General features: G+C 43.9%; 18 protein-coding genes across 39 annotated transcripts; 12 read left to right on the top strand and 6 right to left on the bottom strand.

Annotated features, from left to right (window-relative positions):
• Nucleotides 1-19196: 19196 nt before the first annotated feature.
• LOC125322155 (homeobox protein NANOG-like) lies at nucleotides 19197-21871 on the top strand. Of its 2 annotated transcripts, none has more exons than XM_048295751.1 (4): nucleotides 19197-19395; nucleotides 19814-20088; nucleotides 20820-20909; nucleotides 21278-21871. In XM_048295751.1, exons 1-4 carry the CDS (start codon nucleotides 19197-19199, stop codon nucleotides 21698-21700), a joined length of 987 nt encoding a protein of 328 aa, XP_048151708.1. In that variant the 3' UTR covers nucleotides 21701-21871. The 2 variants fall into 2 exon arrangements, with proteins under 2 accessions (XP_048151708.1, XP_048151709.1); XM_048295752.1 differs by having other exon boundaries at nucleotides 19227-19386; nucleotides 19778-20088.
• Nucleotides 21872-27633: 5762 nt separating this feature from the next.
• On the bottom strand, nucleotides 27634-33972 carry LOC125321976 (homeobox protein NANOG-like). Its single transcript, XM_048295468.1, has 4 exons — nucleotides 33792-33972; nucleotides 30407-30681; nucleotides 28987-29076; nucleotides 27634-28620 (listed from the first exon to the last, which is right to left on the bottom strand). The coding sequence occupies exons 1-4, from the start codon at nucleotides 33970-33972 to the stop codon at nucleotides 28258-28260; spliced, it is 909 nt and encodes a 302-aa protein (XP_048151425.1). The 3' UTR covers nucleotides 27634-28257.
• A 20551-nt stretch (nucleotides 33973-54523) lies between these two features.
• Nucleotides 54524-65439, bottom strand: LOC125321504 (solute carrier family 2, facilitated glucose transporter member 3). Its single transcript, XM_048294478.1, has 10 exons — nucleotides 65296-65439; nucleotides 62290-62385; nucleotides 60854-61014; nucleotides 60340-60580; nucleotides 60004-60166; nucleotides 59185-59372; nucleotides 58737-58841; nucleotides 58214-58315; nucleotides 57779-57982; nucleotides 54524-57276 (listed from the first exon to the last, which is right to left on the bottom strand). The coding sequence occupies exons 1-10, from the start codon at nucleotides 65308-65310 to the stop codon at nucleotides 57064-57066; spliced, it is 1488 nt and encodes a 495-aa protein (XP_048150435.1). The 5' UTR covers nucleotides 65311-65439; the 3' UTR covers nucleotides 54524-57063.
• Nucleotides 65440-100318: 34879 nt separating this feature from the next.
• FOXJ2 (forkhead box J2) lies at nucleotides 100319-127703 on the top strand. Of its 3 annotated transcripts, XM_048294260.1 has the most exons (12): nucleotides 100319-100483; nucleotides 101641-101765; nucleotides 116285-116637; nucleotides 117153-117227; nucleotides 119126-119194; nucleotides 119543-119683; nucleotides 120132-120330; nucleotides 122188-122514; nucleotides 122915-123016; nucleotides 123483-123683; nucleotides 124425-124523; nucleotides 125104-127703. In XM_048294260.1, exons 3-12 carry the CDS (start codon nucleotides 116305-116307, stop codon nucleotides 125190-125192), a joined length of 1635 nt encoding a protein of 544 aa, XP_048150217.1. In that variant the 5' UTR covers nucleotides 100319-100483; nucleotides 101641-101765; nucleotides 116285-116304; the 3' UTR covers nucleotides 125193-127703. The 3 variants fall into 3 exon arrangements, with proteins under 3 accessions (XP_048150217.1, XP_048150218.1, XP_048150216.1); XM_048294261.1 differs by lacking the exon at nucleotides 100319-100483 and having other exon boundaries at nucleotides 100518-101765; nucleotides 120135-120330; XM_048294259.1 differs by lacking the exon at nucleotides 100319-100483 and having other exon boundaries at nucleotides 100518-101765.
• A 304-nt stretch (nucleotides 127704-128007) lies between these two features.
• Nucleotides 128008-133690, bottom strand: C3AR1 (complement C3a receptor 1). 2 transcript variants are annotated; one of them, XM_048295761.1, is made up of 2 exons: nucleotides 132041-133690; nucleotides 128008-130117 (listed from the first exon to the last, which is right to left on the bottom strand). In XM_048295761.1, exon 2 carries the CDS (start codon nucleotides 130071-130073, stop codon nucleotides 129117-129119), a length of 957 nt encoding a protein of 318 aa, XP_048151718.1. In that variant the 5' UTR covers nucleotides 130074-130117; nucleotides 132041-133690; the 3' UTR covers nucleotides 128008-129116. The 2 variants fall into 2 exon arrangements, with proteins under 2 accessions (XP_048151718.1, XP_048151717.1); XM_048295760.1 differs by having other exon boundaries at nucleotides 128009-130230; nucleotides 132041-133689.
• Nucleotides 133691-136561: 2871 nt separating this feature from the next.
• Nucleotides 136562-143419, top strand: NECAP1 (NECAP endocytosis associated 1). Its single transcript, XM_048294255.1, has 8 exons — nucleotides 136562-136767; nucleotides 138142-138242; nucleotides 138393-138497; nucleotides 138879-138960; nucleotides 139361-139469; nucleotides 139555-139741; nucleotides 140940-141033; nucleotides 141149-143419. The coding sequence occupies exons 1-8, from the start codon at nucleotides 136670-136672 to the stop codon at nucleotides 141195-141197; spliced, it is 825 nt and encodes a 274-aa protein (XP_048150212.1). The 5' UTR covers nucleotides 136562-136669; the 3' UTR covers nucleotides 141198-143419.
• Nucleotides 143420-143603: 184 nt separating this feature from the next.
• Nucleotides 143604-161887, top strand: LOC125321428 (C-type lectin domain family 4 member E-like). Of its 3 annotated transcripts, none has more exons than XM_048294257.1 (6): nucleotides 143604-153875; nucleotides 156669-156785; nucleotides 159663-159755; nucleotides 160082-160233; nucleotides 160471-160574; nucleotides 161276-161887. In XM_048294257.1, the coding sequence occupies exons 1-6, from the start codon at nucleotides 153809-153811 to the stop codon at nucleotides 161421-161423; spliced, it is 681 nt and encodes a 226-aa protein (XP_048150214.1). In that variant the 5' UTR covers nucleotides 143604-153808; the 3' UTR covers nucleotides 161424-161887. The 3 variants fall into 3 exon arrangements, with proteins under 3 accessions (XP_048150214.1, XP_048150213.1, XP_048150215.1); XM_048294256.1 differs by having other exon boundaries at nucleotides 160453-160574; XM_048294258.1 differs by lacking the exon at nucleotides 143604-153875 and adding an exon at nucleotides 158569-158688 and having other exon boundaries at nucleotides 153883-156785; nucleotides 160453-160574.
• Nucleotides 161888-165947: 4060 nt separating this feature from the next.
• Nucleotides 165948-170691, top strand: LOC125322150 (C-type lectin domain family 4 member E-like). 2 transcript variants are annotated; one of them, XM_048295749.1, is made up of 6 exons: nucleotides 165948-166127; nucleotides 167036-167131; nucleotides 168467-168559; nucleotides 168886-169037; nucleotides 169275-169378; nucleotides 170080-170691. In XM_048295749.1, exons 1-6 carry the CDS (start codon nucleotides 166091-166093, stop codon nucleotides 170225-170227), a joined length of 630 nt encoding a protein of 209 aa, XP_048151706.1. In that variant the 5' UTR covers nucleotides 165948-166090; the 3' UTR covers nucleotides 170228-170691. The 2 variants fall into 2 exon arrangements, with proteins under 2 accessions (XP_048151706.1, XP_048151704.1); XM_048295747.1 differs by having other exon boundaries at nucleotides 169257-169378.
• A 441-nt stretch (nucleotides 170692-171132) lies between these two features.
• LOC125321426 (C-type lectin domain family 4 member E-like) lies at nucleotides 171133-186911 on the top strand. Of its 5 annotated transcripts, XM_048294252.1 has the most exons (8): nucleotides 171133-174931; nucleotides 175840-175935; nucleotides 176388-176480; nucleotides 177534-177685; nucleotides 177899-178029; nucleotides 180247-180404; nucleotides 181419-181621; nucleotides 183909-186909. In XM_048294252.1, exons 1-6 carry the CDS (start codon nucleotides 174895-174897, stop codon nucleotides 180317-180319), a joined length of 582 nt encoding a protein of 193 aa, XP_048150209.1. In that variant the 5' UTR covers nucleotides 171133-174894; the 3' UTR covers nucleotides 180320-180404; nucleotides 181419-181621; nucleotides 183909-186909. The 5 variants fall into 5 exon arrangements, with proteins under 5 accessions (XP_048150209.1, XP_048150207.1, XP_048150211.1 ...); XM_048294250.1 differs by having other exon boundaries at nucleotides 180247-181621; nucleotides 183909-186911; XM_048294254.1 differs by lacking the exon at nucleotides 180247-180404 and having other exon boundaries at nucleotides 183909-186908.
• Nucleotides 186912-187378: 467 nt separating this feature from the next.
• Nucleotides 187379-210672, bottom strand: TCAF2 (TRPM8 channel associated factor 2). Of its 5 annotated transcripts, XM_048294244.1 has the most exons (10): nucleotides 210372-210672; nucleotides 209667-209896; nucleotides 202357-202480; nucleotides 200923-201610; nucleotides 197488-198458; nucleotides 195513-195607; nucleotides 194285-194498; nucleotides 192478-192717; nucleotides 190284-190621; nucleotides 187379-188627 (listed from the first exon to the last, which is right to left on the bottom strand). In XM_048294244.1, the coding sequence occupies exons 4-10, from the start codon at nucleotides 201576-201578 to the stop codon at nucleotides 188382-188384; spliced, it is 2760 nt and encodes a 919-aa protein (XP_048150201.1). In that variant the 5' UTR covers nucleotides 201579-201610; nucleotides 202357-202480; nucleotides 209667-209896; nucleotides 210372-210672; the 3' UTR covers nucleotides 187379-188381. The 5 variants fall into 5 exon arrangements, with proteins under 5 accessions (XP_048150201.1, XP_048150203.1, XP_048150202.1 ...); XM_048294246.1 differs by lacking the exon at nucleotides 202357-202480 and having other exon boundaries at nucleotides 200923-201552; nucleotides 209663-209896; XM_048294245.1 differs by lacking the exon at nucleotides 209667-209896.
• A 70-nt stretch (nucleotides 210673-210742) lies between these two features.
• On the top strand, nucleotides 210743-227424 carry FKBP4 (FKBP prolyl isomerase 4). Its single transcript, XM_048294248.1, has 10 exons — nucleotides 210743-211019; nucleotides 214515-214659; nucleotides 215864-216006; nucleotides 219860-219980; nucleotides 220553-220709; nucleotides 221764-221854; nucleotides 222201-222284; nucleotides 222966-223151; nucleotides 223695-223934; nucleotides 227025-227424. Exons 1-10 carry the CDS (start codon nucleotides 210936-210938, stop codon nucleotides 227121-227123), a joined length of 1350 nt encoding a protein of 449 aa, XP_048150205.1. The 5' UTR covers nucleotides 210743-210935; the 3' UTR covers nucleotides 227124-227424.
• A 3751-nt stretch (nucleotides 227425-231175) lies between these two features.
• On the top strand, nucleotides 231176-243490 carry ITFG2 (integrin alpha FG-GAP repeat containing 2). The gene is made up of 12 exons (XM_048294241.1): nucleotides 231176-231304; nucleotides 232600-232695; nucleotides 233133-233174; nucleotides 234021-234198; nucleotides 234487-234626; nucleotides 235044-235192; nucleotides 236285-236379; nucleotides 238176-238226; nucleotides 238681-238772; nucleotides 239282-239399; nucleotides 239971-240144; nucleotides 240306-243490. Exons 1-12 carry the CDS (start codon nucleotides 231209-231211, stop codon nucleotides 240446-240448), a joined length of 1374 nt encoding a protein of 457 aa, XP_048150198.1. The 5' UTR covers nucleotides 231176-231208; the 3' UTR covers nucleotides 240449-243490.
• Nucleotides 242347-262707, bottom strand: NRIP2 (nuclear receptor interacting protein 2). Its single transcript, XM_048294242.1, has 7 exons — nucleotides 262462-262707; nucleotides 261791-262334; nucleotides 256991-257167; nucleotides 252075-252157; nucleotides 251514-251641; nucleotides 249121-249173; nucleotides 242347-248325 (listed from the first exon to the last, which is right to left on the bottom strand). Exons 2-7 carry the CDS (start codon nucleotides 262019-262021, stop codon nucleotides 248233-248235), a joined length of 765 nt encoding a protein of 254 aa, XP_048150199.1. The 5' UTR covers nucleotides 262022-262334; nucleotides 262462-262707; the 3' UTR covers nucleotides 242347-248232.
• Nucleotides 262708-272538: 9831 nt separating this feature from the next.
• FOXM1 (forkhead box M1) lies at nucleotides 272539-283103 on the bottom strand. 2 transcript variants are annotated; one of them, XM_048295702.1, is made up of 9 exons: nucleotides 283018-283103; nucleotides 281006-281602; nucleotides 279169-279317; nucleotides 278742-278954; nucleotides 278207-278335; nucleotides 277558-277602; nucleotides 276556-276622; nucleotides 275944-276125; nucleotides 272539-274755 (listed from the first exon to the last, which is right to left on the bottom strand). In XM_048295702.1, exons 2-9 carry the CDS (start codon nucleotides 281553-281555, stop codon nucleotides 273703-273705), a joined length of 2388 nt encoding a protein of 795 aa, XP_048151659.1. In that variant the 5' UTR covers nucleotides 281556-281602; nucleotides 283018-283103; the 3' UTR covers nucleotides 272539-273702. The 2 variants fall into 2 exon arrangements, with proteins under 2 accessions (XP_048151659.1, XP_048151660.1); XM_048295703.1 differs by lacking the exon at nucleotides 283018-283103 and adding an exon at nucleotides 282855-282917.
• A 135-nt stretch (nucleotides 283104-283238) lies between these two features.
• Nucleotides 283239-287980, top strand: RHNO1 (RAD9-HUS1-RAD1 interacting nuclear orphan 1). Its single transcript, XM_048294761.1, has 3 exons — nucleotides 283239-283502; nucleotides 284722-284990; nucleotides 287175-287980. Exons 2-3 carry the CDS (start codon nucleotides 284823-284825, stop codon nucleotides 287823-287825), a joined length of 819 nt encoding a protein of 272 aa, XP_048150718.1. The 5' UTR covers nucleotides 283239-283502; nucleotides 284722-284822; the 3' UTR covers nucleotides 287826-287980.
• Nucleotides 287981-288198: 218 nt separating this feature from the next.
• TULP3 (TUB like protein 3) lies at nucleotides 288199-320617 on the top strand. The gene is made up of 11 exons (XM_048294760.1): nucleotides 288199-288305; nucleotides 301514-301565; nucleotides 306375-306537; nucleotides 308415-308591; nucleotides 310628-310758; nucleotides 312543-312740; nucleotides 313253-313365; nucleotides 313756-313870; nucleotides 315767-315865; nucleotides 317699-317870; nucleotides 318415-320617. The coding sequence occupies exons 1-11, from the start codon at nucleotides 288265-288267 to the stop codon at nucleotides 318546-318548; spliced, it is 1395 nt and encodes a 464-aa protein (XP_048150717.1). The 5' UTR covers nucleotides 288199-288264; the 3' UTR covers nucleotides 318549-320617.
• A 4051-nt stretch (nucleotides 320618-324668) lies between these two features.
• TEAD4 (TEA domain transcription factor 4) lies at nucleotides 324669-375764 on the top strand. The gene is made up of 11 exons (XM_048295161.1): nucleotides 324669-324824; nucleotides 355310-355374; nucleotides 356034-356096; nucleotides 359955-360089; nucleotides 360866-360909; nucleotides 361481-361536; nucleotides 362277-362407; nucleotides 363362-363535; nucleotides 371148-371288; nucleotides 372709-372861; nucleotides 375526-375764. The coding sequence occupies exons 4-11, from the start codon at nucleotides 359979-359981 to the stop codon at nucleotides 375637-375639; spliced, it is 924 nt and encodes a 307-aa protein (XP_048151118.1). The 5' UTR covers nucleotides 324669-324824; nucleotides 355310-355374; nucleotides 356034-356096; nucleotides 359955-359978; the 3' UTR covers nucleotides 375640-375764.
• Nucleotides 375765-382751: 6987 nt separating this feature from the next.
• Nucleotides 382752-554815, top strand: TSPAN9 (tetraspanin 9). 6 transcript variants are annotated; one of them, XM_048294235.1, is made up of 10 exons: nucleotides 382830-382857; nucleotides 393338-393381; nucleotides 424310-424458; nucleotides 460454-460533; nucleotides 544766-544957; nucleotides 546556-546630; nucleotides 548763-548864; nucleotides 549464-549595; nucleotides 549716-549799; nucleotides 550770-554815. In XM_048294235.1, the coding sequence occupies exons 3-10, from the start codon at nucleotides 424374-424376 to the stop codon at nucleotides 550839-550841; spliced, it is 822 nt and encodes a 273-aa protein (XP_048150192.1). In that variant the 5' UTR covers nucleotides 382830-382857; nucleotides 393338-393381; nucleotides 424310-424373; the 3' UTR covers nucleotides 550842-554815. The 6 variants fall into 6 exon arrangements, with proteins under 6 accessions (XP_048150196.1, XP_048150197.1, XP_048150194.1 ...); XM_048294239.1 differs by lacking the exon at nucleotides 424310-424458 and having other exon boundaries at nucleotides 382752-382857; XM_048294237.1 differs by lacking the exon at nucleotides 393338-393381 and having other exon boundaries at nucleotides 382757-382857.
• The last annotated feature ends 9166 nt before the right edge of the window (nucleotides 554816-563981 follow it).

Genomic DNA, 563981 nt, shown 5'->3' with positions numbered 1-563981 from the left:
CAGGAAACATATTAGGAAAAAAAGAATAGTAAGTAACTAGTTTATAAAGGAATAGAGTAAGCACAAATACATACAATTAATATATCAGTTGTTGAAAAATATGTGTTGAAAAATATGTGATTTGTTTTGTAAAATAATCCCAAGGAAGGAAGAAGACTACCTCCAGGGCTAGCAAAACATGGGAATTTACCAGGGGATTATTGGCAAATTTTTTTTGCAGAATTGCCCGGGCAGAATGGGGAGTGGTACATTTTGGTATTGGTAGATACATTTTTTTGGATGGCCAGAAACCTTCTCCATGTCTCACCAACAAGGCAAGAGAAGTCTCAAAGGTTTTGTGAAATTAGTATTTAATAGCACTGAAAGGAACTCTTTTAAGTTTTAAAAGGTACATCATTATCAACAGCTCATTAGGACTAGACTTGCCTGTACATCCTTTCTGACCAGGAGATCCGGTGTGCATCAGAACCTGGAATTTTGCACCAATCCAGGAGAAGTGGAAGGGACCAGATCAAGTTCTCCTGGTAACCTACACTGCACTCAAGCTGGAAGGAATCGAACACTGGGTTCATCACACACAGGTAAAACCAGCAACCACACATGAAACGCAGCAGAGACAAGACTGACTAACACCATGGAGTTTATATATGTATGTATATATAAATCCTATTGTTTTAGGTATGGAATATGATTTTCTAGGGGGATACTATTTATTGGATTTATGTTAAGATGATAAATAATTGTGTATTACTACTACTACTACTTCTACTACTAATAATAATAATGATGGAGACTATATTTTTAACTTTTGGGAAGGGCAATGTGGTTTTCAAGTTAGTGCAAAATTTTGGCAGATTATAGAATGTAACTTCTATAATATTTTGCCAACACAAATGTCTGCAGAAAATCCAGTTCTTTGGGGAGCTTTAGTCATCAATTTGACAAAAATTTGGAAACTAATATTAGTGGGAGTGTGGGGCAAAGTAAAAAGGGAACAACAAGAAGTATCAATAAGATATGGAGAGCCATTGAAATTGAAGTGCGATTTTACTCGGATTCCAAACTTCAGTCCTGGTAAATTGTAAGTGAGCTGGGACAAAGAGATAGAAAAGAATTGGTTTTAAAATTAGGTGCATAGGTAAATGGCACAGTGGCACACCTTATCATCCTGAAGGATGGCTGTCAATCATTTGTTGAGTGAAGGTGCTTTTTGTTGCCAACCCATTGAAAATAAGGAACAAATGGGCCCAAGATATGACATAGTGTTACAAAGTCCCAAACAATAATTGGTTTGTAGGGAATACCAAACTTCAAAGCAGGGATGTTGTTTAGAATTGGAAAGAGATCAAGGAAATTTGATTTGCCAACTCAGTCATTCGGAAAGAAGTGCACTCACCCAGATCAAGAAGGAAGAGAAAATGAGAATTAAAAGTCAAACAGAAACAGAGCAATTAATCTTCTTCCTGAGAAAATCTCCAGAGGATAATTTGATGTTAGGATTAATCAAGGAGTTTGCCAATTTGCAGAATGTATCACAGCTTACCGCTTGTTCACCAACACCAAGAGCAGTAGGTGAGGCCATTCCATGGGGAATTTTAGCCATGGATTTGACTACTGAAGAACATAAAAATGAAACCACACGTTGTGAACAAAAATCTGTAATTGGATGGAAGGAACAGGTGGAGAAAATTAGGAAACAGTGGAAGTCTCCAGGGAATAGAGCTGATTGTGAGAAATTACCAAATTATATTTTCACCAAAATAGGTAGATTTCAGACAGTAGGATGGTGTTCTTATGATGAACAAATAAAGAAAAATGTGAGCCAAATGTTTGCGGAATGGCCATGTGGCAAAATTATTCAAACAAAAGAAAAGGAGGCAGACTGGGACTCCACCTGGTCCATGACAATATTTTCTCAATTTCAGTATGTGACTAAGGCAGGCCCCTTGGTGTTTTACTTGGGACAGCTTGGTTTTTGCAAATTGACCATTTGTGCAAGAAAGGGGAACCTCATATCCAGTAAAGCAAAACCCAGTGTCATGGTGGAAATGTGAGAGGATATATAATTGCAGTCCTGTTGATTGGGTAATGTAGACTATTCCTCCTTTAACTGCGGCTTTAAAGTATGGATGTTTTTGTAGAGGCCTCAGAAATAACCTCCAATTGACTGATAGGAGGGGAACCTTTTTGTTTCAGTTGCAGTACAGCTACAGTCAGGAGCCTCAGACATTTACTATGGGCAATGAGTGATGGGACTTGGACAACTCCTTTACCTGTAGATGGTAAAGCAAATTACATTAGGTATGCCAAAGTTATGTCCAATTGGGAAGAAATCTCCTTTAAGGGGAACAGTAGAAAACCTGCAGTTAGAATGGGTGAAAAGGTCAGAAATGGATGAAGGATGGAATGAACCTTCACCTGGAGTGAAAGTTACTAGGGCCTTAGAGTGTTTATTGACTCCTTTACTAATATACACAAATTAAAAATGGATATCAACTCACAGGACACAGAGGAAGGCTTGCAAATGTGACCAGGAAAGGATTTACAGATTTTAACATGCAGTTACAAGCAACCTCCAGGACGACTTTATAAAACAGAGTGGCTTTAAATATGCTCCTGTTCAAAGAACATGGGGTTTGTGGACGCCTAAAAGATTGAATTGATCATTGCTGCATACACATTCCCAATGTGACACAAGATGCAGAGCATGACCTGGACTTATTAGAAAATGTAGAAGAAAATATTCATAAGCTTCAACAAAATATGTAAGAAAATCAGATAGTTAAACTTTTAGTGGATTGGGATGGAATCTGAGTTAATGGGTAAAATCACTGATTAACGCAATTTTGTTAATAGTCTTCCTAGCAATTATGTTGATCTACTATTGGTTAAGAAGCAAATTGACAACAAGGCTGCAGGGAATTGGAAGATTATCCAAGGAGCAGCTAGACAGCAAGATGCAAAGGAATCACTTCCAAGTCTCCCACCAGCATGTAGTGAATAAGACTAGGATGAAAATACTGAAATAAATTTCAAAATTTTCAAAGGGGGGAAATGTCATTAATATTTTGAGCAAATGATTGATTAAATCATATTAAAGGGTTAGCTATGATTATAAGTAGAGAATTGCCAAGTATAAGGCATAGAAATATCACAAGTCTCTGTTTGGAATGTGTAGTCATACAAACCTCCCCAAGAATGGACCTTTATATTTCAGTCAAGAAGCTATGGAGTCAGTCAAGCTCACCGGTTACGCTGCTTGGAAACCCACTTCCCTTCCCACTCTGATTTTAATATTAAGGATTCCAATCAGTACACCTCAGGAGAGATCACTAATGATTGTTTTGGGCTAAGAACATTGATGAAGTTATTAACAATTGGAACCAACCAATTCAAACGTTAAATTTAAGAGCGGGCATAGTATGCATAGTATGTAAAAGAACTTATGTACCAATGATTCAACAGAAGAAGTATATAAAATGGATGGGTTTGGTTGGTTAAGTGGAGCACATTTTCAGAGGAGCTCTCCCCCATGTTCCCAGTGCCTGAATAAATAAGTGTCTGCTTATTCATATCAAACTGGTGCTGGATAAGTTTCTTTCATCCATTTGGTGACAATATAGTATGCAACAGCTATAATTTCTTAGATTAGTAAATTTGCCTGATTGATTCTCACTCACATGCTCTCCATCATGCAAACAGCATGAGTGAATGACACAAGGGTGTAAAATTAACACAGCCTGAGACACAAGAACATAGCATTTCCTAGGTCAGGTTCTCTTTCAGTCTTTCAGACTTCATCATCTCCTGTGTACTGCGACAGCAGCATGACATGCTGACCTGGATTTCCCACATCATAGGGAAAGGGATGCTTTTGCTGTGCTGTGACAGCTTCATATCATATTGTCAAGCCACAGGCTAACATTCTCTGAGTGAGCTGGCAACAAAAGGCTGGATGTTGAGGGTTTTCAGTTTCCAAACACCTGGGGCTGGAACTGCCTCCTTCTGCCACTGCAGTGTCCTGGGACTGGATGAAAATTACATGCTGGGCTGCTGAGATAACACTTTAGCCCTTCCACCACAGAGTGGGATGTCTTTACTTAAGGTCATGTCATGGGATGGTGGCTGCCCTCAGAAAGAGCCCGTCCCTTCCTGGGAAACTGCCCAGATATCTGCTCTGTGCAACGGGAGTGGATCATTGCAATGCACAGCACGAGCCATGCTCAGTACCACCTGCAGCACCAGCTCCCCACATGCAGGGCATGGCACAAAAATGGGCTGGCACAAAATCACAGCTGGGAGGTGTCAGCAGAGCCCTGTCAGAATGTGGCTGTGGGCTACACCTGAACTAGAACAAATCCACGGCATCTACCAGGAACCAACAGCACTGCAAGGGCCTGGCATTAAGGAGAGACTGGCTCAGGTCTGGCTCAGGAGTCTGCTGGGCAAATAATAAGCATTATTAATTACAGGGGTCTGATGGGGCTATAAATAAAGCAGGTTAGGTAACTAGATTTGTGGACAACAAAGAAAAGACAAAAACTGTTGAGTGGTCAACAGTCATTTTGCATCTTAAGTGCTCTGGTCATACTTGTTATTTCAGTGAAAACTTGAATATGGCAACGAAAAACATGATGTGAGATCATCAGCATGTAGGCAACTCAACCAGAAATACAAAATATCTTGTTCTGACAGTTCAGTCATGGGACAGATGAGTCATAATGTTTCAGTTCAATTTATCTCATTCAATATGCTGTTCTTCATTGCTTGATGAAACAGAAACCAAAACACAACTGCATTTTCGTACTTTATTTTCTTCTTTTAAAACTTGCAGAATACCAGGGAATATTTCCTATGCACATATTACATGTTGGTCCCTCAACAGCTGGGCCTTTCTGACCCCATATCTGCTACAAGTCCTGTTAAGGAGGCTTTATCAACTCACAGAGTTGAATAGGACAGGAGAATCTTTACAAGCCAGGAGCTTTGTAGAAGACAATTGTCACCAAAATCAGTGTATTAAAAAACTACAGCACTCCCCAGCACATCTCTCTGTAGCCTCTTGGATGTTGTTGACCTTTGCTGTCAGATTCTGAAGGTTTTTCCTACATCTCAGCCTCTCTAGCCTCAGACCTGCGTCACAGCCACTCATCTGACATTACATATTTGTGCAGACCCGTGGGACAAAGAACAGGAAGGACAGTTCAGAGCTCAAAAAACAAAAGGCAAATAAATACCCGAGAAAAAATTACTGATCCCTGGTTTTAATCTTGTTTCATCATTTTATGAAGCATATGCTTCCCTGAAGATTTTCAAAGAGTTTTGATGATGGGGGAAGACAGTGAAATAGCTTCTGTTTTGAAAGCTGGTGTTTGAAAAAAGGAAGATGGGGAAAGTCTGCCTGAGCAGAACAATAGCGTAAAGTATTTCCCCTCACTCTTTAAAGGAGGTCTCTCTTATCTGCATCATTCTTGTGCTAACCAGACACTTCTCACTGCCAAGAGACTGCCCTAAACAGTGATACTTCCCCTTGGTTACTCCAGCTCATCAAAGAAACTCTTCCCATAAAGAGGGAACGTGAGCCACACAGGCAAAGAAAGCCAGGCTGGGATACAACACACCTCCATGGAATTCTACTTGCCCATTTGCAGGGCCCTTCCATTACTAGAGGAATTTCTTGGAGCGGTAACAGAAGCCAGTCCACCTCTCAGCACTACACAGCTTCCATGCTGCCCCAGAGGCAGCAGGCAGCTGCCTACACATCTTCGGCACAGCAGTAGGAGGAATGAGCCGGCAGAGCTGGGGAGACTTGGGCAGGATTGGCTGCTGCTGTTGCCTTTGGCACAGCCCACAGCAGGCACAGGCAGTGGGGCACCTGTCTCAGCGTGCTGAGGCCACCACTGCTCCTATCCCCAGCCTGAAAATGCCCCACCCCGCTCCAGCCCACAGACAGCCCCTTGCTGCAGCAGCTCCAACAGCTCTGGGGAAACCCCTGGCTGCCCTGTGGTTAGACCCTAATGAGTGCAGGCTTCTTTTCAAATACGAATGCATGAGCATGAGCATCACAGAGGCAATGTATCTAGGCAGTGGAATTTGCCTCCGATCTCTGTCCCCAAGTCACCCTGTGTCATCTCCCCTCTTGAATCTGTGCATCTCCATAAGGAAAATCCAAGCTGCAGCAGTGGGTAGTGGTGAGTGAAAGGAGAGCCAGGGATAAAGAGTTTCTCTTAGGGCATGGTGTTTGTGCAGGGGATGGTAGGGCAAAGGGTTTGGGCAAAAGCATGAGGCAAGGGGAAAAAATACCAATTCAAGAAAAGTCTACTGTGAGACAAGGAAGGAGGAAACCTCATTTTCTTCTCTCTGGCCCCAGTTTGTCCTGATCTCTAACCTTAGAAAGATAAAACATGAGCCACGACAGCTTTATATTTACTTCAGGCAACAGTCTGTCTGTACTGGGATTCTGTAGCAATACCTAAAGAAGAAGGAACAGGGTGAGCTGTGAAATGGGCTCAAGTTCAAACCCCAAAACAACAGTCCAAGTTATTGGGCTTGCATCATAGCTTTGCAGATGTTTTGAAGCAGGATAGCTCCACTTACTACCGCACAAATTATTCGTAGGACTGCGGCAGGGCTACCCTCGGCGATTTGTCATTGCTGTTCTGCTGCCAGTTGCCACCCTCGAAGTTCTGTTACCAGGAAGGACAGGATAAATGGTCACCTTCATAAGTTTTTATAATGTTTAATTCTAATCCAGTCAGTTCTGCAGAAGGTAGCAAAATAGTTTGGAGAGCAGCTCTGCAAAGTAACAGATGGATTTTGGCAAAAAATAACCCGGCACACAAGCAAACCAAAATGTGCTATGAAACAAAGTATCACAAACCTGGGAAGTTCCGTTTTCCCAGAAATACCTTCCGTGACTGACTTCAGCCAAGCTCAAAGACAGCTGGCCATAAATCAGCAGTTCTGTTTCCTGAAAAGCCTCACTCTAATGAGATGCTTTTATTCTGACTCACAGCACAAACAGGGTCCCTCCTTCTGATGCCATGATGATTTTTGCCTTTTCTTTTATACCCCTTTTATACCTCTTTATAACTTCTGTATTCTTAGTGCTTTTTGCCTGCATTCTTGGACTTGTTTGTCAAACTAGGAGACTAAACATTTTAGAAGCTTCATAGTTAGGGATCAGTGTGCCCCAGACCCCAAGGTCCTCTCCAGAACACATTCTGTAAACTAAGATAGAACCATCCAAGGGAAGGTTCCTTGGGGAGGGGGGCTCAATTTGAGCCTCTCATTGGGGAATTTTTGATAGATTAGTAATTAGTAAGACCTAAAATGTTATACCAGATCTATTGTGGGTGGGTGTGCATTGCTGTGTGCATTGAGGTGCATTCGACCTGGACGTGTGCACCCAAGGATCCCTAAAATAAATACCAAGGTAAAATCCCTTTTTCCCTTCTAACCGTGTCTGACTCTTGATTTTAAGACCAGGAAAAGGCATCACTTCCCTCCCACTCTCACTGGCTTCTACCCCACATCCTGTGTTGTCCTATAAAACAGCTGATAGTCTGTGGCATGTAGCAGGGATGCCACAGAGCCAGTTTTAAAAGGAGGTATCAACCCAAGTCTCACCCAGGAGAGGCTACCCAGCTAATCTCCTCCTTTCCACAGAAACCTTTATCTGAGGAGAACAAAAGCTAGGACTAAGCACACATGGGTGGAATTTACCTTTTGACAGCTGCATCGCAAGGCTGAGGCTTATCATAAACTTACAGACACTGATACTGTAGCAAGTACAGCTCACATCTTTTCTTCTCATGCTGTCCCCCACACCTACTGTCTGTTACTGCCACCGGGGCAGGACAGTTCCCCGAGGGGAATCTCTGAGTTTAAAATAAGAGGTGAGCACTGTCATAGCTGAAGGGACTGCTGAGCCAGTTAGTGTCCACAACACGCTGAAAACAGTATGGATATTCAACATTATAGTGTGGGAAAGTCCTCCAGCCCCCTGGCTATGAGCTCCTAAATCTCACTGTGCTACAGCCACAGAACATTCCTGGGATCCTGTCATCCTTACTGTTAGGCAGGAAAGGACTACCTGTGAGGCTTTCTTGTAAGACACAACATATTTTGACACAAAAAACCAAAAAAGAGCATCAGCACACAGGAGAGCATAGAAACAGCTGACAGTTGGAGATTAAAAAAACTATTGTTAATTTGGCTCCTCTGAGCACGCAGAGAAGCCTGATGCAATCTGACTGTGATCTAGGAGGCAGAGCTGGAAAGCAGATGAAGCTGCCAGGTTGATACCATTTCCTGGTTTGATTGCTCAGATTGTCACCATGTCAGAGAGGCTGGCACAGCAGCATGGCTGGTGGAAAATTCTCAGCACTGATGTCCTTAGTGGTGCCAGTACCATGCATGCTGAGAGCACCTATCTCCACAATATAAATGGACAACAGTGAAGGAGGACCATAAAATCATGACAGTTGTCCTTCTCCATGAAAAAAAATGGTGCCTGCATCCTTATAGATGATGGCAACTACAGTTGCAGCTGCAAGCAACTGGTGCTCCAAAATCAGCTCTCTCAGCGGTTATGTTTGTCTGCAAATGAAGCTTGCTTTGGTTACTGGTCGAAGACTGCTGCACATCACACAGAATCAAGGAAATATAACAAGGAGATACAGTCATGAAGGAAAAAAATACAGGGAGATGTGAATTTAAAATGACAGGCCATCTGGAGAAGAAAATGAACAGGAAAAAAATGCAGGAGAGAAGTGAAAGCGAATAAGAGTGAGAATAAAAACAAGTGAAAAATCCTGAGGGGGGATCAGTGATGGGCCAGAGACAGCCACACTTCCATCCTAACTGTGCAAGGGGAAGAAAATGCTGGATAGTCCACACTACAAAGTTTACTCAGTCCATGCACAGGGGAGACAGACCAGAAGATCGTGACAGCTGGTGGAAGGAAAAGAAATCCTTCTCCTAGTGCGACTGAAGCCTTTAATCTTTGCCAGAGTGGATTGTGGCATATGCTCCAGCCCTGCTGGGAACTGTTAGCAACATCATCCTAAAGCAGGGGAAGTTCAGCCTCCTTTCATTTAGCCTGCTTGATTCTCAAGCTAATGAGCCCTCCAGGACCTCAGGCCACAGCCCCCCAGGGTTTACACCCTTCAGATTGACACCTTCAGAAACTATTTTAGCTGAAGTGCTTATTTGCACAGGAAATTTCTCCCAGTTGGAGCCTTTATTGTATGGGTATCTGTCTAGTGGAAACTCTAGCGCATGAGTCACTTGCCTGCAGCACAGGTAGCAAAAAAAAAAAAGCACCCACGGAGAATCTGAGCGGCCTGCGGCAAAGCCAGGAGCTGGTGACGGTGTCATACTGAAAGAAACACAAGAGTAGTGAGTATCAGCTGCCAAGGAGAACAGAAGAGCCAAGACAACACCTCTACAAGATTCCTGGTGTCACATCCAGTCTTCCCTTTGCAAAAAGACAGTTACAGTCTGGCATGTCACGCTAGAAAGGATGCTGGTCCCTCCCTCTGTGCAAGCAGGCGAAGATGTGCATTTCTCAGCAATTAAGCTGGGCCAGCTTGCAGCCAGTTACATTGATGCCAGTTTAAACGCCGATTTACAGAGGTCCTGTCTGGGGTTTGCTGCCAGCAACAGGAAATCCTGTCGACAGCACAGGGGCGAGCTGTGAGCCTAAAGAAGGGAAATCAAGCAGGGCAAGGACAGAAAGGCACAAAAACGTTGTGCTGGGGGAGAAGCCGTGTTTCCAAGCTTTTATTTCGGGTGCAAAACTGTGTAAATACAAATTCCTAGATTTGGGTGCTGTCGTGGCTGATATCACTGCACATCTTGGTGGGGTTCACCACGCTCCCTGGATGTCGTGTGACACGTCCTCAGCGACGATGATGATGGCGCCGAAGCCGCTCGGGGCCCGCGGAGGCGGCGCGGCGGGCGGGCACCACTCGTGGTCCGCTGCCCGGCGGCGCCGGAGGGGCGGGAGACGGGAGGCGGGAGGCGGGAGGAGGGAGGCGGGAGGAGGGAGGCGGGATGCGCGATGCGGGAGCCTCCCGCCGCTCCCGGCGCGGCTGTCTGCTGCCGCTCGGTGGCCGCCGCACGGTAAAGCACAGCAGAGCCGCGGTGGGGGCATGATCCCCGGCCCCTCGAGTTCAGCCTTCCCACCAGAAAGCGGCCGTGCTGTGCCGTGCCGGAGGAGGCTCGGGTTTCCCAGAAGTGACCCGTCTGTGAAAGGCTGACCTCCTTCAGGGGTCCTTCTCCACCTGTTGCTGTGTCCCAGGACCGGCTCTCCCTCATGCCAGGGTCACAGTCACCGAACCTGGACGGGCTCCCCGCCATAGGTTTGGGACGCAGACAGGGTTACCCCTTTTTCTTCTTTTCGGGTGTGGGATGGAGCTGATTGCATAACGCAGAACCCCCTGAGAAGCTGCGTACTCGGGTCACTGAGTTTGCTTGGGCTGATGTGAAGTGACTCATTCTCTGCCTGAAATGGCATTCCCTCTGAGGTTTGGAGGGATTTGAGGGTAATGCCAGGATGCCCCTCTCCCTTGGCAGCAGCACAAGGCAGGAGCACACCATGGAAGCTCCACAGCTCCGTGCAGCTGTGTTTTGGGATACGGACTAGCCAGCTTCCACATTGCCCTCCTGGCAGGGCATATCTGTCCCAGCAAGTGTCTGTGGGACACGCTGTCATAGCATGTCTGTGACAAACCCAGACAGCTTCCTGCCAGGCTCTGTGCAGTGCCCAGGGCTGGGGCACAGAAAGCAGCAGTGTCACAAGCCTGTACACTACTTCCCTAAATACAAACGGCAGTCTGGGCAGGAAGTGAAAGAGTGATTGGGCACTGGAATCTGCCCAGGGAGGTGGTGGAGTCACCGTCCCTGGACGTGTTTAAAAAAAGACTGGACATGGCAGTCAGTGCCATGGTTTAGTTGATGTGGAGGTGTTCGGTCAAAGGTTGGACTTGATGATCTCACAGGTCTTTTCCAACCTAACTGGTTCTGTGATTCTGTGATGCCAGCGCAAAACCTGACTTTAAATAGAACACGGATCTTCACTTCTGCTCAGCCTAAGAATGCAAGCTGTCAAAGACTTGTGAATCACCTGATGCTTGCTCCAGGCCTGGCAGGACTGCCGAGCCACCACACAGCCTTGTGCCTCCGTTTCCTGGCTTGTGGGGGAAACAAACAGAAGTATTTGCAATCACCCACTGCTATGTGTACTGCTGAGGGTGGGGAGGTAGGCAGTGACCTGTTTCTGGGAAGTAATTAATTAAGGCTGTATTATTCTTTTGTCAGTTCTACTGAAGAGCTGATGTGTTATTTTTAGTCCTTCCCCATACCTGATAATTTGATAACTTAGTTCACACCAGACCGGGTCATGGGTAGATCATTTTGCCACAGAACTACCCAATGTCATCACACGGCATTTTCTTGTAGTTTTGACACCACTCTTCCAGATCACTGCCAGAGTATTTAACCAGCATCTCAGCTGGTATTTTTTAGCTTCAAACTGTCCAAACTCCATCATTATCCATAACCAAACCATAGAGTTAAGTGCTGGCTCGGAGGTGGACCCTAGAACAGTGGTCCCTTTGGTATGGTAAGGTCTTTCTCTGACATGGAAAGTTGCCTGGAGCTCTCTGCTGGTGAACATGGGTTTGTGATGGATGCAGCACAGTGCAACAGCGGACATCCCTCACTTAGCTTGGACATTTACTGTATTCTAAGCGCTCTACATCCCAAAATACTGGATCAGACCAGCTGGCCAGTTACACTTCTGCTGACAACTCATGTAAAGCGAAACTCTCCTCCACTCCCAACATCAACTAGCAAACAGTGTGGGCAACCTCCTAAGTTAGTAGACTTCGGACAGCACAAGGACAGGACTGGGGAGTGTTTCACCCATCCCTGCTGGCCTGCTTTTTCCTGTATCTGAGCTGTGTTTTCTGAGTGAGGCTGGTCCCTACTTACCAAGTTCAACATCTTAATGAACCCAGTGGCCTCAGGCCAGTATGTAGAAGTTCCTTTATGGCTCTGAAGTTGACAGCTGACATCTACTGGTCTCAGCAGTTCCACTGTACTGATAGCAGGGAGCTCTCTAACCCTGTGAAAACCTAGTCTAAGCAGGAAGCAGAGGTGTCTTAGGGGTCACAATAAGCCTGTGCTACAACATGGCCTGGTTTTTGCTTTCGAGTAAAAGGTGCACATCTCCAACACACAGCTCAAATACAGACAGCTGCAAGCACATTATGAACAAGCCCCAAACCCAAGCCTGCTAAGCCAAAGTTAAATCTTCCACAAAGTGTGCAGCTGTCTCCCTGAGGAGAGGATGAGAAAGAGACAAAGAACCACATGTGGCAGATCTGAGTCAGGCCATTGAATACTCCACCGGAAAATGCTCAGACACCATAACGATGAAGGCAATCTAGGAACCTGGACCTAATAAAATTGTTTTCTGTTCTCTTTTTCTCTTACCTCCCCTCTACTTATTGTGGCTCAGCTTTTCCTCATTGTGTCTAGCTTTATTTCTTTGTCCTGGAATGCATGTATTGCCACATATAAACAAAGGGTCAGAGTGTGCACTCAGGTGCACTTTTACAAGCACAGAAAAAATCTCAAACTTCACTGCTACCCAAGTCGATGTGTGTCTTTGACTGCCATGGGACAGGAATCCCTCCCTGCTCATGGTTACACAGAGGGAACAGAAATCAGCACCTGTCCCACTGGACTAACTCACTCTCTTTTGGCCTTGATTTCATGAGACTGAAACTAGATGTTCATGTGTTTCCCCACAAGGGAATTTTGAAAGCTAGGAAGAGGATGTTACATAGAACAGCCTGATTCTGAGAATTTGCTTTTCCTCCTGTTCCCTGGTGCCATAGCAGATTGCTGTTAAGCAGGCTGTCAGCAGCCCTTGGCACTTCCATAACTGCGTCATTCAGTGCCTCAAGGACAGGTTCAGGTGCTCCAAGCAGCTCTCTCAAGCCACAAGAAGGTCAGTACACAAAGGGGACAAGTATTGAATCCCATGACCAGGGGCGTGCATCTATTCTCTGGGGATCAAATCACAGAGAAAGAGTGCCAGCACGTTGGTTCACAGAGCAGGTGGATACTGATAGAAACTGAAATCTTCAGTGGTTTGCATCAGTGTGCTGTCTGTGCATTGCAGTGGCTGAGGAGAGATGAATTACACCTGACTTGACCATTTCTGCTGGAGAGTTGGTGAAGTTTGATGGGTGCACTGAGTGAAGAGAGACACCTGAGGTGCTACCATGTCAGAGGGCCTTGCTGGATCACAACTCAACACCTGTATCTCTGCACCAAAGCCATTAAATTCTCTGCAAGGGTACTTTGCATCTGCAAGCACTCTGATACTATTATTAGGCTGTTTACAACTACAGTAAAGCAATATAGTCATGAGTGGGGTTAAGAGAAGGTGTTCTCAGGCCTGTCTTAGCCCCAGAGTTTGCATGAAAGACACAACTGGGGCTAGACAAGGAATTTTTAGCAAAATGTTTTTCCCAACACACACAGTCATGGCTTCATCATGACTAAGCTGTGCTGGAGAAGCATTTTTATTTTGTCACAGTAGTCTGGGGGTCTGGAGTTCTTTCACTGTATGATTCTCTGGCTTCTGACCTTGCACCTGGGGAGAGATGCAGTCCACACTACGGTTGGTCTCTTTGGTATTTGTTGCTGCCCCCAGGCAATGTGCTTTCACAGCCTCATTTGAGCTCCATGGAATTTAGAGGTGAAGTACAGGTAATTTTAATCTTTACACCAATAACTGATGGCAGTGCTATATTCCCCTACCCACTTTCCACCCTTCACTGGATTTAATTCCTAGACAAATGACACCCAGTTTAAAAAGCTCCAGCCTCTCACTGTTCCGCTCTTCATTCTCTTTCCATCTCAGCCAAGTCGGCCATCTAAATATTGTCAGACAAAAGCAGGTAAATCTTTTTCTTCCGTCAGGCCCAGACAACATCCACTTGCAGATCCCATTCCACAGCCCTGGGCTTACCCGGCTCTGCCATTCAGATGTAGAGCAGGTGCCAGCTAGGGAGCCTCAGGCTCTAACACTTGCTAATCGTTCATGAATGCATCTGCAAGAGCCAGTCTTGGAGAAAAGGAGAGGGCGTATAGGTGGGGGCAAGGGCCAGGCAATGGGGGGGATCCCTGTCTCAACCCCTGACAGATTTGAAAACTGAGCACTATTTTTCCTAATCCTAGCCTTCCCTGCAACTGGACACTTGCATCGCAGGTGATCTGCTCCTTTGGGGACTTTCGGGGACTTACAAAAATCCTGATAGCACAGATTTGGCACAGTGAGCTGCATGAAAAGTACGTGCAAACTTGGAAGAATTTGGTTGTGGGATGTGTTAGAAGCACTTCCAGACTGTGTGCCCACTTATGGCCTGCACGAGTGTGGTTACAGTCACCCACTTGGCACATAATCCCCATTAGTTCTGTTCTGATATTCATTTACAATGGGGACATACACGGGATCATCCTCAGATGAGATATGTGGAAGAAAGCAGGTGCCACAATACACAGTGAACTCGGGAGAGGATGAGAGTTAGCTACCCCTTCAGGGTCCCACTTGAACTGAAGGCTCTGGCAGCACTGGATTCTGTAGGAAGCTATCCCTATGAGACTGAGGAAGACAAACAAAGAAGTCTCAGGGGAGGGGGGAAAAAAAGCTTCTGTGTAATTTCAAAGTTCATAAGTGGTGTGTGTTTAGAGAACAAAAGGCAAAGTGCTTGATGAAGAGCAGCCTTTGGAGGAGAGTGGGGGAAGTGGCTCATGCCATGCATAGGGCCTTGGTACAGTGAGAAACACAGGATTTGTCATTCCCCCTTAATGTGGAAACGGCAGAAAGCATTTGAGCACAGGTCTGTCTGTGCTGTTTGCTTTTAGTAAGAACAGTCCTAACTGAGCCTGTGGGAACAACCACGGCAGGGATAGTGGGGAGAGGGGAGGATTCGAGCAGAGAGGATGCTTGGAAAGTTTTTGCCTCATATGCACATCTCTCCATGTGCCCCAGGACTTCACATAACCCTGGCTCCAAGCCGCTTGCGAGACTGCTCCATATTCCAGCTGATGGGCACCGGTAGGAAATGCTTCCTGAGGTGAGTGCTTACAGCTACAGCACTCTGGCATCACGTGCATGGCAGGCATGGATGAAGCATTGGTAAAGAAAGAACAGACCCATCAAACCCTAGAAATTCGTGTTCTCACTAGCCTGCTTCCCACCTGGTTTTTGAAACCCAGCTTTCTTGCCTTTTCAGGGAGCCACTTGGCTTTTTGCCACGGTTGCCTTGTGCCAGTCTGCCCCTGCACGGCTAACAAAGGGCCATATCACCCAGTAATCGTCGGGGCATTGAGAGACTGGGCTGTCAGGGGCAGGGAGAAGCTTTGTCCTCTGCTCTACCTGCTCCCCTAAAGAGTCAAGAGAAAGAAAAACTGTATTTTAATATGAATGAGGGCCTAATTTTTGTTATTCTTTCTTGATTCCCTTCCTTCTACAGGCTGTCATCTTGAGTGCAGAGTGCAGGCTATGACCATGCTACAGGGGACAGGCTGTCCAGAGCCAAGGGCTGGGCAAGCACAGAGAGCTGCAGGGCAGGAGTGTTTTCATACAGCTAACTTGGGGAGTGTTCAATTACAACAAAAATAAAACAACAAAATTAAAGGTGCCTGCTTTGGACAAAAGCTCAGACAAGCTCAACAGAACACAAGGCAAGGATTTCTAGTTGCCTTCCCCAAGCACACACACCCCTGTCAGAGGATGGTGGTTCCCAGGAAAACCTCCGAGGGGCAGTGGGGCTCTGGCCATGGTTCCCTGCTCACTAATACCGAGCCAGCACCCTGGTGCCTCGCTGAGCACCACCAACACGAGCAGAATGACACAGCGACACGCAGTGACTCTTCACAGTATTTACCAAAGCACAGGTGACCCACATTACAGCCAGCTACAGGAGGCAGGAGAGCACCTAATCTATGTAAAATTTGAGACAATCTCTACCACTATAACATTATCCTCTTGATCAAAATGGGTTTAGCGATGCTCTGAGGTAGGAAATCCCCAGCATTTCTGACTCGGTGGTGTGAGCTCCAGAGCTGGATTTACAGCATTAGACAGCTGGTGCTCCCCCAGCCTCCATCTGGGTAAACTGGTGGTTTTGCATCACTTTAGAGCAAGCTTGGGCTCCAGCCCTCTGAAGGTAGTGACCCTAGTGAGAATGATGGGAGATCCTTGTAGGGGGAACTTCCTGGATGAAACATGTTCCAGCAACAGTCCTGTCTCACTGTGCTTAGACTAAGAGGCCAAGGCTGCTTTTGGACCTGAGCTTCTGTCTCTGCTGCCAAAGCACTACAGAAAGGGTTTTTTAGAGCATGCTGCAGCCCAGTGAGTGGCTGCATTCAGTCCCGTATGCTTGATAGGAAAGATGTGTGCTAATGTCTTTGCAAACAATTTCATGGGTGAGGGTATGGGTGTCAAGAACAAACCAACTTACTTGCCTGACTAATGCTCCACAGTATTAGGCAAATAATGAGCTAAGAACTGAAAAAGAAGGGGGTAGCTACAGAATGAAGGGAGAGGAGGACACAACCCAGGGTCAAAAACCAAACTATTCCTGCTATTTGGCCCTGTCAAGAAAAACAGGATTAGACTAGATCTGACCTGTGTTGCTGTTTCAGCTCAAAACAGTTCCAAAAGAAACATGAGTGGATACTTTCATCTGCTCTGTGAGTCATTCCCAACAGGTATTTTTTAAAAGCACATCAGCTCTAGAGATTCATGGGCAGCATATCCAGTCTGAAGGCTGATGGTGCCACAGTCAGATGTTCCAAACCTGATCACCCTGTGAGCTTCCCAAATGTCCACATCATGTTTCCCATAGCATTCCCTGTGTCTGTATGACTTCTGGATTTACCTTCCCAGTATGTTTCTATATGTGTCATTTATTTGGGGGAAAATAACTGGATTTCTTTTCCTTAATAAATTCTGACTTTAGATGGTATGGTTTTATACACTTACATAAGTCTTATTTCTCTCACAATGACATTAAAAAAGATATGTTTGGTGACCTGATTAGAGGTATGGTTGGGGAGAGGGAGCAAATTATCCTCACTGGAAGGGAATGTGTGGAAAAGAGTTTTTGTGGTTAAAGCATAAAACAAAAGGAATGGAGGACAAATGGGATGAGAAAACAAAAATATGAACAAAGACTTAAAGAAAAAAAAAAAAAAGGACATTAAATCAGCTCCATGCTCACTACAAAGCAGGTCTGACTCTGAGACGGAAGCTGATACATAGGCAAAAACTGATCTATGTATGAAAATTGCAAACTATGAGCAGTCCTGCTGCCTTTCCAAACACACACAGAGCTCTCCGAGGGAGGATTTGCTGGCAGAGGTGGTATTACTCCGTCTGTACAACTCTAATCCCTCTGCCGCGGCTGATCCTCACCAGCCGTGTGTCCTCGGACGACTCGGGGGTTCCCGCAGCCTCTGGGACGGCCAAACACCAGGGCTGCGGCTTGTCGAGACCCCGCGTTTTTCTCCGTCTTCCCAAAGGGCTGGTTTTGGGGAACTCGGAGAGCCCCCGCGAGGATCACGCGTGTCCCGGGGTAGCCCTGCCAGCAGGGGACATGGGGACCGGCGGCTCTCTGCCCCACAAAGGGCAGCAGGATGGCTTTGCCTCCCAGGGACAATCCCTTTCCGTTCGTGCATCTGCGCTGCGAGCACCGAGCAAGCGACCTGCCCAAAACCCACAGCCCGGCTGGCTCTGCTTGCTTTGGGGCCAGAAGCAGGCACTGGCTCTAGCTCGGCATTTCATCCCTTTCGCCCGATTATAATCACTTCCTCCCACATTCCTAGTAGTCTCCCCACTGGATCTTGTCCGGATTCTGAGAAACTAAATCTTCATTAATTAGAAGGTGATCAAAAGTAGGCCCGGCAAGGACCCTTCCTTGCTGGCTCAAGGCACCAGCTGGGGCTCATTTCTTATTATGACTCAAGATGGGAGGCGGAGATAAATTGAAATCAAGGGCGGCCTTTCCCTGTCAGGTCCTAAAGGCGTTTAGCAGTGTAACAGGTTAGTAGCGACTCCCCTGCCTGTTTCCCCGCGCTGGTGGAAGTGGGGAATTTGCTTGATGCGTCACATACCCTCATTTGTACTTCTTCCAAGTGGTTTTCCAGGTTTTGTAACTCCCGGGCTGTGTGATCCTCCCGATAAGTTTTTAATTTCCTTAAAGTAAGCAGTAATAGCTGCAGGGGGGGGAAGGGTGGCAAGGCAAACTGTTCATTCTCCCCAAGAAGGCTGTAGGCCCTAACTTCAAATCCTTAAGGATCTGTAAAGCTCTTTTACAGCTGCAGTGCTCTTGTCTCCTTTTGGATCTGACCCAGTGACTTCCATCTCTCCCTGCTGTGTAGCAAAAAGGTTTTTTTTAAATTTTTGTTTTAAGATATCACTTTTTAAAAAGTCTTAACTGGCGGGGCAAAGAAGCTTGGAAAATATGTAGAACAGGACTACCTGACTCAGCCTTGGGCGAGCCGCTGGGAGAAGCAGCCTAGCTTTCTTTAAGCCGTCCTCCCCGCCGTACAGACACCGCTCCGTAGGGCCATCCCCCCCTGCCCCCGTCCGGATTCACGTGCGGGGACGTGGAGGGCTTATCTGTTTGCAATGATGGTTGCGATCTGCAATGCAGACGCACAAAGTCTCCGCATGCCCCGCGGCGGGCTCCGGGTCCATTCTTTCTGTTTGGGTGGGGACCTGTGAGAAGGAAGAGTGTGAAATGTGGGGGTGGGGGATGTCTGCCAAGGTCTGTCCAACTCACCAGGCGACTCTGCTCATGCCTGCTGCCCCGAGGGGCCAGCAAGCATCTCCCTCCCACGCCCCAGCAGGGAGGGATGTACTGATCCCCACCGTGGCACCTGGGAGCCAAGTTGGTAAGAGTGGCCCGGTGTCCCAGCCCTCCCCCAGTCCCTGAACACCCTCGAAGTCCCTCCCCCCAATCAACCAACTTTTAACATGATAATGGCCATGACAATACCTTCCAGCCAAGGCCAGGAGGGCCTTGGGGAGGACTTAAAGCATCCTCCCCTCAATGGGGTGCCTGCTCGTGGGTTGCCTGCAGCCTCGACCGCCACATCGCCTCATGCTGGGGGCTGGAGGGCCCGGCCCGGCCATGAGCGCCCACCTGGCCACGCCGCCGTCCTACGTGCCCTACCCCGGCGCGGCCAGGTATGGAGATTACTACTGGTTCTCCGCAGGCAGCATGGACAGCGTGCCCGCCGAGGAGGCTCCGGCGCCGGACGCCCCCCCCTTGCCCGCGGCCAAGACGCCCAGTCCCTCAGGTACGCGGCCAGCCCGGCCGAGCAATCGGGCTACCCTGGGCTGGGAGCGCCCGTGTGGCCCGTGTGCCTCCTGCCCCGGGGCCGGGAGGCGATGCCGGTGCTGCGGGCGGCCCCGGCCCCGGTCTCGGCGAGGCTGCGGTGGTCGCGGCCCCGCGGGGGAAGGGCGGCGGGAGCCGGGCGCGGCTGCGGCGACGCCAGCGGGGCCACTCTGCCCAGACGGGACGCGCCAAAGGGGCGACCAGCGAGGCGCCTCGGTCCCGCAGCCGTGAGGCGGCCTGTGCCCATCTCGCTGCGCTGCCCACGGCTACGGAGCCCCTGCGAGTCCCCAGGGCACCAGCAATCTTAAATTCTCCGGAGAAGCTGGAGTTTAGAAGTTTTTGAGTCTTCCCTGCCTTATTTTGCTCACCTCGGTTCTCTCTTCTCTCTCCAGCTTCCTCCAGCTCTGGGACACTCACCCAGTACTACACCCCTGACTCTGCCACTAGCCCCACCGCAGCAGGCAGCCCGTCTCCCCACTCCTCTTTGCAGAAGGTCAAGGCGCAAGGCAAGGGTGTGGTGAAGGCTGGCAAGAGCCGCACAGCCTTCTCGCAGGACCAGCTGAAAGCCCTACACCAGCGCTTCCAGAGCCAGAAGTACCTTAGCCCCCAGCAGATCCGGGAGCTGGCTGCTGCCCTTGAGCTCACCTACAAACAGGTGAATATCTTGCTCTGAGCGGCAGCTAAGTTGGGGTCTCTTTTTGTGATTTTCTGTTTTCTTAGACCCCAGAGATAAGTTTCTTTTCATTATCTTGTCCGTGCTGCTGCTTGTGTGAGACAGCAGAGGGTGTGAAAATGTGACTCAGTCTTCTTATGTTTGGTTCCAGCACTCTCCACCCACTCCGTGCAGGTGTTTCAAAGGGCCTGCAGAGAGCAGCAAAGCAGGGCTATGCAGAGTCCAGTAACTATTCTGTATGGACATGTGTTGTCTCTGAGTGTAGAAAGATACTTGCACTGCAATGCAAGTGGCCTTTCCTAGTCGGAATGGTACCTTGGTCTCTCCCTAGAGCGAGTGTCCTTGCTGCACCAGCTGCTTGTGTCTGACTAAAAGAACGACTCACTCCTGGGGTCCTGAGCCCTGATCTTGGCACAGCAGTGAGATGGTGCTGTTCAAGCTGACTGCTGCAGTTGCCTTGGCCGGTTGTCTAGGTAGGGTTTTTGAAGTCGGGAAAGAAGATCCCGTGGTGATCGGAAGAGTAGGAATATTAGTTTTCATGTCTCAGCTCTGTGATTTCACAGCTACCTGCATCTGCTGCATGTTGTTAGCTGCTGAAATTATTTACTGTACTAGTAGTCAAGCAGAAACTGGATTGTAGCAGAAAGGAGGATGTGTAGTAAGCTCTGAAAGTCAATTTCTAATTTCTTATGTCCTTTCCGCATCACTTTTAGGTGAAAACATGGTTTCAGAATCAACGGATGAAATTTAAGCGTTGCCAAAAGGAGAGCCAGTGGGTGGAAAAAGGGATGTATCTACCACAGGTGAGTAAACTTCCCCACCACCACCAGTCACTGCTCCTCCAGTCTGCATGTCCAACCTGCTAATTCAAACAGTGCACAGGACTCAATATTACCAAGCCACTTGTATTTCTCCTAACAGAGCTTACAGTGGCATGTCTTTTAAACTGGTTTCCCCCCCAGCGTGGCGTTCCTAGACACGTTGAGCTGGAGATTACTAAGAGAAGAGCCGGTCATCTCTGCTCTTACTGGTCTATTGGGAGGACAATGGGCATGAAAAAGGCGCTATTGTTCAGCCTGGAGGAGGAGCTGGGGGAGAAAGGAGGACCTATCCCAAAAAATGGGCCGTTGTTGTGGTTTTGCACTACTGACCGACTTTCTCTGTCTCCTAGAATGGGGTTCATCAGGCTGCTTACCTGGATATAGCCCCCACGTTCCACCAGGTCTTCCCTGTCGGCACCAGCAGAAACCTTCAGGCTGTGCCCAACGTGCACCAGGCTTACAGCAGCGGACAGACTTATGGGAATGGGCAGAACCTGTACTCACTCGTGTCTGTGGAGGATGAGGGGCCCTTTGGAAAAGGTGGGACAGGCTGCAATACCCAGCAAACCATGGGTTTATTAAGCCAGCAAATGAACTTCTATCACAGCTGCTTTGACAATATAGATTATGTCAGCGTGGAGGTAGAAGATGCCTTCAACTTCCAGAACACCTCTGACACTGTCACACCATTTTCGAGCTCTCCTATACAGAATCAATGCCAGGTACCTTGGCATCCCATGGGGACCCAGAGTTGGTATGAGTCTCAGGTCTGAGTGGTTTTTTTTCTCCCATCTTTTGTGTTCACCCATGGGATTTCCAGGCTCTTGACTCGGGATACAGATTCTATTCGTTTTTCTTGTCCCTCCTCCACTACTCCTGTTTTAACTATAGGAGGGGCTCAGCACCCTGTTGCCTGGGGCTAGTTTTCTGTTTAAGTGTGCCTGTCTGTTCGTAGCTAACCCTTGGCAGAGATGCTTTGGGTATTGATGAGATTGAACCTCATTTATTGAGGCCAGTGTGCAATGTCACAGCTGTGAGCAGCAGAGGTTGTTACAGTCTGTTTGTTGTTAAGGTCTCACCTTCTTTGCTGCCTCTCTAGAAGGTGATCTCTGATCCTTGCCCTGTGTGTCTTGCAGCAGAGCTTCCACTGCAAAGGAGGTGAATATTTGTTGTTGCAGAATTTTTCATAAAGTGTGGTTTTTTTGCAGTGTTACCAGGCATGTTTTATGTTATGTGCATCCTGTCTGTTATTACTATTTCTGCTTAATGTTCAGTGTTCTTAATGATAAATGTTCTTACAAAGTTGTTTGAATTGAAATAAATTACTTTATTTTAATGTTGTAATGATGTCACCAGCTTGCATTGAAACAGCCTGCTGTGAGAGTGGTTATTCTACACAGACCTAGACCTGCAGTACTGAGGAAAGGGAGGAAATAACTAACCCTACTGTGTTTTCTCCCACGGGTGGGATCAGGCAATTGTTCAAAAGGAGCAAGTCACAGAAGTCTATCAGCCTGTTTTTAGTATGCAGGTGTGTTGCCAAATGCAAGGAGGGCAGGGGGAGGCTCCAGGGCTAGGCAACTGAACAAGCTGCCTGCTTGAAGGGATGTGCAGCCCTGTAACATGCTTATATTAGCCCTTGAACAGCAATGCTTAAAAAAAATTATTGAAGAAGGGGGATGGAGCAAAAGAAAGTGTCCTAGAGATGGTGTGGCCTCCTGCTGCTGCTCCAGAAGGTCACAACTGGAGGCCTGGAATCCTTCTTAATTAAATCTGCGGTTTTCTTGAGGTTCTTGTGCTGATCTCAAATGGCAACAGAAGTCTGCGAGTAAGTAACAGAATCTCCTGCCTCCAGCATGGAAACAAAACCAGAACCAAGCTGCTATTGACTCATCCTCTAAACTAGCAGAAGTTGTGTTTGTGTTTAATCCCAGGTTCTTTGAACTTACACTACACCACTGAAGCCCTTCATCTGTCTGAAAGGGGCAATTCAGCGCATACTCCCACCGAGCACAATTAGCTAAACTGGCAGCTGACTGCTCGGGCTCAAACTGCTACAGGTCCTTTGCTGAACAGAACCTGCCTGTGTGGATGCAAAAGCATATCCCCTCTTTCCTTTTGCAATGCTGCAATCCTCTGCTCCTGAGGCAAGGTACAATAGGTACAGGAAGGAGAGAAGAGCGGAGGCATGAGCCTGTGTAGAGGAGGACAAAAGAATTAGTCACTCATACGCGTGGGCTGCCAACCTCAAAAGAGCACAAAAAGGTAAATCTGGTCCGGAAGAGGGGGAATGTCAGGTTCATGTGGTTTTCTGCATTATAGAACAGAGATCCTTTCTCATCTGGGTGGGAGATTCATATCCCAATATCAGTGTGTATGAATTCTGGGTAATTCTGTGGCCAATAGTATTAATTTCAACACTTGCCTTGAAAAAATAAAGCTGAACCATACACCTATAAAAGTCATACATCCTATTGGAAGGAATAAGAGGGAGGTGTCTTTACAAACAATCTGTGGCCCTACTGGTAGATAAACCCAGATACTGAGAGGTGAAAGAAGCAATGGGAGGAACCATAAATTCCATAGGAATTCCACTAAATTAACACAAACTGTTACTCACTCTGTGCTAATCCATGGATTTAGAGAAAAAGAGCAGACACAGAAAAGAATAGAGGGGGGTTGTACATTAGAAAGGGGGTTTGTATTAAGCGATTCAGGAAGTCTGTACCTCTCAGGTCCCTCAGCCAATGGTGAAAGAGAGAGGAAAATGCAGTCGGGAAATTAAGGTGAAAATGAGGCTGTTTCCTCCTAACCATTTGAGAGACCCATGGGAAATGCCCATGACCTCTCCCTTTATTTGAATAAAGTTATAGGACTCCTCTATCTCCTTTTTGGACATAAACCTCTGGTGTTTGTGGATTTTCCTGGCACTATGCCTTGTCTTTCAGCTTTAAAATTAGCAGCTTATGTTTTTACGGTTCTTTTAAGATGCAATCTTTAGTTCTAAAGAAATAAGGTATAGAGATATTTGTAGAATAATTGCAGAGGATGCCTGCTGCAGTTTACCTGTGTTGCTTGGTATGTTTTTTTTCATGTGTCTGCTGCAAGGCTAAGGAGCTAGCCAGATGTCCTGCAGGAACAGATATTGTTGCTAAAACAGCCCTGGGGCTGAGAATGATTGCTCTGCATGTTGTGGTTTGTGTTACTCCATGTACTATGGGAGCGCTCTGTGGAAATTGAATGTTCCCTCGTGGCTGTGTTATTCCCCTGGTTGCTCAGCCTGGGTTGGTGCAGGTTTGGCAAGTACATGTAGCTGGAGGGAACATGTGGAGCAGCTGTTGTTGGAGTTTTGGAAGGTAGGCTGGAAAGGCCTCCTAGTAGTTCATAAAGTGTTTCTAGAGATTGTGGACTTAAGCAGGAGTCTGCCTTTCCACAGAGCTGGTGCTCTCTTCTGTTATCTTCACATGCCTGAATCACATCACCATGTGAAACAACTGCACAGGTAATTGGGCACTACTACCAAAAATGGTGGAGGTGCAGGTGCCTCCAGCCTATACTTGCAGAAGAGTTTGTGTCAGTTCCTCAGAGGAAGTAGGTGCATGCCAGCAAAAGCTCTTTCTGCTAGGATACATTACACCTCTGTTAGGACTGCTGCTTCTCGAGGTTGTGCTGTGTAACAGTGATTTCTGCACACTGCAAACATGATTTGCCTTGCCAGCAAATCTTTTTAGGATCAAGCTGTAAGATGATTTGGAGCTCTTCATATGCATTACAGCTTGTGGGACTGCACATTCACAGTATTTCTGCAGTGACAAAACTCTAGCTGTCAATGACAACTCCATTACCAAAGCTGCAGATGTAGTTCCAGTGATGCAGAGAATCCCACCTAAGCAGAAGAAATTTGATCTAGTACAGATTACGTAGACCAGGGTTTTATTCTGTAGTTCACTGGGTTCCAGCTGTCCCACAGGCAAAATACCAAGCAGGTAGAGTGGTGCAAGCCACCTTGCTCTCAGTGTCAATGTGGCCTGAAGCAATGTTTTACAAGCTATGTGTTTCTTCTGAGTGACCCATGAGCAAGGGCTCACAGCCCCAGTTGTCTCTCCAGTGCAGATAAAAGTCGTGATCTTTGCTTTAATAGGCTCTTCCCTACAGGCATGTGTAAACATATTTAGTTATCTAACTACAGCGCATGCCCGAAGGCTGAGCTAACAGGGTTTCGGAAATTTTCAGTCAAGCGTTGACACACGTCTCTTGCCAGGCCTGTCATCAGAGGGCAGCAGCATATTGGCTGATACTGAATAGTCATGAGGTATGAAGGACTCTAAATCATGACACTTAGACATTAAAAAAAAAAAACAAAAAAACCCCGAAGAAGCAAAACCCAAAAAACCCCCCGAGAAACCTCAACGCCAAGTTTTTTCCTACTTGTGAGGGCCACTTTATCTTCATGCTATCCAAAATTTTGAGGAGCACCCTCAGGTCATATCTGTGAATCTCTTTCAGAACCAGGCTAGAATTAAATTCTCTTATTTGACCAAGGTCCCTCTGCTCTCTAGCAGCTGGGCAGTGTCCAAACTATTGAATCTTTTTCAAATTACAACATTGGGACTTCTGCTTTGAGTGAGCCCCACGACCAGAACATAATCCAAACCCCCAGCGTCCCTCTGGCTGGCTGGGGCTGAGGGACTCCCTCTAACAGAAGCTGCATTCCTGCTGTTTTTACACAGGACATTGGGAATGCAGCTCCTGATACAGCAGACATCAATGACCTCCCTTCCTGGAAGCTGCTTATTTGCCTGTTGGAATTGCCGTGGGCTTTTGGATCTCCATAACCACCTGTGGCAATAAGGTCTGTCTTTGAATGATGACCTCTGAAAAATTTTGTGTCTCTGAGGAAACTGCAAGATTTGGTAGTGTTTGTTAGCACTACTTTGCTGAAGGTCAATAGCAGGGAGGTCACAACTGATGCTCTTACAGACAGCAGCTTTCTGCAAGCCAGTCCCCGAGCCTCTGCAGCAAAATCCTGCCTTGTCCTAAAGCATCTCTGAAGGAGCAGGGCATGACACGTGATGCCTTTTCCAGAGAATTATTAGTGAGAACCAGTCGCAAGCTCAACTTTTTTCCACCTACAGCAGCCTTTTGATGGGTTGGCATGGAAAAGCTTCAGATGATATTCAGGTAAGTAAACACCATTATTGGCTCGAGAAGAACTGAAAAATATCCTCATAATGGTGTGAGAGTCCTGATAAGTGCTGCTTTTGTAGTCCACCCTCCGATGTTAACCAGCCCCTTTTCAATTGGCTTAATTGTTCCCACGCCTCTAATTGTTCCAATAACAGTCTTTCCCAATGTAAGCCACTTGCTGGTTGTAGGGGGAAGGGGTGGGGGCTGTGCCAAGATTATATGACTCACCATCCAAAAGGCCTTATCTTGCCCCAAATCATACTGGCCATGTCTTGAGGTTCAATGCCAGGCAGCAAATAAGCACCATGCAGTCACTCACTTGATCACTCCCCACCACTGGGATGGGCAAGAGAATCATTAGAGTAAAAGTGAGAAAACTCGTGGGTTGAAATAAAAACTATTTAATAGGTAAAGCAAAAGCCTCACACACAAAACAAGCAAAACAAGGAATTAATTCACCCCTTCCCATGGGCAGGCCACCTCCAGGACAACAGGGCCCCATCTCATGTAATGGTTACCTGGAAAGAAAAACGCCATCACTCTGGATGTCCCCCTCTTCCTTTCCCCAGCTTTCTACACTGAGCCCAATGTTATATGGGATGAAATATCCATTTGGTCAGTCAGGGTCAGCTGTCCCAGCTGTGTCTCCTCCTAACTCCTTGTGTACCCCCACCCTTCTCGCTGTCAGGGAGATAATAAGAAGCGGAAAAGGCCTTGACACTGTGCAAGCCCTGCTCAGCAATAATGAAAACATCTCTGTATTATCAATCCCCTTCTCAGCACAAAACCAAAACACAGCCCCATCCTAGATAGTGTGAAGAAGATTAACTAAAACAACCAAAGTCAGCACACCATGCAGTTTACAGTAGGGTCAGAGTGTCTGCATGAGGGAGTGGGAACAAACAGCTGTGAGGCACAGAGACAGAAATCGGCTTTGCCAATAGAAGACCATGCCTCTTATTACTCCAGCCACAGAAATCACTGCCTTCATTTTATGCTCATTTTTTTTAACCATGGAAGCTAATTCATTGCATTAAGAGAAATTCATTGTCATCATCCAAGAGTGACAGAAAAAGAGTGATAGAAAACCTGTGACTCTGGGAACTGGAGGCCTATTATTACTTTGTTACACATACCTGGTTTTAGATGCTTAGATAGTTACATAGTTTTAAGTTTAGAAATTATAGTACCTCCGTGAAAGTCCCCATATTCAATATTGCTGGATCAGGAAAATTCTTAAGGTGGGTGATAGTTACTCACCTGTTTCTTTGACTTGAGATACCTGGCATTGCCAAGAGTTATGAAGCTGATCCAGTTATAAGAGAAAAATCTCTGTTTATGGTTTCAGCATCAAATAACAATGGCATGTGGTTGCTGTAGCTATTTATGTTCCATCTGGTTTTTACATTGCAATGCTCTATTGCAGTGGGAAAAAAGAGATACAGAAAAATACATACTGCATCTTAAAAAATACTTTTTTTTTTATTTGCCAAATTGAATGCACTGTTAGGTTTTCTCAAGGAGAGGCACAGGAAGATACAGACTAGAAGGAAGGGCTTAAAAGATCATCTTACCAGCCTTTCTGCAAGCTGCTTGTCACATCTCCATTAAACACTTCATCACTTCACCTCATGGCTGACATACAGAACTGATGGCCTGCACTTCAGATGGATAACTGGCACACGGCAATAACTTCTCCAACTTCAGTTAAAGGTACATGACCAGCACCTCTCCGTACAGCCCCTGGCTTCATGTGTTATGCACGCATAAACTGTACAGTGATACATAGAAATGAGATCCCCAAAGGAATCTGTGCTTCCTCTAAGACAAGTTACAAGATCCATCATTAAGAAGATTGAGGGCACAAGCTGGGTAGCCAGATCTTGGGTTTTGCTATAAGGGAGCTTGTTTGCCTGTGCCAGTCAAGGAAGGAGTGTGTGTGTGCACATGTACGGGCACAGAAAGGAAGGGCTGTGTGTGCGTACCAGGGCAAACGGGTATCTGCACGGCTGTGTGTCTGCAGGCACAGATTTGGATGCTAAAACAGGTTCTAGCTACAAGGTGTCCCTGAGGTGGACTGCACACAAATAACAAAGGGAGAAATGAGAACAAGATTTGCCCAAGTACCCCACATCCACAGTGCTTAGGAGTGATAAAGATGATGGCTGGCAGTGGTTGGGAAAGGAGCCCCCATTGTGGCTGAGTGGTGAAAATTACAGCCATCACCTGTCTTTGAGGCTGGATATTCCACACTGCCAGGACAGCTGTGGTAAAAGTCTACTTTGTGCTGGGCAATGAAGCCCACTGTCTGCTGGACACTGCAGGTCCCCCCGCCTTTGCCAAAGACTCCTCCATCCTCGCCGGTCACAATTGTGTAAGCATTCTGCCCTGTTCCATAGTGCTGACGGGGGGCAGGCATGGTTTGGATGTTGCCAGCTGCAGTGATGGGGTAGCCCTGGTGGAATTTGGGGTGCACATCCAGGTAGGTACTGGTCTGGAAGCCACTCTGAAAGGAAAAGGCAGTGGGTCAGAACACATAGCTTCTCCACCGGTGTCCACAGACCTGACATGTACCAGGGCTCTGGCCCTTCACATTTCATATTGTCTCCTCACCAGCAGCAGTGGCATGAAGGGCAAGAACTATGTCCATTCCCATAGCTCAGGGGTGGATGCACAATCATATATATTTATATATACATAGGAGGGAAAGAGCTTTTCCCTGGAAACATTTCTGTGGCATACCCAGCCCACTGAGCAAACCAGGAGGCCGGGTACACTGACACTTTTATGCTTAAATTGCCCTCAAGGAGGAAATACAGGACTGAACTGCCTAGACAGAAGAGCCATGATGAGCCATGTGCTATGTTCTTACTTGCGTGAGGCACTGAGCCCGTTCACTCCACAGGCTGTGCTTCTGGCACCTCTTCAGCTTCATCCTCCGGTTCTGGAACCAAGTCTTCACCTGGGTGGGGAAGGGAGAGCAGAGAAAATGTCAGCAAAGGCGAAGGAAGAACAAATGTTACCAAATTCACAAGCCGGAAGAACCAGAGGGAGAGTGACCAGATGGCAGAGATACATGGGTAGCAGCAGATAAAAGCCTTTAAGAACTCCTGGGGGTTGTTGCCACGGGGAGAGGTCTGTCTAGCAGCCTCAGCAGGTGGCTAGTGCAACTGTGTGATGGGGGAGGGGGTGGATCTGTGTCAAGAGACGGTGATAGTTGTGAAAAATCGACTCGTTCCAATCATGGAGGTGAATGACTGGTCTAAATCAGATCCACTGACACCTCTACAAGCCCCCTGCACTACAGGCAAACTTCTAAGACACTGTTTCTGCATACTTGTGAAGAGAGAAGGGACAGACTTGCTCCTTGTACCCAGCAGTTCCCAAATTCAAAGCTCCTTTGCTGGGGCGAATTCCAGGGCCATTTCCCCCCGGGCTGTGTCTGGGCTGTGAAAGCAGCCTTTGCAGGGATGTGGATTGAGGGAAAGAGCAGACTGTCCCACCTGTCTTGTTCCTGACAGAACCAGTTCAGTGTGCGCTGTACGTGTGCACTTACAATGCACGTATAACATTTTTAGTCCCAGGGCATTCAGGCCATCATGCCCAGCTCTGAGATCCATATTCCAGGCAGATTTTGGACTTGTAACTGTGAGACCTTGTGCCCCACTGCCCAGCCTCCCCTGCTTTATGAAGGCATAATTTGAGGCAGCATCATTTCACTACATGCAACCTACCTGGAGATCAGCAGAGACCCCAAAGGGCAGTGATGTGTGAACCTAGCAGCACCCACATGGAGTGGGGAGCAGGTGTCAAGCAGCCAGGCAGTGCTGAGTGTGGAACATTATTAGATATTGGACAAGATAAGTCCTGGGAGACACTAGCAAGAGCTTTCAGCATGTCACAGCCCCACGATTCAGAGAACTGATGCATGCCAGGGTTTCTGTGAAGTTCACAGTGCATGGAAAAATCTGTGAAGTGCTGTAAAGCCCAGGGTAGAGACTGTTTGTGGCGAACAACATATTCATCACTGGGTTTGCAATTCTACTACAGGTGTTGGCAACAGAACCCTTAACTGACCCCTGACTTGGGAGGCCCAAATGAGGTGCCACTGACCCCTCTATCCGCAAAAGTACTTCTGATCTCTGGGCATGAATAAGCAGGAGAGCGACTGTTAGCTGGCACCTTTGCCTCAGTCCCTGCTGGGGGCTCATCTTTCCATCCTGTCACTTCCTTATGTGACCACTCAGCCACTGTGAGATCAATATACTGTGGGTCAAAGTCTCTGTGTTCACCTGCTTGTAGGTGAGCCCCAGGGCAACAGCCAGCTCCCGGATCTGCTGGGGACTGAGGTACTTCTGGCTCTGGAAGCGCTGGTGCAGGGTTTGCAGCTGCTCCTTGGAGAAAGCTGTACGGCTCTTGGTCTTCCTCAGCCCCTCCATGCCATTTTCTCTGCCCTTCTGAGACTTAGCTGTAGGCTGTGGGGACGAGGATGATGAATGTGGACTGGTGGCTGAATCTGGTGTGAATTGGCTGAAATTCCCAGAACTGGATGAAGGTGGGGATACTTCTATAAATAAAAAGACAATGAGAAAAGGTATGAGAGACAAAATGTTTAGCTGTAAGGGTATGAGCATGCACCCTGCCTGCTGTAGAGCTCTTTGCCTACAAGACAGGAGCTTTCCTGAAGCAAAGGTTTGTGTGACCCTCCTCTCTTCATGGATCTGTGAGCACAGACAAGCGCACTGACAGTGAGCAGCTTCCCAGGTCAGTCCCGTCTGGGATGCTCATGGCTCCCCTTTGCCAGGAAGAAAAGTCAGGGCAGGGAGTGGTGCAAGAGTGGTGCACATTGGTTCACAGTGAACTATCCTCCTCCAGAAGGCCTCATGAATATTTCAGTCTGAGTGTGGTGTAAAAAGGCCTCGTCATGACTGCAAGCACAGCTCTGGGTTGGTGGCTGGGCTCCCCAAAACTGCCTGCCCAGCAATACCAAGGCACTCGATAGAGACAAAACAAACTCTAACCAGGGTGCATGGTGGGGCAGAGCAGCCAGTGCTCACAGTGAGGGCAGCTGGTGGAGAGCATCAGGCATTGGATATTGGCTCAGTCCTGTTTGCCTTTGTCTCCCACCACAGACTGTGCCACTACTGGAAACACATGTAGGTGGAGGGACCTATTTGTCTAAGAGGGGCTTTTGGTGAGAGAAGAATGAAGGAGAGAAATTTCACATGGAGAAGGAGAGGGAGAGGAAATGTGGATGTGTGAAACAGGTGAAAGGAGCCAGTAGTTCTGTACCAGGGACATAGGGGACAGAATTCAAGAGTGCAGAGGAAGGCATTCAAGCCCCTTCTCATTTGTCTTGGTACATGTCTTAAGGGGTCTCTGTTGATGGCAAAGTTGAGATCAAGACCTAAAGGAAAAGCTTCCTGAACAATCTGGGCTACTAGTGAAGCCAAAAGCTGCCAAGATGCAAAGTCATTCAGCCTGAAGGAATAAGAAAATGTGTCAGATGCCAGATTACCAGGGTTTGAGAGAGCCTGAGACCTTCTCAGGCCAACCCTGACTGAAGGGCTGTGATACCAGTCACTCCTCTTTCCCCTAACTACAGTGATGAATCTGCCCATCCCTCCCTCCTCCAGCTACTCCTTGGCAAACTGTGCTGCATAATCCATCCCCTCTCCTCCTACTGGAAGTGTAGTGAATGGGGCAGTGCCATTTCAGTACCTACCTTCTGACTACTGAGCCCAAATGTCTCCCAACCTCCTTACCAGCCACCCTGAGAGCTGTGGCACTGAGACACCCTCCTCAACCTCCAGAACATATATCCAGTGCAAAGTTACTGATGTCCTCTGGAGGAATGGGCTTCCCACCCACCCTACAAAACCTTTCCCTCTTCTATCCTAAGCTGAGAGCCTACTAAGCAATCACTCAAAAGCCTTGGGGTGCTGTTGGACCTCAGAAAGGTGTCCACATCTGTGGTAGTGTTCCCCTTGTTACTCTCCTTACAGAGCCATGCCTGTCTCTGTGGTGCCTGCCACTCGAGGCTTGCCTGCTTGGGGCCATTTGCTGTCCCTAGGAGAGGACACAACCCAGAGCAGGGGCTGGGTGAGCAGCTAGGGGTGTAGTGGGGCAGGTTTCTAGTGCTGGGGAGCAGGGCCATGAGGACTGCAAAGGGATTCTGTCTACAAGCAGGAAGAGGCTGTCAGCAGAAGAGGTGCAAGGGCCTGTGGTGTTATGTGCATGGGGCTAGATTGCACAGCCTTGAGGAAGCTGAACATCCGTGACCTGGCAGCATGGGAAGCTAAAACTTTGTGTGGGATCACAGGATGCTTGGCTCCTGCAGTCTGTGCAGTAAAAACCTTGTAGGCAGAAAATGAGTATGCTGGGAACATGGGCTTGGAAAACAGGAAAGTCTCCTGTTAGGTGGGAACCCACAGCAAGACCCTGTAAAACTAAAGCTCCCCCAGGTTCCTGCTCGACTTATCATCCCAAACCCCCATGAAACCCCCATGCGCAGCTCGAGCTCAGGACAAAAATGCTCCCTCGCCCATGAGAAGAGAGTAAAGGAGAGAGGAAGCAAGAAACACAAACAGTGCAACAGGCAGAACATGCAAGCCTGTGACAGACCCACTCCCACAAGCCCTCTGACTTCCACAACTGGGCTCTCTCTGAGAGAAGTACAGAGGAGAGTGTTTGAAGACGGGGTTTAAGTCTGTGTACCAGGCCCACCAGGGGCACAAAGGAGTCCATCTGCCTGCTGCCTTTGTCGGGCAGGCAGCACGCAGAGAACCCAAGCCTTTCTCCAAGCTACATGGCAGGTAGCCACGTGCCAAGCAGCCATAGTCACTCTGCCTGAGCCTGTAGCTTTCTACAGCAATTGACAGCTTGAAAGTGGCACCCCAAACCTGGTTCTCCTCCCACCAATTTACCTTGCTGGAGTGTTGCCCTGCTGACCACAATGTGGGGCTGGGTGAAAACCTGCTTTTATCAGCTCTTCTATTGCCACTCACTGGAGTGGGAGAGGAATGGCAGGAACAGAAAATGTCACTGCCGTGAGGCCTGGGACTTTTTGGTAAAAAAGGACAAGGCAAAGCAACAAGAGCACAGAGAGGAGAGGGAAATAGAGGAAAATGGCAAAATGAAAGAACCAGTGAGTAACAATGCTAGATTTAACAGAGCAGATCTCCCAGCACCCAGTAATTCAGAGCAGGCCTTGGCTCATATTTAATAAGCCCATAAAAGGTGCAAGGAGTTTGTAAGGGGATAAGGGATGCCACAAGAAGTATCTCCAGGATCTGTTTCTCTCGACAGCATGCACGACAGCACTTAACTAAAAGGATGCTCAGACATTCCTGCCCCAAGAACCATGAACTTCCATAAGACCAAGTAGTCACACTGCCCTTCGGCCTGGAGCACAGATCTGACAGTGCCTCGACTCTTGCAGGCTCTGGTGAGGTTTAGGAAACCGGTCCACAGTCACCCAAGAAAAGCAGCACGGAAAAGTGGCGTGACTGGCCAAGGTCACCCCTCCTCCTTGCCTACCACACCGCAGTTTGCCTAGGTCATACACTAGGAAACCAAGGCAGGGAGAGAGAAAAATTCACTCCAAGTCATTTGAGCCTGACCTGGGACCAGAGGTATCCTGGGGATCAGCTCCAGGATTTAGCTGAAAGGCCTTACCTGCTGCGTGCCTCCTCCCTCCTGCCTCCGGAGACTGCCTAGCCCCGGCGGCTCCCGCAGGCCCGGCCGCCGTGGGGGCTTGTCCGGCCTCCCCCGCCGAGTTCCAGTAAAACTCCAGGTACCCCATGCCAGCCCCGCCGGGGTGCGCCTGGTACGGGGGCAGCGCCAGGTGCGCGCACATGGGGAGCAGCTGAAGGGGCGGGTCCCCCACCTCAGAGCAGATGTCACCCTCACCTGGGGGCAGGTCTCACCACCGAGCTGAGGTAGCCCCGAAGCGCAGACAGGCCTTTATAGCCGGCCATTCCCTGCCTGGGACCGCAATATTCACCGTGGCCCGCTCCTCCGGGCTCTTTGTCATGTTAAAGAAGCTGATCGGTGGGGTGGGGACAGAGCAGGGGGGAGGGAAAGACGCGCACAGCATCAGGGCTGAAATATGTCCCCTCTGAATTCTTCCCATTCTGCAGGTTCCTCAGTCACACCTGAGCAGGGTCTGATCCAGAGCCCCAGGACGACTCCTCCTGCTTGCTTCTTTGGGCTCTGCTGAGCTTGTCCTGCCTCAAAATCCCTGTACAAGGGATTTTGTACAAGACAGCTTTGGGAGAACACATCCCAGCCAGTCTCCACCAAGGGGGAGAGGACAGGAGGGAAATCTGGCGCTGAGCTGCTCCATACCGTGCCAGCCAAACCCACACCCTGGCCTGAGTTACCCACAAACACCCCCTACTGACCTGGCAGCACTTCCCACGCTCTAGCTGCAGATGTCAGAGATGGAACAGGGGGGAAATGAGTAAGAATTAGATCTGAGGGCTAGAACATACCTTTTTTTTTTTTAACTGTAAAGGAATTTCCTTCATACAGGCCTTCGAGGGAGCCAGCTGAAAATGTGTTTGGCCCATCTTCAACAAACCTGTGCCAGAGCAAAGTCAGAAACACTGGGCAAATCACATCCAACACGAGATCTCACTTTTCAGAGCAGGCTCAGAAATCTGAACTGGCTTGTCTCCAGGGAGACAAACAGCAGAGACATTTTCACTGGAGAGGTAGGAAAAAATCGAGTGTACGTAAGGTCCACAGCTAACAGATTTGCTTGCCCATGGCCTTTCAAAAGCACATCCTTTCATTTGTGTAGCCTTGGCTGTGGCCTTTGCCAGGTTGCTGCAGGTTGGTTGGAATAAAGGAGATTAAGAGTTTCCTTTAAGACAGGGTTAGCTGATGTTTCCTGACATATGGCCTACCCAAGGGGAACAGGCACATGCAGAGCTGTTCATTAAATAACTAAAGGTAAGTGAGTGAGCTACAGAATTCAGCTACAGGCCTGCAGATTGGGCTTGTTTTGGTCCCCTCTCATCAGCAGGATTTGCTCTGCCTGTATTTAGGAAAATTTTATTAGTTTAGTCTCAAAAGACATTATGAGTCTCTCACTAATGTCTGTTTCTCAATAGAAAGACAGAAGTCCCAGAGTTAATTAAAATACTTGTTGCTACAACCAGACCTGTTTTGGCACCAGGACATGTGCATGCTTCCTGTCAGAAGCTCAGCACTGAAGGTGTTGATCCATAGAAGTGTAAAATGATTTCAAATGGACAGTCCACTCACCCCCCTGTACCTCATTACTTCACAAATGCTTGTTGCTGCTTTCATCCCAAGCCTGGGCTAGCATCCCAGTACCTGTCCAGCAGGCCAGAGAGGGACACCTGCTTGCTGTGAGTGTTCAAATATCAGCAGGGAGAAGATACACACAGGTGGGTGAAAGCAACAGAAATAGGAAGTAGAATTTAGATCAGTGAAAAAGGATGTAGAACAGCACTTCTGCCAGGACTTGTGCTGCTCTGTGCCCCATGGCAGGTCACTAGTCCTGGCTTCCCTGTCTGTAGAGACACTTTCCCATGAGGTGCAGACTGGAGGGAGCCAAGGACCTGGCTAGACACTCTTTAAATTGACACGGAGTTTTGTGTTTTCCGTTTGCATTAAACACTTTTTTACTTTACAAACTGCAGGGACTGACATATCTCTGCACAAGAATGGCAGGTTTTAATGTTCAATTTATGTGAAAAACTTAAAACGAAAAAGGGCTTTTGAGCACATCTGCCTCAACAGAAACCCAAAAACATCCTGAATATGTCAATTATGCTGCAACAGCCTCTACAATTTGGCTTTGGCTCATGCCTCCCTTCTGAATCATTCTACATTTCAGAGCTGCAGTGCCACAAGAGCTGAGATCACTGTCCCTCACATCTGCCCTCAGGCCCTAGCTGATTAAGCACAAGTTACATGAGCTGTACAGAGCTTGGGACCCCACTGGGCAGCTCCAGTGCCACCAGTCAAGGAGAATGTTATGCTCTCCTTCTTACTCAAGCCTGGCCTGTTACCATATGTTGGCATTCAAGTTTTCATGGCCTTAGGTGCAGTAAGAATATGAAACCAAGGTAGAAGACCTGCGAGGTATCAACATCTGTTTTAGGATTGTTGAACCTGAAGACCTGGCAGAAAACATAGTGTGGGTGCTGGTGTGGGTGGCAGTGGGTCTGTGTAGCTGTTGGGAGTTTCCCTGCCTGAGCACTTCACACTTGATCTCAATGATTTCAGCTTCTTCTGAAGGTGTCTGGGATCTTTCCTACAAAGTGCCCAGAGGCCATAATAAACCAAAGTAGTCACTTGCACTACAAAGTCCCTCCGGGCAGCAGCCTGGGAGCAGGGTGGTGTCACTCCTGGGAGCAGAGCCACCTGCCCAGCTGGACCAGTGAGTGGGGCAGCACAGAGGGAGTCACCTCCCTGGGGGCAGGAGGGGGACCAAGGGGCAGAGGAGCTGAGGGAACCTCAGGGCCTCACTGCCTGTGGTTTCAGAGCAGCAGCACCTCTGAGGGAGCAGCTTTGTCCCCCACAAAACATGTGACACAGATGTGGCTTGGCATCAAACCAAGCCTGGTTGGTTTGGTACTGTTCTATTCCAGGCTGAGCCCAAATACTCACTGTTATCTGACAATGATCTCCATGAAGGCATTCCCAGGCTCAGGCTCGTGCCTCAGAGGGCTTTTTGATATCTTAAACAACCTTTGTCTACTCTTCTGTACCATGAAGCTGTAAGCACACTTCTTTACCAAAAAGAGGGTAAATTCTTCACAGCGTGGCAGTACCAGGATCTTTCATTAACAGCTAAGCCCTTTGCTTCCTCAGAGATGGCACTGAGCTCTCTAGCAGTCACAGCAATGAAACAGTAGCCTGTCAATTGCCAGGTGAGCCTGCAGGGCAGGTCAGAGTAGCTCAGGGATATTAGTTTCTCCTGAAGAAGGACTCAGAGGGAGTCAAATGAAAGAGCTCAGGTCTGAATAAAGACACTGATTCTGAGATGTCTGTGTTCTGGCAGTGTCCCATGGCAGCTAACATGCAAACAAGGCTTGGCATCTATGGCATGGACATAGTAGAACAAGAACTGAAAGTTAAATCTGACAGCAACCTGAAAAGACTTGGCTATTTAGTCACAGTTTGAGCCCTTGTGATTCACCACTTCTTGGTGCAGCTCTGCCCCACAGCCTCCTCAGTGACAATGCAGCCGATGCCACCAGGAGCAGTCTCACTGCTTGTGCATTTCTGTTTGCCTGGCAGAGCTGTGGCAGTTTAGGCTCCTGCGGTTTAGGTGCCCTTCTTGCTACCACTGTACCAGGAAAACACCAAGTTCCTTGGAAGCTTGGCCTCCCCAGAGCCCACTCGGGGAGTGCAAGAGGAGCACCTCTCCCCAGAGATGCCTGCACTGCAGGTGAGAACCTGGCAAACCTCCAGAGTCCTTTTGGGCCATACAGTCTCTTTCCACAACTACCAATATTGGCAAACAAGTATTTTATTCTGTCCAAGTTGGCTTTTTTAAAAAGTGTGCTTTTCACTCATTGAACTTGCTGAATGTGGTTTTGGTTAATTATTCAAAGAGTGTTACTACAGTTGTTTTAAGAAAAAGGCTTTGATAGTATTGTTTTCTAATATTTCTCCTTTTTTTTTTTTTTTTGAAGCCCCAAACAAATGTCCTGCTTTGTTTAAACGTTTGTAGGGTTGTTGTGATCACTATTGATAGTAATGGCTTAATCAAAAGACATTTTAAGAGCAAAAAATTGGAAAAGTAATGCAGTTTGAAGGAGAAGAAGCAAAGTAGTTGAAACATTTCTACATTGCAGCATTACCACTCTGTTGCCCTTTTAACCACTTTGTTACACATGTTAATTCTTTAATTGTAACTTGAAGTTGAATTTGCTTCTCTTAAAGCGCAATATTTCTCTCAGAAGACTTTTCTTTTGGTGACTGATGATTTTCTACATTTTTTCTTTGCTTTCTGTGAGACTGTGCTGTAATCTAGTCAGATCCATGTGCTTGCCTGGTGTCACAATGATCTTGTGCTCTTTATAAATATTGTTAATGAGTCTGCACCAGAAAAGGGTTTTTTTTCCCCCACTAACACACGTGGCCTTCCTGAACTGAGACTAGACAGGGGAAAGGAGATTTTATTCCAAAAGATCATAAATGTGCTGCTACTTTTTGGGGTTTTTAGGTTTGTCATACTGGGCTGGAAAATTCTGAAAGGGGTAGAATAACTTCCCACTGAGGGAATATAGCCAAATTTCATTTGGGTGATCATAAAAAGAAAGAAAAGGAAAACTATTCCTTTTCTCTTTTTCCACTGTTCTCAGCCTAAGGCTGGTCAGAACTGCTACTTTGCTGTTCGTAGCAGCCATCCAGAGCCACAAAAAAAGTAAGTTAAGGCCCCTCAGGGCAGAAAGATGTAAGGGGATCTACGGTAACACCTACCTAAAAAGACTGGGGGAGGGTCTAGGAAGTCTGCAAACCTTAAATAACATTCATAAGTATTTCCTAGCTGCCTTCATTTTTTCCTTCTGTAAATGTAATTTAGGACACAACTTCACACGTTAAGCGGTTTTAGCTCATGAAGGAAGGGAACAGTCTGCAGAGGGCCCCTTCTCTTAAATTACTCAGAGTAATAAAAGCCCAACTTATTTTGCTGTGCAAAACTTTTCAGTAAAATCAGTGAAAGGTAAAAATTAAAATCTGTGCCAGACCCATACATATATGTATACATACACATTTAAATCCTCTCCTCTCCTCTCCTCTCCTCTCCTCTCCTCTCCTCTCCTCTCCTCTCCTCTCCTCTCCTCTCCTCTCCTCTCCTCTCCTCTCCTCTCCTCTCCTCTCCTCTCCTCTCCTCTCCTCTCCTCTCCTCTCCTCTCCTCTCCTCTCCTCTCCTCTCCTCTCCTCTCCTCTCCTCTCCTCTCCTCTCCTCTCCTCTCCTCTCCTCTCCTCTCCTCTCCTCTTTTTTGTAAAATCTGTGTAGTGAGAAAAAATATACAGGCCAAGGAATGAATGGGCTTTGTTTCCAACAAAGCAGTTTAGGACTGTTGATCATTACCATAAGATGGATTTTTCTGCTCATACATCCTTCCTGGAGTCCTTCACACAGTCAGGCCTTCAAAGAGAACTGTAGTTTGACGCTGATGCCAAGAGGAAGATGAAACTGGAAAAAATGATCTGTCAGTGTTGCCAGCACTCCCATGGTCTCCTGGGTCTAACTTGTAGGATTTTACTTCCCATTTTGCCAAAAAAAGATGTGATCCCTGTAGGCAGAGGAGAAGGCCTGGACAATATTACCACATCAACCACTTTTAATCTTGTTCCAACATCTCTTGGAATGTAGTAGACTCCTCTGCTCTCACACATCCTTCACGAAGCCCAGTCTACCTTCTCTCTTCAAGTTTAAAAGGCATCTGTGGTTACTCTCCAAAGCAATTTCTCTGGATGTATGGCTACAAGTTATGGCAAATACAGCAAATTCTCATCCACTCTGATGCTGCTGTGTGTTTCCCACTTCCCAAAGTGTCTGTCTGTGCCAGGTGTGTGCCACCAACTGAAAGATTTGTGAGAGTCCAGCATCAGAAATGGAAGGTGGAGTTTCCTCCCTATTCAATATGAATTTTCACTTGGAAGAAATAAGTTTGCATATTAAGTTACAGCAAGGCTCCACTCCAGATCCACCATGTCTAACTTCCCTGGAATAATGGATCTTAACTGCTGTTAATGTCATCCGTGGTATATTTTCTCCCCAAAAGGAAAGGAGGGGAGGGTTTTTCTAATGCTTACATTTTTTGTAGTACTTGAACTGTTTCCCCTTCTCTTTAATAAAAGCTATGAGGATTTTTATTGGTGGTTATTGCCACGGCACCAAGCTGTCTGAAGCCTTGGAATCTCAGATCATGTTTAACCATTTTGTGCCATGCACAGCTTTTTAATCTAAGTGTGCATATAGAGAAAACACTCTCCCACCACTGGAAAACTCACCTGGTCCTTCAGAGATGTGGTCCCTGTGTGACATCCCCCAGACTTGCTCCTAGGCAAATTTTCCAAGGAATTCCCACTTAAACCTAATTTAGAAAACTGCAGGTCCCCATGGCTCCTCTGCCAGTTCAGTTGTCAGTACCTGTGAGTACATCCCACTCAGCCAGCACTTTGATTATTAGGTTTTCACCACAACATTTGAATTGGACTAGGATCAAGATACACTTTCCATGTTCCTTCCACAGTTTTCACTCATCTTGCTCCATGACCAGTGGATCAGTGCACAGTCTCATAAGGCAATGGTGAAGGGGTCTTCAATATTTTGTGAGGATGTGGCAGACAAGTTGAGGGTGAGCTGGTAGGGAAAGCTGCCCACAGAACAAAGCATAAATAAGCTGTTGGGACACCTGTGCAAGGGTGTAAGTTACAGAGAGAGCAGGTGATGGATTTGGGCAGGGGGGAAGAAAGTTAGAGGTTTCTCAGTTGCATTAAATGCAGACAAAGGCTGCCTTAAGGGGGTTATAGGCCCTGGAATATCAAACCTTGAAGACTCTTTGACATATCTAAGACTGGAAGAAGAATGTAGTGTGCTCCTTTTCCAGTCACCGGCTCTGGTATCTGGGATTCCACTAGCCCAAATGTGCCAGGAATTAAGTCTCCCCAGACAGAGATAACATAGCAGAGCTCTGATCAAGGGACTGATACCAAAGGAGCAAATCTTTCAGCCCCAGGGATGAATCATCAGGGCAGTTTATTCCAACCTTTTCTCCTCCTTTCAAGTATCAGGTTCAATTGCAGCAACAGCAGCACAAAAGGCTTCGTCATTCTAGGTGCTGAAAAGACAGGGAAAACACAACCAGGAGGAATGGAATTCACAGGTGATACAAGCCTGGGAGGGTGTTGCAAATACCACAGAGAACAAAGAAGTGATGCAAAAGGAACCTATCTTGCTCGGGCAGGGAGAAAGAAGAAAAGATGGGGGCTAGTCATGCACCTGAGGAGAAAGGATCCCAAAGGTTAAGTATTCAAAGGGAGATGTCTAGAAAGCACAGCATGGGAGGGGAAAAAAAAAAAAAAGGTAGGCAGAAGAAATGCACGTTTGCCAGCAAGCACTTGGCAAAAATCCTTATAATCTTATTTTCCTGAATGGGCAGACTGAGGCTGCATGTGGGCTCAGGAAAGGGCCTGTAATTGTACAGCACTGGCCACTCCTTGGTTAAGCAGAACCAGCTTGTCATTACAGAAAACCTTTGTCATAACGCTAAAGGGCAGCACTAATACTGCCCACAGTTATGGTGAGATTACACAAAGAAGGCCACATTCTGTTTTGTATGCCCTGCAAAATGTGGGGATGAGGAGGAAAGAGAACCCCCAGGGAAGAGCAGCAGGCACAGGAGTGTTATAAACCAGCTTCTCTCTGCCTAGCAAGTATCAAACCAGAATTGCAGCGTCTCAGCCTCTCTGCTTCTCAGCAATCTGTGGATCTAATCTCTGTTTACACACAGGGGGAGATCTGTCTTGTCTGAAGGCATTCCCAGTGCCAGTTCCACTCAAGCTGCCCTACCTCCTACAAAGCAGGTGAGGACAGGTGGAAAGGGCTGAACTGGAAGGCACAATTCTGGGAACTCCGATGAAAGTAAATAAGGATGTGTGTCACTTCAGCACCACCAGTTATTCACAATCATCTCACCGGTACAGAGATGAGCTGGAGGGCCAAGCCAGGTCTGGTCCTCTGCCTCATCAGTGCTGGCTATGTCAGCTGATCTTTCAGCAGGCTTTCCTGGGACATCAGTCACATCATTGCTGGATCCTAATAAACTATGTTGTCAATGGGTCTGCTTCCCCCATGAAACTGAATTAGCTCTGCAGGGAAAAGAGAAGCGAGACCATTGACTCCACAGGAAGATAATTTATCTCTGAAGCCTGTAACTCAGGTGCACATCTGGAGCCACAGAATTGCTGCTGAGCTGTAGTCTGGCTTGGGCTCTGGTTCAGTGTTTGGGGGTTTGGGTGGGAGGGAAGGGATTTCATGTTTTGTGGGGTGGTGGCATGGCATTCATATTTCAGAGTGCCCTGTGGTTTGGCGTGTCGAGATTTACCCCTATGAGTTGTCAGCTGCCCTAAAAGATGTTTACTGATAATTACATTGCAGATGAATCTAAGCTTTGCAAGAATTGTGGGTATGGGAGTGAACGTCAGCCATCTACATCTACACATATATATATATATATATATATATATATATATATATACACACATACATGGTCTCTTTGCAACTATGAGGCACCTGGGAAAGACATGCTGCCGGTGTGTTGCCACATAATCAGGCACATTTCCATGGCTGGAAACAGGGTAACACAGAGCCAGCACACTCCAGTGAGTCTGCACTCAGTAGTTTGTGTTTCCCCCAGGGCACTGTGCTGTAGCAGGAATGAGGCACCTCAGGAGCAGGGAAGAAATTCATGGCCCAAAGGTAATCAGCTTGTGGGGATGTAATGTTAAACTCATTGGGAAGACAACACGGGGTGGGGGGGCATGGGGTGGTGGCCTGTGAAAATCTCAGCATGAAATAAGCAGGGAAGATTTTTTGTAAGATTGTGTATTCTTTTGGGAAAGTAACGTAGTAGAAGGAAGGACCAGGTGTGTTCAGGGGCACAAGAAAATTGTTGAGGTACGAGAGAGGATCCAGAGATGGCTGGGTAGTGTGAGCTCGTCTTCATCCACACTTTCAGTTTACCCATCTCTGTGCTGTTTTGGCCCCTTTTTTGTGGTAGCTGGGCCTCTGATGTAGACAAATCATCCAAAGACAGTGTTAGCAAGGAGCATTCAGTCTTTTCAGCTCTAGTAATAGAGGCTTCCTTGTGCAAGCACAGAGTCTCAGGTCTCTGGCTGCTGCAGGAAGAGACCTTGGCGCTGCATTGCACTCTTCCTGCAAGGCACCAAGTACATCAGAAGCAAACCACAGGCTCAGCAGGAATTTTGCGTCCCCTTTACCACAGAGACCACTGAGAGTTTTGTGTGGGGACTGGGTCATTCAGGGGATCTGGGTGAAAACCTTGACTCTGTTGCAGAGCTGGGCTTGTGTGCATGGCTATATGACCAGAGTAATTCAGCTTTTGCCTTTATTTTCCCTGCAGAAGAAAGGAATTTGCAGGTCTGCAAGCTGTGATCAAGGCTGTCAGAAGGCCTCCCTGGACGAGGCTGGGTGTGTGGACACTGTACCTTTTCATTACACTACTGGCAAGAGCCAAGCAGTGTGTGTGCAACCAGAGTGCTCACACCCACAGCTCACACAACACATGTGTGCTCAGCATGGCTGTGCTCCAAAACCTTCCTGGAAGCACCCAGTTCAGAGGGATGGGGAGCAGGGGCAGTACAATTGCTTTGGCTCCCAGATCTTCCAGTCAGCTGGCACTGCAGCTGCCCAGCACTTCCAGTCCTGCAGTCCTTTGCACTGGTACTAGGGAGATGGCAACCCCTTTCCCTTGTGTCCCTCTTTCACCTTCTTTCCCTTTCATGTCAGGCATGATAAGGAGATGAGGAGCCACAGTCTGTGTTATGCCTCTGCAGTGTCCTTCATGTCAGGGCACTGCACAGGCAAAGGCACCCGGTATCTGCGCATCCTGCGTGCATCACAGCTTCCCAGCAGCTTTACATTTCCACGGTCTCTATTTTTAAAGTGTCACTAATGTGTCCTGACCCTGCCTTCAGCAGGACAAAGAATGCTCTCTCAGCTCAGTTTAGTTAATAAAAAAGTTAAGTCCCAGTCAAGGAAAAAAACTGAAACTATCTTTTCAAGAGGCCAACACTGTGCACTAAATCTTTGCAGAAGCCTGATTTCTAGTCAGCCCTGGTGTTTGTGCTTTGGCTGCCCTGTCCTCAAACACACAGTTAGTCAGGAAGTAGACTTTCCATTCACAAGGAAAAATGCTTCTTTCTCTTTACTTCTACTTTTTTTCCCATTTTCTCTTATTTTTCCCAATTACATTTGGAAAAAGAAATCAGACTTTCTCATAGAAAAAAAATTGCTCTAAACAATGTGTTTGGAAACCAAAACATTACACTACTATGACACTTCTAACTTTTTTTGTGTGTGTGACCAGAGCATTACAACACACACCATTATCTATGAACTACAAATGACCAGTGTGAATGTCACTCCTGCATCAGAATGAGAAAAAGAAGGAGCACAAAGGTGGTGCGACGCTGCTCCATGGAAGTTTTGTCTCTGGCACAAAATAAGGAAATACACTGGTGAGTATTCCTCTCAGCATTTCTGCCTGGATATTTTTTCTGAGCTGGACCAGCCCCTGCAGGTTTCAGCAGTGGTGGTGTCTGTCCACACCAGGCTTTGCTGACATTGGCCTTGGCTGGTTCTGTTTGGATCTTGTCTGGCACTACCTAGCACAGGTAGGAAGATGCCTCTGCTTTGTGCTTATGGCCAGGCTGCTTCTGATTTGCCACTGTGATCCCTTCAGTCCAGCTGAGCCAGCTGTATCTTGCATGCTCATCAGTTTTACCTGCCTGTGGCTCTTAAAAGGTGCATTTTATCAGTTTACACTGAGCCCTTTATGCAGGTTGCTCTGAATGGCAGCTGACAATAAATTCCAGCAGCTGATACTCTGTGTAAAATGTGTGTTTTTGTCATGTTTCTCTTTGGGTTCATGTGAAAAAATCTTATTCTGCACACAATTGTGCATCCTATTTTCTGTTTTGCAGGATGTGAGTAACTTTCTGGAGACACTGATTGCTCACATCCTGTGGGGCAGTTGCAATCTAGTCTACATGGATCTAAGATACAGACTTAAAGATGTTGCTCTCATAACCCAGAGGAAATATATCTATGGTGTGCTTAACTGAAATTTTTAAAAGGCCACCCATCATCTCCCACCACACCCAGCTCCCTTATTGTGGTGGCTGTTACAACTTGACAGTGCTGGATTTACCAAATCAAGTGCAATCTCTGTGCCAGTATGATGCAACTACATGGCTGAAAAACTGCTGTGATGCAGCTGGAGATAGCACCAGGACAGGTGCCCACTAAAAAAAACCCCACAGCTAATAAGTATGTCACACGTGGGTGTAGAAACTCAGTAAGAAATACTGAGGCAACATTTGTCCTTCCTGCTCTCCTCCAGCAGTGACTGTCAACCCGAGTGTAGCTCTGCACTTTTATTTGACACTGTGAAGATCTCGCTTACATGGGCATGAACTTTGCTCACCGACTTCCCTAGGGCCATCCGTTTGCTAATGAAAATATCCAGGTGCAAGGAAGGGCAGTGTTTTGCTCAAGATCAGCCAGGAGAGTGAGATGCGAGCTGCTCCAAGCCCCTGCTCTGCCCAGGAGGTGGCACTGCCAGCTTTGCTGCCCGGAGCTTGTGCTTCTTGCGCTAACACAGCCCGGCCAGCAGCTCCCGTTTGAACCCCGCCTGCCAAGCACCACCCCATGATAAAACCTTAATCACCTACCCTGTTCTGTTTGCTAAGCTTTCACCCTGATTATCCCTTCTTCCAACAAGACTGCTCAGGTCAAAAGACCAGAGAAGACATTGCACACTGGCACCACTTCTTGCTGCACCCAAAATGCCCTGCCACCATTTCTTTCCTTATCTTGCCATTCCCCTCCCTTTCCTGTCTTTCCCTACCTCTCAGCTCTGATCTGTCAGAATTGCATAAATGCTCCAAACAAGTGGTGTGTGTTCTAGTATCGCTGTCTGCTATTAACTTGCATATCCAAAATTTTTGCAAGCTCACTGGTGTTTTCGCAGCCTTCTCATCAGTGGCTATCAAGCTCTGCTTTATCCACAGGACAGAGAGGCCCAGAGCACACCAAGTCCCATTTCTAGCTGCTGAAACAAGATTAGCCTTCAGCATGCCACTTATTCCAAAGCTGTCAGCATTTTTTGTTCATTCCCACCACCTCGGCAGCCATCTCTGTACTCACAGAACACTCTTGGATGGACATGAAAGAACTGTTTTGGAGAGAGCATGGTGACAAAAAGACAAAGGCTGCTGGGTGACAGCAAGTGCTGAGCTGCACATTCTTGGTGGATATAGGCTAGAGTTTATTTACCTCCTCTGCCTCGTGGCTGCCTGCTCCCAGCCCACCTTGTAGTCATGATCCCACGACTGAAAAGCGGGGTCTCACACCAAGACACTGAAATAGTTAGCTAAAACTACCTGATGGCCACTCCACCTTGCTTCAAACGGCTCCACTCATAGCTACACCACTTTCAAGAATTCTATAAAATCTTTTCAACCACCTTTGCCTTCAGAGATCTGACCCCTCTTCACTGCACACTTCTCTCTCCTTATCACACACAGCTCCCTCCTGTCTCCTGCTTTACGTGCTAGACACGCTGCCAGCAAGTGTCCCAATGCTCTGGGTATATGATAATCCTTCTGGCTTGCTCACTACAGGACCACTTCCTCACAGCTCTAGGACTCCATTCCAGAGCCACTCAATGTCTCTGCCAGGTCTTCTGCTGCAATCATCTCTCAGTGCTTCACTCCATTCCAACCTTCCTTGTCTTCCTCTTACTCAGTTCCCTAAACACCATCTTCAATTTCAAATCAACCTTGCCCCGATCCACCAGTGCCATGATGACTGCTATGAGATGGTGGAAAGTGCTCACTGGGCTTTGGGAGTGCAATGTCCTTCCATATGGACAGCCTCCATTGTGTCCACACTCATGTAACACCAGGGAAGGAAGGTAGAAAACGGCTTGAGTGCCAGAAATCTGCAGTTCCAGTTGTGCCACCAGTCACTCTTCCAGTGATTTGCAGCATGAGAGAGTTGTAAAAAGACAGTGACCCAGCACAACTGTTTGCCCTGGCCAACACTGTGAAAGCATCTTCAAACCTCATTTTTTTGTTGTTCAGGAAGTGATTTTGTGCATCTTAAAATCATTCTTTTGTGCAGGGAGTCTGGTAATATTGGATGAAACCTATCCTGGCTAAGGAAGGAGCTTCACAACTATTTCAAATGCAGAAAGCATGTGCATAAGATCTGGCAAAAAAGGCTATGGAGAAGGAGATGGAAGCATTGCTTGGGAACAGAAGGACAAAGTCAGAAAGGCCTTAGAGCCCAGCTAGAGGAGAAACCTGCATGGATTAGGATGGGTGACAAAGGGATTGTGCAACTATCCTAGTAACCAGTCCAGGCAAAATACAGGTCTGTGGAAGAATGGGGGGGACAAAGTAGTTATGAATGCCTCAGCCTTAGATGAGGCTGAAGTACTCAAAGCCTTCTTTGCTATAGTCTGTAGAAGCAAAACCTGCTCCCAGATTTCCAGAGATATCGTAACGCTTTGTAAAACTGAGGGACAGCCAGGAGTGGGGCAGCAGCAGGCTTGATACTGCTTGGGGAGGTTGAATATATTACAGTGCATGAGACTGAATAGAATACACTTCAAGAGTGCTAGGACATTTCTGAAGCTGCTGAAAGAATTACCTGATGTGATTATGAGACAAGAGTCTTCCATCTCTCATCCCTGGCAGCTGGAAAAATGCTAATGTTACACTCAACTGTGCAGAGAGCAGCCAGGACGACTCGGTGAACCCCAGACCAACCATCCTTACCTCAGTGCGGTGTCCTCCTGGCACCCAGCATCCCATGCACCAAGGACAAGAATGCAGTCAGGAAAGGGTGATGCTGGTTTACCAAGGACAAACTGACTGCTTTTTAAAATGGAAGGACTGGCTGTATGGATTAGGAGAGAGTGACTGATGTGATAAACTTTGACAGGAGTTAACACCACAGGCACAGCACACTGCTTTGGAAGGAGGGGGAGGTATGGCAGCAAACCACTACTCAGCATACTGGGAAGATGTAAAATATCCCAGTGATTGTGAATGACAGCATCAGTAGCTCCTCTAAACCCCAGGTTGGTACTCTGACATTGCCCAAAGACTGTCCTGAGCAACCCATCACGCTCTTCACACCCTGACACATGGTAGAACACATCAGAAAGAGTAGGTGTTGCACCTATACCGACTGATTGCCCAACAAAATATTCTGCAGCACTGAACATTGCTCTGGAGACAAAGCTCAACAAACTATACAAAGTCATAATCAACTGACGAAATTTTAGCAGATTTCCCCCAACCTTCCCCTAAGCAATATCTGGAAACAGAAGAAGTATTCTCCCATCTATTACTTCCACATACTTCTGATGTTCTGCTGATGTTCATCCACTAAATGTTGCTTTATCTGAGCATGTAATTTTTAGAGATGCACTTGCCCATGAAATATTTGGCACCTCCATGAGGCCGGAGGAGATGTCAATGGAAAATTCATAACCAGGGAGACAGAGTGAGGAAGAAAGTCTTCACACTGGTTTCAGCTTATGTGCAATGGTTATGAGCTATTCCTTACAAAATATCCAACAGCGCATCTATCTAGGCAGAAGCTGCTGGGCCCACATGGCCACTGTTCTGGCCATGCTGGCACAGCCAACAGGATGCTTCAGTGCTGAGGGCAAGAGCTGAGAGAGCAGCCCATACAGGTTGACTAGCATTTTTCTATGCACTGGGGTGTGGGACAGGCTAGAGAGATACTGGGAGAGCTGGGTCAGACACTGTGAAGTAGAACGGCGAAGTGCAGCATGCCAATATCTGCAGATTAATACAGATCTGGAATGACTGGAGATGAGACTCCACAGTAGCTACTGGTCCATTTTCTGCCCCATGTGACAGGGTGCTTCAGAGAACAAGGTATTGTTGTTTCCTTACTGCAGAGAAGCACCACATTCAGATTTCTGTCCCAGTCCACTGGGAACCAGGAGCTGGCATTAAGGGCACAGAGAGGAAAGATGGAAAGGAGGAAGCTTATGGCTCCCAGTTCTAGGGTGATCCAGCTAGAATGGGAAACCCCAGGTAGCAGGACTATTTTGGAGGAACAGTTGATTTTAATAGGCAAATAGAGAGAAGGTGACAGGGTAGGGTCATGAGAAACTGGAGATAGTGTTGACATCTCCTCACAGTTCACTCATAAAAACCCACCACCTGCCCCTCCTAAGCTTCCCTTACAGAGACACCGCTTCTCTCCACAATAAGCACAGACCTAGCTGCTGAGTACTCATGTTCAGTGCCTCATCACCTCTCAGACTCTGGAGTTCTGTAAGAAAGGAGATAAAAATTGGGGGTTTCATGTCTGTCTGTCAAGGTTTCAATGTGAACCAAGGGGGCAGACATGGGGGAGATAATTTCAGATGATGTTATTTTAAAAAACGGGAGTGATAGGAAGTCTGGCTTAATCACAGAAATATCTTGTATCCAACTGCACTTTTAACACCGTACTACCTTGAGCAAGCAAAGGTATCTGTGCAACCAAAGTGTTCGCACCCACAAACCACACATTAGATATGTTTTTATCTCAGAAGAAAGACCTGGACTCTAATATGAATCTCAGCTGGGGTTTGCAGTGTTGGTGGGAAGCCGCTTCAAATATGGTTTTCATGGCTGTGCTCCAAAAACCTTCCCGGGAGCACCCAGTTCAGAGAGTCCAGGAGCAGGGGCAGTATAACCCCTTTGGACCCATCCGGATCTTTCAGTCACCTGGCACCAGATCTTCCAGTCCTGCAGTCCTTAGTATTACTGTCAGGGAGAGATCAACCCATTCCTTTGTGCTCCTCTTTCATCACCTTGCCCTTCCAGGTCAGGTAAGACAAGGACATGATGAGCCATGCTATGCCTCTGCAGTTTCCCTCACGTCAGGGCCCTGCACAAGAAAATGCACCCAGTGACTGCATATCCAGTGCCAAGTGAGTGCATTTCGGACCATTCCTGTGTCCCTTTTGGCCTCCAGGCCAGAGAAGGCTGCCAGGGAACTGAGGTGTGTCCAGCCTGCCCAGTTCAAGTTGCAGTGGCTGGTTCTGGCTCCTAAAAGCTGTCAGCATTTCCAGGCATGAGTCCCATCCTTCCCTCCCTCTCAACCCTCGTTGCAGAATTCACTCCTTTAAGACTTCCTATGAGCTTTAGATTTCCTCAGTCTCTGTTTTTAAAGTGCCACTAATTTGTTTTGACCCTGCATTCAGCAGAACAAAACCTGTGACTAAAAATTAAGTCCCAGTCAAGGAAAAAAACCTGAAACTACCTTTTCAAAAGCCAACACTGTGCACTAAATCTTTGCTACACCTTAATTTCTAGTCAGCCCTGGTGTTTGTTGCTTTGGCTGCTCTGTTCTCACACACACAGCCAGTCAGGAAGTGGACTTTCCAGTCACAAGGAAAAATATTTCTCTCCCTTCACTTCTACTTTTTTTTCCCCTTTTTTCAGTTTTGTTAGGTTTTCGGTTTTGTGTTTCGAAACACCAAAACCTTACACTAATACAACACTTTTAACTTTTTGTGTCTCTGTGTGTATGTGACCAGAGCATTACAATATGCACCATTACCTATGAACTACAAATGACCATTGTGAATGTCACTCTTGTGTCAGAGTGAGAAAAAGAAGGGGCATAGAGGTGGGGTGATGCTGCTCCATCGCTCCACAAAATTTTGTCTCTTGCATTGTCCTGGGGTGACTGTATTGTACTGCATTCCCTATCATCTGCCCTATGCCAGGCATGAAATAAAGAAAAGTATTCCTCTCAGCATTTCTGCCTGGATATTTTTTCTGAGCTGGACCAGCCCCTGCAGGTTTCAGCAGTGGTGGTGTCTGTCCACACCAGGCTTTGCTGACACTGGCCTTGGCCGGTTCTGTTTGGATCTTGTCTGGCACTACCTAGCACAGGTAGGAAGATGCCTCTGCTTTGTGCTTATGGCCAGGCTGCTTCTGATTTGCCACTGTGATCCCTTCAGTCCAGCTGAGCCAGCTGTATCTTGCATGCTCATCAGTTTTACCTGCCTGTGGCTCTTAAGAGGCATTTTTACTGCCATCTTTCAAGCAAGTAGAACCCAATTGTTGTGGATCAAGAGTGAAGTTGTACTGCAAGGAACACTGTGACTCTGACATAGCTATTTGCTTCAGCAGCAGAGATAATTGTAGACACATGGTGGTGACACCTCTGTTTCTCTTACCCTGAAGAACCGCTGAGCTCTTCCCTGTGATTCATAAGCTACTGGAGTGCTATTGGGCTTCATTTTATTTTGTGTGCAGGTCAAGGGCCCGTACTTTGGTTGTCTTCAATCTTTCACTTCCTCAGTCTCTTACCTGCTTCTTTTAAAGTTCATATTCCTCTCTTTTAGATCCTGTTCCACCTTTTCATACTTATAAACGTCTTATCTTCCTTCCAGGTCTTGGGTATGGTTGCTTTTTTCTCTTTCCTCATTCTCCTGCTACACTGCTGCATCCCTCCACATGTTCACCACTGCTCCTAGCTTTCATCCTCTCCTGGTTCTGCATCCTTATGCCTTCCTCAGTGGAAAATTATTCTGGTGACTTTGCCCTAAACCTTGAGGACTCTTTCGATCATATACTAGACTCAAAGCAGAGTTATTAGGTTAAGACTGTCACTGTGAGATTTGATCCATACCAGAGAGAGCACTTTGCAAGAAATAAGCAGAGCAAAGGAGAGATAAATCTAGTCCAGACCCCAAAGAATTCAATGTAACTAGATACTATGCAGTCTGAGTGACAATAGCACTTGGTGACAGGAATATAAAGGAAGCAATAAACATAGGAGTATGTTTGTGATGGAGAACCAAATTTGTTAATGGAAAGCAAATTTGTTCATGATGGAAAAGACTAAAAAACAGGATGAAACAGAGACCAGGGACGGAAAAACAGGGTGGTGTCTGACCAGGCTGATCACTACATGGATCACCAGTTGCTGGTTCAGAACAGGATCTGCAGTGGACCCTCAATGCATGTCACAGTGACTGGTGCACCAGTATGACTGCCTTACACAAACCCATGTGACCACTTGCTAAACAGAGAATGGTTGTGCAACACAGGCAGAAAACAGACTTAGCAGGTCAGTCATGTGGCTATCAGGCCTGCTGAAACTTATGGAAGAGGAAGAGACAGTTCGTGTAAATACTGTGTAATTTAGTGAGGTATAGCATAGAAACAAGGTTTATCACAGCAAGTGAATTTTTTTAAAAGTTACAACCTGCCTCCACTAGAAATTGAACACTTTCAAGTAACACCAATTAAATTGTTGTAGCAATATATATTTTAGGAAAGAAAACAATTTTCTTTCCTTGTCTAAGACAGCCTGAGTGCTGCCTTTTCCCCGCAGCGTTTTATGAAGACAACCGTCTCTCATCTGGTAACTCACACTGTAAAGAGAGAGCCAGGCTAAAGCACAAGTGACAGACCAGAGCCATGGACCCCAGGTTTTCCAGCAAGCATCTCACATGTCTTCAAAGATTCCTTCTAAAAGTGAAGAAAATGTTAGAATTGTGTCCTCGGTCTGGTCCACAGAAAGTCTGAAAAAAAAGCCAGACATAAATTTTCTGTGCAACAAAATGTGCATTTGATTTACCTGCTGGCAGGGCCTTTCTCACGATGTGTACAGTGGGAGAAAAGGTAGTGATGAGTCACCTCCTGATGCTGCTCCATCGGGGCCCATCACAATGACATTGGCAGTGTGTCCACACCTTCCTTCCTCTCAAATGAAAGCAGTGATGGCACAATCCCCCACCAAACTAGCAAATGTTCCTTCTTGGAGCAACCCTCAAAGAAGGGGTTAGCAGCTTTGCTTGGAGGTAAGACTGCAGTCCTGCCTGTGCTCTCACCTTCCCAAGGGAGAAGCTGCCCCATATCTCCCAGCTACTGAGGTGTCTAGAATTTGTGTCCTCGTTTCAGAACACAAAACCAAATAAAAAGATTTGTACGCTGGACATGCACCAGTGAAATCTACCTCCAATAAAATGTGGTTGGCTGGAGGTTTTTTTCCCATGTTTCTTCTCACAGAAATAAACTGATTTTCTGGCCCAGTACGCAAAGACATTGATCAGAAATAACACAAGCAGAAAGTGCCAAATGTTGGCAGTGATGCTGTGATGCTCTATTGTGCTCCTGCCTGTAAAACAGCACTGAAACCTTTGATGTGGCTGATATCACTTGGGACCCTTGGAGTTCATCTCCTGTCCACTCAGCAGTAGTTTCACTCCAAGAATTCTCCAGGGATTCATTTCTGTGGGGTATTGTGGTGGCTACAAGAACTGCCTGCATGCTCACTTGAATGTGAACAGTTTCAGCTGAAAACAACCCATTCTCAAACCATTTAATTGCATTCAAACCAGTTAATTGCTAACAGGTTTTCCTTTTCAAGCTTCCTTACAATTTTGAGGACTAACCAGATCTAAACCAAAGCCTTGTTCCCTACCCAAAGTTTATCACAAGAAACTACACAACAGATTAATTTCGGGTTCAGCAAATCACATGCTTTGGTCCCAAATGATTTTGTTCTCTGATTCCACTTTTGACAAAGAAAACTGAAGTGTTAAGTTTGAGCTGGATATGCTTATGAGTTTGGATGGCTGGGCTTTATTTTTATAGTTGAGCTAGAATTGAAAAACAATCCTAGACAGATTAGCCCAGGGCACTCCTCTGCTCCAAGGCTGGTTGCATACCAAGCTTAGCAAAACACTGGCGTGAGCTAGGAACACGCAGCAGCCAGCAACAGCAGCTTTCAGAAAGTCTTCATGGGAGCTCTGCTGAGCTTTTTCAGGCTTTATATTGTTCCCTACTCTTTCCTTGTTTTAGGCTTGGAGCAGCCCACTGACTCTGGAGTTATATTAGCCATATTCCTGCTCTAAGGTACTCTGGGGTCTGCCATCTTTTCCTTCCTTTCACTTCATTCCATCCGCTTCTGCGGAAGGAGATTTTGTTCACATAGTTTGAGAGCAGCCCAGAGCCCTGAGAGTGCTCCCTGAGCTATGGGATCAGCTCCTGGGGCAATGGGATTCTCTCTCCACCACCCTGCTCCTTTCCAGTATCCACTACTGAGCATACATAGGCACGATCTCAGAGCAGGACACGAAGGTCACATCCCAGACAGAGGGAGGTAAAGCACCAGCTACACTGCAAAGGGCTCCTTCCTCCTCCTGGCAGAGGAGCTGAGGACTGCAGTGGGAACAGAGCAGGGGCTGTCTCAGGTTCTTTAGCTCTGTGCAGGACTCTCAACCTCCAGCCACTTTTCCTCTCCCTTCCTGTTACACTGGGAAAGTATTTGCACACAAACCAAAAGGATTTGGGCAAACAAGAACCAGAGAAGCATATCTTTTTAGTTTAAAAATTGCTAACAAATAATGGTGAGGGAATTAAAGGTGATTTGCATAGAGGCTGAGAAAAATTACCACTTCCAGTAGGATAAAACAGCAAATCCAGAGTGCTGAGCTACCCAAAAAGGTTGCAGGGTAGATGCTGGTAACATTTCAGGGTGCAGTCTCAGGCTGTGATAAAAGAGTAAGAGAAGACCTACAGGATAAAGGTAAAATCCAAATCAGGTGTTTATTTCATATTTTTTATTTCAAAACCAGGAAACAACCACATTAATAAGCATATAAAATCCATCCAAAATATTCACAATGCTGTTACAGAAAAAGAAAATAACAAAAATACCATGTGAGAAAGGCCAACACATTTCAGTCCAAGCCAACACACATCTGATGCAAAGTATGGAATGCTCTTATGCACAGCTGTGGGGAGAACTTCCTAACATACATACCCATAAATATCATGTCTGGATGTGCTGGAGGGTCAAAGGAAGGGCACAGAAATCTACATAACTGAGCCAAAATATCAAAATTGGGAGAGAAGTCTTATACAATACTTCTGAGAATAATTATCTGGCATGTAAGCCTGATAAAAAGCTTGGGAAAACTGGATGTAATATGATTGTATTGTGCAAAGCTGGGGCATTTTAAATTAATTCACAGGAAGCATTTAACAGCAGCAAATTTAACTGATCTTTGCAACTGTTTCTCATTAGGGAAGGTAGAAATGTCATCACTAGTTACTGAAAATGTCGGACAAGCCCTATCAGAATATACATCAATGGGAATTTCTCTAACTTGCTGTGAAGCATTGTGTTGGCAAGAAAGCTTGGGCTACCCACACTACAAAAGTCTTGCTGTCATTCCATCCTTTCTAAGCCTTTCTTCCTTTTACCACCTCAGAATCTGTGGGCCTGCCTCTCTTCTGGGATATCCAGTAATGAATTCCAGCAGGTCACCCTGAGTTTGACCAAGTCCAAAAACTGCAGCTTGATCTCAGAAGAGCAAGAGTTTAAATCAGACCCACCTCTGTGCTACCTGTTCTGTGCAGGTCTAGACAGGCACAGGCCTGGACCCTGTCACAGAACGCTGCAGTGAAGTAAAGCTGCCCCTCCTTGACTGCAAGTGTACCCTATGTGCTACTTTTTGCCTGCCTGACCTGAGCTGTGCTAGCTCAGCAGCAAGGGTGGGGGATACACAAACTCAACTGCCTGGCGGAATGACAAGCAAGGAGACGGACACTTACTGATGAACAATTACCGCCTGCCACATCCCTCTGAACAGAGGCACTATTACAGAGCTGTACACGTCTACAAAGCACACTGGTGAGCACCACAACATCATGCAGACCTTTCAGAGAGGATATATGGGGCAAAAAACATCTGGCCTTCAACCAAGCAGGGGACTGAGCACTATAGACCTTTCACACTGCTGAACTAGCAAATTCCAGTAGCTCTGGTGTCTAGTCCTGCATCTCTACCCTTATGAACTTACATGTACCACAACTGACCATGCCTGTGTCCAGAAGGGTCATGCTACATGCCTCTGTAATATTTATAGGAACAATTGCTAAGAAAATACAGCTTGGAAAAATAATTTTTATCCTCACACTCCTTTAAATGACAATCTGCAAATTTCAGACTTTATGACGTACTAGACTACAAATAGAGAAGCCAAAAAGAAATAAAATTAAGAGAAGGCAGGAATAATTACCTTCTGGTTTGCAATCACCACCCTCAATCATCCATAGAATGCTTAAAACCATGTCTGAAAATATAATCCAACAACATCCATTTTAAGATGCAATATCACACTCTCATCAACACTTGAGAACAATTATTTAAAATAGCCACCAAAAATCCCTAATAACAGAGATTTTAGTGCAGAAACATACCTTTTCCCACAAGTACACAATTCTTTGAATTTCTTTCCAGAGGGCACCAATAACTTCGAGGTGATGTGCATAATTGGCTCTGCTGTACATACCACATTAAATGCTCAACCTCCTTTTTAGTACCACATTTCTCCTTTACAGTCTTATTGCACCTCAAGTCTACAGCATCTTTTGTTAGAATAGCTATTTCTCTTAAACTTCTCCAATTTCATTATCTGTACATTTTTGTACACCATTAAAAAAATAAATATTTACAAAGTGACATACAAATAAATAAACTGAAGTAAAAGTATGCTTTCAGTCTGTCTATACAAAAAAAACATTAAAGGGCAGGAAAAAAATATGCATGTGACTTGGTCCCCTTTTTCCTGAGGCTAAAAAAAGTGCACACTGGATAGGAAAAAGCAAGATGGTTTTTTGGTAAGCTTGCTAACTTCCAGTGTAACACCATACACACACACAGAGTAGACTCAAAGGGCTGGGGACTCGTTTAGCGGGTCACTTCAACTCACTACAAAAATAGTGATTAGATTCAAATACATAATGGTCACTGTGTGCATAAGTATGTTAACCCCAAATGGCCATTTTACGTGAGAAAAGTAAAAATATTGCCAGCTCTTCTCTGTTCTCCTGATGTTTGTGGCAGGAAAGATGAGATTATTTTTGCAAGTGCCAGGTGCTTCCCAGTATGGCAGACCACCCATATCAGATTTGCTTAACGCTGGCAAGCCTGGCAGAATGGGCGAGCATGTGGGTGAAAAGAAGAAAATAGCAGCAATTGAGGAGGGGAAAAATGTCCCAGTTCTCATGGTTTTCTTTACTCATTCCTTTAATGACTCTTTAAGCATGTAAGAGTTGAAGAATGGGTGTGTCATGGATCTTAGGCAGCTGCTTTGTCAGCTTGTATGCTGTTCAGCTCCACCATGGGGCTCTTCTGGGGTGACGTGGGGGCATTTGCTCCTCGTCCTTCAAAGCCCCTCGAGATGTCTTCAAAAGTCCTGCCCTTGGTCTCTGGCACTTTGAAGAATGTGAAGACAAAGAAGATGACCAGGAAAACAAGGAAGATGAGGAAGACATAGGAGCCACATAGTTTCTGCAGGGAGGACAAATGAAAAAGGTTTCATTTTGAAATTACATGTAAGGTCATTTGCTGTCGACAGGTTAAAATTCCAACACCTTTCTCCAACAGTGCCCTTACTGACTTTTTTGTCATCACAGCATTTTTAAAATTGAAATCAGGTTCCCATGGGCTTCTAAAGGTCTTTAATCTTCCTGAGGGTGACCAAAATTGAGGCTTTTAAAGCAAAAGCCTTGATGTCCTAACTAAGATGGTTCTTCCAAATATTTGTAAGCTACAACTAGTTAAGACAGCAGAATATAAGGTGAGCAACAGCCTTCAGTAACAATCTTAACACTGACTCAGGGACCTCTGGAAGACTCACCAGCCCACTTCTCAAAGCAGGGACAACTTCCAGGAGAGGCCAGGTTATTAAAGGTCATATAGTCATGTCTCAGAGATGCAGGTTCTGCTACCCTTGTGGACACCTATTCCAATACTGCAGTGCTCTTACAGTGCTTTATTAGCTGAGACTTACCTCTGCATAGGGGAAGAGCATTCCCACCAAGAAATTGGAGGTCCAGTTGGAACAACCGGCCACTGCCATGGCTGCAGGTCGTGGGCCCTGGCTGAAGAGTTCTGCCACAATGAACCAGGGGATAGGGCCAGGGCCAATCTCAAAAAGAGCCACAAAGCCAAAAGTGGCAACAATGCTGATGTACCTGATCCAGTCCACAATGTCCTGCAAGGGAACAAGATATGATCAGCACAACGCCATCTCCAGTGTCACAACTTTCTCAGCTGCACTGCGAACACTGTAGCAGTTCCCAGTTATAAAATTGCTCTTTCCACTGCACACTTGGCTCTAGCCCCAGCTCTACCTGCCTACAGGGCAGCATTGCAGAGCAAAGCAGATGTATAGTCTTATAGGTTCCTGCTGGGGTCAGCCTGGACAGTAACATTGATCACTCACCTTCAGAGCTAAAGCTACAGTCATAACAGCAGCACACACAGCCATGCCAGCCAAACCAATTAAGTGGAGGGTCCGGCGCCCCGCACGCTCCACCAGGAACAGCTGGAAAGGAGAAGGCAGAAAGAAAAAAAGAAATCCATTACTTTGGCAGCAAAAGCAGGACAGGTTCCCTTGCTCAGTATCCTGCACCTCTTGCTTATCTGCCTGTAAACCTCAGTGACCATGGTGATCTCAGTGCAGGTCACCAGGCTGCTCCATCCTCAGCACAAGTTCTTCCACTCTGGTTCTTGCTACTGCTTTCTCTCATCACTCTTTTCCCCACATGCACTCCTTTTCCACCTTCTCTTTCATCTAAGGCAACAACACCTCTTTCTGCCTATCTCTCCTCCCACTATGCCTTGGATGCACTCTTGTCTTTGCTCCTACAGGTCAGTGCGTAGCCCAGTGCTTTGCCTGGTTACTTGTCTGTAGTTCCATCTGCCAGGAACAGACCCAGGCAGACACACAGCCCTATTCCACTCACCGACACCACAGTGAAGACTGTGTTTACCACACCAGCTCCAATGGTGGCATAGACAGGCTGTGTGATACCAGCTCTTTCAAAAATCCCCGTGGAATAATAGAATACCTGGAAGAGAAGAGAAGGTTGAACACAGTCATGATTCCATGTTTGAGAGCATGTCCCTCATCCTCTGCCTAATGGCTTGCATACCCAGCAGGGAGTTTCTAAGCAACACTCCACACCATGCTTCCAGTCAAGGTTCATTCACTTGGTGCAAGGCTGCAGTGTCTTGTGGGAAAAGCAAAAGCCATAATATCCACTTTCCATCTTAGCCAGATGACAAAACAGTGACCCTCCAGTCAAGGCACAAAGAGGTTTTGGGACTCATAGATCTCTCCACACCAGTGGCAAGTGCAAGTTTAGCCAGAGATAAGGGAGGCCCAGAAGATGGGACAGGAAGGTAACTCACAGCATTGATGCCTGAGAGCTGCTGGGAGAGCTGCAGCATGATGGCGATGATAATGGCTTGACGGTAGTTTGGAGAACGGAAGAGCTCTGGCACAGTTGCTTTCTTTTCCTGGGACATTTTAGCACTCTCTTCTTTCATCTCCTGGATGTCTTGAGACACATCTCGATCACCACGGAGCTTCTGGAGAACTGGAGGGAGGAAGCCAAAGGTGTCAGGTATGAGACACACACCTGCTGGCTGTGGGGGGTGTGCATCCCATCCTGCTATTGCAGGGAGGGCACGGCAGGAAGACTGAACACCTCCAGTTGGTGTTAAGGCCTGCTGCCTGGGAAAGACCAAGCCTCTGCAGGCAGCCTTGCTCTTCTTTTCAACCCAGAGGTCAGGGTGCTGTGATCAGCACAGAAAACAGATCCTGCTCATGTTGATTGATCTACAAGCTTATGTTTGATCCTGAAATTCTGTTCACACTCTTGCCAGAGCCGACCCCCGCCCTCCAAGCTCCCTGTTAAATGCCACCTATTTCCTGCCTTTCAGGAGGAGCTGGTGGAGTAGCAGCAGCTGGTGCTGCTACATCCCACCAGGCCAGGTGCCACTCCTCACATCTTAATCCCACCTGGAGTCTCTGTTGGGTTGCCAGGTTTCTCATGCTTCCTGGCACTGGTGCAACCTAAAGGATGGGAAGGTAGGCCAGGCCTGGTGCCCTCCGGGAGTCACACCCTAATCCACCACAGGCTCCAGAATCAGTCCTGGCCTCCCACTCAAGTGCAGTGCAGGCTGAGAGCCAGAACACTGCCCTGCCCCTTTGAGATGAGTCCTTACCTGCTTGGGCTTTCTCCTCCTCCATCTTGTTGATCAATAGGAAACGGGGGCTTTCAGGGCAGAACAGAAGACCTACACACTGCAGGATTGCCGGGAGGACCGTGAACCCCAAAAGCATTGGCCAAAGCCCTTCAGTGCCCATGATTGCCTCTAGTCCAAAGATCTACACCAGGAATAGGAGAGAAACAAGAGTGATTTTAAACACTTCAGTTCCTCACCCCCACTCCAGTATGACAGGATCCACATACTGCACCTGGTGGCAATTAAAGCCCTCCTCGCCCTCTCCCAGCCCTCCTTCCCCCACCTGAGGGTAGGATCAGGTTGTACCACGCCTACCTGAGCCACCAGGATGCCCACAACAATGCCCAGCTGGTTGAGGGTGCCAAAGGCGCCACGGACACTGGTGGGTGAGACCTCACTGATGTACATGGGCACAAAGCCGGTGCAGAGGCCACAGAAGACACCAATAATGAAGCGGCCAAGAATCAACATCTCCACTGCTTTTGCTGCCTTAGAGAAGGCCATGAGAAGGCCACCAGCAAAGGCCAAGATGTTCACCAGAAGCATGGAGTTCCTCCTGCCAGGGTAAAGATGTCAAGAATGAGCTTAAACTGGCAATACAGCGGGAATATTGGTAAAGGTAAACCTGCCCATGATCTCCCATATCAGGGGTGGGAAGAGAATGGAGTAATTCCCATTCAGCTCCTGCCTTGGTCTGCAATCCTTTTTGCAGCCCACACATTCTTGCTTCCTCCTGAGACATCTCTTCCTACCTCTGCCCTCTTCTCCCAATGCTCCTTTGCAGAAGGGAAAAGTTCTCCAACAGATTGCATCCCTCTTCCCTACTTACCTGCCAAATCTGTTTACAAACAGACTGACTGAGAAGGAGCCAATCATGCCTCCTACAGAGAAGATGGCCACAGAAAGTGACCACAGAGAGGTGAGGAGTTCTTGGGAGACAGCCTTCCCACTCCTTTCTGACAGAGTTTTGTTGAAAAACGTCCGGATGATCTGCAAGAGGAATCAGGTAGAGAGTCACAATCCAGAGGGGAGACTGCTGTCTTCCTTCTGCTTCCTGCTGCCATGAAAACAGAGATAGACCCAAAAACGCAGCAATAAGTTATACAAGGGAAAATGAGGGTGCAGAAGGAGGAGCTTGCACTGAAGTAGCAGTATGATGAGGGAGAGTGCTTCACTCAATGGGGGGGGGGGCAGGCGGGGTACCCACAGGACAGCAGTGTCTATTAAGGAAAACAGGCTTATCTTCTGAATATTTCAGATGATGTGAGTCACTGGTGGCTCTTGGGAAGAGGCGTGAGACAGCTGGGAGTGAAAGGGAACAAGAAAACATGACCAGTGAGAGGATGGGAACATTTCTGGCAATGTCAAAACACTGGCAGCAGGGTTAGGATTTCTGGGACAGAAATAGTTGGAGACACAAGGCTTCACTGAAGTAAACCTGAAAAAATGTTTATTTTTAACATAATGCTGCCCCATGGGGATGTGACAGGGCCACGCTGCTGATTTCCCAGGCATCTCTCTAAGCTAGTGAGGTAAATTCTGGCATGGGCTGGGGGCGGGGGGGACAGAGTGTCTCCCCCAGCAGATGGCAGCAGGACATTAGCTAGGGAGGGACCAACCCCATCCCCCATCCTGTCATGAACATCGCTTCCCGGAGACAGGGTGGATGTGGTATTCATGACTCAGTTCTTGACAGAGGAACCATCTTAAAGTTACATGAAAACCACATCTCATTTTCTTCACGTCTTGGTTCTTAGGCTACAGTCATGGGATGATTCGGTCAGAATGGCCAAGTCACAACCCTTTTGCAAGTACTGAATCTATACTTAACACAAGGAATGAATAAACAAGTAAAATAAAGAAACTTGAAATAAACTAAATTAGGGCAGCTGTAATTCCTACCAGCCCTTAACTGTTTTCTGCCTGCTGCTCTCTGCATTCCTTCTGCCATGGTTGGTTTATTCTGACTCAAAACCAAAGTGGCTCACATTCCTCCACACACCACATATGGCAGATGGAGCCCCCCTGCCCTTCCTGCGCTCCTAATTAGGAGAATTAATCTCTCTGTTTGCTCTCTCTCCTCCCCTAAAGTTTGCCCTTCCTGTTCAATGTTATATTTGAAAGGGGGCTTTAAATGCCTTATTGACTACATAAACCAGAACCAAATTATTGGCTGCTGGGGAGACAGTCCCTCTCCTTTCTACACCACTGTCTTCCCATCAGCCCCTCACTCATCCCACCTCCCCAGCTCATTCCTCGTCTCACCTTCTCAGGTGCATTAATTACACCAGTGTTGTACCCAAACTGGAGAGATCCAATGGCAGCAATGCAAACAGCATAGACAAGAGGCGCTGTGATTTTCTGTGGAAAGAGAGGGAACAATTATTTAGTTAATTTGGCTTTCTACACAACTTGAGTTTCTCTTCAGCATAAACAGCAGCTGCCGCTCATAGGTACCATGTGCAAGGGCTCTGAGGGCAGGGAATGGGCTTTTATCCAGCAAGGGTGGGTGGGTACCAGTAGCATCCCTTGGATCCCCCTCCCAGGAAAGGGGGATGCAACTGTACAGCAGGGGAAGTTCTGTGACTACAAGTAGGAGGGCTTGTCAGGGCCACCCCTTTATTATCTCCTGACCTTCAGCAACTTTTCGCAGCTCATTAGTAATGAATACACTGGCTGCATTAGTGGCTGTTATTTTGGGTTGATCTGCTTTACAGAAGCTTTTGCTGATCTCTGGCATGTCATGAAAGAAGGGTCTAACTCTTTCCTGCGCCAGCTGACAAGTTCCCATAAATTGAGTCACAGATCTGCCCATGAGCTACACTGGCAGTCACTCATAACAGTTACAACACGCACTCTTCAGCGGCAACAGTGTTTTTCCCAGGCGAGAGCTTCCCAACCCTGCCCCAGGGCACCTGGCAGAGCAGCGTGCCTCAAGAGGTGGCAGCAGCTGCTACCAAGCTCCCCATCTATTTTTCTTTAAGCTGTGGCAATAGCTGGTATTTTAAATGATGTACACTGCCTGGAATTTCAGTGTACCTGAATCTCTATTTAAATAAAAAACTGCTGAGCCCTCAGAGCCATAGGGAAAGCCTGAAGGTCCAACCTCAGAAGCCCCACAGACCGAGAAATTTAAGTGTCAGCGAAAAGCATCTGACATTTTGTTCATTTTTAAAGCTCGTGGCATTTAAGCCAGCTCTGAGTGAGGGAGGTGTGGGGGAGCAGGTGACTCAGGAGTTGGCACTTAGGCAGCCAGTGCTTGAGTTGGCACAATTTGGAAAAATTGTGTTCCTTCCCATCTCAGGAGGTTTGAAAGCTTTTCCAAAAATATCAACAGTTCCTTTTCCAAGACTTTCCTATTATTGTACTTAAGCCTGGCAGAGTAAACTACTTGTTGAGGCCTACTGTCACAGCTCTTCCAGTCTCTCACTTTCTAGCTCAGCTCCAGGAGTAGTGGTTCTCAAACTGCCCAAAGTTTTTGACAATAACCTTCTGTCAGTGCTCATGACACCTTCACCAATCTTTTCAAGGCAAGCACGTCTGTGCTTCTGGCCTGCACAACCCTCAGACACAACCAGTTCAGCCTGAATAAACAGAAATTGAGGAAATTACTCTCAGCCATGGTTTCCTGCATCTACATCATGTAAATGTCCTCCTGCCCCGGTCAGTGGTGGAGACAAAGTGGACAAGGAGCAGATGAGCACAGAGGTAGCGTTCACACCTGAACACACCATAGGCAGTCCAGGCATTCTCACAGGCACCCTGTGACCGCCCCCCTCTTTATCTCAAGGAAATTTGGCAGAGAACCACAAGGACACAGAACTTTCAAAGCATCTGGATGCCTGTAGAAATGCATTATAATATCTAAGCAGTTTTAGGACTCCAGGCCAGGCCATCTCTAGCCAGCAAGTATGGCAAAGCTGCAGGCAAACCCCAGCTCTCCACATGGTTTACACAAAAGCACCTTTCCCCCAGGACTCTGCTTTGTCATGGCTTGCAGTGATCTCAGCTGGCCTTTTTCTTCTGGGTGCTGCAGGGACCACAAGGTCCCTGCTTTGTGGGTACCCCTCACTGAGGTGGTACATAAATAAACTGTAAGGAGGTTAGTTATTCTACCCTCTTTCCTACTTCTTCTCTTGGCTGTTGCTATTCATCTCCTACCCAGCCTCCCACCACCTAGACATCACACGGCATGACCCATCCCCTCCAGTGAGCCAGACTGTGATCTAATGTATGGATCATTTGTTAGTGCTGCAAGTGCTTCGCTTCCCGAAAGGCAAGCGGGCAGCTCGGAAATAGCACAGCTACACCCACTCTATCTAAAGGCTCAAGACTGAGGTCTGTACACCAGCACGGAATTCGAACCACCATCCCTCCCTCCGACCACAGGCATCGGCTGCATTCATTTCCCAGGAGATGCTCCTCACCAGCTCCCCTCCTTCACTGACTGCAACCCCAGAGTTGTACAACTTGTTGAGCCCGGCAGGAGCGGCCTCTCCGCGCTTCTCCGAGCGACCTTGACCAGACGCTCTCCCTTCCTCTGCCTCATCCTCTCACGCTGTCCTCATCACCCTCCCAACAACATGGCGATGAGAGCCCGGGCCTTCTCCAATTCTGGCTGCTCCCGTGTAATTCCCCGGCATCCCGCACCAGGTCCAGCTGGGTATTTGCTGTCTCCCTTAGCACGTTCAAACACACGCAGCCATGAGCTCACTCCACTGCTGCACACCTCACTCGCAGCTGCAGATGAGCAGATGTCCCCTGCTCTCCATATGAGAAAGAGGGGAAGCCCATGCTCTGCCACCTTCTTCAAATTTAAAAATGCCTTTATAACTCATACCACCACCACCCAAAAAGTGCCTTTAAGAGCAATCCCCCTTTTAGCATCCTAAACCCTGGGACAAACCGAGTGCGGCGCCGCCAGCGAAACAAACCTCGTGATCAATACCCTACAGCACGGACAGCATCATGCGCATCATCAGGCCACGCGCACGAAACCAAATCGATCCAGCGACCTCCGACAACCTCTCCCGAACTGTGCGGTCCTCCCCCACTCCCGCAGGCAGCCGCCGAAGGGCCGAGCAGCGGCCCTGCCGGGACCACTACCGCATCCATCCCCACTGCGGCCCGCAGACACCGGGAGACGGCGACGATCCCCGGCCGCACGCCGGTCGCGACTGCATCTCACCACCCTCAGCCCTCCGCCGAAGCGCCCGGCGACCCGAGCGACGGAAAAGAGGGCGAAAAGGAGCCCGCGTTCGCCCCCCGTACCTTTTTGGCATCCATGGTCGGAGGCCCCCGGAGCACGACCGCCGGCGAACGGCCGCCCGCCCGCACCTAACGGAACGCGCGAGAGGCTGCACGCCCGCCCACGCCCGAGACTGCCGCGAACCCGCCCCGCGCACACCTCCCGCCTGCACACCGCGGATTTATGGGCACAGCCATGGGAGGGGAGGCGCAGGGCAGAGGGCGGGGAGGGGGCGGGGCTGAGCTGCCGCCGGGCAACCCATCGCCGCGAGAAGAAAAAAAAAAAAAAAAACACCAAAAAACGCAGCAATCACGAAACACCCCCCCCCCCCCCGCCTCCCGGAGCTCACGCCCCTCTGTGACGGGAATCTGCGTGCGGGGCGGCCGGGCCGTGATGGAGCGGGCCGGGCGGGGGCAGCGGGCCGGGCGGCCGTGGAGCGGCGGCCCCGCTCCCCGCGCCGCAGGGACCGCACAAGGAGCCAGCACACCTCGGATGCCACGCGCGAAACGCTGGCTCATGGCACAACCAGTGCTTTGCACCGACAGCAGCTGCGTGACGTGAAGCGACGTCTTTATTTATTTTTCGTTGTATTTAGAAATAAGTATCTTTTATTCGGTCTGTGAGCCAAAGCAGCAAGGCCGGCAGTGACGGTGCAGAGGCAGCCACACAAACAGCAGGGGCAAGAGCCTGAAGTCAAATGCTGTGCTCTGCGGGTGGTCCTCCCACCTCGCAAAGCTGCGGATGAAATACAGCTCTGGATGGCTGAGTTTCGGGGATTGTTTGTCTGGTTGCCAAAAATACATTTTTCATACGATGATAGAATCTACGGGGGCAAAGCTGAAGCTGGATCTAGTCCCAGACTTATACCCTTCCTTACAAGGGCAGGTAGTGACAGGACACGGGGGAATGGCTTCAAAATGACAGAGGGCAGGTTTAGATCAGATAAGAGGAAGAAATTATTTTCTGCGAGGGTGGTAAGGCACTGGCAGAGACTGCCCAGAGAAACTGTGGATGCCACATCCCTGGAAGTGCATGAGGCCAGGTTGGATGGGGTTTTGAGCAAAAAAAGTAAAAAGTGTCACCGCCCATGGCAGGGAGATTGAAACAAGATGATTTTTAAGGTCCTCCCCAACTCAAACCGTTTGATGAGTCTATAGTTCAATCAAACACTACTGTGCTCCACATTTACCGTCCATCCTTCAGGTCAAACATTGCCAAACTCTTCCAGGCGAATAATGAAGAGCTGTGCTTTGAATCAAGCAAAAGTGCTGTCAAACAATAAAAGTCTTCCCTGAATTAAGAATCTGTCAAGGACTTTGACTTCAGAAAACAGCTATGGTTGAGAGCTAGGGCTGGGGACAAGAACAGTGAGGAAAAAACTGACTTACCCTGGTTTTTATTGTTAGGAAAAATACCTTGAGACCGGACACCACTTTTGCCATCAAATTCTGGGGAACTGGAACAATCCCATTTTAAATTCGATTCTGCTGTTTATTTGGTGTTGTCACCTGCCCACACATAACTGGAAATTAACAGGTCCCTCACTCACTCTCAGAAACACCCATTTATTTTATGGCATTTATGAGGGTGAGTGATAAACAACCTCATGGGGTATTTATGTGTTATATTTATTTGATAAATATCTCATGGGTATTCCGTGTGCTGTTAAAATATTATTGCCAGAAAAAAAACCAATGTGGAAGGGCAAGGGATGCATGCACAGTCCTCTTTCTTCAGCTGTGTGACAAAAGCTCCTCCTCATACCCAAAAAGGAGCACGGAGAGACAATGGCAGAAGGAGGCCCCCAGCTAACACTCTGCCCCAGCTACTTCCAGGCCCCTCACAAGAGCCATTAGCACATCAAAGGTGGCATTTTCATACACCCGGAGGAAAACAGGGACACAATGCCAGGTGACAACCCGGATTAAGGACACCCTGCCTGGGCCAGCAGCTCAGGAGAGCCATCAGCCCAGGTGCGAAATTCATCACAAAGCCAAAGCTGGAGCATCTTTCAAACTGTGAAAGAGGCAGTGCTGTGCACGGGGGCACGGACACCTTGCAGGATGCAGGGGAAGAGCATTTTGGGATTGCACAGGACTTACTATGGGATGCTTAGAGGAGGTAACAAAGAGGGGAAAGGGAGAGATATGGGGAAAAAAGGGACAGTTGCATGAAAACTCTTGGCTGACCAGCACAAGTGTCCAGCCTTGTCCTGCACTTGGTTAGCACAGTTTGCCCTATCTCGTTATTAAATTCTGCTTTTGGCTCTGAGGTGCTCTCTGTAGGGGTGAGTACCAGTGATAGCTGCTTGTCTCTAAGGGTGAGGGCATGCCAGGTTGGCTCCCGTGGGGAATCAGGAGTATCCTGGCCATCCATGCAGACACCTCTGCGTGTGTGTACCAGCAGCAGGAGTGGGGCTGCAGCCTTGTGCCAGCATCAGAGACTGGTGTCTGTGGTCAGACTGTGTGAGCCCAGCTCCTTGGAAGGATCCACCTCATCCTATTTACATGTGTACATAAACATGTATACTCCCCACTGCTGGAGCTCCATCCTGCTCCTTCTGTGAGGTGACTGGTGCTGAATGTGTGTCTGTGTAGCTCTGTGAGGCAGCTGTGTATAACACAGCGTGTATGTGTGGGTTCATGCACGTGCCTACGGGGAATACAGGGTCATTCTTGCTACTGGGAGCAAGGAGCTGTGTCAGCCTCACCTCTGCCAGGCTGATGGGTCCAGCCTAATTCCCTAACACTTTGTTTGAGTAATTCTGGCTCGCATTTTTCTTTTTCCTAGCTTATTTTCCATTTGTTTGCAAGCATGGCAAACTCCACATTGAATCTGATCACCCATCTGTCCCAAACTCTGGCATTAGCTCTGGAAATATTCATTTACTGGTTAGTGTGAGAATTTGCCATATTTGTGGAGGCTTTAAGCATATTCACATTTCAGAGACAATCTTTGGACTGCATTCTTCTGAAATGTCCTCATTCGTTGTTTATTCTTAACCCACATAAGTCTGTTGCAAGTGCTGAGCAATCCAAACTTTAAGATTAGATTAAATACATACATAGCTACCGGTCCAATTTAGAAGCAATAAAAGTTTAGCTAAAAATTAAATTTCTAACAAATAATGCAGAACATCGTGGGTAGTACGTCTTTATTTTACAGAGCTGGAGAAGTAAACAGTAATATAAAAGACTGTTTCTTTCTCAAGCTCAAAATGCGTCAACTGAACCCCCAGTTTCCCTAAGGAATGTGGGGGGAAATACCCATTTCAGTGAGTTTTGCCCCTATGTGATCAAATATTTAGATTTGAAGTTTGCATCACAGCCCGTTCCTCCTAAATACCAGTTTTGTTTCTGTCCTGGGACACACACCTACCTCCCACATCATGGCTAATTCTTCTGAAGATCGGCTGTTGGGGGAAGTACCTTAACACCTCCTTAGCAGAGCTATCTGATACTGCACCAAGTGAAACTATTCACCCAATCTTTTTGTGAATAATACCTGTGTATTATGCAAAGTGCAGTTACTGCACTAGGATGGAGGCCCACTGCATGTGGGCAGCCAGACCTAAGGTTGCTGGGGGAAGGGCCAGGCAGAACCGGTCCCAGGTAGAACTTGATGCTGGCTGCCCCACATGAAACAGCGGTGTCCTAACCACAGAGCTATGGGGATTGGGAAAGGCTTGTCTTTTGCTTGACAAGCTTTTTTCTTTTTGGCTTTGAGAACACTTGCATGTCTAAACTAGTGCATGCCAACTAGCATTTCATTTCCAGGGAGCTTCCATTTTCTGAGAAAAGCTGGTTTTATCAGAGAATCCCTAACATTAAGCAAGAGCCCCAGTAATGGGCAAGCCTGCTCTTATTTTAATTTGTCTCAGGGACTGGAGCTGGCATGTGACCCCACAGAAGCACCTTGCTATGACTTTTTGAGAATGTCAGTGGAGGTCCAGGTACAGTTCTCTGGCAAACACATTTCATATACAAAAGGTCTTGGCTCAAGGCACGAATGAGGAGAAGGCACCGTGCTACAAAAATAAAAAACCTAACTTTTTTGATCCTGTCCATGCCTCTACAACCTAATGGGAACACAGACTGATCAACAGAGATTGATCAACCACAGGATCATAACACTGCTGTCCAAGCTCCTGGCAAGCTGTATTTCACCTGCTTTACTGAATCTGCCCAAGCTGCAGTTCAGTGGTGCTGCCCCATATGATGAAGCTCTATCCATCTCTTTCGCCTCCACATTTAGGGAATCCTATCTCGTGTTTCTTCTTATTTTGCCTGGAGAACAAATTCTTCAGAGATAAGAGGAGCAGGGACAAGGAGGATTATTATGCAGTGTTTGCCTTGAGAGCTGATTTTGTGCTTTTCTGTTTGTTGTGTTTATAACAAAAGAGCATTCAGAACAAAAGAGAGAGAATGAGAGCCAGCATGGGCCAGAAGCTTCCCCCTCAAGCCATGAGTAACTTTTATTGTTGAGAGGAGGTTAGTAGGAGGGGGGGAAGAAAAGGAGGAAAGATAAAAGAGAGAAACAAGATGATGGGTGGGATGTAGGTTGGCCTGTAAACAACAGGAGGTTAAGCTAGTGAGAAAAGAACCAATGGAAAGACAGAAGGCAAAAACAAAAGGACATAATGAGGTGAAGAAAGAAAATACTAAAGCAGATTAGAAGTGCAAGGCAGAGGAATAGAAGAGAAAAGGAAGGAAAAGGCAGCAGCAAAATACCAGAGGAAAAAGGATAACTTGTGAATAGTCAGAAAAGATGAACAGACAGAAAGGTAGAGGAGGAAGCTGCAAAATTACCCAACTAAAAGAGCACGGACATAGCACTGGAGAGATCACGGCAGTAAACCTAAGACACCTTTAAATTCTGCAATTGTACCCTCAACCTCGGTGCAGTGTAGGCTGAAGCTACTATCTGAAAACTTTGGTGATTAAGCTGGCTGGTTAATCTGAAGTAAACTGAAGTTAAAAGTTTTATTACTTTCACCGTTGCTTTCAAAAGGGGAAGTATGTGTTGTAAAAAAAAAAAATCAGCGGAAACCAATATTTAATGCTTTAACAATGATTCACAAAGAGGAACTAACCTTATTAAAAGAATGAATAGTTCTGCAGAAACCCACGTGCTGGAGAGGAAGCCAGCATCCCCTTGAAAATTCTGTCGTGGTGCTATGTGAGAAACGTGACAGCCCCCTGAAAGTCATGTAAGGTTTCCTAGTCCCATCTCCTATAACGCTTCAAGCCTTGTCCTCTTCTTTTGCTCCGACCTGAAAAAGACTCCTGACCAGCATCTAGGCCACAAGCCTGTTTTTTCTCCTGATTGATGTTGCCTTGTGAAACCAGGCTTTCTAGCAAAGAGAGGAGCAATATACCTGTACATTTCCCTTTTCTTGCACTATTTATTTATCTTATTTTATTCTAACACTGGTACATATCTCAGAACAGCAATAATTAAGTATGTGCATGTGACTCATAGAGAATGTTATAAATGCATGTATTTTTTTACCACAAGCAACTGCCCTTCTTATGATCTCTTTCAGTGTTTCCCTCCTTTTCTCTGGAATGTGGAAGTAAACTACAACTGAAACTGCCCCAAAGCCCATGTCCCAGTCGTGAACTGGGATGCTGCAGCATCTGGGGTGGTGGAGGCAGCAGCAGAGCTGTGATGGGAGCTCAGGGCTGAGCTAGCAGGAGGCTGCAGGGCTGCAGGAGCAAGACACTTTGGCCAAAACATATGTGGTGTGGGCTTTTTCTATATCAGGTCAAAAAAGGGGCCATGGAAGAGTGCTCCAAAACCCTGCACACTGCTCCTGTACTGAGATCCAGGCATTAAACCAATCTTCAGGAAGACCTGCCTTATGCAGCCTGTCCTGCTCTCTAGTGCCAGCAGGGTCAACCACCAGAACGGGGGCAGGAGGAATGTCACTGTGTTTTTCTCCACCCTGAGCAAGAAACTAAATTAAAGGCAATGTAAGAAAACAGCCTGGCTCATGAAGTTCAATTAAAGCCAGTCAGCATAAGCAGAGAAAAAAATTGTACCAGCCTGCAAAATTACAAAGAGAATTCCCTAGCAAAGTCCTGGGCAGCAGCATAGCTATAGGAAGATACACCCAGTTCAGGAGAGTGGTTGGACTAGGGGTTGGCTCATGAGAAGGTCTGGAGAAGAATAGAAGGTATGGGATAGAGGGAATTAGGGTTGCCAGTCATCTGAGCCCCCCTTCCTTCTTATTCCTTTTCCCGAGGGCTGAACAGTACATGCATAAGGACTGGGTTGTTTTTGACAAATCTTCACAAAACTAATCTTTACTTCATATTGCCCAAGAGATTACTATATTCCGATGGTAAAACGTTATTTCTTAAGGAGAGTGGGAAACAATTTTTCTCTGGAAGACATAAGAAGAAACTCTCTTTGGTACGTGCAGGGCAGTGTGCCAGCCTGCGGAAAGGATGATGGGAAATTTGACAAATGCAGCTCGACAATGTGCTCTGGCTGCTTAACCAGCTGCAGTGTTTCAGTCACACAGATACCGATCAGAAAGCATAAGCTTCCTCACATTTTATGCCCAGCCTGGTCAATCCAGCACCAGTGGAATAGGTGCTGGGGAATGCTGCCTGCTGGCACGCAGAGCCAGTCCGGGCCTGCATCCATGGCACGGAGTGGAGGTGTTTCATCAGTGTGAGCTGCCTTATCTCACGTCCCCATTTAGGCATACTCCTCACGCCCCAGCATTAGTAAGAGAAAACTACAGCAGGGCCAGCATACACACACACAGAGTGTGCAGAGCTGAACCCACCCACTAGACCTACACACGCCCCAGCAAACACACACATTAACACAAATACATTGACACAAACACACAGACACACCGGGCACGAGCAGAGCTGCGGATTCGCAAACACCACTTCTCAAGGCATTTCTCTCCAAGCCATGTTCTGCTCCCAGGTGCCTGACCCGAATCACACTACATTTTCCAGCAACAGAGTGAAGGATTGTAGCCTGGGGCGGAGGGGAACAGAGACTGTGAAAATGGCTGAGATCACAAGTAATTATAGCAGCAGGATTCCTAGGAAAGGAACAAAGCCCCTGGCCAACCCTTCTCCACTCCCCTCACCCCTGTAATCTAAAGTTAGCTGTAAACACTCAGCGGGACCTGAGCCTCCCCCTGTCCCTATGCGGGCTAACAATGGCTAAACCGATCTAGGGCACCGGGGTTTATCATTCCTCTCCCAGCACGGGATGCTCTGAGCTGCCCCGGGGCAGTGCTCCCCTCTCCTCCCAAGCACAGCAGCCCGTGCTTGCTGCTCAGTCAGCAGGAGCACAAGGAGCAGCCCATGCAGGTCAAAAAAGGGGCGATGGGAAGGGTGCTCCAAACCCCTGCACACTGCTCCTGTACTGAGATCCAGGCATTAAACCCATCTTCAGGAAGAGCTGCCTTTTGCAGCCAGGCCTGCTCTCTAGTGCTGGCAGGGTCAACCACCAGAAAAGGGCAGGAGGAATTCCAGCCTGCAACCTCATCATTCCATCCCATCCCATCCCATCCCGGCAGTTCTGCCCCATTCCCCCTCAGAAACAGGTGCCAGCAAAGGGCGGTATCTCCCCTATATTGTCCCCTCATACTTCTTCCTTTTCAGGGGAATACCACGTTTCCTGATTCGTGCTCTCTTGCCTCTTCCCCAGCCTCCTTTCTCACCCTCCAGTGATGCTGCCCCGCTCATGTAAACCCATCTGGCTTTTGTATTGCTCCTTCTGGGTGCTCCACACACCCTTTGTGCTCCCCCAGGATCATTCCTGCACCCTTTCATGGCTCACTTGCACTCCTACACATGCATGTACCTGCTTGCCCATGGCCCTCCTCACCCCTTTGAAAACCAGAGCGGCTGCATTCAGCCAGCCTAGCTGTGCAAGGATGCTGTGCACAGCTGCCCAGGTGTGTTTTGGTGGGCACGTGGAGGATTCTTTGGGGCCTGTTGCATTACAGTTGTATTTCTATATAAAATGTTCACATCTGAGTAACTTTATGTTCTGATACATAAACAGACACATAATGTGTGATGTTGTGCACCTGTACAAACATTGGCGTCCCTGAGATTACCAGTGCATGAATTCATAATATTAATGGTATCATAATATTAAAATGTGTACATATTACTTATGTCCACATATATATTTATGCACGCACTTTTATTTCTGAGTTTTAAATACCTGAAGATATTTGCACACATGCTAATTTGTACATACAAAGGCATGTAGATACACATGTGATCACATGAATGTACACATAATATATAGCTCTATCTTTGTTTCTGCTCGCATATCTCTGCTTGCTCACATTCATAGAGCTACTATATTTGTTTATATATATGCATTTCTGTGTACCAGTAGGCACGTGTTCCCTCTTTGAAAGCCTTTATTTTTATTGTTCATTGCTACTGGGCAAAGTTTACCCAAACTTCAATTTTCACATTCATAAAAATAAAAACAAAATCCTACAGGGGAACTTCTGTAGGTAAGGAAGAAGGGGTTTTTTTCCTTTGTATTTTGTTGTGCAAAAAATATCACTCCTTATAGTGATAAGGTCTCAAACCCAGAAAAAAGGAGAGCTTGAACAGTAAAGATTTTGCTGAAAGCATTAAGAAAGTTAATGCTATTGACTAAATCCTCAAAAGAAATCTGTACCTTTCCAACCAGATGTGAAGGGCAATACTTTTAATATTTTACATGACCATTTGCAACAGGGTAGGCCACAAGTGCTGCTCTGCACAGCTTTACAGTGAAGTGTAAGGAGAGCTTCTCTGTACTCTCCATTGGCAACACCCTGGAGAGGTTCCTGGGAGACTCACACAGGAGCTGTGGCTGCTCTGGCCCAGGCCTCTCCAGAGAAAGCTCTGGAAGCTGGAGAGGTCACAGGCCTGGCTGCATGGCCTCCTCCTTCCAATCCACGTCACTCCAGCAAGTCCTCTTCCCGTAATACTTTTGTTTGCTCTGAAACAGCTCTCACTGTGGCCCTGTTTCTCAGCAAGGTACAGGCCACCTGCTCAGAGGTCAGGGACCAAGAATAAGCTTTGACAAACATCTCTAGTACTGAGAAGCTTTGGATTCAAGTTCCCCAGAGACAAGACAGCTTGTAGGAAACAGGCTCAGCACCACTCCATGGCTTTTGCTCTATGAGAGAAAGCATTGATACCACTTGTTCCAGTAGGGGCTTCACTCTTGGAGTCACTCCTTCAAGGGGTTGGGGCAGACTACAGGTGTGTGCTGCATGGAAAACACCATCACAGTTGGTTCTGACCCTGCTGCAATTTGCCTGAGCAGACCAGCAGTGGACAGGACAGCAGGGATGAGCTGCCCATCCCACAGCTCCAGGTAGGGCTGAGGCAGTGTTCACAGGGGAAGTCACCACACATCTTTCCAGGAGGCAAAGTGCTTGGCCTCAGGTCAGTGCTTCTGCACAGATTTGTTCCAGTTTAATTGACCAGGTGGGAACAGGGTGCAATTTGTTTGAAAGACATTATACTGCTGAATTAGCTCTCCTGCCAAGTGCATTATCGCTCTACAAACAATGTGAGTATGGGGAAATGCACCTGGGAAAGCAGAGACTAGATGCATGAGGAAGAGTGTAGATTCCTCTGTTGATGACACAGATAAGTAGAACTGGCCATTCCCCAAGTCAGCAATTGAAATAAAGAAATTAAATGGCAGGTCTAGAACAGCAAGGAGCCATAAGGCAGGGACTACACACTGGCCAGTCCCATATTCCTGGCTACTGACAGAGCTACAAGAATGGTAATCAGGGGACATATGGGGGAAACCACCCATGTGGAAAGACTGGGGAATCCACCCAGCCTTTAAACTTTGTGGTTTTAGCCAGTGGTCTTCTCCCCACTAAGCACCCCTTTTAAACATCCATAGTTCCCCTTCTACAAAACTCTGCCCCAGGCAGGCCCAGATGTCACGTTTGTACCCACTGGCCAAGTGCCTTAGTTTCAGTATGTCACATGACCCTCCTTTAGCCAGCTCTTGGCACCTCCTGCATTTATGCCTTCACCCTCGCAGGCTGACTGTCTTCTTTTTCCCTTCTTTCTCTTCCTTCAAGTCTGCTTCCATCTCTGTGGTTTCTCCATCTTTTCCCTACTGCTGTGTCTGTTTCCAAGCAGGGTACATCTTTCTATACACTCTCCCCTCAGCACGTATCTCTTCTTTGCCCTTTATATCAGTGGCTCCTCCTTTCGCAGCCACACTCCCCCTCATCATTCCCCCCATCATTTTTCATTGTGTGTGCATCCCTATTCCTCCTCCAGCCTCTGCTGCTGTGATCCTTCACTTGCATCCCAAGGTCCCTTGTGAAAGGACGTCATGGTTCCCACAGGGTTAAAAGCACGAGTGGGGGTGGGGAGCTGCCCTCCTCTGTCCTTGATTAATGCCATCAGCCTTTCGGGAGGCAGCAGGTGTCCCGAGGGAGCTGGGCTGCATCTTCATGCAGTCTCTCACGTCCTCAGCACTCAGGGGAGTGCAGCAGCCCTGCTATCAGCTGTGCCAGTGCCAGGCTGGAGGGAAGGAGGGAGGCCATGTAAAGCAGACTTTTTGGCAGACACAGCCAGTGCCACATGCAGAAACCTCAAACACACGAGGATTGAAGAGGCTTGATATGATGAGTGACTGTACTTTATGCAGCTGGAGGATATTAAGTGTCATTTTCTGCGGAGGCCCCTTGGTCCCCCGTGCTGTTTGTGTGTTCCTCTGGGCTGCAGTGAGGCTCCTCGAGGCCTTCCCACATTATATCACTCACCTATTCACACAGTTGTATGTGCATAACTCAGATCCCCAAGCAGCTGAATTTCTAAAGAAATGAATACCTCACAGCAGCCAGTCTGACACACATCCGCCCTGGAAAACCGAATCTCCCTGGCAATGGGAGTGTGAAGAGACAGGCAAAACAGAATTAGATTTTTCGGGAGTAAGAGCATGGAGCAGGCATCTCCTGTCGAGACATCCACATACCCTCCACTCAGAAACACAGCAGGAGAATTTAGGGGGTAGGAATAAAACATGCTAAAAACAAAGCCCACCTGGCTGAGTGAGACTAAGCATTGGAATTTAGGTGTGGTATCAGAGACTATGCCTTTGAGCTAAAGTCCCCCAACTGAAGGACTGCTGTGTTACTCCTGGTACAGCCAGTTGGGACCTGATACGGGATAGGGCAGCATCTTGCCAGATTCTCAGTCTTCGGGGGATCACAGAACAATATGTCAAGTGCTTCAAAATGTGTCACTAATTGCACAGCCTCTCCCATCCACAAGGCACATACACATTACACCACTCCTGGAGCACTGTAGGATCTGGACATCTGACAGTCTTGATTTTTCACAGCACCCCACTGCAAGGAGAAAAGAGCCTTTATCAGATGTAGAACTAATAAAGAACCAAGACAAAGAGAAAGAAAAAGCAGATCCCAGTCTGAGTTGCCACAATGCTGAGCACTGCAGCATTGGGACTTTCTCAGTCCCTTAAATGGAAACCAAGAGCCCAGAAGGAGAAAAAAAATACCCTGGGGAGCCATAATACAAAATGATACAGAAGAAAATAGTAAATCCCAGCACTCTCCAGGTTATACTGCAGCAATCAGAACTTCTGAGAGGTGCCTTCCTTCAGAGGGGGAGCCTGCAACCTCTGCTTTCATGAACCTTCTCACCCCTCTCTTTACTTCTGAAAAAAAGAGCAGTTCTTTAGTAGTTGCTTTCTTTCCACTAACAAGGTAGCTCTATGGTTAGAGCAGAACAAGAGACCAGTGTTCAGCTTCTCCATTAAGGGACCCATTTTCTACATTCCTAGACGTGGTGTTCATGGATCCACAAGTTGCTATGGAAGGACAAACCCACTCACCATGCTGCTCTGAATGCCTGATTAAGTCTCAAAACCACCTGTTGTAGTCCTTGGAATATACATATGCTCTGCCTAATAAATCTGAACATGCTCTCAGTGAAAAAAGACTAGGAGCCAAGATCACCTGCTTTCTGTACCTATGCCAGGTAAGGCAGGAATCAGGCTGCCTCATAGCCAATGCATCCTTAATTATCCTTTGTATGGGGATGTGTCCCACTGCGTGACCCAGTTCTCAGGGTCTCCACCATTCCAGCCACCTCCAGTGGTGAGACAGGCTTCCTATGGAGGCTTTTTTGAAATGAAAACACACTAATCACCTTTGCATTTCATGTCATGTCTGATCTCTGGTAGGGAAGCAAACAGTATTTTCAGAAATAAAGCAATGACAAAAATTTGCCTCCAGCACATGATAGTTACTGAGTGTAGTTTTTTTTGGAACATGTTGTTTTAGGTGTGCATGCCTAAACGCTGCCTTTATCCCCCTTCAGATCCATAAGCCACTGTACTGAAGCCTGCCTTAACTAACAAGCACTGCAGTACCTGTCCAAACAACAAGCAGCAGTGGAGTCCAGCCTGTTTAAACCTAATTTTCAGCTCCAGCCAGTGTCCTGGCACTACAGCCACTGTAACACTTCTTTTCTGCAACTTTAACTCTCATCTGTTTTTCTAGATCTTGTGGCAGCACAGTGACTGAGATAATAAAACAGAAAAAGGGATTAAGAAGAATTGAAGCAAAAAAAAAGAGGGGGAAGGAAATATGTCTTACAGAAAATGGACAGAAAAAGAAAGAGAAAACCAAGGTGCAAGGTTAAGACAATGTAAGAAAGGAACAGCTGGGTAAAATAAATATATTTGTGGAAGAAAGTACAAGGATGTAATAAAAATTAAGAATAGGAGAAATAGAAAAAAAATGGCTGATATAGAAACACATCTCTTTCTAGTAGGTGATAGATATTCTTCTAATTCTCAGAAGGTTGCGTGACAGTGTAAGGGAAGTATGTTCTTGCAGCACTGTTGTGTCCAGCGAAGCAATTAGTGCAGCACTGAGTGACAGGAACAGAACATGTCCAGGATTCCTCCACTGCCTGCAGAAGGATTTTCTTGGTGGGTGAAAGACCACTACTTCAGCAAGTCGGTAATTTTCAGATCTTCGAAGAGTCTCTTGGTTGAGAAATATCTCCTGCACTATCCCTGATGTTAAGTGCAGACTGTGCAGCTCTTCCTGTCACAAAGGCACAGGGCACCACAACCATTCAGCTACCCTATGCCAAGAGTTCAGGTTTCCCTGGGAATTTGGGACCCTGAGCCAAACCACCTTTACCAGGTCCAAAGACTTATCAGATAACACATTCTTTAGCCTTTCAGAAGAATCACTGGATCAGACAGAGAAGACAATGTGCTAGTCACATGGGACCCTAAATCCTGAACTGACCTAAAAATGCAGTGAAGCTCAAAACTCTCTGAATAACATATTTATCTGCAACTGATTCTTGATCAAGCATTGATGCAAGATTTCTGGGAACACCTTAAACTGTGAAGTGAAATAAATGTCTGACCACTGTTGCCATTATCTGACGTTCATACAGCAGACCCAAGCCTCCCTGAATTCCACCCCATTCTGTGCCAGGCTCAGTGAAAGAATCTGGAATTATTTTCCCATGGCAGCCACTCCTCTGATTCTTCCAGAGTTCACCCCACAGAGCTTAGAATATTGCAGAAACCAACAAATGAAACTACTGATGACATGATTTTCAGAGCTTGGAGCCAGCTAGAGTTGCATTATTAATAGGATTAATTAGTCCTCCTAAAGGGTCCAACTTAAATCAGGCTGACACTGTAGAAAGCACTGTATGTATAAAAAGAGAGTAAGAGAGAGCTATATCCTGAAGACTTATCTCAAGGCCTACATACATAAGGGAAAAGAAGTAGTATTAGTTCTGTTTTGCTGATATGGAAACCTGATATGTAGTGATTACATTGTTTGGCCCAAGAGAAGATCTGTGATGGAGCCATAAATCAAACCCCAATATCCAGAGACCCAGACCAGTGCTTCACCAGGTAGGCAATCCACAGTTTCTCTCTGGACTAAAAGCAGAAACCATGACACAGGCAGCTGCTAGGTCTGCTGAACAGAGCCACTACAAGTGCTGCATGTTCAGTGTTGTTTGTCTTCATTCTTGATTTCATGCTCCTTTACTTACTTGAAGCCTCTGGCACCAACAAAAAATTTTCTGGGATGTAAGAAAGTGTAGTTATGGATCATAAACCCTCACTTGCCTGCTGGGAATGTGCACAGCTGATGCTATCGGGGGAACATACACATGTCAGATTCTGTCCATCTAGCCCAGACCAGAAACAAGAAAATGACCTTCAGAGTCATTCTCTAAATTTTTGTGGTTAGATGACTGAGAAACTTATGTTGCAGTAGGACACTTCCTAAACTAGGAAGAAAAACAAAGCCACTCACTGGCTGGTGTTGTACACCAAAAGAAGTTAGGATGCAGCCCTTGGGAAATTGCTGCACAGAGCATGGAAGTATGGTTGAGACAGCCTATGTGAGCCTAAGAATATTCTTACTTTTTACTGAGAAGAACAAGAGCTGCTGAGTACTCTGACATTGTTCCTAAACAGACAGATTGCCTCCTCCCAACAACTAAGAGAGGACCACACTACCACTGAAGAAAACACCAAAAAGGCAACCTACTCTTGCAGCCCTATGGCCTGTTCTCCCTCCTGGGACATTCAAAAGGCTAAACCAAACCTCAGTGGCTTGAAGGGCAAGTAAAAGGCCTGCCAGTCACAGGGACACAACATGACATGCTTGAATACTGTACAACCTTTTCAGTCTCTAATTTTGGCTCCCTAATCACTTAATATCTGGACCTGATGTAAACTGCCATGGCGAAGCAGGTTTATATGAGTTCAGTGTGCTCTGTGGAGATCAACTGTCTCCTCCTGCCAGGCAGCAGGTGTGAACATTAAACCTGCCCAGCCCCTTCCATCCATTAGTTTTCAAGGTGCCCAGAAGACAGCAGAGAGGTCATTTTGGGTCCTCTGTTTTCTTACAGAGAGGCTACAAAGTTCCAGAGAGATGCAGATGACAAACACACGTGGGTCTCATGCAATAAGCAGTGGCCACTATCCCCAGCAGGTACCAACTTCTCCAGTTCCACTCTGTTTTCCCTCCCATCACAGGCTCAGCTGCTGGGCAGTTATATTTCAACTTCCCCCAAACCAATGAAGGTGTCCGAGATACCTCTGTGGGGAACTGTCCAGGCAGAATCTCTGATAGGAACATTTTCTCTTTCAAATTTCCATTTGAGGCTGATTTCCACTATGTAAGGCAGGTAACTTATTCCCTATGCTTTGCATAATGAAATAGCCTATCCTCCTCTTCTGTTGTCTCTGCACTCCTTTCTGTCACCCTTCAAGCAGGAAGGCACAATCAGAACAGGAGTAAGTGCATATGTGCACCAGACTTGGGGGCACGTTAAACAGTGGGAGTAGGACACTGTGGGGAAGCACAAAAAGTGGAAAGGATTTTAGGTGTGAGAAGACGCTGACAGGACACGTGGAGCAGATATGGATTCTATCCACATAGGGAGGATCTTACAATAGCCCTGACTTCACTCTGGCTCTTTCCCAGATGGAAAGGTGCTGCCACATCTGGCAGCAATGAAAGGCATTCAAGTACTGTGTTCCACTCACTCCGTGCTCCCTGTATCCCCACCTTGCCTATAGGAGTCCTACCAGAGCTGCCCCACTTCGTGACTGGGAATCTGCCAGCTTCCACCGATGTGAAATTAAGACAGACCCACAGCAGTTTAGGTGAACAATAAATTAAACTCCCTTTCAATGAGAACAGGAGATGTCACCTATCCCACTCAATGCATAAATCCTGCAAACAAAAGTTATCACAACCTGAAAAATTGGCTGGAGATTAAACACAGCAATCCAACACAGACAAGGTTGCATCTGCTCACCCCAGATACCACTTCTGTCATTCCTACCTTACAACAGCTCTCCCACAAGCCTCTCTCCCTTGGGGCCCCCTCTGCCTGCAGCATCTCTCTGTTATGCACTCAGGTAATCCTCATGGAGGAGCTCTGTTACCATTTGAAATCTTTGCCCTCACCACTTGCCCTATGACATTTTCTTCCGCTACCTTCCTAACTCCCTCTCATGCAATTACCCTCCCATTTTCTAAGCACTTTCCTCAGGGCAACACCTCCCGCTCTGCTCTGAAGACTGTGACACCCCCCAGGCTTCCAGTCTCAGCTGACCTGGCTTGATCTCCAACCTCCACGTAACCTGCCAGCCTCACCTCACTGAGGAAAAGGTGAGAGGTAGCACAACAAAAGGAAGAGCTACATCTGGATCAGCACATCAGCTATGCCATCTCACCCTGTTTCCAGATCTTCTCCCATTGGGAGGAACAGAGGGGCTGATCTCTTTATATCTGTCCCTTGAGAAAGCTTCTGTTTGCTGCTCTTCCACAAGCACTGACCAAACATCCTGAGAAAAGAAGGCCAAGGAAACTGGAATGTGGCTACACTGAAGACAGCAACCCAGACTCTAGTACTGCTGGGTCTCAGATCCAATCCAAGATCAGACCATCAGGACCTCTTCTCCTTTTCCCTCACCTATGCTCTCCCTCTCCCCCACTCACTCCCAAGAGGCTGGGGCAGAGGTGCTGCTGAGGGGATCTCACTGTCACAGGGACAGAGCCAACATGCCAGCACTAACCTGAGACTAGAAATCCTGGACAGATGCAGCGTCTGCAAGGTTCCTTGGTTTGCTGTCCTTTCCCTGCTCCCCAGAGGGGCTGGAGGGACAGAAACACTGACCCCGCAGGGTTAGGCTGACTCTTTAAACACAAGTAGGCTGCAGAGGTTCCCCAGTGCCTCTGGGATTTCCAAAGGGCATGGTGAAATGCATGTAGGAAAACCTGGAAGCACCATAGGGCACTTCCTCCTCTTTAAAGCTATCCAGTTGTCTTTGTTCACAGCCCAAGCAATCCAGGTGTCCTGACCTGCTCCACCTGGGACAAGGACTCTGCCTCTATGTGTATACAACAAATGTAACTACTTTGGCATTACTCTGGCTCATGAACTTTGTAAAAGGCTGACAGTTTTCCTTCTCTCAGACAAGGAGTGTTGGTGTCTGTGAACATGCTAAAGCATGATGAGTTCTCCTGGCAACACTTCCTTTCACCCCACCATGGGACAAACAAGCACAGAAAATATGACTCTTCTGTTGTGCACTGGATAATTTTAGGGTTTTTATGTGAATTTGTTGAAGTATGGGTCACAAATGGGCAGCTTTTGACAAGGGTAAACAAATTCCTCTTGTAGTTTTTCATGGGAGTCATGTTGTCTCAGATCTGTTATAAAAATCTTTTATCAGACTGTTCCACAGTGATGATTATTTTGATAGCTATATGATCTGGTTTTGGTGTGCATGTTGTTTCGAAATTCTAAAATTTTTTTTCCAGACTAAAAATGGCTTTGAAAGTGTGTACTTACTACAGATTGACGTAGGTTTTATTTTGTATAGAAAGAGATGTAAGGATAATCATTAGAGAATAATTATCCCACTGAGATGTACACCAGTTTACTTCCCCTCGTAAGTTAGGTACGGCTAGGTTCAATGACAACATGAGCCATTGTAGCCAGAAAGGCCTTAGAACAAGGGGACCTTCTTGGACATATTAATATCACTCCAGATAAAGTCAGCCTTGATTTATCATAAAGTCCTTTTCTAAGAACAGCGTGTTAAGGATTACACAGAGAAACGTCCACAGCAGCAGCAACAAATATTCCCAACAAAGGTCAGAGTTATTTAATGCCCTTGCCATATGACATGGATCAGTCATGCCAGACCTGGAAATAGACTTCAAGCCTTCTAATTTTATAATCCCATTATCCCCTGCTCCCCACCTCCTGGCACTTCTTCTGTTCTCTTTCAACTTAGCACCTCTGCAGCGAAAGCTCCAAGACAGGTAACATGACGGAAGTGTTCAGCTGGATTCCCCAGCCTCCCTTCCTTACCTCATGCTCTTACATCTGCAGTGTATTTGCTCTCCTGTCCCCTTTCACCCCAAACTTTTGTGCCCTGCTCTGTAGCCAGCACTGCCCATCACCTGTACATTACCCGTCTCCCTCGCTTTTGCAACATAAAAGTTAATTTTATGCATCATCTCTTCTCCATCATCCTTCTTCTCTCCAGCCTCATTTTTTCCAATGCCTACCTCCTCCTGTCTCTCTCTCTCGTTCTCTGAGTTAATCTAGACTGAGTTTAAGGTGTGACGTTAGCCACAAAGGATAATGTGGTCATTTAACCAGCCTGATATGGACTCAGTAGACTGGCTTTAAGTGATGTTAACAATCCTAATTGAGGCAAGAAATCAGTGAAACACTGATTTACCACTTTGCATATTTATTAGGTTTTATCAGTTTCTGATATCCTTTCCAAGAGTCTCTCCTCGGTTTTGTTCTGGTCATTATCTTTTGGAACGTATCTCTTTTTCCTCCCTTTCTCACCAAAAAAAAGGCTGTGTTTTACAACTTGATCATCACCCTAAACAGGATACAAGCTGCTTCCCTTTCACACATGTTTATGATAACGTGCTTCCTTCTTATTCCAAGTTTATCGCTCCTGCCTCAAAGTCAAAGACAATTTTTTTTTTTTTTTAAGAAGAACAAAGAACTTCTTTTCCGTCTTAGATATGGGTAAGGTGAGGCCATGATCCAGGAAGGCTGTGGCTAATCATACAGGGAGGCAAAGAGGGAACAAAAGTGAGACTAGAAAATAAGGCTGCAGTGAAAGCATGAAGGCAAAAGGTTACAGATAGGGCTGAGTAAAAGCTAATATCAAGAACAAGGAGGAGGCCCGAGTCCACCTTCCCACTGGTGCCTTTGGTACCCAGGAACGGGAAGGTGCTGGCAAAAACCGGACTGCACAACAGGATCCAGCTCACTCCAGCACTTCCCTCTGCTGGCCGGTGTGCAGAGCCCCAGGCAGGGCACCGAGTGCAGGGGAAAGGGGGCTCAGGATTGCCCCGCTTTGTCCTGGGACACAAACCATGTGAGGGACCTGGGTGAGCACCTGAACCACCTGTTTGCTGAACTGCAGCGTTCTTCAGAGACTAAGGATGGCTGAATTATTGGGGAATTTTAGCTCAATTCTAGGTATCTATTTTGTGTTCTCATTCAACTTTAAGGTCAATTAGTAGGCCTTTTGTGTCTTGAAATACACACAAATCTACTGCAACACTCCTGTCTCCTTATGGCACCTAACCATTTCCTCCAGTGGCTTAGATTTTCTTGCCTCATTGCTGTTGAAAGAGGGCAGAAGCAACAAGAAAACAATAAACAGGAAGCCCCAAAAGGCCAGATCATTTACAGAACAACACGTAGGCACATGTATCCATAATGTATTGTGGATAACACTAAATAGCATGGAAAAGAGTTATTTGTTTTGCTGTATCCTTTTGTACTTAAATAGTGATGTATGATCTCAGCTTAGCAGGCAGCAGGAGCTTCTTGGCCTGCTCCCCAGATGTGCACAGATCTGTAAAATTTCCTAGAGCCTTTCTATTGACATTGCAATATAGAAGGCACTATTTGGCAACAGCAGAGCTCTTGCTGTTTTGTTGCAGCGGTTCTGCAATGTACGTCATGTCAGTTCTATGCGTATTGAAGAGAGTTTCTGGGTTTCCTTCCTGTGCTGTAAGACCACAGGCTTACAGCCAAGTCCCATTTTTTTTCTAAGGTTCCCATCTCTAGATCCTTTTGTAACTTCAAATTTCCTTTATCTTTTTTTTAGCTACAAGTTTCAGATGGTTTTTATGGGGTACTTAAATCTTGGTAAGCATTCATTTCAACATGTTCATCCCCGAAACCTCCCACCTCTGGCTGTGCTCCACCCTCCTCTCTGGTGCCCATCACAAAGCCTTCCAGCTGCCCTCCCAGTCAATCCACCCAGCTGCCTCTCCTGGCCACAGTTCTTCCACCCACTCCCTTTTTCTTCTTCCCTGTTTCCCTCACCAGTCTCCCCTCCTTCCCCCTCCTTCTTCCTTCTTCCCATTCTCTTCCTTTTTGCTTTCTCTGAATGGCTGTAACGCTGCCAGGACTTGGCAGATGAGCCAGCCCCTGTCTCAGAATTAGCTAAATTAGCTCTATTAGCTCCATTAGCTGTGTGCGTGACGGGGAAACCCCTCTTTCGCAAGCTCAGCCCTGCCGATCCTGGACACCAGAGGGCCATTTTTAGGGATTCCATTTATCTTAGCTGTCTGACGCTGTTTGCTTCCGAGCCGAGGCTGTGAGGTGTGCAGTGATGCACCCTGACAGTTATTTATAGGATAAAATAAATGTGCCTGCTGCCCCTGGAAACCGGCTCAGCCGTCACCCAGGCAGCGTTTGGTGAGCGGTGTGAGCTCATGCCTGGGGGCAGGGGCAAGCAGAGCTAAGATCTGGAAGCGCTTCCCTCACCTGCTGCAGAACAGGAGGGCAGAGACAGGCAGGACCACCCGCTGCTCAGCGGCAGAGGGCATGCGGGGATGGCTGATTTATTGTAGTGTTTGACGAACATTTAGCTGCTTCTCAGAGACGGTAAGTGGAGGGGATGGAGGGAAGAGCAATCCCGTTCCCACGGCAACCACGCTCAAGTCATCTGAGGTCAAAATGATGACCGAGGCTGCCAGAGAAAACGAATTTTGATGTGAGGATAAATCCCACATCAGTGGCCGCATGACTCAGTCTGCCAGCTCTGGGTGCCTGAGCAGCCCGGCACCCCCCCTTCATCTGCCACCCCCCTTCCCCCCCCAAACTGGACCGCACTGCTCCCCGCTATGGTGCTTCTCGGGGCCCTCTCAAAGCCTGATCATCTCTCTCAGTGCCTGCCCTGAATTCACCCCCAGCTATTTCTGTTTCTGGGTCACCGAGATCACATCTGCACAGCCACCAGAGGCTGATGGCAGTGTGGGCTGGCACATCCTCGCTCCTCTTGAACCGTGAGCAGGGGCTGCCCACAGCTGTGAGGCTCAGGCCACCAGCCCACCACCGGCCAGCAGAGCCTCAGCTCGCCAGTCACCACTGCTTCGCTGTCCTCAGGAGTCCGACTTCATCGAAAGTCATCGCGTACGCGCCTAGTGACGACAAGATCACGTCAGCTTCTATCTTTTTTGGAAAGCAGCTGGAACTGAGCAGTCTCTGCAGGATCCTGCCGCGCTGAAACGGATTTCTGTTGCCATCTGGTGGCAAGTGAAGAGCACTTGGAAGTATAGACAAATTACAGAGATCCACGCCCCGCTATTCTCTGAGAGGGGCTTGTTCTCCTCCATTGGAATGGGCTGCCCAGGCAGGTGGTGGAGTCACCATCCCTGGAGGTGTTAAAGAAACGGCTGGACTTGGCACTTAGTGCCACGGTCTAGTTGACAAGCTGGTGATCGGTCAAAGGCTGGACCAGATGGTTTTGGAGATCCTTTCCAACCTAAATGAGTGTGTGACTCTGTTTATTCCACAGGTCTTTACTCGGGCCACATCAAAATTTCCTCACTTTAAAAGGGAACAGGGGAGAATGTTAATGTGATTAGATTATATTAGATTAGATTTGATATCTAGATTTCAGACTATACCTGCCATTGCAAGTGTTCTCCACAGTTTTTAATTAAACACTAGCAATTTTCTTGACTACTCCACGTGCTGTAGTGAGGACTCTCCTAACCCCCAAAACCTGCAGTTCAGCTCACCCTAAATTAGAAATCTTCCCTCTGCCTCTGAGAGTTGTTGAATGAATCATCCACAGTTGGTCAGTTAATGAATGTACAATTACCAACCCCACCTGGCTGTTGCAGAAATCTCCTTAAAGGATTGCATCCCTGCTTATCGAGGAACATATGAACCAGAAGCCAGCCTCAGACTCCCTCTGTGTCTAGCCCAGGGCCCCATCCCATCTCTGGCTTAGGGGCAGAGGCTCATGAAAGGCAGAGTTCTCTCATCAGATGGTTTGCCCTGACACGTTCCTTTTGTAGGCACTATGGCAGCTTCTGCCAGAGCCTGGCTTACACTGCAGCACCAGCATTTCTGAAGATAGCCATAAATTCACCCTCTTGTCAATTCACTGCTCTCTGGTACAGAATAATTCCCTTCCCCTTCAAGGAGGGCACCAAACCATTGGATTGCATAGACAGTGCAGAAGCAGGACATCCTAATGGCACTTGATTGTAATCCTGCTTTGGTTGTTGCTCTCACTCATGCTTAGCTGTCTTTGTACCTTCCCTCATGCCAGTCTTGCTCTTGCCCCTGTTCTCTGCTCCAGCCCAGCGACATCTGCCTGCTGGAACCACCCAATCTCCTTCATGACCGTGTTGCCTAAACTCCAACAAACTGCCTTTACCAGTCAGGCAGAGAGCCCACAGAGAGTTTTCCACTCTGTTGTTCCCACAGGCAAGGATGACTCATGACATCTTGTCACAAGTAACTTAGCTGATGAAATCCCAGGAGCAGCCAGCCACACTCCAGATCCATGTTGGTGCTCCAGTATCAGCTTCTGCTCCATGTGAAATAATCCGAGGAAGTGCAGCAGCTCCTTCACTAGCCCCAGCTCAGAGCTGAACCCTCCCTTGCCACACAAAAGTAATGATGGCCACTGATGTTGTTTCGGTGCTATTCATCTTTCTTGTAGGTTGGTTCTGACCCAGTCTTCTGTATGTGCTCTTGCTCACCAGACACAGGGTGTGGGTGAGGGCCCAAATAAGCCCTCCCCTGCAGAAGGTGAGGCATTGCTTTTAATCCTTTATTTAGATCCCAGGAGACAGCAGTGAGCAGAAGCTGCACTCACAACATTAAACCAAAAGCAGAAGGATTCTGTAGTATCCGGCAGTACTGTGACCCTCAGCGTGGTCCCAGAAAGGAATTCTGCAATGCAGCAGCCCCAGTTCCAACAGGGCCTGATTGGAAAAGCCCTGGTGCAGCTGTAAACATCCTTCACTTTAGTTAATTCATTATTTTATTCTCTACATCAGTTCTGACACCCACTTTCAAGACAGGAAAGCTGAGCGTCTGAAGGGCTCGTAACTGGCAGTGATCTTCTCATCCAGTTCTCTACAGCTTCATGCTTCATCTTCATGTTCAGTGCATTCACAACTGTTACCTCAGGCCACAGAGCAGAGGCAGGCACTAGAGAGTCACACCACAAACACAGGCAGCCCAACCGACCTGTCAGTCCACCACTCTGCTCCAAAATGAGGAAACCTCATCCCACCACTGCAGGGTGGCAGTGAATCACATAGGTCTAAAAGACACAGGAGCCTCCACAAACTTCATAAAGACAGGATTTTATTGAGAATGTTAACGGTTTTTTATAATTTAGGCCAGGAACAGATCCTCAGTCACTGTGCACTATTTTGTGAAAGAGATTAGTTGGTTACACAACAGCACTAGTTGAAATGGTGGCTGTGAGTGTTCCCCACTAAAATTTGATGTTTAAAGTTTAGTTAGCAGCCCACTAGAAATTGTCCTTACAGTTCTGTACACAGTTTAGAAGTCAGCACATGGGAAGGAATGTTCCAGAAGGAAGTCTGCCTGCAGTCAGACTGTTACAGAAGGTAAGAGTTTAACAGTATGGCCACTACATGCTCAATAGCCTCAAAACCAAAGTTTAATCTACTGCCAGAGTGAGCCTTACTCTCTGAGTGGGCATTGAGCCAATTTATCGACACTTTATTCACTTTTCATGTGGCCCAATTACTTCAGGCTCGCTGCATGGTACCAAAATAATTTGGGTCAAGAGACTAATGCAGTTTGGGTTCAAAGTAATCTCTCACTAACGTGTCTCTACACGTAATGTTTGATTCACTATGATGACAGAGCCAGGTTTATTTATTCTTTTTTTATTTGCCTTTAGAAAATTAGAGCTTGTTGCTGGTTTTGAGGATCTGGGTCACTGGAAACACTGGTTAATAGGTCAAGTGCATTGCTCTACCACATTTGTGCTCTTCTCCTCAGCTCCCATTGATTTGATCCCAGACATGAAGTCTCCCTAAAAGAACCAAAGCCAATGCTGATTTGAAACAAAGCCAGGTTACTCTGAGTGCTTAATATAGGGTTCCTTATTCCCAGAGCTTCACCTACAGATCTCCATGTTCTTTCACAGCTGGAAAGGAGAGCTTCCTTAAATCTTGTGCTGCCTACCAAGAATTGCAGAGGAAATACTGGGAAATACCTCTTGCATTGCATCCTTGACCTACCGGCTTGCATATGGCAAAAATCACTACAAAGATGGAGTTGGGAAAGAATAGTTGTTCTAAATCCAATAGGATACAAATGGTAAACTCGTCTTCCAGGCCAGAACTGGTCATTTTGGGTATATGGCTACTCATCTTGCTGACAGTAAGTTTTCCAATGGCTGCAGACTAACTTACCTCTGAATATTTTACATCATCCCCGACTGTATGCCACAACCCCAGCAAAGCCATTTTAAGCAACCTAGAACAGAACTACTGGCTCATACTAATTTTTAAGAAGGACTAAGAATGAATCACATTAAGATTTCAAAGCTCACAGACTGAACCAAGACTACTGGTGTTTCAGGACTCTGCAAATGTTTCTTACCAATCTGTTACCAGGTATCAAGTAATCTCTCTTCCTGACACAGACTCACTCCTTAAGAAGGGCACAGTATTATTGGGACAGCAACCATTCAGAAATGCACTGAAAACCTCAAAAAGCCTTTAAAAATACTTCCCCCCTTCTATTCATCCTGTGTTTCCTCAAACATTTGAGACAAAAATCTTCTGATTATGCACAAGAACACAGTTGTCCCCGTTCCTCTGTCCTTAGACAGAAGGGCATCTGATCCTGGCTATTACTATAAACCAACAACTTTAGAACATAATTAGCAATACTGTCAAAAACCCCTGCAACTAATTAGGATCATGTCCGGCCAATGGTAAACACCACTTGAAGGAATATGTTATGCTTTCAAATGTGGACTGATCAGAAAGCTTGACTAGTTCAGACAAGAAAGTTAATTAAGTTAGAGTTAAATGGCTGTTTCCTTTTCCTATTTCCACCTCGGGCTGAGTGAAAGAGTAGGACAGCAGATGACTGTCCATGAAAGGACACATTAGTAAGTCCCCTTCTCAAGCTCTGTATCTTCATTTTAAATTCAGTTATATTTCAGTGTGACTCACACATCCTTGGGACAGTCTTTGCAATTGTCTCTCCTGGGCATCAGTCGCCCAACAGGTAACTCGGCATCTGTAGCCAGGATGTTCCCCCTCAGAACCTTTCAACAGCTTGTGGGGACATAACCCTAACAAATACTCCTGCCCCAATTGTATTGCCACTGATGACAGCACTACACACCCGTGAGAGCTATACAAATTTCCAGGCCCTTCTGCAAGCTAGTGAAGCATTTGGCTCAACCACTTCCTTCAGCGATGAATTCTCCAGTGTAACCTCATGATATGGAATTTCAATGAAAAATGATATGGAATTCCCAATTTTTACTTCCTAGCTTCATTGAATGGTCCTTTTGTTCTCATATATATGATACAGGCAGAACAGAAGCTAAGCCTACTTTTCCCACCACAACAATTATTTTTTAAACTATCTATCCACTTTTATATCTCTCCTTTTCAAAATAGCAATCTCAGTTTTTCCAGTGTCTCACAGTTTTTACATGCCTTAGTCGCTCATGTCACCATTTCCTGCAGTCTCCTATTTGAGGACAGACTTCTGTGTCGTCTGCAGAGCATTCGTACAACATTGTCCTCAATGGTGAAGAAATCTCATGCCTATGATTATTATAGAGTTAATTTAAACCCCACGAGGGTAACATCAACCCTTGCAGTTGCACTGTTGAGACTGAATTTGAAATACTGCTGTGCTGCCCAGCCACCTTCCCTCTATGGGTGATTTTAGGGAAGGACATTTTAGAAAGTCCTTAATTAACTCTGGAATTTTTTCCCTACTGTTCATCCTCACTTGGGCAATGCATTTGTTCTTAAATTTGTAGCATCCTCCCAATTAAAAGTTTCTTGCCCTATCTGTTAATTACCATCAAGTGTGTCTCTGGACAGCCATCAGATCCTTTTCCAGCCTTCATTTTACTAGGCAAAGTTTTTAAATCAAATTTCTGGTGGTAGGATCTTCATTCTCCAGAAGCTCCTAAAAGCCATTCTTACACCTGTTTCCATTTGAATGAATCTTTATTGAGAAGGAATGATCAGAATTATTCACAATATTCTCTTTTTACATTACTTTTTACATAGAATATTCTCTTGATACTTTTCTGTATACTGTTTACCTTTTAGCAGTTCATGGTGTGTGACCAGCTAATACTCAAAGATCCTTTTTTCTCCTTCTCTCTCATTTCCAGTTGGTGAGTTCCCAGGAACAAAAGTTATTAGTCCCTATATCCATGGTAGTAAATTTTGCATACTCGAATCTCATCCAAGATTTCATTTCATCCATCTTTCAGTATTCATTTATAACATCCTGATCATTCTGTCCTTGTGCCATCAGCAAATTTCATCCAAATGCTCTTTTTATTTATGCCAAGGCCATGAATTCAAATATGAAACAAGATAAGGCCCCAAAGTGACCTCCATTAGTAATCCCTTTTCCCTATCAAGATTCTGCCTTTATGGAGCAGTCTCAAAGGCCTTTAAAAAATCTAAACATATCAGATTAAATGTTTCTCTTTTATTAACTTCTTTGTTGACACATCCCGAAAACCGAGAAGAGGATTTATGAGATACTCTTTGCTTAAAGAATTAATCTCAGTTATCAAGATCTTCCAGGTGTTTTGACATATTTTTAATTACCATTCTGACCAGCTTTCAAGAAACAGATAAAAGCTTCACTATTCTACTTCCCTGATTCATCCCTACCACCTTTTTTAAAATTGTGGGTACAGTCTGTGTTCTGTTCCCTGAAGCCCTGGTACCATGGCAGCTTTCTATGAGAGACCACATATTTTTCTAACCCAAGAAGTCAAAATGCCCCACTACTTTTCACTTGAAGTCCTCTACAATTCTTGGAGGTATACCATGTTAAGTTTTAAAATTATTAGGTTGGTCCAACATTTCTCATTATGAACTCTCAATCCTTGAAAGCTGCCTCATTGTAAAAAAACAGAATGCACACAGGACAGGGATACAAAAGCCTCAAAACTGAAAGTTTGTGAAAAACAAGGTTTTTCTCAATTGTTCTCTTTAACCTCCCTTGATCCAACACATCCACGAATTGTTTCACAGCCTTCCCAGTTCTCAGACCCAGGAAGATTCTCAGTTATCCTTTTCATTCATTCCATTGTTTGCTCTGCAAATCTCTCTTCTATCTTCCCTCCTAATTATTAAATGCTGCAAATTCAAGCTTCTCCCTACTGTAAATTTTGAAGAACCTCTCGCATGACTCTGAAATTATAAGTTAAGTCACACAGGTATCCTATTTTCCTTTTGATCCATGGGAATGCTTGTCATCCAAGACTATTATTATTGCTGATATCATAGGTATCTGCCAGCACTTCTGAGGATTTTAATCTTTTACTATTAACTCTGATGTCTGCTTCTCAGTCAGAATGCAACGGCATGAACTGCTCATTAGTTTGAGTTATTGCGATCAAACTTTATATCCTGTCTGCATTTTCACACCATCTGCTTTTGAAGTGGCAGACAGGCTGTTAATCAGACTCACTGTGCTTCAGTGCCTGTGAAGTGTACTGGCTCTTTGAAAAGTGACTTCAGGTGGTTCTTAATTTCTTCATTTACTGTTTCAAGCAACTTCTGTCCACACTTACATGCAGCCAGAGCTTTCCTAGCTGCCAGTCCTGGGAATGTGTCCACAGCTTTCCTTCCCTGGCACCATTGCCCAGTATGAAGACCCAAACTTTGATGCACAAAACAGGGTTTTCCTTTAAGGACAGCTACCAATTGATCTTTTGGTTTGTTTGCTATGAGCATCCAAAATTAGAACACAATTTTGTCAATTCAAAAGGAAGGAGCAGTATCCAGCTTCCTCTCTCAGAGCTATTTTTATTCTGCTGGGCTAACAAGCAAGAAAACCAGTAAAAACTACTTCAGCCTATCAAGTCAAATTAGCCAAAATGCATGTAAGCATCTTAACCGCTGTGTAAGAAGGTACCTTTTCATGTAGGCATTTTAGAGAATCCCTTTATAACTTTGCTGTACTTTGTATTCATTGAGCCTGTGGTAATACAACGTCTAACAGTATCTCTGTGAGCTTTGGAGCCCTAGAATCCGATCTTTGATACCAATTTGTCTGTCTGTCCAATGACTGAAATGTTTCCCTCTTGAGTACTTCACAATCCTTAACGCAGTAACACTGTGCAAACCTTTTGCGTCAGGAAAGTGCAATTATCGTGGAAATAATTTTTTCATGGAAAACTCTTTAGATGTTTTACACTGAAGGAAAAATGACTTGAAAATGTATGCAGAACAAATTCATCCACTGACTCTCCTTTCTCTTCTTAAAAAAGCACCTTTGTCTCACCCAAGTCTGCTAGAATAGGGTACAGCAGACCCTAAGCCACTGGAAACTCTTGTGAAGACCTCAACACCCTGGTCTGCCAGATCATGATGGCCAGGAGTCCCCTCCCCAGGGGTCCCCTGCTCTCTATCCTTACAAGCACCAAGATCACACAGGAGTTTGCATTTAAGTACTACTTAGAATCATGCAGGCACTTGCAGACTCTGGCAGCTCCAACTTCACCCTCCAGGTTTTTCCGTCTGAGTGGAAGCTCCAGAACAGGACTCCTCCATATGATCTTTCCCCACCAACCTTTCCAGAAGACATTGTTCCCAGACGCCCATTCACAGCACAACTCGGCCACAGGCAACCCATAGGAAGGGCTGGGGCAGACCAAGAACATTGTGGTTAAAATATTTTCCCCATTTTGTGGCAGATCTGTATCTAGACTCCGGCCTCACTGCACTACTTTCTGTCAGAGATACCACAATCTGAACACGCAGTTAAGCATCATGCAGCAAGTATTTGTCATTTTGTATCTCCCATATACTGCCTGAATGTCCTAAAGACTGGAGTTTATAATCTACCTATTTTTGTCTCCGTGAATATTTAATAAATCATTCACACAAAGAGGATAAGCTTCAAGGGGGAAAAACAAGCATTAAAAAGCAATTACCTCCAATTATCCAAAGCTGGATAACAAGAGCATTTGCCTAGGATATGCTGGCACATCTCTTTTTCAAACAGGGGGTTTGACCTTAGGACACAGAAAGAGCAGCCTCTCTCTGCTCATGATCCTTGGGAACGAGCCCTACTCTGTTCCTGTGCCTACCTACAGCCACTATGACTGTCTGAAAGATCAAGGGGAAAGCGGGTGAGCCAGGTTTAAACCTCTGCTAAAAAGCCACGAGAAGAATGAAGGTCCCTCGCAGAGATCTAAAAAATCAAGAATTCATGTTGGGTTCGTGAAAATAAGAGACCAAATACAGGAGACAGACTTTATTTTTGTCCTTACAGAGGGAAAGGTCACAGTACAAACTAGAGATTTAAAAGGCTTAAGAGAACCAGAATGAAAAGAGACATTACAAATGCACCAATTAGGGGAAAAGCTTCAGCTAGAACTTGTGCCTTGTCACTCATCAAAGAATCCAATTACGAGACCAAAACCAGGCTTTGTTAGTTCTGCAATTCACAGAACTACCTGCTTCAAAGCACATTAAAGTGCAGCTGCAGCCTGAAAAGTGACTATCACAGCTCCGTGGGATGGCATGGAGCCTGCACTGAGTCTTGGAGGAAACAAAGACCCAACCTGCAGTCCCTCAGGAATGAACGCAGGGACTTTCAACAAAGCCTCTCTGTATTGGAAGTACAGCCATTGCCCCTGTCTTGGACTTCTGAGGATTTCAGGGAGAGTCTGTACTGTTGCAGGTCCTATTTGAAAGCAGAGGTGGGCCCATGGAAGAGACAGGACAGTCCATGTGGAAACCACTTTTGTGGGTAGTGAGAGACAGAGGGGCTTCTGTCCACCCAAAATATTTTACTGTCTTTCCCAGTGCCTAAAACCACTGGAGCACGGCTAGCTTGGTTTGGGCTGGCACTCCTCGGGCAGGGAACGGTTGTAAGAGACAAAACACACCCCACTGCTGGACGCCCGAGTGCAGTGTGGGGGAAAGGAACACACGTCAGACCTGAGAATTCTGTCATACCCACTGTTCAAGTGACTAAATTAAATTTAAACGCTTCCAGGGTAAGAGGACATAGGCTTGAGCTGAGCCAGGGGAAGCTTAGGTTGGGCATTAGGAGGAATTTCTTCACAGAAAGGGTGATTAGACATTGAGATGGGCTGCCCTTAAAGGTGGTGAAGTCACCATCCCTGGGGGTGTTTAAAGAACGCTGAACGCGGCACTCAGTGCCACGGTCTATTGCCATGGTGGTGTTCGGTCACAGCTTGGACTCGGTGATCTCTAAGGTCTTTTCCAACCCAGCTGATGCCGTGACATCGGCGGCGCGAGGCCGCTGCCCTCACACACAACATGGACCCCCCGCTGCCATTTTGCGAGCGCCGCTCCCCACGTGCCCCAGACACGGGAGGCGGCCCCGCCCACGCCGTGACGTCACGCACGGCACGCATGCGCCGAACGGAGGCGGGAGGGGGCGCCACCGCCCGAAGCGGCGGGGCGGGTCAGCCGGAAGCCGCCGAGCCCCGCGCAGGAAGTGGCCCCCGCGCGCACGCCGCGACCAGCGGCCCCGGCTGCGGCCGCCCGCGCGGCCCTTTGTGACTCATGTGACTGACACGCGCGGCGGTGACCAATGGCACCGGCTCCGCCCGCGCCCGCCTGGCCCCGCCTCCCTTCGGGCCTCACGGCCAATCGGGAGGGCAAATTCGCCTCCGTCGCCATCTCCTCCTTGATGGATGGGTGCGAAAGCCAATGAGACCGCTAGCCCCGCCCCCGCCTCCCGCCAATGGCCGCCGCGCAATGCGGCGCCCGCGGGCCGGGGGCAGGCAGGGAGGGCCTGGCGGGACGCCCCCGCCCCGGTGGAGTCGCCGCTGCCGCCGCCGCCGGCCGCTCTCCTGCTCCGGGGGCAGCCGCCGCCCCCTCGCCGCCCTCCCCGCCACCACCGTGAGGGGCTCCGGCCGCTCCCGGCCCCGGGCAGCCCCGCCGCCCGCCACACGTTCCCTGGCTGGATGCGACACGGGGCGGGGAGGAGCCGCCCGGCCGCTGCGTGCGGGGGCTCTGCGCGCTCTTAAGGTGGCCCGAGAGCCCGACGGGAGAGGGACCGGGACAGCCCGGGGTGTCCCCGGTGGGGCGGAGGAGGGGCGTGGCAGCGGCGGCGGGAGCTGCCTGGTGCGAGGGCGGTGTGTGGGGCCGGCTGCTGGAGAATTCCCGCTTCGCCGTCAGGGTGAGGGAGCCGGGTGGAGGTTTGTAGCGGGAGATAAGAGCCTGTCAGATGAGGATTCGTGCTGCAGAGACGGGGAGCGGCGGCTGGAGACAGTGTGTGCCTTCCTGTGTGTCCGAGGCTGGGCCAGCAAACACGTCCCTCGACGATTGTCCAGCCTTTGAAACTTGGAACTCCCGGCAGGTGCGGTTGGCACTGGTGGAGATATCAGGTACACTGTGGCTTTCTTGTAGTTAGGATCCTAAACGCTAGTAATGGCGTGAAAAATCCAAATGTAATTGAAGCACAGAGTTTTAAACCACCAGTTTTGGCCTTTTGATTGTGTAAGATGCATCATTACACGCACAGATAATGTCATTTCCGTAGAGTACACTAAGAAATTATTCAAGATACACAACTTGAGCAACCAGTACATTTTTACATACATATCTACAGAATCACAATCTATGAGATTGGAAAAGACATCTGAGAACATCGAGTCCAACCTTTGACTGACCACCATAGCAATTAAACTATGGCACTGAGTGCCACATCCAGGCTTTCCTTAAACACTTCCAGTGACATTGGCTCCACCACCTCCCTGGGCAGCCCATTTCAACGTCTAATCACTGTTACTGTGAAGAAGTTCCTCCTGAAGTCCACCCTAAACTTCCCTTAGCACAGCCTGAGGCTATGTCCTCTTGTCCTCTCACTTGTTACCTGGGAGAAAAGACAGCCCCACACCCTCCTTTCAGGTGGCTGTAAAGATGAGAGGGTTACCTCTGAGCCTCTTCTACAGGCTAAACAACCCCCACTCCCTCAGTCGTTCTTGTACTTGTGTGCAAGTACATAAACAAAGATTTTCCTGGCTAAGAAGAGATTTTAAAAAGAAACCCAAGCCAAACACCCAACCCTGCCCAGGGAGACAAACATTAGGATACCTGCATATTACACAGGATTGCTGAGATGCCTGTTTATTACTAGTTGCAAATGGAAGGAACAGTCCTTCAGCCAGGATGTGGAAGAGAATTCCTTCCCAAATACTGAGACTTTCAGTGTCCCAACTGCCAAAAACCAAAGCCACCTCCTACACCTTCCTGGATGCCAGAAGCCCCAACTGCCCGCTACCCATCTGTCAAAATTTATAGATCTCCTTAGACAAATATTAACAATTCAGTCATGCGCAAAGCCTGTGGCATATTGAAAAAATTGGGAGAAGGATAAAATACGTTAAATGTAATGTAAAAATAAGCTATGTGGTGACTAGTTTACTCTTTTTCCCCATGTCTCCATCTGCTCTCCTCTGTCTTCTGCTTAGCTGTGAAAAGCTTTGGGATGTGTCTTTGTTCTCTGAATGCTGAATATGATGATGGATCACGATACATTTATCTCTGCATTTCTGCCACACTGATCCTTTGCCCTGCCTCCCTAGGGCACATTTTGTGTCGGATGGCAGTTTTTGAATTTACATTCTTTGAAGAAGTGGAACAAGTTACTTACAGCATACCTTTTAATTGTCTATAAAAAGCAGGCAGTACTTCAGATATTCATTTGAGGGAGAGGATCCTGAAAACCAAAAGGAAAAATAAGTAGAGAACACACATCGGATGCCTGGCACATGTCGAGTCCAACCACAGCTTTTTAACACCTCTGCAGTTGGCTACAGATCAAACAACTTGCAGATACCACCCGTCTGCCTCCCAGCACAACGATGCTCCTGCCTTGTCTCTTAGTAAAGAGAAGTCTGAGCTCTGTATGGACACAAATCCTAGCTAGAGGGGGACTGGGGAACTTGGACTAGGAGTAGCAGACACACCCAAAGACCACCTAGCCCAAACAGAAGTCAAAAGAGAGGTGGAAGAAAAAAAGAACTGAAACTAAGCTGTCCACACAGGCCTGGGAGTGAGCTGGGAGAAAGGACAGAATAGGACAGAGCTCTCCTGTGGAGGTGGGAGGGAAAGAGATGTTGTTGGCCCTTGGTAATGATCAGGAACACCATAATGGGGATCTGTAGTGAGAGAATGCAAATAGTATGGGGAGAATGGCAGGAAACCCTTCTTGAGTGAACAGCTAGTAGCATAGGGAAGAAAAGTGTGACTAGAGCTGCTGGCATAGGTGCAGAAGAAAGGGATAGTGTGGGAGAAGGAGGACACAGAGGATCCTAAGAGGATGGAGGATGATGACTGACTTCCTGAAACGAAGGCGTGGAACTTTGGCACAGGTTTTGACCTGTTGAAGGAATGCAAGGAGTCACTGCAGGTGCAATGGTAAACTCAGCCCTGCAAAAGCAGCAAGTTTTACAACACCCCCTCTACTATCTCAATTTCCATATTACAGTTTCCAGAAGGAAAAAAAAAGATTTACTCAGAAAATGCCATTTCCTCCCAGTATGTGTGCTGTCCTCTACTTCAAGCCTTACAGCAGTGCTACCATTTGGAAGGATGCAGATGTGAAACTACACGCAAAAAGATGAGATTATGAAATACAGGACGACTTTCAGATATCTGGGGTAGGGGCCCCAGGAGAGGCTGTTTCAGTCGTGTTTTTCAGATTGACACATCAAAATGATCTGCCTACGACACTGGCCGCAGGTGTATGGGGTGGCAGGCAGCACCTGCTCCTTGTTACACGCTCATTTTGGGGTATTTGCTCTTATTTAGCAAGCGTGCTTCACTGCACAGTCCCCTTTAATGTCATAAGATAATGAACTGTTTCCTTGGTCTGCATCCCTGAGACACATCAGCAGGAGACTCCTAGTTTTTGGCCAGCTGGGTGAAAGTGGGACAGCACTGAGTGTAATTCAGAGAGTCACAGAATGAGTTAGGTTGGAAGGGACCACAGTGGGTCATCTGGTCCAACCTCCATGTTTTAGCAGGGTCATCCCAGAGCACATTGTGCAGGATTGCAATCGGATGGTTCTTGAGTATCTCCAGTGAGGGAGACTCCACAACCTCTCTGCGCAGCCTGTTCCAGTTGACAACCTGTACAGTGCAGTTTACCTGCACAGTAAAGAAGTTCTTCCCCGTGTTCAGGTGGAACTTCCTGTACCTCAGCTTCTGTCTCTTCATCCTAGTGGTTGGCACCACCGAGAAAAGCCTTGTTGCATCCTCTTGGCACCCCCACTTTAGATATTTATACATATTAATGAGGTGAATTAATGGGGTTTCCTATATGGTTCTAGCTGACTGTAACACACAGGAGAGATAGCAAGGAGACTTTTAAAAGGGTTGTGGTGGAAACACCTTTTAAGATCGGGTGATGTCCCTGCAGTAGGTTATTGACGCACACAAGGCTTGAGGGAAGATTACTAGGGACGGAGAGCTGCATTGATTTGGGGTGGGAGTTGCCTCAGAGCACCCAGGGCTGAAGCAGAGCACCACCACTGCGTGGCCGGTGTGAGCAGCGCGGGTCACCCAGGGCGGAGACCCCGGCCCAGGGTGGCCATTTGCGAGCCCCCGTGCCGGGGCGATGACCGGCTGTCGCAGGAGTGATCCCGCAGCCGCTGCCCCCGCTGAAAGCGGCGAGAGGCGGCTGCCGGCAGCGGACGGGGGGCGGGGGCCCCACGGCCACCGCCGCGGTGACTCGAGCCCCGGTGCCGGGGATGGCCTTGGCCGGTCCCGGCGGGCAGGCAGCTCCTCCCCTCCACCTGGCAGAGCGAGCGGGCACCTACAGCTCCCCGCACCGGCGCCTCCTTAACCCGGGGAGGCGGGGGCGGCCGCGGCCGGGGGGAGCCGGGGGAGGCGGAGCGGCGGCCGGGGAGGAGCTGGGGCCTGCAGTGGAGCCGCAGCCCGGAGCAGCAGCCGCGGGAGCGGCGGGGCCTGGAGAGACTCAGCGCCGCCCGGGCCGGGCCCCCCGCACCGGAGTCCGGGGAGCCCCCCGGGGACGAAGCCGCGGCCCGGCGGAAGGCGGCGGAGGCGCCGCGCAGGCCCGTGAGCCGCCGCGGCCTCCCGGGGTAGCCGAGCCCGGGCAGGAGGAGCTGGGGCCTGGGGGGAAGCCAGGGACAGCGGCCGGGGTGGGGGGACACCCCCGTAGCCTGCCGGGGTGGGGGAGAGACCGTGTCCGCCGCCCCCCGCCCCGTCCGCAGCCCCGTTAGGCAGCCCCGCGCCCGGTGTGCGGACACCCCGGCGGCCCCCCCCGCCAGGCCCCTTCCCCGCAGCTGGTGAGGGAGCTTAACACTTGCCCCCTTCCCCACTAACGAGCCAAGGGTGTGCAGAGGCCTCCGGCACCCAGCCCTAGTAACTACCTAGAAGCAGGGCTGCTCTTCCTCGCTGTGGATTAGAGCCTTCTGAAGCTCCCTCAATACTTGTTAAGGGGAGAGGTGTCCTCCGACCCCAGTTTCTGAGGATTGTGAGAATAACCCTTACTGCCTACTCTCTCCTGCTACTGAGGGAAGTCCTCTCTCAAGCAGAGCAGACAGCTCTTCCCCAGACCAGGTAGTAACGGGAGTCTTTACAGAAGAAATCCTGTATGCCCAGGAGAGGCAGTTCCCAAGACAGAAATAAGCAGGAGCTGCAGATACTTACCTAGTAATTTTAATTATTTACATCTGCTCAGCTGGTGATAGAGCAAAACAAGGGAGAGAAAGCAGAGAGAGATTTAGCTATTCTTTCCTTTTTCAGTTGCTGGTTACTGGAGATAAAGGTAATTTCCAATACTGATCTCATCCTCCTTCATCCCAAGGAAGATCCCTCATCCCCTAATCCCGAGAGGGTTTTCTTCAAATACCCCGTGCAAGGAGAGAAGACACACCTCCTAGTTACAGGGAGAGGAAAAGGCAGATTTCGCTGATAATATCCACAGACATAGCAAGAATTTTTTTAGAGTAAGAGATTTTCTCCCCCCCCTTAAGGACAAGGTGTATCTAGAGAAAAGAGATTTCTTGGTAGGCAGGTTGGGGAAATTGATTTCTGAAATAATCCGACCATTAGCGAAAAGGCTGTTTCCCAGGGGAACACCCATTTAGTAGTTAGCTGCCAAAAGAGAGAGAGGATCTCCATCCCGGGATAAAACCAGCAGTTTTAGGGGACTGACAGTCCCAAACAGATTGTTTTAATACTCAAGATCCTGATTTCATCCACAATCCTTTCGCCCTCGAAATATTTTTCGAAGAAGCCCTTGGAATAGCTGACAGCAACGGTCTGAGTATGGGTCTCAGAGAAGGAGTGTGAAGGGCAGCACCCCAGCAACCAGCACTGAAGATAATCCACCTCCCTCCAGAAAATCTTCCAGACAGAGTGAGTGACCACATTATATCACCTCTCTATTCCTAGCTGTCCTCTCTCGCCTTCTGTCCTTGTTTTATATGTCTCTTCTCTCACTGTATCTGCTTGCTTTTAATCTTTTAGGTGTTTCTGTTTCTGAACCTCTCCCCACCTTCTTTTCTGTGTCTCTTTCTCAGTCGTTTAGCTCCGTTATATGCTATATGGAATTGACCTGATTCTTTCCCTCACTGTTTAGCTTATGGGAGACCTTAGCTCTGTTTAATTGTAAGAAACCTCTCTGCCCTTTCCCTTCTACTTTCTTTCCCTGGTTTATTCGTCCTAGGCTCAGCCTTAATCATCACTGGTGTGACTTGATTTCTGTCATTTAGGGGTCATTGAGAACGATAATACTGGCCAAAAAAAGCTTTGAGGAGACAGGAGCAGTGATTTGTAGTGCCAGTGTCCAAGGATGCACCTGTGGGGTGGAGTGTCAGATCTCCATGTGGGTCCTACTATGGTTGTAACTGTGGGAATAAAACCATTGTGCGGTGCAGACCTCGCTGTGCTTGGGGTCCGAATGTACAGATCCCCATGCAGGTACTCTGAGATGCGTGTCCTAATGGACCTAAGGGACTGTGGGATGAATTCTGGAATGAGTGCCCTTGAGAGTGGGTCCTGTAGTGCTCAGGGGCCTGGGAATGAAAGCTATGCTGGTGGAACCTGCCCTGAAAGCCAAAAGAAGCCGTTCAGTTGCCACTAGTCTTCATCTGTGTCTTACGCTGCGTTCAGGGGCTAGGAATGTGAATCCTGATGCTGGTGCTGTGTGAGTGAGGCACGCTGGTGCTTTTTGTAAATGAGGCAGTTAATTCCCAGCCACAAATCAGTATTCTGACACCAACGTAGTGGTTTCCTGAGAAATCAAGTCTGAGGGAGACTTCATCTCAAATAAAGCCAAAGCAGATTCCAGTAGCAGAAGAATCATGCTTAAGGATATCTCACCTGAGGTATTACTGTTTCTAGTGAGATAGCAGTGAGGAAATCCAAGATCAAAGGGTCAGGACAGGGAGCCCTTTTGGAAGCCATTTGGGAGAGCAGTGGTTAAACAGGGAGTCCCTGAAGAAGGAACTCTTTGGTATAATGTGCTAGCAAGATCAGACAAAAGATGCCAAAGTGATTCCCCATTTTGGCAGAGAATTTTGTCAGTTAGCCATAGCTTCAGAAGGTGGCTCTTTCTCAGGGAAGGCTGAACCACCAAGCATACCTGTGTTCTGGGGGTACTGTTAGATGCCCTCCTACCTGTTGCCCTATAGTTATGCAATCAGCCTGTTTTGAGTAGAGCTGTGTTATCTAGCACAAGGGAAGAGATAACTGAGGCATTTTGGCCTTTGTACATTCAAGGGGATAAACTGACTTTTCATGCTCTTGAGGTTAATTTACCTCACGCTGCCCCCTTCCTCACAGTAATGACTTGACATTTTTCAAGTGCTTTTGCTTCTGATGGATGCCTGGGCACTTTACAGAATATGTATGCCAGCCTTAAAAAAATTCTGCTCTTCCACAACAAATTACCTTTGTGCACATGAAACATTTTTTTTTCTTCCATTAATGATAAAGATTCTGTATTTGCTGCCTGAGCTTTTAGATGTTCATTACAGACATAAAAAGCTGGAAGTGGTGTGCCATAGACTAATTGTTATTTATTTGTTAATTGCTGACAAGGCATTCAGTACTGACTTGGACACAAAATTAAGACAATCTCTGCTCTGAAGATCTCATAATCTAAAACCCAGCTCTACAAAAGCTGGGACATACTCATAAATTTTAGGGAATAATTTTTCGAGAGCACAGCTCTTCAGTGTGATCATGGTATTCACATCAAATGTTTATCACAGGTGAAAATGCAGCTTCCTCTGAGGTAGAATACTGCAGCTGTTCTGCACCATTTATTTTATACAAAAGTATCTATGCAAGAAAAAAGGAGAGTATTATTTATTTTCATGAAAGTGCAGAATACTTTATAGGCACAATAAAATGCAAGTGTTATAAGAGTTTACATTAAGAATGTTAAACCTGACCACCTAAAATTAGACTTTAAAAACCACATTAATGAATCCAAGTAAATAGCCCATTTCTTGTAAATGCCCAGGAACACAGACCTGGCTTCAACAGAAGCAACGAAGCCTCCTACATTTGAGGAAAGAGACACTTAGTTGTGTGTATATGGCTCTGTAAATTTAAATTTGGACATTCATGCTTCCAAAAGTTGACTTTTTAAGTTGAAGCAGTCTGATCCTGTCCTGTGGGCAGTCAGCTCCCATCTGAGAACTGATGGTGTGGCATTTCTCAGGTCAAGCCCTTAAGCAAAATGAAATGAGATGGTCTAAAGAGTTATGGGAAAAGGATTCCTGAGAGATCATGAAGTTATAATACTGTTTAAGTATGTGTTCTATAAGTTCTTGGGTTTCATCTTGAAATGTGGTTTTGTAGGCAAGTTTCTAGGATAGAATAAGGAGTCCAAGAAGTTGGAATGAAAGAATGAAACAGTTTGAGGAGTTGGGATCTAGTTTTTCAGTCCAAGGGAAGTGTAATACTTCTGGTTTGGTTTTGTTGTTGGGTTTTTTTTCTCTCCCCCCTCTAAAAATACAGCTGAGTGCTGGTGTCTCTGAAGAAGTTTATTCTTATCACATAGGTACAGGTTACTACCTCTTCCCTTAAACTTCAGCTGACCTTCATATAGTGGGAGATTGTCTGAATCCCAGTTTGGATCTTTGGCCCTTTACTTCAAATGTGAGAAAGGAGGTGTGGTTAATGGCAACTGTGATATGGACAGCTGTCCCTCAAGAGCAGGACTGAGCTGATTATCTCATTTTACACAGCTGTTAGGCAGGAATTGGATCTCAGTCATTAGCAACCAAAAGATGAAAAATGGTTCTGGACACATTTTTCCATTTGCTTCTCCCAACCTTGGGTAGAATAGTAATCAGTGACTTTCACACAGAACCTTCTATGTTTTGTAGTACTCCATTTGCCAAACCTGTTTCTGAGTGATGCTTCAGAACTGAAACTTTGAAGGATACTGTTTTTGATCTGGAAGGCATCTTAGAGAAGGTGAATAGTCCCTAGATTAATGGGCAGCCTAATGTGATAGCTAACATGTTTGAGCTCTCCAGTTGTGTTAACTCTGAAGCCTAAAGAAAAGCCTTTAATTTGCTGTATTGTTGGCAGTTGCACATGTTATTTTAACAAGAGTATCCAGTTGATGTGTTCAACCTCCAAATGCTTATTGTCTTTGTAGGAGGCAGTATTGCTACTTGCTATCTGTTCTGCTGGTTTTGTTTCCTTCTTCCTTCTAAGGGATATGTGACGAATGTAAAAACTCTGTAACATATTTCTGCCCTGTACTGATGTTTTTCACTTTTAAAGGCCATCTGTGTATGTGTGTTACTGAGAGAGAGCAAGCATGCTGCAGTATGTTTTCACAATTAATTAATTGCAAATTTTCATCTTAAGTTTGAAGTGAAATGCAAAATACTGTGAATGTTTCAAAATTTGGAGATCTCACAACCAGCTTTAAGACCAATCTAATGCTGTATCCTGTGATGCTTTGCCAAGATTCGGACTAGATTGTCGTTTTATCCATCTGTCTTTGACCTGCCCAGTCTTCCACCCTATCCTGTTATGAACCTGATACTTACTTAGGTAGGCAGCACAGATTTAAAGGTAGGCAGCAGAGATTTTGGTAGTACCCGACCTTTCCTGAATCCCTGGGCTCCATAGCATCATGTGGCACTCATGTTCCTCTCCTGCACCTTTAAGGCCCGGCATGTTTCCAGCCTGCCTACTTCTTGACTCGCATTTCCTCCTGCACCTACTCCTCCTCTCAGTTGTTCCTGCTCTTTGCATCTCTTTTCTCTTGTGGCATTCTGTCCTGTGGTCCTAGAAGCCTAAAATGCTGCTTTTCTCTTCATCAAGCAAGCATCCCTCATCTCCTCTCTAGGATTCTTCACTGGCAGGAGTCTTTTACTGCATCTCACAGGCTCTGGTCTTACTTCCACATCTGCATTTTGACCTGTTCCTGGCTTGCCTTTTGTTAGATTATATGCCTGTGGGCACATAGGATTTTTTGTCTGAGGTTATCTCAAGAAACTTCTTTCTTTATCACTGATAATACCCAGTTCTGCTTGGCTGGGAAATGGCACTTGGTCTCCATAGTCCAACTCATTTAAGTCTCCCACCCTCCCTTCTCTTCTGGCCCCTTTCCTTCCTCAGGAATAGCTAGATTTTAGTTGGTTAGAATGAAAAACCCTTCCGTTACATTCTCTGGTTCCCTCTAGCACTTGAGGATCTTGGTTTTCAGAACTGGGCTGAACATTTTGTGCAAGGCCCTGTACCTTATTCCTCATCTTTCTGAGCTGGTCAGTTTATTTGATGTGAAATCAAGAACTAAGGGAATGTGTGTTCTTTTTTGGCCTTTTCTATGTATAAGAGAGAGTGAGTAATGAGGGACAGGGTGAGATGATGAGTGAGAGCTTTTATACCTTGAGGAAAAAAAATATTTGCTTTTTTGTTTTTTACCATTAGCAATTCAAATTTTGTTTATGCTCTCTGCTCTATAAAGACTGTGGCTGATTATAGCAGAAATATGTAATTACTGTTAAAAGTTCAAATCTGAATAATTGGGAAAGAATCTGAACACTTTGTGGTCACAAATTAAAGGAGCAAAGTTTCTGAATTCTCCGTTTCCCCTAAAAAAACTATTGTTAAGTAAAACCAAGGCAAATTCTCCCTCCCCATCAGGAACTTGCAGAGAAAAATAAACAAGCTGCTAAAATAGTTATATCTGAAATTCTTTTTATCTCCACCTGAACAGAGCAGACAAGGTTTGAATGTAGAGAACTGGTCTGGATTTTGGGAGAGCAATGTTGTCTGCATGGTTCTGCTACTCCTTTCCTGGCTGACCTTGGGCTGCATGCTTCTCCATGCATGGCTTCCCATTTATCCTGGAATAGGTTATTGATCCTTTATAAGGGTTCCAAAGTATAAGGATGAAAACCACTTTATAATGGCTGCCTGTTCTTGCTGCTGATTGCCCTAATTACAATGTGATATTGAACTCAGAACTTACATATGCTGGGTTTTGTGCTGTTAGGAAACAGTGAAAGCATGATGCCCCAATACATTTCTGTTTCATTGAGGGACCAGTCACTCCAGAATTGAAAGATCCTATATGATTGTGTGCAGTCTAGAACTGTTTTGTAAGTTGACTTCAGTATAGATATTCTCATTCCCTTGAAGCTTCTCCTGAGATCTCTAATGACCTTTTCTTGGCCAAGTCTCAGGGTCTCTATTCCATCTTCATCCTTCTTGGCTTCCCTGCTGTTTTTGACACTTGATCATGCCCAGTCTTGAAATCTTGTCCTCCCTTGACTTTTGTGACAGTATTTTCCTGGTTTCCCTCCTAACTACTCTAGTCATTCATTCAGTAGCTTCTGCACTAAGTTATTTACCTCCCTCCGTTTATTTTTTTTCTTAAGTTAGACACAATGACCCACTTCTAGTATCCTCTCTTTGCTTTTCTTTACCTCCTTCATGCCAGGGATATTAAATTATGCAACTTTGCATGCTACCTTAACATATTTTTTAAATTAATTGCTGCAAGTTTAAGACCCCTGAGGCCACTATGGAACTCAAGAAAGCTCCTTTGAGATTTGCCTTTGTTTCCTGTTTTCCTCTGCTGCAAGGTTCCACAGTTGGGCCTCTATAATATGTTCTTGCTCTGAACATACAGTGTAGGGACTCATCTTCCTGTTCATGGCCTGAATCTTTTGCTGCTTCTTTTTCACTCTCTTTGCTTCCTCCTTCATTTACCATCTCTGTTACTGTGAGCTGTTCTTGCTGGCCTCTGACAACCGTGTTACCTTCTCGTCTTCTTAAAAAACGTGATTGCTGAAGCTGTCCTCCTGGCATGCTTTCTCAACACGTTGCCATCTCCTCCTTGACAAGCCTGTGCTTTGGCTATCGTCCACCACATAAGGTTCCAGCTTGTTGTGCTCACTCTAAGGGGCCTTCACATTTCTGTTTCTCCCCTATCTGTCACTGTCTCTTACTGCATTGTCCTTTGCTCTGCCAGCAACACTAGCATGACATTGTGCTTTTCCATTTTTTGCATGAACATCTCTTTGCATTCTTCCTCAGCTGACTCATACCTTGATACACACAGGAATATTGCCAGCCAATAGAGGCCAGACATACTGGAAAGTACTTATTTCATAGAATCCTAGGATTATTAAGGTTGGAAAAGACCTTTAAGATCATTGAGCCGCACTGTTAATTGCATATTTGCAATTAGCTGTTTTCAAATATACAAATAGCCATTATTTGCATTTTTGAAAATTATCCAAAGGTCTAACTGATACTCAAAGGTAGTCATCTTACTATATGTACCCCACTCTCCCTGGCTCCTTTTGTGAAGAAGGATGATTGCAAAAGGAATACAGATTGTCATAAGCAAAGACACAGCATCTTGAAGACTGGAATGTTCGAGGTTAGAGCAGAATGATATTTACCTGAAGCTGCAAGGTGACAACTGTGGCAAGCATGTGTGTGGAAGAAAGGGACTTCTTCCAGTGTTTGTAAGGATATGAACAGAAGATTTAGTTTCAGGATGATACACAAAATGGAGCATTTTGTGAGTAGGTTGCAGAAAGCCAAGCAGCAATACTAGTGTTTTAAGCAAGGAGAAACCATTAATGGGTGTGTGTTCTGTGGCAGTGTGGTTCTGAATCCTCTTGACCTTCAAGCGTGGTACAAATCTTTGTGAGTTGTGAGCCAGGCCAGGGATTGTCAGATGTTTTGTCTACTGGAAGAGAGTTTTGTCAGTTTGAGAATAACAGCTAAAAGAATAATAAAAAGGAATTATGTTAAAACAGTGGTTGAAACTTAATTTATGAGCCTCACACAGTATTATTTGATTCTTCTGATCATTCTCCAACTTCAGTTTCAGCTGTGCTTTGCTCTCAGACTCCTCTTTAACAGGCTTCTCTGCAGTGCTTTGGTAAACTCAACTCTGGGAGCATGTGCTCTATGTACATTTTGGGCACGTGGTATACAACTAATCTGCACTTGATACCAATTTCCTTTTTTCCTATGAATTCAGTACAGAGTTCTTGCTAGTGCTTGATACCCGTTTCCACAAGTGGGTTGTGGTTTGTTCAGCAACTATTACAGAGTTCATATTGACTAATCTGTTTTCAGTGGTTCAGCCTTTGGTGAACAAGTTCTGACCACTTGCAGTCAAATTTTCATTTTCCCTATACGTGGCTGACGTTCCTTTCTCTACCATAGAAGCTTTTCACTATTGCTGTCATTGAAATGCAAGGCTAATAGTAATTTTTCACTGAGAGACCCATTTTTTTAATGTGAATAATAATACAGTTTTCATTTATAAGCATGTTGCATTCTTTCAGCCTGGGTTTCTGTATATGCCTTTGCAATGCTGTGCAGATCATCTGAGCAAGATAGTCTGCATGCTGATCTACTTCTGATGTTGTCTCTTAATTTCAGAGACAATCTGGGTATTATATCAGTGTTTGCATATCTTGTGCTGAAGGTTTATTACTGGATGTGATTCTGACAGGCAGGTAAAATGGAAATCCTTCAACCTCTCATGGGGCTGTGGGAAATACCTGCTCTTACATACTGTTTCTCTACTACTGACTTCCCAGTTTCCAAGGGAAAATTTCATTCCAGATATGTGCTCATAAATTTGACTTATTCCAAAACCAAGTACCCTATACCTTTCTCAGTGTAAGAGTAATTGTTCTGTTAATATTCTTAAAGCAAATGTCAAAGATTTCTCTCCTGCCATGGCATATGATTGGAATTACAGCTCCTAGTTCCAACGGTGAAATATTGCATAGTGGTACTGAGGGTGGAGGGGTGCTGCAGAGACGCTTCTGCTGTGGTGATGTATTTTCATTGCACTTCTTCAAAGTGCTTGGTTTACTTTTTACTTCAAATCTGTTATTGGGAGGGTTGTCATGGGACATTTGGCTTATTATTAGAATAAATCTTTTCTAGTAGTCTTATTACAAAGGAAATAATTTCCAGCTCAAAAGTATTTTATGTATACCAGTATTCTCAGTATCATTTACTGTTTCTTTTGACAGGTGTTACATATTCCCCACTTTACCTTACACAGCATCATAAATAAACAAACTGGTCCTAACTTCGAACACATTTTCAGACTGTCTAAGGGGTGTCTGCAGTGTTTGCATAGTATTTCTCAATGCTTTTTTTTTTTCCTATATGTTTATATAGCAGACAACAAAAACATTTGATTCGTTGGTCTTATTAAAATCTGGCAAAGCACTAGCTATGCTCAATCCTAGCCTGTTATGCCCACAAAGATACTGCCTCCCTTGACATGAGCATATTTCAGACTTTGGCTATAATGCCATCTGTTGATAAGTTTAAATAAGCAGGTCAGGTTTTGTAAACTATACCATTTGTCAGTTTCATACAAAGCTAGGACGTAATTGCCTTTGGAATTGAATCCTGATGCACTTCCAACATGAGGGTTTGGGTGACTTTATAGTTCTCACAAGACTTCATGCTTCATTAGTACCAAAAATGCCTGCACAGTCAGTGTCGTTCATTTACTAAATTCAAAATACAAAATTATAGCCTGCTAGTGCACATTTCACAAAATGGAGGGAATCGAAAGGTCCTATGTTAAAATGTGCTATCACGATATTTATTTAATCTGTAATAACAGTGAAAACAAATTTCTTTTCTTTTTGTGTTTCTTTGAGACTTAATATGAACGTCATTTTGTTGAGATTTCTGTTTATTAAAGGACAATCGTATCTGTATGTCAGTTTAATTATCGCAAAACAATCAGTCCAGTGATTTATATTAAGCTATACGTGGCCTAAAAGTTTTTATCTTCATCTAACTGGTAATTTTCAGTACCATCTCAGTGTTTCGTGCAACTTTGAGCAAATTTTCCATTCAGGATACAGTAATCACAGTACCACCTGTGTTCTTTTACACAAAACAGCACTGAGCATTCAAAGCCATTCTGTCCCGCACACGAAGTCGTTCTGAGCAGGGCTGTAGAGTCAGACCCTGACACGTGGACAGGTGCACGCTGTGACGGTTCATGCTCGTGTAGGCAGCACCACGCCGTGTGCTCTTAGGTGACAGTAGCTTCCTTTGGTTGGATCCCTTTTCCCTCTGTGGCTCATGACTAGTGAGAACCACGTGCCCCCTGTTACCACATCTGCAAGCCTACAGTTAATCAGGAAAACATTTTTTGGCTTATTCTGCTGCTCCCCAAAAAGGGAAGCATGGTTCTAGGGTATGAGAATATTTCTTACCTTCTTGCCCCAGGGATGGGTTTTCCTCCTTTCATATGGCACTGCAGACAGAAGAGTGCTGTCAGACTGTAATGTCTTTATTTTGTCACTAACATGACACCTATCATTCCTTCCAGGTTAAGTTTCATGTTATGAACAATACCCAGCAGCCTCTTTTACTTCTGCATTTGATTCCAGAAATATAAACATTTCCTGAAGGCTTCTCACAAGCAGTTACCAAAATGATGGATAGCAATTTCAGACTGGGCAGATAATCAGTATCCACTTTTCTTATTTCTTACATGAAACAAGTATTTCTGTGAGAATGTTTGCTTAGAGAAGATCAGATTTTTCAGTGTTTTATTCCTGCCATCTTAGTTCACACCACGTTCTTTTTGAGGGAAAGCACATATCTTAAAATGGCAAATTTCTCTTCCTTCTAGACTCAGCAGAATGGATTATTTTCCCCTTTTTGTATTGGATGAGGACAGAGGATTTTTTGTGTAATTTATACAAGTACATCAGAACTGCCTTTTTTTCACCAAAGTAGAGGCTCTCCATTTCTTCATGCATGTGGTATTCTTGTTTTACTTTTCCTCCTTACTTTGTGGCACTGTTTCAGAAAGGTTACAGTCAAATAGTCCGTTTTTGCCAGTTTTTTTATTTGCTAAATACCTTAGAGTCTAGAGGTATCTCTGAGTATATTAGATGGATATTGTTAGATCACTGGATCTGTGTTTCATGCACCTAAATAGAAGTGGTTGTATATTCATAGGTGTTCTACAGCAGTGTCTGTCATTTCTTGGTAGTCTGTTGCGCATTTCTTCTCTCAAAGTTCATGTTGAGAAACTTGAGTCTCCTTTAAATCTTTTGCCATAGTGTTTCATTGGATCAGAATAGCAGCAAATAAGGCAACAGTGAAAGTAAACACAGGGGAATGTAAATGCAGAGATTTATTCTAGAACAGGCATCTTCTGTAGGCAGTGCACAGCATGGTGCCATTCATTGTATGGCTCCCTACTTCAGTCCTAACTGATTCTGCCTGACCGGCCTTTGAGTCCAGCTTTAGAGAATGTTTCAGGCTGTTAATGCTTATTAACTGCATTCAATGTGACCCTTAGAGTGTTGTTCCTCACATTTCATATGTTTTTCTGTCCTGATATGCAAGTACCAGTGATCCTGGATAAGATCTGGCTGGCTTAGGGTGAGCATTTGCAAAGTAGCAAAGTACAGGTTTCTCAGTGCTGCTAAGGGATGGTGCTTATTGTCGCACAGACAGAAGCCTGGCTTACCTTTGCAGCAGGAGCTTCCATTTGCTAGTTGCAAAGATTCAAAGTAAGGCACTAGTTTTCCTGGAAAGCTGTAGGGAAGTATTACTAGTCCCAAGCGAATTAGTGGTTATTAAAAGGTATTCAGTGCAAGGATTTTCTTTAATACATTGTTCTTACAAATTGGACAGATTCTTGTCTGTTTTACTGTAGTTTGGGATCAGTGCTTGGCTGGACTTTTTGCATCTCTCTGACCTGTCTGACTTGGGATTGTACTGTAACTATTTAGTGCTTGTGAAATGAAGACTCTGCAGTCACCTTCCAGCTGTTGATGGTGGTTATGACCTTGGCTACCCTACCCTTGCTTTTCAAATTCAGCCAAGTACATAAACAGATAGCATTTACCTTGTGGGAGATTATGAAGTCTGGTCTTTGACTTTCTTTTTACTTCTTTGAAATTAATTCTGACTTGCTAATGTGGTAGGATTTTTTGAAGCACCCTTGATTTCAGTTCAGTGTGTTTATTAGTTATTACTAATTTTTTCTCTGTTTGAGTGGGATCGTAAGAGAAGAGTTCAAAAGACTTGCCAGGCAATAAGCTGGGAAAGGAAAGTTGGAAGAATTATCAGCTGCTCTGGTTTGGCTGCAGCCTTGTTTTATCATACTATTAAGTAGTGTCAAGCTGATGCACCGAACACTTGGGTCAGGTGAATGAGATATGCAACATAAATTAACAGTAATATTTACTGCAGAGCAAGTATTGTTTTAAATAATTTAGTAGCCAATTACACTGAATTATTGTTGCCCTGAAAGTGTTCTGGAATTGCCACCTTACCTAATGTTTGACTATGCCTGATTATTACAGATCCTATATTGCCAGCAAATCCAGTAACATGATCAAGTGCAAACTTGGAAAAAAAGGTCTTATTCCACTGCTTTGAAATTTCCCACGTGATTGCTATTTGGTCTGAGTCTTCACTTTCTGTCCTAAATTACTGTCTAGCGTATCTGTTCTTAAAAGGCTGCTGCGTTTCACTGAAAAGTGGTTGTTTCAGTACTGGGTGACAAGTGCATATATATATATACACGGGGGGGTTTTTTAAGATTTTGGGATTTTGTTTTCTTGTCGAAGATTTTTATAAGCCAAGGAATGAAAATATTAAAATTCTTAGTGTGGGTGTAATCTGACCCAATTCTAATTTTGCTTGTCTCCCTGACAAGTGTATTTTATACAAATGCACAAAATCTTGTGTACTGGATGACGGGGATGTTGCATATCAGCCTTACATTTTACTGCATAGCCAATCATCCCAGATGCTCTGCTGACATAACCTGGGCAATTCTGAAGCTCTGTGAAAACAACAGTGCTTTCTTCTGTTTCTTGAATTTCTGGTGTTTCAGATTGGTATCTTAACCTGCCATAGGCTTTTATAACCTAATTTTCTTGATTTCTATGCTTGTCTTAAAAAAACAAAAGGGAGGAGGTGGAACAGAGAAATTTGTATTTATTTTACTTGGGAGTTGTATTGTTAATGCAACTGATATTTCATAATGGTTTAACAAGAAGCAGCAATTTGTTTTCTGATTGCACCACAGAAATTAAAATTTATATGAGACACATTTACAAAATGAAGCATTCAACTTATATTTAGTTCATGTTTGTTTTCTTCCAAGTGGGATGCTACTTCTAGTGAGGGCTTTGCCTGTGAAGTTACCGTGTAAATGTAGCTGTGTTTTGATTACATGGTGGTCTGTCCATCCCCACTGGATAAAAATAGATTGTTGCTTTTTCCTTGTATTATTAATGAAGGAATAGTCCTACTATTTTTTTTTAATTTGTGTAAATTTCAAATGTTTGATATTAGATTAAATCAGTCAAAGAGTTATTAAATAAAGCACAACTTGAGGGGGCTGGATAATGGAAAGTGTTTAGCAGCTTAGATCATCTAGTTAGCTATGTAGCAAGTAGTCATCCCTATGCTAAGTGATAGTGTGGCAGATGAGTAGATAAGTAAGTTAGTAGCAGTTGGGCTTTTGCTTTCCTCCCCAAGACATAAAAGTGTTTCCACTCGCCATAGACACTGTGGTGCTGCAATTCGGAGGTGTCTCCTGAGGCCCTGGCTGTGGAGCTGCTGCCTTTGGGGGCTGAGGGATGGATTTTGTTGGGGTATTGTGTAGGTGTTTGAGCCCTAAGAGGTGTGGTGAGCACATGCATGGAAATGAAAGGTTTAGTGCATGTGAACGCGTTGGAGTATGGACTTCAGTGCTTTAGTGCTGTGAGAGCACTGGAGTGCAGAAGTGAAAGGTATAATGCATATGGTTGTGGGGGAAGAACGGGTAGCTTCAGTGTCAAAATGCTGGGTGCATCTGTCTCTGGATCTGTGCATCCACACTGTGTTATTGTCAAATGCCTATTTTTAGAACAAGTATCTAATTGGTATTCATGCAGATGGGTGTCTCCCTGTCTCATCTGATCCACTCATCTGAGTGATGCACTCAGTGGGAGGTGTCTGCTGATGAATCTTTTCTAAGCAGAGTGTGTTCGTGTCAGTCTCTTCTCTCTTACACGTATGCAAGTGTTTAATTTGCTATACATACCTAAGTGTGTTTGTGTGTTTGTCTTGTGTATGCTCCAGCATGCTCAAAGACAGTGCCATCTAATCTTCTGGAAAAACTAATTTCAGAAATGAAAGGTGTAGAACTTGCATCCCTTCAAGACATGATTCTTCTCTATGCAAAGAGCAGTGCAAGTCATGGCCTTGGAAACCTAGCTACCTTAGGGAAGGACTTCAAGGGATTGCTCCTAGTTAGAGTAATGCAGCCACTTGTGAGTAGGAATGATGAACTTTCTGCTGCCTTACCTACTGCAACAGACTGCATAAAAGTTAGTGTGCTAAGTGTACAAGTTCATACAAGTTCTTGCTGCTAAATGTTTTCTTCTTATAAAATAATTGTTAAGTAGAAATTCCTGTATACAACTGCTAGCCGGGTGTGTTTTATTTTTATGAGGGGAAGTATATAACATTTATGAGATAAAAGATCCTGAGTCTCTTCCTGTAGCAAACTTACGTGACTTCAGACAAGTGAGTTTTTTCTGTGCCTCAGAATTGGAGAAAATTCTTGCCTGTGATACTGTGAATTCAGCAGGATTTAATTCAATGAAATTATATATATATATTTAGGGAAAACTGGTTATGGTAGGCAAAGCTTTAACTATTATGAGCTTAATATAGTCTGTTCCAACTCGACATGGTAGATGTAATTATCTATATATAGTATTATGCATGATCTTGGTGTTTTAAAATGAGATATGTAATCCTAGCTCTAAGGAATAGGATTCATTATAATGTCACCTAATGCAAAAAGAGAGGCTAGACCTCAGAGAGAAATTAATTTCCCCTCAAATTGAGATAGTCCTGACTTTGCAGATGATCTAATTAAATTCTAGTTTGTATATGGCATGAATGAGTATTTCCTTTTAGCTATGATTTTCCTCTTACCTGACACCACAAACCTGCTGGCTTACAGATGATCTTGGCGAAGGGTACCAAGGTTACATGGATTATGTAGTAAAGGAGTGAATGTGATATACCTACTGAAAGGGCTCCACTTCCCCTAAGCAGATCTTGGTTTTTTACCTGGGATCAGTGCTCTGGGTAAGACTGCCCTAGCAATGTTACCATCAGTGTTACAAAGCACTGTCCCAGCTGCTCTCAGTACGGATGATCCTCCCTGAGGCACAGTCCTAGGCCTTTTAGGATGGTTCTGGCTGGCTGTGAATAAGATGCATGAAGTAGGATGATCTTCATACAGGTATTTGTGATAGGGGGAGAAGCCGAAGAAGAATGCAAATGGATGTTTCTGTTCTTATGCTTCACCTTGTTTGTGTCTCAAGTGTTTCTTTTCCTCTCCTTTCTCCTCACAGATATTCCTGCTTCCAGCACCATGGCCTCTGACCTGGAAAGTAGCCTCACTTCCATAGACTGGCTCCCACAGCTTACTTTAAGGGCTACTATTGAAAAATTAGGGGGGTCCTCACAAGCAGGACCTCCAGGGTCTGCCCGAAAGTGTCCCCCAGGCTCACCAACAGATCCCAATGCCACACTGAGTAAGGATGAGGCTGCAGTGCACCAAGATGGGAAGCCACGTTACAGCTATGCCACTTTGATCACATATGCCATCAACTCATCACCTGCCAAGAAGATGACGCTTAGCGAGATCTACCGTTGGATCTGTGACAACTTTCCCTACTACAAAAATGCTGGTATCGGTTGGAAGGTGAGGGCTTGCATCACTGAAGTACCCTTTTTTGCCCAATTATAAGACTTACTTTTTAAATTCTATGCAAAATAGCCGCACTGATTAAAATAAGGCTGATGTAAAACTGAGTTGACCAACTGGAGAAAATGCAGAGCCAGAAGTCCCATTTTCTCTGAGTATTTTGTTGAATGTATGTGGTGGTCCATTAAGAAGGAGTTTGCCCCAAACCCACCAACACCAACCAAGAAAAACAAAAAAAAAGCCCCCACAAAACCCACATCACTACCATCCTCTGCATCACACTGATGCTATTTTCATTGCACCATCTGTAGGTGTAGAGCTGGTTCAGCCCCATATTGTCATCTTAATCCATCCCTTTCCACAGCTTCTGTTCTGCCCCATTCCAGGAATATGTAGTGACCTTTGGCTTTTGAGTATGTACCATCCTATTTTCTCTACCTGCTCCTGGGCATACTCAGAAGACTGTATGTTTTTGTTGCAGCACTTACCTGTATCTCTTACTCTCTCATCAGAACTCTATTCGTCATAACCTCTCTCTGAATAAATGTTTTCGAAAGGTGCCTCGACCAAGAGATGATCCTGGGAAGGTAAGAAATCTGCTCCTGGGCAAGCAATTTAAAACTGCAGGGAATAAGCTGGGGTCGCCCTTTCTAACTCATGGTTGGAATTTGAAACCTAAAGTGTAGGCAAAAATGGAAGCAGTAGTAAGATTTACTGCAGTCCTTTGGCTACAGAAGCATTTACTTAAAGGGAACCTGTAAAGGAGCTTTAAAGGTTTTAGTAATTATTTTTCTTATCTGTGATCTTCAGTTGACTTTAAAGATACTGGCAGAAGTCAAAAGTGTGATTGAATGTACTTTATTAGTTTTGTTTCTTTTTCTTGATCTTTGTCTGTAAAATGTGAGTGTAGCCCAACCAGTTCTGTTATGAGAGAGCATAGTGGCTGCTGGTGAACAGCAGGACTGTGATGTGACATCATGGATTTCATGGAGGCAAGATCCATGGAAATGAGAGCAGAATTACTACCTGTATAGACTGCAAAATACTTGGTGTTGAAAAAAAAATGTCATCACCACATAGTTTAAATATGTAGAAATAATTTACGAGTAAAACTCAAGAATTTAGGAATTTGTTGGCTTACTGAGGACTGATAAGGCTCTGATAGTATATACAGATTGTAAAGGGGAATTGCTAGCAAAACCAAGACTTGACATCTTGGCATGCAGATATTATTGTTTAAAAAAATCCACAACCAAACAAGCAAGAGGAGATGGTAGGGGCAAGAAGCTATGTTTTTAGACAGAAAGATTGTCTCCTCCCCCTCATCCTAAAGTTAAAAGACCATTTGCTCAAGCCTTTTATTTCAGGTTATATTTAAGGGACTGTGTGGTGCTCAGTTGGGATCTATAAATGGAAGTAGTAGATCTCTGAAGATCACTGCTCAAAATTACCATTAATTATGTGGCTTATTCCAGGAAGTCCTAACAGAGTTAAGGGTATATGTTTGCAGGTGTTCATTGGCATGTTGGGCTGGGTTTATAATGAAAACCTGTTCTGTGCTTGTTACTTATCCAGATGTTGATTGGAGGGTAAAACAAGCTAAATCACACTCTAGAGTTCTTTTTGTATTTATTCAGAAGACAACACACATAATTACAGACTATTTTATGTTGAAAGAGACCTCTGGAGGTCGACATGTACCTCTATCCTCTCCCAGACAGGAACAATCACATTAGGTTGATGAGATCTGTCAGATTTTGAGTATCTCCAGAGATGGAGATAGCAAAACTGGGCACTTGTTCCAGTGCTGCACCACCATCATTGTGAAGAAAATTTTGTTTATATCTGACTGTACTTTCCCTTGCTGTAACTTGTGTTTTGTTGCCTTTTCTTGTGTGATGCTGTTGTCTTTTATAATACTCTTACGCAGTTGAAGACAGTGGTTTGATCTCCTTAGCTTTTTCTTGTCCAAGCTAAACAGACCTCTCTGTACATCATGTGTTTTAGTTCTTAACCGTGGTTTATTTCTTAGCCATCATGGCCCCTCTGTGGATGCTCTAAGGGGAGTCCCACAACCATGGAAAAAGAGCAATCCTTCTAGCTGTCTCTGCCAAATCCCAGCATTGAGTTGGTTCTCATCAGTTAATAATAAATGCAAGTTGTGAGGAAGCTACTGAACAGAGTGTGCAGGCCCAAAAGAGTTCACTTAGCTTGGATCAAACCATCCTTTTGGTGTCCTGTCTCAGAGTGATGGAAAGTAGAGGATTCTGCCTTCCATCAGTAGCATTGTACCTCATTGTTCAATGCAACCCAGTGCAAGAGAGGAATCTCTTGCCAATACCCAAGTCTCGGTTGTCTGAGGTTCTAGAGGGTGGTCCTTGTGGTCCTAATGTTTAGTTGGTGCTGCATTCCTTGAGTCAGCAGCCCCCTACTTCAGGAAGCTCTGTGATTTCATCATGCATTCACCAATGGATCTTCTTTCCAGGGCTCTTATTGGACAATAGATACATGTCCAGATATATCTCGCAAGAGGCGGCATCCTCCAGATGATGACGTGAGTGTTTTTCTTTCCACACAGCACGGAGTGGGCTGGGAATTCCCTTCAGCACCAGACCATGATAATGTTTTGGGGTCAGGGTGTATAGATGGAGAGACAAAGGCCAGGACTGAGCAAACTAGTGTGTGTGTCCTGCTGATTGCCTGTTGTTGCTGCTATTCAGTAGGAAAGTTAATCTTGTTTAAAGTCCTTTATCCTGACTTTTCAGTGACTAAGGCCCAGTCCTCCTCTTTTTTAAGCCATGAACTTCTACAGCGGGGGAGCTGGCTTCCCATCTGCAGTTTCACTTCTCCATCTGTTTTTGATTTCTGCTCCTTTCCTTTTCTCTTTCTTCCCCATCCACAGATACCACAAGACTCCCCAGAGCAAGAGGCAAGTAAAAGCCCCCGAGGGGCTGTTCCAGTCAGCACAGAAGCCTCTTTGCCACCTGAGGCCACCCCTCAGATGTCGATCCAGAGCACCACCCCCATTGCCAACTACAGTCAGGTGAGCCGCAGGGAAAAGGATAGAAGTGGGAGGAAAAGGAGAGTGGGAGGAGTGTATGAATGGAAAAACGAAGTGGTGAGGAGAGGGAATTGTGAAAATTGTGATATGGAGGCAAAAATAAAAAGAAGGGAAGGAGCTGAAATTGCAGAGATAGAAAATAAGGAGGAAGTGAATTTTAGCAAAGGGTTGGATGGGGATAAAGGATAAAGGCATAATGGTGTTAGATAGCTGAAGAAAAGGCTGGAGCCACTGTGCTGCAGAGGAATGGTTGTGGTTGGTGTTCTCCAAGGAAAATGGCAATTCCAAAAAAAATTTGGGAAGATTTGTTGGAAGATGAGCGAAGTGATGCAGGATATCAGTGCATGTTCTATGCATATCTGGTCTCTGATCTCTGTCTCAAGCTGCAAAACCTAGTACAGGCTAAAGGCCATATTCCTCCCTCCCTTAGCAGGGTGCAGGGCCTGTGGATGTTGCCTCTACTGTAGCCGGGGGGCAGGGCCGTGAAGGGGCCGATGTGCCGCCCCCGCTGTACAGTGCCAACCATGATTTCAAGTTCTCCTACTCTGAGATCAACTTCCAGGATCTTAGCTGGTCCTTCCGAAATCTCTACAAATCCATGCTGGAGAAATCATCTTCCTCTCAGCACGGTGAGTAACTATATGCGTCATGTGGGGTGGGCAGGTATCTGCCCACACAGTCTTGTCCATTTGGCATCTCTCAGATCTTTCCTCATTCAGGAGCCTGTGCAAACAGACTTTCCTTCTTTGGCATGCTGTAATTACTTCTGCCAGAAGCTGATAAGAAATCTGCACGTCCTTTATGCATTGCTCCCCCTAGTTCTCTCAGAATAAAAAAGCACAATGATTTAAAAATGCCTTGTGTTGATACAAATGCAAATACTAAAATGGCAGAAACTGAGAAAAATGAAGTCCTGAAGAAAAGCATGTCAGAAATATTCACAGTCTGTCAGGCTAGAAACCATAAGAGGGAGGGGATTGTTGCATCTGGAGTTTCTCAAAAGGAGAGTGGAAAATCATCATTGCTCAGATCTGTTGAAACTAGGATTGTACAAGGCCTTGGAGAATTAAGCTTTGTGGATTGAGAGCAGGGAAGAGAGAGCCTCCAGCTCCATTCGTATCTTGCATTTCTGGGATTGAGTAAGCAGCCAGAAGAGGGCAGAATCACTGCAGGGATGAAATGTCCACGGAAAATATTTCAGAAAAACTTACATCTCTTTCTGCCTTAAAACACTCTTGTAAATATTAATCTGGTGTAAAAAAGGAGTGTGTTATTACATGAGCTTCTCAACTGTGCTATCAGCCATCACACAGTGCAGGCAGTTTGCTACTCTAGAAGGGGCCTCCTGAACTTGAAGCTTCAGTGAAATAAAAACGTATATACCTTTACTGCTTTCATCATGCTAGCACTCCGAGTGGGAGCCCGTTGTGTGAGGTGTTGTAGTATGAGTGAGCAAGTTACAAAAATGTAGAGAAGAACCTTGATTTGATGTGTTCCTCTGATTTTACAAACTTAGCAGTTGTCTGCTGTTTTTTTCCTTCCAAATCTTAGGCTGCAAGGCAGTGTAGGAAAACTTGCAGGTTTTGAAAAAATTTTGTAGGCAACTTTTGAGTCAGGATGGCAGTATTCATCCTTTCACCCCATGACAGTAGTAGGATACTCTAAGGGTTGATGAAAATGTGAGGTTTGCTTGCAGATGGGCAAGTAAGGGTACTCAAAGTAAGAAGTGAGTAGCTCAGGTTAATGGCATGTAGTGCCCCTGACTGGTTTTCCACAGAGGTACCCCACTGTATGGGGAGAATGAACAGGGGAAGCAGCCATAAGAGATATGCTGAGCTCCTGGTGTTGGGGAAGTATGGAAAATACCTGATGCTCTCGCATGTAGGGGTTGCCTGAAATACAGGAGGATGGAAATGACACACCCAGTGAGTCAGGAGGAATGAAAGTAATAAAGGAGCCCTGATGTGTACAGTGTGCTCTTTGTACAAAAGCAGAGTCTTTTATGACCTCTTATGATCAGTGTGAGAAAAATTGTGAAGATTCCTGACCAAGCTGCTTGTAAGAAGGGAACTCCAGGGAGCCTTTGGAAACAGCAAGTCAGATTAAGTATTAAGTTACCCATTTTCTAAATGTTCTGCTGTTTAAGTTTGCTTAATGGTCATTTATAGGAAAACAACACGTGCTTGGCATTTCAGGAGAGGTTGGATTACTTTGGTAAGTCTAGGAGAAAATCCAGGGAGGAACTTAAGTGCCTAACGCTGTACTAAAATCCTTCTGGGTCTTTGTCGTAGAGCTTTTTGTTTTCAACAGTCTGGAGCACAGCAAGGGCCTAACTGCACAGGTGGTGGTTGTTGGTAGCCTGTAGAGGGCACTCCGAAAGCTTCATAAATAGCGGGATGAGCAGTGTGAAATTAGAGCTGGATCATGTAAGCAGAGGTCTGATCCAGGCTGTCTTAAAGCTCCCTCCTCTTTCATTTACTCGGCAGGTTTCTCTTCTCTCCTTGGTGACATGCAGCCCTCCAACCACAATTACTATATGTACCAGCAGCAGCAGCAGCAAGGCCCCTCCTCAGTGGGTGCTGCTCCCCCACTCCACACTCCAACCCCAGAGGGCTGCCCATCCCAAGGAGGAAAGCAGCAGGGTGGTGAAGGTTATGGCCCTCCACCAGTGATGTCCATGCACCCGCCCCCAATGCAGCATGGAGGTTACCACCAGCATCAACAGCATCACCCGCACTCCCACCCACAGCAGCAGCCACACCAGCACCAGCAGCAGCAGCAGTCACAGGCCTCAATCAACAATGCTGGCTTTGGTGAGTCAGGGTGCTGGAAAGCACTGATGGTGGAAAGGGAGCATTAAGGAGCTCCCAGACAGAAATTCCACAAGTGAGCTTTCCCTAAGTAGTACCTACTTGTGTGTAGAAAATGGGGGAAAACTGGATATGGTTGAAATCTGAGAAGGAAATTGCTTCCTTACTGGAGAATGGAGGATAGATATATCCACCCTGGGTTTGGGATTCTGTTAAGGGATGCAGCATAAAGTCAGGGCCTTAGTGAAGAAGGAGATACCATCCCTGGTTTTCCAAGGGAGAAAGGATTTCTAGCTGTTGTAGCATCAGGCTCTTTGGTGAAGAGGGGCCAATCTTTTTATATTAAGGGGTGGAGGGAAAGGGTGATCTGTACTGTATTAATCTTGTCCCTGTTTCATTCCAGCGTTTCCCCCTGATTGGTGTTCCAACATCGATTCCCTGAAGGAAAGCTTCAAGATGGTAAACCGGCTGAACTGGTCTAGCATTGAGCACTCCCAATTCTCAGGTCAGTGTTGGCCTAGTGACTAGGGCTAGTGACTCAATGACTAGGGCTGGAGTCTAGAACATGCAAGTGCTGTGTAGGGACCTTTTTTTCAATGTAACCGTGGCAAGTGCCTGCATTTCTCAGTGATTCACCTCATTTTTAAAAAGAGGTGTCCTACTTCATGGGTTCTGTTAAAGATCCTGAAGCACTTGAATGAACACTGCAGGATTTGGGACAGGGAGAATTAATCATAAAAGTATGTCAGAAAGCTAACTGAGATTTTTCCTTCCAACTCTTTCTTGCCTTACCTGAGTCAGTGTGACAGTATCCTAGATGTGGAGCTCTCCAGGAGTCTGGTGACAGATTTGAAACAATAAAGTTCGGTTTGTGAGGAGGAGGTAGGATTTAGGGGCAGGAGACAGAAACTCTTAGCAGGAAAGATCACAGTGTGACTACTGTCTTTGACACTGTCCTTCGTCCCCTGCAGAGCTCATGGAGAGTTTGCGCCAGGCTGAGCGGAAGAACTGGACGCTGGATCAACACCATATTGCCAACCTCTGTGACTCCCTTAATCACTTCCTCACCCAGACTGGTCAGCTCCCTCATCTGGTTGGCCCACAGCAGCCCCCTCGAATCTCTGATTCTTGTGCCCTGAACAGTGGCAAACAGGAGCAATCCATGAACCAAGGTAATTAGGGGAGACTAAAATGATGTGTAAATGAAGGCCCAGTTCTGTGAGTATCCTAAACTACCTGCAGCCTTACCAGGCAATGCAGCACGGAGCAAATCAGAGCTAGGCTGTCAGAGATGTTCATAGCAATTCAGCTTCCTCTGGCTTTAAAGAACTGGGATGTCCTATACCTGTGGCCTGGACAGACTGCTGTTATGTGATGCATGCTACTGACAGGCAACCTCCAGGCAGGAATATATTTAAAAGGCAAACCTGGAAGAGGAGAAGGGGATGGTGCTTTTTTAGGTGACCCACAGAGAGGAATGGCAAGGTAGCGAGATTGCTATTCCAGATGGCAGGAACAGTAAAGGAGAAAGTTCTTGCACCCTTGTTGGAGAAATACTGTACAAGGAGTAGAAGATGCATTCTGAGGAGGGGATATGATGGTCTTGATAGAACTGTAATGGTGTGTGTCATCTAGTACTGAACTAAATGGATGATACTGAGCCACCTTGCGGTGTTTCTGGATGAAAATTTTCTTCTTTTACAAAAATAGAGAAACTCCTGCTGGTTTCAAGAACAAGATCCCTGACCAAGCTATAGCTTGCAGTTAGGACCCAACAGCTGAACATCTCCTCAGTATCCTGTGGGTCTGAGTGAGTTGCTCTGTGGCTGAGCTGCTACCCAGTCAGGGCCAAGGCTTCTGACCTGAACATTAACAGCTGTTTTTTTGTTTTCTTAATTCATTTCCTTTCACAGTGAACTCCTATGGTCAGCCCCAGCCTCCCCATCTCTTCTCCGGGCCATCTCCTATGTACCAGATTTCCACCCAGGACTCTCCAGGATATAATCGCCCAGGTAAGGGGTGACATTAAGGCCTATTATACCAATCAATATTAAAGAACTTGTTCCAAACCCCTTTGTGCATTTCTCCCAAAGCACTTAGTAATCAAATGGAGCACTGTGGGTAGAGAGGGAGCAGGGACTGCAAGGCACCCTCCATTTAGGGCTCTGTCATAGCTCTGGGAAGGATTAGGATTTCAAAGGCATGATTTCTTTCACTTCACGTAAAGTCTTCTAGCTTAGCCTCACCCTCAGTTAGTTGTTTGAAGACAACTGTACATGAGAAGCTTCTGTTGACTAAGTTCTTTGTACTCTCTCAGCAGTCAGCTATGAGGTAAGTAAAGGAGGCTGAAACTTAATTTCTGTAGAACTTGCTGTGGAGAATTTCACAGCAGAACACTCCCAGACATTGGTAGATGCTGTCTGACAGAGGGATTGATGCCAGTAGTGTTCTTGTTTGTTAGACAGTTGGAAAGGAGAAGGCCCAGATCATTTCTGGTTTCTTTTGCCCAAGGGCCCACTGTGAAAAAGGATGTAGTTTTTGATTCTAACTGTTCTCTTTCCTTTTTCTTCTTTTTTCTTGTCTTTGACTCAGCTCATCATCTGGTCCCTCGGCCTCCAGGGCCTCCTCCAGGTGCCAATGAGGAAATCCCCGATGATTTCGACTGGGACTTGATCACCTAGCGAGTTACAGACTTGATAGCCCGTCCTTTATGAAGGACGTGGGAGGGGAGGGGGACATGGGGTCAATGGTGTCAGCACCGCCCTCCCCAGCCTCCCTGCCTTGCCTGTATATAGATATATATTCTCTATCTCCGCCAGAGAAGCCACCGCAAGATGCTGCCGAAGATAATCCTTCCTTGCGTCCTGTTTTATCTTCTTTTCTTCTTTTGTTTATTATTATTATTGTTATTATTATTATTACCAATAATTGAGCACAGCCCTCCCCCTCCTCCGGTGGCCTCGGACGCATCAGATCGGCTCTTTCGTGTTGCGCAGTGCCCTGTGGAGGGTGGGAAGATGGGTCCTTGGTGCCATGAAAAGACCTTGGAAGGCTGAATCCTCGAGTGCATCTTTCTCTGCCTCCATCATTTTGCGTTTAACAATCCCTCTTTCCCTTCAAGGTGGCCGGTGAATCTGTTGTATTGGCTACTGGAGTGAGAGAGCCTAGTGGACCCTGGGAGCCTGTAGTTATGTTGTTTCGTAAATGTTGTAAAGGTCAGGGGGCTGAAGGGACACTGGAGGGGTGATCTTAGCTCTGTGAACTTCGTCGCACCAGCGGGAACAGCAAGAAAAGAAGTGGTGTTCCTAAGTACAAGAGAGGGTGATCCCTGAGGTAGGGAGAGCTGAGCTGAGCTGGGAGGGCAGACCTGAGTTTGGAGAAAGGAGAGTGTAGCAGAGATGGTATTTCAGCAGAGAAGTTGGGTTTCAGAATGTGGTGCCATCTGTGAAGACTGAGAGATTTTGAGGGAATCCTAACCCATTTCCTACACTGCCTTTTGCAGTCTCTAGGTGAAGCCTACATACTCATCAGGTGAAAGAAGCAGTCAGGGGTGTCACATGTGATTCAGCAAGTTCTATTCCCCAGAGCTTTTCATTTCACCCCACACCCCTTCAACCCCTTTTTCAAAATATGTAGTGAGGCTCTTCCTTTCATATGCAAATTTGGAAGTTTTCTCCCATCAGTATATGTCTGGTTGTTATTTGGCCGTCCACCCCTCATATTTCTTTGGAGGCTGTCCTTGCCTGTGGTTGAGAGTGCCAGCACCAGGAGTCTGGCTGTGTAGGCACACATCCTCCATCAGCGGTTCCCACTTGGTGAATGGGCTCATGGTGGGCAGAGGAAGCTGCTGTGCAGAGTGGGGCTGAACTCGGGGGCTGCTGGTTGAGGGCTGGACCCTCTGGTCAGGGACTGGGCGGCCCTCGCGAGCCAATTTTGTAAGAGGGGCGTAAGGGGAAAGAGGGTGAAGCGGGGCAGGGTTTTGAACCGACTAGCCAAAGAGTGCAGTATAAAAGGGAGGAGGGTGTGTCAGACCCCTTGCAGTTCAGCTGGGGGAGATGATGTAATCTAGTGTAAATCCTGAAGGATAAGCTTTGTCAGCACGTGCAAATCAGGAAGGTGGAAAAGGTTCAGGAGCAGGAGTGAGCATTGAGATGCTTCCTCCCCAAAGTTGTGTCCTGTGTTCCCCTTTTTTTCTGGTATGGCTCTGTTATGTCAAACCTCTTGTTTCCTCTTAATGGTTCTTAGGCCTCCCCGCAGCCCTTATTTCCTGTTTACCAGTGAAGGGAACAAACATGGAAATAGACTATCATGGCTGCTTGACAGACCTGGAGCACAGGAGTAAAGTAATAACCTCTATTCTGACTGCAGGAAGGTGGGGAACTAGCACTGCTTTTAAATTTGCTGTAGGAATAAACCAATTGGAAATTGGATTGTTGTCAGGGAAGTGGACAGAGTCTCATTGCATTGGAAGGGGGGAACAACACTTTTTTTCTTTTTTTTTTTTTTCTTTTTTTCTTTTCCCCCTTTTTTTTTGTTTTGTTTTAAGTGTGTGTTTGGGGGGGGAGTTCATCACTGAGCATTTCCAAGAGAAATGAGGAATCCCAGACAGCTTCAACGTGGAGTCAGCTGTTACCTCTGCTGCCTCAGGATGGGAATGATACAGCCTGTGTGATAGGTTTCTGTGGAAAGTGGCACCAGAGACGACAATGAGAGACAACTTCCGGCAGGTGCCCAGTTAGTGTTTTGCAGAGGACATTACTGAGAGCCAGCCCTGTGGAAGTCTGAAAACACCACCGGAAGAAAAACAAACCAAGATGGCTCCTTCTGCGTATCCAAGTGCTCCTCATTTGCATATTTGCCTCATTTGCATATTAAGTTGTGCCTCATTTGCATATGTAAATACATGCCGGTCAGTGTGCAAATTAGCCTCGTTCCTCTGCCCCTGAAATCAATGTGCATTGTTAGTGCGTGGGAAGACATCGATGGGTGGGCGTGGAGCTCTGCGGGTGCGCTGGCACCGGCCTGCAGGGAGGGCAGGGGGGCCAGCCTGGCCCACAGAGGGGTCTTGCAGGCCCCTCCAGCCCAATGTGGCCCTCAGTGCTTCGTGTCAGGGAGAGAGGGGCGTGGTCTCACGAGTTTATTTTTGTGCATGCTTTCTTAATAAAAAGAAAAAGTGAATGTTTATGGTTTAACTCTTTTGGTGCCCGTATTGATTTTTTTCTTTCAGCGGCGCCTGTCATGATGGCTCGGTTCCCACCTTAGAATTTGGGTGTGGACATGGCCAAATGGACAGCCCACACCTGGATGTACTTTAGACACAGACTTTTTAGGATGTTAAGAGCTGAAGGTTCTCCCAGCTGGCTGTTCTCAGGGCACTGAGATCTAAGAGTCTTACCAGAAAGGCAGAGTGAAAACTCTACCAATGCATAATGTCTGTTTGTCGTACTATTTCCTGACCTTTCTCTTGTGAGGAAGGACTAGAACAAAAAGCAGATTTTAAACTGCTTCCATAGAGTATGTAATAAATATATTTCTGCTTTTCAGGAGCAGGGAACATTCAGTCTTGGGAACACCCCAAACAACCTGACTGGATGAAACTTTTTCTTTGCTGGAAGGGCATAAGAAGCAGATCTCTCTTGTAAATAGAGCCTGATGTGACTGAGCCACAACATGGTCATTCCCCACCTTCTCGGGGTCAAAATCACTTCTCAGTTCCAGGGTTATCACTTCTCAGTTCCAGGGTTTTGCCAAATGGCTGATATTCCAGCAGTCACCTAATCTGGGTCATTAATGACTGCAGTTGCTCAAATTCTGCTTGTGTGCCATCTCAGAATGCAGTAGGTACATTTGGATAATCTCAAACTACTTCCTAAAAGGAAGATTTGGCACTCTGGTGGTGGAGGGAGTGTTGGGGAAACAGCGAGTGTGCACATGCTAATGAACATAGGTACAGCATGTGTATTGACCAGTTACTACCCTACAGTGATGTATTTGCCAGAACAAAGAAATATATTGGGTGTGTACCAGGGCACAAAAGTCAGTTCAGTGCAGCTGACTGGGGCAAGTGCTGTTCTAGTGCATGGCTGTAAGGAAATGTAGCAGTACCCTCTACGGAAATCTTCAGATATTCCCACACCCACCTCAGACTCCTAGTAGAGTCACAGGAAGAAGATGTGATGACCTTCTGAGGAGCAGCATCGGAGTTAGTTTTATCTGCACTTTATCAGAGACAGGAGCTGTAGAACATAGACATATGCAAATAAAATAACATTCTCATCTCAGTTGAGAGGTCCAACTACATGATTCCCACCACAAATCTGTAGCCAGCCTTGCTTTCTCAAAATACTCTGTGTAGGTTTAAAATACTGTGTCTTCTGCTTCACCACAGTCATCCCTCAGATTTTTACTCGGTACTTCCAATTTCCCATCTCTCTAGTGTAGGATAGAGAGGGGGTTATCTGTCATGATCGGAATGATTGCAGTGTCCTGGGTTGGAGCTGCAGATTAGTCAAACATGCTGGAGCAAAATCACCTGCTAAGTGGAGAGTGATTGATGTGCAGCGCCATAGCTTGCTCTTTCTACACTGGTGATAGGAAGTCCTGCATTACAAGGTGCTGCTAAGGTTCTTCTCTGCTGAAGTCTGGCTTCTGTGAAGGGTTGAAGATGTGAGTTCCTCACTAAAGGCACCCTCCAAGATTCTTTGCACCGATTGCCGTACCTTTGCCCTGAAGTCCCGTCCCACAAAAACATAAAGTGGGGGGTTGATGCAGCTGTTGGCATATGCAAGTGCTGTAGAGAGGTGATCCCAAAGGATCAGTGACTCCATCAGTCCTGTTCCAAGACTAGGTACAGTGCAGAGAATCCCAACTATATGGTATGGAGCCCAGCAGATGAAGAATGCAGCTACCACGAACACAATTGTTCGCAGCATCCTGTTGTGTGGCTTGTGAAACTGATTTGCACGTGTTCTGAAAACAATGAGGGCGTAGCAAACTGCCATTATGCCAAAGGGGAGCACAAAGCCAAAGATAACCCTAGTGATGTTTATTATCACATAGGCAAGGGGTACCGAATAATTACCTTCACTGGTATTTCTCCACAAGTCACTATCATTGTAGGTTGAGTATTCTTCCCCTAACTCATTTAGAGACACATTTACAGGATCATCTATATAATCATCAACTCCAAAATTGTACCGACACTCCGTTTTGCCATCGTAAATGCTTGTCTCACGGTAGTAGAAGACAGGGCAGCAGAAAATGAAGGCCAGGATCCAAATGCCGCCGCATATTAGCAACATAAATTTCACTGTTCGGTGGTTCTGGCACCAGACGGGTTTCATCACCAGGAGGCACCGGTCAATGCTGATGGCCACAAGTAGGAAGACACTAGCAAACATGGTGAAGATTATGACTGATGGAATGACTTTGCAGAGGAACCAGCCATAGGGCCAGTGTTCATGAAGGGCCAGGTGAACAATGGAAAACGGCAAGGACAGGCAGCACATGATGTCAGCCACAGCAAGGTTTAGGAACCAGACAGTGTTCACAGACCTTTTCATTTTCAGACCAGCTACCCAGATCACCAACCCATTGCCTGGGATACCTATGATGAAAACGATGATGAAGATAGCAATGGAGACAATTGATTCTGGTGCATAATATACAGCAGCCTGTTCCTGTGAACTGCTATTGCCCAGGGCTTGAGGCATTCTGCAGCTATAAAACAGAAAGCAAATTAGCAATTCACATCCTTCTCCCCAAGTTCCTGTCTTAACCTTTACTGAAGCATCCCTGAGTCAGGTGACAGTACAGAGCTGTCAGGGTACAAAGGCATTGGTCTATACAAGTTTGTTACCAATAAGCCCATTGTACACCTTCATCATTCTCGTGGCTAAGTTATGTAAGGCCACTATTCAAGCAGGGGGCTCTATACACTTGTGTTCTCCTATCTCTGTCACCCCCTTTGATTTCTGTCTGGTTCTTTTTAGTCTGCAAAGTGCACCTCTCTATTCACATGGCCATGCTGTCCCCTGGTGTGTTTCCTGATTGACTTCCGTCTTCAGAAAGGCAGATCAGCATTTTTAGTTCCTGTTTCCTTTAAAATGAGCAATTTCTTCTGTCATAACTGGCAAAATATGTTTAAGTTAAGAAAGCAATGCCTGTCTTGCTGAAATAACCCTGCTTCACTTTCTGGGTATTACAAATAGAATAGACAGGACATAAACTCTGTTGGCTAAGGGGTATTTTAGGGAAGTGTCAATGACCACTTCCTTTTCCTTTGCTTGTGTTTTGAGCTGTCAGCTGGTTCCTTGGAAAGCTTATCTTGATGAGGAGAAAGGCAAGACACTAATGGTTTAAGATTCTATGAAAGACAGGAAATGAATGTTTAAGAAGAACAGATAGATATTTAGTTGTTGAAATAAAAATGAAAACACAGAGTAATGTCCTTGAGCCATTTTAGATATGAGGTGTCTTATTGCAAGACAATGAAGCTGACCTACAGCACACTTAAGTGACATTTTTAAACTATGATCTTAATAGAGGAAAAATATTAATTGCTCAATTATTCTTGGACTTAGTAAATTTAGAAAGGAAAAGAAAATCAGCAAAGCCAAGACAGAACTGAGAAAAAGAACCTGATCTTCATCCTTTAGGCATTAAGATAATTGTCTATAAAACTCCTGTTAAGTAAACCCTTGCTGAATTGATGAAGGCAGTTGTGCTGCTGAAAGGTCCCTAAAACTGTTACCAAAATGCAAGGAAACTGAAGAGGGAAGAGCTGAATACAGCCTGCAGAAGCAACTGAGAAGACATCAGTAAGACAACTGACCCTCTTTTAACCTCTATCATGCCAGTACTTAAATACTAGAGACTGTTGTATGCAGGGCTAAATATAAATATTATTTTAAAAAAAAATTCAAATCATCAATCTCATTCTTGCATAACATACAGTCTGAATGTGGAGCAATGCGTAAGTGTTAGAACTCCTTCACTAAGAAGAAAATGAGATAAACAATTGCAATAAACATCGTGATTTATCCATTTTTTGGTAATATCTGCTAAGAGACTTGTAGGTAGGTAAGGGTGACCTGCAAGGAAGGCTATGAAGGAAGTTACTGGAAGGCTTAACTTAAAGCTGGAGGCTTAATTTAAAATTCTCCCAAGTTTCTTCCATTTCCTGTGGTCTTGCTGATCCATGTAGAAGCAACTTTTAGAGGGACAACTGGCAAACAGTGCTGCAAGAGTTGAACCCTGCTGCCTCTCCATATAGCTACAGAAAATGGTATGAAGGGGATAGGGAAACAGGGAATGCTGTAAAGATAGTAACGCAAGTCCTACTCCAAAGTAAACTGAGGGATGAATCAATTAGAAGATACTGCCCACACTAGTTTTTCAAGAGTGCTAGAAGGGCTGAAATGTGGTTTGAAAATGGAAGGGGAAACTGGAGGAGGGAGAGAGGTTTTCAGGAGTGAAGAATAATAAATGGCAAGTAGAAGAGAAAAATTCTCCAGCTTATGATACCTACCTGAGTGAAGCAGTTATTTCAGTGTGTCAGGGAGCAAGTACCATCAGTCCTGTCTCTGGCGCGACTGAAAAAACTCACATGACATTTTAGGAACTGCATTTTCTTTTCCTGCATGCGCATGTGTGTGCCAAGTGTGTTCTTTCACCCTGATAAAATGACTCATTTGAATGTCATTTGAAGATTTAGATATCATCTGCTCATAAAGAGTCAAACCACAGGAAGTTTCTCAAAACTGTCAAAACAAAATAGTGCCCTAAATAAAGCACTAATAGAAAACACAGGAATGATAATCACAGACATATACGTTACTACATTCTGTAAGAAAACTGAATGACATCTTTCCTGCTGGCACAGTGCTGACCTTTGCTGGAAGTAATTCATAAGTCCAAACCCTGCCACGTTGCTGTCAAATGTCTGATCTGTTACTGTCTTGTAGCCACTTCTACATCTTACCAGGTCAGCACATTCACCTAGCTAATCCCATTTCTAGGATTCTTATCAATCCAGATCAGCTTCTGTCCCAGCTTGAGACAGTTTACTTCATCAAATACGGAACACTGTACTCCGCAAAACACGACTGGTCGTGACAAAAGGATTTTCACCTGCCTTTTACTTTTCAGGGTATTAAAAGTCTATTTTTAAAAAGGAACTTGACTGACAAAAAGTTAGAAGTGGTTAACTGAAATGCTGATATGCACAAAATGTGGCAAGACAATAAAAACAGAAGACTTCCAGGTCAAGGCATTTGTAATGCTTAACAAGGGGGTTCCCCCTCACCCCTCACAATTTGGGAAATCAAGACTGCTAGCAGAAATAACAAAGCCCAGACATACAAGAATCGGCCTCAGTATTTTGGTTTTGGTCTGGAAAATGAAACATGACAGAGCAGAGTTCTGTTCCTGAGTGTGTCTGTGAAAGACACAGATGCTGCCTCCAACACAAAACCAGAAAAAGAAAGACAGGCCAGGGCTGAGCTGTACCCACAAAGATAGATAGGCAGCCAGCAGCCTGCCAGGAAGATTCCTCTAGCTTCATCTTTTTCTCAGCTGCCATGCTTCTGGGGGGACTCCTCGGGCCCAGACAGGCAGCGCTGATAGGAGGTTACTCCTATGGGCTCCTCTTGGCTGAGGGACACATAGCCTAGTCACCACCATGGGACCTGCCAGTCAAGCCCTAGTTTGCAGGAAGGTCCTTCACCAGTTCTATCCTCCAGGTTAAAACTTCTCTAAGCTTTGATGTCAATTCCAAACCACCACATTGTATTTTACTCTGGCTCTCCCTGTTTCCTTCATGATAAACAGACTGAGTTAGCTGAGAAAGGCTCTAATTCACAGTATCACTGATTAGTTGAAGTTGGAAGACTGTCTGGAGACTGTCTAGCCTGACCCCACTGTTCAAAACAGGGTTATCTAGAGAAGATTGACCAGGACTGTGTCCAGTTATGTCTGGGTATCTCCACAGAGATAGCACAAACTCTCCGGGGCAATCTGTTCCAATGTTCAACCACCCTCAGTAAAAAAGTGATTTTTTGAGTTCAGATGGAACTTCCCATGTTTCAGAGTGTCCACCTGGCCACTTGTCCTGTCACCAGGCTCCACTGAGAAGAGTCGATTTCCATCTCCATTAGTGCTCTCATCAGACAGATAAAAAAATCCCCCTAAGCCTTCTCTCTTCTCCCCTGGTTGGATGCAGCTCGGAGCAACCTGGTCTAGTGGGAGGTGTCCCTGCCCACTGTAGGGAGGTTGGAACTAGATAATCTCTGATGTCCCTTCCAATCCAAATCATCCTATAATTCTCCAGGCTGAGCAGTTCCAGCTCTCCCAGCCTCTCCTTGCATAACAGCTGTACCAGTCCCTTAATTAGCATAGTGGTTCTCCACATATTTCACTTCAGTATGTCCACATCTCTCTTCTAGTGGAGAGCCTAGAACTGGACCCAGCACTCTAGATGTGGCCTCACCAGTGCTGAGTAGAGGGGCAGATCCCCTCCCTTGACATGCTGGCAACATTCCTCCTAATCCAGCCCTGGCAGATATCAGCATTCTTTTCTACAAGGGGCACGTTGCTGGCTTATGTTCAACTTTTTGTCCACCAGGACCACAACATCATCATTCTCTGCAAAGCTGCTTTCCAGGTGCTTTTCCAGCCCCCAGCATTTATTAGTGCATGGGGTTGTTCCTCCCCAGAACTCTTCTCTTCTCCTTGAACTTCATGAGGTTCCTGACTGCCTAGCTCTCCAGGATGTCCAATTTCCTCTAAATGGTAGCGCAGACACCTGGTGCATCAGCCACACTCCTACCAGCTTTGTATCATCTGCAGACTTGTTGAGGGTGCATGTTACTTCATCATCCAGGTCATAAATGAAGAGTTATTATGGAACCAGTGTCAGCTGCAGCCAGACACCGCTAGTGACTGGTCTCCAGATGCATTTAGTTCTGACTGCCACCCCCTGAGCCCAGCAGTTCAGCCACTACTCCACCCACCTCACTATCCCCTTATCTAGCCCACATGCCATCAGCTTGTCTATGAGGATGCTCAGACTGAAGTTTATCTTGATGTCCAGGCTCAACTGGCCGGTGCAAGTAAAGCCGTAATGCAAGTTGCCATGTGTATTGCCATTCCAGGTTTGTTACTACAAAACTGCACCAGTCTGTCAGCTACTAAACAGTTACACCCATGTGCAACTCTACAAACATGACCAGCGGGTTTAAAAAAGCCTCCCCCCTGCAAGAGTAAGCAGGTTGTCTCTGAAACACTTTGGTAAGAACTGAGAATTTCACTTGTATTTTATATTTCTTCTACTTTTGCAGTTCTCAAAAGCTTTGCAGCCCCTCTCCAATCTTCCATTTGTTTCTCTGCAGAGGCATGTCTAGCTAGCTATGATCTTTCACACAGTGGAAGTTCCATCCAAGACTTCTGCTGTTCTTTGGTTTTCCTTAATTGAAGATTTCTGTGTGGGAAGAATATGGATCCTTCATTGCTTTCATAATCTGATTTTAAGTATGTTCTATTTCAAGATTTCAACCTCTCTGCTGAATCCTTAAAAAAAAAAAAAAGTAATAAATAAATAAAAATTTAAACTTCAGTGGTTATTGGCAGTGTTTTGTATTTTTTTGGTCCAGAGATGCTTGTTTGAACCAGGCAGAAGAATGTTATGTCCTCTGCTGGTTAAGTCTCAATGGAATTGAATGGGAGATGTATTCCTAGCATTCTGGTGCTGCTTGTGAGTCTTTCCTCACATTCCTTATAATAGTTGGCCCTTTGCCACTCCCTCATCCGAGATGCTCTCCTTCTAGAGCGACTGTAGGAGGACTGTGGCACGCTGAATGACAGCACTGTAAAGAGGTAGGTGAAATTTAATACCGCTGATTGTGAATCATTGAATTTGGAAAAGCAACCGTAACTATGCACATGGAGGGGTGTACTCCCGGTAAGTTATTAGTGCTCAATGAAAGAACTTAGCAGTCACTGTAGGAAGTTCTAATGAAAAATTAGGTCAACAAGTAACTCTATTCAAAAGGTAAATGTAAGCTGCTTCTTGGATTCTGAATGCTGTACTGGTCCTTGATCTCAAAGTTATAGAACAAGAAAAAATATAGAGAATGATGATTAGACAGCCATGGCTGGAAATGGCTCTGTCTGCATTAACTAATGCTATTCCCTATTGGGAGGGGGGAAAAAAAAGAAAGAAAAAAGGAAAGAAGAAAAAAAAAGAGTAATTCCTCAAACTTAGTGATGTTTCAGTGATTATTTTTGCCTTGACACCTCCAAAGATGGTGACTCCACCACCCCCCTAGGCAGCCCATTCCAGTGCTTGACACGGAATGCTCAGACACGGCTCTATGTAATTTTGTAACTTTTCTTATGCCTTTTCTTCCACTTTTCAGAGTAAACATTGATACTTTTAGAGACTCAGTCACAGGATGCTGCACAGCAGTAAACTTCAACACCAGTCTCCACTGAGAAGCACCATTAAAAGAGTGGTTCAGATGCTGCCAGCCTCATCATTCTTGATAAATAAACTAATATCTACACCCTGACTTTGGCCACATTTTGGGGGAAGACCCACTCCTGAAATTAAGCTTTGCATAGCTGGCATTTCCGTCACTTCCAGCAGCAAAACCTGTCGTGCTTTGTGTCGCATTTCCTTTCTGGTTTGCTCTTTTACCAAAAAGCCACCTAATCCCCGCACTACAGAAAAAACATTGTTACTTAAACCCCCAGGTTTGGCCCAGGGCGGCAGGGGAGCAGCCCCCGGGGGCTCCAGAGGAGCAGGTCGGTACCGTGTGGCGGCACCGCCAGCCGCGCTCCTCCCGCCATCCCGCCCGGCACCTCCCGCTGCCCCACACAAACATGGCCGCGCCCGCCCCGCCGCGGGACCTGCCAGGCCCCAAGATGGCGCCGGACGCCGCTGCTGTGTCAGAGGCGGCTCCAAGATGGCGCCCTCCGGCCCCCGCTCCGCGCTGCCAGGATCCAAGATGGCTTCCTCCGCTTCCCCGACGTGGCCCGCGTCTCGCCCGGCCGCGCCGGCGCCCTCAGGCGGTGTCTGCCCTCATCAAAGATGGGCGTGCGTAGCGCCGCTGGTCACTAGGCTCCCGCCGCTCGCTCCTCGAAGGGCTTCGCGGCCGACATGGCGGCGGCCGAGCTGGAGTATGAGTCCGTTCTCTGCGTCAAGCCCGATGTCAACGTCTACCGCATCCCGCCGCGCACTTCCAACCGCGGGTACAGGTGAGGGAGCGTGCGGCGCCCGCGATCGCCCCGGTTCGGCCCGGCCTGGCCCAGCCCTTGCCCGCAGGGCTGGCAGGACGGGCAGTGCAGCCGGGGGCCGGGCTGTGCCGTGCCGTGCCCCGGCCTCGCTCCTTGGCAAAGCCGTGTCCTGTGACCGCGAACAGGTCTGGCCATGCCCTGAGCCCCCTCCAGCCGAGCTTTGGGGGAGCCGCCGGCGGGAATTGCCTCCTGTGGGCAGGTGGTCAGCGCCTGAAAGTAGAGGAACCTCCGCTGCGTGCTGTGGAGGAGCAGGGGCTGCCCTGTTAATCAGGGGCAGGAGGTGAGGGCGCAACCTGCTCTTCCAGGCAGAGCTGACGTCTGCTCCCGGTTTGCTGGGTTCCCTGGAATGTGACGCTGATGTGATATAACGGCGCGTTGGATTTGGCTTGGTAGCTCTCGCAGTGGCGGGGAGGAAGGCAGGAGGAATTAGAGGTGATTTTTAAGAAGAGCCTGCAGGACCAGCAGTTAGAAATGCCTTCTCTGGTCAGCCAAAAGCAGCAGAGTGTGACTGTGTAAGCTGTGCCCACAGGCCTGCCGGAGAAGGGGGTTTGTGTACTCCCTGAACCTGACAGACTATAGGCGGATGTTGTACCTGGCCGGGGATATTTGTTTCCAGTTGTAAAATCCTGTAGATTTTACAGGACCAAGCCTGCCACAGTTCAAGAAGCGTTTGGACAATGCTCTCAGGCACATGATGTCATTTATGGGGTGTTCTGTGCAGGGCCAGGAGTTGAACTCAGTGATCCTTGTGGGTCCCTTCCAACTCAGAATATTCTGTGATTCTGTAGGTTGGGTTTTTTCTCTCTTTCCTTTTTTTTCTTTTTTTTCCTTCACAAGACTCTGTGGCAAAGAGTGGGATGGGTCAGTCAAAATGTCTGTGTGTGCGTTTTACCTGGTGTAAGTCAGCTGCCTCTGGGTTCAGAAGTACTCAGTGGTTTTTTACAACAATAGGGTAGAATAATGGAGTGGCTTTTCAGCGTGTTACTAACTAATTTTTGGGGTCCTCCTGGTGCTCACAAGTCACTTATTAGTTGCTTGTGGATTTCCTGTTCAAGTGAGCTTCTGGGCTTCTGTCTTCCCTCTTTTGCAAGCTTATAAAGGTGAGGAATTGATGTTCTCTGGGCTGTGTCTCTTTCCCTTTACCCAGAGATGCCAGTCACAGTCGTGTGTCAACTGGCAGCAACAAGAGAGGAGCTGAGACCCCATGTCTTGTTTTGGAAGTGGAATGAGGCAACTCAAGGTGTTGAGGGTTTGGGAGCAGAGACTTCTGCTGAGATGGCTGGGCAGAATTGGAGAGGCCGATTACGGTCAGTGATCAGCTGCTCTTCTTTTCAGGGCATCTGACTGGAAACTGGACCATCCAGACTGGACAGGGCGGCTTCGTGTCACCTCCAAAGGCAAAACTGCTTACATAAAACTGGAGGATAAAGTTTCAGGTAAGGGAAAGGCTGTGCCTTGGCAAGGCTGTGACTGTGATTGCTGCCCGTGAGCCGGTGTTTCTAAGCCTGCCCAGAGCTGTGCATGGCAGCCCTGGCCACGCTTTGGCAAGCAGTTGCTCTCCTTAACACGTGATTCTTTGTCTGCAGGAGAACTTTTTGCCCAGGCTCCTATAGATCAATACCCTGGCATTGCAGTGGAGACCGTGGCAGATTCCAGCCGCTACTTTGTCATTCGAATTCAGGATGGGACTGGTGAGTTGGGGGCCAATGTATTTGCCAAGTGCTATGGGTGGAGGATATCCAGGTGGAGCTGGGAGTGTGCCAGGAGGATGGAAATGGTGTTGGGAGTGCTGAAAGGGCCAGGTGGTGTGCGTGGAGGGGTGTGAGGGCAAGGTAAACAGAGGAGGTTCTCTGCATTGCACAGAGTCTGGGGGCTGGGCTGGGAAGGAGCATTTGGTTTCCAAGCATGCCCCATGTGGAGAAGGGTGCATCCTGAAAGCTAGGGACAATGAACTGCTGTGAGCTGCTGGCTTCCAGCTGCAGGTGTGTCAGAGAGAGGTAGAGCGGACAAGCAGAAGGATTTGTAGCCCAGTTGCAGGGTACCTCGAGTGACTCCTCCTGTCTCCTTGCTAGGACGAAGTGCTTTTATAGGCATTGGCTTCACGGATCGGGGTGATGCCTTTGACTTCAACGTCTCTTTGCAGGATCACTTCAAGTGAGTTTTGCTTTTCTGGAATGCTGTTTTTCCTCTCGTCTGTAGAACATGGTGGGTGGTGGTGCATGCTCATTTAGCAGAGGTTTCCTTGTGGTGGCCCTGAAGCTCTACTCTGGCAAGGGACACTTGAGTGTGCTGCCAGCTGTCATGCAAACTGAGAGCCCCTGCAGGGTTCTGCTGTAAGTCTTAAGCTTAGGTCCTGTGATGCTCCAGGAGCAGTGTTAAACAGCCTCATGGGTTTGTGGTGCTCCCAGCTTTGTGCTGTGCTACAGCAGGGTAGGGAGGTAGCTGGTTTGACAAGGCACGGTGGTTTGGTGGGATGGAGAGAGAAACCACACATTTTTCTAAAACACTGTTCATTTTTGCCACAGGGTCTCATGTCTTCCTCTTTTCTTTTTAGGTGGGTGAAGCAGGAGACTGAAATCTCCAAGGAGTCCCAGGAAGCTGACACACGTCCCAAATTAGACTTAGGGTTTAAGGAAGGGCAGACCATCAAACTAAACATTGGGGTAAGCAGACCAGTTTACCCTGCTTCTTTCTGTGGATATGCCAATGGAAACTCTTCTTTATACTTCTTTTTTATTTTTAATACAGAACATGATGTCAAAGAAAGGAGGAGCAGCCAAGCCCCGTGTGTCTGGATCAGGGGGCCTAAGTCTGCTGCCACCCCCACCGGGAGGCAAAATAGCAGCCCCTCCTATACCTCCCCCTTCTTCCACAGCCATTGCCAACCACGTCACACCACCACCTGTGCAGAAATCCAGTAATGCAAGCAGTGCAGGTAAACCTTAGCCCTGAGCCTGCAGTCTCTCAGACACTGGCAGGTGCTGCTTCAGCGAGCCCGTGTTCAACCGAGTGCCAGCAGTGCCCTCTGAGACATGGTGTGTGCCAAGGGTTTTTCTCTCTTTGGCAGCTGCGGTGTCCCCAGTGCAAGAAGGATGTGGACCTGTTATACTGGGTCCAGAGGAGGGCCATGGGAATTCAGAGGAGGGCCATGGGAATGGTCAGAAGGCTGGAACACCTCTCCTTTGAAGAAAGGCTGAGAGTGTTGAGGTTGTTTAGCCTGGAGAGGACAAGGCTCTGGGGAGACCTTTCACTATATGAAGGGAGCTTGTAAGAAAGATGAAGAAAGACTTTTTACCAGGGCCTGTAGTGACAGGGCAAGGGGTAAAGGCTTAAACTGAAAGAGGGTAAATTTAGATTGGATATAAAGACAAAGTTATTTACCATGAGGGTGGTGAAACCCTGGAACAGGTTGTCCAGAGAAGCTGTGGGTACCCCTTCACTGAAAGTGTTCAAGACCAGTTTGGATGGGGCTTTGAGAAACCTGATTTAGTGCAAGATGTCCCTGCTCATGGCATGGCAGTGGGATTAGATGAGATGATCTTTGAAGGTCCCTTCCAACTTAAGTCATCCTGTGATTCTGTAACAAAGAGGTTGCTTCAATCTTCTGGATGCTGTGCTAAAAGTGTGACCATGCAGAGGTGTCTGGGGAGCTGATGATGCCTTTGTGAAGGCAGAGACTTCAGCAGTGCTGTCCACAGGTTTGAGTGAGAAGAAACCACGAGCTTCTGAGTAGGCTCATGTGGTCCCAGTGCATGGTTTGTACTGTTAAGGTGGTGCCTGTTTGGCAGCTGTTACGACTGCTGAGCTTGGGTTGAGTCTGAGCCTTATGTCTGCTGGGAGAGACATATAAATAAAGTGAAAAATCTGTCATGTGGTGTGCTGAGTGGAGACTGATAAGTTCCTGAAGACAACGTACCCTTGGAGTGTCAGCTGGAGGTTCTGTACACATTGAGCAAAAGGACAAGCTGTTAAACAAACCCCTCAGAAAGTCTAACTCCTGGAGGGAAAACTGGAGTCCCTTCAAAGATTTTCTGCCCCTGCATCCAGGAGTTTGTTTAAGGTGACAGTTTAAATGCCTGTGGGGTTTTCTTGATAAGCCTGATGTATTTTTTTCTCTCTCTCTTCTGCCTTAGATATTCTTTTAGACTTAGATGCTCCTGCAGCTGCATCCAAGGCACCAGTATCAGCTACTACAGACCTCTGGGGAGACTTCAGCACTGCATCCAGGTAAACTGTGATGAATGGAACACAAGAAGGGTAGTGTCCTGATGGGCGTGGGAAGAACCATAAGTCAAGAAGTCTTACTGGATCTGCTCATTTCATTCTCCTTTTTTTATTTCAGTGCTGTTCCCAATCAGGCTCCTCAGCAGTCCAACTGGGTCCAGTTCTGAATGATCAAAGCAGTGGAATGGGACAAACTGATGACCTAGAGGCACCAAATGGGATCAGAGGGGGCACAAACCTCTCTAGTCTTCAATCAAATTGGGACAATCCTTCATTTTTAGATCAGACCTTCACTTAAACTTAGTATTTTTGATCCCACTGAACCTAAAGAGAACATACTGACTCCTCCCAAGATGGGCAGGGAGGAAAGAGGTAGCATTATCTCCTCCATCCACTTGGCCATTATATATATGGTACATCCTAGCTCTTTTTCCCTGTATTTCCATACAGGGAAAGCAACAATCTTGAAGAAAGTGGGTACAGGAGGAGGCTGGGTAGGTGCCTCTGGGTTCCTTGTCCTTTAAATTTTCTATGGCTAGGCTGTTGCTTTTTGTGGCTGCTTTCAGTAGTGACTGCAGTCCCTGCAGCTTGCGGTGCTGAGGACAGCTGCATTTGGCTACACCTGCTAAATGGAACCTCTAAGGAGATAGGTCTTGCCTCAACACAAAACCCTCTTGGATTATTGACATTTGTGGTGAGGAGTGACCCTCCCCAATGCACACACTACTCTTCTGTCCTTGGTGCAATCCTTGGTAGTGCTGGATTTCCTCATGCTCCTGTGGGAGGAGTCATGCAAGTCCTTGAGTAGACCTGCTGCCTTTGCGCTGTAGTTCAGGTGGGCACCACACCTCGAGGCTCCTGATTTGGCTTGCAGGTTCACTGGAGGAACTTCACTCATTTTAACTCCTTTCTCCCCAAGCAAAGGCCTCACTGTCACTGAGCTGTTTTAACTGGAAATAGCTTTAAGAAAAAAAAAGCGTGGTTTTACAATTTGGTAGTTACTTGCACTAGATGACAACCAGGTGATTGCCACCACTCAGCATTTCATGTTCCTGCATCACTATCCTGAGCCCTGGCCTTGTTTTGTGACTTGGCACTGTGTTACAAGTATTGCATATCCACAGTAAGAATTATGGTGGGAAAATAGATTATTCTCTGATGAAGGGACAGTCTCCTTCCCCTTTTCAACTCAAGAAATATATAGTAGGCTCAATCCTGAGATCTGTGGGAGCAAAATTCTCCCACCTGTGTTCCTTATTATGACTTTTCTTTCAATCCAACTTTCAGGGATGTGAGCTGGTTATTGGGACTTAGATTTTTTTTTTTTTTTTTAATGTGTCCAAGCCCCCTCTATTTCTTATGTGGTTAAGGGAGTTAGAGGTAAAAGGCCATGACTTTCTACTTTTTTCTTTGGGAGAGTTTTCTGAGGCCCTTCAGTGTGGACAGTACTTCAGCAGCTGTGGATGTGATCTGGGGTGTAAGTGTTGATTACTCTGGGCGAACTCACAGGGCAGGCCAGAAACCTCACAATGCTGAATTGCTACCCTTCATGCTGGCTCAGAAGCCAAAACACTAGCTGGGAAGGTGGTCTCAGTGACTCTTGGACAACTGTACCCACTTACTGGAACACTAGGGCTTTGGTGCTTTGCTGGAAGGCTTCTTCCTGTTCTGAACACTCAACACAGCAACACTTCTGTGTCTCTAGCACACCTTAGCAAGGAAATTTTTCCCTTTGGGCAAAAATTTTCTGGTGAGGCTTTTTTTTAAAAGAGTAGTTAGACATATGCACCTTGTACTGACAAAGGTCTCTTGTCATTTTTGTCTGGCTACACTTGAGGGCATTTTGGAGACAGTTTCACTTAGACCATCCCTCTGGGGAGCAACATTCTTGAAATAGCTCTAAAGCTGCTGCAGTTCCACTTGCAGAAGTGGGGACCAAACTGCTCTTGGATGTATTTTAAGTAGTCATTTAACCCTGATTCCCTGGCTCTCTTGGTGTTTCCCCCTGCCAGCCCTCCCCTGCCTGCATAGTCACTGCTGCGGTCTCACTGTACTTCAGCTCCCTGCCTCCTGAATTTGTGGATGGCTGTAGTCTGCAAGCGAAGTCACAGACTCTGCTGGGTTGGCATTTTGTTTTCTTTGTCTTTTTGTTTGCTCACATCCTTGTGAGGTCCTGTCATTTCAACTATGTATCAATTCCCCAACCAAGGAAGTTCATGGCACCAATTAACAACTAACTAGGAGCCTCTTCTGTATTGTCTTAGTATTCTGGAGATAATATATTATGTATTTGAAAAGCTGAAGAAGCAAAAATTAAAGATATATGTATATAAAGCATAAGATGTACTGGTGCAAATGGTAATTAAACAAGTAATACTGGGGAAAAGAATGTCATGAGTCTTCTAAGTTGTCAAAATTGTTTTTGATTTGGAAGCCTCTAGGTTGAAGGTCTTCATGTCTCTAGCAAGATCCTCACAGCGTACTTACCCTGCATTTGTGTTGTGGCGTGCAGACTGGACAAGAGCAACTTCAGGAGTGATGGGTTCAGGCTCTGTCTGGGCAAAGAGGTAGGAGTGTGGAAGAAGGACACAAAAATGACATGGCTGTTCCAAATGGGATAAAAAAACTCACACAATAGCAAACATGAATCAACAACATGGAAACAGGCCTGACTGTGGGGCCTTGATAAGAGTATGGATAAAACAAGCAAGTGAGAAAACTTGGTTGCCCTGATATTTAGCATTTCAGACATTAAAGGCTTCTACAGCCTGTGGATATTTTCAGAAACAATTCTTTCCGTGCTGGTAGATGGGAAACAGTCTCTGCCTACTGCAGAGATGGGCAAGGTGAGCTGAGTGGGCCCTTTGTTAGGGGCAGCAAGGAGAGGCTGCTTGGAAAGAGAGGAAGCAGGAAGCTGAGTCATAGCAGGGCAGGCAGGGGCAGTGGCCTCACCAGCAAAGGAGTAGTCCTGATGTACCTAAGCACAAAGATCAGAGCAGGTCAGGATTAGGATTTAGATCAGCAGGGTATGTGGCCAGACAGGGACATGGCCAGGCATGGCTGTGCTAGCTCAGGCAGGGACCAAAGGTGAGAGACTTGGCTATGATAAGGACAATGTTGCTGAGCTTTCTCAAAGCCAAAGACCTCTATTACTTAAGCTGGACCTCAGTCCAGGCAGCCAATCCCCCAGGAAGTGGAGAATATGCTCAGGGCCCTGACATTGTTCTGTCAAGCTGCTTGCAGCCATCTTGCACAGCATGCTTGCTCCATGTTCCTCTGCCAGACAGCAAAGCTGTGCATATGGCTGTGTTGAAAGTACAGCAGAAGTCTTGTGGCCTGGGTAAAGATGAGAAGTCTTAACCTTTTAAATCAGCTGTTTGAATTGTAAACCATTCTAGTATCTGTAGTGGCTGGGAAAAAAAAGACATTTTTTCAGCTTTAGGAGCAAGACCCTATTTTGATGAATAGGATGGGTATGTTGTATAGGTCCTGGCAAGGAGAAGATGAAGCATTTTACCCGTAAGCTATGGTGGAGCTTCTCAGACCTTTCAGTAGGTACTTGCAGCAAAAAGAGTTGAAAAACCTAAAAAAGTCTTTCTCCAGAGCAGGAGGATTTTCAGATGAGGTTCACCTAAGGGAAGTGCTGGGATATACTTCTGTTTGTGCATAAAGAAGCACAGAAGACTGGGAAATAGTTCATGAGGGAGAGCTTAGTCCTGTGTGGAGATCATACCTTTCCTCACAGCAAGGCCTGCTAGAATGCACAGCTTAGTGGGTCTTGTGCAAGTCTTCTTCCCTTTCTTCCAATTGGGAGACAGACTGTAGCACATAGAATCAGGAAACTAATGTCAAAGGGAAGATCCCAGTTTTATCTGGTTTTTGGTTGTCAGTTCTTCTGCGGGAGCTGTAGTTGAGGTGGGATGTGTTTCTCCACCCCTTCTCCCATTAATTGTATTCTACATTCTGTGACTTCATGTCTCACAGCCATGCAGGAACTGCTCTTGCCACAGCCACACAGTGCAGATTGCAGACACAAACCTGCCAGATTTCACAAAACCTTGATGCTGTGTGTGGACTCCTGAAGAAATGGAGAGGAAGGGTTGTACATTGGAGGAAATAAAAAAAAAAAACCAAACAGGAAACCAAAAGCCCCAAGGTCTTCCTGACCTTTGATCATGAGGTAAAAAGATCTGAATCTGAACTCATCCTGTTAAATCAGCATAAACCTATAAGGTTCTAGGAGGAAGAGCAACTGGGCTGTTAACGTAGGTAAGCAGAGCACCGTGGCCCAAGTGGTTAACACAGATTGTAATGCCTCAAGGTCTAGGTAGTCTGTTGAGTGCTCGTTACATTATGTGAACAATAGATTCTCACTCTGGAGACTGTTACTGGTCTCTTTCTTCCAAGGTAATAGCTCTGTCCGTGCTAATGGTCAGGGAAAGCCCATTGCAGGATGATAGCTTAATTTTGCCACCTGCCATTACCTATAGCTGTATGTCCCCACCCAGAGCTGGGGCTCTGATGGACGTTCCTTGAAGCTGAGCATAGGAAGATCAGAGAGCAACGGCTGGACCGTGTAGTGGCTCCTGACCAGAGCTATGTTTTCCAGTCACTGCTGGGATCCTGTGGTGGATTTCTTGCATCACTTTTGTTTGGGGCAGGCCAGACAGGTAACTTCCAGTGGCCTGCTCTCCCTTTTCTTTCCCAGGCATTGCAGGATGGCAGCTCCTGCGTGTTGAGGCAGAGGCAGCTGCCTTGCTTAGTCGACTGGCTTTTCAAGCCTTGAAGCAGTCTGAAGAGACACTGCCTAAAGGAGGGAGCCGCCTGTAACTTGCAGCCTTTGTGTTGAGCCTAGTGTGTTAGGCATGTACAGAGATGTGGCACTCCCTGCCCTCCCAAGCCTGATCCGCGAGTCTGGCTGGGCTGGTGACGCTCGGGACCAGTGTTAAACTCAGTCTCACCCGTGACCGTGTGCTGCCATCTGCTGCCGAAACCCTTTGTTGCGGGCTTTCCCGCAATCCCTGGGCTCAGCCGCCGTCTCCAGGGGCCGGCTGGGTGCCCAGCAGTCGAGAGGGTGGCAGGTGGGATGCAGGCAGACATAACCTGAGACCTGGCTAGCACTGGTGGGGTGCCTTCTGAAATGAAATCGCAGCTGGCGATTTGTAGTTTGATAGCTTGGCAATGATGGCAGTGATGCTTCCAAACGTAGCCGTGTCGTGCTGTCCTACTGCCCTCTGTGCTTCAGTGCCCTTATGCACAGACACCGTAATGTAGGGCTTGGAACTGAGCTGACCCAGGGCAGGCACACATCCCCTTTTGTGGTCGGTGTGCATACAGGTATGGATGTCTGCTGTCTTTAAAGTCTGGCCCAAAGGAATGGAACTCCTCCTAGTCTTTTTAAAAGTGATGGCTAAGCACTTTTCCATGAGTCCGTGTTTATGGTGTTAAGCAAACTGTTCAAAGATGTGTGAGATGCTATGTCAGTAGTGCTACAGAAACAATCCTTTTGGTTAGCTGGCAGGGACAAGGAGCTGGATTCCAGTGAGAGATAAGGGGTAGGAGAGCAATTTCTTTGGAGAATATATGCTAAGTGGCTATAGATACAGCTGTATGTCTGGCCCAGAGTTAGGGGCTGCTGTCACCAGTACCTAAAGCTGAAGTCACTACCATGGAAATTACCCTTTTTGGGTAGAAAACCAGGAAAAGCCCTTAAGCATACATCCCATGCAGAAACAGGGTTACTATGAGCAGATAACCTGCCCTGGGTAGCCCAGTCTAGCTCCAGAAGTAGTCCTGATTTGAGCAAGGTTTGAATGAGATACCTCCAGTCTGAAGTATTTCCTAGCACAGCTTTTGTGCTCACCTGTGGTGAGGTGGGTCTCTTGCTGGGCCAGCAGTGTGGTGAGATGTCTGACATGGGGAATTGGTCAGTGAAGAGGAATGCTGAGATCTGACAGTCATCCTTCACCTCAGAAAGGGCAGAGGCTCTGCGAGGACCAAGATGGTGTGCTGAGACTGTCCTGTCCAGTCTTAAAATACTAAATAGGCAAATAACTGTGATCTGGAGGCAGAGTCTAAGAGTTGTGGGCTGTGGTGCTGCAGGCCAGCGTGAGTCATCGAGAAGCACTTTGCCCTCTTCGTCAGTCCCAGCTGGCAGGGAGTCAGCAGCAGGGGCCCTTTGCCCTCTGGGTCAGTGCCAGCTCTGTGCTGGAGGCTGGCATCTGGAATGCCATTTGCCCACCCTTTGCTTCGCTGTGCTGACTTCAGTGTCCTGGGTTGGTAAAAATGGGTGACACAGGCACCTGGACAGTGTGCTCTTCAAAAGAAAAATTTACCCTTCCCCATCTGACTGTGTTGACATCTGTGTCATGAGGAGGCTCCTGCATTCAGTTGAACCCCAAAGCTTGAGGCCTCCCTGCCTTGGAATTAAAACTTCTCCATCATGTTTCATTAATGAGGTGCCAAGGAGTGTTTGGTTGAGCTGACTGTACTCCCTGGGTTTAGTTCAGCTTTCCATGGCTGTTTACAGATGGATTTTGCTTTGTTCTATCCTGACTGGACACATGGGATGGCTGCTCTGGAGGCAGGTGGTGTCCCCTCACCTCACTGCTGGCCATCATGAGGCTGGGAGGCTGCAAATGGCCTGCAGGGCCACCTTGGCTACAAGGTAAGGGGCAGCACAGGCCACTTGCAGTCTTCCTGATAAATCCGTCCTTCAGGATGGGAGGGGGTGAGGGAGCTCTGCAGTGCCAGGGAGGTTTGTGCTGCTATTCCAGTATCACCTGCTGGGACACCCTAATCAGTATGGCTCTCCCCAACACCTTCCTATTAGGTTTTTTACTGCATTCCCTTCACATACATGGAGGGGATGAGGGGATGTGGAGGGAAACAGTTTAAGTTCCAATGAGAGTGGTCCTGAGGTTACAGCCTGGGTCTGGGTGACCTTATGTGACAGCCCCCATACTTGGGTGGTGCCTGTAGTTGTTTTCTATTTTTGTGCTTTTCTTTCCACTCCCCCCATTCCCCCTTCAAGAGAGGGAGTTCAAGGGCAGAGAGTAGCCAAACTGAATACAAGGCTGTGGAGATCTGTGTGATCCTTAGACAGAACTGGAAATGAAGCATGAAGAATTGCTTCTGTGGGGAGGTGTTATGTGGCCACAACTTGTTCATGTGACTTTCATGTGCTCACTCTAAGAAGATAAACTTCACAGCCCCACCTCTGTAAACAGCCCACTAGGGTCTGACCAGGACTTGGATCTGGCCCAGGTTTGAAGTCAGATGTGGTACTGTGGCAAGCAACTGCAGTATCTGGATCTGATCTCCAACAATTTATAGCCTTGAGACTTGTGACTCAGATCCAAAAAAGGAAGGAGGCAAAGGTGCAATGTTCCCAGTAATGGCATGAACCAAAGCTCTGAGGTAATTGCATCTGAATGTGCCCTCTGTCGGCTTTGATTTGGTAATCTGTTAATTAGGGGAAATAAATGAAACATGTCTTTGCTCTTCTGAAGAAAATCCTCTGTTAATGCTACGTATGTTAAGAGGCAAGTTGGGGTTTCTTGTCTCTTTAAAGATTCTCTGGATCACATTCTTCCTTCTCTTATTCCTTCCCTTATACCTGAAGGATTTTGGTAACCTGTCATCACACTACAGTGAGCACACGACTTTCCCTTCCCGATTCTCACTGAGTTTGAGCTCTCTCAGCTCAGGTAACTTCAGGACATGATCTCTTCTGCTTGAAACCCTCAGCCCTCACTAAAACTTGGCAGGGATGTGGCCAGGGGAGAAATGCACAAACCGTTTTGGGGAGGAACATTTCTTTTCATCTCTCCTACTTTTCTTTCGTTCCCCTGTGTTCTGCATGGAACTGTAACCACAGCATTTTGGGGAGCTGCTGATCTCTGGCAATGTATTCGTGATGCTCTGGGTGGTCCTGCTCAGGATTCCGTGTGTTTCTGCTGACTCAGGCCTGCCTGTGGTGAAGTGCTGCCACCTGCCAGAAACTTGTGTGGCTTCACAGTACTGCCTTCTGTTTAATCCACCCCACTCATTGCTCTCACTCCCATTTCCCATTGTCCATTCACTGCTTTCCTGTTTCCTCTTCATGCCTGGATGCTCAAATGCCTTCTTCCTGTGCTTTCACATCTCCATATAAGCCATTTTTTCCTTGGTCTCCTAGCAACCTGTATGGAACCCTGGTTCGCCTTCTATCATTAGAGGGGTTTACTGCCTTCCAGAAGGGGTGTCTTCTCCCTGCAGCTCTGGCCAGTGTCAGCCTTGGCTGAGAAGGGCATAGGGTGCCTTTCTCTCAGATCCCGGAAGGCTGCTGTGCTCCCGCGCTGTCCCCTGGAGCAGTACAAACTGCAGCATCCTGCCCCTCCCTGCCCTAAGCAGTTCCATGCAGCAGGGTACACAACGGGATCACTTACGGCTAGGTGCTCTCTAACCAGCCAAATCCCTCAGGAGCTCTCAAGAAGCTCTTGCTGCCTGAATCCCTTTGATGTAGTATCTGACACCCCTTATCAACTGCCTTGGGTTCCCACTCTCTGTGTTCCAGTGCCTTTTTATGCTCTTCCCTTTGCTGCTCTGCTCCATAGCCTTAATCTCTGAGGAGGAGCAAGGTGGTATGGAGAGGGAAGACCAAGAAGGTGGCATATATTCACTTCTAATGGTCTTCTCACCTGGGTGCAGGGACATAAAGCCTGGATTTGGTTTAGGCTTTTATCTAAGTGACTTGGAAGACTGTGCTAGCTAGAAGGGCCATAAGAGCAGGTGGTGCCAGGACTGTAGGCAAAGACCTGCAAGAGGCAGGCATTTCCTTACAAGAGTTATATGGACTCTCCCCAAAGTACATCGTACTAATACATGTCCTTTAATTCATTCTTTTGTTATATTAACCTGGCCACTAGAGATGTCAAACTTTTAATCTCCTAAATCTCCCTCAGACTTCTCCCCTTCCCCTTCTTTGATATGTTCCCTGCCTGCCTGGGATTTGTTGATTAAAAGATAGGTTAAGGCAAAAGGCCACCCTCTGCTATCAGCAACTGTTTCACCTTTGAATTTCCTGAGAATCCCTGGGACCATCTTGCCCAGACCTGCTAATTCCATACCTTTTGCACAATCACTTTTATTTTGGACAGATCCTTTGGTTTAGTCCCCTACAAAACAAGGGTTCTCGTGTGTGAATTTCACCAATTTATTCCATTGTGACAAATAATTAATTTAGCTTTGTTTTGATATCCTTGTTCTCTCTGGCTGCTTATTTTATACCCTGCTCTTCAGTTGCCCTCAAGGCAATATATCAAATGTAAAGGGTTCAAGGAAGTTCTGACACCTTTGCTTTGTTATGGTTTTGCACTTACTGGAGGTCACGCTCTTTTCAATTTTCCTCATTTGGATGCAAGGTCAGCTTGTTGAAAAATGCATACTGATAATCTCTTTGGGTAGACGTTTTAGTCATGTCAGCTTCATTTTGCCTCTTGTCAAATCTTCTAAACAGGGTCTAGGTATTTGGGGGGCCAATGTGATGTCCCTGTGTAACCTCCATGTCACTTGTGATGACTCACAAGCCTTCAGCTCAATTCCTTCAGCTGCCCCTCTCTATTCAAACTGGCTTGTAAGAAGTGTCTCACTTCCCTGCAGCTTCCACCACAGCTGTGCTCAATTTAAAAATGGGATTTCTTTTGGAATGTGTGGGGTCACAGCCTTAGGATTTGAGTTCTACTCTTTGCTGATAAATTTGAATTTAACTCAAACGGTTCAGCTGGATTTTCAAAAGAAGTAATGCATGTGCAATGGCACTGTTTCCTCTGCTTACATGGACCTGCTTGCTAAATAGGATGATGCTGGCTGTGGGGTGAGAGGCTTGCAGATACTACCTTATTCCAACCTCATTAACACGTAGGGGAGAAAGAGCGTTGGTGCCTCTGCTGCCTTCTCTTTGGGACAAATGGTGCCCATGGAGCTTGCAGAGCAACCAGCAGCTGGAGCACAAGTAAGGAGGGAAAGCAGGACTGTGGGAGTCCCAGGAAGGAGCTGGGGCTTGTGAGGCACGTGGGAGCTGAGAGCATGGGAGGCACTTGGCAGTGTGGGGTAGGGCTGAGCTGGAAGACATCTGTGGGGAAACACAGCTATTGTGGAAGGACAAGGGAGTGAGCAGAACACAGGAGGAGGGGGAAGGGAGTAACTGAGGAACAGCAGTGGGACTGCAAGGCAGCAAAGTGTGAGTTTTGGGGGTTTTCAGGCAAGATTTTTTTTTAAATTATTTTTTCAGCACCACAACTAACTGCAGGGTCCAATTGTTCATATCTCCCACTCATTTACATGCCATCAGTGCATACAAAGTTCAAAGGACAAATTTTTCACTCAGGAATATCACCTGGCTGTTATTACACATTGGCTCAGCACTGCATCCTATGGAAGTATGATTCAGGGTTGAATTTTGACAGCAAGCAACAGCTCTGATGGCTGAGAAAGAAGAATTGAGCTGTCTCCTGATGTTTGAGTGCAGCCTAATGTAATCTAATAAAAGGAGCAGCTAGAGCCTGAATTTGCATTTGAAATACCTCAGCTATGTTTGGAGATGTGTTTCAATGGAAAAAACTCATGAAGCTCTGTAACTTCCTTCTCTGTCTGCTGATGGTGTTTCCTGTTTCTTCACAGTGGAAATCTTGAAACCCTGCCAGGAAATAAGCTTTTTCCCCATGAGACTCAGTCTGCTGTGGCTTGGTTGGGTGGGGACAGGAGGAAGCATGCAGAGGATTGCTCTAAATTCTCAACAAGAAATTTGAGGGCTTAACTAGATTTCAGCAGATACTTAGGGAGGCTTAATTCCAGTGAGAGGGCCAAGCCTGAAGACAAAGGATAGTGCTGGAAGGATGTTGGAAAAAGAAGCAGGCAGCATGCATCCTCTTGAGGCACCAGGCTTCTCTCCTGCAGCTGTTGTTATTCTTGTGTAAAAGTCTCCCTCTTTGCACACAATACATAAAGGAGAAGTTAGCTCAGGACACATAAGACACGAGGAGGGTCCTTGGTAAAGTTCCATATGCCCCACTCTGTATAGGGGCAGTTCTCCATAATCTGTGTTCAGATTCCCTTTATCTTCTGCCACGCTGTTCTCCTCTGTTGTCTAGTGCACCTTCTTCCTTCTAGTGCCCTATCTCAACTCCAGCTCTGCCCTGTGTACCCTCTGTGCTCTGTGGATGTCCTGTGAGCAGCTCATTCTGCTCTGCCTTAAGGGAATTCCAGCTAGCCGAACTAACCAGCTTCATCCTTCTGGTTGTTTTGCAGACCTCATTGTGGCTTTTTGGTACTTAGAGGGGGCTTATAAGAAAGATGGAGAGAGGCCTTTTAACAGCACCTGTAGTGGTAGGATAAGGGGTAATGGGTTTAAACTGAAAAAAACAGATCTGGATTAGATATAAGGCAGAAATTCTTTACAATGAGGGCGCTGAGACACTGGAACAGGTTGCCCAGAGAAGTTGCAGATTCCCCTTAATTGAAAATGTTTAGGGCCAGGTTGGAAGGGGCTTTGAGTGGCCTGATGTAGTGAAAGATGTCCTTGCCCATGGCAGGTGGGCTGGAGAAGATAGTCTTTGAAGGTCCCTTCTACCCAAACCTGAGTCCTATCTGCTGATTGAACCCTTCTTACCCTGCCTGACTTATAGGCATCTGTTCTCAGAAGTCTGATTTAGAATGTACCTCAGCAGCCATTTCCCTTGTCTCCTTTCAAGATCTGCTTCAGCTTGAAATCAGACTAAACACTGACAGTTTCCCCAAGGTAATATCAGAGGTCTTTACCAGAAAGTAGATAAGGGAGATAAATAAAAAACAGTGTTGGAAAAGCAGAAGAAAAATGTAAACTATCCCTTTTCAGCCTCTGAAGTGGAGCCTGAAGCAAGCACTGCTCTGAACTTCCACAGGCTGTGAATCAGGTTTTAATAGAAAACTTTCTGTGTGTACTCTTCCCAATAATCTCTCGGACCATCAACATAATTTTTTTTAAAAGTTCCACTTTCTTTGTTCTCCTCCCTGACCCCAGCCTGATCCTTCTGTTTCTTCTTGGATATATCAACCTTCTGATTATTTTTATTGCTCTGTCTAAGGCTGCAACTCCCCAGTCTCACTTCTACAGGAACATTTCCCAGTCTGAGATTTGTTCTCGTGCTAGGTTCCAACTGGGACTGACTTGGAAGAGTGAGACATAGCTGCGACATTTGATGTAGCAAATCCAGCTTAACCACAAGGGACAAGTAGGGCAGAATGCATTTTGTACTGGACTGTAGGTTAAACTGGGCTAGGACCCATGATAGCTGCAAGCATGAGAGCAGTGGTAGACTTACTAACAGACAAAGAAAGGCATGAAAATATGGGAAGGGGAGATAATTAAGTAAAAAGTTTAAAAGAGGAAAAAAACCCAACCCTATAAATGTCTTGAAAAGGAAGCCTATCAGCTGAGAATCTGATATGGGGAAGGAGTACAACTTCCTTTTTAGTTGGTTCTCATTTTTCTTTTATGTCTCGAGAGCTTCCATAGTGCCAGGACTGATTTCGTGGGCTAAGAAACTGAAAGTCTCTTTGGAGCATTTCTGAGCTCCCAGAAATTCTCAGGTTATTGCCAGTGCTTCCAGTGTTCATCAGAGCCTTCTTTGATGGGCAGAGGGTGAGTAAACAGATGGGAAAGGCTCAGTAACCTATTGGTGTCACCCTCTGGAAACAAGGACCTAAAAGGACCACCTTTTATGTGGCAAAACTAAGGAAAGGGTTACACTGTGATTAAATGGCATCAGAAATCACCTATGCCGAGGTGAAGTTCAGAAATGAATCACCGGCTCCAGTGGTCAAAGGTAAGGAATGAATGGGTTATTTGGGAGAAAGGGAGCTGGAGGGAGTGGGGTTGAAGACAAGGGAATGAAGATTTTTCCTTCTATGACTCTGGTTCCTACCTGATCTTGGTGGATTGGTGAGAAAAAGGAGCTAAATGATCAGGAGACTGAAGGAGTTTTGAAATAGGAGTCTTGAGAAACGTCTCCAAGAGGAAAGGTGAATTGTAGTTGCAACATGAACAAGGATGACTACCAGGAGCACAAACAGTAGAGCAGAATGTTCAAGCGGGCATTCATTAAGGAATGTATTTGGGCTCCCTCAGTCCCCTACATGTTATGTAGTCTTGAAAGAGACGTTTTTGGACCATGCTGAGTACCAACAGTAGAGACTGGTTTATTACAAACAATCTGGTCTGTCATAAAGGTGGAAGGACTTCCAAAGCAGCAAATGGCAGCAAATAAGCCCAAGCCCTGGCTGCTCTTGCCTCTGAGTGAGACTGCAGATTGCTGCTTGTGGAGAGGGTAGGAGCAGAGAATTGACATGCCTGCTTACAGTAAAGTCAGTTGTACTCTGCAGCTTCATGACAAGTGGTACTGGCTGCAGAAACATAACCCCATTGTCCATGGCTGATTGAGAAATGGTCCTTGGGGAAGAGAGACCCAAAATTTGAACACTGTTGTATACATAGAAGAAGAATTACTTAAGATCTGGAGGGAGATCCAACTCTCTAATTGATGTCTTCCACTCCTGAAAAACAGTTAACACAGCAAGCAAACAATTTTTTTTCCTATTAAAAACCACAGTGGTAAAATGGTTCTTTTACTAGATTTTGTGCAAATTTAAGGCATATTCTGATTAGTATGTACTCTGTAGTCATTATGCCACAAGTAGGAACCCACAGAGATGTTCTATGTAAGACTCACTGCTTCTGCCACTTCTGCCCTGACATACAGGACCCTACACAACAGCAGGTTCCAGGACAGTAAAAGTATGTGTGCATAAATCAATGAATAACAATTTGTTAAAAATGAAATAAATAATTACTGCTGCCTAAGGGTATTAGCTTGCCTATTTACAGCTTTACCTCAGTTCTACAATCCCAAACAGAGCAGGCAGCAGCTCCAGGTTATTCCTTGCTTGCTCTGAGGCATGAATCGTGGAAATAAAGAGTGTACATAGTCCTGTCTGACTTGAAAGCTCACTGTTTTCAGTGCACCAAGATTAGTTGGTTCTGGATGTAGTCAGCATTTCCGCTGTGGTGAGGTGGGGGTGGTGGAAGTTCCCCATTGTGTTCCAAATGATTATTCCAAAGACATCAAGTCTGTTGTGCTGGGATCATGCTGGACACATTACAGAGCACAGACCAGCTGTGGAAAGCATTTTGCAGGGAGCTCAAACCACTGAGTGTGCACAAGATTACTGCACTTCAGTTGTGTTGCTGAGGTGCACAGCAGGCAGTGCTCCCTGTGCCACCTGGCTGTGAGTGTGGGATGCTCAGGTCTGACTGGGCACGGGTTGAAGAGTCAATCTCTGGATGTGCTGCATATCAAAAAAATCGTTTGGACTGGTTAGAGCTATTGTCTGCAGTAGGTGGCTGGACTCCGGATCATGAGCCAGTTCCTTGTTTTCCCCAAGGCAAAAGCTCTGGCTAGAAAAACATGATTTGACCAGGGAAACCTGGATCTTGTCTATCTACTCTTGTTTTCTCTCCAGATAATGAAAGATGATGCCTTTTGCCCTGCTGTAGCAGTCTCTCCCAAGCCTTTGGGAAGTAGTCAGAAGGCTTCCACAAAGAGCAGGTTTCTGACAGTCTTGCTTACTAGGCATGTCTGGCAGGTACAAACTGCTGCTGACAGACCTGGGAGTTTCATACTGAGCAACGAATGAAGGCTCTCTAAATCTTATTGTTAATATCAGTCTCTCTCAAAACTTCTTTACTCCTGTCCTGAAGTGAGTGCTGGTGTCTCTTTATCCTCCTGTTTGCCCTGGCTTGTGTACCTGCCACAAGCTAGAACAATCCCCTAACTCGTGTTTGCTTCTCCTTCCCTATGATCCGCTCTCTTGCCTGCTCCCAAACCTCCTCAGTACTGGCAAAAGCCCTCTAGACAAAAGACAGGTCCTGGCAAGTCGTAATCTGAGTACTTTACTCAAGCTGCTGGATACAGCCCTCTGTTCTCCCCAAATATCCAGCCTAGCACAACCTAGTTTTATTCCAGCAAATCTCTGAAGCCTGACTTGGAAAGCAGAGATGGAAGGGAAAAATATATCTTTTAATCTCCCAATGATGATGTGCCATCATAGCCTTGCACATTTTTTGTCTCCCATCCTCACTCAGATTACACCAGCCTTCTGCATAGGAAGTAAAAAAAACTAAGAAGGAACTGAAGCAGGCAGAAAAAGTTTTCTGGGAAGAAGTCTGTGGAGATGAAATCTTCCCATGTATGTCTCAAGTATCATGGTTTGAGCAATGTTGCATTTGGCAGCTTTGGGCTCAATCTAGAAAGACATTGTTTCACTGCAGATTTTGAGGCTCTGTGAAAGGCTCACCCCCAAACACCAACAATTAGCCTTGTTGGCTCACTGGCTGGGTTGGGAACACATCACTGAATCTGACTTTCTCCAGAAACCACAGACATTCCCTGCTCTGTCCCAGTCTGCCCTTCTCCCAAACCATGTAACTTCACACATCAGAAGTGAAACTTCTTTTGCTTTCTTTTGAGGAGCTCTCCCTTGAGTAGTACATCCTTGGGGTGTGGACTGACGGACCCATAGTTGACTGTGGTGTTTTGTTTGGTGTGTTCCTTCACTTTTAGTACCTCCTGAGACGAAGAAGCCTGAGCACCATCCTCAGAAATACCCACTCTGGCTGCCATGGCTGATCTCACTGCTGCTCTTCTTGGTGTGCATTGCCCTTGTTGTCATCCTCTTCGGTGAGTATGTGCAGGAGGTTACAAGGGAGAGGTCTGGGGGAGTGCTGGGAGAAAAGCAGAGAAATCTGAGCCCAGAGGGGAATATCTTCCAACCAGAGGGGCCTTTTACTAGCACCAACACCTGGGCACGGAAAACCCAAATGTTGAATATTTGTAAGGTCTGTTTAGGAACAAAATCTTTCCTGACCACTTAAACATTGGGAATTTAAGGGCACGGCTGCAACATGACACAAACCTCTCTCTTGCAGGCCAGCCAAACCAGATGTTATGGCCAGCTGGTATGTGGGAGCTAGGGCTACCCCAGCACTGTGCCAGGTGGTTCTGCTACACCCATCCTCTTTCTTAGAATGACAGAAAGAGTTAGGTGGGAAGGGGCTTCTGGAAGTCTCTGGTCTATTGCTCTACTTAAAGCTTGACAGTTTTCAGAACTTCAGAATGGCTGTCTGGGCTTTGTGTAAGGTCTCAGGTTTTCCTGCCCTAACTTTGTATGTCTACGTACGTCCCCCAGATCTTCCACTGTTTACCCTGAGGGCTTGTCAGTGTGCCCAGATTGTGCGTTCCAATCTTGCATGGCCTTTTTGGAACTGTGGAACAATTCTCTACCTTCATTCCCCACAACAAGAACTCAGTTACATTTGGCAGATGGGAAAAAGTGGAGACAGAAGCACAAGTGTCTATACAGGCAGCTGAATCTGCACTTAGGCTCTCTAAGTGCTCGGATATGCTTTGTGTTCTAGTGGAAAAAATGTTTTCTCACAGTCCCGGCATCTCCAGGATTAACTGCACAGTGCAGTTAATTAACTCTCACAACTTTTTAGGATTGATTGCAGAATAATTCAATGGAAGTTATTCCTGGACATGCTGTTTGTGCAGATTGTGATCACTGTTTCAATACACATTTTCTATTAAAGATAATTCGTGGCATGTTTGCACAAATTGCCAGTAACCATGATGGATTCTGGAAGAGGCATCTATTTACAATAAATCACTGCTTTTCCTTTTGCTGCCATTAGGGTCTGTGTCCCAGAAGTTTGTATTGCTTTGTTCCCAAATGTATAACCTTTCACAGTACTCAGCTAAATGGTTGGGGAGTTTTAGGCTGGGATGTTAGAATCTCGTACCTTCTGATACACATGGAAGGTTTAATTTTTTTAATGAAAATTTACTTATCCAAGTTAATTGATGCTACGTAGGATTTTGGTTTAGCAGAGCGATAGAGCATTTAAATGAAACACCAGTACAAATTGCACGTAGCAGAGAGTGGCCATTGCAATGCACAGATGGATCACAATACAAACATGATTTTAATTGCTGGTCATACAAGCATGGGATCATAGAACCATTAATTTTGGAAAAGACAGCTTGGATCATGTAGTTAAACTGTTAACCAACCACTGCCAAGCCCACCACTAAACCATGTCTCCAAGCACCATATCTACACGTCTTTTGAACACTACCAGGAATGGTGACTCCACCACTTCTCTGAGCAGCCTGTTCCAATGCCTGGCCACCTTTCAGTGAAGAAGCTTTTCCTAATATCCAAATCTTCCCTGGCACAACTTCAGACCATTTCATCTCATCCTGTTGGTTGTTACCTGGGAGAAGAGGCTGACCCTCACGTGGCTTCAACCTCCTTTCAGGGAGTTATAGAGAGTGATAAGGTCACACCTGAGCCTCCTTTTCTTCAGGATAAACACCCCCAGCTCCCTCAGCTCCAGACCCTTCCCCACCTCGATTACCCTTCTCTGGACATGCTCCAACAACTCAATATCCTTCTTATTAGGATGGGCCAAAAACTGGACATAGTTCTGGAGTATGCTGGACATCAAGACACTGAGTGTCCCCAAATACCAAGACAAAATAGGGGAGTTAAGGCCAGCTCAGGGCCCATTGCTTTCTTCAGGTATGTTTTTGTTAGTCATTCAGTTTCTTACACTATTTTGGACTTAAGGTATACACTGGCCCTGTGCTGGTTTGGCTGAGGAAGACACTGCTCCTTGTTGGTCCCTGCAGGGATGAACAGTTCCACAGCTGCTCAATTCCATCAGCTGCACTAAACCAAAAGCCAACTCTCCTCTCAGTCTCCTTGTGTAGCAATAATGTCACCTTTATTGGCAACGGGGGTGCTCAGCCAGGCATCGCCCTTGCCCATCTCCTCTGAGCCTTCTTCCATTACAGCAATTCACTAAGCAGGCGCTGGGACCACGATGATTGTCCTGCTCACAAGTAAAAATATTTCTAAATGAAATGATTGATAAAAACAGACATCTGTATTGCTAAGCACACCCTGATCAGCTCCTAATCAATACTCCTGAGTGTTTGAGTTACTAATGAGTCCTCGGGCTTGTGGATGTGGCCTGTCACCAACAGTGCATTATTCCCCACATACTGGGGGTTAGTAAATGCTAGGAGTTTTTGCTCCAGCCCAGTTTCAGCAGCTCCAGCTGTATGTGATTACCTTCAGCTGGACTGTCTGTTGCTGATGGAATAGGCCCAGCTGATGGGTCACTCCTCCAAATGACTGTTGATGTGTAGTTTGGGAAGAGACAAAGTGTGACACTGAAGGGCTGCTTGGTAGACTGGCAGCTGGGCTGTAGGTATGTGCATGGTAGAGTGGCTGTGGTTGGGTGGGATCAGTGCTGCCGTGTGTGGCATGTCCTCTGGGAGATGTGCTTCCAGGGGTCCTTCTGCTGTCTGACTTGGAAGAAGGTGTCTTTCTGGCTGGGAAAGCAGCTGTGGCACTTGTTTGGGCCTGAAGAGGTGACAGGTGGGACAATGCTTGGTGGGGAAATGGTGGAAGGAGAGCGAAGGCCAGCGATGCTGTGTGAGGAGCTGGGAGGAAGGGATAATCCTGCTGCCTTTCCTCTCCCTTTGCAGTGGTTCCCTTCTGCCACAGCAGTGACCAGCCCACAGTCCTGCAGCAGCAGTTCTCAGAGTGGGAGTGCAACTCAGCGCTGCCACAAGGCACAGGTCAGTACTTGCAATGTCCCCTGTTCCTTGGGGCTAAAGGCCTAAAGGAGGCTGTAGCAGGACAGGTCAAACCACATCACCAGAAGAACTTTGTCGAGACCTGAGATCCCCTTACAAGGACCACCAACGGCTTTGGGTACACAAAGCTCACTGGTCATACCCCAAAGCAATGGGGAGAAATGTCTGTACGATCCCTGTTTTTTCAAGCACTTTCTCTCAGGAAACGTCAGCAAGGAGTACATGAGCACTGTGCCTGGAAGACTTGGATCTTTGCAATCACCATCTCTTGTTAGTAGCCTTCATCTCTGTGTCCTCTCCCTGTGCAGACCGAGGCTGGATGTGCTGCCCAAAGGGCTGGAGAAGGTTTCAAAGAAGCTGCTATTTCCTGTCCACTGATAAGATGGCATGGGCTGAGAGTGAGCAGAACTGCACTAGGATGGGCTCCCAGCTGGTGGTGATCAACAGCAAGGCAGAGCAGGTGGGTGCACAGAGCTGAGAGAGGGACCCAGCAGCCAGAGACACCGTGCTGGGCCCTGGAGGGCACTCGGAGCCCCTCCTTGTCCTGCAGGGGAGGGGGAAGGTCCTGGCTGCACCCCTGCAGCACCAGCTCCCCTCTGCCACCAGCAGGGTGGACTCCTGATGCCTCCCTGTGCTCAGTCCTGCCCCTCATGGACATTGCACTCTCTCTGATTGCCAGGATTTCCTCTCTGAGCAGATAAAACGAAATCCAAAAAGAGAGAATTTCCACATTGGTCTGTTTGCGGAGAAGGTGGGACAGTGGCAGTGGGTGGACAAGACTCCATATAATGTGACAGCAGCGTGAGTATCTCTGGATGAAGAGTGTTTGGTGTGACTCCTGGTAGGGAAAGAAAGCAGGGGAGATGTGAGAGGTTTTGCTGGTGCATGAGAGAGGGGTTCTCACCATGCTTCCTTGTGAGAGATCAAAGGTGCAGCAGAAGAGGACACCAGGTTCACATGGGCTCGTCTGTGCTGGTTATTGGTTATGAATGAACTGCCTGTGACCTGGAAATCAATGCACTAGGCATAGAAAAAGCTGCATCTTGCCAGCAGCAAGAACCCTTCAGAGATGACCAGGCTTGCCTGAGCTGCACTGCATTTACATGCACAGGAATGGCCTGTGCTGAAATGCAGGGAGAGATGGGGCACAGCGAGAGAGCATCGGGACTGTCCTTGCTGTGTCTTCTGGAGAACAAACTTGTCCTGGAGGCCAACATGGGCCTCTGCTGGGTGGGAAGTGCATGGGGTGAGTGGTGGTGGGCAGTTCCCCAGCAGCAGGGTGGGGCAGGGCCCTGTTGTGCTGGAAGGCTGTAGGAAGGAGGCAGGTTTCCACATGACACTGGTGCCAGTGGGATATGGAGTGGGAGGAAGGGCACTGCTTCTGTCCATGAATCAGCACAGGCAACTTCTGTCTCTTCCCTTCAAGTCCTGCACTGTGCTGTGGCCTTTTCCACAGTGCTTTACAGTGGATGCTGGCAGTAACAAGCCTGTCTCTGTCCCAGGTTCTGGCGGGAAGGAGAACCAAGTAACGCCACAGATGAGAACTGCACTGTAATGCATGTTCCTGGAGTATCTCCCAACAACTGGAATGATGTCAGATCAGATCTTTTGCATCATCGAATTTGCGAAGCTGCAGCAGTAACTGTGTGATTGAAATATCCTATCCCTGTCCTGAGTAAATCTGGGAGCTGAGCAGTGAGCTGGGAAGAGCACTGGGCTGTGCTGGGAGGGGTGGGGAGCCCTGACACATCTACACTGTGCTGGGTGGGACCACGTGTGTGGAAGTGAAATGAGCTTTGTCCAGCATCCCCAGTGCACGTAGTGGCTCAGGGAACACAGGAAGGCTCAGGCTCATCAAAGCAGGTCCTGTGTTCTTGTGTCCTCTTCTCTCTGAGTGGGTCCAGCAGCCACTGGCTGGAAAGAGATGGACTTCTCCAGGAGGAAGCCACAGGAATGGAAGGCAGATGTCCAGAGATGCAATTTCCTTTGTCTCCATGAGCAGAGGTGTTTGCTTTTGTTGAGTCACACAGAATTTACTCCAGTTGTCCTGGTTTTGCTGAACAAATTCTGAATTCTTGTACAAGAGGAAATACGATATCAGACCAATGGAAAAATGCTCTGTGCCATGTCTCTGAATCTCTTTTTCCCCCCATCTCTAAGCTGTGGGGGTATAGTCCTAGAATCATGGAATGGTTTGGGTTGGATGGAGCCTTTAAGGATCATCAGTTTTCAACCTCTAGGTTTTGATCAGGGACCCCTTCCCCTAGAGCAGGTTTCTCAAAGCCCCATCCAGCCTGGCCTTGAACACTTCCAGGGATGGGATATGCACAGCTTCTCTGGGCAACCTGTGCCAATGCCTCACAACCCTTACAGAAAAGAATTTCTTCCTCATACCTGCTGTAAACCTGCCCCCTTTCAGTTTAAAGCCATTCCCCCTGGCTTTATCACTACATGCCCTTGTAAAAAGTCCCTCTCCAGCCTTCTTGGAAGCCTCCTGGAAGGCTGCTATAAGACCACTTTGGAATCTTCTCTTTCCCAGGCTGAACAATCCCAATTCTTTTAGCTTGTGCTCCAGCCCTCTGTCTCTATCCTCATTGCCTTCATCTTTGTGGCCCTCCCTTTGGACTTGCTGCCATGGGAGAAACAATCCACACTGGGCCTTCAGAGCCACCTGGAGGAAGAAGTCCTCTTCCTGACTCAGAGCTGATTCCAGGCTCACCTGAGGCAGCAGCATTCCTGGACAGCCAAATCCTCAGTGGTGCCTGTAAGGGCATGCCTGCCCAGGCCAGATCATGCTGCAGAAGAGGCTGAAGAGGCAGGGCTCCTGCTGCACATGACATCCCATCCAGAACTTCATTGCTTATTGAATTGCCTTCGTGTCCTGCTGGACACCATGGATCTCCCTTTACTCCACCCCTTCCCACTTCCTGCCTCCTGTGTCCTCACTTCTCTTTCCTCAGGAAACATCCTGTGCCTAAGCCTCCCTAACCAAACAGTGCCAGCTCCCCACAGGGAGTGCAACTGGATGTGCAGCTCCTGTCTGTGCGCCTCAGTCCTACCCATGAAAGTGAATCCTTTCTCTGTGTCCCAGAGAGAGAGGGGAATTCGCACTGGAGACAAGGTGCCCAGGAGATTTGGCTTCCTAATCCAGTGGGAGCAGTTGTATGAACAGCAGTGCATGGTGGCTGCAGGTCCACATGCACAGCTCCAGGCAGCAGTGAGACACAACGTGTAGGGACAGTATGTACTTATCTAGGGACATAGGGAAGAAACAGGATGTATACATAAAAAAACCCCACACAAATCAGGCCAGGCAGAAAGCACTGACCCCAGCTCAAACAGCTGCCTTGTCCTGTTGCCCTGCCTGGCTGCAGCAGGATGAAAGCCTGCTAGCAGAAAAAATGTCTGTTTACACATATCCAGTGTAGCCCTGCAAGTGAGGGCCTCTCCATCTGCAGCCCAGAAACCATGCTCTGCAGTGGCACAGCTCCTCCCAACACCAGCCTGGACTGCTGGGCTTGGCACTGACTGCAAAGGCCTGCCTTGTCTGGGGTCTTTAGCACCATTCCCACGAGTTTCTGGCTTTTGCCATGCAGGACTCCCCTTTAGGCCTCCCTCTGTGATAACTCCTAGCCCACGAGCAGGACAAGGAGCAGATTTCCTGTTGTCCCTCCTCCAGACAAGAGCCATCCCAGAACAGGAGGGTTAGGCCTGCAGTGGTGAAGCCAGCTGAAGGTGCACAGCCCTTGAAGGACAGAGCTGACCAGCAGGTCCCTCGGCTGGGTGTCCACTCCTGGGGTCAGCCTGCAGTGAGCAGCAGCCGCTGTCAGGTCTGGATGAGGCCCTCTCACCTCGGCTGTAGGAAGAAGACAGGATTCCATGTAGGAGTGATGCCTGTGGGTACAGAGCAGGAGGAAAACAAGGGTGATTCATCCTGGGAGTTTGGGATGAATCAGGATCTGGAAGAGTCCACCTCTCTGTCCATCTGAGAGCCCATGTCCTGGACCTCATGTTCCCTGCAAGGATTGACTCACCGACATGTCAGAATCACCACAGACAAGCTGGACCTCAGCCTCTACATCCCCAACAGTTCAGCCTCATTGGTGAGTGTGAGATCCAGCAGAGCCCATCTCATCCTTGGGTCCTCCATAAGCTGTCTCAGGAAGCTGCGTGATAAGGATGCTGCAGAGTCCTCTGGGACTGCTTGTACTTTACTGCTGAGAACAAAGCTCCAAAACAGCAGCACAAGCTGCTGAGGCTGACAGCCGCTCTGTGAGCTGCCCCGCTCCCACCCGGCTGGGGCTCAGGGCTGTGGGGCTGCTTTTCAGCCTGTGAGAGGGCAAAGCAAGCAGGCACAGTGGGAACAACTCCCCCTGGGATTAATCCTTTCTTCCTCCATTGTCCCTGCTGGAAGCACTTCTCCCATGTTTTCTGCCTTTTGCTTTGTTAGCATTTCCTCCCAGGCTGCTTGCCCTTAGGTCCCTGTTTCAGGTCAGCCTTTTCCTTCAAATCATTTGGAATTCAAGAAAACTGGAAACAGGACTGCCCAGGGGATTCACATTGATGGAGAAACTGCCACCAACCACTGAGAAAGAGAGAACTTCCTCCACCACGTTCATTTCTGAACACGAGCACACTTGCTGTCCTTCATACTTGGAACCCTCTTGAGCCTTACCCATCCCACTTCATGGTGGTCAGGTGGCCTGGACAGCAGCAAGCGATAAAATAGGAGTGTGAATGCAAAGAGCTGTGTGAATTGAATACCTGCAACTATTTGAGGAGGCATTTGGCCCAAAATTCTGGCTGTTAGAGACCATGATGACCAGCATAACAGTAACCAGGGCATGAGGGCCAGGCTTCTGAGACAGAGAGGAAACAGGCTGAAAACAAAGTTGAGAAGAAGCAAGAACATTGTAAGAGAGAGAGGACAGAGAAGTGGGAAGGAAGTGGCCATCGAGCTCAGGGTGCTCTGCACCTTGGCCACCTCTGTGTGTAAGAAGCTCCCTGGCAGCTGAGTGCCGTGGGTGACCTCGCTCATGGCAGTGAGGGCTGCAGCAGGCACAGAGCCACGGTCCAGCAGCGGCACAGCGGGACCTTGTGCTTTCAGCTGTGCTTCACAGGCTGCTGCAAGAGGTGTGGCTACACACGAACCCTCCATCTGCAGCGGGAAGCGTGTGGGACCGGGGAACCCCTGCTTCCACAAAGGGGATGTGTTCTTGCAGCTGCACTTCCTGGGCTGGTGGTGGGAGACTGGAGGTTGCACAAGTCATGTGCATGTGTTTTTATGTGGGGTGAGAGTTTGTGAACATTAGTTACATGACCGTGTTTAGAAATGTAGGGTCTGACCCTGCCTGCAGCCTGTGGTGCTCAGAACAACAGAATCAGAGGATTTCTCCTCCAGAGAGTTCAGCCTTGTCCTCACTTGTAAGCAGTTCTGTGCCCTGATCTGCTGATGCTTCAGCCAAAATGCCTGTGCTATTGCCATGAGTTCTCCCATTCCCATGTCTCTGCACCCGTGCATGCCTCTGCACAGGGAGAAACCAGCTGATGGAACTAGAGCAAAGGCTGTGTTCCCATCTCAGTCCATTCCACGTGTGTCTGCAGCTTGTGCAGTCACAGCTGAGGAAAACTTCATGATCTGTCATGCACAGGGAGTCTGGCACTGCCTAGTGATCCTCCTGCCCCACAATGCCAGGTCATAAGGGACCCTTCTGCCCCAAGCTCCGTCCTCCCTTCCAGAGGAATTAGTTAAAGACAGCGTTGGCAAGTTCTTTGTTGTGCTCTGGATTTCTGGGCTCAGGATGCACATGGGCACTGCCCAGACTGAGTCACAGATATGCTTTCCTGTCATTTTTGGCTCCCTTTGGCAGGCTGTGCTCAGTGGGTTTAGCCCTTTGCTAGCAAATGCCAAATGTACCTGCCAGGGTATGTGTTTTCACACCCAGGGTCCCTCAGCAGGAAAGAGCAAGCACCAGAGAGGGAAGGCCATGGATGTCCTGTGAAACTGCCTGAGGCTGTGCAAAGGGAGATGGTTTGAGCTGCAGTGATGCTCCTCTTCATCTGTTTTCCTTTTCCTTGGTCAGTTTCTGTGTTGCAACCAGCATCTTTTGAAATATCCTGGCAGAGAAATGACGGAAGTTCCCCACTTTCCGTGTGCTCTGGGGTACACCCAGGATATGGCTTTTTCTCCACACCAGATTAGAGCCCACGAAGGCTCCTCACCAGTGTGGGAGGTGCCCTGTGCAGGAGGAAGGCTGTGTTTGCAGCCAAAGTGGTAATGAGCACCCTTGGAGAAGAGTGATCCTGTGGTAGAGAGGATGAATCACCAAGGGAGAGTCAGTCCTGGAACTGCAGGTAACCCCCAAACCTTCCTTCCTTTCTGTCCTCCTGTCAAAGGAATTGGGGGAAAGGCAGGGCTGGGGTGGATGCTGGGCATGGTACGGCGGCCGGCCTCCTACCAGGAGATGGGGCTTAGGACAAGAGCAAAGCAGCAGATGAGGGAACTGGGCAGTGCCCAGGCTGGCAGAATGGCCTTTTTCCTAGAGCCAGGGGGAATGGAAGTCCAGGCAGACCGTGGTCTGCTACTCCCTTCAGTGGTTTGTCTGTAAACAATGGGACTGAAGGGTGCAATCCTTCTCTGATTCCCCTGGTAAAGCTGTCTGCATCAAGCTGAGCACAATCCGTGCTCCCATCTCTGAAGGACAACCCAGCCAAGGCTCTCCCAAGAGCTCCCAAGTGCCTTTCCCCCCTGTGGAAACAATGCCTTCTGTGTGTCTGGCTGTGCCCACGCTGAGCTGGGCACTCACTCCTTTGGGGCAGTGTGCCACTGCAGAAAGGGGCTCCCGGTACAGAGCCAAAATACAGGTAGTGAGAGGAAGAAGCTCTAAAGAGAGAGGAAGAGGAGGGAGGTCCAGAAAGAGCAATCAGTGACAGACAGGGGTAACGGAGGGCAAGGAGGAAGATGCGTTGAGGAGAAAGGAGGTCTGACAGGACAAAGGGGGAGTGAGGTTTGGGCAGAATACAGACAGGGCTTGTGATAAACAGGGAAATAAAAAGCAGCCTCAGGGCAACCCCTGTGTTTCTCTGCTCTGTGGGTCTGACCCACTGCTAGTGACAGGCAGCAGCACCTGCTTCCAGCACCTGTGGGGCTCCCCTGTCCTTGGAACAAGGGACCAGCAGGGTGTTGGGGTATGGAGCCGCCTGGGTTATCCTGCCCCTGACTCTGGGCTGGGATATTCCCACTCCTGCTTTGTGTTTTTCAGCCCCAGCAGAAGAGAGAAGCTGCTCCTGGCTGAACATCTGGGTCTTCCTTACTTTTGCCCTTGCCATCAAAGCTGCCTTGGTGACCATCTGCCTTGGTGGGTTCCAGGGTCTCTTAATTCCCTTGGGATGAAGGGCTCAGGTGACTGCCTTTTGTCAGGTGGAAAACCCATTTCCTAGTCCCTCTGCCAGCAGGCAAATGGCCTTCACCAAAACCCAGGTCACAGACCACTTCTCATGCAGCCTCGAGCCTTGTGAGAATACATCTGTAACCTTTAATCCATCCTTTGAATCTCTGGCCATAAGGCAGATCTCTTGGTGCCCTGGCTGTGTAAGGAACTGCCTGTGGTGGCAGCAAGGCTGTCAGAGCAGTTTGCTGTAAGTCTCTCAGTCTGCATGAGCTGAGAGCTTGGACCACACTTCTCTGATGGAAGGGTTTCCGGAGGACCCTGAGCCAACAATTTGCTATCCTGCTTGCTCAGGAAGGCTAAGGCAGTAACAGTGTCTGTCAGCAAACAGAGATTGCGTGGCTAGCTGAGGAAGACACTGCTCCTTGTTGGTCCCTGCAGGGATGAACAGTTCCACAGCTGCTCAATTCCATCAGCTGCACTAAACCAAAAGCCAACTCTCCTCTCAGTCTCCTTGTGTAGCAATAATGTCACCTTTATTGGCAACGGGGGTGCTCAGCCAGGCATCGCCCTTGCCCATCTCCTCTGAGCCTTCTTCCATTACAGCAATTCACTAAGCAGGCGCTGGGACCACGATGATTGTCCTGCTCACAAGTAAAAATATTTCTAAATGAAATGATTGATAAAAACAGACATCTGTATTGCTAAGCACACCCTGATCAGCTCCTAATCAATACTCCTGAGTGTTTGAGTTACTAATGAGTCCTCGGGCTTGTGGATGTGGCCTGTCACCAACAGTGCATTATTCCCCACATACTGGGGGTTAGTAAATGCTAGGAGTTTTTGCTCCAGCCCAGTTTCAGCAGCTCCAGCTGTATGTGATTACCTTCAGCTGGACTGTCTGTTGCTGATGGAATAGGCCCAGCTGATGGGTCACTCCTCCAAATGACTGTTGATGTGTAGTTTGGGAAGAGACAAAGTGTGACACTGAAGGGCTGCTTGGTAGACTGGCAGCTGGGCTGTAGGTATGTGCATGGTAGAGTGGCTGTGGTTGGGTGGGATCAGTGCTGCCGTGTGTGGCATGTCCTCTGGGAGATGTGCTTCCAGGGGTCCTTCTGCTGTCTGACTTGGAAGAAGGTGTCTTTCTGGCTGGGAAAGCAGCTGTGGCACTTGTTTGGGCCTGAAGAGGTGACAGGTGGGACAATGCTTGGTGGGGAAATGGTGGAAGGAGAGCGAAGGCCAGCGATGCTGTGTGAGGAGCTGGGAGGAAGGGATAATCCTGCTGCCTTTCCTCTCCCTTTGCAGTGGTTCCCTTCTGCCACAGCAGTGACCAGCCCACAGTCCTGCAGCAGCAGTTCTCAGAGTGGGAGTGCAACTCAGCGCTGCCACAAGGCACAGGTCAGTACTTGCAATGTCCCCTGTTCCTTGGGGCTAAAGGCCTAAAGGAGGCTGTAGCAGGACAGGTCAAACCACATCACCAGAAGAACTTTGTCGAGACCTGAGATCCCCTTACAAGGACCACCAACGGCTTTGGGTACACAAAGCTCACTGGTCATACCCCAAAGCAATGGGGAGAAATGTCTGTACGATCCCTGTTTTTTCAAGCACTTTCTCTCAGGAAACGTCAGCAAGGAGTACATGAGCACTGTGCCTGGAAGACTTGGATCTTTGCAATCACCATCTCTTGTTAGTAGCCTTCATCTCTGTGTCCTCTCCCTGTGCAGACCGAGGCTGGATGTGCTGCCCAAAGGGCTGGAGAAGGTTTCAAAGAAGCTGCTATTTCCTGTCCACTGATAAGATGTCATGGGCTGAGAGTGAGCAGAACTGCACTGGGATGGGCTCCCAGCTGGTGGTGATCAACAGCAAGGCAGAGCAGGTGGGTGCACAGAGCTGAGAGAGGGACCCAGCAGCCAGAGACACCGTGCTGGGCCCTGGAGGGCACTCGGAGCCCCTCCTTGTCCTGCAGGGGAGGGGGAAGGTCCTGGCTGCACCCCTGCAGCACCAGCTCCCCTCTGCCACCAGCAGGGTGGACTCCTGATGCCTCCCTGTGCTCAGTCCTGCCCCTCATGGACATTGCACTCTCTCTGATTGCCAGGATTTCCTCTCTGAGCAGATAAAACGAAATCCAAAAAGAGAGAATTTCCACATTGGTCTGTTTGCGGAGAAGGTGGGACAGTGGCAGTGGGTGGACAAGACTCCATATAATGTGACAGCAGCGTGAGTATCTCTGGATGAAGAGTGTTTGGTGTGACTCCTGGTAGGGAAAGAAAGCAGGGGAGATGTGAGAGGTTTTGCTGGTGCATGAGAGAGGGGTTCTCACCATGCTTCCTTGTGAGAGATCAAAGGTGCAGCAGAAGAGGACACCAGGTTCACATGGGCTCGTCTGTGCTGGTTATTGGTTATGAATGAACTGCCTGTGACCTGGAAATCAATGCACTAGGCATAGAAAAAGCTGCATCTTGCCAGCAGCAAGAACCCTTCAGAGATGACCAGGCTTGCCTGAGCTGCACTGCATTTACATGCACAGGAATGGCCTGTGCTGAAATGCAGGGAGAGATGGGGCACAGCGAGAGAGCATCGGGACTGTCCTTGCTGTGTCTTCTGGAGAACAAACTTGTCCTGGAGGCCAACATGGGCCTCTGCTGGGTGGGAAGTGCATGGGGTGAGTGGTGGTGGGCAGTTCCCCAGCAGCAGGGTGGGGCAGGGCCCTGTTGTGCTGGAAGGCTGTAGGAAGGAGGCAAGTTTCCACATGACACTGGTGCCAGTGGGATATGGAGTGGGAGGAAGGGCACTGCTTCTGTCCATGAATCAGCACAGGCAACTTCTGTCTCTTCCCTTCAAGTCCTGCACTGTGCTGTGGCCTTTTCCACAGTGCTTTACAGTGGATGCTGGCAGTAACAAGCCTGTCTCTGTCCCAGGTTCTGGCGGGAAGGAGAACCAAGTAACAGCCTGGGTGAGAACTGCACTGTAATGCATGTTCCTGGAGTATCTCTCAACAACTGGAATGATGTCAGATCAGATCTTTTGCATCATCGAATTTGCGAAGCTGCAGCAGTAACTGTGTGATTGAAATATCCTATCCCTGTCCTGAGTAAATCTGGGAGCTGAGCAGTGAGCTGGGAAGAGCACTGGGCTGTGCTGGGAGGGGTGGGGAGCCCTGACACATCTACACTGTGCTGGGTGGGACCACGTGTGTGGAAGTGAAATGAGCTTTGTCCAGCATCCCCAGTGCACGTAGTGGCTCAGGGAACACAGGAAGGCTCAGGCTCATCAAAGCAGGTCCTGTGTTCTTGTGTCCTCTTCTCTCTGAGTGGGTCCAGCAGCCACTGGCTGGAAAGAGATGGACTTCTCCAGGAGGAAGCCACAGGAATGGAAGGCAGATGTCCAGAGATGCAATTTCCTTTGTCTCCATGAGCAGAGGTGTTTGCTTTTGTTGAGTCACACAGAATTTACTCCAGTTGTCCTGGTTTTGCTGAACAAATTCTGAATTCTTGTACAAGAGGAAATACGATATCAGACCAATGGAAAAATGCTCTGTGCCATGTCTCTGAATCTCTTTTTCCCCCCATCTCTAAGCTGTGGGGGTATAGTCCTAGAATCATGGAATGGTTTGGGTTGGATGGAGCCTTTAAGGATCATCAGTTTTCAACCTCTAGGTTTTGATCAGGGACCCCTTCCCCTAGAGCAGGTTTCTCAAAGCCCCATCCAGCCTGGCCTTGAACACTTCCAGGGATGGGATATGCACAGCTTCTCTGGGCAACCTGTGCCAATGCCTCACAACCCTTACAGAAAAGAATTTCTTCCTCATACCTGCTGTAAACCTGCCCCCTTTCAGTTTAAAGCCATTCCCCCTGGCTTTATCACTACATGCCCTTGTAAAAAGTCCCTCTCCAGCCTTCTTGGAAGCCTCCTGGAAGGCTGCTATAAGACCACTTTGGAATCTTCTCTTTCCCAGGCTGAACAATCCCAATTCTTTTAGCTTGTGCTCCAGCCCTCTGTCTCTATCCTCATTGCCTTCATCTTTGTGGCCCTCCCTTTGGACTTGCTGCCATGGGAGAAACAATCCACACTGGGCCTTCAGAGCCACCTGGAGGAAGAAGTCCTCTTCCTGACTCAGAGCTGATTCCAGGCTCACCTGAGGCAGCAGCATTCCTGGACAGCCAAATCCTCAGTGGTGCCTGTAAGGGCATGCCTGCCCAGGCCAGATCATGCTGCAGAAGAGGCTGAAGAGGCAGGGCTCCTGCTGCACATGACATCCCATCCAGAACTTCATTGCTTATTGAATTGCCTTCGTGTCCTGCTGGACACCATGGATCTCCCTTTACTCCACCCCTTCCCACTTCCTGCCTCCTGTGTCCTCACTTCTCTTTCCTCAGGAAACATCCTGTGCCTAAGCCTCCCTAACCAAACAGTGCCAGCTCCCCACAGGGAGTGCAACTGGATGTGCAGCTCCTGTCTGTGCGCCTCAGTCCTACCCATGAAAGTGAATCCTTTCTCTGTGTCCCAGAGAGAGAGGGGAATTCGCACTGGAGACAAGGTGCCCAGGAGATTTGGCTTCCTAATCCAGTGGGAGCAGTTGTATGAACAGCAGTGCATGGTGGCTGCAGGTCCACATGCACAGCTCCAGGCAGCAGTGAGACACAACGTGTAGGGACAGTATGTACTTATCTAGGGACATAGGGAAGAAACAGGATGTATACATAAAAAAACCCCACACAAATCAGGCCAGGCAGAAAGCACTGACCCCAGCTCAAACAGCTGCCTTGTCCTGTTGCCCTGCCTGGCTGCAGCAGGATGAAAGCCTGCTAGCAGAAAAAATGTCTGTTTACACATATCCAGTGTAGCCCTGCAAGTGAGGGCCTCTCCATCTGCAGCCCAGAAACCATGCTCTGCAGTGGCACAGCTCCTCCCAACACCAGCCTGGACTGCTGGGCTTGGCACTGACTGCAAAGGCCTGCCTTGTCTGGGGTCTTTAGCACCATTCCCACGAGTTTCTGGCTTTTGCCATGCAGGACTCCCCTTTAGGCCTCCCTCTGTGATAACTCCTAGCCCACGAGCAGGACAAGGAGCAGATTTCCTGTTGTCCCTCCTCCAGACAAGAGCCATCCCAGAACAGGAGGGTTAGGCCTGCAGTGGTGAAGCCAGCTGAAGGTGCACAGCCCTTGAAGGACAGAGCTGACCAGCAGGTCCCTCGGCTGGGTGTCCACTCCTGGGGTCAGCCTGCAGTGAGCAGCAGCCGCTGTCAGGTCTGGATGAGGCCCTCTCACCTCGGCTGTAGGAAGAAGACAGGATTCCATGTAGGAGTGATGCCTGTGGGTACAGAGCAGGAGGAAAACAAGGGTGATTCATCCTGGGAGTTTGGGATGAATCAGGATCTGGAAGAGTCCACCTCTCTGTCCATCTGAGAGCCCATGTCCTGGACCTCATGTTCCCTGCAAGGATTGACTCACCGACATGTCAGAATCACCACAGACAAGCTGGACCTCAGCCTCTACATCCCCAACAGTTCAGCCTCATTGGTGAGTGTGAGATCCAGCAGAGCCCATCTCATCCTTGGGTCCTCCATAAGCTGTCTCAGGAAGCTGCGTGATAAGGATGCTGCAGAGTCCTCTGGGACTGCTTGTACTTTACTGCTGAGAACAAAGCTCCAAAACAGCAGCACAAGCTGCTGAGGCTGACAGCCGCTCTGTGAGCTGCCCCGCTCCCACCCGGCTGGGGCTCAGGGCTGTGGGGCTGCTTTTCAGCCTGTGAGAGGGCAAAGCAAGCAGGCACAGTGGGAACAACTCCCCCTGGGATTAATCCTTTCTTCCTCCATTGTCCCTGCTGGAAGCACTTCTCCCATGTTTTCTGCCTTTTGCTTTGTTAGCATTTCCTCCCAGGCTGCTTGCCCTTAGGTCCCTGTTTCAGGTCAGCCTTTTCCTTCAAATCATTTGGAATTCAAGAAAACTGGAAACAGGACTGCCCAGGGGATTCACATTGATGGAGAAACTGCCACCAACCACTGAGAAAGAGAGAACTTCCTCCACCACGTTCATTTCTGAACACGAGCACACTTGCTGTCCTTCATACTTGGAACCCTCTTGAGCCTTACCCATCCCACTTCATGGTGGTCAGGTGGCCTGGACAGCAGCAAGCGATAAAATAGGAGTGTGAATGCAAAGAGCTGTGTGAATTGAATACCTGCAACTATTTGAGGAGGCATTTGGCCCAAAATTCTGGCTGTTAGAGACCATGATGACCAGCATAACAGTAACCAGGGCATGAGGGCCAGGCTTCTGAGACAGAGAGGAAACAGGCTGAAAACAAAGTTGAGAAGAAGCAAGAACATTGTAAGAGAGAGAGGACAGAGAAGTGGGAAGGAAGTGGCCATCGAGCTCAGGGTGCTCTGCACCTTGGCCACCTCTGTGTGTAAGAAGCTCCCTGGCAGCTGAGTGCCGTGGGTGACCTCGCTCATGGCAGTGAGGGCTGCAGCAGGCACAGAGCCACGGTCCAGCAGCGGCACAGCGGGACCTTGTGCTTTCAGCTGTGCTTCACAGGCTGCTGCAAGAGGTGTGGCTACACACGAACCCTCCATCTGCAGCGGGAAGCGTGTGGGACCGGGGAACCCCTGCTTCCACAAAGGGGATGTGTTCTTGCAGCTGCACTTCCTGGGCTGGTGGTGGGAGACTGGAGGTTGCACAAGTCATGTGCATGTGTTTTTATGTGGGGTGAGAGTTTGTGAACATTAGTTACATGACCGTGTTTAGAAATGTAGGGTCTGACCCTGCCTGCAGCCTGTGGTGCTCAGAACAACAGAATCAGAGGATTTCTTCTCCAGAGAGTTCAGCCTTGTCCTCACTTGTAAGCAGTTCTGTGCCCTGATCTGCTGATGCTTCAGCCAAAATGCCTGTGCTATTGCCATGAGTTCTCCCATTCCCATGTCTCTGCACCCGTGCATGCCTCTGCACAGGGAGAAACCAGCTGATGGAACTAGAGCAAAGGCTGTGTTCCCATCTCAGTCCATTCCACGTGTGTCTGCAGCTTGTGCAGTCACAGCTGAGGAAAACTTCATGATCTGTCATGCACAGGGAGTCTGGCACTGCCTAGTGATCCTCCTGCCCCACAATGCCAGGTCATAAGGGACCCTTCTGCCCCAAGCTCCGTCCTCCCTTCCAGAGGAATTAGTTAAAGACAGCGTTGGCAAGTTCTTTGTTGTGCTCTGGATTTCTGGGCTCAGGATGCACATGGGCACTGCCCAGACTGAGTCACAGATATGCTTTCCTGTCATTTTTGGCTCCCTTTGGCAGGCTGTGCTCAGTGGGTTTAGCCCTTTGCTAGCAAATGCCAAATGTACCTGCCAGGGTATGTGTTTTCACACCCAGGGTCCCTCAGCAGGAAAGAGCAAGCACCAGAGAGGGAAGGCCATGGATGTCCTGTGAAACTGCCTGAGGCTGTGCAAAGGGAGATGGTTTGAGCTGCAGTGATGCTCCTCTTCATCTGTTTTCCTTTTCCTTGGTCAGTTTCTGTGTTGCAACCAGCATCTTTTGAAATATCCTGGCAGAGAAATGACGGAAGTTCCCCACTTTCCATGTGCTCTGGGGTACACCCAGGATATGGCTTTTTCTCCACACCAGATTAGAGCCCACGAAGGCTCCTCACCAGTGTGGGAGGTGCCCTGTGCAGGAGGAAGGCTGTGTTTGCAGCCAAAGTGGTAATGAGCACCCTTGGAGAAGAGTGATCCTGTGGTAGAGAGGATGAATCACCAAGGGAGAGTCAGTCCTGGAACTGCAGGTAACCCCCAAACCTTCCTTCCTTTCTGTCCTCCTGTCAAAGGAATTGGGGGAAAGGCAGGGCTGGGGTGGATGCTGGGCATGGTACGGCGGCCGGCCTCCTACCAGGAGATGGGGCTTAGGACAAGAGCAAAGCAGCAGATGAGGGAACTGGGCAGTGCCCAGGCTGGCAGAATGGCCTTTTTCCTAGAGCCAGGGGGAATGGAAGTCCAGGCAGACCGTGGTCTGCTACTCCCTTCAGTGGTTTGTCTGTAAACAATGGGACTGAAGGGTGCAATCCTTCTCTGATTCCCCTGGTAAAGCTGTCTGCATCAAGCTGAGCACAATCCGTGCTCCCATCTCTGAAGGACAACCCAGCCAAGGCTCTCCCAAGAGCTCCCAAGTGCCTTTCCCCCCTGTGGAAACAATGCCTTCTGTGTGTCTGGCTGTGCCCACGCTGAGCTGGGCACTCACTCCTTTGGGGCAGTGTGCCACTGCAGAAAGGGGCTCCCGGTACAGAGCCAAAATACAGGTAGTGAGAGGAAGAAGCTCTAAAGAGAGAGGAAGAGGAGGGAGGTCCAGAAAGAGCAATCAGTGACAGACAGGGGTAACGGAGGGCAAGGAGGAAGATGCGTTGAGGAGAAAGGAGGTCTGACAGGACAAAGGGGGAGTGAGGTTTGGGCAGAATACAGACAGGGCTTGTGATAAACAGGGAAATAAAAAGCAGCCTCAGGGCAACCCCTGTGTTTCTCTGCTCTGTGGGTCTGACCCACTGCTAGTGACAGGCAGCAGCACCTGCTTCCAGCACCTGTGGGGCTCCCCTGTCCTTGGAACAAGGGACCAGCAGGGTGTTGGGGTATGGAGCCACCTGGGTTATCCTGCCCCTGACTCTGGGCTGGGATATTCCCACTCCTGCTTTGTGTTTTTCAGCCCCAGCAGAAGAGAGAAGCTGCTCCTGGCTGAACATCTGGGTCTTCCTTACTTTTGCCCTTGCCATCAAAGCTGCCTTGGTGACCATCTGCCTTGGTGGGTTCCAGGGTCTCTTAATTCCCTTGGGATGAAGGGCTCAGGTGACTGCCTTTTGTCAGGTGGAAAACCCATTTCCTAGTCCCTCTGCCAGCAGGCAAATGGCCTTCACCAAAACCCGGGTCTCTCCACTATTATTAGCTTTTCCCACGACTTCTTCATCCCTTTCCTTATCCCATCCTCAGAGGATTTCTAATCCAGCTTTGTCAGCTGAGAAAGTGATTCTCTCACCAGCAGAGGTGAGAGAAGCTCATCCAAGGGAAGGAGTGACTGGTAGTGGGAGAAATGGTCTGCTCTCCTCACATCCTTGTTCAATCCAGATTTCATTGCTTGTTAACGTCACAGAGTCTCTCCAGGGGCTATAAGCAGAAGGTGATGGATAGCACTTGTTGCTCATGCATGAGGTGGAAATGATGATAATAGCTCTTTCCTTCTCTTTCCTCTCTTCTCAGTGGCTTTACTTGATGGAAGCTACGGCCAGTACAAGACTCTCCTCCAGAACTCTACAGAGTGGTACTGTGTCCCCAGCAGTTCTGCAGACAGAAGTGAGTGATGCTGAGAGCCTCATAAGCAATGCAAAGAACTTCACCAAATTTAGTCTGGTTTTCCCCTCAACCTTTGAGGTTGGGAATATCATTGTCAGTCACAAGTGGATTGTTTTAAGGAAGGAATCTGGGGAATTGAGGGAAGAAGACACTGTATTGTACATTTTTACTTAGGATGCTATGGAAACATATTCCAGGCCAGTGGAAGAGGGTGGGTCGTTCCACACCTGCATTTCACCAACCTTCCTACTCTTCCCCTCACACAACCCCTCTAATGCAAGTCTGGTCTACTGATCTAGATAAAAGTGTTTTTATACAGGCTGGTTCAATCCAGCTCCACTCCCTGTGCCGGCTCACTGCCTGTTCACACAAGCACCATGCTCAGTGTGAGGGACAGAGGAGGGAGGATGATGTTAAGTAGTTAGGAATAGCTGGAGAACTGAGCTGCAATCACACATGAAGTTAGGGTAATGTGGAGTGCTGGAATGCCTGTAGTGCAAGTTCCCAAACTCAGGTCAGGGATCTGCCCACATGCAACTTCATGTTTTGTGAGGATATATCTGTGGCGGCTTTTTATTCCACCACGTGACTTCCTGGCCACAAGGCAGATCTCTTGGATAACCTGGCTGTGTAAGGAACTGCCTGTGGTGGCAGCAAGGCTGTCAGAGCAGTTTGCTGTAAGTCTCTCAGTCTGCATGAGCTGAGAGCTTGGACCACACTTCTCTGATGGAAGCATTTCCAAGCCAACTACTTCCCATCTTGCTTCCTCAAGAAGGGCAAGGCAGAAGCCACATCTCTCGACAAAGAGATGTTGCATGGAAATGGCAGGAGAGACAGAGAAAGGGAAGGGGCCCCTTCAGGCAGGGGCCTTGTGACAGGAGCCTGCCAGACTGCTGGCAGCTTTACTTGTGGGGTGCAGAAGAGAGCATTTATCTCTGTCCAGACTAAAGATGGGGTTCAAACCCCACTCCTAACACCTGGGACCCTACATTGAACTCACAGTCATAAAGGACAGCACATTTTGTTCAAAAGCAGGATTTTTTTGCCCAACAGTGGAAGGCTGGATGTGCTGCCCAAAGGGCTGGAGAAGGTTTCAAAGAAGCTGCTATTTCCTGTCCACTGATAAGATGTCATGGGCTGAGAGTGAGCAGAACTGCACTGGGATGGGCTCCCAGCTGGTGGTGATCAACAGCAAGGCAGAGCAGGTGGGTGCACAGGGCTGAGAGAGGGACCCAGCAGCCAGAGACACCGTGCTGGGCCCTGGAGGGCACTCGGAGCCCCTCCTTGTCCTGCAGGGGAGGGGGAAGGTCCTGGCTGCACCCCTGCAGCACCAGCTCCCCTCTGCCACCAGCAGGGTGGACTCCTGATGCCTCCCTGTGCTCAGTCCTGCCCCTCATGGACACTGTGCTTTTTTCCAGGATTTCCTCTTCAACTTGGCAAAAGAAACAGTTACTAACGTCTATGAAACAAAATACTACATAGGCTTATCTGCTCACAAAAATGGGCAGTGGCAGTGGGTGGATCAGGCTCCGTATGAAAAGACAGCCACGTGAGTATCCTGGTGGAGTGAGGATGGCCCTGTAATTCATGCCTGCAGTCCAAGTGACCAATACATTGTGTAAGGCAGGTATTTCTGTCTTCAACTGCTTTGCAAGTCAGAAAACTTAACTAGTTTTCTAGTCAAAACTATGGGTCCTGATTTCTGTCGCAGTAACGTTCCTTTTCCACAACTGTTTGAGGTGACTCCACATCCACTGTCATGCATGCTAGGGCATTTCCAATCAAGGAACTTTCTTTTACAGGTTTTGGAAGCCTGGGGAGCCCAATTTACTCTTTGCAGAAAAATGTGCTGCAATTCATGTCAAGGGAAACATGGACCCCAACACTTTCAGTAACTGGAATAACGTCCTTTGCTTCACAAATTGCTATCGAATTTGTGAACGGGCAGTCGAACTTCTCTGAGGAAGGACATAAAATCTGAGCTCCAAAGGACCTCAGTTCCCAGCTTGTGCCCCTGCATCCCTTTACAAGCTGGAGATCAGTCCTGGGTGAAATAGCTCAGGCTGATGTCAAGGTCCTGCTGGTCCACTCTCCTCCTTCAGAGCTAATTCTTCAGCACTTTCCTTGACTCCTGGTCCAGTCAATATCTGAATGATGTGGAAAAAGCCATCACTGTTTCATGAAAGGATACTCATCCTTCAAATCACCAGAGCAGAATTTGAAAGAACAGCATTCACTGGAGTGCCCTTGTTCCTCCTCTGAATGGAAAAATTATTAATGGTTTTAATGTTTCCTTCTCCTTCAGCACACTGTGTGTTGATAAGTTTTTTTTTTTAAATGTAATAAATGTTAATTCTGCTGTTTGCATGAGGATGTCTTCTGAGCGACGTGTCCCACATTCCCACAACCCAGCCTCTCAACACAGAGGTTTTAACTTTTCTGTGTGTTTGGCATCTGTAGATGAGAATATTTCTGAGTGTGCTGGACTGGCCAGGAGCAGGAACAACGTAGTGTTCATCTGTAGAGCATGGGAGGAAGGCCCTGAACACTTTGAAGAATTACTTGTGAAGACAGAAACAGAGCAGGCTGTGTAGTATTCAGTGCCAGCCACTGTTTGCCCACGATGCAGCAGAAAGAATATTTTGGAGATTCTGCTGAGATATGACAGGATGAGGCATGGCAATGAAAAAGAGAGAAAGCAATTAAATGTAACCAGAAGGATAAAAACCAGAGTCCCCCACGGAGAAATTTCTAATGTGAGAAAAGGGTGGAAGACCCCTATCAGAGGCACCACTGCAAATCAGATACACAGAAGTCTTGAGCAATGCTCTGCTTCCCTAAAATTTCCCAAACTCTAGTCTGCATGTTGCTCCCTTTCGTCAGTGATATCCATACTCTTTGAAGAGCTGGGCATTTCCAGTTTGGGACTAAAAATACAGCCTGAAAAACCAGTTCTGGGTGATTTTTTTCCCATAAAAAATCTGAGTATAAATTTTTGTCACTTCTACCTGAAGAAATGTGTTTTTCAGGTTTCTGGTTTAGCCATTGGACCAAAAGCTTGGCTGTTGCAAATCGTTGCCTCCTAGTTTCCAAAGTTGCTGCATACTTTCACAATGCAGTAAACTATTTTGTCTTGTCCAACACGACAGCAAACCCAAACATTGCAATAGACTTCTCTTTTTTATTTCCCTCAGATCAGTTCTGGAAGTTACAGCAACAGGGTTTTGAGGAAGAAAAAGAGGCAGATAAGACACACAGAGAATGACCAATGTTTTACAAGAGATTTTAGAGGCAGATGCAGTTCTGGCTCCTGGAAGGTTGTATGGGGCAGAGCAAAACTCATACCAAGAGATTGGTTTGCAAGAAAATACAACTTGTTAGAAACAATCTCCATGCCCCAAATTTGGAAGACAAAGAGTTTCTTGAGGTGTCATGACAAAAGCGGGATCTTGGGAGATGATGCTGGGTTTGCCTGCAGAATTGCTGAAGGGAGGTTCCTGACCCCCTCTTCAGTATGGATTTGGCTGAAGGAGGTGCCTATCTCCAACAGATAAGAATCAGTCTTTACCCCTCAAGTCTGTTTTGATTCAGGAGGCAGTAGATGTTATAGCAAGAGGCAGAGGTGAAGACAGACAGTCAGGTACAGCACTTTCAGAAAGCTTCAGAAGGACAATCCTGTGTACTGAACCCAGAGGTCGGGTGGGAAGCACAAAAAGTTTATCAGAATGGCATTCCTCATGATGACTCCTGCAGTCCTTGTTTTCAGGTGGACATATTGGCCACATCCCAGCTGCCTCTCAGAACAAGACCTGGATGTTCACCACTCCTTGGCACATTAAATTCTGCTTTGGAAAGGAACTCGGGCCTGATGAAAGCAGCCACAGTGACATTCATTTCTGAGAGTACACACACCATAGAGTGCAGGTACTCTGACTGCTGCAACAAAATTATCTTGTGGTTCAAACCTGAGCTAGCTCCTGGTTTTCTCCAGAAAGCTCATGATGCCCAATCTTTGAGATGCTGTCTTCAGCTGGAAAAACATCATTAGAGCCATGTCAGAAGGACATCCAGTGTTGATACTTATGGCCAGACCTATTAATTACATCTGTACGCTGAGCATGCTGCTCTCTTTGTGTTGAGCTCTGACAGCTGAATCTTCCCTTATAGGATATACCTGACTTTCTCTAATAAATGATGAACCTTGCCAAGCCAAGAGATGAAATAAAGTGAAATGTATGTGCTTTTCATGACACCCACTGTCTTTTTATAAGGACTTTCATATGAAATTTTCCTCCAAGGTGTCTGTTCTTTTTTCAGACAAAGCAGAGAATTACTCCCCTACTCTTTGTCTTTTTCTGTTTTATCCCACCTCAGATTCTTTCATGTTCCCTTACAACATCCATTTCTCCACTTCTTTATTTTCTTTGCATGCTTGCTGTCCCTCATACTGATTCCCCCTTTACTTCTTTTTTTTTTCCTTTTAAATTTTGTTTCCTTTTACCTTTTCTTGTAGACCACAGATGAAGAGCATACAATGTTGTCTGGGAGAAATAAAAGAGAGAAATGGCATTTAAAGAAGTTCTGGCACTGGACACACATCATGTTCTGCCTTTTAAAATTTAGTGTTTCTGAAATTATTTCCTAAGCAGTCTTGTGTAAGGTATTAATACTAACTGGTAAAACTAACAGGTACTGCTGCCTTGAAAGGTTCTTTTTATCCAAAGGATCCACAACCCCCACTTCAGTTGTCCAGTTCATTCTGGTTATCCATTGTTTATCTCACATGGTCTAAGACAAATCCTATGATTTTAGCCTTTATGTCTCTACCTGGTTACAAGGAAATATAAACACTTTTTTATTTTATATGCAATCAGTTTACATACCTGAACAAACTTTTTCACATCCTGCTGCTTAATTATAAATCGTTTATCTTGACAGGCTTTTGGACAATCTGCTGGTTTCCTGGAAAGGCCTCAGCTGATCATGAGGTCCAGCACTTCAGCACTATCTCCTGCTCACAGCAAGTCACTTGCACTCTCTCAGTGTCCCTGTGATCTACATTCATGTGACCAGGAGGAGATGCAGAGAGCCTGTGACTGTCACTGCAGTCCCTTGTGGTGCATCAGTGGCCTTACAACAAGGTAAGAATTCTGCAACATTCACTAGAAAAAGAAAACACAGCCATAAGACAAGGAATTTCTCCTCTCAGGATCTTGAAATGCACCATAAAAACTGGCTTGTGCTATAGTCCGTGTTTTAACATAGGGGAAATTCAGTATAGCATTTAAGAACAGGACATTGATCTGGTTATTTAGATTGGAGATCAAAACAGACCACTGTAAACACACTCCAGTGCTGCTTTTCTGCCATGACATTCAATCCTGTAAGGTGAGGCACCTGCTGTCCTAGATTCTCATGCAGACTGAGTTGCCACAATTTTACACTCATGAGATGCCTGCAAATTTACTCTAGCTAAGGATCAAGAAGGTAAGTTCGCTGCCTGAACACTCTTACTTCTGACGTGAGCTAAAGCAGCTGTTTCTCACTACACAGTTGCCAACTCTGAAATCAGAGCATGAAGGCAACCTCTTTCAGAGCATTAAACACAGATCAAGGCCTTTCCTGTGCTGTCCATCAAGGTTTTCCTTTAAATGATGATGTAGCCATAATTTGACTTGAGTTCTTCCATTTATTTCCAGCTTTATTATGTCCTAACATCTCTGTTTTTAAAGTGACATTTCCCCCCCTTTCCAACTCTTCTCCTAATGATTATAATTAACAAACTTTGCATACCTGAAATCAGAGTAGGTCTGGAACAGAGAATGTTTTGGAGATAAAGAAACAAAGTAAAAAATGGGAAGGGGTTGCTTGGTTTCATTGGTAATAAGAGAGCGAATGCTTCCCCTTCTGTGGTTAAAACTACTCCTTTTGGAAAGGAAGTAGTAGGACCCACACAGAAAAAGGCAGTCTTGGGAGGGAGCCAAGAATGAGGTCTTCTATCACGTGTACAATGCAGAGGTACTTCTCAGATTCATTAGGACACCACACCATTCAGACACCATTTAAAACTACTGCAGAGCACTGGCTTTATGACAGACAATCACATTTTCATGAGTCAAGACCTGCTTAGGAGATACATTGCTTCATGGGACTATCTGACCAGCTGGGAAAAAAAATCACAGCCAGCTGCTGGGAAGGGTTCTCCTGGACTGGATATCCCCAGGCCTTAAAGAAAGGAGTCAAATTCCTCCTGACCAGATGAGAAAAGGTTTCTGCCCACAGATTCTTTTTTGAGTCATCATCATCTGGGAGCTCAGGCACATTTTGGTTTTTAGAAAATATCTCAGTGCAGGCTTTCTATCCAAAGGCCTCTCGCAACTATGAATCGTAAGCATCACAGTACAAAATACATGTATGCAAGTTTAGAATTATTCTACCTGCATTCTTAAAATCTTTTATTCAATTCAATTACTGATCTTTTTACAGGGCATTTTTCTTTTTTTTTTTTTTTTTGTGAAGTGTAGCTATCCCAAAAATTTTAAAACCATACTGAAGAACCAAAGTAGCCCTTTAACAACATCAGATTATTAAAGAAGCTCATCTGTCTAATATTTACAGAAAACTAAAAATCAAATAGTTACATAAGTACTCTTCATCCCAAAGGGGAGGGCTGTGCTCAAAGGCTTGATCCCTACTTTTTTTTCCCAGTTGTTGCAATTGTTCAAAACAAGATTGATAAAAAATATCAACCCACCTCTCCATGATCATAAGTATGCATATTTAAAATATCTCAGCATACTTACAATACATAAGACTCTCTTCTCACAGCACAAACTGCAGGATCCCTGCCTAGAGACTCTGCACAGGTGATGTTTGTACTGTCAATGAACACTGGTTGCTACTGAATGAAGTATTGCACCACAAAACTGAAAGACTGGCTTAAATGTATTATTAGGAAAAAAAAAAAAACAGAAAGGAAAAGAAAAATAACAATTTTCAGTGATCAGAAGTCATCTTTGGTACTGTCCAAAGGCTGTGGTTCACTATTACATCCCAAACCAGTACATTCCACAGACCAATGAGCCTTGCACTGTGCTGAGATCACCTATTACTCAAAACAAGCACATTTTCTGAGGACTGCTTCAAAAACTTTTCCCTGCAGCTCTGGTTCTCCTGCTGAAGTGTGCTACTTGGAGACAGATCAGGACTGACTCATGTTGAGTTGTGGAATCCTGTGAGCTGGCACATGTACACAGTTGCTGGAGACTAATAGTCAACGGAGTGAGATAATCTGGGGTAGGGATCCAGGGGCTGCAGAAAGTGAGGAAAGGAAAGAAGCTTCCCTGGATTAAAATAATAAATTTGTAAATGTGTTGCAAGCTTAATTTGCCTGCAGATCCATGGTCTGACTTCCTCAATTGATTTCAGATGTGCCTCATCACAATAGGCCTGCCTGGCAACCACTGGACTATGCCTGACCTTGGTTACCATCACCAGACCCAACCCTGACCCGAGGATCGATTTCCATGCTTGACCTCAGACCTTCCTCATCCCTGGAGACTTGTCTAGCAATCTGGACCCTGGCTGTTGTGCCACGTGTGCCCTGCTTGCCTCACTCAGGTGTTGTGGCTGGTCCCCAGCTGTCCTGCTGGCTGTGTTACTGCAGCTGGCTCCTGGCCACCTGACCCGTGGGGAGCAGCTGCCTCCACTGTGCCCTGACAGTGTCTGCTGCACCACAAAGCAAATCTTGAACTGGGATTTCTTTTATTTTGTTGGTTTTTGAGAAGGCAGATTCTTGTCAGTTTGTTTTAGTAAAGTAGCTCTTTACTATTGCATATTATTCCACAGTTCACTTCAGATTTGGGTAGAATTTGCTGCTGATAGCCACCATTACTTCTTCACTGTAATTGTCATCTCTTCAGTCCCAATTCTGCTGGTTTTCATGCTGTTTGCAAAAAATCTCTTTTTTCAGCAATGACAAACTTACTATACTCCTAAATATCTTCCTCAGCACTGCTGACAACCACAACCAGCTTTAAAAGTCATGTTCCAGTAGCTTTTAATAGGATTTTGATATCTTTGTTTCTTTTTCCTTCAGTGACAATTAAACAGGCTGAACTGGTTCCTTATAGCTGCAAAGGAGAGCAAGGGGGATACAGAGCCATTCACATCTTTGAAATGGTGCTACACTCCACTTACTTCAGCAGGTCTGACAGAATCTGGGAGAGCTTTATATGTTGGGTTCCAGCGTGGCCTCTGGTGGACAGTGCTGCCTGGATCTGTGCAGAGGATCAGCTGTGTTTGTGCAGAGGGCTGCTTACCTTAAGAGAAGGAGCCACATAAATCAATCCAGAAGCAACTGATATGTAATCTCAACACAACTGTTGCAGAGCCACTGACAGATTACAACTTCCCTGTTAGTTTCAGAGCCATACAAGGCCAGATGTAGTGATTGATTAATAAAATCCTTCTGTCATAAAGACATGCTTGGAGGAGCAAATGCAGCATGGAAACACAGCACCCATTTTTCATGGAATCATGGAATGGTTTGGGTTGAAAGGGACCTTCAGTGTCATCGAGTCCATCTCCCCTACATTGAGCAGGGACATCTTCGTCAGATCAGGTTGCTCAGAGTGCCATCCAACCCGATCTTGAATGTTGCCACCTCTGGCTCCGGGCAACCCGTGCCAGTGTTTACACTTGAGCCAGCCTCTCTTGAATCAGTTCTGCCTGACTGACAGCAGATACACCACGTGAGTCAAGCTGCTGGAGCTGTGAATTATTGAGTGGTAGCCTGGGCAGCTGACGAATTTATCAATTCAAGTGGTAGAAAACACCTCTAGTGCTGCAGTCAAGTAGAGCTGAAAGTACCTGCTAATCCTACTGACAAAAGTGGAATACTTCAACAAAGATTAATTGAAAATAATTCTGAGACTTGGCCTTTAGGAGCTTCCTTATCACTCATAACAAACTTCAGTTCCACTGGCTTAGTGAATTGTCTTTAAACAGCACGTTTCCTAAATGACAGACAGCAAAATGCTGCTTACAACCAACTCTTCCCCCTACCACTGCCCTCACTTCTCCACTTATGGGGAATTATAAGATAGAATTGGGTTGTGAGCTGTAAAACCTGCCTGCAGAGGCACATGGCAGCACAAAGGAGCACATGGTGGCACAGAGAGGCCTGTCTCTGCCGGACCCTGGGGGAAGGAGGAGTCACACAGCAGACCCTTATGGAGAGGAGCCTGCCAGGAGCTGATACACAGGTGAACAGTGAGTGATGATCCCATAGAAGAACATTGAGAAAGTGTGTTGCTGATGTGGTAACACGGGATAGGTCACACCATACAAGGAAATACAGTGCCTTAGAAAAGTGTATAAAACCAGCTCACTCCTTTGAATAAACCATTCAGATTCCCTGCCCGTCTGGGTCCATGCTTCAGTCGCCGACACCCACTGATGGAAGCAATCTTATGCCTGCTGACATCAGGGTCTTATTACATAGTAGGCTGCCCATGTGTCTGTTGCATGCCTTAATTCAAGTTTCAAAGTCTCCTTTGTCCTGCCTAAACCAACTACCTGTGTTTCCCTTCTTTCTGCTTCAATTAGCATAAATTCACTCCCACAGTAATGAGATGAACATGATACGGTACACACGTCATTTGATGGCCAGCCTCCCTCCACTGGGTTTTACAGTGACAAATTCAGCAGCAGAATATGTTACTTTCACGTACAAGGTCTTGACACTCTCAGAAGATCCTTACTCTCTCCAGAAGTCTGCTTGAATATGTTGGAATTATCTGCTGATTTGAGGATCTGCGTGGTCTCGTGATAACGTTACTGCCTTGTGTATTTCCCTTACAAATATCCATCACAGATAAAGACAAAATGTCCCAGTTATTCTACTTGCCATGAGATATCTGGACATCTGCCACCATCCTTTCTGGTCTTAGAAAAGTTGCTGGGATGGCTGCTGGCCTGGCAATTGCATTGATCATCTTGTTGCAGATGGGAAGCAGACTCTGGGTTGCCAGTGTGGTGTACATCAGCAGCTGGTACTGTCAGGATGACGTTCCTGTGGCCAGCTCAGCCCAGGGGGCTGTACTGACAGATGGCTCAGCACCAGGCAGAGATGTCAGTTCCCCCTAATTCAACATTCAGGTGAAAAAAGGCAGCCAACTCAAAAAGAACTTTTAAATGTGAAGAAAGAGGAGAATCACCACAGGTAAACCCCTTTGCATGGCCTCAGAAATAATAAATTAATCTGGATGTAACTGTGTTTTAACTGAATCACAGGGAGATCCTGGGATGCTGGCAAGTGCTCCAGTCATCTTTGGTGACCCCACATCTGCTGTTGCTGCATGTTGATGATATTCAGTTTTTAATATCAACCCACTTTAAAAGTGTCTCAGACATGCTTATACTGGGAACATGGAAAGAGATTAATTCCTAATTGAAGGTCTTATCAAAATACTTTCTGAGCTAAGAAATGTGAAGCTTAATGCAAAGACTTTCCCAGGACATTACATATTTTGACATTTTCTACACACATGACCACAAAAAGAAAACCCACAAAAACCCAGGAAAATATGGGTAAGTCATAAATACAGACATGCCTCTTCATCCTCCTGCTATTCTCAGCTGGATTTTGGGACCAGTTACCAAGCCTGAAGAACGGAGGCTGCACAGACTCTTTAATTGTGACTGATATTTGGCCTAATGTGCCCTCCTTTGGCACTATGACATATATGAGGCCACACCACAGACTAGAGACTTCCATGGTGGTTTTTTTCAACTTTGACCAACTTTACCACCAAGGCCACTTCTATTCAGGTCAGTTCTGTTTAGGCCTTTTTTTACTGGGCACGGAGACATGAAAATAGGACCACATACAAAAGTTGCAAGTCTACAGTGACTTTTTAAATTTATTAATGATACATAAGGAATAGGCTGGGACTAGTGAGCTCTTAGGCTAAGTGTTAATGTGCTTTCCACACTCCATAACAGCTGTGCAATTATGAAAGAGATGGGAGTAACATGAACTTCTGTTGCACCTTGGAAAAGGCTGGTCCTCTGTCTTGATGAACTGTTGCCTCCCTTCCCTCTGCTCCCTCAGGCTGTCAGGTCAGTGCCTGTATTTTAACCTTTGATGAGTCCACAAGTTAAACCATTACTGACTATAATCAAATCCCCTCCCTGTTTCCGCTCTCCCACCTTCATCAGCATATATCTTGATGTCAGGCTATGGTTGAGGGACAGCTACAACTTAAAACTGACTTGTTCACATAAACACAGTTGTTGGGTCACACAGACATAGAATGTAGGAAGAAACCTACAGCATTTCAGCATCAACTATGCATTATATAACCTGTATATAAGCATTATAAGGCCACTTTCACGATAGGTGTGGAAGTTCTGCATAATTAGAGGAATTAAAAATTTGAGATTTTATTATATTTCACTATTATTATAATAGTGAAAATCTCATGCTACTGAGATTATAACTTAAGAATACAGCATTGTGGAGGCTCCTATTTGCTTTAAAGATCTATACTCTCATGGTAAAGTCCTTGAAACTGGTCCAGTGACTGGTCCACCGTGAAAACTTCCATTACATAAGAGAAAGGTTCTGTAGGAACTGAATTGACTCAGAATTACATTCCTCCTGAGGTGAAGAACCCAGAACAAAGCTCATTGATTATTTAACCCTTCAGAAGATAGCTTAGGTGGTTGCTGATCTGCTGATCCCTGTTGAATTTCTGTTGGGGTTGGCCTCCACTGGCAGCAGGAAGCTGAAGAATCCAGCATAAATCCAAGCACATAGTGAGCTATCATGTAGCACACAAGGAGAAAAAGATAGGCCATAGCTAGTATGAGAACCAAGATTTAGGTAGTTTTCCTTTATGGTCTATAGGATCTCATTGGGTCCTGTTCCCAGCTCGGTAGAGAGGACAGTTCCACAGACAACTCTTTCTTGATAGGCCATCCCCAGGCTGTAAAGAATGGAGCCAAATTCTTATTCACCTGCTGAGAAAACTTCTGTGCCCACAAGTTCATCTTAGAAGTGTTGTCTTTTGGGATGGAGGACATTTTCTGGTAGTCTGAGAAGAGGTGGGTGAAGGGGTCCCAACCAAACCCTTCCTGCAACTGATGGAAAAGAATGCAGTGTAAAAACAATTAAGTTATCATTTCACTGGCATTATTCCTGTGTTACACACAGTAGAAAATTCCACAGGCCTCTGCAGTGTCTTTTAGAACGAATGTAAATTTAGATGAAAGCATCCAACTTTCAGGCTTCAGAACATAACTAACAGCACTAAAGTACAGAAAAATACCTCCCCATTACACTGGCCTCCCAAAACAAACAGAGATCAAAGATACATTGGGAGTAGCCAGAAGTGTCAGCAACCTATTATATAAGCTGCTGCTCTGGGGACAGTGAAAAAGCATCAGAGGGGGCACTGACAGAATAGCTAGAAAGAAGGAGCACAGGAGAACAAAGAGTATTGAGAAAACAGGAAGGAGAGATTATGAACAGGGCATGCTTTGGCTAAGAATAAGAACAAAAGGAATTCTTACAGAAAAACTGCTGTTGCAGAATTAGAATTGTTCTTTCATGTCACATTTATTCCAGCAGTCCTGTTAGGAACCAGATAGGAGATGGGAGATCCCAGCCTATAAGTGTGGGTGAGGCGGTGAGGCAGTGGCCAAACTGGTAAGGTATTGTGGGAAAAATTCTCCTCCTCTTAAAACTGTTTCACTCTGTATAAATATTTTATTACTCATTTCACCAAAAAAACCCCCAGAGGTTGACTCTTCAGCTTGATGATCCAGGTGCTTCTCCAGGATGTGGAAAAAGCAGGATCAATACTCCTCCGGTAAATACTCTTTTGCTCATATGAAGTGTGAGAGCTCTCAGACAAGGGAGCTGAGGGATACTCACCTCACAACAGTCAGTAGCTCAAGCTATCATAATGGACATCTGCTTTGCAGTCCCAGTTAAAATCAGGTTGAGTGCTCTCTCCATTAGGCTAATTGTTTCTAGGAGGATTAAGGGAAAGCGGGAAATCTCTCTTGCATGCTTCCCGAGAGAATGCACTTTAATCTAGGACAGGGTTCATGTTTTAGTCTCGACCACAGTGAGGGATCCAGTTCCTTGTGCAGGAGGATAAGCTGAGCCCATCCTCTTGTCACTTGATGGACTACACTGGCTCCACCCAGTGCACTGAATGATATGAACACCCTCCTCTTCGTGTGTTTTGTAAAAGGCCATGTAACTCACCAGGAGACTGTTCAAAGCCTGGCTCTTCTAGACACTTTACAGTGCCAAGGTTTTTTGACAACTAGCCCACTATCCCACAGGAAATCTGCCCTGGATTAAAGAGCTGTGCTCAAGTTTGATCCTCCTTTTCCCATGTTGCATAACAAGCAGCAGTTCCTGTTTCTCTTCCAGGGAGAAAGATTAGAACATAGCACTAAGCTATCTCCCTGAGTGGCTAAGCCAAAGATTAGAACATAGCACTAAGCTATCTCCCTGAGTGGCTAAACCAAAGATTAGAACATAGCACTAAGCTATCTCCCTGAGTGGCTAAGCCCAAGTCTGGCAAAGGAAGGTTTTCAGGAGACATCAGCTTTAGGCACTCTGCCTGTTTACCTCTCAGGTGCTTTCTGGGCCCAAGATAAGCCCTGACAGTAATGAAACACTTACAAGGCTTCACAGCTACAGCCACCAGGCTGCAGACATCCCTCTGACACAGGCTTCAGTGACTGCACTAAGAACACACACACACTTTTCTCTGTTACCTGCAGGTATGTCTCCAGAGCAGTCCACACATTCCAGTCCTTCAGCTGAGCACCTTTCTTCAGATAGTCTTTTATCCTTTCCTTCCGACACTGTGGCCTGAGTGCCTGGTGGGCCTGATGCCTGGGAATGCCCAGCACCTCCTCATGAACATAGACAGACCAGAGGTTGCATGTGGCCTCTGTGGTGTGAGGAGGAAACTCCCATGCCTGCTGCTGTTGATTGTGTCCCAGCTCATGGACGGGACCCCAAAGACCAGAAGTTTTCATATGCTTCACATCTAACATCTCCTTCGTTGAATCCAGGTGGCCCATGATGGGGTAGCCAGAATGCATCCAGCCTGCAGGAGACAGGTAACAACACGTGCCAGTAAGTGCTCACCTCAGTGCTTCTGAGACATAAGTTATTATTTATTTCCTATTTTTTTCATTTCTCTAGTGCCTTTCCTCCCTCTCACAAATAACACTTTTTTTACTACCATGAATGACCAACTTTTCCTAGTGTGACATAAGGAAACATATCAAATTTCACCCTAACAAATAGTCACCCTAACAACAGTCCAACAAGTAAAGGCAGGACTGAACCATCAGTTAAGCACAGCTTCACCTGCTTTCCCTTTATACACATAAATGTACACTCATGGTTGGACTGAAGTTGAGGTTTTAGGATGAGGAAAAAAGCCTGGCCATTGCCCAGAACACACCTGGACTCTCACAGGCTGAGCATAGTTGACACCAACACAACCATGCAATAATGTGATTCAGCACCATGGCACTCCTTGAGTGCTCCTGTGCAGAGTGGGAATACTGCAGGCCTGCACTCCAGTGGCAGTGGTGTGAATGAGACACATGGAAAACACAGTTTGTCATGCCTAACAGCTGCAAAGCCCGTCATACCTAAGCCTGTTTGTAACCTTGCAGGATAGCTATTCCATAAACAACTTCCCAGCAGGTTGCTAGGCAAGAAACTTGCACTGAAAGGGCTTTTACTTATGTCTCCTTGGTGTCTTCTTCCCTAATTGGTCCTCCTTCTTGAAGATTCCAAGAACTTCATGCAAGAGCAATGCCCCCAAATTCAAACACCTGTTGCAGCAGGGGATAAGCAGCCCTTCACACAGAGGCAGCCTCGTGAGTGAACAGGAATGGCAATCCTCTTCCTGCAGGAACTAGTGAACATGAACATGAACGGCCTGGAACTGTTTTCTGCAGGAACTAGTGAAGATCTTGAGCTTCCTCTTTTTTAATAAGAGGGATATATGCAATTAGCAATCACTAGCACCCAAAAAGTTCAGATCCAGAAATGTGAGTGAAACCATTTAGTCCACCCAAGCCAGAAGAAATTTTATGTCTGTAGACAATGATATTTTTAACTGGCATTTGCTCAGCATAGCAGAACCTAACACTCCGAAGATGTGCCACAAATTCTTTCCATTGTTGCTTAGCAAAAGTTTAGGGCATCAGGGCTCATGCCAAGCCCTTGTCTCATTGTGGGATGAAGAATTTAAATGGTTTATTTTAGAAAAAAACTGAGCAAAATTTTTATTGCAAAGCTCCATGTTTACCATATAATTTGATTCTAGATCGAAGGCATTCAGTTCATAACTGGAAAAGCTGGAGTGGGGGAACGTCAGCTGCAAAAATACACACTCCTGGCCTTTGACAGCAATACCATATCTACTTCCCCACTGCTGTCATCTCAGGCACACATCTTTTCAGGCTAAGCTTTGCCCACAATACCCTTTGTGAGCCCACCTCCAGCAAGTTGGCACCCAGAGGTTTAACTGTCCTGTGAACAGTCCTGCGGCTGAGCCAGAGAAAAAATAGAAATCGGGTCACTGCTTCCCAGCTGTACTGGCTCTGCAGTGCATTCAGGAGGGAGAATGAGTAACTACATGTGAGCTAAAGCCACTGCAGTCAGCAGCTCTGCATCATAACACACCCCGACAGGAGAACAGCTGAGGAGACAGCACCAATTTTGAGAGCAGCATACAGAAAGGTCAGTATGTTTTTCAAGCCCTGCCTTACCACGTTTCCACCCTGATGGAGTAGCTCACAATTATGCAAGGGTCACAGTCATTTAACACCTCACATATGTTCCCAGTCTGGTTTTAGCAAAATAACCTTGAAGGAACAGACACTGCTGCTAGAGGCCACTTGCCTCTTAGCCCTGGAGAAGGCCATATGGCAATGTACCTACCACATGAGATCTGGACATCTGTTACAATCCTCTCTGGCCTTGGGAATTTTGCTGGTATGGCTGCCAACTTGCTTATCGCCACCATGATCTCGTTCCACAGGGTCAGCAGCGGCCGTGGGTCCTCCATGTGGTGGATGCTGTCAGATGGCACTGTCAGGATGAGATTCTCCACAGCCAGCTCTGCCCAGGGAGCAGGGTAGTGCCGGATACAGGCCTCCCACTGCCTTTCACAGGTCTCCCCTACAGCAACAAAGCAGAAAACGAGTTAAGCACGATTCTGACTTTGGAGTATGCTCACAGAGGTCAAGGTCGGAGAAAGAGACCATGGGCATGAAAATTTCTTGGAAAACAATATGTGGTAGTTGCGTGACTGAGGGTGGTGGCTGTTAAACAGCCAGTCCTCAATCTGTTCTTGGGAAGCCTCTTCAGGCTCTTTAATAGGTAGGAAATAGAAAAGGACTGGCATATAACAGAACAGCATAGCGAGAACAGATCCCTGGTTTGTATCAGAGAACAAGAAGCATCAAGTTTCTCCAGTATCTATTTTCTTTTTGTCCAGCAGAGATTCGCTGTTTCACATAACAACCCTGGTTCTGTTCAGTTTGAGAGAGAAGAGAAGAGAGGAGAGGAGAGGAGAGGAGAGGAGAGGAGAGGAGAGGAGAGGAGAGGAGAGGAGAGGAGAGGAGAGGAGAGAAAAGAAAAGAAAAGAAAAGAAAAGAAAAGAAAAGAAAAGAAAAGAAAAGAAAAGAAAAGAAAAGAAAAGAAAAGAAAAGAAAAGAAAAGAAAAGAAAAGAAAAGAAAAGAGAAAAGAAAAGAAAAGAAAAGAGAAAAGAAAAGAAAAGAGAAGAGAAGAGAAAAGAAAAGAAAAGAAAAGAGAGAAGACTGCTGGAAACACGGGACATTCAGCAGAGATGTCTTGTAGGGCCTAGAAATGTCCATACGGGGGCACAGTAGTGCAGGCAAAGCACAAAGAATGCTTTGCCGGGGCAGAGATCAGTCTCCCCCTCCCAAGCACAACGGTTTCCATCACAAATAACAACTCCAGCCTCCAAGAAATGTTGGTGTGGACAAACCATGCCCATTTTGTGAAAGCTCTTTCACCTACTCCCAGCCACATAGCAGGCTCAGAGTGACTAAATGACTTACCCAGAAGCAGAGATTCATAGAACTGTACAATAGTTTGGATGGAAGAGATCTTAAAGGTCACCTGCTTCAACCCTCTTGCTATGAGCAGGGACATCTTCAACTAGATCAAGTTGCTCAGAGTCTTGCCCAATTTGACCTTGAATGTTTCCAGGAATGAAGCATCCATCACCTCTTTGGGCAAGTTGTTTCAGTGTTCCACCATCCTCATGGTGGAAAAGCTTCTTATTTATACGTAGTCTGAATTGATCCTCTTTTAGTTTAAAACCACTGCCCCTTGTCCTGTTGCAACAGGTCCTGCTAAAGGGTTTGTCCCCATCTTTCTTGCCCTTGGTGAAGCCATGCTGGTTGTCCCAAATCACCTCCCTGTCCTCCATGCCTTAGCATATAATCTAGGAGGATCTGTTCCATGATCTTCCCAGGCACAGAGCTGGGGCTGACAGGTTGGTGGCTCCTGGGGACCTCCCTTCTACCCTTCTTAAAAATGAGTAGAAAAATGGGAATCCCAGAGGACAACATAGCAAGGAAAATAAATCTGGGTATTCCTAAATCCGAGTATTTCTAAGACCTTCCTAAGCACAGCACAATCTTTACTTTCAGTCACTGGGACAATGGCATCTGTGAGCAGCCCTCGGGCAAAAAGCACCAAGGTAAACAAACCTACCAAGCTTGAAGAAAGGAGCTCTGACTGCCCCTTCCACCGTGATGGGCACATTCCCCAGGACACTCTTTGCTGGTACCACGATGTAAATGAGGCCACCCCAGAGGCAGGAAATGGATTGTTTCTGGCAGGCAACATCACAGGTTCGTATTACCACTGGTGCCCGTTTCAGCTCCTTGGCTTGAGAGAGGTCATCTGTGTGACACCCAACCTGCACCTGGCAAGCAGAAGTGTAGGAACAGCTGGTCAAAGGTGTGCCAGTGTGGCCTGGCAGGCTGACCTCAGCACCCTGAGCTCTCCACTGCAGCACTGTCCCTACAGAGCATGCACACAGAAGCAGCCTTCTGACTCCAGCCTAGTTCAAGTTTTCAGCCTGTGGTGACCAGAAGCAGTAAACACAGTAAAAAAGAAGTTAATGCTAGCCCTGTCTCAGACAGTCTTACAGCTGTACTTCTAGTATTCCTGGCTCAACTACATCCTTCACCAGCAGGTCAGGGTACTGCAGTGACTTCTTCCACTGCACAGCACTTGCATTGATCATTCCTCCACCCTTCACCAGCATCAAAGTCACTTCCTATAACACGAGTTGGAGAGATGTGGTCACAAATGGCTTCTTTTATCGTGCCTCTTCCTTAGAGCTCTCACAGTGAAACAGACTGCATATGGCTTCAGGATCAGACAGAAGCACCTGAGTTAACTTTGCATTTCAGCTGCAGAAAGGTCGCTGCAAAAAATATCCAAGCAGATAAACATTTACCTCTGCTGTATTCTGCAGAGAACAGGATCCCAAGTAATAGTGCCTATCTCATCTGGATACATCTACATGAGCAGTAGTGACAGCACCATCAAAGGAATTTATGAGAGATCTGGAGAGATGGAATCAAGTTTGGTTCATAGAAGGGCACAAGTACTTTTTTCGGACCTGAAAATCACCTTGATCAGGTTTTTTTGTACCGTAACAGAACAAAAAACAGCAGCCCTCAAGCAGCAGCCACACTCAATTATCCCACCAGCACACAGAACAGGAGGAATGCAAAAGCAAAGTGTGAGGACACAAGGTGAAAAAATGATGCCAAAGCATTTAAAGTGCCACAGGGTGGCAGCAGTAGGAAAGGGCGGGAAAGGTATTAAGGAGAAAGCCATTAAGGAGAAAACCCTTCCCCGTGCTATATTTGAGCGCTCAACCAACAAATACACAGGTGTAAAGCAATGCCAGGCAGAGCGAGCTTACCTTCAGACCAGCACCGACCACCAGGCAAGGGCAGGTGATAACTGCTGTGTGCCCTTCGGGGAGATAGAGTCCTGTGCTCCTCCAGGCTGTCTTTCCTAAAACGTAAGAGAACAGTCCTGAACGGTCAAGCACTTCCTTGTCCAGACCATCAGTGATCCTGGAGATTTCAAGTTGCAACAGAAGAATAATCTTCCATCCTTTCCTTTTCCCTTGCTCTGCACTCACAGAACCATCTCGCATTTACCCAACCTATCAAAAACATTTTCAAAGAAATGAACAAAATCATCACACCATTAGCAAGCAAGCCCACCCAGATTTAAACTTCTGGAAATGCAAAGCTTAAATGTGTTTACTACTATCCTTCAAAAATAAGGGGAAAAAAAGAAGCCAAAACCTCAACACCTCCTACACTCAGATCCTCTTATCCTAAAGCCCTCTTGAGAGGTGCCAACTGTGGTAGTATTAAACATGGCTGAAGTTGTAATGGTCATAAAACATTTCCCAAATAACAGACTAACAGTGGCATCACATTTTTCCTTAGTGACTAGTCCAGCACAAACTGGAGCCCACAAGAATTGTCATTTCTAGCTGACTGAAGTGATGAGAAAGCCTCAAAAGATGATTCTGTGCTAGGTGTACCTGTAAGAAGGGTGCCACTAGAATTCAGCATGTTTCTAAACAGTCTTCCCACAGAAATGCAAGTCTCCTCAGCATGAATGTCTTTAAACACTTGCAATTTACAGAATTTACAGTGCAAAATGGATCCATCTCTATTGTACTGATCAGGCAGATTCCACTCCCTAGTTCTGACACAAAGTTTACTTAGGCGTATTTCAAACCAAACACCAGAAGTCCTAAAAAGCTGAACTGTCATTAAGCACCCAGCTTACAACCTTTCCTGTCATCCAAGAAAGCAGGACCAGTTTTGTCAAGCCCAACCCAATCCAAGGAAAAATGCAAGTTAGACTATATCACAGTGTTTTACCAGTTCATCTCAGTTTTGCTGAATTTACACGAAAGGGAGTTTTGAAATGGTGTGCAGGGTTTGCTAGCTTTTCTTTCTTTTTTGTTTATGTGAAATGACACAAATTCTGAGTATTTTCTGCTTTTGTCCTGACTCATTAGTGTTAAAACCAGTGAGAAGTTATTCTACAACTTTTCTCTCTGCGCCGCCACTGCACTCAGACATTGCCATTCCAGAACAGCCTCCTTTAGCTCATTAGAACAATTCGGAAACAACTCCTCTAAATCATATTCTAATACCAAAAAAGTCTGTCCAGAGGATAAACCTTACTAGTGGAATTTAACCCAGAGTTTAAACATATCAGTTGTGAGCAGGAATCTCAGCAAGCTGATACAGGTACAAGGCCTAAGCTTAGATAAATCATTAATGGTGTATTTACTCAATACCTTGGCTTCAGTGATGGTGTCAACCCAAGAAATTCCCACCATACTTCCAGCATCTTTCACCCTCAAAACCAAATCTTCCTTCTGTTGTGCTGATACACTGAGCTGTGGGACTGTGCTATAACTCAGGCTGAAATTACCTAGATAACAAATAAACCTTTTGTTTCTAACTCCCACCTCTTTGTAGGATGGCTCCATAGACAGCTGTATCAGCACAACTACAGGAACAGCAACCTGCAGTGTGGAGTCCAAGGTTTCTCAGAGAAGGTTTCCTGCCAAAGCCATTGTGCTGTGCAGGTGCCCTGTGGCACTTGTTAGGGGTTCTCCAGCCAGTGCCTGTGCACCAACAGGGAGGAAGCAGGACTTCCATGGGATGTTTCAGGGTGCTGACATCAAAAGGAGCCTGTTTGCCACTGCACTGAGGTCAGCCTCCTCTCAAGCCCACGGTGAAATTGCACATCTGTGCCCACGTTCAGGCGTCCACAGACACAGGCACACTGAGGGCAGGCACCCCACTGCTTGCTCCCAGCAACAGGATGCCTTGATAGGAAGAGAGATAACTCCTCACCTGGGTTTGTGCCATCAATTTCCACAGTGACAGGGAGGGCACAGACCCCAGCAGCAGATTTCTGCAGCAGGGCCCCGCAGTCTGTCATGGTGAGGGACAGCTCGGTCGCCATGCAGAGAAGCACTGCCTCTTTGGAGTTGCTCTTGACCGGGCAGTGCCTGCTGACCTGCGGGATCCCACTCCTCTTGAGCACTTTGGTCAGGATGCGGTGGAGCGAAGCATACGCCGGGCAGTCGTGGGCTGGGATGTGCAGGAAGGCAGCGCAGTCCTGTGCCAGCCGGGGCAGCCAGCCCTTCAGGGGCTCCGTGAGCTCCCGGCGCTCCTGCAGCTGCGTGCTGAAGAGCAGGAGCGCCCTGCGGAAATGGTAGTGCTCCCCCGGGCCCACGGGCGGGTACTTGGCTGCCTGGCCTCTCTGCCCCAGGATGCTCAGCCCAAAGCGGTTCAGGATCCTGTTGCCAGGATATTTTGCCACAGCGGCTTTGCCACAGTTCTGGGAAGCCCAGTACCAGGCCTGGCCCCCCATGAGCAGGCCACCTCCCTCTGCCACGAACGCGTGGATCCTCTCGGCATCTCCGTTGCTGTAAGAAGAGCAGCAGTACACGCTGAAGCCGCCTGCCAGCTGGGACACCTGCGACTTCACCTCTGCCTGAGACAGGAGGCCGCACAGCGTCTTCAGGCGGGGATCCACCCCCACCAGCCCCTTCCTCCCGGCATCCAGCCAGGAGACAGCATTGAGCAGGAATCTGGCCAGCTTTGGGGAGAAGAGTTGGCTCTCGTGGGTCGCCAGCAGCACGCGGCCGCGGCCGTAGCGTGCGGCAGCCAAGAGGCAGCGGTGGGAGCTGTCCAGGCACAGCGGGAAGGAGAGGGCTCCGTGCACCAGCAAGGTGGAGGGGATGCCCCCCGTCGTCAAATCCAGCTCCGACACACCGCGCAGGAGAGACTCGGCATCAAGGCTCAGGGTGGCCTGGTGCCTGCAGAACCAAGAGAGGTCCAGGTTAGCCCCCTGCCCAGAATCCTTGGCACAAAATAATTGGTGTCATAGCTGAAACTTAAGGAGCTCTTTTCTTGATTTCACAGAATATTCTGAGTGAAGGATCTAGATTCTAGAAGGATCACTGAGTCCAACTCTTAAACGAGTGCCCCATACAGGGATCAAAGCCACCTCCTTGACATTATTAGCACTGTGCTCTAACCGACTGAGCTATTCTCAGTGGCCATCCTTGCCTCTTCTTTCTCCTCCATCCCAGTACATCATGCTGTCAGTTCTTCCATTAAAAAAAAAAAAAAAAATCATCAAAACCTCATTTTTCTCCTTTTAAAGCCTCAGTTTTTACAGCCAAGCAAATCTGTAGGTATCTCAGCCCTCATTTAAAAAAAGGAATGAATAGGTCAAAAGGAAGCTTCTAGACCTCTGACTTTGAAGAGCCACTTGAAAATCTAAACACATTGTAGAAACTCAAAAATCAGACCCTTCATATTTTTAAAACTGCAGGTTTAAACTGGACATAATGTGGGAATTGGCTTACCTCCTTTAAGAGAAACTTTCTCTACTTGCCCCACCCTAGCCTTTACAAGCTAGGCAAGCCCAAAACATTTCTGTGTCTTTTCCCAAGCTCTGCCACTGTTGAGAACTGAAGAAAGGAGTGCTAGGACAGATGGCCTACACGGACAGGCAGACACACGGCTAGACAAAGAGTGAGTGACTAGAAGTTGAATTAGAGCCTTAACACATACACCTCAGTTAGCTCACATTGTTGGTCTCCACAATAAAAAGAAATTAGGCTGTGCAAGGCTTTCTTATCTCTGCTATTTCCATATAACTCCTATATGTCACTGTGGAGAAAGACATGCTGAATTACTCTCATTTGCTCTGTGTACATTTTCGCTTGGTTCTGCCAAACACTTTTCCCTCAGCACCTGTGAAGTATCTGTTGTTACACGGCCATTGCAGCCAACTCAGTGAGAATAAATGATGCTGCCCTTCTTCATGCCCGCAGGACAGGAATTAAATCTGCAGCTCTTCTTTGATTATTACTTTATTGAGACCTTTTGTCACACAGAGCATGTGCCCAGGCATATGGCACAGCCCCTGCCTCAGACTGAAGTCTGATTCTCTGCACACAAATCTGGCAGGAAGACCCAGATGTACAGAGCTGTTGCGTTACACAGAAATCTGAGATCTAAATTTCTCTGTTGTTTCGGATTCAAACAAAATCCCCACAAAAACAACCAAACAAGGTTGTAATTCACCCTTAGTTATCATTTGCAGTCTTGTTAATTGTGATGTAATTTTTCTCTTCTGAACTCGTCTCCCCTCTCCCTCTTCCATGCCCTGTGCGTGAAGCAGTGGGAACATGCCTGTGCAGTGCAGGTGGTAACAAGAAGCAACCAGCAAATTTTAATTAAGCAACCTGATTTGTTAGCTGTGTCCTAAGCATTTCACTGAATTCAACAGCAGAGCTCTCTATGACCTTTACTGGTGAACAACAAAAAGTATCAAATTCCATTAATTGTTTGAAAATACTAGAAATTTAGTGCTCTATATCCACAAGGAAAAGGCTGTGAAGGAAAGACTTGTAGGGAGATTTACTGTAATTGCTGTGGCTTTCACTGCAGTGAAATGAAGCTGCCACATAGAGGAAGTGCAGCAGCACTAAGGCTCCTTGGAGAACCTGCTCTGTCTTGTGTAACTCAGCAGAAAGTGGCAGGAGAAAGAGCCTGGCATAGCCATTGGCAAGGGGAGGAAGATGGCAGGGCAACATCCAGGACTCCAGTGTCTGGTCAGCTGTACAATATGAGTTGTAACAGCCCTGAGTTTTACACCTGATAATCTTGGACCCAAAGGGCCAGGCTGGAATCCCAAACAAACCAGGACACTGAGATTTCCTGCCCACAGCCTATGTCAGAAGCTGAGAAGGGAGGAGGCACCCAGCCTCAGCTCTGACCAGCTCCAGGGTCTTACCTGCAAGGAACAGGCTAAACAGGTTTAGCAGCTGTCAGCCAGAGCCTGGCCCCAAGAGCTGGCCTGCTGCTTCATCTCCAACCTGGTTTTCAGCTGTGGGAAAGTTGCCCTAAATGTAGAGATGTGTGGGGAGCAGGAGAGGAGTTTCTCCTCCTGTTCCTGTTTTGCTGCATTTCACTCAGGTACATTTGATCATGCAGGCTGCTCTAAAAGATGGCTCCCCTCATTTCCTTCCCCTTGAATGGTTTCCCTGGGCCTGGCCCAGCTGACCTGGAAGCAGCTGAAGACAGCATTCTTTCCAGTTGCAAAGAATGGGAAGGTCCCCTTTAGACTGGAAGGCAACAATTCCATCCTGGCTATTAAAGAAGCAGCACTCACCATCACCCTCACCTCTCACCTCCCAAATCTTGTACAAATAACTCACCTGCATAACCTGATCAGAGGTTTAAAGAGAGGGCAATTCAGATACTCACGGGACAACTAATGGGATCTTGGGAATCTTCTTGGCGACTTTGAAGACACCTTTTTCCACGGCGTTCCCTGTGAAGTACACGCCAGCCACACTGGTCACCTGGTTCCCAGGGAATTCGAACAGCACCTTCTCCTTGCCGTGTTGACTCGCCCAGTACCAGGCTTGGCCTCCAACGAGCAGCCCTCCACCCCCTTTGACAAATTCCACAATGCCTTTGGCCTGGGAGCTGTCATAGGCATCCATACAGAACACCCCCATGGAGGGGCTGGGCTCTGCCCCTGCCTGCACTCGGGTGCCAGCCCCGAGCAGCACCTGGGACAGGGAATCCAACTTAGGATGAACCCCAACCAGGGCCTCTGGGCAAGGCTTGAGCCACTCCACAGCATTTCTGAGGAACTGGGAGAACTTAGGGTCCTTCAGGATTCCTTCGTGGGAAACGACCACCATGTGGCCCTTCCCATAGTGTGAAACAGCAATCAGGACCTGCTTCTTAGCGCTCAGGAGCACAGGGTAGGCATCCTCTCCAACAAGGAGCAGCTCACAGGGAACAAAACCTCCAGTGAAGTCCCACGGCCCGACACCATCCACTAACCGCTCATAGGTGGCACAGGGATTCATCTCCAGGACACTCCTGCTTGGTGGAGAGAAGGCCAACATCCATTCCAGTAAAGCTCAGCAACAAGGAACAGCTGTAACAACCCCATAGAGCAATTTTTTTTGTTGTCAAGTAGGAACTCAAAACAAACAGGAGTCAGATTTGTGGATACAATTTTTTCAGGGATTTGGTTTGTTTGTTTGCTTGTTTAGCTTTATCACACTGTTTACACATTTAAATAGAAGTGACAAGTATACCACAATTACGGAGACAAAGTGACTGTTTCAACGAATTCTGCTATGCACCATGGAGGAAAACAGGGAAATAAAGGTATTCACTTTCCCATTAGCAATTTATTTGAACAGGGGAAGTGCCAGAGGCTCCAGGAAGTCTACTAGGAACTTGTATGGCAGAGGTGGTTTACACAGGAACAGCGAGAAAATAAAAAGACTGTATCAACACAATGCACAACATAATTCAAACACAAGTTCACATTTTAGCTCCTAATTGGATACATACAGAGCTACATGCTGTTGCTGCAACATTGTATCCCAAAGTTGCACTTTTCTACCTCTATTTAGGCACTATAAGCCTGTGCTTCGTATTAGGAGGTGCTGTGAGAGGGAGGAGAGTCAGCAAAAATGATGGAGATTACCAGCTCCCCTGCAATAACTGTGAGTTTAAGGTGCACAGTACCCGGGAGAGCAGGTCCGGGCCCAGGAGATTCATGCCCTGGTTCCCTGATCCAAACTGCTTCACAATCTCAAGAAAATAATTTCCCTGTCCCATAGCTTTGTTTCATCTGTTTTCCCACCTGTGAAGTAAGGAGAGTGTACTGACCTTGATTGCCAAGCCCTTTGAGGTCTGTGAGTGACACGTACTCTGTTGTTAAGGCTCCTTCAGTTTGAAAGTTTGGCTCAGCTTTTTCCCAAACCTGTCTTCTGCCGAGCTGGGGCGGCTGTGGCTGCGCAAACAGGAAGGCTTTGAGGTATGGGAGTATGACCCAGTCCCACCCAGTTTGTGTCATTCAGGATTTAGAAGAGTGACTTTGAGCACAACACCCACGGCAAGGGAAGGAACTGCTCTGAAGGGGCGTGGACCTTTCCCTGGCAGCATCCCGTGCCAGCACCAGGCTTCACGCACACTTCATGTTTGGCTACCCTGAAAGCAAATCTTTGTCATACAAACACACGAAAATGGCAAGTTCTGGAGAAGCTGCATCCTTGATCTGGATTTGTCACAAGCCTCAGGGTGCTTAGAAACGGCAACCTGATCAAGAATGACAATATTGGTCATCCTCTGGATATGCCCAGAACCTCTGTTTTTCACCAAAACTGTCACAGGAGTCCACTATTGTTTTGCATATGATTGATGAGTCAAAGCTGCTGATTAACATAGGATAAAAACTACACTGCCCAGTAACCTAGTGCTTGATTGCTGGCTTAGTCTGAGTCCCAGCTTTGTGTCCCTGGGTTTGCAGAAGCCCTACAGGTCTAAGTGCTTTAGGGTGTTTTACTACGAATCACGCAGCAAAGTAACACAGCCTCAGAAAATACGGAAGGTTTTTTGGTGGCTTCTGTGGATTCGATACCGATGTACCTACACTGACACACTGATCATGGTGCAGGGGAGAGGAAAAGCAGGTGGATAGTTTCAGCAGCTCATATTAAATGATAGGATCACAGAACTACTGAATGGTTTGGGTTGGAAGGGACTTCAAAGAACATATAGTTTCAAACCTTTTGCCATGGGCAGGGATACCTTCCACTAGAACAGGTGCTCAAAGCCCCATCAAACCTGGCCTTGAATTCCTCCAGGGATGGGACATCCACAGCTCCTCTGGGCAACTCGTGCCAGTGTCTTACCATCCTCAGTACCTAAAAGGGGCTACAAGAGAGCTGGAAAGGGAGTTTTTGTGAGGGCATGTAATCACAGGACAAAGGGGAATGGCTTGAAAGAGGGCAGGTTTAGGTTAGACGTTAGGAAGAAATTCTCTACTGAGGTGTCCCTATAAGGTGTCCCTGGAGCCTTCTCCAGGCTGAACAACCCCAACTCTCTGAGTCTGTCTCCATAGGAGAGGTGCTGCAGCCCTCTGATCATCTTGATGGCCTCCTTCGGACTTGTTCCAAGAGGTCTGTGTTTTCTTTGTACTAGGAACCCCAGAGCTGGATGCATTACCCCAGGTGGGACCTCACAAGAGCAGAGGGGCAGAATCCCCTCCCTTGTCCTGCTGACCACGCTGCTTTGGATGCAGCCCAGGGCACGGTTGGCCTTCTGCACTGCCAGCACACATTGCTGGGTCATGCTGAACTTCTGGTTAAACCAACACCCTCAAGTCCTCCTTGGCAGGGCTGCTCTCAATTCTCCACCCAGCCTGTATTTGTGCTTGGGATGCTCAGTTATTCTACATGGGGACGACCCACAGGATGAGGTTTGATGTAAGCTCAGCAAAGTTCTTAGCCCCCACCTTTCTTCTTATCACAGGATCTGAAAGCTAACATCCTATGCTCTCAGCCTAGGAGCACTGCTGCACCCTGGCATTTATCCAGAACAAGGTGTGGCTGTTTTGGAAAGGATTTTAACTCTCTTGGCTGAAAGCAACTGCGGCCATGTAACAGAATACCCAATTCCCATGTAATCACAATTTCTCCATTTCAACTGTATTAAGCATTTCAGAGTGGAGAAAAGGAAAGAAGTGCACACATCAGACCCAGACCAGACACAACTACAGATTATCTCCTCTTTCTAGAGAGAATGGAAAAAACAGCAGGGACAGAGAACATACCTGTCTAACAAGAATTGAAGGAAGCTGCAGAAGACTGAGCTTGCTGTCTCTCACATCAATTAGGAGGAAACAACCACTAGACCTGGGCACACACAGAAGGAAGAGGAAGATCTTGCTCCTAGCTGCCTTCCCTCTTAATGTGGAAGTAAAAATTCTCCATGACAGTGTCTCAAGACAAAGATTCTCAATTCCTCGTCTTCCCTCCTACCCCTTTCACCTCTCACCTCCAGAGGATTCTCACTCCCTGCAGAGCTGAGAATACTGAGAGTAGGTATTGGAGCAAACATTTATAAACCCTGCCAGATGACTAGTACTCTCCTAGCCTTTCTTCTGTCTCTGGAAAAGGGACAAAAATGTGATGGGAAGGTAATTTGGTTTCATTAAATGCAGACTTAAGATTCCATCATCTGCTGTCCAAAAGACATCACACACAGGCAAAAGAGATACGATACAAAGGAAGGAATACCCCTTGGTTCACTCAGGAAGAATATCTGTGAGACAGATGAGCTGGGGGAGCTCTAAGGGTGAATATGGGAATAGATTTTGTGTGTTAAGTGGTCAGTCACTTTCAGGTGAGTCTTTAAGGTCTCTATAAAACATGGGAGGACCTCCATGAGTAAAAATTATGGGACTGTGCAGTATCTGTGAGGGACAGGACAAAAGAGGCACTGAGGTGTCTCATCTGTTAGGAACACAGGCAGCCTAAGTGAGTGAGACACACCATTTCTAGGGATTTGGCTGTTCTTCCTCATTAGGGTGGGCCCATGGGTTTCCCAGTCTTTCCTCTCTTTCAGATTTGCAACCTAGCTGTCTGCACAGTAACTAAGAATCAAGAATGCCGCAAAGTCTGTAGGCAGTAAGGAATTGGTGGACTCTTGCTTCTTCCCATGTTTATCAACAAATTGAGCAAGGAGAGGAATGCTGATGTTTGGCATTTGCTGAAGAGACAAAAATACTTATTTTCATTATGCCTGTTCATCAGCAACAAGGTTTTAAACTGAAAGAGGGTAGATTTGGATTTCGTAGATTTGGCTATAAGGAAGACATTTTTTATGGTGACAGTAGTGAGACACTGTAATGGTCCTAACATCCAATCTGAACTTCCTCTGACACAGCAGGAGAAAAGGGATGGAGAGGTGGGGGGAAGCCAAGCAAGAAAGCTTGCATGGGAAATACAAAATTAGGGGAAAATACATTATGAAAACCTTTCCAGAGTTACATAATAAAAGTAAAAAAAACAAAGTTAAATATGTCTAAGGGAAATAGAGCCAAAGAAAAAGTAGATTAGGTTGCAAATTAATGAGAACTCCAAAATTAGATCAAGATAGCAATTACCAAAGGAAGCTATTCTAGGTATTTATTTATTTTTAACAATGACAGTCCTAAGAGTTATTAGGAAATAGACAGAAAATTGATAAAGCCTTAAAAAAAAAGGGTTTTTTTTAGTAAAAGTGCAGCAGAATCAATCAGGCAATTGCCACGTGTAATTACTGTTATTGGCATTATTTTCATGTGGCACTTCACAGCAATAGGTTTCAAAACATTACAATTTTCAAGCCTAGTAAAATGTTTTTGTGTTTTAAAAGGAAAAAACCAACATGAATTGCCCATCCTTTCTGGTGGTGTTACCATGGACACATTAGGGTACACTCACTGGCTAACGGGATGCAAAGAAATAGAAAATCTTAATGTCTAAACATACATTACAAGACCAGTAATCTTAATTGCTTTCAAGGCAAGGAAAGAAAAAAATGAAAGCAGCTGATGAAACATGACCAGGTATTTTAAAATTAATTTTGCATTTTGAAAGGTAAATAACATCTGAATTATAATTAATTTTACTATTTTTGAAAATCTATACCTGGGATCTAAAAAGGACAGCACATATCACATAAATGAAATCACCAAATAACAGAAATCCATGTACAGAAGCACGGAAGAAATCATAACCTTACTAGCTAATAATTTTTTAAAAATTAGACCTTGCCTAATTGCAAGTCCTACGGCCCGTAGTTTTAGGAAAGTGTTGACATCTGTTGGTGAACAGGGAGCAGAGCATCTCGGAAATCCCCGGGAAATGCAGACACAGAGCCCTTTTCCAGCCCGGCGCTGGAAGGGTTGAGTCTCATTTGCATGCCTGCTCAGATCACTCCACTGTAAATGTTGCTCGGTTTTAAAGCAGGGGATGAGTGTAACGCCACTGCTTTCATTCGAAAAGGAGCAGAAAATGTGTGTGGGCCATGCCAATCTACTGCAGCCTGCAGTGATGTGGTAATGAATATGGAAAAACAACAGCTTTATCCTCCTAAACTAAAAGGATGGCACAGAACTTAATTTGCTATATCTTGTTGGGGAGCAAGGGAAAGCAGGGATACTGGGATAGCTCAGTGAAGCTGAGACTGAAGAACAGGCAAGGCATAACTCAGGTGATGGGCAGCTTAAAAATCTATCACTGACATGTCACACAAAATAAGAGTGTAGGGTTAGACTGATGAAGGTTTGTGCCCTACTGCGGACTTCAATGGTAGCGCTGCTTATTGCAACAAAAAAATGTGCAATTCCATCAACTGAGCATTGCTTCCTTCTTTTCACTGTTATTTTTTATAATGCAGCAAGGAGAAATCATTAAAGCTATCCCTGATCTATTGAGCCATGTATTTTTCCAGCTCAGTATAAGTGTGACACACCAGCAGATGAGCCTCTGGGGTTTCCTTGGGATTTTGACAGTAACCAAACAGTCTCTCAGAAGAAATGTATGCCAAGTGAAAAAACCAAACAAACTAGTTTACTTGGCCCTTTGTTGCAATCAATCAATGTTTTAAAGCCTTACTTCAAATAACATGGGTGCATAAATGATCACTCTTGCCCATGGTGTTTGAGCTATCTTTTCAGTATCAGTTTCCCCAGGAAGGTTTTCACCACACTCAAGCCACGCTGGGTTGAATTTTGTATTCCCTGGCAGCTGGCATCAGGGGTGTCCCTGCTGATGTCTGGCTGTCAGTCCACCTGCCAGCTGGTGGCCAATCCCAGTCAACACAGAGTGTGTGGCCTCTGCCTTTATTCCTTTCTTACACCCTGTGCTCAGCCTTTTCAAGCCAATCAAGCGTGAACCCAGGGCTCTTGATGAGTGTGGTTTCAGTTCCTGTTCCAATCACAAATGAATAGTCAGGGTTGTTCCTTTTTTGGTTATTCTGTTTGCTGTTATCTTGAAATGTCATCTTTGAGCTTGTACAGACATGCATTCCTCACTTCTTTTCCCAGTTCCAGGGAGTCTGCGGTGCCAGCACGATCAACACAGCTGGGCAAATGAACTTCCAGGCCACAGCGTGTCATGGTGAGGCTTTGGTCATCCCATACATCACACTGACTCCAGCCATGGCGTCAACCCTTTGACAGCACCCCAAAGGTTCTCCCATCTTGATGGGCTTTAGGCCACCTCGAGTCCTGCCCTTGCCTGTGTAGGATCTGTCGATAAAGTTGAGCTGTGTTGCCCTATACTATCTTTTACGTTTTAAGTTCAAGCCTTGTTATCTTTAGCAAGTCTATACATAAACCTATTCCTAAATCTAGCATGTCGATGACCAGCTTTAGGTTGGCTTCATGTCCTGGGAGGTGGTTCTAGACTCTTGCTGGAACTTGTTGTTTTTTCAGGACATTTTACTGCTCAGGATGTTCTCTGCTGCCTTAGGCAATCATCTCACTTGTCTTTCACTGTGCCTGAGCACTATTGCCAAAATTTTCATTTTCTCTTCACCTAAGCGTACCCATCTGAAATCTTTCCTTTGTGTCTGCAATGTATCTTCTGAAAACAGGCCTGACATGAGGCTCCTTTACAATGCTGTGGTACTACAAGCAGGCCTTAAAAGGGGCTTAGAAAAGAGACCGTTCCGACCTGCCTTCCCTCCATCCACACCCTACTGAAAGCACTATGGCATCGATATCACCCCAAACACTCACTGTCTTTTTGCTGCTGTCTCTGTCCCCTTTTCCATAAAGCCCTGCACATACAGCCCTTCAGGGAGGCCCTCAAACAGTATCTAAGCAGTCTTTGAAAAGTTACTAAGGAACATTGCTTGCAGTATTTAAATTACTTACGTAAGGGCTTGCACTGCTGCGTTGAAAACAGTGTGATGGCTGGAAATATGAGCTGTGTAACATCTGTAAATGATCTCCACTAAAAGATCTCCTTTCCTTTCTACTACTTATTACTTTATTAGACTTGGTTCTAGCATGCTTGGCAGTTGTAGATAATTTGAGACCAGTTACACACACTGCAATTTTTAAATGCTAGATTATGAAGTAGAAAACATGCGGCTGGAAAGGTACCAGTCCCAAACAGAAACTTCATTGCCAAACATAAGACAGAATGACCTGCAAAGGTTTATTTTAAACCAACATATAGTTGGTTTATTATTAGAAAATGCAGATGAAAAAAAGATGTCAGATGAATTGAGAGCATAAGAGAACTTGTGTGCTAATGCTGACTGGAGATTGTAAATTTAGCACTGTACAAACTCATTACATGAAGAATTATCTTCTATATTTTTGCTGTGCCTCCCCCAACAAGACCTGCTAGACCTGCTGGACCAGAACCAACTCAGATGCTTCTCTCTGTGTTCCTCAGTGTATCAGGGTCTACAGTCTATGCACAGAACGAGCTTTGTACCTCCTACAGATCTAATCTGCAGCCAAATAACTCATCCATGTTAAACTGCAAATCGAGAGCAGCAAGAAGCTTCTAGACCAAATGCACACAGAAACCACAATCCTTTCCTTCTCTGCCTTCTCCCTCTGAGTCAGTTTGAAAGTATACTAAAGTGTAGGTTTGCGTAGGGTTGAAAAGCATGTTTTTTCTCAGGGGAAACCCGTAGATTTTGCCGTTTACCCCCTCCTGCTAGAGTAACTACAGGTTCTTCTAGTCTCTTTTGCTACTACTTTCCTGTGGCACCGGCAGAGCCCACCTCAGGCTGCTGGAGTCGTTGTGCATCAGGCACAGACACAGCTTTATGCCGGCACAGAGCAGCTCTGGGTTGCACAGTCAGGTCAGACGCAACCTGTATCCTCAGAGAGCAAGCTCACACTCCAGGGATTTGCATTGCCCGGTGCCGCGAGACGGCAACGCGGCTTGGAAAGGCAGCTCCGGGGCACTGCGAGCCTGCTGCCTTTCACCTTCCGTCACCGCTTTGGTGACTGACGGCTCAAGCTTCACGCTGGATATGCAAGCGCGGCGGGCGCACCAGAAGCGCGCTGCTCCCATTGCCCGGCGCTCCGCGGGTGCGCGGCACGGCCGCGGCTGCGCAGCCCCGGCGCCGCTCAGGAGCGGCGGGCGGGGCTGCGCTGCTCCAGCCCCGAGCCCAGTACCTACCGGGAAAGCCGAGGGAGCGGGTGGAGAGGAAAGTTCAAGAAGGGCCGGGAAAGGTGCCGCGCTGTGCGAGAGAGTGGGGAACGCTGCGTGGCCGGGGGGCGGATCTTAAAAGCTTGCAGTGGAAAGTTGAGCCCTTTTAACACTCCTGCTTTCGTTATTTATGGCGAAGAGGATGGATAAGGTTCTAGCCTGATTTTACATCGCTGGATTTTGCAGAAGTGTCATACCACCTGTGAAGCATGTACAGATGTTGAGTAGCCCAGAATTAGACTGGTCTGCTAATTCCTACATATTTGCACCAATGTTCTTCATATTCAGAGAGAGCACCTACTTTTCTTTATGCATTCCTAAATACTCCAGCAGCAGGTTGATGCACAAAACGGTGCTACTTTATCCGGACGGATACAGACAGGCAAGCCACAGAGCTTAAACTCCGTGCCCTAACCACGTCTTTACCTTTCCTGGTCCTGGGTAACAAATCGTTTTCAAGGACATGGCTCCTAATGAGACCCCAACCAAGGGATGCCCGAGCTCCCCGGGCTGCATGCTCGCTGCCGGCACGATGCTACTGTGCCCACTTGTACCACCTTTCCTGGGACCACCCAGTATCGCGTGGTGTGCAAAAAGAATACAAGCCATGCATCTGCACAGGGCTGCTAAAACTGAGGGGGCAGGAGGGTTAGTTTTATTTTAAATGCAGCTTACAATGTAAAGCTTCCTCAGGGCAGGACGCAGCAGCTCCTCCTCGCTGCCGGGCCGGGCTCCCCTGCATCACCAGCGAGAGGTGGGCGCACCTGCCCTGCAAGCTCAGCGCTGTAAAAGCGCGCCCTCCCCTCCTGTCAGAAATAAGCTCTTCTTCCTCTTCCGCCTCCTCTTATTTTCCTTCGTCCCCACCGCCCCGGAGCGTAACGCGGCCAGGCGATTGCCTCACCCCCGCCCCGCCGGCCTCTCCGCCCCCGGGGGCGACGCACACTTTCACCCCGGCCCCTGGCACGGCCGGGCACTTTGCGGCAGCCCGGCGGCCGCTCTAGAAACTTCTCGGTCCCTCCCTCTCCCCTCCCCTTCCTCCTCCTCCTCCTCCCTCGGCGACCAGGGGCCGGCGCTGCGGCGAGAGCAGCAGGGAAGGAGGCGTGCGGCGCCCGCCCCCACCCGCGCTGCCCGGAGCCGGAGGCGCAGCCAGGCGCTATCCCAGCCCCATCCCGGTGCCCACCGCAGCACCGACCCCGCGAGGCGGCCCTTCCCTGCGCAGAGGTGGCAGCGACAGGCGGCATGACGGCGGAGGAGATGAAAGCGGACGGGGCTCCCCTGGAAGGGGTGGACATCACTCCCAAGCAGGATGAAGGCGTCCTCAAGGTACCGAGCGACTGCTCCCCATCCCCAGCCTCCGCGCTGGCTCGGAGGGGTCCCCGCGCCGGGGGGGAGTGGGGACGGAAAGAGGGGGAACATTCCTCTTAGCTCCCCGGGCGCCCTAGCCCCACCGGCCCCATTGTGTGCCCCGCGGGGAAGGGGACGAGGCGGTCCCCGGGCATGCAGGCAGGGCTGGCGCAGCGCGGGCGATTAAACAACAGCAGCGGGGAGCGCGGAGGGCGGGAGCGCGCCCCGGCTGCGCAAGCGCTGCCCGGCCGCCCGGGGGGCTCCCCGCTCCTCCCGCCTGAGGCGAGCCAGAGCCCGGGCTGCCCGCCGGGAGAGCGCGGGGTCATGGGGGGGCTGCGTAGGGGAAAGGCGCTTCTCGCTGCGTTCGGGCTTTTCCCCGTGGGTTGGAGGGGGGGGGGAATGGATGCGGGGGGGCGAGGCGGGCCGGGCTCTCGGTCTGGCTCGCAGCGCGGGTTTTGGGGTCCGAGTCCATCCCCGCCCCCCCAGCACGTGTCCGGGGCTGGGAATTAAAGATGGAGCCCCGGCAGCGCACGTGCGCTCGGTGTCCGTCCCCGCTGTGCCCGGCCGCGCCGCCCCTCAGGCTCCGAGCGCGGGCGGCCCCGGGGGTGCGCGGTCCGGCGGCCGGAGCGGCGTGGCCGCCCCTCGGTGCCGCTTGGCGGGCGGCCCGGCAGGTCCCTGGCGCGGCCGAGGCGGCGCGGCTGCTCTCCTTTGTACTGGGAAGGCAGGCGATAAGGGCAGCAGCAGGATTTATACCGTGAGGGGGAGTTGCGCGAACTTCCTCTGTCAGACGTTGCCTATTTCCATATCTCTAGAAACTTCCGTGGGCTCTGCTAAAAACTTCAGCGATTATTTAGAATCATTATTCAGCCGCAGTAAAAATTCGGAGTTACGGTGTTCAGAAGGAGAAAGGGGAGCCATAGAAAAGGCAAAATTCTGGGTTTAACCTTCGGAGCCTTCTGGTTGTGCATTCTGGGTTCACTACGGAGGCGCTGTCTCCCGTTCAGGAGGGTTATCAGGGAGCAGATTGAAGATGTTGCCTTCTGTATTCCTGCTTTCCCGTGTTTCCTGCTAGCATGCTTAGGTGAGAATTTCTGGGTTTTGCACATAGTACAGTATCAGGTCAGAATTCTCATGTGCATGGCTGCCCAGATCCCTTGAGCGTGGTAGAAGGCAGTGAGGGTCTGCCTAATTCATGCAGTACCTACTTTTTGAGGATAGAGAATCAGCAGGTGTTTTTTGAGGGGTTTTTTTTTTTTTTACTTAATTTTTTTTAAAGGAGGGGAGTAGAAAATACTAGCAAACGAACAGAGTTTGTGAAAATCACAAAAATTGAGACTGTGACTTGATAAGCAAAATACTGTAGAGGTTGTGAAGTCCAGCCTTCATGGATTTTATTTTTCTTGAAATTGCTGGAGTCTGAAATGCATCTATTGAAATCAGGGTCTAGCTCTGAACTAACCTACACCAATTTTGTACTAGTATTGTTGCAGTGATTCCAGGAGTGTGTTTATTTGCTTGTTAGCATTATATCAGAATAGTATCCACAGTTTTTTACCTGATATTGCTGAATGTGCTTGCACAATTCCTAGAGTAAGTATTTAAGTTTAGAAATAAACCATTTGAAATCCTATATGAACTGAAAGATTCTACTTCTCCATCTGAAAAGAAAATGTAAACCTTACAGAAAATAGGATTACCATATTCAGAAGTGAAACTTGTCTCTTCAAAACAGAACAAATGCAAAAGAATAAACGGTATAAATAATGAAAATGAGGTATTTATTACCTAGAATACCTTGGTATGACACCACAAGAATATGGCATTTGCTGAAGTTTAGTAAATTTCCATTAAATGCAGTTAATTTCTCAAAATTACATCAGACTGGCTCCTTTAAAGTGCTAGTTTGTGTCTGCTTTATATGGATATATATCTAAGTATGGTGTAGGTTAGGTTGCTTACCTGATTCATGTGTTTTTCTCATACTTCTGTTTCCTTATCTCTATAAGTGGTTGCTTGAACTTTTGCCTTCTTGGGGAGACATCAGTAGATGAGTTTTGTAATGCTAATAACTGCTGTGGTGCTGGTTGGGGTAAAGGGATGGTGTGCTGTGTGAGGTCAGGCATCCCTTTCCATGCTGAGCATCCTCTCCTTAGGAAACAGCAAGCAGGATTTTTTCTAGGTTTGGTTTGTTTGTTGGTTTTTTCTGGTGTTTTATGCTTTCAGTGAGGTGCTTTCAGCTTGTTAAGAGTCTGACAGAAGCTGTTGATGATGAAGCTTTGGCTTTGGATGGAGGGTACTGGCATTTCAGTTGTATAGTCAGTTGCAGGGATGGTGGGAGGCCAGGTGGGAGATTGACAGTGGTGGGTTGCAGGAAACTGAAATTTGTGAAGGAGACTCCCAAAGGTCTGCGTCCTTCAGTGAAAAACATGATTGATATAGAAACACGACATTTAAAGGAGGGATGCCTTGTAAGTGCCCTTGAAGAGATGTTTGTCTTGTATAACAGAATGTTTCCCCGGTCTCCATGATGCAAGCAAATAGGGTCCTGCACTGCTCTCCTTTTGCCTGGCTAAGGTAATGCAGAACTTTGGCTCGGAGCTAGGTAGTTTCAACCTGTATTTGGGAAAATTCAAATGTGAACTTCAGAATTCTTGTTATGGGCAAGGCCTTACATCCTTGCCTATGAGATATGTCACTATTATTCTCTATAGAAACTTCAAATGAACACCAGAGAGATTGTCCCATCTTGCTTTCTGAATAGTGTAGGTTTATTTAATACTTGTCTTGCTGGGCAGGCTGGGAAACCCCCTGAGAAGAAAATCAAATCCTTGCAACTGTATGTGAGGCGGGGTGCTGTCCATCCATGTCAGAATTGTGGGGAGACAAAATTATTGTGGTACAATAATTTTCAAGTGTTACTCTCTAGGCTGATAGAACTAACCTGCTTGGGGTGAGACTCTGCTAACCTTCATTAAACTGCCTGGTTTAGTTTGAATGATGCCTGGTTACATATTGGAATCGACTTTGCATGGAAAGTACCACCTCGTTCTCTTGTTTAAGTGCTTTGCCTAGAACACGAAGCTCGGGTGTGACGGTAGATGATGAGGCAAATACTTGAATAAAGAAAAAAAAAAACCTGCCTAATGCTTAGCCAGTATAAGTTTCAAGAACATTTAAAATCTTGTGGAGGCAAGGTAAGTGACACGGCTGAGGATGGATGCAGAGATCTGTAAGCTGGTGCCAACTGTTGCCTGTTTAATTCCTGTATCACAGCACAGCCATCTTGAGGTTCTGCATTTGCAGCACTGCTAATCTGCAGAAAGAACAGCCAGTCCATTTCCAGGTGACTGAAGGAAACCTGCAAATCCTTCATCTACTGCAAATGATAACACATAGCATCTAGGTATCTGCAATTTGTGTCCAATGGGCAGACTTTATTTCCGTGATCTTAATGCTGATTGCTGTTTTTCTCAGGTTGTCAAGAGAGAAGGCAGTGGGACAGAGTATCCGATGATAGGTGATAAAGTGACTGTCCATTACACAGGATGGCTTCTCGATGGCACAAAATTTGACTCCAGTCTGGACAGAAGAGACAAATTCTCTTTTGACTTGGGGAAAGGTAATATCTTGTGTTTGGTGTTGATCAGTTTTGGTGATAATTAAGATGGTATTTCCTTGTGTGTGTGGCTCCTTTGCTTTTCAGAGTTGCTGCTTAATCTTGTTTTCAGAGTTTATTCTCTTAGAATGACCCAGTCAGAATGTCTTGGAGATTTTTCTGAATGAGAAAACTGTGTAGCTGCTTGAGAGGCCTGCTGAAGAATTCACAGGCCTCAGACAAAGCACTCCAGGGGAGCAAATCTCCCCTGAAATGTAGAGATAAAGAGTAGTTAAATAGCCAGAATATGCATTTTGTTGGTTGGGGCTTTTCTGGGGGCAGACCTTGGTTCAGGAAAGCCTTAATTGTGACCGAATACTGGGACAGGGTGCAAAGAGGCAGCTGTCAGCTGTCTTGTGATGAAACATACTCTCTTTTCCACAAAGTTGTCAAATTAACCCAAATATTAATCTTTGAGCAGTGCATTTCTTCATTACCAAAATCTTTCATTTTTTGAATGCAAAAATCTAAGCATCATTGTTCCAGCAAATCTTATTACTCAATCTTGTATTCTTCCCTGGCAGTTCCTTACCTTCTGCTTTTTAAAAAATAGTTAATACCTCATTTTTTAAAAAGAGGTAAATTAATTGTACTGCAATTTGAGATGATATTAAGTATTAATACAAGACTAATAGAAAGGCTGCTTGGTGAGTGGAAAGGAACAGCAATAGAGAGAGGATTTTGTTACAACTTTTCTTCCCTTTAGAAGGAATACTGCTACTTCCCTCCCCTTTTCTGTTACAAAAGTGTGTAACTTTTAGTTACCACTGGCGCTGTTTTTTGCCAGCTGATAAAGTACAGACAGAAAAGGCTGTTTTGGATTGTTTTCAAAACAGGAGCAGGCAATCTCTCACCCTAAGGCCTTCCTCTCGGAAGAGTTTATTGTTATTTCCTCACACTTGAAACTGTGCCAAGCACTTCAGCCCGTGTCTCTGTTCTGTTATTCTGCGAAAAGGGTTGTTACATCTAGAATGAAGAAATGTTTGTGCCAAATGTGGGTCCCTGGGAAACTCTAGAACTTGATTAGACTTAAAACTGATTTACATAAATGAGAGTGAGCACAAGGTCTTCAGTATTTCTGCTGCCTTAGCTTTTGTATACCAAAAGTGATGATGCTTTGTTTCAGCTGAGCATGCTTTTCATGTGTGATTGCGTTTGGCTTGTACAGGTGAGGTGATCAAAGCATGGGACATTGCTGTGGCCACTATGAAGATTGGTGAAATCTGTCGGATTACGTGTAAGCCAGAATATGCCTATGGCTCAGCTGGGAGCCCCCCAAAGATACCTCCCAATGCTACACTGATATTTGAGGTAAGTGAGAGATGTTCACTAAAACTGTATGCTTGAAAAAATGTGTGATGCAATATCCCTTCAAAACAGGATTGTTAGGTTTTTTAAGGAAGATGATATGGTCAGTTTTGGGTAGTGTGGACAAAGTTTTAGTCTGGCTGCTACTGCTCTGTAATGGCTTGGGTTCCCTTCTTTTTGAGTTTCTAAAACACTTGAATGATCTTCAGTATTCAGTTGTAATTTTGCAGTTACGGAGTGATTTGCAGTGGGAAAGCGCAAGGTTGGGAGGGCAGACTATTTCAGTGACAGACTGAAGTAGTTAAGAAAACAAAATCTTTATTCCACTTCATAACACAGAGTAATGATACGTTAAATGTTGTGAAGTTTTCAACAACAGAAAGAGCAATTAATGCCCTCAGCAATAAGTTTTTCATACTTACTTGTGTTTTCTCTACAACATTAATGTAATCTCTTGCAAGCTATTTCAGGGAGGAAAGAGGTAATTGCCCCATGTAAACTGCTGGAATACAATGTTTCAACAGCCCTGCAATTATGAACTCTTTTCTTTAGGGCTGAGTGTTTTAGTCAGCCTTAAAGCACCACGAAACCAGTTTGGATTCAGGTTGCTGGTTCATTACCAAAGCCTCTCTGTGCATCCAGGCTACACTGATCAATCTTGCCACCATAGCTGAAGTCCTGTGCACTCACCTTGTCCCTGTGACAGACTCAGCAGTCTTGAGTTTGGCAGCTGGGTAACCCAGTTTGACAGCTCGCATGGCCAGCTGGTCTCCTGGGGATGAGATGCATGTCTTTGGGAGCATGGAGCCCCAGTTATCCTTGGTGTCTCTCAACCTCACCAGGAGAGGAGAAAATTTGTCTCCTACTGATCTTAAAGTCATTTCTCCCCACATCTTCCCCCTCCTTCCCAAAAGGGGATGGAAATAGCAGCTGTCTCTTGTGTGTTATTTCAGAAGTGAGAATGGTTTCTCGGAATGCTGAGACTTGTGTTTGATTTTTCCGTGGAGGATGACATTAAAGCTTTTTCTGGAGCACACCCTGACAGTCTCAACAGTGTTTGGAGAGGATATATTTTTCTTACTGTTGAAACAGTTCAATTTGCCAACAATTGCTTCAAAATAAATTCTACCTGGGAGAAGGCAGACTCTTCTTTTGAAGTGTGATTTTTAAAATTACTTTGCTCTAAAGCACTTAATCAATGGAATGGAATCCTGGAATCCTACAGTTAGGGGCATAAGGAAAGTTTTAAAACTGATGATTGCTCTGAAAGTGAATGTTTTATCTAATATCTGAGGAAGGTAAAAATAGCTCATGGAATAAAGACTGAAAGTCTGTTTAGATTTTGTTGGAAACAATGAGTGTCTGTTAAGAAGGGTAAATTATACATAGAATCATTTAGGTAGGAAAAGACTTTCAGGACCATCGAGTCCAATCATAAATCTGATGCTGCCAAGTCCATCACTAAACCATTAACCCAAGTGCCACATCTACACCTAAATACCTCCAGGAGGATGACTCAACCACTTCCCTGAGCAGCCTCTTCTAATGCTAATATCCATTCTAAACCTCCCCTGGTGCACCTTGAGGCCATTTCTTCTTGTTCTGTGACCTGTTACTTGGAAGAAGGGACTGACCCCATCTGGCTACACCCTCCTTTCAGGGATTTGTAGAAAATGAGATGGTTCTCCCCCAGACCCTCTCTCTCTCCAGGCTAAACACCCCCAGATCCCTCAGCAGCTCCTCATAGGACTTGTGCTTCAGAACCTTCCCCAGCTCTGTTGCCCTTCTCTGGACATGCTCCAGCACCTCAATGTCCTTCCTGGATTGAAAGGCCCAAAACTGAACACAGGATTTGAGGAATGGTGTCACCAGTGCCCAATATGGGGGACAATCACTGCCCTGGTCCTGCTGGCCACACTCTTGCTGGTACAGGCCAGGTGCCAGGCCAGGCCTTCACATAATTGGATGTTCTATTTGCTTTACATTTGGATAGTGTATTTGCATTTCTTTTTTTTTTTTTTTGTTTTTCCATGGGCTTCTGAATAATAGGATTAAAGATATATTATGTGTGGAAGGATTAAAAAAATATTGCTAGCAGGTCCTCTAAGGGATGACAACTTACTCACTTTGAGTACATCAAAATTAGTACCATTATTTCTGAAAAGTAGTATCATTTAGAGCGGTTCACAAACAGCATTTTCTTACCTAGAAATCTGAAATTACTCATGGCTTACTTACATTGGATCAAACTACACTTGTTGGAGTGCTGTGTGCTCCTATGCAAGTGACACCAGGTGTAATCAGGGCTGAGCTGATGATTGAAATACAAGCTAAAAGCTCAAGGCCTTCTACCTTGGCAGCACAGGGGAGAGCATTCTTAAGGGCTTAGCACTACTACAGAGGATGCACGTGGACAGCAGAAAGCAGAGAAGCTTTCATTGTCCTGCAACAAGAGGTAAAACCTGGCATTGGGATAAATAAAAGCAGGAACTGAAAGATGGGATTTGTTCCATCAGGCTACTACTGGGTCCATGCGGTGTAGTCCCCCAGGCTATTCACTTCCCGCTGGGCTTTTCTGAAAGCTGCCAGTCTGGCCTCTCCATTTTCTGGGTATGTTTTTAGATAAAAGTAGTGTTTCATTCATGATGTCCCCTAATGCCTGCCTAGGCAGTAATGTTGAAGGGAAAAGGGGAGAAAGAAAAGCACCAAAGCTGCCTGTGATGGTTTTGTGCTTCACTGACAAAATAGCCTGGGGCTCCCTGGCTGCAACAAGTAAGCAGTGCTGGGTGTGTCCTGATTTGGGGGTGTGGGTCGGAGTTTAGATCCAGAAAATTTTCCGCAGTTTTGTTAGGTTAAATTAGTTCCTGGCTAGTATGACTCTCAAGCAGCTAAAGCCTTCCAAGTTTCCACTTTTTTAGTTTTACCTAGGTTTACTTTTTGTTACTTAACACAATATCGGTAGGGTTCTTCTGCAAGTGCTTATCACCGTACCAAAATTTTGTACAAATTGCCTTGCAAAAGACCCTCTAAAACTTGCATTAAGAGATTTTCTACCTGTGTCATCACATCAGCATTTCTCTATGACATGAAATAATGCATGTCCTGTGGTCTGCAAGTTCTTTTTTTTTTTTTAATCTGGTGGTGGTTTTGTTTTTTTTCTTCCTCGTGATTGCTTTTGCTGAGCAATATAAACAGATAGATTATTCCATAGAATAGTATTGTTCAGGCTGGGGAAAAAAAAAGAGGGGAAGGACACACCTGTATGATCATCACTGTTCAGGAATGACTTGTTTCAGACTGACTGAAGAGAAAGACCAGAATATTATTTGTTGCCAGGTATCAATTAAAATAAAAAGTGGAAGTACTGGTAGATACTAAATTCCTTTTGCATTCCAGGTATCTTAAGTCCAGTGTCAGCGTCAGGAACCTCCACAGCATTAGCCCTGAATTTTGTTTTTTTTTTTTCAAATGAAGTAGTCTAAACAGTGCTGATTATAATGGCTTGCTTTTTTGTGCTGTTTTCACTATTGTTTTACTCAAACATAGGATATGAATTTTTTTTTTCTTCACTTCATAGCAGCAACAACAAATATCTTTTGAAACGAGACTGTTTTTCTATGTCATCGTGGTACTCCCACTTGAAACTGATGTACACTTACTTGGGAGAGCATGTGAAGATTCAGAGATTCAGACTGGATACCTATCTCCTACATTAACACTAGCTCTTAAAAATCCTAAACAATTCATTGCAGCAGCAAGTTTAGATTAAAGTGTCAAAGATCTCTGGAGAGCAAATTCTGTGAGTTACTAAATTGGTGTAATGAGAATAAATGCAAGGCTTTTCTTCCATCCACAGATAGAACTTTTTGAGTTCAAGGGGGAGGACCTCACTGATGAAGAAGATGGTGGCATCATCCGAAGAATCCGTAAAAAAGGGGAGGGCTACTCCAAGCCCAATGAGGATGCACTTGTAGAGAGTAAGTGTGTTGTTACACAAATAGGAAATGGGTTTGCCATGTGGGATGGCAGAACCTTTTCACAATCTGCAGCTGCATGTCCTGAAGGAGAGGAATACGTGGCTTCTCTTTTCTACACCAAGTAACTTAACCTAGAGTAAGCTTTCCTTCTCAAATTTCTAGCAAGGTTTACATTTTTCAGCAGAACTGTGTTTTCTGGTGATACTGAACCTGTTGAAGTGCTTATCTGGTCACAAAAGGTGATTGAGTCTCGTAAAGTGTTTCCATGTGCTGAGGAACAAGAGGCGAAGTCATTCTGGCACTTGTTGTCGGAGTGGAAAAAACAAACACTTAAATGAACAACAGAAAAAGAGAGGTTGTTAAATTTAATAGCAGAAGTTCTGTTTGCTGCCTGTAACCATCATGCCATAGGTAGCTGCTAAAAGAGAAAAGACTGTCTAGAGGGGGGCTTTGGCAGTTCGTATGTGCTGCCTGCCTGTATAGAACTCCCTGTGTGCTCCTGGATACCTGCCCACTGCCATACATAGATGCCTTCTGATTTCTCTCTCCCTTGTTCTGGTTTTTGTTACCAGTCCAGTTTGAAGGCCGATATGGAGATCGTGTTTTTGACAAGCGGGAATTGCGGTTTGAGATTGGAGAAGGTGAAAACTTCGATATTCCTCATGGTCTGGAGAAAGCAATTCAAAAAATGGAGAAATCAGAGGAATCTGTGTTCTATCTCAAACCCAGGTATGCTGTTTCTGGTGTTTGATACTGGAAGGGTTTATCCTAATCATCTGGCAAGAAAGAAATGTTTTGTCATAATGCCTTTCAGCTTCTTTCAGTGCTGTGGTAAAAACTTGGATCAGCCCCAAAAAACTGACAGATGAGAAGTATCAAGCTAAGATTGCTTGGCCACTTCATAATGTAGCAGTAGCACTCCAGAAAAAAATTACTTAAGTCTCTGTAACATTGACCTCTGAATATTTTTTAAAAATGTTGTTGCTCTCTGACTTAGATTTTTGTGATCCCTCTTCATGACTGACTGCTTACTGTAAAATAGTGCATTTGTAGACTTGGATATAGGCAGAATTTTCTCTTTACAGTGAGAACACATCTGAAACAAGTGGAGTTGCGCAGATTGTTTTCATCAAACTTTAATTTATTTCAGTTTTTATTGAGTTTTTTTTTAAACTGGAACTGAGCCTGGTGGCAGCAGAAAAGCAAAGCAATTTGATCTAGATGGTTTTCCTGCTAATATGCAGCTTCTTACTGGAGTTGCACTGCAGTACCTTTCTGCAGGCATTTCCTGTTCATCAGCTGATTAACAGTATGTTAAGTGTGCAGCTGCTCACTTTAATCTTGGTATTTATTGTCTTTGCTTTTCTAAGAATAGAACTAAAATACAGGTGCTCGGAAGGCAACAGTTTCAGACCATGAATATAAAACATGATAGGTGTAACTTGGAAGTTGGTTGTTTTGGTTTGGCTTTTTTTTCTTGATGGAGGGATTACTTGCTTTTCTTTCAAGTAAACTAAAGAAATAATAAAATAATAGGAACTGCTAAGAGACTAATGAAGTCAACACTAGGTTTCTCTTACTTTCTTCTACCTTCTACTTGCTAATTTTAGAATTGTACCTAGAATATTTCAAGTCTTTGTCTTGTAATAATAATTTATGCACATCCCAAATTTGCATGGGGTTTTTGTCTCCGTCTTCCTATATAGCAAATATAGATGAATGGATAGTTTTGAACTCTATTCTTTATAATGTTTGTTTCTCCCTCCCCATCCCCATTTTACAGCTATGGTTTTGGAAGTGCTGGGAATGAGAAGTTTAAGATCCCTCCAGATGCAGAGCTGCAGTATGAAGTGAAGCTCAAAAGCTTTGAAAAGGTGGGGACAAGAGATGAAATCCCAAAGAGATCCGGGGGTGGGGGAAGTAGTGGGAGTGCAGTTTAAATGATGACAATGGAATCCTTGAACGGTGACGTGAAACAGGGAGGCCACTGTTGTCAGAGGTGTTGGTGACATGCTGGGAGCTCTTGGCTGAAATGGTCCTTATTCTTCCTGTATCCCTGTCTGTTGCCATCTCTCGTGCTCTAGGCTGGTTTCCAGTAGCAGTGCAAAGCTCTGCTTTGCCAAGCGTACCTCTATCATACTGTTAGTGGGAAATAACATAGCCACTTGATTTCCCTAGAAATTGTATTGAAATTGACTTGAACTGTTCCTATTTGGGTAGGCTAAGGAGTCTTGGGAAATGAACACAGATGAGAAGTTGGAACAGAGCTGCATTGTGAAGGAGAGAGGCACTCAGTACTTCAAGGTAAGTTATAGTCCCCAAGTGATAGCAGCATTTCTTAGTCCATGTCATGAGTTGATAATGATGATTACAGCTTCTGTCATTTCTGAGCGGTGGTCATGGTATTCTGTGAGATTTTATGGGGAGAACTGGAGGGGAATGTGTCTTAAAAAGAAGAAGAAACTCAGGTGTATTATCCGAAGAACTAACTCTGCAGGGAGCTCTCTGTTAGAGCTGTCTGCTGTATCTACAGATAACACTGGGGGGTGTACAGTATTTCAGTTCCTGCTGTGGGACAGTGCTGTGAATGAACAACGTTCATTTGGGTAGAGATGTGTGGAGAAGCTGTTTAAAGCAATTTAATCAGCTAAAGGAAGGGTTTCCTATTACCTTTGTATTGCATTTTGAAAATGCCCCATCTTCCCTTATTTTTGCATCAGAAGTTGAGTATAATGTAGGAGTTCAGTGAAGCATCAATGCTGGCATATACCCCTAGTTCTAGTGGGGAACCAGTTAAGTATTCCTAAAGATTTGCTGATCCTGTGCAGGAATGGCTCTCAGAAATAGGATATTTTTGATGATAGAAATTACTTTTTGATCAAATGGGTTTTTTTAGATCTGTTGCTCAAAGTAGGCGAAAGGGACAAGAAGGAGATAAAAGGTACTGTGATGAGCTGTGTGATAATTGAACTGCCTTGTTTGCAGGAGGGGAAGTACAAGCGGGCAGCATTACAGTACAAGAAGATTGTGTCATGGCTGGAGCATGAGTCCGGACTCTCCGAGGAGGAGGAATCAAAAGCCAAAAGCTTGAGGCTCGCTGCCCACCTTAATCTAGCTATGTGCCATCTCAAGCTAAAGGAATACTCCCAGGCTTTGGAGAACTGCAACAAGGTAGTAGGAGTTTGTTTATTCTTAAGCTGCACAAGCAGTCTGACAGTTTATCTCTTGCTTTAAAAATTTTAGGGACAACAGGCCGTGTGGTGTTTGGTCTTTGTTACCAGCTGGCATTTGGGTAGTACAGAATTTTTAGTACGCTAAAAATATCCAACAAATTATTTTCATAATTAGTGCCCTTTGAACATCTTTTACTAACTTGCTGCTACATTGAGAATATTCAAGTATTTAGAAATTAGAAACACTTGAGATGTGGTGAAGGTAGTCATGTTGGCAGAGGTCTTTCAAAGAGCAGGATTAGTGCCTGACTAAATCTCAGACTTGCTGGTTCTCTTGTCAAATAGCCTACTATATTCATTTCTCTTTGTACTTACCTCTACTGCATTCCACTCACTTTATTAGTAAGCCCTGACAAGACTCATAGGTCTACATCAGAAGGTGCAATTCCTAGCAGTCTCTGGTGTTCTGACTGCATATCATTTTTATAAAAGAAAAGTAATTACTGACTGTGGTTTGGCTTTGGGGTTTTTTTGAATGCAGGCACTAGAATTGGATAGCAACAATGAAAAAGGCCTCTTCCGGCGTGGAGAAGCACACTTGGCTGTCAATGACTTTGAGCTGGCCCGAGCAGATTTCCAGAAAGTGATACAACTTTATCCAAGTAACAAAGCTGCCAAAGTGCAACTGGTGACTTGTCAGCAAAAAATACGGGAGCAGCATGAGAAGGAGAAAAAGATGTACGCCAACATGTTCCAAAGGCTTGCAGACAAAGACCTAAAGGTAAGAAACACTACTCCAGAGATTACAGGAGGTGGTGTCGTGTTAGACAAGGAACAGTGGTTTAGGTACTCAGCTTACTTAGTACCAATAATTATAGCTGGAGAACACTCAAGTAGACTGCTTTGGGGAGCAGGGATGGAACTCAAAATGCCAACAGTCAAAATTCTTAGGCCATCTTGTTTGAACAGGAAAACCAGCAGTACCCAACCATTGCACAGAAAGCTTTTGCCTGTTTCAACTGAATTTGCAGCAGAGCAGTGTTAATCAGAAAGCAGAGTTGCAGCGATGAGATGCAAACATAATAACGTTCCAGAACTGAAAAAAGCACCTATTCTTCTAGAACCTGTTGTGAAGAATCGGCTGTTCTGGTGCCTGGGGGGCCCATCTAGTGAGAACTTGTGTCTGTCATACAGAGGGTGCTCAGCACCATCTTGCTTCTCATGGAGACATTAAGATGTGATTGATGGTCTCCGTTTCAGATGCCACAGATTGATTATGAAGTGTCATTATTCTGCTGTGTGTGGATGGTTTTGCTAATAAGCTTTCACTAGAATTTTAGTAAATACTAGTTCAGTTAATAATGGCAGTATGTGAATACAGGTTATAACAAGATTGTATTGGCTAGCAAGAAACATTCCAGGTTACTGGTGAGAATCACATATCCTAAGAAAACCTTCTCTTTTCCTTAAATCTGATGGTCTAGAAGGACAAGATAGACCTGTACCTTCTCAGATAAATACAGGATTTATATCAGCCTCAAATTTCCTCTGTAACGCTGGGGAGTACAGAACCTTGTATCTTGTGAGGTTATTTTCACCTTTCCAGAATATGCATGGAGAATATAAAAAATTGTCGGATATTGGTACATTAATCTCCTTTGGTTAACTATGTCATTGAGCCTTTCCAGAGGCACAGTGTCCTCAGAGTGTATCCTGACAGTTCAGCCATTTCAGACTGTCAGCTGACAATTTCCTACATGAAATACTTTACTCTCTTATTTTTTTTGGCTAAAGCAGGCTGATGTCAACAGTCCTTGAGTACTGGACCTTGAAAGAAAGTATTCTCTCCTTCTAGACATGGTGATGTAAAGCCATGCAGTACCTTAATTTCGGTAGGCTTTAATAAAAAATCTCAGGAAGATAAAGATACAGCAACTAAACTAGAATTATTTCACTGTTAGGCATCTTCACTTTAGAAAAGGCAAGATTTAATTGCCAGCTGTCAGGCTCTGTTGTGAAGGTTCCTTTCGGCTAGCACAGCTGCTGGGGATCCAGCTTCCTCCACTAGGTGTGGGACACAGCAAGATTTGTGAAGAGAGGAAGAGTGGATTGCTGAAAAAAGCTATACCCACTAAGAGTAAAGCTTTCATGCTTTCTTCAGTTCCTAAGACAGATAAGTGGTAGAGTAATATTCTCAGCAAAAGACAGACTCGTAGTCTTTGCATGCAGACTGTTTGGGAATCATTTTAAAGTTGTAGAATTCTTTGGGTTGGACTCCAACCAAATGTAAATGAAAGGTTATTGTTTGGCATCTAGCACTGGATTCGAGGTGTGGCCTCACCATTGCCAAGTACAGGAGGACAACCACTGCCCTGGTCCTGCTGGACATGCTATTGCTGATACAGGCCTGAATGCCACTGGTCTGGTAAATGGTTCCCAACAAGTTAGATGATCTTGGGAATGTGCAATGTGTTGGATATTTTTTCTCTGAGCCATTTGGCCTACTTTAAAAGGATATGGTTTTATATGAAATGGGATTGATGGAACTATTAACTGTAAAGGATGCTTACTCTCTGGGCCAGTCTTGAGGTAGTTTTTTTGCAAGAAAAACTTGTTTTCCTCTTACTGCATTTATAATGTTGCTTTACTCTAGCAGTATTTGTTAATGGTGGTGTAGTAGAAGTTCAAAGTTCTGGAGAAGAGAGTTTGCTTACTAAATGTCTTCTGATTGCTAAGAAGGTAGCTCAGACCAGTTCTGATGTTCCTGACACAGTCTGTTAAATTCAACAGGCACTCTTGCATCAGTAGTTCATTTCATTAATTTGAAAGTTCACATAAGTGAAGTGTGAATTTTTGAAGGTCAGGGTCACCTTATCCTAAGCCCAGGATTGCTAGCTAACAGATTTTCTGTGGCGAGAAGACTTAGCTTTTGTGTGCTTTACAGAATGCTTCTAAGGATGAAAAACTGACCTTTGATGCATTAATATTCTTTTAAGTGTAGTTTTGTGGTGCAGCCAAGTTGGCATAAGATTTTTAAGGATTCTGCCGCTCCTATTCCCCTTTCCCAGCATTGCATGCTTAAGACTTTGCTTGTTTTTTGTCTGGTTCTCATCTAAGATCATCATAGAACAGATGATTCAAGATGCTGGGCTGACAGGTGGAATAGCAATTTCATTGCACTAGGTTTTGAGATGAGCAAGCCAAGACATTTTTACCTTCCTTTACTGTGTTTGAAAATTATTCCAAGGCCAGGATGTGCTGGTTATGTCCTATTGTAAAAGCTGACCTTGGACCTCTGCCTTCCACACCTTTTTATGAGGAAGATGCCCAAAGGAGAGGACTTTAGAGCAGCCACATTGCCTGATCATATTTTCTTCCAGCTAAGCTCTTGCACAGGATGTCCAAATCACTGTTGTTGAGTTGAAGTGTCTCTTCACAAAACTAGTTGTCCAACAAAGATATTTCTTCTTACGCTGAGTGCAAGCGTGCCTCGTACAAGTTGGGTTGGGGTCAGCCATGGGAATGGCTGGAAATGAATCACACTGATACTGAAGCAGGGCAAAAGCAGTTCTTGCAGAAGTTTTCTGAATAAATTTCAGTTAAAAGACTTCTGAGAAATGGTTGCGTGGCAAGTTTGTGCAGGCCTCATTAAGAACCACAACCATCTCATACCAGTATTATATTTTGGCCTCCTCACTGCTTCTGGTTACTTAGATGCGTGAAAATTTTTGGTTTCTCTTGGCTGAAGATCCTAATATCTTAATTCAGTCTTGCAGCGTAGAGAAGCTTTGCAAATGATAAGAATCAAACAATGTTTGTGCTAGCAGTTTTGTATAACAAATTAATGTATTTTCTTTGTCTCTCCATTTAGTCATCTGCTACTCTTCAGACAAGCCACACTGAAGATGCAGAAATGAAAGATGCGCAGAATGGAGTTGAAGATAAATCAGAAGTTGAAGCAGAAGCATAAAAACAAACCCTATTCCATTAGTTTTGTAAATGAAAGAATTTCCAGTGAATTAGACCTTTATTTTTCTACCTGGTTGGATTGTGGCTTCAAGGGAGCAGAGGCTGAAGCCACCACGCCACAGTCAGTTACAGCTTTATGTGGCTGTTCAAGAAGCTGAGTGGCAGCATAAATCTGGTTTAATCCTAGTGACTTTTATTTATTCATTCAGCCTCTGTTACTGTTTGGGTTCTGTCTGGATTTACTCTGCTTGGTTTATTTGCATTTTCATAGAATCATAGAATGGCTTGAGTTGGAAGGGACCTCAAAGATCTAGTTCCAACCCCCCTGCCATGGACAGGGACACCCTTCACTAGACCAGGTTGCTCAGAGTTCCATCCGGCCTGGCCTTGGACACTTCCAGGGATGGGGCAGCCACAGCTTCTCTGGGCAGCCTGTTCCAGTGCCGGGACACCCTTCACTAGACCACGTTGCTCCGAGTTCCATCCAGCCTGGCCTTGGACACTTCTAGGGATGGAGCATCTACATCTTCTCTGGGCAGCCTGTTCCAGTGCCTCACCACCCTCACAGTAAAGAATTTCTTCCTAATACCTAATCTTAACCTGCCCTCTTTCCGTTTGAAGCCATTCCCCCTTGTGCTGTCACTACTTGCCCTTGTAAATAGTATCTCTCCATGTTTCTTGTAGGCTCCCTTCAGGTACTGGAAGGCCACTGGTCACTCTGAAGCCTTCTTTTTTCCAAGCTGAACGATCCCTGTTCTCTCAGCCTTTTCTCATAAGGAGAGGTGCTTCATCCCTCTAATCATCTTGGTGGGCCTCCTCTGGACTTGCTGCAACAGGTCAATGTCCTTCTTATGCTGGGGACCCCAGAGTTGGGTGCAGTGTTCCAGGTGGGGTCTCACAATAGCAGAGTAGAGAATCAAAATCCCATCCCTCCCCGCTGCCCACGCTGCTTTTGATGCAGCCCAGGTTACAATTGGCCTTCTGGGCTGTGAGTGCCAGCTCATGTCCAGCCTCTCCTCCAACAGCACCCCCAAATCCTTCTTGGCAGGGCTGCTCTGGATCTGTTCCTCTCCCAGCTTTTATTGATAACCAGGGGTTGTCCCAACCCAGATGCAGCACCTTGTACTTGGCCTTATTAAAGCCTCATGAGTTTCACATGGGCCCACTTCTCAAGTTTGTCCAGGTCCCTCTGGCTGGCATCCTGTCCTTCAGGTGTGTCAGCTGCACCACTCAGCTTAGTGTCATCTGCTTTGCTGAGGGTGCACCCATCCATGTCATTAATGAAGATGATAGTAACCCTGGTCCCAGTATGGACCCCTGAGGGACACCACTTGTCACTGGTGTCCATCAGGACTCTGAGCTGTTGACCATTACCCTGTAGATGTGACCATCCAACCAATTTCTTATCCATCAAACAGTCCACCCACTGAATCCATCTCTCTCCAATTTAGAGAGGAGGATATGAGGAGCTGTGTCTAAGACAGAAATTTTCAGAAATGCAGGTAAATGACACCTGTAGCCCTTCCCTTGTCCGCTGGTGGAGTCACTCCATCACTGAAGGCCGCTAGGCTGGTCAGACAGGATTTGCCCTTGGTGAAGCCATGCTGGCTGTCCCCAGTCACCTCCCTGTCCTCCATGTGCCTTAGCATAGCATCCAGGATATTCCCTGGCACAGAGCTGAGGCTGACAGGTTGGTAGTTCCCATTCTGTCATCGGTGTTTGTTTCTTTCTGGTTCCAGCTTACTTTAATCCCAGGTTCTGCTTTCTAAATTTATTTCCTTGATTTCCTTCAAGTAATCAGCTTTTTCCAGGAGTCCTCACATGAGACTTGAGAACAAATTGGTGCTCCCAGTTCTTCTGCCCTGGGATTGCTCTCTTTCCCCCCTGTTCAGTAGGGAGTCCCTTCCATTAAGTATTGTAACCTTTCTTGTATGCCTCCTCTTTGCAAATTGCTGAAGGTGAAGACTGGGAAGTCACAGCTTAAGTAATAAAGCTCCAATTAAACTCAAGAAAACAGAACTTTTCGTGGGTTTTTATTGGAATTTGCATGGAATTGAGATAATTTACTGTCCTTTGGTCATTCAGTGTTTTCTTGTCCACATAGCCACAGTGTCCTGATTATTTTTCTATGTTGTTTGTTTGTTACCACAGAAAATTCCCACAATATTTGATATAGTATTTACCCATATATTTGCAAAAGGGAAAAAACATGTTGCTGGAAACTGCAAAAAGCAAGTCTGTAACCTATACATAGGGCTTATTATATGTTCATATTGCAACCTTCCTCTTCACCCACCACATTGTAAAACTGGACCGGGGAAAAAAACCCAATATACCTGAAAGTGACTGGCTTTGAAGAGAAAGTAAGTGGTAATGGCTTACATATTGCAAATACTTCTAATGAACTACAGACTCCTGAGTGATTCTAATATCTGCTTACCCAGATCTCACAAGAAAGCTATTACTCAGTATTCTGCTTCTTTCTGCAGTTTGTGTGTCTTGTTTGGGGGTGGGTGTGCTTTTGAATTTTGTGGGGGCTTTTGGTTGGGGTGGGCTTTTTTGTTTGTCTGAAGGCATGGAACATAGTATTCAAACTCAACTGTTGTTTATCCTATCATGTGGTGTTAAATTCAGCATTGCCAGTGTCCTGTTCTGAGACAGGGGCAGAAGGGGCATCGTTTTGCCTGCTCTCCAGAAGGAAAGTAGAAAATCTGTTCCTCTCAGATCAAAATAAATGGACTTTTTTATGGTGAAAAAGATGTCTTTGCATGGCATGCCATGGGCTGGAATTGTGTGTATATTGCAGAGAGTATCCCTGTTTTAACATGTAATACAACGTGAATTCCTGATCTCCTTTGCTGAAACAGAAGTACTGTGTAAGCACTTACTCGTGGGGTTCTTCTAGGCTGGGGGAGTGCCAGTACCTGTCCTGCAGCAGTGCCACCCCAGCTTGGGCCCTGGAGCTGTCACCAAAGTGGTGTGAGGGCTGTTTGGAGTGCTGCCCTGCCCCTGGGCCCCAGATACCAAATTCACCACCTGCTGCTAGGTTGCAGCTTGGTTAGAAGGCTGGGAGCTGCAGCACTCTGCACAGGGTAGCAGTGCTCGGAACCTCACGGGGGGCGGGATAGGAGAGAGGCAGGATGAAGGGCTTAGGGAGGTCACTTCTTTTAAGGAAACGCTGATTTCATTTGCTTAATAAAGCCTTAGGGGGTGCCAGGTAATGAAGGTGATATTCATGAGCTCTGACTAATAACAGCCCCATGGATGTGAAAAGCTTGTACCAAAGCACCACCTCTCTCAGTGTTGTTGGGAAACAACACTGTGTGAATGTCAATTGGAGTTACAAGCAGGGATCTATAGACCTAGAAAAACATTTAAGGAGGGGGGCAGGAATGCCAAGCCAGAGTACTTTTTCTTCAGCAAGTAAATACCTTGATTTGTTGCTAATTATTACTGGAAATACAAGCCTCTGTGGCTGAAATTGTTTTTGCTGCTAAAGCATAGGGCCAAGCCCTAATGCTAAATTCCTAATTGTTGAACAACAGTTTTCAAAAATCTCCCACAGGCATGATAGTTGTACATGTTTCTGAAAGCAAAAAGTGAGATGATTTCTGTGGCACATCTAAAAAAATCTAGTCAATGGTGCATCTGTGGTTAAGTGTGAGCGGTCTTGAAAGTACCGCCGTGCCCTCGTTGTTACTACATAAACTATGAAATGTTTGAGAATGTAAATCTCTTAAGGACCCTAAACATGCCCTATTCAGGCAGCTGAAAGGATGCTCCATGCTGTCTTTACAAATGGGTCTGGTTGCCGGCAGAAGGTGGCAAACTGGTGTTTATAAGTGCGGTCATGCATGTAAACCTCAGCTATGAACTTCGTTATGTATGTCCTTATAGAGAAAAAGCCAATGCTTAAAATAAACAGTTACAGTACTGACTCTGTAAGCCGCCCCCGCCTGTCTCTCCGTGTGTGACTCCTTTAGGGCGGGCGCTGTTTCCGCAGCCGCCCGCTCCGGGGGCAGCCGCCGCCTTCCTGCCGGCGCCGCCCCGCGCTCCCGGCGTTCCCTGCGCTGCGGGCCCGGCGGGATGCGCTCCGTCAGCTACGTGCAGTGCGTGGCGCTGGACTTCGCCGGCAGCCTCTTCCCGCACGCCATCTGCCTGGGGGACGCCGACAACGACACGGTCCGAGCCCGGAGCCCGGGGCGGGGCGGCCGCGGGGCAGCGGGCCCGGCTGGGGGTGCCCGCGGGGCCGCCTCGGAGACGGGGCTGGGGGGAAGCACCGAGCGGCTGGGGCGGCCTCAGGGCAGGTGCCAGGAGGAGCTGGCGGGGCTTCCAGCCCCCGGGGTGGCACACGGGGCTTGGCGGGCGCCTGAGCGGTGTGAGGGACGCAGGGCTTTGGTCAGAGCCTCCCCGGAGTTCCCCTGCAAAGGGAATGTTTGCCGGGCTGCAGCTGGTCCGGGCTTCCCTCGCCATTACGCGTGCTGGTCACCCCTGGTGTGGCCTGGGTGGTGCAGAGCCAATTTCTGCTCCCAAAGGGAGACAGACACTCCCCTGTCACAGTGGTGGGGATGTAGGGGTGCTTTGCTGGGCAAAGCGGATCACAAACAGGGTAGAGCCAGTTCTCGGTGTCTCTTGACCCGTGTGATGGATGGATGTGCATTGAGAGTGTTGCTATCAGCCCCAAAAATGGGTGGTTTTGATTTGCCTGTAACTAGGAAGAGGTTAGCTTAACCAGCTATATGTGAAATGTTTCTTCTCCTCAACAGTCAAGGTTTTTTACAGCCTTATCCTGAGAGGTGTAGTGGCTAGCAATGCAATAGGTGATTAAAGGGATTTCTCCATTAATAGTTATGTTGTATAGGGTAAGGTGTGCAGGGAGTTATGATATGCACACCATTTAAATACAGAGGCATGATGCAGGAGATGGGATGATGGGAGTAGGCTCATCAGCATGGGTGGTTGGTGATTTTTAGAAATCTTCTTCAAAGAAATAATCACCGTTCTGAAATACCCCTTACCCCTTCAGCAGTGAGATTGAACATCCTGTGTAAATCTGTTGAAAGTGTTCTTGCACTGTCATCCTGTTCCTGGATGATTGTATTTTTGTCATTGCCATCATCTTCCTTAGGTGATTCAAGTCAATCTAGATTGAAGGATGGAAGATGGAGTGATGATGATTAGCTGAGCAGGATGTTAAAACAGTCAGTGTCACGACTCTGAAACAGTGAGTGGAGAAGCAGTGGGTAATGGGATGTTGCTCTAAGGAGCCATTCTCCATCTCTTTTACCTGCAAGAATAAAATTAGGGCTTGTATATTTTCCCAGGCCTTCCATTTTGATTCCAGATTGTCTCTTTAACTTGTTTTGTTTTGCTGCTTCTTCCCAGAGAGTGATTTTTATATATGAATTCTGAGATTATTGCTGTTGAAGGAATACTGTTAATGTAATTGTGGATTTCTTCCTACTTTTCTTGTACAGCTGAATGAACTCGTGGTGGGAGACACCAGTGGAAAACTCTATGTTTACAAGAATGATGACAGCAAGCCCTGGGCTGTGCGATCTTGCCAAGGAATGGTCAGTTCTTGACAAAATTTCTAAATGGTTGGGCCTTTTGGTGTATGTGCAGCCAGCTATCCTTGTCCTTTGCCTAGGAATATGTAGGCTAGAGAGGAATGGCAGCCAGAACTGGTTCTGATGTCTTACATGTAATTATTCAAGACCCTGCTTTTGCCCACAGCCCCATGGGCTGTAAGTGATGAGGAAATCAATGGACAAACATAGAAACTGGCCTTCTGTCCCACCTTTACCCTGCTCTGAGCACTGTGGGTTTTGCCCCAGGGCTCTGACCAGTTATGTTTCTGTCCCTTGACTCTGCTCTGTTTGTCCTTCAAAAGGCTGTTTGGAGTTCAAGAGATGCTTTATGTGAGAGGGGAGGGGGTAGAGCAGAAGTTTATCCCAGGGTGCTGGGTTGGGTTGCCTTCTCTCATGGATGGCCTTGTTTTCTTTTGCAGCTCACATGTGTCGGTGTGGGAGATGTGTGCAATAAAGGAAAGGTGAGAGGAGCCAAACCTTCCCAGCTGTGTCTGTAGGGCATGTGGGAGCTGTTTAGGAGATTAAGGTCATGTCATGTGCTGAGTGTGGAGGAGGACAGATTGCTGGTGCTTTGTCTCCAGGATCTTTGCTCTGAGTTTTAGCACTACTGTTTTAAACTGTTCTTCTGTTTATATGTAACTGGTATCTTTCTGTGAGCCTTATGTGGGTTTTAGAGATCAAGGGAATCCATCCTATCTTCAGAGAGCACTTTTGATTTCCATCTGCCCTTGTGAGAGCACCACAAGGCTTTGGTGGTTTGAGGGTTGCTCCTTTTGCTCTGTGGCTTTTGCCCTTCTTGTGCTGATGTCTGCTGTGGGCCGTGGTCTTTCTGCCACTTGGCTGTGTGCATTTAAGGTCATCTGAACAAGACTGAGACACAGAATAGTCTGGACTCCCAAGCAAATTCCACCGGATCTACTATGACTCCTTTTGTTGGATTGCTGTTTCTGGGGGTTTAGCCAGGACCAATGAGTCCAAAGGTCCCAGTTTAGGCACCCTGCCCGAAATAGTGTAGCTGTGTTTGCTTCAGTGGGGAGCAGAGCTGACATGGGCATTGAGAAAGCCACGCACTGTTTGAGGGTTGCACACATATCAGCTTGATACCACAGTCTGACAAAGATGAACAAGAAGCTTGGACCCTGCCAGTAGCAGAGTAGTTTGTGTGCTGGCCAAAAACCTCTTGTTCCCTCTGTAGCAGGCATTGATCTTGATTGATCTACCCTTGTGTCTTCCTTTGCCCTGCTGTGGGACAGCTTCTGCACTTTCTAAAAGAGGAAGAATCAAAAGGTTTTTCTCTTCCCTCACAGAATTTCGTGGTGGCGGTGAGTGCAGAAGGCTGGTTTCATCTTTTTGACCTGACCTCTCTGAATTCAAAACACCCAGATGCTTCAGGCCACCATGAGTTGGCAGGGGCAGAAGAGCAGAAGCCAGTGTTCAAGCAGCACATTCCTGCCAACACCAAGGTCATGCTCATCAATGACATTGGTGAGCCACAAAGCTGGTGTGGGAATGCAAGGTGAAGGAGTTTGTGTGTGATGTTGGGGGCACTTGCAGAAGGAAATTACTGTCTTGCTGAAACAGATACTCCAACAAACCATAGCCAAGTCATGAAGGAGAGAAACAAGAACTTCATGAATGTTTCTGAAGTGCAAGTTTTCATTACAGGGTTGGGATCCTCAGGGATGCTAACTGTAGAAGCCAGCAGAGTGGTTTCTGCATGTTTGGGCTCTTAGGGCTTGAGAGAGTCCCTCTGTCTCTCTCTCTTCCCTACAGATGGAGATGGGAAATGTGAGTTGGTGGTGGGTTACACTGACAGGGTGGTCCGTGCGTTCCGCTGGGAGGACTCATCAGAGAATTCAGACCATGTCTCTGGGCAATTGATCCTGTTGAAGAAATGGCTTCTAGAAGGTCAGGTAAGGAAAAAAGGATGTTCAGAGCAGTACTTGCCACACAGTCTTCAAGAGGTGGCTTTTTCAAGAGAAGAAGCACAGAATCTCAGTCCTATGAACAAAACAATTGTCATGTTGATGACTTGAAAGATTTGCCCAGTGGTTTTTCTGTACATGCAGAGCAGCTGGTGGGTTGGTCTGGGAAACAGTTGCTCTTGCCCAGTAAGAGAGCGTTAGTGGAAATTACCAGTGGTGTTTTAAAGTGGCTTTTGGTAGGGAACCAACCTTTTACTGAACTTGGACATTTTGCTTCCAGCTGAATTTGTTCAGCTGCTGCTCAGCTCTCTCAGAAGATTTGCCATATTCAGATTTAGTTTAGAGGAGCACTGTAAACCTTTCAGAGTTCTTGACTCTATCCTTGCTTTTCCTCTGCCGCTGTAGGTGGACAGCCTGTCTGTGAACCCAGGCCCTGGTGGCTCACCAGAGCTGATGGTGTCACAGCCCGGCTGTGGCTACGCCATCCTGCTGTGCACCTGGGACACGGAGCAGCGGGACGCAGCCGCGGGAAGGGACGGATCTGCCGCGAGCAGGTGAGGCTGTTCCTGCAGGGGTACGTGAGCAGGTGCCACTGTAGCTGTGTGTTCCAGGGGACTGCCACCACACCACTGTTGTGAGGTGGGAGGTACTGTCACTGTCCTTGCTTCAGTGGCCTGCTGTGCTGCTGGTAGCTCATCACTTAAGCCTGCCTGTACCCAAGCTTCCATGAACACTCTTCATGTGTCTGTCGCAAAGATGAATAGTGCTGCTTTCCTTGTATCCCACTCTCTTCTTGAATTGGGCAAGGAGAGTGGCAAAACCAGCTCACTGCGGGGGCTGGTTCTGGGAGCTAAGGTAGGGAAATGAGTGACCTAGACCTCCAAAGGAAGGTCATCAGATTGCAGGGTAACAACTGAGAGACTGGGCCAAACCAAATTCATCTGAAACCCAGGATAAAACTGGGCTCATTCACCTGTTTTCTGCAGGTGAGGCAATTAGAGGTTTTCCTAATGAGACCCCTGGCACCCAGCGCTGTAAATCACAACCAGAGCAATCAGGATGAGCAGTGAGGTGCTTGTTACTGCCTTGGTGCTGGAAGAACCCTGGTGGGGAATTTGGGTGCTTCTGTGGTGTTCTGTGAGACTTCAAGGCAGACACAAAAAGCTGCAGCAGGAGAGGAGCTAGGCAAGTCTCCTTGATGTCTTAGAGAACTTAGTGGAATGGTACCCTGCTAACCAGAAGTCAGGCCCAGATGTGGTCTCTCACCAACCTGTTCAACCCTAGGCAGACACTTTGTGAGTGAAAAGCAGCCAGGCTTATATGACAGTAAAGACAAAATGGTCTTTTTTTTTTCCTTCACTGGAATACAGGCCTTACTGGGTTTTTTTGAGCTCTTTCCTTTTTTTTTTTTTTTTTGATGCATCAAATCATTTTGGTTTTTTTTTTAAAACGTTGATGATGAGTTTCTTTACTACCTGGGCTGGCATGCATTTTTTTCCTTTATCATTAAAGGGATAAACCTGTTCACAAACTCTGTCAGTGCCTGGATTTGTAGAGCTTTGGAATACTCTGCTCCTGAGATTGTTCTGAGACAGTCCCAGGCGTGGTTCCCTAATTTTTCCCTGTTATCTTTCTCCTTTCCCCAGTGAGGCCCCTGTTCGAGATGTGATTCTACATCAAACATCTGGACGGATTCACAACAAGAATGTCTCCACTCATCTGATTGGTAGCATTGCCCGAGGTGAGAGATCAGCAGCTTGGGAATCTCCAGCCCAGCAGCTGCCCCTGATGGTTTTTCAGTATGTCAGTCCAGGATGAAATCAGATTTCCTGTGGTAGAAAAATGGCAGTGAGAGGCAGCTGCAGGAACAGAGGGATCTTGGCTTCTCTTAGCCGGCTCCCAAAGAAAGACAGTTGGATATTTGCACATGAGCTTTTTACAGCCTTTGTCCTTTCCTAGGTAGCCCTTATCCTTCACTCAGCACAAGAGTTTCTCTGCAGCCTCTGCTGACCTGCATTTAGTCAGTTTGAATGGCTGCTGTGCCATGCTCCTACAGATGTCCTTGATCCTTGTTTCTGCATGGCTGCAGCTGATGCCTCCTTCTCATTTCCTACATGCATCTCTCCTCTCCCACAGCCTCATCTTCGTTCTTGGTTTCCAGCATTTGAATCTCAATTCCTGGTAGCTATGTGCTGCTCCTCCTTCTCCTGTGAGGCCCCAGCCTCTCCAGAGCTGCTTCCATATTTCATCTGTATCATTGTCCTCTGTCTTCTTCCACTGTGCTGTGTTCAGCTCTTGTATCTAAAATCTGCACAGCTGCCAGCTTCTGTCAGCCCTGACACACTGCTCTAGTGTCCAGACTTTGGTTGCCCGCTGCCACTGCTTCCCTCCTGTAACTCCTTGTGCTCTGACCTGTGCCTGGTGCTCCTGCTGAATCCTCCTTTGGTACCTATGGAGAGTAAGCACCTTTCACTCACCCTTGGGGTGTGTGGGCATAATAGAAGGCAGAAAACTCCCAGTGGCGATCACTTTCTCTTGCATTTGCTGTGCCCAAGTATTGCCCCCTGCAGTGCTGTCGGAGAATGATTCAGCCTGTCCAATGTAATTAAGAGTTTTTGGAGAAGAGCAATCCACTGAACCCCAGCCTCTTCCCCTTCCTTAGAGGACCTTTCCTGCCCAGTTCCTAAGCTTGTCATGTTTCCAGCATCTCTGATGCTGCTGTGAGCAACATGGTCAACAGAGCATGAAATCAATTATTTCACTGCATATGAAGCCTTGCATGTATTGAGAGATGTCTGTGAAAAATGGAGGCACACAGAACAAGGGATGAAGAGCAGGCTGTAAAAAAGCCCATTGATGTTGGACCATCAATAAAGAGCTGAAGAGTGCCATGCTGACCAGTTTCCAAGAGGGACACAGCAGATCTCTTGGATCAGAGCCTGTCTGGGTGCATGTCAGTAGGGGCAGTTAAGCACTCAACCAGCGGACTTTGCTTTAGGCTGATCTGCAGAAACGGGGTGATTTGTAACCCGGGAATGTGCAGGGGGTTGTAACTTGGAGCTGTCTGTGGGCACTGGAGGTAGGCTCACATTGTTAACCTACTCTGGGGAAACTGCCTGCTTGCTTTCAGCTCTGCTGGCTTGCCCCTGACTGCCAGGTTTCCTGGGCTCTTCCTCAGGGAGCCAGTGTCTCTCCTACATTGTTACTGAAAGGATTAAATGCAGCTTTAGTTGAGTACAGCTCTAGTCCTCTCTTTCTGAGTGTCATATTTTTAAAACTTGGCCTTGCATGTCTTTTCTTTTTTTGGTAGCTACGTAGAGAGTTTGCTGAAGGGCTGAAGCAGCCCAGTGGTCAGGGGACTCTCCTCTTCAGCTTTAACTAGTGACATTTGTCAGTGTTGTCCTGCACACAGCTGGACAAGGAAAAGAGGCAGCATGGATCAGCTTGCTTTGGATCTTTTTAATTGTTTTCAGGAGAGGGCGGGGATGATGTTTATAAAATGGCATCAACTCCAGTAATTTTCTTTTGCACTTACAGGCTCCAGTGAGAATAGTGGCTCAGGTCTCTTTGCCCTCTGTACTCTGGATGGTAAGTCCTGCCACTGTCCTGGAGGGAGACCTGTGGGGCAGCCAAGGTCTATCACCAATTCAAAGCAGGGAACCAGGGAGTCAGTGCTTTTGATTTTTAAAAGAAAGGGAAGCTAGGCTTCGGAAACCCTTCAAGGGTCAGGCAAGAGAATTTGATTCAAAGACTCCTTCTGCTGACCTATTTTATATGAAGGCATGGAGGGCACTGTGAGGATAGATGCTTGTTTATGTTCCACTTTCTCATGGCCAATGCCCCCTGCCCAGTACTGCCACAGTAATAGGAATGTGGTAGGTGGGGTCAAGTGTCCAGTATGGATTTAGCAGCCAAGACCAGGCCTGTGCTATTAGGAGCCAACTCTCAGCAACCCTAAGTGTTGAAGGAGTAGGGCCTAGCATTACCAAACATCTTGCTCCCTTTTACTGTTTTCAAGATAGTTGCTTTATTCTTTCTTCAGGAACACTGAAACTCATGGAGGGAGCAGACAAGCTGCTCTGGTCTGTTCAGGTTGATCACCAGCTCTTTGCTCTGGAAAAGCTGGATGTTACAGTGAGTATCTGAATAAGGCTAGGAGAGATGAAGACAAAAACTCAGCATGGCTTTGTGTGTGTGAATATGAATTTAGGAAGGGCAGAGGGAGTATGACTCAGCTGGAAAAGGCTGGGATTATCTCAGGATGACACAGAATGTTCTGACTGTGGCAGTACATTCTGCACTCAGGTCAGTCTGCCCAGCTGCAAGAGGTTGAGCTGTCTGTCTGTTAGACGCAGCATCCTTTTATCCATTCATAAACTTTTGTCCCCAGCTGTTCTTCAATCTTACTGCAGAGCTGAATGGTTTTGCTCACTGCTAATATCCTGATTGTCTACAAGCTCTTACAGTACCTAAGGATTGCCACAGAGAAGAGAGATGAGCTCCAAGTGCAAAATGTCTGGATGAGGTGTCCAGAAGTGACACCTAGACATTAGTGTTCTGTCTCTGAACAAGCAAGAAAGATTCTTGGCTGTCCCTGGGAGTAGGTGATGTCTGTGTAATACGCAGTCTTCTGGTTCCTGCAGGGCAATGGGCACGAGGAGGTGATTGCCTGTGCGTGGGACGGTCAGACGTACATCATTGACCACAACCGGACTGTGGCCAGATTCCAAGCAGATGAGAACGTCAGTGCCTTCTGTGCAGGTGGGAAGCCTGACTGCAAAGGCAGCCCTCACAGCATTTTCCCCTCAAAGCTACTACCCCCATCGGGGAGACCGAGAATCCTTTGTCTGCCTGCAGTGGGGAATAATTTCCCTGTGTGCATACTGCAGAAGGCCCAGCTAGTCTTTCCTCTGGTGGCATCTGGGAAAAGTAAGGGTGAGAGGAAGTGATGCTAAGGTTTGTCTTTAGTAGTTTGGGGTTTTTTTCTTGTCCTTTTTGGAAGTGCTGCAGTGGTCTCTTGTCTTGCCCACCGCTTTTTTAATATGCAGACTTCTAAGCTGTTCTAAAGTGGAGATAATGAGCCCGAGCTTTGGCTCTGCTCAGTCCCTTCTCTCAGACCTGCAAGAAGCAGCTTGCAAATCCCCAAGCTTCATGCAGTTCAGGACAGCTTCTTGGATTTTCTCAAAGGGACTTTGTATACCAAGCCCATATCTCTGTCCAGGTGCTTGCTGTTTTCAGTTAGCAGCTTTGGTACCTTGTCATGAAATGTCAATTGCTTGCTTTCTCTATCCTTTTGGAAGTAGTCAGATCTCCACACTTCTGCTTTCTGCAGGCCTCTATGCATGCAAAGAGGGGAGCAACAGTCCCTGCCTTGTTTATGTCAGCTTCAGCCAGAAGATCTACATCTACTGGGATGTGCAGCTGGAGAGAATGGAGTCCACCAACCTGTTGAAAATCCTGGATTGTGACCCGGAGTTTGGAAATCTCCTGCAGCAGCTGGGTATAGGTGAGGGCAGAAAGAGCAGAGGATGTACAGAAAGAAAGAGAGGAAGGGGCTGCTGGCAGATGAAGTTCTGGGAACCAGAGTTCCAGGTATTTCTTAAGGAAGAGGCTTTCATACTGCTTGATGAAAATGCCTAACAACTGTTTTTCCTCTCTTTTCCTTAGACAGAAGCGATGTTTCTGCTGTCAAAAACCTGATTCACAAAACACTCTATTTTCCTGAGAAATACCATCTCAGCAGCCCCTCGCAGGACCCTGCAGGAACAGATTCTTCTGCCCACTGCAGTGGCATCCAGGATCCCTTATAACAAGTGACATGAAGCTGCCATCTTTAATGCAAGCGCAAGCTCTTCTGCAGATGGAATTGGGCATCTGATGAAGATGACTGTTCTTTCCCTGTCTTGTCAAAACTTCGCAACAGGAAAGGGTCTACAGGCTGTGAAGGGATGTTCTTGGGTTGCCTGAATGTGGTGGGCTGGTTTGCCTTTAGCTGAGGGAACTATGAGAACAGGAAGGGCCAAGGATCCTGCACATAGGCCTTCTTTTGCCAGTTTCCGTATTCCTGGCTAACTAAAGTGCTCCACTGGTCACTGTGAAGGAGCACTGAGGTCACAGATGGAGAGAACAGCTGAGCTAAGTCTCCATTTTAACCTAGTCTTACAACTGCTCCAGTGAATACTTTGGAGTTCTTAGCAGGATCACAATGCAGGAATTGCAGATGGAATTGAGTTAGGGAGCAGGCACAGGCATTCTCTCCCACTTAGGTGTATTTAGAGCCATGCATTGTTGGTCTTTGCTTTGCTGCTGCTCTTCTGCCAAGCAGCTTCTCACAAATCCTGTTCTGAGGAGCTGGAGACATGCACAACTTGCACTAGTAAAGTTTTAGAGAGGTACCAGCTCCAGCAAACTCAGCTCTAGTCAAGAGTCATTGCTTGTTTCCATCTTCTTGGGCAGGGTGATCCCAAAGAAGGCTGTGACTTAACAAAGCAGCTGTGAAGTAGTCAGTAAGACCAGCCTGACTTAACTGTGGATCTGTGGTGCTATGAGAGCTTGGCCATCCCACAATAAGTAGTGGACATGCCACTCTTGCCTCTTGTTGTGGAGAGTGTCATGCTTTGAGTCCTGCACAACTGAAAGAGGTGGGCTGGAGGTGATGTTCCACTGGCTGGCATGAGGAGTCTGGAAAAGGGCAGCTCATTTGCAAAAGCCCAAGCATGAACCTGTCCATATGCTGTTGTTATTGTGCTTTTCCCTCTCTTAGCTTGTCCCTCACCTAACTCAGCTTATTAGGAAAGGGGCAGCAGGCTTACCTGCTGGCTTGCATCAGTTATCCCCTCTTGCTTGTGTGATGTTTTATTGGACGCGTGTAATGGATGGAGCTGTCCCTTCGCCCGTACAGCAGCCTGAGTCACAGCAGATACAATTCAGTGAACTGGAGCAAGTGGCAGCTTTTGAAAATCCTGCAGGCAGTTGAAAACCTGCTGTGCTTTACTCTGCAAAATAACCAAGGGCAGCCCTAAGTGGGAGAAAGTGCTTTGTATAGAGAAAAGGCGTGTCTTACCCTTGGGTCAAAGTGACTGTTGTTGAAGCAGCCCTGTGTGGTAGAAGGGCAGGATCTTTGCATAGTTAACCTTAGCTGTTCCTTGCAGTTTCCCTCTGTAGATTTATATAGGCTTTTCACAGGACAGTGCTGTCCTCTGTGTTTGGTAGCAGTGAAAGTTGAAGCGTGGAGCAGTGAAATGGTGTGACCTGCTCTGTACCTGCTAGCCTGCTTCTCAGGCTGCTGTATCTTCTGACTCTTAACTGCAGTGGAAGTTTCTCTCCATTTTAATGGCCTTGCTGAGAAGCATTTTTAAATGTTCCCCTGTCATACTTAAGTGCTTGTGTAAAACTGGACCCTTCAGGCAGGAGCTTTCAAGTCATAATAGAGCTTATTAACAGTGGTGTTAAGAGCAGCAAGGCTTGAGTCTGTGAGCTGTGGAGGGCCAATACCACAGGGACCATCTATTTGTGGGCTAAAGCAAGGAGTTGTCCTGAAGCTTGTCAGACCTAGACTGTAACCTCAACAAATTGTCAGCTCTTGTGATACTGAGATGTGCAGCCACCCATCCCAACAGGAATCATCACCATTGCTTCTGGCAGATAGGGCCTAGCAGGGAAACAGGATGGCCTATACTTGTTTAACAGAACAACTCAGTGCTGTCTGTCCATGCCAAATATAAACCTTTATTAGCAACACCAAATATAAACCTTTATTAGCAACACAAGCACAAGAGGTGTACAAATGGGTGCATATGGCTGGAACTGTTTTTTGCAAAACAAACTTTGCTGTACAGGTCAAATGATTTCCAAGAAAGGAAGGTCAAACTGATCCACTGTTGGGCTATTAATTGTTGAGAAAGGATGGGAAGGGGTTACTGAGGGAGAGATGATGTTTTTCTAAGAACCATCTTTAAAAGAAAGTAGGGCAAAAGCATGGCAAATGTTGGGCAGGGCCCTTTGTGCACCCTAACCCTCTTTTGCTGAGGATAACATTGTTGTGTGCTGTGCAAGCCCAGGCAATGCACACTATGAAAAGCAGAGGTGAGAAAATACAGACACTACAAAAACATCTGTTCCCCAAAACTTTTCAGCTCTTAAAAACCATTGGAGAGGAAAAATACTAGCATTTGAGGGCTTCCCCTGACAGTTTTATATTGCGTGCAGCACATCATAACTTGCAGATGCATTTTGCTCCTGTGCCCCTTGCGCACAAGAGGGAATGAAAAGTGTCTACAGAAGAATTCATTGAACATCTGTACCATTCCTTGGCCAAAAGATGGCTTTCCTTCCTTTTTCCTGCCTTGAACTCCTTAGTGCCAAATACTTCCTCAAGTCAGTGCTTCAGGCTACTTTCACTGGCAACAATTTTTCTGTGAGTGTCCATCCTCTCAGGAAAGGAGCCACTTAAGGCTCTGTCTCTGGACTGATGGAGTTACATTTTACTTTCTTTGTAACTAATAGTGTGTTTGTCCTTGCCAGCAGACACAAGCCACAGAGTTGGAATTAGAAGTGGTTCCTTCCCACACAGCAGAAAACGTTGTTTGCTGTATCCTACTCTGGCAGATTGGCATAACCTGCTGGTGCTGTGAAACTTTTCAGCAGGGCAGGATTTGCAGGACACCTTTGTATGTCCCAGTGCCAGCACACAGCACATGAGGAGTCTGACAGTATTCTCAGGCACTGGGGGTATTTGCAGATAAATGATTCATGGCTTTGGTTCTGATGCTCAATTTAATAGCAAAAAAATTAAGGGAGAGGGTTGCCTTATTTTCCTGAGACAATAAACCCGCTGTCCATCCCTGCCCTCATTTTTGTGATCTTTCTGCTATACTTTAGTTATTTCTATAACTCTTCAGGTGTATCCTGGCATGTGCCAGTGGAATCTCTTGAAAGGAGGATTGAATGCAAACATATGCATGCGGCTCGGTGGTCTTCAATTCCATAGCTCACCTGCTGGTAGTGAAAGAAGGAGCACACCTCTGGGAATATGGATGGCTGTAGCTCCCATTCTGTTCAAAATCAAGTGACCCCAAGCTCCTGGAAGTGGTCCTGATTATGGCTTTGGCAGAGTGCATGTTGTCAGGAAGGACAAAAGTCCTCTCCCTACCCCTGGGTGTATTGCACTCTATTCCGGAGGTTTGCTGTGGCAGATGTTTCCCTGCAGGCTTTTCCACAACTGCTGTGCCCGCTGTATTAGAAAGCAGCCCTGATAGGAACTGACCACCGAGGTGGTTCAAAGAGATTATCCCTAAAATAATAACATGCCATTGTTTATATTGAAAGGACAGGCCTCATCATGAGGAAGCCAGTGTTGGACACATGCAGGATGTGCCTGTGTCCTGCTCTGAGCTGGCAGTCTGTACTGAACTTCTACTTTCTGTATGAAAGTGTTAGCATTTTTTGATCTTCAGTGAAAAAGACTTTTAGATTATTCCTTTGTTCCCTTTATCCCCCAAAAGCAATAGAGATGACTGGAATTGGGAGTAGGGAAGTCTGTCTGTATAACAGGCTTTTCCAAGAGAAGCTACAATTAAGACAGTCTTCAGCCTTGCCAGGCCACAAAAATTCTTTACTGTGCTCCCCCCAGTGTTGGAAGACTTAAAAATTACTATGTTTGTAGATGGGAGTTGAGTTGGCTTCTTTGAGATGTTGTTAAGTCCTATTTTACATTCACCTGTTTTAAAGCCAAGACTTCTTTCTTTCACAATGGAGGCTGTGATTCAGATGTAATGACACAAAAGTGCTTTGGGGAAAGAAAAATGTCTTTGGGCTAAAATTCAGAATACATGTGTTAAGTGCAGTCACTTTATGCCAAGTAACCTGGGGAGATGAGAACTCATCAGGAGCTGTGTTGATGAGGAAAGCAGGTACTGACCCTGTAGGATTGGACTGTGATTTAGTGAATGGGTTAAAGTGAGGTGTCTGCTGTGGCATCATGACCTGCAGTTCTCATTTAGTCATATAAATGGGGTTTTTTTCTGGAAGCTCTACCTGCAGCAAAGCTTGATGGGGAGATTCCAAGATAACTGTGGAAAGAGACTTCTACTGCATGGATCTGTGTGTTCAACTGACATGGACAGGAGGAAGGTGAAGAGCATGTCTTCTGCCCTGGAGCTGATTTCAGAGCTGAGAAAAGAACTCACACTAATTCAATGCTTTCTTGGAAACATCCTCTTTGTGACTGAGAATTTATACATGCAGTTGTTTGCAGCAAAGAGGAAAGGCTGACAAGATTGTGGCACAACGTGCAAGTTATTAGCAACCAGGGTACAGGCAAGTGTTAAAAGGATTATCTAAAAAGGGAAGAATTCCTTTTTGAAGGAAATTTGTCACTTACCAGTGTGAGCAGAAGGAAAGGAGGATGCAAAGAAGGAGTTGTTAAGCAGAGAAGAGGGGAATAGATAGGACTGGAGATTTTCACCTATTGTAGCACATTAATTCACAGAGGAGCCTGAACTGTTAGTGATTTAGGATATGAGGCATGTGAACAACAGAAAGGCTTCAGAAGGATTGGAGGATGTTCTGAATGTGAGCAAAAGCAGTTATTCCAAGACAGACAGGTAGGACAGCACCTGGTGAATTCCAGCAGCAGCTAGTGTGCAGGTGTCCGCAGGGCTGCAAGTGACAGGCAGCAGTCAAAACAGAATTGTCAACTCGAAGTCATGGCAGTTTTCTGTAGGATCCCATCCAACATTCTTTTTAAATCATTGGAAGGATTCCTGTTGGTTTCAGTCTGAAGGCTCCTACTCACCTACACCCTTGCCCTAGCCACAGCCCAGCTGCAAAACTGACACCAGGCACCGCTCTCACAAGTGGCCAGGACTTAGAGCTGTTGGTGGCCCTCTCCTTCCCATGCACTTATGGGCACCAGCAAAGCCCAGCAAAAGCCCTGTAGTGCTCCACAGGGAAGCAGGGCCCCATATGGGTCTCACAAAGCCTGGCAAAAGCCCTGGGACACACTGGAAGGCAGCAGAGCTCCTTGCAGGGCTAGGCAAAACTCAGCAAAAGCCCTAGGGCACTCTGGCGGGCAGCAGGGCCCCTTGTGGGAACAACAAAAGCCACAGATAGGGTTAGGTGGTTGAGGTTAGGTGTAGGGTTAGGGGTTAGGTTTTGTTGTATGGTTTGGGGTTTAGAGTTAGGGGTTAGGTTTAGGGGCTGGGGTTAGGTTAATGGTTAGAGTTTAGAGTTGGGGATTATGGTTAGGTTTTGGGATTAGGGTTTATAGTTAGTGTCTTTATGTTTTGGGTCTAGAATCAGATAGTTAGTGTTGGGGTTACAGGGTTAAATTTAGGGGCTTATATTTAGTGTTAAGTTTTATAGTTAGGGGGTGTTGGTTTGATTTAGGGGTTAGGATTAGCATTAAATTTTAGAGTTTGTTTTAGGAGTTAAGTTTAGAGTTAGGATTTAGTGCCTTACGGGTTAGATTTAGGTTAATTTCTGGGGTTTATTGTTTGGGTTAGGGTTAAAGTCATCTTTTGGGTTATGGTTTAGAGAGGTTTTTTTAATAGATCATAAAAGTTAATGATTAATAAGGTTTATAACGGACATGGTGTCTTTATGTATAGATTATTTGCCCTTGTTCCACATGCTGTTTTTAGAGGGCAGTGAGAGTTGGAAACTGGGTGGGTTGGCGCACTGAGAAACAGGTGTTTCATCTATCACAAACAAGATCTTGTCTGCAGAATTGGCCCAGGTACCACACAGACTGCAGCTAGAACACAGGATGGTTTAGTACAAGTGTGAACTGTCCAGACCCGTGGGTTTGAGAAGCCAGTCAGTCATGCAAGTGATACAAACCCAGGGGGAATTACTGGTGCTTTGGAAGACAGGCTCATCGAGTAGGCGTGTTTCCTGACTAAATGAGAGAGCCGTTGGTGTCACTCGAGAGATTCATGGAAAGCAGTTCGTGCAGCCAGAAGTAGTCAGATGCACAAGTAGAACAGTGGTAAAGAAGTCAAGGAACAGATCAGAAGCTGCAAGATATGATGACTAACAGTAAAAGTCTGATGCTCCTTGTAGGAGGAGCAGATGCCGGTCACACCAACTATCACTGGTGAGTGAATCCCAAATCGTATCAGCCAGGCTGTACTCTGCTGTCCTTAGCACATGTTAAACTACAGTGTACAGCTGTAGAGAAAAGAACTAATAAAAAAAAAGGGCAAAAATGTGTACAAACATTTTTTGAGAAGCACAACAGAGACAATGAGCAATTTGATAGAAAAGGAAGAGATTCAGTGGTGTTTAATCCAGGAAAATAGGCAAAATGGGGTTGTCATGACATTTTGAGGGTGGATAAAGGTACATTGTGCAGAGTTTGGACAGTGAATCAGTAGCCATGAGGCATGGAACAAGCCCTGATCTAGTGCATCTTTCCTAGAGCTAGTTAAGAATAGACGATATTTTTAATACAGCTAAGCTTTAGGATGGAAATTAAAAAAATAAAAAAGAAATTAAATAAACCCAATTGTTACGTGACTTAAACACCTTTAACATTCCAGATGAGTTCACAGTTCTCTAACCTGAGCTGATACTACAAGTTCTCATTTTGTGCAAGAGAAGCAAAGTTGATGGGCTGTGTGATGCCAGGACTCGAGGCTGATGATGTGTCTATGTTTAATCACTGGATATCAAGTTAAAAGAAAGGAGCTGACAGAGCAGAAGACTTGGTGCTGTAGTTCATTGCAGTGTTTAAACTTAGTGGCAGGATCTCTGATGAAGCAGAAGAGGGAACAGGGATGCAGCTGAGGGAACAGGGATGCAGCTCTAGCAGCTGGAGTGCAGAGAGGAGTGGCCTGGCCAGAACAACAGGGTGTGCAAGTCTGGTTACAGGGTATAACACCAAGAGATGGTAAGCATTGTCATTCATATAATACAGCTTGGTGCCCAGGAATGCAGTGGCAAAGCCCAAGCCCCTGTCAGTGCTTTAGGCATCTACACTCAATATTTCTGCAAAGGTTTCTTAGAACTGAGAACTCAAACTGTTCTTGCTGCAAAGTTTTCCAAGAAAATACTTCTGTTCTGCTCTGAGCGAGAGAAAAGCAGCAAAATCCAGATTCCCAGAGTGCAGGCGAGGGGAACAGAGCCCTTCCAACCAAGAAACAGGAGTGGTGTATGCTGGCATTGAGGCAACAAGAAGGGAAACATTCATAGCAATCTTTGGAGGTCTTCGGAGAAAACGCGGTTCTCCTGTCAACAGAACGACTGGAGATCCTTCACAGAGACTCTCTGGTGAACAGAGTGTATTGTAAAGTCATTAAAGGGGTAGCATAAATTTATTACAGAACCAGAAGTTGGAGTGACTAGGGCCAAATAGCAGAACAAGAACAAAATGCCCATTCGGCACATCAGGACAAGCAAGAGGGTCCACTGAAAGGAGGGGTATCTCAAGTTGAGGCACTCCCAGTGACAACAGCTTCCAGCACCCGCTCCCCTTTTTCTCACTCCCCATTGAATGCCTCAGCCTAGAACTCAGCAAGGTTAGGGGCATGGGAGCCTCACCCTCATCTCTGTCTCATGGCAGCAAGTCTTCAGACATGGGGAATGCAGCCAGTCACTGACCAGGCTCTTCAGAGGCGTGTAAAAAAGGCAGCTCCTGACTCAGTGCTCTAAATCTCAGGACTCCTTCCTCCAAGTCGATGCAACACTAAAGAAGGAGAGAGACAGTTATTTGCTGGACATTTCAGATACCAAATCTCATGATGTCTATGACTGGGGAGAATCTGTAACACCTCCTTGGGTTTGTAGACACAGTTTTCCTCCCCTGTCCCACATGCTGCTTCCTTGCTCCAGTTCCTTTCAATGGGATTCATCTCCAAACCTGTCACAGGGCCATTCGTCTCTCTTCTTCCTATGACCCCGTCTAAGCTGATGCCCTCACGTCACTCAGCCATTCAACCCATTGCTTTTCCTGTTTTGTGAGTCTGGCATGTGGCCACAAATGTGTGACAGGCAGGAGCCAGCTTGCTGCAGCCGTAGCCTGAGCCACCCAGGAGGCAGGCTCAGCAGAGCACTGACCCTGAGCCAAGCTGACAAAAGGAAAGGACTCTACACTCATGGCCAGTGAGTGTTGGACACTGAATGTGATCACATGGCTTCATTTGTCTCAAAGCAAGGGCAGAGCTTGTTCACATCTGCCTTCAAGGGGCAACATGGGTCTAACTTGTGCCTTTTCTTGTCTCCAGTTTCCTCTTGCCATTTGCAACTTCCATGGTCAGGAATACAGGGAATGGGAGATGTGATAATATCCTATTGAGTGTTTTCTTTCTTAAAACCTTTAAGAAGGACTGGAAAGGAATCAGTGTCTCAGAGCATACAGCATCCAGTCAGGCGGCATTGCCCTGAGAGACGTGGACATTAAGTATTTCTGATGCTTACAACAACCAGATCTTGGAGAGCTTCCTGAGAGGAGCCTTGCAATAAGCAAGGAGCTGTTCCTTACCTTGAGAGACCACAGAGTCTGGAGGCCAATGCAAAACTCCAGCATTTCATCATCTGAGAAGAGAGAAGAGACTGATCAGGCTTTAGATTATGTAATACTGCCTCATTAAAGAAAGTGTGTTTCTTCTGTAAAAGGATATGAAATACAAGAACATCTGATTCATAAATTTTTATGGTTATGGTCTCTTCAGTACAAAGCAGATAACAAATAACAAGGAAAAGGATGAGTTAAACACACAAACTTTAACAAGCAGATGGTAACAGTGACAATAATAAATCAGCACTCTTCTGCCACTCACTGATGAGCCTTTAAAGGAGCTATTTAGGCACAGTCCTGAAGATGGTCAAAATGAACTTTGCAGCTGATAAGAGAAGGAAACCATGATTATCATGACTACTGTGAGAGAAATTTGAGAGGGTTTATGTGACTGTTTAAAACTTAATATGAGATATCAGAAGGGGCTTGTGAGATCTCATAAAACTTACTCTGGGCTGTGTAAGGGAAGGGCCAAAGGCAGGAGAAGGCAAGCATCGGGGTGAATCAGGAGAGAACAAGCATGGAAAAATGGAGAGGAGAGGGGATAAGAGGGCCAGTCACATGCAAGAGGCTGTTGGTCAGTTCACTTGTCTGACCAAAGCCTGCACCTAATGGCTGCAATCTATCCAATCTTACTGAATAATTTTATTAAGTTTTTTTTTTTCCCCGTGTAACTTGTCTATCCTACTTGTAACTGCTGCAAGTCTTCAGTGTCAGCAAACATGGAAGATGCATGGGGTTAAAGGGCAAATAGCTCCAGATGTCAGCAACTTGAGGGACTGGCAAGAGAGGTGCCTGGAACTGAAGGGACTATAGGCCCAGGGCTCACAGGTGTGTGCCAGCAACTGGAGAAGGGGACATAGCTCACGGGTGACAACACCAGTGTGCAAGAGAAATCTGGGTGCCAGTAACGGGGGAAGGGAGCACGGGCTGTAAGGCTTTTACACTTGGGTGCCAGCAACTGGAGGGATTGTGATGTGTGCTGCAAGGCCTGAGTTCCAGTAACTGGAGGGGAGTATAGGTCACAGAACTTGTGGGTCTTGGTGACAGCACTGGAGAGCTCAGCATGCAAGAGCTCTGGGTACCAGCTCTGGCTGGGGTCACCAGGGCCTTAGGTTTGTAAGCCAGCAACTGAAGAGGAGAGGGCATGCTTGTGAGAGGTCTTAGAGTCACCGATTTGGACTTCCATGGCAGCTAAGGAGGAATTCCCAGGTTCTGGAGTCTTCAGGAATCAGCAGCAGCTTGTAATGTCATTAACACTTCCCATGTCTCCTGGAGGCCTGCTTGCCCTGTAACCAGTGGCTGTAATTTATAATTTATTCATAATCACATAAGTGAGAGCACTGTGTGCACAGGGAGATGTAAGACACAGGTGTAGCAATTCTGCTCCTAGGCAGCCGTTTCCACATCCCAACAAAATGGGTAGTAGCTATGTGGTAAACTCACCTGTGCTGGTACTAGCACAGATTCCCCATGAAGGGCAAGAACAAGCAGAGTGGAAACCAGGAAAGAAGAGCAAGCCAGAGTGTGTAAGAGGAGGAAGCTCTTTCTAGATGACTTAGAATGTGGGAAGAATGTACATGAAGAGAGGGAGCAAGGGAGGCCTTGGAAGATGAACAGGACTCATTGAAGATGGGGAAACAGATTAAAGCAAAGAAGGTAAAGCTGGAAGACTAATAGGGAGAAAGAACAGGCGGGGGGGAAAGACAACCAGGTTGTTTTCAGGATATGCACAGCTTGATGTAAATGCAGAACATGCAGCCTTTCTGCTGTTTTCTGAGCCTGCCTCAGTGTCTGTGGACTTGTCTCCTATGGCTCCTTCCTTCAAAGGGTCCTGCTTCAGGACACTGAAGGAGACTCAGCACTCTGGGGCTACCTGGTTCTTTCAGGGTGCTCCCTGCAGCAGAGGCAGAGGAGCACACAGAGAAACACTCTAGGAAATAAGCTGTACCCTCTGGTACTTTCTCAGATGACTTCCAGCCAGCCAGAGATACAAGTGCCCATTTCATAGGAGAACATAAGGCACCAGGGGATTAATCAAGCCATCTGCAGAATTTTATGAAAGGTCCATTTTAGAATTGAAATGAGGATTTTTCACATCCTTTGTTAAGACGGAAAAACCATCTAATTTCTCTCCACTTTCAATGTCTTCTGTCTTCTCTGTACTCTTCCTATGCCCTTTGCCTTTGGTTACATTGAGGGCATTCACTGTGTATGGTGATGTTGGCCTGCAGTGGAGGTGGCCACATCACCAACCTTCCACCATGTTCTGCTTTTTCCAAAGGTCCTTTAAATGCCCTTGGCAGGGCAAGAGGGACACAGGAGAAACAAGGGAGAGGAGGGGCTGGCTCTCTCACCTACAACCAGTGCTGAACACAGCACTGTCTCCTGGCCAAATTGCAATTCCATATGTTCTACTCGGCCAACAACGCTGGGGATGGGAAGAGAGAGGTCTCCACAGTCCATGGCAGACACTTCTTCCAGCCTGTGGGACACAAGAGGTGTTATTGCCTCAAGTGGAGGAAGAGGAGGAAAACCAGGACTTCTCACTGATGGCAGTTCCTCATAGTCTCGTTGGGAACAGGCCCACAAGAGGGGGACCCCCTTCCATGCAGTATGTCTGGAGGCAGATTCAGCAAGCAAAACCTCACCACCAGCCACCAGCTGGGCAGCTTTCCCTTGCAGTACACACAGACAGAATGACACAGCTCTGCCTCAGAGTCTGGGGTCTGCACACAGCTTTGCCAGTGCTCTAATGCCTTGCCCTGCAGCCCACCCTCTGCCTCTTCTCCTGAACAGCCATGTGCACATGCAAAACTGCCAGTAATTATCACTGGGGCTGGCAATCCAGAGAGTCTGGGTTCTTGCCATAGGTTTTCTTTTAGCCATCCCTTCTTTTATACTGTGCAAAGACTTACCCCAGCTGGTTTAGACACCTCTTGGAGATGAGGTTTGGTAGACACCCAGTGTTAACAGTCGCTTTCAATACCTGACCTTGGCACTAGAAAAAACAACAACAGAAAATTACTGTAAGCTCACAATCAGCTTATTCACTCCTCCAACAGTGTGACTTGGTCTTTCTGAGCAACATAGCCAAAGATGTGGTGTTTTAGGCAGTAGTCAGAAGGCAGGAGGTTCATCCCAGACAATGGTGGTTTCCCCAGTGCTCTGCAAGCCTCTCTCAAACACTTCTTTTTGAATTTGTCTTCTTTCATGTGTATTTGATTGCCCAGACACTTACTTGTTTTTAGTGACTTTATAGTATTCCAGTCAAGAGATGATTAGACAATTTGTTTGTAAAACCCACATGGACTTTGTTAGCAGAGCAATAAGTGATATGACAAAAGCTTGTAAAGGAATACAAGCATGTGCTACAGTTTTTCTGGGTTTCATCTCTCCATTTCTTCTGGTGTTGCAGGGAACAATGTCCCAGGGCTACACATTTGTTCTCAGTAGAAAAGCTGCCAGAGGGAGAAGTCTGAGGGAGAAACAGGAGCACCCAGGACAAACACACCTGAGATGAGCTTGAATTTAAGGCAGTTCCCGAGATAACTGACAAATCCATGTGACTCCTGAATCCAAGACACAACCTAATCAAGAGATGACTATTTTGTGTAGGGCTTACATCATGTTGCTATATAGCTCTCTAAGGATACAAGACATGATACTACAATAGTCACAGCTGGTGTCATTTAGCAAAGAGGGAGACTGTGCCCTGCGCCCAAGTCACCTGTGCATGATTTTACTGGAATAGTTCCCAGTGCCTTGCTCACTTCATTTCTTTACCCCTTTGAACATAAAAGGGAAAAGGAGATGTGGTTGCCATCTGTTTTCTGTCCCCTCTGCAGAGAGGTCCTTAATGGCAGGCCAGAGGTGATGAAGTAACAGCAGGTTACGTTTATTTTGGGGGTCTGAAAACATAGGGTTGTCAAGGACATCGATAAGAATTAGGCTCAGGGAAAAAAAAAAAAAAAAGGAGGAACAGGACTTAGTAAAGGAACTGCAAAAATATGGAGTAGCTGTCATATACAAAATACATCTTTCCTCTACCTAGGGTGCCTAATCATACCTATTCCTGATGGCCTAATTCTTCAAGGCTCTGTCTCACACCACTATTACCGCAGGCCTGCGTCCTAGGGTATATCACCGTGTCCCGCAGCCATGGGGAGGAGGAGGAGAGAAGATCCAGCAGGCAGGAATTGTGCAGCAAAATTGATTTATTTAATTATTTTACAAACTCTTTTATAGACTTTTTTCTTCATAGTCTAATTGGACAAAGGACCAGCCACCCCTTGGGGGTGATTGGCTAAAATCCTAAAACGTCCATTGTCAAAATATTTTTCTACTATACCATAAACAAGATTTTTCAAGGTTGCAGGTGGCTTGGTTGTTTACATTCTCTGCTACCTCTTCTGTGAGAGAGAAAAGTCTCTCACGGACTTAGAAAATAGCAAGAAAATCCTTGCTAGCAGCATTTTTGTATCTACACACCACCATCCAAAAAAAACCCCACCAAAAAAACCCCACCCACAAAATTTTCTTTTTGGGAGACTTATTGTCTTCCTACGATCATTTGTGGTTTTCCTGTGATTCCTTCTCTTCCATCCACTATGGCACTTTGTGACATGAACCACTCAGAAGCAGCAACAGACCTGCCACTGCTTCTCTGCTCTTATACTCATTCCTGACAAGTTTAAATGCTTGAACACCTTAAGCAGATCAGCGCGGCAATGAGGGACTCAGTGCAGCACCAGCAGGGTCAAGAAAAATGTCTCAATTTTATGATTTCTTAACTAAGTCTGTTTATGATTATTAATCATCACAGAGAGCTACATCCAATATTTCCAAGATTTCATTTTCAAAAATGTGCTATCTGTGAGTAGTTATAAAGACAGAGAAGAAAACAACTCCTGTGGGAAATACTGGAATGCTGCAGACACAATACCAACAGGGTCCCTTTCAGCCTAAACCATGTTGGGATTCTATGCCAAACCGCCCCCCCCCCGCTTCTGATTTTGGAGCTCTGCAGTGTCTGTGCTGCCTGGTCCTCCCTGACACATCAGCCCTGCCTGAAAGGGCTGTGGCCAGACTAAGCAGAGAGGCAAGATAAAGCACAGAGTGCAGGTGCATGCCAAACATCTGCCTCCACATCCTCTCTACTCAGAAACACGACCTGGAGCGTGGCTAGCAATGGCAAAGGAATCACTTGGGAGCAGGCAGACTCGAGATGCATGAGCTGCTGTCATAATAAGCCTAAGCTGTATCACTAGGCAGATTATTGAATTTTGTTTCAGAGCAGGCTGGGAAATCTGCAAGTTAGAGACTTGATAGGATATAACAGGACAGTGATTATTCTGTAGAAAACAACATTTAATCTCATTCAGTGTAAACAGCCCTATGCCACTAACCATTTCCCTAGAGAATTCACCAGGAGCCTGAGGAAAGTCCTTGGTCCAGCATACCCCAAATACAGTGCAGGCAGCTCATAAGCACTGCAAGGCTTCTTGGACTAGAAAGACTTTTCATCACTTTACCCACTCTCATCTCTGGTCCAGAATTTTCAGTCTGTTACTACCAGTCAGCATTATTCTTTTATCTAAATGTCAATTATGGGGATTTCCAAGAAGGAGGGGAAGGGGAATCAGCAAGGATCACCGTTTATAAAGAGCTGTGTTTTCTGAAATGATGTCAGTTCTGAAGTCAAGAAGCTGCTTTAGCAAACAAAAGGCTGATCAATTCCAGGTTGCTTTGGCATAGAAGAAAAGTGGCCTTTGACAGTAGTGAAATCTTTCAATATCTATTTCTAAGTCAACAAGAGACAAGCCCCACCACAAAAAATAACAGCTTGATTTTATGTTGCCAATGCCAGTCATGACTAGCTTTCCAAAGTGCTTTTCAAAAACTGTCACAAAAAGGGGCAATTCTGCTGAAATACCATCTGGGCAGCCCACCTAAGCAAATTAATGAGTGAGTGACTGCAGTACAACTATTACAGACTAGATCTGTCTGTGATCTCTGAGATTTAAAAAGGCCTTAGGCATAGGGCAACCAAAACCTGTTAGAGTGAAAACACTTACTGCCTGAATCTCCCTGTATCACTGAAGTCTACATATATTTGGCTTTATTCGTTAGTCAAGTTCAGTTACAAGTCAGGTGATGCATTTGTTACCACTTTGAGATTTTCAGCATACTTGTCTGTGTGTAAATGGTAGATAAGCTTTTCTCAGGAGTCAGGGGAAAAAAGACTTCTCTGGGGCTGTGCTCCTTTTCTAATCAAAACTGCACCATAATCAAGCAGATCTCCAAAAGGTACCAGCTCACCTCTCTGGTTCCAATGAACTGGCAGCCTGAGTCTTGTTTGCTGCCACAGATCTGTTACTGACAGGAGAGGCTTTTTGAAGTTCACAAATGCAAACATCAAAAGCAGCAAGACAAAAAGAAGGAGAGGAGAGCTTCCCTTCCTTCAATGTAAGAAGATCAAATGTAACAAACAGTGACTGGCTCCTAAGAAGAGCAGAAAAAGAGAGAAATGCCTGTGCAGAATTCAGGGAGTGTTACGTGCAGCGTTAGACCTATTTCCTTGCTTGCAATGCTCATTAACCTTCCTCTGTGAGGGAAAATAAAACGTGGGTGACAGCTGGGGTTCAGTCCATTGGAAACACAAAAGGGAATGACCAGTGGACTGTAACGCTGACTTAGCTACTGCCCCTGGGATACAATACCTGTACATGCCTGTCCTTGTTCAGTGTGCATGCCTGGCAAAAACCCCACCCTTTATCACTGAATTTCCTCTTGCAGAACAATAAGGAGAGGTCATTAAAGAAAAAGAAACACCTTTATTTGCTCAAAACCAGGCTCCAAGTAATTGGAGAAATTACACTGAGAGCCATTCATCCTACCAGTCTGTCCCCAAGTGTGGTTATGTTAACCCAGCTATATTAAAGTCTAAAACACAGGGTAAGCAATGGCTAACTGCAGCAGTAAAGGCTGCAAAACAAACCTGAGAGTGGCTTTGCTTGGTACTCAGAAAGCTGATCTAAGCCTTTCAGAAGCTTGCTACCAGGCTGTATTCATATGATAATTTATTGTGCCAAATGAATTTTCAAAGGTATATATGTTTTTCTTGGAAGTGTAGCCTTTACACTCTGATATGGGAGATGTTCTTTAGGACAGGTAACTGAACTAAAACCAGCTTTAAAATGGGTTTTGTACAACAGGTCTATATCTTGGTGAGTCTCATATCTGCATATTACTGTGAAGCTCTGACCATCTTTCATGGGCCACCGCTTTTGGATGTGCTTTCTCTAACTGCAGGGGCTAGCAAGTAGTGTGCTCTGCTGCACAGGAGGATAGAAGAAGAAAAGGGAGCTAAAAATACTGCTTCCATCAAGAGACACAGCTGTGCTAATTTGGAGCACACTTTCTGAGGAGGTCCTGTGACACCTGAGAGAATCAGACTAGACTGGAGCTAGTTAAATGTAAATCAACTAGAGGCACCTGTCTTCAAGTGATAAGGAGACATTCCTTGCTTCTATAGGCAATTATAAAATACCTCATATCATGGGAAAGCTGGCCTTCAAAGGAAGGAGATGTGATTAAGGTAATTTATCTTCAAATATGGGCAACTAGAAAGCATGTAGCAGAAAGGCTTTCCTCTGGCTTTTGGAAAACCTGCACCCAAACTCTAAGAGAGGCCATGCATGAAATCTCTTCTCTTTGGCTGGAAAGCTGGCTTTGCAATTTATAACTCAGCATGGCCCTTGGGAGGGGCACAGCTGGAACTCTGAGCACTTGCCATCACTGTGAAATCAGCAGCACCGTGTCATTGCCTTACCTGGCACTGTATTAGCAGGGCTGAAGTCTCTTTTCTCCTGTCCTCTCCCTTTTCCATCTTTTCATCCTGGTCTTTTGCCAGCGGAGATTGAACCCGTGCAGACTGACCCCTGGCCTCGCCCCGCAGCTTGTTCAGGTTGCCTTCCAAGAGGCGCCGCTGGACCACGCTATGAGGCTGCTGTCTCCATCACAAAGAAAGAGAAATCCCGGCTAAGTATGGAGCTAAGGACAAGGACATTTGCCAGCTCAGGGATGCACGTTGCAAATGCTTGACCCAACTGATCATCCTGATGAAAGACATGCTTATCCAAAACAATTTTCTTTAAATCACAAGATTTTTTTCTGTAGCCGCTAATTTGGTGTTAAAGTGTTGGGATGTCTGTGACAGGCAGGTCTCTGGGATGCAATTATTGGAGGAGAAGAACATGCCTGATGCATGCTTTCCCCACTCATATCTGTTCCTTCAGCTGAACATGCACTGGAGCATCTCATCCCTGTTCAGGTACTGCAATACACTGCCTGCTGGGCGTGCTGGCATCCCACCAGGCACATTCACACTTTCTAATGTGGGAGGGCAGGAGGAATGCAGCGTGTGTGTGATGTACATGTGGGCAAGAAGGCAGGACTGCAGATATTTCAGGTGTACGAGCAATTATTTGTAATGAAGCAGGAAGCTCCCCCTGAAGAGGAAACTAAAACAAGCTTTTAATGTTTCTTGGAGTCCATCTCTGCTCCCCACCATCAGATGCTCTAGTTTTTGCCCAATATTGATCCATCCAGTCCCTGCACAGCTACTGAATCAACAGTGGGCAACACCAATGAAACAGGTGTCTGTTGGAGGTAGCTTTGTCCTTTCTCCATGTGCTCAGCCCCATGGCCCTTCTGCAGGAGAGCAGCTGGTCTGAGCTGGCCATGGCACTCCCAATAACAGCTGCCTATTTGAAGAAAGGCAAATAATCTAAAGGGGTTAATGTGCTACAGCTTAAACTGTTGTTTTTATCTTTCTTTAAAAAAAACCAGAAAAAATTAAAAGTCATCTCCCAGGTGGTGCAGCAGTTTGATGCAGGATCTTGTCAATGGGCAGGCCAAACACCTGAGCTAGACCAGACCTGCCAATGAGCTGAGCTGCATTAACCCCACAGGTTACTTGTGTTTTGGACTTGCTTCATGCATGGCCAAAGAGCTGAGGCCAAGGAAGTGTGCAAACTGCAGTTTGAAGCACCCTGACTTGTCAGATTTGCCCAATGGTTGGAGCAGGACAGCTGTCACTGGCTCTTTGGTCATACTCAGCATTGCTCTTTGCAAGATGCCAAGTCCCTCATGCCTTTTGTTTCCTGCCACTCAAGGGGTGGGAGATCATTCACGTGCTGCATGAGAAACACTGCAGCAGTTGAAAAAGTGGGGTAAAAATATCCCTCTGCTCCTGGTCTTTTCCCAGCCTACTGTGCCGGCCCACAGCACAGCTGGTCGTTGTACTTAGCTCCATAAATACTCTGAGCACAGTGCCAGTTTGACTGCCAGCTAACATCTGGGCCATGGGAAAAGGGCAGGGAACAAACAGCAGGTCTCCAAATTCCCATCCTCCCTCCTGCCTCTCACCATCTGGCATGCAAAGGACCTTTCCCTATCCCTGCAACCTTTCCCACAGAACGAGCGGGCCGTTTGCAGCAGCCACCTCTGTCCCCTTCTTGTCACTCAGGCTGGGAAGAGGCCAAGTGCTGGTGGGGGTTAGCTGAGCTTTGGGATTTTGGAGGCATCTGATTCAATAGCAGACTCCTAGGGCCCTGCCTATCTTCTCTCTCACCAGTGAAACAGAAGTGGAGACTGTTGTCGCTCTTGGACTGGTTAGAAACCATTAGATTTAGAGGATGGTGAGGGAGGATGTTGTGGGTATTGTGGGAGCTAGAAAGGATGCCCTCTCAGGGCACTTAGAGGGATCAAAGAAGATTCCCAGTGCAACTTAGGGAAGGTTCAGGTTCTCCAATGTGAAATCTCCAGGCCTTGCTACGATTAGTGACATTGTATGAGCTGGGGATCTTGATTTTTTGGAGGTGGGAAGCCAGATCTTCAGACCTTCTTGGTACTTCCAGAATATTTTAGCCCATTTAGCATTTTCTATTTTGCCATTAAAAAAACCCCAAAACTGATCGTGCTTTTTGTTGCAAAGCTGGAAACATGATGTCTCCACGGAAATGTGTAATTACTCATTATTGGAGGCATGATGGGCCCATCAAATCCTAGGCACTGCTGGATGCATTGCATAAGCTGAATGCACACCCAGAATACACAGAAAAGAGTGGCAAAAAGTAACAGCCCGTGACTGTAAAAGAAAGCAGGTATTTTGTTTCAAATTATATGGGCCCTTGCTCTAATTTTAGGACATGGAGCTGCCACAGCTGAAGTCTCTGGCACTGTCAATGGAGACCTTTTTTTGGGGAATTAATTAAACTTTCCTCCCAGTGTAAGTGCTACAGGAGTCTGGGCTGTTTTACTCTCTCCAAATCAAACTCTCTAGCACTTCCTACTGCTGCTTCATTTTCAGTACATTCCTGGTTTGTATTCCTGTCCTCCAAGAGGGAGCCAGATCAATTTGGGAAACAGAAGTGGGGTTTTCACAGGGCTGGAGAAGTGCCTAGATAAGTAAGCCAAGAGCATATTTTGGACTCTGATTTGCAGCCCCCAAAACATCACAGCAGTATCACAGTGGCCCTTTGAGTTGCAGGAATTGCTGAATCCCTCTGGGAAATCTACGGTCTGGTTCTTCTTTTGCTCCAAGTTAAAGCAGAAACTGATGTTCACACTTGACCCCAGGAATGGCACTATGTGTGTGAACTTTGCACAGGGGCCACACTTTATTTGGTGCCCTCTAACACCAGAGCAAACTGTCCATGTCAGAAAAAAACCTGTCATGCTTTATTCACTGCTCCCTAGGTCCATGGTAAAAATGTTTCAGACGTTCTGCTGTGGACCAAACATGAAGTTTGCAGTGGGTTGCAGTGACCAAGCGCTGCCTGCACACCAGGAATTCTGCCTGGAATGGTTAATTCCACCAGGAGAGAGCTGCTTGTGGCAAGTGATTTGGACAAGGACTGTCTTGTTCAAGGAGCCCCTTGGGGCTTCAGGGTGCCAGTTGTCGCTTTGAGGCACGGTGTGACAGGAGTCAATCCCAAAGCAAAGCTGGTAGACAGGTTTCTCCCGGTCTTTGTGGCTGGGGTCAGTGGACGCGCACCGAGAGACTCAGAAGTGGCTCCTCTCCATACCCTGCCGAGGGACGGGCCCAGGGTGATGCCGGGCTGTGCTCCTGAGGCGAGTTTGAGCTGCAGTGCTGCAGGCCCCGAGGGCCGGCAGCGGCCTGCCCGTGCTGCCAGCCTGAGCGGAGCTCTCCGCTGTGGCCAGAGCTCCTTCCCCGCGGGAGGAGAGTCCCTGCTCCTGGCTAGGACAGCTCTGACATGACGCCCCTCTCGCACTCCAGCCGTGACTGCGGCAGGGTCGGAGGGACACTGCACACCCGTCCCTGCTGACAGCCATGAGTGCGGCTGCAGAACGTGAGGCGGCAGCTCAGGGTGACTTGGAGGAGCCGCCCTTGGCCCTGCTGAGCCAGGGGCTGCCGAGGCAGCTGAGGCAGCTGCGGGGAGGGTGGCGGGAGCAGCAGGATGTGCCAGCACGGGAACGTGGCGCTGACCCCTCCTCTGTGCAGGGCAGAGCCGCTGCACCCCAAGGTTCCAGCAAGGAGGATCAGCTCCCATTCAGTGCCAGGGACCTGCCGGTCCCACACGTGTGTGGCCCTGTGCCACTGTGTGCCTCGGGAGCTGGGAAATGTCAGAGGCACACACGAGAGAGCATCTGTGGTGTTGCTGCAATTGTCTGAGGATCCAGAGGGAAGCACAGACTGCAAGGAGGGGCAAGATCTTTTATGACCCCCACTGCCACAGATGGAACAAGTGCCCCCATCACAACCAGACCTCAGCCCTCTTTTGGGAAAATGGTTTAGACCTCCACATCCTTGAATAGTTTACAGTGGAGAGAAGTTGGATTGCAAAACTACCAGAGCAAGGAGAATATGTGTGCAGTTGAGCCGGCAATAGATCCTGTGGGAATCTGCTTCCAGCCTTGGGGAAGCCCTTCCAGACCACAGACTGCCAAGGCTCCTGGAACAGACCTCCCTCCCTGATGCTTCCTGCTCCACGTCACCACAAGGAGATGCCCACAGGCCTCGCTCCCGTGCCTCCTCCCCAAAGGAGTCACCCACAAGTGCCAGGCGCTGCATCTGCCTGTGTGCCTGGATAGAAGTCCTGCCCTTTGCTTGCCCCTCCACAAACCCAGAGAGTGGGGGGAGAGAGAAAATTGCAAAAAGGTGACAAGGTCAAACATAAGTCTCTCACAGTGTCACGAATTGTACTTCCCTCCCTGCTGAGTCCTGCTCCTGAGGAGCTGGACTTTGAGCTGGATCATGCAGAAATACATGGGGCCTTTTCGAGATGTCCCACATGGAAACTTATATGTCACATGAACATATGTTGCTACTGGGTGAATGGAAGTTTGGATTTTGGATGGTCCTTCCAGTCCATGTCTGCCTGCCTCTGCAAGGAGTTTGGCTCCTATGGGGAAGCATGAGAAGATGGATGCAAGCAAATGAGTGATTAATTCTTTCCCCTCACCCTGACCTGCTCCTAGATGATCCTGAAGGAAAGTTTCATTTTTGCTGAACCTATGATCCTTTCACAAAGCCTGACAGCAGCTCCCAGCTGGAATGAAGGCTATTAGGAGGACTCCCTCCCACACGGGGTCCCACTGGACTCACCAGATCCTTGGAGGTGCCAAGCCTTGTCAAGCCATCCAGGGGCAGCAGATCAGCAGAGTCCTTGTGCACAAACTGGGTGGCCTGTTTGAGGCGCCTCTTCTGTTGCAGAATAGCTTTGTTCCTCAGCTCCGTCTCACACTCCTGTCGCTCCAGGTCGTGAGATCCCTCGCTCTGCTTTTCTTCCTGGTCTCCTTGCCCCAGTGGCAGGGGGCAGCTCTTCCTTGTGCTCATGGTGAAGATTCAGACAGAACAGGTCCTTCTCGGTATGCTGGGGTGTTCCCTGAACTCGTCTCCTGGTGTTTGCCCTCTGGAAGCTGACTCAGTCTCTGATCTCCTTTCCCTTTCCCTTCCCCACGGCTCTCCTCTTCTTTTCTCTGCCTTTCCTCCTGCTCTCTTAGTTATAACTCACGCATCTCTGAAGAGTCTCCGTGCCCGTTTCTCCCTCTGTCCTCTCCACTCCTCCGTGTCCCTCTGCTCCCGCCTCTTCCTCTCCCTCACTTCTCCTACCCTGACTGCAGCTTTGCCTCCTCCAGTCCGTGGGTCCCTGTCGTAATAGAAAAAGCCCCGCGTCAGAACCCGCTTTCCATAAATCACGGCAGAGCCGGCAGGATGCTCCGGCTGGAAAAATCCAGCAGCAGAAGGATGGCCCCGCTGCTGGGGGCTGGCCTTACCTCGGCGGGCTGCGCGCACGCAGCGCGCGTGTCTGTGTGTGTGTCTGTGTGTCTGTGTGTGTGTCTGTGTGTGTGTCTGTGTGTGTGTCTGTGTCTGTGTGTGTCTGTGTGTCTGTGTGTGTGTCTGTGTGTGTGTCTGTGTGTCTGTGTGTGTGCGCCCGCCTGTCCCCGGCTCCACCGGGACACGCTGCATCTCCCGGCGGCAGCCTGCGCGCTCCCGCGCCCCTGCCAGGGGGCTTTGACGCATCTCCATGCCTCTGTAAATACTGGCAGCAGCCCGGGTCCGCCTGGAAGATGATGCAGTGCCTTGGTATATGGGAGAGAGCATCCTCCTCAAGGCTCCCGGCAGGCATGCCCAGTCTCATTTCTGCAGAGTCTCATGCCTTTGCAATAGGCTGCACTGAAGGATTTTTCTGTGCAGCTTGAATGAAATGCTGAAGGTCTGGTTTCTGCTTCCAGCCAAGGCAAATGTGTTGGGCCCAACTCTGCCCTCATTTTCACCCCATTCTATCGAGAGCAATCTCCTTCAATTTTGCAGAAGCCTAAAATCACTGGCTTGTTGATACCAGCGGACTTGGCTCTCTGTTTATATCAAAAGAGTGCTGACACTGCTGCAGTGTGGGATGTCTGGACCAGAGCAGACATCCCTTCTCTCAGGGGAGACAGGGCATGGTAGAGCTCCCTTTTCCAACTTTCTGTCTCTGTATTCTCCTGCTTGAAACTACAGATTTTAGCTTGAACTGATGCTGTCTCGTTTTGATCCCTTTTCTCTGGTTAATGCAGTGCCCTGTTAAGCACCTGATATCATGTACAGAGGAGGAACCCAAATTTTACTCAGCTGTGAAGCTAAGGACAGTATTATGTTTCCAGGAAAGCCAGCAAGGGGTGAAAGAGCTTTCACGTGCAACATAGAAGGAATAGCTGCAACTGGCTGTGAAAGGTACAGCAAAAGGACATTTTCTGTTGCTCCTTTTGTTTTCTATCTTAGTAGTATGTAACATTCCAATATTACTGATACCAATTATTTCTGAGTTCTAGATAGTGTATAAAAAAGTGAGTATGCAATATTAAGAAGCAAATCCAATACAAGGTGTTATGGTTTCCACAGCACCAAATCACAGGACTAGATTTGTCTGGACTGGGAGTAGAAATACATTCTAACTGCTTACACTCCAAGGCACCAACCTTCAATACCACAATGAGGGCAGAGTGACATCAAGGGCTCAGCAGAGGTGTTTTGAGCTGTCCTTATCTATCTGTGAGTAAAATTAAGAAGAGAATTTAAAGAATGGATATTCCCAGGGAAGCTGTGTTCCCACCGTCTTGTTTTCTTGCCTGTAGTTTGCTATGACTCTGTTTACATGTGCTTTTGAACTCTTGTGGCCCCACTGAGCATCCTCTGAGTCTTGTCATCAGGTCCTTTAACCATCCATGTAAACCAGTACTGAATCATGCACCTCTACTCTCACACAGGGCCAAGAGCTGTTTCTGCTCCTGCTGACTGTGGATACCTCAGCAGGCCAGCCACAGCAAGGCAGGTCTGCTTCTGCTGGTAGCAATGGCACTGCCAATTTCCTTAAAGCCTCAGAAGGGACCCTAAGACTGTAAAGTGCTACGGAACATCCTGGGAGCAGATCACCTACAGTTCCTGCCTTGAAGCCTATGGGCAGAGTTACACAATTTCTGATGAGATCACCTCCCATCCTTGATGCTGTATGTGGGAATGAAGAGGAGGGAGCACTCCTAGTTCCCAGTCCCAGCACCTCCTTGCAGCTAGCCACCCTTCATTAGTTTATTTTCCGTGGCATTTTGGCAAAGCCTAATCAAAAGTGGTTTGCCTGAAGCCGGGCTGGAGCCATTGCTAGAGCAGTTCTGCTTTTGCGTCTCACCATTCAGTCTGGGTCCCTAATCCACAAAGTATTTCTCTCTTTGTGCCTCAAAGGGGAGAAATCTTCAAGTCTTGTTTAAAGCTTTCTCCCCTCCTTCATCCCTTCGGCTTCTAAGTGCAGGTCACTTAACTCTTTATATCCTGTGATGTGTTAGTTCCCAGATCTGGCAAAAAACCCCAGCAGTTTTATGGAGGTGAAGTCAGCTAAAATACAGTCTTCTCCCTTCAGAGGCATGATAGGTTCTAGGTCACTCTTTTTTTTCTCTTCAGCTATTACTTTTTCCATCCTGTTCTTCTTAAACAGAGCCCATTTACTAAGTAGGTGAGGTGATTTCTGGTTTGGTTTTTTTTTTAATTTCTTTTTCAGAATGGACATTCCTAAAGATTTTCTAACGAGAAATCAGACCACAGTGCAGTAATTCAAGGAGATTTTGCAGCAGTTATACCTTTCCCAGTCATCTTTTGTAGGCCCTGAAAAATAGTATATAGCTCACCAGTAACCTGTATTAGAAAAATAAAACTGATTTTGATGAAAATATTCATACACAATCCCATATACACTGATAAATTACTTTCCTTTTCTGATGCAGTCACATGAAATAATCATAACCCATTATACCTCAATATTCTGCACCCTTCATACAGAAATTTTTACAGGGTGTGTAACAGTGCTATTTGGACAACAGAAGAAGCACTCTGCCTCCACAGAATAAAAAGCCCTTCTCCCTGCTCCAGCTCGGAGCAGTTACAGGTCAGTGAGAGCTCTGGGACAAAAGGTTCCAGGTTCTAAGCACAAAGCCACAGCACTGTAGCTGTGTTCATGGATGTTGGTCCCTGGACTTGATCACCTCCACATCTGAGAAGCCCTGAGAAAATCCAAAGTAATGCCCATACTCCTAAGGAAAGGCACCGAAGAGCAGCACTTCCCAGCAGCCAGTTTGCCCAGCCAAGAAGCAAGAGAGGATCGATATACTCCAGTGAGCTACTCCTCTGCTGGAAGAAATTAATGAATAATACCTGGAGTAGTGAAGGGGAGAAATGGACTGCTTTGCTGAAGGAAGCAACTCGCAGATTAAAGAACATGAGACAAAGGTTTTATTTCCCTCTGCCAGGAGCAATAGGGAGTATCCCAGCTGTTTGAGAAGCCGTCTCTCTTGAGGGCTTTAACTAGTTTGGTTTTACATTTCATAGACTGAGGTCATTTTTCCAGAGTTTTTCCTTATATCTTACTTCTGGGAAGTTTTACCTGACCTAATAATTCTTCTTTAAAATATTCTCCTGCTACTTTTGCAACTTCTAGTGGTTGTTTCTCTTTCTATGAGATTTCAGCTTGGAATTTTTCTCTTTCAACAGTTTGGAAATTATTATTTTGTCCTCCTGAGAGCTGACACAGTGCAGGTGGTAGGGTGGATTGTAGATGGAGAGCTTTACATTTCTTTTGTGACAAGTTGGGTCCTTACAGAGCTCGTCAATAGCCCCCACATAATGTAACCAGCACAGAGGTTGTTTTTACAGCACACCAGTTTCCAATGCACTGTCTCAGTAGTAGTGTAAGCTTCAAGTGGGTGTAAAAGTGACCCTGGGTGTAGCAACTATGTCAAAGCCAGGAGATTCCTTGTGGTGGATACTGCAGGAAAACAATGAGGCAACTTTCTGCTCATTCTCCTGCATTCTCACAGCTTGTGCAGTCTGTGAATGCACAGATGGTGCAGAGGAGGAATGAGAGGACAAACCTTACTCAGTCAAACCATGCTCCTCTCTCCCTTCCATCTCTGAAAAAGATTCTTTGAGAAAGAAAAGGTTCCTCTGCTTTGAATTCCCTCCAGTTCATCTATTTGTATAATAAAATACCTTTGTATTCTTGAAATAATAAGTAAAAGGTTGCAGTATTTATATCTGTGAGTATGTCTGGCAAGTTTCCTTGAGATAAATGTCATTTCAGATGTACATAATGTTTAGCTCGGCTGCTGGACAGCAAAGTGTGTCCTGCCAGCAAGGTCAGTCAGAAAGTGGAATAGTTTGCTTAGTTAGGTAATTTAGGGTCAAGTCTCTGTACTTATCTGCTCTGTGGGATAGATTTAGGGTTGCACCATAGCAAACTTGGAAAAATGTTGTCCAATATGAAATTCCTCTGCTGTATAAATATTTCTTGATCATTATAAATATAATATCATTATAAATATAATGATTTGTGCCCTGTCTGTATTGATTTTCTTGCTTGGGCTACTCTGCATTAAAAAAGGCCTTTTCTGTTTGATTGGAATAGTTATCATTGCCACAGAACAGTTGCTGATCGTGCAGCAGGCAATACAAAATTTCCCCTTCCATTACACAGCTTCATGAATCACACCTGAAGACTTTGGCTTTGCTTTCAGGAGGGGAAAGAATCTCCACTGATGCACATAGCAATGGCAACTGTCTTACCCATGCTAGAGCTTCTCTGTGCTCAGCATGAGGTTTAAAGCGGAGAATAATTTTTGGTAGGAATATGCTTACCCATGAAAGTGTGCAAGAGCCTGAGATGAAGGCTAGTTATGTATTTCAGGCCCACAGCACAGTACTTGGAAATGTGTAGTCTCAAAGATGTCTCTCCTGTGTGTGTCTCTGTGCAGTTGCTTTCATTTCGCTGTCCCTCCACTTCCCATTTCCATTAGTCACTTAGCTTGAGGCTAAGAATGCACTTGACACTAAGGCAATTTTTCCTAAGTCTCTACATAATGCCATAAAAATAATAATGAAAACTTTACACCTATAAGGCTCCTTCCAGAGAATGTCCCTAAACCTGAATACTTGAACAGTAAAACCCAGCACAGTTAGAGTTGCCTGGTACAGCCTAATTTGGTATGTATATGTGTGGGCTTATTACTAAAACCACCTACAGGGTGTTGGCAAGGTGCTTTGAGTGGCTGTTTTTGGGCTTCTATAAAAACTTTTTTTTCATTAAAAACAGCAAGAGCAAAGAAAAAAGACAATCACCTACACACCTTTTGCCTGTGCCAGCTAGCTGTAGAATCAGAGCAGATCTCATCTTGCTCAAAATGAAGCCCAGATATAGTCCTTGGAATGTAAGAATCTCTCTGATGGCTGTTTTTGCCTCCAGTGTCATTTCCTCTGGGGATAGGTTTTACTTTCAGAGTCTGCCATCAGTGGCTGTGGAAAACTTTCCTATGAGCACTTGCCAGGTGTACTGTGATGTTTCCTGTTTTATTTGTTTGTAAATGGCTTCTTTTGCACCTTAAAGCAGTTGAGATCAGTCAAGTTCTTCATCAGTCAGCAGTACAACTTGCTGAAATTAACTTAAGCAGTGGGGGAGTCAGCCACTCTAAAGGGTGTTGCAGCCCACCTCCTGTTCTCTTGTTCAGGCAAACTTTTATTTAGAAATGCAGTAATTCAAGCTTCAGTGTTTGCAGACTAAATCTTTAAAGTCATGCTCTTGTTGTGGGTGGCTCTTGAGGGGCAATGCCTCAGTCCTGCTTAGTGAATTGGCATTTTTTCCACACTGTGTTTTCTCCTTGCTGCTACGTGCAAGGCACTGAGCTCACCCCTTGTAAAAGAGTCAAACCCAAGACCGGAAATAAGTATTTCATAGATCTCATGGTTTTCTGTGGTACCTGATCATTTTACCCCAGTCTTAAACCTGAGGACTGTTGAATCTGTAACTACGAGGGTCCTTATCCAACCTTTGACTCTTTATGCTCTCAAACCTCAAGTTGTGCCAGGGGAGGTTTGGAATGAATATTAGGAAAGATTTCTTCATTGAAAGGATTATCGATCATTGGGAAAAGGCTTCCTTGGGAAGTGGCTGAGTTACCATCCCTGGAGGTATTTGAAATATGTGTAGATTGTGACACTTAGGGACATGGTTTAGTGGTGGGTTTGGCTGTGTCAGGTTAATGGTTGGGCTTGATGATCTTAAAGGTATTCTCCAACCTTGACGATTCTATGATTCTTTGTCATCTGAAGTCTGTCTCTATTTGACTCTTTAAGACATCTTCATCTCATCAAGATCTTTCTTTGTATCATCTACTCCCTGAAGCCCAGCAGAAGTCCCTGGGACACAAGAGACCTCATGTTGCCATGCTCATCTGCTGGCAGTCGCGAAGAACAAGTTCAGAAAGAAATCTCCATACACTCCAGCAAGTCTGTGCTGGGGCACACTCTGTACTGAATAAATCTCTTCTCAGATTTCAGTTGCCAGATGACTCTGCTAAGGATGTGAAATAGATTTTTTTAAAGAATATTTATAACAGCCAAAAACTGGAAAATTTTCACTCAGCTCATAAAAAAGAAAACATCAAAGCCAAGAAGGGCACCCTGACAAAATCCTTACAAAGCAGGGAGGTACTAGGTCTTTTCAAGAAAAGGTTTGCTACAAAGGGGTATTCTAATCTGAGCAAAATGTTCTTGTGATCTCATTTATAGAAGCAATTGGGCTGCTTGGACTGTATTCCCTGTGTTCTCTGCCCCTTCTCTCCACAGTAGAATAAGAATAGCTGTACCTGAGGCTGATATTCAGTATGGCTATTTTCTCCTCAGACAATTCAGGATTTTATGATGGAATCACCAGCACAGTCGTACTTCTAGTGCAGAAGCAGCTTTGTGTACACAATGACAGTGACAGAGGGATGTGTTATCACCCCAGGGATTTGATGGATAACAATGCTGCTGGAACAATGTAATTTTATTTTTGATTTTAAATACTGGACTCCTTTGGTTTCCTAGCCTTTAGGCTGCATTTGTACGTGCACCAGCTGTTTGTTACATTCTTGATGGCTAGGTCTTGGTATGATTTAAAAGGCAACTGAGATTATCTCATGATCTCCTGACTTCTAGATTTTAGTAAAAACAGCAAACAAATAAAAGCTGAGAGTCAGCCATGGGAAACAGCAAAACAGCTCTTATCACTGTAGCATGCCAGTCCCATGGGTATGCATAGCAGAGTACAGACTGTCAGGAACTAATTAGCTACAGATTGACATCATTACTTGCAAATACTTGGAAAACCATATTGATGCTGAAGGCATCTTCAGTGATCCTGCAGGTTCCAAGGGATGTGCTTTATGGTGTCAGTTCTGCTGCATTCCTGAACTTTCTTCCCTTCATGGAGGAATTGGATTAGATGCTAAATATATCAAATTGTCCAAAACTTTAAGGCTACCATGAGGGCAGGCAAAACTGCTTCAAACAGAAGAATTTCTAAAGTGAAGCCTAAAGTGGAAAATACATGTTGATAACTCAGGACAGATTAGACCCTCAGACTCATGTAAGTACTCCTAAATCAAGTGTTACAGGGCTTTGCAATATACATGCATTATCCACAATAGAAATTTCAGCTGGAACACAGTTCCACAATCCAAAATAGCTTTGTTCACAGACAAACATGTAATCTCAGAATTCAGAATAAAAAAACCCAAAATGTATAAATAATCTAGACAGGTTACTTGGTGAGAAAAAGTTGAGATGGAATGTTCTGGCCTGTTGCATAATGACATTATCCAAAACTTTGTCTTTATTAAAATTTATAGAAAAATACATCAAATGTGAAAGAATACACTGCACCAAGAAAAGATACCATCCTGGTAGTGAAAAACATTCTATAGAAAATATCAACAATATTAAGAGATTCTTCTGAAGTCCAGTGAAGATGAGGCGTTTTTTTGTCCTGTTGGAAAATTGGTCCATCCATTAAACAGTCAGGGTTCTAATGAGCCAGTCTCTTGTTTGCAACCACAGATGAGTACAGAAAACCTACCTTCTACAAATTACTCAGCTAAATAAACAGAGGCCCTATTGGCAGCCACCTCCTACACATCCGTGAGAAGGTAATAGAGACCAACAGCAGGCATTGGAGCATAAATCCATGTCTGACTGTAGTTTAATAATAATTTGTGCTGGCTGTTTTCCTTGGCTTTCTTAAATAACATCATTAGAGGTTTCTGGTTTTAAATTTGGTGCATCAAAAAAAAAAAAAAAGCAGATGTGGAGGATAAATAATTCTGATTATATATTTGTATGCAAACAGTTCATCACTGTGCTCTATATAATGACTTCCCACAGATTTTGAGATGTGGAAGAGAATCTGCTTTGCATAATCTTTTGCCTGTATTGCTTGTAAACTGTAACTGGGTATTTATCATATTTATTTTTCCAAGAAAATGGACACGCAAGGACAAATGTGTCATTTGACCTGCAGCAGCAGTTCAGATTCATGGTCTTGGCATTCTAAAGCTCTGTTTGTTTCAAAGCAAGAAACCAGTCTGAGATGGGTAGTGAAGCAGGACATTTTCCTCTTAATCTCAGGCAGCTAATACTTTGTTATGCCCTGAATATCTTTTTATCCAGTTGTAGCTCACCTCTTCTGAGAAAAGGGGAGTAGGGAGGGAAGCTGTTTCTGTTCAGGAACCAGCTCACATTTTTCAAGCCAGTCATTTTTCTCTCTGAACCTATAGTGCATTTTAAAGAGGAAGTCAGGTATTTTACTAAAAAAGAAATTTTCACCTTTGTTAAGAGCTAGACTGCCCTCTTGGAGTAACAAAGGCCTGACATCCTCATAAAAAGATTGCTGCAATGTAAAACAGGGTCTCTTTTCTTCCATATTGGGAAGTGATTGAGTTTTTCCCCTACCAGCCAAGTTGCAAAAGCAAAAAGGTGGCAATCATCCTTGCTTACCTCATCTCAGGGGGCATCCAGTCCTTTTCAGCTGACAAAACATAGTGGGAGGAACCCCACTCAAGCAATGAGAAGGAATTACTTCCTCCTTTGCATCTGTCACACTCCAGGTATTGAGCAGAGTTTTCAGAGGAGCAGAGCATCCACAGCACTTGCTGGCTCCCTGTAGATCTGCATGTCCCAGATCTCTTAAAATTTTTATCTTATACTAGTGTTTGCTTTCACAGGGTAGGTGTTAAACAGCTTTGTCTATTACGAGGACTCAAGGACAGTCCTGGGATGCTCCTGCACATTACTCAGGGAAGCCCTGGGAGTGCTATGCAAAGGGTGTGAGGAACTGTGCCTTCTTGCTCTTGGGCTCATGAGAAGACATGAGGTAAGGCTCTGCTCTCACTGCACGAGGGTGGACAGAGGCATCCACTGTCTGACAAGATCACACCTCTACACTATAACCCTAATACTGAGCCTGCAGAGGGACAGGTGATAATTGCCTTTCCTTAAGAAAAGGATCCAGGCAGAAGATCAGGCTAACGTAGATGGAGAGAAATAGTCATATTTTGTGATTACATCCTCACCAGCTGGTGCTTTGAATTAGTTTGGCCAAAACACTTGGACATCGCTTCTGGGAGCAAGAGGCAGAATTGCTTAATGGAATTTTTTCTGTTGTTCCTCCCACCTTTTTTGATATAATTGCCCTTGAGCAGCGCTCTCACTGGAATACGTTACAAGAGGGGAAATGAAACTTTGGCACTACTATGTTTAAAATAAAATGTGAGGTGGCCATCAAAGCACCTCAGCTGACAAGGACAGCAGGGGAGCATCAAGGACAAGAACATTTCAGTATTTGCTGGAGACATGATCTTAGTTACCTGGTTCTCATGTGTCAGTTGTATGTACACACCCTCTCAGGAGATAGAAGTGAGATGAAAGGGAGATAGGGTGCTTTGAGAAAACCAAGTCGAGCATTGACAGCTGTGTAAGATGTACTAGCAGATAGTGTGCCATAAACCAGGCCCCTTCTGCAGCCTTGTAATCCCAGAAAAAACTGTAAACCCAGAAATAATTAAACCAAAGTTCTTGAAACACTGTATGAGGGCAAATATCCTCTAACAAGTGCACAAGAGAACTGCAGTTCTGAAAACCACACACATCTAAAACTTGTTTTATGTTTATAGGGTAAGGTAGAAATAGTTTCAAGAGATATTTGTTTTACATTTAGAAGTCACAGAAATTAGTCTGCTGGTGGTGTTGTGATGTTTTAGGCTAAGTTTGTATGCTTCTGACTTGGAAAGTCAGGATTTACCTGTAAGCAGCAGGAAAAACTGGGTTGAGTATGAAGCAGTGGGTTGAGTAACCAAATCTAACGTGGTTTGGCCAACAAGGCCTGAGGAATACTGAAAATGTCCTAATGATTATTCACTCAGTGATCACAAAGCACACACGAGATAAGCAAGCAGGGGTTGCTCATGCTATGGCCCAACCCCAGCATGCTGCTAGGAGCAGTACAGATAACACTCAGCTGTGTTCCCACAGAAGCTTTATTGAGTATGTAGATACAGGAGTCACCATTTGTCTGCAAGCAGAAGGATCAGATCTTTGCCATGGCAATATCTCCTATGACAGAAGCTCCAGAGCATTCTGAGGTGTTTTATTGCACCAAGAGATACATACATTGTATTTCCAGAGGTCACTTTTCAGAGGAAACATCAGTATTCCCTTTATAGGTTCTTTTTTACATCTTCAACTGCTGACTGTAATGAGGGCAGCTTTAACCATTCAATAGAGGTTCATCTTACTGCAACAGTGTCTCTACCTAGTCCTCTAGGTACATAACAGACCTCTGGAATCAGAAGAGCTATATGGCTTGGTGGAAAGCTCTTCTCCATTCCAGCCTGGGAAAAAGAAGCCAAACTAAGATTTTATGATGCAATCCAGATAACCTCTTTCAGTTTCACTTCGGTCACATATTGGCAATTTTTCAGGTCTTTGCCCCAGTGACCTTCAGAACAACCTAGACCAATGTGGTTTTGAAGTAAAAAAAAAAAAAAAGAAAAAAAAAAAAAAGAAAAAAAAAAAAGAAAATTGGGCTTTCAACTAGGGTAGAAGAATACAAGAGATGTGAACACATGGACAACACACTCTAGGTCAAGCCCTTACCAGGCCAAATATTCCCATGACCCTACAATAATAAAATTATTATTATAATTAAGGGCTAATTTAAGGAATGTACAGTATTTACAGCCATTAACACTAGACAGAAGATAATAAGTAATAGAGGAACAAAGTAAAGGCAGATTAAGACAGAGCTAGGAGGAGGTTCCCAGGCTCTTTCCTATTGTGCTGAGGAGTGTGTTCATTTCCTCTGGTACCTTGAGTAGCAAATGCCATTCAGGGCCTACCTAGATGTTCTCATGACAAGAATCCCTGGAGAGAGGCTATCTCCAGCACAAGGTTAGAGAAGTTCTACCGTCTTGTTCCACTCAAGGTCTACAGCATCTTATAAAGAAAGCTCATAGCAGCTGATGGGCCTGTCTCCCAGCTTAGCAGGAGTCAATAATGCTCTCTGTTCCCATGGATGTAGGAATTAGTCAAAATCAGTTGTCTTAGATTACATGAATGAATCTCAGAAGAGTAGAGTGCTTTCTGTAACATCAGAACAAGTCACATTCAGTCCTCAGGCCAGTTCATTTCAGTTCAGGTATGAGCTGAGACCAACTAATATCTGTTCCTAAATTTTCATCCTCAAGACCAGGAAAGCTGATATCTAGAAGGATTTTGCTGAGACTGTCATTCATGGTGTCCAGGATAAGGCCCTCCATGAGTGACCGGTTTTCAGTAAAGCCAGAGGCTGTCAGTTCAACAGAGGATTGCTTGGAAGCGTCACGAATAAACGCTGGAGAGCTCGTGAGGGGCACATGGACCATGTCACTGGATTCTGTATTGAGCAGTTCCCGAGGAGAATCAAAGAGAGGATTTTTAAGGGGTGTGCTGTTAAAACCCAGCAAGTCCTGGTTGTCCTGGAGGGGTGTGAATGGCAGCTGAAGGGTTTTCACTGGACTGAAGTCCAGCTCATGACTTCCCTTGGCTAAGGAAGCAGACTTCCAGGGGTCAAGGCCCTCTAGTGATGGGGTAGTAGTGGCTGAGACTTTGCTGGGAGTGGAAGAAACCGGCAATTTGCTGAACATGTCCTTGACTGGTGTTTTAAAGGCCCCCTCTTCTCCCTGTGAGCAGCTGAGCTGCGATACCTTCTCAAGGGGCTGGTTTTCCTGCGGGAAGGGACGGTCTGCCCCTAACCGGAAAGGGTCAAAGCCGCTGCTTTCTGGCAAAACAAGGACAGGTTCTTCTGAACAAGGCAGTGCTAGGTGTTGTTTCCTTCTGGATCTGCCCACTTCCCGCCTTTCCCTCCTCTTTATAACTAAAGAGTCAGAAACTGCCTTAGATGGGGACTTCAGTGTGGTGAATTGTTTCCTCTCCTTTGTGGATGAGTCTGGGAGGAACAAGCTTGGCTCTTCCTTGACTGTTACGGTTGAGGCAAATGGGGACAGCCAATCACCCAGCTGAGAGCCTTCTTCCTCCTTTATACAGGCACCCTCAGGGAAAGAAGACAATTCCTCACCAGGCTGTGAGCTGTTGTGCTGTACGGAATGGGTTGGGGAAAATAAACCTTCGTCACTTTGACCTTCCTCCTTGACAGCAGCCGTGGGTAAGGAGGGTGACTCTTCTGCAGACAGTGACATCTACAATGAAACAGAGGTGACATGCAGTCAGTAAGCAAGGCTTTAACCTACCCAAAAATCCAAACAACAGTGGAAAGAAAAGAAAGACTGGCGTTTAAGGTCAGCAGAAAGAGTAAGAGGAAGCAGTAACCATAACAGACCAAGACTGATCTCTGCGAAGTTGATAGAAAGAAGCCTAAAGATCACATGGAAAGGATTCTAACTAAGTGTCTGAAAGTCATACCCTCCAGAGCACTCCTGCTCTGAGGAACTTCTAGGAGTGCAGGCAGAAGGAGAGCTGAATATTTCTGGAAAAAATATAACCCCTTTGATTTCTTCTTACATTATCTAAATGGGAATAACAAAATTAATGAGGACAGCTTTCCCAGAAACCAAGGAAAAGGAAGAGAAAAAAAAATGAGGTTATCAAAAGAAAAAGAGCACAGGAGAAAGATCAATCATAGCTGGAGAGAACATAAAGCAGCAGGCATTCAAAGGAAAATAGGATTATGGTTAGACAGGACAGAAGAAGCTACAGCTTTACAATGTCTAAGCATACAAGAGCAGTCAGTGAGATGCCAAGAAAAAGATCTGTTTAAGAACTGTTTTTCTTGAGCCCAGAATAACTGGGAACTTCACAGAATTAGCAAACAGCAGATAGGAAATCCTCTGGGAAGAGATTACATGAAATACATACTCTTTTAGAAGTTCCTTATTGTTACATGTCTATAGAACTATAAAAAATATGAATGTTTTAGGGTCAGAACAAAGCCATTCCTCCCATTCTTCTTTCTTCACATCCGAGCAGTAGAGAAAAATTGTCTTGACCAAGCCATAGAGTCCCCTCCTCTAGTGAATTACAGAAACATCCTTAGAGCAAATAAACTAGTAGGTAGTAGTCAGCCTAGAGACAGTGAAGGACAGCAAGAATTATCACTGGCTAGTTCTTTAATAGGAGCTTGGAGTTTTAGAGCACCTAGTAAAGATGCACAAAGCAACCATACAAAGAAAAAGTCCATTGAAGGCAAGAGAGATAGGAAAAAAAAGTAAACAAAAAATCCAAACTAAATCACCCTCCCTAAAAAAATTCCCCACACCCTCCCTAGCTCCCTCCTCACCCACCCTCCAAAAAAAAATTAAAAAACAAAGGGAAAAAAAAAGAGAACCACGCAACCCCCCTCAAAGCTCCTCAGAAATCAAGAAACCAACCTTTGGAGCAATGCGCACACGCTTATTGCTCTGCAAAGTCTCCGAGCTGTTAAGGGAAGCTCCCTGTGCCATGGACAGAGGAACCTTCATAGAAGGCTGCAAGACAAGAGGCTGACTCAAAGGAAACTGGATCGGAACCAGGTAGGAGTTGACACGAGGAAGCAAAGGCTTCATCTTTCGGCCTGGAAGGGAAAAGAATGGACTCACTGGCCTCTTGCCTGTCCTCTACTGCTACCTCTTGAAACCAGGCACCTTACAGAAAGTCCTTCTAGACACCCCAAAATAAACATTTGCTCAGATCACTTGCCTTCTCTGTTAATTTTAAGGATACAAATACCAAGCCAGAAGCCTCACGAACAAGCAAATAAATAATCTTTCATGCAGAGCCTACCCCTCAAGTTGGGGCTCTTACTCCATTTGAGTGCCCAATTTCCACCATCTCACCCTCTCAGACACAACAATACTGCTTTCCATTTCAAACCTAACAGTAAGGAGCATAAAAGCTGGCAAACTGGGATAACACATTCCACTTGTATTCCTAAAGGAATCTGCAAGAGTACCCCAGATTTATTGGATTGGTTCTCTGTGGTCTAGACTGATGTAGACACTTACGTGAATTCTGGGGTTCACTTTTGCTTCCCATGTTCTTCAGGGGATCTGGAAGACGACTCTTTTGTTGCTGGAGTCATTGTGAAATAAGTAAGAGGAGAAGGAGAAAAGAAAGATTAAAAGAAAAGAATCCACATTTATTCTGCTGCCTCACTGGGAACTGTGCTGCTCTAATGCAGAGAGAGCAGTTGTTAGCACCCAGCACTCAGGCTGGCTCTAGGTCTGTGCCACTTGCTGGTTTTCAGCCATGCCATCCCAAAGCCAGCTGCCCACCAAAAGCTGTGTAGGAAAAGAGACAACATGACAGATCTGTTCCAGCTGCAGACTCTACTGAGAAGTGACCTGGTTTCAGCATCCTCAGTGCCTGAGGAACAATGAATAGGATGGCTTTATTGTATATTGGATGTCTATACAAACCACAGACCAGGGAGGTGTTCAAATGGAATAGCACAGGCAACAGTGGGATCAGAATTCTGAGCAGATGGAAAGAAGGCCAGGGTTGTAGCTGTGTCAGAAAAACATTTGACTGGATGCTTGCAAATCCGTCACTGTTAAAACTGCTGAGTGCAAGAGTGACAGCCTACAGGTTCATCCTTCCAAGAGCCACAATGCAGTGGGTTCCAAAATGAAAAAGGAGCACAGAGAGATTGTATCCTCTCTGGATCTGAGCCCCAGAACAGATTTGGACTGTTGTTATGGAGATGATTTTACCAGAAATCTGTTTGGGCTTGTTCTCTGAAGCCTATTGGTGTCCTTTGCAGCCTACTTCAGCAGCAGACTTCCAAGTTGCTCAAAGCTGTCCAGCTCTACCAGCTAGAGAGACTGTACCATCTGAAGGCAGTCGACATTTGGCTAGACCCCTCTCCCCACAAAGGGTGTGCATGGAGCTGTATGAGTAGATTCAGTAGCGACCCAGTCCCCCTCCCCAAGCCTCTTGTCCTTTCCTTCAGTGACTGGCAAGAAGAGAATGGAAGATCAAGCCCCGAGCCAGAGGGTAATTCTTACTGATTCAGAGCACTCAGGCGATGTTGGTGACCCCAAGTCCAGCGGCTGGTGGCAGAAGGTATTGAGAGGGAAAAAAATTAAGATGAAGTTATCAACCAAAGAGGGGGACAAATGGGACATTTTAAAATTGTACAATCTGAGCAAACAAAAGTTAATTCTACCCACCACTGCAAAAAGCACAAGAGTATAAACACACCTATACCAGACCCCCAAGCTCTATTTCTCTGACAAATTGGTACTTCCTAAAATACCTAGCTGGGCTAGGACAATTCCATCCTGTGACTGATAGCATAGGATACGCTTATCAAACAGCATAGGAACACCTGGCTGGCCTCAGTGGAAAGCTTCTCATTAGGAATTTGAATCAGGCCCATGGAAAGAAGTTGCACAAGCTGACAACTACATTTGGCACAGAACCTGAAGAATAAACACATCCCACAGAAGCTCCAGGTCAAACACACAGCCACAGCACCTTTTCTTTCAAATGCAGAGCTTGTCTATTTGTCAAGTGAAGTGACTGAAACCAGCTTCTACAAAAAGGCTGATGTCAAAGCAGCTTGACCTTACAGTTAAAATAAGGTGCATCAAGCTAGTGTGGCATTTAGAAACTGGATAGCCTGTCCTATTTTTTTTGCACGAGGCAACTCACCTTAAATACCTGGTCCAATGTTAGGCAACGGTTTGCATCAGGGTGAATAGTCCAGAAGGAGATTTTACCATTAGCAGACGTCTCACGGACAAACATATCATGAAGAGACAGGTTGTGCCGAATGGAGTTCTGGGGAGAAAGCGGTGGGGGAGGTTGAAAAGCAGTAGTTTTGTTATCAGCACAGCAAGGCCTACCTCAAACATGGCTGCCCTAGCAGAGGGATTACTTTCCAAAGTGCAGACAATACTGAACTTTCATATTCACAGCATACCCAGCCAACCCTGTCATGTCTCTTATTCTATTTACTCTTGAGATCCCTATCCTTGCTCCAGTGATCAAACATCCCATCATCTTGTTTAAGTAGGATGAGACAAGGGATGCAAGAAGTGGTACAGTGAACATCTGGACTGAGTGTATTTGGGGTGGAATGTTTAAATGAGCTTCCATTTTGCTCTGCAGGCTGGGGAATAACTTTTCATTTTGATCCAGAAGGCATGTGACATCACCCACAGCAACTCGAGGGCCTGCTTGTTACCTTCCAACCTGGCTTAGCTACATGTTTAAAATAAGGGAAATGATCCTCAATCCAGGTATAGATGTCCTTCAGGGTCATGCGCTTCTTCTCAGTGCTGTTGATGGCAAACTGGATCATGGCCATGTAGGAGTAAGGAGGTCGTTCTGACACTGAATCCTGCCATGAGGAGGAGGCAGCAGCAGTAGGAATAGCAGCAGCAGCTTCTTCTTCAGTCTGAAAGACAGGAGTGATATATGAATGTTCACGAAGCTGACAAGAAGGCCCATGGAACATCCCTGGATCCTCCTGGTTCTGCTATTCAAATCAGTAAAGGCCAGACTCAGGTTACACAGAAATAGTGATGCCCAATTCTTGCAAGTCTTCTGATCCACGTAGATTACTTCCTTATCAAAAGTTTTAGCACACATTCTTGTATTCTCCTACTTACCTTGACTCTTTCCTGCAGAGGCATCTGATTCTCTTTCTCTGTGTCTTCCTTCACAGAAGAGGGATTTAGTCCATCGGATCTCATCTTCCCCAGCCACTGGATGTTAGTGAGACTGTTGTCCAACACGGAGCTCATTGTCTCGCCACTGCCTGTTGGGATAACAAGCCCACATAATAACCACAGAATCATTTAGGTTAAAAAAGACCTCCAAGGCCATCGAGTCCAACCTGTGGCCAAACACCACCTTGTCAACTAGACCATGGCACTGAGTGCAGCATCTAGTTGTTTCTTGAACACCTCTAGGGATGGTGACTCCAAACCTCCCTGGGCAGTCTGTTCCAATGCTTGACAACGCTTTTAGGGAAGAAATTCTTCATGTCCATCATGAACCTCACTTGGCACAGCTTGAGGCTATGCTCTCTTGTCCTGTCATTTGTTGCCTAGGAGAAGAAGCCAACCCCCACTGCCCTACAGCCTCCTTTCAGGCAGTTGTAGAGAGTGATAAGGTCCCCCCTGAGCCTCCTTTTCTCCTGGTTGAACACTCCCAGCTCCCTCAGCTCTTCCTCATCAGCCCTGTGCTCCAGACCCTTCACCAGCTCCGTTGTCCTTTTCTGGACATGCTCCAGCACCTCAATGTCTTTCCTGTCGTGAGTGGCCCAAAACTGGACACAGAACTCAAGGTGTGGCCTCACCAGTGCTGAGTACAGAGGAACAATCACTGCTCTAGTCCTGCTGGCCACAGTACTGCTGATCCAGGCCAGGATGCCACTGGCCTGGGCACCTGGGCACACACTGGCTCATGTTCAGCTGCTGTTAACCAACACTCCCAGGTCCTTTCCTGCTGGGCAGTTTTCCAGACATTCTTTCCCCGGCTTGTAGCACTGCCTGGGGTCATTGCAATGCAAGTGCAGGACCCAGCACCTGGTCTTTCACATAATTCACGCAACTGGCCTTGACCCATCAATTCAGCCTGTCGAGATCCTTCTGCAGAGCTGTCCTGCCCTCCAGCAGATCAACACTCCCAACCAACTTGGTGTCATCTGTGAACTTGCGTGTCCTTGATCCCCTCATCCAGATCATTGATTATAGATATTAAACAGGACTTGCCCCTGAGCCCTGGGGAACCCCACCAGTGACCAGTCACCAACTGGATGCAGCACCATTCAGCACCACTCTCTGGGCCCAGCCATCCAGCCAGTTTTAACCCAGTGAAGAGTGCACCTGACCAAGCCATGGGCTGCCAGCTTTTCCAGAATAATGCTATGGGAGACTGTGTCAAAGGCTTTACTGAAGTCCAGGTAGGCTACAGCCACAGCCTTCCCCTCATCATAACTCTGCTTACTCACAAGTAGCCCTGCTACCCCTTCATCTGAGCTGTCAAAAGGAAGGAACCAGTCGCACTTCTAAAAGATGGTATTGCAATACTAATATTGTGGAAAGAATTCACCTTGAATTCCTGATTTCATGCGTAGTTGCCCAGTTTCTGAAAAGAGCTTCAGCCTTAAAAACAAACACTCAAACCAGACTATTGCTGCCAACCAAAACAGGACATTGTTGATCTAGTACTTCAAGAACTGAAAGATGTAACACAAGACCTAAGTCAGAATCTCAGATGTCTTCCACCAAAAAATATATCCTCTATAATTCTTCAGATTTCACTACATATGCAAAGCTATGTAGATTATTAGAATCAAATCCATAGCTATTTTGCAATTAACAAAATATTAATAATTACTGCATACCAAGATGCAAGTGCTGCATTGGCCCATTTCACATCTCTTTGTCTGTCAGGACAAAGAAAAAAAAACCAACAAAAAACCAGGCAAAGGCTACATACTGTTGCTCTCCTGTTCCTGTCCAATCAGAGGATCAACTCCTGAATGCCAGAGTGCTGTACTGCCTGCAAGACCAGGTGTCTGTGCAACATTCTTCTCTCTTTCTTGACCATCTGCAGCCTTGATTGCTGCACTGGCTTTCTTCTCTGATGGGAGATGCTGTGATGGTGCTGGACCTGCTGAACGGGATGTGCCCCCACCGCTAATGAGAATGAACTTGTTAGGTCCATTGTTGCCACACTCTTTTCCTTTTGCTGTCAATGCCTCTATGATGCTCTGGATATCAGCATTTGTAGGGATGGCCACCACCTGCGTGTTGGGCATTGTAGGATGGTCAATTATCCTTATTCCTGCTGGGAATTTCTGCAGGCCACAGTCCCTTTTGTCTCTGGGTTGTCTGTTGTGTTGATCTTCCTGCCTGTGCTCCTGCTTAGGAGTCTTTTCATCCTGACCTCTGTTCTCATCTCGTGCTGAAGTACTGGATTCATCCTTCTGTGGGAGGGTCAGTTTCCGTCTTTTGAGAATTAAGGGCCTGCGAGGGCTGGTCCTCATTATGGATCTATACTGTCACTCTCCATTGAAAGGGAGAGGAACAAATCCTGCAAAACAAAAGGTACAACATAAAGGGGGCAGCAAATCATCTCAAGGCCTCCCACAGAGCACACATTCTCAGCAGTCGCTACAAAACTAAAAACACAAAAGGAAAATAAAATTGAAAGCATTTAATAAGGCTGACAAGGCTACTGAAAAATCATACTGTACCTCCTTTACCCACATCTTAAGTAAGCAGGACAGGAGAGAGATTTGCAGAGTAGATAATTTCCATCATAAAGTACATAATAATGAGCAAAGTGTGTATGTGCTTTACAGAAAGACTTAGCTATAATGTGACTTATGACCAGCATCAGCCAGCAAGCTGGAGGGGAGGGAAGGTAGAACATAGAAATAGCAGTGCTGATTGCTGTAAGCAGCAGATTACACAACCTGCATGAAAAGGGAATTTGCAGGTGGTTTAAGATCTGGGAAGCAGATATTATCCTGCACACTACAAAGGCACACAATAAATGCAGCAGAAACAAGGTGCTTTAAAACAGACATAAAGTAAATGTGCTGCTCATTCCTTCGGCAGGTTTGTCAAGAACCAGGTAAATTCATCATCAGGCAGCATACAATTAAATGCCAAACTTTTGGACAACAGGTGATTGAGACTATAAAGTTGGAAGCAGAGGAAATAAAATTCAGAGATACTGTTTGCAGGGTAAGATGCTGTGAGAATACTGCTAATAATGCCATCAGGAAATCGGTGGAGCCTGTGTCTTTCAGCAAACTATACCAGAACAATATGCAAGTTGTACTTACTGTTTATCATTAGAGATGGCAAGCAGAATAGAAACAAATACCAAAAAAAGAGGCCTTTTGCATTGCTAGATTTGACGGGGTCAGCAAGCAAACGAGAAAATTTTCAGTAAGAATCCCCTGTATTGATACAAAGCAGTGTCCAGCAGATAGCAAGCTGAGCCGATGTCCTATGTACCGGGAGCAGACAGCCCTGCGATCATTCCACGCGGGTTCTGGCACCCGGCACACGCATGGCCCTTTGCGCTCTGCTCCACCCCCTCAAGGAGAGGTCCCGGTAAGACAGCGGCAAAAGAGGAATCCTCAGCCAGCCTCCAAAAGGCTGCGTTCCCTGCAGGAGCGCGTCACTTCCCAAGGACGCCTCGAGCTGCTACCACCCGTACAGGCCCGGGGGCACCGCTTTGTACGCGCGGCCCCGAGGGGACAAGGAGGGCAGCGCCAAAGGGCTCCCAGCTCCTTCTTCACCCACTGCAGCCGCTCCGTTGCCGCGCTCACCAGCAAGTTCACCTGCTCCCGCGGGGCCCTGTGCCCCGGGCCGGGCTGGGCCTAGGCGCTTCCCTCTCCCGGCCGCCCGATGCCCCTAGCGCGGCCCTCCGAGGGGTGCCGACCCATGTGGGGAGACCCTGGAGGAGCGGGATGGGCGCAGGTCGCGACTCACCAGCTGCCCGGCCGGGCAGGGCCGATGGAGCGCGGCGGGCCCGGCGCTCCCAGAGCGGCCCCGGTTTGAATTTGGCGCCCGGCGCAGCGCTGGCCTGGTCACGTGCCGGCCTGCGCCAGTGAGCGGCGGCGGGGCGGGGCCAGCGGGCCGGGCCAATCGGCGCGCGGGGGGCGGGGCCGAGGCGGGCCGGGCCAATCGGCGGCGGCCGCGGGGGATACGGATGCGCGGACGGGACGGAGCCGGGGCCGCTGCTGGGATCGCGTTGTCCCGCCCGCTCCGTCCCCGTCCCGGGAGAGCCGCTCCCGCCCGGCTGCGGCACTGCCGGGAGCGTCCTTCAGCCATGCCGCCCGTGGCTGGGAGCCCTGCCGTGCGCCTGGGCCGCCGGTATTGCGCTGACTCCTGGTAAAGAGCTACGGAGTTTTACCGTTTAACGTGTGTGTCACGGCTGCACCGGACTAGGAGGGACTGAACACGCTGCGACTTAGGTAAGCAGTAAGGCTGTTGCAGTCTCACACGTTTCTCATAAAATGTTCTCAAATTTCCTTGTCTGTGCTAATCTGTGATAAGTCAGGTTGGGTGAATTGAGCTAGTTGTGCCCAGGTGGCCAAGAAGGCCAGTACCATCCTGGCCTGTATCAGCAATAGTGTGGCCAGCAGGACCAGGGCAGTGATCGTTCCTCTGTACTCAGCACTGGTGAGACACTTGAGTGCTGTGTCCAGTTCCGGGCCCTTCACTTCAGAAAGAACATTGAGGTGCTGGAGTGGGTCCAGAGAAGGACAACAGAGCTGGTCTGGAGCACAAGTCCTAAGAGGAGCAGCTGAGGGAGCTGGGGGTGTTCAGCCTGGAGAAAAGGAGGCTCAAGGGAGACCTTATTGCTCTCTACAATTGCCTGAAAGGAGGTTGTAGGGAGGTCGGGGCTGATCTCTTCTCTCAGGCACCTAGTGATGGAACAAAGGGACATGGTCTTAAGCTGCACCAGGGGAGGTTTAGGTTGGGCATTAGGAAGAACTTCTTCACGGGAAGACAGACATTGGAATGGGCTGCCCAGGGAGGTGGAGTCACTGTCCCTGAAGGTGTTTAAGGAAAGACTGGATGCAGCACTTAGTGCCATGGTCTAGCTGCCATGGTGGTGTTCGGCCATAGGTTGGACTTGATCTCAGGGGTCTTTTCCAACCTAATTGATTCTGTGATTTGTTTTCCAATGGAAAATTAAATACAATGTTACTTCAATTCAAACGTATCCATTAGGTCAAACAAACAAATCATGCAAGATCTGTAGAATACAGGAGGGAGATGTCAACTCTGTTCTGTAACAAAGAAAAAACCAAAATTTCTTGAAGTTAAAAAGTATAAGTAGTTAGCAACTAGAAAGGGAAAGAGTTCTGATTATATTGGCCTGATAGTATCTTCTTGGCATTACAAACCACAGCGAATTAAAAAAAAGAAAATAAGTTTTTTTGGTTTTTTTTTCTTTTGATAGCTGACTTGATATAGCTGGATCAGGAGGTCAGCTGCTCCCATTCCTGCAGTGCATTTCTAAATCTACCTGAAAACTGACAAAAGGTTCAAGAACTACTGTTGGGAAAAAATCTGCCTTGAGATGTGTACAGTGTGCTGTTGCATAAATGTTTTGCCTTTGTTAAAGGCTAGATCTGAGATTTCCAAACAAGTCTGTCTTCAAATCCATTTGTTTGCCTTCTACAGATTCGAGAGCACTTTAGCATCTCCTCGGGGTGCTTCCTTCTTTCTTCAATTGGCTCCAACAAGCATCATGAGGTTTCTAAGTAGTTTTACCACACCTTTTGATGCCTCCGAAGAAGAAGTGTACCTACAAGGCCAGGAAGGCAGAGCTGGTTTTCCTTGAGAGGCCACGGGCAGGACCCATCCATTGTTATGAAACTCCACTGCATTTGGCCGAGAATCCCAGACGTGTGCCTACAAAACCTGTGGACCAGAACACCTCTGCTGCCTGGGTTGGTATAAATTATCTTTTCTCCAGCGTCTCACGGCAACAGGTTTCAAGTTTCTCCTGAACGTCCTAACAGAAAGTTACCTGTTCTGGATATGGAAAATCAGTAGTGCAGACCTGAATTCCCTGTATCAGCCTAAAGCATAAATAAGTGCTTGAGTTGCTTCACATTCTAAGAACAAGTACTAAGGTCTTGGTTATTTGAAGACATGAACTGTGGGCAGTCTGTACTGGTTGATGACTGTTTGTCTTCTAGAAAAATAATTCCCATCAGGAAATCACTGTTTTCCTAGGCAACTGAAAACCCTGCACGTAATAAACATTAGGGGAGATTTTTCTTATTGGCTTGCTGTTTGAAATAACTGCTGAACTCTAAATGTTACATGTTAAAGTACTGGGTGCATTGTTTAAGTCTGACACTGCTAAATTTAGAGAACATAGGTTTTCATTTCAGAATTATTTGTTCTAACCTGCCCTCTTTTCCATTCTCTGTGTTTTGAATAGTTTCTCTCCATACCAATCTTCTGATGGGTTCCTTTTCTGTTTGCAGTGTCCTAAAATCCTCCTTATGTTGTGTAATGTAAAGATTTATTTTTTTAAAGCAAACAGCTGCAGCAAAGACAGCCTGTTCCTATACAACAGCAGTCATCACCTAGGGGAGCTCTGTTTAAACATTATTGCTGCTTGACTCTGCTCTTCACAAAGCAAGCTCAGGAAGTGTGGTTTCAAACCTGCATGAAACATTCCTTTGTTCCTGTTGACCTGGAGGTATTTTTGTGATGTCTTAACCTTGAAGTAGAATATCTTCAATTTTTTCCTCTTTTTTTTTTTTTCCCCCACATGCTTGAGGCAGTTCGCTCTATAGTTTCTTAATCACTAAGTAAAATAACTGCTGTGAATAAGCATTCTTTTTGCTTGGAAGAGGTGGAAACATCCACACTGGTAGCTCTTTGATTCCAAAAATACAATGATTCTAAAATTTTTTTGAAGCTACCAGCACTGAAACTGTTAGATATTTTTCAATTTGGAAACTGTGGTAGGTTTGTAACTTCTGGAGGCATCCTCTGCAGAGTGTCTGTCAACTTCCTTCAGTGGAAACTGATTTTCTGCTCCTCTCTTTTTGGCATTATCTAACCTCTTCACACCTTTTCCACTGCTAGGTTCCCACATAGGTAAAACCTACCCTACATGTTCTCTGAAGCTAGGAAGCCATATCCTTAAAACCAGGGAGTATGTTAGGTATGTGCCAGGATACAGTTATTACAGAATCACTTCTCTTTTCCTGCACAAAGGCTTTGCATTCAAACAGTTCAGCTGACAGCAGCCAATCGCCATCCTTAGTTAAATTGTACTCAGTTTTTTGAGGAACTAGGTAGTAACTTAGGAATGCTGAAGGAGATCTGTAGTTACCGAAGCAAGAACTGAGTTTGGTCTGCTCTTGGGAAAAGCAAACTGGAATCTGAAATGGAGTCTGACTCTTTTGTTGATAACCAGGAAGACAAAGAACATTGTAATAAAAGGATTTCCAGGGTTTGAGTAAGAGTCCAGAATCATTCAAAGAAATACAGACTGTTGAGCTTGGACCATCTCTATTACAGAAAGTTGATTGTAGAAGTGGGTTTGGGGTGATCTGTTACTCCAGAATGCAGAAATTAACTATGTTTTGAAACAAAGCTGTTTTGGGGGAAGATTTTGAACACCATATTAACATAATCTAAGGGGATTGAGCTAAGTGGACATTCTTTAATCATTTCATGCTGCTCTCTCAGTTCAGCCTGTACTTCTTTAGGGAGGCTGAGGATTTAGTTCATTGAATCTATTTGAATTATGCTAAGACACAGAAAGAAGAAGGATCCATTCTGAACTTTCTTAAATCTGCAGGGGTTCCAGGAGTAGACACCACTTAGATTTCCTTTAAAACCCAAATCTTGAGTTCTTTATGAGTTGCTAGAGAATAGCTCACTTGCACCCCAACGACTTTCCAGAGAAGAGTCGCAGAACACGATGTTGAAGCTCAGAGGTATCTCTTGCATAGTAGATAACTTTGTCAGTGACTCATTTGCTTCGCTGCAGAACAGATTACCCAATGAACACAGTGAAAAATGGTGGGGAAGTAGAATCAGGTAGGCATTACTTGTCTGGAGGAAAGGGTTGGGTTTTTATCTTATTATTATGTCTTTCCCTTCAGGTGTGCCCACAATTTGACACAACTAAGTCAGTGGTGTTGAAAGCATGCCAGAAGAAGCATCGTGGTCCTCACAAGCCCTATAATCATGATGCCAACCACAGTTCATTTCATGCAGGAGGAGCTTGTCGAGGAGCTGTAGCCTGCAGATTTCCTCCTTTAACTTTTGAGAATCCATCAGGACATGCAGTACCTCAGCTGGATGATCCAAATCGCCTGAGAAAGAATGCACAATGCTCTCACAACCAGCCTAAGAAAGGGACAGCAGCAAACGCCAGCATCGAGGTGAAGAGTCCAGATAACTGTGGAGAGCCTGCTCCCCAGCCTGTGGAGCAAGAAGTCCTTAGTCCACCAGATGCAGAGGCTGCACAGGCTCCTTCCCCAAGGAATGGGAGATGCAGCAACACTCTGTCACAAAGTAGTCACGCCTGGCATCCAGAAAAAGAGCTGGCGTTTGGTATTGAGCCCTGTGGGAGACGGGAGTCGGCAGCAGTACTGGTCACTGATACTCCCGAGCACGAGTATGGAATAAAGGTCACCTGGAGACGGCGGCCTCACATAATGAAGTACCTGCGGCAGCAAGGGAAACTGAGCGCTGCTGATATTCTGGTGAAAGCAAACATCGAGCTCTCAAGGAGACAGGCCCACGCCTGACCTGGCGGGAGCAGCCGTTCTGCTGCGTGCAAGGACACGCCCGAACAGACGATGTCGCTTCGGGGGCTGAACAGGGGACGTGATTTTAGCTAGGCCCGCTACTGCGCCTGGCAGAGCCTCCGTGAAACCCCGGGGCGGGCGCGGGGGAGGGTCTTGACGGCGGGGGGGGTCTTTTGTGGCGGTGCTCCCTGGGGAAGTGTCTATGGAAAGGGCTTTGTGCCCCACGTGGTTCTCGCCAGGCCCGTTCCCCGCTCCCGGCGGGCGGCTCCCGCGGGGAGCGACGGCGGGCGGCCGTTGTGTTCCGGTGCGCGTGCGCGGCGCCGCGGCCAATCGGCGGGCGGCGTGCTCGCGACCCCGGCCAATGGCGGCGCGCCTCAGTGCCGCGCGCTGTTGCTAAGGGCAGCGGCAGGCGGGGGCCCATAGCAACGGCGGGGCCGCGATGGACGGAGCGGGGGGACCGGGCTGTCCCGCCGCCCACAGGTGAGGGGGGCTCGGGGCGGCGGCGGCGTCCGCGGGAGCAAAACGGCCTGGGCAGGGGCTGCCTCGCGTTGTAGCAGCGCCCGATGCTGGGATGAGCGGCCGCAGCGGGGCCCGGGCGGGCGGAGCCGCACGGCAGCGGCCACGCGGGTCGGTGCTGCTTCGGTAACACCCGCGTCCCGCACGCGGGCGACAGCCGTGCTGCTCTTTTATGCGCGGGTGTGTTTTATGTGCTTCACTCCTCAGCGTTGGCGTGCATCATCTAAATACTTGTAGATTAAACCGGTTTTGTGGTGTCTCGGTCCACTCTTGATTTCTAGGCGCTGCTGTGAAGCGTTTTCGCGGTGTAATTCAGCCCCTCTGCTCCTCCTAATGAAGCTCTCTGGGTATATCCTCACCGCTCTCGGTGTGCCTTTGCAAGAAAAAAGGAGGAATAACCTAAGTGAACTCAACTGATGTAATAGGGAGAACAGCTGTGAACTATGGAGAAGAGGTTTTGGAAAGACTTTATGCTGGTGGCACTTAAGTAGCTCAAAATAGAAATTATTTAAAATTAAATGTGAGTATACAGGCAAGCAGAGAAAACAGGGTTTGGCAGAATTAGCGTGATTGCAAAAAAACTCAGGAAAACCTATCTTTTGTGCCTCTGATGTTTGGATAGGGAGAAGTAAAGTGAGTAAGGAGAGAATCTAAACTTGAATTATAATGAACACAGTGTAGAAGGGAAACAGTATTTATTTATTACATACGTTATTACATTTGGTAATTTGAGGATGTAAAGCATCAATGGAGTTAGAAAGAGTCCTGTAATTGCTTGGGTCCACCCAGTATGCTTTGGAACATTAGATTACTTCTTTATTCAGACTTGAAAGACCTTGGGTTGTCTAGCAGTTCTGGAAACAATTTTTAAGGAAATTATGTCCAGATACATGTAAATTTCCCTGCACAGTAGACGTTTAAGTTTGACAGAGTTGACAGTACAGGAAATAATGCTGCTTTTCTGATAACAATTCTACGGGCATAATTTCTTTCTGCTAAGAAACTTGTCTTGTGTACTTTTATGGGTGCCCCACAGAAACAGGCTATCAATCATGGCAGTTCACGTGATAGCAGCTTCCCTCTCATCCCGGTTTATTAAAGAAACATCCATTTCTTTAGCTTTCTTAGTCCCTATGGTTAAAGTAAGAAAACTGGAATACATGAGCCTAAAGAAAAGTACATTGTTTTAAAATAGATCTGTAAGGCTTGTTATTTTTAGGAGTCTGACTCTGAACTTGGAGTATTCATCAGCACTGTAATACATTTGAGGAAGCCAAATGTCTGTATTCTTAGGAAGGTTCTTCTTTTTCTGAGATGAAAATAGTAAAATTATCCAGAAGTCACTAATCTGGTTACTAGAACTCTTGTTTGGTGAAATAATTGTCAGTTGTCCAAACAGTGGATTTTATAGGAAAGGTAAATGTGATACATAATAACTGGCACTTCATGGCAATGAAGATACTACGGGTAAAGCTTAACAAAGCTGTACCTGAGAACTGGTTGGCAGCATTTTTTTTTTTTTTTTTTGCCATTCTTTGCCCCCAGGGCTGGAATGCCTTTGCTATTGAGCAATGTGAAAAACACACGTAAAGATATTGAAAGTATTTTATTTCTGATGGACAGAGGTGAATATTACCAGTCAAAAATTAATGCATATTGTTTTGTAAGTGTGCTGTGTGATACATGATGATGGATAGACAGCAGAGGTCTTGGATTTAGGCCATCTACAGGCTGAGTCTTGCAAATACGGTGTTGTATTAGAGTTTCTTCCATTGGAGGTGGCTGCAACTGAAATTGCTCAACTTCATTTTAAAGTTTGACTTTCAGGTAGACATGGCATAACTGTCTTAATGTTTTAGAAAACTGTGAGCTTGATAGTGCTATTTCATTGTTTTGATAAGTGCTATGCCGTCTCTCTTATTTGGTCCATTTGGAGACTTAGCATGAAATTATGAATGTTGAATACAGTAGAAACATTCAGACAAAAGTAATTCTAAATTATTGTAAGCTTTTAAAATAGTCTGGAGGAAATTTGTTTCTTATGGTAGTATGTATTTTAGAATCTTGGAGACCAATGGACTTTGCACTTTTGCACACTAATCACACAGGATACAGGAATACTTAAAGCTTCCCACATGCTGCATTCCAAATGTGCTTCAGCTGCTGACTTGCAGATGTCATGTAAAAAGAACATAATTTTCAGGAGGTGAAAATCTTGACTGAGATCTACAGACACTACAAAACTGGATGTCAAGTATGGCAGTCCTGCCATCATTTTGGTGCTTCCTTGAGATGTATCAGTTAGTGGCTTTCAGTTTGTGAACTCAGGAACTCTGTGATGCTTCCTCAGTGTCTCCAGAAGTTAATGAAAAAAACCAGCCTGTTGCCAATAAGCTCCATTTTCAAAATATTAAGAGCCCACGGATTAAGAAAAGTTGAAAACTAGTTTCAAAAGTATTATTGTTGTCCAGCCAAAAGCTCTTTCCACATTTCAAAAACCTAAGTGCAGTTGAGGTTGTCAGGAATCTCCTGTGCCTGTTGGGCTTGAGTGTTTTGTATAGATGCACCATAATTATGATTTTGAGGAGAAAAAAGACAAAATATTTTGCTAATTATTTTAGCTATACTTGTAAACCAGAGAAGACAGAAGTTTAAAATTCCTTTTGAAAGCCTCTCAGCATCTCTGTTAGTCCTTGGGTATTTTTATTTAGCTGCCAGTGACCATCTTAAAATTACAAACATTTGTTAAATTCCAGGACTTAAAATTCTGCAAATCTTATCCTTAGATGAAAGAGAATTGGCTTAATATCCTGTTTGCTTCACCTCTTCCAGCTCTAAACATTATAATGAAGATATCTGTCTGAAGTGAGATAAACCTGTAAATATTTTATAAGTGTCGTTGATACGTACTCCTCGGAGTACAGATTCAAGCGAAAAGAAAACCTTTTGCAATTCGATGCTGCTGCTGTTAATGTGAATGAAGGAGTCACCTCACTTCCTGTGATGTAGACAGCAGTGGCACGAGAAAAGGCAACAATGTGTGACTAAAATTTTCAGATACAATTTGAGATTCACTTGGTAACAGCAATTGCAAAGAGGTATCTTATAGTTGAACCTTGTTTGAATTATCTCTTTAGTTTCTAGTAAGTTCTTTTCCCATCTCTGATCGTCTAGAATTTAGGTTAATGGGGACCCATTTTTTTATAGAGAGCCATTATTTTTCTCTTCTGCTTTTTTTTTTTTTTTTTAAATCACCGTTGGTGTGGCTTTTGTAGGAGGGACAAATGCGCTGACTTAACATAATTATGGCTTTGTATGTGTGAAAACTTCCTGCAACCAGCCTTGCATTGGGATAGCTCCAGACTTGTTTTGTCACTGAGGCACAGCTGAGTGATCTCCAAAATAAAACTGTGTTGCAACTGGGGTCGTGGGATGAATTATCTTCTAAGTGGATTTGCTGATAATGCCTGGAGATGTTGCCTTAGACTGCTGCAAGAACATTTATGCCAACTCTTAGTGCTCTTTAAAACATATTCTGTGGGATGTTTGAACTCTTAACTGCCTGTGTTCTTGCTATAGGAGTCTGGGTGCTTCTATGTTCCTTTCTGACTTTGCATTCTCATGTGGTATCTGAGGCAAAAAAAGAACAAGAACTAAAATCTAGCGGTGATATCTTGTCGAGTCACCTAGTTTGAGATCAAAATGACATTTTGCTGTTTCTCTTTAATGGCTTTCCCTTTCAATTTTTCTGAAATTAAAAAACTGGACTGGGAATAAAGGTCCACAATCAGTTCTAGTGTGTCAGTTCAGAAAATTTAATGTTCCTTTCCCTATTTTTACTTTGAAATACTATAAGATGAGTAATTCATATGTGTGTAATTTATAAGTGTGATGCACTGGTTTTCAGGGAACTTTGAGTTTTGTTACCTGGTCTGGGTTAAGCATAGCATGTTCTATTTAACTGCTGACTTTGTTGCTAGGAGAGAGTAGTGGCTGCTCTACACTTCACTGGTTTCATGTTGTAATGGGGTACAACATCAACAAAAGTGACAGGCAAGGTTTAGTAATTCACAAACAGAAGATCACAGGAGACAGAATTCCAACCCCCTGGGGATCTTGCTTTCCTCTTTTATTGGGCAGAGGTGTTTGAGAGAACATTAAATAGAAAGGGGAGGTTCTGCTTGTGGAATAAATTTCTCTTTCTTTTCCATAGCAGAAACCTCGGTTTCATTAGGTTCACCTGAAAAAGCCTGAAGCACACTGCTCTGCAGTTGCAGTGGTGATTAGGAGCTGAAAAGTCCTGAGTCATGGAGTCACCAGCTGTGAACTCTTGAAGGAATATGCCTGACAGAGGGTTCCTTGTCTGCCTTTTCTTGAAAGAATTATAGTAAAAACCCAGTTGAAACCCCCTGTTTGGCTACACACTTAAAGATAAGTTTGTGTGTGTATTCTTATGGTTGTAATCCTCTGTGCCACCCTCCCAGCATCGATGGCTTTGATGGTTAATGGCTTGTGTGGATTTCTGCCTTCTCTTGGCCTTCCTTTCAGGAGAAGAATACTCCTTTTGCTTTAGGTTTGCAGAAATGAATTTATTTGAGACTTCTGGCTAAGGAAAACAAGAATCTCCTTTCTGTTCTCCCAGTGAAGTGTAGCAGAGAATGACACAGGCTTTTGTTTGCACTCTTCTTTATGGTCTGAGTAGAAGTCATACTAGCTTCTGTTCAGAGAGTGCTGATTTATCTTCCACGTTCCAACTTTCTGTTCCCTTGTTCCAAGTAAGAGGAGCTAATCTTTGGTACTTGTTAAGTCACTTTTTGAATGGTGTGTAAAACGCTAAGCAATACAGTAGTCAAAATAGTTCTGAGCTCAGTATGTAACCTTTTCATCATGCTTTTATTCCTGTTGCAGTTTCTTGTAACAGTCTGTATTCTTTATTGTCATCTAGTTGTGCTCTCAGACTCGAGATCTAAACTTGTGATCTCTAGAACCCAACCAGACACAATCACAGACGCTGGAAGGGGCTTCTTGAGATGATCTGGAGCAACCCCACTGCTTAAGCAGGGTTGGCTGGAGCAGATTGCACAGAATGATGTCCAGTTGTGTTTTGAGTATCTCCAAAGAGGGAGACTCTACAATCTTCCTGAGCAACCTGTTCCAGTGTTTGACTACTTTGTCAGGAAAACTTTTTCTTGATGCTGGGTAGAATTTCATGTTTGTGTCCATCACCTCTTGCCCTGTCAGTAAGTACTGCTGGCTTTATTTGCTTTACACCCTTCCATCAGGTATTTATACACATGGATAAGTTACCTCCTGAGTCTTCACTTCTCCAGGCCCAGTTCTCTCAGCCTCACCTCATGTACAAGATACTCTGGTCCCTTAATCGCCTTTGTGGGCCTTTGATGGTTTTGCTGCAGTATGTCCATATCTTTCTTGCTCCCAGGAGCCCAGAACTGGACACAGCACCTCATGTGTGGCTTCACCAGAAGAGGGGTGGTGTCACCTCCCTCAACCTGCTGACAGTGCTGTCCCTAATGCAGGCCAGGGTGCTGTTGGCCTTAAGAGGGTGAATTGCCGGCTCATCGTAAACTTGTTGTCCAGCAAGACAATCTGAATCAATTTCTGAAAAATGAATCTCAACAAGCAGCATATGCTTTATTCTTTGTTTAACCATAATTCAGCTTTTCTCCTAGGGACCTTTTGTTTCCCATATGCTGTCGCTTTACTAGCAGGTTCCTGTTTAATCCACCTGAATATTAATTCTTCCTTGTTGGGGGTGTGTTTGTGCGGGTGTGTAATAGTGCAGAGTATGTCCCACTGCACTTCTGAGATGGTAATTTTATACAGGGGTTGGTTTTGTGCTTCCACAGATACCATTTTGAAACTGAAGACAGGTGTGATCTTTGAGTGGTCATTTTACCTTGCCTGCACAGTTCCATTTTACCTTACAAAATCACTGGAACAAGTACTGTAAAGAAAAGAGAAACTTGTGTCACCTGCACTGATAAATCCTCTTTTCTCCATTGACTTGGCTGTGGTCAGTCAGTACTAAACTGCATCATTGTTTACCTAGTTACGTTTGGCATGTGAACAGTCACCCCAAAATGGATGCAAGTATGGAAAACATAGTGCTGCAAGGATAGGCTTGGATTAAATTCACTCCTTGTGTGGGTTTAGCCAACAAAAATAATTAGTGACCTGTTAATGTTTTATAACAAAAGAATGTTTGTAGCGTGTGCCCCTCAAATTCCTTTCTTCAGCACATTATTCCTGTTGCTACACGTTTTTGGGGCAGCTGTTTTGCCACAATACAGGTGAAACATATCCATATACATATAGATACACAAAAAGAATATACATATATTCTTCAGAGCACCAACTTTTTCAGGGATTTTTTTGGGGGAGGGGTGGGGAAGGGCAGATGGTGGGTGTTTTGATTTGGGTTATTTTTTAATATGCTTCTGATCTATGTGGCTGTAAAGAAAAGTATCTGATAATTTCACATTAAAATTCCATTTTTAAGCCCGACGGCAGGTAGAAGCAGAAGTTTTAAAGGATTAGCTTGCATTTTGTTTCTTTAGGATCTTTTTAAAATTGTAAATTGATCTTTAAGTTGTAAATTGTTCAGGTAGTTGGTACAAGTTACAGGCAGGAATATGTAGTGCCTAGAGGATGCAGGTTTATTTTGAATTGAAGTAGGACATACAGATATCAATGCTTGTCTCTAGATGCTCCCTCAATCCACACTGGTCTGGCAGTTGAGTTTATTGTTCTTATTGGTTCATTTTATACCTATTTTCAAATATTCTGAGATAAATCTTATTCAATCTGTATTATGTGGGACACAGTTTCTATACTAAAGCAAATCAAGACAGTCTTTTATTCACTCATTCAGAATTGCTTCCGAAACTAGGTGTTCACTCTTTCCATCTTGTTGTTCTCATAATATGTTCAGTACGTGAAAAATTTCCCAAATAAATTTTGTGAACCCTTTCTCAAAACAGTATTCTATTGGCATTAGTGTTTCTTGGGGTGGGGAGGGATCAAAGGTCAAACTGATTTCACTGGGAGAGGATTCTTTCTGTAAAAAAGGCAGATGCACTAAAACTTGCCCTTACTGAAGTATCAGCTGCTTGAAAATAATTTAACAAAATGGTGATGCAACTTCAGCTGTGTTGCTTAGAAATAGGTGTGGCATTTTATGGCTAACTTGCAGCAGATCAGTTTACTTTTAGAAGACTTACTGCTAATGAATTATGAAGGAAAGAATATCCTGTGTTTGCCAAAACCCCCCACTCTTCTGTCTTGGGGAAGGCAGAAAAATTTGGTAATCTTCACTCTTTTGGATGGTATGCTATGCATTTTCCCAAAAATGTGCAATTATAGCTGTGTCAGGACTCTGCCCTTTTGTGGACTGGAAGGTGCATTACAGATAAATTTTGTTCCTCAACCAGTTTCCAGAGACAGTATTGCAATTTTTGTTTGGAATATATCTTTTAAAAGATAAGAATCCTTCAACTAATGTCTTTTCTACAGCTTCTGTTTTCTTTCATAGCTGTAGTTCAGATGAGAATAATCCCCAAGAAAGTTTTTGGAGGCTTGAGAGTTTGAAAACACTTTCACACCAGCTGACTCCACGTTTCTTACTGAAGTTGCTTTTACTTGCACTTCTACAGCTAAAAATAAAATCTAGTGGATGAAGATGTGGGCCGCAAGCCACATTCTTCCCATTCCCTCATTTTTAAGTTCTGAGAGTATTGCTGAGAGGCATAACTGCTGCTACCACATTAATAAACTGTCCTCCAAAGGAAAAAGGAATTACATGAGCTTTGTAAGACTCTTAATGGAAGCAGTCCTCTGTAGAGTGAGAAATGGAACATGAGATATTGGAAAGTTGGGAAAATTTGTGGACCAAAATGATGTTATTGTGCCTTGAAACTCGTTTAAAAAAAGTAGAGCAATGGAAACAATTAAAAATTTAAGGATCTTGATTATTAATATATAGGTTCATATTCCCACTAGTATCAAAAGACTGTTTATTAAAAGGATTTCTTCGTCAGACTGATACAAAATTATCAAGCTTGTTTGCAACAAGGCACAGTAAACTCAAGATCTAGTTCACTTTAAAATGACCTGGAAGTTTCTGCTGAACACTTTCCCTGAATCTCTCTGCCCAACTATGGACGATCTGAAACTTTAATACCTTCCCTAGAGCTGTGCACAAACAGGTAAAATTTCCTAAGTTTTTCTCACCAAGATTTGAGTGCATATAGAGTGCTGGTATGTGCTATAAAGATACTTAGCTTGTTTTGCCCTATCTTTCCTTCTCTTGGGTCAGATTTTCATTTAAGGTTGGAGTGGGGTCTGTTTCTGGCAGCTAGTCTGACCTTCCTCCTGAAAGAGGCAGCCAACCTTACTTTTTCTTTACCAAACCTTCAGCTAATTGAATTGCAGGATAGATTTGGCTTATCTGGGAAAGTTTTAAGTCTTCAAGGCTTTGCTACGTTGTTTGTTTAGGAGGAGAAACTGAGTACAGTATTTCTATAGTGGAATATGAAGAATGTACATTTTGTTGAATGCAGGGAAAACTATCATGGTGTTTTTCTTTGTTTAATGTATTTCAAATCTGTCTTTCCAGTAAATTCTCAGTCATGCAGAACATTTTGTCTCTACAGGCTGCTCTTTCCTGTGGCTTTTCTTCCTTTCTCTGCTTATTGCCTCTCGTTCACAACTGCAGCCAGTCAATTCCTTTCAAAACTAGTCCATGATAAAGACAATCTTTTTTTTATTTTTTTGCCTCCTTTTAGCTTCAATAGTCAGTATATAAAGGGGATTTAATTGAAATAACTTGAAAGAAGAATGCTTAGCTTTCCCATCTGGGATAACCATGCCTGAAATAGGAGGTAAACCATAGCCTTAGTCTACAACAACAACTTTTAACATAAAATAATATTCAAGCTTGATTAGAACCTGCTGTTTGCTGTTGAAAATCCACAGCTCCATGAGTTATCCTAATGGTTAATTAGTCACAGTGTTAAATAAAAAAATTATTTGCAGTCTGAATTTGTTTAGCTTCAGTTATTTATGTCTGGATTTTATTGTCTTCTCTCTCATCAATGTCATTTGTACCCTCAAATCCATGTAATACAGTGGAGTGCATTGATTTTGTCTTGAATAAACTGTAGAATGCATTGAAATCTTGCTAAGAGGTGCACTTTCCAGTCCTTGGGCAATTTGTTCAGCTTTCTGCTGAACAAATTCTTCAGAGTCCTTTCTCTTGTGTGGACCTTGGGCAGAATGGAAGAACATTTTCAGGCTGGTGGATTGCTTTTCTACGTTCTGCTTTAATATCAGGGTTTTTCATTATTCTCAGAGTTGGATTATACTGTGAGTTTGTGTTTGGCTGATTCAATGGTAATTATTGCCAAGTGCTTAGAACGTAAGTATTTTGGTTGGTTTGGTTTTTTTTTTCAAGTACAGCATATTCAGGAACACAGACAAGCTGCAATGAAAACAATGAGAGTGTTAACTCTGCCTATCCACAGTTTGTAATGCCAAAATTTCAGTGTTATTGGAAAATATGTCCATTCTGAAAGAACTGTCAACAGATGTAGTGTGCCTTTTTTACAGAAAGGAAAATAAACTACACAAAAAGGAAGCTGCAATTGCATATATGAATATCTGTTAAATAATTAGTGAGTTATGTCTTCATTGTGGTTGTTTACTATTCTGAAAATAGTTAGGAAAGACCAAATACATTTATAATAAATTCGTTGCATGCCCCTGTTACAACACTTTAATTTCTGATTATGAAAGGAAAACCAGGCTGATTCTGATTTCAGTAGGAATTTGAGATGCTACCAGTTGAAAATAAAACTTTTTGCTCCATGTTGTTCTGTGTCAAATCTGTGAACCCCTTTGCGTCTTGCCATTTGCCATGTTTTATTAAATAGTTGCTTTTCAACTCTCATTTTTATTCTGTATCCTGGATTATCAGTAGTCTTTCCTTGTATGTTAGGTTCTGGGTAATTTTTCCTTTCTCTGTGGCATGTGTCTGTTACCTGTAATGCAGCTCCAGTTGGATTGTAGGTGGATTCTGGCAAGTGTAGCAGTGGGGTCTGTGGGCAGGGTCTCGTGCTGCAGTGGTTGGGGAGAGGACATTGTTACAGACTGCTTGAAAATTTTCAGTTCTTATTTATCAAAGGTAAATGGGCAACTGGTTTGGTGGTTGGGATTTTTTCCCTGTTTTGAGCTGTGGTGGTGTAGCTGTGGAAATTCTGCTTCTTTTTCCTGTTCCTGATGGATATTTAATTCTTATTATTGCATATAAACCCTTCAAACAGAACAACAAGGCAAAGAGCACAATGGTTTGGTGTGGGCATGTCCAAAGAGCACTGATCTGTCTTGTCAGTCTAGCTGAAGAAGGATTCCTGTTTGAAGCCTGCAGCTGGATTAGGACACCACTTACATTCCTTAGTGGTCAGCTGTGGGAGGGACTCTGGCGTAGCCTTTTCCTGTTAAAGGTTGTAATAACGCCAGCCCTGCTGTGGGGGGTAGAAAAAGGTTTGAAGTGTGGGAAGCTTTTTTCTGACTGGTTATTATGTTACACTTTCATAATGACGAAGTGCTGGAAGAAAGGTTGCAGGAGCAGTTAATAAAAATAGTGTGAAATTGGTGCTCTTAAGCTACTATTTATAGTGCCACATTGCTCATGACTTTAGTTTTTTATTATACTGCTTGTGTGAATCCTTGCACTTTAAAATGGAAAGCATTGATGGTTTCTTTCATTTTGTTTTGCCTGCTACTCGGCAATTTTGGTCTGTGTTTAAATTGTAAGAGAGAACACTTTGTTGTCTTTTTGCTTTAATCAAGCTCTGTGCCCTGTTAGAATCTTTGAGTGTCATTTAAGTGGCCAGAGTGGAAGCACTGTGTAGTCTGTGTTATGCTCCTGTTACATTATGTAACTTTATTTCAGTCTGGGTAGAAAGCAATTTAATATACGAAGTAAATAATTTTCACTGAAGATTTCCACAAGGTATGTATGTGAGTCCTACCATTTTGGCACTTTGTCATCTTCCAGGTAGAACGGAAACCCTGTAAACTTATTTCCTAAAGTGGTATTGTTTATTTCTTTCGATTTTCTGAAGAAGAGACTCAAATTGTTTGGGGATACATTTTCTGTTAGGAAAAGCAACAAAACCACTGACAGCAGCTTGTATCTACACAGGACACCTTTATGGTGTCCCTCAGAACTTGTCTGTAAATCTGCTGTTCATTGCAGATACATAGATTGCTTTATAACAAACTCTCGATTGCGGTTAACAAATGTCATCAATTTCTTAAGTCAGTAGGTGTATGAGAAGAAAAGGAATATTCCCCTTCCCTGTTGTTTTCTCTTTTTTTTTTTTTTGGTCATGAATATTTTAAGTGGAACTTTCAGTTGTTTTTCAAACTTTGCTAAAGATGGCCTTTTCCATCACCTATGCTATAAAGAATAAGCATGTCACCTTTTATGCTGAAGTTTCATGTGACAACTGTTGTATATTGTGCTGCACTCAGTAGATGTGTAGTAGTAGGTGTGCTTCTGCTTGTTTCTTTCTTGAGTTGTGGCTGTTTTCAAGTGAAGATGACTGCATTACTGTAACTGTTGCTTTGGGGATGCACAAAGGCTCTGCACCTATATTCAAGAAAGACACTAACTTTTCTAGGCCCTCCATTGCCTTTGAATCCAAGACACTATGTATTACAGGCCTGTGTGAGGAGTAACATCAGTTTTTAGAAACGATGTTTTTCAGGGTCTTAGACCTGTTATGTGACACTTCAAATGCATTAGGAAAAGAAAGTATAGAAATAAGGAAACTGTGGAATAAAAAAGCAATGGCAGTCATAACTTGCTTTAAAATACTCCTAGTTGGACAATTAGTCAGTTTTAGAGTACATAAGTTGTTATATATGATGTGTATATACAGAACTCTTTCTGCATATTTCAACCTTCCAGAGCAGAGCCTGTGTTGTCTGGGGTAGTCTGTCTTTAAGGACCTCTGATCTGTCATCTGCTTGCCTGAAGTTGAGTCAAATGTGGGTTTGCTAGGGGGTAAGGGGACTCTGAGGCTTTTCTTCTCTCCTTAGCTCTGTGTGCTGTAATCCAATTTCCATGGCATGTGTTTTGCAGAAACCCCACCTCTCCTCTGTCTGTCTCTCTCCATCTCTGGTTTTCCTTGTTAGGGTTATATTCAGCACTGGCTGCCAGCTCATGACTTCACGTCATTGGACATTTATGGATACCTAGACCAGAGAATCTCCTGTTTAAATTGAAATTGTGGCTTGCCCTGCTTTTCTGCATGCTATTAATAAAATATATAATGTTTGTCTGTTTCCCACATTAAGTATCTTCTTCCTGGTGCTTTCTCACTTCCGGAGAGGTCTTTGTCAAAGCTGTTTTGAAGGAAAGAGCACAACTGTGGTCATCAGAATATGTGCTTAATAGTCAATTAACATTTCCCCTTTGTGGGGTTAACTGCTCTAAATTGCATTTTATGTAATAATTCATTATCATACGAAAGGAAATAGGAAGTCTACATGGAACACAACTTAGAACAAAAAATTAGAGTTCTTATGAAGGTTATCTATAAAATACTGAAATAGGGAAATCATTATTTTTTTACCTTTAGGAATTAATGTCAGCTGTTGTAAGTACAGATTCTCTCAGGTATTAACAGTAGTTCTAGAATGTCTGGCAGGAAGAGAAAATGATTTAGGTTTGACTCCGGGACAAAACTGAGTTAATTTAGAATCGGGTATCCTATGAAGGAGCAGGGGCTTTACTGAATCGATCTGAATTGCTTTAAGCCTTTAGGTGTAATTGTCTCCTAGCCCCACCTCAACAGAGGTTTGTAATCCATCTACCAGTAATGAAGCCTTTGGTGCTTTCAAAATCTTTCCAGAATGGTTTAGTAAGGGGACTAAACTAGAGTTCAGTCTTATTTATGACAGAATGTGAAGTATGTTTTATTTTTAATACCTTGTGTCTTGGTCTTCTTGTGAGATGGAAGTAATGTGTAATAGTCATTTTTAAGACTTGATGGTGAAGTTGTTGTCTGAGAATATCCTATGCTCTTGTAATGCAAACTGTTTAATAGCAATAATTAATTAATTTGCCTATTTTGGTTTCGCAGCATCTTTGAGGATGAAAGCATGAAACTACGACAGCTGAAACTACAGAATCAGGTAAATGATAGTGCTGAAGCTAGTAGAAATAAGTATAGGAAATCAAACAGCCCTCTAGAGACTTGAGAAATGGGGGTGAAGTGCTAAAAATGGGTGGTTGAAAGAACTTTGAAGATTTTCATAGTTTTTGTTAGTTCAAGTCAACCTTGCCATGGCTTGTAGACTTGGTGTGTTCGATAAATTTATTTTTCATATGTTCTCTTATTCCATTGGGATTGAGTCGCTAGAGTGCAGGAATAAATCAATAGACAGGAAGACTGCAGGCAATTACCCATTTTAGGCATCAAAGGAACAGTTTCACCAACCTATAGAATGATCTCTTTAACACTCTTGTTGAGAAGGATTTCCAGCCTCTTTCGACCTCTTTTTGTTTCCTACAATGAAAATATTTACAGCCAAGCATGGGTCAATTATTAGGCTATAGGTCTCAGTTTTTGAGATGCTGTTTGCTGGATGCTTGTATTACCATGTTCTTCAAAGCAATAAAGTATCCATCCTTAATATTTTTTTCTCTGTGAAATTTCAAATGCTTATAAATAGATTAGAAAATATGAGACTGTTACGATTCTCTAGCTGGCCATTTCACATGGACCACAGATCACTGTCTTGCATTTAACTCATCTTGTTCAAATTATAGTTTTTAGGAAGGCGCTTTCTCAGCTGACAATCTTTAAATCCAGACACAGCAGTCTTCAGGGAACTGTTGCAGTGGGTAATAAACCTCTTTACAAGAACTTGGGCATTATTTGTAGTCCGAGTTTGTCAAGCTCGGACTTCAGACACTAAATTTAATACCAACATTATCTGGGTCTATAGGCACTTACCTAAAACACTTCAGAGTCAAGAGGTAAAATTTGTCTTTGGCTATATATGTGGAAGATAGGATAGTCCTTTATCTGTAGACTAGAAAGTGACACTTGTTTAGAAACAAACAAACAAACAATTTATTAAAAAATAGAATTAATTCAAATAATTTATAAAAGAGCACTTAGTGTCAAATGCCATTTGGTAAGAAGTTCCAAAATTAAGGGTGGTCTGACTGCTTGGTGACGAACCTCAGGGTCCGTTTCAGGACTGGTCTTGGGTCATAGGCTGGTAATAATCACTGTCTCCTAGTGCTGGGTACTGCAATCAGTGTTTGCTTAGTGTCAGGCCTTGCGATGGGGATGCATGGCTATTCCTCCAAAATAAAACCTCTGGGCTGGGTGGAATTCCCTCAGAGCAGCTGTCAGTTGCATCGTGAAGAGGTCAGTTTGAATAATTAGTTCCCTTTTGCTAATTTGTTTCCATCTTTCTTGGATATGGTTGAGATTGCAATCATCTGCAAAAGCAACAGCTAGAAAATTTCACTAAATATATTTTAACACCCTGCCCTTTGCAAATGAGATTTGTTGAGAAGTGCTAACAGTATCTAATTTAGGATTTTATAATTAGGTGTGAATATTAACTTTTAAAGTCTACTTTTACATGAATAGTACTGTGCCTTCTGAAGAAACAGAGGTCAATAAGAAATCACTACCAAATATGGACTTGCTGCTGGTTGTAGCTGATGCCCTGCTTGATTAATTAGTCATAAACATTTATAGGAAATGGAATCTAAAAAAATGCAAAATGTTTTAATCCAGCAGGATCATGTATAGAATCTCTGGTCATACACAGAATCTGTAGTAAGCCATAGCAGAGACATGCCTGTGCATCCATCTTTATGATGGGTTTGGAAACACTGTAATTGCAGTAAAATATTATTTATAATAGTGCATGACATCAAGATCCATCTGTGGGCCAGCTGTGCCTGCCAGGATGCTTTTTTCTCGTGGACTACTGCCTTTTCCTTGAGGCAAGAGCATGTGGTTGCTCAGGCAGTGCTTATTTCCTCATTAGTGGAAGATTTTTGAGTCTTCTGAGGCATCTGCAGCTCCGAGTGCAATGCTGCCATCTCGCTGTGCAGGGAGAGCACGAAGCCTGGCGTGTCTCTGAATGCACCTGGTGTGGTGCGTTACTCTTGGCGTGGAGTTGCACTGATGCCACCGTCACTGGCATCGTCACTGCTGCCCCAGCATGAGCTCAGGGGCAGCTGGAAGAGGAGAGGATGCTCCCTTGGAACAGCTAGGATCCATCCTGCATGGCCTACTAGGGTTAGGACTATACCAACTAATAAATAGCGCAGGATTGCACCGTCAAAGCTGGAGTGGTTGGAACTTTGCTGTGTATCATCTTCCTGCCATCACAGCTGGAGAAAGAGAACACTAAACTAAGTTTGTCTTAGTAGTCCACTAGATATTCTCATCTGATTTTTTGAAAGCTCATTTGAACAGGAGCTTTGTGATCCTCTAGTCATCCTATATTCTGATGTTACGGTTTTCTGTGGTGTTTCTGGAAGTATTTAATGTGTGGAGTTCACAAAATCCTGAACAAATCACGATAATTAGTATCTGTTGCTTATTTAATGGATTGTGTGTTCTGTTCATGAATTATCTACATTTTATGTAGTAATATTACATGAATTTTTACTGTAACACAGAGCTGGAGGAAAAAGCTAATTAGTAGACAAAATGAAACAAAAATCCGTTTCCTTTTTCTACTTCCTTAGTGGAATATGGCCGGGAATACATGGTACTGAAGGGCAGGCTGCTCTGCCACCGTATGGAGAGAAAATGAACTACTATTTGCTGTCCTGCAGTGGACTTGCAGATATTTTTTGCATCTCAGTAAGCAAAGTAGTAAAGAGAAGCCTTTTAAAGAAAAATTAAATTACTATCAAGTTTTGTCACTTTGGTTATCCTGAGGTCCTTTCAAGAAAGGAAGAATTTCAGTCACATCTACCAGCAGTACACTTTATGTTTTAATATAAGCTGATCCTATTGGATTGGTTTGATGTAACACAATGTATGATAATAATAATTAAAATTTAGGCTGGTGAGCAGTGAAATGTTTTAAAAAAACATATCTAATAGAATAATCCACTAAATAATGATTGAAATTATTATATCCTATGTTGATCCCAAACTCAGTTTTGCATTCTAACAGTAGCTGTATATTTATCTTATTTTCTTACTGCCTTTAGGGTATGTCTGTTTTGCTGGTTTTAGTTTTTTTGTTTTGCTGTTGTTAGGGGTTTTTTGTTGTTTTGTTTTTTGGGGTTTTTTTTTCTTTTTTCTTGCCTATTTGTCAAGTAGAGAAGCCTTGACAACAATTTTTCTCAAATCCTTATTCTAAGTATAATGTTTTGATTCTTGTTTTTCCTCTCTCTTTTGGAGAATTATAAACTTATCGTGACATTTTTTTGCTTTTCCTCAGCATTAATTAAAAAAATAAATAAGCAACACAAACCAATATAAATTCTTCTGAAAGGTTTGACTACCTTCCTAGAAAACACATTCGTAATTAGCAACTTCTAAGAATTTAAATTTACTGCTTATTTTTATTTTCTTATTCTAGACCAGTATGATAATCTCTTTGGAATTCTATGTAATTTTTGCTCTGCAGGATAATCCTTGCAAATAATTCTGCAATAGCACACACTACCTGTATTGCAGTCCATTCTTCGAAGGGTAATTCTGAATTTAAATAGAGAAAGTAATTTTGTTTCAAGTTTTTTGTTGTGTTTGTTTGTTTGATTGTGTGTTGGATTTGAGGTTTTGTTTGGGTTTTGGGTGGTTGGGTTTTTGTTTTTTTTTTTTTTCTTTTAGATAAGTAAAAAAAAAAAACCAGAATAAAGAATCAAGGGCTGAGTTGTGTTGGAATTCCTTGGGGAGAGGTTGCCTGAGAAACTAATCTCACTTGAGATAAAAAGACTAATAGGAGAGGAAAGAGCCAACAAGAGAAAAAGAATAATGGGAGAGGAAAGGGCTCCTAAGATGTCTATGTCTCAAGTGGATTGAATTGTTGGTACTGATGAATTGTTTGTCTGGTGGGTGCATTGAGACTGAAAATAATTTGATGGAGAAATGGTTTCTGTCATCAAAAACAACTTTCAGGGGTGTTCAGGTACCTAAGCAGCAGTCATGGATAAACTGCATCTACTGTAAGGAGCTTGCACATTGTTTGTGTAATGGTGCAGAATATTAGAATATGATTTTTCCTTCTGCATCATCTTTGTTTTTAAGGACTAAGCATGTCTGTCTTTAAAATGGCACCATGCTCCTTTTTGCCCTGATTTAAGTCTAGAAGTTGTTTCTATTCTCATTGAGTAAGAAATCATAAATATCAAATGTATATGTATCTTGGAGAAGTAATGTTTTATTTTTTAGCATTTGGACTTACCAGTCTTTCCTTTCAGTCCTGAATTATATGGAAAAATTTTGCAAGATAGATGAAATTTGGTTTTAGTGGATCGTTCTTGTTATAATTACTGTTACTTATTTGTCTCTCCCCTTTAAGTCTTATCTCTCAGCATTGATTTCTGGGAGCTATTTGTTTTAAGTTCTCCCTATAAAATGATAGCTTTTGAGACAAAAACCTTTTCCTTTGCAAGTCCTGACTGTTTCATACTGGATTTGGATGACTTTGTCTATTTGTGTTAAGGACTGCTGCAGTTTAGACTGGGTGAAGGGATTTAACTGGTAGTCTCAAGACAGGTCAGAAAATAAGTAGGTGTCCATGTCAAGCTCTCATGGAGAATCAAAGGCAGTATTTTGCTCCAAAACCATGGTGATATCTGCGTCTAGGATTTTTGTAAGAAATTGCAAGAATATTTCAGGTTTATTTGAGATTCTGATCAGGGACGTGTCATTGCCAATGGCTGAGGCATGGATTCTGACTCTCTAGGTGTGGTTACCCATCTGTTTCCTGCTTTTTTTTATTCCACAGAGAGCCCTTCTAGAGAAGAAGCAGAGGAAGAAACGTCTTGATCCGCTGATGGTACAGCCAAATCCTGAGGCCAAGCTGCGTAGGTCAAAGCCCAAAGGGTGCGAGGAGCAGACTCCTTTAGTAGAAACTCCTACCCCTGTCCACAGTGATGTTGTTTTACATGGTAAATAATCAACCTGATTGCAACAATGTTCCCCAAAATCCCAGTGCATGCATTATGCCACAGATGAGCACCTACGTTGCTGTGGTAGGGGTCAAGTGATAAGATTGATTTCATACCTTTTTTTATGCAGAAGTTGAACTGTAGTACAGTATGGTTGAGCAATACTAGACTGCAAAAGCAAGCAAAAATCTCACCTTGATTTTTGTGACAGCTGGAAATCCTCACGTGCCCTTGAGTAATCTCTTCCTTGGGTTAGGCTAGAAGAACTGCAGAAATGGGCTGGGAACTTCTATAAAGGTAGAGATATATGAATCCAAAGTAAGAAAATCTTCTGAAGGTGTAAGATAAAGAAAAGAAAAGAATTCAATAGTGATTGCTTGTACTTTTCCTTATGGTGTCATGGCATACTCCATCTCAAGATTGCATATGACTGAATGATAAACAAGCACTATGTTAGGTTCTTGATGGTTTTTACTTCACCTGTTGTTTTCTGTGGGCTTCATTGAGACAACTGAAACATGACAAACAAGCTATAGTGGTCCACAAAGTGAAAAGCACAAAGTGCTATTAGGGCCAAAGGCAGTAACTTGGTGGCCTCAAAACATTACACTAAAATAGTGACCATTCTTTTAGAAGTGAAAAGAAATGCAGTAGGGAGAGCCTTAAGACTCCCATGTCACAAGGAGATAAAAAGAGCAGCAATGAAATCCTTACATTCCAGTGGAAGTGTCAGGATGTTGTTTATGAGAGCCAGCATCCCATCAGTCTATCAAGAAAGTAATGGGAAACATTCTAAGGCTTTGAGATGCGTGCTATTGCAGGGTGTTATAATACAAGCATTGTACTGATAGCAAATTAATAGGCTCAGTAGAATTTTAAACCCCCAAACAAATGGCTATTATCTGGTTTGAAGATCACATTTGGAACTATGTTGTCCCTTCTCTCTTGAATATTTTTCTTTTTCACCAGATGCCTTTCGGGATCATAGGAAGGAAAGTGGTGATGTTTATGGTAGCATTTATGTGTTTAAAATCAGGTATAAGAAAGCTTCTGTTAAAAGACACTTTCAAGTCAGGAAGAGAATGAGAGATAAGATTGGTATAACTTGTAAGGTAGAAGTCTTCAGTAATACTCAAACGAAAGCTTAACTGCTCACTCACTACCTTCCATAGTTCTGAGGCTTCCTCACTGCAAACAAATCCTGTTAATAAGTGATAACAGCAGTAAACCTGTCAGAAATACAATGCCTAGATAAAGCAGTAAAGTTTTAAGAAGGAAAACAGTGGGAAAACAAGAAATCCAAAGCTGGATTGTGTGCTACATATTAAAGAGTTATGCCAGACCCTGACATCAAGATGCCTCCACCAGTTGGAAGGTGTGGTACACAGCTGTGTTCAATGGTTTAAAAATGGACATTTCATTCTAACCAAAAGATAGGGGGTTTTTTCTGTCTACGGCTATAGATGCTTTTATCGAATTGATTTGTGATGCTCACTGTAGAGTACCCACTGGCACAGGACCGAACAAACAAGAAGAAGGGAAAAAAAATAAGGGAGATGCCTGTAAATAAATTGAAAACTATCAATGTGCATGACAAATATAACTTGTTTTAATTGCTTAAGCCCTTGTAGAAAGGTAGACACGATCACTATATTTAAATAGGGAGAAACTGATAACTGATACGTTTAAAGTAATAGGCAGTCTGTACCAGAGTCAGGTCTGATTCCTCCCAAGCCTTCTGACAAAAACTGAACAAGTGTATTTCAGTACTTTAAAGGGATTCTAGAGGAAGGGAAGATGAAAAGAGCCACCATCCTGGGATGTATCTTTGGCCATGAAAAGCAGACTTTAGAATTCTGTTTCATTTTGGTCTGCAGGCATTGATGGACCAGCTGCTTTCCTGAAATCGGAAGTGCAGGATTTGGGGACCAAGCTCCAAACTCTGTCTGCTGGATCTACCAAACCAGAAGACAATGCAGATAAGGAAAATGAGGGAGAGGCTGCAACAGACACAGCAGGCAAACCAGATCTGCAAGAAATATTACAGAAACGAGGTAAGAGTTAATAATGGGCAAATATCTTTTTTGGCGCTCTTCTTTTATAACTTTATTTCAGTGTCATTAAAAAATGAGGAATCATGAAATAAATGTCTGCAGGATATCACTTTTAAAAGAGCTAGTAGATTCTACTGCATGTGGAAGTGCAGAGCTGCAGTTCCTTTTCCTGATATTATTCGAACCATACCAGGTATATTTTAAGGGTTTCTCAATGTGCTGTATAATTTCTGGTCTTTCCAAGGAAATTGCTGACAAAATGATATACCACATTTTGGTAAAGTTTGGGGTATTTTTATTCCAGATATGTTATATCTTGGTAAAATGCTTGAATATTTTCACAACAGCAGGACCCTTCAGTAAATGCCATGATTTAACTCTTCAGGAGACTAACAGGAAAGGTGTTTTTTTCTGAGTCAGAGGCTGTCACAATCAGCAGTTTTTGAGTTATATATTCAATAGTTATATCCCATTGAGTAATTTCCTAGTGGAGTGTCAAGCTCTGTCTGCCAAGTATCTTAAGTTGCTGACAGTACTACAGGAAACCTCTTTTTGTTGCATGCAGCCTAAGCATTTTGCAGCAAAATAATGGTTAGTGTTTAATTTAGTATACAGCTTGTTTTTGTTTTGCAGAGCTTGTCTCCCAGAATGTTTCCAGTACACTGCATGTATTGAGGTACTATCACATACAGAGGTATTCTTATCCAGTTGTCAGATGCCACAGCTGCTTACCTACAGATAGCAACATTACACAAGAGTTAGAAAAGGAAACAGGAGAGAATATCCAGTAACTTCAGGGGAAATTAGTGGAGGTAGAATATAAACAGTGAATTTTGAAATTGGCTGGAGTACTAGGGGTCAACGCCTTTCCTCTTCCTAAACGTCCTTTGGGAAGTTTACTGACAGGTTGTTAAGACTGGATTTTTCTGTTTTATCTGAGACTTCCATCAGTGCCCCTTCTCTGCAGTGCCATTTCAGAGCATTGTTATAATATTTGTTCTCAGAAAATGATTCTGTTTAGCAGGCTGACTGTGTTCATTTTCTGTAATGCTTTATGTACATTTCCTTTCTACAGCCAAATTAAATAAAAGAATCACAGAAAAAATCTCAGAATCACAGAATCATTTTGGTTGGAAAAGACCTTTGAGGTCATCGAGTCCAACGTATGACCTAGCACCACCTTGTCACCTAGACAATGGCACTGAGTGCCACATCCAGTCTTTCCTTAAACACCTCCAGGGACGGTGGCTCCATCACTTCCCTGGGAAGCCCTTCCTAATGCCCAATCACCCTTTCTGTGAAGAACTTCTTCCTAATGTCCAATTGATGATGCAGTTCCAAGTGGAAGGACACACCAAACAGTGATGTGTACAGAGGCTCTTTATAAATGTTTTTATGCAGTTATTTTAGTTATATACCCACAGTCATCTCTACATGGCTATGCTTAGGTTAAAATTAAAGACGTCCTGAAACTTCTCAGTCTGTGCTTCAGTTTTAGTACTCAAGTCGTTATTAGTATTTATGGACCTGAGTTTTTGGTGCTGATGTAAGAGCAGGAAGGGCTCTTACTGCAAAATTGGCATATTCTGTTTCAGTGTGCGTGAGACTAAGGGGTAATGGTAAAGGATGTAAACTCTAGAGAGTCCAACTTACAGGATAGGTGTCAGCATATTGATCTGGATTTCCTTTTATTGTTGTTCTTAAGACACGGAGGACTTTTTTGCATAAAAATAGGCAAAATTAATTCAATGACAACATAAACTAAGCAATATGTTTACGTCATGGAATATCATGTAAAATCCATATTAATAAAGGCCTGACAGCTGCTTGATCATCTACACAGTGACTGATGCAAAATATCAGTACGAATTTGAATTACAAGGCTCAGGAAGAGATATAGCACATGAAGAAAATCAGCAGTTGAAATAACAGCAATTGAGTGTGAATAGGTATTCAAGAGTCATATATGAATTAGTGATGCCATGAACTCATGACACCTTCTTTCAGAGATTATGTTTGATCTTGTGTTCTGACAGGAATTTCAGGCAGTTTGAATTTTGATGAGGAGGACACAGAAGAGGAAGAAGCTAGTAAGAGACCAGTATCTCATTCACCATACCCTGAATCTGAGAGGCCTAGTTCTGCATCCAGCGAGAAGTCTTTTGCAGTAAGTGTCTTGAAATCCATTTCTTATAAGCACTAGGCACACGCTTGATTTTAGTGCTAAGCCCTGGAGCACTGGCTTAAAATATAGTAGCTGCAAGTACAGTAGCCAGCAGTATTATTCCCTGAGAGCAGAGGGAAGGTCAAGATTGTCAGGTTATCTGACTGAAGGGACATTGAGTTAAACATAAAGACATAGCAATGATCAAAGGAACAATTGTGGGTGGAAGATCCTAAGGAGCCTAATCAGTGAATAGGGGAACACAGTGAGTCAGCACTATTACCCTTAAAGGAGACAGACTGGGCCATTGTCTCTGCACAATTCACCAGAATGACTCAGAGAAGCTCTGAAATGCCATGCAAATATAGGAGGGATTTCTTCCTGAAGATTTATAGCATTTATTGTGGGATGCAAAGGGGAACAGAATTTTTGGAATGGAACAGAGAGTGATGGGATTGGACAAACTTTATGTGGGATGTTTGAGGGAAGGAATTTAAGAGGGAAAAGAAAGGTATCAAGGTGGATCAGGGAGTAATAAGTGTGGAAAGACAGGGATTAAAGGGGGTAAAAGGCATCAGATATGTGTCAACAACTGGAAAACAGTATGATTATCTGCCCAAGCCTTGTGCCGTGATTACTTCAGCATGTCCCACTCTCTTCTGAAACTCCACTTGTAACTGTTTCTCGTGTGAACGTGTTTTGTGTGTGTGTGAGATACACATACATATATACATACATACGTTGACAAATTATGTGCTGGACTAGTCAGTGAGTTGGAAGAGACCAGCATCAGGAAGACCTAGGGTCTGAGCTAGACCAAATAAAGGCCGTGGGGTTTGAGCATGGGTGCTGGACACCCTTCAAAGTCCATGCTGTGGGAAAGACCTGTCTGAGTGTATTTGTGAAGGGACTGTATGTATGTTGCTCTGCACTAGTAGGGGAGTAGTGTAGGACGTCTGGGTGTCAGCTTCTTGGGACACTAGGCTGTGGGTGCAAACTGCTGGAGATACAGGGTGGTGGGTGCTGAAGGGGGGGAAGGGGTGAGACCCTCTAGTGAATTTCTAATCTATGTATGTGTGTCTGTGCTATTCACTCAGGTTTCCTACTGGCTGTAGCTATTAATGGGGATAAACCTGCAACTTCATCTCGAAGGCCCAGTCAAAGAGGAATCTCTTGGGTGCTACAATTCACAGAATACAGCTACCTCTAAGAAAAAATTACTTTAATGACCTGTACCAGATTTCCATTAGAATGCTAATTCCTTTGATGACCCTATCCTGACTGTACACATTGTTCTAAGGCTGTTCCAACATTTAGTTGATATGGTTCCACCAGCAGCTTACTCCATCTCTGCTACTGTTCTGAACCAACATAATCTCAGCACTCATTTCAGTCACAAAATCCCAGCCTGTCTTACTGCAGCATCCATCAGTCCTGCTTTATCATACTGTTTTATTTTCCACAGCATTTGAAGTTCTAACAGCAAAGAGGTTGTTTGCTTAAAATATTTTCAGCATCTCATCCTATTTCCCCCTTTCTAATAAATCACTCATGTCTGCTTAATGGGTACTTTTTCTCTTTTCCCCTTGGAGACCCTTGTCTTTCTTCAGAGTAAAACCTTCAGCTGCTTTCTTCTGAGGAAACACAGGTGGTATCTTGTTTAGCCTTCCTTTCCCCAGTATCTTCTGCAGACATGGTATCTTATGTTTCAACAAACCAGTATTTTCTTGTGGAATACCAGACTCTAATCTAATATTAATTTGCTAATATGATGCTTCTTCCCACAGGAAACAGGTGCTTCCTGTAGTCCATCCCCTCAGGCAGAAGCACAGCTGGGAGAAGTAGAGAACTTGGAGGATTTTGCCTTGCGCCCTGCACCCCGTGGAATTAGTGTCAAGTGTCGAATCACTAGAGATAAAAAGGGAATGGACCGGGGGCTCTTCCCTACTTACTACATGCATCTGGAAAGGGATGACAACAAAAAGGTATTGGAAGCAGCACACATTATCTTGGCTATTGTATGCCTACCACAGAATATTTTTGGTGCAAGGGAGAGCTTCTGGTAAGAAACCAGTAGCTGAGGAGATGCATCAATGCAGATGAGGACGGCTTATATTTGGCCAAGGTACTAAGGAGGGAATTAGCATGTAATTAGCATTGTATTATGGTTTGAAAGTCATAATGCAGTGAAAGATTAAATTGAAAAAGTATGAAAATGTTAAATGTCAAAAAAGAGGAGGAAGACTCAGTTGCTCCAGAAGAAAAGGAGGTGAGACTAGAACAGACAGTTGCATTAAATATAGACTGCCAAGTGAGCTGGTGGAGGGATAAGATTTCAGGCTGGCCGCTTTGGAAGAGAACAAAATTGTGGAGACAGTAATATTAACACAGAACAAAGAAGGGAATGCAAATGGGAAATGGAGAGATAAACAGTTTGGATAGCAATGCCTCTGCATTCTTACAAAGTACAGTCTTGATCAAAGTTTTGTATTTTCAGACATTCCTTCTTGCGGGGAGAAAAAGAAAGAAGAGCAAAACATCCAATTACCTCATATCAGTTGACCCAACTGATTTATCTCGGAAAGGGGAAAGTTTCATTGGAAAACTCAGGTGAGAACCATAGATTAAAACTATAGACAGTTGAGATAGGCTTTTAATTTTAATTGAGTTGTGGTTATGACTTGCAATCTGTTATAAATTCAGAGAGAACGAACTTAGGTTGTTCTGCTCAATGTAATCTCTGTTCACTTGGGTTGGCAGCCTTCTTCAGCATTACCATGGACTGTGGCAACTCAGAGAAGAAATTGTCTAGGTGCTTTTCTGGGATAGGTTACAGGCTCACCATGGGCACGTCATGGAAGCTCCTTACTGAGCTGGCAACAGGAAGATTCAGATGGCAGGACACCCGTGGTTTTGCTGTGCTGTACAAATACCTTCAGAAGATGACAAAACTTTCTACTGATGCCTCTCTTTCTGTGTTTTTCCATAAACTGACATTAGGTCAAACCTCATGGGAACCAAATTTACAGTCTATGACCATGGAGTTAACCCAGTCAAGGCACAAAGTCTAGTGGAAAAGGCTCATACAAGACAGGAGCTTGCAGCTATTTGTTATGTAAGTACTGCCTCTCCCTTTTTGCCCCTTTCTTTGTGCCTGGTTACCGAGGAAACACAGCTTGCAAAATCGTGCTGCTGCCAGCCTCCTCCACTTAACTTTGGAACCAAGTGACCAATTTCAACCAGATACAACGAGGGGCAGAGGGCTCACAGATAAATTCTTACAAGTTTAATGAAAAAAAAAAAAAATCAAAGCCAGGAGTGGGAGAAACACCCAAACTAACATCCTTATGACCTTCTTATCTGACCTATTCAGTGTGTGGCCAGTCAGCACATCATTTACATGGAGCCAGCCACAGCAGGAACTGCCTTGTGCCCAGCTGGTATCTGGTAGACCCTGAGAAGGAACTGGGAAGACCCTGTGAAGCAGAATTAGTTTTTGGAGAACCAAAAGCATTTTGAGGGATAGGAGGGAGTTGGCATTATTTCAGTAGCAGCTTGTTGGTGGTAAGGATGTGGTTCCAAGGTAAATTGTGATTCACTAGCTCTGTTTTAGAGACTTCTGCTCTTGTGAATCACCTCAGTATAGGATTCAGAGTGAGGAAGCACTTGTGGATACTATAGAATTACATGAGAGTTCTCATGTCACATTGTTTCATATTCCAGTCCTACAGTTTGAGTAAAATTTGAGGTTCTCTACAAAGCAATGGCTGTCAAGTGGAAGGAGTTTTACTTTACTCACAGGTATGGTAATGGAAGCTTAAAGCTGCAGTAGCCTACTGGAGCAGCATCTCAATTTTTTTGCTTTTGCTCTTGATCTTAATGGCACTTGGGAAAAAATTGATGTGATAATTCCAGTACTAGCCTGTTTATAGAAGTATCACTAGATATTTTCTTTGTACATAGTATTCTTCAGTTTCCTACCTAGCTGGACACAGCAAGGCGTTAGAATAGCATAGCCAGTTAATATAAAGTCAGCTTTTCAGAATTCTGAACTTTTACCTACAAAGAGTTTGTAGAGTTTAAATATTAATAAAATCAGTACCCTCATTCTTATACATGTCCCTAGATTTTTTTGAAGTGAAGTAATAGAAGTTGCAGCTCCAAAGACCTTTGTCTGTGTCTGCAAAATGCATTTATGTGTGAGGAGAAGCTGTATCACTTCTGTCAATCAATTCAGTACTTCTAAAAGATTCTGGCTTTTTAACTGGTCTTTGGAAATTTTAAAGGTTATCACTGACATTGTTAGAGAACATCTTAAATATACCCTTGGATTTTGGCTGATACCGTTAAATGAACAGTTGGAGAGTACCAGGACTTTTTTCCTTTGCTCTTTGTACTCAATCCACTTGGAGCAGTCTCCTTCAGTACTCTGGAAGAATCTGCTTGATTTAAGATTGAAGCTTGGATAGTTGCTGAATACTTCCCTTCCAGGGTCTGTTCTTAAACATTTATAAACCAGTATGATTTGAGAGAAAATTGTAGGTGTGTTCTTAAACACAAATAACAACACCTGAAGAAAAATGTCATTCATTGTTCAGATGGATAGATTAACTGGAGATATATAGACAACATAAACTCAAGTCAAAGGTATTTTGCCTTTTATCATACTTAAGCTTGTTCACTAGCAAGTTTTCAACTCATTATTGCCTCAGATGCAAAAAACTTATGCACTTGTCTATTTTGTTGTAAATGTTTCAGTAGGCTAAGAAATGCACTCCAAATTAGTTAACACCATGTATATCTCCTAACACCTTTCTCTAAATGAGAAAGGGAGAGAAAGCAGTTCTCAGTGATTAAACACAGTTGCAGTTAGATAACTGCTCCTAGAGTTGTAGCCAGCACAACTCTAAAAACTAATACAAATGGGGATACAAGTTCAGTTTTGCTGTCTTTCCTTCTTTGAGGTGAAGTATCTCATTTACTGAAAATAAAGGCTTTCCTTGTCTTTCAGGAAACTAATATCTTAGGATTTAAGGGTCCCAGAAAAATGTCCGTGATCATTCCAGGAATGAACATGAATCATAAGCGAATTCCAATCCGTCCACGAAATGTGAGTTATGAAGTTTGGTCATGTTTCAGATTGAAGGAAGAGGTCAAAACTTCCCTGTAGAGGCCTGGCTGTTACTGACAATCAGGGTTTTTAGTAGCCAGGGCTTTATCAAGTCTCCTGGAGAGTAAATACAGTGTAGCCTAAATGTGTTAATAATTTGTTCTTGCCTTTCACAGTGTTTGTATCCTTACGGGTCCTTTGGTCAGCCTAAATATTATTTACTGATCTCGATGTTGTTGCTGTTGGACATACAAGCCACCCTCATGGTGGGACCCTGTTGTGCTGAGGGTTGGATGAACACAGGACACGCTTCTCCCAGGAGCTTGCATTCTTAGCCAGGATGTGGATTGCAACAGATAGGTAATAGACAGATAAGGTACTGCTGGTGCAGTAGCAAGAGAATAGATACTTTTTTGATCAGAATGCTGTTGGCTTTTTTGTAGGAGTAGCAGAAAAGGAGGATTCTTGATGGGGAAGGAAGGATGAGGAGAAGGACTGAGTTTCATTGTGACTATTTAGTGAGGATTTCTCATATAAGGGGCGTTACAGCTAAAAGCTTACAGAACAGTATCTGAAGGTATGTTAAGGTGTGTGATGAAAATTGTTAGGTTCCCTTAATGTGGGTTTTATGTCTGGTGACAGAAGACCAAAAGAAAGAAGAGGCACCGACTGAAAGGTGTGGTCATATGAGTAGGACAAGAATGTATTTCCTGAGGTCAGAGACAAAAATCTTCAAGAATGGAAATTGAGTCATGAGAGCCCAGAAAAGAGATTTAATTCTTGTGAATGGTCAGAAAAATTGTATCTGGAAATGGTCATTTATTCATTGTCTTTCAGTTGGTGTTGCCATCTCCCCCATTAGTACAGTAATGGTCCTGTGGCCCTGCCTATACTTTTCTCCCCTAAATCTAATTTCACTTTGTTGGTGCCAGTTCTCAGGGTTTGGTTTACATCTTTAAAAAGTAAATAGAGATAAAGTTAAAAAATAACTAAACCGAACAGGAAGTTTTATTTAGGTTATCCTCAAAAATCCACTATGGTATCTTTGCACAATACTGAAGCACATACTATAGCCCTATCAGTCAGACCTCCACAACAGGTTGTTTTCTGAGCATTTTTTCCTGTTAGTAGCTTAAGCTTGGATACTCTTTCTTCAGAGTTTTAGCATATATGGTTTGGATTTTATTTGTTGCAGAACTTTTAAAATGAAATCATATGTCATGTTTCACTACAACCTGAATCTCCTTGTAATTCATTGTTTGTCAAATTTAATGTGCTGTTTTACTTCCTCTTTGTATCTTTTCTGTTTCCTTTCTCTCTGGTTTTCACACTGCATCACTCATTAGACCCAATAGGATGACATTTAACCTCACATCCTGCAGCAGCCTTTGGACTTTCTACTGAAGCACTTCAGGGCTTGGCATTGTGTAGTTAATTGTAGATTACTGTCTTTTATTTCAGAGTGTAGAATGTTAGAAATGGAAACTGGATGCAACAGGATCAGAGAAAGAGTATGAGACTCAGAAGGGATTCATGCCAGCAGGACAGCAATTATCTGTGGACTCTGAATTGCTCCCTTTCCTGTACACAGACTTCCTTCCCTATCACTCTTTTTACTTTATTGAGTGAAAAGGAATGCTTGGACTGGGAGTCTATGAAAGTATCTTCCTGGTACTTGCAGAAAGTATTCAGTAGGAGTGGGTTTAAGTGATGTCATTGTGTTTCATTAAACAGGGAATGACCTTTAAGTGACAGAGTGCACACATGAGAGAGGTGGTACTCAAAGGCAGAGCCATTCCAAATATGATAAATATATTTCTTTCTTCTGAACAGGAGCATGAGGGTCTGCTGTCAAAATGGCAAAACAAAAATTTAGAGAACCTTATTGAGTTGCACAACAAGGCTCCAGTCTGGAATGATGATACTCAATCCTATGTTTTGAACTTCCATGGGAGGGTCACTCAGGCCTCAGTGAAGAACTTCCAGATTGTCCATGACAATGACCGTAAGAGTCTGGTGGAGAGTGTGTGGGACTTACTCAAAAAGGGAGAACCTAATTTATTTCATGAGGGTTGGGAGGAATAGGACACTTTCCTAGAGGAGGGAAACTGGGTAAAGGAATTTAGCTCAGGATTACTGGGGACTTCTGAGTTGTCAGGAAATTATATAAGTCCTCCTTTTTTCTGGGGTGGATGCAGACGCTGCTGTCCATAACTGCTGCAATAGAGGGTGCAAATGAAAGCTTCCTGAAGTGAAAGGAAAAGTTTAATACAGCACCTTCAAGATACGAAGGAATGGTTTGAGCTTTGGTTCTGAGAAGAAAAGTAATCTCTAGAATAGCACAGTTACTCTAGAGGACAGATTCCAAGGCCATTCTGGTGGGAAAGGATGGATACACCAACCACATGTATTTGGGACTGCCAGATGTGTGGGGTTTTTGTTGTTGGGTTTTGTTTGGAGGTTTTTTTGTTGTTGTTGTTGTTGTTGTTTGTTTTTTTTCTTTTGCTTCACTGTGAAATTGTTCATCTCTGAATGTCTTTTCTCCCCAGCTGACTACATCGTGATGCAGTTTGGTCGTGTAGCAGAAGATGTGTTCACTCTGGACTATAATTACCCTCTCTGTGCTCTTCAGGCCTTTGCTATTGGACTCTCCAGCTTTGATAGTAAATTGGTCTGTGAATGAGGGACAACAGACTTGAAACATGGAACTCATTCCCACCCCTACATCTTGTAAGAGTTCCAGGTGTGGCAATGAAGAGGATATTGGAAGGGATATGGAGGACAGACTTCTGCAGGCTTGTAAGAAAACCAATTCCAACCTTCAGAGCATTGCGGGAGTTGACAGTGGACCACCTTGGGGGCAGCCTCTGTACAGATTGTGGAAGAACAAGCAATCTAGGTGATGTTTCTGTCATTGGTGTTGATTCTGCTTTTAGAATCCTTGTTTACAGATGCTGCATGAGAGTGGGCTAAGCCCACTAGTTGGAACTTCTTGCAGCTAGGATTAGAAAAATAATGGCTAAGTGTTAATTTACCTTGAAGATTCCACAAAGCCTGGGAGATGATGCTACTCAAGAGTTCCTAATCAGATTAATACAGAAAAAAAGAGAACAGCTGGAATTAGACATTGGCTCTCATACAACACTTTTACTCTGTGGAATGATTGTCTGCTAAGACTGATACTCCATTTCCCTTTCAGTATTCTAATTATTGTCTATCCCTTGACAGTCTTTTTACCAAATGAAGAACAATCAAATCTCAAACACTCCCTTTTCAGTTGGTGATATTATATGCATTGCTACTTCTGATACTTTTAACCATGTGAAAAATGAGATGGAAGAGATGATAGAAAATTACTAAATTTGGCAGAAGATAGTATTGTAACAATATACAGTACCACTTCTGAAAAGCAGTGCTCTGATTGAATCTAGACTGTAAACTGATCTGAAATAATTCTTAATTTCCCCATTGTTCATGAAATTTGCTATGTTTTTAGGTATAAGTTTGTGACCAATTTTATTTTTTTTAACATGAGATTATCTCAAGGCATGACATATTAAAGTAGATTTTATAGAAATAATTTTAACCTGACTGTAAGAAGGAGTTACCTCAAAAAGAGATTACAGGTATTTTCAAAGGCAAAGGTAAGTTTCATGTAATTGTACCGCGAGGCTTTGCAATGTCTCCTTCCAATGTTCCATTTTCATACTGGATGTACAGTGTGGAGACTGTGTCACAGCATGGAACACTTCTTGATTCATGTGGCCTTAACTCATCAGAGTGGATGGCAGCACAGTGTGACCTGGAGGCCTCAGTGCACACATCTTCTGTGTACTGAAGCAGAGAATGGTTACTGTCTTGCCTGCTTCTTGCCTATTACACATATTCACGATGGTCTTGGAAAAGTCTGTCCCTCTACTGAGACAAGAATTAGGTGTTCTCCAGCTTTGGATATTGTCCTTGTCAGCAGACTAACTCTGTTTCAAGCTGCAAAGAGCAGATATATTGCTTTTGGTCTCTGGAGTCTTTGCAGTGGTAGATATCACTTGCTCTTTCAAATTAACAAAACTTTGTCAAGACGTTTTCTGATACTGCCAGAAAGAATAATGATCATAATCATGTGTAAACGCTGTATGTAACTGTAAAATATGAACTGAGGCTGAGAAGTCTGGCTCTTGTATCTCTCAGATGACCATTTTTCAGTAACAACTGAGATATTTTCTTGAGATGATCGTCAGAAAAGCAGTCGGTGGAGAGAACTTGAATGCTGATGGATCTGTTTTGTGCCTTTGTGTACATCCTGCTCATCAGGCTGAGGATGAGACTTGGCAGTGTTTTCCAGCTGTGCTTTTCTGAAGTCTTGGTGGCTGATGGTTCTGCATTCCCTCTGCCCATCCAGAAAAGGAAGTCAGTTTGTGTACCTGTCTGATTATTTTTCTGACTAGGAATGTGTGATAGAAATTGCCTTACGTTATTTTGGGGTGGCCTGAAGGTAGAATGCTAACTTGTGATTCAAGATGATTTTCTGTGTGCTCAGAAGGCCACAGTAGCATCCCTTTACTTAATTAGGCTTGTCAGCAGTGGCTCTTCAAGCTATTTGTTGACATCAAATGATCCTGTCATGGCCTCTCAGTCAAATTATGCAGACAGAAGAACTGATTCAGTGGTCTTTATCAGATACTGTTTTACATTAATTGTATTTATAACTTTTATATCTAAATGAAAATAAACTAATTTATATATTGAAAAGTCTTTAATTCTAAATGGGTTTTTTTTATTATTTTGTTGTCACTTGTGGGTGTACTTTGTTCCTTCTCTATGATGTATACCTCAGTTTCTTCCTATCTTCTTGAATATCATGTCTTCTTACTCCCTCTTTTCCTTTGTAGTCTTGTTCCTTTCCTTAGTTCTCTTTCTTTGTGGTGTTAGGGTTTTTTTCGCATACATTTAGTAGTCTGGGACTAAATGTAAGGTTAGTCTCTCTAATACTCTCCCCCCCACCATTATCAGGTCTTACCCTATAGTTCTTGGTTTCTATTTGATTGTTTAAGCTGGTTCCATTTCTCTGTCCCGTGTTTTTAATGTTTTTCCCAGCATCCAGTTAGGACAGTTGAGATGGTTCTTACTGCATTTTCCTACCTTCCACCTGAACCCATTCAACTGTTGAAGTACATGAACATATTTTCCTGAATCAGGTACTGAAGTAATACAAGGCTAGGAAGAACATCAACTTGAAGTGGTTATATTTTCCTGTTTCCAGTGAGAGATGTATGAACATCAATAAGAGGAGATACAATGGATTTGATAATCAGAAACTGGCACAGCTCTCAACATGCAAGCCCATTCTTCAAGCACCTCTGTTTTTCCCACTATTTCCATCTAAGCCAAATTAGCCTTAAAAGGGAGAGAAAACTAAGAGAAACATGACTGGGCATTTGTTCTTAACACAGTAACACTAGTTGCATACATGAAAATGTAACATGCTTGAAATACCAGAGAGATCTTAAAGAAGCATATTAAATGGTTAAATTTGAGTCCTAAAGGCAGGCCTAGCAGATGGAAACGCCTTCTAGGCTGCTATAGGCTCTTTGGCTCACAAACAAAAGACAGTGAATGAGTTCTTGCTCTTTTAGGGCTGAGTCTCACTCTCATTGAGGTTTTGCTGCTGAATTTGGTAGCAGTAGGACAGGAGGTTTTGTAACTGTTAGCATAATTATTACATTATACTTCACTTAGTGTGCTCCTCTATTTGTTGATATTAACAGTTCTGTAAATCCCTCAGTTGACATTGAATTAGGTTTCCTGTTCCTGGTACAGGAGACAAGCAAAGCCTTCCTTGTGATTTACAAGCTGAGTTAAGAGTTTGTGTGTGGTCCTGTGAAATGGAACTATGGACAGATTCCTACTTTGGCAGAGTCAGGAATCTCATCTTCTCTGCCACAGGATCAAACTGTTGTACCTAGCTGCAGTTTGGAACTAGTTCAGAACTAAGAAAGTCCCTTAAGTAATCCTAGGGCCAAGAGATTTGGCCCAGGGTACAGTTATGAAGAAGAGTAGAAAAGCAACACTGGTGTCAGGCTCCCTTACTTACAGGGAAAACAGCCAGCTACCACTATGAGGTGGCAAGAATTGAAAGCCCTGCCAGGAAAGAAGGCAGAGATCCTGTACCTGTGTTAATTCTTGTATCTCTTGAACTGTACACTCTGTAGTTTCTGTCTTCTCATTGCATCCCTTAACGTGTTCTATATTGAATTATTGTTTCCTCACTGGCAGCTGAAGGTCACGTCTTTTGTTCCAAAATGGGAGAAAAATCCAGAAGCAAACTAACTTCACCAACATGCATTAAGGTAAAGCCTATGGTAACCATAACCTGCTCTGATAATTTAACATTCAATTTAGAGAATACATAAATGGGTGAATGTATTCCAGAGGCTGGAATTTTTGATCATTTAATTTGATTCAATTAACATCTCCATACAAGGCGACCCATTGCACTCTCTGCAACAAAACAGCTGAAAATTCTGGTGAAAACAATGGATTTTTTTTTAAAGCATAATTGAATTGAGCCCTTTATTTATTATAGGGAAAGTAATACTGATTTACTGTGGGGAAAAAAAAAGGCCTTATTTTAAAAGTTGCATAAGAAAATCATTGAGTACAAATAGGGTTGGGGAATTAAGTCTGATAAGTTTCCCCACCTCTCTCTGCTTTCTGTTCTAAGTAGAATAGTTTGGTTCTGCATTACCTCCAGTAAAAATTCCCAAACAACCCACCACTAAAAGACCTGTATACTCCTGAGTGAGTTTCCATCTGCAACTGACTGAAGTCCTGCAAACAATTTGTGTGATGATTCACAGGAAGGAATAGGTTTCAATCCCTTCTCTTTGAGCTGTGTGGATTTGGCAAGGAAACGGGAGCAAAACAGTATGTTAGTCACATAATTATGAGACCTGGCCTAGAATTCCCAGTGAATATATGTGATGAGAAGTGAACTACCTTTCATATACACAGGGGTTTTTATTAAATACATGTGGCTTAATAGAAACAGAGGCTAAATTAATTCATTACAAGGCTTTATATAACAAAAAAAACCACCATCCCCCCCCAAATCGTTTCACTGCATTTTGTAACAACATCTTATTTATATTGTATATACTCTCCATTCCTACAGTTGTATAAGAAAACCTTATTTTTATGAAATTGATGGGTTTTGTCATCTGGTTTCTGAGGCCTTAGGACACATTTAGGACCTGTTTCCAGGTCTCTGCAATTTTCTCTGCAATTTGAAAGAGTTAGGAACTTTTTTAGCTTTGGGTTCTTACAAAAACCCCTCAGTTTCTTCAATATACTGAAGTTTTAAAGAAACCCAGCCTTGTTTTAACTCTTTACAGGCAGTTACATGCACACCAAGCATCTGTGACAAAATCACCTGCTGGAGCCATGAAAAAGTTCGGTTTGCTGATGTATTTGCATTCCCAGAGCTGCTGTTAGGATGTAGTTACATTACAGGTTTCCTACTGCTCTTGTTTTGGGGATGTGGCTTTCCAACCCTAGTGCAACTCTCAGTCTCATATCAGCATTTTCTAGGGCAGCACAGCACGTTGACATTCCTGTATGAACGGACAGTAAAGGAGCAGCTTCGACGTGAGACAGAGAAAAGCCAGGGGCCGCCGCTTTGTGGGTCGGGGGATGGGTACTTTGCTGCCTGGGCTGCCCTCGGGAGAACCCTGCTGCCGTGCCGGGCTGGGGCCGTTTGTTTCGCAGTGGCTCCGCGGTGCTGGGTGGAAATCACGGCCCGTCTCTGAGGGGCTCCGCGGCCGCCGGGCCGCGCCTGGCGCGCAGGGGGAGCCCGGGAGCCGCGTCCCTGCCCGGGCGGCGCGGGGCGTCCCTCCCCGGGGCCGGAGCCCCTCACGGGCGCTTGGCCCATCGCCCCTGGGAAAGCACCAGGCAAGCGGCGGCGTTCCCGGGGCTCCGAGGCCAGCCCGTCCGGGCTACGCATTCCAACTTCTCCCGCGCCCCGGCGCCGTGCCTGCTCTCGATTCCTGAAGGCGGCGGCGTCCCGCCCGCTCCCAGCGCTACCGAGCCGCCCCCTTCCCCCGCTCCCGGCCGCCCGCCCGGAGCTTCCTTCCCCCACCCCCGCGGGCCCCTCTTCCGGCCATTGCCCGCGTTCCCTCCGCCCCGGTCACACACGGCCCCCGGCCGGGGATCGCCCGGCCCCGCTGGGTTTTGTTCCCAACTCCGCCTCGGCCCTTCTCCCGCTGCCCCCCGCCCCCCGCTAGTCCCCTCCCAGCCCCGTCCCAGCCCCTGCCTTAGCCGGCAGTCCCTCCCTCCCTCGGCCGCGTTCATTTCATACCAACTCTCATTCCTCGCATTCCTCACTTCCTCCTTTCAAACTCCAGGGGAAATAAAAACCCTCCCTTTTCCTCCCAAACTCCTGGCCGGCCGCCCCCCCCCCCCCCCCCCCCACGCCCCGCCGCCGCCCGGGCTCGCCGTCCCGCCGGCCGCGCCGCGCTCCTCAGGTGAGTGTGCGCTTTGTGCCTCCGCTCCCGCCGGCCCGGCTGCCCCCCCGCTCCCATCCCATTCCATTCCATCCCATTCCATTCCATCCCATCCCGGCCACCCGCCCGGCCCGGCATTGTTCGCCTCTCCCCGCCGCCGCGGGACCGGCAAGGGGGAGCCCCGCGGGCCCACCCCGGAGCCGCTCCTCGCCAACTTTTTCTTTCTCTGCGACTTGGCGGCGGCGACGATGCTGAGCGGGAGGCTGACCCGCCCGCTCCCCCTGTCCCAGCCCCCGCTCCCACCCCTGCGGGCTCGGGGGTGGGGATCGGGCGGGAGCGAGGGGCAGGCGCGCAGTTACAGCGCTCAGTGCTCTCTTGGCAGAAAGTCCTGGAGCTGAAGGAGGATTTGAAGCCGGTCCCCGCTGCCCCTGCGGAACAGCAGCCGCTCTTGCCTCGCTCAGGTCAGGACACGCTGTCCCACGGTGGCTTTGGCGCGGGGCGAAGGGGCGCGGGTGCCTGCGGGAGACGGGCTGGGAGGGAGGGTTCGGAGCCGCCCGTGGGCGACAGGCGAGGCACAGGCGTACAAAGGAAGCAATGGGAACATCCTCGGTGGAGGCTTCCCCCGCCGGGAAGGGGCTGCCGGCGCTGGCACTTGGGGAACTCGGTCGCTTGCCGCATCGGCTGGAAACTGCAGCGATAATGGGGAGGAGGGGGGGGGGGGAAGGGTTTCTGTACGGTTCGTAGAGATGTGCTTGGGGAGGGTGGAGAGGTGGAGCAGGACTTTCTGTAGTAAATTTTAATGTAAATTATAGAAGATGTTTTGGGGAAAATCATAACAATCATAAGGAAGCCTATCTGTGAGAAGGTATGTAGGTTGTTGTAGTGCGTTTACCGAAAGATGAGGAAATGTTTTCCTAGTTCAGTTATTCTGAAATTAAGAGTTGGGTTTTGGTGGCATGCCACAGGAAAGGATTAAAAAAACCCCAGACAAGCCAAACACACAAAAAACCAAACAAAAAGCTTTCCTGAGTAATCTTTTATCTTTTAAACGGAGATAATTCCGTTTAAACAATTTCTGGCATGGGATGCTGAAGATAAGGCTTTTTTGCAGAAGAGGGAAGAAGTGTAACTCAACAGGTTTTAAGAACTTCTGTATTTTATAGCGAACGATCACATATGTTAAAAAAAAAAACCGTAACAAAAACAAACAAAAACTCAGAACTAACCACAACTAATTACCAACTTTGTTTTTGTTTAACCTGGAGTTACTCTCATGTTACTTTCTAACCTTAAGAGTTGAGTTCTGCGATTCCTCTAGAAATAAACAACGCAAAATACTTTTCAAGTGCCGGGGGCTGAGTAGGAGGAAAGGAGATTTAGGGATTGGGTTTATTTTTCTCTTTTCCTGTTACTGGGAACAGGTCGGCTTCCCCAGGACCTGATTGTGGTGTCTGTGTGCAGAGTGAGAGAGCGTTCGTTCACCTGTCTGTCCATCTGTCTGGGTAGATGTGAGAGGTTTTATTGTTCTCCCGCAGAAGGAAGTGGGCAGCAGGACAGGGCAGAGAGTAATGGGGAGGAGCGAGAGGAACAGAACAAGGGGGAAGGCAGAGTGGGTATGTAGCAAGTGCTAGGGCTGGGCTGATGCTGCTGTACAGTCACCTGTGCAATTAAAGCCTTTTGGTTTCGAGAGCTTTTTCTCATGACAGAGAAGAGCCTGGGATCGTCTTAGAGTGAATACAGAGCGACTTCTTCATTAGGGCTGCTGCATGCTGAGGGACTGTGGTTTTCTCTGGAACTTGGGTTGGCAGAGTGAAGGGCAGCCAGTCACCTTTTCAGGGTTTTTTTGCAGTGGGTGCAGCCACATTTTCAGGTTTTCCTAAATCCCAGTGGGAATGGCTCCCTCAAACTAGTCTTAATCAATCTCTAAACTGGGCTATCAGCTCATTGTTTGTGTCCTCTTGGAGGTGATCCTGGAAGCAAATAAATGTGCGTGAGAATGGTTACCAGGATTTTTCCACTGTCTTGGATCCTGCCACTTCTTTTGGATTTTTAAATTATTGCTACCGATGGTTTTCAAGTATTTTAGGTTATTACTGTGATAAGCATTTTAATGATGCTATATTATAGAACACCTGTGGGAAAATGGTAGGAAAATAGTACTGCCAAGCTTTCAAGAGAAAAAGGGCTCCATGGCACCCTGTCTTGCTTGTGGTTTACATAAAATTACAGTTGCTGTTGTTTTTTTTACTCAGGTATTAGTTTTGCACAACACAAGTAGAGTAAGTAGTTTTGAGAGGGTTGCTGAAAAATAGTTTCCAAGAGATGCTGCTTTCATCTCTGTTTGGATGCTCATTCACAGCTTTCCTTCCTTGGTATTATGCGTCATTTTCTATATCTTTCAGCTCTTGGTTCCATCCCAGCGTAACCCAAGGGGTGGGTCCACAAAGACTTGAGGCTGGCACTGCTGTGGACCTGTCCCCAGAGCCTCAAAGTACCCATTTCCTTACTTGTCACATCTCTGTGCTTTGTCACTGGCAGGGACACTGGCACTGCTGTTCACTGCCCCGGGGCAGGGGGCTGATCCAGAGGAAAAGTAACACTAGCTTTTAGCAAGTTCGTTTTCAGCCACATCTGTTCTCCAGTCGAGTTAATCATACCGTCATGTGCCGGTGTGTCTGGAGAAAGGGGGTGCAGTGACTAGGAGGTGAAGGGTGGGGGAAGAATGGGGACATTTTCTTAATAACATTGCCATTTTTCTCCACCTTAGGTAGTTCCTTGGACCATGTCTACAATAGCTCCTGTGAGAGTGAAATGGTTTTCTGTTTTATCTGACCATGACTGTATCTGAAGAAAGTGAAAATTTAGTATTACCTTTTTGTAAAGATCTGTTGTACTTTCCCTATAGCTCATGTTTGTCTTTTGTTCATTTGTTTGGTTTGGGGTTTGGCTTGGTTTGGTTCTTCCCTCCCGTGTCCCCAAGCTATGTAGAAGTTTTCTTGGGCAAGTTTTTCATCACCCAATGTACATCAGGAAAGTTTTCTTACTCTACTGCAGCAGGTTTTGCCTTGCTGTGTATTTCTCTGAAATGACTGCTTATTATTTCTCTCTGCATTTGCACCTTCTACATTCTTACAAGCTACTAGTGAGGCTATACTAATAATATTTTTCAATTTTCTAGGTCTAATTATTGGAGGTTTTTTGTACTCTTCACTTTCTTCAGTTTATCTGTGGTTTTTTTGTCAGAATGAGATCCAATATTCCACGAGTTGGAGTGATTCATCTCTCTTCATTGCCTTGAAGTGATATCTGAGCCCAGGCAGATTAAAGTCACATTGGTCATTTTGCAGAAGCATTTGCTTTGCAGACAACTCTCTCATTTGTTCAGCATTGTCACTCTTGCCTGTCTTTAGCTCCTGCTTCTGGCAGGGCTTTTTCCTTGATTTTGTCTCTGGGTTTTCTTTGCATTACTTTTTCCACATAGTCCTATTTGTCTCCCTTGCTTCTTTCATTTTCTATTTTACACTAACACCCTTTGAGTTGTTTCCACCCACCGATGTTTGTAAACTTCATGCTGTATCACCTGCAAGTTTCATTAACGTTACCTTGAGTCAGTCTTAGATCTTTATTTAAGATGTCAAAGACAATTGGACTAGAAAAGATCCCTGCAGCAACCCAGTAGATGCCCTCTGTATCTGTTGGTTCTGTTTGTATCTCATCATATATCGTACCTGTATTATATATCACATATATCACTATGCATAGTTTTGAAGCCATTCGTTAATTTTTGAATAATATGATCAGTACTCTCCAATGCCAATCTGAAGTAATTTTTAGCTGTGATTTCTGTACAGAGTAACAAATGCTATTTTAAATCTAAACTTATTTCATTGTGCACTGTGTTCTTTTCATTCTCTACCTTCACAGCATTTCTGTCCTCCTTTGAGGAGCAATCAGGTTTATTAGGATTTACAGTAACGGATGCTGCTCTCTCTCCAACTTCTGCCAACAACCACGCTAAATAAATGCCAGCCTGTTCCTTTGTAGAGCCTTGTAAAAAAGCCATGAGTTGGCATGTGTGGAGCTCCTTACAAGATCTGAGACTAGATTATTAAAAAGAGTTCTTTAGGGTTAGGAGGTGGTGTTTTGAGTTCCTGGGGGTTTTTTGGGATGGGGGGAGGGTTTGGTAGGTTTTTGGTTTTATTGTTCCTGCCCCTTGGGTCCTCTTTTTTCTGGAGATGATGCAGTCACTCCCCTTTGTTTTTAACACCATATGAATTAGACGTTTTCCTGCTAGGGAGGGGCAGGTTTTCCAGTTCCTGGTGCTACTGGCTGAGTCACTGGCTCTGTTTTTCTGTTCTCTTGTAGGTTTATAATTACCTTGTTCTTACCTTCTTTAGAATGTGATTGCCAAAGGGTAGGTGTTTTACACTCCTGTATTTCTGAGTGCCAGTGGCTTTCAGAGCCTGGGTGCAAGCCTTTGAAACATCTGCTTTGCTATTGCCAGAGAAAATAAATCAGCATAGCCCTCAAAGTGCCTCCCTTCCAACAGTATGGTAGCCACTAATGACAGATGTCCAGGCATAGTGTAATCTCTTGTAACCTGGAATGCTTTAACTAAGGAGGAAATGTCAGGAGAACACAGAGCAGGTGTGTACTGAAATGGAAAGGGACGATTTGCTGATGTGTCTTAAGTTCATTTTACCTGATCATACATTGCCACAGCTCATTGAAATAAAGCTCATTGGTACCAGACTAGCAGGACTTAAGCAGGTCTTTTGGTTTGAAAAGCTAGTCAGCTTAGGGGGGAAAAAAAAGGTGTAAAAGAGAGGTTTGTGTAAGAAGATTATATCCAAGCACTCTCACTGCTCTTTGAATTATCTTTATAAAAATAAAATAATAAAATTCTATTTATTTCTCTGCCCCTACTTGTTTGTGAAGGATCTATGTGATCAGAAGAAAATAACTGTGCAGGTGAAACATGTAAATCTCTGCTTTTCTCCACCCAGTATGTGAACTGAAAAATAGAGTAGCAGCATCTTTTTGCAGTGCTTTTGGTCTTAGGTTTTATTTGTAAGAACATGCTTTAAAAACTGGAGTAGTAGAGTCTGTGGTTGGCTGTGTCCCTTTAAGAATCTAGTTTTGCTTGGCTAGCTGCCCTTGTTCTCCTGTAGATTAATCCAGCAGAAGGTATATAACCTGTTGACCTTCCTGGCAAGAAGGGTCTGGAAGGGCAAAGAGATAAATCAAAAGGTTCATGCTTTCCTGTAATATGTGGGGACAAGTTTGTTTTTCAGATTTTGACATTTCTTTTCTTTTTTTTTTTTTTTTTACTGATTCCAGTTTGAGGTTTGGGGTTGTAATTACAGATTCTCATGATTTTCATTTGGTTTCTATGAAATCGTTCTGTGTTCAGCAGGTTGGAGATGGCGGCATGTTTATGCCACATTTAGAGAGAGGAAAGAGTTTGAACTCAAAATTACACTGGTCTGAGTTGAGGGTGGCTTTACTGTCTCGTATCAAACTGGTAGGAGCATTGGAATCTGGTAAAAATGTCTGGTGTGTCCTTGCTAGGAAATTTCAGACTGTTCTTCAGAAAGGTTGACTTTCGCTAGTGTCAGCCTTAAGAACTGAGCGTGTAAGCAGTAAATGTTGACCTGCTGCATGATCCAGATGGGTGTGTACTCCAAACCTGAGCTGGGGTGGTGCCTGAATACCCCAGGAGAGTGCAGCTGGGTTGGTAGCCATAAGGAGGGTTCATTTATGTGATGCAGGTGTTTAATCATGCTTCTTCTTTACTTAGGTATTGCATTATGACAAGCATCAAACCCCTTTAAGCTCATGCTAGACTACTACTAAAATCAAAGCACATGTGTAATTGGTTGACTGAAGGTGGAAAAGTGAAAAGAGCACTGAGCATTTGTCCCGTTTTATATACCTGTTCTGGCTGTTTGTGATTTGCATTTGTCTTGAGCCTTTAGTAGAGGGCTTAGCCCTGACCAGACAGGTCATGCCCGCAACACAGACCACCTGCAAGCACAACAGAAAGGGAAATTTGACTGCATTCATGGGTTGTGTGATCGCTGTCTGTCTATTCTCTTTTAAGTCTCTTAGCCCAGGTTCAGCTATTTCTTTTCTTGGAGACTGACTCTAGTTTTGGAGCTAAACATTTCACTGCTTTGGATGAGATTTGCAAACATCTGTCTCCTGTCTGAGTTCATGTGCAATTCTGCCATTAGTGTCATGGGAAGCTAAGGATGTCCAAATTGTGAGGCTTTGCTGGAACATCTATCTTTGAGTCCTAGACAAGAGCTTGAAAGATGTCATGAGCAGGAGGCAGGATTAGGAAACAGGAATTTGATTTTGATATCATAAAGTGGGCATTATGGGTCTCAGCTTAGTGTTACTTGTCAGCAAATACTCAAAAGATACTCTATTTCCAGACAATGTTAAACATGAGCCCCTCTGAAGTTACCACTTGCAATTGCAAATCACTTTTAAAGTTAACCTTTTCTTGTCTTTTTTAACCCTATTCTGATTTTGCCATTGGGTGGTTCAGTTACATCTTTGTGCTATACATTTTTCCATAGGTAAAATGGGGGCTTTTGAGCCTGATGGTGAGATTTTCAGGACAACTGAATTTCAGTGGAATTAGGAGCAAGGAGGTTTTTTTAAGGTTGCTACTGAAGGTTCCCTATCCTTAAATAATTAAGTGAATAATATTCTTTGGGAAAATGCTTGGCTTGATTTATTTCTGTCTCTAGCTTGGTTTGGTAATTCCCAAGTAATTTTAGTCAGTCAATATCTACACTTGTCTGTAAAATGGGACAGTTACAATTTTCCTGTGTTAGCTGACACTACCAATGCTTCTGCGATAGAAAAGGGACGTGATTATCTGACTTCCTCCTGGTTCTTACTTTCTAACCAGCTCCATGGAGAATGACTCCTGGTGACTGCTGCTGCTAGCACGAGGGTGACGAACCATTTTCACCCTGCCACAACCTTCATCTGTTGGGGAAGCTGTGAAACACATGCCACATGTCTTGGAAAGTCAGGGAGAATGGGAGCTCTGGGAACAGTTCCCACATGGGAGATAACAGTGACTCCCCAGGAATTCCACTGTTCCTTTGAGAGCTGGGGCCAGCCCAGTGCGTGGCTCAATCCCAGCACAACCTGGCAGTGTCAATCTCTGCTGCCCTTGCTGGCTCGTTTTTCTTTCCCAGCTGAGACATAAATCACCCAGTAGTCATGTTGTCAGTCCAAGGCTGGTGGCCTTGTGATGTGGCCTGTACATGGGAGCTGGGCACGAGTTGCCCATTGCTCAGGATCGATCCCTGAGTTGGCCACCCCCAGACTAGTGGGATCAGAACTGGCCTTTGGGTTTTGTTGTTGGATTGTGGGGGTTTTTTCTCCCCTCCTTAGGGCAGCAAGGCTCTGTGCTCTGTTTCCTTTATCTCAAATGTAACAGATTGGATGGTGTGCAAGGCCACACACGGCCTTATCTCATCACATCCTGTTTGACTGCATTATCCAGGGCTGCACTGATAGAAGTTCTCCTCTCTCCTTGCTTTGATTTATATCACTCTGCTGGACGCTACATCCTCTCTCTGTTTCAGCCAGAGCTAGCTACTGCAATAATTTAAGAGTTGTTTTGCTTTGCTCGGGAAGTCAGGTGCCTTTTGAACAGCAGCTGCTGCAGGCAGTTTCGGTGTAGCAAACAAACCAAGCTTGATTTTGTGTTAGGCAGTGTGACAAGCTGAGTAGCTGGAGCCCAGCCTCCTGCTGGATATGATCTGAGGCTAGTAGTGCACGTTCCTTTGTAAACCAGTCTTATTCAGTGTTGAGACAGAGACAAAAATCTCACCATGCAGCCTGTGGATGTAACGAGTGTATTACCTTGCTCAGTACAGAGAGGGAAATCTCAGTTCTTTCCTCCTTGCCTGGCACTGCGGCTAGTTAGGAGCTTTTACATCCCCTGCAGCCAGTAACACTTACCTTAACTGGTTTTATTCATGGGATTATGCAGCAGTACTCTGGTGTCATGGGTGGATAGGGCCATTCACAGGGAATAGCCAACATTACTCAGGATTGCAGGAGGCCCGGGGCAAAAAGTGAGATGACAGCCAGGCTCAGCCCTTGGCTAAGCTGTTACGGAGTGTTTGAGCAAAGCCCCCTCAAAAGGCTCAGAGAACTGCACCCACCCATCTCCACTGTCTCCAGGTTGCTTTAATGATGGGAGTGCAGCTCCTAAGGAGCCTGAGGAACTGGTTGCTATCTGGTGCTGCAAAAGTGCTGTTACCTTCCTAGCTACAGTTCAGTGCCAGTTGGGTTTGCTACAGTTGCATCCTTTTTTCTTTTTTCTGCAGAGACCTTGTAAACTTGTCCATGATTTTGTCCTCTTTTGTCTGCTAGCTTTAACAAATCTTATTTATTGTTGAATACCTGCTTTCCCACCTTTTCCCTTTCCAGTATGTTTTTCCTGCAGTCTTTGAGTTGCACCGTCTGGGAGCTACTCATCTACTGATTGCACTCATTTTTCTCTTTCAGAGGAGCTAAGCTATTCTTGTAGTGTCCCATAGAATTTCCCAGTCTTCTTCCTCTGGTAAGTTTGAATGCTATCTTCCATCTTGTACCTTGAGCAATAGGTTTCTTAGTATTGCAGACTTTTGCTTCCCTAAACCCAAATCTCCTTGTATTGAGTGCGTCGTGTAAGATCATTTGTTAGGTGTTCTAGATGGGAGTAAGTGGCTGGTTATTCATGTTTCCAGGTTTTCTTATTCTTATATATATAATACACTCTAAAGTTTGAGCAGCGGGACATCATCTGTTCTAGCTGAACTAACCTTTTTTTTAAAAAAATTCTCTGACTGCTGATCTGATATGAAAATGTTGTGGTTCGGATCCTCTACAGTAGCAGTATTTGGCTCATGTTACTGAGGTAGTGAATACCGGAATTGTTTGGGTTTGTTTGCATTTCAATGACACCAAGGAGTATCTGCAAGGTGAAGCAATCCCTGCCAGCACAGCCTGCACTTCCAGTGAATGAGACCGAAGGTGAAGGGATGCTCTTGGTAAAACACAGCTACTTCCTCAGGGTGCAGCCAGCTCAGGAGCAGGAGTGGAACCGCCTGTCCGACTCCACGCGGCTGTGCTGGCAAGCGCCCCTGCCTGGGAGGGGTGAGTGAAAGGGGACATCTCTGCCCAGTGTGTTGTGCTCGGTTCCAACAGGGAAAGGGGGTGGCCATGGAGTGGGGGGGAGTCTCTTGGACAGAGCAGCTCTAAGAAAACTGAACAACTGGAGGCAGCTGGCTGCAATTTTTCAGATCCTCAGGAAAGTATGATTTTGTGTTGAGCAGCTGCCACAAACACTTAAGAGGGAGCTGTTACCAACAGTTATGACTGAGGGATTAATATTAGAAAGCAGATGTGTCAGACTATGGAGTCTGTTTAAAGATGTGCTCCCTGTCAGTGAGACGTTGGCTGAAGGGCTCTTGGCAGCTGTCTAGCCCTGCAGGATCTCTGAATCTCAATGAGATACCATTTGTGAAAGGAAAGAGAGTTAGTGTTGAAATTATCAGAATTGGAACACTTAAATCAAAGCTGCTGGAGCTGAAGTATTTTTGTGCTTTCTCCATGGTTTTGCTTTGTGAGTGACTTATTAAGAAATGACCACGGCAGAAAGAAAAACAGGCAGCAAGAGTGAATAAGAAACAGTATTTGGACAGAGTGAAACATTAAGAAGGAAGAGATACTGTGATGAGGAGGTGGATGTGCTTTGAGGGGTCTTGTGTCTTTGAACCTGGGACAGAAGCCATGCCTGGATCCTATAAAGAAAAATAGTTAATCATCTCTCAGTAAAATAAGAGTGGGATCAGAATTAGAAAAACTGTAAGGTACAATCACAGAAGTACAAAAGCCAAGGAGTGGGACGTAAGTTCAGACTGAGGGAATCTCAAGAGAACAAACACCAAGCCCTGTGACCTCTGGCAAAACTTGCTATTATGAGTATGGGACAACATCCTCTGACTACACTGTTCCTGAGAACTGTGCCTGGTAAGGGAATTCACATGGGAAGGAATTGTGTGATTATGTCTGGGATGTCTGTTTAGTGCTTTCGGAATTAAATTCCCTCCACATCAGAAGAAAGCTTTGTGATTACAAACTGTTCCACAGGCAGAACTTAAAATAAATACTAAAATATTTAGAAATATTAGAACATTGAGTAATACAAATAACTATTAAAGTTACCAGGCTGTATGCATGTAGTTACTATTGACTGGAAGACAGAAGCAAGCTGAAAAGTAGATGCTAACTGAAACATTTGTATTTTGTTAAAGAAGTTACTAATGAATATTATTCAAACCTTTCTTATAAATAAGACATTCGACAATCTCGTGTTTCTGAAAAATCCTGGTTTTCACCAGATTGCTCATTCAATGGGAGGTGATTTCACTGCCACTTTTCCAATTTGCCATACTAATAAAGTAATTTACCACAGGGTTTAGCCCCCAGCTTCTTTTTAGTTTGCTTTGCTTAGTTTAATGAGTGGTCATCTTGGCCACCGCTGAGTTCAGATCAACAGTGCAGGAGACAGAAGGCTTGAAAGCGTTCAGCCAAAGCAGAGACCAACAGATCAGATAGCACCCAGCCAGGACTCCCTGAATTACTGTCTATTGCTTCTGAGCACAGAGTATTGCCTGGGACTGCACGTGGAGCTCACTAGTTAAGCAACATTATTTAAGGAAACTTTGCAGACCTGTTAAGCCTTTGGCATCTTACTGATCTAGGGGCATAGAGTTATAAGGATTTCCATGGCCATTTCAGTCTATGGAATTTCTTCAGAAGTTTTCAAATAGAAGTAAGATTTTTTGCTAGTGTGCTCTGTAATCTGAGTAATTACAGAGGTTTTAGCTGGAGATGGCCAAACATCCTTGATTTTATAGTCTGTATGGTTCCCCGTTTTTCATCATCCATCAGGAATAGCTTTAGTACCAAGAAGGGAAAGCAGAATCAGGCCCCAAGTGTAGAAAAGTTGGGATTGGGCATAATAGCACATTTCGGTTCCTTTTGACCTAGCTGTACCTTGAGATAGAACATTGCTGGGCAAGGCACAAAAAGTAAGAAGCATTAAAAAAAAAGTGTCTGGTCACTCAAGATTTATATAATTTCTTCTGTCACTGCTATTATGTTCCACATCTCCCTTGATTTACACCAGTGTGAGAGAAAGTTCACAAACTCAGTTCACATATTCTGTCTCTTGCTTTGTGGACTTCCCTTAATGTACAAATTACATCTGCTTAAGTCAGTGCAAGTTTCCTTTAAGTTTTGGAGAACAGTCTGGAGAGTTGACACTGCACTGAATAGGACATGTTTTCTCCTCCAGTTATTCTGCATCTTGGATTAGAATGGACCCAGATTTTCCTGTGTCACCAAAAGCACTTAGTGCAGGTGCAGAGCCTTGTAAAATATGCAATGATCAGGCAACAGCTCCTAGGGTGTGAATGTGGTGGGGGGAGGAGAGTTATGCTTCAGATACATTTATTTAGTTGCAACTTAAGAGTGTGCCGTGATGAAATCATCTGCTAGGTATTCCCCTGTGTCAGCATGGACACTAAGGAGATGAAAATAACTGGATTCAAAGTAGATGCTTTTTATGGTCATGATGGTCCTTCATTCCCTAGGAGATGACTTTGTCTGCCTGTATGTATTGCTAGGGGATTTGGCTTGACAGCAGAGCCGTAGCTTCCAGTGACTGTGGCTTTGGGAGTCCTGTAGTTGAGCAGTTGGAGCGTGTTTTCACTTGGTGTGGAGCCTGCTGGCTCGCGTGAGGTTTGCAGCTCCGAGTGCAGGTGGTGTGATGAATACACTTGCTGTTACACCTTGGGTTTCTTTCTGAACCCTCCATTTCTCAGCCTGTCACCATAACTTAAAACCAGCCTGGGCCTTGTGTTTGTGGAGATTTTAATGTGCGTTAACTATGGAGGGTCTGGAGGGCCTCCAGGGACTAGGGATGCTTGGGGAATATCAAAAGGAGAACATTTGGAACAGATAAATTCTGTTTCCCTGTCAGAGTCTCCCTGTGGAAAGCTTACTCCTCTACACTGATTCCCCAGCAGGACAATCTCTTGAATACCCATGTAATTTTTTTATTAGCATCTGTCAGTGAAAGGGGGAATGTTTGGTGATGGAAGCAACTGTTACCCTTCATTTCAGGGTCTCTTAAAGTCACATTGCTGGCCTTGGTGCCATTCACAGTGTGTGTGGGATGTCTGTCCCAGTGGTAAAAAGCCAAGTGTAAGCTCCCCTTTCTGCCCCTCTCACCTCCCATTTTATTATTTCTTTCCATATTCATTAGAGCTCTGAAATAGTATACCGTGGATCAAGAGGATTGAAATAATCTCATGTAGGCGGTGAAATGGATGGATGAGCAGTGGTAGGCCATTCCAGTGATTTGTGTGTGTCAAATACTGTCACAGGAAATAACTCATATACTGGGTTTTCTGAATGTCTTTGTGACCTATTTGTTAAAAGGCTGCACACTACACTGTGTCTAATTATTTGTCTAATTCATATTGTCTGTATTGAAATTAGTCAAAGGCCCAGTATTGTCTTACTTGTTTCCTTAGCTTTTGGTGGGTTTTGGAGATGTAAAAAATGTATCGGCTGCTGTTTAAAGTCATTAAGGAGCAGCAAAACCTTCTGAGTGCCAGTGTTGTCAAATCTTTACAATTTCAGCTTTTGAAATGTTAAAGTTCTTCAAGAATTTCAGCTTTTATTAAAAAAAAATAAATCTGGTCATTATGGTTTTGGAGAAGATTTTAAAAACACAAAATCCAAAGAGGTAAGAAATGAAAGAAAGACCTAAAAAAAGTTTATGTCAGAAAAGCTTCTGGAGCCATGAGCCCTGAATTTTTGAAGGTCTGAGGTTGAATGAATGGACTGCTTTTCCCCTATATCAACTATGGCATAACTGCACATATTTTTTTTTCTAGCTAGTTTTTGACAAATACCACACTCAAATTTCTCCTCTGTTTCTCTTTACATTTTCACTGGGATATTTCTGAGCTAGACAGTTGTTATGTCAGACCTCTCCCCTTACTCTCATATTCAGTGCAGGTTTGATGATTCTGTCGCTTTTGGAAAAAAAGTCCTTATTCTGATTTTCTTGCTACCCAGTTCAATGTGGTGATAGAGAGGGAAGTTTCAAACTCTGGCTGGATTCTCAAATGCTGGCTTGTGAATGTTCTTTGTAGTCCAGATAACAAAGCTATTAAAATGATAAACAAACAGCTTTGGGATTAAGGCAAAAGAATGATCTGTGTCTTTAGAAGCCATTTGTCTCCTGCCTGGTTGACTGGAAGTGTCTGTGTGGTCTGAAGTCAATTTCTCAATGAGTGTTTCAGCAGCTCCGCTCAAAGGCTTCAGCCTCTCTGTAGGCATTTATAAGTAGACTATAATTTATTGTGGTTTTCAAGAGCTAGCAGCTGCCAGCTCAGGTTCAATGAGAAACCAATTTCTGCTCCTGCCCAGTGGCAAATCTAATAGCCTGAGACTGGTAAGTGATGAAGGGGCAGAGAGGCAGAGGAAACTGAGGGAATTTGCCCGAGGTCGTTCTGAAGATGAGCAGTAACAACAGGCTAAGCACCTTGGTTCTTGACCTGCTACCTAGTGCTGTCACCCCTGTACTGTGGTGCCTTCTACTCCTGCCAGGATATGATGCTGGGATTTGGAAGACATTGCATTAAACTGTCTGGCTCCAGGAACGGCTTTTTTAAAGCACAGCTGATCCTTGAGAAGAAATGTCAGTGTTAGAAGTGACACCAACTACTAAGTCTGATCCAGTGAAACAGTATCTAAGAAAATTTCAACCCCAGTGCTCAGTGATGACTAGATAATTCATCACTGCTTTATTTTGCATAGTCTTTCACACAGACTGAATCCATCTATGTGTGCTTCAGAAAGTTAAATAACAATTACATGGATAATGACAGTGCAGGGAAAAAGAAATAAAGCAGATAAGGACACAAGAAGAATCCTCTGAGGAGAACTGGGAAGTGACAGAGTTAATAAGCCAAAGAGAGACTGGAGCAGGCTGTTTTTTTAGAAGGATTTGTAGAAAGGGTTTTCATCTCAACATAAATAAAAATCCAACACGTGGTTATCGTTTAAGATAAACTTGAAGTAAAACCCCTCCTGACTGCGTTATTTTTAACTTTTTTTTGCTTTAGGGTCTCCATTTTCCTAGCGAGGAGGGTTTCTAACTGCCCGATGGGATGTGCTTGCCATTGCAGGTTCTGAGTCTGCTCCTCCACGTGGCACCTTGGAGTTTCTAGCTGGCACCATTACCTCCAACGAGTGGAGTTCTCCCACCTCCCCTGAGGGGAGCAACGACTCGGGGGGCAGCGAGGCCTTGGACAAACCCATCGACAATGACGCCGAGGGCGTGTGGAGTCCGGACATCGAGCAGAGCTTCCAGGAAGCGCTAGCCATCTACCCACCATGCGGCCGGCGCAAGATTATCTTGTCCGACGAAGGCAAGATGTATGGTAAGGAGAGACCAAGGGCACAACACAGTGCTCCAGGCAGCCTGCCCTGTGCACCCAGTGATGCTCTGAGTGAATTCCCTTCTCTCAGGTGTTCCCAGGCTGATGCTGTTGGTTGCCTCGAGTTGTATTTAGGAAAATCGGTGTGAAGATCTTGACATTAGCAAAGGAGACGGAGTTATAGGTACCTTTTTCAGGGGACTATCAATAAGGTAGACCTCAGAGTTGAGCATGCTACTGACCGAATCTTTATATATAAATATATATAATCTAATGTCTTAATGGTGTGACAAAGCCTATCTTTTATGGTATCTCTTGCTGCTGTCTTCACTGTTCTTGTTGGAGGTAAGATCAGGTGATGGACTCTATGTCTGGTGCTACAGGACAGAAGTTCAGCTCCTGAACCCCTGAATGGCTCTGCTGGTGTGCAAGTGCCTACAGTTCATTTACTAGCTACACTTTTCAGATCTTAAGAAGGGCAGAAAGTTCTGTGTACTCCTTTTCATTGTAGTTTGCCTTCTCATAGCTCTGGTACAAGTATCTTTCACTTGTGGGTTCTTCTCATCTAGCTAACCAGATACCCAGCCCTGAATACAGAGAAGCTCTGGCTTGCAGCTGCAGCAGAAGTCAACTTTATATGTGATAGACATACTTTTGAATTGGATCTTTGACCTTTTCCACAGTTAAAATTTCTCTTTTGATTGTGTTCATAAAATGTTGGTCTGGCCTGGATTGTCTAGCTGAGTATTGCAAGAAGCCACCTGGTACTTCTGCGACTAAAAAGCAAAGCAAAGGCTGAATGCCCAGGATTTGGTTTTAAGTCCCAAGGTGGCCAGTTTCTCAGAACACTATCAAGGATCTTACAGAAGGCAGCCCTCTTTCTACCCAGTCAGTGCTTGCTATTTTTTTTACCCCTGTACATTGGAATCTGCCTGTCTTCACCGGCCCCATCATGGGATGCTCCGTGCATGCCCTGGAGCTTCCTAATGAGCACTTCACAAGTCATTCTGCAGGTTTCTGTTCACCCATCAGGCCATTGTTCCCTGAGCAAGGGAATAGATTGCTCTGATTGTGGGAGCGTGGGTGGGGTCTTGTTTACATGGCCTTATCTACAGTGGATGGTTTTACTGGGTACATACATCATTGTGTCTGGGAAGAGCCATATAGGTTGGGTAAGGCTGATCACCCTGAGGCTAATCTAGGGCCAGTATTCTTAGGCAGACACCAATTCCTGCTCTGTGCTGGCGCAGACATTTTTGTGGATGTGCTATGGAACCAACCGGGGAACTGATCCAGCTTAAAACTAACGTGGTCAGAACGGGTAAAAAAAGTGAACTTTAATTGGGATACTGCCCACCTGCTTGTGCTGGTGTTTAGAGAAAGGATGGTGAGATTGGGAATGAGCAGCCATGACTGAGGTTAAAGTAAGACTGCTTCTTTAGGGAGCAATGCTTGCTTAACATGTTACTCAGACTAAAATATTACTTGAGAATCCACCCCATGGTTATTAAGCATGAACTAGTGACATGCTCCTTGTTGCTCTATATCTGCACTACTTTTCATGATGGGTGACTTTTAAAATTACCGGTGAAAAATTACAGTTGTGTTTTAAGATTGTGTTAATTTACTGAACATTTTGCACGGTCCTTGAAGTATTTCAACTTTGGAGTGAATGTGTCAGAGCAGAGAGCAAAAGACAAGAAAAGAAATGAGAGCAAAAGTGAAGTACGAAGGGCTACAGAAACCAATGAGACTTAGCTGAGCCTGACTTAGCATAGATTGGTGTTAAGTGGAAGACATCTAGTTGACTGGACTGGTGAACTGCAGAAGGTAAATAACCCAGTTGCAGGGTGAAAAGTTTAGGGTAAGCTCAGGGAGAAGAAATAAAGAGCTTTTCTGCAAGCCCTCCCCCACTACTCCAAATGGGACAGTGTCCCTGCTTGCCTTCAGTGCACCTGTTCTGGGTGTGGACGGTTGGTTCAGTGTGCTCCTGACAGAACCCAGGCACTGATTTATGCCCTCCTTTGCTTACTCGTCTCCAGGATCCCGGCCAAGGAAGTGGGGCCCTGTCTGGGATCTATAGAAAGATATGACCGGGCAGGGAGAATAAATATAGTCCCTGATTTCATCTTCAGTACTCACAAGCCAGCTCGTGGAACAGGGCAAGCTTGATGTGGAGCTGGCCCTGCCTCTGATGGGATGGTTATTTATCCACCCTCTGACCGACTGGCACAGAGCTCTCTGAACCAAGGGGTGAGGTGTTACAGAGAGCTGTGTATGCCCCTTTCCCCTGACAAAACTGGGACCATTTCACTGCTTCTCACTGAGCAGTGGCTCGTGTGGTACTACTATGTTGGGCAAGATGCTCCAGGTCTCAGAATCTCTCCTACGTGCAATTTACATGCTTCTCGCCTTTTGTGAGGCAAGCTGTTGTCAGTTTAAAGTTGGCAGCTTTTAGCTGAAGTGCATTGAGGCAAAATAAAGAATTTGTGCTGTTTCTCTTAAATGCATTTAAAATTGTACAGAAAGGTGTGTTTCAGCCTCTACATGCTCATGTCTCCATGCCTCTTCAAAGTCGGCTTGTTTACAGCTCTTTAGGCGACAGTCTGCCGATTGCTGACTGAACATGATTCCACCTTCACACCAAAGTCAGCCAGGCTCTTCTCTGTACACTGATAATCTGCATCTCGATTCCTTTGCTGCCTTTCCTTCCATTGTCTCTTTCTATACTCGACACGTTCCATTTTAGTGTGGAGGCAGCATCCTGACTAAGCTCATGCCACAGCACGCTCTGGGTGCAAGCCCTCACTGGCCTTTCCAGCAGGCTTTGCTGACCACCTGCTTAAGGCACAAGCAGCTGTCTTGTCTGATATGGAATGCTGTCCTTTCTCCTAATCATTGTGTTGACATTAGAAACATTGAGTCTGGGGCACTTAACTGCTCTGGTGCCTTCTGGTATCACTAAGGTCTTGCAGAATAATTTTATGAGTGTTGCCTGCTAGAACACTGTGGGGGTACAGTATTACAAATCTGTCACTTACATTTTCCAACAATGTTTTTCCGTGGGAGCAATATTACCTAGCATTTGTACTAAATACACGATCACAGAATTAGGTGTTTGGTATCTCCTGGCATCTTCAGTACTGATCTAGAGAAAGAAGAGGGAAAAAGCTTAGTGCCTTTGTGAGATTTGCATGGAGATGCTAAATAGACCAGATCTCCCAACAGTACTGAGAGCAGAGAAATGAAAAATAGTAACTTGCAAAATGATACTTATTTTGACATTACAAGAGAGACAGTAAGAGCTTGGAAGAAACGAATTACTGCCTTAGCTGTCCAGTGTTTCCTTCCACTGCAGGAACACCTGGCTTGGAGCACCTTTTTGCAAGAGGGGTTAGAATTGATGGGTGTTTGTTAGATGGCTGTTCTGAAGGAGTCACTAGTTTAGCAGCTGCTTTTCAAACAGCTCAGCCATTTCTGTGCTGAGCAGGGAGGGGCAGACAGCTGGGGGCAGTCATCCATCGCCCCGTGCTGGTGCCATCTGTTTGTGAATTGCTGATAGGAAATACTTAAAGATGTCCAAAGCTTAGAGGCTGAGTGATAGAAGAGGGATAGTCAACCATGTTACTAGTTAAAACCTGGAGCAGGCTAGTGGACCACAAAGACTTGGGTTTGCAACATGACTGAAGATGGGATAAAAGGTCAGTCTGATGCTGCCAAAGTTACCAGGTCACAGGTGGTCCCTCCCACCCCTATTCTGAAATGACTAGGTAAATTTGCAGGATAATGCCTTTATCTCAAAGGGATAAGTTATCATTTCATGTTCTCCCTGGCCTCAAAGACTCACTAAAGTAGAACTGGAAAGCACATAAATCCGAAGAAGCATAAAACATACGCTGTCTGTCCCAGTTCATAAACACTTCTCCTTGAGGGGAGGGAGGAGCATCGTTGCTATTTAAAATATGTAAACCTTCGAGGTGTCAGTCTTCAAATGCTTTCCTCTGTATTGTAATTTAGCATCTTACCTGATGATGTTTCAATCAAAGGTATTGGAACATGCTGAGAATGTGCTCAGTTGACACTGAACTGAATGTTCCATGTAATTGCAAAATTTGTACGTCAGCTGTGATATCCCTCAGAGAGATACTTCTGAAGTTCCTATCCCTTCCATTAGTATGACCTAGTGAACTGTAGAACAGCCCCTTATCCCATGGTTTTGGAAAAAAAAAAGGAATCTCCTATTTTGAACACTAGAAGACAAACAAAACTTGGATTTGCGGACAATTGGTCAGGATTCAGACTTTGCCTCCCCTCTGGTGGTAGGTGTAATGTTTTTGGAGTTGCTCAATAACAAGGTTTTGTTTCACTCAGTCATCTTTCAGCTTTGCTTTTGTGTGGCTCTGGTTCTTTGTTGTCGACTAGACAAAGCCAGACTTCTGGAGACATTAGCAGTGAGTTAGACTTCTGCTGGAGTTTGTCGTGCTTTTCCTTCCATCTCCTTTGTAAGCCAAGTTTATGGTTTTTTGTGTTAAGCTGTATGTCAGTTTAACTGGTGTTCTCTCCATGCAAGCATAAAAAGAAGTATTTTTCCATGAATTCCAAGCATTTCTTGAATATTGAGAAATTTGCTGCTTTTGAAATACCAGCCCACCAGAAATCTTCTTGCAGTTAACAGTACTGGCTGTGGCATCTTTCCTTAACATGCTTAGTACTGAACATAAATATAGTAGCAATTTTATTGTGTACTACATGTTATCCAAACTATTGTGACTCCTTTTGTGGGGGCTTCATTCTGTTGTTTCAATAAAGGGCACATACTTTTTCCTGTCCCTTTTGATTTTTAGCAGTTTTGTAGCCCCATATTTATCTCTCAGGCTTAAAAAAAGTGAGCTGTCTAGTATGACATTTTTCTCACTGTGTACGTCTGCAGCCACAGAGTTTTTGTCATGTTTTAGTGATTTCCTTCACTGGCAACATTGCATTACCCTTATGGCTCTTCCTCTGACTTTTTCACTTAAATTTCAAACTTTTAGTAATTCTCCAAGATAGAGTTAATTTGTAGTGTTCTGTTGTCAGAAAGGCACTTGGTCGGATTTTTTTTTTTCATTGTAGGTAACACATCGAGTTTAATTGATTTCTAATGTGGTAGGCCAGCTTTTATGTTTTGTCGGTATATCCACTCACCTGCCTTTTAACTGAGAGACTGTATATTTAATTTGTCAGCCTTTTCCCTTGCTGTATGTTACTGTTTTGATTCTGCTCTTCTTCTGGATAACTTTACACATTTCCAGTGGTTTTCTTAAAAGTTTAGTTTAAAAGCCTTAGTGTTCTTTTACATTTTAAAACCCACTTCATTCTTTCACAATTGGGGTCAATACTATCAGGTGCTAATTTGCTCTTACAAATACCAAATGTTTATTAATATTTAAAAATTCAGATTGAATTCAAAATCTGGGAATGAAAACCAGATATGAAAAATAAAAATTAATAATACCCGCTGACTTGGGTTTCTTCTTTCTTTAAAACAAGTGCATGTAAAGCTATCTTCTGGACAGGTTTCTGCAAACACATTACCAGAAAGATCTCAAAAACATGGAGTGAGTTCTGAGAAGAGCAAGCATACCAGACTTAACATTGAGCCCTGGGAGTTGAAGGGACTGATTTAGGAGGAAAGATTAAAGTAGCTAAATATACATAGCTTGGCTAAGTGATGACTGAAAGGTGGAGGGTGGGGGAACACATAATAACAGTCTAAAAATATTTGAAGGGTGTTAACATTTAGGAGGGAGAGGGATTTTATGTGGAACATGTGAGCATGACTAGGATTAATGGGGGAGAAAGGAAGAATATAGGATGGATATCAGCAAAGACTTCAGGACAACATGGTGCTCAGTGCTGAGGGATCTCTCTCCTCTGAAGAGCTAGAATGGAAATGCTGTTGTTGGGGACTTTTAAACTTGTATCAGACAAAACTATAAGGATTGTATTTGTGAAACTAGTCCCAAAGAATGGTGTGTGTATGTGCGCATGTGTATCTGTGTTTTACATGAATGAGAGGAGGATTCCAGATGGGAAGTGCTATGGTTTTACACAGGAAACAAGAGAATAGTGGGCATTAGGTGGCTTTACACTGTAAATGTCTGCATGATTTTGTAAATTGTTAGCATTGTGATTCATACTACCTGTGGCTTTGTGACATCAGTATGTTTATTAGACTGATTGACGCAGGAACCCTTCCTTAGGTCTGAAAAAAAAGCGCAGGCTTCTAGGTAAATTCCAGGAGTGCTTTCTCAGAGTTTGTCTTCTGTCAATTAGCCAAACATTGAGTAGAGAAGGATGACAGCATTTCTCAAGAAAGGGTGTGCATATACATAGAGGGAGCTGATAATGTCAATATGCAGATCTTGTGGCCAATATGCAGATTGTGGGGAGATCTGGCACAGGCAAAAAGGAACTCCCTTACTTCTACAGTGCAAGTAAGAAAAACCTATCACATGAACTTTCTTTTAAAGTCGCTTTCAAAAGCATGCCTTATTCCTTAAGCAAAACCAGTGTAAGACGACATAACCTTTCCATTTTCTAGTGCCCAAACTGAAGGGAAGCTGCTTGGTCAGAAAAAGCCAGCATGACAGCTAAAAGAACAAGCAGTATTCTCATTCATGTAGGATCCAGATAATGAGCACAGGAGAACTAGGGCTGTCTATTGGTTTAAACAGTTGCTCATTAGCTAATCCATAACAAACCCTGTATTGTCTGTGTGTGGTGAAGATCTGGGCAGCAAAACTGGGAAGGCTGTGTGCAGTTTGTGCCCAGACAGATGGTCTTGTAAATCTGTTGGTCACTGGCAGAGCTGACTGAAACCTCTGGGGCCTGGGTACACCTGCTGCTGAAGGGTGCATAGCCAGCAGCTGTTGCTCATTGCTGTCACCTTGAACTTGTGACCCATGTTCTGGGTACTCCTTCACATTCTCAGAGTCTCACTCCATGCACATTAACAGCCAGAGGCTTCCTCTGTCTCTGGCTTCTTGATCAGGAAATGACACTGTTTTCATGGAAAATGCCTTTAGAATCACACTCCTTTCCTCTTGGGTTTGATTTGTACAATAGTTGCAAATGCCTTTCCAGGAGCTTCGGTCGGAGCCTGTGGGCAGGAGGGCAAGGAGTGTAACCAATGCTTGGTGAGGTAACCCAATGGCAATGCCCAAGTTGTTGACTGCAAGTGCTGCAGACACAGGCCCGTTTCTACACATGGCAGTGTTACAGGGCAACACCCGAGCACGTGTGGCATTCAGCTCAGTGGTTCTTTCAACCCTGATGGGGATTATGAGCATTCCTGCATATAAACAGGGCATCATCGTCTTTAGTAGTAGAATCACAGAAAATGGTGCTGGGAGAGACCTTCAAAGATCATCTCATCTGCTCCTGAGCTCAGAAGCAAAGCCAGCTCTGCTTAAGCTGTTCATGTCTCATATGATCCTTTATGGCTAAAGTTGAGGAAAAGTGATTTGACAAATCTAGGTATAGAAGCTTTCATCTCGAAGGTAGCTGAAGCACCTAGATATGTGCAAATTTCCTTCTGGATCCATGTGTATTTTTAAGTATCTCTGCAGCTTAAATAGTTTTGTCATCCTCATGTTCCTACACTCCTGCCTGAATCATGGTTGCCCAGTTATCTATCAGACTGTAAACTCAGTCAGGGAACAGGTACTTAAAGAATCTGGAACAGAATTGTGCCAGTGTTAGGAGAAGAAAGAGAACAGGGTGGGAAGGAACAGGGAATATCACAAGCCACTGTAAGGAATTTTCATGATCTTGGCAGAATTCAGCTATTACCCAGACCAGTCCTTGGGTGGCTATGCAATTATTTAATCTGTGTTTCTGCTAGGTTTTTCTGTCCACATTCTCTTTTCACCTGTTACAGAGTATGACATCTTTAACAACTATTCTAGATAAAGTTGGGATGGTATGGAACTGTTCTGTGTTGGGACCAAGACTATATTTCCTTCAGAAATGGTGAGATGACCTTACAGTTCACAGCAGAAGAAAAGAGGGAGCTGCCACTTGTGTTTCCTTGCTCCTCTGCTCTGCTTCCAGTTTTGTGCTCCTGTTCTTTAGACTAACTTCAGTTTCTAGTAGACTCCTTGTGGATCCACATTAGATTGCTAAACTGCTTGTAAACTATGTTGGCAAAATGAGCTGGACAGATTTCTGCCAGATTAGAGTTGAACTGATCCATGGAATAGTCTGGTGAGAGGGATGGAGGGGGAAAGGCAACCACTTTTTTCAGGAGTGTCCAGGCATTTGTTTAAGCTGAATCTACAACTTAATGGCTTCAAGTGATCAAAAATCACTCTAAATTATGATGGCACAAACTGAAAATGGGTGGTAGCAGCCATTCCACTTTCAAAAATCAGTATTAATTTATTCGTATAATGCAAGAATAGTCTCTGGGTTCTTTTACTCTCCTTGAGGCTGCTGTGTAATTCTCAGTCGTTTGGCTGGGACTGGGTGGTGGTGTGGTCTTAGGTGCTAAGTGAAGCAGTCATGACTCCTCACAGGACTGAGCCAGACCAGACCAGATGCCCTGAGAAGCTGCATGGTCTGTGTTGGTCAGGCAGTAAGCGGCTGCACAGATCTCACAAACACCTTTTAGCTCTAATTTCTGTTACAGCTGAAGCTTTGAGTGCTTGGTCAGCCTGTCACCTGGGCACATGCACAAGATTAGCACTTGGGGCAGAAGTCTGCCAGAAACTCTACTGTTGGTGCTGGCAGGGGCAGCTGACCACAAAACCAGGAGAAGGGCTAAAGCTTTTGCTATCCCTTAAGACAACATCACTGAGAATTGCTTTCAGATGCCCTACAGTTATTGAAAGATACCGAAATGAGCAGACATTTATTGCATCAAGGAAGAATTCAGCAGATGTCCAGATCTGTAATGTAGAACTTGGACTGATGGGAACTGGAAAATGCTGTTACAGTTAAACATTGGTTTCAGTGCTACCCTCAGTAGTCAAGTTCCTCTGAACCCGGGCCTTGGTGAGTAAAGTGTCTTTGTGCCTCTATAAGGTCATTCTCAGGTGTCCCAAGAGACTGAAAGCTGTTAGTTTGACATGTCTTTCCATGTAGGATTGTTATTGGCTCTTTCAGGTGTTATCTGATACACTCCCTGGCATATGTTACTGTATGCAGCTGCTTTGGTGTGATTGTGGGATTTCCCAGCCAAACTGAATCTAAACATTTTCTGTAGGATTCTTATCAGTCTTAACTCTGGGAAGTACCAGAACAAGTCCCAGCTTTGCTCCTTTTGCAGCCCTTAACGTGTATATGGGAGAATACTTACTGGATGGATTAATTTACATTTCTGTGGCCTGAGGCCATAATGTGGGAAAACAAAGCTGATGAGGACATTGAATTTATGCACTGAAAAGCACTATTAAAGACTGAGGTGTGGTGAAGGGCTGCATAGCCTGGAGCTTTGCATTAGGCTGATGGGGAGGGACTTCTGCCCGCATACATTGTTGTACCTTAGTAAATGCTCATCTTTACAAGGAATAACTCCACAAGCCCTTGGGGCAGTAATTAGAAGGCAGTTTAACGCTGTTTAGCCTTTAGACAAATGATGCAAGCACAGGAAGTGCCTTGCCCATTTTCTTACCAGCCTATTCGTGTGAGGGTTAGGTGGAGTACAGTTCCAGGCTACAGTTTCTCTGGTGGCAAAACTGGTTTAAGAAGTTCTGCACCGATTCTTTCTCCGTTCTCTTTGCTGTGCCAATGCCGTGGTTAATGTGACCACAGAATGAACTAGTTCACCAATCCAATTAAAAATAGGCTGATGGGGGGGAAAAACAAAACAAAACCAAACCAACAACAAAATCCAAATGGGGACGTTTTATTTTTTAATTATTGGTAATTAGAGTGGTGCATGTCAGTCTTTCCTCCCCGTCCCCCCTCCCCTTTTCCCATCAATGTAGTCAGTACAGCTGCACACAGCGGTTGATGGAATGTTGAAGGAGGAGGAATGACCAGCTAAGGAGAGGGAAACCTTTTCAGATTGTTCTGTTGATGAAAAATGTGTTGCTCTAACTACACCTATGGTGACTGACTTTTCATTTATCTCCAGTACTTGTTTGGAACCAATAAGAAGCTTCCCCAAATCTGCAGGGTCTGTAATTGTTATCCCACAGCCAAACACTTTATATGAAGCATCTTAAACTGACCACCAAGAAACAGCAGTTTCTAAATGGTGGTAGCATTTCTTGTGTTTCTGGCTGTGAATTTAGGCTGTGCAGTGGCAAAGGAGAGGAGTAAACACTAACCTTTCCAGCCAAAGACCTTTTACACAAGAGAGGGTTTCAGTGTTTACACCAGTTAGTAAATGAGACAACTGAGTTTTATGACCTCAGACAGATGAATCACCCGACTGCCATGTGAGGGGCTTGACTGGTGCATTCTGCCCAGCAAATAAAGCTTTGACTTTGTCATTTCAGAAGAGGAAGGAGCTCAGAACTTGCACAGTCAAATGATAAAAACAGGTATTTTGGGGAAGAGCTGGCTGTGATGGTGCTAATCACTTAAATATTGAGTTTTCAGGCTTCTGTTTTGGTATTTTTCGGAAGTATTGGCTCATCCTTCTTTGATTCTTTATTTCAAAATCCCCTTTCTGTAGGGCTTGCATGAGCTTAGAGAATCTTTGTGTGGAAGGGTAATCCTGAGAAAATTCAAGCATGGAATAAATGATCAGAGTGAGGACATTTTCTTCTCCCAGTTGAATATAATGTTCATTGGTGTGTGTAACTGTGCTATGGGAACTCAAACCTGACTGTTGGGCACTAAAGTTCTGCACTGTTGGGGTCAAAGATGTCAAAGATAGGATAGGTCAGTGCCATAAAATGCAGTATGGTTTTCCATGGTCCCTTTCATGGGAAATGTTCTTAGTATGATGATCATAGTGATGTACTAAGTTCCATTATTGCCTCTTGAGTAGAGGAACCAAACAGAATCTTCTCACCAAGGCTTTGGTGAGAAAATGTGGTTTGTGATGAAAGGAAAGTCTTAATAAAGGTAGCATTAAAACTAGATTATATTAGTAAAAGTTGGGTGTCTGTGCATCTTGAGGAAAAGATGGGATTAACCATCAGAAATACGAAAATGTGGTTTCTGACACATGTAGCCCTACTTCTGGAGCAGCTGATGTCCAGGAAGACCTTTAGCATAGCTGGGAGGAGGAAGCGGTGGAATGAGAGGTGGGCAGTAAGGTTGTGCAGGGAGCCATGGATGGGGCAGACCCCAGTGGCAGTTAGTCCCATATGGACATGCAACAACTGCTTTTAGACAGCTGCTTTTGTCTAAAAGTGTCTTTCTGGTAAGGCTTGGTTGGTGGTTAGTTTTGCTTTGTATGCACAGAGAAACACTGACATTTGGTGGGCAAACGAGGTGTCCTTACCTTCCCTCTTCTGTCTAGATTTATTTGTCTGATGCACACAGTTCATTATGTTTATGTTGATTGTAACCAGCAGTTAATTAAATAAGTTCGAGGAGACTGTCATGTCCCAGGAAATAGCATTAAGTGACACAGAGAGATTGAAATGGGAGTTGAGATGGCTTCCTTGACCTCCCTTTGATAAACCTTTCACTGGATACAGCTGGATAGTTGCTTCTCTTGCAGAACTACTTAGAGGTAGTTGCAAATGTTTGCTTTGGGCACAGAAAGATACAGAATCTGCCAAGAAACATACTTCTGTGCTGTTTCCCACTGAAAGGATTTTGCAGACATCACTGAATTCTTTGATCTCACTTTGTTTGGCAACAGGTGTGTGAGGAAGTATAAGTCTTAAAGAGATACTGCTTACAAGAGGCAGAAAAATTAATATACTTCTACTAAGAGAAAGTCAGCATGAAGCTTTGAGGTAGGGCTGGAAAACGCTTCCTATGGTGATGGGAATTCCCTTGATTATCTCCCTTCATTACAGGAAGAGACTTCTCTGCTGTTATATTCAAAGGTGCACAGGTGTAGAATGGAGAATCCAAAACCCCCCTTATTCACTTCTCTTAGGCAATTCCTTCTTGGATAACTCCTGAATGCAAAATTTTGCAATTTAGTGTAAGGTGGAATGGGAGGCAAATTGCTGCCCTTGGAAATTTAACTGTTGAGAGTAAGAGGTAAAGAACATAAGAGAGTATCTCTTGGCTACTTTTTTTGTGCCATGCTTTCAAGGGAAAGGCTCCAGGGAGGATAAAGGTGCTGTGCCACAGTTGGAATGTTGGCTGGAGCTTCATGAAACCCAATGCGCGGTTTCGACAGAGGAGTCACAACTGTTGGCAGGTTCTGGTGACCATGGCAGACCTCAGCAGGAGTTATTCTAAGAACACAACATATGATCAGGTTACTGAGGGACACTTCACATGGCTCTAAAAAATGAACCATCTGACAGTTTATGACAGCTCTGCCTGTTCCAGCCAAATGAGGAGTGCTGGTCTTTGCTGACCCTGCAGCCAGGGTTGTGAAACAAAGAAAGTGCCTTCTGGAGCCTGTGAGCCTACAGACTTGCAGCCACATAGTACCTGCTTACATCTAACTACTGATAAGAAAACAAAAGATATTTAGGACTTGCTTCTCTTGCAGTTTTGATTCATGGTAATTTAATAGTGCCTTGCTGCAGTTCACTGGGCTTGGCAATTTACATAGTTCTATATTTAGTAATCCCTGTGATGAATGTCTTTGTAGAGTCATCTGTTTGTTTGTTTGTTGGTGGTTTTTTTTGTTTGAGTTTCCTTTTTTTTTCTTTTTTTGCGCTACCAGTACCTTTATTAGCTTAATATAACCTGCCACTTTCCTGTTTTAACCTCACTGTGAGGACACACTTCTGGAATAGGGAAACAGTATGAGAGTTATTAGCAAGTGGGAAGTGAATTCTAAAACTAGAAATTCTGATGATCCACAATTAAATGCTCTATGGAGTTTCTTTCTAGAGAGTTTCTGTACTGGCATCTAACATCTGCAATCTGTGCAACAATTTCTCCTCCCACTAGTCTTTTTTGGTGAAGTATGTGGCCTGAGTGGCCTGAGGGAACTTCGCAGTTTTTGCTGCTGCCGTTGTCAAAGACAAACAGTTAAATGCACACTTATGGAAATACCTCCCAGTTTCCCAGGCTTGACTACAGTTTATTGTCTCTCCTCCCTGCTTCCTACTCTGTTTCCCTCCTTTTGTTCTCTCTAACACTCAGTCCCTCTTAATTCCTTTGATGAGGTGCAGGGTGACGCAGGAGATTGGCATCACTGTGTAAAGGTCTCTTTCTGCCAGTTCCTGCTTTTTTTTTTTTTATTTTGTTTTGTTTCCCCTCTGGTGCTCCTTGTTTCTAGCTGTTTCTCTTCTCTGCATGGGTTTTCAATGGGCTGCAGTCCTTTCAAGGTTGTCTCTGCTCTGGCGTGGGTGCTGCAGTTGCATCAAAATGTTCTTCTGTCATGGAGCAACTTTTTCCAAGATTGCTTTTCCAGCCACATCCCCAGGAATGTCCCCTACCACATGTCTCCTTTTCTTCAAATTCATCTTTTTACCTATCTTGTATTTCTCCTGTGCATTTTCAGGTCTCCTTTTGTGGCTCCTCATGTGTCTCCTGTCCCTACTGGCTCTTGCCCTTTCCAAAACATGTTCCAGCAAAGGTAGCTTGTGCTCCTCTGACTGGTTGGGGATTTGATGGATTGATTGTTATTTTCATCCAGTTTCGTTGTGGCTGGAATTGGCTGTGGCTGGCACAGAGCTGTTCATGGCATCCTCTCATACAGATTACCCCTGCAACCCCTTGCTGCTGAAGCAGAATAGTGTTCTGTCAGACTGTTCAGTCTCCATAATTTCTTTGCTTAATTGGAAATGCTACAAATACGAATTTACTCCATAAAATTTATTGTATGTGGTTGAGAATCCACTGAAATTAGTTATGCAAGGATGACCCATAACTGAGCCAATGTCTGGAGAGTTCCCATGTGTTCAGATTTTCAGTATAGCCTGATACATACTCTTTAAAAGTTTGCCTGCAATTCTCCTCATCCACTTCTTCTCAAGGCTAGTTTTTCCTCTCTTTTCCATTAACTCTCTCTTCTTCCCTCTCAAAGGGTCCTCTTTTTGCACAAAAATTTTCCTCCTTCTTTCTTTATAGATAATAGGGTTTGAGTGCCTTGTTTTGTTCAGCACATTTCCCACTTCTAGCATGTCTCAAACAGTCCTGAAATTCCTTATATGTCGGCATCTGTTTGAGAAGAGTCACTTCAGTTCCTTCTTACCTTTCAGCTTGGATCCATGTCTAAACAGATGGAAGATTTGAGAAGCCATAAATATTATTGTTGGCACTAGAGGAAGGTGGTGTGGATATGCGTCGCTAGTAATTGGTCTCGGCTTTGTAAAAATGGTTTACATGGGTTGGAAGAGCAGCCAGGTGCAAGGTGGCAGAACAGCATCTGCTCCCACCAAACTCCCCTGGGCATGACACTGTGCTAAAGCAGAAACTGTGGGAACTTGAAGAGGTCAGTGCTTACAGGGCAGGGCATTGTGTTTCTGGCACAGACACAGTTCCTAATTTGTATTTACAGGAGCTGGAGCTGATTTCTCAGCTACAGACCCGTTTCTTCTCCCAGGGGAATAAGGGGAGCTGCTATAATGACACCATTAGGAAAAAGATTAAGATCTGTACATGTAAAACGCTTTCCCATCCCTGTGTGTGCATTGGTTGTGTTTCATGAACATGGCCTAACTGCAGTCATGGACATTTGCATTCTTCTATTTCAGAAACAGATGGAATTAAGGGCTTTGCCAGTCATTCCCTAAAGGGTTGAGTGGCCAATTCCAGCATAGTCTTTCCTTGCTTACATTTCATTTCAGGGTTGAGTGAAATAAGAGTTTAAAATAAAAACAAGGTACAGGTTTTTCATGGAATATTAAACTACTGGAATAGTTAATACTGGTAGTTTAATACTGATTTCACTGCTTGCCTTTTGATGTCTGTGATGTTCTAATGTACAAGTTCTCTGCCCACAAACTTTCCACAGACAATACTGGGGTTTCATAATTTTGTTATAAATAAACTTCACAAGAGCTGTGGCTTTGTTTCCTGGTTCATTCCTTCTTCATTCTGCAAACACTTGCAGCCATATCAAGATGTCTCGCAGCCATATCAAGATGTCTCGCAGCCTTGCAGCTCCCACTCCCACTATCTTGCTACTACTGTGGTCACCACAAATGTGTTATTTTGCAGAGCCTCCTCTTTTTCTGTCATGTTTTCTGCCTTGAACCAGCCTAGGGTTCAGATGTGTAACTGCTGCCTTTCTGTTTCTGCTCTTCATTCCTCCATCTTCAGAAAGAGAATAAAATCTGTGTGACTGCTTACATTGGTACATGGAAGCCAGTGTAATAAACCTGGATAGTCTGCCTGCAGGAGTCTGAAAGCACTTGTAATTCACTCTGTCATATCAAGCTGATGAATTCTGTGTAGCTGTTTCCATGTTTATTTGCTTGGACTTAGTTACACAAAATGACAGGCTCCTTTTGCTTGGAAGGGATCTCTTCAGACTGCCTAGTCTGGCCCTGCTGCTCAAGCAGTGTCCAGTAGGTTGTGACTATCCTCCAAGGATGGAGACTACAACCTCTCTGGGCAGCCTGTGCCAATGTTTAACCACCCTTATAGTAAAAAACATTTGGGTTTTTCTTTTTTTTCCTTTTTTTTTCTTTTTAGACAGAATTTCGTATGTGTTAATTTGTGTCAGTTGTTTCTAGTTCTATCACTGGGCACTATTGAGAGGAGGGTGGCTCTCTTTTTCCCTTCATTGCCTCCCATCAGGTATTTATTTTATTATTGATTAAAAACTGCCCCTGAGTCCTCTCCAGGCTGAACAGACCCATCTCTCTCAGCCTCTCCTCATAGGTAAGATGCTCCAGTTTCTTAATAATTTTTGCTGACTTCTTGCTGGACTTGCTCCAGTATGTCCACACCTTTCTCGTGCTGAGGAGACCAGAACTGGACTCAGTACTCCAAATGTTACCTCAACAGTGCTGAGTGGAGCTGAAGGATCACTTGACCTGTTGACAACTGGGATTTGCCATAAGGGTGCATTGCTGGCTCATTGTCAGCTCATTGTCAACTGGGACCCCATCCATCTGTTCAGCCAATTTTCGTCAACCCCCTTGTCCAATTATCTGGCCCATACGATGTCAGTGTGCCTATGGGGATGTTGTAGGAGACTGCTCCTGACACTCAGATGTCTGCCATGTGTGCTAATAAGTTCCTTTGTAAGAAAGAAAAGAGTGTGACAGAATCATCCTGCTGCTGCTCTCTACAGATACACAATGGAATTGCCTATCTTTTTCGCTGAGGTCATTGCTTTCTAAGCTTGTATTTCCATTATTTCTCTGTTCCAGGCCGAAATGAGTTGATTGCCCGCTATATTAAGCTGAGAACAGGGAAAACACGCACAAGGAAACAGGTAAGTGTACCGTTTTCCCTGTAAACATTAGCTTCTTTGGGCCACTAGAGATTATGAGGGCTAACGAGAACAAATTTCTCGCTGTTCACTTGTTGGTAGTTTCTGACTTTTCTCCAAAGTCTTTGCTGACTTTTTTTTTCTGTTGTTGTGCTGAGCTGGTTAATAAGAATGGCAGGAAGAGTCAGCTCAGTAGGTTTCTGATGCTCATGTCTCCCAATCACATTTGTGACCCACAAATTTTTCTGCTGTTAAATAGTGTGATTTTATTTGTTTGGCCTACTACTAATGAATGTTTCAGGGAACATCAGTGGTTCTCTGCATGAAGGTTCCTTGTTCAGCCCAGGCAGACAAGACAGCAATGATGATTTTGAAAATGCCTGGTGCACAAGATGAAAAAGGAATCTTTGTAATTCGGGAATGATTATGCAGGCTATGCTGGACAAAGCACTGAGCAGCCTAGACCTGCCTTAGATGGCCCGTCTTTGCTGGCCCTCCACCCCATTTCATGGCACTGGAGTTATGTTCAGAAAAGGAGCTCGTTGTTATCTCCAGTCCCTCCTACCCCCAACCCTAAATAACTGCCTAAAGTGTGTTTACTTCTACAAGAAGCTACCAAGTATTCCTCTGGAATGAAGATGGAATTTTGTCTTTCAATGCAGGTATCTAGTCACATCCAGGTCCTAGCAAGGCGGAAAGCCAGAGAGATCCAAGCCAAGCTCAAGGTATGATGGATATCCCTTAACATATCACACAAGCCCCCCCCCAGTCAGCTGTTCCCTCTATGAACAGCCTTAAAAAAGCCTGAGATTTGTCACTGAACTGTAGTAAGCTGGAGAGGAAAAGGTTCTTCCCAGGAAATGTTGTGCAAACATTCATTATTGTTGAAGCTCTGTGACGTCTGGAGCAATTCTATTTAAAGAATAAAGAAACAATAACTTTTTAAATTTCATGTGTCTTATTTCTGCCTCTGGTTTATGCTGTTGTCATTCAAATCTGAAAGACCCTTAGACTTAGGAGTGTGCAAAGAGTGTTTACCTGAGGAGGAGGGCTTTATGGTTACAAATGCTGACCAGTAAGCAGTCCCTGGTGTTGTGGTGGCCTTGGGAAAAGGTAGCCTTACAGTTACTAGAGCACCAGCTCCACCTCTTCTAGAGGTGATGATGTGGAGTTGTCCACTGAGAGGAAGCAATAAAGCCAGCTGGCATCTTCTCAGGTAAAATGGTGCCAACTGAATAGACTTTGTTCCTTGATTAATTCAGACCTGATTTGAAGAGGCCTGAGCTAATGAGAAAGAGAAAGTGGTTGAATACTTGCTTGAGAAAAGCTGTGTTTTCCTTTCCATAGGAAAAGCTCCAAGATCACCCTAATGAACCTCTTGACATTTATTTCCACTCAGATTTGATGCAGGGAAATGGTTTATGTGCTTAGGCTGAATTGCCAGAAACGCTGAGAAGGTCAAGTTTGTATGTGACAATTGCACAAGAGGGTGTCCCCTGTTAGAATGTGAGCTATCCAGAAAGGGCTTGCTGAGCAGGATGTGAGGTCTGGGCCTTGTTATGTTTCACTGAGACAGCCAGAGAAGGAAGGTGAGTGCTGACCTTTCTGATTGGTATGGCCATAAGTAATCTGGAAGGAAGAGAGTTTGCTTCCCTGATCTTCCATGCTTCAGGTGACGATAACCTTGACAGCCCAGTCCGTCCCTGACTGCTGAGGGGATGGCTATTAGTATGTGCTTCCTCTTGGCTGTCTGGGCAGCTCCTCACTGGGCACCAGGACAAATGGACTGTCCTGGGCACTCCCTGGACAGTCCCAGCTGTTGGCACTCGGTGTTGCCCAGTACTGACGTGCATGCAGCTCTGTTGCAAGCAGTGATTGCCTCTAAGCTATGACTGCACCCCCACATCCCAGCCCCATTTTAGAAAGCTGTGCTGTGTCTTTTATTAGCCTGTTGTGTTTCCAGCTGCTCTGATAAAGAGAAGGAGGCACAAATTACAACTATCTAATTCAGTGCACCCAGGTAGGGCTGCCTAAGCTTGAAACCTGTGGTGCTGTTAAGTGGTCAACTCAGGTGCAGGCCTGCTGGAGAGGCAAGTTAGAGCGAGCAGGAAACAACAACTGCCCGGGGTGTTAAAAGCTTCACTGCTGCTTACATCTGTAACCTTGATTCTGTTCCTCGTGTGTCACAGCTCTGAGGTTGGGCATGATTGAAAAGCCAGTCAGCCGAGCCTGTTTCCACTTAGCTCACAGGAGCTGGCCGGTTTTGTTCTCAGGGAACGAAGGTGTCTTGGGGAGCTCCATGGAGCCATTGGCTGCTGTCCTTTTACACCACCCAGGCCATGCTGTGAGCTCTGCCCAGCTGCCTGCAGAGAACCCTTCCCCAGGACCAGGCTGTTCCTTTCCACCTGCAGTGGCAAGTCGGGAGCACTGATTCAACTCATTTACTTGTTTGCTTTTGCTGGCCATTTCCATAGAGCAAGGAAATGAAACCACAGAAACTGCTGCCCTTCTTCCAAGGTCCTGCTGGCAGCTGTGTGTTCTCCTGTCACTATTCATTTTCCATAGCAAGTACATGTTTTCATATTTATATCCTAGAGATCAGAGCAGCTACGTGATGACTTTTCAGAGCAGTCACTGCAATGCTTCCGTCTCCACACAAACTGTGTTTTTTTAAAAGCTTTAAACTTCTTTAAGTGTGCACTGTGTCTGCAACAGATAGAGGTGGGAAATAGGGTAAAGCCTGAAGAAAACTGTTCCCAAAAGTCAGTAGTTTTTCCATGCCCTGGGTGGCTAATAGATGTCATGTGCACTAAGGAAAAAAGTGGGAAATGGTAGTATTATCATTGCCACCATAATCACCATCATCATTATTATGTGTTTTAAGAATAATAAAAGAAAATGTAAACATTGCAAATGTTTGGTAAAAGTTTTTATTGCTCCTTTTTTTCTTCTTCTTTTTTATTTGTACTGGAAAACACTTGAAATGAGTACAGAACTGTTGGCTGAAACAGAAAGGAGATGTATTTTCTAAAAACATGCTCTTTCCAGCAGTCTGTCAAGCATTTAAACAAAACAGAAACACAGCAGAGGTTAATAGGTAAAATACTTTCCTTCCTTAATTATTTTACATTTTCTTTTAACTTCTAATACCTCCACAAGTAAATGCATCTTCCCCATAAAATCATGTATGAACTCAGGTAGACAAATACAATTTTTCCAGTGAGAAAATAAGGGAAGGAAAAAAATCCTTTTCTGCAATGGCACATGGGAAATAGTCCTTACGTATATTAAGAAAACAACAGAAAATAATAATTTCCCTTAAAAAAAGTAGGTAATCCTTCAGTTATTCTCTAAGGCATCATTTAAACTGGATTCTGAAAAAGTTTTCCATAGCTTTGGAGAATATTATCAACTTTCTCAGCATTTAAAATGTTTCCCTTCCATTCACTTGAATGGTACTAACAGGAGACACAGCTCTAAAAAAGATGTACAAGTTTTGCCCATTTCTACTGATCATTCCACTTGAACATTTGCATTTATTTTTGAGATTTTTTTTTGTATGCCTCCTCCACTTCTTTTTTTTTTTTTTTTTTTTTATGGTTAGACACATTAGGATATTTGGGCTTTGAACTTTAGAAAACCTTAGATAAATTGGAGGGGTTGGAAAGAATGGAAGCCCAAGGGTGACAACTTACTGCAGTTCAATGAATGCAAGTGGGAAGTGAGAATTCCTGAAGAAGGTACCTCTTTCAGCAGTTTCTTCAAGCTATGAATTAATCTGTGTGTTTTCTGTGGTAATTATAATGACACAGATAAATGTGGAATGTCTGAAGGATGAAGATTGATTGTAGGGGATGTAGGAGGAAAGGCAGAATGTGGGGAAGTGTTTCTGTTTGTCTTTTTATTCCTTGAAAGAAGAAGTGAAGAATGCAGTTTGTTTTATGCGTACCTCAGACCCACTAATTATGGCACTGTCGTTGCCTGTAAAATTATGTGTAAATCTACAGTCCTGTTAAAATACAGAAAGGGATGTCCCTGCATATGTGCCCTGGAGATTACTAAGGTTTCATGTTTCTCTGGAGATGGGAATAAAATGATCAACTCTACCTGAGACTAATGCAATCCCAAATTGAGATAGTCTTTTTTGCAGTGATGATGACAATCTCTTTTTTGTGACCTTTTCCTCAGAGGGTTTTTTTTTTTTATAATGAAGAGTCCTTCCCATTGAATATTCTTACCAATTATTAAAACACAAGAATCAACTAGGGGTGTACTTTCCATAACAAAACTTTTCAGCTGTGTGGTTGAAAGCCCTCAGACAGAAAGGATAAATGTTTAGCAGTCTTTAAACCAGCATTTCAGAAAGGATGATTAATCACATCTGAAGCTATAGTAATGAGTGACAGCCCTACAGCTTCGAAGAGTTCTCACCACAGTTACTGGTGAATTTGCTGCCCGGGTTTTCAGAGATGCTTGTTCCCTACAGAGAAGCTGATGAGAATCCTGGTTGTACAGCATTAGAGCTGGCAACTTGTTAATCATTATAATAATCCTGTGTTTTCTCTTTCTGCTCTTACTCATAGGATCAGGCAGCTAAAGATAAAGCCATGCAGAGTATGGCTACAATGTCATCTGCCCAGATTATCTCTGCAACTGCCTTCCACAGTAAAATGGCCTTGCCTGGTCTCCCGCGACCGGCCTACCCTGCTGTTTCTGGGGTGAGTGGATCAGTGTCTTGGTGGAGTTTTGAGAGTATTTGAAAAGATGTTGGGACCTGCTCAGGAAAATCCTGAGAACTGAGACAGAATGGGCCAAAAGGCATTGACTCTGTAGAATAACTCTGTCATATGGCTTCAACAGTTTTGTCCTATTCTTTGCTCACACTGATGTAAAACAATAGTTTCACTATGTATATTTTTTTAATGATACAAGAGAGAAAACAATCAGTATCACTTTCTTAGTCCAGCATCTTGTTGGAATAAATCTGTTTGGGCTATCCTGACCCTTTCTCATAATTACCGAGCTCATTCTCAGCACTTAGATCAGATGGCCCTTACATGAAATCCTTCACAAATAAGGTCTGTCAGCATCCCCATACCTATGAGCTGGGCCTAGTGAGCATTTGCTGAGCTTTAATTTCTGCCATAATAACTCCTGTGGAACTTTCCTGGGGAAGATGGTCCTTCCAAGACAGTGAGCATCGTAAAAGCTTTGAGGATGGAGCCACAAGGTGCATGCATAATATTTAACATCAGAGATCACTTTTGGGTCAGTTTCTTGCATGTGAGTAGTAGTAATGTATAGAATGAAAAAAAAAGAGACCAGTCAGCATCTCCACAAGAATGAAACCGGGAATGTAGGAAGAAGAGATAACTCGTTCACATCTTTGAAGGTCTGTGAGCTTGCAATTTGTTTCCTCAAAAAAGAGCAAGCCTTGCGTTTCATCTCTTATCTTAAGAGTGGTGACTTTTGTCTATGTGTTGTTTTCTTTCAGTTTTGGCAAGGACCATTGCCAGGCCAAGCTGGATCTTCCCAGGAGTAAGTATTCCTTCATGTGAGCATCCAAAGCAGGTGCTTCTGCTGCTTTCTCTGCTGCCCAAGGAGCACCATCAGCTATTGCAAGATCTATGAAATGCTAAAATCTTCATTTTTCTTACAGTAGTGTTAAAATAAAGCTGAGCTCTCCTGAAAGCTGTGTTCACTTGTGGGTGTTGAATGTCTCTGAGTTTGGGCCTAAATGTCTGAGAGGCATCCAGCCCAGGCCTATATCCACTTGCAGAGATATAAAACTACTTGTAGTTGAAAGGAAAGGATAAGTAAATGGGCACCAGTGTATTAAGAGACTGATAGGGATCTCAGAAAAACAAATCTGGAGGGAGGACCTGCTGAACACCTGCAGGGAAATTTTAATCTGTCCAGCCCTGTCCCCTTACTGCTTTCTGAGTTTTTCCCCCATGACCCTCTTTTGCCCACACAGAAAGATAATTTCCAAAAGACACTTTGTCCCCAAGGAGAAATGCTTGATCTAATCTGTGCAAACAGTTGGTGAAGAATATTTTTTTGTCTGGTTGGTTTTTTATTAACTACCTTTTTTTGTGTAATTCTGTAGCGTGAAACCATTTTCTCAACAACCTTATGCTGTACAGCCTCCGCTTCCATTACCAGGTAGGTAAGGAAATGTAGCTCCTTCCTTTGAAATTGTATTTCAACTTCAAAATCGGCCAACACTAAAAATCTTGAAAGTAAATTGAAAAAAAATTACCTATTGAAACATTTCAATGAGCCAAAAATTAATTTTTTAATGATTTCCTCTTAGTATCTGTTTCCATTCTTTTACTGAGAGAGCTGAAGCTTTTAAATTTTGTTTTATTTTACAAAACTTTTCTTTCTGTTTATATTGGTTGTGTTGGGTTTGTTTTTTCTCCTGGCTCAGCAAAAAACCAAAGTTTACATATCTCTACTGGTCTTCCACTATGTTCTCTGTCATAACATGATTGCCTTCCTAATTTCTGAGTAATTTGAATAACAAATGTCTTTTCCATCTCAGCTTCCCCATTTTGCGAAGGTAAAGGTGACACCTCATTCTGATACTAAACAGTTCATTTCACTGCTCCTTTAGGGCTCCATCTGAGTCCTTTTAAAATTGCTGAACACATTTGCTCTGGTGTCAAACCCGGGTAGTTTGTCTTTTACATCATGACCTACCCTGATAGTGCTGTCTGAGCAGAGGGTGACTGACAAACCATTTAGAGCACAGGTAGACTGGGGACCTTGTGAATGATGTTTCTGCTTGATGAGTGAAGCCATAAGAAAATGTAATGAGTCAGCTTTGATAGCAGGTGCTCTACTGAAAAGTTATTGCCATTTTTTCCTTAATTATTGTTATATAAATCCTGTGTGCTTAGGGTTTGAGTCTCCTACTGGCCTCTCACCTTCCCCATCAGCACCAGCTTGGCAAGGACGAAGGGTTGCTAGCTCCAAACTTTGGATGTTAGAGTTCTCTGCATTCTTGGAACAACAACAAGACCAAGACACAGTAAGAAACACACCTTGCTTCCACCCCTCGTTAATTTTGCATCTTCAGACAGCTCCTGTTCATCATGGATATGTTATACTACTCTCTGAGTATGAAATACTTGCTTCATTACTCTTCAGAGAACAGAAAGGCCTCTTTGGGAAACACCAGATATCCTCCTCTTAGAGGATAAATAGTGGTAGATCCATCTCTGTGCAAGGTGCTTCTGGCCTCCCTGTCCAGGATCATGGACATTCATACACCAGAGCCCAAGGCACTGAGGTCATAAACCCATGCCAGGCTATTCTGGTTGTTCTCTCCAGCCTTGTAAGATAAGAGTCCAATATAGAACCCAAAATCAGATGTTGCTAAGATCACATAAAGCCATGTGTTTCTCTGGTGTGATGAGAACTTGAAATTGGGGGCAACTGGGATGAATTTGCATCACTGTGTTTCCATGGTGCCACCTATAAAGTGGAAGTAGTAAGATTAGCCTGTCTCACTAAACCTTGTGATTCTGCATCTTGAGATGTGCTCAGGTGATGGGCTGAGATAGGAAAGTTCAAAAAAGATAGTGTTATTTGGCTGGTACCTTGCTGTGGGATTTTAGGCTCTTCATAGGACAAGAGCATTGATGTTTGACTGAGTGATCCATCGCAGGTAACACTCTGTGTCTCAGGTTATTTCAGACTGTATAGCAGCAGCATGAGGCAATGGCTTAGGAGTGAATACAGGAAGAAAAAACCCAACAATAGTGTTTCAGAGAAGGAAGAAGCATGGGTGTATTGATAAGAAGGAAAGAACAGCATGAGCTGGTATTAGCAGATATTTCTGTTGATTTCTTCTGCTCTTTTAGAAAATGCTATCAAATCTTCATTGACTTCCGGTAGTCTTCTGTGAAGGACAATGAATGTTCAGTATGTACTGAATGGTATTGAACAATTTCCTAATTCCATGTTTTTCTTCTTCTTGCAGTATAACAAACACCTGTTTGTGCACATTGGGCAGTCAAGCCCCAGCTACAATGACCCCTACCTCGAGGCAGTGGATATCCGGCAGATCTATGACAAGTTCCCTGAGAAAAAAGGGGGCCTGAAGGAGCTCTTTGAAAGGGGGCCAGCTAATGCCTTCTTCCTTGTCAAATTCTGGGTAAGGGAAGGGCCCTTTACAGGGTACCCTTTTGCTATGAAGTTTCTCACTTTAAAAGCTGTGACCTTGCTGGCTGTTAGAAAACTGCTGCCTCCCAACAAATTTTAGCCTGTGTAGGCAACTTAATACAGCCATGACTGTCACTGGAGATCTTCCCTTGACCCCGCAAGGCATGCTTTCTGTCTGTAGCAAGATGTATCTTTCACATTGTCCATCTGTAGAGTTGTTCTTGACTACTGTCTGAAGATTTGCTCTTGGTGACTTGGGCCTTCTAGAATTTTCATTTATGTATAAGTAAAGAACGCAGGGGAAATTATTCTCTGCATACTCTTATGCATTCACTTCTCTCAGTGTTGTGTAACTCCTCAGTCAGAAGCAATACTTTTCCTTCTCTTCTCCTCTCTCTGTAGTTGCATTTTGTGTTATCCAAGTACTAATAATTTATAGATGCATATTTACTGCTGGCAGAGCAAAAGATAAGAGAAACATATAATGAAATTGGATTATGATGATAATATATTACTGAAATGACTTCTGGTAAATTGGCAGAAATCAGCCCGGCAAAAGCCTACTCACTCAATTTGGATTTTTGTGATTTAGCTGAAATTTGAAAAAATGGCGCCATTGTGCTTCAAGGTACAAACAAAATAGCTTTGGTGATCGATATTATCATAAGTATTACAAAATTAAAAATAACAGTAGCTCAGGGCAGTTGTACACTAGATGGCTGAGGGAATGTGTAATGGGATTTGGAGCATTTCACCTTGAGTTTACCACGTAATTCAACCTCAGGTCAGAGTGAGATGATGAGAAATGAGCTTTTTTATCTCATTCTCTTCATACAAACTGGCACTAGAAAGCCTCCTGACTGGTGCTTTCAGAAGGAAGAGTTAAGTGCCTTGAGATGCAACTTCCCAGCTGTCCCAAGCCTAGCCTTTCCAGAAATGAGTTGGAGAATGCTGGCTGGGAGTCTGCTGCTCAAGTGCCTGTGCCTAGAGTGTTGCTTGCTGGTGATTTTTGGGGACACGTAATTTTACTACCTGCAGTCTCCATGCTACTGATCTGGGCCCTTCATGGGATTAGCTCCTGGCAAAGTACAACAAAGCTTGCCTGGGGTGCTGAAAACAAAAGGTGGAAGATTAGCTCGGTTCTGGCTCAGAGAGACAACAGCACCTTGCTGAGAAGTGTATCCTTTGACAGGGCACCCTTTGAAAGGTAGCAATTGCCTTTTGTGCTTTGGAGGTTTCAAGAACCAAAAGGAAGAGCTTAGAGGGAGATGTTACATAGAGAGAATAAAACACTTTGAACTCCTTGACTTGAAGAGAGAGAAATCATCATGAAATTGTGATCTGGTGCAACTGTGATTTTATTTATCAAAATTGACAAAATTGTGCTTTTCTGCTTCTGTGGTTCGGTTTGGCAATTGTGATAATTTGGCTTTTAATATCAAAAGTATTAATGTGGCCTATGCACCATGTCAGACCAACCTCTGTCAGAGTTTTGAAAGATTTAGATGGTGGCATGTCATCAAGTTGGGCTCTTTCTGTTCCCATGTAAGGTATCTTGTGTTCAGAGGGTATCAACTCACTGGAATTTGGCTTGATTTTTAAGAGATGTGACATAGGATTTGGAACATCTTTACTCCAGTGTGTACATGATTTTGTGGGGCTCTGCAACTCTATACTTACAAGGACAGAAATATTTCTGGGCTTGGTTTAATATTTTGACATTCTGTTTCTTTTTATGGTACCCTTGCCTTGTTGGGTTTAACATCAGGTTTTATTGGTAGCATTACAGGTTGTCACTTAGAAATAGGCAAAGTTTACAGGCCAAGTAATTTGTTAACTGGAAGCTTCTAAGACTTACAAGAAGCAAATAAGTAAACAAACACTTTTCACAGATAAGGCAATATGATTAACACCAAAAAAAGAAGAAAACCAGATTTCAGCAGAAATTTTTATATCCCTCTGCATTTTTATGCTTTTGTAGCGGTATGTGCTAGGGTGCTTTTTCATTTTGCTGCCTGATAGCTCTGGACAGTTATACAAATATACTGTTGATGTTCAAAGATATATTGGATAAAGAAGTTACTACACTTGAATTTATAGCATCATTTTAGGATAAAATGGTGAGTAGAATTAAATACCTGAAGGGATGTTTTGAGACATGAAGATATGATTGATTTTTCAGAGGTTCTGAATTGAAATTGTGGTTGCAGGTGACAAAGACTTTAAAAAAAACAAGGAATGAATAAGCTGGAGTTGGATATATGCAGTCTTAGGCTTGAAGAACCTGAGGCATGAACCTGCCATTGGTACAGTAAGCGTTGAATATGCCAGATGATCTGTTGTGCACCAGAAGCCTAATTCTAAACACCAGGCTTGGGGTTTCTTGACAGCACTGGCAGCATTGAGGATCTAGTATGACTGAGATAGAGATGTCCACATTTGTTCAAAGGTGCTTTAAATTGTTTATACCTATATATGTAGCTAAGAGTTAAAAGTTGATGAGTTTGAAACATAAGCAGTGTTGCAGTGTTTGCAATTCTTCCTTGATTTTGGCATTGGGAATTTGGTACAATGAACTGATTTTTGGACTTGGGTTGGCAAGTTGTGTATGACATCTGTGTGACATTTCTCTGTGCTCCAAGTGCATTCTAGCACACGACAATGAATGTGAGACATCAGCCTCCCAACACATGGGCAGTGGCAGCCCTGCTCTTTTCCAGGCTAATATTATCTCTGCCACCTGTTCCTTGCTTCTCCCCGTGAACTCCTCCTGTATGGATTGTTATTAATAGTTTGGGGAAGAGGCGTTCTCAGGGCTTTGCACGTTAGTAGAATGGTGCACTTGCATCTTGGAGTTTTCAGAAGTTGTGAGACTCTGGATGGAAGACAGAAGGAAAATGACAAACCAGGAATCCAGGACAGGTAGTACTTTGCAGAGAGCAGCCATCTGTAGAGACGTGAATCAGGGGAATTTCTTGGGAGCCCTGTCCTGCCTGTGAAGAATGTATGTAGTGATTTCTTCTTGGTGATAGGCAGTCAAATCACTGAGCATTTTCTTTCAGCTAAATTAAATATACTTTTGTGGGAAAGCCCTGAAGGGGGGTGGGCTGGAAACTGCTGTTCCTGCACTTGGCTTCTCTCCTGTCACAAGCAAATGCGGTCAAAACAGCAGCAGTGCAAATTGCCCTCAGCACCCTGCCTTGCCCACTGGATGCCTTCAATTCCGACCTGGCAGAAACTGCCTGGAGAGCAAGGAATGGCAATTTGGTCCCTATGTCCAGTCTGTTCTTGGTACTCCTTACAAGGCAGCAAACAAGTTAGAAACAGAGAATTTTTTATGATTTTTGCACACACTAGTTTCATGTGCCATCACCAGCACCACCTCTAGTTGCTGCCTTATGTAAGAGGACTCTGCCAGTGGTACTTCTTTCACCAAAGTTGTTCCCCACAGTGTTCAACAGTATAGAGATTATTGACAGCAAAAAGCAGATTGAAAGACTGAATTGCTGAGGAATTTCCAAAGAATCTTTTTCAGAGATGGAAGGGAGAGAGGAGCATATTAACTTGTGGAGGGGTACTATGCACTTCCTGGAACAAATCCCATCTCTTCTCTCTAGAAATCTTGTCTTGTAGGTTACTAAACATTGTGCTTACTTCTCTGGAAAGGAGGGAATCTCAGATGTTTCTCCCAAAGCAGGTAGATTCACTCTTGCATGCTGTATGTGGATCACAGATATGTCAGTGATTGTAGTTTCAGCATGTTTGGAAGTCATCAGGCAAGCTATGGATGTCGTCTGTGCTGAGCTTGCGCCAGGGAGTTGAACACATCCCAGACACATCAGATTGCTGCTATGCCAGAGTGTGCACAGGTTTTTGCATCTGGAACTTCTTGGACAGAAAGCAAGAGCCCTGACTTTGTCAGATAAAGTAGTATGGTCCAGTTGGTGGCTCATAACTCGGATTTAGCTTGTAATATGCCTCATTTATTTGATCTTCTACCTTTGTCTGTAAAAGAGACTGAGAACAGCTGTTTGAATGTTGGACACCACCCAACAGTCTGAATGCTGCTGCTGCCCCCGCAGTCCCACCCTGTTCTAGCAGTGGCAAGTAGGAGCAGCTCAGCCCCCTCAGTGTGGCTTTCCTAAATCCTGCCTATGTCTCCTCTGGCTGCCTGGGTTGGGGTAAGGAATGTTGGACATACTAGGGCATTTGCCAAACAGGAGTTGAGGCACCTAGGTTCTAGTCACATCCAGTTACATATTAAAAACTTCCATGGATTCCCAGACTATAAAGTGAAGATAAGCCCTCCTGGTTGATGGAGTTCTGGGAAGATGATTTTCCTTTGAATCGTAGTCACTATTATTGCCTTGCTTCTTTTAAGGGTGGAATGTACTGGACACAGCAAGTCAGACCTGTCTCTGCTCACCTCGGGTGCTCGCTCCAGCCCTGGGTGTGCTGTGACACAATGCTTTCTTTAGAGAAGCAATGCAGTCCTGATGGTCTAGGTGTTGTGAGGAGCTCATAGGAATTTAGGCATGTAGGCCATAGTGGTTTTAGGTGTTAGGCTAGATGCAGTAGCTCTTTTGGTCATTATGGTCTTGTCCTCATGCAATACTGAGAAGTTTAACTGCATCCTTTTATGAATTACCCTAGTGTCCAGTTGACATTTAGAAGTTAATTTGGCTGCGGCAGATTGTAGTGTTCTTCCTCAATTTTCTGCCTTGTCTCCCTTCGGAAGGTAATCATCTCCACCGCAGGGAAAGCTAGGAGTTTGGAGTTCCACTGCTGAGTTGTTCCTTGGTCTTGTATTCATGTACACCATTGCTACTTTCAGTTCACATGAGTAAACCAGGTTGCAAATAGTTCAAGAGCAGATACGTGTGTGTTAAATAACCTCTGGTATGGGGGCAGTGCCTTCCTTGAGAAGGTGGGAACCAGCAGCTGTAAATAAGTGAGTAAGCTGTAACTGTAAGGCCAGCACAGTCTGGGGTGCTCCAGCTCCATTCTCCTGCAAACGTGAACTGAAGCCCTCAGCAAGCCCTGAAGTTGCTGAAATTCCATGTATGTATGGTTATGAGATCTGCAGAGGTGACAGGAGGTGGGTACACAGCTCTTGGTGACTGATCACTCCATGTCTGACTGTCCTAGCCCACAATATGGGACAAGCTTTAGAATAAAAAGTGCAGTGTAAATGTGAGGGAGTTCCAACATGATCCCACTGCTCCACTGCAACAAGGCTTCCAGGAACCTTGTACATAATGTCAGTGAATGACAATGACTCCTTAATTCAAACAGTATTACCATAGTTTTGCCATTAATGTTGATTAATTAGATGTTGACTGGCTGTGAAATTCTAGTCTGGCCTTCTGATGGGAGGCTTGTCAAATTGTGGGCACACCTAGAGTGGCTTCTTAGGGCTAGTGAAGCTTTTCTCATGAAGTGGAACTAGCACCTTACTGCTTTGCCTCATATTGACAGCATTTATTTTTTAATTTTACCAGTCAGTCTTTAGCAGAATGTAACCTTAACTTTACTAGTGAGACCTTGAAAATGGTTGTCTGGTTCTGCAGTGAGAGCCTCTGTTATGTTTATGTAGCAGAGGCCTGACCAAGCCTCTGTAGCCTTGACCCTTTGTTCTTTTTGACTCAGTGGGACAATTTCTTTGGAAGAGCGGAATCAAGTCCATACATTGTGTTTATCACTCCCAAGGGAAACAGATGAAAAATATTGTGAAGGACTCCTGGTCTAGTTCCTCTTTGGAGAAGGGAAGAAATTAATCTTTATTCAGACAGTTGGAGTGTGGGTGAAATAATAGAGTTAGTTGCATTGACATGGAAGTGAGTATTACAGTATTAAAGTACAGTATTACAATACAGTAATTCAATAAAAAACCAGAACAGAGTAACTGCTACTATCTAATTCATGTACATTTGTGGTACAAAGAAAGTAGCTGCATAACTACAGTTATTTAATATCAAGGTCTTCAGCATGACCATAATAATTCACTAGAAGAAGCTGTCCTGCCTTCTGCTTTCCCTGTTGCTGCCCATCCTCCCAACACACGTTCTTTGTTTGAACACACACAAGTGTTTCTGAATCAGGCCAGGGAACTGATCCCACTGAGACCTAGCTGAGCAATTCCTCAGTGAGCCTTGTGATACAGCTACAGAAATGTGTCAGTACAGCAGGAATGGGGAAGCACAAACTGCTCTGGAAGAGTGAGACTGCTCTCTCTTGGGGTCAGGACCAGCCTGGCATCATCAAACTACAACTCTGAGGTGCGGTTTCTGAAGAGACTCAAGCCAACCCCGAGTATGCATTGCTATGAAAACAGGCAATCTTTGTGCCCTCATCTTATGTGGTGGCACAAAGGCAGCAGCAAGCTCATGTGTCTACAGATGGGGAGAAAACTTGACTGGCACTTTCTAGACTGACCTAAACCTTTTGTGAAATTGCTCCTTAAGACTGCTAAGCTAACAGTATTTATTATCTCATGGCAAAGAAGAGACAGGTATTTTGCATGGCAAAGAAAGAGAGGTATTCATTATTGTGGTGGTCTCGTTCCAAAGCTATCATTGCTTGTCCTTAGTGCTGCTCTAGATGTCAAATAAAAACTCTTCACTGACACTGGTTAAGAAAACCCTGCTAGAATGGCATTTAATGCTGTCCTATTCACAGTGTATCCACTGTAGCAGGAACACTCTTTCTTCAGTTTCCTCTTTCCCTTGGTTCAGCTGGAAGAATAAAATGCTCTGGAGCGGCCTATGGGAACCGATCCTTGCTTTTATGCTGAGTTAAATTAGCACCTGGGCTTGTGGAGCACAGAGAAGCTCTGCCCTTTCGGTTTTGAAGGGGAGGAAGCTGAGCTGGGACTTCCCACACTCCCTTAGTGTTTCCAGAGCTTAAGGGAACCGCCACTTGGTTCATAACTGTGGTTGGAATGACCCCTGGTGGAAGCTTCAGAGAGCCAGGCTTTTTAGGAGTTAAGTCCCAACCGGAAGCTTTGGTTGGCCAGCCTTAGGCACTCACATTTGAAAACTGTGGCTGCTAATGGAGATGGGTTTGAATTCAGGTGTAACTGGGCTGGATCCATCAGTAACCTACATTCCTTATGTTGCATCCTGTCTATTTACAGTCTTTATATCATAGTACTGGAGCCTGATGTGTGTGTGTACCCACACGTTCCTTTTCCCTGCTGTCTGTTTTCCCTTACCAACTTTTTTACTGTTGCTTTACCGTTATTTTCCTTCCTTGGTGAGTCAGCCCAGTCTAGCCTGTCTGTTGCACTGCTCTGTTTCTGCAGTCAGCTCTCCACATGCTTTGTGAGTACCTCCAAGCTGTATCATATGTTTTTAATGTTAGGAGGATCTTCCACCAGATTTCCCCAATGCGTATGCAAATCCACACCACTATTTTCTGAAGTGGGAATGGGATTTTATTCAACACTCTTCAGATTTCTCTCGCTTGCTCAATGCACACTGGTCTGCTTAAGGAGCTTGGGACACTCCAATACTTTACTATCTTGGCTACACAAGGTAATGGTGAGAAAATGCCACAACCATCTGTTGATAACCATCTAAATTTTTTTTCTTTTTTTTTGGCAGGCTGATTTGAATACCAATATTGAAGATGAATCCAGATCTTTCTATGGCGTTTCCAGCCAATACGAGAGCCCAGAAAACATGGTCATTACCTGTTCCACCAAAGTGTGTTCCTTTGGAAAGCAGGTGGTAGAGAAAGTAGAGGTAAGGAGCAGACACCTGGGTGCAAGGTTCTCTCTGGCTGCTGTTTTCTCACTTCAAGTATTTGCATCCTGCCTTTGTATCTCAAGGCAAAATATATTTCATGCTTCTTGTCAGGGAGACGGATGCCACAGACTATTTCTGAGACATGCCAGGTGTAAGATTACTGAGCCTGCAACATGGCCCTGTCTCAGGACTTCACTGAAGATCTGGTAGTGTTTGCTGCTTTTCCCTTCTATCTCAGTTTCTGAGGAGATGTAAATACATAAGACTCTTAGCTCTGGTGATTCTCTGGGGCTTTTTGGGAAACAAAGGAAAGCTAGGAGACACAGACCCCTTGTTTTGTAGTCCAGAAAAGTGAAAACATATAAGCAACACCTCACTCTCGTCTGTGTTTTTGAACAGATCATTTATAGACTATAGCCATTAATTGACTGTAATGATTTATGGTCTTACAGTTTTATATGACCTAGAGCTTGTACACTGACAGCTTGAGCAACAGGGGAACTGCAAAATCATGTATATAACTGGCATTGAAGAAATTAGTTTTGATGCCGCATTCAGCTGCTAAGAGAGCTGCTTTGACATGCCTCCTGCTGCCCTGTTTCTCAAGGAGCCTTGAGATGCTGGTGCAGAACACCAGCTGTTCTTGTGTCAGCAGTCAGTTCAAGGTGCATCCTTCCCCAAGACCCATCTCCAGTCACACAATAGGCATTCCTAAAGTCCAGTTAAGTATTCGCAGGTGGGACAGAGAGGCCAAAGGAAAGTGTCTTGGTTCACAGGAAAGAAGACTGAGCTTCTGGGGTGAAAGGATGTTACAGGCATTTAAGGGTCTGCTGTGAAATCATAGAATATGGCCTCAGTTTCTCTTCAAAGACAAATAAAATATACAGGAGCTAAGGTGTGAATGTGAACAAGAAAATCCCTCTGTGTATGGTTGGCCAGACCCTCTCCTAAAGGGGAGCAGAGCTCTATGATCTCTAGCACAGGTACCAGAAGGCTTTCGTCTTTTTTTAGCTGTAAAGCATCCTGAGCATACTATTACTATCATTACTTCCTGGTCTTGCTAAAACAGCAGTTATTACCTTTTTCAGTTTATTCACACCTAATATTTTTCTAGTAGGGATGCAGACTGTAGTGTAGGTGACAATTGGTCTGTTGCTCTTAGTTACCTTTCACAGTGCCCTGAGAGTTTGCTGCTCATAAGCTGGAACCCACTGTTCTAAAGAAAAAAAAAAGAAATCAAGCCAAAGAAATTGGAGGGCTCAAAGGGACTGACTTTGGTGCAAAGCACTGTGGTCATTGTTAATAAAATTATTTGAAAGTGCCACTGTAATTTTCCTGTTCTGAGTCCCTTTCTGTGCTTAGTGTCACTGGTGTGACAGCGTAGCCCCACGTGCCCCTTCTGTGTTTTGCATTGCAGACAGAGTATGCGCGCTATGAAAACGGACACTACTCCTACCGCATCCACCGCTCCCCTCTCTGCGAATACATGATCAACTTCATCCACAAACTCAAGCACCTTCCCGAGAAGTACATGATGAACAGTGTGCTGGAGAACTTCACTATCTTACAGGTGGGAACTTCAACTGTTTTTGGTGCAACTTGGCAACAAGTAAGCACCATGCAGGAGTTCAGTGTTGAGAGTCAAAGCAGATTTCCTTTTTTAGCTCAGCATCTAATTGAACTTAGTGTCTTTCATGTGTATTGCACTTCAAGACCATTTATGGAGCTCTACAGATAGTAACTCATGCAGAGGAGCAGCAAAAGAATTTGAGAGACCTGGGCTAAGAGAGAGATAAAAAGAAAAATAAAGGGAGAGCTCAGGAGGCAGAGAGACCAAGGAAGGGGAATGATGAAAAAGTCAGTGAAGGAAATGCTCATTCCAGTATTTCACAAATGTTGAGGTCCTTTCTGTGCCCTGGCCCTTTTTTTTCAAGGTAAAAAAACCACGAGGGCACTGTTGAGTGGCTATAAAATTTTTCTGTGCAAAGAGTTCTTCACTGACCAGATGGGGGGAGGGGGAGAAGCAGTGTCTTCAGAACCATCCTGGACCTGTAAATAAAATGGAGACATGCAAAGGAAGGGGCATGGTGTGGGGAAGCTCTGTGACACCACCTGAATCACCGCAACCTCTAGGTAGGTGAGGATTTTACAAGGCTACGGCAGTTAGATCTGCATTAGTGTTTTGTTATACTGGGAGCCTTTCCAGGCTCAGATGCAACCTAAACTTGGGAAGAGGGCAGACATCTTAAAAGGTGGATTTTTCTAATGGACTGAATTCTGTGTTTGCCTCTGTAAGAGGTGTCAGAGATCCTCGCCCAAAGAACGTGAGGCTGGGTAAGTAGAAGAGGTGCTGGTGGCTGTATGAAAGAATGGAAATCAAAGGGGTTTTCATTCCATTCTCTGAGGATGTTGGATAACTGCAGGCAACTCATTTCACTGGTCTGTGGCTCAGATACATCAGCTGTAAAACACTGGGTTAATAATATACCTCACAGGGCATTAAGAAGTTAACTCTTCCATGTTTGTATTAAAATCTTAAACATCGGGAAGAAATGAGGAGTATAAATGCTGAGAGTTCTTCTAGATGAGCAAAAGCATGAAAGGGACAGAGGCAGAGAGATGGAAGACCTGTGTGCTGTAATCCATACTGAGGAACACTGAAGCTGCTTTCTGCACGCTTCATTCCTCAGTCAGGCCAGCACTTCCTATAAATTCTATTAAAAAAAGCTGTCACATCATTTTACTTCCTCAGGGGCTTTATGTTTTGAGAAATCTCATGTCCTTCCCTTACCTTCTGTCACTGAAGGCATGTCCCATGTGGATGCTGGCACACACTGCCTTGCAGTCCTGTGCAAGATGAAGGTGCACCTGCTCCCTGAGCAGCAGCCTGAGCTCACTCCCCACCGGGGAGCTGAAAAATGCATAATGTAATGCATGTTGGTAGCTCTCAGTCCCCACTACCAACTTTGAGGCAAGTCTAATATTTTTTTGTACACCCTTTTATGAGCTTAGATATCCCTAATCCCACAAGCATCATTTATCTTGCTTTGCACATTTCCTGGATCTAGCACTCCCAAGATTTCAGAGCTCATTTTTTCAGAAAAGGGCCTGGTGCCTTACCACACCTGGATGTGTGTAACTCACCACATCTTGCCAAAGAAAGGAGTCCAACTGCAAACCCAATCATGAAGTAAGAAAAGAAAGCAGAATAGACCAAAATCAGACTGCTAAAATTAATAAGCAAGTTTGAAAACAGCTATTTTCTTCCTGTTTTCACAAGAACAATTAGGCTGTGGTACAGTGTAAGACTCCAGCTGGAATGTTTTTCTTCTGCAGCTGAGTTGGTGCTACTGCTGATAAAAATCTGTCTCCTCCAGCAGGAGAGAACTTTAGCTATGGCACAAACTCAGGTGACAAGAATGTGCAAAGTTGTGCAGTGACAGAGAAAGGGAAGCTGAGCTGGGAGTTCTGAGTGCAATATTTCTCTTGTCTCTGCCACGTAGTGCATGCTGCAGAAACTAGGACAGCACTGCTCCTTCACCATGCTGCTGACAGAGTCACGTTGTAGAGAAGCTAAGGGTCCTGAGGGGCTGTAGGAAAAAATGGGAAAAAAGGAGCTTCTGTAAGAATGCATGAGTGTAGCAGCCATCCTTCCCCCAACACCTACAGTGCATGGAATGGGAGGTGTAATGGAGTCAAATCCGTAAGTCTCCTGTTAAAGAAGTTATGCTCTCTAATCTTCACATTCTGTGTCTACCACTGACAAGCAGGAGCAGATGAAGGGAAACAATTCACTGTGGCTGTGATATATGTGTGAACAGGAGTGGATGTGCCACAGGAGGGGGCCTCTTATACCCAACAAACAGAGCAAAAAGAGCTTTTATGGGTGAAACACTTTCCCTCTGCTGAAATCTGCAACAGCAAGGGTGGGAAGTAGAGGACCTGATGGACCTGCATCCACTAATGTGGTCACTGCTTGGTCATAGTGGACTTTTCCTCCCAGTGGACTCTGCTCACCTCCCTGTCTCTTTATTGCATTTTAGTTCTGAGGCTGCAAAAGTGCTTTGGTGTGTGGGCACACAGACTGGGGCTTGTGGTGGTCAAGCTGTGTATCAATCCTGCACTTCTCTGTTCTTTGTCTATTACTGACTTTCTGCTTTATGTTAAATGTGTTGGAATATTTAAGCAGAGAAATAGCAGTTGCCATTTCAGCTTCTTCTTCTTTTCTGTCTAGGTTGTGACAAACAGGGACACACAGGAGACCTTGCTGTGCATAGCATATGTTTTTGAAGTATCAACTAGTGACCATGGTGCCCAGCATCACATCTACCGGCTGGTGAAGGACTAGAGACTCTCTGCCCTGAGATGTCCATGGAATGCATGTCTAAGAAAAAAGTCTGTGCTTGAACAACCCCTGCCCCCCATACCAAACTGAAAAATAAACTGCAGATATTGTGTATTTTCAGAAAAGTACCTCTGAGCTGGTTTGTGATTGATAGAGTGAAGTTTCTATCTCCAGTTTTGTGCAAATGGGAAAAACACTTGGAGTCAAGGGAACAGGCAAATGGCTGCTTAAGGGTCTCACCAGAATCAGCATCCCATGAAAAGCATTTCCCACAGTGCACACCCCGGGTGTGATCACACACACAAAAGGAGTGTATGCACCTGAGCATACAGGTAGGCCAGTGGCAATGGCAGCAGCTTCCACAACTCTGACCACATGTGAACAGGTTGAACATGTTCATGCTACACCTGGTCTGAGTGTGTGCACTCATATACACTCATGTGAAAGTCAACACATGCACAGACACGGTTACCATACATTTATATAGGTGCCAGTTAGACATACGTGGGCACGTGTCTGTATAGAAATTGCACAGCTATCCTGCACAGCTGCCTGTCCAGCTGTCCACATCAGCAGTTGTGCAGTCACAGGCTCATTCTGCCTTGCTCTGTTAGTGGCTCATTTCTTTTTCCCTCTCTTCTGTGCCTGACAGTGAGAGACCAGCCTTTTTTTGTGTGTTTTAAGTGAAGTTTTGCTTAGAAAATTGGGTATGTTAAATCATGTTGTCTTGCCCAGCAGATTTCCTCTATGTATCAAGTCTGATGACATGACAGAGTAAAATAATTCTTGCTGCTTTTGCTTCTGATCCTGCACTGCTACTAATGCTCAGTGAGCCAGGCTGTGCTCTTGTGCACTAGCAAAATAATTGTTTACAGAGGTCGAATTGTCCCACCTGTTAGCTGCAGACAGTGAGGTGCACAAGTATTGCACAGAATATCATTTGGCCAGCAAATTGTGTGTTTCCAAGGCAATCAAATACAGCCTCTCTGCTTTACTTGTAAACTGAGGTTGTCTGTTCAGGAGTCACTGAGAGGCAATAATCTTGGTCCCCACAATGCTGCTGATGTGGGGGAAAGATGCAGCCATTCATGTTGCTCTGAGGGAAGAGGTGGTTTGCATGATGCTCTCTGGCAGCTGTTGAACAGGAAATTTATTGGGTGGCCAGCCAGAGTCCCATGGCCTGGACAATCAATTTAATGTGGAAGGGGGACTAATTGACTTACCTCCTCGTTAAGCCATTGCATGCCAGTTGATCTGTTGTAACTGTAAAAGTGTGCGTTTCCATTTGCACGTGGGAGGTCCCTGACAGGGATGAGTCTTCACCAGGCATACCCTGTGCTTTGAAGCATGGGAAGGAAAGGACAAGGGTAAGGAGGATAGCAAAGACGATGCCATGAAGTCAGAGCTGGAGAAGGATGGTTAGTTTCTTATTATGGGAAAAGTGTTCCATATATTTTTTTCCTCCCAATCTTGCAGACCCTGCATTCTCAGAGGCTAGTATTAAGGACTTTGCAGGGCTAGTGCTGGTAACCTTCTCTGTGCAGGAGCCAAAATGGTCAAGAACAGAAATTCTGCTTGCACTTACTTAGCAAAATCTACACCAAGTTCCTGCTCTGCCTGCTCTCTCCAAGACAAAAAAATACCTTCAAGAACTGACCTCCGAACAGCAATACAGAGCACAGATGCCAACAGCTTTCCAGAAGATCTACATACCTGGTAACCAGAATCAGTCAAGCTTGGAGAAAGATGAGCCAAGTACTTTAAACACCTAGAAAACAAAGCATCTTGAAATACCTGCTGTTCTGTGCTACACATAAAAATTCCCTGCAAGCACAGGCTGCCCTTGCCCATCCATCGGGTGTTAATGCTAGTCCCAGCCAGGTGACCAAGCCACCCAGGACTGAATTAACTAAATCTCTGCAAACCAGCCAGCCCCTCCAGCTGGCCATGTAGGTATGAATGGCACCAACTACAGTCCATTGCTGATGCATGCACCTGCCTATTTCAGCCCTGTGCAATTTCCTTCCTGATCTCTGAACCATGCGTGGAGCAGGCAACAAATCAAATAAAACCTCGCTAATGAGAAAAAAGACTGACCCTTGGGAAAAGTATTTTTGGCCAATGCAGACAACAATGTTTTGAAATGAAGCCTGAACAGAGAAAGGGCAGAGAAAGTCCTCAGCAATGGAAAATTCCTTGTGATGTATATTTGTACTCTCCTGCAAACATGAGCCTGGTGCCTTGCACGCATTCACCACAGGGTTACACCACAACAGCAGATCCTATGGAAATCAGTCCCTGAAGAAGATGAGCCGTCCACTTAGTCCATTAGCTGATCATGAGTAAAACCACATTAAGCAAAGTTTTAAGATGTTATCAAGGTAGTAGTAAACACAAACCAACAGGCTGAGGAACAGATGAAATCTCTGCACAGTTGATTTGAGGACACTCATGCAGGGTTTTTTTTCAACTTAATAGCAATGGAAGACTCTTCTCTGGCACTATTCCTTTCTGTGCTTGCTCTTGGAGTTCACAGCTCCCTGGTGTCAATAACCAGGGTCAGCAAGAGACATCTACCTGCCTTTGAAACTCAGTGGAGAAATGAAAAGAAAATTTATGTCTCTGGCAGAGCTTGCTTTTATGTAGGCCATCAGATGAAGATGATTTAGTAAAGCTATGAGGCAAAAGAAGTACTGGAAGTTTTGATCTGGACTAAAAGGCTTCTGTTCCCTTGCAGAATGGGTGAGATCCATGCAAAAATACTTCAAAGACTGGAAGGACTGTAGCTCTCTGTCCCTAAGGCTTCCTTTCTTGGAATTTCACCAGAAGAAACCAGACAGTGCATCAGAACTAAGAGCCAGCTGCAATTTTGCTAAAAATAAAGCAAAGCAAACACAAAATAGCAGCATATGTAAAAAAGGAGATAGCCTAGTTTCAAGAGGAAAGGCTAAATTGAACTCTAAAGAACCAACAACAAATGAGGGTATCAGTGTCTTACAAGCTTAATTTCTGTTGGGGCAGAAATATCAGAATTGTTAACCTTAGCTTGTAAGAACTTGCTGTAAAATCAAAGGATGAAACAGTAAAAGCTGATTCCCCTGGTCACTTTACAGCCACAACACTGAGACATTAGAAGGTAAAGTGACAAAATCTATATATCCATGTTTTCTTTATAACAAAGCACTTAGAAAATTTCCATTTAACTGACTCCCTTTTTTTTAAATGTACATGCTTCAGTTTATCAGCCCTAATTTGTGCAGCTACATCTGCTTGTGGAATCACATCAAACTGAATTAATAAATGATTCCACTTACTGATAGTCTTCTGAGATAAGGCACAACAGACCATGGGTCTGAGCAACACAGAACTAGGCAAGACAGGAGCTCTCCCTTCATCCTCACTTCAAAGCCAAAAGGAACAGTTCAGGTAAGACAAGTTCATTTGAATTCATTCATGTATCTGTGGTGAGGGGGTGGGAACTTCTTAAGCTGACATTGCCAACAAAGAAAACACGTAGGTAGGCCTAGAGGCAAAGGTAGGGATTGAATTTAAATCTCTTTCTACTTCAATATCTAGACCCAAGAATCTTTATTTCCTTGAGTGTTACACACATGCTTTAGCCTTTGGTGCAATGGTTTCCTAGTGACCTTTTCTTCCCCATTTCCCAGCTCATTTTTGTCTTGCTTCTTTGATATCCTGGACTAGATGAAGGAGTTGAAGAACTTGTGTGGTCACAGCAAAGAATAAGAACTAATTCAGACAGGTGAGAACACCTTCAAACTTGCTCTAGATCTGTAGAAGAGGAGGAGCAACACATGCTGAGCCTTCAAGAAGCTGCCAGGGTGCCATGCTGTTTCATCAGTCCTGCAAGCACAGTCTATATCAAAACCAAGCAGGAAGGCAGCAGACAACTTGCATGCTTGCAATGAAACAGCAAGATCAGGGCTACTCTCTACAAGGGAAAGCTAGCCAGAAGCTTGACCACAGCTTTGTCAGTAACCTCACAGACTGTGGTGCAGTCCCAATCCTTTTGGACACCAGATCCAGATCTACTACATTAGTAGCTATGTTTGCCTGCATTTAACATGCTGGTTCAGCAATTAGTCAAGACTCCAAATCTGTGATTCATACAATTTTTGGCCTCTTAAATGACATGCAGAAGTAGTGGTGCTCATTCTGAGGAAAACAAATAGAGCATCATTAAAGAGAAGCACCGCCCTCATCTCCTTCAGGTGCAGAATACAGCAGTAACGATGCAAAGAACCAGAATATAGCAAAGTTAGAGAGTCTAGATGGATGATCTCTTTCTGACAAAAAGAGGAGCATAGATTTTGATTTTCAACCTCCTTAATTTCTCCACAGCACTCAGCTCTGTTGCCATGTTATCATTTCATCTGAAATTGGTGGCTGGCACCAAAGCCACAGATTTGCTAATACAGTTGACATCCTGTCAATCACACTGGAAAGCATCTGTTTCTAGATGCCTCAAAGCTGTTCTCAAAAGCTGCATGTAGCCCTTAGGTTTGCTGGCCAGATGCCATGGATTCAGGTACACAGAATCACAGAATTAACTAGGTTGGAAAAGACCTTTGAGATTGTCAAGTTTGACCTCTGACCTAACACCACCTTATCAACTAGACCGTGGCACTAAGTGCCACATCCAGTATTTTTTAAACACCTCCAGGGACAGTGACCCCACCACCTCCCTGAGCAGCCCATTCCAATGCTGAACTACTCATTCTGTGAAGAATTTTTTTCTAAGGTCTAGCCTAAACTTCCCCTGGTGCAGCTTAAGACTGTGTCCTCTGGTCCTGTTGCTGGTTGCCTGGGAAAAGATGCTGATTAGGTGCAACTCCTTCTGTTCTTCACTGTATGGACAACATCAGAGTGCCCCCATGTTAGATTTGGTTGCATGTGGAAGACAGCTAGTTGAAGCTGAAACACAGGTCTAACTGAGATTACTTTCCTAAACTTACTGGCATAAATGAGAAGAGACCTGCAGAGAAATGCAGTTTCCTTGGTAGAAAGTGTATCTGCAGTATCAGCCACTCCAGTCCTCAGTTTCACAGTGATCCTCAAGCTCTTCCCTAAATGATCATGCTCATACAAAGCTCCCATATATGTTTTATTTTCTTCCCATGCACTTTTTACCTTCTTTCCAAGGTAGACACAAAATGATGACTTGATTTCACATATCTATTTTTTGCTTTGACTTGAACAATAGAAATCCCATATATCTGAGTATGAAGCCGCTTGTGCTTATGCAACAGGTAAAGAACACAACATCATGCTGCTTCTTTCAGAGTAAACAACCAACCAACAATAACACCACCACCAAAACTGTCAAATGTGTCCTCATTGTCTGCTGACTTCCTGTGCCACTTGTCTTTCAGGAAGTGGTTGTTTATTTCCAAATAAGTTATGAGTTATTTAAAGATTGGCAACAATTCTGAAAAGAAGATCCTTCAGTGCTCAGGTATAGCGGGATTTACTGCATTAGAGCTACAGCATCCAGGAGATGGATTCTTCTTGGAGTCTGGAACCAAAGAACCAAAAGAAGTTCTCTCCAGAGATCTCTTTATCTCCTGCTGCATTGCAAGACATATTTCCTTCATTGCTTGCTTTAAGGTAAACACAGCAATATTTGTGTACTTCTGTACATAAATAAATGACAAACAGCTGGGAGGGAGAGAAACAAACATGCAGCAAATGACAGTTGTGTTGCTGGAAGCACTGCCACCAGGATGGTTCGAGTCTGTTGAACCAAGCAGTTCATAAAAATCCACTTAGGACACAATGGAAGGTATGAGAGAATATATTTGATGTGGACATCCCCTTGAATTGAGAAGTGTGACAGCAGCAGCAGCACCCGAGAAGGAAATGAGAATACACAGGGGACCTAGGAATGTGAAATAAGATCTTCCTTCTGCAAAAACATTTACGCTAAAGCCTTGACTTGCTCTTCATACACTGTAAAATACAGTTCCTCTCAGGAGGCCCATGTCCGTAGCTGCATTGGTCTACTGTAAGCATCTCTGCCCCACTTCTAGGTTGTTTCCCCACCATGTAACACTTCACTTAGTGGTCCATGCCAGAACGTTACCCAGCTGTGTTAAGACAACTCTTCTGCTGGGGACAGTGTTTAAAGTTGGCTTCATTAAGTTTTTGTTGCACTTCCACTGTCCCCCAGGGGAAGGCAGGTGGGGACTTTCTGTGTGATCTCAAAGGAATTCCCTTATGGCCCTGTCTCACACAGCACCACAGATAAGAATCATTAAGGTTGGAAAAGACCTCCAAGAGTCCAGCCATTAACCCAGAACTGCCACATCCACCACTAAAACAATTTTCTAAGCACCATATATACTAATTTTTGGAATACTTCCAGGAATAGTAACTCCACCATTTTCCTGAGCAATCCGTTCCAATATTTGAACACCCTTTCAGTGAAGAAATATTTCCTAATGTCCGATCTAAACCTCACCTGGCACAGCTTGATGCTGTTTCCTCTCGTCCTATCACTTGTTACCTGGGAGAGGAGACCGACCCACACCTGTCTACAACTCCTGCTGCGACCGCAGAACGCTCAGAGGAGCACTCAGACATGCTTTCTCCCTATGCTAGAAGCCATAGCAACACACAGGCAGTCGTGGTGGGCTGCGGACCACCGAGCATCTGAGCCCGGGTTCGCCGTCTGCAGCAGCGGTCAGGGCTGCGCTCACGGCCGCCTGCGGGCACGGACACCACCCCGCCGACCTGAGCCCGGAGGGGCCGTCCCGCCGCGGCTCCCTCGGGGCAGGGGGCAGCTGAGGGGGGACGGTCGGTGCCCCCCGCCCCGGTGCATCCCGCCAGCTCCGGGAGGGTGCGCCGGGGGATGCTCCTGGCGCCCACCCCAGGGGCTTCCGGAGGGTCCCGCGGGGGAAAAAGGGAGAGGGGCGGGCTCCAGGCACAGCTCTGCCTAAGGGGCTCCGGCGGGCGCAGGATGGAGCGGGTGGCGTGCGCTGGAGGAGGGGGCCGGCAACGCTCCCTTGCTCCATCCCTCCCTTCCCTCCTCCGCGGGGCTGGAGCCTCCCCTGGGCAGCGCCCCCAGCTCCTCCCCGCTCGGTAACGCCGGTCCGAGCCCCTCCTCCCGTTTCCGCTGGCAGGAGCTGGGGCCGTGTCCTGCCGTACCTCCGCCGCTCCCCCAGCTCTCGGCCCCATCCGGCCCGGCCCAGGGACGCGCGGGTGAGACCCGGCGCCGCGGGGGGCGAGGGGCGGCGGGGACCTGCGGGCGATTCCCGGCCCTGGGAGACGGGACATGGCAGGAGCGGGGCGGCCCGGGGCGGGGGTGCCGGGGGCTGCCCGTCGCGGAGGTCGCGAGGGTCGCGGGATGCCGGCCCGGCCGCTGGAGATGCTGGGGAGCGGCGGGGTCCCGGCGGGATGGGGGTGCGGGAGGGGTGCGGGTGGCTCGTAGGGGTGAGGAGTGTTTGCTGGAAACAATAACCCCCCACCCCCTCCGGTGCCTGTGTGATTTTTGCGGAAACAGGAAAGTTAGTTCAGAGGGATGAGACGAGCCCAGTGGCGTCTGCGTGCGCGGTCCTGCTCTCGGCCGGGGAACCCGCGGTGCCCATCCCGCACGGGAGCGGATGGCTTCGGCTAGGGACGGATTTGTCCCCGCCAGCGGGGAACACACCGCTGGGACAGCGCTGCTGGCAGGCGGGGGCTGCCTCTGCTGTGGCCTTGCGCACCCCCGAGGCTGCTGCGGTGTGAGGGGCTGGGAGCGCGCAGGACACGCGTGAGGGGAGGCTGCGCTCCGGCCGGGATGGGAGCGAGCCCGCGGTGGGCTGACAGCTCCGCTCGGCAGCGCCCGCCGAGGTGGTGCCAGCGGTTCCTGCCTTTCCCCTTCTTATGTAAAACTTGACTCCAGCGTGGCCTTTTCCTGTTAAAGCTTTCGGAAACTTTTCTTGCTGGATCTTGGATATCCGCCTGTCCCCGTGCTCCTGGTGGGAGGTGGGAGCTCTGTGAGGTCTGCCTCTAGGGAAGGCCTGTAGCTCCGGGGATTTCTGATGGGCAGGAGGGAGGAACTGTGATATGGGGATGCTGTGTTAAGAGAAAAACTAGGCTATGAGGATGAGCTGCATTTCTGTACTTAATCCTTTTATCAACTCTTTCATTCTGTGCTTTTACTCTGTATAGTTCTGTGGTTTGAACCACAGGAATGGGGGCACCTGATTTTCCTACCTGACTGCATTGAACTTACTTTAAGACTTGGGCATAAGTCACCTGGGATATGTCTGGGAAAAAGTTAAATATTCTCTAGAACAGCCATGAAAGTTAAATCACACAGTTTGTTTGGGCTGTTGGCCCATTCCTAGATGGGCCTAAACGTTTGCCTGTGGAAGCCAAAACTTAATATGTTCCTGTAGCAAAGTTCTTAGTAACAGGTGCCACCAATTGTTTTAATGGTTTGTTTGTTAAGCTGGTAGTGGACTCCTTTGTAGCCGGGTCGTATAATTTCAAAGGATAGCAGCCACTGAAGTGTGCATTCATATGAGTTGTGTTGGCATGGAATGTGGGTTCAGAGTTAGCAATCAATAACTTTTAGAATGTCAAAAGGTAAATTATCAATGCGATGTTGAGAACACCAAGTAAAAAGTTTTATGTCCTTTGCTTCCATTTTTCATTTTGCCTGAGCTCCAAGTGTGAAAACTGATGGAGCTAATATAGCTTCTGCCTCCAGATCTTTCCCTTTCATATTTTTAGACCTGTGATGATCATATTAAAAATCCTACAGGCAAAGCTTTTTGTATAATGGGGCTGTGAGACTTGTGGCAAACTTGGTTTTGGGTACTTTCTTTAAGCCTAATTGTCATTAATAAAGCTGCATAAGAAGACCTCGGGGTCAGAACATAACAAATGCAACGTCATTTGCATTATTCAGGCAAAGCTCTGGGGTTAGAATGGCCCTGTTCATCTCTGTTGAGCAGGGTAGAGGGTTAACTGTGAATGTCAGTGTTATCTTAAGTTATTTTGGTTATTTTAACAGAAAGTAGCTATCAGAGATGCATATCCCCCAGTCTTTGCTTTCTGTGCTATTTTAAGTTATTTTCTTCCAAAGCATGCCAAACCTCAGCCTGTCCATGAGGGTATTTCCATCACAACTGTATATTTTTAGTGTTTAACCCCTGTCTCCCCAAACACACAGACTAAAAAACTGCAATAGAAAAGTGAAACACAGGAAGAGCACAGACTAAAATAGAAAACCAACACTGAGGTAGCAGCACTGATTGGAGGAGTTACTTTCACATTTGTGTCACATGTGAAACTGGCAAGTTTGCACTACAGAATCTGAGACTTTGTCTTGGTATTATTCTGAGAGAGCTGGTATGGAGCAGAAGTGAGTGCTTGTTTTAGAAGTAGTATGTTAATATTCCCGAGGTACTTGGGTTTTACAATTGAAAACTTGTCTCAGTTTCTCCCTTTTGTCATGTTTCAGGGTTGTGCTGTTTGCAAGTGACTGATGCCCCGTTAGTTTCCTACGTTGAATGTCACTAGATTTATTGATGCATGACAAAAAGAGATGAGAATGCTTTAAAGAAGCTGAGCTCGAGCCAGTGTTGTGCCCTGGAAGTGAAGGCAGCTGACAATACTCAGGGCTGTTTTAATAAGACTGCAGCCAGTACCCAAGGAAGTGATTTTCTCAGGTCAGGATCTGCATCAACAGGGTCCAGGACCAGGATTCACACACATGGCTGGAGGCAGGCACAGCTATGACACAGGTGGGGCAGGCACTGAAGGCCTCAGCCAGAGCTAAAATGGGGTCCCTGGTGCCTTAAGCAGAGAGTGAGGATGGATGTGAGGCTAAGAGAGCATTTAAAAGCTGTTCAGTGCTCTCAGAGCCCTGGTACAGCATGAGGATCATATGCTGAGGGAACTAGGCTTGTTCAGCCTGGAGAAAACTTTGATGGGACCTGTAGAGACCTTCTGGTACTTTAGAGGAGGTTCTCCAGAAGACAGAGCTTCTACAGTTTGGTATGTGGTGGCTGCATGAGGGGCAGCAAAGGAAAGTTGAAATGAGGTTCAAGATCGATGTCATTTCTTGCAATGAGGACAATCAGATGTTGGAACATGTTACTCAGAGGGGTTGTGCAATGTCTGTCCTCACAGGTTTCCAAGGCCAAAGCAGATAAAGTCCTGTTGGGACCTCCTAGCTGGCCCTGTGTAAGGTAGAGCATGATGGAACACCCCCAGGCCTGCTCCAACATGAATTCTCTGATCCTGAGATCAGGCAGCCATTTGGTCTGAGAAGGAAGGAGGTGTGTAAAACTATGACAATACTTGTAAATACCCCAGATGAAGAAATGAAGGAAGGTTTTAAGATGCTGATGTGTTGCTAAGATGCTGAATGAAATTAAATTAAACACTTTCCTCACTATGCTAGGAGCTTATGCTGGAAAGGTGTGTATGTGGGTAGTGGAATACTTTGTATTTGTAGACTTGTTTTCCTTTAGTGATTGTCAAAGTAAAAAGTGCCTTTTTAGTGTAACATCACTTAAAGATGTGTTCTGGAATAGAACAAACCATGTTCTTTCAAATTTCATGCAGGAAGTGTAATGACAGTAAAGCATGGTGCTGAGCTTGAGGAAAGACAGTGTATGACCAGGGAATAGCTCTTTATCTGAGAGCTGCCTTCTTTGACTCTCTAGAAAATAGAATAAACTTTCCAGGACCAGCAGATCATCTCCCCATTTGTGCTGTGGTTGTTAACAGACCTTAGGATTGAGGTCGTGGTGAGGCCACCTTAGCAATACCCAGAGAATGGGAGTGGATCAGAAATAAATATTTGTCTTTTCCTCTCTACATGGCAGTGAAATTGTGGAAAAGTAGGGATGTGCTCAGGAAGTGCCATCTCTTCACTCAGTGTGATGATGTTAGAATTTAATTTTGAGGAGAAGTACTCATTGGGAAGATACAAACTGTAAGAGCTTGGGGAGTTTGGACGGTCGGGACGGACGGAGACGAGAGATCTTTATAGTCAGATCTTGGGACATGCGGTTTATTGCAAAGGGCGTGGGTATAGGGGCACTGCTCAGAGCTGCAGCTGGCAGCTCTGAGCAGGCCCAAGAGAGCAAGAGAGTGAGCAGGTAAGAGAAAGAGAGAGCGAGAGCAAAGAGAGTGAAGAAGAAGTGATGAGAATAGAATGGAATGGAATGGAATGGTGAAGTCCTGGTTACAATACAATAAATCATCTTCTGTACTGAATATTCTAATTGTCACTAACCAATCTAATACAAGATACAAATCCTATAGCATTTACATACAGCCTATAAGAGTTCTTATATTACCATAGAGTGTTACATCTTAACTTCTAAAAACTACTCTTTGGACCCCTTCTGCTGAGCTAGTAGGGTCTGCTCTGACCCTTGGACCTGCCTGCAAGCAGAGGGTATTGTTCCATCAAGAGGGGATTACCTTCAGTCGGCCATACCATTGTTTTCCAGTTGTTCAGTAACTAAGACTTGGTATTTCAAAAGTGGCTTTCATTTCGATGTCACCTGTAGTTTTCATATTCCCAAAATCTTTTGTCAGGCAATCATATTTATAAGGCTTTCCTGTTTCATCTTCCCCAACAACAAACCTTTGTGTATTTTACTGAGGTGTAACAAGATGCTCTATTGGAGACTAAAGAGATATCACTAGTGCGCTCTGCACTTCCTCTTCATCTCTCCTGATCTCCTAAAACTGACTTCCAGAGGCTGTTTCTGCAGCTCCTTTTAGCCTCCCTCCTGTGAAACATGCATTGCTGAATGTCAGTGCTGTTTCCTAGGAAAAACCCCATCAAATATGTCTTGTGGGTCACTTTCTGTGGTTCAGTGACATGTTTTCTGCAGTGTGTTTGTCATGAGGCAGGACGTTGTTCTCCAGTGAAAGATGCTGGATGCTTTCCTCATTGCACAGGTGTTCTGGGAAAGTGATGTGTCTCTGTGAGTTAAGTGTTAATACAGCTGGACAGCACCGTTGCTTAAATGTCTTTCAAGCCCTACCTCACCTTTCCGTCTGTTTTCTGATGATATTCCAAACACTTGCATTCATTGCTGTCAAAAAATAAACCTTGAGGGCTTGAGTTTGTAGAATGAGGCATGATCCTTGGGCAAAGCCCAGCTGCTGCAAGCTGTTACTGTCTGCAAGCCCAGTAAGAAAGGAGACATCTGACTGTGCTTCCCATGGAAGAAAGAAGAGATAGGACATGTAGGATCCTGAGTAAGTAATGAGCTGTGTTTTGATGCCAGTGGGATGTATTGGTCTGTTAGACTGCCTGTTGAGGAGGGGTGAAAAAATTTTATCGTTGAACAGCTTTGAAAATCAAGAGTGTAAAACAGACAGGCATGTTGTAGGGATAGCTCCAGGCAGATGGGGCAGACTAAATCATAAACATATGCTCCAGTAAGCCTTTAAGTGGACAAAGGTATTAATTAAGCTTAGCATTTCTTTACAGTGATGTGAATATGACATTGCATTACTACAATAACACTGAAGTAGTAACATAAGTTTAAAAGATTTGAAGTTTGTGTTGATCTTTGTTTCAAAAGGTAAAGCAGGAAAACTTATTAAAGTTGTTTTGAAAGAACTTTTCCCTTTTGCTGTCAGAGTTCTCCTTTGTAATGCAAACGCTGTCATGCTGTTCTAACGCCTGATATTTCTGGAGCTGCAAGTGACTAATAGCTGGGTGTTTATTTCCGTGATCCCTGTTGCAAGTGCAAAAGGGGAAACAAACTGCATTAACTAGTGAAAAGCTGATGATATTTTTGAGGCCAGGTCACTGTATGTCTCTAGAATCAGCTGAACTGTGTTAACTGGGCTTTAGTTTCTGCTCTGATATTGCTCAAGTAGAGCTGCCTTTGTCCTGGGCCATCCTCACTGGTTTACAAGTCTTGGACTGGTCTGTGTAAGCTCATAGTGACGGTATGATGGAATTTATCAGCCTCATGCAGGCATAGGACCACAGGGGCTGCATTATCCGTGTGTGGCATGTCTGGGCAGGAGGCAGGGATAGACTGGAGAAGGAGCTTGGGGGGAACGGGTGGGAAGGCAGGAGCCTTGAGAAGGCACTAGGCTAAGGGAGAGGAAGTGTGCAGCCCTCCCCTGGGAGGAAGGGCTGAAAAGGAAGGATGAGGTGGTACACTGAACAGAGAGCTGAAATGTCACACCCTGTCAGCAGGTTTGAAGGCGACTTAGATCAAAATTTTGAGACTCTGTGCTAGGGAACAGGGATCAATGCAAATCCGAGAGAGCAGAGGGTTCTGTGAACTCTCCTATATTTGGTGTCCTTTAATTTCAGTCTTAATTAAATTCACTTGGCCTGAAGGATTGAGGGAGGCAAAGCCTGAAGTTGAAAGAATCCTGGGTTTAGGACACTGGTGGGAAGAACCCAAGTGAGTTGTCTTGTGCAATTGGGTAGTCAGTGCTGTCTCCTCAAGTATCTTATGGCAGTGTGCTGACAATCACATTTATGGTGATTGCAGCTGTACTCCAAACTCTTGTTGAGCTCTGGCAAGGAGACTTTCGATTTTCATTTGCACATTTCTAAAGGTTAAATAACTCAAGAATGCTTTTGAAAGCCTATTTTCCTTTCTGTTTCTCTAGTGCTGTTTTTTATCCACAACTCTGCATACAGTTCGCTGTAAGGTGGTTCTGCCCAGGATGTTCATCCAGCTTTATTTTAAACAGTTCCTTGATTTTGTAAATATATACTTATCCCAAAATCAGCTTTGCATTCCATTTTAAGACTGCAGCCATATGTGAATGAAGGTTGTTACCTGACTTTGTTTGAAGAAAGTGCAGCTGAAGTTGTGAAGGATTGAAAGCAATGTTCTGAGAATGTCTAGTATGTTGTTTCCACTGGAGGACAGTCTGCACTGTATTGTTTATATGCATTTATATACATGTGGACAAAATACCATTAGGGGAATGGGATAATGGTTCTGGCAACAGAGACCTGTACTAACATGCAGATGGAAGCATGTCTCCTTGTAAAATAAAAACCTAAATGGCTGGCCTAAAAGCTTGTTAAGGAAACCTTCCAAATATAAATTGTTTTTCTTTCATACATCAGAGCATTTGGATCTCTCCAGTGCTGCTGTGCTGTCTCACTGAGGTTTGCCAAGTAGCAGTGGCTCTGAGTGTTAGAAAAGCTCTTGCTGGTCTATGTTCCCAGAAGTGGAGAAAGCAGCAGAACTGGCAAGACTTCGCATTCATAGCACCTGGGACACTGTGGACAGCGGCAGAGACATCTATAGGGAGGATATAAATTGCATAGATGCCTAATGCTGAGCTATTTGGTGCCATCAAAGATGAAGAGCAAGGGGGAAGAACTGCAACTCTGGGAAAATTCTCAATATATTCCCCTCACACCTACTCAGGATGAAAGATCAGCTAAATCCTACACACTGAAACTTCCCCTGTTTCATTGTGGGAAGACCCAGGACAGTATTTCAGGTGAATATGGTCATAGATTAGGATATGAAGGCCATGGTGAAAGTAATTGCTAGAACCAGTGATCCGTAGAGGGATTTGACTATCTGTAGAGGAAGAGACTTCATTGATGTGTTTGACTTTTTGGATGTGTTCTCTATTCTCATTATATAGAAGGCAAAGTGAAAAGGATGTGAAGCAGAGAAGGGATCTTCTAAGGAGAACCAGGAGGAGGAAATGAGAACAGACAGAGTCTTAATTTCACACACTAATGTAAATTTATCTGGATGGCTTTCAGTTTTCCAAGTTCCATGTTGTCACACCATTTTCCTGGTGAATGGTCACCGCAAAGTACCTCCTGAGACTTATACAAGAAACTCTCTTCAATCTGTCTTTTGTAAAATAATTTCTTAAGTCATCTTTCTTAAAGCAGTCTGTTTTCCTTGAAAAATCCACCTTCAGTTTCCTGCTCTCTAGGGACACCCAAGCAATCTCTATTGCATCTTGCTTTCTTTTATGAAAACAAAAAGTCCTGCTTGTGTTTCATTATAGCTTGGTTTTCACAGCTGTTTAGTCTCTATCTTCAATTCTTCCTTCTTATTCTGTTCTCAATCAGTTCCTCTCTGAAGAGCTGAGGAAGTTCGTTCTATGGTAAGAACAGAACAGTTTTGCTGTCTTTAGTCCATTTCTTCCTTGTTGTTTCTACATTAAACCACAGAAAGGAAACAAAACTGGTCCAAGTCATTTAGATATGCAGCTGGTTTTTTTTTTTTGAACTGCTTTTTAAAGAGCTCTTTAAAGAGAAATGTTGCTTCATTTAGGAATCCCTGTATTTCTCTCTGTTTTAGGAAGTACTGTTTAGTTCCTCTGTTTTTAAAATTTGAAAGTAATTTATCAAAATCTTCTTAAGGCCCTTGTTTGTTTTGAAGGTGCTAAGTCATCCCCCTTCTTTACTTTTAAAAGATACTGAGAGGTGATGTTCATTGCTCCATGTTCTTCTTAAGTCTTAGGTAGAAGATCACTACCAGACTATTTCTGTTTGTATCACTAGACAGCCCAGTTGCTGTTTCAAAGATCTGTAAGTGGTTAGAGCTGTAGGTTTAAATTTTATTAATAAAATGTACTCATACTTGAGGTACAAAATATCCCCATGGCAAACTCAAAACTGTCAAGGACAACCAAAGTAGGTACTTACCTGGTGATGACATTGGTCCAAGGCAGTCATTTACAAAAGCAAACAGACTTTGCTTGCCCTTGGGACATGGTTCGAGGAGCTGAAAGACAAGCATGCTTTAGTTCAGAGGACAAGGTGTGGTGATGCACCTAACAGTTACCAGGAGATAAGTGCCTACCAGTCACTGAGCTTTCTAGAAGAGAAAAGATCAGCATTTTCTTCTAGGTTTTGTTAGCCCTCATGTTATAGGACTTCTGCTTTGGAAGGCAGACTTGTCTCCTTATTTTCTTCTGCTGTCGACTGTGGATTGAATAGGTTGTCTGGCTGCTGAGTACAGTTCCTTACTCTTGTAGAAAACATAGTGAAAGATTCAAGTTTCTGAAGGATTTGCAGAGTGGCTGTTCCTTGTATCATAGTTTTTTGCAACAATCTTGTACCTATCCAAGCCCAATAGTGAATCTGTGGGGGTATGAACTGAACTCTTCAGTTGCATCTGCCCATGAATTTTCATGTCACCAGTTCTGGTCTGTCAGAAGAGTCTTGTTTCCTTGAGTTTGTTATTAATGTTTACCTTGGCCAACAACAAGACCTCTTTGACAGTTTTCTTGCAAGCATTTGATTTTCCTTTCTTAATTTTACTGTGTAGAGCTGGCTTTTGTCAAGCCAATCAGTGTACCTTGGACATGGCTAGGACTGCTACCTGTTTTGCAGGATTACATGACTTCAAGTGCTCCTCTCAGGCCATTTCTGCCTTTGTTACAGATCATGCTGTGTTCATAACTGGCTTACATCAGTGGTGGAGAAAGTTCATCTATAAGCATAGCTGACAGCATACTGCGTGTGACAGCAGTTTGATTAACTAGCCAACATCTACCCAATGGAGCTGTGGGAAGCTTGGATTGTTTAATTCTTGATTATTTTTTAAGATTATATATTTATTTTATTATTTATTAGTTATTGCTTAGGCACTCTTGACTTCAATATGAGTAGTTCAGTGGCTGAAATTGTTGTTACCTGTGTCACTGGGGAGTTAGATTTGGTGGATGCCTGCAAGTCCTTGCCATGGAGTCTGATATCAGTTATGAGTTCATATAGCATTAGTCCACTTTAACAAAGATATATAGAACTGATGTGTACCATCTGTTGAAGTGTCCATGTGCTGAAGCAGGTTAAGTAAACAGACCGTGTGAAATCAGCAGCAATGTTTTGGTGTCTTACTTGATACAGTGAATCAGGTGAAGGGAAAACATTAATTTAAAAATCAACAACAACAATGCAATAATGGAAACATTTCCATGACCAAGTTTGGTGAATAATCACAATTTTTTCAGTAATTAGTCTGTACTTTTTTTGTTTGCAGTTGCAATAATATTGATGGGCTTTAAACAGTGGAGATGACACTGTTCCATGTCTTTCCTCTATATGGTTGAAGGAAATCCTAGTCTCACTTTGGTCAGTTTTCTATTTTGTAGCACCCTTCTGACATTGGGGTGTTGCTGTTACAGGCCTGAAATCTCCAGTATAAATTGGAGAAGGTAGGGTGCTTTCTGTTGCGTGGTTTTGTGTGAGTTTCACTTCAGCAGTGTTTTGTTGTACTAGAAGCAAAGGTGACACCAGTCAGAAAGCAAGGCTACTGGAGGAGAGTTCATCAGGAAGGGTCTTGCTTAATTTCTAGTTTGGCTGCTATAAGCAGGTCATCAGGAGTTGTGGTGATAATGGGGGACCTGAATGCCAAGGGGTAGAAGCACTGGATTTTTCTGACTAGCATTTTTGATTTAATAGACACACAGCTTTTGCTTTTCCCTGTGATCTCTGTTTTCCCTTTAGTTTTTGTAAGTCTGTTTTAATATTTGTGTATTGCCATTATTTAAACTTGAGTCCAGATCAAATCAGTATATTATGCCCCAGAGGCCAGTGTTAAGATTTACTCCTTTTGTTCAGAAGCAGATAGAATTTGATATACCTTTTCCTGTTTGTTTTTTTTTAATGTCTCCTTTCTGTCATCCCAAGCTAATTACGTTTGTGGTGGGAAGTGGGTCTAAAAGGCAAAAAACTTCATTTTCTTCTTCTTCTTTCCAGGTTTGGTCTGCAACTTTTTCCTTGGTGTACATCCAATTACCTCAGTAAGTAAGATCTCTGAAGTATTCTTGGAGTCATTCAGCATTATCTTTGATACTGCTCACATTGACATTACGGGAAGACGAGTTGGTCCAACACTCAGCCCTTATAAAACCTTCTTGTACTCTGTTATTTTCTTGCCACAAATGCTGAGAGAGTCCAGAGTAACGTGCTTGTTGTTTGGGTTGTGTCCAAGTGCTGCCAGAAGTACTGAAGGAAATGTAACAGGGGAGGACAATACCCCTCTTCATTATATGCAAATATTCCTCTTCCTCTGTTTTCTTACCTGTCTGTGATATTTGTAGGGAAAGGAAGCAGGGAAGAGTGAAACAAGGTTCCTACTGATAGCACTTTCATTAGTCCATCTAAGTTTTATCCTTTTGTGCAGGGGTAATTCTATAAACAGGCTTAGAAAAATAGACTCATCTTGGAGGAACCCAGGGTTACCCTGGCATTAGGTGTCTTAGTACAGCTGCAGGCCCATTGCTTTGTGTTTTTACATTCCCTATGTTCTTCAGGGATTTAGCCTCAGCCAGGAGTGAGTGGAAGATGTGGCACTGCTTACCTTTCATTAAGTTTCTCACATAGTAGAAGCAGCTCCTTTAGGGAAAGCAAGGTGGTCCACCTTTCTGCTGAATGCCATGAGTTCTGCCAAAGGCTGCAAGGAGTGCGGCTTGGTAAATCCAAGCAGTGAGAGCAACAGTGAGATAATAGTCCACTCTTGTACTCAGCTTGCCAAGAACTGTTTCACACTTCTGTGCTGCTGTGTAAAACTTGTCATGACAGCTGCAGGCAAAGAACATTTACTGTTGTACGTTTTGGGATGAGTGATAGGAGATTATGGTCTATGAAGGGAAAGAATCATCTTGTAAGTGGGAAAAGCTAAGAACATGTTAGGTGAGGCTAAAAAAAGGAATGCTGGAGCTTTCCTTTACTCTTGTGTAAATCATCATTACAGGTGATGCCATGCAATGCAATGGCTCAGTCTTGGGGATACTGCAAAGATGCTGTTTATTTAAGAGAGAACTTGGAAATATCCTGAGAGAGTTTTCAATGTCAAGGCAATAGTTCTGTTGTCTAACTGCTGTGGAAAATTTCACTTGTAGGACTTGTGTGTTCCAAGAGAAAAATCAGTAACAGGAGGTATTAATAGGAGGTACACAACAAGGTTAAAATCTGCACATTTGATATTAGACACGGTTGTGGTTTAACTCCAGCCAACAGCCAAGCCCCACACAGCTGCTCACTCACTCCCCCACCAATGGGATTGGGGAGAGAATTGGAAAGGTGAAAGCTGGAAAACTCATGGGTTAAGCCACAAGCACAAGCAAAGCAAGGAATTAATTCAGTGCTTCCCACGGGCAAGCAGGTGTTCAGCCATCTTCAGGAGAGCAGAGCCCATCACATGGAATGGTGACCTGGGAAGACAAAAGCCCTCCCTCTAATCTCCCTCCCTTTCTCCTTCTTCCTTCACTTGATAAACTGAGCATGATGTTATATGATATGAAATATCCCTTTGGTCAGTTGGGGTCAGCTGTCTCAGCTGTGTCTCTTCCCAATACTCCCAGTTTCCTCGCCGTGGCAATATAAGAAGCAGAAAAGGCCTTGGCTCTGTGTAAGCCCTGCTCACCACCACCAAAAACATCTCTATATTAACGTTTTGTTAAGCACAAATCCAAACCACAGCCCCATATCAGCTGCTGTGAAGAAAACTAACTCTACCTCAAAACCCCATACCAGCACAGATGTGAATAGCTTCCCAGTATTTCTGTTGCAAGGCAAAGAATGAAAAGATAGGTGGGGGGTGTTAGGCATTGACACAGGTAACATCTGTATTTGTAATAGATGAGACACAATGTTACAGTATGTAAGATAAAGAACCTATGAAATTTCATGCTGTAGAATTTAAGATTGTTATAAAGAGTCTTGTCTTGGTCATAATATCTCTCCATACGGCTGCTGTGTGTTTACATCTTGCAATGATTTTTCTGATTACCTTTTGCATGTGTGCCGTGCTCTGAATCACACAGAATGATGGTTTGTTGATTACTGTGTCCTAGGAGAGCTGGGTGATGGAGTACACTAGGGAAAAGATAGTTGGGGAAGATCGAAATGGTTGTTATTTGTTCCAGGAGTTTCCTTTCTGTTCATTCTTGTGCCACTTGAAATGATTGCTGTATTGTGAGCTCTTTCATCTTGTTTCCACACCTTTAAAATTTGATACTGCAGAAATTAATGTAACATCATCTATAATGTTTAAGCTGCTCATGTTTTGAAAGTGAGAATTCCCACAGCAGCCTTAACTCTACCCCCAGAAGACAGAGCAAATCAAGTGAATGTCTTAAGTTACAACATTGTGTAGCACTGGGCACTAGGATGTACAGTTTGGCAAATATTTACATTTCAGATCTGGTCCAAGTCCATGGCAGTAACGAAATATCGTGTGTTAATTATGCTAAATGATCATATTACATTGGTAAATGGGAATAGGCTTGATTCCCAGAATGCTGATCTGTGATTCACATCATCAAGGAGTACAAAAGAATCCACATCCCTTAGAGAGGGAAGATAAATAGGATATTTCAAACATTTTTCTTGCATGCATGGTAATGTGCAATTTTCCCCCTTTCCATTATGTTTCTGAAATCTGTTTCACAGCAAATTGAAAAATTAGTATCCCATCTCTAATGGAGGTTTAGAAATTACCCCACTTTCTTTACCTTGCTTATCAGCATTAGCTGCTGGATTTCAGATACCCTTTTGTATTAACTCAAGAATTTTCCTTTCAAAGTGTGAAGAAGATAGGACTTAAACTTGCTGAGCAGAATGGGAAACATACTTTTTGCTTTCTATGAAATGTACTCATGCATATTAAAAAGCTTGCCAGACTTGAATTTCTAGAACCTGAACAACAAATTGTTGTTAAAACAAAGTGATTGAATGCCTTGCTGATCTGTGGTATTGAAGTTGAGTGAAATGCTGCTACTCATCACTCAAAATTAAATACAGTGTATTACAAAAGCTATTGTAGGAAACTGCTCAGTAGAGAACTCAGACCCACACTGAATAGTGAAGACAATCTTCAGTTATATCTTAAAACCACCACACACTGTGGGGTTTTTTAAATGTCTGTAAAACACTGTTGTGTAATGAAATCAAAAAGGGCGTGTGAGATGCTTTGTGACGGTTTGTTTTTGGCAGGCAGCCATTCCAGATAAGATGGATATTTTGACATATAGGATGTATTGAACAATGGGTTTTAAATGTTTAAGGTGCTATTTAAGGTATGGGAACAAGTTGTCACTGTGCCTTACCCATGTGTCGGACTGTGAGGTCTTCTAGGGTGACTCTGGATACCTCACTGGGGCAGGGCTGTTCTTCGTTTGTGTGGTTTGTTTGGGACTGTGAGCAGGGTCATTGCTCTCAGGTTTTTCATACTGTGCCCAGCAGAGTGAGGCACAGAGGGGAGCACCTGGGACCTACTGAACAAATACAAGCTGTAGAATTTAATCCGAAATGAGATCAGGCAAGCAAGGCGAGAAAGAGAAGTATGAGAAGAGGTTTTGTTAACTTGTATTGGCTGTCTTACAGTCATAGAAATAACTTGATGACCCCATTGTGCCAAAGGCATGTATTTGCAAATTGTGTGAAATGTGCTCAGATATTCCACAGTTGGGCCAACATCTTGTTCATGTCTGATTTGAATGACTACTTGGCATCAGTCTCTGTTCTTGGTCATAAGAAGAGCTTGTCCAATTAAATGGATAATGTTAGGTCACATCTTCAGGAACATTATTAGAAGTTCTGCTAAGGTAGCTTGAGGAAAAGGAAGTTGCTGTGGGCAGTGGCCTTGGGGCTGGCATTTGGCCAGGTCAGGATAATTTCATTTTCAGAGTCTCTGTTTTAAACTGGATTCTGAGGCCTTGAGGCAAAATTGTAAATGATCCTGTCCTGTAAGTTACTAAGTAATATGATACAGCTAAACTTTAATGTGCCATAAAGTTAAATCTCCATGTATAAGAGCACCCCACTGGCAAAAGATAAATTAGTTATGGGGAAAGGAAAATTATTTGTCCCAGAGATACTGTTGAGTTAATCACTGGTTCTTCTCAGGTTGCTTGAACCTGGAATATTTGTCCCCATCATTCATTAACATGTTTTGTTATTACTTCTGCTCCCTTGGAATATCAGATTTGTGGCACTTTCCCGTGGGTGGATTTTTATTTAAGTTTTTTAATATGGCGAAAGATTTTCACTTCAGTATTTAGTGACATGTATAACCAAATCTCCTTATGAATGAGGGGGTGAGGCTGTCTCTTACTTGTTTGTCATGTGAGAGAAGGCATGGAGGAATGTGATGGAGCACAGTTTTCTGCTCTTACTTAGCTTGTTGTCCCTGTTGCTTGTCACCAAGCTCCCACAGGGGGCTGTGATCCACAGCTGCCTTCCACAGAGCAGTTCTTGGGCATGTCAGCCCCTGAAAGCAGCTGTGGGGTCCATCTCTCTGGGCTGAGCTGGTTCGTGGTACTTGTTTTGTGGCATCTCTTTTGTCTGCATGTCTGTGATGAAATAAAAAGGCCTCATTTTAAACAGTGATGTGTACATGTTCCTGTGGTAGCCTATTGGACAGCTGTGAACTAAACAAAATTTCTTAAAGCAGTAGTTTTCATATTTTCTATTATCAGACCTTAAGTATTTTCTGGAGAGTCTCTGTATATTCAATTCAAATCCACTTTGATTTCGGATTTATTGGCTGCTGTATTTAAATTGTTGACCCAACTATTCACTTCTGCTTGGTGTATATCACAGTCATGCAGCTGAGCTTCAGAGAGGCTGTGAATGGTTAGGTATATTTGTCTTAAGGAAACTGATCTTACTAGAGTACCAAAGCTTTGATTGTCAGTGGATTCTTTCTTGCTTTCTCTTCTTTTGCATAAAATTGTTGCTCCTGGGATCCCTGAACAGTTTCTTTCAGTGTAGGAGAGAAGTCTGTGGCTTCATATGGAGGTAGGTGGGATTTTCAGGAGCTGCATCACTTGCCTCGCTAGAAGTCCTGGAATCCTCCCCATCATTTACAAAGGGATACTGCTGTCTCTCAGCAGAAGCATTTGTAGTATCACAGAGGTTAGAGATGCCAGTGAGGAAAAAACTACACTTTTCAGCCAGCTCTCTGCAGAGCCAATATCAAATTTCTCCCTACTGATGTGTTTCTTGGCACTTTGGTTCAGTTGCTGCGGATTTTCCAGCAGCTGAGTGCCCCTCAGGCAGGTAGGTTTCCCCCAAGCAGAGGCACAGAAGTATGTTCCTAATACACTTGATACTTTTTTCACAGTGTATCATTATTGATTGTGGAAGTCATTGCCAAGTCTATTTCCAAGCCCATTTTCCAAGCCATGTTCAGTGTTTTTGAAAAAAAAAAAAATAAAAAAAATAAATTGGGGGATCCATGTAAGTATCAACAATAGCTGTTAATTCTGTTTTTCAAGCTAATGAGTCACTCTCCTGCTTTGTGTTCCTGCCATGGCAGTACTGGGAGGCTGTCAGCTCGTGCTCAGCCCTGTGCTATTCCTGACTGAACTGTGCTACTCAGCTGCTTTATCTTTGCCATCCTGCCAGCTCCTTCTCAGCCTGCCTCTGTATTGCCCTCAGGCTGACATGGAGATTAATTGACCTAGTATCGTAGGATGTTTCCTCTTTTAAAGTCCTCGCGCCAGCAATGTTTAAGAAGGAAAAAGGGGGAGTTTGGAAACAAATAGTCGGCTAGCTAGGATTTGATGTGCAACATCTGAGGACAGCTAACACAAAGCAGCATTATTAATGGGAAACGTATGGCATAAATGCACTATTGCTGTATAGCACACAAGATGTGAAAAATGTACTGAATTTCCTCATTTTGCCCTTAGTAGTGGGTTTCAGAGGCTCGTGCACAGATCTCCTGAAGTAACTCATCAGGAAACTTATTTTTCTTATTTTTCTAATGGTCTGCATTAAGCAAATCCCAGAACCTTACATGATTCAGTTATTTGATTGAACTGAGAGTTGAGGCTTGATAAGGTATTCAGTAACAAAGCCAGGCAGTAAAGTCAGCTGGAAACTGAAAGACACACGAGCTGACAAGAGCCTGTCACATGAACCGGGAGGAGGTGAAGCTGCAAACATTTTGAAGTGGCCTATTTGATGCTATGCAAGATGGGTAAAATTTGAACCCAGGGTTGCTAGCATTTGGGCTGTCTTTGTGTGTTTATTTTTGCCTTCTGTTCCAGGGGAGCACATTAGGTCAGGCTTGACTGTACACTGCTAGCAGTGCTGGGAGTGACGGGAGATGCTGTGGGCATGGAGAGTGAGCCATGCATGACTAAGAACAGAAATGGAATTCAGTGCCTGTGACTCTGAGCTGGACAGATAACACAAATTTGTGTGGAGCAGTTGCAAAAGCACAGACTCTTCCTTACAGAAAAATTATTGGAAAAGTTAGTTTGAATTTGGGAAGAAAGTGAGCTTAAAGGACAATCAGGCTTTGCCAAGGGCTCTGTCTCTGAAAGGAACATTCACAGAGTGTTGACACTGTAGTTATTTTGGATTGTTCTCAGCCTAAACACGCTGAAAGGTGAAGGATTTGCCACATAAAAGTGCTGAAAATAGGTATGTTCATACCAATTACTTAGCAGAACTTGTATCATGATGAGTATCTTTTTGTCAAAATAATTTTTGCAATCTTTTGAAAGCGTTTGTGCAATTTAAGGTGAAAACAGAAAGCTAGGTAGCTTTAGATGTCATGGTTTGATTTTAAAATGTGTTTTCTTTTTTAAAAGCCTATTTTGAAAAATGAAATATCTTACAATTAGTTTATCTTGTCTCCAGGGATTTATCTTTAGCCTAAATAGTGTTTATGTCTCTAATTCATGTTTAAGTGTGGTATGCTTCTTTGACAGCATTGTCTGCTTGTTTCTTACACGCTTGGTGCATATCAAAAAGAATACAGAAACAGTCCGGAAGAAGTTAGCTGCGTGTTGTGATGTGCATGTTTTGTGCACTGTCAGGAAAATCCACAAACGCCAAGGAGACAGAGGAGTCCTGCAACTTTATTCAAATAAAGAGAGAGCCCACCGGGGCACACGCCCGCGGGGTTTTCTCTCTCGGGGTTTCGGAGGGCGCAGCCTCCTTTTATCCCAAACTCCCGGCCGCATGTTGCCCTCTTCCTTTCCCCACTGGCTCAGGTACAGGGAAGGTACAGCCTTCCCGAACTGCCTCCCACATCTTCCCCCCTCGAACCTACTGTTTTACCCCAAAGCTCAGAAGTTCAGGCTTGTGCAGACCCTTGTGGGTTTCAGGAGCCAAGCTGTGTGGGCTCTGCAGCAAACCTGCTGCCCAAAGTTAGTAGAGACATTAATACCCATTTCAAAGACATTAACACCCATACCTTCACCCATCGAATTGTTTGTAAAGACATTAGCTTGCCTCTCAGCTGTTTTGATGTTAAAATTTTTAATGGTTGCCGTGCAATTTAAACTTAGAGCTTTGTGAACACTATTGCTTGAAATATGCATCTTTAAGCCTGTTTGTTTTTCTCTCGTGGCTTGTGATTTTCAGTTCTGTTCACCTACTGGAGAGTAAAGATTTGCCAAGAGCTGATTTTTGTCTGGGAGCCTCACACAGAAGTGTCAGATGTGCTCTTTGTCCAGCCGCACCTTGGTGCTGTTTGGGTCATTCCAGAGACATGCAAGATGGGAGGAGGACTCCAGGGGTGAACTGAAAATTAATAATTTGCAGTTTTGGATAACTAATTCAGCATGCTATCAAAACTTGTATTTTTCCTTGTGATTTATTATTATAACCTTGGTACATAATTAAAAAAAAAAAAAAAGAGAATTTCTGGAAAGCCAGTGAGTATGTCTGTATAAGAGTACTAATTTTTACCTTTTGCATTTACTGACATTTGTATATATCTGGCTTTCAAAGCTGACAGCTGAAATAAAAATCTCGGGGACAACACTGACCTTTGTTAAGGTTTTTTTCTTGTCACAATTGTTTAGTGCTTTAGTCTTCAGTCTGCTCGGGTTTTTTTCTTTTCTTGTTTTTTTTTTCTTTTTTTGGAGGGGGGTGCCTGTTTGTTTGGTTTGGGTTTTGTTTTGGTTTTTGTCATTTGTTTTTGCTTTAAAGCTGCTCACAGTGCACCTTTTATTTATTGGTGTGATACAGTACACAGTGAAGACTGAAGTTGGCAAAGAGCTGGTGCCACGGAATGTACTTTTTTACTGTTTCCTGCTTTTGTATTTTCATGCAAGTGCTTCCTTTGATAGCAGCACAGAACAATACAAAGCCTAAACTCTAATTTTTTAATTTTAACAATTGTTACTTGTTCAGGAACAGTGCTTTACAGTTGGCTGGTACCAACTGGTGGATGAGGGTGCAGTTGAGGGAATCCAGCCAAGCTCAGACAAATTCCTGTTTGTTAAAGCATCCTGAGCTACCCAACTTGAAATATATTAAATGAGGCTGATGAACCTTTGATGAATGAGAAGATGTAGCAGAACGTGGAAAGAAATAAAGTCGTTTGGGCATGGAAATCTTCTCTCTTAAGGGAGGGTGTGTAAAGAGAGAGAAAAAGACTAATCTTCAGCATTCGTATAGGTTAAAATAGTGTAGTGACTTTGTCCACTTTTTGTTCTCTGCACTCAGTTTAAATAAAGCTGCAGATCTGTGTGTGTACCCTTGTTTCAAAATAACATGTTAATTCACCTTAGGCTCTTCTGTTACGTTACCATAATTCCATGGATACCCAACTTGAACAAATATATGAAATACTTAAAATTGAAAAGATATGGTATTATTATGCATGCTATCCTATCTTTTAATCTAGTAGTCTCCCAGGATTCTTAAAAGAAAGAAGGGGAGGTTCACTGAAACACAAAGATGGTAAAAACAAGAAAATTGCATGGTTCTTTTCATACATCGTATCATTATTATAGATTGTAGAAGTCATCATCAGGGTTGATGGTGGGGCTGTGAGTTTAGTGCATTTAAAACAGTTTGGGGTTACAGTTAGGTAACACAAGAATTCCTAACTGGTGTGGGATATAAAATACTTGGTTTCAGTTCTTAAGTCTATTCTCCACCTGTTAAGTTCAATTAGGGATTTTCATGTATGAGCGATTTCTCTTTTTGCCGACTGCTGGGAGGTTCTTGTCCTGTTTGAGGACAGCACTCAGCATTTTAAGGCTACACATGATGCAGTATTTTTTTCAGTGCAGCACTGTCAGACTGTGTGTTGTGGTGCATTTACTCTGATCTGACCACAGTGCCCACAAACAGGAAATCTGTGGGTACCCGTGAACTTCTGGTACTGTAGGAGCGCGGCTCGTGGCTGCGTCACCATGTGATGGGCAGGTGGTCACATCCGATCGGAGGCATGCTTATGAGTCAGCAAAAATGGAGGCATTTTCCTCCTGTTTCAGTGCCTTCCGTCATGAAACCAGAGGGTGTTTTATGGGAGTGTCAGGAAAGAGCCCTGGGGAATTTTTCTGCCCACAGCTGTGGGACGGTTAACAAAGATGATGGGAAATTGGGTTAGATTAGTTGTTTTGTGAAAGTGGATGGATGCCAGACTAGATGCTGTATTAACTCAGAGATTCCCAAAGGATGGCACATGTGCTAGTTGTGGTATCTGAGCATGCCCATGCATCAGAATTGTGTTACCATGCTGAGAATGTGGATAAAGCAGAAGCACTGCCATAAAAGTATGTAGCTGACCAAAGTGATTTTGAAACTTCTGTACTTGATGAGCTCTGGTCAACTTTAGAGACCTCGACATTCCTATCAAATATTTATTAACATCATTCTATGTTTTAAAACTGTATTTGCCTTTGTCTTCCTAAAGATTTAACTGGGCTTCAGAGATCCAGTGTGCTTATGGTTGATGTAATGCCTTCTGCTGATGCTGGTGTGAACAGCACTGAATTTTTTGACAGATTTCACAAAACTGCTGAACAAAAGTAGCTGTGTAATGTGGGTGACTGTATCTGTATGTGTAACTGAGAGTCATGGGAGCAACTTGAAGCCAAGTATTACATCAGACTCTGCATTCCAGGCAGTGATTTGGTTTGTCCCTGCTGGATTATTGCTGCTCTCATAGTTTGTGTCAGCAAGTTTACTCATGATTGACATGAATTTTTAGTCCAGATTAATGCTATCAAGTGTAGGCCCCATCACTGACTACCGTGATCAGATACTTGACAGTACAACTGGCAGCCTTCATGTCAGTAGTGGCTCCTATAGAGCAGATATGGTAAGGACAGTGGCACTGTGGATGTGATACACAGGCCAGGGGTCACCATCTGTGTCATGGAAGCCTCCCAAGGGCTTGCTTCCAGCCTGATAAAAAGCCTGTGTCTATATAACCTTGTGCATCTTGGTACCCATATCAGTATGTTTGTACTGAGGGAGGCATATGGAGGGAGTGGGGACACATTTAAATTTTCTTGCAACGAGTGCTGCTAACTAAGCAGATAGGCTGTGGGTGGAGCAGCTCAAACATTCCGCAGTGATACAAACATATGCCAGCGCTCCTTGTGCATTGCATGGTGCAGGACTTGCTCAGGTTTCTCATGGAATAGTTTGGATTGGAAGTTACCTTTTAAAGGCCATCTAATCCAGCCCCCTGCAATGAGCAGGGATATCTTCAGTCAGACCAGGCTGCTCAGAACCCCATCCATCCTGGCTTGAATGTTTCCAGGGATGGGGCATCTGTCACACTCTGGGCAACCTGTGCCAGTGTTTTATCACCCTCATTGTAAAAAGCTTCTTATATCTAACCTAAGTTGATTCTCCTTCAGTTTGAAACCTTCCATCTTCGTCCTATCAGTGCATGTCCTTGTAAAATGTCCCTGTCCAGGTTTCAGACCCCCTTTAGGTACTGGAAGGTGCTATTTGTTCTCCAGGCTGAACAACCCCAAATTTTAGCATGTCTTCTTCAGAGAGGTGCTCCAGCCGTCTGATCATCTTCATGTCCCTCCTCTGGCCTCACTCCAACAGTTCCACATCCTTTATCAACACTTTCTTTTACTGGAGGCCCAGAACGGATTTAGTACAGTGTTGAGTAAAGGAAAACAATCACTTCTATTATCTACTGTGTATTGTCTTGTGGATACAGTACAGTAAGCTTTTAGCCTTAATTGCAATTCTGAGTCCTGTTTAGCCCAGTCTCCACTGGTAACCACATATCCTTTTTAGCAGAGGTCTTTTCCTGGTGGCCTGTTTCTCTGGCCTGTCTAGGTCCATCAAAATGGTAGCTCTGTCCTGGAGCTTACTCTCTGCATCCTCTGGTTTGCTGTCATCTGCAAGCCTGATCAGTGTACTGTGTCACCTTCTCCAGGTCACTGATAAAGGTGTTAAACAGGACAAGCCTCAAGACAGACCCATGCAATACTCTCCTCTTGGCACAGATTGATACTTCAACCACTCTTCTTTGGGCCCAGCCTTCCAAGCAGTTTTTTACCTGTCTAGTTGCTCGCCAATCCAGACTGTTAAAAGACTTGCTGAGGTAAATCACATCCAGTGCTCTGCCATTGTCCACAAATCCAGTTGGTCAGTCATTATTTGTCACTGGCTAACTTGTGTTGACTGTTCCCATTCATCCACAGCATCTGCATATGCGCAGGAATGTGTTCCAAGAATACTTGGTTCATGCTCCAGTTCATGCTGACCCTCTGGAAAACAGCTCTGTCTGGTTGATGACAAGCTGACCATGAGCCAGCTTTGTGGCAAAGGCAGACAAAGGCATTCAGGACTGTGTTAGGGAGAGCATTTCCATCAGTTTGAGATGGGTGGTGGTCCTCCACACTCAGCACTGCTAAGACGCAGCTGGAGTACTGTGCCCAGTTGTAGCTCCTCAGCAAAGGAAAGCTGTGGATATAATGGATCTAGTCCAGCAAAAGGCCACAGAAGTTATTAAGGGACTGGAGCATCTTTCGTACAAGGAGTGGCAGTGAGAACTAGGACCGTTCAGCCTGGGGAAAATCTTACCAACGTGTACAATACCTCATGGAGGGGGGGAAATGATGAAGTGGGAGCCAGGCTCAGTACTGCCCACTGACAGAATGAGAAGCAGTAGACACAACTTAAAACTTAGCTTATCTGTTAGAACATTTCTCCTTCTTCTATCAGTACCTAATGCTGTTAGCAGTCTCCCTTTTTGTCATATGAACTTTGTTTTTTTTATTGGTGCTCCAGATTTCATTGAATTTGTTGGTGAAGAACCCTCCAGAGAAGGTTTCCCTCTGAGCTTTCCTTTTTCTGCATGCTAATTAAACTCAAGTTGAAATTTATATGTGGAGCCTGAGGAGGAAAAGGGGAATTTTTCAGCCATGCTTATGTATAAACAGTTTGTTTTAAATAGAGTGAATTATAAAAGCCAGTATTTCTTAATATTTGCCTATCTTACAACTTGGGTTATGGAAATAGAGGATTGATTCTTTTATCTTTTAAAATTTTATAATTTAGTTTTTTAGCATCAAGCAGAACTTCTCCTTAGGCTGAAATATGGGGCTGAAGCTGAGTAAAAGATCTCCTGTAATTTCACGTAGTTGCTGTGGGGCAGAATTGCACATTACAGGAAAGGTTTGAATACCTTAATTTTAAAGACAAAATTGGCCCAGTGGTATTTTATAAATCTACTTTTTAATTTTTAGTTTTACAGTGGTTAAAAATAAACCATAATGATTAATTTCTTAACTCAAGCATCTTCTCAGCCTCCCTCTTGGCTTACCTGTGCGTTAGTTTTAACACTAGAGGGCAGCTGAAACACTTCAGTTCTTTCAGAAAATCAGCTTTAGGAGAACAGCTTTCATTCTTTGTTACCCGAAGAAGGGAGTTTTGTTAGCTGCCTATTATGTAATGTTTATTTTAGCAATTAATTTGCTTTAATTCCTTCAGTTTTTTTAAAACCTAAAAATCTAGCATCTAACTTTCTTTCTTTGTGCCTCTAGAGCTGTATCACGCAATTAAACTGATCATCAGTTGAAGAGGGAGAATAGTTTCACATTATAGTAGCTATGAAGACATACTGCCTGTGCTTCCTGTGTGATGGGTATTTTGAACCACCTTGTTTCAGAAACAAAGAGAGAGATGCCGGAGATGGGAATGCGTTAAAGATCTGTTATCTTAATTTTTCTCAAGAAAGTAAAAGTTTGTCTTGTAGCACTAACAATTTATTTCATAGTTTTTGTTGGTATGTAAGTTTAAATTAACTTCCAAAACACTTGAGTTGATATTTTCTTATTCTCTGCTTTGTTTTAAAGCCATCTTTTTTTTTTTTTTTTGGTAGCAGAGCTTCAAAATGGCAACTTCTCTCCCTCCAATGTTATTCTATCCTCTCAGCAATCAGGAAACAATCCAATATGAAGACTTTAGAAAGGAAAGGTCAAAGCAGTTAAAAATTACTATTTTCACAGCTCATGTGAAAATTGCCAAAGAAGTTCTTGACTTAAACCTGAAATTGGAAATATAACTTATTTTTGTTAAGAAAGTATGGTGAAATACATGGTGAACCATGTAAGTTGTTTTAAGGGTATATTGTCAGAAATGTCATATTAATCTGTTCTGGCTCTAAAGTAAGAATACACTCTGTCTTTTGAGTTGGTTGATTATGTATCTTTTTGAGTTTAATTTCATCTCTTCCTGTTTTGAATCCATTACAGTTACTGCAAGTGTTGAACAATATTTTTCAGCAGCTGAGTGATCAAATGTCTATTTGCACTAAAACTTTGAATGGTAATAAAAGAGTATCACTAAGCTTTTAAGAAAGGAACTCTGTCTCTTATGAATTGTGTAAGAGATTAAAGCTGATTTTTCTGACTTAGGATCGGATATTTTTTTCCCTATCCACAGATGATGTGATTTGAAAATCAACCTGTGCCTCTCTTAAGGAAATTTTGCACCTTTGCAACTTTGTAGTGACTATAAGGACATAGTGTTTCCTCTTTCAAGCTAAGCGTCTGGAACTGTGTAGTTACAAGGAAATCTTGTCTGATTTTGTCAAAAGCTTTTCTTTAGCTTCAGAGGTGGAGAGAAGAATTAAAATAATAAAGCAATAGGCTCAAGCAATAAGATTTAAAAATGGTATAATTTATTATTTTGAGGACAAAAAAAAGATGGATTTCAGACAGTGGACTGTGTGGTTTGGCTTGTGATGCTGACTTTGATGCCAAGCTGTGGATTGCACTTCTCCAAGGCTTGAGGAGCAAAAGGCCTAAGCTGGAGCCACTGGGAACAGAATGGCTTTATCTCTTTTTGTTGTGATATCCTGAAAGTGCTGCAGGTTTTGTGACTTTGCTTGGTTTCTGCCATGATTACTTTCTTATGTTGCAGAGTATATCTGTTATCTCTGACAGTTCTTTGGCAATTTTGGACAGAACATAAACATTCTCACCAGCCTGTGCTGACTGATAGGGCAGATTTTGAAAATGATTGATGCTTGCTTAGTTTTCTTGTTCGGAGTTCTGCAAAGTGCCAGGCTGCTTGGCTTTTGGACAGTGCCAGACAACTACTGTAGTAAAAGCTGGATTTCCGTAGAAGGGATTAAAAAAAATGCAGTAGTAGAACATTCTTCTTTCTGTTACTGGTTCTGGGTTACAAGAAGGAGCCAAATTCTAGCATTTTTATTTTGTCCCTAGCTGCCAGTCCTGCAAATTGAGAGATTATAAGTAGGCTTCACTTACAAACAAAACTGAAGAGAAGTTGCCAAGGGCTAAATTTCCTCCCTGTGAGGCTTAGTTGTGGGGTTGTGTGTGGTTATGCCCCAAACTATCACTGTGCAATCTCACTGTTTGGAGGTGTGCAGAAATTAAACCAGCTGTAAATTGTTTTGATGGTTTGTTTACAGTCAAGGGTAAATGTCTGCTCCCTCTCTCTGAGCTGCATTGCCTTCATAGGACAAAAAGGAGTGATAAACCTTCACTGGCTATTTTTATCATTATATTTAATAGATGAAACTGTGGCTGCATGTTAGGGAATAGACCTGCTGGAAGGGCACTGCTCTTCTGATGACATTTGAGAGCAGATTCCATTTGAGCTTGACTGCTTAGTAGGCCATCCTTCTTCGGATGTGGCTCTTGTAAAAGAAATCGCTTTGTAGTAGGCACTCTCTGTATTTTAATATTAAGGTTTTGTATTTAAAGATCCTAGTAGATAACGAAGCTTTGCTTTGGTATTTTCCCCTTTCTGCTTTCCTATTTAAGATATGAGCGATTGGAAGACTAGCCTTTTTCAGAAGCTTGCTTCATTTTATGCCTGGTTATGCAATGTTCTGGCAGCAGTTACTTTATGCTCTCAGGAGAAAATTTCTTACAGAAGTTTAGATTTTGCTAGTCCATTACAGCTTTCTCGAGTGTGTGAGAATTTAAAGGAAACAGTCCTTTTACAAAAATAGAAAGCTTTGATTTTTTGGACATGAAATTATGCTACCATTCATTACCATTTACCTCTCCTATACCATCAGCTTTCATTTTGATCTTGTCTGAGCTGTGCTGATCAGCACACTGTAGACAGAGTGAAACAAATCAAGGTGGTGGAAAAATCCTGTGGTAGGAACATAAGTCTTGTTCTCTTCCACCTCAAATCTCTTCTCTGTGCAGTGTGAGGACGATGTTGGGTATCTTCCTGTACTCCACTGCCGTCTGTCTGGGTGGGATGAGGACTGTGGACTGATTTTTCTTCTATTATGCAGTGTGGTGTTGCTGTGTGTGAGGAAGTCACAGGAAAAATAGAAGTACTTTCCTGCATAATCCCACTGTCTGTGGAAGACCAGTTGAGAAATACTCTTCCAGTGGAAGAGCTGCAGCAGCCGGTAGGTACTGCTTTTTTGCCCGTGCTTCTTTCGGTATGAAATTAATTGGACTGCTCTCTGCAGCAGCATCACTGCACTGGTTTGGCTGGTGGTCTAAATAGCTTAAATTCTCCTTGTAAGTTAGTTAAGTCTGTGAGGCACTAATGTAATGGTCTCTTCCTTCCTCAGGGTGGAACAAACATGGAAGCATTAGCAATAACAAAAGCCTCTTCTGTCTTGCTCCAGTTTCTCTTAGTTTTCTGACGAAGAAGCATCTGGTATGGCCTTTAGCTGTCCCTTTATAGGCCATAAGTCCTGATACATTGCCAAGTGACATAATATTATGTTTCATTTTTAAAGGGGATTTTGCAGGGCAGAGGGAACAGTGCACAAGAAGTTTATTTGTTGCACAATAAGGTCATTCTTTAAGAATGAGACAAAACTACAAGCGTTTTATTTCTGATCAGCTTTGACTTGTGATTAGTTACAGCTTCCCATAACCAATGCTGTCATAGCAGTTTTTATTCTGGGTCATAAACAGTGATTGTAAACCCTATTAAAATAAAAACAACAAAAAAAACCCCTAAGAAGAAATGTGTTTGCAAGAAGATTTATTTCTGACATGAGTCACAGTTCATGAACTTCTCCCAGATGAGCTCATCATGGGAAATCTTCAGTAGGAATACTGGTATCTAAGTCACTCCGATACTACCTGCTTCTCAGTGACATAAGGTTCTGTGGATCAGCACATCTGCACTATGCAACTGTGTTCCTAAAGTAATCTTACAGCTTCTTCCTTCTGTTTGAAGCTAAATCTGCTTGAAATGTATTTATTCATGACTTGCATGTGTTCTTAGTTGTAGGAGGTACCTTAGACTTCAAGAAATATCTGCGATAGTTTTAAATTCAGTTTTTTTAATAATGGAAATTGTTTTCAGTGGTTCCTAAAAAGATGGTACTAGAAGGTTTGAGTGTAGAAACATTTGAAGATTTATCAGTTGAATTCTGACAATACACATAAAGTGCATGTTTTTAGAGGAACAGAAAGGATTGTCAGTGGCACCTCTTTGGTTTTTTCTGGATATGTAAATTATATTTTGTGTTGAAAGAGGCCACCTATGTTTTTATGTATAAACCAAGAGACACATATATGATAGGAATAGGTAGTGTGTGATTTATGTCCTAACAATTCCTCTGGTGATTTCATGATGATGCCTTTTCCTGGTCTTAAAATCAAGAGTCAAACTTGGTTAGAAGGGAAAAAGGGGTTTTACTTTGGTATTTATTTTAAGGATCCTTAGGTGCACACATCCAGGTTGAATGCACTCAAATGCACACCACAATGCACACCCCCCAAAGATCGGGTATAACATTATAGGTCTTACTAATTAGCATATCTATCAAAGTTCCCCAATGAGAGGCTCGAATTGAGCCCCCCTCCCCAAGGAACCTTCCCCTGGATGGTTCTATCTTAGTTTACAAATTGTTCTGGAGAGGACCTTGGGGTCTGGGGCACACTGATCCCTGACTACGAAGCTCCTAAGATGTTTAGTCTCTTAGCTTGACAAGCAAGTCCAAGAATGAAGGCAAAAAGCACTAAGAATACAGAAGCTGTAAAAAGGTATAACAGGGGTATAAAAGAAAAGGCAACAAATCATCATGGCATCAATGAAGTTCTGGTGAGTGTATTGGTTCAAAATGGATTTGAAGATCCTTAAGTGAAAGTAAAATTGGCAAGACTTTGCAAAACACATTTCCAAGAAAAAGGAACACAAATGATGGTTACCAGAGAGAACCTATTAAATGAAATCCTGTATTCTCAGTTACTTCAGTGGTCAAGTGAGATGTCCAGAATATCTGCATGGTAGAGGGATTTGTTGAAAAAAGCTGTGCTTGATAGGCATTTTTCATTTGTTGGGTTTTGGTTTTTTGGAGGTTTTTTTTTTTTTTGGTTGGTTGGTTGGTTTTGTTATTAACAGCAATGTGTTTATTGAAAGCCTGTAGGAGCATATTTTGTGGTATAGTTCCTGCAGCTGAAAATGAAATGCAGATAAAAGGACTGTTTATAAGTCAGTCACACCTTATCTCCAACACCTCCTTTTGCTAGAGTTTGGGAAGAATGAAAAAGCATGTCCCTGTGTGTCCAAATGAATTTGAACTGTGCTGGACTCTTAGTGGACATGAACAAATCAAATCTAGAACCTGTTTTTGAGACTCCCCTCTTTGGTAGTTTAGTTTATCTCCAAGGCCAAGTTGTTACAGCAGCAGTTGTCAGCAGGGCTCAGTTTCTTGGATAATTCTCTCTCATGTAGTTTGGCTGTAATTATTAAAATCTGAACCTTGAATTTTTAAACTTACAAGTACAGGCCATTGAAACATGAGCCCAGTGTGCTCAAGTGGCACTGTGTCACCTCATAAATGAGCCCTGGCCTTCTGTGCCAGCTGCAGGGCCTGCGCGGCATCACTCCATGTAGGTCGCAGCAGTCCAATTTTGAGGTGACAAGTTCATGCATCACTGTGGCAAGATGTGACTGGGGCCAGCAATGACAGGCAGTGCAGTACAATGAGATGAAAATGAAAAATAGTTCTGTTCGCTATAGCCTCTAGTTGACACATGTTCCTGACAAATTCTTACTTTGGTTTTGCTTAAGTACCCAATATATTGTTCTAATAGCATTCTTACAGAACTGGTTGATCTGAAAATTACTCTGGAGCTAACAGCTTATAAGGAGTTCTAGCTAATGGTGTGGCAAGGATCTAAAATGGGGATAGTACAGCTTTACGCTGTATTAAATATAACTGCACAGGGACATAGGATTTCAGGAGTCTTGGAAGAAACTTCAAAGACAAAAGTTAGAAAAGAAACAGAATAGAATAGAATATTTCAGTTGAAGGGACCTAAACCTGTGACCTAGCCCAACTGCCTGATAACTTCAGGGCTGGCCAGAAGTTAAAGCATGTTATTAAGGGAATTTCCCAAATGCTTCTTAAAAAGATAGGGATGGGGCATTGATCACTTACCCAGGGAGCCTGGGGGTTGCAGTGTCTGACCACCCTCTCAGTAAAGATGTGCTTCCTAATGTAAAGTCTGAGCCTTCCCCTGTACAGCTTTGAACCAGTCCCAGTTTTGTTGCCCTCCTTTGGATGCATTTCTCCTCCTTCCCATTCCTCTTACACTGCAGGGCCCAGAACTGCTGCCGGCACCCCGGGTGAGGCCGCACCAACGCTGAGCACAGCGGATGATCCCCCCTTCTGGCCGGCTGTGCTGCCGTGTTTGATGCCCCCAGGACACGGCTTTGGCCCTCTGGGCTGCCCGGGCACACCCTGCTGACTCTCACTGAGCTGCTGCCCACCAGCACCCCCAGGGCCCTCCCTGCAGGGCGGGCGCTCTCCAGATGCTCCTCTCCCAGTTTGTGCTTGTGCCTGCAGTTACTCCATGCCAGGTGCAGGATCCGGCATTTGTTCCTGAGAAATTTCATGCCAGGGATGATTGCCCAATGCTCTATGCAGATTCCTCTTCAAGGCCTCTTGTCCCTCCAGAGAATCAACAGCGCCTTCTGGTTTAGCATCGACAGCAAACTTGCTGATGGTGCGTTCAGCTCCTGCATCCAGATCACTGATAAACACATTGCACAGAACTGTCCCTGGAACTGAGCCCTTCAAAACCCCACTGGTCTCCAGTCACCAGCCAAGTGTAGCCCCATTCACTACACCCCTTTGAGCTCTGCCCTTCAGCCAGTTCTTCCCCCGGCACAGTGTGAACCTGCTCATACGACAGCGGGGACAGCTTGTGCAGGAAGATGCTGTGAGGGATGGTATCCAAAGCTTTACTAAAATCCTGAAAAACCTAACACACCAAAGATTGGATTAACACCCTACAGTGTTCATGTAGAAGCTATTAAAACTAAACTGTTCTGAGATCTAGACAGAGTCTCTCACAAGCTGTACATATTTTTTTTTCTTTCTGTCTTTGCATACAGCTCACAGATTCTCTGAACCTCTTAGCAGTGTGGCCATTTAATAGGAAGGGAAAAAAAGAAATGAGAGTAGAAAAAAACAAAACACAAAAGAAAAAATTCGCTTCTTATATGTACAGTTAACTTTTATAAGTAGAACAGATGCTGTTTTGTATGGGTTTTTTCCCCTCCCTTTCTGTAAAACTGACAACCTACATAAAAATTAGGATGTGGGACATGCCAGACTGATGGACATTTAATCAAATCTATATAATCTGTTATTAGTCTGTATGTCTGAGGCTATCAAAAAGAAATCAAAGCAGATTAATTTTCACCATTTAAAAATTTCTGATTTTTAAATTTATTTTAACCAGAAATTAGGCTGAATGAATGATTGACTCAACAATCAGTAAATACTTAAGTATTCAAACTGTCTTCAGGGTCATGGATAACTCAGCCATAGCTAGGAAAACTCACAGTACTTGTAAAATTTTAAGTCTGGTCCTGGCTTCTTCTTCTCTTGTTTAATTTTTTTAGTCCCATTCATTTATTCCTGCAGTGCTCTATAACTGCTGTCTTTCTGTAAACATACATAGGTTAGAGGTATTCAATTTGGTTTAAGCAGCATTCTCATGGGCAGTTTGCCAGGAACTCAAAGGCTTCACCTAAATTGCACATTGCTGGGAATAATCTGACTCTAAGCTTCTCTTATCTTTTGTTTGTTTCTTCCTTAGACCTCTGTCTGGCTTTTTACTGGGTCAGACAAGTAGCAGTGATTGGTGGTATCTATAATTCCAGTAGTCTGCAGCTTCATAGTCTATTTGGAGGCAGGTACAGAGCAGAGATCCTGGAGCTAATAGAAGAAATTTCCACCCAGTTCCCACATTTTGTTATAGTCCCTACTGGGAGAGTGCACTGGCTGTCAGAGCATAATAGAGCATCCACAGCTTCAGCTGTAATTTGTTAACAGTCTGATTTCAGCTCATTAAGAAATCCAGTGCAGCTTCCAGCCACAGTAATTCTAATGCCCTGGGACATAGTGTCTCATCAGTGTGTTCCCTGACTGTGGTATGAGGCTGTATGTATTTGAGATGTAGGTTGGAAGGGTTGGTCAGGAAATAGGTTTTGTCTGGACAACAGTTCAGACTCACTCTATATTGCTCTTTAAGGTATCATCTAGAGAATAGATTTTCTAGGATAAAACATGTCTTTGCTTGGCAGATGAGAATGGATTTTTTAATACTCTCTGCTACTTATTTTTTAAAGCATAAGTCATCCCTCCCTGATGTGATGGAACAACTTAAAATTAGTGTTTCTTTTTGTTTCTCTGGTGTGGTCACTGGGGGTTATTTTCTGTTGAAGTTTGAGCTCACAGAGAGGGCTTTGAAACAATAATGTCTGGATTCTGAAACACTTGAAAAAACATATCAACCTGTGCCACTGCAGGACTGCATGAGCTGAGCCTTGAAGAGAAATTATGGTATTTCAGTGCAGTCATGAAGACTGACAGTATAGAAATGCCTCACATCCCAAATAGTTACTCTCTATTCATAGATAAATTTACTGAAAACTAAACTTCTGTCTTAACGAAAAGGCATGTTCTGGCAGCAGGACAATTTTTACTTTTGATGAGAAAGAGACTGATTATCTAAGTGGGATTTTACAAAAATTTTTGTGTGCCTGATTATCAAGATTAAAAAGCATGCAGAGGAATAGCTGATTCAGTGCATACACTTTTTCCTCTGCTTTCCAGTGATATCTCCATTATTCACCTTGAGCAGATGTAAGCTGAACCCAAAGCATACCTTCCTTTGTCCCTCTTCTTTCCTCTCCCCTGGCTGCTGGGAATCTTTAACTGTGTACATATGCAGAACTGTGGCACCCTGATTTGTATAGATTTAAACTCTCTACCACCCCAAAATTAGGAGAGAATCCAGAAGCTGCGTGCTTCAAATCAGGTAGATAGCTCATTGAGAATTCTTGTACCCAGCTAGGCAAGCCCTGAGAGCTTGAAAACAATTACAGAGAGAAGGTAAACTTTTAAGATAAAGCACAACAGCTTTGTGGAAGTCTTGACTTTCTGGATAAAAAGTGGGGGAAAGCAGATTGGGGAAAATTCTGTTGTTTTCCTTTATTAGAGATTTAAGATGAATGCATTCCCTATTTTAAAGCCCTGCATTTAGTGACTGTGGCTAATGTGCTCCTCAGGGCCAGCAGTAACACAGACATCTGCATGAGAAATGTTAAACGTGCAGCCATTGTGTTTTGTGAGCTTCCCAAATGATAAGAAGATGCCTGCCTTTACTACTGATATTTGATCAGTGTCTTGACATTTCCTGGAGCGAGCACATAAATTAATTTTTGTCCTTTGATTTCCTATCTGTTGATTTATCAGGGCCCTTTCTAATTGCATCATAATGCAGTATGCAAGAAAAGGGTTTGTTTGTCAATAGTTAGGGCTGTAGTAGCTTGTCTAAGATACGAAGGCTGTGAAAGCTTGCAGGCTTTCAGGTGTAACAGAAGAGTGGAGGAAGTGCTCAGCAGATAAAAGCACCTCTCAGTCACAGAATACAAGCTCAGTTGGGTTTGAAAGCAAACACAAGAACCAGGACCAGTTTGTGGGAAGAAGAGACCTCAGAAAAAATTAATTTAAGCAGCCAGCAGGTCGTGTAGGAGTTGCTGCTTCACTTCTGCCTATACAGTATTAATAGCAATTACTGTTATTAATATAAAACAAATAAAGTTGCCCCATGAACAACCGGGTATATTTGAAGGTGGACCAGTGAGCTGATACTTCTAAACTCCCATCAGATATATAGGAAAAGCAGAATGCTTGGGGATGTGTTTAACCCTTTTAACAGTGACATGAAAAGTCCTCACTTCTGCTGGAAAGGTTCGATTTTTGCTCACTGGCTCTGCTGATGGCCAGCTGTTGTACCCAGTGCTGGTTTGTTTTGCCAGTGGTTTTATTTAGAGTGGCTCTGCACTGACTGAACATCAGCTCTTTTAGTATCAAATTGAAAGCCTTTAACTAAGCTTCTTAATGCTGTCATGTCTGGGTCGGGGAAAAAAAGTGGTTGAGTGTTAGCAAGATTTTCTGTGGATGGCCCAGATCTTATTACAGATGTTACACGAAACTAATAGTAGTTTACTTGGATTTTCTTCACAATTAGATTGCAGTCTTGCCATTCTTGACCATTTAACTTTCTTGGATGTTCAAAGTTCACATTTTTAAAGTTCATGGGGTAGATACAGTAACTATAAAGCAGATAAGTAACACTCAAGGTTGTGTAGATGACAAAAGAAGATGGGGGGTGCTAATGGTTCAACTGTGTGTAAGGCAGCCTGAGAGAAAATTCAAAGTCGGAACTTCTCAGGAGAGATGAGATTGTAAAAAAAGGAATTTCTTTGTGGTAAAACAACTTGATGTTTCCACAGGTAAACATGAAAAACAGGAGGCTTGTGCAGACTGGCAAGTAATTTGTTGGAATGTCAGTAAGCTACTTCAGTGTAACTGTGTCAACCAAGTGAATTACGCTTCGGGAGCTGCTTTGCAAAAAGCAAACTCGGGAATAGGAGCCATTCAGTATCATGGAAAACAAATTGGAACTGTAAGAGTTGGGGGAAAAAAAAGCATAATGCTGTAAGTGCACTGTGGATATGCAGTAATAACCATACAGGAGCTCAGTATTGCAGCTTATTTATTATACTATAAGCCTTTTTATTTGTAGAGGTATATCAGTAAGTTTCCTGTTGGAGCTGCAGTTTAAATCAGTTCTTTAAGTGGAGAGATACACAGTGGCAAGTTGAATTTTGCTGATGTGATGACACAGTATAAATTTCCAATCTGTGCCAATTTAAGTGTGGGATTGAGGCAGACAGCATGTCTACATTGGCAAAACCGAGGTGCAGACAAATGACCCCAAGTCTTCATTGGCCTATTGATGGCAGTACTTGCCTAAGTAGTGCTTTGTGGTCAGTGTGTTCTGCCCATGCAGTCGCTAGTGCTCATTAGAGCTCTAGCCTTGCTTTCAGCTTCTTGGATTTCTTTCTGTAAGCATTGTTAAAGGGCATTGCAGGCAAAGGCTGTGGCGTGGAAACTGTTGATACGTGTGAGGCTGGATCTGTGCTGCAGAATGCAGCTCTAAGTGGAGATCCTTGAGGCAATAATAGAGACTGCAGCTTCAGACTGTGTGACATGGTGTGCCTTGGTACACTCAGTTGCTTTCATGTGTGTCAGCTACAGTCCAGCATTCCAGTCCTGTGTCAAAATGCAGTGCTTCAGGAGATACCCTTGCACCTCTGCGAGACTTTCATCCTTTAAAAACGAAGCAAAACAAAAAAGAATTAAATTGTTGACCCTGGGGTCTTCAAGATACACGTAATAAATTAATTTTCTTTTGAACTGTAACCAGAACTGACCTCAGGCTCAGTTGAAATGAAATAACTTAAGGGATAGCTGCAGAAATGGAAAAAGTCTTTTGTTAGAATAGTCTCCAGCATTCAGCTGGGGAAACTGTTGAGCTTTTGATTGAAACTGTAGTGTTTCTCTTCCTTATGTAAATCCTGCCTCTGGCCACAGGGCTCATTTCCATCGTTGCTGTGTGGCTGATTCTCCAACATGCAGTGTACATGGACAGTGCTGTTTTTATTGGCTCAAAACTTCCCGCTGTTTGTCCGCAACAAAGATGCTGCATCAGCTTCTGGCTCACTACAGCTGGAACAGGGAACTGCTAAAACACTCTTGAAAATAAAAACCAAAAGGCCTATGTAAATGTGGTGGTCAAACAGCTAAGAATGAAAAAACCACCGAAGCCTTTCTTTCCCCTTTGGCCCCCCTTTTTCTTCTTTCTTTTCTCACTCTTTCCTGTAGACTACCTGAGCTTTAATTAATAGATGCAGGAAGGACAGAAGCTTTGCTGGTGTGTACAACTGAAGTGTGTCATAAAGAAGGGTGTTTATTACCATTCCCTGTCTAGATGTGGGATCACAAAGCGTCAGTAGCTCTAAGTGACCTGATGTAGGTACCTGTGAAGTCCCTGTTGCAAATAAGAAGCCAAAAATCTCCTGCAGCCAATATGCCATGGTTTTTGACTTGACCTGTTAAACCACAAACCTTCATTTGAAGGAATAACTTCTAATTAAAAACTTGTTTGCTATTCACTTTGCTACTCTTGTCTTCCTGAGTTTTTTATAGTCTTGTTTTTAATAACCTGGGCTATTGCAGCTTCTCTCAAGACTTTTACTAACGTGTAAGTGCTAAACAACACCTCTTTCATTTGAAAGATGAGGCAGCAAGGAATTATAGTTTAGGGTGTTTCTTTTCAGTGAACATGCTGCACTACATTTATATGCCTGCTGTGGAATGTCGTTACATATTCCATAACTCAGTGTCGCTTGCATCAGAGAGCTACAGTGCAGGCTAGGATGTGTTTTATCTGTTGGCTGGCTGCATCTCTGTAAGACTACAGACTAATGGAGGTAGGAGGGCAGTGGGAGCAAGATGAAGCGTCGCAGCAGTACTCATGCTTAATCCAGTTCCCAGAAATGACAAAAGGCAATATGCCATCTGATACATTTCATGCACAGTGGTCTCAACCACCAAGGCCTGGCCGCTTGCCAATGAAGACCTGAGCAGGGCTGAGTTTCAGAATGTGCTTGGGGTGGTCATGAATGTCAAGTTTCTGATGCCTCTCTGAAATGAGATGTAGTAACAGCTGTGCATTCCTATCCTGCTGCAGAACAGGAGGGGGATTCATGTTCTGATTCATATTCATTTGCTAGAGGGAGCTTCTGATTGCCTTCCAGGTGGTGGTCAACTGGGTCTTGCTTGGTTGTCTTGAGAAGTGTCTGTTACATCAGGAAACTTCAGGAACTGGGAGTGAAGGAAGAGGGAGAGAAATAGTCAGCAGTCTTCAGAGAGCATTTTACCAGGAGGAGTGTGTTGGCTGTCTAAGGCAACAGCAGTTAATACAAAAGGTTACAATCAGGGGGAGTGGGAAAGTCTGTTCCTAGTCCTTGAAACTGCTTGGTGATGATGGTATAGTAGTTTTGTCAGCCTCTGCTTCAGTATTTCCATCTGCTAGATGGGATGCTGCTTGTGAGACATATTCAGCTTGACAAAATGAAGTTCCTTTCATGCAGCCAGTTTACTAGGGATTGTATTTTTCCGATATAACTTTGTGTAGCCCGTGTGCAGAAAAAGGGTGTTGGCATGAAAAAAAGAGTAAAAGATAGTAACTTCAACATTTCTGCTTTTGTTTCACGTAATACATCATCACTACTACTTGTTTAAAAGCTTTCGAACAAGTTTTTGTCTCTACAAGTTAGATGCTGTTATTCTTGCGGGAATTACTCTATTTCCCCCACCTTTAAAACTTGCAATAACCTGCTGATTCAGAAATGAGTGTGTCCCTTGGCATCGTGTTCTTTCATAGCTCTATCCTTTCCCTTCCTCAGGTATTCAATCTAATTACTGTCAGTGCAACAGCTGCTGCCTCTGCTCTGCTGAAATCTGTGTCTGTTCATTCCAGCAAGTTTCCCGCTCATATCCAGGCTCAGCTGAGAGGGACCCTCCGCCTGTGCCTCCTGCTTTTGTCTCCTGCTAACTAATGACATAAAGCATTTCGGTATACAATTTGCATTAATAAGATGGAAACAAAAATTGCCCCACAAAAACACAAACAAGCACTGAAAAAAACTGTGTTGGGTGAGACAGTGGCTTCTTTGGAGCCTTGTTTTGATAACCTTAGATTGGGAAAAAAATCCCACTGTGCATCTTCATGTCTCACTGAACTCTTTCTTTAGTGAGTTAAGATCAGCTCCCTTTCCCGCCAGCTCATTGTTTGATCAGGAGCTTGCAAGTGCCCAAGATGCAGGGCAACACAAAGAGATGTTGTGTCTGTTCACGTAGCATAAGTATATATATATAGGACAGGGCAGTCTGAAAATGTAATTAAATGTAATAAAAAAAAAGGAGTGGTGGTGAAAAACATGCATGCATTATTCTAATCCTGCTCCCTTCAGAACAAAGAACAAATGTGGCTGCTGCAACTCCAGTTGCAGCCTGTTCTTCTTAGCTTATAAGCATGCATGAGAGGAATCAATTCAATAGAAAGTAAATGTACAATCACAAAATAATTACAGTAATGTGTTTAAGGATGGTCTCCTATAAGCTTGCTTTCTTTGCTCTTTCTCTGTTCACTCCAAAGCTCATTATAAAAAGTATAATGTGGAAATAAGGGATGGGGGAAAAAACCCAAGCCAGTCTCTGTTTTGCTTTTGAGCCATGTGAAGAATGCCTTCAAAGGTGTTAGTTTATTTTATATATGTTGTTTAGTTAGGTTATTTGTTCCTCTACACAAAAAATTCAAATGCACCAGGAGTATGGTGGAAGAAAGATTTTTTTTTTTCTGAAATGGGGGAAACAGAGATGGGAAATAAGAGGATAGGGAGCACAGTAAAGCTTTGTCCTTTCTCTCTGCCACTCATCCTTTTTGATTTCAAAGCTATTTTGCCTTTGTTTAATTTCTCATTAAAACTCAGTCTTTCAAGCTTATTTTTCACAGCCCTGGAGACCAGAATCAGAATCTCCACTCACTTCCCACCCTGCTACACCCTTCCCGTACAAACTGGAATTAAAAAAAAAAAAAAAACCCTGCAATTTCAGAATATACAGCCAAACTGAAGTTGCCAACACTGGATACATGTTCTAAGGTGCATCTAAGGAATGGAGGTCATTTCACTGATGCTACCTAGTATTGCACACTTGTTTGTATGGAAGTTGCCATGGAGTTAACTCCTCCATCTTCTACCCATTCCTACCCTCCCATCAGTAGATGATGGTTTCCTCTGTTCATACTTAAATAACTCGTCAAACTGACATAATAGGAACATGCTGGAATTTGTAGGTGACGTGCATTTAAATTGTCTCCTTGTCAAGGTAAGAGCTGGTTTTTTGCTTTTGTTTTCATGAGGCAGAAAAAGAGAAAATTGCCATTTGCCTGGGATTTCTCGATGACCTGAATATATGAGTCCCCAAGGCTGCAGTCCTGTTTTTGGTATACACCCTGTCACTCACAAAGTAGCACAGACAGCCCCCTACTCCTGCACCCCCTGCACTGTGGATCCTCCCGTTGTTAGCCCTGGATGTAGAGTCCATCCACGAGCAGGTCTTCCAGGTGACTTCCAGACTTGAGTGTCTCCAAAAGTTGGCCAGAACCACCCTAATCTCTCCAGAATCAAGTTCCACTAGTTGCCTGACTCCCAGAGACACATGCATACCTGTCTGCCAAGCCGCCTAGTTTAACTACCTGCTTAGCCAGCAAGTAGCTGCTGGCTAGTGTGGCTTTATAGTTCCTAGCAATTACACACCCACTGTGACACCACACATGCATGGACTTTAAGACCTGTAGTCCCACTCCAAAATCATCACCATCTACAGAAAGGTGAATAAGTAGGCTCACCAACCTTTGGATACCAATCATTCCCACACAGAGTGGAAAAAAATATTTTTTCCCCCTCATTTATCTTTTTTTTAATGACTCTTATTCAAGAATTTTAAACTATTAGGTAGCTGCAAAACCCCTTTGTGTAGGACATGACAGTGATGGATGCTTGGCTTTCTGGTCATCTTTGCATTTATTTTTCTGTTAAGGTATTTTCTGTAGTGTTTATCATCAGCTTATTTATGTGCTTATATAAAAAAGATTCATGATGAATGATGACCTGACAGGGCTGATGATAACAATTCTGAGTAGTTTATTTATGCGCTACTACTTTTTTTGCTGTAACTGCTAAAATACAAGAGGGATGAAAAGGATGTGGGAACTCCAAAAATACCTCTTTCTTAGGCTGTTTTTACCCAGCTGTTAGTTTGGCCCCAGTCCTTCAGTTTCCCCCTCAACTCTATCTGCTTTCTCTCTTTCCTTTTTCCCCCTTCCACTCTCCAATCTGCTGCAGCTGTTAGAATTTCATCATTGTCTCCAAATACCACGTTTCTCATTTGCAGCACATCCCCTTCTGTGCTAAGGGAGATGTCATTTGTGTTCATTCTCTGTTTCCCCCATTTCAGGAAAAAAAAAAATCTTTCTTCTACCATACTCCTGGTGCATTTGAATTTTTTGTGCAGAGGAACAAATAACCTAAGTAAACAACATATGCTAAGGGGGATGTCACATGCTTTGCATGTGTATTATTGTCAGATGATCTGCAGCCATAGCAGTTCTTAAACATTTGATTGCAGCAAGGGTCAATTCCTTGGTAAGAGGCACACATAAGATGCATAAATATTGAAGGATGAGGTTTGCAGACTTGCTGGCAGAAAGTGGTTGCACCTTTTTGTTCTCATGTTCTGCTTTTCAGATGCCTTTGCCCTGTAGTTAGCCTTATCAGCATTTGATTTAACACTGGATGCCAGCATATTTATTCCTTTTGGCAGTTTTAGTGCCATGTCACTCACTGACTGTCACAGTTGTATCATATTAGATGGCTTATCCTAAAAAGCTATTTCAGGTATGAAACCACTGCTCATTCTAATATACTTTATCTGTATATCTGTTGGGGTTTTTTTCCAGCTGATTTTTAGGTTTGTGTGCACTTTGAATCAATGGCTTTTGTGAATTTCTTTCTGCTCACTGTCTTCATTTCTGCCTGATACCGATTTTGCACTTACTCTGGCTTTCCCAAAAAATCCCTGGTAGTGCCCTTGCTCTTTCCTTACAGTCCTCCATAATTAGAGTCTCTGATGGAGTCCTGCAGGTTTGGCAGGGCATCCTAATTTGGACTTGGGGGTCAGCTTGGAGTTCTGAGTTACTCTTAGCTTGGTTCTATCTTCCTCCCACAAACTGGCCTAAAATAGATGTTAATTACAGTGTTTCTTTGCTACCCTCTGGTTCTCTTTAAGAGAGGTCCTTACTCTCCTCAGGCTACAATGCCTGTAGATTTAACTTACTGGACCACTGGGAGGAGAAACTTATTCCAGGGAACAGAATAGACCTTCAAGTCCAAATGGGTTTGTACCTGCACATGTAGTCCACATGTGTGTATCTATGTGCCAAAATAAACCATGTGACCTTGGATGTACAGAATGAAGTCATGGAACATCTGTGCTCACTGATGCAAAGCTTCTGTTTGTACTGAAAGCACCATGCCATTATATATTGCCTCATTTCTACATTGGATGCATATTGTGAATTCTGTTGTGCAAATACAACCTTATTTTGTGCAGTCTAAGACAGTTTAAAGCAAAATACTTCTCTCTGGACTTGTCGTCTTCTATTCTTCCCTCTCAAAAAATGCCAAGGGCATTTGCACAACACTTTTGACATTTCCAGGTATTTTTCTTTTTTCTGTCATGTTTGTTTCATTAAATCCTTTGTAAAGAGACAGTGGATGCAACTCCTTTTGCAGTGTTAGTTCTCTGTATAATGCATGGGCTCAGGACACTTTCCAGTCTCTCTGCCCCCAGCCTATCCTGGTGCATAGTGTTATTCCTCTTCAGGTGCAAGACTTCACATTTCCTTTTGTCACTTTTCATGAGGTTCCTGTGAGCCCGTATCTCCAGCCTGTCAAGGTCCCTGTGAATGGTGGTATAACCATCTGGTGTATCAGCCAATCTTCTTGATTTTGTATCGTCAGCAAATTTGTCAAGGGGAGACAATGGCAGTGGCAAATACACCTTCACAAAACTCTCATTTACTTTGGTAGCTCAGAGTGAAAGCAGGATCTTGCCAGGTGACCTAGGGAGAAAGAGTGTTAGCTGGATGCAGTATAACTCCATTGTGTAAAGTTTAAAAAAGTTTTCCTCCGCCACAGGGCTCTTGGATTTCTGTGCTGATGAGGACTGTGTGTGACCTTTCTATGTTTTAATTATTCAGGAAGGATGTCCTACACTACAGAGTGCCTGTTAATAAAAAGTCTGAAATAAATGCTTCAAATGACTACTTTTGGTGCTTACTTTAGATCCTGTAAGTCAAGGAGATCCTAGCTGGAAATCCTTATGAGACTCTAGGAAGCCCTGAGGGGCTGCAGGTGTTATCTCCCAGTTCATAAGTAATGCTCAGCACATTTTGAGTTACAGGAAATGTGATTTTTTTGTAAATATATAGAGATTCATGACTATCTTGGATGGACCTTTCTGTTTCTTACTTTTACTAGTCAGGAGGGACCTGCTCTCTTCAGCAGTCTGCGACTTGTTGGCCACGTGGCTTTGATATGCTCCATGCAGGACAGAATGCCCAGCTCTCCTCCACCTGGTGTTGAATGCTGCTGGTTGAAAATCGCATCTGCTATGGCTAATGCTCACAGTAAGCAGTCCTGAAAGTGCATTTTTACCTTGTGTTTCTTGACCTAGAGGTTCTGGGGAAATCACTTTAAACAACGTGTTTAAACTCTGCAAGCCTTGGTCTGAAAACAGGTGTTCAAAACTGATTGCCAACTTGCTTTGGGGATGTGGACTTAATTGGTTCATTCTGCTAACAATGTTTTTAATGGACTTATCTCTTACAAGTCTCATCAAGTCCTCTCTGCTTTCTCTTGCCAAATAAGTATTCCCTAATAATCCCCAAATCTCTTCCTTCATCTTCATTATTTATTTGCTTGTTTGATAAATAATTTTTTTTCTCCCAGAAGCCTAAACTGACTTACATGTGAGCTGCTCCTTGGCTGAACCACATAGCAGTTGCTGTATGGTGTGCTGTATTTATTAGTGTTCTCTGAAAAATTGCTGGTGCTCCAGAAAATTAGGGCTACACAGTGATGTTCCTGAGGCATGTGAAGGTGTCTTGGGAGAATAACATGAAACAGGTCTTGCATGTCTCTGCTGTGCTAAAACAAGAGGGAAGCAGTTAATTCTGGGCTTCCTGTGTTGTACCAAGCTTCTCATTTCTAAAGCTGTCGAAGAAATTCTTGGCTATTTGCAGGATTATGGGCTGGATTTCCTGTAGAACCCCACACTGCAACTGCCTTCCTACTAGAGTGAAACATTAGTAACTAATAACTGATTCATTTAAACTGTTACCTAGACATTCTGCAGAATTGCTTCCTAAACAATCTGAATAAACATTTTTAATGACGTTATTTTAAAATTCAGTTGATCTAATTTATTTTCCACGAGTGTATCTTTAGAATAGAATAGTCTATTTCAGTTGGAAACTTACTTCAGATAAACTTCTGCTCTGTCAGCATCCTAATGGAGGAATTGCACACAGGATCTGCAGCACCTTTCCCAAGGAAAGAAAAGGAAGGAAATGTAGATTTGCAGATTTTGTCCATGTCACTCACTCACAAATAGGTCCCTGCAGAATAATAAAGAGCTTCAGTGTCATTGACTTTTTTATTTTTTTAGCTAAACAATCACAGGCTTCACATAGTATAAAGGTCCCTCTAGCTGGGTACCATTTTAGGAGACCTCTATATTATATTACATGTTTCTAGCTGCTGGTTCAAATTTCTAAAGTAGGATTTTTCTGATTACAAGCTAAAGTTTGAATTTCCAGCCCCACTGAATCTCCCTCCAAATCTGCTGACTCTGCCAGGCAGACTGATGTTTTACTGGATTTGTTAATGTTCAAGCTACATTCTTACCATTCTTTTCTCACAGGAAAATATCTGTAAATAACTCTGTCTAAAATTTCTTACTCTGCTGGGTTTCCTGTCACTCTCAGGAACTTTAGTGCCTTCTTTATTTTGAGTGTTAGTATATCTCCAAGAATAACCAGCTGAGGGTATGATGATGGATCAGTGCCGTTTGGGTAAGGAAGCGTATGTTGAAATGTGCTTTTCCTACCTTGTTTTAGAGGTACATAGTATCACTTTATCCTTGCATATATTAAGGGAGATTTTTATTTCTAGGTTTTAATCTTAAAGTAGGATTATTGTAACACTAGTTTCTTCCTTTGTTTCCTGCATGAGTCACTGGTTCTGTTAAGGTTTAGTGATTGAATCTCACCCAAAAGCCTTTCGCCCCCACCTCCCCCCCCAGTTCTAAAGTTTTCAACCACAAATGCCAGTATCAAAAATTATATTTATTGTATCAAGAACAAGGAGTCCAGTTTAACTAGGAAAAAGTTGCAAAGCTGTTGCTGAGTATAAAGTTGAATTTAAAGTTTTCTTCCCCTTCAAGACAATTGGACAAATTTATTTAGTCTCATTTCTAGTCTTTTGTCTCATCCCCAAAACTACACTTTGTAGTTCCTTTTGATTCAAAATAGATGCACTAATGAACTCTATCAATAGAGCTATGTTTAGGCCAACATTTTTGAACTTCTGCACTTCTAAAACAAAGACTTCAATATATTTCCCTTTTTTTATGTTAAAAGATTTTGTGAGAAGATTGTGGATAATTGAGAGTTTTACAAATTAACCTTAAGTGTGAATTTCAGGACTTTAAAGCAGACAGATTTCAAAAGTTAGTCAGTATTCTCTGTTTGGACCACTGCCAACCCTCGTTGCACTTGGGAGGTGGGGTTTCTGTGTTTTTCTGAAGAGTTCTTTTGAAACTTTCTCTCAAAAAACCCCGAATCATCTATTTGTTATCCAGTTTCAAAAACTTGATAGAGCATTCGAGAAGTGCTAGGTAGTTCACACTCATCAGGGCCATTATCTTGAATATGTGCTGTCTTTTTGTGACTTTTCAGTCCTTCTAAGGGTTGCCATGGGAGTCAGTCAGCAAACTGGTGAGGACCTTCTACAGCACTGTGCTGGGACGAGGACAAAATGGATTAAACAAGGTTAAACCATGCTTTGGTTTGAGAGAGTTCTGTTGCTCCAGCTTTTAGCTGCAGTGTGGCAGCGTTCCTGCTTGTGTCAGGAGTGTGGTTGGAGCACGAGAGTAGGAAGTGTGCATTACCTGTGCTCTGAGCATGTGAGGAGTTCCCCACAGCTGAGTGCCTGAGCTGGATGGAAGCTTTACCACATTCCTCAGCTCTTGAGAGTGGAACTTTCTGCATTGAAAGGGTGGGATGCCTGTAGCTGATGGAAGCCCCGAGCTTGGCGAGTCATGGTCTTCTTACGAACGGCACCTCGGGAATTTCAGGATCTTTGGGTTTTCTGCTCTCAGTAGACAAGCCTGGTTAGTCAGCTGTATGTAGAGGGGAACGTGTTGTACTTGTACACTCTCCTGTAGCAGGTGGGCAATTATATGCAAGAATGACACAGTAATAAGAACTACAAGCACAAGCTGTTTTAAGGTAAGATCTTCTTGCTCTGGTTGGCTGGCAATTTGGACTTAATTGGAACTTACTTTATTATTCTGATAATTTATATTTAATCTAAATGCATCGTGCTGGCTGATAGGAGTATATTAAATGTAGCAAATCTTCTGCTGGGTAGTCTATAATACAAGACTGTATTACTGACTTTTCAAGAGCTGGCAGGCTTTTTACAGGCCAAATTATCATGCAAAATGTCTGGGAGCATATGATTTATGCCAAAGGTGCTGTAAGATTGCATAAATTTAAGACTTTTATTCTCAACTATTGCATTCATACACTAAAATAATTATAGGGTGCTGATGATGCAGCACCATTTAAGAAAATGAATGACTTAATTTTACTTAAGTCTATTGTTAAAGATAAAACTATGCTACTGTATTAAAAAAAAAAAGAAAAACCCTGCACAAGATGATGAAGTGCTGTCAAGTCATAGATCATAACACTGCAACTGGGAGTTGCTCTCCGTGGAGGAATTGGATTGGTTTAACATCCTTTTTTTAGAGTGTCCTTACATGATCAAACAGTTTATACAATGCTAAAATTTGGTGAGACCTCTGTTGCTGTAAACCTTTCATATTGACTATCCAAGAGTGTGGCCAGCAGTTGGATCTGAACCGACTCGCTGCTAAACCTGCTATAATTATTCATAATCATTGTCTAGGAGTGGGGGTGGGGATATCATTATTTCTGGCACAAAGATGCTGAGAAGCAGGAAATTACTAGGTCTTGTAGTAACCTGATGGTTGGCACTTGAGTGTGAGCACCTACACCATCAAGCTGAACTCAAGACTGCCTGCTTGACCATGTTCTATTTGGAAACCAGCTTCCTGTGTGTGTGGGGGGTATTGTTTGGGCTGTAGGAATCCAGATTACCTTCTGGTTGACTGTAGGAGAACTTGTCTGTCCACTGAGGCATGGGGTTTGTGTGGCCTGCAGGGGAGGGAAGAACTTGACAGGCTATTGGCACAGAAACAGTCAGTTGTGTTGTCCTCACCCTTACAAACAGATTGACTTTTCCAGAAAAGTACTTGGTTTTCCTGATGTGACCTACCAGATGAAAAACATGAGTAAATTATGAAGAAGAACTGAAGGGGGAAAAAAGAAATCCCCACCAAGTTACATCTGCAGTGAAGAACAGCCTGAAGAGGTAACTGAACCAAAGAGCTTGGACAGTCAGTGACAGGACAAAGAAATGATGCTGAGAGATGGCCCATGTCAAGCCCAAATGTGTTCAGCCTGTGTCAAACAGAAGCAGCAGCCATCATTCAGCAGTCCTCAGGTGTCCCAAGTGGAAGCAATGAAGCTGGAGAGGAGAAAGGGTAGGGAAGGATAGATGGTACAGATGTTTTCTTGTACCATTTCTTGACCCCCTGTACTCCCTTACATAAGGACCCTGAGAGCAAATGCGGTGTTAACAAGACAAGTCTGCAGTGCATCACAAGCAGTTGCCCCTTCAGCTGTTTCTCACTCATCATCAACACTGAAATGGGAAACAGGAAAAAGAGCAATGGGAGGGGAGTAATAGCTAAATAGGTAAATAGCTGATGCTATTTACTAGCAGTTCTTTCCAGGTCAGCGTGACACTGACAATCCAAGTCCCAGCCATGCTAGAAATTTTGGTAAGAGCTCAGACATTTAATATTTGAGGTGGCCTTTCCTAGTTTAAGTTGTGATAGATGTATCTTAACAATTTTTATATATTTTTTTGCTTCACATCAATCATCTGGTTTTATTTATCATATTTCCAATTCTGAGTGCTCCAATTGTCTTTTTTAAAAGTAAACCTTGAGTATTTATCTGCCAGAACAGAGTGGCATTGATATAAACTCATATACTGGTGCTCTGTTTTCCCAGCCTTCCAGAAAATTGCTGGTCAGCAATACCTACAGGGAAATATATGGTCTTCAGGTGATTTAAGTGAGGTGTGTGCACTTAAAGGCTTTTGTGGAACTGTGCTGGATTTTTCTAAGATGAATTTAATTCCAGCTCTTATAAAACAAGTGAAGGAACTGCAAAAAGCTTGACAGTTGCAAGAGAGTGACCTATAGTAGGATGATCTCTAAAGAAGGAAGAATGAGCAGCGTCACTTTTTTTTCCTCTCATCTGTGCTGCTTAAAGAAAGCTTGGAAGATTATTTCCATGTTTTTGCCACTTATAACAATAGAAACTCAGATCTGACTGAACATCAAAAGATATTTTCAGTAGTTGGAGAGTAGTGGCATCACAGCTTTCAAATTAATTTTGAAATAAATTATTACTTGAAGATCCCTATCTTTTTTTTTTTCCTTAATGTAATTCAAGCACTTTCTGAATTCATTGAGAATTTTTAAGGATAGAAGAACCACAAGTCCATAGCAGAATTGCCTATTTTCATATATACATATACAGTATATTTTCATATATTCATGTACAGTGAAAAGCAAACTTTATCATTCTGCTATGTCAAACACGTCCAAAAGTCCAAAACCTGTTGAGAAAAATCCTTTTTTTTTGTAGGGCGGCTTTAAGTTCCCCATTTTACGATAAGTGAAATAAAATGGAACTTATGTGGATTAATTTTTTTCCCCCATTATTAATTTAGTTGTTATTCTCTGGGAAAAAATAGATTTGGTGTTAGGTTTGGTGCTAGTTTTGGCAGGGAAATGGGAAATAAGGAAATGGTTTTACTGCTTCTCATCACATAATGAATGGTCCACTGATTAAGAATTGCAATTTCCATGTGTTTTGCATTATGTTAAAACCTCAAAAACTACTTATTAGCTGGTGTAATATTTAATTTAGGATTATGTGAAATTGGATGTGGTTTGAAATCTGGAAATGAGTTAAAACTGTAAAAATTCGTTACATGGTTATATAAGGCTACGTTAATTGTGCTGGAGGCTTAAAGAATAATGTTTTTAAAAACATGCTTTGCATTTAAAATTAGCATTAGGGCAAAGAATCTATTATATGTCGAAGTTTATTTGTTAGTCACTGTGTTGAAGTATAAAAATGGAACTTATCACTGTGTTTCAAGGTTTGGGGTATTTTTAGTTAGGAAGAAACCAAGCTGTTTTTTCTTCTTTTTTTTTTTTTTTTTTCCCTTTCTTTTTTCCCCCTGTTAGTCTACAACTTCATGTGAGGTTGTGTTGGGGTTTAGCCCCAATGATCAGCTAAGTCCCACGCAGCTGCTTGCTCCCCGTGGGATGGTGGAGAGAATGGGAAGTGTAAAAGAGAGAAAACTCATGGGTTGAGATAAAGACAGTTTAATAGGGAAAGCATAGTCTGAGTACTCAAGCAAAGCAAAACAAGGAATCATTCACCACTTCCCATGGGCAGGCAAGTCTTCAGCCCTCCGTGGAACAGTGAGGCTCCATCATAGGTAACAGTGACCGGGGAAGACAAAGGCCATCACTCTGAATATTCCCGCCTTCCTTCTTCTTCCCTGAGCTCTACATACTAAGCAGGACACTATATGGTCTGGGAGATCCCTTGGGTCAGCTGGGGTCAGCTGTCCTGGCTGTGTCCCCTCCCAACTTCTTGTGCACCCACAGCCTCCTTGCTGGTGGGGTGGGGTGAGGAGCAGAGTCTTACTGCTGTGCAAGCACTGCTTAGCAGCTAAAAAAAAGCCAACAAAATATTCTGTGTTATCAGCACTGTTTCCAGCACAAATCCCATACCAGCCCCACACCAGTTACTGTGAAGAAAATTAACTGTACCCCAGCCAAAACCAGCACAGGTGGTGATGAAACAGAAGGAGTTTAAGCTGCAGTGTGAACAGTAGCTTCTCAGAAAATACTGCTGCTGTCAAAGGTAATATCACCCAGTTCTATTCTACACTTTATTTAACAGCAAACCTGGAATACTTGAATATGTCTATCTAATTAAAAATATTTTAATAGCTTGGCAATTTTTAGATCTTAGAAGTTGTCATAACTTGGAATTTTTAGTAATTTCAGTTGAGGTGAAAATATACCTTAAACTTGCAGATGTATCTGATTTACTGAAAGCATTGAGACACAAGGCAGTCATTGTTCATAACATGGGTTCACATGGGGAAAGTGCTGCTTAACCAACTTCCTTTTATGACAAGGTCACCCACCTTGTTGACCAAAGGAAGCCCTTTTTTTTTTTTTTTTTTTTTTTTTTTTTAAATTTTATCAAAGCTTTAGGTTCTTCCTCTCACAGTGTCCTTCTGGATACACTGTCCAGCAGACATCCAGACAAGTTCATAGGACATGGAGTGAGCAAAGGGCTGTCAGGTGGGGCTCACGGGGTTATAGCAAATGGAGTTACATCAGCCTGGCAGTCAGTCACCAGTAGAGTTCCCCATGATTCAGTTTTAAGGCCAGTGCTCTTTAATGTCTTCATAAACTATCTGGGCACTGGAATCAAATGTACCTTAAGGAAGTTTGCTGATGAGGAGGAGCTGTGGGCACCCTCAAGGGCAGGGAGACCTTACAGAGAGATCTGGATAGCCTGGGGAGCTGAACAGTCATCAATCACATAAAATTTAGCAAGGGAAAGTGCCACATTCTCCACCTGGGATGGGACAATCCTGGTCGTCTCTCTGGTCACCAGTGACAGGACACAATGGAATGAAAGTAAATGAAATGAAGCTACGTCGGGGGAAGTTCAGCTTGGACATTAGGAACAGGTTCTTCACTGAGAAGATGGTCAGCCACAGGAACAGGCTCCCCAGGGAAGTGGTCACAGCATCAGATCTGTCAGATTTAAGGAGCATCTAGCTGAAGCTCTTAGTCATATGGTCTAGTTTTAGGCAGTTTTGTGAGGAGCAGGGAATTGGACTTGATGATTGTTATGGGTCCCTTCCAGGCTTAGATAGTCTGAGATTCTAGGATTCATTCTTTTGCCTACTATGTGGAAAATGACATGGCTCTTATGTAAAATGCAGCAACCACCTGCCAAGTTGTTCATAGAATTTTAAAGAATTCATTTTCCTTTCATTACTGTGCACACCTTTGCTTTTTTTGTGTTTTGATTTTAAAATGTGGCTGTCTGCATTCAGCCTTTTGCATTTGAAAGATGAACAAAGATTTGGGATAATGTTAATTCCTGCAAGGTCTGGTGTAAAAGTGCTGAAATATACTTTTTAGCTGCTTTGTGAGGCTTTTGGAGAGCCTGGTTTCCCATTAGGGTTTCAGTTTCAGAATGGAAAAGACACGTGTAGCAAGCAGTCTCTGCATTGCCGTGCTGCAGCAGAATCCCATAAAGTGAGGTATCTGCCTGTAATTCAAAACTTCAAGAGGGATCCAGCTGAAGCAACAAAGGTCCCACTTTTGGCATTTGTGCAGCAGCTGCCTGGGCATTGTGCCATTCATCAGAGGCAATGCACATTCCCTCTCAATCCTGCTGTGATTCCCTTCCTCCCTCCTGTTTCAAATGCTTTCGTAGAGCTGAACAGTGTGAACTTTCATCAGAGGAGGTGAAAGTGGTGTTGCTCATTCTGAACATGCTGGGATTGTTTTCCCAAGTTCAAGTCCCACTGAAGGTTTATTCCTGTTTTTCTCCTCCCATTTGCTCCCTTTTAGCCCTAGAGTTGACTTACTCTTTGGTGTAATTACATGAAAAAAGCTAAGAGCCTTTTCCAGGCAAAGAAAATTAATGTCCTTCTACACTGAGCTGTACTGCATTACCAGTAATCCGGTTATGTTTGGTCCTTTGCAAATGAAGGCCATAAAAGACAAGCAGCTTTGATCCATCTCAGTTACAATTGCCATGATATCCCATCCTTGGAGTCAACGTGGAGTTTTTTCAGCAACAGTTGGTACAGTTTCTGAATGTGGAACTTAATTTTCATTGTTACGTGATGTAAATGATGGTTGGGGAGATTTTAATTACATCATTTTGTAAAAAGCTGTAGCTAAAAACATAAACATCGTCTATCTGTCTTCTGGAAGAAAAAAAATTGAAATAAACCCAAAACTTTGTCATCGTGAAATAAACCTTAGGAACCTCTGCACAAGAGCAGCTGTGAAAGGGAGTACTGGATGGGTGGTCTCTCCATCAGGGAATCTCTCTTTCCCTCTCTTCCCTTTCTCACCACCCCTTGCTCATGCAAGCAGTCTGGTGAGCATTTAGATGAGCTCCTATGGGATAAACCAACTTTCTATTTTAATATATGTTGTGGTAAGATTGTTGTGTTTAAAGCTTGCTTCGGCTGTGTCCCATGTGATCTTGTTGGCCATGTACTGAAGTAAGAGACTGCTGTGATAAAATAGATGTGGAAGTAATGCTGATTATGAGCAGTGATAAATTTTGGTGGTTGAAAGAGCCTCTTTGAGTCACCCCTGCCCAAGAGAAGATTCCACACACAGCACCTTAAAGATAGTTCTCTGAATTGCTCTCCTTCAAATTGTAGAGCACTGCAGCTTGCCTCTTGACCTTCCGCTTAAACCCATTCTTCCACGGTGTTCAAGGGAAAAAATTCCAGGAGGACAGATGACTTGTATGTAATAATCTATAATAGTTTCTCCATGTCCATATCACTCTTTGCACCCAGCCCAGGTGGTAGGGTCTGAAAGCTGTTGCCAGCTGATAACTTTCTGGTGGGCTGTGAGAAATGAGCTCCCAGACTGGACTTAGAGAGTAGAGACTCACCGTGGAGGAGAAATGCTGTTTTGCTGCCTAGTACCTATTTGCAGTGTCAGCAGAGGTGCTGATGCAGAAAGAGACCCAGGAGACTGAATTCCTTCGGACTTACGTGGCCCAAAAATAACTCTGTGTGTTTCAGAAAGGACTGTAAAGGTTTACAAATAGACTTGGTACAAACACTACAATTTTGTTCTCACATAACAAGGTGTAAAAAGCAAATATAGTAATAAGGATAAACTATACTGGGTTTGCATACTAAGTAGGAAAGAAAGAGTAATGCTAAGGCTGCCAAAGTTTAGCACTGACAAGAAGCTAAAAGCAAGGGGAGCTTGTGGTGGTGGCTGCTGTGACACCAGGGAAAAGACAGCCTTGGCACAGGTTGCCTGAGAAAGGTGCAGAGCCTCCAGCCATGGAGGCTTTTAGGAACGTGTATTGTGCAAGCTACTTAGATGGAGAGCACAGTCCTGGACAGTGAGTAGGTATTTCTGCAATTTTTGTGAGGTCTGGCAGACATGAAATGTTTCCCACAGAACTATGAGAGGTATTCTTTTTTTTCCCTCTGCTGGTCTCTTGGGAAGCAGTTACAGGCTGTCTCTACTGTTTCCCAGCTGTGACTGTGGCACAAAGCATCTGGCAGAGCTGGAACTGGGATACAGCTTCCTGCTGAGCAGATGTCTGTATATGTTGATACTGCTTTTGGAGGGATGGGGGTACTAAATGAGTGGTTGAGCCTTACTTGGCTGTGAGTCCGGTTCTGTGAAAGTTAAGGGAACAATGGGATTAAGGTGCATGACTGGTCAATTGCCTGCTGTGGATTCAGTGTGAAGCTACCCTAACATGCCATCCCATTGTCTTCAAGGGGAGTATGCTGCACCATACAGCCAAGGAGCACCTATTTTGCTTTTTCCTCATTGTTCAGTTGTAATTAATGTGCACTGTTTAAACTCTGCTCTGAAGACAGCCTGCTGTGACATTACTGTGATATTGGAGTGTTTCATAAAATTTTAGGACTTAATTTTTCAGAGCTCTTGGCTGAGGGAAAGTGAAGGGTTGCCATTTCTCCATTTTAATGCATAGGAGTTGGACACAATGAAGTTCAGAAAGCTTTTCATTTCTGGCTGCCCAGTTTTAGACCCTGTATTTTTTCAGGACACTTTGTGTTAAATAACAGCCTGTGTTCATGGTGCACGTCCCACTGTAGTTTTAAGTGCATGGCCATTCTGCCTGCAGAGCAACCTTGGTCTGAAGAAAAACAACTAAGATCCAAGGAATGTGATTAGTAGGAACATGGCTATGTGAGGAATTTTGCTATGCATTGGAAAAAGCTGTGGTAAATGCAAGGATCATGTTGGATTTCAAGGACAGGAGTTGACTGGCTTGACATTTAGAGCATTGTTCCTGGCCTTCTCCCTTGCAGGACCTGTGTCCTCAAGTGTTACATGATTATGTCCTTCCATAAAGGCAGCAACCTCTAACTGTGAATTATTTCCTTAAATACTTCCCATTTTTCATGGTGGTGTTCACTCAGATGAGCAAGAGTATATGGAGAAAGTGAAAAGTATATGTAAGTATATGGAGTTAGTGAAAAGTCTAACACCCTGTTCTGATCAGAGCTGAGCTCTCTAGGCTTCAAATGTGAAAGATCATATCAAATGATGAGAACAACAAGTCGTTACAGCATGGGCAGCATGATTCCCATTTTCTGTAAATGGAAACAGAAAGCTGCAATTCTATTGCCAGTAGAGTGGGAGAACTGGGATGAAGATATATATCAGTGTTCCTATGATGTATGTGTAGCCTGTATGTTCATAACTTATTCGAGGATGTGACCTTCAAAATAGTTATGCACTTGACTATGCAAGGTTTGTTTTGATTCATTTTAGTTTTGCAGGAGGGCTACATCTAGGAATATATTTTTTTCAAATGTGATCACCTCAACATCTGTAATTCCTGTCAATGTATATTGAGATAAGTTCTCTTTGTGAAAGAGATGTAGAGTGCTGATTGCCTTTGCATACTGAAAGTGAGGCTATTCTGTTCTAAGATCTCTTAAGAATCTGAGGCTAAAACAGGAGTTTTAATGATACTTCCTTTTCCATCTTGAAGAATTAATGGACTTTCTCCACTGTAGCTATTTTTTTAGAATTAGTTTTCTCTGTGACCTTTTTTTCTGATATTTTATATGCTGTGTCTTTCATTCTAAGGCTGTGAGATGCCTTCCAGACTCCCTTATAAAATTTCAGAACCTGCCTTAGTGTTTCTTTTCCTCTTTTAGACTAAAGTGCCTGTTCATTCTGTCCCCTTCCTCCCCACCCCCACTGCCCTGGTTTCCCGCTGCTATCTCAGGATGCAGTGCTCCTGGTGCTTTGATATGCTTGGGCTTACACTTTCTATTTGAGCTGAGCTCCCTGTCATGGGATAGTTACAGGCCACATTCCTGTGCTGGAAATAGATACTTTTTGCATAACCTGCTTCCTTATACCCTTTAGCATCTAAGGCCTCTGGTGAAGCACTGTCTCCGCTACCATAGATGGAGCAGCACGGGAATCATCAGGAGCTGGGAAAGGTGACGGGGAGAATGGAAGAGCTATTAGGGTTCTAAGAGGAGGAGGTTCAGGGCATCTATTGGTTGTGAGATAAGCTCACTGTACTATTATTTTCATTTAAACTAAATAAAGGAACCCATCTTTTTCTTATTAGTTACAGATATGGAAAAACCCCAAATACCTTATGAGAGTGATTTAATGCACAAGCACTTAAAGTCCCTTTATTCTGCTCTGTGCCCTTAATAGGAAATTACTCAGCAAGTTCTGCGTCTGATTTTGCCAAAAGATGCTTTCTCAAGGCCCGAGCAGCAAAACTCAAATATTGCTCAGAATGTGTTCTAATAACTGTTGTTTTCTTCCTCATTAAAAAAAAAAAAAATAGGTACTTAAAGGGTTAGTCTTTTTGATAAAAGGTTACTCCTGATTTCAGGATTCTATAATATCAGGCAAGGACTGCCTTATAAACACAAATTTCTGTAGTTCTGAATTAATTTTTGCCTGTGGTTTTGTCAAAAGCTACAACTGACTTTGGGAAAGTCACTTTTCTCCTATGGGTATCTGCTTCCAGTCTTTAAAATAGCACTTCCTTTGTCTCTTAGCATTCCAGCTCTTTGCTGCAGAGACAGCTTCAAGTGACAGGGTCCAGTTGTTGCAGGAGGCTCTCCTTGAATCATGACAAACCTAAATTCAGCTTCCTGCTCCTGCCAAAGTTTCCTGTGAGAGCTCTGGCACTTTACTTGACATCTCTTTGCTACCCATGAAATGGGATAATAGGCAGTGTTCTGCTGCACAAAAATATCCAGGAGGTGCATCTTCCAGAATGGACACATTTAGGTTGTAGTTGCCCAGCTTTTGAAAGTGACCTCAAATTGGGATTGCTGTGATCCAGCCTTGTTCTCCTTTTTCCCTGAGCATGCTTTCCTCTGTGGGCTAGTACCTTCTGGAGCTGCCCTGGTGCTTTTTTTCATGGCAATAGTTTGTGGTCAACGCAGTTTCTTGAAGGGTCTCATTGAATAGATACAAATACCAGCACCTGGGAAGGGTGGGGTGCTGCGGGGAAAGTGAGGAGACCAGAGGAACTCAGGACTTTGGATTTGCAGTGGCTTTAAGTTGCCAAAACCCTGCAACCTAGAAAGAGACTGCGGTCACAAGATGTTGAATAAATAGCTATGGACAGGACAAAGACACCTTGTTCTCCACAGGCTTGGTGTGCGGGTTCTCCTTGCTTGAAAGCTGGTACAGCATGGTATCTTAAAATAACATTCTAGAGTTTTCTCCAGTCTACCCTGATTATGTTGAGAAATACTCATCCTCCACTCAGTCCCAACATTTCTTGTTCTTGAATGTACTTCCCTGTGCTAAGTCTCCTCCAGTTGCTCTGCTCTGCAGTTCATAGTGTTTGTCTCTGATCTCCAAAGTGGTTCTTCCTTAGGCCTTTTCTCTTGCAGGGCAAACCTTATTCTCTTTCACATTGTTCTTAATATGTAGGAGGTCACTTCCCCCTCTCTCTTTCTTTTCCGAGGTACTACAAGAGGGTAGGTTTAGATTAGATATAAAGAAGAAGTTCTTCACTGTGAGGATGATGAGGCACTGGCACAGGTTGCCCAGAGAAGCGGTGGATGCCCCATCCCTGGAATTGTTCAAGGACAGGTTGGATGGGGCTTTGAGCAGCCTGGTCGTGTGCAAGGTGTCCCTGCCCGTGGCTGGGGGGTGAAACTAGATGATCTTTAATGTCCGTTCCAACCCAAACCAGTCTGTGATCATATGATGTGCAACCCCCATCACCAAACAAAACAAAAAAAAAAGGCAAGGAGGAATTGAAAATACTTGATTTGACTTGGTATTTGAAATTTTGTAGCAAGTCCTTCTAAAAGCATGGGAAAGTGTGTTGATAATGCAGCACCTCACTGAAGAGTACATAGTTCCAAAATATATCTCATAAGGAACAAATCACTGGAAAAAGTAACTCTGGGGTTGTACATTTATTTCTTTAGTGTCCCTGCTGGCAGCAGACAGCAAAATACTTCCATTCATATCTAATGTTATTCATTTATATGTAATATATGTGTGTATATATATACACACACCATAACTTCAGTGTAGGGCAGGATATGGATTTTTATGAGTGAGTTCTAAATTTTAAAGTCTGTGTTTAACAAAAGACTTAGATTGTTTTTATCAGGTTGCAGGATGTTCATGATAACTTGTATGCCCTGCCCCTGTTTCCCTTGATTGATTCTGTGGGAGAAATACGTGCAATGGTTAAGCACAGTGCATCCTTGAATTCATTAATGCCAAATTTCAGAGAATACTGTTAGGTTATGTTAGGTTTATAAAAGGGTCATAAGCATAAAGGCACAGAAGGTGAGAGAATCTGACCAACCCAAAGTACTGCAAAGGGAACACCCTGACCTGACTTCTCCCCAGACTGTCACAGGGGAGGGGTCAGCCTATGATCTGGATGTAAAACCTGTCAAGATGAGTCAACATGAGAGGCCAGTCAGTTCAATTTCAGTCATCCCTGGCATGAAATTTCTCAGGAACAAATGCCGGATCCTGCACCTGGCATGGAGTAACTGCAGGCACAAGCACAAACTGGGAGAGGAGCGTCAGGAGAGCGCCCGCCCTGCAGGGAGGGCCCTGGGGGTGCTGGTGGGCAGCAGCTCAGTGAGAGTCAGCAGGGTGTGCCCGGGCAGCCCAGAGGGCCAAAGCCGTGTCCTGGGGGCATCAAACACGGCAGCACAGCCGGCCAGAAGGGGGGATCATCCGCTGTGCTCAGCGTTGGTGCGGCCTCACCCGGGGTGCTGGCAGCAGTTCTGGGCCCTGCAGTGTAAGAGGGATGGGAAGGAGGAGAAATGCATCCAGAGGAGGGCAACAAAACTGGTGGAAGGGCTGGAAGGTGTGTCCTGTGAGGAGCAGTTGAGGGCTCTGGGAAAAAGGGAGACTGAGAGGTGATCCCCTTGCTCTCTGCAGCTCCTGAGGAGGGGAAATGGAGAGGGAGATGCTGATCCCTTCTCCCTGGGATCCAGTGATAGGATAAATGGAGATGATTCAAAGCTGCATTAGGGGAGGTTTAGACTTGACATTAGGAAGTGTTTCTTCCCCAAGAGGGTGGTCAGACACTGAAACAGGCTTCCTAGGGAAGGAGTCGATATCCTAAGCCTCTCAGTGTTTAAGGGGCATTTGGACCATGACCTTAATAAACATGCTTTAACTTTTGGTCAGTTCTGAAGAGGTCAGACAGTTGAATTAGGTGATTGCCATGGGTCCCTTCTGATGGAACTATGGCATGCCATGTCCTGGCCATGCCCTGTGTCTAATCACTGCAGTTTATCTCATATTCTTCCTGACTTCTATTTCTGACTGTTTCTGTGGGTGAGGTGCTCACTTTTCCCTGTGGATGCATTGAGTCTAAGTGCCAGCAAGTAGAGCCATGACCAGGGATCACAGCACAAGCCACTGGAGGGGTTTTGCAGACCTCATGGGTTATCACCTGTGTCAGCAACAATGGAGACCAGGGCACTGGTACTGGACAGACCAAGCATCTAAGGCCAGCATTTGGAGAGATCCATGTTGTGTATGTGTGCAATTAGTACAAATTTCACTCTCATGAGCTTTCTTCCTGATCAGCCAGCGAGTAGCACAGGATCAAGCCTGTGTATATCTATGTGAACTTTTGCCTGGTGGGGTTTAGATTGGATTTTAGGAAAAATTTCTTCACTGAAAGGGTTGTCAAGCATGGAAACAGGCTGCCCAGGAAATTGGTTGAGTAACCATCCCTGGAGGTAATTAAAAGATATGTAGATGTGGCACTTAGGGACATGGTTTCATGGTAGACTTGGCAGTGGCAGGTTAATGGTTGGACTTGATGATCTTCAAGGTCTTTTTCAACCTCAACAATTCAGTGATTCTGTGATATTATGTGTATGTGCGTTTGGAATATGTGCATTTGGAATATGTGCATGGCCTTGCTGCTGGCTGGACATGGGGACACGAATCTGTCCTTAATGAGGTTATCAGATTTGGCAGCTCTTAGCAAGTTCTAGTTGCTCCTAGCTGAATAGCTGGAAACCTGAGATTTAAATATTGGTGATGGGAGGAGGGGTGAAAATGGGGTTGGTTTGGCGTGTATGGGTTTTTTTTGGTGTTGGACATTTGAGAACAAAGAAATTCACAAATAACTTGGTATCTTTTACACAGATGAGTATTAACACAATATTCTTAGAAGTTTGCCAGTGCTAGCAATTGGGACTAGGCTTGCACCTATGTGTCTTAGTCTTCTTTTGGCACTTCTCATTGGCCTTTTTCCATCTCTGACATCTTGCTCTTGAATAAGAGCCTTGGTCTGTTCCTCCTAAACTTTTCCAGGACACAGGATGCCTGTACTCTAGGATGGATGCCTGAGCTCCATCCTAATAAAATGGCTTGGCTAATCTAATTATGAATGCAGGCTGCAGAGAAGTACACAGCTGGTTCTGCTGACTGTGCAGAATGCTGTTACAAATGCTGAAAAGCATTGAAAGTGTATTTATCTAAAAATAACTTCTAGTGGATTTTTTGTCATCCACTTACATTGACTCACCTGGTGATCTTGAACTGTGAAGCTGGAATGTAAAACAATGGATGAAGTTGTTTTACAGCATGTGAAGTTTGGCACAGAAATGTTCCTTGCACAGTTTTTCCAAAATAAAAACTCAGTGTGTCACTGATCATAGAAATGCTCTTCTTGTATTGTGTAACCATGCTGGAAATGTTTTTTGAAGTATTTGCAGATGTCCCTTAGTGCCTAAGCCCTTTTCCTTTTCCAAGAATTTTGAAAGTACCGGAAGTGAAGAAAATCAAAATTACATTACTTCTTTTGATGAGATAGTCACAGGGCTAGATACCACTTTGTTTGCTTCTTTGTCTCAAAGAACTCCCTTCTCAACTGTCAGATCCTGTATTTCTGTTTCTCCTGGAGCTGGAACCAGTATTCTGCCTGGTTTCCCAAGACACTGCTCCAAACAGCTGGCCTCTTGCAAGAGAGGGAATTTCTTTAACTCGTAATATGTGTAGCATATAGACCTTTGTTTCATAAAAGCCTTCAGATGTTTGCAAAGAGACATTTTTTTAAGCCATCCTATTTTCTTACTGTTTGTTTTTTCAGCTTCTCTATTAAGCCACTAGATGAATGCAATAAATATCCTGAGAGTAAAATTAGTCCGTGTTACTCCTAAACTATAACAGAACTATTCTGTGTTCATCAGGACATCGCTGTTAAAGCAGAATGGAAAGCAGAGGCTGATAGATGCATCTTATGACAAATCCCTGAACTGAAATTGAAAAGCAAAAGATCTTTACAATGCATATGTCCCTTTATGGTCTCCTGGCCAGCATTTTCCCCTTTATTTATTATTTTTTGTTGCTACTGGAGCCATTGGTCTGTGCTGTGTACCAGGTGAGCATTAACCTTGTTTTTTCTTGGATTGTGACAGAGTGTACATGTGAAAAAACAGACCATCTTCACTCATTTCTCTTCTCTACCTTCCATGTTCCCTGTGATATGTCCAGTGTTGAGAAATCTCTTTCCCAATCTAATATGAACAGCAGCACAGAAAGTGTTTAAAAGTTCAGCCAAGGTAAAGCTTGATCTTGCTGAGCCTTAAGGATACATATGAGAAGATCTTCCAGTTTTGTGTGTTTTTACCACTTCCTGGCTTAGTAAAATATGAACCTTCTGAGCAGACTGAACTGCTACAGCTGCGTGCTGCTCTCTGCCCTGCTTTTTTCTCTCTCTTGTGCTGCTTTCCCTCAGGCATAACAACAGTGTTTGCACCTTACACCATCGGGTTTTGTCCTGTTGGAGGTATTTGCATTTCTAGGAAATTTCAGGTCTGAATTCCTATCTGTCTTCTCTTACCTGGCCTGTTTGTTGCAGCCCTTCTCTCTGTCACTCTGCTTGGTAGCTATTTCCACCTTTGAGACTTGCAAGTCAGCTTTCCTTCATTGGATGCTGATGATCCTGTCTGCAACTCCCCTGTCTTTGTTTCTCTAACACTAGAATACAAATATGAGACTTCAGTCAAATGTCTTCCCCTCCATGTGTTACCCACTTTATCAAGCTGCTTTTCACCCTCCTCAGTTGTTGCTTGGTTGATGGCAGAAAACACACACAGGTTGATGGTTAAAAACATACACAGGCTTGTGGAGATCAAGTGCAAATTTTATAGTTTGGTTTATTAAACACCAGCTTCACTAAATGCATCAATTCAAAGGCTGGATTTTCAGTGTGATTAGAAATCCTCTGCATAGACTGGAAAGACAGTCAATATTAAAGGTTACCACTATGAGAAAACCTGGAAAATTGAGATTGAGAAAATGCAGTCAGATGCCTCACAATAGCAATGGGGAAGGGATTATCTTTGTTTCCTGATGCTCAGTGCTCTTGAGGCCAAACCAGGCTGTGCCCAGTGCTGGTCTTCCCTGTACCAGGGAGATGCTGACAAGCAAATGCAGTGAAGGGCCACAAGGAGATGCTGAAGAGTCTGGAGCACTTACTGTTTACAAGATGTAGGTAGCTGGACTGATTTAGCCTGAAGAACAGGCTGATTTACGTAGCCTTACTTTACTTAGGGAGTGTGGTAGGGAAGACAGGTAGTCAGGTTCTTCTCAGAAATGCACAGGAAGGACAAGAGGCAGTGGCCACGATTGGTGCCTCAGTAAGTCCCAAATGGAGGTGAGGAAAAAAGTTTTTCCTCAGAGTGCTGCTGTGGGAAGAGGCTGCTCTAGGAAGCTGTGGAATCACCAACCTTGGAAGTTCTCCAAATTCTGCTGGACAAGGTCTTAAGTAATATGATACAGCTTTGAAGCTTGCTCTACTTTGACCATGGGGTTGGACTAGGTGATCTCAAGGGGTCCCTTTTACCCTGCATCATTCTGCAAGTCTATACAGTACCCCTGAGTGTTTTCTTGTAGCAGAAGGCTGACTGTTAAAATTTCTTTTAATGTTAAAGAGTGATGGAGTATGTGAACAAAAGGTTGATTTTTCTCTCTTTCTTACCCCTCAGTTTAAATAGTTTGTGTTTGGTGAGCCTTTTTGCTGTGCCACTATTGTGTGATTATTGTTTTTGTGAGATGGTAGCTAAAATGAAGTGTCGCTATGACTGAGGACTGGAAACTAGAATGTTGACCTTCAAAAGAAAGCCAAGGTTTTTCTTAGCAATTCCTGTCCCAAAAGTATAACCACTGGTAAAATAATGGGCCTGATATTAAAAGAGGATGCAAACTCAGAGTCTGCAGGGTGACAGAATTGTAAGCAATAACAACATGAGTTCATAAAAGAATAAATCTTGTCAGACAATGTAATTGCTTTTTTTGATAGAATTGCAAAATTAATTATTTTAGGGAATCAAGAGGGAAGTAGGTATATGTTTACTTTCTAACATGAAGATTAATTGAAATTCGCTTGGGTAGGAAGAAAAAGTTGGGTGAAAGATAAACAGGAACTGATTATCAGCAGTAGTTCAATGGTTATGTAGGTTGGGAGTAAGACTGGAGTTGTGTAACATTTCTGTTAATGATATGACAGAGCAAGAGAGAAAATTCTCTTAATGAGCTTTGAAAACAAACTGGGAATTGTGAGCCTCAGAGGAGAAAAATAAGGGGGCGATGGATTTAGACACATAAAGAGAAAATAAAATGAGAATAAAGTTGGAGAACTGTTAAATGAGGAGCATGTATGCTATCTGGAGCATATATCCTAAACCAAACTGGGGAGAGAAATACTGAAAAGAGAGGCCAATCCATGGTGCTGAAAATGGCAGCTGTGGTCCTGGAACCCCTTTTGAGCAGGGTACTCGGCTGTGCAGGGCCACTTTAAACCCCTTGCCCAGGCCATGGGGCTTGAAGGGTGGAGTACAATGTGCAGAAGTTCACTTCCTGCTGCTGTTGTGATGTGTCCTTGAGGCTGCTCCACACAGAGCTGAAGGTGTGACTGCCCAGCTCCAGTTCTGTTACTGTTTAAACTTCTGCCAAGAGCAGAATGAATGAATTCTTATTTTCTTTTGGATAGTTGGGCTCATTACAGACCTCTCCCTTCCTCACCTTCCATCCTGCCCAGACTGCAGGATGTCCCCTCTGTCCCTGTGACAGGGCTGCCCTGGGTAAGAGCACAGTGCACAGAACATGAACCCAGTCGTGTGTGTGCCCGTTCTTCATGCAGGCTCCAGATCAGCCTTGCACACGGTGCTGCCTTGCTGCTATTGATACTCCAAACACATGCTGCTGAGGGTTGGCTTGGGTTTCCAGGACTTGTACAGCACCCTGCCTGCTCCCTTCCCTCAGGTTTCACTGAACACAGTCTGGATGCATAAATCTTATTTCCTTAGAAATCCAGAGTGAGAATAAGTTACGTGGTTTGGGGAAGGAAGAGTTGCCAGGATCTGTTACTGTTGCCATGTTGCAACTTCATTTATAGCTAAGAGAGAGAATTTTTTTTTTTTTTTTTTAGTAAGTATGGAGACAGGCCACCAGGATAACCTAGAATTGACCGCTAAATGACTTAAGTTTATCAGTGTGGTCCCATTTCTTTTGGAGCTTAAAAAGAAAATTCCACTAATTTTCTGTATGTTCATCCCCTTTAACTCTTGTTGCAGCCTTCCGTGTCTACTCACCTGTACTGACACGCTGAAATAACACTTTTAAAAATCTCAAGGACATGTGATCCTGTTAGGAGCACTAGAATTGCTTATTACTTTTTAAATCTATAGGAACTATATCATGGGTATTTTGGACTGTTGCAAGTTTTTTTCCTTGGAGTTACAGCAGACAATGCTACTTTAACATAGAATATGGTCTTGCTATGGGAAGAAACTCTGTTGTCAACCTGCATGGCTACCCAGATTAGCCTCAAAAATCATGTCAGGGTATAAAAGTCCCTCAGATTCTGTAAGAATGAAAGGAATGTACAACACTTTGGAAGTATGTGCCTAGGATTCTTTGACTTCATCATCAAAATTAATTGTGTTTTATAGTCACATGAGTACTGGAAGTAGGGAAGTTGAAAATATTTTAGCTCTTTCAGCACTTCCATCAAAATAGCTTTTTAGTATTATTAGCACCCAAGGATCAAAACCATATTTGTTTGCTTTCTTCATATATTATGCTCCTTGTGATACAGCACAGTAAAGTAAGCAAAACACTGTGAGGAAATGTTTCCATATGCTAATGTTTGCCATTAGAACAGTTCATTTCAAAAAGGTTAGAGACAGTATGACTAATAATCCTTCCAAATCCCAAGGAAAATAATGCACCATGTATGTCTGAGGCAGAATGAAACTTCTAGGGGGGCTCAGCCCCACAAGAAGATTGTCCATAACTGTTAAAAGCTCTAACAATTAAGCAATTATTGGGGTATATGGCCAGATGTAGCACCATTTTGCCTTTTTTTTAGTTTAGATGGATGCGTATAAAACTGTATCAGCATGTCAGGTCAGTGTCTTTAAATAGTTTTCCACTGCCATGACATAGCGGCAACACCAAAAGAAACTCCACCTTCTCTGTGCTCAAGGATCAAGCTTTCTTCTCCCATGGAAATAGTTTTCTATGAGATCTTTCAGAAATTGACTCTTGAAGAGATTAAACCAGCCCTTCATCTGTGCAGCCGGTACATCTCTAGGGGCAGATGGATTGCCTTTAAATAATTACTAATCCCTGCTTTTCACAAATGAATTACATTCCTTTCCTTGGAGAAGGTCCTTCATTCTGACAAATGCACTCTTGTATGGAATTCACACCCCAGCAGGAAAAAAGCAGCAGGGCATGGTGATGGGAAAGACTGGAATTTTTTGTTTCGTTTCTTCTGTTAAAGAAGAAATTTCTGCTGTTAAAAGAAGACAGTAGTTAACAGATTAGAAAGGATAACTACCAAATTAAGTTACACAGATCAGACAGGTTTTATGATCTGCAGATCCTCAATTGATAGGATGAGGATGTTCCTAATTTGTCAAATCTAGCTACTGAGAAGAAACATCTCTTTTTACCCGTCCTCATCAGTGTGATAGCAATTCCAATTTGCCAGTTTTTCAGTGTGTGCAGCTGTAGTTCAAGTCACTGCTACTCCAAGGAGTTCAGTGCCAGTCTTTCACAGTCTCAGTTTTGGATCTTAGAAAAAAATGTTAGACTCAGCAAAGTCTAGGATGAAAGGAGATGCTGGAGAGCACATGGTCCAACCTTCTATTGAAAGCGGGGCCCCAGTTCAGGTTATTCAGGCCCCATCAAGCTGAGTCTTGAGTATTTCCAGTAAGGGAGATTCTAACATCTCTCTAAGCAGTCTGTTCCAATGTTTAATTGTTCTCCCACTGAATTTTTTTTTCATTTATATCCAGGTCAACTTCTCCCCTGAGCAACTTCTTTCTATTGCCTGACCTGCCAACATGAATACTTGTGAACAAAGTACCACCATCTTCTGTAACTGCTTTTTAGTTACTGAAAGGCATTTATTGGCCTTCTGGAAAGTGAGAGTCTTTTACATGTTAAGCAGCACATCTGTCCTGACCTTAATGTCTGCCTGAAGCCCTAATATTAACATTTTATGAGGTAGAAGTTTTTTTTCAAAACAGCATATAGCATCTCTTGAGGGTATCTTAATTTGGAATTCTGTCCCCAAGCATGTACCTTTTCTCTTCCATAATAGAAGTCAATGCTTTAAGTTTTCCCAATATTGAGAGATGTGTGTCAAAAATCTGTATCTGTTTTTTCATTTTGAAGGGTCCCTGGTTGCTTTAAAAATGTGATTTACAGATTATGTGTAAGATGTACTGGTGACCAGCCTGTGAAATCTGAGAGGAAATCTGGTTGACAGAACTTTATAGCAGTCTACCATGTCAGGCCTTCAGTAATCTGAGGGTTTTCTTTTAGTGCTTGAGAATGCAGGACCCTGTAGAAATCTGTTTTGGATTATTTGCCTTCTGAACATTTGTTCTTTTTATTAAAATAAAGATAACTGGATCCTTAAAATGAAGGATGCTTAAAATGCATGAAGATAGTTCTGTGATAGGCATTTTGAAGGCTCTGGTGCCTGGGAACAATTTGTTAGGGAACAATTTTTAGGGAAGCATTCATTATTCCCCACTCCCCGCTTCCTGCCTACAGCTTGGTATTGATGTAGTCTTTTAGACTCAGATATCATCGATATTTGATAGAGCCCATATAAACACAGCAGATGGAGTAGGTAGGGACAAACGTGAGATACCCACATAAATGGAGCTAAAAGTGCTATAGAACAGCTATAGGCACTCTTTGGGTGGCACTGAACTTTGAAATGATCAAGACACTTTCTTAGTAATTTTTTTTCTTTCAGCATGATATATAAGTCTGGCATCTAATTACAGGACAGGTGCAAAGCATCATTCTGTTTGGAAAAATATTCCCTGTAAAGAGAAACTCTACCTTGCAACTAAACAGCTCTGATTCCTTTGTGTGTTCAGAAGTCCGTAAGTCCTAATTCTGTTGTTTAAGCTTCTGTTGCTTTTTGTTTCCTTTAAACCTTGTTTCCAGTTGTACACCTTTCAGGAAGCCAGAAGAATTTTTTCCTTCTTTTTTTTTTTTTACTTACCCTATTACAGTTTCTGAAACTTTGTTTTCAGTGTATGGGGCAGAAAGCATTCAAGTTGATTTAAAAGAAAAAAACACCGGGAACTGAGATGACTCAATTTAGCAATCCTTGGAATACAAGAAACGTGGGATTTCAGAGTGCAGATCATGCAGTCAGGTTTGGGTTGGAATCTTGTGTATTTCGAGTACTGTATTTCTTCTGGAAGAGACAAACCTACAGCATCTTTTCGTTATTGTATCTGCCAAATTACCTTGCTTCAGCTTGTAGAAGGGAGTAACCCCATTACTGACAAATGTTTAATATAACAGCTTCCATGCTGTTGGAATAGAAACACTAAGTACTATACAAGGCAGGCCTTTAATAAAACCATTGGCACAGAAGTGGGGGAGGAGAGGAGTGAGATATGGTCAATTTAGAAAAGTTGTGTTTCAGGTATGGGATGAGATGATGAGTTCATGAAACTCTTCTGAAGAAAAGTGAGTAGCTTGAGAGAATTTTCTATTACTTCTGGGCAAATGTTTGGCTGGAAAGGGACAAGTGCAACATAAGAAATGAGTATATGAGAAGAATAACACAGGAGGAGAACCCATCAGCTGGATAAAATCCAGGGAATAAAGTATCTTTCGTTTTAGGGGCATTGATGTCCAAACCTGCATGTATCTGTTTTATAGACATGGGGATTATAGAGTTAAAGCAACAACAAAAGCAAACAAAACATTACCAATGGATTATCTTATCGTAGATTTACTATTAGCTTGCTCTTCTGAAGGGAAGAAGTCTGGAAATCCTTTTCAGTAAATTAGTTTAGATTTAAAATTAGTTTAGGCTTGGACATTTAGGAGAGAAGAAAGATCATACACATATTGTTGCTATGGGCATCAAATTTACTCCTGCAAGGCATATTTGGACCAAAACTATCACTCTCTACCCTTACATAATACTGCATTTTGCAAGCCCTTAGTTTCATTCATGTTGTTTAAAAACCCATCTGGATGCACACCATTTGCTAAGCGTTTATGGCCATGTATTTTTGATAGATTCCCCTGAACCAGTGTGTAGAGCACAGCATGGAACATCATGTTGGTTGCTTCTGAAATAAAATGCCAGCATCCCAATTAATTTGTAAATGGAAAATATCTGCCTGTGATGAATTTATGAAGTGCAGCTTCTAAAGGCCAATTGATATTTCATACAGTAGTTACTGCATGCTTGTGACACACCTAAGTAGATCAGAGCAGATTGAATGGCATGAATAGTTTTCCCCTACAAAAGATGCTTTTTTTTTTTTTGCCTTTCAGATGCCTCTGTGAGGAATTTTTGGAACATTCTTATTTTCTGACTGCTGATCAAGGGTATCTATCTTGGTTTTCTCATCTCTGAGAGACACTGATGGTACAATTAAACTTTTCCAAAACTGAAGTGAATGTGGGCTTGGCTTTTGGTAAAGAGTCAAACATGCTTGCATCCATTCTTTACACTCCATATTAGGCTCTGAATGCCTGGTATTGCAGCTAGCACACAGCATTCTCTCCAAGTGTAAATGTGCCCTCCATAATGCAGATAAGGTCATAAAAATTATATTTTGCCATTATAATTCTGCCTTTACAAAAGCCTGTTAATGAATATACTGTAAAAAGTTAAGTAGCTCCTACTGTAAGTCAGGGAATTGAACTGCTGGATAGTTTTTTTGTGGCTTGACAGGCAGGGTCAATCAAACTGCTTTTTTCCCCCCTTTCCTTTCCTTTCCTTTCCTCCTTTGTCATTTTAAATCTCTCACACCCTTGTAATGAGAGCTGACACCAATCACAAAGCTCATGAACAGCAGCACCGTTACATAAACCTGCCGGATTATAGTAAGAGGGTTACCTTGTTTTCGTTATTACACCCTTTCTTGTATCTCATGCAGAATAGATGAGAACCATTTAGCCTCGTTCTTGTGAGATGAGTAAGGTGGCTAAAATATCTGCCTCCTCTTGGGATTTAAATCCAACTCTGTTGTTGGCAGAGCAAAAAGCATTAATTGCATGACTGCTACGTTACAGGCACATCCTATTTTAAATGTTGAAGTTGACCACATCCCACAGTGTTACCATACAACGTGCAAGAAACTTTATAGCGAAGGTAAATAAGCTTTATTGCAAGGGCAGATGCAGATGGTCAGATATGATTGTTTTTATAAATTTAAAGAGTTTCAAGACAGGATGGAGTCTGTGGACTTCGCTCAGGCTAGGTGTTATGGAAGTTACTTGGAAGCCATAGAAATTAGTCCAGCCCAAATCAGCAGGATGGAATGTGGCTGTTCTGCAGTGCTTTGATCAGAACTTGAGAAGTGCTGTTAATGGCAGTGAAGGTATGTTCCAGTTACCTTGAATTACTCAAAAACTGTTTCTTATGAATTCAGAAGTGTCTGCCTTCAAAGACGAAAAGAGGTGTGTGCTGGGAATTGCTAGGCAATGAAGCTTGGTGTCACAGTTGATGGACTGTGGTCAGGGTGGGCCAAGAGTAGACTGAGGACTGAAAAGCTGTAGAGACTAAACCCCACCCTTGTTTCCAGACATTTCTGCCCTGAGTCACACCGGGGGCCCAGCAGAGGGGAACCTGCTGCTGTGACTTGAAGCCTGCCCTCTCTGATGCCAGCTTCATCTGTGAGGCCACTGGCTCTGGGCAGGTATAATTCATTTAGTGGTGTGACTCCCTTCTGAGAGCTGTGCCTCTTTGACCTGAAGGTGGGGCCTGGGGTCAGGTTTTGCTTAGAAATGCTTCTGGAAAACGGCCTTTTGATAACTCACACACATCTGAGGTGATGACGCTCCAGTAAGGCATTCAGTCTGCCACTTCCAGCAAGTCTTAGGTTGGAGGCTGGGGCTGGTAATGAGTTGCTGCCCATTGAAGACATCTGTGTCTCTGCCAGCCCTGACACAGTGGTTTTAAATGTCCCCATTCATGGAATGACACCTGTTTGTGTTTAAGTGCCAAAAAATGAATATTTTAGCAATGAAGGAATTCACTCAATTGTGAAAGGAATGTGCTTAGACATGTTCCTTCATGGTATAACTGAGCAGGTTTCAGAGATGTGTGCTGCCTTTCAGAAAGGAATGCTTACATCATTCTCTTGGTTCTTTCTTCACATGGAGCCATTTGTGTGATGGTTTTTTCAATTTGTTGGTTTTTAAGTTTAATAGTTCTGCTAATACATAGACACCAGCTGTCAGTTAATTCAAAACAGCAGATTGCTGGTGAAAGACAGCCTCTTTGCAACAGATGTTAGAGAAAATCCACCTGATTTTGTTCAAGAGACTTGTGCACGTTGGACGCAGTTAGAAGAGTTATTGTATTAATAAAATCCTGCTGCACTATCCAAGAAGAAGAAGGGATATCATCTCTCATGATAGGCAAAAACCTTCGGCTCTTTGCTAGCTTTCTTTAATCTGTCATCAATATAGGAGATGTAAAAACCTAAACTGTCATTTAAAGTGGGAGTGGAAGAGAAGCACTCAGATCATGTACTTTACCTCTGCAAAAAAATAGGTGTTAAATAAGAAGAACCCTTCTCACTTCCTCGCCCCTGCTTTCTTTTTTTGGTCTTTAATTTTTAAAGCATGGTTCTGATTTGTGATGTTTCCTCACATGGGAGTATTGGGGATGTGATGCTGCTGCCTTCCTGCCTCTGGCTGGCAGCTTTCTGGTCCCTTGATCTTATTTTCTCTGTATGTGAAGTGAAAACCACTTCCCTACATACACCTTTTTTTCCGTGTACTGGATGAAGACAGCAGTCTGTAGCACACTTTCATGGATGGCCAAGGGTTGATTTGGCTTATGTCAGCATCTTTACAAGGAGTCTCTCTCTTGAAGATGGTCTTGCTGGTGACTTTATAGGGAACCAGTATTAGACTCATGTCACTGTAGTGAGAAAAATCCCTCCCACAGGTCAGATAAAATACAAGGGTTTTCCTGTTAAGATCTGAAAAGTTTTCAGAGCTTTTCAGAGCCAAATTTTGGTTCTGAAATAGAAAAGCAGAATGGAGATGATGGAAAAGTGTCTGTTCAATCTGAGTAACTTCACTTTCATGAAGGTAAGGTGTTGATAGAAACACAATTGATTAAATTTATTTTGAATCTGAACATTAACTCATTACATTAACACTAACATTAACATTAACCACACAAAATTGTCCTTGAAACCTACCTTGTTTGTGTCCAATCCCATGATCGGCAGCATACTTTGGATTTACAACATCCAAGCTGGGAGCTTTGAACGCCCCAGGATGTGCATTACAACCATCAGAACATCCAGGTTTTTTATGATAAATTCTGAAGCCTTGGAAGACCTGAGAACTCCAGGCATTTTAACTTGCTGGGGTCAAAAAGATCTTTTCATCAGCAGGTTGGGAAAGATTATGGTAGAAACATAGCTCAGTTAGAAAGAAGCCCTAAGATGGTTAACTGAAATTATTAGGGAGTCAGAGTCTTCAATAACAGGAGATGCTGAAAAGTGCTTAGTTTAATGAAAGACAATGACATGGGATGCAACAGAGGATTACAAACTAATGAATTATGGGATGAGGATGAATATCCAGACAGAGGACAGAGCTGGAAAGCTTAATAATGATAGTGAATAAGAGGAAGATGCTGGGGTTTTTTAATGTAATGCATGTCTGTGGAACTCCCTGCCCTAAAATATTGAGGCTAAGTTCTCAGCAGAATTAAGGATTAGCTGTTGATGGAGATGAAAAAATGCATTCATTGTTTTGGAAGATGAGATAAACACTCTGTAATTAAAAGGGATACAGATTCTTAAGCTAAAAGTCATAAACAGACTGTTCAAAAGCATCTGTTAAGCTCTGCTGCCTGGTAGGATGGGCCTATCTGCTTGGGCACATGCTGTTCTCCTTCCCCTTATATCTTCTATTTTCTCTCACCTGCTAGTGGTAGAATTGGTAAGGTAGTTTTGGGACTTGAGAGGAAAAAAAAACCAGGTGGTTTTTTTTTTTCAGAGCCAGCTGTTATGTCTGTTTTTCTGTTTGACTATTAGACTGACTGTGGTATGGGTTGACTTGCTCTACGTACGTACACTGCAAGCCCAAGAAGACTCTGATTTCCAGGATTCTCAGAAACAAACAATAAATAGACTTTCTGGATTTTAGTTCTTAAAGGTGAAACTAACAATGGTGAATTGTATTCTAACATAATATTTACAGTGCTTCTTTCAGATCTAGCGTCTTTCATGATGTTTGTGAAGTGAAAACCAAACCCCAAAAGATCCTTGTGTATAGTGCAAATGTTTTGATTTAAAAGCTTAAATGTTGGTAGCAGGATTTCTATTTTCTATTCTGTTTTTCTGTCTCTTTGGAAACTCAGACATTCTTTGTGCTCAGTCTGAGGGCCCCTGAGGGACAACTGGTGTGAAGGTGTGACATAATCAAAATTTCTTAGCTTTTGGACCTCATATTGCACTTTAATCTGCATGTCCCACTTCTCCTGTGCATTAGCATATCACTTCATCATCTGCATCTGACCACAGTGGGTTAAGGTTCCTGACATGATTTACAGCTAGTTCCTCTTATAATTTTGAGACATAATCTCATTCTGTCTCTGGTGTGAGATCGTGAATGAGAAGCATCAGTCACATGTGCATTGTTAGCACTAAATGTTTTTTAATGGAAATCCCAGGGACCAAATGACACAGAATGTTTGGCACAGTGGAAAGTCTTACAACAGGATCTTATTTTCTTGGTCATCCATCCCGTGAGGACCCCATATTGGAAGGATAAATTTGTCTTAATGGTATATGTTAGTATAAACTAGTAAGTATTAATTTAGGCCATTCAAAGAGATTTTACCTCTTTTTTTACCTCTTTACCCTAGGGAGGCAAGGAGTGTTACTCATCAGAGACAACCACAAGCTGCTATATTCTTGCCTTTGTGTCATAGAAACAGATTAATTCATTTCCTTTCCAGTAACAATGTCAAGAAATATAATTTCTCTTGGTGAATTCAGGAGTAATGGAGGTGGGTGTTGGATTGAGGTGCCTAGACACTCAGTTCCTGTATCTGTAAGAAAAGATGGTTTACCCAGAGATCTCAAACTCAGTGCCTCCTCAGGGGTGCTCCTTCACACAGTTCCTGCATGCTGGAGTGCTTTCCGACTCCTGTCTCTCTGCCAGGCCTCCTTTTTCTTCAGCCACGCCAATGCTAGGTGGAGTCCCAGAACATGGAGTCCAGCCTCCAAAAATCCATCTGAGCATCCTAATTTTCCTTCCAGCTTATGCTGTGTGCATATTTACCTGTCCCAGATCCTTTTACCTGGCCTCTGGAGCTGGCTTTCTTCTGCAGGTGGAATTGAGGATCAGGTGATGCCTTTTGTGGATGCTTTTGGTTGTGCTAGAGGATGAAGGGAGAAGGGCATGAGGTTGTTGTCTCTCACAGAACACTGGGATTGTTTGCTGGTCAGATCACAGGCACCAGCAGTGAGTAAGCCTGTTTCTTAATGAATCCAATCTCTCCCTGCATCAGCTGTCTGTCCACTAAGTCCCAAGGGAATGGTGGTTTTCTGAACATGCGAGAGATGGCTGCTCCTCATGCTAATAGGGAAACAAAGTGTGCATTCCACTCTTCCCTGAACACTTGGTAGTGATTCTTTTTTAGCATTTGTGTCAAACAAGCTGTTCATATAGGCTCTAAATAATGTGTGAAGCTATGATCAGTGATTGGAGACTCCGAAACTGGAGTTACAGTAGTTCTGTCTGTTTCTAATGGAATACTTTTCTTAGTGGGTAATGAAAGTGTGTCAGGGGTTAAATACGGCTTGGGCTATTTGGTTCTGAAAAACACAGGCAGGTTTCAAAATTTATCTACCACACAAAATTGTCCTTGAAACCTACCTTGTTTGTGTCCAATCCCATGATCGGCAGCATACTTTGGATTTACAACATCCAGGCTGGGAGCTTCGAAGGCCCCAGGATGTGCATTACAACCATCAGAACATCCAGGTTTTTTATGATAAATTCTGAAGCCTTGGAAGACCTGAGAACTCCAGGCATTTTAACTTGCTGGGGTCTGTAAACTTTTTGGCATGGAACCAGGAGAATGGAAGACCTGAGAACTCCATGGTTTTGTCTCTCATGTGATCCTAATTTCAGTTCTATTTTTTGAACATCCTTTTCCCTTTAAGTTTATTCCATAATCAGTGTTGGTTTGTTGTTTTGTTTTTTTTTTTTTTTAATCTGAGCTTTCAGCTGTATGCAACTGTATGTCAGTTGTAAGTTATTATTTTTAACTCTTGTTCCTTATCTCCTTCTCATGGACTTCGAGGGTTCAGAGCAGTGGCTGGGAAGATGCAGTTGCTGAGTTTATACTCTGCAATCTCGGTTCTTTGCCTATCTAATGTACCCTGAGGAAGGCTTGTAGAATTGAGTTCCTGGTCAATATAATTCAAAAGAAAAGAATGAATTTAAGAACCATATCCCTTGAACACTTGGTAGCCTGTGCATTTGTACATCTCTCTGCAGGGCTCGGTATTGTTCTGAAGTCATGTGGCATGGTTGCTAAGACTCATGATTCCCAAAAATAATTAATTTGAGAATGGTGCAGTAGCTAATGAACTATCTGAGGGCATGTGAGGCACAGATTTTGTTTGCTCCTCTGCCAGCAGTTTCCTGTTCATCCTCAGCAAAAATCTCGGTCCTTGAGTTCTCCATATTTAAAATAGTGACAGTAGCATTATCCTACCTAATAGAAATTGCAAGATAAAATATATTTTAAGTTGTAAAGTGGCTTGTGTATCATGGTGACTGGAGTTTTTATTTTTGCTTTTTTTAAGAAACTCCTAGAGCTTCATATTTCATTTTCAGGAATCATGGGAGACATAAAAAAAGCTTAAGATATTTTTGCTCAGCCTTCATTATTTATTACTGTTCTTGACTGTTGTAGTCCCTCTCCCTCTCACTGGGTCAGCAGGCTGAAGGGGAATGTCAAGTAAAATTGATATGAAACTTCTGAAAGGGGGAAAATAAATGTATTTTTTTTCTATATTGCTGATACACCTTTTATATCTGTATTATGTCTTTTAAAATCTGTGTTTATAAATATGTGTATAAACTTGGTCAGCTTTTGCTCTGTTTTGCAGCATGAATCCACAAGCCAGTTATGTAATAACAGCTGAGGAGGGCAGAAACAAGCGGAGGGGTTCAGGAGCACTGTAGCTGGGTGTAATTGGCACTGAAGTTCTGGTGAGATTAAACTACAGGATGAGAAAAAAGATTAAATAATTTGTGAAATTCACTAAGGAATGAAGATGCTGGGATGTTTGCTTTGAGGACTGTGGTGGACTGCTCCCAGGAGGGAAACAAATAAATCAGTTTCAGTAGAAGAACCAGCCTATGCTTTTTTGGCCATATTGCTAGTAGCCTTCGTTTCCATTTTCCGGCTACACCTATTGTGACATCAATTTTCATACCTGCTATCTGAAAGTGGCCTGAATTTTTTACCCTTAATACCTGGAAGAGCCATTTAAATGCAATGGACTGATGTTTATTGCCTGGTCCCAGGCAGGTACATGTGGGACTGAAACTATTTTCTTGATGTGAAGGCATCACTCAGCAACAAAATTCTGTGATTCAGTCATCAAACATTAATGAAGTACAGAGTGAGCTGTTGAATGTTTTTCATGCTCTGATTACTAAACAGAGGTAAGATCTGTAGTGAAGCAAAATGTGTTTGTCCTTATGCTGAGGTTATGCTGTTGAGTGGGACCCTGAAAGGTGCTGTTGCCTCACAGCAGCACCTTCTGCTGAAGTCTCGATCTCAGAGGCAGAGTTGAGTGCAGTGGCTGGTCAAAACCCAGCTAGATGGACTGCTTACAGCTTTTTCACCACATATTTTTTCAGCAAATAAGCAGCCCTGTGTGGTTTATCAACTGAGCTACCTAAACACTGAGTTAGAGTTGCAGCAGCAGGAAGTGGCTTCTAAATTGTAAAGCTGCTCCTTGGCTGCAAATTCAAGTGGCTGATGGTTACTGAGGCTTGTGAAGTCTCCTTGGTGGCCACAGCATAACCATAAGAGAGTCATATGTTTTCTTGCTACACAGCAGGAGGAGAGGCTGATCTGGAGCTGTGTTTTCCTCAGTGTTCCTTGCTCAGGTCTGGATTTTTAAGCTGTCTGTTGACTTCATGTGTGTCTTCGGTTGGGGTTGTTCTGAAGTACAACCTGTGCTGTACACCAGTAATGGAAATCGCTCGATGGAAGGTACATTAGAGGTAATGGTGCTGTAAACCAGTATTTTGTAGTATTTGAAGGTAAAAATAGAAAACTGGAAAACTTCAATAAGATCTAATAATGAAAACTTGAAAAAAAAAGATTGGAGGTATAGTTGTTTTGCTTTTTTATTTTTTAACCACCAATAGAAAGTTTCCACTATTAACAAACTATTAGAGTATTTGTGAAATTTTTTTTGCTTATTACAGAACATTCTTTTAATTTTTTAACCTTGAGGAGGGCAGATTAATTATTTTTGTCATGTACTTTCAATGGGAAGGCAAATATTTATATTGCATTAGTTTTCACAAGTGCGCAGCAATTTTTTTTTCTGTAGGTAGTCTAAGTCAGTGTCAATTTTATGGCAAATCAAAGGGTGCAAAAGCTAAAAAGCTAAAAATACTTTAAAGTACTTGTGTGTTCTCATAATTTTTTGGCTGAGAGCTCAGTTTTGTATGACAAGTGAAAACCACTGAAAATATCTAGCTGCAGCATTGGTTTGCAGTGGTACAACTTTACACTTCCAGTAAGTGAATTTCAAACAGAAGAGTTTTTTCAGTCTTCTAAATCCATACTCAGACATTTGCCTTGTGTTTGAATGCAAGTTATCCTGCAGGCTCTGGTGTTTGAGGCAGGTACCTGGCCATGACCCACAATTCACTTCTATGGTTTTTGCTGAGAAAGTTGCTTCTTGATAAACTGCTCATGGTGAAGTTTGTATGTGCACCACAGACATGTATAGAAACACCCATTCTACTTTGGTCAATGATTATTTATCTTTTTTTACTTGGGTGTTTTGTGTGTAACTTTTTCTGCTGTCACACACAGTGCTGAGCAGTCATCCTGCAGTTGTCTTTCTGATGGACACATTTGATGCAGGGAGCTTTGAAATGACTTCTGAAAAGCAAAGTGAACCAACATTGTTGATATGGGCTTGGACCTGGCTGTTGTTAAAATCTTATTCTAGAGCAGAAAAGGTGAGGGAGAGATATTGCACGTTCAAGTACTGGGTATTTCATGTACTTTATGGTGGAGGGATCTTTTCACAGAAAAAGCCTGTCAAGAAAGGTACAGCACTGCTTTAGTGTGTTGATGCTGATGTTGTTACATAAAAATTACAGTGTTTTAGAGGCTTTTGGCCATAGATACATAAGATTGAATAAATGTTACAGTCTTTTTTCAAAGATGCCTGATATAGCAGTTAACAGTGCATTTTAATGTGCATGTGAAGGGGTCAGTTGAAAATTGTGTAGAATTTTGCGTTTCCCAGTAGCTGTATTTCCTTCAGAGTGCCCTCCTAATGTGGTCTCTTTCGTAACAGAAACAAAAGAATAACCTGCATTTTAAGTCTGCTCTAGCTCTTTGCACCACTGGTGGGCTGCTTTTGCGCTTATGACAAAATGACGAATTTGGAAGTACGGGGAGTAGTGACCTGAAGTGTTTCTCTTCCTCCCCTCCAGGCACATGCATGCATATGCGCAGGCACACGTGCACAGCCGTGCCCCCCTTGTTTCAGAGTCCTAGCAGGCATGTTGCCCTACTCTGGGGAAAAGAAATGTGGCATTTGGGTCAGTGTTTCTGGTTCACACACAGCCTGTGATGTAAGATGGCTTATTGCTGCACACAACAAGAATCTCTGATATACTTGTTAAATAGCGTGTAAATAGCTGCAGGCTCAGATCCCCTTACATTTCAGGAGTTTTAAGAATTGTCTGATGACCTCGTAAGAGGCAACAGCTCTGCTTTTCCGGTTCTGGTTAATTATATCACAGGTGATGGTGTCGTGTTATGTGCATGTACAACTGAGATGTGTGCCTAAGCAGTGTATGCTGGGTGCCAGCCTATTGCAATTGCTTGTCCCGTGGGATTTGTTTAAGCCAGAAAAAAAATGTAAGTCACTGTTAATGAGCAGAGAGAGGTTAGCACCTGTCTGTCTACTCCATACTTTTTCTGTATTTTAGTGCATCGAAGGAATATCACTGCCTAACGCTTCTAGCGCATAAACAGCTAAACAGTTCCTGACATTTAAAGAGATTTTCTGTTGTGCACTTGTATAGTCAAAGAGTAATTCTAATCCTATTAAAGATATTATGTCATGGAGGCGTGTCCTGGAGGAGAAGGCTTCTGCTAACTGGCCCGATGGAAAGCAGAGGGGAGGGGCGAGCAGGAGGGCGGATTTATTACTCGATAGTTAGGTCAGGGATTTCTGTGGGAAATGCCCAGTGGTTGCAGTTGCTGATGATTTCACGGCAACAGCAATGAAACACAGAGTGCGCTCCGGTAGCTGGTTACTGAATGAGACACTGCAAATGGGTGGAAAGAAAAAAGACAGCGTGTGAGAGAGAGTCAGAGAGACACAGAGAGGGAAGCTGAGAGCAAGGAAAGTGCTCCGGCTCGAGGAGAGTCTCCCAGGTGTACTGCAGAAGCTTTTTGGAAATGGATGCAAGGACCATCTGCTGCCTATAGATTAGAGGACTGTAGACTAGGAGTGCAGAGAAAGAGCTTATGGCTCTTTTTAATAAAAATCAAAGTTCTGCATAACTGATTCATCAAGATAAATCATGAGTGTGCTCTTGCATGGGATATTAATGTATAAATCCATGCTTCAGACAGACAGAGTACAGCCTACATTGCTATAAAAAATAAACCCAGCAACAATGCAGTGAATAAATTCTGCAGTGATTATCTGATTTATGTACGAAGAAAAAGAGAAGCAAAACACAGACAGCTCTTAGCGCACTGTGGCATTTGCAAGGCACTGCATTTAATGCTGAGAGATGCTATACATTAAATCTGACAACTGTGAAAAGAGAGATCATGGAGAAGTCAAGTAGTGAGGATTCTTCAATTCACCGGAGTCCATCTTTGGATAGCAAAGACTCAGATTTTGCTAAACCTTCTACCTCAGGGAGGCAATTTGGTCGAGGTTTTACTGCAGGAGCTTTCTATGGTACAACTGGATCACGCACACAGAGCCACACTGGGGTCGGAACCGGGACCGGCACTGGGACTGGAACTGGCGTAAAAAGTGAAAAATACAGTGCACCCAAAGGCAGCAAATACGTGGTCTTTTACCTGGATCTATCCTTTGTTTTCCTTTTAGAATTTAAGAAGTGCAACATGGCAAGAGGCTGCCTGTGTTGTTTGAAATACATGATGTTCCTTTTCAATTTAATATTTTGGGTGAGTACTGCCTTTTCAGTTGCCTTCATCTGTTAGTGTATCCTGTACTGCTGCATTATGTATATGGTGCATCTTTGAAGCAGTACAGTAAGTTCTCTCCTCCCCTCCCTCTCATACCTGCTTGGAATATTTTCAGTGTTAAACTTGTGTCTGTTGGGAAATGCACATGCTTTCTATATCTTTATTGCTACCTGGTTACTGTAGCTTGGCTTCTAATTGCTCAGACTTGCTGTTCTAATGTGCTTTGAACTGGGTTATCTAAGAAAGGGCAGAATTGTTGCCCTTTAAGGAAGACCAGAATTATTGTAGCATTAAAATCCTGCAGTGGCTGGATTTTTGCATTCTGTTGTAATACTTGTGTTGCAAAAGCTGCAGGTTAATTTTTAAGTATATTTTCATTGTCACCATAAATCTCATTGGCTTTGTGTAAACTTCATTTGACAAACTGCTTTTTCATTTGAAGGAAGTTTTGTCCCATTTCTCCAATTAAAACCAGTATATATCGTGTATGTTCTAACCTCTTAAGGTCTCAGCATAAATGTGAAATGCCTGGAATGGTGAATTAATCTGGATTCAGTTGCAGCTGCAATTGTACACATTGGTGTGTGAAGTTGGAGACTTGCACTTGCTTCTCAGGGATCAAAATTGATTTTCCTCCATCAGCCAAGAGGCGTGAGGAGTTGTAACAATGAATGCCTCAGCAAGCAAGTTAAAGGCGTAATGGCTACTTTGGGCAAAGTATTGTCACGTACAAGGGAGGGAGGAAAAGTTAACTCATCTGCCAGCTAAGCATCCTTCAGTACAGTATTTGTAAGGAAGTCACAGGCTAATTGAGATACTGAGTATGCATGAATATAACCCAATATGAAATGGTTTGCTTAGTTTGAAAGCAAAGGTCACTGCTTTCCTGGTGGTTACAAAGCTTGGGCACGTGAACAAAACCATTCATGGTTGTGATCCAGAAACATACAGTAAGCTTCATAAATAAATGAAAACACCATCCTGGGATTTATTTTGGAAAAAGGGGCATTAGCAGTCTAGTTCAAATAGCTACCTCTGGTGTATAGATATCATTAATCAAATTAGGAGCCTTACTAGCAGGTTCTCTGTTTATCTTGACCCACTTACTGAAATAACCTCTAAGAGCAAGAGTTAATGGGAGATTTGGTACAGTGTTGAAGCGCTCACGCAACAGTGAGCTTTTATCAGCAATAGACAGTACTGCTCCAGTTACTGAACTTGTGGGCATCTTACTGAAATAGAAAGATAGAACTGATCACTGAAGAACATCTGATCAAAGTTCACTTACAATTTTATTTTTTTTTCTTTTTCGCTACACAAACCCTACTAGAAAGTTGCCATAAGTATTTTTGGAATAAATAATTTTAAACATACCATATTTATATCAAACTGGCTATTTGTCCCAATGCTGCATGACTTTGACACCTTGAACTATTTTTTTTTTCCATATCTGTATGTGGTGACTTTTGGAAAAGCTTTTATCTGGTCTCATTACTCGTGTCCTCTGTGATCAGTTGTGTAGGTGTCTCTTACTCCTCACCTCCTTAGATGGAACATCTTTCCTTGACTTTTTTCTTCTTCCCAAGCAGCAATTTTCTTGACTCTGCATCAGACCCTCAGAGTCCATTTTTTCCATTCCTTGAACTTGCAAAAACATTTCAGACTTCATCTGTGTGCTCATCTCTGTCTGCTCAGCTCCCACTGGACTTTTATACAAACACACTGCTGCTTAGGTTAAAACTAGCCTACCATCTGGAACAGTTCTCTAGTGTCCCATGCTGCTTCAGGTCTTACTCTTACCTCTTAATCCCCTTCACACTCTCCTTACCCTGTCTTCTGTTGTGAGGCTTATATTACTTTTCTTTCTGTTACTAAACTTTGTCACCACATCTCTATCTTATACTCTAAAAATGGGGTTTTTGTGTGTGAACTGTGCTATTCAGAATGAAAATGATACTCTGGCCTGGTGAATCTGAGCGATTATTGAAAAATGCTAAATGCAAGATGTCAGGTACTTTTCAAAGTAGTTTACAACAGACCTGATCCTTCAGCCTGGTTTAAATTGCTCAGAAGTCCCCCCTTCTTCGCTGTAGCTGTCTTATAGTCAATTTTGCGAGCCAGAATGATGTTCCCATGCATTCTTCCAGTTTTGCTATATTCTTTTTTTTTTAACTAGGCTATTTTATTGTTTGAGACCTTCAAATGAATAACATTATCCTTTTACTCATGGAAATGCAGCTAGAATGAGGCACACCACACTGTATGTATTCTGTAGTTTGCCACATCTGGCTTCATATCTGGAACCTACAATAGTTCCACCATGACTCTCTGAGAGGTTTTGAATGTTTGTCTCTGTGTGTGCTCCTTGCTGATGCTGTGCACCCAGAGCATCTCTCACTCCTGCCCTGAACTCTCCTGCTGGCCCAGCTGTGGACTCCCCACACAGCTCTGCCAGTGCCCTTCGCTCCTGCCCTGCCCTGTCCTGAAGCTCTCCCTGCTATTTCAGCCCTATCTTTCTTCTTAACCTGCTTTTTCCATTCCCAGGTTTGCCTGTTCTCACTGCTTCCTTCTGAATTTCTGTTAAGAAACCCAAGTCCAAAAACGTGAAGCTGTGGCCTGCTCTTGAGCAGTGACTATCATCTTTTGTAATGCAAGGTGACTTATTTTTAAAGAGAGAAGCTTCATTTTTAAATATGAAACTTCCTGAGCTGTAATTTAAAGCAGACTGAGGCTCCTGCTCTTCAGAGGTGAGGAGACCACTTCCACACTGTTACCATATAAAATGGTGCTTGTGAGATGCTTCCTCTGAAAATGAAAACAGGAGGTGCCCCTTGGCATCCCAGCACACTGGGCACAATTGTCTTGAATGATTCTTAGTGTTGGCTCAAAGGAGAATGTTCCTCTCTAGGAGAAGAGGAACCTTTTTCCGCTATTTCTTCTTAAGGCAGAGAAAGCGACTGGGGCTTAGTCTGTGCCTCATGGGCCAATGAGCTCTACTACTCTTGCAGCCTTGCAGCCAACTCACACAGATTTGACAACTAATTATAGATGAATATTCTATTTTGCAGACATTATTTTTACATACAATGTATTTTACATATTTTAATGTGTATCCATAGATACTTTTACACAATTATCTGTTTTAGGGTGATGGAGAAGTGCAGTGGTCAGTTGATTCTCTCTGCGCTTTGTAGCCAACACGCTGTCACTGTGATAACTGCAACCAAGAGTTGTAGCAAAAATTCAGTGTCTGTGAATTCAGTTCATGACAACAAAATACAGCTTTTGAAAATTAGTAGCATGTGTATCAGTTAACCTGGAAGGATCACCCATGAGTTGTGCAAAGCAAATTTATCTCAGTGGGGCCTAGCGTTAAGTTGGAACAGAAGGTGTTTCTCCACCGAATTACTAAGAGCTTCAGGTATTTCTCTGTGCCCCTCTGATTCTTAACAGTTGTTCATGGCCATCTGGCATTGCTTTCTTTTAGAGATTAGGAAAGTCTGAGCTGAGGGTTAAGGAAGCTTATAGTATTTAATTGTGTGGCTAGGATGATGATTTACACTGAATTCATCCTAAGTGCATAATATGTTTTGCAAAGGGACCGGACAACTACAAATGTTAATTGATTTAGTTTGCCTTCAAGAATATTTATGTGCAAACATGCAGAGATTGCAAAGTAGCTGATATCGCTCTGCAGAAGAAATAAAGTATTGATTTTTGCTTCTACAGATAGCAGCTAAATTGTCAAGGAAGGTAATCACCAAATAGAAACATTAGGGTATATGTCTTTCTATGGTAGATTTCACTTCATTGTTATTAGAGAAAAGGATTACAATAATTATTTTCACAAAATGTATCAGAAAATATTACTGGTTATAAAAAGGAAATTCTATGAAACATGAATATTTTAAAAAAATTGACTCATGAAGTGAGAATTTCATATGGTCTTAAAAGGGAAATTTTGAAGTGACTGGAATAAGTTATCAAAGATTCACTAGGGAACTTTGCAAGCACTCAGTGGTCGTGGTTACATTTTGGCTTGTTCTGTTAATTTAACTTAGGTTAATGAGACTGCATACAGTGAAGCATTCATAATAGACATCTTGATAGTTTTTACTGTTGCTTAATTTTAATATAAAATGCATTTAATTAGGGGAGTATATAGCAAGGTTATTAAGTCTGATCTTCTGTGTTTCAAGAAGAGCTAAGGAAAAGCTAAGCATAGTCAAGGAAATCCTTAATGGGGTTTATTTGTTAAACTGTTTAATTTTAAACTATTAAAAAAAATCTGATAAGAATAATACCTGTATATTAATGTTATAATTAAAAGCAGAAGTTATAAGCAGAAGTTATAATTTATCTAATTTAAATGGAGCCGAATTTACAAATCCAGTTATTTAATATTTACTTCCAAAGTAAATTTTGTACTAGGTTGGGAGCGTTTTCCTTTTACTGAAACGCAAGTCTAGAAGAGAAAACGATGGGCTGGAAGCTTGTTGGTCCAGCAGGAGCAGCAAAAAGTCAAATGCAGCAAATTTTTCACTGATGCTCTGTTATTCAATAATGGATAAAGACTATTGTTCCTGGAGAATATTTTTCTGCCTTAATTATTAGTGCAATTTAATATATAGCAGGAGTAATTAATATTTTTTTTCTGTAGATCACAACCAATATTGTGTGTTTATCAATGAGCATAAAGACAGTAGTACAGCAGCCATTCAGGTCACTTTTACTAAAGTCTCAGATCAGACTAACAGAGAGGGAGCATGTCCATTCTCTGGGTCTGGCTGCTGTCAGAGCTCTTGGTAGTGTAAAGCAGCTAACAACTTCAGAATGGTTTACATAAGGTAAGCCATACTTATTTATGCCAAACTGGAATAAATAATATAGTGCACTGTTTAGTTTGAAGTACAAAGCTTTAATGCCTAACTGAACCTGTTGGACAGACAGTTAAATCATGTGAAGAGACTTTGTCCCTACAAATAACTGAAAATTAATCTCTGAGGTTTAAAAGGGGTGGACAGTTTGTCCCTTATATGAGAACAAAATTGCTAATGACAAACAGCTTTGGAAAGGAAACACATTAAATTTCTGTCTCTTTGTTGCCCTCCTGCTGGCTGCATTATCTGATATTCCCCATTTTCTGACACAGGGGATAATGACAAGGAGAGACAGTGAGTGACCCTGGGATGCTTGTCTCTTGACATAATAGTGATATTTACTTCTGTTGTATTTTCACTCTGATGACATAAGTGTGGTGACAGTTGCGGTACAATCCTGTGAAAATAAGACTATCCAAAAACAACCAACCAACCAAAAGCAAACAGAAAAATCCCAAACAAACAACCCCTCCCCCCAATCCATAAAAACCGCACATCAAAAACTCCACAAAAAACGCAAAAGAAACCAACAAGACAGTGAATTCTGGAAAAGCTAATGTTTTCAGTGACATTAGCAGGAGAATTCTTTTTTTCTCTTAGGGATTTGAGAAGCTGTGAAAAGATCCCAGCTATTAGTTTTAGTTTCCTCTCCAAATGGTATAGCACTGTTGGTGTCCCTATGGAAACATGCAGCTCGGTGGGGGAGAACTATTAGACAAACGTTTTAGCATGACAATGTTTTGGCTGGGAGAAGGAATGGTAATACTGAGTTCAAACAGTGTGGTGTCCTAATGAATGGGATGTAAATGAAGTCCATTTGTAACAGCATGATGACATTACAGAATAATATTCAAACATTATTGGAGACCTGAGACTAGTTTTAATTTAAAATATTGAGGTTTGCTTGAGAGCTGAGTTACACTGGTTAATTCAGGTGGTGAGGGCCCCATAACTCGTTTTAGGGTCTAAGCTGTTTCAACATGATAGGGAAGACATGAGATACAGCATTTTTTGCAGTGTTCCTCTCACTAACTACTCTTTGCTAACACTATATTTTATTTAGGTTGTTTTGGGGTTTTTTTTAGGTGTGGGGGATTTTAAAATTATTTTGGTTTTCCTTCAGTGTGGAAGCATTTTAATTCTAGCTGTAGGTAGGTGTGAGAGCCATTTGTGTCTGTTATTTTGGATAAACAACGAGTTGATTCATCACTCAAGCAGACTTGTACACAAATGCTATAATGTGGCCTGCTGGACAGTTTGTTCATTTGTACATGAGGAGGTTTATGGTCATTGAAGGTGAGAAGCAGAATAAGAATTTCAAGTTGAAAAACAAATTCCTCCCCTCCAGTTCTCCTTGCACCCTTGTACTCCCAGAGTTAAATCTTTAAATGTATGAGTCAGGTTCTGTTCCTCATATCCTTTGGCTGCATGACATTAAACAAATTTCTTCAGCCTTCTATGTCTCAACTCCCCTAACCTTAAAAAAAGGATGTATCAAATTTTCATAGAGCAATGGCTTTAATCATGGGGTACAATTATAGTCAGTTTTGAATAAGCATAATAACTGTGATATTTCCTACTTGATTCTGCATTCCTAGACCCATTTCAGTAAGCCACTTGGTAGGGCCTTGGTTAGCAGGGTCCCTTTTTGTCTGCTCCTGCTACCCCCCAGGTAAGTAGGTGTGCAAGAGGCCCATCCAAAGGGGTATAATCTTTCTCATGTGAGTAGAGGATGAGCTTGTAACTCCATTATCTGGCTGTCCAAGGAGGCACCTAATTTGTTTATTTAAACGCTGCTGACACAGAACAAGACCTGGGTAGAAAAGATGGGAGGATGCATTCCAGTTTCTGGAAAGTAAAGTGTGGTTTATTGGGGTTTTGCTGTACACATAGTTGGGATGTTCCTAATCGGTAGCCAAGTCACCACCGATATTATGGAATACTATAGCTCCTCTGTGTTTATAACTTGTAAAGTTACCCAGCTTTTCAGCAACTTATGAAAACTGTTAACAAAAGGAAGAATTCTGCTGTTTATGTTGTGCTTTGCTTTAAATATCTTGCAGAAATAAACAAACCACACTTCTCAAACAAAGGGAAGGGATCTCATATGGCTGAAGGTGTGTTATTAGATGGTGAATGTTTGCTGAACTTGTTGGAGACTTTTCACATAAAACTTAATGTGAGATAATAAATACCACTTTACAGAAATGACTGCAGACACTGAACTGAAAGCCATTTCAGAACTTTCTGACACAAATTAGCTTTAAATCAACTCAGATCTCCATTTAGCTTGGTCCCTTACTGCTTAGGAGCAACTTAAATTGCTGAATTTATTCAGCAGAGATAATTGAACTTCCAGTTGTTTGGAAATTTGACTGGAATGACTGTTCTTTCCTGCTGCCTTTAATGAGCTAGGCCAAAATTCACGTGGCTATCCAGCCGCCTTCATTTAACTACTGCATCCAGTATAGCAAGGATTGGGAATATTTGTGGGACTTGCTGCCAGTTTGAATTTTAAAAGTCATCTACAGCTCATCTTCAGTACTGTCTCTCAAAACTTGGTGCCCTGGCCAATGGCTTTATCACTGCTCAAGTAACACACCTAGAGCTAGGTTCTGCACAGGGTTACAGAACACCCAGTCACTGTTTGTTGTTGTCCTTAATCAAGTCACAGCCAAGTCCCTACAGTCTTAGTAACCAATCCAAACCCATCTTTAAGTGTTTGGTTATGCAGTTATCATGCTGGGTCTCTTCTCTCTCACCCAGAACCTTTGTGCTGTCTGGGAACAGAGCTGAGGGTTACCCTTTGGAAAGGGATGGAAGCTGAAGCACAGGAAGACTAGTTTGCCATTTCTTTTATTTCTTTCTTTGCTTCCTTGTGTTTGCTATGTTTTTGTTGTTAAATGTAGGAGATGAGAATTAACTTTTCAGAATCAAAAGAATTAGTAATGTTTAAAAATATTGCTTGTTTTAGTAGGGAGAGAACTCTGTACCCGTGGATTCTGTTGAATCTGTTTGGTCCTCATTTCAAGCTCCTTTTGTTAGTCCTGTCTTCTGACTCTCCTGAATGAAAACACCTTGTACTGTTTGTAATCAATGCAGCAGGGATAGTTTTGAAAATACATTGAACTAGTCTCTACATGTCTTTCTTCCCATACAACACTGGCAAGTCACAAAGCATCAGAGACTGAATTTGTATCTTTTTTACTTCTTTTGTGGATTTCCCCATACTTCTGTTTTATGTGCATTTTGGTACAATTTCTGCTGCTGTAGGTACAAATTATAGGTCTGCAGTAGGAAATGATTACATTATTGTTGATTTTTAAAAGTGTATGACATGTATTGAGAGTTGCAGCAAGGAATATAAACCAGCAGAAACTGGTATGCTAATCATCTGTTACAGAATTATTAATTTCTAACACTGTATTGAGTTGTGACTGATAAGTACTTTTTTTTTACTGAAATAAGAAGGGTTTAATGTTTTAATTTTTTTTTTTTATCATGAAGAAGACTGAGGCAAGACAGTAATGGGCTGTGGATGAAGATAAGATTATGAACAGGTTCATCAGCTTAACAAATTACCAGTCATTAAGAGGAGGTGCATTAGTTGCTTGTGTGCACATTTCTCCCATGTTGTGGATGTGCTGCAAAGCATGTTAACTTAAACCATGCAGTTTACTCTGTAAGTAATGTATGAAATGGTTAACAGTGGAAGCAGTTAACTTTGAGTAATTCCATCATATATAGTTGTGTCTCTATACCACAACGTACAATCACGGAGGCTGAAATGATGCAAAAATGAAGCAGTGCAAAAATGAAGCAGAGGGAAAAGAATTTGCATTGTACTAGTCAATCAAATTTCCTCACCTAATTTGCTGTCTTAGAGAATTGGAAGTTACTAGAGGGACTACTTCTGAATCAGAGGTTTGTTCTTTTAGGCTTCTTAATTGATGTATTAAGCACACTTTGTTTTAAATGGTGCTGCTGAATACTTACATTTTGTTAGTAGCTGTGTCACGAAGCATGGATTCTTCACAAGACTCCTTTCTTCCTCTGTATTGCCTTGGAGAGTTTCCAACTAGTTATGCTCTTAAGCAGGTAAGAGAGGTGTCTATGAATAGATTGTAATTCAGAAATGTAAACATCTCTTTTTGTCTCATTTCATAGTAGTTTTAAACTGAATTGATGGTGAAGAATCTCATTATCCTTTACTTCTATGCCCATCCCCCACATTTTCCCTTTCATCAAGCAATTTCTGTGTTCCAAAGTTTCCCGTTTTCTTTTGCAATGTCCTCTGGATGCAGAGACACAGTTAAATTAGAAAAAAATAAACTTCATGTTCTCAATTGCTCTTTCCTTAGAGTTTCAGTTGCCCAGTCTTCTCCATTTTCACTGCTTTAAGGATTTGATATTACATCTGTTGCTATAATCCCAGAGTGCCTTATGACCACTTAATGTATTTATCCTCTTGACACCCTGTAAGTATGGGCCGTGCTTTTATCTTCCTGCTACAGATGGAAAGCTGAGACACCAAAACAAAGAGAATGTCTGCATTGGAGCATAGGGTAGAGGGCTGAGAGTCATTAGAGACCAGAACTAGCAAGTTGTCATGGTTTAACCCTAGCAGTACCTTGACACAGCCACTTGCTCGTTTCCCCGCCCCTCCACCCCAGTGTGATGGGGAGGAGAATCACGAAAAAATTAAATAGGTTGAGGTGAAAGCAGTTTAATAATAGAAATAAAATATAATAATAACAATAACAACATAATGATAATTGCAATTAAAAGGGAAATAACAAAGGGAGAGAGATATAAATGAAATCCCCAAACCCCCAAGTGATGCACAATACACACCCACTGACTGATGATCCCAGCCAGCTCATCCCTGAGCAGCAATTGGTGGCTCCTGGCTGACTCCCTGCAGTTTATGTACTGAGCATGACATTCTATGGTAGGGAATATCCCTTTGGCCAGTCCTGCCCACGTTCCCTCCCTAGCTTCTTCTCCACCTCCTTGCTAGCTGAACATGAGACACTGAAGAGTCCTTGACTCAAGGTAAGCACTGCTCAGCAACAGGTGAGGCAGTGGCACAGATTGCCCAGGGAAGTTGTGGATTCCCCATCCCTGGAGATGTTCAAGGTCAGGTTGGATGGGGCTTTGAGCAGCCTGGTCTAGTGGAAGGTTCCCTGCCCATGGGAGTGTGACTGGAATTAGATGATCTTTAAGGTCCCTTCCAACCCAAGGCATTCTGTGATTCTGTGTTATCAATGTTATTCTTACACTAAATCCAAAACACAGCACTGTACCAGCTATTAGGAAGAAAACTAGCTTTATCCCAGCCAAAACCACTATAGAAGTCCACATGCAGCAGAGTTCAGCACAGAGAGGCTTGTGTTGAGATCTTCATGGCAGTGGCCACAAGCTCAGAAATCCTGCCGATCACTTCCCTCGAGCTCAGGTGTCTCTGCAGCAGTCTTCCTGCACTTTCATTGCCAGATTAACTTGGGCAGAGACAGCTTAAATCTGTCTATATCCATGGTGTAGATGTGTCCTTCTAAGAGACTTGTACAAAGTTAAACTGAAATTGAATCTGGATCCCTGAAGCCCCTGGTAAGTGTCTTAAGCAACAGACCATCTGTTACATGCTGTGTGCCTTGTGAGAGACTTCAGAGCCAAGCCACCTCAGAACTCCACATGCTTGTGCAGTGTTGTCTGCAGGCACAACAGGTTTAGGACCAGTACAGCATCCTTTTATTTGGCTGTGTACTCTAGAGGTCTGGCATCATGCCACTGACATCCAGAAGTACGTAGAGGAGTGGAAGTTTTCTCATAACACAACATGAACCCTAAACCTCCCCAGCAACCTGCGAAGTGTCACGGAATTAACTGGAGGTCTCTTCTTGAGATTGTCATCCAACAGATGACAGTCAAGGTGAAGACTTGGCTGTGGGACATATCTCTTTATTGATTACATTGTAATATTTTTTTTATGACTTCAAACCAGAGAATGAAGTATATTCCATAATTAATGAACAAATAAACCAGCATTGGATTTAACACTTACAGAAGGTGGAGTTGTTGCATGGCTGACAGTAACAATTCTTCCTACTTTCCATAGCCCCTCACGCCATACGTGAGTCTTTTACTGTCTGAGCGATGTTTGTGCTAACAGCTTTTTCAGCATGTGGAACGTAGAGGAAACTCTCAGGTGGGATCTTTCCTTGCACTTTTGGCATCTGGGAAGGTGCTGGGGTGTCTTTCAGTGCAGCACTGGTTTTGTGTCTTACAGGGTGCAGTTTAAAATGCAGTTTAAAATGCAGTTTAAAATACGGAGTTAGATTTGCTCCCAGTTTATTTTTGTGTTTGTTTAGGCTCTTTTTTCTTAATAGAATACGCCTGTGGAGGTGGCTATGATGTATGATCTTGGTGTGATAGAGCTATCTGTTACTTTGGCAGGTTGGAATCCCAGTTTCTTTGGAAATTTGAGTTTGTCTTTCTGCTTTTAGGTAGAAGTGGAACCTGATACTGTTGCTGGATTTTCTTCTTGTTTTGTCTCTTAGTCTGTTCTTCCATTTATGGCTTAATTGAAATAAATAATTGTTGTGCTTCATGATTTACTAGGTATTAGTGGTAAGGTTCACCTTATTAGTGGTAGGGTTTCCATGGTTCTGCTTTGAGTATTTAAATTCATGATCCAAATAAACCATAGTGAAGTTACAATTTAATGCTGCTACGTTTGACTTCTGCTATTTTGATTTATCTCCCATTCAGGAGACTCAAATGCAAAATTGGATGTACTGGATCAGACCAAAAGTTTGTGTATCTTGTCTTTTTAAGTGGATGGTAAAAAATGCTTAATAGACACTAAAGGAATTGAATGAATTCATGGGACTCCTTTCAGCCATTTATCCAAAATTCTCTGGCAGAAAGTCCATTTGTTTAATTAAGTATTCTGTGAATTTCCTTTTAAGTCTTGTGCTTGCTAATTTCAATAGATGCTGACAGTAATTCTGAAAAACAGTGAACAGTCCTCCATTTGTCTTGTCATTAATTTTTTTTTATTATTGCTGGAATGGGAAGAAAAATCTGAGAAATTCTATTTTAAAATGAGTTTACTGAAAAAGTAGTATTTAGAAGTGCATATAGCATAACATATATTTAGATCACAGAATCATAGAAAAAGCTCTAGGTTGGTAGGAACCTCTAGAGAACATCTGGTCCAACCTTCTGTTGAAGGGAAATCCTTAGTTTGTGTTACCCAGGGTCCTATCAAGCTCAGCACTGAGTATTTATAGCAAGAGGAATGCCACCATTTCTCTTGGTAATCTATTCCAATGTTTGTTTTCAATTCATTCAGTTTGTTCTCAGTTTTTCTTACAGACATGCCAAAACTTTCTCTGAAGCGACCTGTGCTCGTTCTTTGTCTTGGTGGAACAATGCAGGATGGTCTTCAATTTCTTGAGCTGGGATGACCAAGCCTGGATACAGTAGTCCAAGTGTGGTCTAACAAGTGCTGGATAGAGTGGAATAATCACATCTCTTGATCTGCAGGATACAGTCTTGCCAATGCTGCCTGAGGCTGTATTTAAATGCTTGCACTAATATTTCTGTTGTTCTGTGGCATAGCTTTTAACATCAAGTGTGGAGCAGCAGCATGCACAGCGCTCCATACAGAGTTCAGTGAGATGGAGAAGCTCTGTTGTGAGGACAGAAAGATTTTCTTCCCCACTTCTGAGCATTTGCACTCATATTACATCGCTGCAATTAGACACTCATCCTTTTATTGTTTTTCCCTCCGGACTGCCTTCCCTGGCAGCCTTCCCTGAAGTACACTTCAGCTAAACCACTTCTCCTTCTTTGAGCTATTCAGCAACTTTTGTAGCCCATCCTGCAGCTCTGGCCCTGTAGGTCATGCTCAGTTTTAAACTCCGTCCAGCTTGAAGGTGCAGCTGGTGCAAGTGCTGACAAGAACAGAAACATTGATCTTATCACTCCTCCATCCAAGTGACCACAGTGTGTGATTGTGTCCTCTGGTATGGTGTATTGATTTTATGCGTTGCTATATGTGTTACACGGCTTCACAGTATTACCAGAACTGCTGAGTGCTTTTTTTTTGTTCCACATTTCTGGTCTGTTTTTAGGGCTCCTGCAGCCTGGCTAGTGCTTGTATTCTCTGTTATGTTTATTCTTGTTAACAGAGTGTATACCTCTGAATAATGAGATTTTAGGGGTTCATGAGTTTTACCAGCAGGGCAGGGAGTGGGGCAGGTTAATGGTTGTGGGTTTTTCTTTCGTTTGGGTTTTTTAAAAAAACCAAAAAGCTATATTTTTTGGTGCATTCTCATTTTTTTAAATGATACTTTATATTTTAGTCTTACATTGAGGGAGTCTGGGCAACAGCTAAACCTTGAAAACATTGTGCTTGTATGAAAAATAGTCTGTAAAAATAGTAGTTTTTTTAAAAAACGTTTTATTGAAGTGCAGACTGCATGACAGCTCTGAGTGTTTCCCAACAGTGTATCTGTTCTGACATGTGTCCTAGTTTTAGGCCTTTTCCAGGTTCATGAATGCATTTTCTTCAGAGGGCTGTATTAAAGCCCAGCAGTATTTCTTTCAGGATACTTCATCTTGCTTGTCCTCCCAGAACTAGCTGGGATCAAGCATGTTTCCACGCAGTTCTGGAACGTCCGAGAATGCAGGTTTCTCACTTAAAAGCTTCTGCAGCTGTGTGTGAGCAGTAATAAATGGTTGACACAAGCCTCTGGGGACAGCTTTAAATGGGTGAACTGTTCCCTGTTTCAGCCGTCTCGGGGATTTTTTTCCCCACTGGTTGGATGCTATGTTATGAGCCTGACCCAATCCTTAGTGACAGCTTGTCGGGCTGATTAATGCAGACTCCAGAGAATAGCTCTTTGCTCTCTGATTGATTCATTTTACCAATAGAACTCACATTCCTGTAGTGTGAATAATAAACAAGTGATTTAATGAGTACTCCCCAACCTACTCCAATGACATATCCTGATTGAAGCAGCACATGCTTCTGGAAAGCTGAAATACTCCCTGTATGTTACACACTGGAGATCCACTGAATTATACTTCTCCCATAAATCCAAATTAGAAAGTTAAGGATTAATTTTCTTCTGTGCTGTGCCATTAGACACATTATCAGAAATGTCACTGATGTTTAAATTGTTGCTTCTTTCTAATTTTTCTGGTTCTTAAGCAGTGATTTTTTTTGCTCTGTGCTTCCCACCATGAAATGTGTTTCTCATGAAACTACTATTTCTTTCTATTTCTTTGCAGCATTCCCCCCCCCCCTTTTATTTTTTTAATCTCGGGAGGTGACATGCAAAAAGTGGGAAAAGATTTGTTCTTCCTCAAGGCTGTCCTTATCTGCTGCATCCCTGACGGTGGTGTCCCACCTCGTTCTATGGTTCTGTGTATAACTCTGCGTAGGTATTGGCTCTCCCAGTTCCTGTATCTTGGGAGACTCTCAGGAACATGAAGAAACAGATAGCATCACAGCATTTCAGGAGGATAGGGGAGAGCAGCCAGAGCAGAAAGAAGGAAGAATTTCTTGTTTGGGTCTGGATGGTTTCTGTTTCCTTATTCAAGAACTCTTACTACTGCAATTAGGAGATCCTGACTCTGGATCTACGAAGAGTTCTTCAACAAACATGGTTAAGAGACATGTGCATAAAATTAATGTGAAAGGAGGGAAACAACACTATTGTAATTCTGCTTACTTGTGGGAATATAGACATAGAAGTATTTTTGTCTTCTAAAGCTTTGCTGTGTGCTTCATAAAGAAGTATGAGGGGAAATTAGAGGATAAAGGCATCCTTACTTTCTTCCCCTGTATTCCCACAGTCTCTTTCCTCCTTTCTTTCTTTTCCTAGGATCCACAGCACACAATTTGTTTCTACCCAAAGTTCAGCTGGACACCTACTGATCTGTTCTCCATGCCCAGCCTTGCTGGTACTAATGTCATATCTGCTCTTTTGTGGTTCAGTGTAGTGGTTTGGAATTTGAGTAACTGAGTGGGGAAGCAAAGATCCTGATGAGGTTATGATCAGGTTTCTGAGGAATAACAGCTGCTGGCTTACTTGCTTTCTTTCCCAGCCTCCACCAGACAAAGCTGAGAGGGTTCATTTGCACTTGTGTGAGGCACCGCTTTTATAAATCTGATAGCACTGTGCCTGTATGCACACAGTTCTCTGACGTGACTTCACATTTTTGAGTGGATGATTGAGAGATGTTTTTCTGTTTTCTGTTGAAAGAAGCTCGGCACCTTCTAAAGAAACTTTTATCTGTCCTCAACTTACTGGTAAAGGGTTCTAGAAGCTGTAATTACAATACTGCTTTAATGACAGTCTCTGGCCTAATTTTTTGCTTCATAGCAGCTTGGGGGATAGAGGAAGGCTTCGTCCTTTATTGTTTCTGCCCTATAGTGTCTCTTCTTCTGTCTATTCTTCTGAGACCACAACCTGATGTGACATTCATTTCAGCAGTGGCTCTTTTTGCTGCAGCATCAGCGCAGATTTATGTCTGGTCATTGACGCAATATATTTTATGGGTAGTCAGCTCAAGGTTTTTGGTGTTATAGGATGTGTTGTGGGCAGGTTTAGCAAAGAAAATGTTCAAACCCAGTAGCATGAAAAGGAAAAATAGGCTTATTGAATTATGTCTGCCTAGGATTATATAGACTGTATAGATTTAAGATCTGTCTTAGGCCTGAAATGAGCACTGCTGTGCTGAAACAAAAGGCCGTGTAAAGATTCAGGAGCATATGCTTGAAAGGAAAACACTGGGAGCGCAAGAGTTTGCCACAGAGACATGACAGTGTCATCACTGTGTTGGATGGACCCTAAATTAGTTTTTCTCTGAAGGATTATTAATCTAGAAATGGTTAAGAAACCCTGATAGAGAACATGACATTACACAGGATTGAGTTTGAGATTGTGCTAATGATAGGTCACAGCTCAGTTCCTTGAGGTAGAGCAGAGGCAGCCTTTTGCCTGGCACTCCAGGAAGGAGAAGGAGGAAGAGGTTACAAATACTTTTGGTTCTCCAGGGTGAAACAGTGGGCACTGGAGAAAGACTGAGTACTCTTGGTCATGAACTGGAATTGGTTTTGAGCTCTTGGCAATAGTCGAGCCCATTAAAAATGCCTTTTTAATAGACTATTGTTTTCAGTAAAGTTTTTATTTTGAAACACTTCTGCAAGCTCTTGTAAAGTCAAGCCTTGTTCTATAGTCTTATCTGAAATCAATTTTTAGAAAATTATACCTGAGCCATCAGTTGCAAAAAAAACGCAACAAAATGGGCAACTGAGAAAACCAGCAATTTCAAGTGAAGGCCTGAACCTGAACATCATAATCACAAGTAGGATTTTTGAAAGGTTTCATCACAGACTGGGCTTTGCTGCTGTTGAAGTCAGCTCTCTGAGAGAAGAGTGTTGATGGCCAGTTTTCAAACTCTAAAATGCCTGGTACTCTATTCAGTGACTGGCCAGATGCTACTGCCTGAGGATTTGTTAAGCTTGCTCTCAACAGCTTGTGACAGAATTCTTTGTATCAGGAAAACTCCACTGTCTTTCCAGCTCCATGGAGAGGAGTCATTTTGCTTAATTATCTATCTATGCTGTGGAGGTGTGTGCTATGGATGCTGTACCCGAGAGATTCCCCAAAAGCTCCTTTTGGAGGTGATTCGGAGGCTATGGCTGAACTCGTTGTGAGGGAGGTGCTGCAGATCAGACAGGTAAAATTTATTACAAGAGCTTCTACCTTGCTACTTTGTAGATGGCTTAAGCAAAGTGTGATGGATCTTAGCTTGAATATTCAGTTTAGCATTGCTGTGCCCGAGTAAGGACAATGATGTTTCCATTTGCAGACTCACAGGGCACGTGGATTTGTTTTAGCATTTTTTACTGTTTTAGTTTTTTTTCTTTCTCATTTCTGTGAATAGAGTTGTCTGTCATGCAGTGGGAGACTTAATTTAAAATGTCCTTGGCATTGAGCAAAAACTGTTACTTGACGTAGTTGCTGTTAAGTCACATGACTCCAAGTTATCTCTGTTTAAGGTGTTAATTAGGAGAGAGTTTTAGAAGTTGTTTTCAAAGCCTAGTCACTCAAATATAGCAACGGAGATAGAAAATACGTTTCAGCTGACAAATGACATGAGCTTTTATTTAACAGTTCTTATTCAAAGGTACTGAATTGGGAAGACCTGCTTAAATGAATCCATTCTTCTATCTTCAGAATAGTGGGGTTTTGTAAAAGAGATTCCTGTTCATTTTGGACTGATATGCCCATGTGATCCCATGGCAAAAGCATAAAGAGCTCCGTTTATTCATGACTTCATGGGGACTTTCCACAGTGAGTGCAAGCCAACAGCGCAGGAACACTGCCATAGCTACCACTGAATTGGAGCCTTGAGGCAATTTCTTTACAGAGCTTTCTTTTAATAGATTTGCTCACAAAAAGATGCCTGGTGATGCTGCCTTCCAAATAGGTTTGGCATACACTGGCAGAGCATGAAAGCATCTTATCTCTGCTCCAGATGAAAAACCTTGTAGTTTTTTATTTTCCAAAGCAAAAACTGGTCAAAAGTGAGAAGAACCCAAGGACCTGGCAGATACCGTGTTTACTTTGTGGCTATGTGCAATTCACTTTTTACTGCTTCCTTTCCTGAGCATAAGTCAAATAAATAAATCAAGTCAAGACTCACCAGTGTTGCGGGCAGAATGGGAGCTTCAGACAAAATGTATTAAAGAAGCCCTCCTGCTGAGTCACGAGGTGCAGAAAGGATCCTCTTGCTTTCTAAACTCCTTCTCAAAGGGGAGTCTTAGTGCAGCTGGAACCAATCTTGGCCCCAGACTTTGCCAACAGTTTATTCCTAAAGGATTATGTAGGTGTAATTGAACCTTTATAGAACTTTGTCCTGCAGGATTAAGGATAGCAACCCAAATATCTCTATTTATCTGTCTGTATAGATATAAAATAAATTATTTATTTCAACTTACTATGATAATTATAATGATCAGACTAAAAGATCTTAATCAGGATAGGTAGCTATAACTACTAGTATAGTGCACTATTTTTGGAGCAATGTTGAAGCAATTATATTAAACTAGTAAAACTAATTATTAAGTAGAGATTGATGTTTCTCACCTATGCTGATGACTGTGGGGAAACCTCTTTTGCTCAGCCTTGAGGAATAACCTTGAGGAGCGTCCGCACTCAAGCGAGGAATTTCCACACACACACTTGGAGAAGGAGCGTGTTACAACACTCTACAGTTAAAAAGTGGGAATGGATTTTAACAGTATAAAGTGACTGACTGTCAGTCCTATGTCTCTAGGCCAGCTGTGCCAGCTCAGCATCTTTATTTAAGTTGTAAGTAGTATCACTTCTTGGTTCCTTTATCAGGTACTTTATCAGGTACGTTTTTCTTCCTCACAGTGTTTAACTTTGGGGTTGATGAGTCTGACTGGTTTCAGCATTCTTCAACACCAAAAGCAGCATGGCATCCCTTTCTCCATTCACCACTGATAGCTTTGCAAATAAAAATGTTTAAGCTCGTTTTCCCCTGCTCTAAGCAGAGCATCCTGCTACAATGAGAAGCCTAATACTTCCGTGTGCTCCTGACAGGGAAACTTAAAAAAATCCAAGGTGAAGATAGGGACAAGGGGTGTTAAGACACCTTCCTTCTTCAAGTTTCAAAGCCCTTTATTGAGGATTACAAGGCACCTGAGGCTTTGACTGTCTTAACAGGGCCATGCAGGAGAACGCGTCAGACCTGAAATCAGCACTGTGTATTTCTCTTCTAGTCAGACCCTCTGTCTGCTCTAGATCATCTCTCTGCTTTTTTGTCCTTGTTTATTTTTTCATGTAGTTGTAATGACCTCTGAAGTGGCAGGCAGATGAGATGACATTTTATTAGCTATGCTGTATGTGGTCTAAGAGCTGTATAAAAGTGACACGTAATGAAGCCATTTGTATCTTGCAGGTGTCCAGCTCTCCCAGCCCTGTGAGACATGCATTAAAATTCTCAGCGATGGAATGCCACAGGGTACATACCTCATATTTAGGAGAGCTCTGGGGAAGGGGATTTCTGTGAGTAATTCAGGAGAGGGAGGTGACAACAGCTTTTTACAGGTCCCTGTGCTTAGTTGCTGCATGAGGCAAACCTGTAGTCAGATAGGGCTGACCCATGAGTGTTACCTGCACACCCTACGTGGCTCAAATGTTCTAAGCTGGCCACCTGTGATGCACATAGTCACATCTATTGATTTTATGACTGAGGTAACTTGGAGAGCTTTTAACTTTTTGTCCTTTCAGTGCTTCTCCAGCTCAGAAGCAGATCTGCTTCTGATTCACAGAAACAGTGGCTTTGTTCAGTCAGTGAGACCCTGCACAGTAGAGCAGAACTTGCCTGCCAAAGTATTGCTATTAGTGAAAGTGTGACAGAAGAAAATAGCTCAGTTTGTCTCTAAAACCCAGGGCTGATACTTCAGGATTCAGAGTCAGCAGAAAAACCGCCACATAAAACTGTATTTGAAAACTGCAAACCAAACATGACTGATGCAGAAAAAATTGAGATGTAATGTAACACTGGACCTCCCTACTGCTTTTTGACATTGACTTTTGGAAACGAGCCATGCTCAATGCAAAACACTGGGGAGTATGAGTGGTTTAAATTTTTGATGCTCAGGACAGAAAATCTATTTGCTTGAAGTGGAAAATAGAGCTCCCTATAAGAGGTATTGTGTGTCATCACTGCCATGTGAAATAATTTTTTCTTGGTAATTATAGTTTTCTATCTAGGAGTCAGATCTGGCACTAGAAAATACCTGCTTTTTACTGACTTGCAGTCAGGTTTTTGCTAGGCTCGTGGGAAGTTTGAAGTAAGTGAAAAATTGATAGAGGAGCTGTAGAGACAAAAAAACCTATCTTAAACCTGGGTACATAGTATGTACCTGCCAGCCAAGAAATTAGTCCTGGGAGGATGCTTTAACTTGTACTATTCTGTCTGTCTCTGTGGCTCTACTATTCCTCCTGGGACCCTGCAGGTAACCTAGCATGGAGCACGGTGGGGCTCTGCCTGTGCTGTTATATGCAGAAGTACCATCTCAGGGACACCACTCAGCAACTGAGGTTCTGCTTGATGAGATTCTGAGTTAAAAGACAGTAAAAGGTGCTCCCAGCAGCTGTGTGTTTGTGATCTGAAGTGGGAAATGCTTCTCCATATATATTTACAGATGGTGAGTGTTAGAGAGTGATTTATGGAAGAACTAAGAATTGAAACCATATCTGCAGAGGTTTGATTAAAGGTCCTGTCTGCAAAGCTGTTCTTCCTCCCCATAGGACCTCTAGATGATGATGGTCTTTCTTGGGTGTTACAGATTTTTCGAGTCAGTAATTCTACAGACACTGTCAATAGTCCACAAGGTCTCCTTTCTGAGGGACACTGAATCCAAAATGATCTGTAGAGTTGGTGGAAACGTAATGGCTCTTGAAAAATATGTCTGTGTTGGCCCTCTGGCTTTCCTAGCTGGAGAGGAGGAGAGGAATTGCAGGAAGGGGAAGCAGTAAATCTGTGTCTCCACAGCAAACAGAGTTTGTGATAATTATGTTCTGTGAACACAATAGAACAGTTAATTGTAAATGTTGATTTCACTTGAAATGAGAAAAGGACTTGAAAGGTGAAGGGAATATGAATTACACTCAGTGAATCCTTCCAAAAGACAGCTGAACTTCACATGCTGATTACTAGGGTCTGTCTTGACCCTCAAACTTGGCGTTCTCAACCTTGGTGAATGGTCTTTGTCTTTTAGGAATCTGCAATCCAACCCCTCCACTCGTCCCCAGTGTAGAAATTTACTGTATTTTTTATTCTCCTGGCTGCTGTTTATCATTAAACAAAACACATACTCATCAGAAAAAGTGAGCCAGAGCTGTCGTATTCTTGGAGGATGGCTAATGAGAATGGGGTTTTTAATTACAGTGGATCATTACTACATGGAAACTGACCATCTGTTAGAGGAGAGTACTTGTGAAGGAGAGAAAAAGGACATAGTGTGTACCTTTCAGTGAGGATGCTGCTCACTGATAAAATACTAATATATGTTAGCCAGGAGGGCTTTGGAAGTTTCATCCTGTTGCTCTTAGTAACTTAGTTGTCCTTATGAAAGGAAGTTTTCCTCTGCATGCTTCCCAATAATGCATGCTGTCCAAGCTGACCCAAGTCCTCATGCTGAAGCCTGGCACTTTGTTAAGTTCTTGCAGTTTCCTTGCTTCCGTGACCATTTTGTTAGAGGTCCTTAGGCCAGGGTGGAGGACTTACCCTTCTGCTTTTATGCTCCATGAAGGTTTATGGAATTGGTGTCACTGGAAAGAAGTCTTGGGAAGCCACAAATTCTCAAAGCAAGTGCACTGAGGTTTGGCAGTGAATTTCAGATGATGTAACATGAGGCTGTCATGTGGCCTTCAAAAGGGATGAAGACTGCAGAAGTGAAGCGGGAATGCTCAGCAAGCATTTTGTCTGGAAAGCAATCAAAAAAGGCAGATTGCTGTAACTTTAATAAAGTATTCATTAGTATTGGCATTAGTGTTTTTAAGAAGTAAAATTAAATTATTGGATTATTTTAATGATGCTTGCAAATAGCAACATGGTTGTGTGTGTATGTGAAGATTCTGTGTGCAGTGGTGTACTCGTTACAAGATTTTGCTCCAAGAGAAGTTAGACCTTTCTTTCTTGCACTGATAGTAATGCAGGAGTGATGGAAGGTAAAATTTAGCTTCATCTGTTGCACTTCCTTGCTGAAGTAAAGGCATTCCTCTGAGAAGGCCGATTCTCCATATGTGCATGATGCTGCAGAGAAGCTCTCCTCTACTTCACTAACTGTTGTTAATGAATCCATCCAGTTAGCCTGTTCCCTGAAAAGTTCATGACCATTCCCTGTCTTATTCTCTTCCACTTTTTCAGGCCATGCATAAGGGTAAGGCATGCTAAGATAATCTGTATCCTGGTTGATTTGTCTATTTTTTGCTTTTCAGTGCAGTTTTCTGTTGAATTGGGGGCTAAGATATTTTAAATTGATGATGTAAACTATTTTTGATCAGATTAATAATATGGTAGGAATCTGTCATATTGCTGCTTGCTGAATATCTTTGGGCATTGTCTTTGCTAACTCTAATTGGAACTGTTGTACCAACACCTTTCTTGATCTATTTAGAGCCCATACCTGTTGGTGGTTAGGAAAATGAAAGGGAACTTCTAGGCGCCAAAGCAATAGTGTTGTACTGTGGAGGAAAGCAACTTTCCTTCATGACCTGTGATCTCAGTACTCACTGAAGCAAGAGATCTGATTGCCCATATCTTAGGATGCAGAGCAGCACATCAATAAAATTCATACTGTTTTTCTGTGTTTGTGCACATCATCCTAACTGATCTAAAGGAAAAGCAAGGCTCTTTAATTTCCAGTTTGCATATTCTGTTCAGTCTTCTAATTGCTGAAAGCAATATTAAATACTTTAGGGAGAAGGTCATTTATCAGGGAGAGGAGTTTTGGGACTACTGAAGAATTAGGTTATCTTTACATTACGAAACCACAGTGTCAGAATTAGGTCACTATTTCCTTTAACGTCTCTGTAACTGGCTGAAAAATTTACAGAAAATCTATGGTAGCTAAAGGTGTGTTATTTATGAGACAGGGAAGAGCACTTGGTTTTCTGGGTTGATACTGGTCCAGTGCACTGCTAAGGGATGCACTGATGCTGCATATCACTCAGGTGTATCAGTAAAGACACTTGTAAAATCTTTGTAAAAATGATGCTTCAAATAGTGTTTGGGGGCCATCTAGCAGATGATGGTTTTATTTCCTTTGGTTGAGAGGCGAAACAGCCTTCCTGGCCACTTTTCAGAAGTGTTGGAGTGCTAATCCTGGCCTCCTAGCCAAGACCAGCTCCGGTAATTATGTTGTGCCTTCTTAAATTCCACATTGCGTCCGAGTGGGCAGACTGTTCTTCAATCTATGTCTCAAACATGGTGTCACAGTTAGGTATTTTCTCTGCTGTAACTTGTGCTGGTAACGTGAATCTTACACAGTGCTCTTGCTTTTGACACCATTATTATTGTCCTCTTATTATTGTGCTGAGGTTTGTAGGAAGAGATGATACCTTTATTTGACCAAGTAACACAGCTAGAGAAAAAAAGTGCCTTAATATAAGTGTCAGTAGAATGTCTAGAGACTCCTAGAGACATGGGTCTCGTTGTTCATTGTTATGTGTAGGTTCAGAGTTAAAGGCAGGGTCTGTTTTGGGAGTTTACACACATGGAAAATGAGGCAGGTAAAGGGATAAAAATATGCAAGCAGAGTGATTGATGGGGTGACATTTGCTGGTGAAACTGGAGTGGAATTCATTCTGGAGGTGGTGAGTTAATTCACAAGGTATAGGAAGGGAAAAGAAATGTAGAAGAGGTGGGAGCTTCTAGGCCAAAGAAGACGGGGAAACTGGTAGAGCAAAGCTGAGATTGGCATGTTGGGCACGCTGGTGTTCGAGTGAGCGGCTGACTGAAACAGTGGAAACAGACAAAACTCTCTGTGATCATCAGTGCCATTTTGCCTACTCTGGAACAAGCTGGGATTCATCATCTTGCTTGGTCTCTGGGTCAAAGTTCCTGGTGCCCGGTTCTGCATGGCTTGGGTGAGCATGGAACAGTGTCTATGGTTACAGAAGGGAGAATAGCATTTTGTTCGAGAGTTTAAGATGCTTTGGGGAATACCTTGGGCTCTTCATTCATTTCCCACTGGACACTCTGGGAATCCATGGGGTGGAATAGTGCTTGGGTCACTGGTGATTGCTGTGGTTGATGCCTTTTCCTGGTCTTAAAATCAAGAGTCAGACACGGTTAGAAGGGGAAAAGGGATTTTACCTTGGGATTTATTTTAAGGATCCTTGGGTGCACACATCCAGGTCATATGCATCGAGATGCACCCCGCCAAGTCTATCTCTGTCCCTCCCCCCCAACATTGGGTATAACATTATAGGTTTTACTAATTAGCATATCTATCAAAGATTCCCCAATGAGAGGCTCAAGTGAGCCCCCCCTCCCCAAGGAACCTTCCCCTGGATGGTTCTATCTTCATTTACAGAATGTGTTCTGGAGAGGACCTTGGGGTCTGGGGCACACTGATCCCTAGCTACGAAGCTTCTAAAATATTTTGTCTCTTAGCTTGACAAACAAGTCCAAGAATGTAGGCAAAAAGCACTAGGAATACAGAAGTTGTAAAAAGGTATAACAGGGGTATAAAACAAAAGGCAAAAATCTTCATGGCATCATGGTCAGTTCAGCTACCTTGCTGCTACTGAGAATTGTAGGCATCTTAGGTGGGACAGCTTTTCCTCTGTATTTGAAAACAAAGAAAAGAGGGTTGCTAGCTACAGATTAGTGTTTAGAAGAATATCATCTGATTGAAAAAGTCTCAAGTAGAGAACTCTGGACTGTTCTTCAAACCATCTGGCTCTCCAATGGCTCTCCTCCAACTACTGTGGAGACCTCACTATTTGTTTGTGATATTGGGGAACACTTGCCATAAACACATCTGTTGTTTATGTTAGTGTCCTAGGGTATAGTTACTTTTTACTATGCTGGTTTATGTAAACTATCCCTACAAATGTGGATTTTTCATTCAGTCATTCCCTGCATAACGTGATGATTGCTTGTCTTTGAGCAACCAAATATAAAAAGCAAAATGTTTCGTCATTTTGTCCAAACTACAGAAACTGGCCGGCACATGGCCCAGCTGTGAGGGAGCTGTAAGATCTCTCTCCAACTGGCTTCTCATGGCCCCCAAACCTATTGTGAGTACAAGTGGCATTTGAAATAGCCTAGCCTCAGGAACAGAATAATTCTTTACTCATTGCAGTACTTGTTCTGAATTAGGAGAGCTCAGCACAGTTTTCTTAGTGTTCTTTTTTTCTTGTCAAAACCCAGTCTGCTGACAAAATGCACAGGTCTACATTTGCTTTTTGACTGCTGAGTGGAAGTAAGTTTTATGTTTTATTTAACTATGTTCTTGCAGAGATGAACCATCCTAGCAGATGATGGGTTTATTTCCCTTGGATAAGAGGCAAACCAGCATATTTTCACTGCTTCAGCTACCCAGGATCTGATTTTGTTTTTTTCCTTTATGATTCTTGTCCTCAGTTCTGAATTCTTAGTTACCCCATTACTGAGCAGCTGAACATGACCACCCAAGAGAACAACTCTCTACTTTTTTGTGTTCTGGAAATGTTAGGTTTTAAACTTTAGAAGGATGTCTTGTGTTATAATGCTTACAGTGCTCAGTAAACAGAGATGTGGGGAATGGAAAAAGAGCAGGAAAGATGAGTCCTTATAAACAAAGGAGTTTGGTTGCTTCATGTTTGAACCTGCTCATAGTCTTCTGACTAAATGAAACAATGAAGAGTCTCTCAAAGTTATGAAAAAAATCAATTTCTATTAAACCCTTGAAATAATGAATTGTCATTTTGTGCTGTTTGTTTCAACAGCATTAGCGTTTTGGTGTTCTGCCTTCGTGATCCGAAATCAATTCCTTCTCTTTGTGTAGCACTTCTTTTTGTTAGTGTGTGCTAGCACTGTATGGATAGATAAGAGACATCTCTTGATGTTACCTTCCTTGACTAGATTTAAGCTCCGTTTGAAACCAGTAATGGGATGATTTTACCAGCAAATGATAACGTAGCACTGTAGGAGTTAGAAAGGGAAAGATTTCAATATTGCCAAATATCGTGACCTTAATTTGCCAGTTACCTTAAGGTCTTGATCCCAGAGTAATGTGATTATTAAAATACTAGCTGAAAAGAAAACCAACCAAAAGGCTAGACAGAGCATTAGCCCTGGCAGAAAAGCTTGAAAACAGGAGTAAAATTTATTAGGGCAAAATTGAAGACAGAAGAATAAACCAGAATATATTAGTTAATACAAAATATCATTGTGGGTTTTCTGTTTGTGGGGATTTTTGTTTGTTTGTGGGTTTTTTTTCTGTTTGATTGGTTTTTATGTTCTTAAATATGAATTCTAGAGGCACCTGACTGTTAATTTTTACTGTAAACAAAGGGTGTAAAGTGTAAAAGTGTAAGTGTCCATTTGGAAAGCAAGTAGTTGGGCCATTTTAATAGCAGGTTGGAAGTGAAAGAAACTTCTCTTATAGTAACAACTGGAAGACTTCTAAGATTGTGACTGATTATGCTCAGCTTCTTGTATTCTCAGTGGGAGATGAGTGATGACTCAGCACTTTGCTGTCTTCTGTTCCCATTGATCCATTTATCGAGAGGGCTGAAAGGGGCATTCAGAGTGAGGGAGTTAATACAAAAAAGAGAATTAAGGGGGTCAATAGCATTGTTCCTGCTTGTAATGGTGAGGAGCAAGTTTTAGCTGTGGAGGAGAGAGCAAGGCAATATACTGCAAAGCAGATTTTATCAAGCAACTGCAGCACTCTCTTGAAATACTTTAATTCTTTTCAGTTGTTCTGTGCAATAAGATCCTGTTTCATGTGGAGGTTTTGGGGGCAAGAGTTCCGCTTTGTCATGCGTTAGAGCAGTGCTTTGCCCATCATGGGTGCCATTGCATGCAAACAAACAGTAAGGCCAGTAAAATAGAACTTGTTCTTTCCTTCTCCCCACACAGCAAAATTTCTTACAGAAGCCTACAAGAGTCAGAGTTTGATTTTTAAACAGACCATCATCTGTGCCGTGTTACTTTTGGAAGCTGTTTCACAAAAGGAGCAAATGCTTAGTCAGCACTTTTCATGCTGACTAGAAGAATGCCAGGGAATAGAGATGTACAGAGAATACCAGAGATGTATGGAGTGGATAATGTGTAGAGATAGATGTGTAGAGATTAGAGATGTATAAAATGGAGAATGCCAGGTGTAGTGCTTGTCTGTCTTACACGTTAGCAGCATCTTGAAGTGAGTCTCTAAACAGAGATTAAATTTTAAATACATTTCTGAATATGTTCAGCTGTATCATAAGCTGCTTCGACTGCTGTCTCCAGTTGTGTGCACTTTTGACTATACCTGAATTAACAGGGAGATAAAATTTATTGCAAGCCAGAGCTGTTCGCTGTATACTTTGCTAAATAAGATGTGCCTGTTACTGCTCTCTCTGGAAGACTTTCTATTATTAGGAAAGAACTCAGTTGCCCAGTATCTAAAGCAGATGCTTTAGGACAGCTACTCTGTAGCTCTGAAATACTTTGAGATGAGCCAGTGCCTGGATTTAATCATGCAGCCAGAAGCAGGCTGCTGGCTGATCCAATCCTTGCCTGCAGAAGGGAGTAAGCTAGCATATTTGGGGTGCTGCTGAACCTGACATCTGGAAGTTACGGGGTCCATAAGCATGCAAAGCTAAGCCCAGTGTGTGTTAGAGAAGTGAGCTCTGGTACACTGCTGTTTTTCTCTTGTTTTCCGCTCTGTAGTGCTCTGATAAAGTCAGAAACCACAATTTTGCTGCTTGAAGAGTTGTGACACTTGTGACTGGCAGTTCTGCAGCAAGGGGTGTTTCAAAGCTGGTGGTGAAGCAGATAAGGAAGGAACTTTTCCCCTAGGTGTTGTAGAAATGGATTCTTACAGAATTTGCTCTCATTCATATTCATTTAGGCCTGCTGTGATGTATGCCCAGAGAAGGGGTTTCTAACCAGAGGGTTTGTAATAACCATTGTGTAATGCCTCCTGTATATGAGATAGGCACAGAGAGGAGTCAAAGTCATGGAAGCTGGAAGCATGGTGGTCCTCAGCCAGCGTTTCACAGAGCTAAAGTAATGTTTCCTGGTATTTAAACAACTTGAGAGGAGGACGAGCTTTTATACAATTTCTGAATTTGCTGAAGTTGGAACTGATTTGAATCAGCCTTTCATCTGTTTCGGGTGCTGTGTGTTAGAGTTCGGAAAACATTTGAGTAAGACAGTGTTGCCGGGGGAATGGGCTGAGCTAATTTTTTTATCTCCTTGAAATGGCAATTCCCTTCTGTTCCTCTGTGCTGAAGCTTTCATAATCAGTGCAAAGTTAACTGTCTGCTATCCTTAGTGTAAGCAGGTATCCCTTAGATGTAGAATGGAGGAATTTGGGTTCTATCAAGCAAGCTTCCTACACCTGTATATCTCATCCTGGTGGTGTTCCAGAGAGAACTGGTTGAGGTAATCTCTGTCCTTGTTCATCCCCTGATGCTGCTGATTAGATGTTAGAAAAGTTGCCAGTTGCTGTGAGCAACATGGGGACTGGGATGGGCCAACAGGTCCTTTCCTGTCAACTGGGAATTTTTTCAGTCTGTTTCAAACTGTTGACCTAGATAAGGTGAAAGATGGAATATCCCTTGACCAGCCTGTCATCCCTGGAGCCATCTGGCTCCTTCCCATTCCTGCATGCTAACATTTATAGTTCAAATGCTGAAGGACTGGATGGTGCCTTGCTTTAATGCCTGCACAGACTAAATGGATAAAGCAATATTAATTGACTTTCTTAAAACCCTCATTTAAACTTAGATGAAACTTTCCTCCCCAAGTTATTACTGAATTTCTGGTATCTTGTTAATACATTTTTCTTTCAAAGGGAGATTAGTAGTGATATATGAGCAAGGTAGTGGAATGGTAGGAACTCAGGTACTCTGAACTGAAGTATTGTACAGCACGTTGACAGTGACCTGTAACAGCTGCATGGCTTAGTGAAGGGTTTGGGAGTATTTTTGTTTTTAATGCCTTGGTTGCCAATGAGTTTTCAACTTCCCATCAAGCATTTTAGAAGCTAGTCAAAAGCTTCCTCCTTGGAGCCAGTAATTTAGTTAGATTGGAAAAAAAACCCAACAAGACTAGCATTACAAAAAGGCTTACAACAATTCTTGCTAGTGCTTGCTAACTCTGTGTTTGTATGTGCACACGTGTGGGTGTGTGTTTACAGAATTAAAAAAAAATACAGGGAGGAATTGCTCTGATGTTATGTAAGCTTCCCAACTAACTCCTGCTTTGGCTTCCCTGTGCCTCTTTCTGCCAGCTTTATTACTTCAGTAAGGCTTGGTAGAACCCAGTAAGTCTCCTGTTGCAGTGGTGATTATAAATGAAGGCAAAGAAAACATCCCTGGCCCTATAAAGACTGTAGTTAAGAAATTTGATTAAATGGCAGTGGATGATGCCCAGGCAAAAGGGAAATTAAGGGAAAGTAGCAGTTAACACTGGTGTGTGTTAAGTTCTTAGTGCTTTAAGTCTTGTTTGGTGACCGTCAGTCTAACTGGGGGCAGTTGGCTGCTATTTTTCAGAGAGCTTTTAACAGAAGATCAGGCATCTTTCTTTGTAAGTTTACGTGTTGAATTGATGTCTCTCAGTGTGTTTGACAAAAGGAAGCAAATAGCGCTTGGAAGATAAGGGTGTCAGTGAATACTTAGGTGAACCGCATGTTGAAAACACGATAAAGGAGTTTTTACAGTTGAAGAAAAGAGGTGGTGAGTTTTGTAGGGATGTGTTGCCCGCTGAAAGCGTGGAATGATGTGGAGGCACCTTATATAATAAATATGCCACTACATAGCTGCTGAGCTGCAGTGGCATTGCCTCTCACTGACGCAATTCTTTACAAAAAATCATAGAATCTGTCATCCAGTGCTGAGGGGTAGAGGCAACGTCCTTGCTTTTATGTCGAGAGTTGTTTCATTTGTCTGTGTTGACACATCAATTACTTCTACATTTAGAGTTAGGATCTAATTAATTGGAAAGCTAAGTGCCTTGCAGTCATTGCCTGGTTAGAGTGCAGCAACAACAGCTTCTTTCTCTGGTACTGACACTCACAAGAAAATGCATTTTCCCCGCCCCCCCTCCACTTTCTTTCTTTTTTTCTTTCTTTTCTTTCTTCCCTCTGATCAGGGGTTTGTCTGAGTGGCTGCATATGCCCCCACCCATGGCTATGTTTGCCACACATTTGAGTGCACCGGAGGCACCTTTGAGATGTTTCAGTGTCTATGGAGTGTCCAGGCAGATCCAGTGCAGTGCTAGGGTTCTCTTCAGCTGTGTACATCACAGCCAAGAGAATTTTTGACTCCTCTGTTACAGATAACGCAAAAATCAGGAAGCTAGCACATCTCTTAAAACCATGGTGTCATTTTGGAAGCTGGCAGGTTTAAAAATAAGCCTTTCATTTAGTGCTGGACACATTTGCTCAGGTGTGGATGACAAAGTGTCAGAACCTAATTTTAATTGGAATCTTTTTCTGACTTCATTGCCTGTTTCTTAGGTGTGTGCTATTGTATGCATCACAAGTTTAACCTTAAAGTATCTCTAGTTTTCTGAGCAAGAAACTGCTAAATATAATGAATTCCTCTAGTTTCATTGCCCTGACAGTGCATCTGTGCTTTTATTAAGTGTTTTGTTACATTACACAGAGATATTGATTTAATAAAAATCTTCTATCAAGTAATTATCACTTGCTCATTCAACATCCTGCTCTTCTGCCATTCTCTCATGGCACGGTGTTTGGAGATTCTGACACCATTTCCACTGTAAGGCTGCATGTGAAAGGCTTGTACTGTCAAAAAAACGGCTCTCCTGTGTTTGCACTTCTTAACCTTGCAGAAGGAAGAACATGCAAGTCATCTTCAGCTCTGTGTATATGCACTAACAGTGAGGGACACAGCAATAAAGCTACTGTCATTCAGCAATTCTCTTCCTCTGCCATGTGGATGACATAAAACACAAAGCAATGGGTGCCAAAGTCCACAAATCTAATGTGTAGAAATCTAAAGACAGATCTCCATGCTTGTTCTCTATTAATTTGCTCATGTTTGGCTCAAACAGTGACTTTAACAGTTTGATTTATAGTGCTGATGTTTTGCTTACAAATTGGAGACGTTACTGCGCTAAGTCTGCGTTTAAAATCAATGCAGAGTAATTGCAGCGTGCTCATAGCTTAAAGACATTAACAAGAGAACTGTGCTATAGCAGCAATACTTGGCACAAACACAAGCTATTACAGCTAAATTCCATGTCCATTTCCAAACTAATTTGATCAAAATTTTATGGTATAGTTCTTAGCTGGTTCCTGTGGAAAAAGGGATGAAAAACTTCAGGCTGAGCTATCTTGATTAACAATATTGCAACAGCATTCTGCTTATGACCCATATGCTGTTTATCTGTCCTCCAGATGCAGTTTTTCAGATGTCTGTCTCCAAGAATCTGCTGCCTCTTTTGTTTTAAAGTATAAAATATTTGGTCATGTTGAGACTCCTTAGGATGTACTGTTTTGAACTGTGTGATAATTTTAACATTTGGTCCCATCTTCCTTGAATTCGCCATTTTAGCAACTGTGCTGTGGAGAAATATGATCAGTTGTATTTGGTACATGTACAACATATTCCCAAGCTCTCCCTACAACTGGCACGTTGCCTACTAACAAAGCAAGTTGCTCAGTATAATGGAGAGTCTTCGACGAAGGCGTTTTTTATTTGCCTAATTTGCAAATTGGAGAAAGTTTACGGTACAAGCAATGAGAATGTGCAGTCATGTGTCATTTTCTCCAAAGGTGTTTGTGGGTCTTCTGTTGGTAGACTAACAAACAATGGTAATTGCAAATCCATAGAAGTAGTGGAAGGCCTCTGGAGTGGCTGCTGAGGGACTGGAGACTATTTCTGAGTTGTGCTGTTGCATTTTACCTGGCAAGGCTTAAAGTTGGCTGAGACTCTATGAGTATTTATACTTTCCTGGGAGAAAAGAAGCGAGTGGAACTTCATGTGTAATGTCCTGCCAGGTATCAATTAAAGGTATAAGAAATGTGCACAAGAGTTGTCATGAGAGCGCTGAACTAGTCAGTAGTTTAGACAAAAGGATGTATGTTCTTTAGCTGAAGTCACAGTACAGCCTGGTGGTCTCTGATGCGTGACAGACAAATAGGGACAGCTGTCACAAAGCATTTAATTTCAGGTTCGGCCTGATTCCAGAATCAATTTGCCCAGCTATGTTTCGACACACCTCCACTTTGCAGAAATGTAAAAGATGGAAGTTACTTTTTAGCTGCAAGAGGTGACTTGTTTGGCTATACAGATGTGCAGGCGTGTATGTGTGTTATGGCTTCAATGTTAGATTGAAGTTTTGCTGCACAGAACTTAAATTACTTTGTTATAAAGATAAAGGAATTTTCTCTGTAGATGAATAGGAAGTTAATAGTATGAGCGTCAAATGTATAAACTTAGAGCTAAGTGAGTATGTCAGTATTTTGCTTTTTTTTTTTCAATTTGAGAATTTATTTCTCTCTTTGGTCTCATTCAGTTGGAAAGAAAACACTTTGATTACTACTCTTAGTACTAATGAATGCCAAGAACTGTAAAAGTGCCAGTACTGTTTTGCATTAGCACTTGAGGAAAAAAATAAAAGGGTTCTATCTTGATCTTAGAAAAAAATTTATTATTGTTATTGTATCCTTCATTGTACCCTTGCTAGTTTTCTTGCAGCACTGTTTCTTGGTTCTGATGTCCTCTCCAGGGCTGAAAATGTGCTTGGAAGTTCAGGTGACAGTATCTTCATATACACATTAATAACATTTTACTATCACTTTACACTTCCATAGTACCTTTCATCATGGTACTGTGACACTTTTACTGTAAGAAAATTTGGAATGAATGGCTTTCCCTGCCTGAGAATTACAAGCACTGTACAAGTAAGAAGGATGGGAAGCATAATTGAAATGATGTGGCCAGGGTCAGGTTGCTGGCCATTGAATATCAGCACCAGAGCTGGGTACAAGTGTTGACACTTAGTGGTAGACTTAAGAATTAAAGCCAGAAGCTGAGGATGGAAGTATTGATTTGGACCTAGCTTAGTTTAAGTCTTACTATCCTGCTGAAGTTATACATTTAATATATTTTACACTTGGGAAAACTGAAGGGCTTTAAATAAAGGAACACAGTGAACTTGTCGTTGTGGAAGAGAAAGATAAAGGATATAAACAAGTTCATGGAAGTATGTAGCATGTGCTAGCAGCCACCTTTGTGCAGAAGGGGACTGTAACACTCAGTATCTACATCAAAAGTATGGCATCATTCTGTTTTGCAGCCTTTTAAGGCTTGCTGGGGAGTGCTAATAAAATGGTAGTAGTGATCCACTAGTGCATCAAAAGGATGTGTGGAGTACTATAAGAAATTAAAGGAACATTCCTTAATTAAAGGGTGCATGTAGGGGAAGGAAAGCACTTCTATCCTTTATGTGAGTTCATGTATGTGAGAAAGGAGGCAAAAAAAGGAATGCAAAGACAGAGTCTCTCTCTGGTGCCATCACCCTTGTAGTAAATTCCTGAATATTTTAAAAACCTGAAATGTTTACTGCTCATGAATGTTTCTCCACAGCTGATGATGGAAAGAAAGGAATGGGTCCAGGGTGCTAGGTTCTCCAGAGGGATGCAGTAAGTGGTTCATCTGTTGGAGGGACAGAGGCTGAAGGTGACTCTGAATTGATAAATAAGGGTGAAAACTCTCACCCTAACCACGTAGAAAAGTGTCAGAGGATGAGGAAAGAAGATCCTTTATGTCTAGCATCTGTTCTAGATGCTTACCAGAGGGGAAGATGAGAGTGAAGAGTTGATAGAGGAAGTAGATGGTTGGAATAAGCGATGTGGGGACTCTTGCTTAAATCCAGAGACCTTTTATGGGAAAATATGTCCTGAAGCAAATTTATAGAACTGTAATGAAAAACAGTTTGTTTTCGCACCAGATTGCGGAATCTTACGTCACACCATGGTGGGCTGAGCTGGTCTTGCCATCTGTGTTGGAGTTGGGCATGGTGGAGGCTCAACTGGCTGATCCTGAAAGGAGGCTGTTTGCTGCAGGATTTGATGCTGGGAATCAGCAGATGCCACTCTATGTTCTCATTCAGAAATAGTTCAATATGCTGTACTTTGGTAAGGCACAATATCCTGATGGGAAGTTTGCTGGGATGGTGTGTTGGTTTTCCTTACAGCTGCCATATTTTCAAGCTGAATTATTTTTGTCATCTCTGTAAGATAAAGTCCTTTTTTGACCCATCTAGTTCTCATTTAGGGGGTTTATGTATGTCCCTTTAAACCTTCTCTGGCACAGGAAAGACCAAGAGAAGTACCAGGTTCTAATCTCAGTGTTACTGTTAGGTACATGTGCTGTCTCAGCAACAGATGTTGGAATTGTGGTGCTGATTTATGAGCTATTAGGAAGGGTTGGCTGGCTGGCTTAATGGCTGCTTGCAGTACTGTCAAGGGTGTGAGAGGATCACACACTGACTGTGCTATGGTGCAGCTCCTGCATAAGCTGATTTCTCTTTGGTGTGAAATGGAGGTGTCCTGATGATTTTCTGCTATTATGAATTAGAATTATTTTCAAGATGGTCTGTCTGATGGGGAAAGAGGGAGACATTCAGCTACTCCTTCAATCTGTGTCTTCCCCAGGACAGCCTGAGCCATGTCATCCTCAACCTGTGCTGCTTCAAACTCACTAAGTGTGCCTCTGATCATTAATGAGCTGCTTCAAGGGACGCAGTGCACATGAGCAGTGCTGCTTGCAGCTAGCTAGTGTGTGATGCTGGGAGCTCACAGATTATTAAATGACATTCTTGTTTCTTCATCCTCCAAGTTGTATGGACACCTGTGCTGTTTCTACAGTCCTTCTGGTGACAGATTTGGTATGGACAGGATGAGCCCACATCAGGCACTCTCTCAGGCTTGATGATGGGGTAAGAACTCAGGACAGAAAAAGTCCATTAGACTTGTTCAGGCAGGCATCATGTGATGTGTTATGGTGCAGAGAGGCTTGTTCAACACACATCCATAGACCTACCCTCCACGTGTGTAAGCCATAAAACACTCTGGTAGATTGGATCAAATGAAATATCTTTTGTACCAAGCATTAAAAATATAAAAAAGCTCTCATACTCCCCAGGAAAATGCTAGGCATCTAGGTCTGTACAGAATATGGACATTGTTATTCAGAAATGACCATTTGCTCCTTGTGAGTGGACAGCATTACAGAGTAAGCAAATTACCCCCATGGGTCCTAGAATTCCTGCTTCAAGGAAGCTCCTTTCTGAACCTAAATCTGTGCTTCCATCTACTTTGCTTTTATAGTCAATTCACACCTCTAAGCTTCCTGGTAGTTTCACAGTGCTAGGAGCACTACAAACCCATGAAGTCTGTGTTTTATGTTCCCAAAGAGACGCCTCTCAAAGCCAAGCTATAAATACTCTTGCTTACCAGTGTCATTCCTAGGGTTATCAGGCTGTTTGTGGTGGGCTAATTTCTAATGTGAGCATTGAGTTTTTTCCTAGTGGACTAGGATGAAAATCAGGAAGGATTAGCATTATGCTACTGTGAAGGTCAGAGGCTAAAAGCAAGCAATGCTTTGTAGGAAAACATACACCTTTTATTATAATTGATTCCCCACCTTCCCAAAAAAAAAAGAAAAAAAGGAATGGTTTTAGGCATACAACTGTTTTGTTAGATTTGAATTCCTGTCCTCCCTATGTTTCTTCAAATCATCTCCATAGATTTTGCTAGGAAACAGCTAGGTTTGACATACACCCATCCTGAATTTAAAGCTGATGTAAATTGATCATTCAGGGCAAGGACTCTTAACAAACTCCTGAATTGTATACTGATGTCGTCTTTGCTCCTAAATGCTATAAACTCAGTATGAGCTGCTGCAGAATTATTTCTGTATGATGAAAACAGCCTCTGTTACTCATCTCTCACAGCTACCACTAGCAGCAGTAGGGATTGGTAGGATAATTATCATATGTGCATTTTGCCATGAATATTGGGGGTAAATGTACACTAAGGTATTTGCAGTTGCATGACACAGAAAATCCCAGCATTCTTAACATTTTATATTTATTTCGGTCAGAGGGAATAATATTTTCTCAAGCTTGAGAGACAAAAGGCCATGTTGCTGTTTCTTTTTGACTTTTGGAGAGGAAGAACAAGCATGGGAGGAGTCACAGCCAGTCTGTGATTTGGGGAGACTTCTGGTCTGATTGTTGTTTCATAGACTTTCAGTGGTTGTTTCAGACTTTCAGACTGACCTTCAGCAGTGCACTCTGTTCCTTTGTATATCTGTCCTTCATCTCTCACCTGGAGATAATCCTGCTTCTTTTGCAAGGGTATTTCCTGGGAAAATTCATTGCTGCCTGTGTAATGCCCTAGTAACGCAGTGAAGGAGCCATAGAAGCATCTAGATTGATAAATAAATGCAAATTACACTACTTACAGATGAGGTTACTTGGGTACTCACAACAGATGTTCTCATTTTAACATATTTTTAAAGTCTCAGCATGCACTCATGTCAGTGGTAAGTCAGCTGTAAGGTACAGTGTGTTGTGTGTTCTTCTAATATTATTCTAAGTATCGAGTATTTTAATTTCTGTGATGGTAGGAATTTATGCCATAGGAAGTGAAAGCAAAGTGGTAGGACAACAGTCACAAATTTCTTACAGGGGTTATTACTGTACACTCAAACTGCGTATTTACCCCTGGGGACAGGGAGAGGAAGCAAAGGAAGAACTCTCTCTGTCTCTTTGGCCCTTGGACAATAAATAGAGTTGCAGAATGGAGAATTCAATTCACTTGACTTCCAACTGTTTGGAATATGTATAGGGTCAAAGTGGCCCACACTTGTCTGAAGTTCATAGACCATTCCTAACATTATTTAAAAGTGAGCAAAGTAGAACCTGTCCAAAATTTGTCCAAAGCCTCTGGAAGTGAAGCCCTTGCATAACTCTAATGCTCCATCAAGCAGAACCTGTGAACTGAATTCTGTTCAGTAGCTGCAGAAGTTTCCTGGAAGACTCAGTGCTCATTTTCAGGGTATTTTTTTGTGCTTATTGCCAACTTCTCAGAAATAACAAAAGAAGAAATACTGCTGAACAGAATAAATACTCAAGAGAGTAATGGTAAAGCTGTGGCATACCTCAGATCCTGCAATTGTTATTTCTAATTAAACAGATACCTTTAGTGAATCACTTAATCACCTGGTAAGTGGCCTATTTCTCCTGCAAAGGTACTGTGACTGGAAACTGATTGTACAACACTGATTGTAAAAGATGTACTGAGTGTTTAATACCTAACTTATTTTCATTGTCCTGTGCCAAGCAAGAAGAAAATTGGACTGTTCTAAAGTTGAGGTTATAAATGAATTGAGTCTTTTTAGCTTTCATGGTTCGAAATAGCTTTGTGTCATTTTGTGGGTTACTACCCAAGTGCACAACTGAAGCACACAAACCAGAGTTCCTTTGATGGAGAAAGCCCTCTGAATTATAGGCAAAACATGCAGTTGTACCTCCTGTATTTGTCATCTCAACATTTGTTCTTATGACTAGTTTCTTACTACCTGGGAAGAGAAAGTCTGTCACACTTAGATGCATTTGGTTTCCTCTGGGAATAAAAGTACCACAGCTGTGCACAAAATCTATGTTTTACTGGTAGCTTTCCAGGCATTTCTCCTTTTGACAGCTTCTTTTTGTGCTGTGTAGGAAGTGAGATGGACTCCTTGATGAGTCTCAGGAAAAGGAGTCTCCACTTGCTTCACAATCCAGGATGTAATGACAATAATACCCAGACTTTTCCTTGTTCAACACTCATATTAAATTCTGTTTCTCTTCTATATGAAGAAAACATCTGCAGCTTAACATAAAAGGTTCAAAGAAATTACACCAGGTTTTAAATCTGGAGCGCTTGTTAACATTGAAGATCACTGTAAATACAACAACAAAACATTATTGGAGAAGGAAAACTACTGTTGTGAGAGAAGCTTGAGTTTCATATATAATGAAAGCACACTGCAAAGAGCTGTTAGTTACATAGCTGAAACTTCTAAATGCAACCTTAATTATGCAAGCTCTTATCAGTTATATATAGAAGACAGTCCATGGATAGAGCAATCTAGTACGTCTTGTGACAGCAATGACTGTATTAAATTGCATACTCTGGTGGCATTCTGCCAGGCAAATGGAACTGTAAAATTGAAAGAATGAGATTATTTTAAAATGCTAAATCTCTCCTACACCCATTGCTACTTTATCTCTCTAAGGATGGAGCTGGATACAATGATACTGAAGGTTATAGGAAGCAGGCTTTGCATCCCAGATCAGCAGTAGCAATGTTGCTCTTATTCTATAAATTATGACATTCTTTTTTATATTTTATACGTTTTTTAATGACATTGTTGCAGTGACAGCCTGCTCAGTGACTCTTGAGTAGCTGAGGATACCTGTTTCCTGGGAAAATTTTGGAAAACATCCTGTTCAGAGAAGATGCTTCCCATTAACTGGTTATATAGTCTCAATATCAACCTAGGTTTCCCCCCTTCTGACTGCGTAAACTATATCCATGAAAATACATTTACTGCTTTGATATTCCATCTGCTTTTGCTTATAGAACAACATCTGATACATCTGTCCTTTCTCCAGGACATAATGTTTTGTAGAAGCTGTGAAGTTTGGGAGGTTTTGAATACTGTCTCAAATGTAGAAATAAAAAATATTATCAAATTAACTTGTTAAGTGTGCAACTTCTGCCGTGAAATGAGTCACCTCTCATTCTCCAAATAAATTGAAAATTTAAACATGATCTTCACAGCTGATGTGCAATCTCTTTATCTAGTGTCCAGTTTTGTTTCAGCTTTCAGGGTTGGATCTTGCCTGGAGAACCATTCCACTTGGCCTGCCAGCTTCCCATCTCTAATAATGTGCAGGGAAAACACAGAGCAGAAGGCAAAGCATGGCAGTCAATAATGATTGCTTTTCCTTTCAAAGATGCAATCCCCATTTTGTGCCCCTGTGTTAGTTCAGAGGAGGGAGAGGAAAGTAAGGAGGGATTTTACTGGTTAATAGAGTAAACATGTCTAGAGATAAGTCAGTGACATTTTTGATGGGTATGGGAGGAAGGGGAGGTTGATTCGCCATGGAAAATCATAATCTTTTTGAGGGGAATGTGCATTTTTCTGTGTAAATAATGGCATGCTGTTGGCCCAGGGATTTTTTTTACTGTTTAATTATCAACAGAAGCATTGCCTCAGCAAAAATTCTGAACTGAGAATAAAAAGTGACAAACAGTAAACACACATAAAATTGGCAAGTTGTGCAGGGACATTAAAAAACCCCCCAAAAGCAAGATAAGAGTTGTGTGAAAACATTCTCTGTGAATGCAGGTGTTCTGAATGGAATGTGGCTTCATTCCTTCCTGCTATACTTCAGACAGCTCTGGAGGAATGATTGAAAGACCAGTAAATCAATAAAAGGATTCCTGGTTTTTAATTACAGTTTTTATTATAAAAAAAGTTTTTAAAAAAATTGAGAGAATTCCAAGTAGGAAACTAATCAGAAACTTTTTAATTACTCTGTTTGAAAGGTGCCATCAGGCCTCTCTGATGTTCTTGGGTACTTCCATCTGTCACCAGCAGCTTGAAAGACCCATCTGTTCCTCAGGTGTGTCTTTTGCCAGTGCTGACACAATCTCCATGCTTGCAAGTCCATCATCTGCTCTTCATTTCTTCTATCTTGCTGTACTCCTATATTTTGTCAAAGTAGCCTGAGACCTTAAGCACTGCAGAGGATTAGAAAGTCATGTAGTTTTAGAACATCCAACCGTATTAAAAAGGAAATATTTTTTGGTGATGGAGAAGAGAAAGGATCTTGGTCAAAAGCAAGTGAATTTACTCACTTTGTTTAAGCAGTTCAGAAATATTGTCTGTATTTCAGCTTATGGTTAGACTGGGTACCATCTGAAATTGATTATTGATGTCACTTTGTTACATTCTGTTCAGTCTGTTTCGTCTCCAGCATTTTCCTGCCTTCTGTTTGTCAGACCTGTAAGTGCCACGTCTGAATAATCAACTTCCTCAATACAGATTCACAAAATGAAGTAATCTCAATTGCTCGCTTCTGCAGCAATATTCTTCCTAAGATACAGTGATTGTAATGACATGCAAATATTCCTTGGGTAGTTTAGTAATGACCCTTTTATTAACTAGTCTTTTATAGAGCCATAGCAAGCAGTGTTAATTTTAACTTGATGTGTGCATTTCAAGACCTACTTGTTACTTCTGCACATAAAATCGGTTTCAGTATTTCTGTTCATCAGATCTGATCACGATGAGTATTTTTGTGTGTCATGTACACTGAGATATAGGTACATCTTTAGCTAAGTGTAATCCTTTTATCTGGGCATTGATCTCGTCTGAGTTTCTGGTTTTTCTTAGGTGTATAGACTGTAGATTATGGGGTTTTTTATTACTCTGAATCACAAGAAAACTTGCATTGATTGCTTAATCAATGTAAAATAGTCACTTGTAAAAAGATGAGCATGCCCATATCAGTTAAATTCAAGCTAATGGGCTGACAATAAATAGCTTAAATTGTAGTGCTTCTGATTTTCATAAGAACAGCGTGGCATTATTTGTGCTCAATCAGACTTGTGTTATTCAGTACAGAGGTTATCTTGCATGTTGTACCTGAAATTACCTATTTGGAATGGCAAATTTATTTGACAGCTTCCATACCATACATTACCTCTAGCTTACCTATTTAGTATGCAGCCTGGCCTTACTGTTCTGAATAATCATCTGGGAAAAGGAAGTTTTAATCCCATTCTGGACAAACTTGTAAAATGTGCAGTTAAAGTCCGTGTTATGAAACAGAGAGTAACACTATAAATGTGTGTGGGTCTTAGGCTTGAATTGAATCATTTTGGAGTTATGAGTCCTTTAAGTGCTCTTCTGTATTTGGAGACTTGTCATGTTTCAGGTTATTGCACACTTCAAGTGCACTCAGGAAACATGGAGCTGCGTGGATCTGAGGCCAAGTGCACAGTGGCCTGGAGCAGGGACAGCAGGCCTGTTGGCAGCCATTTGGAGGTGCAGTGCATCTTCCATTACACCTTCTTCAAGTGTATTACTTTCTCTGCTTGTCAGGGGAAACTCCAGAATGAGAAATGAGGCACAACTGATTGGTGTCAATGGGGAAAAAAAGCAAGCGTAGGACTCCAGCCCGTGTTCCAGTTGGGAAGGACCTACAGCAACCTAGCCTGACCATTTCAGGACTGACCTGAAGTTAAAGCAGGTTGTTGAGGGCATTGCCCAAATTGCCTCTTAAACACTAACAGGCTTGAAGCATTGGCCACCTTCTGCAGGAAGGCTGTTCCAGTGTCTGACCATCCTCTCAGTAAAATCATGCTTCCTAATGTCAGTTCTGAGCCTCCCAAAAGGCAGCTTTGAACCATTCCCACACATCCTATCACTGTAAATATCCCTTGTCACCATTGGGTAGGAAGCACCAACCATTTTTTAGTTACAATGCACTCAATGCTACAGTGATTCAACATATGGGGATAGGCTTGTACCCTAGAAATCCTTTTTAGATAAAGGATTCTGATGTCTAACTGTTGTGAAAACAGTCTGCATTGTAAGGGAGACAAATAAAGTAAAATACTGTCTCGTTTTTACAGGAAGCAGGCATTCACTTAACAGTTGGCATTGCAGTAATGTTGTCCTGAGTTAATAGCTGGTATGGCCCCTGGCATTCTGGAAATTCAGCTGTCTGTAGAGTTACTGAGGGTTTTTTGTGACCTTCCTGTGAAGTTCACCAATGGCAGTTATGTAAAAAACCAGTTGAGTTCTGAGAGTGGGACTTACTCCTGCATTTTTCCTGAGGAGTCTTTATTTGCAGAGGTGGTCCCACTGAACCCAAAGGCTTCATTATCCTAATTAAGGATGTACAGGATGAGATTCCTTCTTTTGTGCTCAGATATGTCATACACTATCTTTCTCTGATAAGAGAAATCTTCTTCTGAAATTTATTAATGAACATCCTTCAAAGATAAAGAAATTTGGAGTTTTCTTGTCAAATCCATGTTTTCTAACTACACTGCTTTTCAGCTGGGGATAATTTTGCACAGTAAGGGATATGCTCGTATTCAACTAGATATGATTGGCCATTGCCAGAGGCAGTCGAATTTGCTAGCTGAATAATTATCTGATAACTTAGACAAATCCTGCTTATCATGGAAGCAGAAGAGTGTGAGAAATGCACGCTTACTCCAATGTATGAAAGTGCAGTGCACATTGCATTTTCAGTGGTTATTTTTTTTTTTTTATTTATTTAAATGCAGTGTTTAGGAAATAACGAAGAAAAGATGAGTGTCAGAGAAGGTACTTAGAATCATAGAATATCCTGAGTTGGAAGGGACCCACAAGGATCGCCAAGTCCAATTCCTAGCCCTGCACAAGACAGCTCTAAGAATCACACCATGTGCCTGAGGGCATGATTCAAACTCTTCTTGAACTCTGTCAGGCTTGGTGCTGTGACCGCTTCCTTGGGAACTTGTTCCAGTGCCCAACCACCATCTGGGTGCAGAATCTTTTTCCTGGTATCCAACCTAAACCTCCCCTGACACAACTTCAGGCCATTCCCTCGGGTCCTGTCACTGGTCACCACAGAGAAGAGATCAGTGCCTGCCCTTCCTTTTCCCCTCCCAAGGAAGTTGCAGACCACAATGAGGTCTCCCCTCAGTCTCCTCTTCTCCAGGCTGAACAGACCAAGTGACCTCAGCCTCTCCTCATACGGCTTCACCTCCAGACCCTTCATCATCATCTGAGGATGACTCTCCTTTGGACATTTTTTATCTTTCATATATTGAGGCACCCAAAACTGCACCAGGACAAAGTAGAGAACTTGATGAATTTCATTTCATCTCTCTTCTTACCTTGTGATTGTAGTACTTGCATAGGATGTGGTCATACGAGATGCATGACAAATTGATTTTTTAATAACCTGGTGAGCATGTTTCTGTTGTCTATTGTAATGAGTTATTATCTTTAATGACTAAAGGAATATTAGTACTCAAGTTGAATCGATGTTAGAACTAATTTTATCTTGAAATCTAATTTGCTGATGTTGGGACCGAAGTCAAATACATTAAAATAACATTATTAATTATAGCAAATATATCTTCTTAAAATAAGATTAAATCTTGTAGAGGTCTATAACTCTCGCTGGGTGTGATGGACCCAGATGCATTTTATTCTGAGTGATCTTCCTCCCATATACATAACTGAATGCACTGGTGTTGTATGTCCTGCACAAATGTGTTTCAGTCTACTCTATAAATACTATTTTATGGCATCTTTTTGAGATGATTGACTGAAGCTCTTCAGAAGGTTTTTTTTGAAATAATTCAGTTTTGCTTTGTTCTGATTTATGGTTTTTTCCACATTCTTTTTGATTCTCAGAAACCAGTAGTGTGGTTGTCTGTGGTTTTTACTGCTTGCCTTGAAAGTGGATTCCATCCAGCTGTTTGTAGTTCACACAGCCAGCTGTTGCAGTTGGGCTGAAAGGTACAACTGTTGCCATCTGCGGCAGCTATGAATTTTGAGAAAATCTCTTTAATTGTGTTTATGAACTGTAAATGTGTTCTTTGCATGTTGGAATTTGAAAACTGAGAAAATAATTAGCTATTAATATTACAGGTTCCATACGAACCTCTTACTCCTTTTTAATAGTTCTCTCTAGGTTGTTGTCTTGGGCTTTTTTTTCCAGTTTCCTTTTTATTTTTTTTGCAGCTTTTGGTGCCATATAATACTGATAGAAAAGACTGAGGAGGGAGATACACATAAAATGTATTAGCATCATAAAAGAAGTCTTTTTATTTTTTGTATTTGTAGCAGGTGTTTTTTAAGTGATTCATGACAGTATGCAGCAGCTTTCTAGGTGTTTTTGCCCCTTTTCTACTACCAGTATGGGAAGTTCTCATTTAACATCATCTGCATGTAAAAGACTGCTCTTAGAGATAAGGTTTCAGACTATTTCATTGTGGGTGAAGAGAAAATAATCCCTCTGTGGTATGTCACACCTCAGAATTAAATAGTTCTCATGATTCAGTGTGCGTGTAGAACTCTGCTTCAGCTCTGTTAGTCCAAGGTGGTTTAATTTCAGCCTTGCTAAACACTGACAGTATTTATGTTCTGATTATTCTACCAGTGCAGCTGTTGCAACACGTTTTCCTAACTCCAGTGAATAAAAGCAGCTAAAGAACATTCACCGTAACTCTGGGAAGAGCACGGAAGTGTTCAGTAGCTCTCAGAAGAAGCTCCAGGTCTGTGATGAGGGACACAAGGGAGCCTTTCTGTCCAGGGTAGAGTTGTCAACTCCCTAGTGGCAATTCCCTTCCCTTTCCTTGACCTGGCACTTGGGATCTCCTCTGCCTTTTCTGAGAATTGTTAGCAACCCAGGTACCTGTGTACTCACTAATTATCTCAGTAATCAGACAGGCAGTTTCGTTCTCTCTTATGCAAAGCAGTCGCATAATGCGTGTTGAGGGGCCAGCAGTGAGGCAGCATGCTTGTAGTGAAGTATTCAGGAAGGGAAATGGAAAAAGTTGAGTGCCACAGAGCAGTAAAAAACATAATAATAAGGTAGTAGGAGGACTGCAGTAGCTGGTTTGGGTGGTTTAAAAGAAAAGAGGAGGGAAAATAAGAGGAGGAAGAAGAGGAAGGGGTTGGGAAGAGGCTGAGAATGTGGAAGGAGAAGGGAAGTGGTCAACACAATCCTTTTCCCATTGTTTTCTTGAGGTTGCTCCTCCAGGAAATAATTCGGACAGGCTGGCGTGCCTTTAGGTTACATTTTCTTATTGGAAACATCAAACATCTCTTTTTTCTGCCTCATAAAGCTTAATAAGAAAAAAACCATCTGCCATGCACTATAGCTGCATGCAGCATCCTCAATACTTGATCATTGGTTTCATAGTTCAAATACAATGACTTTTCATTTCAGCCTGTGGTTGGCTTTTGAACTGAAAAGCTGGGAAGGGAGGAGTGATTGTTGGGTTGTGACTCATGTTAGCTTCACAATTCGGCTGTCTCACAGCTCTGCTTCAAGCCCCCAGATTCCTTCACAATTTTGTCAGTTGGCTCAGGTTCTGAGCTCTGCCACTTACAAAAGCCATGTGTTTTTAGTGATCTGCTTCCCTGTACCCATAGCTGTGTGCTGTCATCTGTAGCTGACTGATTTGTTCACAGCTCGGGATGCTTACTGGCATGAAGGGGCCAGACTTGGTTGTTCTTTCCTTGTGTGAAGCCCATTGCAGCCTGAGAGAACTTAGCCTATTCCCAGTGTTTCCTTTAGCTGCTCTCTCCCTCTTTCCTTCTTCAGTTTGTAACTCTCTGCACTTGTTGTTTCCTTTTACAGTCCTATCAGCGGGTATTCACTGGTAGGGTTTGATAAAAAAGATGTGGTATTTTCGTATGATTGCTGAACTCTATACTTGCTGTGCCAGTGCTGTTGATGAATATCTAGAGGAAGGCAGCACTTCTGCCTTAGTCCAAGTCAGATGCACAGAGAGAAATATGACAGTATACCTAGAATGACTTCTCTTTCAAAGGGCACATAAATGTGTTGCTTAGCACATCATTAGTATCTGCTTATTCAAGATAAATGGAAGAAGGACCAGGTAGAAAATCAAATGTAGAAAGAAAATCTTATGTTTTTATAAGAAAGCAAGGTCATTTACATGAGAGACAGGGCTTTGTGCCCAGTATGTGTTCACATCTAGTATGACTTTAGGTGTAGAACTATGATGACAATTGTGTGCATAAATTCTGGTTTATGGACAAACATTATTCTGTATTGCAGGCAAACTCCAAGTGTGAACACTTCAGGAGGGGAGAGCAGTAGTTGTCTGGCTCTACATTTTCTTCTTGACTAGACTCTGCTCTAATTCCAGTTCCCTGCAGGAATGATTCTCCATTTCTTGCTGATAATGCATATGTGTAATCCAATGGGTGGATGTGTACCTATACATCTGAGAAGAGCATAAATAATTCACAGGAATTTATCTGGGAGAGCTCTCTTTATTAAACCATGTCCCTTTGACTCTCTTAATGGAAGATAAAGGATCTGCAAGGGACTTGTCTCTTTTCTTGTCATTGCTGCTCATTGGGAATAACTCATATGTAATTTGCACCCTGTAGTAAAGAACTTCTGAACCATCTATCTGAAAGGCAGCTGTTTGGTGGTGTTCAAAGAAATAAATTGGACTGAGTTTTTACAGAGTGGATGATGATGTTTTGTCCTCTACAGCTGCTGAAGAGGTTTAACTGCAGTCATTGCTACATGTATCTACAGTGCTTGGGGGTGAACAGAGTCCCAGCAAAACATGGAATATGGTGTATGTCTGATTATAACTCTGGAAAGACAGGAAACTTAGGTGAAGGAGTGCTTCAGCAGAGTATTTTCCACTGTCACTGTTAAGTGGGGTGGCTGTGCAGGTGACTGTTCCAGTAGTGAAGACAGAGGAGAAGCTGAAATGTCAGAATCAGCTGGTGGCTTTTCACATGTGACGGTGCAGCCACAAGTTGAGTGAACCATCAGCACTAGCCTCGAGACCATCAGAAATGGGCTTTGGGAAGTGAAAGACAATCCTAGGCAAAGCTGAAACAAATGGCTTGTACAGGTTGCTCACAGAAAGGCTGAAAGATGCTTTTTTCTTTTGCCCTGCTCCCCTCCTTTAGTGAACAGTGTGTACCATGTTGAGAAAAGGGTGAGACATTCATGGAGTGAGGAGATAGGAGACAATCTGGTACAGAGTCCTCTGCTATTGTGTCTTTTTCCTTCATTCTCCTCCCTGGTGACCAGAGCAGGTGATGGGGTTAGTGACGAGCTTTGCTGCTTGCTTGGGAAAATGTTTTGAGTGTGCTCTTGAATTTTGGCTAAAAGTTAACTGTGTACTGGAAAGAACAGGATATCCAAGGATATGACCAGAAGACCACACACTCCCAATCCTTCTAACACTTCGGACTTTTTTGCATCCTGGATTCTTATCTTAGGTTTTGGTTGGTTGGGATTTTTTTGTCTGTCAAAAAATACCAGTTAGGAAAAACAGATGTCTCAGAATGTGCCCAGTTATTATTAACCACTGATACTCTGTTCCTCTCCCCATTTTGCAGAATGACAGAATTCTTTCACTCTCAGGTCACCAAGGTCATCATGGCTCTGAAGTTTTCCAGCACACGTTGTCTACTACTTATTTGATAGAATTTGCTGTTATTTCCTTTTTCTTCACCTCTGTAGGACAAAATAAAGCTTAAATTTAACTTCTCTGCAGCAGCCTGATCAAACTGGAATCCTGATTCTGTTTCTATTGACTAATGGGTAAATGAGATTTTCCTTTCTCTTTTTTTAGTAAGCCTTCCATGTTCTGAATAGACCTCTCAGCTGTGCATATATCATCTCTCCTTTCTAAATTTGTTGTGTTATTGTAGCCCCACATTCACTGGCATTACTCAGCATGGAGCTAGCTTAATTTAAGGAAAGAAAGACTTGCTTAAGGAAAAAGAAATGAAAACATGAATTTCTAAATACAGGTCTTTTGCCACATTTCATTATGAAAGGCAAAGCATGAAGACTAGAAAGCGAATAATACATAAATTAGTTATGAAAGGTCAGGGCAAAAGCAATATACAGAGACTCATACAATAAATAAGTGTAAGCTTAGTTGCACTGCTGAATTGATTTTCACGTCTATGGATTTTTAAGTAAAATATTTACTGAGATTTCCAGGCATGAATGTCTAGGGAGGCACTTCAGCTGCAGGATTTGGGAAGCTGAGCTATCAGCCTGCAGCCACAGCTTATGTTGGCTAGTGAACAGGCTGTCAGAACAAGAAGCCCTCTACCTTTTGGTTGCTAAAGAGAAAATGGAAAACAATTTTGTCACAGATTTCCGTTAAACCTTTAAAGATAGTCTAGCCTGATACATTGATTTATGTTTGAATAAATGAAAAAACTTTGTACATGTGTCATCAGCTGAGATTGCTGTGCCGTTTTCCATTTTGAGAAGATTATCATCTTGGCATTCAAATTCAGTATTCAATTTAGCCCCAGTCTGGCCAATAAGATCTGTCTGTGTGGAACATCTGCCAAGCCAGTTAACCCTTCTTCTGTTTTTGTGCATTAAAAAGGCATAATCACTGTGAATCACTTCCCATTTGTCTTTATTGTAGTTCAGTTTAATTCATTTCTGTCCTCTCCTTCAATCTGTCAGTTTTATTACTAGATTGAATGTTAAGCCTAAGCTTCTTGGCGATATCCCAATTTTAAAGGTACATTTTTATGAGATGGGTGTAATTTTTTAAATAAATAATAAGAAAAGCTAAAATCTCTCTTTTCTTTGAAAAAAAAAATCTGATTTTTTTCTTCTTTATCTCTATGACTCGTGCCAGTTTAGAACTGAGAAGTAAATTTGTTTTAATCCTTTTAAAAGTTTGTAGCTCAGATAGAATCATTAAACAGTAACATACGGTATGTTAGCACAGAGTAGTATTTTTGAGTATGGCATTTTGAAATATGTATTGCTAGAGGATTATTTCTCAATTTGTTCAGCTTAACCTCTCCATAATTACCATGAACATAATTTATGCATATCTAGTTTTAATTATTAATGAAGCTGCGCCCAGCCTTTCCTTATTGGAGTAAAGGACCAAGAAAGACTGAGAGAATGCTTGTTCAGCATACAGTTCCCTGGCACAGGACAGGTTTCGTTTTGCTGGTATTTCACCTCTGAGTGCAGTGCAGGGGGGAGAGAGAGAGAGAGACTCAGCTTCCAGGGTTCATTGCTGTGGTTTATGTCACCCCCTGAATATAGAACAGAATTCTGCCAAGCGACACAGTAATTCCTACGTGAAAATAGATGCTGTGCTGTGCTTTCAGGCTAGCAGCTGCCTGCTTTGATATATGGGCTTCAGCAGGGAGGCAGTCACATAACCTTGATATAAAACTGTCCAATTCCTTGAAACAGTTCTCTGTATTTCAGTGGATGTCAGCAAATGAAGCCAAGCAGCTTTACCTCATGAAAAGAGCAGGAAACAGTCTGATACCATTTTTGGTATGGATTAACCTCATAATTGGGGGGTTTGTTTAAGCTGCTGGACTTTAAAAACTGCTAGGGATCGCTTGTCTATGCTTAAAGCAAATGTGTTATCTTTCTCTTGAGTCTTTTGGAGTGGTGAATTGCAGAGGTTATTTTCACTGCAGTTGTAACTGCTCATGTTTGACCGAGAATGTGTCACAGTGAGATGCTGTGCTGGTCTTTGTGCTGTGCTGTCTCATGCTTGAGCTTCATCTGTAATGGGGACAGGATGGGTGAAAGACTGTTTTCCATCCAGACTTTTGGCATTGAAGGGAAAAGCTTGCTCTGCTGTTCTTCGCTTCAAAGAGATACAAGAAGTACGAAGAGCCAGAGAAGACTGCTTAGAAGACTAAATTTGTGATAGAAATAAGTTGAATAATGAAATGACCCGAGTTGAATAAATAACACTGTGACAGAATGCAAAATAGTGAAACTTGGTAGAGAAGGGAATCTGTAGTTTCTCTTCATCTTGTTCTGTAAAATGTGGAGAATCTATATGCAAGCCACTTGAAACCCAAAAAATTCCCAAATGCTGCTCCCGTGATACTTTGGTTGTAGAATTGACTGCTATAGGATGATATCAACAACAAAGGGTTCAGAGATATTTTGGGTTTCTCTGTGAAAAGACTACCCGCTAGTCAAATATCAGAGCCATAAAAAAATCTCACTTGCTCTGTGATTTAATCTGACCTTTGTCCCTAAGCCATCAGCTGACATTCTTAAATTGACTTCCATGGGTGTGCTTTGCTTATTGGGCTTCCTTTGAATGTGTCTTGTTTTCACACATTGTCAAAGGCAAGCTACTGGCATGGTGGGGACTTAACATTTGCTCTAGTACGGCAGTTCTTCTGTAATAGAACCCTAGAAATTATGGTGCTGAACTTGGAATAAGAGATATGATTGGCACTTTACCCCATGCTTTCACACTGCCATAAGGCCTCGCTTCCGTGACCTGGTAGATTCTGATCCTACTTGGATTTGCCAGTCCTTGGTGGGGTAGTGTCAGAGTACTTTAGTCACTGATCTTGGCTAAGTCCTGCACTGCTGACAGCAATAAGGGAAAGCCTCTTGTTTTTCTTAGGCACCAGTAATTGCTGTTAGGGGTAAACTAGATGAAGGCTGTTTCCATGAACCTGCTTACGAGCAGAGGTGGTGCAGCTTCTGTGACACAGAGTTACCTAACACAGGAAGATGCTGTGGCTGACCAAGGTACTGTCAGCCTACAGCACTGCCATTCTTTAACCAGGGAGAAATGAAGGTGACATTCCTAGCAGAATTCTCACACGGGCTATGAAACAATGCTTTTGCTGTACCGTGCACTTGCCTCGTGATGTCCTCTTGAATTTATGAAAATGGTCCTGTGTGTATATTTTAAAATAACACTAATTAAGAGGGATCTTAATGAAACAAGGGGGAATAAATATCCTCTGAATACCTTTGTGAGAAAGCATGGCCCAGAGATTTTACTCTTAAAGTGCAGTGGAAAAGAATACTGAACAAAGTGTAGTCATTTTGAGGGTTTCTCTTGCTCTTCTCCCTATTGAAATGCAAACAGTACAGGCTTAATGATCTTTTTGTGTTCTTGCTCTTCATTTCTTTCGGGTTTTTTTAGTATACTACAGTAACAATGAGTTGCTCCACAAGGGAAGGTGAGCGAGGAGCTTTAATTTTAGTGGCAGGATTAGTGTAAACTAGATGTTTGAGAGACAGAACTAAGGATGTACTAGCAAGGTGTCAAGTGAGCTGTAGATGCAGATACCGAAGCCATAGTGAACACATATGGGATTGCAAGAATTGTATCTTCACTCTGGAGACAGCAATTGATAATTTCATAAAAGGAAGAATAACATTAAAGTGACTAGGAAAAAATGTCCTGGTATTCTTGCACTGGAGCCTTCAGTTTTGTAGGCTCTTAAAAAGCTGGTGTGCATCACTTCCATCGCATAACTCACTTTTAATCAGTTACTGTATAAATGGACTATTGTTAAAGCAGCTTTAGCTGCAAGAACTCAGGGAGACTGGCAAAGTTGAAAAAAATCTTTTTTGCTCTTGTCTTCCATTCTTTATTATATAGGCAGAGGGTGAAAAAACGAGATTACTTTTCCTTCTTGAAACAAAATGTCAAACATAACTTTTGACAAGACAATAACTTTTGACAAACTAAGACTCTAATGACTCTGATGTTGCTTGCTACTGTTGATTGCTATTGTTGATTGAAGATGGCAGAATCTTCTGACTTTCTCCTTGGCTGAGGAGAAAATGTGAAGCTGTTAGAAAAGGGAACTTTCCTCAGCGCATTTGCAATGAATAAGTTAAGCAGATGTTAACGAAAGGAATTAATGGTTAGACATTGAAATGTTCTTAGCCCTATGGTTAAGAATTTCGTTGACCTTTGAAATGGCAATCTCCTGTCATCCGTGTGAATCTACTGAAATGGAAAGTGTAATCTCAGTTTTTAATTATGCGCACAAACCTTGCTTGTGTGTGTACAAAACAGATGCAGGGATAACTTAATTTTTTGTTGTTTTTTATTTTTGACAAAGCATACGGCTTACTCATTACATGTGTATAAGCCTGTGTGTACAGAGGGGTGAAAGAGGAGTCAGGGGAAGGACACCAGCTGGTTGGGTTTTCTCGACCTGTGTTTGGGCTATCCTATTGCAATAATATTTCAGTTTTAATTCAGAGACATTTCTGCAGTCTCCTAAATTTTATGGAAAAGATTGCAGGTGTACACTTCAACCATCATAGCACTTTTAATCCAGTAATGCAAAATGAAGACCAGTAATGAGCCAACTGCGTAGTTTGTTGGTCCTCTGCTACGCCTTGGAGACTTTAAAGTATCCATATACTACTTAGAGGTGTGCAGGTTTGGGGTTTTTTTATGATCTGATTATGCACATACAAATTGTCCATTATCAATATATGTCTTGGCTAGATGCTGTTTCCAGAGCATTTTTATAGGGACAGACATCTGGCTGAGGGTATGGTAGTAAAGGGCAATTTATATCTGGGTAATGACGTACAATTCAAGAAAAGAATATTATGGTGAAGAAATACCAGCATTATACTTTCTTTTATACTTGAGACACAGGAAAAAGGGAGCTGCTCATCTAAGATATAAAGCATTGTGCAGCCAGATCATAGTTTTAAATCTATCCTACGTTGTTAGCAACAAATCTGTTGCCATCTAATTTATATCTTCCTCTTCGTATAAAGACTTGGTGAGGAGTTAGCCCAATTCCCAATGAAAACCAGATATTGACAACTTTCCTTTCATTGTATGGAGCTACTGAGCAAGTTTGGACCTGATGGTTGTGTGGATGACAGATCACCTAGAAGAACTTTGCTGCTGATTAGAAGTGAATGAATTGATTCTGTTTCATCTTTAATACTGCAACATAAGGCAAACCTACGCAGAGACTGCTAGATTTCAGGTGGTTGGGGTTTGTTTTTTGAGAGTCAAGTAGCAATGACTGTCCTGATTAAATCTTTTCCTAGTGATTACTATCATCAGACTCACTTTGGTTTTCATTGATGTAGAACCATTGAGTTCTAGGTAGGTCCTTATGCAAATACAGAATCAGAAAATGAGCAAGACTGATTGTAGTGGTTTTCATCAGCAGATCAAAAAGTGTTTTCAAAAAAAGTGAAATGTTCTTAGACCAATTTTATTAATGGAGCAGCTGAATCACAGGCAATGAAATCACTCCTTGCAGGCCCTCCAGCAGACCAGCATCACGCTGAGGAGAGAATCTAGGTCTTGAAGGTCACACTGTTCTCTTGTTCCTGCATCCACTAACACATCAGGACTGATTTACCAAGGACCTGATTGCCTTCAGTTTGTTTTGATTTCATACGAAGTTCTGAATGCCCAATTTAAAAAAAAATGAAGCCTGGCTTAGGAAAAAAGCCCAATATTTTGACATGGAAGGCTGTGTTCCCTTTAAAAGATACTGTGCTTTTTTCTGTAAATGATTGAATGTTGAAAGTGTTCATACCAGAGATGGATGGAATCTATATGCATGTGCTATAATTCCTATTGTAAGGGGTAGAAAGGCATTGTGAGAAGTGGTGAAGATTCCTGATCCCTTGTCCAGAAGCGAGGTGATAGTTCTTATCAAATCTATACTGCGAAATTGAATATTTTAATAGATACAGTACTAGCATTGTGCATAACTTGAGATTTATAGGTGCTAATATCATGAAAGACTCAGCTGGTATACTCTCTCTGTCTTCTTGTTGTACATTTAAGTCACTTATTAAGTGAGAAAAAAGTTAATGTAATTTGTCTGAAAGTGATCTCTAATGCACGTAAGGGAACAAGAGAGTTGCTCTTTCTGGTTTCCCTTCATTGATTGATTCTTCATGTAGATGACAGGTTGTTACTACAAATTCATTTGGGACTAGAAAAAATTTTGGAGGATTTTGTGAATAGCAGTGTAGAACATATTCATTCTTCTATCTCGCTGGCAGAAAAAAAAAAAATTGCTTTTAAGGTCTTTCTGGGACTGTTTTGCACATCTTTGCCCATAGAAAGAGCCATAGGTTTGGGCATGGTCACCTAGGGCATGGTCAAAGACTTACTTCTGTCTTGGCTGCTTGTACAGTCCACAGGGAAGATCTAAAATTAGGAAACTGCAAATAAGGTCCTCTCAAATCTTGTACCAATCTTAGCACCTCTAGGCAGGGGCTAGCATTTAGGGCCAGAAAATCCAAACTATTGATGTGAGTATCTATTTTAATTTGATTCCCTGAATATTCTAAACAGCCACATTGGGAATGGAAGGGTATCAGCTGCCCTGAGAGGGAGAAGTTATGCAAGAGAAAATGATGGGCTGGGGTGAAGATAAAAACTAAAACATAGGCAAAGCAGTTTAGAGAATTGTCCCTGTGTGTAGCAGAATACGTTTCTACATTACTTACAGTAGCTTTTAATGCTGTTAAGGGCCTAAAGGGATCAGATATTAGGTTCTGTTCTTTCAGTTGCACTAGGTGGAACAGTTGGTGTCCTCTGTCAGTTGCATAGTGTAAAGTTCATTCATTCTACATTCTTGCTGCAAAGCTCCAAACTGTAGGAAATGTGTGGTCACTTTCTATTATATTTGACCAGGGTATAGCCACCTGGCACCGTATTTAACACATCTGAGCTAATACTTGGCAATGCTCCATACTTCAAAAGTGCTTGAAATTCTCTGAGTGCAGCTAAGCGCCCACATTACAGGAAACCCATGCTAGGCAGATCAGCAATTCTGTACTCGTTTTGCTGTTTCTGTATTTGAAACATCTGGGTTTAGCTGCTTTTGCTTTTGTCTAGCTGTTAATTGTTCCACTACAAAGGTAATGTGTGACTTTTCTCTTTTCATAGGTATCAGAAACATGCTAAGTAGAGATTAGGTCAAGATCTTGGAGCATATTATTGCATTTCTGTCCTGGGCTTTCTTGCCAAAAATCTGCCAAGGGGCAAGGTCATTCCACTCACTAGTCTCTAAAACCTGAATAAAATAGATAACTACATTTTTGAAGCTGGGTGCATAAAAGTGATTTTCTTTTCTCTTTTTATGGCTCCCCAGAAATGTTTTCCTAAAAGCGGTGAGCAGGAGTTAATCTATTTCTTGAAAAACAGCTGCTTGAAAACCCAACTGTGTGTTCAGAAGTGGGGCAGTGGCATGGCTTGGATCCTGCTGCTAGTGATAAGGTGGGGTCCTTGTCCCTCTTACCATCTCTTCCTTCTACTCTGAATTTTGTGTTTTCTATCTTTATTATGAAACATTTATAATGAAGAGGATAGGGAAGGCTGGCTTCCATCCCTCCTTTCTGTGATTCTGTTAACTCAGCAGAGGCTATAACATTGATTCCACTGTAGCCAGAGTTTTCTCTTTTCTATTTAAGAAAACTGTTTATGCTTAGACTCTTTTTATCATTTAATTTTCCCATTATAGTCACATCTAAATGTTTTACCTGTAGTTTGTTGCTGTTCAGGAAACAATGTGCCAGTTTCTTTTTCTTTATGAAGAAATTAAGATAGATAAGAATTAAATGTTTTGAAGCATTTGTCATGTGTGTAGCTCATTTTCTAGGCCTAGACATTTCAGATTCATATGACAGACTGTCACACACATGCATGTATATATATGACAATGAGATCAAAAAGACTAGGTCAGAAATAAGTTTAGAAAAGTAGATTTGAATGTACTTCCTTCCTAAAATTAACTTCTGCTAGCTTTCCCCTGCACAAAGCACATCTGACCTCTGGTGTCAGATGAGCCTTTATTTAATCTGAAAGTTGAACCTAATGCTGTTTGGAAAGTGATTTAAAAACTGTATTTAGTGAGGACACTAGTCTTTTTCTAACAAAAGTGTTCCTTAAGACTTTTTGCCAACAAAATCAGTGAAATGACTGCAATAATGTTAAATGAGAGCCATTGCTACTTTTATTAAAGAAATATTTAAGCTTCTTCAAACGTTTCAAACATGGATGTTGGACTAGATAATCTTAAAAGGTCCCTTCCAACACAACCCATTCTGTGATTTTATGATTTCACCTTCCTACAAGGACTATTAGAAAATTAACTAAGAAACCATCTTCCCCTAGAAACTTTTCTGGAATTTATGAAGGAAATAGCCTTTGAAAATTTTTGCTGCCACATAGAAATCACCATGTACTGCTTGTCACCAAGAGAAGATTCATTTTGCCAGATATTAATCCCGAGCTGCCTCCTTATAAATGTACTTGGACATTTATAATTTTTCATAATTCTTGTGAAGTACAAAGCAAGTGATGCATAAACAAAGACTCTCAGCACATTTAATTTACGGTTGCTAACCCTGCTTCATTTCTGACCTCTGTGTTCCTTCAGTGTTTTATGTGGTGTCAGCTGTTCAATTTGAAGTCTTAGTGGCCATTTTCAGTTTCTACCTTTTTTGCAGAGGTTGCAAAAAAGTGGGAGAGCTGTCTCTGGTGGTTCAGTTTAACCTCAGCTGTACACCCACTGGCATGTGCATGGTTTAGCATGTGCACAAAAAAGTTCTGCATGGGCTGAGAATGAATGGAGGAATCTTTACAGTGGCTTTGGAAGACAGCATAGCAGGTGTTTTGTTCAGAGGGGCAAGGCTGAAAAATTACTGCACAAAACTGTGACTTTTTGTTCAGCAAGTTGTCTTTCTTAAGGATTTTCCAACAGCAGGCAAGCTATGTTGGTCAATAAAGTTGAATGAAAGACCTCCAAGTTAGTGTTGGTTGGTGCCAGTAAGTCCACTTACAACACAGCAAAGCCCTCCTAGCCCATGTCTAGAGCCAGTTTAGCTTTACAACTGCCTCCTTTGAGCCCTGTGTACCCAGTTCCAGAGGCAATTTGCCCAGACAGTGCTATCATCGTGCTACCAGTGCACTGAAAAGTGTCTTGGATTTTCTTCTGCATAGAGTGGAGGGGCATGAGGAATAAACAGAAGGTGCCAGTACTTGACAGAATGGTCAGCCACGTGTGCCTATCCACATCTGTCCTTTGGTTTTGTACAGCTTTGGGGCACTAGATTAAATGTTTGAGGCAGTCAACATGCTTACAGAGTGATAAGGAAGATACTTTGCTAGTTCAAAGATCATCTGGTTTTACAGATCAGAGAAGGCAATACATCTAGCTCAGGTTGTGAACTGACTAGTCCGTGGTCATATGACATGTCAGGAGACAAATGACAAGTTGAGGGTAAGAGTGCCGTGTGCCTGACGTAATTGCTATATAGCCTCTGCCATGACATTTGGGTTGCATTTCTTCACAGCAATTACGTTGCTCTTTTTGTGTTGCTTAAAATTGGGCAGTGCAAGAATGGCAACATGACTAAGAAAGACCTCTGGCCTGAGGGGATGGCAAGTGGAACATGAGTCAGCAGTGTCCTGGCAGCCAGGAGGGCCAACCCTGTCCTGGGGTGCATCAGGCACAGCATCACCAGCTGGGCAAGGGAGGGGATTGTCCTGCTCTTCTCTGCACTGGGGTGGCCTCACCTCGAGTGCCGGGGGCAGTTTTAGGCCTTTATATAAGAAGGACTTCAGATTATTAGGGTGTGTCCAGAGGAGGACAGCCAAGATGGTGAATGGTCTCAGGGGCAAGAGTTAGGAGAAGCAGCTGATGTCAGTTGGTTTGTTCACCTTGGAGTAGAGAAGGCTGAGGGGTGACCTTATCATAGTCTACAGCTTCTTTAGGGGGAGCAGCAGAAGGGGAGAAGGAAAAATATTTCAGAAAGAAAAAGGAAAGGGGTTTTTTTAAATTTGTATTTTTGAAAACCACAGGCTGTGCTAACAGATCTTTTTTTTGTTTTTCCACAAAAGACCGCACATTCTTGCCATTTTCGCTTTTTGAATGAGCAAGGAAAGGAGCTGCAGCATGGGGCGTGCTGCTCTTATTTGTGACTCTTAAATTTTTATTTGAGTAATGAAGAGAGTCTGCCAAAGTGGTCATTAAGATGCTGTCTTAAGATGTGTTCAAAGGCCTTGCTTAGTAACCATTTTCCCTTGAAATTTGAAAGCAGGGACTTCTCTATTACACTTGAATCATTAATACCAATTTAGTATTAATGCTTTCCCTCCTACCTCCCCACCTCATAAGAGTTGTCTGGGTCTGGTTAAGCTTTCCCATTTTAGGACTATTTTGTGTTGGATAAAAATGCTACAACATTGTCAGAATTAAATATTGTCTGCCTCCGCTTTTTCCCCCCATCCAGCTGGAAACAGTTCATTTTTTTTAGGTTTGGTTTCTGAAATATTCCCAGACTAAGACAAAACAGGGGACTACTTTAGCTAAGACTAAATAGCTGCTTCTTTGCAACTGGGGAGGAGGTTTAACAGCAACATAGTATATTCATTCATTCATTCATTCATTTGTTCGTTCGTTCGTTCATTCCATCAGATTACTCCACTTTTCTAAACTGAAACTGTGTTTTAGTAATTCCAGAACTGAAGTCACACATTTGCAAGAGCCCAAGCAATAAGAATTCTGTTTAGAACTGTACTGCTGCTTTTCTTCAACATTTTTCAAAGCTATTTACAACAGCATGTGAATGTAATTTCAAAATAGCAAATTTAAAACATAATGATAACACAGCAAAACCATTATTGGAGTCTGGTCTAGTTCTCGTCAGCCCCATTCCCAAAGAGGAGTCTTAAAGTTTAATCATGGTAATATAGTATACAATTCCTATGGCTAGGGCCCTGTAACTAACTTTCCTAGGCCAATCCTTTGAATATGGGAGCTCAAGAGCACTCAACTTGGAGTGGTGGGAAGCGACATAATTAGCCATCACTGTATTGCCTTAATTCATGTTCTATCAGTTCAGCCTCTGAAAGAGTGTTGTGCATTCAACAGAGGCACCTTCCTAGACATGAACACTTTAACAGCTTCCATATGATCCATTATTCATGTATCTGTAGAGAAATTTCAGACCTGAGGGTCTATTGGAGAAACTGTGTAAAGAAGTGCTCCTTTAGCACTCTGGCCCATTCCCTTGGCTGGGATTGTCACTTTGGGGTATTGCTGAATTTCCAGTTGCCCACCTCTGACATAAAAAACTCCAACAGGTTTTGGAATCATATTGCATTCTTTCCACCCTTTTTCTGGTGCTTTCTGCTATGTGGAAGGTCTAGGGCCAGTTTAACTTTTTATTCAGAGATGTGTATTAATCTCATCTGTGTGGGGTGGCTCTGGAGCCTTGTTCACAACATACGGTGGATGCTCATCTCTTGCTGTTTTGGTCAATGCCAACGTTTTGGCAAAGAACTGGCATTCCCTGCCTCCCGCCATGATGTTTCTGCTTCTCACTGTTCCCTCTTCTCCTCTGTAAATATAAGGTAGGCTCTTCTTTGTGGGGTGTAAGCCGTTTCTCATTGTGAAGGTACAAGAGCAGTAACGACTGGCTTATGAGTGGCAGAAGTCTCTGTATCCTCTGCCCTCTTGTTACGCAAGATGCTGCTCTAATTTTTTGTTTTATATTGGTTGCTATTACAACTTGAATTTTTAACATTATGATGACAGAGCTAAAGCTACCATGCAGTGCTGGGAATGACCCATGAAATACACAGAACAGAGAGCTTGTGAACTCAGATACGCTGTCACATACTTTAATATAATTGTAAAAAAATAAAGAAATCCATTGATAAAGCAGGATAAATTTTCAGAGCGAGAGGGAAATGAGTACCCCATGGTGGCAGTCAACACTGCTGCATATTCAAAACAGGTTCCATCTGTAGCTTTGGAAAGTGAGAACAATACTGCATATTTTCCATGTTTAAGTATAGAAATGATAGTGACAGTGATGGTGACAATGATGGTTTGTGGCATTCTTCATACCCATACATTATCATTTATCTAAATATGCATGCTTGTGGTCTACTCAAAACCAAACTGAACTTAACAGTGACTTTTTGCTTACTTCAGGGCTCTGTGAAGATTGCATCAATCCAATTTACTAATTTGCCTATTTCAATAAGCTGCTGTCAGAATAAGTCAAGTTTATGGGATTGTGGTGCTGCTCACGAAGTTTGAAATATAATTGAATGTGCTGGGTTTTGACACAGTAGGAGGGCTGTTGGAGGACAGCAAACACCCCACCATGGTTATGTATGATCCAAAGGATTTCAAGGCAAATGGCTGGCTAGGAGCTTACGCTGCCTGAGTAGGAATCAAATCTGTGCTGCCTCTCACCTGTTTTTTTGACTGCCTAAGAGGGAATTAGTGTGGAAGTGAAGGGGGATCGTCAGATTCAAGATGAAACTCCCTCAGGAATTTCTGTGTGAAACACCAGGAACTGGGTTCCAGGAGTCAGCAGAACTGCTGAGAGCTTGGATGTGTGAAACAGGGAAGTCAAAGGGACAGACTTACATGGCTGCTGTGTGTAAGTGGTTGTTGGGATTTGGGACAGAGAATATGTGAGTATTTTGTTTGAATTATAAGTTTTGCAGACATTTATACATCTATCTAATACTTCTATCCAGTATTTCTTACATTGGCCTGAAGTGAGAAGGATCATGGAGTTTGCACAAAATTGAGGCTTAAGGCAGTTAGAATTAGAGACATGATGGCTTCTGTCAGCTCTTCTGTTTCCTGAAACGAGAACTGGCTTTTCATTGAGTTAGTTCTGCACTGTGCAAATCTGAGCTCAGTTAATATATGCCTGCAGGCGTACACGGGCTTTTGAGATGCTTCTGCAGATTCCAGTTTAAAAAAACCCCTTGAATGGAAAATGTCCAAAATGAAGATATGTCAGCCTGCGAGCAAATTTTATGCAAATTAGTCAGTAGGCATGAATGACTGTCTTGCACTGTTGGTGGTCTTGGCAAGCCAGGAATAATGTTGGGAATGGCTGTTGTCCCATGTCTGATGACACGGGCGGAACGTACCCCCTCTGGTTGTTGCACTGTCTTTGGCCCATATATAGTAGCTCTTGCAATCAGATGGGAGCTTGGCTGGGTCAGGCTGATGTTTTTAGTAGGCCCGGGACAGGACAGCTCCATCACTTACCGTATGAGCAGTTCAGCAGACATGCATGAGCTGCCTAATGACACACTGCTGCAAAGGCTCAGTTACGGTGCTTGTTTGGCAAGGAAGATATAATTAATAATGTCATTGCATAAAAGTCAGCTGTTCAGTACTCATGCTAGCTGCCAAATGTTACACGATGCAGATTCAGAAATATTTTATCCATCTGCCAATGCTTTCAAATCATGCTGGCAAGGTTTGTATTTCTATTTTAAACTGTGTAAAGAGAAATTGCTCTCATTCTCTCAGTGCTAAGGATGGTGCAAGCCTTACCCTACCTACTTTTAGAGAAATAGACCAGGGGAAGAAAAGTGTTAGAGGTCATCACAGAGGTATCATTTAGTGTCTAAAATGTACTGGACATATGCCAGAGTGATTCTGATGGCATTTTTTTTGGAGCGGGGAAGTAGCGGTGCATCTCAGGATCAAATAATGTGTGCATCCAGGAAACATTTCACAAAAAATTGTGAAGTAGATTTATCACTTCATATTGATAAACTGTAGGAATTTTCATTTTGCACCTTCCATTAATGTTGTGAAACAAATAAGTGTCATTTTTTTTTAAGTACTGCTACTTCACTATGCTAGTGTAGAAATTTTACGTATGCAACTTTGATTGTTTTTCTTCATTTGAAAAAACCCACAGGATCTTTCATCTATGTGTCCCCTTTTTCTTCTCACACATGCTGAGCAACTACAACCTACAGTGATCTCTTGATTAATAATGGCATAATGGAACTATCAGTTGGAATTTTCCCTCTTCTTCCCCTTCTGTTCCTGACCATACCTGTAATCACAGCTTTTAAGCTGCTTTTTATGGCCACAGCCAGTCCTTTAATGTCAGATATGTAAGTTAAGTGAGATCCTTTAACTAGTAAAATTATATGTAAAACAATGATAAAAAATTCTAATGTTTTAGGCAAAAAATTATTTTTTTCATTACTTTTGTTCTCACTCTGCTGTACCAGCTTTGTGCTCCCTTATGTAACCTCACCTAAGCAGTCCCTGCTACCAGGGACAGACAGGAACTTGTGAGGTAGGACTACAGAATCATCACAGTTACGCCTGGGACAGAAACACCAGAGCAAACTGAAACAGTGCTGTTCTGGCTGTGAGAGAGGAGCCTTACAGACCACAGTGTCTGGGGAACCAGCATGGACTAATGTCCTTTCTGTAACTCCCAGGCTGCTGCTTTTTATGGAAATATTTTTCCTCATTTGTTATAGCAGAGTGAATTTGCATGTGGTACTCACTTCATGCTGCTATTTTGACCATGGCATGAAGAGATATTGTTCCACTGCTACTGCAGTGTGAATCCTTATAGCATCTGCTCTGTTATCTTTGTACCCTTCCAGCACAACTACTATGGAGATGGGCTTTTTTTAAAACAAGGAGGAAAGTGAAAATAATTCTTATTTTTGAAAAGGCAAAGGACTTGAATAAGTACAACATAAAGAATTACTAGAATTCCTTCATGCTTTGCGAAGAGAGTCCTCTCCAATTTTTGCTACTTGTTAATTAGCATTCTAAGCTGGAGGAGAAAAAAAAAGATACCCTTTAATTTAACTCTTTTTAACTTCTTTTGAAAAACTAAACCCATTCCAAATCTTCACAACACATTTCATGGCTATAATCTCTGAAAATGCAAGTTAAATAAAAACATTCAAGGAGTGGATACTTGCTGTCAATTTGTGCAAAGAAGGGAAATGGAAAAACTGGTGGAAGACTTAGCAGCTGGAAGCAAAGCTGACTGAAAGACAGTTTCTGAAAGTCTAAACCAGCAGTAGCTTTCATTTCCGATTATTCCTTTAGTTCTTCTCAACTATTTTATTTATTATTGTAAAACTGGCAGCTGACAAAGCAGACAGACTTGCTTTCTATTTTTGAGCCTATAGAGAATGAGATATTAGCATGTAAGTGCGACAGTTTCTACATTTTGACAGAGTTTGGTCATCAGAAATGTTCAGTTCTTTAACTACAGGTAATACTCCCACTGTTAAATGAAACCATTTAAAATGAAAAATGATGGTTTATTGATAAGAAACCATCCCCATTTCTTATTCATACAGCACACTAAACACACACTAAACGTGTATAGTTTTGAAATGTTGTATTGTGGCTTTTGATTAAATGCCAAATTCTGCCAAAATTCAGTTACCATTAATTTAAAAAAAACCCCAAGCGAAACAAAACATATCATTCACTGCTTTCTGACATACTGAAAACAACGCCAAAAGATGACTTAGTGTATAGAAACAGATTCTTTTCTGGCCTGAAAAAAAGATGTGTTAATTATCTACAGAGGGAAGCTGAGTACAGGGTACAAAAGCAGTGCAGGTTAAAATTCCTGACTTTGAATTCAAGGTTTCTTTCAGTTTAAATGATGATGGAAGCTGATGTTTTAAATAGCTGTGACTTAAATCAATCTACATTGACCCTGACCCATTAGAAAAGTGTTTTTCAGAACAGAGGTCACCTCCAAACGTTCCTGAGTAGCAAAATGTTCCTCTTCTGCATCTGGGGAGAGTGGTGAGATCTTTCTCCAGTTGTCATTGCTGCAATGCATGGCTGTTGATAGTCTTATGTTCAGAGTAGACAAAACTGGATTTTGTGTCTGGAGTGCAGATCTCTGAGTCTTCTTAACATATATTGTCCTGTGCTCTTGTTTTCATTTGATACTCAGTTTACAGGCTCTTTCAAACTGTTGAGCACTCTGATCCTCGCTCACCTCTCTGCTAAAGCAGATGGACGGACAGACAAGAGTTGTGCCTCTTGCAGGTGGTTGAACTGCCTTGGAAATGCAAGGTAGATGTGAAGCCAGGGAGATACTAAGCCACCCAAGAGTATGCTAATCCATGGGACATGATGTTAGTTGCTGCTATAGGGGTCACTTGCTTTTCTTGAACCGTGCAAATGCAAACAGTAAACTTAGATACAGGTGGTTTGAGAAAAAATGCTCTGACTCTACACAGGAGTAGAGAGCTATTCACAATCTAGCACCATTTTCTTTTTTAAAATTGCTTTCCATTTTGTAGCTAAGAGGTATGTTCAAGTGTAGTCTAATTTCTACAGAAAAGCATGAGCTAGCAGCTCATGAGGGAAAGGCACAGGGCTCAAGCGTCAGTCAGATGTGCAGCAAAGCAACTGCTGCACAGGGTTCTGTGTTCTTGTAGTGTGTCTGAAGTCAGAGGATAAACAGAGAAACATGTCAGCACATATGAAGACAGATTGGGAGTTAGGTTGGTCTTTCCTGACTTTAAGGTCTTGCTGGATGGATTTCACAATGGCAACAACAAGGTCACTTTAGCTTCTCTTTGATGTACGTGGTAAAAGAGATGGAAGCATATTGGAAGGTAGGTGAGCAAGGACTGATTTTGGGTGTTCCAGGTGAAGCAAAAACTAATTCAACTTGTGGAATGGGAAGTATTTTTTGAAAGCTTTCTGGATAGAGACTGGAAAGGCCAAAATCCCATGGCTACCTCTCTGCTGGGAGATTATTTTAGTCAATGTGTTCATGTAACCCATGTTTGCATTGAAATCTATAGCACAACCTGCAGTTTAAGATTACCTGTATTTGCCAATCAGATATCTTGTGTGAGGCAAGTCAGTACTGAGATATCATATAAGAAAATTACCCCAGAATGATTTTATCATGACAAGCATCACAATGCAGGCAGATTACACTGCACAGGTTTACAGTCAGCAAGTGGAGCTTTATTGTGAGTTCTACAGACCTGGTAAAGGAAACTTAAGATTCACATGCAATAGTAGGATATCTTGACTCTGTAAGAAGGTAACCAGTCCCCGCATGTGTATTCAATGAGCCATCCCTTTGATACAGATCAAACTGCTTTTTTCTGTTTGTTTAAATGCTGCCACTCTTACAGGTTTGGAGATTTTGTCTATGTGTTGCTTAGGCTTTCACATGTGGCTCCTGGAAACTCTTCTTTCTGTCTTCTGCCTTTCTACGCTTGCCAGATTGTGAACTCTTCATGGGCTGCATAAACTATTAAAGTAGTGGCATGTGAGTGACAGACCGATCTCGGTGTGCCCTTGCAGGAAGAACAACTTGCTTAGGGCTCTGTTTAGCTCAACATATATCATCTCCTGGTTTTTGGCTACAGAGAGGCCCAGTTTAGTTTCAGGTGAGTTCCTTCTGCTTCAAGCAAAATAGAAACATGATGTGGAGATTGTTTTCATGGGGTGATAGGAAACTTCAGCAAGGGAAGATGCAAAGTGGGGAGGAAAAACCCTATGCACCAGTATGTGCTGGGCCACCTGTCTGGAAAGCAGCTTGGCAGAAAAGGACCTGGGAATTCTGGTGGATACCAGGTTGAACAGGAGCCAGCAATGTGTCCTTGCTGCAAAGAAGGCTGACAGTATCCTGGGCTGCGTTAGGAGTGTTCCAAGCAGGTCAAGGAAAGGTGACCGTTCTCCTTTATTCAGTGCTGGTGAGGGCACATTTGGAGTTCTGGGCTTCCTGGTACCAGAGAGACATGGGCATAATGGAATAAGTCAAAGGGCCACTAAGATGGTGAAGTATCTCTCCTGTGAGGGAAGGCTGGCTGAGCCAGGACTGTTTAGTCTGGCAAAGAGAGGGATCTAACTAATGTATGCAAATACTTGACAGAAGGGTGTAAAGAAAACCAACCCAAGGTTTTTTCAGTGGTGACCTGTGATAGTAGAACAGGCAGTGGGCAAAAGCTGAGCATCAGGAAACATTTTACTGTGAAGGTGAGCAAGTCACCTGAAGAAGTTGTGGCTTCTCTGTCATTGAAGGTATTCAATAGCCACACGGACATGGTCCTGGGCAACTGATTCCAGGTGGCCCTGTTTGAGCAGGGGGGTTGGTCCAGATGATCTTCAGAGGTCCCTTCCAACCTCAACTGGTCTGTAATTCTGTGATTCATCTTTGTGCCATTTTGAGTATGTTGTCTGTGCATAATCACAGATAATTTGCAGGTCTAAATATAGTAAATGAGCAGTCTCAGCACAACTCAAGGTCCCTCCAGATGGGCTTTAATGCATAAAGACTGATGACTTGGCAAACCCATGTGGGAAAGGACATTCCAGGTATACCAGGCTTGAAAGGAAGACCAGAGACAAAATTGTGAGAAGTTGAAGATCAACAGACCTCTGACTTTGGAAGTTGCCATTTCTGGACAGCTGATTTTGTGCTGTGCAAGTCAATCACTAAAAGCATAGAAGGTTATCTACCCGTAAGACATCAAACATTCAAGCTGATGTCGACAGCTCCATCATCTGTTGTCATGCAGAGCTGTATAAACAAACACATTTCCACATAGTGGGTGTTATGAATTGTCACCTTCCAGAGAATCCATTAGTCCTGTTACAGGCACACTGAGGTATCCTGTGGCAGCCAGTAAAGACAAGTAAGCATACTTCCTTCACAGCAGTAAACTCAGCTGTTTTTGGTAAAAGACTAAAGCTGTTTTTGGAGACTGTGTACAGCCATGCGTTCCCACTGGCTTCGTAAAGAAGAAACATCATTCTGAGAAAAAATACACATCAGAGGGAGAATGGTGGTGGTGGGTTCAGGCTTAGAATGAGCTTAGCCTGAAATGGTTTCCATTTTTCTCAAGAAAAATAAATTCATTTTAATGAAGAGTGTTCTTTCCTTTGTGCTTTAAACTCACAAAGATATCAAAATATGGATTTAGGAGCTTGTAGTTATATTTTACTCTATTTTAGACTTTTTAGACTTTCCATGGCTCCACAAGCCTCAGCCATCCAAATGGCTTTCATGTATCTGTCCTTATATAAAGCCAGCAAAACCATCATTAGTATTAAAGAATTAGCTTGCTAGAATGGCTTTCGATAGCTAGGGTTGAACATTAGTTTAGCCATGGAAACAATATGCCAAAATACAGGAGCACGAAATGGCACTGAGAAGAGAAGCAACAAGAAAATCCAGGGAGTGAAAGACTGCCACTCAGAAATTATCCCTAGTGAGGAATGGTCCTTTGATTCCCAGGCTCATGAAGGTAACTGGCATAACTGAAAATAGGTATGGCTTACCTCTTGAGGGATTCTATGTTCAAAGTTTATAGACACTCCAAAAGTACCATACAAGTAGGAAAAAAAATCACAAAAACGTTCAATATATGGGATAGTAAGATGGAAATGTTGTTTGTATTTCATAGTCTCTTTTTATTCCCAAGCTTTTCCCTGATTTATTCTGGTGCTTCAATTGTTTGCTTTTCCTCATAAGGATGTTTTAATTAGAGAAAGAAGATACCTCTGTAGGGTATAGAAGTGTTATTTTCTAATCTTCTAGATGGGGAATCTTGTATTTCAGAAGTAATAGAAGGCTTTTGACTCGCTTAAGTCACAGTACTTACATGCAGTAATGTCTTTGTTCTCATCAATGGCTAATTTATATATAGTATTGAGACTGATGGAAAAAATGAAAAGATGGGTATGAGACTCCAAATGCAATTTATACTTTTTTACACAAAGTCTCATCCCATTAGACCTGAACTATGTTTTGTTTCTATCTGCATGTCGTGTTACTTGTAAAGGTGTAATACAGATATTTTCAGTGTTCCAAATAGTCATGCATTTTGAAGTGGGGCATCTTCCAGTTCTAGTTCCACCTGATCCGTCTTTGGCAATACAGCTTTGCAGTTTTATGCCACAGCTTCAAAGACAAGAAAACTTGTGTGTGTGAATGACCTCTGTCTCTGCTTGTGGGCTGTGCAGGATGCTGTTACCCACATGGTGCCTATCCAAAATGAGCACCACTTCTAGCTGGCATAAGTCTTTTTCTCAAAGTGTGCATATTTATACAGGCAGCCCAGGATGATGGGATTTTAAAGTGCCTTAGCAAATACATAAAATTGTAGGATGGAGAAATTCTAACTGTTTTGCCAACAGTGGGACTTGAATTGAGGTCTCCTGTGTAAGTTGCTGAAGCTTTCCATGCAGTGGAGTGAGACTTCTGTAAGAAGTTTGTTTATACCTTTGGGTTTAGTCCGTGAGTCAGCTCCCACTCAAAGGCAATGCTACCCCAAATGTAGAAGTTAATCTTCAGGGAAATGAAGCTTTTGCTGAGGAATAACCTGAAAACATGTGTATTTCTCTTCATCATGGATAAAATTTTGGTAACTAGATAGTTTCATTTGAGTTTCATTATGACAGTATGAAAATATGAAGACACATTTGCCATTAGCAGGTGTGAATCTAGACAATCCCATAGCTACAGAATATATTCATAGCTTGACAACTAAGGTATTTGACTTTGGTGAAAACTGAAGTAATGTAACGTTGCAGTTGTGCTTGTAGATGTAAAGGGTAGCTATATGTAGTCTTGTGTTAGGTTCTTACCAGTTAATTTTTTTTCATAACAAAGTGGGATGACAAGAAGAGCAATGAATCCTTTGTTTAGAATAACTATATTTAAAATAGGGGTTCATAAGTCATTGTCTATGACAGTATTTTGTTGGTTTTCTTCTCAGTGGTTAACCATTAACTATTTCTGACACTAGAATAAGTGCATGTGGTAGCTTGGTCTTAGAAACAGACAAGTCAGAGATTACTGAAGAGTATGGCCTGGGCTTACTAAAAGAACAGCCTACTCTGTACCTGAGATTTTTTTTTTCTTGATAAATTACTTACAGGTGACCTGCAGAAATGGAAGGAAAAAGTGCTTAGGGGCAATTAACTTGTGAGTAAAGAATGAGAGATAGGGAAATATTTTTAAGCCATATTTGAGGGATTTAATTCCTTCCATCTGTTAAGTTTTTTAGTCAAGCATGTGTCCAAACCACAAACAAATAGCACATGGGATAAGAAAAAAATCAAACCCTAGTGCATTTACTTTTAGAGATGACCTTTGGGGATAACTTTCACTGTATATCATGACTAGCTCAAAGTGGTTGTCTATTTTGGATATCTGCATAATGCAATGGATGAAATTCCATTAACAGTCATGTTTTTTCAGTAGAACGTAATTTACATTTTAATGAATTCTGCAGGGACAGAAATAAAACTGAAGATGTGATTGGGTAGAGGATACAGATCCTTGAAGGAAGCGTGCAGAATGAACTCCAGCTTTACTAGATGCCAGAGAATCCACACATGAGCAAATTGTTCTACATGCCCTCTAAGAGGGCACGCATTAATGGAGGTTAGGTCAGAATGGATCAGAAAGCTGAGATTCCAATCATAAGTCACAAATCTGAGGGAATCCACATTTCATTATGTCTTCTGTGGCAAAGTCATTTGCTTTTTTTAGGCCAGAGTCAAGTGAGTATGAGTTGTTGAGAACGTATTTCCCTCCTGTAAACTAAAATGGATAAATCAGTCTGAGGAACTGCTGGAGTTTTCTTCTGCACGTGGAAAGAATCACACATAGGAAGTGTTGTATTGATTCAGTGTTGGCGTGGAATGCTCGAGTCCTTAAGAGTAGTTGCACTGCATCATACCCAGATGAAGCTTGTGGGCACAGATTTTTGTTCCTTACAGAATTTGAATACTGCTTTTCTTTTTCTGTGTGTGTATGATGCAGTTAGATAATGATTTTCTCAAATAGTTATGCTGCTGCTAGTATCTGTGTGCCGTTAGCAGTTCTTCAGTAAAATGTGATCATGAGACTGGGCTTTTACCTTTTGTTTCTGCTCTTTGGTTCATTTATATTTGCTTTCCCATATTTGAAAGCAGCAGAGCAGAGATAAGAGCCTGGGAGATGTCCTATGTGATGTTGTGGCAAAAGCTTTTTTAATCTTATCCTGAAACATTTTCTAATGAAGTGTGTCTTTTGTTATCTTCATTGATTGTTGAAAGGGTATTTTAAACTGCAGTCAGCTTTGAAATTGTTTTTAGGTAAAAGCACAAAGTAAAACAAAATAATTTTGAGTGTAAAGCCATAGTCATCTGAGTATGAGTTATTGAGGATCTATTTTCCTCAACGTAGGTAACACTCGTTAATTTACTTGCTGCTGTTTCTGGTAGCAAGAAAGCATTCAGTACACTTTGTAACTGTTGTCAATACAAAAGTTAGGGGCAATTGTTACACGCTACTGCCTCTAATCTGGCAATCATCTGCTCTGTTGATTGCTGAATTTTATTTGACTTGCAAAATAAAATACATTTACTCCTCTCAGTTTGGTTGCTGTAAAAACTCTGTACCTGTTCTGATCTGTGTGGAAGTGGATACGAACACATCTGTCAGGGCAGGTACAGTGGGATGGAACTGTCTTCTGTAGTTCCAGTACTTCCCAGCTGTGACCACTGCAGTCTTGTCAGCATGTTTGCATGTAATGCCATCAGAAAATCAGTGTTGGTTCACTGAAGGAGAGGGAAGGGTGAACCAGCACCAGTCTCACTCAGTCTTCCTTAGTTCTGGTAGTATTTGCTGTGAACCTAATCCAGCCCCAAAAATGAGAACATATGGTATGTAGAGAATCTACAGAAACCAAATGATTTTGTGTTACAGTGGAAATCAAGACCTGTAACTTTGCAGATTTTATGGCAAATTAATGTTATTTTAGATATATATTTAGATATTTTGTAAAAGTAAATTTCTGCTAGGGTCTAGAGTTTTCCTGTACATTTATATTGATTGCTTTTGTCTCTGGGAAGACAAGACTGCAAAGTGCAACTGGACTCCAGTGGGAAGCAATTTTCTCTGCTTCACATCAGTTTCAGGTAGATTGTTAAAGGCACAGGAAATACAGAATGTCTGCCACCTGAAATGTTTCATCCACTGGTCATGTTAGCAGACTGAACATGTGGTAGGGAAAAGACAACCTAAACCACAGATGAACCTGCCACTCCTTGCACTTTTCCCTAGGCATCAGGGACATCAGGTGTCACTGTCATGTACTGCTTGCAGAACTCCCTCATGTTAGCATATGAAGTTATTTTGCTAGTTGTGAATCCTTAGGGCTTTGGATTTTTCTTTGCTAACCCAATTCCTCCTCAGTCTGGCTTGTGGAAAAAAGAGATACCGCTTATCTTCCACTTCACATATGGCCTTGTTTGTCCTCCTTGTTTGTTCTAGTTGCTTTCACTCATCTTTTCTAGGACATTTGGGTTTACCTCCTAATTCTTTTGAAATCACTGCATCACAAACTGTGCTGTCTGTTTTATTAGCAGTGCCTGTCAGAAGACTAAATATATAAACATCATGAACACTCATTTGTTTGATACAGTAATTGCCAGAACTGTTTACAGAGATATTTACAGATGGTTGCTAGACATCATTTTGTCCCAGTCTCATTTTCCAGCATTTCAGATACCAAGATAACATCACATCTCCTATCTGGCAACAATGGCTTCTTCCCTAGCTTTTCTGATACAAGGAATGTTTCATCATGGTATATGAAAAAAAATACCATAATAGTGATGAAACAGCCCCATGTCTTTCTCACCCTGACAGTAGCTGGACCATGGACATTAATCAACACTGAGCAGGATCAGACATGACCTCAGTGCTTCTTTTACTAAACCATTCTGGCATCTGTTTCTCTGCAGGTTCCTTCTTCTTGTAGTGAGTTTGGCATGAACATATTGTTAAAATATTCTAGATATGAACTGGAACATTTCCTTTTTTTCCCTTGCTTCCACAATAAGTATTCCTCAGTTTTCTTTCAGACAAGTCAGTGAAAACTTTTAAAATGTGTTTTCTTGGAAGTGATGCACGACTCAAAGACAGTTTGCAGCATGCATCTGTATTTGTTAAGTGATTTAATGCCACCGTCCCATGTTTGTTTTGGGATAGCAAAGGCATTTGTTAAATCTGTAGCCGACTGAATTTTCTTACTGAATATTCATGTTTTTTCTTGAGCCACTGTGGTTGCCTGTTCTTCATTTCCCAAAGACAGCTCTCTGGATGGGAGGGAAAAGTGAGATTCAGTTAACTGACAAGTCATCTGCCTACTCTGATGCTTTTAACTCTCCTCACTGTAGCACATGGCTGCTCTCCTCCCCCTTTTTATTTATCTGATCTGGCCCCTTTATAATGTCAACCCTTGTTAGTCTCTCTGAAGAGAATTGGGTTCAGCCTTGTAGTATTTCCAGCAAGCTGCCGGTGAAAAGTTTCACTTGCCTGAGGTTTTTTACATCTTGGAAAGTAATGAGATAGAGATGATTCAAGCAATGGATGGATAACACATCAAATATTTGTAATTGAAGACCTCTTGACAGAGTATTTAACAAAAAGTAGGAGGTGGTCCCAATCCACTGGGAGATGTTGTTTGCCAGGTAGTAGCTTCAAAAAAGAACATATCAATAGAAAGAGAGAAAATAACTTTAAATACTACCCAAGAAATAGTAAATCTGCACTGAATTACTTTTAATACAGTTTTTGTCTGGTTGATCTAATAGTTATTGATTATTTTTTTTCTTAATGAATGCTAAGCAAAGCCATTCATCCTTTATTATCGTTGCTATTTCCCTGGGGTTTTTTTTTGCTAGTTATTATCATTGCTATTACAAAATCGCACTTCACAAGAAGAGCAGACAGTGCAGAGGGCAAAGAACTTGTTTTGCCTGCCTTCACTCCTGTTGTCTGTTTTATTTGAGTATTGCAATGCTTGTTCTACTGACAGCTTAAGCAATACAAGGTCATTAGGAACTGGAAGCCATGCTACAGTCTGATGTGAAATAAGTAAAACTGGAAGTCAGTTTTAGTCCTCAGTCAGTTGTCAGTGGTGCCAGATGTTGTGAATTAAAGAGGGGAGTGAATCCCTCCGAGTTGTGTGCTGTTTTAACATGCAAATTGACCAAGAGTAAAGTGCTTATAGTCGAACAAGTATAAGGCTTACTTCACACATATGCAGTGAACTGGTGTACAAATAACTTCTGAAGATAGTTTCTTCACACTGATTCCTTGCATCTTTTCTCAGAAGTGCCTCCAGCAGCTGAAAGAGGAGGATACATGTGGATTTGCAGAATGTAGTGTAAGCCCTTTTTGAGCAGGTGGAGAACTAAGAGTTAGAGATGCACAGTGTTCTTGGTTGTGGCCTGTAGTACATCTTGAAGAGAGTATCTTAAGTCACAGCAACTTCTTTGGGGCTGGAGAGGTCCTCAGTCCTTTTACACAAATTTGGATGAGGATTGCTGACTGTTGCCCCACCACAAATCCTTCAAACTTTTTTGTTTGGTTGGTTTTGGTGGGTTTTTTTTGTTCCTGCTGCTTTTATTTTGTATTAAGAGATATAGTAGAATTAAGCAGCTGTGGGTAAAATAAACAAAGAGGATAAAGCGGCTTCAGGAGAATTGGCTCAGGAAAAAGGAGACAGATTAACAACATGTGACCAGCATAGGTGCCTAGATTCCATGAAGTTATGCCAGTGGATGCTAAGCATTGCAAATGTGTATTTAATGGACTGACCAGAATCTGACTGTGCTCCTTGCTGGGCAGAAAGTGTCCATGAATAAGTAGTAGGGGCTTCCATCTCAGAAGAAAGTACAGCAGGTGCATGCCCCCTGCATTTGTGCAAATACAGAACAAATGAATTTAGCATATAGTTTTAAACAGCCACACAGTTCTGTTTTAAAAAGGCTTTAATGCAGTTGCAAAAAAAAAAAAAACTAGAGCATTGAGGGAACTCAACTGATCATGATTACATTTGTTTGTCTCTCTACTCTCAACAGAATAAAATATGATTTCCTGTCTTCTCTGAAACGTTTCCCTTGGGGCTTTTGTATACTGGAATTTGGACTGTTTGTTACTCTGAAAACTATCCTGGTAAAACTGTCTCTTCCTGTTGACATCTATGAAAACTGTTGAAAAGTCTCCTTCCAGCTTTCAAAGCCTTGAGTGCTGGTGAACCAAATGGTTTTGGAAAGAGGATTTAATAATGAGGCAAACCAAATTTATTAGCCAAATCATGGTTGCTAATATGTACAAATCTTGTACTTTGTTGTGGTTGCACAGGGACTAGTAATTGCAGTTAAATATTCTTCAAGTTTCTCTAAGAACTGGGAAAACAAAATTCAGTTCTCTTTCTGTTCTGCAGGTCTAATGGGATGAAATAGCAACATACATTTGCTTTTGCTATTAAACACAGATCTGAATGTTTCTGTCGAGCAATGAATTCAGGAGATCTTTCTGTCCAGCTGGTTTTCAGATTGGATTTTCATTTCAAGTGAAATTAACTGTATGAAAATAAATAGGAAAATAAAATAAATAATTTAAAAATCATTGCAATTTCCATTTTGTAATTATGGTTATTACATAGGGAAAAGCCCTAAACTTACATCTCCTGACAAGCAGCTTAAAAAAGTGGTACGTTAAGAGACAGCATTGTAGTTTGCTTCCTGTTTTCAGTTTGAAGTCTGTAGATAGGGTCATTTGCAGGAATTAAAGAGAGACTGTGTTTAATCCCCAAACTTTGCATTTCAGAAAGAAGTCTTTTCAGTTATGTATGTTTAGGAAATAGGGCTTAATGCTCAGAAGTGCTTTGTTAGGCTGATGGATTCTCATTCATTATGATGAACTGCTTAGAGAATTTTTCAGCTCTTATCCCCATGCTTACTAATGAGAAAACGGTTTAACGTGAAGATTATGTATAATGCTTTGTTACTATATTTTAAATGAGCAATTATTGTCAGTCTGTTATCAAGGACAGCATAACTGTGCTATTCTATTCTAATAACATGCGTTATTAGAATAGAATAGCATAATAACATAACTATTAACTAATTAACTAAAATAACATAACTATTAACTAATAACATAACTACTAACTAATAACATAACTATTCTAATACATGCATAAGGTGAGTGTTTCTGTAGGAACCACAAGTCCTTTATGGGCATTATGAATTATATAGCCTTCGAAAATTATACAGCCTTTATGGATTTTATGTTAAATATCCTTCCAATCAGGTCTCCTTTGTGGAGAGACTACATATTTCCTTCTTCTATATTAGTTATTCTCTGGATTTTATATATGTTGTGTTTGACTTTTTGAACTCTCTTTTGTCTTTGGTGTTTTTCCATCCAGCAAATGAGTGATTAGGGCCCTGCCAGTCCTTCTGATTTCAGGAGTTTTAATATTTTTTTTCTAATACTGTTTCCAAGTTCTGCCTCCATTCTCCTTCCTGCCCTCTGAGTTTAGCTATCACTTAACTGTGTTGTGCACATTTTAATCCTTCTTCATACATCATCTCTGAATCTTCTTCAAATGTTCAGTCTTTACCTCCTGCACTTTGGGCATTGTGACTTATACACAAAAAGATGATAATGCTGACACTGGCACAACTAAATCTGACCTTTCACAGCTGCAGGCAGAGACAATTTTGGGTTTTTGTGCTCTGTTGTCTTTGTGCATGCAACTCAAAATAGCTGTGCAGTTTTGGGAGAAGAGCTACTGCAGTCCAAAGTAATGCCTCATCCGTTTTGACACTTTGCTTTTTTGCATCAGCTTTTCCCAAATCATTTTGCAGGAAGTCTGTATTTGGGAATCTCATTCTACAGGTGTATGTTCCTTTAAATTAATCCTTTGTTTGCTTTCTACTGCTGCATTTCTCCATACTCAGTTTTAAATATTGACAGCACCTAGAAATTTAATGAATGAGGTGTTTATCCCCTAATTATTAATGACAATCATTAGCAGATCAGGGCTGTGCTTGTCTTGGACACAAGATGTAAATAACTGAGTGGGTTTATTCCTTACCTGTTCAGGTGGGCACTAGGGGGGGGAAAAAAGGGTGGGTATGTGTGCATAGTGGAGAATACGCCTGGAATATAGCTATTAATTGATAACTGAGAGCTTATCTCCTAATAGAATAATGGAAGAGGTGTGGTAGGAAGGGACATACTGAGATCATCTCGTCTGCCATCCCTTGCTTGAGCAGAGTCAGCTAGAACAGGTTACCCTGTAGATTGTCTACTCAGGTTTGGGATACCTCCACAGATGGAAACTCCTCAGCCTCTCTGGAAACATTGTTCCAGTGTTTGATCCCCCTCACAGGTCTTGCATCTAATTTTGTGTCTTAATTTGTGGTCATCTTGTCCTGTCACTGGGCACTCCTAAGAGGAGTCCAGTTCCCTTTTCTTCAGTGCCTTTTATCAGGTGTTTACACAGATCAGTAAGAACCCCCTGAGCCTCCTCTTCTTGAGGACAAACAGTCCCAGCCCTCTCAGCCTCTTCTCATATGAATGAGGCTCCTTTCCCTAATACAGACCTGTGTCTGTCTTGAGGAGCCCAGAAGTGGACACAGCATTCCAGCTGTGCTGGATTCACTGGTGCTGAGTAGGGGAAAAGGATAGCACTCAAACCTGCTAGACACATTCTTCCTAGTGCAGTCCTGGGTGCTGTAGGCCTTCTTGGCTCTGAGGTTGCATTGCTGGCTTCTGAACAGCTTGTTATCCACAAGTACTTTGGGCCCTCCACTGGAGAGCTGCGGCCCAGCCTCTCAGCCCATTGTGTGTCCTGGTGCACAAGGTCATTCCTCCCCACATGCAGGACTTTGCATTCCACCTCGTTGAACTTCATGAGATGTCCTCCTTGCCTGATTCTTCATCCAGTCCAGGTCTCTATGAGGGACAGCTCAGCCATCTGGTGTGTCAGCTACTCGAGTTTGTCTGCAAACTTGCTGAGGGAACACTCTGTCCTGTTGTCCAGGTCACTAATGAAGAGGTTTGCAGCATGGCAATGGCAGCACTGGCCCCAGTAGGTGGGGTCTGTAACCCTTGGGCACATCTCAGCTTGTCTATGTCCTTCATCCTTTTGCTGCCCTTCCACCTTCTTGAAGTCTTCCCCCACTTCGGACATGTCCAGGCTTGTTCTGCAGTCTGGTAAAGTGGGGGACAAAACAGCCTTTTAGTGTTGTTTATATTTACACTTGAATTATTTATTCCATTAGCTCTTACTAAAGAACATTTTGTCCATTTTATAACTGTTTTCAGCCAATCACAGAGTGGCGACATTTGTTAAATGTAAACAATATGCCAGCTCCCTGCCATAAAATGTACAGGCACTGGAGAGACACACACAGGTGTGCTGATTCCTCAGCATGGCAAGAGAGCTCTCCCCATAGGGCTTCCACAGGAAAGAGATTTCATGTGTTCATTAGAAATGACATGGTGGTTGTATTTTTCACAAATTAGGAAGAACATGGTAGCTGAGGAAATTATAAAATCATAGGAATGTTGCTTGACAGGAATCTCTGCAAGTCATATCAAGTGGTGCTGCTAGTGCTAGCTCAGGTCAACCATGACTGCCTGTAGCAAAGCATTAAAAACCTCTGTGACTGGAGATTTTGACACCTTGGTAACTCTCTCCAGTGCTGTACTAATTTCTCAGTGAAAGTTTCTCCTAAAGTGCAACTTGAAGTACCCGAGCTGCCCTTCAACTAAATAAAGAGAAGTTTAAGCTGTCCTTGACAAACCAAGCAAACCCAGATCTTACAACTTCCTTTTACGAACACATCCTTTATTGAAGACTCCAGTGTGACCAGGGAAGAGCATCCAAGCCAAAGCTTAAGGCTTCTGGCTGCATATTTGAAATTTTGAAATGCTATACATTTCAAAAACACAGACTGATAAAAGTGTCAGAATTTAATGCTCCTCAGGATAGCTCTTCCTCTGCTAGCCCCACAGAAGATCACAGTCTCTGATACCTCATTTCAGTTTGTCAGGACCATCCCAGGAGTACTGCTTGGGGGAATGACTCCAGGAAGATGATAAATGCTTCCTCTGGCAGATGGATTAAGGAAATTCAGCATTTGCACAAATTCCAGTTCTGTACCTTCTATTACACACAGGCTGTCAGTACAACTAGACTCAAAGAAGACATCAAAATGACTCCCTTGTCTTCCATCAATGCTCAGTTCATAGGAATGAAGAGGAGTTTAAATCTGCCACATTGTTATGGCAGTAGCACTAAGTAGGTTTTATTTGAGTATATTCACCTACTTCCATGCTCTATTCTCATTTTCTAGCCTATGGCTGAAGAACTTCTCAGATTTTGATGTCCTTGCTGTATTTTGGATCATATTTGGAAGATGATCTTGCTTTGCAAGAGCCCTCTGAGATTGTTAGCTGTTAAGCCCCAGTTTTGATTAATCTTGTGGATTATCTAGACAGTGCAGGAAAATTTATCTAATCTTACCTGAAAATCTCCTTTAAGCACCAGCCCTGTCCAGAGATGGATTAACCACCCAAATCCGGAGCTGGCAATTGGCATCCAAAAACTTAATTCGCAAAAAGCCTATCTCTGTTCTGGAGTGTGTTTTGAAGTGGTGGAAATCATGTAGTTCTTACCCCCGCCTCCTTCCAGAACAGTTACTCTGATCTGTAATACATTAAGATACCATAAATGAAGGAGAGGGGAAAATACTGAAAAAAACCCAAACCCAAACCACACAAAAACCCCAAACCCCAGGATCAGAGTGAGAAGACTTTGCTGCTCCATCATTGTCTTCCTTATCTCATCTGCACACTGACTGGTCTGAGAGTCAGTTGGAGAAATGGTGGAAAATCTCTCTGTCTTGAAAAGAAGACCTGAGATGGGTCACCTTTATCTTGTGGAACTTACCAAACAGAAGGATAATATTACTGGCAGCTTTCCCAAAGTGTTGCAGACGCCAGCAAAGGGGAGAGCTTTAAGAGCCACCTAGACACTGAAAAACCTTTCTGTGCTAGGCTTTGGTGGTGCATTCTGCTTGTCCTCGTGGCTTCTTTATACTTGTCCTTTTGGTGCAGGTCATCTTCCTGTTGACTTTCTGTTTGAACAGAAGTCTGTCAAAACCTAATTCAGAGGCTGAATTTTTGTCACCGCCATTGTCCTGAAATCAGTTCCCAGCACTGACACTTTTTTTCACAGTCATGCTGTCAGTATTTCCTTATAACAAACCTCCTGTGCTTTTTGCCATTTTATGGGGCCGTATTTAAGCTGTACTGTGTATTTTTCATTGTATCATTTTTGCTTCAGGCAAGATCTTCTGTTTTAACACAGCACAGGGGAAGGTGGGGAGCTTTCTGTTCTCTGTAACTGGGCCACAGATGGCCCAAGGCTTGTTATTCGAAGTGGAGTACAAACTGAGACACTTGCTTCCTTTTGTCCCTCGTGGTTGTCTCTCGTTATTTGGTTTCTAAATGTCTCTGCTCTATTCCAAGTGTGTTAAGAGCTCTCCTGGTGTTTAAGCAGCACTAGAAAGTCTGATGTCAAGAACAAACCTTCCCTCCACTCTTTCTCTCACACACACCTCTTTGTACAGCTTTTCCATCACACATTCTTTGCATGGGATGGAATGACGGCAAAAGTCAACAAGAATATGGCCTCATCCCTTTTCCTCTTGGTAGTGCTTTCCTTATCAGATTCCTTTTTCTGATGCTGTTCAAATGACTTCAAGGGTAAGTCTATCAATATTACTCAATTAATAAACATTACCAGAATGTTTACCCCAGCTTGTTTGCTGCTTGGTAGTTTTGCTGGATTCTGCACACATTATCTTACTCTGAGAAGTATGAAATGTCATTAGCTGTGTAAATACTAAGAAACAACAAATGCTATTACCAATATCAAGAATTATCTAGCCCTTACTGACAGTTGTGGGCATAATGCTTGATTCTTGTAATCACCTGTGGCATAATTCATCAATTTACTTCTCAGCTGTGTGGAGCAAAATGTACTACAAATGCTTGCTAATATTCCCCTTGTTCCTATTATTGGAAACATCTGAGATGCAGGCTATTTGGTTTTCTTACTGACCTCTAGAGTTGTGAATATTTCATTGGCATCCTGTCTAATAATTCCTCCCGGGCTAGATAATCCTGTGCACAATCTCCTTCTGTACAATATGTCAGTCTTGGCATACCTCTGACCATCTGTGTTGTCCTTTCCTGGGTCTTGTAAATGCTTCCTGTATCTTTTTATGGTTAAGGCAGCTAAACCTGGGTATAATGCTCTATTGTGAAAGTTTGTATTGTATTAGGTCATACTCAAAAATGCAGAATAAAATAAATGAGCCCCTTTCCTATTCTGGTGATAGCACTTGTCAGTGAAAGGCTTGATTTGGGGTTTCTTTCTCTCTGAGTTTATCTGGAGTTCTAATTTCCCTCGCAGTATTTGAGACTCTTAATGTTTCCTAGAATGCTGTATGTTTTCTGGACACAGTGATGGAGACAGGTAGATGTTGAGGCACTGAAGAGAATTCAAAATGCAGGAGAACATGTAAGGAATGTTGGTGTTCCTTTTGTTTGCTTTTGAACTTAAAATATGTGTACCATAGCTTGGATAAATTGCCCTGTAAGTAAAAGTGACTGACTTTATGATAGTGTTCTGCAGTGACATAAACACCAGGGGAAGGAGAGATTTGATGGTTGCCTAGAGGATGATGATTTCTAATCATGAGAGGGAAACGAGCCAACATTTTTTGAGAAGAAAAATCCAGTAAAATTTATTACGCTGTTGAACCATTTCTCTGGGGAAGGAATGTCAGTGCCATCACTCTCACACAATTAAATACCAAGCAGCATATATTATTTAATTATATGGTGAAAAAGGAATTAATAAGATGACTTGATATATTCTTGCTGCTTTCACGCTCCAGGATTCAGTTGTTCCTAGCAGAAAGAGGTGGATCCTGTGAGAATAAATAGTTGTCAGAGCATTTTTGTAGTTTTTGCATTGTATAAAAAGTGAGATTGGTATAAAATAAAGTGTCAGGGAAAGGGTATTTTATTGCTAGAATACTAGCCAGCTTCGGTTGGTATGGTTGTATGCAATTAAGTCCCATGTCAGTGAAATTACTTGGGATTTTTTTAAAGAAGCACGAGTGAATAAAGCATTTGTCATGGGACCTGAGGTTTAAAACATAAATTTTAGCATCAGCAGTACTGCTGTGCAGTAGAATGGCAAAGAGAAAAACAGAGAAGAAAGCACAAAAATCGAGGAGCTGTGGAGAAGTAGGAAATTTGTGTTAAAACTTTTAGTGCTATTTGGTATGGGATGCCACCTTGTGGAAGTTTTTAGGTCATCATATCTTTTATCAAATCTCTTTCTGACTTTTTACTCTCTTAAGTCACTAGATAATCCCGCTTGCATAGATCAGCTTTTGTCTTTAATAGCTGCTCCATCACCTGATTTTTTTATGTAATCTGAACTTTCAGTGTAATTTAGGGGTGGAGAAATCTTACTTTGGGAGGTAAAAAGTATGTGAAAACAAGTTTCCTTAGCTTTGGAGTGAGCTGTTTGGAGAGCATGATCGGTGCAGATACTGTGGTGTAATTGTGGTACTGCTCTCTTGGATGTTGTCAGAAAGCTCTGAACAGAGCTGTAATCACATTGTGCACTTTGGTGTGTTAGCTCAACCACTACAGCAGCTGGAAAGAAACTATTCCGTGACTGTCTTCAGCGGGACATTAGCGCTGCTGCAAGAAATAGCAAATGCGGATATGTCTGCATACATGATCGCAGCTGGATCTCACTTTGTTTCGCACTGTAAAGGACTCTCCTCCCAGTGTGCTCATATGTCTGGCATTCATCTCCTTAGTGGTCTGCCTTGGGACAGCACAGGTGTGTTGCAAATCCACCAGACCTTTTTTGCAAACATTCCACATCAAGTGTCAATGCTTCTTCCCTGCTCAAGGCATTGTGGAAAGGGGAAGGTGCAGGTGAATGGTCTTCTGCCAAAAAGCACAGTGTTTTACTGCTGAGTTTGCCAAAATACTAATGTGGCTACCACAAGCAAGTGAAGAAATGATATGCCCTGGGTGGAAATGTGTGTGGAGGGTCTCCTGAACTGAGACCCTGCCAAAGGCGCATCTGTCTTTTCCTGCTCTCCAGCTGTGATTCTCCTTCTGCTCTTGGTCCTTTTTTTCTTGTCTTCATGTCCATCCCATGGAGCACATGTCCATTTCCTGATTTCCTATACTTGAAGGTAACTCTACCTTCCCTCATATAAGCAATTAGATGCTTCCAACTTTTTCTAGATAAACACAAACATGAACTTTCTGGAGTAATTTCCTAGCCACCTTTCTCTTCTAGACCAAATCTCTGTCAAGGATTGTGCTGCAGGATTTTTTCAAATGGTAAAGAGATGCTGGTAAGGGCTTCTTTCTTCTATCTCTTTTGCTACTATCTCATAACTGGTGTTGGATTCTGAGGTGTGATTTTTTTATGGGCTGAGCTTTGTATTAACCATGTGTGCTCCTTTTTGTCCTTTACTTGTCCTTCCTAAGCCTTTTGCCCCGATCTTGCTCTTACCACCACCTTGTTTATCTGCAATGATCTGTTGTTTTTGGCCTAATGATTCCAAAATTCATTGCACTCTTTCAAAACACTTGAGCTAGGGCTCTGATTTCTGAACTTAATAGAGTATGAAAGTCCAAGGAACACGTTTGTGAATGACCTTTAAAGTGTGAATTCAGGATCTGATGGAAAGTTACACTGAACAATTTTGGTCTTTGGTAGAAACTTCTTTGGAAACATTTACAGTCTCATCCATGGAGTGTCATGAAGTCATTGATTAAAGTGCTATCAGCTAATGGCAATGGCAGCCCTGGCAGCTTAGAAATGCTATTTAATATCTTAAATGAATGTTGTGTGGTGAGAGCTGTTCCTGACCTCCTGAACCATTAAGCTCTCAGCCCCAGCAACTGCCTGCAGTTCTCATCTAACTGTGCAAACAGCTGAGCCACAAGGGTGGATTCCTGAGTGAGCTATAGGCACCAAAACGGCAGCAATTCAAGGACAGAGTAGATGAAATTTAAAGCAGGAGCAATAGGGTGGCTGATTCCATGATCTGCAGACAGTTTAAACCTGAGGCCATGGCCACTGGGTCCTGCAGCAGAACATGATCAGCAGGCTTCTGTTTTGCATCCCCCCACAGCTCTCTACTACTCCAGGTTCACACTGACCTTGCTGACATACCATGAAAAGCAATGAGAAATCAATTCAAGATTATTAAATGGAAAGGACAGATTTGAGGGAAGAGACGAAAGTCCTCTCCTGCTACATGTGTGTATGTTTTGTACCAGTCTTTTCATAGGGATAGTAGGTGTTTGACTTCTTCCTGCTACTCACACTCCTGTTGCAGCTGTACCCAGCTCTGTTATAGGAAACAGATGTTGTGACGTATTTATCCATAGCCGGTGATGCAAAGCTCCCCAACCCACTCTGTGGAGTTACTGTGTGTTGGGTTTTGGAAGCAGAGATGCTTCCCAGTCTCCTTACAAGAATCCTGAATATTTCCTCTGTGTTACCCAATGCGTGTGTTACTCTGCTTCCCTTGGGAATGCCTGTGAGCATCTTGCATAAGGCTTGCTCCTGGTCCCAATTCTTCACTGAACTGGTGAATCTCCCTAGATGTAAAGCAGTTTCAAAAGCTTCAAGCAAACTAGAAAGGGGGCTCAGAGGGGACAGAAGGGTCACAGGGAAAGTAAAAGAAAATAACCATGCATATGATTATAAACTATAAGCCTACCTCATAGATAAAGTGACATGATTGCAAGAAGATATTATTCTAGTTTTTCTTTCATGTTCTGTGAAGGAGCAAACCTGAAAGAAGTCAATTGTACCCTGAGCTATCAGCCCTGCTGGAAAAATCACCTTAGACAGCAGTGGGGATATTTGCCTAAAAGATTAGGTCTGTAGCTCTTCATCATGCCAGGTTAGTGCTCATCACAAGGCAGGGTTGAACCCTGGTTTAGTGGAGTTGCTGTTCTCTGATGTTCGGTTTTCCTGTTTGTGTAAAAGTGTGCAAGCTCGATGAGGTGGGTTGGGTGTGGGGAACCTGCCAGAGGCAAGAATTTTAATTCCTCTTGTTAGTCATTGCTGACAGATGAACACCAGCAGCTTTGAGATATCACTGTAATGGTTAGGTGCAGCTTTGTTTTTCCTGTGTAGTGGTCCAAGTAAATTGGGGCAAAAATACTGATTTTGGGGTAGGTGGGTTGTCCTCTGATCCCTCTGTCAGTGAAGATGATGTGAATTTCACCTCTGACCTTGGCAAAGACTTGGTGGGAAACTAACAGTACTGTGGAGTAGCTCACGGATTTAATGAAAGTACAGCTAACTCCTACTTCAGATTTCACTGCACGGTGATCACAGATCAGGTGGGAGGTTGTGTAACAGCCATTCAGAGCGAGTACGAAAGGATGGCCAGCTTAAGGCCCCTCTAGTGCAACACTTGGCCCTTGCTCTGAAGACCTGCCCTGTGACTTAGGATGGAAAACCTTATTTCCTTAACCAGACTCGATGCTGTTAAGACTGAGAAGCAAGTGAAGTTAATTTTATGTAACATTAGCAGCTTTGCATTTTCTTCAGAGTAGCAGAAGCTGATCTTCCTGTAGATAATGTACCTAGAAATCTGATTTTGGTGACATTTTGTGAATGTTGGCAATCAACACTAAAGCTATGAGAACTCATACTAAAACCCAACCTGGCTACTGGGACTGGGCATTTTATGACAAGTATTTACTGAAATGATGCTTTTGATTGTAAATATCTTCAGGACTTCCTTGCCTCCCTGGGATGAGGCAATATAGGGCTGAATACTCTGAGACATTGCAGATGACTGCACAAATAAGTGCAATGGAGCATTCTTTCAAATAATATTTTTTATTTTCATAGAGAAAAATTGCATTGGGTTGCTGTTGGGAGATCAGTGGGTAGTCCTGCTTTCATGTGCTAAGTCTCTCAGAAGAGAATTCTGCCATCCAGTGGCTTTTAAATAGAATTATAAGTACAGGTGACATGACCAAGTCTAGGTAAGATTTAGATTCACTTAGTTTCAGCACCAAGCCACTGAGAGCATTACTGCAGAACACTTAGCTGAGAACTTGCTTGTGAAATTCTTTCTTTTCAGAATTTCGGGGGAAGGACACATGACATTTATTTTAACGGTGAAACCTTTCTTTTGTTTGTCTCTTTGCAGTTATGTGGCTGTGGTCTGCTGGGCGTGGGCATCTGGCTGTCAGTGTCACAAGGGAACTTCGCCACGTTTTCTCCCAGCTTTCCATCACTTTCAGCTGCCAACCTAGTAATTGCCATTGGCACAGTGATCATGGTGACCGGCTTCCTGGGCTGCCTAGGTGCTATCAAGGAAAACAAGTGCCTCCTGTTGAGCGTAAGATATCAATACTCCTTTTCACTAAAACCAGTGGCTGTTGCCTTATTGTAATTTTATTTGAATGACCAGAGCAAAATAATCTTGTGGCTCACTGTGACATCGCCCTTGACTTTCAGTCTTCTGTATGCTTGCAGTATGACATCCCACAGCTTTGGTCGCAGTGATATCAATGGTACATTAGCAAATGTATCCTTGTTACTGTGTGCCCTAATGTATTAGGTAGCAAAGCACATTGCTATCAGTTACCTCTGGATGGTTAAGCATGAACTGTAGGATCAACCTGGATAGCTCTTCTGGAAATGTCTGTTGGAAGGGTTGACTGAGAAAATCTTAAGCACAGAGCTGCTCAAAGCCTCTCATGGCTATTTTCTACATTGCTCTTATCTACAGGCTTTGTCAGAGGATGGTTGAAACCATCTGAGCAGAAGTTAAGAAGTCAAAGTCTCTGCCAGGCCTTATCAATAAAAAAATAAATATTCTGACCCTTGACAGTCTTGGTCCAGCTCTGAAGCACAAATGTTGGGAACTCCTCTCAGAAAACACAGTGTGGATCACTCTTCTTGCATAAACACAAGAGGTCTCATCATTGGCCTCCCTGACTAGTGATGGGAGGTTATATGGGGGAATATATAATACCCCCATATAAATATCCCCCTCAAATAATGGGGAGAGGAGAACCCCCTGCAAGGAGAGAGATATTGTGGCAGGAGGTGAGAAGAGGGCTTTCAAAGCAGACAGGTTCCAATTCAGTCACAACTTATGAATCCAGATACTGGGACATTAAGGAGCATGTTTTCCTTGTGCAAAACTCTCATATATGACATTGGGGAACAGCTGGGCAGAATTCCTTAAACCACCTCAGAGAATTAAACAGGAGGGAAAATCTGCACCTAGGTTTTTGCCATCTGATGGCTTGGTTTTGTGTGTTGCACAGCTAGGAAAACATACAGAGATTAGTATTGAGGCCCATATCATTCATCCACACTAACTGCAACACCAGCTTTTTTTTTTTTTTTTTTAAAGATTTTATAGTCTTACAAGGTTCTGCAAAAGTCATTTTATACTATGATGACTGTCATGAGTTTCCAATTAAAGACCTAGCTGTGCTCCAACTGCTTCTTCCCCAGTGTCTGGGGGGGGCAGGTGCCATGCCTGTCTGGAGTCTGCTAGGGCATAAAGGCATGAAAAAAAATGCCAAGTGGGCATGAAAAGTAGTGAGAAACTACCAGAACTCACACTTGGGATGCCTCTGCAGAGACAGGTATTTCAGATACAGAGCTGGGAATACAAGTGCTGAGTAATATGATGACTATTCCACAGTCACATGTGGTTCAAGCCCATCTGCTAGGGAATCATTTCTGAGGCACGTCACATCGGTCTTTGCGCTAAGGGATTTAGTATCTGTCCTGTAGGCTGTGTGAGGGAGGGACTCCCAGTGCTGTGTGCTGTGACAGCAGTCAAAAGGAGCAAGACAAAAGCATGCCTGAAACCTGCAAACTGCTAGTAAGCCTATCATCTTCATAGTTTCTAGCAGCCCCAGGTTTGCTCTCTAGTTGGCAAGTGTGTATACCCTGTCTCTTTTTTCTTTATTCTAGTTTTTCATCGTTTTGCTGATAATTCTCCTGGCAGAGCTGATATTAGTCATTTTATTCTTTGTTTATATGGACAAGGTAAGCAAATATGCCATATAGATTAATTATCTTTACTAGCATGTAAACCAGGTTTAGTTTTTTGTTTGATGAAGGTATGTGGGTCCTCCTTGATCTTCACTTTGGTGAGGGTTTAACCTTGATATTTTGGTGTCTCCTGTAAGCTGCTTCTGAAGGGGGAGGAGGAAGTGATGAGAACAAGCAGGAGAGAAATCCCCGAAATAAAGCCATGATCCAGAGCCTCCCTTTTTGTCTTGTCCTGAAATCTTAGATAGCCTTCAACATAGCTGTTTGATGTCTGCAAGAAGCTGATCATCTTGTAGTCCTGGCTTGTGAGAAGCCCTGCGTAAACCCTTGTAGCTTCTTAGGGCCAACTCTTGGAACAGGACTGGAGGAGAGAGGCATGGGATATTCACAGGCTATTCCAAATGCCACCAGTTGTCTCACTTGACTGGGCAGTGCCAGAGAGTTTGGCATGAGTGCAAAATGGATCGAGGCAGTTTCTCATAAAGCCCATCTGTAGGAATCTGCTATCTCATAGTGACTAAGTAGGCACAACTGGCTGGCCCATCAGATACATAACACTGGAAAAGTGCCTGGGGAACTGGAGACCTCTGCTAAACACAGGGCAGGACCTTACAGTACGAATATGTCCAGACTTATTTTAAAACAGATCCTCCCAGACCTTTATCTCTTCTCAGGCTGTCATTATGATGCTGCTACTTTCAGGGAGCTGAGGTGAACTTCTGATTTTGACTGGGTTGTAAAAGAGGGATGAAACAGATCTTACAATATCATTTATGCCAGGACCATAATCCTTTCTCTGCTACCAGCTCACTGCTGTCAGAGGCAGGGTACATTCCTACCTGCATCCAGGACTCTGGGCTCAGCCTGAAATTAATACAAGAAATGGGACATCTCAGATCTCTTGTTAAGCATTCTAACTTTATCTTCTAAAGAAAGAAGAACACATTTGTGTCTTGGTTTGAGACAAGTTTAGGGGGAAACGCTCTGGAAGGAGCATCTCTGGAGAAGGCAGGTTTCAGCATTCCCTCCCCCATTGATACAAAAGGAATTTCTTGGAGGAAAGTGAAAAACACTTCATTTAACAACCAAAGTGCCCACATGGCATGAGGAAAAAAAAAAAGAATAACTGTTGAAATACTAAACCTCCTGGTGGATTTAGAGTTCCCTCTGTAGCTGGCTTGGCCCCTCCCGAGGTCCAAGGCCGGGATGTGGTGTCTCTGCAGCCTCCCTACCGGTCCATGGCCTCCACTGATCTGGTTCTCGGATCACAGCTGGGCTGAACAGTTCCAGAAGAAGATGGAGAAATTACCGGAGGATTTCGGTGTGGCGGTGTAGGAAAATTCCTTGCCTCAGCTAACAGGCTGGCTAAGAGCAGGAAGGTGCTCCCTTGGCTCTGCAGTAGCTGGAGAACAAGGGGAGCGTATGAGTCCTTGAACACAAACACAAGCTGAGGAATTCACGTGGCTTCTCTCCCCCCTCTCCTGGACCCAGCTTAAAGCTGTGGGACCCATTTCTGGGCATACAGCAGATGATAGGGGAATACAGTATTATCATAAAATCACCCCAAGACAGCTCGAAAGTCATAAATCCTACAAGCTTGTTCCCACAAGGAGAAAAACAATAATGTCTTTCTTCAATTGATTTTGTGTTGGCTATTCACTATAGCCTGCCTGAACCCATGCAAGGATAACTCCACTAAGGTTGGGAAGCAGGGACTCTGATTTTGTGATATTAGCAAATTGAAGCAGGCCAGAGGTTACAGGCAGGAGAGGTTGCTGTGGGGTATTGCTAACAGCTATCTGTGGCAAGGTTACAGCAAGGTCAGCAGATTGATGCTCTTCATGTTCAGTTAGTTTGAGTCAGATGATGACTGTAATGGTGGACTTTTAGCAGAGGTCTCCTATCTCAAGAGAATTAATCCACTATTTTGCAATCTGAGGGAGAGACTAGGCCTTGGCAGGTGCTTAAAGGCCCCAGTGATTTGTGAGAATCCTGAAGCTTTTCTACCCACGTTAAGTTTGTGGTGAGAGAAGGTAAGAGACAGATGTTCTATGTGTGTCTGTACCATTTGGTCCTTTCCTCTGAGCAGCAGTGCATTGACTTCCTCTGTCTTTTACATGGTGCAGGTCAGTGAGAGTGCAAAGAAGGATTTGAAGGAAGGTATGAAGCTATACAATTCAGAAAATAATATTGGACTGAAAAATGCGTGGAATATCATTCAAGCAGAGGTAACATATTTTCTCAACAGTAAAAAAGTAACAATTTGGTCCTCAAGGCTGCTGCAGTCTGTTAAAGTGTGGCATCCATGCCTAGTCTGAAAGATGGCTAATGCAGGTTTTGAGTTCTGATTTTGCATTCTTCAACATCCAGGGAATACTGTGAAACCCAGGATCAAAGTGTACGCTGTAAGGTGGAAGATGCTCACCTGTCTGGAATTCTCTGTGGCTATCACAGGCATAGAGATGATCTGAAAGAGCAGAGAGGCAGCAAAACCTGCCTAGGTGGCACTGCAGCTTTGGCAGGCTTTTGCTTTTAGCACTTGTGGGCTTATTACGTTATGTTTTGGTGTTTGGGCTCATGTCTCTGTGACAAGAAGACTAACATACCTTGGGTGTGGAGCCATTTATTTTCTTTAGTTTTGTTTTTTCTTTGTGTTTTTTAAGTATTTGCTTTAAGTGATCAGCAACCACAGAACACCTGAAACCTAGAAAAGTGTTGTGGTGGCCTTTTTGAAAATACAGAGTGGTTTAGTGGAAATAAAAGTTTGTGGTTGTGCGTGATTTTCAAACTGTGCTAGTTAATTTATTAATCCTTCACTTCTGCACAGATGAAATGCTGTGGTGTGAATGACTATACAGACTGGTACCCAGTGCTGGGAGAAAACATTGTTCCAGACCGATGTTGTATGGAAAACTCCCAAGACTGTGGACGGAACTCTACTGAATCACTGTGGAAAACGGTAAGGCTCACTTTGCCCAGGTCAAGTCTTAGGTAGGGGTGGGAAGGAACAAAGTAGAGGGAATGCACATGAAAGAAAATGTGACCTTGGGGTTTCAATTTTCATCTTTCATCATTTCAGGGATGTTATGAGAAAGTTATGAGCTGGTTTGATGACAACAAGCATGTCCTCGGTTCGATTGGGATGTGCATCCTCATAATGCAGGTAATACTGGTATGATGTTTTTCAACATGGCTTTGATTTGCTGTCAGCATTCTTGACTCTGCCATGTGAAAAGTGATGCCCAACTCTTTTGAGTTGGAATATTATTTCAAAAATGTCAGATTTGTTTTATGAGTTCATTTAAGGCCATGTGCTCAGAAAGAAAGCAGGTCAGTAGTCAGTCCTGCAAAGAAGACATGCTACACTGGGGTTTTGCTTGCCTGAGTTTTGACTTCAGGGTACCTCTTTGGAGTTCCCATATTAAACAATTTGTTATGCTGTCCTTTCAGGAACTGGTTGACTTTTAATTTTGGAAGCAAATTCTAGAAATTACCAAAATGAGTCAAACCATCACCACTGAACTGAGTAGGTCAATGTGTTTTAAAAAACAAGTGCAGAAATATCATAATAATCTGTTAAGGTTTTGGGGTCCCTGCTCCAAGGAAGTGGTCACGGCACCAAGCTTGCCAGAGTTCAAGCATTTGGGCAATGCTCTCAGGCACGTGGTGTGATTTTTGGGGTTGTCCTGTGTCTCCTGGCCAGGAGTTGGACTCGATAATCCTTGTGGGTCCCTTCCAACTCAGGATATTCTGTGATTCTATCATTGCCATACTTTTGGGGGAGAATACCTGAATCTGATATTTTTAGTCGCAGTTACCTGACCAAACAAGCACGAGTTGTTGGGTCAAAGGGAAGAGTCACTTGTATGCATTGATTCTGAAAAACTGTTGCACGTATGACAAAGAACCCTGAGAGCTTTTTTGCCTCCATCTGTGCTCAGACAGATACAACCCTGGACATCACTACGTGCCTGAACGACATACATTCAATTTTACTGCTCAGTGTTGAAGCTTGAGACATATGGCTAGTGTAGAATGACTGTTCAAACTACGGCTGGGCCATGAACACAGGTCAGCAGTGCAGTTTTGGCAGCCTTCCTGTACTAAAGCCCTTATTGTTTGTTTTCCTTCAGATTCTTGGCATGGCCTTCTCCATGACACTATTCCAGCAGATTCACAGGACTGGCAAAAAATATGATGCCTAAAGCCTCTGAAGCATTATCACATCAACCTTTCTGTCTCATCATGAAATGAACACGAGGAATGACTGCAAGGAGCATCACGCCTAGCCCTGCTAAGGGAATCCGTCCCACTGACAGATCCATTTTGTTGTTACTTGTCCAGTTATCACAACTTATTTGACTCTTTTTTTTTTTTTCTGTTTCACATTTGCCATTTATTTGCCAAAGAGGGAGGAAACTCCCCAAACAAATGGATTTTCTACACGAAATCGTAGATCTGCTCTAAGAATGTTTCTTAACTTAAGAAAATGTTTTGCTCTACTAATCCATGCTATATGTGCGAAAATTTTGTGTGTTTGACTTCAAGGGAGAATTCTTCAAAGTCTTCCATTAGGTTTTCAGCCCTTATGTCCAATTTACTGGAAGACTCGGAAAAGCCACTCTAACTGAGAGTCCTGGGAATTGGAGCTGCTTTGCTTTGCAGCTTCTTGTACCTTACGGTGTATACTTTTTTATTATGATAAGGATGATGATTATTATTATGATGGATATAGCTTAGAATTTAGTTGCCTGACTTATAACTTCTTACTGTTTTTGGTTTTACACATTTATTGTACATTAATCTGGGAACTGCTGTGCGATCTCCAGAGGACATGTTTTTCAAAGCTGATAATAGGGGCGGGCAAAGACATAACTTTTCTCAAGTCCATGGGGAGGCATCATCTACCTTTATCAGGGCCTTGATGCCCTTACTGTAACAAAGGTATTTCCTTTAAAATCAGTGACTCTTTCCTCAGATGGAATGCAAAGCCTTCCCATTGGGCTAGACGATGAGCTTCCTACTTCTGTGAGGCAAAGTTCCAATGCCTTTACTCACCCAAAGCAGTGCCTGGCTGCTTTATGTCATGCTACTTCAAAAGCCAAAAGTAGTGACTAAGCAAGTTACTGCTGGCACAAAGGAGAGAGATTGCAGTCTGACCAACTGGCAGCAGACTTTGCCACTTATGTTGTCTGCTTCAAAAAGTTTGCCCAAGGCATGGCATGCTGCTGAATGTGAAGGAAGGGGATGGCAATTTGATGGCACCATTATCATGCCATGGCCTTTGTTGTAGGGATTTCCTCAGGCCAAAGACAGCTGTCTCCCTGAGCTAGAAAAGGCAGTTTGATTATGGGTGCCCAGATGATGCAGGACAGGGGCAATTTCCAGAACAGCAGTCAGAGATGGTATGTATTGTCACACCTTCAGTACAGAATTGTTTTTTGCTGACGGATTGCCAAGTTCATCCACTGGGGTAGTTCACTCAATACTTATTTTTACCAACATTCCTGTTAGAAAACTTGAATGTGTATTTCTCTACTTTGAATGCTTCTTCATTGCAAGGAGCCCCCACTTACCCATTGTTACAGGTTTTTGCTGTTATGTGAAGGAAGAAGGAAAGGCTCAGACAATGGAGGATGTTTTGATTAAACTTCAATCAGGGCTTGACTCAGCTCTGAAAGAACACTGCTTTTTGCGTGGACAGCTGTCAGAAGCGACCTTCAAAGGTTACCTCATCCAATGTCAGTCTCAAAGAGGTATTGACACATATGTGAGATGGGATTCACTATGACATTATTGGGCTGAGTTTCAGAGACTGTTGAGGATGGAGATTTTGTGCCTTTCAGAGCCACTACTCTGGTAAACAAGATTCTATTAATGTCCAGTCCAAATGTTCATACTTTACGCTCTAAAAAGATGTAATTTTCATTGTACCATTCAGCCTCTTTTCCTTGTGCTGAAAGAGCTGTTGAGCCACTTTATATCTGGGAGGTTTTAGTCCCCTGTTTATCTTCCTAATAAGTCCTGCATGCATCTGTACATCTGGCAGCAACAGTGTTTTGTGTGACCTACGTGTCACTTTTTTGAGTTCCTATGAAATTGGTGTGATGGGAAGGAGTGTGAATGTGTGGGAGATAGAGATGAATTTGGGTGTTGCAGTGAAGAAGAAGGTTACTATTCTTAGAGCACAGCCCTTGCCCATATGAGCACAATGCCCAAAGTTTCACAGGGCTCTATTTTCCCACTGAAGCAGACAAGGCCATATGGGTTCAGCTATTTCACTTGGATAGCCTTTGAAGGAGTCAGGGAAGAAGAAGAGGGAAAGCACAGAAACTGAATCCAGTTTTACTTCCATTTCTAACAAAAATTGGGACCAGGAGCATCTGAGCCTCACTGGAGATGGCTGTTCCATGTTGAAGAAGGGGCTCTGATGCCCAATGTATCTGCTGCTACATGTAAGACTGTATCCAAAGTTGCTAAGATGTGTTCCCATTTTTGCAAGAAAAGACAGGGCAGTTTTTGTCTGATGGCTCCACTGCATTCTCCCTTTGGGCAGAGGTGCTTAGCTTTCTCTAGATTTTCTGGTGCTCAAAAAGAGCCAGGTGCAGGGCTGAGTAGGAGCATCATCTCTGTCCTTTTGGGTCGCACAGTTGTACCTGCCACATCTTAAATTTTAATCTGCAGTCAGTTTTTGTACAAAAATGGTAAAATATATATTAGTGAAAGTAATAAGTAAATAAAAATTATTATGAGTAACTCAGAGATGAAATGTGTAGTTGCAAACTCAGCTACTTTGCCTTCCATCCAAACTTATTTTTCTAGAATGCTTCATTCCATTTCACGATCTAGCAGCATAGATCCTGAAATCTTTTTTTAATGACTACTTTAGGCATTTTAAGCACAGTATTAAGTGAGATAGTTACATGAGCTTCATGTATTCATCTCTATGAAGCCACCTACAGGAGAGGAGTCAAAAGCAGGACTGATTTGTGTCTCTAGCTGACTCTCTGATGTGGGAGGTGATGACAGACATCCTCAAAGAAGCAGAAAGGTAATACCACTTTCCAGGCAGCAAAAAACAGCTCTGGAAAGTGTGAGGTTGCAGCAGTCAGTTTGTCGGAGAAGGCACTAATTGTCCTGTAAATTGGTCAAAGGGAGCTTTGGCTCATGTATGTATGCACTTTTTTTTGCTTATGCTGGTGGGTGGCTGTCTGTGTGTTTTCCCCAAATGTCACTCTGATTATTTAACTATAAGTTTTTAGCATGTTTTTAAATAAAAACTGATACTGAGTCAAAGTATCTTTAATATACACAAATACTGATTTGTATAAATGCATACCTCCCTGTATCTCTAATTCATGAAAGCACAGTTCAAGTCTGTGAAAGTGCTGTTTCTCTGAGTGTTCCTTCAGACTGTAGCATACCTGCTGTCTTACTGTCCTTCATGCTCGGGAGCTGCCATAGAACTTACGCAGAGACAAAACAGGAGAACTGCCTGAAGAAGCTCTACTCAAAAGCTGATGAAGTGTAAGCAGTGAATTCTGCTCACTCCTGGTCGTACCAAGGCTGTTTGTTACAGGAAGCCCAGGTGGAAGGCGCTCAAAAAAAGTGCCCATAGCTAAGTAGCATGTAAAATGCTAAAAGACAATGACATAAATGTCTCCAAGATGACAGAAGATGCCTTGGTTATGTCATGCATTGAGTTCCTGGACTATGGCTATGTTAGGCCAACTCTCCTATCCTGTGTCCACCCGCTCCATTTCTATGCATGAAATACAAACACACAGGGAGGGTGCAAGCACAGAAGGCAGCCAGACTGATCCTCATGGTCTTTCCTGGGCGATGTATTGGTCAGGCATAGAAAAGACAAGGAGGAAAAGGGTGTTTTCCCAGCAGACGGTTCTTGGGAGCAGCATGGAATAGGCCACACATAATTCTGATGTAACTTCTTTCCATAAGTTGAGCAGCTTCATCCTGTAGCTGGCATGGGGAAACCTGGAGAAGTTTGCCTCTGGGCTAGCCATCTGTTGTGCAGTAGAGAGTAGACACTAAGAAACAACATGCCGTTCCCACCGGGTGATGTTTGCACCAGTGTTTCTTCTATGCAATACCTACTTTCGCCTTTATATAAAAGATTTTTACTAGGATGATATAAAAATAAAGGATTTTTTAAAAGGTGCCTCTTTCAGCTCATTTGTCTTCTAACCCCACCACCAAAACCAAAAAGGGACAAAAAAAAAATTTCCAAAGGATGACTCACAGAGATCTATTCAAGCTCCACAGCAGTTGAAATCCAGAGCTCTTGAAGCTGTTTCATTTGTGAAAAGATTCATCTCCCCTGCCTCCACCCCACCTCCCCCAGTCCTCTCTCATCCTTCAAAACAATATTAAAACAGAAAAAGGTCTGAAAAATCCCCAAATAAAGGAAAAATGGTTTTGAGAGCCTTTTATAGGAAAGAGATTGCAAGTGTCCCAGAGAACACAGAGTAGCTGAAGAGAGGACAAAATAGTAGAGAGCTTGAAAGACGTCCAGAGGACACGGAGAAGTCTCAGACAAAATGTGAACATTGATTAACACTCAGATAATGATTACAGAATAGCCCTCCAAATGCCAGGAAAGTAGAAGATGGGCTAAAAGATCCCCAGATGAAACAGGAGCCAAGCAGAAGTGAACAAAGTGACAGAGAGTCCAAAAGAGATTCTGAGTGCATAAACTAGCTTCAGGGAAGGGAAGAAAGCCTGTAAGTGCTCAAGGAAACAAAATGCAGCAGTGTCAGAGGCCAAGAAAGAAAGAGATAAGGCAAAGGACCCTCCAGAGAATACAGAAGAGGTTCAGTGATAACAAGAAAGTATCAGAGCTGTTAAAGGAGCTTCAGAGTACTCGGTAGTGCCAAGGGTAGCCTCAAGAGAAGATTTAAAAAAAAAAAAAGGGGGGGAGGGGGAAAGATTGAAAGTGCCACAAGGAGTAGCATCAAAGAAGGGAAAATGAGCCAAAATCTGTAAAAGACTCCTAGAACACAAAGTAGCCTCAAAGAGGCAAAGAAACTAGTAGAAAGCCTGAAAGAACCATGATGAACACACAAGAGATTTTGACAATAACAAAGTATCACAGATTCTGAAAGTGCTCTAGGAGTGTATGCCTGCAGCTGCTAAGAGAAGAGAGAGGCTAAAAGAGCAGCAGAGAATAGCCTTGGAGAAGGGAAGAAACAACCAGGAAGGCTGAAAAAGTCCCAGAAGAAAGAAGACAAGCTGCTGAGATGCCATGAGCCTTGAAGAAAGACTAAAACAGCCCCAGAAAATCCAGTCAAACTTCAGAAAAAAAGGGGCTGAAGGGTGAGTGAGATACGAAAGAGGCAGAAAGACTGAAAATGCTCCAAAGTCACCTCAGTGAGAGGAAGGAAGAAACTGAAAGGCAGCCATAGCAGCTTTGGAGAGGCTAGGGAAGAAGTGGAGAAGTTGGGATAGTCACAGAGAACAGAGTAGCCTTGCAGAGCTTGAGAGATTAGAAGAGCACCTGAAAGAACCTCAGAGAAGAGAGCATAAAGTCTGCAAATGTGAAGGATAACAAAGATTAGCCTCAGAAAGGGGGAAAAAAGTAGGCAAGAAAGAGACCCAGAGATCATACAGTAGCCTTGGAGAGGTGAGAAAATACAGCAGAAAGCCTGGAAGAATGCTGAGAGAACAGAGAGTTGCTTCACAGAGACCAAGAAAGAAGCAAATGTTGAAAGAGTCCAAGGAGGGCGCACGGTACCACTGGAGGGCCACAAAAGTAGGGGAGACACTAGAAGAACCCCACTGCATGTAGAGTATCCTTAGAGCAAGCTTTCCCAGCTAGGCTGGAAAGCCTGTTGGAAAACATGCTCTTGTCCTTGTTCCTCAAAGCAGGGGTCCATTGCCATAAAAGCCTGGCTGTGCCAAAAACAGACTGTGCAGCTGGGTGTTAACCCATGTGTTGGAGTCTCTCCTGCCCAAGCCTTTCCTTTCCACTGGCAGGACCAAGGAGAACAGCACCTGGGCTCCACCTTGTAGCCACCCTTGGTTTGCCTAAGGTCTTCCTTGACAGTAACACTGGTACACACATGGAGGAGCAGGCCAGAGGAACAGGCTGAAGTCCAGACATGCCTTGGTGCTCTCTGCAACAGCCCCAAGTCCTACCTCCCTGCAATCAGCAGGTCATAGAGGTATAAATAAGGTCAGTAGGTGGGTGCCTCTGCACCCTGTAGAAGGAATCTCCAAGCTGTGTCCTAGCACTGGCTCAGGCATGGTCCAGATTCAGCTGGCTGTGGTGCATCCCTTGGCAATTCACAGCATCGAGGTGAACAGTGGGGCGGTGAGTGCATGGACTACAGCAGATGCTTGGGTGCACGTGTGTGTGCACATTTGAGTATGGGAATGTGCTGTAGCTGTGTGGAAGCCTGACTCCGTGTACACCAGAGGGACTCTGGAGATTTTATTTTCTCACTTTGTGGCAGGTTGACCCTCACCCACAGCTAAGCACCACACAGTATCTCACTCACTCCCCCTAGAAAACCACAGCAGGATGGGGAGAGCAAAAGTGAGAAAACTCACAGGTTGAGATAAATATAGTTTAGTAACTGAAGGAGAGGAAGGGGAAAAAAACAGTGATGCAAAAGCAGACTGATGTCCAGTCAGTCCCTGAACAATGGCTGCCTTCCAAAAATCCCTCTCTCCTCAATTTCTGTTACAGTGTATGATATTATAGAGCATAAGGGTCAGTTTAGGTCAGCTGTCCTGCTTGTGTCCCCTCCAAATTCTCAAATACCTCTGAGGGGAGCTGAGTGGGAGTAAGAGAAAGCCTTGATGCTGTGCAAGCAGTGCTCAGCAATAGCCAGAACACAGGTCTGTTACCAGGGCTGCTTTAGTCACAAATCCCAAACAGAGCACCATACAGTCTGCTATAAAGAAAATTAACTCTATCCCAGCCAGATCCCAGTACACTCTTAAACATCTCTTGATTGTTGGTGGATGGAGACATCATGAGGTTCCAGAGAGATGTGGAATGTAATTTTGCCTCCTCTTCTTATATGACTATTCTCTCCAGACTTCCCAGACAGAGTCTCCCAACCCCACAGTTTGCAGTGTGGCATTGTCTCCGATCATCCCAATCTTGCTCACTGCATTCCCCAGACACAGAAGAAACTATGGATGGTTGCTTGTGCTGCCTAATATAACTGGGCACAGAAGTACTCTGCAATTGCTTTGCTCTCCTCAGACATAGTCCAGCCCAGCAAAAGGAGCAAAGATGGACAAGCCATTCACTATATGCGTTATTCACTAGGAGGTGAGGTGGACAGGGATGCCATATCCAGTCATTGAACAAGGTTGCAAGTAATCCCTGCATCCTTTCCAGATTGCAGTGAATGGTGGGAGAGGAGTACATCAGGCTATAGGTACGTCTTTTTTTTCTCTCTATAGAGAACTAGTGTGTATATTGAAATCTCAGGCTGATGGAGTCCATTGCAGGTATGTACATAGAAACAAAGACTATGCCTGTTTCACACAGTAAGGTGTTAGGGGTTAGGCTTTTTTTCTTTTTTTTTTCTTTCTTTCTCTCAGGGACTTTTCTCCCCATTTGTTGCCCTGGGAATGATAAATGGACACTAAGAGACAAAAGACTTAGCTGGATGTCTTGGAATTCCATTGAAATGGTCCTGGGAGAGGAGGGGGGAAGGGGTGCAGGTGAGGCAGGGCAATCTCGTAGCTGGCAAGTGAGCTCTCTGGGGGCTTTCCCTTGGGAAGTGCAGAGATACCGCAAGAGGTCAGGGGGCTAACCGAGACTTGGCTGGGGGTCAGGGGCTGGACTCAGCCCCTTCTGCTCTCAGCCATTGGAGGGGAGAGCGGCCATGTGTAGTGCAGGGAGTGGGCACCTGTGTTTCCCTAGACGGGGTTGTGCTGGGGTTTGCTGCCAGGGTCTGGGGTTCTTTGCTGTTTCTACCATGTGCCGACATTCAACTGCTGCTTGATTGGACCTGCCTGCCTTCACCATTTCTGCCAGTTGCTGGTGAGTTACACTGAGGTTCATTGCTGTCGTATTGGACTTGCCTGCCCCTACTGTTTCCTGCTGCTGCTCCGTGTTTTTTTGCTACACTTTAGTTCTATCCGCACCCCCCCCACTCTCCTCCTGGGTCCACCCGGCCCCCGCTGTTTTCTGCTGCTTCTCTGGGGTTTTTGCTACAGTCCAGCTCGCCACCCGGAGCGGCACTGAGACGGGCTGCTCCCCGCGAGTTTCGCAAGGGGACCCATCTCCCCTCTCCCCTCTCCCCTTGCCCCGAGCGGCCAGTCCCACGCTGACAGACGGCCGAGCTCGCGGCACAGCGCCCCCTGCAGCCGCGGGGAACCATCGCACCCGCCCCGCCCGGCCGGGAGCCACCGGCGCCCCTGCCGGCTGTGAGCGGAACTGCACCCGAGGGGAAAGGGCCCGACAGCCGAGAGACGCTGGCGCTGGGTTCTGGTTCTCTTTGTTGTTGCTGCCATTGTGGTTGCTTGTTTGTCTTGTCATATATATTCTAGTAAAGAACTGTTATTCCTTTTCCCATATCTCTGCCTGAAAGCCCTGTAATTTCAAAGTTATAATAATTTGGAGGGAAGGAGGTCATATTTTCCATTCCAAGAAGCTTCCTGCCTTCCTGGGCAGACACCTGTCTCTTAAACCAGGACATAAGGGAAGTAGGGTGATGAGTGAAGTTCAGTCATTAGAACAACACAGAGAGAGTAGCACTGCAGGATCAGTGAGAACCACCCCATTCAGCTGTTCATGTGTCATACCTGAGAAATTGTGCTGGTGCTAGCAGACTCACTGGTTTTGAGGTTATCTCATTCTCTGACTGTGTCGCCTGTTTGGCTCAGGCAAACAGTCATTATGCAGTGCTGCAGTTAGCCATACATGGTTGTGACAGCCTAGAAAAGGTAGGCATCAAAAATCAGTGCAGCTATTGAAGTGTTCTTTCTCACGGGTCTTCTATGTTCATCACCAGAGCAAAACAAACAAACTAAAAGCTCTCTGCTTTCTGCATCTGCTACAAGTTCATCTATTTGTATTTAAATTCTCTTAATGTCAGCTGAAGATCTGGAAACTTTCTGGACTCCTTCTCCCTTCAGTAAAAAAACCCAAAAACAACCACCAAAAAACCCAACAACTTCCACCGCCCCCTCCAAAACCCCAAACAAAACCCAGGCTGATGTTCTAAACTCAGTCTACCCATAAATGGAAAGGCAACTGGGTATTTAAGTAACCAAGTAACGGTGAAGTATTGGATATGAGAGTGAGACAACTAGGGGAAAAAAGAGCACGTAGGAATATGAAAGAAAAGTGAAAGAAAGAAAAGGAATTCTCCTGGGTGTGGGTTTTATTCTCCATTAATAAGGGGTAGAACATGTTCTGCTTGGGACAATGGCTTTCAGCCAGTATCACCAAAAAAAAACCGTCAAAGAACTGAGATGTTCCCAGACCTCTTCCATCTCCTACAGAGTGCAGAAGAGGCAGAACTGGGGAAAGCACAGCAGGAACAGGGCTAGAAAAGTATCTTCTAGAAAACAGAAGGATGCAGGAGAGTCAGGTTAAGAAAAATCCCCTGACACATATAACAGCTCCTTGAACAACAAATCAAGCCGATGTAGACTTTCAAGGAAAGAATGCAAAATAATAATATAGTTTCCTCCACATCTCAAGACCAATGCCATATTTGAGGTGGACAGCCATGGCCTCCAGATGTGATGCTCTGTATAATAAGCAGAGTATTTCCTCCATCTCTTCTCTTGCCTCTGGGCAACTATATCTGTGAGTGTACAAGTTTGTGGATACCACAGGCTTCACATGGATCCTACAATTTCCTTTATGTTGCAATACACATGCCCGTCATAAAATCTGAAAGTCTTCTGAAAAGGTGCAAAACACTGTCAATATTTTCTTTTCACAGCACAGTCATTGTACTGTTATGGGGGTTTTGTGGGATATGGAGTGTTTATATCTTATTCCTTCTTTGGTTGTTCCATTTGGTTTCTGCTTACTTTCAGTTAATGCTTGTAGAATTATATCTCATTATCATTTGCATTATCACTCAGTTGCATATATGTATCATTACACTGATTATTAAAAATTAATCTACTATGAAATGGCAAATACCAAAGAATCATCTACTTTCCCCCCTTGGAGAATGTATAATGGCAGTTTATGTTCCTTGTCTTATCCTAGGTGATACACTCAAGGGCAGAGAGCAGCTCTTCAGAGGGACACAGACAAGCTGGAGGAACGGGCTCAGAGGCACCATATGAAACTGAATATGGACAGAGGCAAAATTCTGCACCTGGGAGGAAATAACCTCTGGCAACAATATGGGTTAGGAAATGGTGAGCAGCTATTCTGAAAAGGCAACGTGGTCCTGGTGGATGGAAAGCTGGATGTGATCCCACAGTGTGCCCTGGCGGCAGTGTGGGACACCTGCACCCTTGGCTATAAAATAGCAGGACCATATTCAGGATGTCAAAAGAAAGAAATACTAATTTTTTAACCCCATCCGAAATACTGCATCCCGTTTGAGGCTCACCAGTATACGAAAGGCTGATAAAATTGATCAACCAAAACAATTTCAGCAGAGGAGCACCAAGACAGTCAGGAGGCTGGAGCACTACTTCTGTTAGGAGAAACCGATGGACCTGGACTTGGTTAGCCTGGAGAAGGCTTGGGTGGGAGCAATTAACTGCAATCTTCCAACAGAAAATTGCTTCTGCTGAGGTTAAGAAGACCAGGCCAGGTTCTTCGCAGTAGTGAGTGGAGGTAGGAGAAGAGGCAGAAGGCTTAATCTGGAATGAGAGCATATAGGGGAAATTTCTTCACCCCAATGAGAGTCAAGTATCAAACACTGGAAGAGGTTGGCTAGAGAGGTTGTGCAGTCTATATCCTTGTAGGTTGCAAGACCTGACTGGATATAGTCCTGAACAAAATAACCTTATCTCATAGCTGACCCTGATTTAAGCAGGAGGTTTTGCTAGATCATATATTTTAGAATGGTTTGGAATGGAAGGGACCCTAAAGATCATCTAGTTCCAACCCTCCTGCCGTGGGCATTCCTCTGGACCAGGTTGCTCAGAGCCCCATCCAAACTGACCTTGAACACTTCCAAGGATAGAGTGCCACAATGAGGTCTCTGAACCACCTCTTCTCCAGGCTAACAGCTCCAACTCTCTCAATTTGTCTACATAGAAGAGGTGCTCCAGCCCTCTGAACACCTTTGTGGCCCTCCTCAAAGATGACCAAGGTGCATTCCAACTTGAATTCTCTTTTAATCCCCTGTCTGATCCAATTAAAGAAGCACTATCCTAGGGTAATTGACTGTAATTTCCCTCTACTTCAGCTGGTTTTTAACAGCTTAGAGACATTGTGCCTGTCATTTTCTTACCCAGGGAAAGGCATTGCAAGAAAGACTGAGGGAGCTCACCTCACAGGGTGAGGAAAGGAAAGAGTCAATGTGCACAAGTTGCAACACTGCACAAGTTGCAACACAAGAAATTCTGGATGGACAGAAGGACAAAAACTTCTTGCCCTTGAAAACCGTTCAGCAGACATGCCTGGAGAGAAAAAAAAGTTTGAATGAGGAACTGAGCAACCTAGCCTAGCTTTTAAGTTAGGCCTGCTTTGGTGAGGAGACTGGATTAAAGAACTTCATCAGTCCTTTCAAACCTAAATCTTTCTATGATCCTACAATTTATGTACCAGGAAGTACCAGGGAGTTCTCTCTTTCACTTCCATTTGGCCATTCCCTGCAACAACGGGTTTGTAGCTCAAGTCATGTGGCCAAACCTCTCTACTTCCTGCCTTTTTACTGCTTGAAGTAGAGGCTGATGAGAATCAAATGCAATTATGTCTTCTTCAGATAGGCTGTTAGTCTGCATACAGTACATAACACGCCCACAGAGATCTTTGGATTTGAAAGGGTTTTATGTTGTTGATGCCATAAGGAGTCTGGCATTAGCATGTAGCTTCCTGAGAATACAGTCTCAGGCTATGTTTTCACTGCAATGAAGATATTTGTACCTCAAGAGCGGTTTAAGCTACATTATTAATTATCAGTCTAAACATACAAACAAAGGGAAGAAATACACAACAAAAATCTCAACTCTATGCCAGGCTTCAAAGCATAGAAGCAGAAACCTCTTCAAAACTTTTGGCTGTGCATTGTGCTACTGTAACTTCAAATATACAAATTCTGCAAAAAGCCTGACCCTTATTTAAAAAATACACAACAAACAGTAATAGCAATAGAAGTAGATGGCTCGAAGAGGACCACATTACACTTAAAGCATTGTCAGCATCTTTTCAATTAAAAAAAAGATGTTCAACAGACATTCAGCAGCTAAGGCAGTAGCAGAATCCTTCCTTGCTTCTAGCCTCTGTATAGATCCATAAAGCAAGGCAGGATACATCGCAACAAACTTCATGTGCTTTCCAACAGTGTCAATACAAATAATATACTTGAAAAAAGATGGCTCTACTTCCAGAAAACTCCTTTATTCCAGAAGCATTATATTAATTCCAGTGAAATACCTCCAGTGATTCATCACAGGCTGCTTGACTTTTTAACTCAAATAAATAACCTTTTCTAACTCTGTACTCAGAGGCAAGGTCAGCACAGCCAGAATCTGGATACACATCCTGTTTGACACTCCCTCAGAACTGGAGAAATTAATCTTTTTCACTCCACCTGTGTTGTTCTTGGCATGCTGCTTGATGAAAATCCTTCACTGCAGGATGTGCTGCAATGACGGCACACATGTAGGAGGACTGCCTGTGTTTTGGAAGTTACCAGGCCACTGGCTGACTGCATAGTGCTGTGGCAGGTGTCACTGCCAGCTTCTCCACTCAGCAGCTCCCCTCCTAGATTGTCTGCACCAAAGGCCTGGGGTGATCTATGCTCAGCACTGTGGCTTCTCTTACTCACTGGTCTTAGAGCTGCTGCTGCTGCTTCCAGACCTCAGTTGGGGCATAAAGCTGCTCACGGGCCTCGAGCACTTGCAGCAGCCTCTTTCTGCTGCCCTCTTTGCTCTGTGTGACCTACGCCATGCACAGTGTGATGGTTACATCTGCTGCTGTGCCTGGCACCAGCATGGTGTCATGGCTCTGGTACCACAAGGGACTGGTACCGGTACTGGTACTGGAACTAGGACTGGGACTGTTACTGGTACTGGCACTGGGACTGGAACAGGAACTGTGGCTGGGACAGATACTAGGACTGCAACTGGTACTCATACAGGTACAGGGGCAGGTACCTGAACAGGTACTGGTACCAGAACCAGAACTGGAATTGGTACTGGTACTGGAACTGGGATTG

This window comes from Corvus hawaiiensis, chromosome 2 (genome assembly GCF_020740725.1).
Source record: "Corvus hawaiiensis isolate bCorHaw1 chromosome 2, bCorHaw1.pri.cur, whole genome shotgun sequence".
NCBI classification, from domain to species: domain Eukaryota; kingdom Metazoa; phylum Chordata; class Aves; order Passeriformes; family Corvidae; genus Corvus; species Corvus hawaiiensis.
The sequence above is the reverse complement of the archived record's forward strand: the minus strand, read 5'-3'. Positions and strand labels throughout refer to the sequence as shown.

What these genes read in the sequence shown, in the direction of transcription:
- LOC125322155 (XM_048295751.1), top strand. Translation starts at nt 19,197, where the DNA reads ATGCTGGGGGCTGGAGGGCCCGGCCCGGCCATGAGCGCCCACCTGGCC. An exon ending in CAAGACGCCCAGTCCCTCAG is followed by an intron (nt 19,396 to 19,813) that starts GTACGCGGCCAG and finishes CTCGGTTCTCTC; the next exon opens with TTCTCTCTCCAGCTTCCTCC. An exon ending in TTGAGCTCACCTACAAACAG is followed by an intron (nt 20,089 to 20,819) that starts GTGAATATCTTG and finishes CATCACTTTTAG; the next exon opens with GTGAAAACATGGTTTCAGAA.
- LOC125321976 (XM_048295468.1), bottom strand. Translation starts at nt 33,972, where the DNA reads ATGTGCGCGCACCTGGCGCTGCCCCCGTACCAGGCGCACCCCGGCGGG. An exon ending in AGGGAGGAGGCACGCAGCAG is followed by an intron (nt 30,682 to 33,791) that starts GTAAGGCCTTTC and finishes TTTTATTTATAG; the next exon opens with AAGTATCCCCACCTTCATCC. An exon ending in GGGCTCAGTGCCTCACGCAA is followed by an intron (nt 28,621 to 28,986) that starts GTAAGAACATAG and finishes TTTTCCTTTCAG; the next exon opens with AGTGGCTTCCAGACCAGTAC.
- LOC125321504 (XM_048294478.1), bottom strand. An exon ending in AGCTCTCAGGCATCAATGCT is followed by an intron (nt 58,842 to 59,184) that starts GTGAGTTACCTT and finishes CTTCTCTTCCAG; the next exon opens with GTATTCTATTATTCCACGGG. An exon ending in CAGTCTTCACTGTGGTGTCG is followed by an intron (nt 58,316 to 58,736) that starts GTGAGTGGAATA and finishes TCTCCTTTCCAG; the next exon opens with CTGTTCCTGGTGGAGCGTGC.
- FOXJ2 (XM_048294260.1), top strand. Translation starts at nt 116,305, where the DNA reads ATGGCCTCTGACCTGGAAAGTAGCCTCACTTCCATAGACTGGCTCCCA. An exon ending in TGAGCACTCCCAATTCTCAG is followed by an intron (nt 123,017 to 123,482) that starts GTCAGTGTTGGC and finishes CGTCCCCTGCAG; the next exon opens with AGCTCATGGAGAGTTTGCGC. An exon ending in TCCAGGATATAATCGCCCAG is followed by an intron (nt 124,524 to 125,103) that starts GTAAGGGGTGAC and finishes TCTTTGACTCAG; the next exon opens with CTCATCATCTGGTCCCTCGG.
- C3AR1 (XM_048295760.1), bottom strand. Translation starts at nt 130,223, where the DNA reads ATGCCTCAAGCCCTGGGCAATAGCAGTTCACAGGAACAGGCTGCTGTA.
- NECAP1 (XM_048294255.1), top strand. Translation starts at nt 136,670, where the DNA reads ATGGCGGCGGCCGAGCTGGAGTATGAGTCCGTTCTCTGCGTCAAGCCC. An exon ending in ACTTCCAACCGCGGGTACAG is followed by an intron (nt 136,768 to 138,141) that starts GTGAGGGAGCGT and finishes TCTTCTTTTCAG; the next exon opens with GGCATCTGACTGGAAACTGG. An exon ending in CAGTAATGCAAGCAGTGCAG is followed by an intron (nt 139,742 to 140,939) that starts GTAAACCTTAGC and finishes CTTCTGCCTTAG; the next exon opens with ATATTCTTTTAGACTTAGAT.
- LOC125321428 (XM_048294256.1), top strand. Translation starts at nt 153,809, where the DNA reads ATGGCATCAGAAATCACCTATGCCGAGGTGAAGTTCAGAAATGAATCA. An exon ending in ACCGGCTCCAGTGGTCAAAG is followed by an intron (nt 153,876 to 156,668) that starts GTAAGGAATGAA and finishes CTTCACTTTTAG; the next exon opens with TACCTCCTGAGACGAAGAAG. An exon ending in TCAACAGCAAGGCAGAGCAG is followed by an intron (nt 160,234 to 160,452) that starts GTGGGTGCACAG and finishes TCTGATTGCCAG; the next exon opens with GATTTCCTCTCTGAGCAGAT.
- LOC125322150 (XM_048295747.1), top strand. Translation starts at nt 166,091, where the DNA reads ATGAATCACCAAGGGAGAGTCAGTCCTGGAACTGCAG. An exon ending in AGTCAGTCCTGGAACTGCAG is followed by an intron (nt 166,128 to 167,035) that starts GTAACCCCCAAA and finishes TGTGTTTTTCAG; the next exon opens with CCCCAGCAGAAGAGAGAAGC. An exon ending in CTTGGTGACCATCTGCCTTG is followed by an intron (nt 167,132 to 168,466) that starts GTGGGTTCCAGG and finishes CTCCCTTTGCAG; the next exon opens with TGGTTCCCTTCTGCCACAGC.
- LOC125321426 (XM_048294249.1), top strand. Translation starts at nt 174,895, where the DNA reads ATGAATCACCAAGGGAGAGTCAGTCCTGGAACTGCAG. An exon ending in CTTGGTGACCATCTGCCTTG is followed by an intron (nt 175,936 to 176,387) that starts GTGGGTTCCAGG and finishes CTCTCTTCTCAG; the next exon opens with TGGCTTTACTTGATGGAAGC. An exon ending in CAGCAGTTCTGCAGACAGAA is followed by an intron (nt 176,481 to 177,533) that starts GTGAGTGATGCT and finishes TTTGCCCAACAG; the next exon opens with TGGAAGGCTGGATGTGCTGC.
- TCAF2 (XM_048294243.1), bottom strand. Translation starts at nt 202,543, where the DNA reads ATGACACAAACTGGGTGGGACTGGGTCATACTCCCATACCTCAAAGCC. An exon ending in CAAAGGGCTTGGCAATCAAG is followed by an intron (nt 201,557 to 202,356) that starts GTCAGTACACTC and finishes TCTCTCCACCAA; the next exon opens with GCAGGAGTGTCCTGGAGATG. An exon ending in AGCTCCTTTCTTCAAGCTTG is followed by an intron (nt 192,718 to 194,284) that starts GTAGGTTTGTTT and finishes TTGTTGCTGTAG; the next exon opens with GGGAGACCTGTGAAAGGCAG.
- FKBP4 (XM_048294248.1), top strand. Translation starts at nt 210,936, where the DNA reads ATGACGGCGGAGGAGATGAAAGCGGACGGGGCTCCCCTGGAAGGGGTG. An exon ending in AGCTCAAAAGCTTTGAAAAG is followed by an intron (nt 221,855 to 222,200) that starts GTGGGGACAAGA and finishes CTATTTGGGTAG; the next exon opens with GCTAAGGAGTCTTGGGAAAT. An exon ending in CTTTGGAGAACTGCAACAAG is followed by an intron (nt 223,152 to 223,694) that starts GTAGTAGGAGTT and finishes TTTTGAATGCAG; the next exon opens with GCACTAGAATTGGATAGCAA.
- ITFG2 (XM_048294241.1), top strand. Translation starts at nt 231,209, where the DNA reads ATGCGCTCCGTCAGCTACGTGCAGTGCGTGGCGCTGGACTTCGCCGGC. An exon ending in GGGACGCCGACAACGACACG is followed by an intron (nt 231,305 to 232,599) that starts GTCCGAGCCCGG and finishes TTTCTTGTACAG; the next exon opens with CTGAATGAACTCGTGGTGGG. An exon ending in ATGTGTGCAATAAAGGAAAG is followed by an intron (nt 233,175 to 234,020) that starts GTGAGAGGAGCC and finishes CTTCCCTCACAG; the next exon opens with AATTTCGTGGTGGCGGTGAG.
- NRIP2 (XM_048294242.1), bottom strand. Translation starts at nt 262,021, where the DNA reads ATGAGCACAAGGAAGAGCTGCCCCCTGCCACTGGGGCAAGGAGACCAG. An exon ending in AGGTGTCTAAACCAGCTGGG is followed by an intron (nt 251,642 to 252,074) that starts GTAAGTCTTTGC and finishes TGTGTCCCACAG; the next exon opens with GCTGGAAGAAGTGTCTGCCA. An exon ending in AGACTCTGTGGTCTCTCAAG is followed by an intron (nt 248,326 to 249,120) that starts GTAAGGAACAGC and finishes CTCCTTCTTTAG; the next exon opens with TGTTGCATCGACTTGGAGGA.
- FOXM1 (XM_048295702.1), bottom strand. Translation starts at nt 281,555, where the DNA reads ATGAGGACCAGCCCTCGCAGGCCCTTAATTCTCAAAAGACGGAAACTG. An exon ending in CATTGGACCAGGTATTTAAG is followed by an intron (nt 277,603 to 278,206) that starts GTGAGTTGCCTC and finishes TTCTGCCACCAG; the next exon opens with CCGCTGGACTTGGGGTCACC. An exon ending in CGCCTGAGTGCTCTGAATCA is followed by an intron (nt 276,623 to 277,557) that starts GTAAGAATTACC and finishes CAATGACTCCAG; the next exon opens with CAACAAAAGAGTCGTCTTCC.
- RHNO1 (XM_048294761.1), top strand. Translation starts at nt 284,823, where the DNA reads ATGCCTCCGAAGAAGAAGTGTACCTACAAGGCCAGGAAGGCAGAGCTG. An exon ending in AGAACACCTCTGCTGCCTGG is followed by an intron (nt 284,991 to 287,174) that starts GTTGGTATAAAT and finishes CTTTCCCTTCAG; the next exon opens with GTGTGCCCACAATTTGACAC.
- TULP3 (XM_048294760.1), top strand. Translation starts at nt 288,265, where the DNA reads ATGGACGGAGCGGGGGGACCGGGCTGTCCCGCCGCCCACAG. An exon ending in AGCTGAAACTACAGAATCAG is followed by an intron (nt 301,566 to 306,374) that starts GTAAATGATAGT and finishes TTTATTCCACAG; the next exon opens with AGAGCCCTTCTAGAGAAGAA. An exon ending in GATTGTCCATGACAATGACC is followed by an intron (nt 317,871 to 318,414) that starts GTAAGAGTCTGG and finishes TTTTCTCCCCAG; the next exon opens with CTGACTACATCGTGATGCAG.
- TEAD4 (XM_048295161.1), top strand. Translation starts at nt 359,979, where the DNA reads ATGCAGAGTATGGCTACAATGTCATCTGCCCAGATTATCTCTGCAACT. An exon ending in CCTACCCTGCTGTTTCTGGG is followed by an intron (nt 360,090 to 360,865) that starts GTGAGTGGATCA and finishes GTTTTCTTTCAG; the next exon opens with TTTTGGCAAGGACCATTGCC. An exon ending in AGGTGGTAGAGAAAGTAGAG is followed by an intron (nt 371,289 to 372,708) that starts GTAAGGAGCAGA and finishes TTTGCATTGCAG; the next exon opens with ACAGAGTATGCGCGCTATGA.
- TSPAN9 (XM_048294234.1), top strand. Translation starts at nt 460,168, where the DNA reads ATGGAGAAGTCAAGTAGTGAGGATTCTTCAATTCACCGGAGTCCATCT. An exon ending in TCTTTGTTTATATGGACAAG is followed by an intron (nt 546,631 to 548,762) that starts GTAAGCAAATAT and finishes TACATGGTGCAG; the next exon opens with GTCAGTGAGAGTGCAAAGAA. An exon ending in TGTGCATCCTCATAATGCAG is followed by an intron (nt 549,800 to 550,769) that starts GTAATACTGGTA and finishes GTTTTCCTTCAG; the next exon opens with ATTCTTGGCATGGCCTTCTC.